The sequence below is a fragment of the Sinohyriopsis cumingii genome, chromosome 8 (assembly GCF_028554795.1).
Source record: "Sinohyriopsis cumingii isolate HCF-2022 chromosome 8, ASM2855479v2, whole genome shotgun sequence".
Lineage (NCBI taxonomy): Eukaryota > Metazoa > Mollusca > Bivalvia > Unionida > Unionidae > Sinohyriopsis > Sinohyriopsis cumingii.
Window position 1 is genome coordinate 70,318,883 of NC_142968.1, and position 445,000 is coordinate 70,763,882.

Consider the following 445,000-nt stretch of genomic DNA (forward strand, 5'->3'; position numbering starts at 1 on the left):
TTATCTTCTCCCATTTCGAGACTTGTTCCCATGATTCCATAGTAAGATATATATGTGTGTGTGTGTGTGTGTGTGTGTGTGTGTGTGTGTGTGTGTGCAATGGTGCATTAAGAATGCAGATGTGGGAACATTGAGAAGCAAACGATTATTATTTTGTATTTGCATATAATATTTTTAATTATGGCTGTTTTCAAAATCTGTTTACAAATTAATATGGAAGCCAAACGAGTAAAAGATCTATTTTTATCATCTTAAACGTTGAAAACTACATTGTTCCTAATTTTAACTCAATACTTTATTTAATTTACCAATTTTAATATTTTAAAGATCAAATTCAGTGTTAACTTATTAGAAGCAAAATGAAATCGCCTGATTTGCGTTTTGTGTCATCAATTAATTATAATAATTAATAATAAATTATAATTAATAATTATAAAGTATACATCAAAATTTAGATAAAACGTTTCTTTTCCTATTGATATTAGCAAACTCTTAAATCTTAATATATAGATACAAATAGTATATATATAAATTGGTTTTCAATATAATGTTGTTGCACGGGAGCAGCCGTACAACACAGTTAGCAGAGCGTGAGAATGGTAATCCAAGGTTCATGAGGTCGATACCCGTCCAAGCTAGCCAAGGTTGGCTGCCCCGGTGTGTCTTTCAGGAGGGCAAACTTACCTCCCATTTTGCTCTGCATAAAATAACCCGAGGTCACGCGAATGACACACATCAGTCCTATACCGGGTCAGCCACCTCAGTGTGTCCTTGGGAACGGCACTTAGCGCCCATTTCTTCGGCATTAAATAGCTTAGAAAAATCACTTAGTGCCCATTTCTTCGGCATGAAAAGGCCTATTATGTATTAAAAGCGCCGTCAAAAAGCAACCAACGCTGCAACAACCTGTCACCTTAGGGCATTCAGCCATCGTTTGACGTTAATCTTCGTACAACGACTACATGGACCTCCATTTAATTTTCTGGGGTGAAGGACGGGTCATATAACTAAAACTATTTTGCTCTAATTAGTAATTTAGAACCAGTTATATCCATCATATTTTGTTGTAAAAGAAGAAAAATAATACCATCCTTCCAACCAATCAAGTGGTTGGTACCTTATTTAAAAAAAAAGAAAACAGCGAATGATATCTTGTGTATCTGCACAGTGTCCGATCCTAGTGTTATATAATGTATATATTTCTAAGTCTGGAATGCGAAATGCATTATATATTATTCCTTCCTGATACCAAAAATAAAAAATGATGTAACGTTGCTTCGTAGTTACCATGAATCAATGACCATTTTATTTTAGTGGGGAGGTGGTGAGGCCATGACCGTTGGAAAACAATTTCTCGCCCTCATATAGCTTTCCCTGGTTTGTTGAGGAAGAATAACACTTTCTCCATCTTACTAGTTTTAAAGAAAATACTCTGAGGGGGAAAAAGGGAGAAAATTATGCTTGGTAAGAATTTCATCTTCCCCGATGATTAAATGGTAGGTTCCTTTTAATATATATCAGATATAAAGACGAAGTATCCTTATGACTTGTGTTCGATATCCACCAAGTCCATCGCGGGTGCAAAATCCAAAGGAAAACACCACACTTCTCAGGAATTTGAGCGTTTTAAGGTTACAAAAACACCAGTGACCTGTGGGATCTATTTTTGTCCCATTCAGCAAACCCAATTCGTCTATTGGTCTTTATGACAGTCTGCCGATATTATTGTCCACGTGAAGGTTTCCAACCGCTTGCTATCACGAAGTGTCAATCGAGCGTGTTAGCAATCAAACATGGAAGGTATTTGCTTTTGTCACTGATTATGACATGTTTATATTACCGCATAAGTGGTGGAGTTACATACTTGTAATGACTACTTTGGAATAAACACTCAAAACACACAGGTGGGAATTCTGGCTATAAGCTTTTCACATTTAGGACGTTGCAAACAGGCCGAACTTGACAAAAAGAACAAGGTAAGTTGGATAAATTATATATGTGCGTTATGAATTATTTGTGGATGAGATTAGAAACTCACATACATACATCCATACATACATACATACATATGCATGCATGCATACATACATACATACATACATACATACATACATACATACATACATACATACATACATACATACATACATACATACACACACACATATACACACACATCCATCCATCCATACAAGCACATGTCTACGAGTTTGCGGAAAGTCATTATCTCGTTTTGTGGGGTTGGGAGGGGTGGGGTGGTGGCCAAGGTCGACATCATTTTGCGGTTAACAGCAGTATAAGTGGGTCAATTCATCTCGTACAGTTGGCAACGGACAATGTTTCCTTACATATGCACAATGTAACATGTTCTGGCACTAGGCTCTAACCACGAATGCCAGGATTTGACACGCGGAAAAAAATATGGACAATATATATGCTTAGCGTACATTTATTAAACCACCACACCCCTCCAAAATTTATGATTCTCGAATGGGCTGAATTAATGCCAACATTTATTTTCATCACTATAAAGATGTAAGATTATTTGTTGTATTTTTTTTTTTTTTTTTTTTTGTACCTTTCCCCTCAACATTTCCGTATGGTTTCCGGTCCAATTCAGTAGCAATGTGACTAAATCAATCACGACAGCCGTAAAAAATCCATTACCCGTTTTCTTTGAGGACTGGAAGAGGGTAATCTAGTCCCTGTCGTTTATGTTCATATTTAAATAAATGCATTTAATAGATGATGTTAACTACTCCTGGCGACAAGGAGTGGGAGAGATGTCTCCGAGACCTTTCTTACATTGGTTAGATTTTGCGTGATTTTCTTTTTCATTCGTTTAAGTAAACTAATTCAGCAGTACATCAGTTGGTAGAGCGCCGGACTCGTAACCTAAAGATAGCAGTTTCGATATCCGCCTATGCAATCTCGGGTGCATCAACTTGGTGTGTTTTTGGGAAAAGCACTTGGCTGTCGTTTCTTCGATATGATAGAACCAAAGTGCTGAAACTGTGATTACAAAGCGAGAAAGAAAGCATCCAACTAAAATGCGGAGTAAACGTTTTATTTCTAGGAAATATTTATAAACATTGCATTATGTAGGCAGGACATAAAAATTCGCCTTGCTCACAACTGTGCGAACATTTCCCTAAATGGACAATATGATGCAATTACAGAGCTGCTAGGCAAGAACACTTGCATTCGCATGCATTTTTTGCCTGATGTGTGCGTAAAGTGTGCATTTATGTTTATGCTTAAGTATCATGTAGCATAAATATAATACAGCATATACAAATACGGTTAAGCTTACCAACATACAATCTACCTCAAACCAATTACAAGTACAGCTGTATTGATATATACGTTAGCTTAATCATGCATATTTTTAGATTATGCATAAATATAAAAACGCTTTTGAATACATAAATAATACCAACGCTTATACCCCCCCCCATATACTAACACGTGCCAAAATATACCATCGCTTATGCAAAATATACCGAAGCTTATAAAAAAAAATACCGACGTGTGTGCATAAATGTACTAAAAGTTATGCAAAATGTACTAACACATATACATAAATATACCAACCCTTGCGCAAAAAATATACCAACGCTTATGCACAAATTCAATTAAGTTTGAGCAAAAATATGTTACCTGACGAAAAGATTAAATTTGGCTGAGCGATAATTCATTTAATTTTGAACATAATGTTCATATTTATACCATATACATTGTATCAAATAATACAGAGAAGGCATATATATGTATAGTTTATGTACTCCAACCAAAACTCTTTTCCTACCATGAGAAAAAAAGATAATAGGTAAAGATATTTTAAAATTGTATTACCCCGTCACAAGACACACAAACTAACGAGAACGATAAAAAGGACAAAGTCATGAGAATACAACGTCAACACGTTTCTGTATAAACCGCTAAACATTTCACCATCACAGGATGCATCCCACAGCAAGAAAGTTTACCTCCATTAGGGGATATCAGGCCTACTGTTCATCTTCGAACCCAAAGCGATTGTACAAACATATTTTTTCTAAAACAGTACATCAAAGAATCTAAATACTTCTTTATCTACAAAAGTGTCATCAAAAGGTTGCAAAGACGTACTTTTCTAAAACAGTGTATTAATGGGGCGTGAAGACATACTTTTCTTAAACAATGTATCAGAATGTTGGAAAGATTATAATATGATAAGATATTATATCAAAATGCGTATCAGTTCATTATTACAGGTCTAACGTTGACCACACGGACGCACTAATAATTCAGATTACATTTAAGAGAGGAAGGAGTAGCATGAACGGCAGACGCGAAAGAAGAGGATGAAATAGAGTGTCTACTGCTCGTCTTATCTACGTATGCATCATGGGCGCCCATACATAGGGACAAGACCCCCCCCCCCCCCCCGATTTCACCTCTAACCTGCTTTGGCCTACATCCGTATAACTTTATAGCTGACACTACATGTTTGCGCACACCACCCACCCCCTGCAAAAATAATTATGCGGAAGCCCCTGATATGTATAGGTAGGTAGGTAGGTATGTAGGTTAGAGCTTAAACGAATACGAAATTTTCCTATTCATACTCATTTAATTGGGTTAGAATTCGAATGTTTGTTAATGTACAAAAGCTTTTTTTATATCTACTTTTGTTTTCTGCTTTGATATTTACAGACACCTCTCCCATTCGTCGCATCAAAAACAATGTGAGCTCGGTTTTCTAACTCCAATTAAACGAAATTCGAGCGGGAAGGGGTGCTTGGATACAGTATGTGTTAATTCAGTGAATGAATGATTCAGTATAATACAAAAGAATAGTCCTGAAGAAGGAACAAAGGTAAAACAGGGCACTGACTTTATATAACTTGATCAGTTAAATGTGAGGACTATCTCTACAAATTTATAACTCAGTCTTATATTCATAAATAAATTCGAACGAATCTAATTCCTGTGTAACTTGACAGGAGGACAAAAACGTGAAAACAGTTTATGAAAACAGTTGATGACTCGATTGGTTTCATGGTCTAGTTTCCAAAATCACGCCTCATTATTTTAATTACATTAATTATGTCCAGAAAATGCCGAATGAAATTTGATTGCTGTAGTTGATGCGTCAATAAATTGTTGGCTTAGATGCTGTTTTATGCCATGTTCTTTATCAAGATGGCTTACTACGCATTATCGTTTCTAGAGAGTTTGAATGACAACGAATATAAATGGCGATGATTTGAGCAATGTGAATATTCAGAATTCTGACATTATGAATACCATGATGCTAGTGGCTGTTTGAATTTTTAAGTAATTTGGTTGTTTTGACCTTGTTTCCTTGTAAACTAATACAAGTTTGCAAATAACGCAGTTTGTCTGGTTTGTCTTTTGTAAATGATGCTGCTAACGAATTTGCCTCCATGTCGCTACTTCTGGGTAAGCAAATAAATATTCTAATATCGATTTTAAATTCGAATGCTTGCGAAAAAGTAGTATGACTCGAAAAATGCTACAGTAATATACGCCATTGTATATGGATTTTTAAGCAAACCTAAGCGACATAATTCTTTTTTTCCTTCCTTTTTTATGATTTGCTTTTGTTTTACGGCACAGCAGCACAAATATTTTTTGGTGCCGAGGCAGTTGGAATAAAGTGACTTGGTACTTTACGAATCGGCTGATCCAGTGAAAGAATGGGAACCACGCCTGCTTCGGTCATGAATCTGGCACCCTAACAACTGATAGAGCGCAGCCACTATCTCCTCTTTTCGCCTCTTACCACATGCGTGAGGACTCATAAGGCATATGCTGTATATCTGAATTCGTAGGGGATTAGGTTAGATGCTCTAAACAGCGAAGCTAAAAATTAATTCGCGTTTGTGAAGCAAATTTTTCATTTGTGAAATTGACCACTTGTCTTAATACTCTAACAATATTTCAATTTATAAAATTTATTTCTTGAACTCTTACTGAACTAGTAACTTTTAATTCATGATTTTAACCCTCGAGCATAATTCGTATTGGTGTTGTATACTCACAAACTTTGAAAATAATACCCTCTCTCCCTCTCTCTCTGAGTTGAACTTTTAACGTAGCTTAAACAACTTTTCAGTCATATCGCTACGATGTCTGCAGTGAGACCGTTTATAGTGATGTCTAGCACGGGTGCATCATGCCACAGATATCTAGCATTATGTCACACCCAGTCACATTATCCTGACACTGGGCCGACAAATCATACCACTAACATCTTATTGCTGAGCGCCATACGAGGCAGCAGCTAGTACCATTGTTATAAATCTTTGGTATGACTTGGCCGGGGTTCGAACCCGAGACCTCCCGCATCCGAGGCTGACGCTCTAACCACTAGTCCATCGAAACTGTCTAATAACCCTTTAGTCGGGCAGTCTAGTATTTGTGTCGATCCCTCGTGCTGTAAAATTACAAAAGACAAGCGTGGTCACATAAAGTGTTTTGACATTTAGTTGTCGTATGCCCATGCACGCTAGGGGCCCCGAGTGACCGAGTGGTCTAAAGCGCTGTCCGTTACGGATCACAGCCATCTCACTTCTGCCTGTGTGGGTTCGAGTCTCGGAATCAATATGGATATGTGAGAAAGCTAGCCAGTAGCTTCTCGTGGGTCGGTGGTTCTGTCCGTGGTTTTCCCGGGTTCTTCCTCCACCATTAGTACTGGCTGCCATGTATAGCCTATCGTGTGCTGAAAAATGGCGTTAAACACTACAACAACAACAACATATCCACGCTAAAGTACGGAAATATGAGTGGTTTGAGTTTAATATCTATACCACATAGTAATACACAAAGACATTGTTTGTGTTTGTAATCTGGATTTTTTAACGTAGTTTTAACAAATGTTCATATCGCTACGATGTCTGCAGTGTGGCAGTTTATAGTGATGTCTAACACTGGGGCATTATGCCGCAGACATGTAGCATGATGTCCCACCCATTCACATTATTCTGACACCAGACCGACCAGTCCTAACACTAACCTCTTAATGCTGAGCGCCAAGCGAGGCAGCTGTTAGTAACATTTTTGTAAGTCTTTGGTATGATTCGGTCGAGAATCGACCCCACGACCTCCCGCAACCGAGGTGGACGCTCTAACCACTAGGCCAACGGAGCGGTCCACAAAGACATGAATCATCTTATGATTTGAACAATTTTGTAAAAAGACTCCTAACTCGCTGTACGAAGAGGTTATAAACAAATCTACGTGTTCTATCGATTTTTAAAACTTGTCATGATGTTCTTATTTCCATTTACGAGATGTTAATACAAATATAAGTGATCTAGTTAATATTTAATTTCGTAAATAATACAAATCCACCCAGCCCATCTGACGGTAGTGGTTTAACAGTTACAGTAACTGCTAAGGTTCATATATACCTGTACGACACGGTGATGCACATAAAAATATCAGTGATTTTAGTTTTGCTTTGTAGTGTTTCCGTATCTCTACACTAAACGGTGATGCAAAAAATATGAATGACCTAACAGTGTTTGAAAATTGTGGAATAATACACTGAAGTTTGACACTGGTCTAATGAATTTTGTAACTTGTATTTGTATTAGTGTTATATTATACGAGTTTGTGATGCACACAAATGTGAGTGGGCCAGAAATGATTATATGTTTACAACTAAAATACTAATATCGTGTTGACGTAGCTTTTGTAACAACATACAGTGTAATAATATACATTAAATACAATATATTCGCATATTAGGACACTTTAACGTTACACCTTTGTTAATTACTTTTCAATGTTGTGAGATCACTATTACTCAAACGACCAAAGATTTAAATGATAAATGGTGTACTTAATACATTTGGAAGTTAGCCCATTTGGAAGTTAGGCCAAACAACACAAACGGAACTACCTTGACTGTTTCTGCGAGACGAAACTAGACCTCTGATGTATGTCTGCGCTGTTAAGTTGCAGACAAACCACTCATTTTATTCGACGAAACTTTCTCCTAAAATAAACAAGAAACCCAGTATGTTCGGATCACCTCGGCGGCTATTTCTTATATTGGACTGACTGTAAAATTGATAGAGAGGCTATGAGTGAATAGAATAGTTTTATCATTTCTAGCTTCTCGGGGAAAATCTTGTTCCCTTAATAGCCCAAGTAGTCCGAAATGGAGGCTATCGACATGCAATCGAGATAACATCCGTATGATTGGCATCGATATTGCGAATAAATATGAACAGTTTAACCTTTTCACGGGGTTTAGAAATTGTTTATGACACGCCTCGTAATGACAAATCTAACAAAACACACAAGTGTATCAAATGCACAGACATATGCCTACGCACATACACAAAATAACGCATAATCATACACGGACCGATCAGTGTAAACTACCTCCATGTTCATGGCTGACCATTTTTGAATCCGGATGGTAATTACAACGCACTGGAAAGATACGATAGGCTTGTTTTCCGTTTCAAAAGAGCCATTCAGTGTAAGACAGGAAGGATATATTGATGGTTAATATGATTTATGAATCAATGGATTATGTCATTAACTTAAGCAAAACCTGATCTAGTGAACCACCTAAAAAAAAAAAAGAAATTAAAATGCCTGCTAATTGCATTTGTTTCTCAGTCTTCACGAGTTTCGACCGCAAAAGGTATACATCAGTTGTTTTCTTCTTTGATAGGGGTGGGGTGTTCTTTTTAAATGTGAGACACAATGCACCCACGTAAATTTAGCAACATATCCTAACCGAAACCCCACATACGTATTGATTACGTGAAGAATTGGTTCATTTTCAAGAGCTAATGGAGCGTTGAAGCAGTTCCTTGTCTATATAGAATTGAAATTACCCTTTGTGTAAGTTGAATGTAATACTCAGGTGTAAACTGTTTTAAAAAATTGCAGGTGGAAAGTAGAAACCATGATTCATCTTTACTTACAATGAAGGATATTAGTTTATTCAAGCTTTAATAATACGTAATATTTATAGCAATGACGTAAACTGCGTTAACATACTATTCGTATATTTTAAATGTATAAATAAGGTATTAAATATCAAAATAGTTACCTAGTACTGAAGGCATGTAGATATTATTCTTTAAATTGAAAAAGTTTTGGCTCAACGATTAATCGTATTTTGTTGACTCGAAACAGAAAACCAAAATCTGTACAGCTAAAAGCGTTACCATAAAGCAGATGAACTTTGCACCATTCTCTCACCTCCACCCTACCCAACCCCGATAATCCTAGATTGATCCTTGCCTCCATCCCTCATTTACCTGTACCTCCGGGGAACAGGTTTGTTACTATGGACGCTGATTTTTCATTGTTTATTCGGTTGGTACACGTACCTCACAAAAATAGCCGCTCTGCCTGGTGACCTTGCGGTCACATTCACATCGACTCACACGTGACGCCAAGAGCTTTACACCGACCGAGAATCAGGTCGATAGATCGGATTGTCGTGGGGTTTTTTTGTCTGCCAGAACAATGCATTTTCTATATCGTAAAGTCCATCAGCAGTATACGTGTATAAGTGATATGTGCAAACATTTATGATGAACTTAACCTGTGGTAATATGTACTAGTGCCAAAAACATGCCTCTTTATGTACTCGTATCACTACCTGACGGTTTGCAAATTTCCTTCGAATGCAGCAGTATGTTACCTGTACGATTCTGATGCGGCCAGTCCAGATTATGAAAAAACAAAAAATGAGTGATGCATTTGTATCATCGAAAGTTGCTTTAAAAAAAAATTATGCTGACAAACCCTCTCATCCAATTCGTTACTTTTCCAGATTTTTGTAAGCAAATTTTAGCGTTACAATAGTTTGTAGAGACTTTTTTGTAGCAAAGGTCTCCATAGCCATACAGTTCGACATGGCATAAAGAGCAATGAAAGAGTAGATAAAGCAGCCAAAATTGCCATAAATTAGCCAGTTTCTAAATGGAAGCTTTCATTTAGTGAGTTCAGAATATTAGATAAATAGTTATGCTCCAAAAGTGCCCTACATTCGCCCGTTCCCACATGGAAGATTTCATGTAGTGACTTCAAATATTACATAAATGGTAATGTTCTATGAACGTGTCAACCTATGTGGGATGAAATCTCCACAAATAAGCCTCGGGACATCAGATTAATCATCGAATAGTGGCATCCATCATGTTGAACAAGTTGCAGAAACGAGGTTTGGTATGGTGTCGCTCGCGTATATGACATATGTGCTTGACCAGTGCATACATCGTGGAGGATTAAACTCAACTTGAATATATACACATACATACCTGACCCGTACATACATCATACAAGCAGTTATGTAGTGCCGGTGTCGGATTAAGGCCTTCCAGGACCCTAGGCACTGAAAATATTATGGTCCCCCACAAGTGAAACTCAATAAAGCAATATTTAAAGCTTAAATGGTGGGAAAATGCCAGTGCCATCATTCCTAATCAAAATACTCGATACACGTACATGCCAATCGAAACGATCATTTATAATACATTTAGTATAATCATCGACAATTAATTTGAGTTTTTTTTCTGGTGCCGCTGTTGGGATAATTCCCTAGGCACGTGCTTAGTGTGCTTATGGGTAATTCGGCAATGTGTAATGCTAAACGAAGAAGTGAGAGAAGAAAAAAAAAAGAAGTGTGGGAGTGAATTTTATTGAGATGCGGGGGGGGGGGGCCAATGGCTAGCGCTAAAAGGTAAGGGAACAGGCAAACAAGTAAGGAAACGCTGTTCCCACAGCCTAGAGGAGAACCTCGACGCGCGCGCATCAAATGACATACTTACCTGACCCTCATGGAGGATGAACCTCTACCTGAGTGGGTACCTTGCCAGTCTTCACAGAAAATTAAAAACATTCTTGTCGAGTGTATCTACTTCCATCCTATTAAAAAAAGGCTTCTGATATGAACTCAGTTAAAAGTCATTTTGATGAAAGACCAACAGAAAATACTGGATGGTGTAATTTATCTTGGTATAATATTTTTGTGGTTGCAAATATTACTATCAAATATTTGGCCTTTTACTTTTAATCGGCACTGTATAGCCATAGTTGCGTCGACGGGGCGCCACATACATACTTACATACTCTTATATTACGTGTTTAGGCTCGAATAAAGAGCAACACAAAAAGAGTGCATCTCTCTCTCTCTTTCTGACGTTCCAGCTTCCTTAACTCCGATTCCATCTTGTATTTTAATTCTAATTTCTTTACTTTTGTGTCAGAGTCTGATACAGACTTACTGATCGAAAACAAAACACTTTTATCCAAAACATTGCCATCTACCAAATATTGAACCAAAATAATACTTATTTCTCATTTTATTAAGGAAGCCGTTACCTCAGAAAGATTTTTTTTCTTACAAGTTGAATCAATTCATCTTTTTTAAAAAGATATAATTGTTTCAGGGTAGATTTGAAAGAAAGATTTCCATTTTTGATAACATTTTAGAAAAAGCTTGTCGATTTCACCAAAGATTTCAAAAACTAGGAGAATTCAAATTTCCAGAAGCAAAAATGTTCTGAAATATTCTAGCCTAAATTCAAAATCCCGGACGAGCCCCCAATTCTTATGTTACGTGATTAGGCTTCAATAAAGAGCAATACAAGAAAGAGGGAAAACAACAAGCTTTGAAAAATATAACAAATAATTTATTTCCCTAAAAACATACTGTAAAAATTAGAAAAAAGGAACATACGGTTTTTAGAATCAAATCCAAAAATAATCCAAGAATAATCCATGAACAAAATTTTAGAAGTCATAATAATAAAACGTTTTAATAAATTCAAGTTCGAGTCCCGACGAAGAATGCAAGATGGAAGGCGATGACATATGTTGTATCCTATTCAATGTTGTTGTCCACAGTTCCTTGTAGAAAGTCAAGAAATACCCAGGTGTTTGAAATCCGAATAAGGTTTTCAAGAAATGTCTTTGTTCAAGAATTTTGTGTGAGCACAACAATGTTGGCAGAGATGCGAATTAATCTTTTAGAGTCCAAATAATCTGAAGAAAAATTAACGTATAACTGGAAAACTGGCTACAAGGGAAGGAAGCTACTTCATATCAAGCGTTTTTCAGCCCAGCCTGAGATTATTTCTCTAAAACAATGGTTATACAGTAATTTTGAGACGCAGAATGCGTACCCGTATGAGGGTCACTCGATCATGTTTACATCAGGTACTCTTGGCATGGCCCTGACAAAAACCAATCATTTTATTCTAAGAATACAATTTTAAAAATTGTTCACGTCACTAAAACTATTTGCAAGCCTAGGTCACGTATTCAATACAGACTCGATCTCACTCTTGTTACACCCACGACAAAAAAATTAAAAAAAGAATTATGACATTTAATGAAATTAAAAAAAAGAAGGCGTTTCAAACTTACAAACGATTAAATCAGATATAAATTAATTCAAATATACATAACAATACATACATACATACATACAATGCAAGTTGGCATCTGCAGCATAAACTACTGTTTATTGTCTTTACGGTGGAGGATGGACGTATACTTAGTAGTACGGATTCTTCTGCAATTCAGAAGTTGAGCCATTTAAAACAACAACAAAAAAAAGGATTTAGTTTGAAAAATGTATATACAAATACTCGGAATTTAGTGAAGACTCGACAATACAAGAATGTTTTTTTTTTTATATAATATCCATTTTCCTTTCCATTATATATTTGTGCTTATATCTAAAATTCAAAGACAACAAAAACAACAGAACTTATAATTTAACCAATCAAATAATACATCCACGGCAAATGCATGAATGTCAGTTGAGTATGGAGTTTAACCGAACATATTCACTAGTCAACTCCTGAATAAGCATGTCACGTGTACTGTGTGTGAGGCTGACTTATTAAATATCCACATGTCATTTCGTGAACATTCATGTCACATGCTATGGATGTGAGGCTGACTGGTGAAATATTCACATGTTAACTTGTGAACAAGCATGTCACATGCCCTTGGTGTGAGGCTGGCTAACAAAAAATATTCACATGTTAGCTCATGAACAAGCATGTCACATGCCCTTGGTGTGATGCTGGCTGATTGGTTGTTGTATGCCATTGCCGTTATCGCCAAATCCATCAGTTCACCAATCTATTCATCATCCATTCATCAGTGAATTACTAGAAGCAGATATAAAGGAAACGACATTTATCCGCATGAGGGATGAAGCTTGAAGTAATTTGAAAAGTGCGTGCCCTTGGCCTGAAAATTACTAAATTAATGTAAAATCTAATCTAAGATAATATATAACCGAAAGTTCATGTTTAGCGAAATGACACTTTGTAATCTGCTCATTGGCCAAACAATATTCTAGGTGTAGCCACATCAGCTTATCAGTGGAGGCTAGTCCGTAGGACGGGGGAGACCAAGATGCAATAGATCTATTTGATTGGTCAGCGTGATCTTTGTAGACGGATTTGTAGATAGGTCAGTTGTAAATAAATTCAATAAAGCATGTCATATTGACATGTAATGCAGCAATATGGTAATTAGATTTAAAGTGCAGTGACTCAGCATCGTTCCTCACTGGATTTAGTAAATTAATCATCACACACACACATCGTTTCCTCAGTTCCAACCTGAAAATCTCCTTTAAAAGTTTACTTGAAACGACCAAAAATGTTTCCCACATATCATTATATTGGTGTTAACTCAATGACACGAACGGTGCGGGAGGAGGCGCGCGGAAGTTTTATGTGTAATGAGAATAGGTCATACGATCCATTAGATTTCATGTCATACCTGCAAAACAAACACACACACACACACACACACACACACACACACACAGCCACGCACACATCAAAGTCATAGATACCGTGATTTGGTTGATATATCTGCCCGTTTAACAAGACCTGGCAGGCAAAAGTGCAGAACATTTTGTCAACGTTATAAACAATCTTGTTTCCGTAAGTTTTGGGATATCGACGGGTTATTAAGTTTAAGGTTCTGTAAGGGTTTATGTTCCGAAAAGATTAAGAAATTTGTTAATTTTGAGATGTTTCGATGCAGTTTTCAAATCAGAGATTGATTGTAATATCTGTGACAATAGAGGTCTCACCTATAACCGAATCAAGAATGATGGCGACTAGTTACCATCTGATTTGCAGACAAGAGAACGCTACAACAGTTTCTCCATATTTCGAACCGTCCGTATGCAAGGACACATTGCCACAACAGAAGGCTATACTTTCACTGAATTTATTCTGAAAAATAAAGGAAGGGACTTGTTGATGACATTTTAAAAGGCATAACACTTATTTTTGTTGGGTTGCGGAGACATTAATCATGGCGGTGATTTGAGTATATATCGGCATTGTCAATATTGATTTTAGATGGATATAAATGAAGGACAAAAATATATGCCAAAAAGATACAATGAAATTTAGTTTCTGAACGCGCAACATCTGGTGTTTTAGTCCACAAATAATATTACATGCGGTATTAGATGGGTTAGAGATTAGTTAGGTAGTATACATGTGGTATCGATTGGGTTAGAGATTAGTTTGGTATTATAACATGTGGTATCGATTGGGTTAGAGATTAGTTAGGTAGTATATATGTGGTATCGATTGGGTTAGAGATTAGTTAGGTAGTATAACATGTGGTATCGACTGGGTTAGAGATTAGTTAGGTAGTATAACATGTGTATCGATTGGGTTTGAGATTAGTTTGGTAGTATAACATGTGGTATCGATTGGGTTAGAGATTAGTTTGGTAGTATAACATGTGGTATCGATTGGGTTAGAGATTAGTTTGGTAGTATAACATGTGGTATCGGATGAGTTAGAGATTAGTTTGCTAGTATAGGGGCGCTTACCAGTTATTGTGTCCTTTTGAGAGTGTGGCGTATGTATGGTGAATTTGTTTGCATTTGAAACACATTGGAGAGAATGTTGGCATACTTCTATGCTACTTTGCTGTAATGTGGCTGACATTTCTTTGGATATTGTACGTATGGAAATTGTACATGATCTATGCACACTTCAAGTTAAAATGATTGCTTCCTTGTGTTGAATAAAATCAGCATGAATTAGTCTAAGGTACACTATCTTTATCAGCTATTAAAATAGGGAAAATGAATTTTGCCCAACTAGGCAATACCAGTGCAATGGATGAATTACCAAATACATAAAACATTACACTTTATTAAAATGTAAACACTTTATTGAAATGTAAAATAAAGTTATCAGCTCTTTTTGTTACAATATACCTGTGAAGTCCAGGAAGTGAAAAATGACCAAGTGAAGCCATCATTTGTATTTTTAAAGATGCACGTCTGGAGTAAGGCCAAGCTGTATACTCTATAACCCATATTACACCCATCACTCTTACACCAAAATAAAGGGAAATATATGTTCTTTGAACCATACCAAAGATATACAAGGCCTTTAGTAAATAGCCAGTGAGGGTACCCGGGAAAATTATTTAGCTTTAAAATTATGTGCAAAATACGAAACTGTAGAGCGCGTCATAACATGCAGTATCGGATGGGTTAGAGATTAGTTTAGTAGTATATAAGCGGTATAGGATGAGTTAGAGATTAGTTTAGTAGTATATAAGCGGTATAGGATGAGTTAGAGATTAGTTTAGTAGTATATAAACGGTATAGGATGAGTTAGAGATTAGTTTAGTAATATATAAGCGGTATAGGATGAGTTAGAGATTAGTTTAGTAGTATATAAACGGTATAGGATGGGTTAGAGATTAGTTTAGTAGTATATAAGCGGTATAGGATGGGTTAGAGATTAGTTTAGTAGTATATAAACGGTATAGGATGGGTTAGAGATTAGTTTAGTAGTATATAAGCGGTATAGGATGAGTTAGAGATTAGTTTAGTAGTATATAAGCGGTATAGGATGGGTTAGAGATTAGTTTAGTAGTATATAAACGGTATAGGATGAGTTAGAGATTAATTTAGTAGTATATAAGCGGTATAGGATGAGTTAGAGATTAATTTAGTAGTATATAAACGGTATAGGATGAGTTAGAGATTAGTTTAGTAGTATATAAACGGTATAGGATGGGTTAGAGATTAGTTTAGTGGTATATAAGCGGTATAGGATGAGTTAGAGATTAATTTAGTGGTATATAAGCGGTATAGGATGAGTTAGAGATTAATTTAGTGGTATATAAGCGGTATAGGATGAGTTAGAGATTAATTTAGTGGTATATAAGCGGTATAGGATGAGTTAGAGATTAATTTAGTGGTATATAAGCGGTATAGGATGAGTTAGAGATTAATTTAGTGGTATATAAGCGGTATAGGATGAGTTAGAGATTAATTTAGTAGTATATAAGCGGTATAGGATGAGTTAGAGATTAATTTAGTGGTATATAAGCGGTATAGGATGAGTTAGAGATTAATTTAGTGGTATATAAGCGGTATAGGATGAGTTAGAGATTAATTTAGTGGTATATAAGCGGTATAGGATGGGTTAGAGATTAGTTTAGTAGTATATAAGCGGTATAGGATGGGTTAGAGATTAGTTTAGTAGTATATAAGCGGTATAGGATGGGTTAGAGATTAGTTTAGTAGTATATAAACGGTATAGGATGGGTTAGAGATTAGGTTAATAGTATATGAGTCGGTTCTGTTTGCCTGAGATAATGCTGGTCTTCATTTGCCTCAACATATAGGCTTTTTAAAAGGAAGGTTCCAAATGCTCAAAGACAAGTCTCAAATGTTCAAAGACAAATCTCAGATGCTCAACGACAAAATCTCAAATGCTCAAAAACAATCCTAAATGCTCAAAGGCAAAGTCTATATTCGTGTGTCGGATCAAGAATATGAAAGCAAGATTTATAAGTTGATCCACTCATAATTGATCCACTCATTTTTGACCCATTCACAATATGTCCATTCACATTTGATTCATAGTCTTACAGTCCTGTTTGACCTTCTGGTCTGCTCCCCAATTGTATTTACCTTCTGGTCTGCTCCCCAATCGTATTTACCTTCTGGACTGCTCAGCAATTTTATATAGTCCGTGGCTTTTTTAGATTTGTCCCTAGCATATCAGATATGTGGAAGGAAAGTTAGTTTACTTTTTATAAAGACATGCTTTTTTGGTCTCCTGGACAATATCGTAAGATTAGCTTTTAAAAACGGTTGTACCTGCCTCGACTAAAAAACATATATCTTTAGAATAAGAAAGAATTGCGCAGTAACCTACACAAAATTTAATAAAAATGTACATTTCTGAGAGCTGTAATATACATAAATTCGTTATTCACGCACTGCTGACATGACTAATCACCTGTTGCAATTTCATTTTTTAGAAAAATGTAAATTTATGGAAACGATGTCTTTTATTATAACCCAACCCACATTCACAAACCTTTTCGTCTTGAGTATGTCTTAGGCTCATAGGTTTGTCGCGCTGTAAGATTATTGAGGGGAAAAAAACCACATAAGTTTTCTTTTCAAGCCCTGAAACAAGTAGTTTGTTTTAAGATATGAAATATTCCAGCAATCATATAGTAGGTTACCAACAGTCGAGGGGCCCCGAGTGGCCGAGTGGTCTAAAGCGCTCTCCGTTACGGATCACTGCCATCTCACCTCTGTCTGCGTGGGTTCGAGTCTCGGATTCGGCTAATGTGGGTATGAAAGAAAGCCTGCCAGTAGCTTCTCGTGGGTCGGTGGTTCTTTCCGGGGTTTTCCCGGGTTCTTCCTCCACCATTAATACTGGCCGCCATGTATAGCCAATCGCGTGCTGAAAAATGGCGTTAAGCCCTACAACAACAACAACAACAACAACCAACAGTCGATATACTGAGCTGAGATTTTACTCAAGATTGGGGACTTTTATGAAAGGATGATGTAACCTCGTTCTGGTCTTTCTTTTGTGTCTGTATTCGGCGTAGCGCGGGGCGACTCTGAAAGTAAATGACGGGGTTTAAGAATAATACACAAAAATAAACTTAAAACCGTCGCGGCGGATGTGATAATATGGAAACGTTGTGAAGTTGTTTCTTCGATAGGTATACGGTGTACATATGGGGCGGGGGAGAGATCTTTATTTCATCTGTATATTACAAAGACTACAGCAAATAGTTCAGAGAATATATAACAAATATAAGTATGGTAATTAAAGGTGAGAGAAAAAAAAACATAATTTATGCAAGATAATAAATAAATAATGCATATTTGGGAATCATTCACCATAAGAACGTTGGAAAATTCAACAGGCATATTTTCGGGTCATAGTTCGTTTTAAACTTGTTTCCCCTACACATTATAACAGTGGGATTACCATTTACGTAAACACAACTGTCACTTTTGCAAAGCAGTTTTAGAGGTAAATAAATCATATTTGTTACAAAATTATTATCAAATTCGGTTATTGCTTCATTCATACAAAAGTATTGTGATGGTTTTCTATTGCGATTATATAAATATTTGTACAGAAGCTGAACCACACATAAAATACTGAGTTAGTAAACTAAATTATAGAGTTACTGTCAAAGATTTAATTATAAATGCATTCATTATCAGTATCGATATAGTGAAACGTCTGTTGTATGTTTTCTCCACAGGAAGACAGCACTTAACGTCCACATGAGATGAAAAGTTTTCAATTACTCATGGCTTACAAGAAAGAACAAATAACGAGTCGTCATTACTGCAAGAATATTTACCAAATATGTATCAGACATTGAATCTAAAGTGCATTTATGCATGTACCCAAATTAATCAATACTATCACACCAAAACCTTTCACGGTATAGAGTAACAAAAAAAATATTTAAAAAGCAACAACAAAAACAACAAAATGGATACAAAATGATCACCTACTGAGGTGCAGTCTTTTTGACAAGGAGTACATGCCAATTCTAAGATGAGAAGAATACAAACTTGTCGCAATGAGCTGACTCGAGAAAACCTGGACTGTTTTCCTGCTTCTCATATTACCAAGGGAATCAAACTGCCATTAAGCAAACAATTCTCGAATCGACTAAGATAAATAGTTTCGTAAAATTCTAGAATTCGTTCAAAGCAATTTTATATAATGAAAAAAGGACTTTGAATTTAACAATAATGTTACATACAGATTTATTAACCGGGAATCGAGCTTGAAGAATGTATGATTATGTAACGTAAATCAGATTAAATTTTTCAAACAGTTTATACCTTTCTGGAATAAAGCCAGATTGTTTGACTTGCAGTTTTGGAATCTGATAGCTAAATAAACGGAGAAAACTAATCGTTTTGCAAAATAAACTGCATGTAGCCTGCAAAGTTGCTCAAATGATTTTTTAACCAATGTCATCTTCAATTGGTAAAATACCTAAAAGGCTTAATGCAACGTCTGTTCTTGTATATCTATATATATATCCTGCATATGCTAAGCAGTAACTCAATGGACTCTCTCTAGTACAAATATAATCTGAGGGCTTGGTTAAGACAGGTTTCACAACCATACAACGCTCGGAGTATTGTAATAGTTTCATACCAAATCTACACATGCTTATGTTACTTAAATACTCTTAACACCTAAAGAACCATTGTCTGTTGTTTCTTTTGAAGTAACTACAGTGGTTGTTTTCTTGGAATTATATTCAAATCCCCACTTAATAAAGGACTCGTTAATTATCAGCTGTAACTGACCCAAGTCTGGCTTCAGAAGACTTAAAAAGATAGTATATCGGGTGTTATATAGGGCACGGGTAAGGATTTTCAAAGAACACAAAACCATGATTATACGTTGAAAATACATCAATAAGCTTTTTTTTGTAAACACAATGTAGAGCCTCGGGGATAATATGCCACCGTGGCGTGTTCCTTTTAAACCGTCACAGTCAGACCGGTGTTTTAGTTGATCAGGAACATCAAAATAGAGCTGAAAAGAATAACCAAGACGGATTTTAGTGTATTTCCTCGTAACTTTTGTCATCTACTCTACCTGCCTTTCTCAATTCATTGTCAGAAAGTACAAACGAAAGCTCATCGTGTGTGTTGTAATCGGACTCAACACTACTGGAAGACTCCTTCCATATTACCTCGATTTCATTAACTTCCTTGTGAAAGTCTTCAACGTCTTACTTCTGTTCAACTTCCGGGCCGGGAAAGGGGATACGAAGTTTAAAAGTATTGAGTGTATAATGCCCACTGATCAACAATATCTGCAGGGGCATGATACAAAAATATCGCGAAATTTGCATTTCTAACGATCTTTGAGATTTCTGTTTTCTTAAATTAAGCGCTCTCCGAAATTGATTTTTGTGTCTACCTCTGCAGGGATCGTTTTCTTGTTCAAAATATACTGACACTTTGATTTCGAAAGATTGTTTTCGCAATTTCGTAACTGACATAAATTATATCTTTTCCATCATAAACTTTTTCCATTAGGAAAACACTTTTGCGTTTTCTTTAACCTGGTTTTCTGGGATCCTTCAAATCAGTATTACAGTAGGGCATTAAGAGGTTTTGAATTTGAAATGTGGTGAGTACTTCTGCTCGTAACAGCTATAATATTGACTATAAATGTATGGTAAGCTAATCTTAATCCGATTATTCTCTAATTAGTATCATTATTTTATTTAACAGTAGTATCATTATTTTATTTCATATGCTACAAGATAATTATACCACATTTTTCAACGGGTTATACGTAGTGACCAAACCGTATCCTGGTTAATAGTGGCAGCAGCCAAACAGTGTCAACACGAGTCGAAGAAACTGAGTTGTTCCTGAAATGTACCCCGTTTATTTAGATTAAACCCCATGTTTATGCTGGAAGGAGACATACAAAAGCGTAAATAAATTGGAAAGTGGCACGAAAGCTTATTCATCGGATTCTTCACGGTAATAATCATCAGTGTTCCATTGTTTATTAGTTAACTAGTTTCTGCAGTAAACCACTTTAGACCAAAATAACGTTTCTATTAAAAAAAATCGGATCGGAAAAGTATTTTATATTTATTCTTGCAGATATGGAGACTGGTCGTTTGCTTTCGTAGTCTTATGTAAGCAGGTTCAAATACATGTTTCGCAAGAAATATGTAACTTGTGTTTGCATCTAATGAGGGATCGGTATTTTGTTTCGAGTTCTTCAAGCCGCCGTTACGTGCAAAAGGTAGTTTTTGCTAACGCAGAGGAATAATACCGAATCTTGAAAGATATTGGTTCTAACACTTGTTGGGTTCCATTAATAGCAGATAATATTGACGTTTCATCGCATTATGTGAGCCATGTAATTTTCCCTATAACTGAGAAGCCGGCCATTTTTCGCATGCGTAGGAATTAGTCCGATGTTGATTGGCGACATCTGTGGATCAATCGATTTTAGTCGAAAGCTGGCACACATGATGCAATGACCTTACCTTTGTAAACATAAGAAGCCAACACCACGCAATGTGGGATTGTCGTCTGCCCAAGTTTACCCTTCGAAGTATTCCATCACCCCAGCTGATCACTAATAATCACCCAAGTCTTATTTTTATCTGATGCAGCTTTTTTCTTGTCAGATCCGCTTAAAAAATTGGAACATGTCTCTCTTCATTTCCTTTTGAATTAATGTGTGTGCCATGTGCAAATATTGTTGTTTTTCGATTAATTATTTTCGGAGCACTCATGAAAAAGAATGGAATTACGAGCAGCTTTGCAGACTAAATTGAGGGGTGGCGCGTCTTAATTCGAAACAGAAGATCTGAATTTCGCTGAAACCTAACATACTGACTATTTCAAAGAACAGTCGGAGCGCTCAGGTGGCATGAATGGTTAGAGCGGCCGCCATGGATCAGGGGATAGCGGGTTCGAACCCCGACCAAGTCATACCAGAGACTTATAAAAATGATACTAACAGTTGCCTCGCTAGGCGACCAGCATTAAGAGATTATTGTTAGGACCGGTCAACCTTGTGACAGTAAAATGTGACTGGGTGGGACATGATGATCCAGTGTTAGACATCACTATAAACTGCTACACCACAGACATCGTAGTGATATGATTAAAATAATTTAAAGCTACTTTAAAATCCAAATCACACACACACACACACACACAAAGAACATGCCATCTCGGAGAGCATTTTTTAACAAATCATTTCCTTCCTTTCCATTTTATTTACACTGTATAATGGTGAAATTTATGATAAACTGGGCGTTTTTGCTTTAAACTTATCTTAATTTTGTCTCTTTGAGGGGTAAACATTCGTGTGAAGCTCGTCTGACGACGGTAAAAAATACTTACCGCATCGCACTCCATGCATCAACACATTCATAGTCATGATATAGACAATCATGTCCAAACGTGCCGTTAAAAACAAACCAACTAGAAACAGAATAATAAACTTGTATTATATGGTTGTCCCATTTCAGGCTGGTGTGATGTTATGCGCGTTTGAAAAGTTAGCTGTATTCAATACCTGAATTTACGCTGTCAAACTTTCTTTGATGGCATTGTGCATATAGTTAAAGAACCTTGTATAAGTACATATAATAATAACTATAATACTCTGATTGCTGTCTGCAGAATGTTTGCCGCTGTACTCAGAGAATCCTTTCTAATCCCTGGGATCAAGGTTGTTTCCTTGGTATTGAACGGAACATCGACCTATTTTTTTAAAATCCAAACAAGGACGGGCACTTAAATGGAAAAAAATATTGAAAGTTCTTCAGTCTCCCCCCCCCCCCCAAAAAAAAAAAATATATGAAAAGAAATATGTGCGGTATGGCCGCTTTGGTGTTATGTGATGTTATGTGATTTTGATTTTTACGTAGCTTTAATAATTTGTCGGTCATATCGCTACGATGTCTGCAAAGTGGCAGTTTATAGTGATGTCTAGCACTGGGGCATTATGCCGCAGACATGTAGCATGATGTCCCAACCAGTCACATTATCCTGACACCAGGCCGACCAGTCCTAACATTGACCTATTAATGCTGAACGCCCACCGAGGCAGCTGTTAGTACCATTTTTGTAAGTCTTTGGTATGACTCGGTCGGGGATCGAACCCCACGACCTCTCGCATCCGAGGCCGACGCTCTAACCACTAGGCCACCGGAGCGGTTCGACGGTTATTCGAAAATTGGTTATGAAACTGTGCGGCCACATGCCAGTTCAACTTGAAGATCTCTTTTCCGATGCCAGCTTCTTTTGGAGAATGAAAATGAATATCCTCGAACTCCTGCCTCAACTCTTGACACGTGAAGTCAGTAAAAAGATTTCAAATCGCCAGATATCTCACAAACGAAATTGACAAATCTGAATACAACCCTTTATAAACCACAAATAAAAGTGATAAAATGAAGAATTAACATTATATGTATATTGTTTGTATTTAATATCTTTGAGTTATTAACCTCCATAAAGGAATGAGTGTACACTCAATTTTGAATACGAATAGTTAGGGACCGACTATTCAATGTTATTAACTTCCATAAAGGAATGAGTGTACACTCAATTTTGAATACGAATAGTCAGGGACCGACTATTTAATGTTATTAACCTCCATAAAGGAACGAGTGTACACTCTGTTTTGAACTAATACGAATAGTTAGGGACCGACTATTTAACGTTATTAATTTCCATAAAGGAACGAGTGTACACTCAATTTTGAATTAATACGAATAGTTAATGTTCAGATAGAGATATTCTTTTCTTCTTTTTCCGCAATTCAGAAAATTTCCAACAAACTTTCACATATTTAAATTGTTTATGACCCCGAGTACATTCTCTCAAGCTATTTGAGGGTCACACCCCCGAACTCCACCCGCTCAAAACCCCATAGAACCGGAAAAGTTAACGGTCGGTCCCATAGATTATTGGTACTTTACTTCGACAACATCTTTCTGATGAAGATGGTTATGATGATGATATTAATGATGTTGATAGCAAAATCAAATTGCAATTATTTTGTCCCGATTATTTTCACAACTCGTCCTTCAATTCTTCGCAACGTTGCGGTCATATTTACTCTCCGCTATACTTATTGTTGACGTGTTCCTATGGGGGATACCCTGATCTAATGCGATGACGTCATGAAGAGAGATGGTTTTCTTCTTTTTACGCAAGACAGAAAATTTCCAACAAACTTTAACGGATTTAAATTGTTTATGATTCAGAGTACATTCTCACAAGCTATTTGAGGGTCTATTCCTCCCCAAACTCCCCCTCCCCCCTCCCCATAGAATCCTCGGAAAAGTTTCTATCTGGATGCGCAATTGACGTAGACCGAAACCTTTGCTTAATTTATCAGCTAAGCAAATTATTAGAGCGTTATGTGAATAATATAAAACAAATACATGTAAACTTTGTTATTTTATGCTTTATTACTATTTAGAACCAAATAGCAGTAACACGAATCTGTTAGAGAAAAATAAAATGTAGAGCTAAATGGACAAACGTCGGCAGTTAGAGATTGGGCAACGGTCGTTTTATTCTGAATTTATTTGTTTGCCTGATAGTGTGTGCTTGCTACTATAGCCTCGCTAAAGAAGAGGTGATGTTATGGTTGATCATATTCTAATTTCGGGCTAGTCTTTAAGTCGTCTGAACAACTTTGAATCTTGCTAGAAGGACTTTTAAACTTATTTGAACGAGGTTATAATTATTTTGTATCAATTTTAAAAGACGTTTTTGAACGGGTTCAGAACTCGTTTTAAAAACTTTAAATATCGCTTGAAGAATGTTACAAATTCGCTTTTGAACCAGTTTAAAATTCCTAAAGATAACTTTTTATCTTGTTTCAATGCGCTTAAAACAAATTTTTCCACAAGGTTTGAAGTCGTTTAAACAAGTGCTAAATTTTAAACGTGACATTTTTGTTATGATCAAAGGAAGAAACATTTCGTTGTCTCGACTTAAGATAAATGTAGCTGTTGATCACATGTTAAGTTTGAGTCCCGTGGGAGAAAAAGCCTGATCCGTTTGCATCACTTGCAGACTCGACAATGTACCGACTTCGTCATGCGATGAACAGTGCAGACAATATGTGTATTGTAGGCCTATTCCTTTCCAGGTAGTAGAATCCACATGATAATTATGTTCTGTTCACACGTGGTTCAGTATTCATCTAAGTTAAGTTTTTACCAGGGAACAGAATCCACTGGGCATTCTTCTAGTTGAGGTTAAATGTCATTTTGACATCCTACCTGCATGGGGAAAATAATGAAAACCCAAATGCTAATATTCGTTGTTATCAACGATGTACATGCAGGTTTCTTTATTCTTTACCGATTGTGCCCGAGGCAAATCATACATGCAGCAAAATTTGCAAGTAAAGTCGCCACAGATCAGGACATAAATAATGTTTATATTAACTTAAGAAGCTATGCTTGAAGTCAAGACACCGTTGCGTATCACATTCTGTGGCCTTTAATGATATACTGAAAGGTAAGTGGACATTTTCTAATGGGCTGTATGTCAGTTCAATACAAATATTTTTTAAGCATCTCTCAAATACGAAACGTGCCCCCACCCCCCAGAAAACAACATCCTTGTTACGATTGTAAATAAGACTTTCAGTATAAAACGGTTGATCATAGCTTTATTTACACCTCTCTGGAAAATTAACACCCTTGAACAGTTATAGTGACTACTATACTTATAATCCCCTTTCAGCTTAAGCAGGTAAGTAGCAGGTACATATTAAATATAACCACTGTGACTAAATGACCAAACACGACTTTATTTCGAACTCGTCGTCACACCGATATTCTTTCAGATCGTAAAGTGTAAATTACGATTGACCCTTGGATGCCCAGAAGAGAGATTGTTTGATGTACCTTGTGACATAAGCTTCTGAATTACTAGCAACGAACACGTATAACCAGTTGTCAGATCTGAGGTAAGTCTAACAATGGATTATTCAGGTTGAACCATCTTGGAAAGCAGTCACACTAACAACATGATTTGTGTTCCAGCAGTAGTGAACAGGATAGACATTCCATAGCAAGGTATGAAGTGTGTGTGTGTGTGTGTGTGTGTGTGTGAGAGAGAGAGAGAGAGAGAGAGAGAGAGAGAGATCCATATAGAGTACAAGCTGAGAGCGTGGTAAAAGTAATACATTGTGTTCATAAATTATGTAACAGTGACTGAATTGCTTGGAAGTATTGTTTGTTTACATGCTGAGATATTTCTGTCTGACTTGACTATGTTTTCGTATATTGCAAACGAAGGGTAATATATTATATTCCCCCCACCCCCACGCAATAGCTGTGTATGTATTACAAGTGGACAATCCACTAAAGATGCTATATGGTCATTGCCTGAATTATTATTATTATTAAAAAGTAATGGAAATATTTAGACATGGGATATGGTGATTGCCTGAATTACATTTACAATGATATTGTGATTGCTTAAATTATTAGTATCAGATAGTATTGAAAATATTTAGACACGATCATTCTCTTTTCTGGCTTAATACCATTACACCTTTCTTCAGATCAACTGACTTTCCTAATGGTTTTAGATAGTCAAACATTCACCGCAGATACATATATTGGTTAGTTTCAATAATCATTTGTCGATCTTCGTAGAGTAAAACATTGATTGTTTGGACACGGATTATGTGGATATTCACTCCTATTGACATCCACATTATCACACAAATCCGTTTCTTATTACAATGTTCAAGTATCCATAAATAAATAAAAATTGCCAGCCTCGATGCCAACAGAGAGCAATATCAGAAATCAGAAACAATTGATTACAATGGTATCATGAATAATTAAATTATCTTCCTAAATTAAAAATGCATTTAATTAGGAGAAATGAAAAAAGAAGAGGGAAATTACAAAGAAAATTGATTGACACCAAACTCGAACTAGAGTAGAGCCAATTGAGCAATATCTAATTCCACGAATTTAAATTTCATGCTGATAAAACAGTCTCATAACAGTTAATTGGCAGGCATTCAGTAGTTTAAGTATACTAATTACCTGTCAACCAGCCATCACGGTTGACCTAAAGAATGAGAAAATTACTCATCTGCTGGCACAGGTGTGAATAGAATCTAGGCATGTGTGAGTGTGTGATTTGGATGTTTAAGTAGCTTTTAAAAAAAATTGGTCATATCGCTACTATGTCTACAGTGGGGCCTTTTATAGTGATGTTTATTTAGCATTTGGGCATCAACCCGCAGGCACGAAGCATCATGTCACACCCAGTCACATTATCCAGACTCCAGGCCGACCAGTCTGAACACTAACTGAGCACCAAGCAAGGAACCTTTTCAGTAATTAGGTCAACTGGTGTTGTATTAGCATAAACGGTACTACTATGAACCGATTTCTCCAGACACTTCATCCACAGTTCTACATTTGTAATCAAATTAAATCATCCATACGATCAGTTATCCAGTTGAAATCAACCGTCTCTAAATGGATTCAGATAATCAAAATTATACTGTAGTTTTTATATTGAGCCATATCAAATATGACATTTCCTTTCTCGCAGGTATTGGTCTTTTGAGACACACTATATAAATATTGTAATAGGTGTCATAAAGCTGTATCAGAATGGCTTTGTCTTTGCTGCTTCATGGAATGGCTTTATGCATAACATTTTTGTCCGAAAATATTTTTAAAAATGTACCTGCAATTAAAACATTTTTATGTATGAACATTGATGATACCGTCCACACACCCCATAATCCAAGGCAGGCAGGGCCGGATTATCCATAGGGCAAAGTGGGCAACGTGCCTAGCCTCCTCCCCCCCCCCCTCCCCTCCGATGTTCAAGTGACCCCGTATATTATCGACTGATTTCACAGGCAGGGCCCCCGAGTTTCAAGGCGCCCCGTATATTATCATCTGATTTCACAGGCGGGTCCCCCGAGGTTCAAGGGGCCCCGTGTATTATCGTCTGATTTCACAGGGAGTGTTGTTAATATTACTGTAACCACATCTATGGCCAAGGCAGGATAGCTATGGGTCCCTACGTTGGCTGTGCCAAGGGCACCCTAAGGCCTTAATCCGGCCCTGAGGGGAAGGACACCAAAATAAAACATGCTTGCAATTGAAACTGGTGAATTTCCACCTGGTAGATTAGGAGGTAGGATTGTGAAGATTTAGATTAAGAGCATGGACGGACAGACAGAGAGAAAGACAGACAAACATACAGTAGATGAGAGAATTTGAGGGTATCACAATATTCCCACATATTTTGTAGTTAACAATTTTTGCCCCCAAATTGTTTGTGCATACACATGTTGGCTTTTGAGGAACCTGTATTTGTCCACAGTATCTTTCAGTCAATAGCTTGACAAGTGTATGTCACATGCCATCTATACTCACTTATTGGTCTGGTCCAACTGCAAACTGCACAGACCCAGATCTGCGGTCAAAAAAGGCGACGGCAAAACTGGCTCTGTGAAGTTTGTCAGGCGTAATTCGTAAAACAAACAAGATAGACCAAGATCTACCAGTGCTTTGTGCAAATACATGCAACTGTCTGTGTTTGCATTTGGATTGACTTGTATGGGGTTATATACAGACATATTCAAGAACATGACATGACAAATCTGTGGTTTTGAATTTTACCCCTTGGCTGTCTTCCCTTGAAATTGACCTCAATTTACCCTCTGCAAAACCTCCCCAGGCAGAGGCTACACTGCAGGTGATACATTTAATGGGGGGGGGGGGGGAGGGAAGTGGACTATCTTCCTGACAGTGAACATATTTGCTGATACTCAAGACGTTCTCTTGTAATAGATACTTCCCGATAAGGTCATTTCGCCCATTTTACCTGGACAATGGGCAAGGTGGCAGTTTCTCCTATATGCGATCACCCATATTTACCATTTTAACAAGGTACACTGAAGCAAAGTCGACTTATAAATCACAAATATAGATGCTAACAGAAAGCTTGATTTGCGTTCTGTTTATGTATGTAATTGTCTTAAAAGTATCTTGAGATTTAATGATTTTTTTTCTTCTCAACTTTCAAACAAAACCATAAACTTTCGACGGTAAATCTGCCCGCTGACCATAAATATAGCGGCTCATGTCATTCGGGAACTATTTATAGACTACGTATTTTGAGAGACCACAGTTTGATCCAGCATTTGATACTTTTCAGATGGTCAAAAGAAAATTGCCTTTAAACGACCATTGTGTTGTTTTCCAGTAGGTGGTCTTCATTTTTGCATCCATACAGTTAAAATGCTGGACATTCTTGTTGCCTATACAGTCGTTGGGATACAGTCCCAACTAAGCAAACACAAGGCTCTGATATGGAGGGTTTGAATGCATCAGTACGAGAAATTTTTGGGAATAAAAATGGCGTATCCCAAAGCATCTCCAAGTTACCTACATTTGGATAGGGGGTCATTATTTGGTACAGTTATTAATGCCATTGCTGGAGTTGCAGTCATGGTTCAGTTTCGTGCCTTGTCGTGATTCTTTTTGTGTTGATGTATAATTTAACACCAGCCAAAAAGTTACCATAACACAACCTAAAAAGTTACCAACCACACATATGGATGAATCAGTCATTTACATTCAGTGTACATTGTGAATTGTAAAGCGATGAAGTTTTTTTCTAAACTTCTATGCTGATTAGCAAGTGCAGGCTGGATTCATCATTTTGTGTACAGTTTTGGTAAATTGAATGCATTTGCAAATAAATTTCGGCACAAGTTTGAAATATTTTTTTGTGGGATGGGAGTTTGATTTGACGCTATATTTCTTCCGCACAGGTGCAAACCTGAACGTAAGATATGAATACTTACCCATAAACCTTTGTTTCGTTTTTATTCTTCAAAAGCATGTTAATACTTTTCATGAAATCGTTTTCTTGTATTCTGTTGATGTTGTTTTGGGATTAAAACCGTTTTGTCAGCACACGAGAGGCTATACACGGCAGCTAGTAAAACTGTGGTGGAGCAAAAGCCCAGAAAACCCTCTGTAAAAAAAAAAAAAACACGGAAAGCTACTGGCAAGCTTTCTCTTGTGTGAAAAGGTATTGTGCCTTCTGTTGCTTATGCGTAATGACACGGAGAAACAAAGGCAAAGATGTCACTTGCATACATTAATTATTGTTAACCTTCATTAGGAAGTCTCTGACATACACGTGTGACAGTCACTGGTTTTGGATTAAGATGAATGATTTATCCACAGCCCATTCTTTGTGATTTAAGTGAAGGAATATGTCCTTTTTTTGCATTTAAAACAAGGACATAAAAATGAAAAAAAGGATAAATATTTGCTTTTGTAAATACTAATTTTAAAATATATCTAATTTACACAATAAGAAGCATGACTGATACTACAGATATCGTTTACAACATGTTGCAAACATGAAACTACAGTGCAGATTGGCTTATAGATCACACAACAAAAGAAAACCATCTGCCTTAAATAGACACTTTATATAAAAGTTTATATACGAATCTTTGCTAAAGCAGACAGCTGATTTAATTGCCCATTTTTGGGCACTTGCCAGATGGAGATTTAAGAGAGGTTTGACTGGATCTATGAAAATGTTCAATTCAGGCCTTGTGTTATTGATCTGTTGAACTAGACAGTATCACAGTCGGTTTGTAAAAGCAATAGGATTCGAGGATGCATCAGTAGGACTGTAACATCATGATTGATGGATGAGCTATCCATTTACCACCTGTATCCTATTACATCAACAACCCATTTCAGGCGTGGCTCCATGAATAGTATGAGGGGTGAGGGTGGATGTAAGTAGTTTGGCAAAGGTTCGGTGGGACGGAGCCCTCCCTAGTAAGAGCCAAGGGGGTAAAAAGCCTCAGAAGCTCTTCCATTTTAACCATTTCCAGGTGATAGATTTAACCATCTTACTGTAACGAAAACTAATTCATGAACTATTCTGTGTTTTTTTTTCCATTCAATTTTAGTAAGCTGGTGTGTGTGCGGGGGGGGGGGGGCTCTGTCCTTACCCCCTCTGGAATATTGCCTCTGTATTTGTATATTCATTAGCCTCATTATATCCTTAAGATATTACTTTTGATTATTTTTCCCCCAAATCATTTACACAACATTGTGACATCGTTTCACCAGTGAATTTCGTTTTTAATTATCATATATATTTGTATGGTTGTTTAATGTCTGATTTGTTTCCAGCCAGGCAACCTTTAATCAGATTAAGATGTTAACTTTCTCAGCTTTCCAAAGCCACTAGGCAAAATGATAAATCACAAACTAATGTATTGTCCACCACACACACACACACACACACACACACGTGTGTGTGTGTGTGTTATTAGTTCAACTGCAAACAAAATTGACCCGTATCTGCCACTACAATATGTGATGCCAGATCAGGGTCTGTGTTGTTGGTTCTACTAATTACTCAAAAGCAAACTGCATAGATCCAGATCATGAAGCAGACTGTGTGACGGCAGATCTGGGTCTTTGCAGTCTGCAATTGGATTAGACCTATAAGTGATGTATATGGTACTTGTATATTGAGTTTTAAAGTTTGGATACAGTCTTTATTGTTGATTGTCGTTATTAATCTTTGTTTTAACTTGCTAAACATGAAACGTTTTGCAATGAAGGTTATTTAAATTCAGTACAGTTTCCTTTTATAGCTCTCACATGCTGAGTGGTGACAAAAATTTCCATTGTAACGTATCATTGTTTGGAAAGTTTTTAAAACTTAGCTGAAATGCATAATACGGTTTTAGATTATTACTGTTGATTAAGTTCTTAAGTTTTAGTTTCCCCTACTTCTTGGATTAAATTACAAGTTTAAAGCGATCTCTCCAGTTGAAAATCATTTATTTAGGTCTTCTTGTATAATGGATGGTAGATGAGCAATTATGTCACAATGAAAAGAAAAAAGTTCCAGTTCATGCTCGCACATACATTATTTTGAAATTACTGGATCCAATTGTATTTAAACAACTATTCCCACTTTGATTTATTCTCACGCAATTTAGGGTTTCTTTTACACTCGACTTAGTAAAATAATGGCTTTGGAGTCCTCTTGTAGATGTCGAGTCATTTCTAACCTAGATGCAGAATCCAGCTGCATGCAACATATTCCTTGATTGGCTTTATAAAGACCAGGTTCAGTGTTTTTTGTTGTATCGATCAATCCTGATAAATTGCATACATCCAGATCTGCCAGCATATCATGTGACTTCAGATCTGGATATATTATGGGTCTCCAGTGGGATCTGACTAATGTATACAATTATATACAGTATATTTGCTGTCCCAATTGCCACACTTAAATGCATCCCACACACAGAGCAGGTAATTTTAAATTTACCTATCTAACGTGACAAAGTTTATCTTTTTGGATTATTCTTCAAAGTGGTCATGTTCTTGTTAAGCACCTGTCGGCATCAAAGGTAAGGCCACATAATCATATATTGGCTATATTGTCTTTAAGGAAAGCATGTGCATTTGATGTGTCTGTCTGTCTGTGTGTGATTCCCTATGGTCAGCTAAACAAGCCAGAATCGTAATTCAATGAATTCTTCTTTTTCTTTGAAATAAACTCTTCAGCATGTAGTTTTGCACATGGTATAGTTCAAATAGATAAAAGTTTAACTTGAATGAGCTTAGTCGTAAATATTAGTTTAGTCCTATAGACAGATGCCATGAAGGTATACTGTGTCATTGTATGAGGCCGAGGACACATAAGGGAACCCCAACGAAACTTGTGATGGTTTGTATGACCTTACAATACCTGTGCACATGCTGGGATTGATGACCAAACGTAGACTGCAACTGTACGAAACAAGAAATAACCCGTACTTCAAGGAAACGAAATGACTTTTGTGTAGATGGATCGATAGTAAATACCATCAAGGCACTGTGTCACGAAGTATAGGTAGATCAGTCATGTGTGTCAGAAATCTATGGTACATACTATATGCTTGTTTATAAGCCGAGTCCCGCTGCAAACTGTACAGACCCAGATCTGCCATCGCATAATGCACTGGCAGATATTGATCTGTGCAGTTTGTTAAGAGTAATCAGTAGAGCAAGCAACATAGACCATAAACGGCAAGCGCATTATGACACGGCAGATCAGGATGTTTTTTTTAATGCAATTTCACCTGACTTATAAACGATGATATATGGTACATGATTGCTTGTCCAACATGCACACAACTCGAAGATTTAGGTTTATGACGGTCTTGGCTCTTAAGTTGAATCTGATTATGTTGGTATCTAGCCATGTATTTAGTTTAAAAAATGATCCTGTCTCTCTTTGATAATGCTGATTTTTTTATCAGTTGATCTTTTGCAACAATTATACTTGAAATTCTTGAATTCACACTTGGATTTTGAAGCCACTTGAGCAGTCTAATTAAAGCAATATCAGTCTGCAAGAAAGAACTTCAGAGGTAAAAGTACGTATATTAACGAACTGAACTCACTATTTTTCATTTTGTACCATTTTGTGGTAGGCTATTTTACAACATATTTATAAGTATTGTTTGTTGTCATAGGCAGCTATTTGAGCATAAATTCTATCCAAAATCATTGCCGTGAATGACACTGCTGTTATAGTTTAGTTATAGAGCTACTGTGGTATGTTCTTGTTGTAATAATGCGGAATGGACATGCAGTCTACCCATTCTAAGACTGTTTGCCCAATATTTCTTCCTTGTTCCATTATTTAATTCTTGATTGTAGATTCGCTCTGTCACTCAAACATGTAGAAGTCCAAGGTTGTGTTTCTTGTTCATTTGTTGATGCATGTTGATTCTTTCCATGATTAGCTTTAAACTTTAGGGAAACCGTTTGGTATCTGCATCATTACCGATTTGTGTCTCATATTATGTACATATATATATATATATATATATATATATATATATATATATATATATATATATATATATATATATATATATATACACTCCAAATTAAAGTACAGTACAATCAGTTTAGCTGTTGGGTAATAATAGAGACTGGCTTTCTTTGTGAACTGAATGTTATAGGTATTAGGTTTAAAGGTCATTCATGGTTTGGATTTTGAGTTATTCAGAATATCAATCCTGGTATACATGTACATGTCCATAGTTGGTGCTTACCTGATGTAAAAGGTGAAAATTGCTTTCCAAATCACATTGAAGGATTGAATGACATTAAAATAAGCTTTAGTAATTTTAATTACGTAGTTGATTCTCGTTTTATGGTTTAGTGTTGCTGGAAATTCAGTTTGGACTGATTTAGTTTTTCGCAGCCCAGCAACACAGGTAGGCTATATTTTTACCAAGGTAATTGGTTGTTGTTGCTGTTGTTATAGGGTTTAACGCCATTTTTCAGCACAGGATAGGCTATACATGGCGACCAGTATTAATGGTGGAGGAAGAACCCGGGAAAACCCCGGAAAGAACCACTAACCCACGAGAAGCTACCGGCAAGTTTTCTCACATATCCACATTGGCCGAGCCCGAGACTCGAACCCACGCAGACAGAGGTGAGATGGCAGTGATCCGTGACGGAGAGCGCTTTAGACCACTCGGCCACTCGGACGAAGATAACTGGAGTAAAGTTAGGATCTGAAGCCTTTTGGGAAATTTAATTAAATGATGACACCTCCTAAGGACTTCATATTATTAAAAATGAGAAATATGGATTTTTGCTATATTTTCATATACCTGATACATTACCTTTCTATATTACCAACTTGAAGTGATACATTAAAGAGAAGATTGGATTAAATGGAATTTATCGAGTAGGTGTTTGTGACATGTTTAGGTTTTTACCACGTTTTTCTTGTAACCACCAAGCGCTTTGACTGACTTGTTCAGCGTTGATGCCCCGTCGGTGACATATTTAAATATTTAGTCCAAGCAAGTGATTCTCATTAATTATACTTTTCAGGTAAATCTAAAATTACCAGAGTAATGTAGCCATTAAATTTGTATGTCTTGTTGATTTATTTACTGAGGCATATACAGTGTTAGAGGGCGGTCTGTGCTGTGAACAGGAAATATATTTAATGCGCAAGTCACGTAGGCAAGTGCTACATGCTGCTTCATCCACTGATAATTTTCTTTTTTTTTTTTTTTTGTTAAAATTTGATAATAAATACTCTTTAAATGATGGTCAAGTTATTTAGCTTTTCGTTGATGAATATTCATTGGAATATCATTATACAAAACACCCTGAGAAATACATATGGCAAAGCACTAAAGTGTGTCGTTATATTTAAATGGAGATCAATTCAAAGGTGTGATTCATTGTAAACTGGAATGCATGTTGCATAATGAAAGCACAGTGTATGGAAAATATTTGACCTACTCTTAACTGGTTATGATCAGACTTAGACTTGCAGTCTGCTTTTCTTGACACAGTTTAGTGCCAGGTTGGCAATGGAAAAAATCCGACGCAATTGCTAATTTTCCTCTGGAGGTTTTGTGATGACAGCTAAGGTGCAGATTAATCAGCAATCAGGAAGTCGATGGAGATTGCTTTAATTAATTTAGTACTTCATAACAGCAATTACTATTTCATTTAAGATCAATAACGTGCCTATGTGACTGTGTAGTTGTACACTTTAGGTCAGTCAGATGTAAGTATATGATCAGTGTTGGCTGTTTTAAATAAGGAAAGGGTAATACAGTTTTTTAATTTAAGTGAAAAAGAAGGAATAGCAGAACCCCGAAGGATATGAAAGGTTGTCTGTATATGGTAAGTGACCACTATAGGAGGTTGCGCTGCATATTTCAATTAAATAACAGTTGTATGCATTTAGTTACTGTACCGTTTATGTTGGAGACCCTTCTAAGACTGTGATGCTTAAATTTCATCATTTTGATATAGTGTTTTAATTTTGTGCTTTTATGTGGTGGAAACTATTCCCAGGGTTTTAAATTCATTTAAGCTGTAGGTGAATTTTCATGTATGTTTTTTCTTTTCTCACAGAAGACTGACAGAGTCCGAATATGTTATGTAACATTAATAAAATATGAAATGATAGCAGAATTATTACTGCATGTGTTAGTGGGGAAATATTGTATTTAAGATCAGTATTGTAAGTACAGATCTATAAACAAAAGACAAGAAGGAAATACAGTAGAACTCGTTTATAAACTCCTAAAAGGGAATATTAAACTGTGGTCATTAAATCTAAATTCTATGTAAAACCCACCCTATGGTGAAATTTCCATGTCTGCCAGAACAGAGTGATTCAATATTCTATTCTGTACTCGGGGTGGGTGGGTGGATCTTCCAAGAAGACTGTGGGATAGTCTCTTTTTGTATTTGTATTTTCATGCACTACAATTTTACGGTGTGAAACCACGTTATGATTAGTTGTCATTTTGAGAAAGCTAAAATTAAGTGAAGTAATTCAAGTAGCGAGAAATATGAATAAAAATTCTTACAGTGGGATCATGTCCACATTTATGAGAGAGACAGTTATACTGGGGGACTTTATATTGAGTGATTACCAGGCAGCTTCAGAAAGAAACTCCTGTGGATGATAACAAATGTGAACAAAGTATGAAAACGCAGTTCTCCATTATACATGTGCATACTGATCAATATTTTCTTTAGTCTTTTATATACTGTATATAACCAGTCTGCAAAGTATAGTATACAACCAGTCTTCTAAGTACAGTATATAACCAGCCTTCATTGTATAGTATATGGACATAGGACACAATTAATTTTACTATATGTTATCTACATTGGTTTCTCAGTACTGACCTTTCCACTGTGTGACAATCAATACAAATCATATGCTAATCTAAACTACCTTCAAAGATGACTTCACGGTGAAGTTCTCGTCAAAGGTTGACCTGCTCTTTTTTTAGATGCTGACAACACATCACCATGTAAACAGGACACAGATTTCACTTCCGGAGCATCACCAAGGCCTTATTACTCACTGTGCACTGTCGCCGAAATACACACATACAACAACACCCTGAGCTCATATTATGAAGAATAAACAGTTACCTTTAAATCCCTACCAAAAATGCATAAATAAAACTCTTCTATCACCACCAAAATGAGAGAGGAAAAAATGTTCTAAAAATAGACTAGAACTACATTCGTGGGTACTGAACTGGAAGTATTAATTGTGAACTGATTCCATATAGCCAGACATTACTATATATAAACTGCCACAGTGCAGACATCGTAGCGATATGGCTGAACAGTTGTTAAAGCTACGTTAAAATCCAAATCACACACACTATAAGTACAGTATATAACCACTCTTCTAAGTACAGTATATAACATTTCTTCTTAGTACAGTATATAACCAGTATTTTAAGTACAGTATGAGTATGCAATATTAATGGTCTTTATTCCTTTAAGCATATATGCAGAATGTAATTTAAGTTACAGTTTGTGCAAATTCTTTCAAGTTCCACTTTTGAAAACCCCAAGGTTTATCAAATAAATGAGTTTGTGGTGCAGATTAAAGTACCATAGGGGCCCCGAGTGGCCGCGTGGTCTAAAGCGCTCTTCGTTACGGATCACTGCCATCTCACCTCTGTCTGCGGCGGTTCGAGTCTAAGATTCAGCCAATGTGGGATTGTGAGAAAGCTTGCCAGTAGCTTCTCGTGGGTCGGTGGTTCTTTCCGGGGTTTTCCGGGTTCTTCCTTCACCATTAATACTGGCCGCCATGTATAGCCTATCGTGCTGAAAAATGGCGTTAAACCCCACAACAACAACAACAACAACAATAAAGTACCATACATACTTGCTTATAAGTCAAATCCAACTGCATAGTACAGATCCACATCTCCCATTACATAATATCCCAACAGATCTGGGTCCACATCTCCCATTACATAATATCCCAACAGATCTGGGTCTATGCAGTTTGTTATGAGTAAAGAGTAAAACAAGAGACCATACACCTTCATCAGATTACAGGATGGTAGACCAGTTTCTATGTTTGTATTTGGATTCGATTTATATGCAGGTATATATTCTATTTTAGTAAAACCAGTATAATTGTCTACATGTTTAAGCAAAGGGATATTGTGATACAGTCTGTTATTCTCTCAGTAACTACATTTCTTAAATAAAAAAGAAAACTTCGTGGAAATTCACACGAAAATTACTTAGGCTGAACATGCGGTGATCATTATTGACAGGGGTCTGTGTTTTAAGCCTCTCCCACAGAGTCCCTTGAAGGACGTCAGAGTTCATATTTACAAAAATTGGAATTACAATGAAAAATTGTTTAATATTTTGTGGCCAGATTTTGGACATGCATTGAAAGGAAGATGCCACAATATAAAAGGGTTTTGGAGCATATTGCACAAGTAGAATACTTCTCAGTTTGTAAGAGATGTGTGCAGTATAAGTAGCATTTCATATGCAGGAGTAATGGTGCAATATGCATGAGTAGAAATAAGTAGAAATGCATATTGTGTGCTTAGTAGTGTGATATGCATGAAATATAAACGATTAGCAATGCAATGTGTATGACTAGTAGAGTCATACACATGAGTAAAAATGAAATGTGTGATTAGCAGTGCATTGTGTATAATTAGTAGCATCATATGCATGAGTAGAAATGGAATATTGTGATTAGTGGTGTCATATGCATAAGTAGAAATTAAATGTGTATGATTAGTAGTGTCATATTCAGGAGTAGAAATGCATTATGTATTATTAGTAGTGCCATATGCATGGGTAGAAATGCAATATGTGTGATTAGTATTAGTATATGCATGAGTAGAAATCCATTATGTGTGATTAGTAGTGTTATATGCATGAGTAGAAATGCAGTATGTATTATTAGTAGTGTTATATGCATGAGTAGAAATGCAGTATGTGTGATTAGTGTCATATGCATATTAGAAATCTATTGTGTGATTAGTAGTGTCATAGGCATAGTAGAAATGCAGTGTGTGATTAGTAGTGTTATATGCATGAGTGGAAATGCAATATGCATGATTAGTAGTGTCATATGCATGAGTATAAATCCATTATGTGTGAGTATGCATGAAATATGTGTGATTATTAGTATCATATGCATGAGTAGAAATGCAGTATGTGTGATTAGTGTGTAATATGCATGAGTAGAAATGTTCTGTATATTATTAATATTCTGTTCTATATGAGTAGAATATAATATGTGTGATTAGTAGCATCATGCATGAGTAGAAATGCAACATACAGGAGTAGCAGTGAAGTATGTATGATTAGTAATGCAGTGTGTATGGGTATGCAATATGTATGAATGTTATGAAGTATGTATGAGTAGTATGCAGTATGTATGAATGTTATGCAGTACGGATGAGTAGTATGCAGTATGTATGAATGTTATGCAGTATGGATGAGTAGTATGAAGTATGTACAAGTAGTATACAGTATGTATGAGTAGTTTACAGTGTGAATGAGTAGAATGCAGAATGTATGAGTCATATACAGTATGTATGAGTATGCAGTATATATGAGTAGTATACAGTATGTACGAATACTATGCAATATGCATGAGTATGCAGTATGTATGAGTAGTTTACATTATGAATGAGTAGAATGCACTATGTATGATTAGTATGCAGTATGTATGAATACTATGCAGTATATATGAGTATGCAGTATATATGAGTAGCATACAGTATGTATGAATGCTATGCAATATGTATGAGTATGCAGTATGTATGAGTAGTATTCAGACTTGTGCACCTCCTTTATATCTTTATATATTTCACACAAGTATATAATAAAAAGTAGTACAGGAGGACACTATATTGGCATTATTATATGACTGTGTTATTTAGTTAATATTCCTACAGCATACTTTCCTGTATATGATGTGTATAATAACACCCAAGTTTATGACATAACAAATGATGTCATAAAAATGTGATGAGTAAAGTCCTAACACTAAGCTAGGCATATTAGTTTATGTCAAAGTCTTTCCACCGTGCTAGTCTTCAAATAAAATCAAACACTTCCATCAAGTAGTAAATGTATTTCCAGCATGTAATAAATATAATCTTACAGTTCCATTATATAATAAATATCACTAGACAGTCACATCATGGAGTCAATATAATTTTACATTTCAATCATGTAATCAATGGAATCATCATTCAGTGAGTAGAAGCTTACATTTCCATCACGTAATAAATATAATCTTACATCACCATCATGTAATATAATTATATATTTCCTTCAAGTAATAAATAGAATCTTAAATTTTCATCATGTAATAGAATATTAAATTTCTATCATGTAATATAATCTTATATTTCCTTCATGTAATAAATAGAATCTTACAGTTCCATCATGTAATAAATATAATCTTATATTTGCTTCATGTACTAAATAGATTCTTATATTTCCTTCATGTAGTAAATGAAATATTATATTTCCTTCATGTAATAAATATAATCTTAAATTTCCATCATGTATTAAATTGAATCTTACATTAGAATCTTATATTTTTGCTTATTGTACTTGAAATTTATGAAAATTATGAAATTATTTCAATCTTTTTCTTATGATGTCTTGAATACTTATTTGATAAATTTTATTTGAAATGAGGTCTAGTGTTAAATTCTCTTTTAATTAATTTAATTCTATTAAGCATTGTAGTTTATAAAACATTTTTAAAAAGTGTCTATCACTGTAATGTATATGGTAGCTATAGAAGTTTAAGTTATTTATTGCCAGTGCGAACTGTATGTATGGGGAAATAAAGTGACACTCCTTTAGCCTTCAGGCTCTATTGTGATTCATTTCTTGTCACAAAATAAATTAGTCATCAAATATTCAAAATGTACACCTTATTTGCATCTAAGACGTCTAAAAATATAAACAGTTTTTGGAAATTTTGATATATAGTTAAAATCATTGTTGTTTTACCATGGTGAACAATTTATGTTCTTGTTTTTCATCTTAAACATGTTTATGCATATACTGGTCATCAGACATGTTAAATTTTACCATCATTTTATGCATCAATATGTACTGACATACAAGTCAAATCCAACTGCCATGGGCACAGACAGCAGATCAGGATCTATGTTGTTGGCAGCTGGACTGGATTTATAAGCGGGTAGATATGGTACCAATAATGCTTTGGACTTGTATTTCAGATTTAGCTGGAGACTGTCTTGATTTTCCAGCATGGAAGTGAGGGATATCTTAAGTGTAGCTGTAACTGTGCTATTTTCTATTGCTCTGAGTAGAGGACAGGATGCTCCCAGAGATGGAGGACCCAATATTTGTCATACCATAGAGACGTAAGCCATGAAAATTTGACATTCTAGTTTAGACCAATTGTTTTAGGTTTTTGCCTTAAGATGTTGACAGGAACTCAAGTCTGCATAATTTATGGAGGGGTGCGACTCAGAAGAGGGACTAGAGATGGATCATTGCATATTAGATTCAAAATTTGTAGTTTGTAGTACATGTAATCATACAATTTATTGACATTTGGTAATCCAAGAAATACAGTAAATGCACTCTAGATTATAACAATAGAAAAATATTGATATATCTTACTTTGTTTCTCTACCTATATTGTATATTTACAGTATTTTTAGGAGCCCAGATGGCAAAGTGGTCTAATTTTGTGTGCCTTTACCAACCACTGCCATCTTACCTCTGTCCATGTGGCTTCGAGTCTTGGGCTCGGCCAAAATGGGTATGTGAGAAAGCTTGCCAGTAGTTTGCTGTGGGTCAGTGATTCATATTGGGGTTTCTACCATCTCTGTCCTACTTGTTACCATGAATAGCCAGTCATGTACTAAAAATTATATTAAATCCAAAACAACAATGACAATTTTCTTAATCTCATTTTCTAAGATATTATAAATACTATCATATACTTTTAAATATATGAAGGGATACTGTGATACAGTCCATTTGTGTCTGCGTAATGTCATTGATCTCCTATGCTTTTAAAAGCTAGTTACATGGAACGAGAAAACAGGGATAGCCTTGCGGGCATAGATTGTGCTGACACTTTTAGAATTTTTATCATACCCCAGATGGTTGGGCTAGCAAGTTAGCAGGTGATTGTACATTAAAATTTGAAATATGAGTTTTATGTATCGCATGTTCATTAGTCAATATGTGTGATCAGCTAACAAATTTGATGTTGGTCGCTTTAACTCTGCAATTTTTAAATACATGAAACTCTCGTTGTTTTTAGTAAATATTATTGTAAAATTTATATCATCTTGAACAATTTTTCATTGCATTTTTCCACCACCATCTCCATTACTCTTTCTGCCTCCATCAACCAATCCCCACCTCGTGACATTGGTTTGGTTTTTTTCTTTGTTTTAACACCATTTTTAAACAAAGCTGGCTGTACATGGCAGCCAGTATGTTTGGTTGAGGAAGAAAACCAGGAAATCCCTGGGAATAATCACCAGCCTGCAGGAAGCTACTGGCAAGCTTTCTTAAATACCCTCATTGGCTGCACTGAGACTTGAGGCCACATATCAGGGGTGAGATGTCAATGACCTGTAAAGCAAGTACCTAAGACAGTGACCCTATGGTCATGATAACAAAACCTGTTGCAGGTTTGATATGTGACTTTCTGCTATGACTGCATACAATACATAAAGTTGGATCAGAAAATATTTAAAAATGTCATTGTAATGGAAGTTTTTCCATACCTGACCATTGATCCTCTCCCAGTAACCCCATGGGTGGGTGACAGGGATGAATCCTTGCAGATCATGTTACTCTAAGGAAAAACAGCTGCAAAGTTTTGGGAATTTCCACTTGTTGGTTTTCAAGAGTTGAAAGAGATGTACATTATCTAACTTTTGTCTTATTAATTTCATTTGTAATGAACACTCATGTTAGACAGACAGACAGACATATAAATGGTGTCACAATATCTGGGGATACTGAGGATTGGTAGCCTCAAGCTCATAATCCGAAAATGAATGCTTTCTTCTTCATTTCAGCGATACAGTATCGGTAACAGTGACCTACAAAGAGCCCTACACTTACAGGACCACTACATGGTGTTTGGCATTTCCACCAAGATGTTCACAATATTTGTGAGTTGGCCACAGCGATTCATATTGATTGCATGATACTCTAAAGAATTTACACAACAGTATACCTAAATAAAATTTTGTATTGCTCTATACCTTGCAAATATATTACTATTTTTAATCCGAGATTGCAAACACTGCCTGCTTTCAACTTGAAATGCTAAATAAACAACCCCATCCCATTCAAGCTACTGATTTGAGATGTGAAGTGTGCTTGTGATATAAAAAGATTACTTCTTAACGTATGTAGGTGCATAGGCAGGATATTAGATATTTTAGCAGTTACCTGGTTATCAGCCTTTGATATTAATTTGCCAATTTTGGTCTGGTACCAGCATTAATAATTCAAACTTTATGAAAACTGACTGGTTTTTATTTCTCTTCACAACTGCCAAAGAGGGAATGCATTCGTGGGTGAGATGGTTTATTGCAGGAAAAGGTCAAGTTTTGCTGTCTGTAGACAAAGCATTGGAATTTATAAAGGGCATGCAACCTGGCAATCACTAAAAGTGGAAGTCATCCATGATGGATGGTTTTTAAGTAAGCCAGAATAGCATAGAAGAAATTGATGCAGGGTTTAGTGCCATCTTTGAGATGGCATAAGGTATAACATTGTATGGAGCAGAATCTGATTAAAGCTGGCTAAATGTAGTAGTCCAAGCTAAAATTAATTACATAGATTCCACACATACAACAAATGTCATATATATATATATATATATATATATATATATATATATATATATATATATATATATATATATATATATATATATACATACATATATGTACACATATATGTACACATATATGTACACACACACACACACACACACATATATATATATATATATATATATATATATATATATATATATATATATATATATATATATATATATATAAATAAAGCCCAGACTCATATAATGTGATTGATTTATATACAAAACTTAAATCCCGTGTTCATGTAATATACAAGAACTAAGGCCCATATTCAAGTAATGTTGATTTTTATACAAAAACTATAGCCCAGGTTAAATTAATATTGTTCATTTATTTATAAATCTTATTCCCATGTTCAAGTAATAGTGTTGGTATACAAAAGCCCAGATTAAAGCAGCATGGTTGAGTTATATTCAGAAACTAATGTACAGGTACATGTAATATTGTTCATTTACATAAATACATTGAAGCCTAGGTTTTATGTAATGTTGATTTATATACAAAAATGTAAGCCCAGATTAAAGTAATAATGTTTATTTATATCTAAAACATGAAATACTGGTTCAAGTAAAATGTTGCTGATTTATATGCACCCCCCCCCCAAAAAAAAAGAACAGGTTGAAATAATATTATTGAGCTTTTACAAAGACTAAAATGTGGACTCGAGTAATGTTGATTTATATACAAAAACTAAAATCTATATTTAAGTAATATATATATATATATATATATATATATATATATATATATATATATATATATATATATATATATATATATATATATATATATATATATATATATATATATATATATATACTTTTCAAGAAAGATAATCTCTTCACTGAATTATTTAAATTTCTCTTAATTCTCGGTAGGACAGTCCACTTTCTTTAATTCATGGCTTTGTTGGCAAACAGATTAACACATCTGAGGGCAAAAAGTATTACCTAAATTTGAGGGCAAAAAGCATTATTTGACTTCATGGGCAAATAGATTGAGATATGAGGGCAAAATGTATTCCTTGCCTTCATGAGCAAATAGATTAACACATTTCAGGGCAAATAAGTGTTACCTGACCTTTTGGGTAAACAGATTAAGAGATTTGAGGGCAAAAAGCATTACTTGACTTCATTGGCAAATAGATTAATATATTTTGGAGCAAAAACTATTACTATTTTTGTGGGTAAGTAGATTAAAATATTTGGGGACAAAAACTATTACTACTGTTGTGGGCAAGTAGATTAAAATGTTTGGGGACAAAAAACTAGATAAATGCATAATGAAAATTTATTTCATTAAATCTGGTCTCTTAATTTAATTTTCTTTCATTTTAGCACCAAATACAGGTTGTCACAGCGGGTTGAACAAAAGACAATCTATAAAGCAATTAACAAATGTTGTGATGGATACAAAACTGTAAATGGAATATGTCTTGGTGAGTATAGAGTGCTGACATATTAAATAGGCATCTAACATAAGATTAGCATGGTCCTGACCACATGTCTCATTTGATGATAAAGTTGTAAATCAAGGTCTATATTACATAGACCAAGGTCTATATTACATAGATCAAGGTCTGTATTACATATATCAAGATCTATATTACATAGACCAAGGTCTGTATTACATAGACCATGGTCAATATTTCATAGATCAAGGTCTATATTACATAGATCAAGATCTATATTACATAGACCAAGGTCTATATTACATAGGTCAAGGTCTGTATTACATAGATCAGGTCTGTATTACATAGACCATGGTCAATATTTCATAGATCAAGGTCTGTATTACATAGATCAAGATCTATATTACATAGACCAAGGTCTATATTACATAGGTCAAGGTCTGTATTACATAGATCAGGTCTGTATTACATAGACCATGGTCAATATTTCATAGATCAAGGTCCGTGTTACATAGATCAAGATCTATATTACATAGACCAAGGTCTATATTACATAGATCAAGATCTATATTACATAGACCAAGGTCTATATTACATAGGTCAAGGTCTGTATTACATAGATCAGGTCTGTATTACATAGACCATGGTCAATATTTCATAGATCAAGGTCTGTATTACATAGATCAAGATCTATATTACATAGACTAAGGTCTATATTACATAGATCAAGGTCTGTATTACATAGATCAGGTCTGTATTACATAGACCAAGGTCAATATTTCATAGATCAAGGCCTATATTACATAGATCAGGTCTGTAATTACATAGACCATGGTCAATATTTCATAGACCAAGGTCTATATTACATAGGCTTAGGGGTGTGTTATGCTAAGCATAATGTGCTATTTGTTATTTTACTGTGTTTCACATATTATTATTGAAATGATAACATTTGTCTGCCTTTTAGGTCATAATGCCATTTACAATAAAAGCACTTAATGTCATAAGAGATACAATAGGTGTTATTTTCATTGATTTACATCTGTCACATGGAAAGGAAAACATGATAATGGTCACTCAATCCATTAAAAAGTTAAACTTTCACTCAGTCCATTACAAAGTTAATATTTACTCAGTCCATTACAAAGTTAATATTTATTCAGTCCATTACAAAGCTGATATTTTGAATCTCATAGGTCATTTTTATCCTTTAACATGCCAAGTTATTTAATATAAGCAATTATGGAATAATCCAAGTATCTTTTGTCTGTGTGATAGACAATTGTATTAGATCTATGTATGTCTATTTTGATTAGTTAAATCTAAATATACTCATAGGGCCCTGAGTGGCTGAGTGGTCTAAAGCACTCAACATTCCGGATCACTGCCATCTCACCTCTGCCTGCATGGGTTCGAGTATCGGGCTCGGCTAACATGGGTATGTGAGAAAGTTTGCCAGTAAGCTTCTCATGGGCTGGTGGTTCTTCCCAGGGTTTTCCAGGGTTCTTCCTCCACCATTTATACTAGCCACCATGTATAGCCTACCTTGTACTGAAAAATGGTGTTAAACCCTACAACAACGACAACTTCCAGGATACCCATTGATCAATATTCCTTGTAATTTATTAACCTAGCTCTCCAGTTTTCTGTATGCATTACTAATCAGTTAAGCTACACATATTTTATATATAAATATCGATCAGTCTATTTAAGTATACACACATACATACATATATACATGCATGCATGCATACATACATACATACATACATATACATACATACATATACATACATACATACAAATGGACAGTCAGACATTTGTATACATGCTGCCTTGGAAGGGGAATTCAGGGGTTCGAACCCGGGTCGAGGTATACCAAAGACTTACAAAAATGGTACTAACAGCTGCCTCGCTAGGCGCTCAGCATTAAGAGGTTAGTGTTAGGACTGGTCAGTCTGGTGTCAGGATAATGTGACTGGGTGAGACATCATGCTACATGTCTGCAGCATAATGCCCCTGTGCTAGACATCACTATAAACTGCCACACTGCAGACATCGTGGCGATATGACTGAAATATTGTTAAAGCTATGTTAAAAATCCTAATCACACACACACATACATACAGATGGGCAGTCAGACATTTATATACATACATACATACATACATACATACATACATACATACATACATACATGCATGCATGCATGCATGCATTATATACATGCATACATACATGCATTCATGCATTCATACATACATACATACATACATACATACATGCATACATCAGGGGCCTCGAGTGGCTGAGTGGTTTAAAGCGCTGTCTGTTATGGATCACTGCCATCTCACCTCTGTCTGCGTGGGTTCAAGTCTCAGATTCAGCCAATGTGGGTATGTGAGAAAGCTTGCCAGTAGCTCCTTGTGGGTCTGTGGTTCTTTCCGGGGTTTTCCCAGGTTCTTCCTCACCATTAATACTGGCCGCCATGTATAGCCTATCGTGTGCTGAAAAATGGCGTTAAACCCTACAACAACAATAACAACATGCATACATACATAGACACATACATACATACATACATACATACATACATACATACATATATACATGCATGCATGCATACATACATACATACATAGATACATACATGCATACATACATACATACATACATATTTACATAGATATATACATGCATGCATGCATACATACATACATACATACATAAACACATACATAGATGCATACATACATACATACATACATACATACATACATACATACATACATACATACAACAGTTATAAAAATCTGATGTTGTTTAAAGTCATTTGCAGTTTATTCAATTGATTTAGAAAGAACAGTTGCTTATTATGATTTTAATTTACTGTTTACTTAATTTTAATTTAATTTGTAACAGGAAAGACTTTCAAAGCAATTCTAAAGAAAATTGCCTGAAATTATTCTGTTACAATAAGACTACTGTACTGAAATGACTAAATTTCCTTTTTCTGGCTTCACTGGTAGAAGGCTTGAAGAGCTAATGCAGTTGTCCTGCATTCATCCTACAGCCATCTAGCGTGTTATTTGGAGAAAAGTCATGGAACCTGATGCAGCCTCAACTTGAGGTTAAGTTGGTCCTAAATTAAAGTGGTGCCTTTCACACACTCAAGAGACTTCTCATGAATTCCTACAACTTCTTTCCCTTCAGTAGAGCATCAGCCCCATCAAGGGACTCTTGTTTCTGTTTTAAGCCCATTATTATAAGGCCTGTATTGCCGGGGGATAGTAGCAAATTTTTTTAATATGTCTAGTCTGTAAATACCTTCATTTCTGTTTTCAGCACAATGTTTCAATGACTGTAATGGTCAGGGAGCCTGTGTTGCTCCTGGAATCTGTAAATGTTCACCTGGGTTCACGGGAAACAACTGCGAGTCAAGTAAGTAGAGTAAATTATACTACCTCTTTGTGCATTCATCTTTGAAACTATTAGGCCCTGATCTGTCATTGCATGGAGAATAATGTGAACAGTATTTGGTTAAGAGATGTAATTGCACAGAGAATCATGTGAACAGTATTAGGCCTAGATCTGTCATTGAACAGCGAATAATGTGAACAGTATTTGGTCCAGAGCTGTAATTGCACAGAGAATCAAATGAACAGTATTATGCCTATATCTGTCATCGTACAGAGAATCATGTGAACAGTATTAGGCCTAGATCTGTCATCGCACAGAGAATCATGTGAACAGTATTAGGCCTAGATCTGTCATTGCACAGAGAATCATGTGAACAGTATTTGGTCCAGATCTGTCATTGCACAGAGAATCAAGTGAACATTATTTTGCCAAGATCTGTCATTGCACAGAGAATCATGTGAACAGTATTTGGCCCAGAGCTGTAATTGCACAGAGAATCAAGTGAACAGTATTAGGCCTAGATCTGTCATTGGACATAGAATCATGTGAACAGTATTATGCCCAGAACTGTCATTGCACAGAAAATCATGTGAACAGTATTAGGCCTAGATCTGTAATTGCACAGTGTGCCAAAGAATCATTGATCTATATTGTTTGCTTGTAATGATATATAAAGACAGCATATATCTTTCATTATATTAAGTCACAGCAGATTGGAGTCCAAACCAGTTCCATTTGGATGCAAATTCATACATGTCTGAATATAATAATCCCTCACTACAGCACTCTTCAAGACAGCCATAAAAGTGTAATATATATACAAGATCACCTTATACTGGAATAAATATATTGTGATCCATCACTATAAAGGTTTAAATATGCTATTCAAGTGTCCCATGTCATGTTAGGTCACCTTGTACTGAGGTATCATTATATTGTTATTCCTCATTATATCCCCATTCAAATGAGCCCCAGAGTATACTGTATATGAGGTAACATTATTATGGTGTACATTACAGTGTGATCCCTCAATATAACACCATTCAGTACAGCCCTAAAAGTATACCATATATATGAGGTCACCTTATAATGAGGGTACATGGCATCATGAACCATCACTATAACACCATCCATAAACATTTATTTTATATAGGATGCCACCTTATACCGAGTTAGATTGAACAGTCATCCTTCACCAGAATGCATTTCATTGGAGCCATAAAAGCATACAGTATAATATGCAAGGTTGTCTTGTCTGGAGGTACATTAAACAGTGATACCTCACTATAATGCAATTCAGGGAAGACATAAATGTGTGCAATATATGTGAGGATACCTTATGCTGGAGTACATTATAGATCAAACTCTCTCTGTTATCCTGTTTAAGGCAGTCATATGAGTGTACCATCTTACATGTTAGGTCATCTTATGCAGTCATATATACTATATATTGCCATTACATAATGTAGTGGAATTAAAAGGGGACCATGTTATATAGCAATTTCTTACTCTGAGGGTCCACTCTACAGTGTGCATTTAAAATCAGGAGGGTAAAGTCAAATCAAAATGGCAGCAGATTACTGTCTAGTGTCAAGCTCAGTATATATCTATCTGGCTGGTATCAAATCAGAATGCCCAGTGTGGATTCGATTGATTACATTGTTGCTTAGCTATTTACTGTAGCCTTGGATCATTTTTTGCAACAAATAGGAAACCAAATAGGAAACCAGTCTTAGTGCATCCAACTGCTGATGCCCTCCACGATTGTATTTCTTGTTATAGAAAGCAGATAATACATTATGCATTATGTCATAGTTTAATTATAATCAGGAATTAATGGAAATATTAGGTTTTCATTGAACTGCTTCTGATCATTGCTCTGGTGGAAGAAGCAGAGGGAGGGCTTAGAGGTCATAATGGTGGGTGCTAGAGGGCATAATGGTGGGTAATATAGGGCAGGATGGAGGGCACTAGAGGACATGATGGTGGGCACCAGAGGACATGATGGTGGGCATTAAAGGGCATAATGGTGGGTGCTAGAGGGAATAATGGTGGGTAATATAGGGTAGGATGGAGGGCACTAGAGGGCAGAATATTAGGTACTAAAGGGTAGGATGGTAGTTAGAGGACAGGTTGGAGGGCAAGTGAGGTCAGGATGGTGGGTACTAGAATGCAGGATAGAGGGCACCATAGGATAGGATGGTGGAGGTGGGCAGGCAAATAAGGGCAGATGGAGTCACTGGAGGCCATGATGGAGGGAGCTAGGGGTAGTTGAAGACATGTAGAAAATAATGAAATACAAGTAAAGAAGCAGATGGGTCAGGCATACAGAGCAGAAAAGGTCACCCTTGTTTTTCTGTCTGTTGGTAGTTGGACTTTTATTACTTGTTTGTAAATTGCAATTATGATATGTATTTATGATGTTATTTATTATTTATGATATGTATTAGAATATTATTTAGGATATTATTTATTATTTATAATATGTATCATGATATTATTTATGATATGTATCATGATATTATTTATTATTTATTATATGTATCATGATATGATAATTGTTATTTATGATATTATCATGATATTATTTATTATTTATGATATGTATCATGTTATTATTTATGATATTTATTATTTATGATATGTATCTTGATATGATTTATTATTTATGATATGTATTATGATAATATTTATGATAAGTATTTATGATATTATTAAATTTGTATGATATATATTATGATGTGTCTTTTAAATGAATTTAGTTTGTGTGGAAGGAACATGGGGACCAAACTGTGACAGGAAGTGTAACTGCAGTGGTCATGGCACATGCAGCACTGTGGATGGAAGATGCATGTGTGCAGCAGGTGAGAGTTAATGCCGATTGATTGTGATATTACAGAGTGTTGTGATATAAATCTGTTTAAAAAAACAAGTTGAGTGATGTTAAATAGTCAATATACAGTTGTAACCATATTGTATCATATTGTATCATATTGCACCATATTGTATCCTACAATATCATCCACTGAGTAAAAGGAAATATCAAGGACAAAGACAAGCTTAAGATTCTGTTTTTCTTAAAACTGCAAAGGCATTTCTCTGACACTGTTGTATTTAGTCATGAATTTTGATCTGCATGTTTATTTTGGAGGATATACAATTCTCACCATGAGTAAATGCTTTTGTATTTGTCTCATTTACTAACTTTTATATGTACAGCCATCAAACATGATATGTAAAACCTGATGCTATACTTCACCATGGGCAAAAATAGATTACCATGACTTACTTTTCTTTCTAGATACTTTGCAATATTTTTGATTACAGGCATAACACTGTAAAACATTTGTTATTCTATGACATTGCTATGTATCATTACTAGCTCTTGTGTTATGATATGTTCTTATATATGTACAGTGTATAACTTATGACATGATATTAAAAAGGTAACAACTGTTGTTGTTTTAAAGATTTTTATTAAACCTTTTGACAATATTTTGTACATCTATGTGATGATGTATCTATAGTAAGCCCACCCACCCCCAAAATGATTTTAAAAATGAAAAGCATCAAGGACTAACACTGTTAAATTGTTGGCGTTTCAATGCAAATAGAAGTTTGGATGCAAACACGCAGTCAGATTGCTTGCAATACATTTTTCATTTGCAGAATAGTTACGTCTGTAAAAACTCATCAGTATCCAGTACTTGCAATGACTAGTTATATCTCTAACACAATTAAACAAAATATAGGGAGAAATCTTGTGTACATGTGTTCATAGAGATATAAACATACATGTGTTTATAGGGAGATAAATGTACATGTTCATAGAGATATAAATGTACATGTGTTCATAGGGAGATAAATGTACATGTGTTCATAGAGATATCAATGTACATGTGTTCATACAGATATACATGTACATGTGTTCATACAGATATAAATGTACATGTATTCATAGAGATATAAATATACACATGTTCATTGAGAGATTGATCCCAAATTTAGGTAGTGAACTTCATCACATCTGTTGCTTGAAAACATAGACTGGCCCAAGCAAATATGGCAACCATGTTGCTAAAGAAATTCCCATTTCATTTTAATCAACAAGTTGACAGTGTTGAAAATCCCTAGTGACAGTCAAGTTAAAAATTATAAATCATGATTGAAATGACTTATGATTTGTGCATTTTTAATTTTCTTTATGCCTTCTGTGTTTAAAATCGGTAGGGATGTACAAACAAATGGGATATGTGAAAATACTATAATTCTTGCAAAACAAATGTTAAGTTTACTGTCCACGTAGAATTTATAGCTTGCCTCCAGTAATTTTTTATGTTTGCTATATGTTTACAATTTTATTTCTTTAAATGTGTTTATTAGAACTTTGATATCTTTTATTTCATATAGTTTTAATATTTACTTAATTGCAATTTTCATATTTGCTTATCTGTGATTGTTTTGAAGGTTATACAGGAGAAAACTGTCAAACTGTATGCCACAATTCATTTGGAGTGAACTGTCAGATTCCATGTGCATGCCAGAATGGAGCAACATGTGATCATGTGACAGGAGCTTGTACCTGTGCCCCAGGATTTTATGGACCTTTGTGAGTACCATTCCTTGAATTCCATTTAAAGAGAGCTGTCTGCATAAAATGCCTGCACATAGATGTATGTGCATTATTTGGTGTTGTCATGCTACTGTTTTCACCAACCAGGCTATTATTATACACAACAACCAGGCTATTATTATTTACATAAACCAGGCTATTATTATTTACATAAACCAGGATATTATTATTTACATAAATCAGGCTATTAAAATACACACCAACCAGGCCATTATTATACACATCAACCAGTCTATTATTATTATTATATACACCAACCAGGCTATTTTTCTTATACACACCAACCAGGCTATTATTATACACACCAACCAGGCTATTATTATGCACACCATCCAAGCTATTATTATTTACACTTACCAGGTTATTTTCACACCAACCAAGTTATTATTCACACCCACCAGCCTGAAATTATTCACTCTGACCAGTCTGTTGTGATTTACACTAACCAGGCAGCTATTGTTCACACCAATCAGGCTATTATTATTTACAATAACCAGACTATTATTATTATACACACCAACCAGGCTATTATTATACACACCAACCAGGCTATTATTGTTCACATCAACCAGGCTATTATTATGCACATCAACCAGGCTATTATTATTATTATACACACCAACCAGGCTATTGTTATTCACATGAACTAGACTATTATTATACAAAACAACCAAACTATTATTATTATACACACCAACCAGGCTATTATTATACACACCATCCAAGCTATTATTATTTACACTAACCAGATTATTTTCACACCAACCAAGTTATTATTCACACCCACCAGCCTGCAATTATTCAATCTGACCAGTCTGTTGTGATTCACACTAACCAGGCAATTATTGTTCACACCAACCAGACTATTATTATTCACACCAACCAGGCAATTATTGTTCACATGAACCAGGTTATTATTATACACACCAACCAGGCTATTATTATACACACCAACCAGGCTATTATTGCACACACCATCCAGGCTATTATTATTCACACTAACCAGACTATTATTATTCATACCAACCATACAATTATTATTCACACCAACCAGGCAATTATTGTTCACACCAACCAGGCTATTTATGTACACACCAACCAGGCTATTATTATTCACACCAACCAGGCAATTATTGTTCACATGAACCAGGCTATAATTATACACACCAACCAGGCTATTATTATTCACACTAACCAGACTATTATTATGCACACTAACCAGACTATTATTATGCACACCAACCAGACTATTATTATTCACACTAACCAGGCTATTGTTATTCAAATTAACCAGACTATTATTATGCAAACCAACCAGGCTATTATTTTACACACAAACCAGGCTATTATTATTCACATTAACCAGGCTATTATTATGTACACCAACCAGACTATTATTATACACACCAACCAGGCTATTATTATACACACCAACCAGGCTATTATTATACACACCAACCAGGCTATTATTATACACACCAACCAGGCTATTATTATACACACCAACCAGGCTATTATTATTCACATTAACCAGGCTATTATTATGTACACCAACCAGACTATTATTATACACACCAACCAGGCTATTATTATTCACACTAACCAGGCTATTATTATTCAAATTAACCAGACTATTATTATGCAAACCAACCAGGCTATTATTATTCACACTAACCAGGCTATTATTATGCACACCAACCAGCATATTATTATACAAACCAACCAGGCTATTATTATTCACACCAACCAGGCTATTATTATTCACATTAACCAGGCTATTATTATTCAAATTAACCAGACTATTATTATGCAAACCAACCAGGCTATTATTATTCACACTAACCAGGCTATTATTATGCAAACCAACCAGGCTATTATTATACACCATCCAGGCTATTATTATTCACACTAACCAGACTATTATTATTCAAACTAACCAGGTTATTTTCACACCAATCAAGCTAATATTCACACCAACCAGGTTTCAATATTCACTCTGACCAGTCTGTTGTGATTCACATTAACCAAGCAATTATTGTTCACACCAACCAGGCAATTATTTTTCACACCAACCAGGCTATTATTGTACACACCAACCAGGCTATTATTATACATACCAACCAGGCAGTTGTTATTCACACCAACCAGGCTATTATTATTCACACGAATCAGGCTATTATTATACACACCAACCAGTCTATTATTATTCACACCAACCCGGCTATTTTTATTCACACCAACCAGGCTATTATTATACATACCAACCAGGCTATTATTATTCACACTAACCAAGCTATTATTATTCACACCAACCAAGCTATTATTGTTCACATCAACCAGGCTATTATTATTCACACCAACCAGGCTGTTGTTATTATTCACGCCAACCAGGCTATTTTTTTACACACCAACCAGGCTATTATTATTCACATCAACCAGGTTATTATTATTCAGACTAACTAGGCTATTATTATTCACACTAACCAGGCTTTTGAAAAAGTATAAATTTATAATACAGCCAGTGCAGTGCTCAAAAGGTCTGATTGCCTCATATCCTGTACTCTAAGTGAAATGCCCTTCGGGCATGTCCAAATTTTTTTATTTGCCTGAGGAAAGTTTGATTGCACTGATGAAATGTGTAAATGTATTTTTAAGATGTTAATATACCTGCCATAACAAGGTGCATTCTAAATCAGATCACTACTGTCATACATTAAATTTAGAAATGATTTTAATTAAGTTGAACCATGGTGTGTCATGCTAGAAATATGGTTTCTTACTCCATAACCCACTGTTATCAATTTTCTATGAGCACTTAAGTTCCTATGTATACATTTTTACTTGTAATCACTCCTAGTCGATATTACAAAAAAAAATTAAACTGCAAACAAATAACATAATTAAAAGTGTCTGCCAGTTTAAGAGAAGCATGTTTTGCTCACTGACTGTCCAAATTTGATACGTGTTGCATATACTGTTACCCAAACTGTTGTTAAACTAATTTTTTATATTTAATTTAGGAATATGTCATTTAGAATTTATAATTGATGATTTTAAGCAGTTGCACACCAACTTAGTTTATTTTATGGCACAGCAAAAAGGTATTTAATGAAATTGTTGTTCATGACTGACAATGTATATGTCATTGCAGCCTCTCTCTCTCTCTCTCTCACACACACACACACACACACACACACACACACACACAGAGGTAATGTGTCATCAATAACAATACACTTTATCAATTTTATGCCTGAGATTGGTGACCATGTAAAGTGGTTAAATCAGTTCTCATGCACTTATAATCATATTCTTGGCCATGAGAATCAGTTTAACAAACATTCTTACTTCCTTTCTTGTTTTTTTAATATAAGAAAATTACATTGCATACACTTGATATTTCCTGACAGTATCTTGATACAGCATACAAATTAGTGTCTACTTTGGCTGCTGAAAAGTAATTTGTACTGTGTCTGAAGCTAATTTGCTTGTCATAAGTTCTCTCTCTACCTCTCTCTCACACACACACTGACATATATTGGATCTTTAACAAAAGCAATAACAATACATATAAAAAGTATCATTTCACTTTTTCATTGTGCATTTGCAATTTATTGTAATTATAAATATTTTACATTTTTCTAACTTTTATGGATCTGAGTAATGATTCTAGATTTCAAGATTTTCATGCATATAAAAAAAATCATAAATGCAAGTGAGCATGATTTATTTATCTAGAAAAGCCGTAGCTATTATTTTACTACACAGTTACAGAAAGGGAAATGACAGCATTAATGTTTTCATTGGAATAACAGGATCTTCATAGCATATAACTGGCATGGAGTTTTTCATCGATTTTCCAAAGCCATTTGGGAAACATATTTGCAGTTCCATTTTGTTCCTTATTCTACATTTTGCAGTTTGCATTTGCACTTTATGTTCATATTAAGCATTTTATTTCTACTGATACTGCATTCACTTGGTGTTCATTTTGCAGTCACCTGGTGTTCATTTTTTTGCATTCACTCGGTGCTCATTTTACATTCACTTGGTGTTTATTTTGCATTCACTCGGTCTTCATATGGCATTCACTCAGTGTTCATTTTGCATTCACTCTGTGCATTCATTGTATATCACTAATTATGATTCATTGTTGGAGTTTGGGTTTACATTTTGTCATGTCAGATGTGTGATGACTCAATCATTACAATTTGCATAATAATAAGATAAAACAGTGCTTCCTGTAGAACCCATGTTTGATAGCTTGGTAATTCTGAATAACCAATTTTGTAAATTTTATGTATATACTGCCTAGTTTTCATTCGTGACAAAATTGAAACGCATTTTTGTTTCTTCTTGCATGCAGGTGTCATCTGGAATGTCCTCCTGGAACCCATGGGAACAGTTGTCAGAACATGTGCCTGTGTCAAAATGGAGGACAATGCCATCATGTGACTGGAACATGTAACTGTACACAGGTCTTTGGATATACTGTAAGTGTATTGCATTGCTGTTTTCATTTTAACTAATTTTAAGTTTTAATATACTGTATAATTCTCACTTGTTTTTTGCATAACACTTTTGCCAGAGAAAATATGCATTAAACCATGAATGCAAAAAGAAAACAAATTAAAAATTAAAAAAAAGACAAAACAAAAACCAAGGGAAATAACTCTTTCCTAGTAAGACAGTTATAGTCATGTGATAATGGATGCATAGTTGAAGTTTGTAACCACAATAAAATTAGGCAATCTGTTGGACCAAAATTAAGTGTGGGATATGGTTGAGTTAGAGACAGACCATTTAATGTTCAGGCAGGGGAATGCTGAGATTTACATTTTAAAAATCTCAAGCTGTCAAATAACTTAAAACATTTTTTCTTTCATTTAAAGCATAACACTCTATTGTATCAAATATATTAGTTGAAAAAATATCTTGAGGTAAAAGTAAATAAAATATCACAATTCTACAGAAAATCACAGCCCACCACCCACTGACAATTAAATGTTCAATCCCTTAAAGCATGTTTTTTACTGTAAGTCAGTGAAATATCATTCTGTTATTTCAAGGTTATCCTCTTCATGTTTGTGTCAGTTATCAGTGTACAATGTGATAAAGTATTACACAAAAAACTGCATACATTTATTACACACTACACATACAAGCAAATAATCTGTATACAGTGTGACTACATAAAACCTATTGAAACAAATAATCTGTGAAGAGTGATTACACACTACACATACAAACAAATAGTATTTTTTGAGTGTGATTACATACTACACATGGAACAATTATCTGTATACAGTATGTTTACATACTACAGAAGAAACAAATAATCTGTGTACAGTGTGGTTACATACTACACATATAAACAAATAATATATGTACAGTGTATTTACATACTACACATAAAACAAATAATCTGTACAGTGTGTTTACATACTACACAAAGAAACATAATATTTGTACAGTGTGTTTACATACTACAAATAGAAGCAAGTGATATGTGTACAGTGTGTTTACATACTACACATAGAAAGAAATAATCTGTCTAGTGTGTTTACATACTACACGTAGAAACAAATGATCTATCTACAGTGTGTTTACATAGTACACATAGAAACAAATTATCTGTGTACAGTGTGTTTACATACTACAGAAAAACAAATTATGTGTGTACAGTGTGTTTACATACTACACAGAAACAAATAATTTGTGTACAGTGTGTTTACATACTACACAGAAACAAATAATCTGTGTACAGTGTGTTTACATACTACTCATACCAACCATCATTACATAATTCCATAATAGATGATTACTGAACAAAAATGATACAGATCAACAATTTCCTGTCATTTTTATAAATGCATATATGTAGAATATGCTAGTAATGTCTGCATATATGTAGAATATGCTAGTAATAATGTCTGCATATATGTAGGATATGCTAGTAATAATGTCTGCATATATGTAGAATATGCTAGTAATAATGTCTGCATATATGTAGGATATGCTAGTAATAATGTCTGCATATATGTAGAATATGCTAGTAATAATGTCTGCATATATGTAGGATATGCTAGTAATGTCTGCATATATGTAGGATATGCTTAGCCTAGTAATGTCCATATAAGGAGTCACATTTGATGACAAATGAGAACAAATTAATTTTTAGCATGGAAATTTATCTAACTCAAAAATATTCAAATAAGTAGTGTTTATTTTAGTGGGATCCATTGTTCTCATATCTGTATGTACATTCACATTGTATGGTTCCAACTTAGTTGGAAATACTTAGCAAAATTTTTGACAAGTTTTGAAGTGTAAGGAATAGTAGTCCATCATTGAACTTTTTTGCTCATTTATAAAACATTATTTTTAATTCAAGTATTGTATTGTTGTTGCTTAAAAATATTTAACAATGTCAAAAAGAGTGCTTTTAGATTTTTCCCACAGCAGTAATGGGTATGATTAATCAATTAGCCAGATTTGTTATAAGTTTTAACAGGAAGTTAAATAATCTTGTATTGTAACACAGTGATCCCATTGAAAAATACAATATTTCTAGTTTTTATTTCTGGCTTCTTTAATGATTTATTTCATATAATATTTGAACAGATAATACAAATTTCAGAACAAAAATTAAATAAAGCAAGGGAAAAAGATGCTATATAAAATGTCATGACTTGAAATATTTGTTGAAAAAAATAATATTCTTTACAGTGCAGAATACAGTCTTTGTACAAATGAAGAACAGGACATCGTGCAATATTGTTGTTCTTCTCACATATGTCTCCACATAGGTTTTGAGGACTGCCAATCAAAACATGCAGTATATTAGAATATGTGTCTAACACTGGGTTTGTTTCACATGGACCTTGTCAACTTCATTTTGTCCTGTAATTTCAGTATTTCTATTGCAATGAACCATGCCCAGATAACACTTAGGTCTTGTCTATTTCATTTTGTCCTGTAATTTTGGAATGTTTATTGCAATTGACATGCCCATATAACAAGTCGGTTTTGTCTATTTCATTTTGTTCTGTAATTTTGGGGTGTTTATTGCAATGGACCATGCACTTATGACAAGTGGGTCATGTTGATTCCATTTTGTCCTGTAATTTCAGGGTGTTTGTGCCAATGGACCATGCCCATATAACAAGTGGGTCTTGTTGATTTCATTTTGTCCTGTACTTTCAGGGTGTTGATTGCAGTTGATCATGCCCATATAACAAGTGGAGCTTGTTGATTTCATTGTGTCCTGTAATTTCATTGTGCCTATTGCAATGAACCATGCCCAGATAACACCTGGCCCTTGTCTATTTAATTTTGTCCTTAATTTCATTGTGCCTGTTGCAATGAACCATGCCCAGATAACACCTGGCCCATGTCTATTTCATTTTGTACTGTAATTTCAGTGTGCCTATTGAAATGAACCATGCCAAGATAAAAAGTGGGGCTTGTTGATTTTACTGTGTCCTGTAATTTCAGTCTGCCTATTGCAATGGACCATACCCATATAATGAGTGGGTCTTGTTGATTTCATTTTGTCCTATAATTTTAAGTTGTCAGTTTCAATGAACTATGCCCAGATAACACCTAGGTCTTGTCTATTTCATTTTGTCCTGTAATTTCAGGGTTCCAGTTGCAATGAACTATGCCCAGATAACACCTAGGTCTTGTCTATTTCATTTTGTCCTGTAATTTCAGGGTGCCTATTGCAATGAACCATGCACAGATAACAAGTGGGGCTTCAACTGTAACAGCACATGTCCTGTTTGTTATAATGGAAAGTGTAAACAGTCGACAGGAAAATGTGAATGTTACTTTGGGTACGGAGGAGACGAGTAAGTAATTTAACAGAAGATTATCATCAAGTGACTTCCATTCTTTCTTTTAAAAACTTTAATTATAGTGCTAGAGAAAATTAGTTGGTGAAGAAAGGAGGGTATTTTATATGCTTGCTTTCTGTTTGTCAGATATGATAATTAAAGGAACATTTAATCCTTTACAAGCACAAATATCTTTTAAAGTTTCTAAACATGAACTGATTCTAATTTTATAGTACAATATTTCTTAAGTTAAATCATCCAATAAAATGACTTGGTGAACACCTCCTTGAGAAAGACCTTTGTTCTTGCATGACATTTAGAGGTCCTTGTCTTTGTTTTCTTTTTACAATTGGAAGATATTAGAAAGGACACATATCCATAAAGGATGATATTTTTCATCTTTTTAATACGCTTTGAACAGAGGTTTTACTGTATTTCTTTTTGTTATAATTCCATTGTGTTTGGCCACATTACTTTTTTTCCTGTGCAGACATTTATCCTAAAATATGCATCAGACAATTCTAAAATTTTGAGTTCTACATTTCAAACACCCTGCAAACTTTGCTAACAAAAATTGCTATTATTAATAGAAATAAAAATCCTGTGAATTTTTGTTACTATATAAGATACATACAAGCTGCACTCTGTACATATAAAAAATAAAGGATGAGAATCCAATATATTAAATTATTATATGCTCATTTTTTTTCCTGCTAAGTTTACACTGTCAGAATCGTTCAATTACCCGATACTAAACTCGCACGACAATACACATATAGCATTCACGTGCATAAAGGAACTACTTTCTATTGTAAACAAACAATGGACGCAGACACCAGCACTTTTGATTTGTACACAAATCATGTACACTCGCGTTAGAGGCTCTTTACATTGTGGTTGTTTAAATTTTTTTCTGAATGAACTAAAACATGTTTCGTGGACTTCAAAAAAACCCAGCTGTTTTGGCACATTCCGCATTGATACAATGTTACGGATTTAGGCTAGCTTCATTATATAACAGATGGTAGATAGGGTCCTTACAAATAACAAGTCATATACTCTCTTCTTTAGCTGGTGATAAGAATGGCAAAATAAAATATACTTACAGTTTTACATCCTGAATTTCCTCAAAATGTATTTTCTTAATTCTGCAAATTCAAATTACATGAGCCATGTCATAGGTTTTGAATCTGGATTCTGGATTACACATTTTGAAATTGTGCTGTAATTTCGATGATAAGTGCAATTGCATCCTCCTTACTGCACTTAAAATGAAATAAGCATTAAATTGCATTGCATCTTTTTGATAATTGCAATTGAAAGACTTCATATTTTTCCCACATTATGATTTCAAACATTCAGCGACAGAAACAGAACGGGCCCCGAGTGGCTGAGTGGTCTAAAGCGCTCTCCGTTACAGATCACTGCCATCTCACCTCTGTCTGCATGGGTTCGAGTCTCGGATTCAGCCAATGTGGGTATGTGAGAAAGCTTGCCAGTAGCTTCTCGAGGGTCGGTGGTTCTTTCCGGGAATTTCTCGGGTTCTTCCTCCACCATTAATACTGGCCACCATGTATGGCCTATCGTGTGCTGAAAAATGGTGCTAAACCCGACAACAATAACAACAACAACAACAGAAACAGAAACACATTTGCAGATGTAAACACGCTTCTCCTGCGCCACTTCAGTCCGATGTATTTCATGTATAATTTGCACAGATGAATCCAGTCCAAAATCACAAACTTTCATTGAATCGAAACAAAATACCAAAACATATTCATTCCAGATCAAATGGAAAAGTTGTTGCAATGCGCATTAATTCATAATATGACTCCAAATTTCAATTTTAACTAGACACGCCATTTTCTTTCAGAAGTTATGTCGAGTGCGCGACTAAGTTCAAATTTATCTGGGCGGAGTTATGTGCACATTAATAATGATGTCATTGTGTAATGAAAAATCTGCGCTTGTGTATTTAGTTTGGAATACGACATTCATTCATTTACATTGTTTCTTGTAGTGCATTTTGTTTATATAATTAAACCTTAGGTAGAATTAAAAAAATGAGCATATAATAAAAAGGTTACTGCATTTGTATGGGAAAATATGAACTCATTTTGTCGGAAGGATATACTGCACTCCCAAGGTCATGCAGTATTCCATCCCAAAACTCGTTCATATTTTCCCAAGCAAATGCAGTAACCTATAATTATTTTTATATTAATTATAAGGGTCCCATTCCATTTTATCCAAGATTATTTAATGATTTATAGGCCATTACTAAAATGAGTCATGCAGGAGGTCATGGGTTCAATCCCCGGCTGAGTCATACCAAAGTCTTACAAAAATGGTACTAACAGCTGCCTCGCTTGGCACTCAGCATTAAGAGGTTAGTGTTAGGACTGGTCAGCCTGGTGTCAGGATAATGTAAATGGGTGGGACATCATGCTACATGTCTGCGGCATGATGAATCCCCAGTGCCAGATATCACTATAAACTGCACACTGCAGACATCATAGTGATATGACTGAAAAATTGTTAAAGCTACATTAAAAATCCAAATCACACACACACACACACACACACACACACACACAGAGTTTATGTTCATACATAATTTTAACATGAATAAAACTGTAATGAAAATTAATCCACCTAATAAACAGAATTTTTCCCTGCTGATGTTTTGCAATTTATAGCATTTAGCAGTCAAAGTCAATAATATACCCCAAAGTCAATAATAATAATAATAATATACCCCAATGTCAATATTAATAATAATATACCCCAAAGTCAATAATAATAATAATAATATACCCCAATGTCAATATTAATAATAATTTACCCCAAAGTCAATATTAATAATAATAATATACCCCAAAGTCAATATTAATAATAATATACCCCAAAGCCAATAATATACAATTCCTTTTGATGATTTAATTTCAGTTCTTCAATCAAAATCAAACTCTGTCCCAAAACAATGTTTGTTGTGAACATTTTGACTCACCTTTGAAGCATAAGCAAGATATAGGTATTACTGTCCTATCAGTGTCACTGAGTCACATTTTTTTAATTTGATTCTGTTTATCTTACACTGTTTCATGCAGTGTCAGTTATGAAATTTGATGAGCGTATTCATCATGGAGCATACAACACACTGCTGGTAAAAGTAGATCACAATGACCATCTTTTTACATTGCAGTGATTAAGTTTTTGCGTTTAGTTTACTTTTTTGATACTGCTGTATGTATAGATATGAACCTGGTTGAATGTAATCAACTTTGTGAGCACAAGTCACCATTGGCCAATGTGGATATGTGATCTGCTTTTCACAATGAAGTGATTAAGTTAAACAAATTTGCAGTAAGTTTAGCTTAATTGACACTTTTATATGTATATAGTCATGAAACTTGATGGCTGCATTTATCTCAGGACTGATACAAACTCACCTTTGACAGGAGTAGGTAACATTGACCTACTTTTTATTCTCCACTGATTATGTGAGGCATTTTTGAGTTGCCTGAACTTAATTAAATAAGTACTGGAGCAAATAAAAACAGCAACAACAATAAATACCTTTGCAAACTACAGAAAAAGAACTTTCCTTTGTTTAAATAGGATCATTTCAGTGGCAAATTCATTTGCAATAATGGCATCAATATATTCATTTCAGCTGTCAAACCCAATGCCAACCGGGTCGCTATGGTGATAGCTGTCAAATTCAATGTCCATGTCAGAATGGAGGCACTTGTTACCAAACCGCTGATGGAGGGGATATTGCCTGCAACTGTTCAGCAGGATACATGGGAAAATACTGTAATCAAACCTGTCCGTGTGACAATGGTGCCAGTTGCTATTTCACTAACACAGGAGCTATTGGCTGTAACTGCCCTACAGGATTTATTGGTGACAAGTGTAATATCAGAGGTTTGTATCAAATTTAGCAAAGGAGAAAAATTTGGTTCTTCCATGTCAGAATTATGAAGTAGGAAAGAAATAAGTACCATATATACTCGCATATAAGGAGAGTCCAGTAGCAAACGATATTGACCCTGCTTGCCATTGCATAATGTGCTGGAAGGTCAGGGTCTGTGTTGTCTGTTATACTGAGTTCTTGTAATAAACTCGTTAGACACAGATCTGCCGATGCATAATGTGAATTCAACTTATAAGCTAGTATGTATGGTATCATATTTCTAGCATTGGGGTCTACGTTTTGTCCAAAGTATTGATAGTCATAATGGTACATACAGCACACCCTCATGATAAGGCAGTTCTTTACAACATGCGTCCTGTTACAAGGCAGTTCTTTATAACACATTTCCTGTTATAAGGTACTCCTTTAAAACATTTTCTGTTAAAATGCACTTCTTTATGACATGTCTCCACTGATAAGGCACTTCTTTATAACACATTTCCTGTTATAAGGCACTTCTTTATAACACATTTCCTATTATAAGGCACTTCTTTATAACACATTTCCTATTATAAGGCACTTCTTTTTAACACATTTCCTATTATAAGGCACTTATTTATAACATGATTCCTGTAAAAAGGTAATTCTTTATAACAGGTTTCCTGTTATAAGGCAGGTACAGTCATGTTTTTCATTTTGTTATGTAATAGCAAAATTATAACTATTATATACTTCATAATAAAGTGGTCTCACTATAAGGCTATATACTCCCCAACTCACATGGACAGGCTGTTATAATAAGGGAGTGCTGTAATTCCTGTATGAAAACTTCTGCCGTGACTTTAACCATATTCCAGGTGGAATTTTAAAGCAGATTTCACCCAAAGCCTAGATTCCACTTATTATTCCAAAATTAAAAATCTTAGGTGGATTCAGGGTGGAATATGGCTTGAAATATGGAAATTACTCTGTCCATTACTAGGAGGAATCTGTTTATTCTGCCTACTAGGCAGAATTTGTTTATTCCATCTACTAGGCGGAATATGCTTATTCTGCTTATTTAGCCTAGATTCCCCTTATTGTCACTTTTAGGTTGATTCAGGGTGGAATATAGTTCGAAATATGCAAATTACTCTGTTACTAGGTGGAATCTTTACTTCTGCTTAATTAGATGGAAATACCTGTAGAAACTCCATCCAATAATGAAAATGTCAAAGTGGATTTCAGATGGGATTTTTGAGTGCTTTCTGTCTAAACCATAAAAAATATACTTCAGATTTCTATTAATCTGCCTAATGATTTTTAGACATTATTGGGAATCAATGATAAATATTCACAATAATTTTTAAAATGGATCCTAACTTTTATTTTGGCAGACATTATCAAATAAGATTTAGGTTTTTCTTGTCCTCATTTTCTTTGTTGCATACAAAACCTAATCCATGATGGCATCTCTTAAGTCTTTTTCATTTCACTTTAAAGTTTGGTGAGATTTCACAAATATTTCAACCAAAACTTTCATTGAAATTCTGGTGAGATCTCACTAAAATTTCACTGAATTGTTTTTGAGGTTTCACAAAAATTTGGACTAAAACTTTAGATGGTACTAAAATTTTGATCATTATATAGTATTTTGCTGAAGTTTCAGTTGTCTTGCAGACATTTTAGAAGGTTTCAAGAAATATTGGATATGAATTAAACAGGACTTTATTAATCAAGGTGATATTAAGTGTGCATGAAAAAAATATACAGATGTTGTAATTATATGACATCCAAGGCAAGAGATATTGGAGTTAATAATAATAATAATAATAAAAATAATAATGACTTTATTTAGAGAAGGTAACTTAATTAATTACAGAACTAATCTATCTTGAGGCCTTCTATCTGTTATGTACAATATATTCAGTATATACAACATGATATGAAGAATCTGGCTTGACACTAAATAATTAAGTGATTTTAAAAATCAAAGTATCAAGCCTGGAACATATACACAGGCATCTGTGAACACATAAACATATATAAAATATAAAATATTAATCTGCATTGAAAAATTCAACTGTGAAAATAATACAAAATTACAGAAAAGCATCCATTTGAGACATTGATTATGAAAAGAAGAAAAGCTAGGAGCCTGCCTTATGTCACTTGTACTGTAGACTGGATTTTTGATTGTACAAACTATGATGCTGTTGTGGTCTCTCGAATTAGTCCTTGTTCCATAAGCAGCCATGACGAATGTTTATCATGATATAATTAATCTTATTTTACACTGAATTCTGACATAAATATTTTGATAATTTACACAATAATGCCTCATGATATTGAAATATGATTCTATATGTCAACCAATTCTGGGGCCCCGAGTGGCCGAGTGGTCTAAAGCGCTCACCATTCCGGATCACTGCCATCTCACCTCTGTCTGCGTGGGTTCGAGTCTTGGGCTCTGCCAATGTGGATATGTGAGAAAGCTTGCCGGTAGCTTCTCGTGGGTCGGTGGTTCTTTCAGGGGTTTTCCCGGGTTCTTCCTCCACCATTAATACTGGCCGCCATGTATAGCCTATCTTGTGCTGAAAAATGGCGTTAAACCCTATAACAACAACAACAAAATCAACCAATTCTTTTTGCAAAGATATGACTATCTTTGATAGACATGGGTATCTGACAACATTTCCACCAGTGATCTATATGTTTTCCCACCTTAAATTCTGAAGTTAATCAGTTTGGAGTTATAAAACTTCAAAATCATCCTGGTTCAATTCCTCATCCTGTTTAGCACGTTAGCCACTACTGTAAAGCTCTTTATGGCACAAAAAGCAAAATGCTTGTCCTGGCGTTTAGTTTTCATACAGATTGACCAATTATGTTCCCATCGACTTTGCGTTCAAGCTATTCTCATTGCCACACATTTTGCAAATGGTTATTCAATCTCGTATCCTGTTCGAAAATTCAAATCGCCATGTTTTGCAAACATGCTCATTCCCATCCGTTTCTGCTACATGATGATTCATTGGGCAAGTACAAAATTTGGACCAATCAGAAAGCTCTTTACAGCGATCATCAGTTAAAAATAAACGGAAAAAATACTTATTAGAAAGCTTGTTGCAGAATTAGACCAGATAGAGCACTATTAAAAAAGGTTTCGGAGACGATATTAGAAAAGGATCCATATCAAGGAAAATCAGATTCAGATCAGTAGAAAAGCAAAATTCTGTTTTAAAATGGAAAACAAGATGAAAACTTGTTTGAGGGCAGTTAAATCCAATTGAAGTTAAACAAAAATACAACAACAACAGCAACAAAAAATTTGAAAAAGAAATATAGCAAGGAAAGATGTGGAAAGATAAGTTATAAATTGTGCCCAAAATAATCAATAAAATTAAGCTATCAGAAACAGGAAATATAAATGCTGCTGAAAATCATTCAAACTGTACAAGAAACAATACATTTTTTTATATTATATTGATGTTTTTATTGAATTTTCAGTGATATTACAATCATAAAATATCACTGTATTTTCAGTCATTTAACTTTACAGACACACAAAAGCCAAGTCCTAATTCTGCCTTATTTAACTGATGTAAATGACTAAGTTCTTCATTCCACCTTGATGTTGGTTAGAAAATAAACTAAGTCCAGATTCCTCCTTTCATATTCATATAATAGATGCCAGTGACTAAGTTCCTAATTCCACCTAGATGATGGCTGGAAAGTCAACCAAGTCCAAAATTATGCCCAAAGATGTATTATATAGCAGGAATTTTGACAGAAGTCCATCTTAGAGTTAGACAGACTCTAGATGAATTCATCTTTGACTTCTCCAATTTTCCATGTCCGCCTTTGTTCTAACCAGTTTTTTAACATTTTAGGCAGATTCTGCCAGGGGTCTGCTTATGTTCCAGGTGGAATCACCTAATTATTTCACACAGGTTACATTGGTATGTTTGTCAAGAGAAGATCTAGTATTCCCTTGAACAATTGACATTAAATTGTTTTATTACTAAGTTGCAACAAGTCTAGCATGATGTAGATATGTACTACGGTGATTCAGAGTGTGTTTTAAAAGAATCGGGGGAGTATTTACATTTGGTATTTACCGTCTGTACTTGCTTACAAGTCAGGCCCTTACTACAAGCACCATAGGCCCTAATCTGATGACACATTATACACCAGCTGATCAATGTTTATTTTGGTTGTTCTACTGATTACTCATCACAAACTATATAGACCCAGATCTGCCAGTGCATTATGTGACAGCAGATCTGGGTCTGTGCACTTTGAGGATCTTATTGACACCAACAAGAGTTTCCAATATATGCAAAATTCCAGAACTAGTTGCCTCAACTTTTTGAACTGTAATATACATAACATTCATTTTTAATGCCTTAATTTTTTACAATTTTGTTTTGTAGCATGTCCACCAAACAAGTATGGAGCCAACTGCGAATATGACTGCCAGTGTATACAAAACGGCACAGAACTGTAAGTAGCACTTACATTCATGAACAACTGTTCTGAAATTGAAATCTGAATTACCATGATTAGATTTTTGCATCCCAAACATTTGATGTTAGTTGCCTGTTTACTGTAATTTACAACTGGCTTTGTCTGCAATGCTATTAAGGAATGTTGCTGGTCAAAGTTTTAACCACTGAAACAGTCAAACATTTAGATGAGGCCACTTTAAATCCTTTAAATCAACCCTTACCTACACTCCTTTAAATTAACCCCTACCTACACTCCTTTAAATCAACCCCTACCTACACTCCTTTAAATCAACACTTACCTACACTCCTTTAAATCAACCCCTACCTACACTCCTTTAAATCAATACTTACCTACACTCCTTTAAATCAACCCCTACCTACACTCCTTTAAATCAACCGCTACCTACACTCCTTAAAATCAATACTTACCTACATTCCTTTAAATCAACCCCTACCTACACTCCTATAAATAACCCCACCCACACTCCTTTAGACTGCTCCAGTAGTCTAGTGGTTAAAGCATCCACATCAGATGCAGGAAGTATCGGGTTTGAACACAGCTGAGTCATACCAAAGACTTGGTACTGACAGCTACCTCACTAGGCACTCATTAAGAGGTTAGTGTTAGGACTGGCTGGCCTGGTGTCAGAATAATGTGACTGGGTGGGACATGTTGTGCTACATGTCTGTGGCATGATGCCCCAGTGCTAGATATCACTGTAAACTGCCACAAAGCAGACATTGTAGTGATGTGACTGAAAAATTGTAAAAAAATCCAAATCACACACATGCACACATACACTCCTTTAAATCAACCCCAACCTGCACTCTGAAGGTCCCTGGCCACCTAGATTGTACAAATGTGTGATAGTATTAAAGTCATAAGCAAAATGCATTTGTTATATATGCACACCACAAAAATGTTTAATTAGACTTAAAGATCCGTTTTTTTAAATGAAACAATTCGGCAATCTCTGTAAACAATCTGTAGTTTCCATGTGCCAGAATCAGATATGACATATATTTATCCCTTCTCAATTCAACCTAGCCATTCAGGTGTTTAATTTCCCCAGATAATTGTCTGTGTGATATATTTTATGATCTTGCTTTTGTACAGCAAATATGGTGCACTGTATTGCATATGGATGTAACCAAAACTTTGATGATGGGAAAAAGGGTTCTTTCTTTTGCGAAAGACCCTGATTACCTGAAAAGAAAGTGGATTAAAGCTGTCTGATCGAATAGGGTGAGGAATGGAAAAGTTGTATCATTTATCATCAAATTATCAATATTGATTAATAAAACGATAATATTTAACAGACAATATTGTACAAAAAACGTATACATTTTTCTAAGGGTAGTGTACATGGGATATTCTAACAAATATATTTAATTTTAGGTTTCAGGTTGTAACACTGCTGTATATTATACACACTCGATTACACATGAAAGGGAGCGAGAGAATAATATTGAGCATTTTGTCAGTGTTTGCTTGCTGCATAATGAAGTTTTTACCAGTTGATTTTATTGCTTTTATTTTTCAAGTTGTCTTAGGGGGTGCATGAGTAAATTGAAAGCTTGCAGTGGCATCTCTAGGGTTGGTGTCACCAAGTGCAGCAACTCATGGTGTCACCCCCATGGACCTCCTTCCTGCACAAAAATTCAAAACTGTTATAGACAGTCATGTGCAGTATCTCACGGGGTGTGCTCTAACTCATGGTGTCATCTCCCTGGACCTCTTTCCTGCCCACAAATTCAAAATTTTTATAGACAGTCATTTTGGAGTTACCCCCTCTGATGGTGTCACCTGGTGTGGTCCACACACACCTAGTGGCGCCACTGAAAGCTTGTCATTACTAGTCAATATCATCAATTATATTTGTTTCATTATTCCATACAAATAAGAATGGAAATAATTTTGTGTTGAATTTGTGCCCCCACCCCTGCACGGTACAAAAAAATTGATAAACATACACTTATTTGAAAATAAAATGAAAGGAACTAACCTTGCATTGTTATAATTTATTCCTTCTTTTTTTAATCATGCAAAATTTATTAAAGAAAAAATATATCCACGAACTCTGTATATGTAGCAGATACTGGCTTGTGTATGCATCCTTACTGTAGTGCGTATCGCTTATGTCAAATAACAAAATCACGAAAGAGACAAAAATATCACCTGATTGCTTGAAGGCACCTGCCATTCATGCATGATGAGTTACAAGGTGCAAACTGACCAAAAAATGTATTGTATCCAAGTTAAATGTATGACGGTATCTTGCAAATAAAAATCACTATTTTATAAAACATTCACTATGAGTGCAAATGATAATCTTTTCGCTAGCATGGGTTACAAAAGTAATATTAAAGCGAGTTATTGTTGTGTATACTATTTGCCCTGCAAACATCAGTTATTATTATGACATATAGCAAACAAATAGAAGCCTTGGTGATGAATAAACGCAACTGGCAGCGAGCAATAAACTCCTTGCTTAAACTTACCGACAGGATATCAAATACAAAGTTTTTTTTATTACCAAGCAAACCCCAGAATCTGACTTAGGCCTCTTATAAGTGTGCAGATTTTTTCTTATGAAGTCGGCCAACATCAGGAAACCAAGCTTGGTTCCTTTGGATTCTTTTAAGTGTGCCGATCTTTTTTAATTTTTATAAAGTTGGCTGACATAGGTAAGAAAGCATTGATCAATTTTACCTGTATTAATGGGAATTTTAAAAATAAATTGAAACAATGGAACAGTTTTTAAAAGCAACAAATCTAATGCATCATGTACACATATCGATATAAAGCTGATCAGTAAATTAGTTTTCAGTAGTTTCATCTAAACGTTCCTTATCCATAGTTTATAGTGTTTTATTTTTTTACGAGAAGAAGCATGTACTTCATCTTGTGGGGATAAATGTATGTCATCTCCTGTTGGCATCCTCCATAGGTAGGAAATAGTAGCTAAGGGGAAGTAACAGCATTGTATACTTCTATTTCGAGTAATTATTATTTCTTCTTTACACTTGACAATTTTTTTGTTCTTTTTCTGCAACAACAACAACATTTAATCATGTAATGCAAATCTGATGTAAAAAGAAATATGTTGGAGTATGGCCAGTAACCTTTAATCAGGCCCCACCTAAACTATTTTAAATCAACACTTGTCTATACTCTTTAAAATAACTTTAAAAAAATATTGACAGAAGAAAGCAGTATTTTATGAAATGATATATGAAATTTAATTTCTATCTTCATTTGCTGTACATGCAGATAGCAGATAAAGGGACATACTTTAAAGTCTCCAGTATTTTTGTTGTTTGTTTCCATGGAAAGGCTCATGTAGTTGTTTCCCACACCCATCCTCTATGTCACATCTGCAACTGAGTTTATTTCAGCTTATACTGTATTTAATTGTCTTAATGGATTGCAACCAAATTTAGCCCTAGGCTTTAAGGAGATCTGGGTCAAGTTTGATCTTCATCATTTTTCGTTGCCAGATGCTTTTGGAGTTATGGCCCTTATTTTGATTACAACCGTACCATCCAATTACATTATATTAGCATTGTGTATGAATACCTTTTTGTTAAAAAAATTATCTTATAAATTTTGTGCTTTACATCACAGCTAAATTGCTTGAAAGTGAGACTAAATGTACCACAGATTTTTTATTAAAAATTTAATGATTACTTTGTGCAGAATTTTCTGGCTCTATCATTCAGCTGTCCTGAAAGATGAAAGCAATGCAGCGAGATAAATGGAACCAGTGGAACTAGTTAGGCATGTTTCAGTGGTGTCATAATCATCAGTGTTACTCAAGATGGAAGGTATGGTGGTCTGGCTATAGTCAGACTTGCCTGCAAAATTCAAATTTACTGGGTCTTATATTGGGAAAACTGATTGCCTATGGCTTGTTCATCAATAAAGGAAAAGAATTATCAGTTTTTGTTTGTTGGAATTTTAAAGTTCAACAGTGTAAAAGAAAATTAATTTACTTCAAAGCTTTATTTTCTTCATAAATATTGAATTTTGCATTTGAATGTCACTTAGTTCTACTTATTGCTGTAATAAAATCTAATTCATTTCCAGCTGCCATCCAAATACTGGACACTGCTTCTGTAAGCCAGGATGGCAGGGTATCTACTGCAATCAACCTTGCTCATTTCCATATTATGGGGAGAACTGTGCTAAAGTTTGTGATTGCTTTAATAATGGGAATTGTGACCACATTACTGGACAGTGTGAATGTCAGCCTGGATTCAAGGGAGTCAGGTAGGAAACAACAAAAATTAAATGTCCTTGTGATGCTAGTGCACGATAGCTTTGATATCAGTATGGTGAAGACACTTTCTTTCATGCATACCAGTAATGTGCTTTCATGCATACCAGTAATGTGCTTCCTGCATACTAGCAGTGTGCTTCCATGCATGCCAGTAATGTGCTTCCATGCATACCAGCAGTGTGCTTCCATGCATACTAGTAATGTGCTTCCATGCATGCCAGTAATGTGCTTCCATGTATACCAGTAGTGTGCTTCCATGCATACCATTTGGTGTGCATGGAAGCACATTACTGCTATGCATGGAAGCACATTACTGGCATGCATGAAAGCACATTACTGGTATGCATGGAAGCACATTACTGGCATGCATGAAAGCACATTATTGGTATGCACAAAATGTTGAAGCAAAAAAAAACACTTTATTGCATAGTAGTAGTTGGTATTTTTTATTGTTTTGTCTTCTTTACAACATAATTTGTAGAAATTCTTTAGCATCTTGTACTGTTACTCACTGTGAATAACTTTTCCAGTATGCTGAATGTTGTTGAAGCAAACTGAGGATGTATATTTCATATTTGGTTTTGTGCCTTAAGATGCATACATGTATATGACAGTTAAGGCTTTGAGTTCAGTTGTTCCAAGTGTGAATACACACAGGATCAGAATACCAAATATGTGGATGTATACAAAGTCAAAGTCTGTATTTGCAGAATAATTTCAGCCCTAAAATATTTGAAGTCCATGTTTGGAAAGTACTTCCATGTGTCTTAAGTTTTGTTGATTTAACTGCAATTGTTTTTCAATTGTCTGTTTGCAAATGCTTAGCAAAAGGAAAATTTGCTATGTATTACATTTGCAATCCCTTTGCTGCCCATAAAAACTGATTTTGACAAATCTATTCTGCAGCATGATTGCAAAGGCAAATAAATATGTGAGGGATGAAAGAAATACTGGAGAGTTAGAGACCATCTAATTTCAATCAATAATATGATCGGCTTCATAGGATATGCTTCATAGGATATGCTAGATAGGATATGCTTCATAGGATATGCTTTATAGGATATGCTTCATAGGATATGCTTCATAGGATATGCTTTATAGGATATGCTTCATAGGATATGCTTCATAGGATATGCTAGATAGGATATGCTTGATTAAAGAAAACAATTTAATGTGCTTAAGTTTGTGATTGCTTTAATAATGGGAATTGTGACCACATTACTGGACAGTGTGAATGTCAGCCTGCATTCAAGGGAGTAAAATCACCAACAAAAAATGTATGATGCCTTCAAAACCATCCAATTATTTTTTGATTAATAGCCAAAACCAAGTCAGCAGGATTTGAGGAATTTCATTTAAGTGTGAATGAATTGATTCACAAGACATGTGCAAAGGTTTTAGCTTTTGTTATTAGGATATAACACGATACATAAGCAAGTTGACAGTAACAGTTATCTTTACTCCCCTTGATATGTTTTTATCAAGAGTTAAAGTAGTTTCAAAATTATCCATCTCTGATTGCAGATGTGAAGGAAGATGTGATGATGGCACTTTTGGTGTCAAATGTCAAGAAAAATGCAACTGTAAAAATGGAGCACTTTGTGATGCCAGCAATGGCCGCTGCATATGTACAGCTGGTAAGACCTGACTTTTTATAACTAAGAGTAATATTATTTTTTTTATGAATTTAAAATTTCCAATCATGTTTACCTGACATTTGTTTCCATGATTTGGAAGAATGTGGAAACATTTCAGTCCTTTGAAGAATTAAGGCTAATGGTAAATTTTCAGATCATATTTTTGTATGCTCCATAGTGACATTGGTGTGGGTCTAGATTGTTAACCTTTTCCTTTGGTTACATCTTGATTACATTTTGCATTTTAGGTCATTTCAGGTATAGCTGTTTGTTGTTTTAAAGTATATAAAAAATACATAGTATTAAGGAATAAAGAGTGACATTTAAGTACACAGCCCAAGTTTGTTATAACATCATAACATGATTTTACATATAAATTCATAGCTGCCACCTGATCAAAATAAAAACAAATATTAGAAAATAATATGCAGTGGCAGACCTGGGTCCCTGCAGTTAACAGTTAGATCGAATTTACCTGCGATTGTATTCAGTAATGCTGTAGAATTTATCTTGGCTGAACTTTAAGTTTACCAGAAACATTAACCTAGATTTGAAAAACGTGCTTTTGTTTGGGGATCTATCTCAAAGATCTTTTTAGGTTTCATTCTGTAATCTCAAGTTGTACTGTTAATTACATTTTGTTCATTTTTTAATCAGTAATCAAACTATGCATAATGGGAACACAATATATGCATCAGCTTTTGCTGAATTGTCCCTTGTAAGTACAAAGATGCATGTTCATATAACGTTTGTATTTTGGTCCCATTTTTCAGGTTGGAATGGAACATTCTGTGAGTCTCCCTGTGTTAGATATTATGGCTTGAACTGTGCCTCTCCATGTGTGTGCTCCTCGGAGACCTCAGTTTGTGACTCAATTGATGGGACCTGTAGATGTAAGCCTGGATACACTGGGAAATATTGCACTGAGCAATGCAGTGTAAGCAAATGTCATTATTGCAGTAGTTATCTCATATTTGTGGAAAGACTAATTTGAAGCAGCTTTCTATACTCTTTAATAGTCGAGTAGATATCATTATGTGCCATACTGTTATCATTACCAACAATAACACATATAAATGACAGAGTTATCTACCTTTTTATCCACTAAACAGTTCTTTAGTTTTATCTAATGTAGCTGTGTTGAATAAAGCACATGCATTGTCTTTGAGACTGAATACCCAACACAGTTAAATGGTGATGTTATGCACAGTGAAAAGTTCCAAGAATATTTTGATGTTTGAGAAGGGTTTTTGTAGCTACTTTCTTACCACATTACATGCTGTGATCAGCATGTTTTCTTAATAATGGATATTTTATGTAAGATTCCTAAGGACTGTGGACTTTTTATACATATTTTGTGTAGGCTTTACTCCATTGTGATAGCTAAGTTGATATCTTGAGACAGAAACGTTTATGTGCATGATAATATTGTCAGAGATTGTTTCCAATGTTTTTCAGGCCTGGAGGTTTGGCAACCAGTGTTCTCAGTTGTGCAGCAGCTACTGTGATCAGAACAATAGTTTGGGTTGTCATCATGTGACAGGGGAATGTATTTGCATGCCAGGGTGGAGTGGTAAGTATCTCAGGATTAATTCATTTAAATTTGAGGTATTTGGTGTAAGTGGTTCAGCCAGTTCCTAAAACAGATTTATTGTACATCTGACAGTTCAGACGTATATTAATGCACCCAGATGTTAACAGCATAAACCCAGATGTACCATCACATTATACATTGACATATCAAAGTCTATTCATTTGTTTCATTATGGTTGTAAGTTGACAAGCCACTTGTAACACTGATCTACATGCACATAATGCACCTGATCTACCAGCATAGTATGCCACTAATCTACCAGCATATTATGCCAGGAATCTACCAGCCTAGTATGCATCTGATCTACCAGCACAGTATGCCCTTGATCTGCCAGCACAGTATGCCCTTGATCTGCCAGCGCATTATGCCCTTGATCTACCAGCATAGTACATCCTTGATCTACCAGTACAGTATGCCTCTGATCTTCCAGTATAGTTTGCTCCTGATCTGCCAGCACAGTTTGTACCTGATCTACAGTCATGTGTTACTAAATCAAGAAGAGGGAGCACATATTAGTCAGATTTGGGGGGAGGGAGGGAGCAATAGTGAGTGAAAAAAAAAGTAATGGAATACTGTTCCCATGCATTCCCACAGCTCTACACCCATGATGATCTACCACCACAGTATGTCCATGGTCTACCAACACCATATGCATCTGATCTACTAGAACATTGTTTTTGATCTACTAGCACAGCATGCCTTTGATCTGTCAGTACATTATGCCTCAGATCTCCCAGCAAATTATCCTTCTTACCTACCATCACAGTATGCATTTGATTTACCAGAGCATTTTGTTCTTGATCTGGTGAAGCCTGCCCTTCATCAACTATCTAATTATGTTCCTGACCCATCAGCACAGTATGCCCTTGATCAATAAGCACAGTATGCACCTAATCTACTAGTACCAACATATTATGCTCATATCAACCAGCAAATTATGTTCTTGATATACCAGCAGTGTAATTTTGATCTCTAGGCACAGCATGTCCCAGCACATTATGCCCCTGATTGAGCATCACAGGACAACATCAGGGGCATAATGTGCTGATAAATCAGGAGCATAATGTGCTTATAGATCATTGGAATAATGTGCTGGTAGATCAGTGAAATATTGCGCTGGTAGATCAGGGGAATAGCATGCTGGTAGATCAGGATCATAATGTGTTGGTAGATTAAGGACATCCTGTGTTATAGATCAAAGGCAGACTGTGCTGGTAAATCAAGACCGTAGTTTGCTGGCAGAATTAGGGCATAATATGTTGGTGTGTGTGTTTGTGCTTTGGATTTTTAATGTAGCTTTAACATTTTTTCAGCCATATCACTATGATGTATACAGTGTCACATTATCCTGACTCCAGGCCAACCAGTCCTAACACTAACTTCTTAATGCTGAGTGCCAAGTGATACTGTATCAGCTGCTAGTATTTTTTCATAAGTCTTTGGTATGACTCAACTGGGTTCGAACCATGACCTCCCGCATCCAAGGCAGATGCTCTAACCATTTAGGCCACCAGAGTAATCTATAATATGTTGGTAGACCAGGGCATGATGTGCTGGTAGATCAGTTACAATGTGCTGGTAGATCAGTCACACTGTGCTGATAGATCAGTCATAATATGCTGGTAGATCACAATTATACTGTGCTGGTAGATCAGTCATACTGTGCTGGTAGAAAAGGGTCATACTGTGCTGGTAGATCAGTCATAATGTGCTGGTAGAAAAGGGTCATACTGTGCTGGTAGATCAGTCATAATGTGCTGGTTGATCAGGTTCATACTGTGCTGGTATATCAGTCATAATGTGCTGGTAGATCAGGTTCATGCTGTGCTGGTATATCAGTCATAATGTGCTAGTAGATCAGTCATAATATGCTGGTAGATCACAATTATACTGTGCTGATAGATCAGTCATACTGTGCTGGTAGAAAAGGGTCATACTGTGCTGGTATATCAGTCATAATATGCTGGTAGATCAGGTTCATGCTGTGCTGGTATATCAGTCATAATGTGTGCTAGTAGATAAGGCATAATATGCTGGTAGATCAGTCATCAGGTCATACTGTGCTGGTAGATCACAGTCATAATGTGCTAGTATATCAGGTTCATACTGTGCTGGTAGATCAGGGTCAAACTGTGCTGGTAGATCAGGGTCATACTGTGCTGGTATATCGATCATAATGTGCTGGTAGATCAGTCATACTTTGCTGGTAGATCAGTCATCAAGGTCATACTGTGCTGGTAGATCACAGTCATAATGTGCTGGTTGATCACAGTGATAATGTGCTGGTAGATCAGGGTCATACTGTGCTGGTATATCAGTCATAATGTGCTGGTAGATCAGTCATAATTTGCTGGTAGATCAGTCATCAGGGTCATACTGTGCTGGTAGATCACAGTGATAATGTGCTGGTAGGTCACAGTCATAATGTGCTGTTAGATCACAGTGATAATATGCTGGTAGGTCACACTCATAATGTGCTGGTAGATCACAGTGATAATGTGCTGGTAGGTCACAGTCATAATGTGCTGGTAGATCACAGTGATAATGTGCTGGTAGGTCACAGTCATAATGTGCTGGTAGGTCACAGTCATAATGTGCTGGTAGATCACAGTGATAATGTGCTGGTAGGTCACAGTCATAATGTGCTGGTAGGTCACAGTGATAATGTGCTGGTAGATCACAGTGATAATGTGCTGGTAGATCACAGTGATAATGTGCTGGTAGATCACAGTGATAATGTGCTGGTAGGTCACAGTCATAATGTGCTGGTAGGTCACAGTCATAATGTGCTGGTAGATCACAGTCATAATGTGCTGGTAGATCACAGTCATAATGTGCTGGTAGGTCACAGTCATAATGTGCTGGTAGATCACAGTGATAATGTGCTGGTAGATCACAGTGATAATGTGCTGGTAGGTCACAGTCATAATGTGCTGGTAGATCACAGTGATAATGTGCTGGTAGGTCACAGTCATAATGTGCTGGTAGGTCACAGTCATAATGTGCTGGTAGATGACAGTCATAATGTGCTGGTAGGTCACAGTCATAATGTGCTGGTAGATCACAGTCATAATGTGCTGGTAGATCACAGTGATAATGTGCTGGTAGGTCACAGTCATAATGTGCTGGTAGATCACAGTCATAATGTGCTGGTAGGTCACAGTCATAATGTGCTGGTAGATCACAGTGATAATGTGCTGGTAGATCACAGTGATAATGTGCTGGTAGATCAGGTTCATACTGTGCTGGTATATCAGTCATAATGTGGTGGTAGAAAAGGATTATACTGTGCTGGTAGTCCAGGGGCATAAAGTGTTGATAAATCAGTAGAATATGTTGGTAATAGTGGAATAGTGTGCTAGTAGAGCTAGTTGAACTGAACAAGTATCTGCAAGTTACTACTTTACATATAGAATGAGTGCCCTACTTTTTCAGTTATCTCCGTTTATTTTTCGATATAAAAATCTAAAAAATTGTGTTCCTTATGAAACAAAAAATTACAGAAAGATTTAAAATGAAGGATATTATTGCTAGACTGTTTCATTTGGAGTTTGATTCTGAAATCAATTGTTGCATTTGGTGAGTTCTAAGACTACACAAACTGCACTCAAATTCAAGACTACAAACCAAATATAATAGCTGCCATGTATAGCTAGCCTATCCTGTGGAGAATAATGATATTAAACCCCATAAACAAACTAAAGTTTGTAAAATATTAACAAATTTCTAAAGCAGCGAAATTATAAACTTAATGTTGTTTTGATTTATCAAAGAAAACATTTTCATATTTTATGTTTAATAAGGCACATATTTGTCAGTTATTGATTCTGTACCATTTTTTATTCTTATAAAAACATTTGTATGATTTCCTGAACCGATTAATCATGAAAGCCTGTCAAAAGTTTATATTTTCATAAACACTACTTCACAGACTCTGGGGATTGACCAGTCTAATGTATTGGTATGTGTTTTTGTTGTAGATGTGTATGAAATTTTAAACAATTGTTCTGTTTCAGGCTTGAACTGCAAGTCTTCCTGTCCTGCCAATAAGTGGGGCCCTAATTGCCTGAACAACTGTAACTGTACGAATGATGGAACATGTGACATCAGCACTGGGTCTTGTATCTGTCCCCCAGGGTACCAGGGCACCTTGTGCGAACAGAGTAAGTTGGAATGTTTATTTGATCACATTTAAAGTTTTAGACATATATTCTAAATAGTGTTGTATTGTGTATATTATATATATATATATATATATATATATATATATATATATATATATATATATATACACCGCTCCCTCGATAACTCGCGCCCTGATAACTCGCGAACCCGCTTATAACGTGGTGTCCAGCGTGGATCCCGTTTTTTTTTTAAAGAAAATATTTTTAAAAAATGAAGAAAATCATGATCAGAACTGGTGAATGAAACCTTGATATATCGCCTGTTTTATCGTTGAAAATGGCGGTTAGTGCCCGAAAAGTTAGAATCAACATCGTGAAATTTTCAGGTTTTAATAAGGAATCACATATCTTGTTAGATTTTATCTGAAAAAATATTTTCTCAGTTCACTGTAAATAATAATACTGTATATGTATATGGCGAAACAGCGATCAATGAATTATAGTAAATGCTAACAGGTGGCAACACTGAATGAAATGAACACTAATTAAATATGTCTTATCAGGGGAAATCAGTGTTTTAATCTTTTCATTGTGTTGCAGTGTAAGCAGTATAATCGTTGCATGTTCTCTTCTATTTAAACATGAACAGAGTCAATTGACCATCACATCGATGCCCGCGAGCACATCTGTGAGAACCTAATTGAGTGCCGGCTGCGTTTTGATCGACGACTTGGGGAAGTGTTTGTTGCATTGTAAAAATCAATTAAAATAGACCTGCTTTGTTTTATCACGTTAAGTTGGTCTTTTGTGTTAAATCAGGTAAAAGACGTACAAAAATACAAAAGTTCAAAGGAATGCAAATCCTACATGCATAAACTCTTGTGGTCAATATCGTATCTCAACATCAGTCAATTTAATTGGACCAATCGAACATGGTTTCAAATAGTATGTACTTATTGTCATTAAAGTATATATTAATCAGTAATTTATCCTAATCATTTGTAAATGTGATCATGGAGAGCAAGGGAATCAAGCGAAAGGCGTACTCGGTGAATGAAAAGCTTACTGTCATAGAGAGGGTTCGTAATGGTGAATCAAGATCAAAAGTTTGTAGTGAACTTAAACTTGCCGAGTTGACACTCAGAGGTTGGCTCAAGGATGAACAGAAATTTCGGGATTATTTGTATGAAGTTGATTCTGAAGATGGATTTAAACGGAAACGGGCATGCACTGCAAACGACACAGAATTAGATGATGCTGTGTACACCTGGTTCACACAGCAATGTGAACAAGGTGTTCCGATTTCGGGAACAATTCTCAAGGCCCAGGCAGAGAAAATGGCCAAAACTATGGATACTGATTCAGATTTCATGGCAAGCCATGGATGGCTTTGGAGATTCCAGCGCCGACATGGAATAAAACAAAATTCGTTGTCGGGAGAGATACGCTCAGCAAATCAGGCGGCCACATCTAGTTATCCCAACCAACTCCGAGAGATACTGACCCGTGATGGATATACAGACGACCAAGTTTATAATTGTGATGAGGCTGGTCTATGCTATCGGATGATGCCAGACAAAACTCTAGCTACCAGAGATGATACACACAAAAAGGAGGGTTTCAAGCTGAACAAAGAGAGATTAACACTTTTGATTTGTGTTAACAAAACTGGCACACATAAAATGAAACCATTATGTGTTGGCAAATACAAGTCTCCCCGTTGTTTTCATGACATGAATATGGACACCCTTCCATTTGTATACAGAAATAGTGGAAATGCATGGATGACTGCAACAATATTTACGGAGTGGTTTTCTAAGATGTTTGTCCCCGCCGTCAGAAACCACCTGCGATCCAGGGGCTTAGAGGAGAAAGCTCTACTGCTATTAGACAATTGCCCAGCAAATGTTGTCGTATTCTCGCGTATTTGTATTTAAATATTATTTTGTTTTTACATGTCTGATGTTTAGACCCATTAAATTCATGGTTGGTAATGGTTTATCTTTGTGAATTTATTTTTTTACATTTTACTCTATCTATCTATCTATCTATCTATCTATCTATCTATCTAGTGATAGCAGATTTGTTTTTTTTAGAGCAACACAAGTTTCGACGTTGTCGTTTATCGATATGAATGTTATCTTTTTTGATAAAAGAAATCTTGATTTATTTTGAACAAACAATAAAACTAGAATGTATCCAAATCAACACACAAAGCAGTGACGTAATACACAATGTGCTTAGCGATACACATGTTAAGAGTACTGATACCTCGTGGAATAATGTTTGTTTTTACGATCTTTTCAAGATACTTTATCCAGAAATTAAAGGTAATTTATAAAGAAAAACGAACAACACCTTTATAAAGAAATATTTATTCACAGTTATTTTCAGCACGATTATAAAACGAGTATTTAACAATGCAACCCCCCCCCCTTCGCCTCTCTCTGTCAATCTCCATCTCTTTATTATTTTTTTTTTATAGGTCCCTCGGTAACTTGCGCCCTTGCTTATAGTGCGGTCAATGTTTTTGGACCCTGTTGTGTGCGAGTTATCAAGGGAGCGGTGTATATATATATATATATATATATATATATATATATATATATACACACATGTATGTTTAGTTTTTTATTTATTAATATGTATTTAAGACTTATCAAAACTGACATACTTTTGCAATGTTGTTTTTTACCTTCAGCAATTATCTATATATTTGTATTGATGTACACATTTGTGCAAAGTATATTGCAATTTTTGTTTTTGTAATTATAATTTGTGGTTTTAAAAGAACTGCAAGTTTGTTGGTATGTATATTCATGACCAGGACAATAGATCCCTTTGTTGTTATAAACAAGTAATATGATAGGATTAGGTCTTTTAATTTATGGTTTGCAGAAACCATAAAATCTGCAAAAATTGGTAATTAATGAAATCATGCTATCTTCTGTATCAATGATTTTGTAAAATTTACATGTGAACCTGTAAGACAGTCAGACACTTTTATACATTGTATAGGTTATCTTTTACTTCAAAGGGATGAACAACATAAACTTTTCTTGATGTATTTCACATACCAATAAAAAAGAAAAGAAACCCATAGGCTCAATTTCAATAATACATATTAATTTTTCAGAATGTAGTGGAAAAACATATGGCAAGGACTGTGCCTTCCAATGTCCAGTATGTGGACAATATGAACAGTGTAACCCAGTCACTGGTGTGTGTGAACTTGCCAGCTGTCCACCTGGTTATACTGGGCCTAACTGTCAACTAAGTAAGTGTTAGCAATGACCACTGTATATGTATACTTAAATACCATACAATTACTTGTAAAAGATAATCACTGTATATGCATACTTAAATACCATACAATTTCTTGTAAAAGATAATCACTGTATATGCATACTTAAATAGCATACAATTAGATGTAAAAGATAACCACTTTATATGTGTACTTAAATACCATACAATTACATGACTAAGATAATCACTGTATATGTATACTTAAATACCATACAATTAGATGTAAAAGATAACCACTTTATATGTATACTTAAATACCATACAATTAGATGGGTAAGATAATCATTGTATATGCATACTTAAATACCATACAATTACATAGGCAAGATAATCACTGTATATGCATACTTAAATACCATACAATTAGATGGGTAAGATAATCATTGTATATGCATACTTAAATACCATGCAATTACATGTAAGATAATCACTGTATATGCATACTTAAATACCATACAATTACATGGGCAAGATAATCACTGTATATGCATACTTAAATACCATACAATTACATGGCAAGGATAATCACTGTATATGTATACTTAAATACCACACAATTACATGCAAAAGATAATCACTGTATATGCATACTTAAATACCATATAATTAATTGTAAAAGATAATCACTGTATATGCATGCTTAAATACCATACAATTACATGGCTAAGATAATCAGCATACATATGCATACTTGGATACCATAAACTTACCGTAGCAGCCTTAGCAAATGTAGGCCCTGATTTGAATCATTTTGGCAGGAGCCCCATATCATAAATTGTTAAAATTTCTTAATGCATGTGGTGAGCATGGCATTTGGAAATAAATTTTTAAGCAAGTTTTATATGCTACTGAACTTAAAATTTTCTTCCATTGTTTTCAAATTACCTTCTCTCTAAAGATATATTTTTTAAAATTACTAATGTGCTGTGTCCATTAAACTTGCATGACTAAGATAATCACCACATATATATATGCATATATACTTTGAGACCATACAATTACATGTAAGATAATCACTGTATATCCATACTTAAATACCATACAATTACATGGGCAAGATAATCACTGTATATGTATACTTATATACCATACAATTACATGCAAAAGATAATCACTGTATATGCATACTTAAATACCATACAATTACATGTAGAAGATTATCACTGTTTATACATACTAAGATAACATACAAAAAAAATCACCATTTATGTATACTTAGATACCATAAGATAATCACCATATATGCATACTTAGATACCATACAATAAGATAATCACCATATATGCATACTTAGATACCATACAATAAGATAATCACTGTATATGCATACTAAGATACCATGCAATAAGATAATTACTGTATATGTATACTTAGATATCATACAATAAGATAATTACTGTATATGCATACTAAGATACCATACAATAAGATAATTACTGTATATACTTCCTAAGATACCATACAATAATATAATTACTGTTTATGATTACTAAGATACCATATAATTACATGGCTAAGATGAAAATTAGCCAAGCTTAAGAAATATTTTTGTTGATTCATATTATTTCCTGATGACAACGTTTTGGCAGTTTCCAAAAATTATTTTAGTTGTATGTCTCTTGAAAAAGTAAATTACCAATGTTTGATGTTCATTTTGGATTTGTCTGTGCATATTTCAGAGGTTTATTTCTTTATTACTTATTCTGAAATATTTTCAGATTGCCCACCAAATACCTATGGTCAAAACTGCTTAGGAATATGTAGTAAGGACTGTGATGTCACAAAGGCATACTGTGATGCTGTCACAGGGAAGTGTATCTGCTATCCAGGATTTTATGGACCCAACTGTCAATACTGTAAGTTTAAAATTCCACTGTCATTACTGTAAGTTTAAAATTCAAGTGTCAATACTGTTGAAGCATAGATCCAAGACTCAGAGGTGAAGGTCGCAAGGTGAATTGTTTCTTTTTTATCTTTTAGAATAAATTGTTCTGAGTATAATAAAACAGCTTTATCTTCTGTTTCCATACATGTATTGTTATTACAATCTCCACATATTAACAGAGAAATGTAGTGGACAAAGAGGTCAAAGTTAAAGGTCATGGAAGTTGTTTAGTAATGTATGACAAGGGTGCAGTAGTTTCATCATCTATTTCCTGCATTTCAGCATGCCCTACCAACAAGTATGGCCAGGATTGTAAATATGACTGTGCCTGTGAGAATGGAATCTGTAGACCTTATGATGGTCACTGTCACTGCTATGCAGGGTATACTGGGGTCATGTGTTCACAGAGTAAGTAACAAATGAATTGCTGATTCTTTTCATAACATTCCATATTAAATTAAAAATAGTCGACTTGTATATTGTTTTGCAAGAAAGGAACAACATTATTTTCCAATGGTTCCACCAATTGTTGTCACACAACAAGCAAAATATGGACGTTTTTCTGATAGGCTTTAATATGGTTGTTGTTCTTACATATGCTTTAACACCATTATTATTCTTACATAGGCATTAACATGGTTCTTATTCGTACATAGACATTAATGTGGTTATTCTTACATAGGCATTAACATGGTTGTTATTCATACATAGACATTAATATGGCTATTCTTACATAGACATTAACATGGTTGTTATTCGTACATAGACATTAATATGGTTATTCTTACATAGGCATTAACATGTTTCTTATTCGTACATAGACATTAATATGGTTATTCTTACATAGGCATTAACATGGTTGTTATTCATACATAGACATTAATGTGGTTATTCTTACATAGGCATTAACATGGTTCTTATTCGTACATAGACATTAATGTGGTTATTCTTACATAGGCATTAACATGGTTGTTATTCATACATAGACATTAATGTGGTTATTCTTACATAGGCATTAACATGGTTGTTATTCATACATAGACATTAATATGGTTATTCTTACATAGACATTAACATGGTTGTTGTACCTACACTGGGTCATGTGCTGACAGACTAAATAAAAATTAAATAGGGCATCTTTTTCATAACAAACATTGTTAGATCAAATATGGTTGACTTGTACATTTTTTGGAAAATGGTTCCAACTGTTGTTGTCACATAACAAGCAAAATAGGTTTTTTTCTGACATATGCTTATAATGGTTGTTTGCATGTGGTTTAATAACACATTTTCATTCTTTCCTAGGTTGCCCTCCAAGCATGTATGGAATTCTATGCAACCAGACCTGTCATTGCCTAGACACGGAGTACTGCAGTTCTGTGTATGGATGCATTTGTAAGTTTCAGTTTTTAAGCCTTGCAAGGTGGTAGTGGGAATCACACATCATTACAAATGCTAGAAATAAAACATGGTGCATAAAAGCTAAGTTCTTTCATCAAATGTCAAATTTTATAAAGTAGAGTGTGCATTTTTGCTTTAAACCAGTTTGAACATACAGTATTTTGTATCAGTTTAATGAACAATCTTAGAGTTCCTCAGTGAAGTTATGGATTAAATAGTCATGACAAAACACTTGAATATTTTCGTAAAGAAATTAGTTTACTGAAATAAAATGAAAACTATGTTCTGAATAGCCGTTTTTTCCTACAAGTCCTGCTCTAAATATAAAATTGTTATGATGGAGTTTTAGCCATTATCTGCATATTTCTAGGAATAAATTTGACTTGGATACAAAGACTTATTTCCAGGAATAAATTTGACTTGGATTCAAAGACTTCTTTCCAGGAATAAATTTGACTCAGATACAAAAACTTATTTCCAGGAATAAATTTGACTCGGACACAAAGACTTATTTCCAGGAATAAATTTGACTCGGATACAAAGACTTATTTCCAGGAATAAATTTGACTTGGATACAAAGACTTATTTCCAGGAATAAATTTGACTTGGACACAAAGACTTATTTCCAGGAATACATTTGACTCGGACACAAAGACTTATTTCCAGGAATAAATTTGACTCGGATACAAAGACTTATTTCCAGGAATAAATTTGACTCGGATACAAAGACTTATTCTAACGTGTCAGTCCGCAGTGGCACACTGATGACAGTGAAGGATGAAAAGTGTGTGTGCTCAGTTTTTGCTGTTGAATTAGTCTGAGTCGGCTAACTCATGGTGTGTCCTAGAGCAAGACACTTTAATCCAGTTGCCATTGTCACTATTCAATAATCTACTGATATTGCTGCACCCTAACACTCCTATCAGCAGATTCTCCTTTATAATTGAAAATGTACCATATTTTATGCACTCAATATGGATTTTGTTGGTAGAGCAAGAATCTTGTATTATTCCATGTCAGTAAATAAATAAATCAGTGAATTAAAAGGAAAATAAATAAATTCAAAGTGTTTGGTATAATGCATGTATTTGTCCAAGCTCAAAACACCTCAAAATTTTAAAACAGGACATTGAAAGATTCATCATTTTGTGTATTGGGCCAAGATAAAAAAACCTATGCAAATAGACTTTATAATATCTAGTACTAAAGCTAATTCTCAGCTTAATTTTTCTTCTTTTTGGTGTTTAAAAGAACTCATCATAACTTCATTAATTGACTAAGCATTCTACAGTAACTATGTAAAACTTCACCTATTTCTTGTTAACTTGTGAGCCCTATAAAGATTGACCACAGCAAATTGGGGGCACACTGCCACAGCATGGTAAACAAATTCTGGTTAACACTAACTGTTGGCAGGGAGGGTGCTGATACATATATTCTTCTTTGCCCTACATAAACATTTGTATGAAGGATTTTAATATTAATGATGTCTGAGCTACAGTCAGTGACTTGATAACTGACTTCTAGAGCAATCAAGTTGATATGTGGTGCTCACAAATCTGTGCATCAATGAAGTTTCATTTGCCTCCATCCCAATATCGGATTATTGTATCCATCATAAGCCAACATATGAATTGTAGCTTATATATCACTGGAGATAAACTCCTCAATATGTTTGGATTAATTCTGCAAGATGTTGATTTTAAATGCCATGATACAAGTCTTCCTTGATAGCAAAAGGCATGAATTGCTATGTACAAAACCAGTCAGCAGATGGCATTAGGCATTGCCATAAAATTTTGCATCCAGATGATAACAAGAAAAGGCGACCAAAAGGACAAAACGTGTATGTTTGATTATGGTTCATTTCACACAGCATGACAAATGGTATCCACATCTGTTTCTTATTGAATTTTCATGTCAGCATCTCAAATTGTACCTAAAATTACCAAATTTGTCCCATGCATGAATGGTAAATGTAATTGATATGGACATGCAGCATAACACCATTCATTCAATAAATGCTGATAAATACTGTTGTTTTTTGTACATGTAATTTGCCATCTTTGTTCTTAGTTCTAAAAGAATCTATTTTTGATACTGTAAAGAAATCAAAGAGAGGCTGAGTTACATTGTTGGAATAGGAAAGCTGATCACTCCTTAATAAACGAATGGACTCTTCCACAGGTTATGTCATGTTGTAAGATTTGACGTAAACAGACCACCATGTTTTTAATAAGACATGTTACACTTTATATTGATTTGAACAGTTTTGAAGTACTTAATGCATGAAAAATATTACTTACTTTTAGCTACATTTATTGATGCTAACATGAAAATTCCCTGAACTATAATAGATATGGATATCATTCACAATGCTATGCGGAAAACCTTTCAAGATAATAATCTATAGTCTTACTGTGATGTAGGTATCTTTAATGTATTGTAATTGGCTGTGGATTGTTTAACTCTGGACAAGCATTTACTTACTAACAGGTTCTCAAAGACGTGCATTTACATATTTGTACCACTCAGGTGGCCTATTTAGGCTGTGACAGTTCAGTTTGGACCCCTGTTTGGCCACGTGATCTAAATCACTCAACTTTACTGATCACTGCCATATCAACTCTGTCAATCTGGATTTGAGTTTCCGGCTCAGTTAGTGTTGATGTGTGAGAAAGTAACTTCCCATGGGAAGGTGAATCTTTTACCATGGTCTTCCTGGCTGAATCTTTTACCATGGTCTTCTTCCAGGGTGAATCTTTTACCATGGTCTTCCTGGGTTCTTCATGTATACCCTATCATGTGCTAAAATGTGGTGGTAAACCCACAACCATTAAATGACAGTTGATAGTCTTTACATATTTGAATAGATAATAATAATAATAATAATAATAATAATAATGTACATCTCTTTGCAATATTAGGTTACACATAAAAACATATACAACAAGATTGCAAAAGCAAACAATGAAATTGCAAAACAAAACCTTGCTGACAATAATTAAGGAAGTAAACTTATTTAGTGTTCATGTCTGCTCCTATAGCCAGAATAGGTGAGATTTAAGAGCACTCTTAAATGCTTATATTTCTAAGTTTGAGAACCCATTCGTAATTAAATGCTTTCTCAGAGATAAACTGCCAGCAGTGAATTACAATACATTCAAGTTGCCGACATCACAGTATTAACTTCTGGGCATTGGTCAGCTTAATTTCTTGAGGGTGATGATCTCACTTAAACTGAATTAAAAGATGCAAGTGAAAAAAAATTGTGCTTGACAAGATTTAATTGTTTTTTATTTCTTATAATGTTGCCATCATCAGTAATTTATCAACATTTCAATATTGTGTGCTATTTATTGTGAAAATGTTTTTATTAAAAGAATCTGGTAAAATAATTGTGCACTGACACAAATTTTTTACAACAAAGTGAGAGAATGATATTAAGTTTTCATTAACCATTATTTCAGTTGTGATTTTGTCTGTTTTAAGCAAATAGGATCATGATTTGTGTATGAGAATAGTTGTATATACACCTGCCTCCATATTTGCAGGGTGTCTTGAGGCAATAAAATGAGGGAATAAAAATTTGTTGTATCCAAAAGGATACAAAACCTTTGTTAAAATGTAGTACTCTTTTCGATTGTCATGCATAAATATTTGTGTCACTAAATATCATGATAATCGGTATGCGAGAAAGCTTGCCAGTAGCTTCTCGTGGATTAGTGGTTCTTTCCAGAGTTTTCGCAGGTTCTTCCTCCACCATTACTACTGGTCGCCATACATAGCCCATCGTGTGCTGAAAAATGGTGTTAAACCCTAGAACAACAACAACAACCATGATAATGTGTCTGCAATTTTAGTTAAATTATGTAGCTTGATATAGAGTTCATATTCAATGTTGTATAATATATTTCACTGGTGGAACTTTAACAACATTGAAACAACCACTAATATTACATTACCCACCTGTGACTTTCTGTGCAAATGAATTGTGGGGCAGGACTCTATAATTTCCTCATTTTGGATGTAGCATGTAAAGGTTAGTATTAAGCACATTATTGACTAGACCCGGCGGCTTAGAGGTTAGAGTGTCTGCCTAGGATGTGGAAGATCACAGGTTCAAACCCGGGCTAAATCGTATCAAAGACTTTAAAAAATGGTGCTAGCATACTAGCAGCTGCCTCGCTTCATGCTCAGCATTAAGAGTTAGTGTTTGGACTGGTTGACCTGGTGTCAGGATAATGTTCTTGGGTGGGACATGATGATTCATGTCTGTAGCATGATGAAGACATTACTATAAACTGTCACACTGCAGACATCATAGCGATATGACTGAAACTGTAAAGCTAGTTAAAATCCAAATCACACACACACACACACACACACACACACACACACACACATTATTGACTCAATAATTTTGCTGCTAGTTTACATGCTTACAGAATGTCTTTCATGATGCAACAGCATGTAAGTACATCATGTCATATAAGATGCATTTATGACCTATGCAATCATAACAGTTTTGATTGAAACAATATTTCTTTCAAGATTTAGTATTCCCATTACTTTTGGGAAAATCTATTTTAATGAAGTGTTAAGAAGTTGGGGATAGCATAGTAGAAAAATCATCATGTATTGTTCAATACTAAGGTCTTTTTTGAAGTATAAATTGTATTTCTTTCTTGACCACAGAATCAAACAGTAGTTATTGTTATTGGTTTAACACCATGATAGGTTATACATGGTGGTCAGTATATATTTCAGAGGAAAACCACAGCAAAACTCCAGAAAGAACCACCGACCCAGTGGAAGCTACTGGAAAGCTTTATCGCATACCCGTGTTGGCTGACCCCATTGACTTGAACATATCCAATGGCACAAATACTATAATCACTCTCCTCAAATTGCCTAAGTCAGGGGTCTCTTCTTTTCAGTGATGCCATCAGCAAACCGGCAAGTTAAAGAAAACGAGGTTTCATCAGCTGGATTATCATTTGTCCCAGTCATTATTGGGGTTGCAGCAGCAGCTGCCATTCTTTTTATCTTGTTGATCATCTTTGTGCTGTACTTCAGGAGACGAGTTAAACGACTAAAACGTCAGAACAATGCCATTATGAGTTTCTCCAAGGGGCGAAATAACATCACCATGGGTAATGTTGCACACGGTATGTATGTACACATTACAAAAATGGATGCCTGACATAAAAAAGAGAACCTTTTTTAAAAATAAAATCTTGATTTCAAAAATAAAATTCAAGTTCCTCTGGAGCTTGAGTAAGTAATATTTGTACAATACTTCAATAAAAATATTTAGGGCCTATTTCAAATGTAGCAGGGGTAATAATTCATCATGTAAGGGTCATATCTCATACCCCTAACTTTAGTCCAGTAAATCAAACCCCTCTGCAATCTGTGTCAATACTGATGGAGAATATATTGATCTTGGATGTCACTTGTTCATTAAAATAAGCAATTTTGCTGCTTGCTAATCCTTCTCAAACCTGCATTTACTTTAGACACTTACCGGTATTTGGTAACAGCCATATCTATCCCGAAATTCAAAATGACCACATGACAGAGGTTTGTGCTATGCCAAATGGATTTACAAGTCATCAAACAGGATTTGCTCCAAAAATATAATGTACATGTCACCAAAAGAATCCCTCATCCAGTGGTTTTTCCACAGCTGTGAGACCTAGCGGTGTGCAGCTAAACGTTTTCTGCAGATATTTGCAGGTTTTAATAAATAGGTGACATCAGCCTCTGAACTGAAAAGCAATATCGTTATGGAGGAGGGGGTCCAAACAACCATCTGTTGATATCCACAGTTAGAGTTTGCAGTTTGGTCACATTCTTGTTTGTTACAAGTTGACTAAATTAAATATAAGTAATTAATGGCATTAATTATCCACAAGAAATATAGAAGCATTTTATTATACATGTGACTTCTCGTGTAGAAAAGCCTGAGCATTGTGTGGAGCTGAGATCACTAAATACGTTTTTACTGATATAGTTATTTATTTAGACATTCATCTATAATTGTTTTTTTTCTTCTATATTGCTTATAAATATTTTTTCCCACATAGATGTGTTTGGTGTAGATAATCCAACATATGATCAGGCAGTAGAGGATAATCAGCAAAACAAACCACAGGTGTCCCTTCAATCGCATGCAGCACAACATACGTCCTGTTGCTCGGATATTGCTGAGCCTGAGGAGGATAGATATACCACGCTGAAATCACTAAATGGAGCTGTTGGTGGATTGAAGGGTGGCACACTGTCATCTAATTGTATGTATAACACAGACTGTATTTTAAGTCACACACCTAAAAACATATATGCATTAAAGACCTTTGTTGAAGTTTTATGAGCCAGTATCGATAGACTGAAAGCAGAGTTGGTCATAATATTATGGGTTCACCTTAAGCAGAGGTCACTATAAACTGCCACATTGCAGACATCGTAGCAATATAACTGAAAAATTGTTAAAGCTACATTAAAAATCAAAAATCACATCACATCACTTAACCTAAAGCAGAGGTCACTAATATGGGTTTACCTAAAGCAGAGGTCACTAATGTGGGTTTACCTAAAGCAGAGGTCACTAATATGGGTTTACCTAAAGCAGAGGTCACTAATATGGGTTTACCTAAAGCAGAGGTCACTAATATGGGTTTACCTAAAGCAGAGGTCACTAATGTGGGTTTACCTAAAGCAGAGGTCACTAATGTGGGTTTACCTAAAGCAGAGGTCACTAATGTGGGTTTACCTAAAGCAGGGGTCACTAATATTATGGGTTTACCTAAAGCAGAGGTCACTAATGTGGGTTTACCTAAAGCAGAGGTCACTAATGTGGGTTTACCTAAAGCAGAGGTCACTAATGTAGGTTTACCTAAAGCAGAGGTCACTAATGTGGGTTTACCTAAAGCAGGGGTCACTAATGTGGGTTTACCTAAAGCAGGGGTCACTAATATTATGGGTTTACCTAAAGCAGGGGTCACTAATATTATGGGTTTACCTAAAGCAGGGGTCACTAATATTATGGGTTTACCTAAAGCAGAGGTCACTAATGTGGGTTTACCTAAAGCAGGGGTCACTAATATTATGGGTTTACCTAAAGCAGAGGTCACTAATGTGGGTTTACCTAAAGCAGGGGTCACTAATATTATGGGTTTACCATAAGCAGAGGTCACTAATATAGGCTTACCTAAAGCAGAGGCCACTAATGTTATGGGTTTACCGAAAGCAAAGGTCACTAATATTATCAGGGTTCTTATGCTTAACTGGGAAATCAGGAAAAAGTTGGGAGAAATGATTTAAAAAAATCCTGACAATGAAAAGTCCTTGAATTTTGCAAATATTGAATATAAGTCGGGTGAGAAAACTGGGAATTTTCCTACACCACTTGATACCAAAACATTTACATAATTGATTTTTAACTAAGCTGGTCATGAGTTAAATTTAACAAGTTCTGCTGACCAGAATATTCTGAGGTTGCATTATGGATCATTTGGGTGCTTGCCATAAACATATTTATTGAGTCCATTGAAATACTCAGTGAATTAGATTTGTCTACTAGGCTTTTTTCTCACAGACAGCTCAATATTCGTATCTTTTCTTACATGGAAGATATGAAAACCAGTCTAGCATCAAAAGAGGCCAACATGGTTGCAGCAAAGCATAGCTGCTTACCAGATGGCCTAGCAAACTTAAGCGTTGTTGAATTGAGTCAAATCTGGATGGAATCAATATGTAAACTATTTATTTTCTAAGAAACTGTGAGTATTAAAATCATTATGTCTTTAATCCACTGAAAGAAATAAAGGTATTTATGAAATTTGACCTGGTACTTGTGATTTTCATACGAGTATACAAATCTCACAACCCTCATGTTCATGGCATCATAGATCCCATAGTCATATGATATCAATAATAACCCATTTCAAATGCTTTAGAAAAAAATGAAATTTCTTTACTGGGTTGTAATAAAAATGCAAAATCAAAAGAACCCAAAATTCTCTATATTTATACTGAGAACAACTACCAGGGTTTTGTTGTATCATGTGACTACCATGTTGACTGGTGCTGTCTGCTTGATGAATCTGATTGGCCAGATTGCTGCAACAACATCAAATTTCTTGTCATTGTTCTTAAAATAAATATGTTGTGAATAATATGTTCTTTCTGGTTTTTACAAATGTATCTGACTTTCATTAAATATAATGTAATTTTTGTACAACAACATTAAAAGGAGTTTGTCGTTGACATCACATGACTATTGCGATTTGTGAAGTCATGTGACTAATAATATAAATGGCAAGTAACGGGTCAGGTTTCATCTATTAGTTTTCTCGAGTCTGTCAGCAGACTAAAGACGTAACATTTATAATCCTTGCCCTTTCTGAGAAAATAAATCATTTTCTTATCGATTTCATGCAGGTATGATTCAATATTAGTGTTTAAACTTGCTAGACCCTAGGCTTGTAAGCGAATACACCATGCCACTACCTCATGGTGGTAGCAAATTCCAAATTTTAAATATCCAATTTCTCTGACCCCACATCCCACCCTAAATGTCCAAATGTGAACAGTGTGGTGAGACTAAGTGGAGGAAACCCCGATTAGACTGGACTGCTATTCATTTTATGCCAAATTTTGTTGTCCAAAATGTTGAGTCTATGAGCTGAACTTTGCTGCAAAACTATTACACAGTGACATGTAGCTTAAAGCATTGGTTTCAGATCTTAAATAGAATGCTGGAGAAATAGGAAATTGTCATCACTTGTATTATATATTAAAAAATTGTATGAACCCAGGTGTCAATACCGATTCGGGGACTGGTTTATCGAATTACAATAAGACAAGTTCATTTTACAGAATATTAAGTCGTGTTTTATACAGTAATTATAATTTTGAAGGTCTTTCGACCAGATTGTCTTAAGGAGTTTAAGTTGTTTGAAAAATCTTGTTTTTGGATTCTATTGGTGCAGATAAATTCAGGGTTAAACTTTTTTGTTACCAGATAAGATTCTAATACTTTGCATTTATTGTTTTTTCATACTGTAATAGGAAATGTTACTTTGTATAACATGCATATACATTTCAATAGAATTCTTTGGAATTAAAGGTTTAAAGGACACAAAAGTAATTTATGTTCATTATGTTGTTTCTACATAGCAACATAATGCAGGCCAGCACAGTAAAGTTAAAATTTATTTTCTGTAAATTTTAATGACCTTACATGCCAATTTCTAGGAATCTATCGGTAGTCATATTTGTTTCTTGTGATACATTCTGTGGTTTTTTACATGATCATCTTTTCTGACTTAGATGTTTTGGAGAGTCTTGAAAGAGAACCGTCTTTAGGTTTAGAAAATGAGTGTTTTATAATCTAAAATGTTCTTTAATTCCATTCAGTAATAGTCATATGTAAACCTTGAAAACTAGTTTCATCCTGGAAAAACCGTGGAGATGACCTGGAACCATGTATTGTAGGTTTTGCTTAAAGCAGAGGTTACAAATGTTATGGGTTTACTGATATTATGATAAGGTCTGGATAGTCATTAAAGTAAAGATCTATAAAAATTTTATTATATGAATAAGAGAACAAAATTGCAATTTATTTTGCCTTAGAATTGTTGAGATGCTTTTTCAGCTGCATGTCTCTGTATAAAGTTAACATTATGATATCAGGTAAATGTTGGTGATATCATGGCCATGCAATATGAAGAAAGACCATGCGATATGAAGAATGACCATGTGATATAGAGAATGACTGTGTATTAAGACACATTATTATTTAAATGATGTGCACATGAATGAGAACCAGTCTAGTGGAAATTTTATATACAAGTACATCTCTTTATATTATTCTTTCTTTCATTTACACCTGGCCTAGTCATACCAAAGACTTATAAAAATGGTATCAGCAGCTGCCTTGCTTGGAACTCAGCATTAAGATGTTAGTGCTAGGACAGGTCATCTTGGTGTCAGGATAATGTGACTGGGTGGGACATGATGCAACATGTTTGCAGCTTGATGCCCCATTGCTAGACATCATTATAAACTGTCACACTGCAGACATCATAGTGATATGACTCAAAAATTGTTAAAGCTATGTTAAAAATGCAAATCACATACAAACACACATTCTTGCACTTACATGTCAATGTTATGGATGCTCTGTGGATAGGTATATCATACTTTCAGTTTAATAATGCTGTTTCCCACATGGGGGTTGCGGGCTTATAATGTAGAGGTGCCATAGAGTATAACACCTTATTTTGAGACCAACTTATAATGAAGTACTTGATACATTTAATTGTAATATCATTTAAGGAAATTGGATCCAAGAACCATAGTCTCCTTATAATATGAGCTGTGTTACAATGAAGGGCAATATAATTAGGTAGAGCTGTAATGTAGATGTTAATCATGGTACTTTGTCCTAGCATTACATTCTACTGCACTTTTCCATGATACCACTACACTGGTTGTTTCCATTATGAACAGGTATATTTCACAATGCAATACTTTCTAAAAAATATGATACTGTTTTTAAAATGTATTTGTCACAAATTGTTATGTTGTTATAAAATTGCTGTATGTATGGTATGTTAGGCAGTATGTACAGCAATATGACGTTATAGGTATGTTAGGCAGTATGTACAGCAATATAATGTTATAGGTATGTTAGGCAGTATGTACAGCAGTATAATGTTATAGGTATGTTAGGCAGTATGTACAGCAATATAACGTTATAGGTATGTTAGGCAGTATGTACAGCAATATAACATTATACTGCAGTACAAAATATGTCAATTATATTCATCTCTACTGTAACACATGATTTTTTCTCTTGCACTCCATGAAAATGGATTTCTCTTTAACGGACTCTGTCTACATAAAAATATAAATTTACCATTTGAATGAAATGAGTACAATGTTTGCCTTTTTCTTTTCTTGCAGATACAAATGATACTTACGACAATAAACTGACAGAAAAGAAAAGGATGTTTTCCAATTCCACAGAAAGCAGTTCAGAAAATGGAGCATGGGGAGGTAGTACATGTACATCCCCATGTGACAGTCTGCCAGCTGGTAAGAGACTGGTTCAGTTTTCTTCTAAAGCTTATTTCTTTTTTATATACTTTTTTGCTTGGTAAAACTTTATAATACTTATAAAAATATACATAATATTTACACAAATAAACATTTTATTAATGCTAATAGGCATACTATTTATGTAAATAAATTTTATATTCATACAAATAGACAATATTTATACCAATAGACTTCATATTTATTTATTGTTAAGCATCAGAAACACTAAATAATAATTTTGTATCTTTAAGCATAGCACGCTTTAAGGTTTTTTGCCTAAAAGACATTTTTGGCATTCATATAATCTCATATCCAATAAAAAGTACAAACATTTCAGCATGCAAACCAGTATTTATTTAGAATTATATTCCTTATCTGTACCCAATGTTTGTGTCATCCAGACATGTTCATAAAGTCCTCCTTTTTCCGTGATTCAAATGAACTGCTTGTGGGTTGGCTTTTTTCATGCCTTTTTTGGAGGGTGAGAAAATTTTAAGACATAATGATTCTGATGTCACTGTCAGTGTGATACTAAAGTTTATATGCAAACCAAAACTCCACCAAATGTAAGACATGGATGGAATCCTTACCTGTCATAATATGTTTTGCATAACAATGAATTCTTTCAGATTATAGTTCAGTCTAAAAAGCAAAACTTTTTTTTTTAAATATACTTAAATAAGTATTTTGTTTCAATAAGTCGTGTAATGTTCTGACAATTAATTATACTCACTGCAGGGGAAACAAGTCATGCTAGTACTGAGCAGACATTTGTAAGTTTTGAAGTTGTCTCCCTTTGACCTACGTGCAGCTGAATGTTGAATTTTTATTTTCCTTATTCATAATGAGCCCAGAGGACTCAGTCATTGAAGTTATTTTATTGGTTAGTGATTAACTTTTCAATTCTTTTTGGAAAATTAATTGCATCAGGCAACTTTATTTTCAGACAAATAATAAAAAACGTTATAATCAAAATGAAGGTGTAAGTAATTGAACACTACATGCAGTTTTTACTTAGTCATACACCTTCCTGCTAGTTCCTTTTGCCCGTATTATATCATAATAATCCAGTACCCCCTACATTTCTATATTAACATGTCTTGTGTTTTACAAATCTACTACAATGATTGTATTATTCACCTATATACCCAGACTCCTGTAAACTTCTATCCTTTAATTCCATTACCTTTTTGGTGCAGTTAACACACATTGAATATTATTTATGAAACTGAATTGAAATTTGTGTCATAAATGTTTTTTAGTGCAGGTGAGTAAAGTTATATAACAATAGTTTATATAACAATAATTTATATAACAATAATTTATAACACCAAATGTATTATGTTTTATCAGTGACAGGACTCTACAATATCATTGTAAACTCGGGTGGCATTTTTGGCACAAACTATTTGCATCCACAACTCCTTTCACTTGATAGATTGTGTTATTTCCCATATAGAGCTTTTATAAATTATTGTTTTTAAAATCACTACCTTTTTATGATATTTGGCAAGGGTTGGGGAGGGCAAGGATTTTTGTTTATGGTGAAAACAACTCAAAATTTTACACTTAGGGAGTTTTCAAATTAACGGTGAATCTGCATATGGAATTCATAAAGAAGGAAATCTATCTTAGGGAATTTCAAATTATAGGAGAATCTACACATGGAATTCAAAAACAAACAATTTGCCAGAAAAAAAATAAGACAGGTTATGAAGGGGGTGGGAAATGGTGAATGGGCATGGTTGCTGGTTGCAAATGAGAGATATATATTTTTATTGTTGTGTACCTGGTTTCACAACATAGCAACAGTCAGATGAAGTTGAGTAGGTTGACCACAAAAGTTCATCTTTAATCAGATGAAAATTAAATTATAATATAAAATCTCATTGTCAGATCTTTCAATTAAGGTCAAGCTCAGCAGACTTATAAGGATTTTTAAATCATATTTTGTAAATAAATCTGAGGAAGATTTAAAAGAAATAATGCCGAAATATGCATAGACTTCATTTAAAACTAAAAGCTTTAAATAGTAATGACTCTCCTGATTCAACTCATAAGTCCAGTCTGACTGAAACTGCACAGATCCAGAGCTGCTATCACATAATGCACTGGCAAATCTGGATCCATGTGATTTCTTAACTGTAATCAGTGAAACAAAAGTAGATCCAGATCTGCCAATGAATTACTCAGAGGCTTATCAAGGTATTTGTTTGCAGTTGGAATCGACTTATAAGTGAGTATTGATGGCATTGGAGACAACATTTATACTGCACATTGGTCTTTGTTGTTTTGGTTATTTTAATCAGATTTGACATTTATAAATCTCAGTAAACTGAGAATATGAACATCTCCATTCCAAAAGCTAAGGACTTTGAAATTGTAAATTGTTAACTTTAATCCAGTATATTATTTATGCAAATTTTTACTAAGATTACCAGAAAGAGATTCAGGATCAGAATATAAGTGACTTTTTCTTGAACAATTCAGCAGATTTTCGGCTAAAAAGATATCTGATTAAATATATGGTTTCTATGGGAGATGGTTCATAATTGGCTGGCAAAGATAAGAAACAGTCGTGGTACCAAACCATAAAAGCCTTCAAGATAAGTCCTAGTAACAGGTAGGTTTTTGAGGGTTCTAACAAAGTTTGTCCCCAAAGCCCCCAGAAGACTGATGAAATATGGCAGCCCAGTGTGCTGTTACAGAAAGTCACTTCTCCAGTATATTGAAACGTTAATATGAGGATATTTATTTATTAATGACGAGCAGAAAAGGGATTTCAGAGTTACATATATATATTAGAGTCTGTTCTGAGTGCTGACTTTAGCATTGGACTACCAGGTCTAGATTTAAGTTGGGGGTTAAACTAATTTTAGAGTGCAGGATTCTGATTGGGTGAAAATTTAAGTCTGACTTAAAATTGACTTACCAGATGTCTTAACTTCTGGCCTCAATTTTACCAAGACATGTCTTAAGTCTTACATTGAGACATCTTATTGGTTAACTTTAAGTTAGATTTTAATTTTTAGCCAATGAAATTGCTGGATTTTAAACTTGAAGTTATGTAGGTTAAATTCAGGCCAGGTTCTTTTTCTGGTGAACCATCAGGTTTTCCATTTGACCTTAAAATTCCTTTGACAGGTAATAAGATTTTTCAAACTTGGACAGCTCTGCAGTGGAAAAATCTGTATTTGATCTTTTCTTGTTTGCTTTAGAATACATGCAATTTTATTTTCAGCTGAATATGTTTATTTAAAGCCATAGTTAGTAAGTAAAAGCTGGCATGTATGCATGAATGGGGGCAAGATGGCTTTTGCTTGTAGGGAGAGCAGACATTGTATGATTTATCAAAGTTTTAATCAATTTTACATTGGAAAATTATAATACATTTTTATTTCACCAAATTTTGTTCAGTACATCAAGCAATAAATGAAGTTAATATCTGGACAGTCATTTTACAAATACTAGATTAAATAAGGAAAATGACAGGTTATAAAAGCACAAAATTAAAAATTGTTAACAATGTATTATGCATATGAAGCTATTCACAAATAATCCATAACATTTTTTGTAGAGTAATGCTACTATTGTCATTATAATTCAGTGAACAAACATCAAACTGTACCAGCAATTTTATTTTACAGGAAAATATTTCAGATATTGTAAAATATTAGTACTTGATTTTACAGGAAAATGTCACACATTTTTGCAAACATATTAGTGCATGATTTTACAGGAAAATATCACACATTTTTTGCACACATGTTGGTGCATAATTTTACAGGCAAATGTCACTCATTTTGCAAAAATATTAGTGCATTATTATTTGACAGGAAAATATTGTAATGTTATTTGAAACATTTGCAATGCTATTCAGTTTATTGCAGCTTCAACATGTATTTGTTATAAATAGTAAGGAGTGTGACAGTACTGGCTCAAAAGCACACAGAATTAACCATCCAGTTGCAATAGCCAATTGCTACAACAGTAGGATAAAATGGACTGTTTTCTCATTAGACTATGATATGACACCCTCACTGTAAGGTACTTCACTGTAAGATGAGAACATTCCTAAATCCCATTTCATAACCACTAGTAGAATTTTTATCTTTTACTTAATCATAAGGCAGTCTCATTATAAGGCATACTCCCATCCCTATAAGGCAGTCACATTATAAGGCATTCTTCATATAAGACATTCTCTCTATAAGGCAGTCTCATTATAAGGCATTCTCTCTATAAGGCGGTCTCATTATAAGGCATTCTCTTTATAAGGCAGTCTCATTATAAAGCATTCTCCCTATTAAGCAGTCTCATTATAAGACATTATCCCTATAAGGCAGTCTCATTATATGGCATTATCCCTATAAGGCAGTCTTATTATAAGGCATTATCCCTATAAGGCAGTCTCATTATAAGGCATTATCCTTATAAGGCAGTCTCATTATAAAGCATTCTCACTATAAAACAGTCTCAGTATAAGGCAATCTCACTGTAAGGCAGTCACACTTTGAATATTTGGCACCTGGGACAAAGCCTTTCTTTAGCACTCCAACAAATAATTTTAAAATGTAAACACACAGAAAAATATATTATGTTTGCAAGTAGATTTTTAAACAGTACAATGATGTCATAAGCAAATTGGAAATAATTTTTACTTTGGTGAATTTTTCATTTGGTTTGAAAATTTGTACTGGTTTTTGAACTGTCCTGATGGCACCCCCTTTTCTGGCTGTCATCCGGGGTTGACCACCCCCCTGGCACACCTGTTAGTACACCACTGACTGTAAGGCAGTCTCAGTATAAGCTGGCCTCACTATAATGTAGATTGATTGTAAGATAGTCTCACTGTTAGGCATTCTTATTATAAGGCTGTCTCATTATAAGGCTGTCTCACTATAAGACAATCTCACTATTAGGCAGTCTCACTCTAAGAAAGTCTACTGTAATCAATGGCTCCATTGGACAGTATTATCATTAATGAGGATGTGCTATATTTAATTTCAAGGATTCACCTTTTTCAAGCAGTTCAAAAACTTATTCCAAAATACCATTTAAATAACATTCAGATAGCATACCAATGCAAATGGCAAACTGATTTTAGATTTGAGTATGAAACTGGCCTAGTAACAGGATAAATATATTGGAGGTTGTTTTATCGCATTCAACTATTTCTTGCACGATTCTCAAAAATTTGGTAAACCTGTTTTATTTATGCATTTTTTATATTGATCCAAAACAAAAACAAAATATATCAAAGGTGTGCATGTAAGTGATCAGAGTTTTAGTTAAGAATGCAGATTAACCTGTCAACCAGTCTGCAATTTTACCAGTGTTTGGTAATCCTTGTTTTGAGCATTACATTTGTTGTATCGACTTTTACCAGGCCTCGTACGACAATGATCTCACAGAGAAACATGGATGAAATGTTTTGAACAAGACTAATCATATTTTTCCATCTATCATTTGTAAATGGTGTATTACATATGGATTCGTTCATTTCTTAGAACCAAGTCACACATACACACACACACACACAATAAACGTAAAATAATGTACATGGGCATTGATCAGCAATAAGCATTACTCCATAGAGGACTGCAGTAAAATGGTATGCTGACCATAGTAATTTAAAAAATGGATCAGACTACTGCCAACTCCTGTTTGACTTAATATCTAGAACACAGTCTAACAGTAAAATGAGGTGATTTGTACTTGGAGACATGTCAGTTACACATTGAAATGAGACAATCTTTCTTGGAGACATGTCAGTCAAACACTGAAATGAGACAATTTGTGTATGGAGACATGTCATTTAAACACCAGAATCAGACAATCTATGCTTGGAGACATGTCATTAAAAACACTGAAATGAAACAATTTGATTAAAATCCAGATTTTGTTAAAATAAGTAGATCTGATCAGTGCTGATATTTGGTCAGTATCTTGATTTTTTGATTCATTCACCAGTAAAATTATATTATTAATTTATCTAAAAGTTACAAACCTCTTGGGGAACATAACTTAACCAATGACTGTTCAGTCTGATTAAAAAACAATATATAATAGGTTGATAACAATAGATGTCCTGGTGATTACACAGGATATCAGAACATAAACTTTTATTATCCCCTGCCAGATCTGCATTATGTCATAGATATCATTTGACTTTCGATCATGTAATAACAAAGGTAGCTGTAGGGCTTTTATATATATTGACCTTGGTATGACATATATATGCATGTGTGCAAGCCATTCTTGGTTGAGGGTTGGATATGCATAGGGAGATATATTCATATACTTTCTCTGTCTTTAACACAGAAGAGTCAATTATGATCCATGTACATTCTGTATCTTTATCCTAGAAGATTACATTATGATCCATGTACTTTTTGTATCTTTATCAGAGAAGAGTCAGCAAAGATCCATGCCATTTCTATATCTTTATCCTAGAAGATTACATTATGATCCATGTACTTTTTGTATCTTTATCATAGAAGAGTCAGCAAAGATCCATGCCATTTCTATATCTTTATCCTAGAAGATTACATTATGATCCATGTACTTTTTGTATCTTTATCACAGAAAAGTCAACAAAGATCCATGCCAGTTCTGTATTTATTCTAGAAGAGTAGATTATGATCAATGTTCTTTCTTTATCACAGAAGAGTAAATTAGGATTCATATACTTTCTGTATCTTTATCATAGAAAAGTAAATTGAGATCCACATCATTTCTGTTCTTTATCACAAAAAGAGTAAATTAAGATCCATCTACTTTCTGTATCATAGAAGAATAAACTTGGATCCATGTCATTTCTGTACCTTTATTATAGATGATCTGTGTAATTTCTGTATGTTTATCATAGATGATCTGTGTAATTTCTGTATGTTTATCATAGATGATTTGTGTAATTTCTGTATATTTATCATAGAAGAGTTTATGATGATTCATTTGTATCTTATGCCAAAAATCAAAGTGTATTTACCAACCAACAAATCAGCTGTGATATGTCTTAATATTAACTTGATCAAAATGTATTTGAAACACAATAATATTATGATACATACTCATTTCCTCTCTAATATTTTATTAACTCTATTTATTCAGACACAATCGGTCTATTATAATAATAATTATGTATTTTCTTATTATCTAAATTTTTGTACTAAGAACATTTTTACTTTGACAATTTTGAAAATGTTTGGTACCAAATAAAGTTGGATTTTTTCTGACAAGTATCTGTACTCCTGTAAAATAAATTAAATAGTGCAACAAAAGAGTGCATACTCACAGTAGAGACTAATTAAAATCAAATAGATTATAAGACACTTTTTCATATTTTGAATATATAGAATGAAAAGTAATAAATTTTTAGATCAGTAAATAATTTTGAATATTTCTGATGTCACATGGACTAGCATTTTAGACAAGGAAGAGACCTATTGACAAAGCCGAACACATCATTTAGTATTGCTAGGCAGCACTGTTTAGTGACAGTAACATTGAAAACCAGTTCTACTGGGTTCTTATAGTACCTGAATATTTGACTGTTGAAAAGAGGTTTTATATCAAAAAGGCACAATAATAATATGTACCCCATAGCAGGCTTATAATGTACCATTTGCAGTAGTTTTTATATATTTTAAGAACAGTTTTTTTTATAGAAACATATCTTGTTTTGAAGCGTTTTAATCATGGTTATGATTTATAAATATAAGACAGATAATTTATGCCATCCTCTAAGTACATTTTGATTTTTCATTGCAGGGAAAACTGACAACCTGACAAATGCACGGCTTAATCAAAAGACTGCACATTTTAGTGTAAATAACATCCCTAAGCTTAGCAATAAAAATACCAGAGACTTTGTCAATCTATCCACTGTTCCCCAGAATCTACAAAATTCTCCCCCCTCATCCACACTGCCCTATTCAAGCTCTCACATGATGTTTACTTCAGATTCGGACAGGATGCCTTTCGTGTCTGCAATGGATACGAATGACACCGTTGATCAAACAACTTTGCATGCAGAGAATATGTCACCATATGCAACAGTGCAGAGACCAACAATGGCAACAGGACAGCAATCACTAATGGCAACAATGCAAGGGTCACAAATGGCAGCAAACCAGACATCTCCCATGGCAACACAGAAAAATGAATTCAAAACATCAGAGTCATCTCTGCCAGAAACTAAGAAAACTGGGATATATGTGAATCTGATTGGGAATGGAAGTTCAAGTCTCTATGATACTCCCAAGAGTGTCTTCAATGAAATGAAAGGTCTGTACAGCACTCCAAGAAGTCCTTGTGTGCCTATAACCTCTGGTGTTTCTTCAGCAAGTTCACAAGAGGTCGTAACCATGGAAGCATCAAACCATGGAGAGGATGATAATATAATTAACACCTCATTGGAGGATGCAGCAGCAGGTCTTGAAAGCAATAAAAATGGTGGCAAAGTGACGAATGCTTATAAGTCTAATTCTGAAGGGCAAAATGAAAGAACTGATTATGATGTATATGAGTCAATTAATGATCTTCACATTGAAATTGATGAACAGCACCATCCAGTCAGAGATTTGATCAAATTGGACGAAGACACAGAAGCTAATGAAAATGGGTTGAGCTCCAATGCTTAATGGTTGCGCAATTCCAAGATCAGCCATATATATTCAATTTTAAGTTTAGTCCAACTGCAAACAATATAGACCCTGATCTGCTGTCAGAATATATGCTGGCAAATCTGGGTGTGTGTTGTTCAACTCTTGTAGTACAAGTCATACTGGTCCTGTTGGCAGTCACTAATGGCTATTTCAGTAATGGATGTAAGTTTTTATAATTTTATTACAGAAGATGTTTAGTGGCAATTATTTTTGGCTCTTCATACATCCATATTCCTTTGGAAGGTCATTATTTACATTCCCTAAGAAATAAATATTGCAAAAATCAATGTTGAAGTACATGGACAATTTTGAATGAGGTCAACCTAAAGGTATGATCTAGTACAAACTGGATAGAATGTTGCATGTTGTGATATCACAGTGAAATCTGAGTGTTGAAAAAACTCTGTACTACCCTGTTATTTGTCATGATAGTCCTGATGTCCTCCTTTCTTGATCCATTGTAATACCTGTATGGTCACAACTGTTAAAAGCCATAGTGATCAGTAAGTTTCATTGAAGTTTTATGGTGATGCCTAAGGTGCAGAGTATTCAATCAGGATTGAATAGACTCTGATTAAATTAAATATGGTGTTGCATCTCAGAACAACAGTTAATAATTAATTTGGACAATGACCACATTGACATACACTTTAACAAACTGCAATGACCCATATTTGCTGATGTATTGAGTGCAGGCAGATCTGGGTTTATGTAGTTTGCAGTGGGATCTGACTTTTATGTGAGTATATATGGTACATTTTATAATTTTTATGTGAGTATATATGATATTTACTCCCTAATACAAGCATATGGTAAAAGCTATTTTAAATACTTTATCTAACCTATGTTAGTAAATAAAGAAGAAAAAACATTCCATTACATGCAAAGTAAGGAAATCCCACCCCATCCATTCAGAGTTTGTAAATAGAAATACAGAAATCCCATGCTATAGAGGCAGAATTTATAGACATGAAAAAGGCTTTGCTGAGCTGCTACAAAAAAATTCAGATCCCAAGGGTAGATTTTTTCTATTCCAAACTAATACATATCGGGGAAAAATGTTCTCATCAGCTAAGCAGCGGAATATTCTATTTAAAAATATGTTTATCATTGAATAGAATATTACTTTTTAGTTTACAATAGAGAATTTATTGTACGTGATGATTTCAGATTATACTATGGGAAAATTTGTTAAGTTTTATAAAAGCCACAACCTTTTAAGATATTCATGACATCATAAGCATAATGACATAATCAATAGTGTCTCTGCATGTACTTATGGGAGATGGGCTGGTCCCTTGTGGAATAAGCCAACCTTGAGTGGAATTTAAATATATCCCACAGAAATTTCTCACGTCGGCAAACTGTTTGATAGACATTTCAATGAGAGCAATGTGAATATTGGTGGCAGAAGAGACCGCCACAGCGATTCCACAATTTTGTACAAAGTTTCTTGTCAAAGTGATTGCAAGTTGCATAGCTTAAATAATTGCCTTGTTTGCAGAGATGACCTTGATTTGTTATCTCTTTGATATTACTGTTTGCCAAAATGACATAGTGGAAGAAATCAGACTGGTTCACAACTGCATACAGTGTGTACTAACAGCATATTCTAAGACAATGTGTGTGTGTGTGTGATTTGGATTTTTAACGGAGCTTTAAAAAAAAATCAGTCATATTGATACAATATCTGCAGTGTGGCAGTTTATAGTGATATCTAGCAATGGGGCATCATGCTGCAGATATGTAGCATGATGTTCCACCCAGTCACATTATGCTGACACCAGGCCGAACAGTCCTAACACTAACCTCTTAATGATGAGCGCCAGGCAAGGGAGCTGTTAGTACCATTGTGGTAAGTCTTTGATATGACTTGGCCATGGATCAAACCCACAACCTCCCACATCAGAAGCAGATGCTCTAACCACTAGGTCACCAGAGCAGTCTAAGACGATGCATCGTTTTCTATATTTTCTATACAGAGTTTCAAATTTCCATTTTTGTTTCAATTTTTGAATTTTTAACTAGGTCTGTCTAGATTGCAAAAATTAGTCATGCAGTAATATTCTTATGTATAGCAATACGTGGATGCATTTGAATGTGGAATGGACAAACTTTTTTTATTTTTCATTATTTTGCAATTTTTAACTAGGTCTGTAAAGATTACAAAAATTAGTCATGCAGTAATATTCTTATGTATAACAATACATATGTAGGTGGAATGGACAAATGTTTTGTTTATTTTTCATGATTTTGCAATTTTTAACTAGGTCTGTAAAGATTGCAAAAATTCAATTATGTAGTAATATTCTCATGGATGTGCTTGAATGTGGAACTGTATGGCATTGAAACATGTAGAAAGTTAATGTCTTTCATGTAAATATAAATGTCCTATGAAAAAGATATTACATCATTTTGTCAATACTGTATTTTCTGTAGCTTGCATTGCATGTACATTTGACATACCGTATATACTCAGTTACAAGTCATATCCAAAAGCAAACTTAATAGACCCAGATCTGCTCTCACATAATGTGCTAGCAGATCTGGTTCTATAAAATATGTTAGGAATAATCAGTAGAACAAACAGTGTAAACCCAGATCTGCCAGCACATTATGTGATGTCAGATTGGAATCTATGTTATTTGGAGTTGGACCTGACTTACAAGCAGGTACATATGGTAGTCTGCATTTTGGTTTTCATAAGAGATATCTTTTCATATGAAATTATCAGAGTTATTGACATGTATGTGTAGATGTGTTAAACCATTGTACATGACCTATTGACATGTATGTGTAGATATGTTAAGCCACTGTACATGACCTATTGACATGTATGTGTAGATATGTTAAGCCACTGTACATGACATATTGACATGTATGTGTAGATATGTTAAGCCACTATACATGACCACTGACATGTATTTGTAGATATGTTAAGCCATTGTACATGACCTATTCACACGTATGTGTAGATGTGTTAAGCCACTATACATGACCACAAGTTGATCACCTGCATTGGTCACACAAGCAGAATTTTACTCTTGTAATGTGTATTGAAAATGCACAGCATACTTTGCTATGAATTCAGTACCATTTACAGGAATATTTTAGAATAATTTTTAATCCCTTGGGGTGGGTGGATATGAAACACCAAATTTTGACTGAAAAGAAATTGTATAAATTAGAATGATAAGAATGCCTGTACTTGCATGTAAATAAAGTCACAAATTAAACAGCATAGACCCTGAACTGCTGTAGCACAGTGCACCAGCAGATCAGTGTTTATTTGTTTATTTTGGTTGTTCTATTGTTTACTTGATACAAACTGAATAAGTCCAGATCTACCAGTGCATTATTCAAATGCAGATATGCGTCTTTGCCATTTGCAGTTGGGCTTGACTTTTAAACGAGTATATTTAACTTAATTATATTGCAGATATTTCCAAAACCTAAGAAATGAAAAGGTAGCATTCACAACATTTCCTATACAGTCTTAATTTTATTAGTCTTAATTTTATTTCACAGTCTTAATTGTATTATATACTAGTCTTAATTTTCACGTGCAGTCTTAACAATTCAAGAACAGTTGTAAATATGTTCTGCAAAATCATATCTTTTCTCATTTGTTTCATTTTTGATTGACCCATATAAGTGTGATGTGTGATGTAGCAGTCTGTATTTTTATCAGTTGGTTTAGGTTGTTGTTACAGTGTTTTAACATTGTTTTGAGGCATGACCCTTTAGATCTGGACTTTCTCATTACGGGGTCTTTAACAATGCAGGATCTAATTCATGATCTTTTGTAAATTATTTGTAAATGTTTGTATATAAACTGTAAGCTGAGTTGACTACATTTTAAATGCATGGTGTAAAAGAAAAAATGCTTCAAAAGCTTTGTGTTTGTAATTGGATTTAGTTTCATTCCTTGTGACTTATTTTTTAAGGTGCAATTACAGGTCAAAACTTGGGCCCTGGGCCAAGTGGTCTAAAGTGCTCATCTTTACAGATCACTGACATCTTGCCACTGTCATTGTGGATTCAAGCCTTAGACTCGGCTAGCATGGGTGTGTGAGAAAGCTTGCCAGTAGCTTCCTGTTGGTAATTGGTTTTTCTCAATTCTTCTTCACCAGATATACTGGCCGCCATGTATAGCCTCTAATGTGCTAAAAACATAGCATAAACCTAAGAGAATAAGAACAGGTCAAAACATGAATCTCCTTTATAATGCTTTCACTATATGATGCTGATCATGTGAGACATATAATATGAGGTCACCATATAATGAGATGTAGTCAAACAAGGCCACAGTATACCATAAATATACATTATAACACACCAGTATGGTATTGAATCATGTTATCACCCATTATAATTGGTTCTGAATGGCTCAGAATTAAAATTAGGTAAATTAAATTAAAGTCACTTAATTCAATCTTGTATGTATCAGTTTTTGTGGGATTTTTGTGGTTTTGTGAAAAATATTTTTGTACTGTACTCGCAACATTTGTCCCTGTGATGAATTTAATAAATATATCAGACATTAAAGGTTGTTAATATTTTCTTTAGTAAATGTTGGCCAGTTTCATACAAATGATGAAGAGTGGGGGGGTTGCTTTATCAATGGATAAATTTAGAACAGTCATGGATTTGTGGTAGCTGTACATGATTCTTTTTATTTATACTGAAGAATAATTGTTCCCATGGGTTTTGAATTTGTGGTTTTGAAGCATCCATGAAAATGGCAAAACTTGTTACCCCTTGAAAAATACTGAATTCACAGCAAGGATACATGAATTTTAAAGGGTAGTAATGTGCTGAGCATTTTTATGAGGGTTCAATGTAATTACTATATATACTCATAAATAAGTTTAGTCCAACTGCAAACTGCACCAACCCATCTGCCATCGCATAATATGCCAGCAGATCTGGGTCTGTGCAGTTTGTTAGGAATAATCAAATGAACAAAGAACAGAGACCCTGATTTGCAGGCAAATCATGGACTCCACTTATAATTTAGTATGTATGGTATACCATTTGATTGAAAGAATGAATGATGTATTTGCAATATTTCTGTTGCGATATTAAAAGATAATTTTTTGTTTTGCTATATGCAACAAGATCAGGTTATATAGCACTACATAAAAAGTTATAAACTGTTGAGCTGGGATCGATACAATTTCAGTTTTCTTAATATGACACATTTTATATCACTTAAAATGTTACTGACTGATGAAATTGCAAATGTCCCTCATCTTGTAAAAATACAAAAAACGTCATATAGACTTTCACATATATTAATTATATAAACAGGAACCCATATAAACAGGAAAACATATGTTTGTATACTTTTTGGTGAAATATTACACATGCTTTTTTCTTCTAACTTTCAGTCCATCATTAGCAGTTTTCAAATTTTGTGAATGTCACATTTTGCTTATACCATTTTCTACAAATGTGTATTTACAACTATTTCATCAGTTTGAGCCTCCATCAAACCCTATTATAAAGAGAATACTAAACGCATGGTGCTTCATAGCAAAGCCATCTTTTTTCCACTGTTGAAATTTACATACCTCCCATTAATTATGCTAAGAGAGGTAACTATACAATACGTAGAGGATATTTGCTTGAAACGAGTGAATAACAGATATATTTCATCGAATGGATGAAAAACTCAGTATTTTCATGAATGGCGAAGCCACGAGTGAAAATGCTAGAGTTTTTCACCCACGAGATGAAATGTATCTGTTATTTACTCGTTTCAAGCAAATATTCTTTTTATTTTATGTTCACATAAGTTGTTGACCTAAAGTTTGTGGCACAGTGAATTAGCAGATTTCATACGGTAATGTCAGCTGTTTACTGTGCATGTTCTGCTGTGCTATGTGTATCTGCACACAAAATTAGTTCCACATCAGATTGATAAAAATTAACTGATATTTCCAGAATAACAAGCTACAAGTTTCAAGGATAACAGACAGGGATTATTAATAATGACAATGATATGTACATAAGGAAAAAGTTAGTTGACTGACAGAAAATCAAAGGGAGGTATGTTCTGACCCAAAAAAGTAGCTCCTGTAGTGAAAAAATAGTTATTTTTTCACTACAGTGAAATATCAATATTTTTTTAATTAGAAAATCAAGTAATTCACTGCTTAGCATAAAATAAATGTGTTTACTAAGCTTTCCCCCCATACAATCATGAAAGGCTCCAATATTTGTTCATTAAAATGTCTTTCAAAATATATGTCATGATATTTCTATATGCAGCATGACATCATATTCCTAATGCTTGGCTGGCTGTTCAGTTTAAATTAACTACAAAATATGTAAAAGTAGATGTTAGGGTTCTGGATATTTGTTCTTATAAAAAAAATTCTGATTAAATTCAGTTACCATGCAATGCTTTAACACTTGATTGCAAATTGTAAATTGTATTGTCATATTACACTTCACATATATATATTTATCTTGTGTGGAAAAGCCATGAGAGACAGTAAGAAATGGTTCCACTTCACCTTAACAAGTGAAAAATAATTCACTACATCTGCAAAGTAAATATGAGATTTTCTTTGCAATGCATATTAAAAGACTGAAAACGGTGAATTTGATGAACGGTTCCAAATCTGTCACAGCCAATGCAGTTAACACAGTAAACTGTATTACAACATCGGTAAAGTTCCAGATTCTCTAATAATTTGAGACAGTAACTTTCTACAATGTTTTCTCTCAGATATAATACTTTAATATGTGTATTTTGTTTAATAATTACTGTATTTAAACAGTATCATGTTTAATAATTACTGTTATTAAACTGTCTTTTCTTTAATAATTACTGTTATTACACTATCTTTTCTTTTATAATTACTGTTGTTAAACATTTTCATATTTAATTATTACTGTTAGTAAACTGTCTTTTCTTTAATAATTACCATTATTAAACACTTTTCTTTAATAATTACTGTTATTAAACTATCTTTTCTTTAATAATTAGTTATTGAACTCGTTTCTTTAATAATTTTCTTTAATAATTTCTGTTGTTAAATTCTCTTCTTTAAAAACTACTTTTATTAATCTGTCTTTTCTTAATAATTACTGTTTTTAAACTCTATTCTTTAATAATTACTGTTTTTTTTAAAACTAATAATTAGTTATTAAACTCTTTTCTTTAATAATTACATGGTGGCTCAGTGGTTAGCTTGGCAAACTTGCAACCAAATGGGTTTGAGTTCAAATATTACCTTGAGACAAGGGTGGATCAGCTAATGTGGTGTGTCCTTGGACAAAGGACTTTGTACCAATTGCCTTGGCACTAAATAGCCTGCTTGTGTTGCTGTGCTTAAAGCACTAAACCAATCAGACCAAACTGTCATTATCTGAAAATAGGAGCAAATTATTGTTATTAACATATTACTTGTGTGGATTGATATTACAACTATTGTTGGGATGGATTTTGCGTCACAGAACGGTCAAATCTGAAATATTCCAGGGCCTGATGTATTTAAAGGCTTTAATGATTTTGAGTTTACTTGTTATGGTTATATTTGTTATTGTTTTATTTCGGCATTCAGACGTGAGCTTTGTGGCCTTGTGTAGCTGGCAGTCTATCTGATAACAGTGGCTCCACCCAAGTTTCAGTAATCACTTTTAGTTTGCAAACCAAGACTAACATATCCCAATTTTTAGAATGTGTATTGGTAGCAGTGTGATGAAAGATTTTGTTATTATATTCATTTGTTAATTTTGCCTTTTATCTTCTGCTGTTAAATTTATGAGGCACAAGCTGTGTGTACTTGTTTATAACTGGAATTCAGTTGCAAACAACAGAGACCCAGATCTGCCAGTGTGTTATGTGATAGCAGATCTGGGCCTGTGCAGTTTGCAGCTGGTCTTGACTTTTAAGCAAGTATATACCGTAAATGATTTATGTGGATAGCTTTTGTAAATATTGGCCTAATTTTTTTGAAATTATATCTTGACATGGAATTCATTTATTATTTGTTATACAGTGCAGAAAGAGGGCTACCGAAGAAGAAAAATTAATTAATATGGAAAAGATATCTTATCAAATAGCAGATATCTTTTTGATATAGAAAAAGAAGATAGTCCCAGGGATTATATAACCACTTGGGGAATGTCTCATTAATCACCACAATATGCCATTATCAGATACTTCATAATATGTATATAGTAATAATAATAAAGCACATTATCATAGGTATAGTTTAATTTTGACTTTTGAGGTCATCTTTGTATATTCTAATGCAGGGGTCAGCATCCTATTTTACATAGCGTGCCACTTTTTTCCATATTAATTACGAAATGAATGAGCGCATGCCACCAGTAAGAGAGTAACACTGTTAAAATTGATATTTGTGGCTGCCCTTTGCGTGCCACATAAAATCTCTTGATGTGCCATCTTGTGACGCTCATGCCGAAGGTTGCCAACCCCTGTTCTAACATTTTTTCCTGTCTCATAAAGGTTACACATTTGCAGTTTTAGTTTTAGAATCTTCATGTCCATGACAGCTGCTGCCAAGATTTAAATTTGTAACAGTCAGTCAAATTTAGTCTGCAGCCATTTGCATTTTCATAATCAAAAATATTACTAATTAATAGCTTAATTAACTAATTACTAGCTTTAGGAAAAATATTTCCGATATATAATACCTTCTGGCAATCTTAAAAATGTATCCATCTGTTGGAATTTAAAATATTTTTTTCAAGGAACTGCAATGTTAGTAATTAGTGTCTATTATAGTAAATTAATTATCTATTATGGTTCTTTTAATGTATATTTTAGTCCATATGTTGACAGGGTGGTATTGTGGTTGACTTTGTGACGTTTAGCTTTGTGATTTTAAAAAATATTCATTTGAATAAAGGTTTCAATTTGAGTATAGTCAATTGTAATTAGAGATGCAGTTTAGGTACAGGTGGTGCAGGCAGCAGTTAAGCAGCAGCAGCAACAATAAAAACAACAACGACAACAACAATAATAATCATAAGTATTTTCTATGCAGGATCACCTGTGATACCTGTTCTCAACTCATAACTGTTTGTGTCATTGTATATTATACACCTGTTCTCAACTCATAATTGTATGTCATTGTGTATTATACACATGAATCTCATACATTTATTCTTAATAAATTTTGGAATGTCGTCTTTGATGTAATCTATTAATGGAGATAATTTAACAATATTTAGGAACAGGTATAAAGTTTCAGAAAACTATTGTTTCTGCTGTATCTCTGCATTCATTTTTTTGGTAATGATTTTGACAATATGCTATCTATACTCGCTTACAAATCGGATCCAGCAGCAAAATTGTGACCTTTATCTGTCACCATATAATTTGCAAATAGATCAGAGTATTTGCAGCTTGCTTGGAGTAATCAGTGCAACACAGAACATAGACCCTAATCTGCTGCTGGCTCATCGCTCAACTACACATCAGTGTTGATGTTGTCTGTAAGTGGAAATTAATTAAAATCAGGTATATACACTTTCCATGTTGTAATAAAGATTAAATATTCCACTTGTTTTATAACAATTTTCATGCAAAATTAACTATACAAATGCCATTATGTATTTGTAAATAAAAATGCTGAAATGTGTTCTGTTTTTCCTTATTTACAATGAATGCTTTTTCAATGGCTATATCCGCAAACAAGCCTGTTAACACAATTCCTTCTACATCGGGGTATTTAAGACTGAGCAATCCTGGGACATGCCTAAACTTGGCTCAGACAAGCTTGTGTTTGCAAGGTACTTGCCCATGAGCAAGTCCAAAAATAGAGAGGTAGTATTCAGTTTGTAATGCTTTATGTTCTGCAAGTTTTATACTCTGCGATGTTACCACAGTTTCTGTATATCGGCATCTTTATTTAGCATTGATATAAAAGTCATTCTTCTAATAAATAACTGACTACAGTTTTTTTCATCAATCATTCCTTTATTTCACACAACTTACTTGGGCTGTATTTTCCTAGAGTCGGTGTCAAGTCCGTCTCAAAATTTCTCATGCAGGTACTATTTCTAGGTAGGTTTTATAAATAGGAAACAAAATGTCTTTATTTTAACATATCAGGTATATCCTGATACTTTTATGCACACGGGCTCGTTACAAAGAAAATTTGGAGTATCCGTCCTTGAATCGAGGGATGGGGGTTCTAACCTGTAACAATAGCGATTCAAGGACGGATAATCCAAATTTTCTTTGTAACGAGCCCCTGTGCTTTTATGCATATAGGATTTTCAGGCATGAGTCCTAACCCAGCCATAGGCGTTCCAATATGCCAAGATCGCTGACTCTCAAATAATTCGGGGGTGGGGGAAGTGGTTAAACGTGCTTACCTTTACAGATCTCATACATCTCATCTCTCCCCCCCCCCCCGCCATTTCACTTCTAAACATGTTTGACCTGCATCTGTAAAACTTAATAGCTGACTACATGTTTGTCCCACCCCACCCCTAACATTTCTGAGGCGCCCTTGAAATGTACACTAATGTGTGCAGACGAGTTTGTCGGCAAATATATGCATATTTTAACGAATATGTTATATCATCCCCTAAACCTTCAGTATCATTACAGGCGTGGAGCTGATTTATCGGCATAAGGACGTGTCTGTCCACATGATTCTAAGATTTATTTATCATCGACGTTGTCAAACAACAATTCAACATAAGCTCTACAGAGATTTTCACCGACATTTCAATAATAAAAAAGGCATTACAACAAGCATGATTAGCTCTACACCCAAACACATCATATCACAAATACAGAACTGGACAGGGGCCCCGAGTGGTCTAAAGCGCTCACCGTTTCGGATCACTGCCAACTCACCTCTGTCTGCGTGGGTTCGAGTCCAAGGCTGGGCTAGCGTGGGTACGTGGGAAAGCTTTCCAGTAGCTTCTCGTGGGTCGGTGGTTCTAGCCTGGGTTTTCCAGGGTTCTTCCTCCACCAGTTATACTGGCCGCCATGTATAGTATATCTTGTGCTGAAAAATGGCCTTAAACCCCAGAACAACAACAACAGAAGAACTGGACAAAAAAGCGCAACGCACTACTTGATACATCAACAAGCAAATATTTTTAAAATTCAGTGAGTACAAGTGAATTTAGTATATAGTATTAATTAAAAACAATTTAGGATTTAAAAATTATTGGTAAGAATGCAAAAATCTTCTAATAGAACCAAAACGTCATGCTAGAAATGCAGCTCACGCATTGAAGAAAGTGAGGGTCCAGTGGCCTTGTGGTTAGAGTGTCCGCCTCAGATGCAGGTTCAAAACTCAGCTGAGTCATACCAAAGACTTCTAAAAATGGTACAAACAGCTAAATTGATTGGTGCTCAGCATTAAGAGGTTAGTGTTAGGAATGGTCGGTCTGGTGTCAGGATAATGTGACTGGGTGGGACATCATGATACGTGTCTGCGGCATGATGCCCCAGTGCTAGACATCACTATAAAGTGCCACACTGGCGATATCGTAGCGATATGGTTGATTTTTTTTTTAAAGCTACGTTAAAAATCCAAATCGCACACACACACACACACTTAAAATGGGCGATCTACATGTATCATAGAGTTCTGGGAAAGTGATGGGTGTAACGTGAAGTTTTCACATTTGCAACATGCACAATGGAGATACTATTGATACCCCTCTGTTACTTTCATGTACTGTAGCTGAAATTTCATTGGATGTTGTACTTCTGGAAATTCTAGATGATCTACCAACTAAAATGAGCGCTGCCTTGTGCTAATAAAATCAGCATGAATTAGTCTAAAGTAAACTATTTATTAAAATAGGGAAAATGAGTTTTGCCAGACTAGACACTAACAGCTTCTGAGAGTGCAATGAATGAATTACCAAATATATAAAATGTAAAAAAAACGTTATCGGACTTTTTTTTATACAATTTACCTCCAAAGTCCAGGAAGTGAAAATGACCAAGAAGAGCTAGCAGGTTTTTTGTTGAGAGATGCACATTTGAAGTAAGGCCCAGCAATATACTCTATAAACAATACTGTACCTATCAATCACACACCAACATAAAGGGAATTAAAGATTCTTTGAATTATACCCAAGATATGCAAGGTCCTTTTTTAATAGCCAGTATCACCAGTGAGGTTACGCGGGGAAATTCATTTTCTTTAAAATTCTAATCCTATGCAACATACAAAACTGGTGAGCGCCACCAAAGGAGCTTATAGTAGGGAACTTGATCATTACATAACACACGCTAGCACAATGGCGGGGGGAGGCATTATTTACAGCTATTGCATTTACAGTTATTACCATTCCAGGACAGAGTTAAAGATCTAAATGAATTAAAGTTCGATTGCTCTCAAAGTGGTTTGGTAGCTAATTACCTAGAGTGATAGATGCATACCTAAAGGAGATGTAAGCAACATTATTGTCAATTAAAATTCTATTTTAACTTCTTGAAAGTTTGACAATGGTCCTGATGTAGTACCTTTTCTTATGTACCTCTGAAAGATGGACAGGTATAAGGCGAAGTTATGAGCAATAATAACGAGCACAATGGAGAGAATGTTTGCATTCCTTTATGCTACTTTCATGTACTGTCAATTAGATTTCTCGATATATGTAATTAGAGGAACAACGTCTCGTCTACAAAATGGCCGCTTCCATGTCAACTCGGGTTAGTACGTGTGAATGCAACCCCAGACTATTTTTGATGAAATGTTTCCTCTCTCATTTTGGTGGTGATATAAGAGTTAGATGTAAGCATTCGTGGTATTGATTTAATGGAAATTACTTATTCTAGAATATGAGAATTATGGTGTGGTTGTCTATGTGTAATTTGGCGAAGTTGTGCAGAAAATTTGCGATAACAACTGTACCTTGAGTTCATAGTTAGAATATTTGGACACTGAAACATTCAGTAGTGGCAAACAAAATATGTAGACACTATAAAGAAAACAAAGTGATTATCTATCTATCTATCTATCTATCTATCTATATATATATATATATATATATATATATATATATATATATATATATATATATATATATATATATATATATATATATATATATATATATATATATATATATATATATATATATATATATATATATATATATTCATCTTCTTGATTTTTTTAAAAATTCACCATTGAAGTCCAGGAAATGAAAATGACTAAGCAGACCTATCCTTCTTTTGAGAGATGCACGTCTGAAGTAAGGCCACGCTGTATACCCGATAGCCAAAATAACACTAATCCATCATACCCCAAACATAAGTGAATTAAGGGTTACTTTTATAAAAATATAAAGAATGTAACCAAGGTAACCAATGAGGAAAAGTGTGAAATTCTTTTTCTTGCAACTTACGTGCAAAATGCAAAACTAGAGAGCGGAATAGTACATGACTAAATAGTTGTGGTACAATATCAATCCCTTATTGAAAGCCCGTAAAGCATATTTTCCTAGCCGCTTCCCGACATTATTTGTCCATTTTAAACGAAGTATATTTGATTGGTTCACGGGAATTTGCACTTAATTAATCGCTATTTTCCAATGTGATATACTTTGAAATCAGCTGGCAAATGAAAGGAGTGGCTGGTTTTGGTGTTTTCATGCACTACAACACAAGTTGGCTGTTTTGTGCCAAGACAGTTGGAGTATAGCACCTTGCGGAAGAACACACCACAGTAGTCGACTTGGGCTGTTCCAATGGTAGGATTCGAACTTTCACCCTTATGGTCGCGAGGTCGTCATGCTAGCCGTAGTGGCATCGCACCTCCAGTCTCCATTATTTGTCACTTGTGACACGTAATAGCATTCCCAATTTCGAGGTCAATGCTATGGATTAGACCACAATTATCCCCCACCCCGACGTAATGCTTTGTTTGTATGGTCTGTTTGACAGTGGCTGATATGGTGCAGTTACTTACTGTAATAATTATGAAAGATTAGGCATTAAACTTAATGCGATTATATAAAAATGATATAAGATTGTTGACTAGTGAAAACAGTAGGATTTAAAATGTCCCTGCCTTCTCGGTCATGAAGACGCTATTTTTTAGTTACTTATTTTACGTAAGTTTATTTACATTATTATTATTCCTGCGTTATCGTTTACATCCATGTGTGCTCTTTTCGCTCTGTAGATATGTAGTTTCTGGGCATTTAACATTTTCTGATCCGGTAATCGCTTTACAAATCCTTGGAGCCAATTATTACTAACGGATTTTGGAAAGCTTTGCCGTGTTTTTGCAGGGACTTAGCAAAATCTGCTGCTCTTAATTAATACTGCGTTCGATAAACAACCAATGTCAACCATACACCTAACACATGAAGCTCGGTAGACGAACATTTCAGATACAGCAGCCTCAAATGCTTTATGGAGATTGGCTGTGACATAAGTAATCAATATGCCAGTTTCAGAATTATTTAATACTTTCGCTTTATCAGTGATATTACGCAAAAATACAGTAATTCAGTTTTGCTAATTTCATACTAAAAATCACAGCAAGAGATGCAAAAAAACAGTTTTTGTGCTTTAAACACGTGTGTTGTTTTCAATGGAATATAGCCCATATTTTCTACTGTACTTTTGTTAGCACAATCAGGTTGTCATGTGATGATACATCAGTGACACTAATTGACAAGCAGACGATCCGGTTCTAATCTAGAATAGTGTCCAATTGTCACATGTCCCAAGGTAATCATTATAATGGTACCGCATCGCTACATGTGCAAAGTAGGGGCCCCGAGTGGCCGAGTGGTCTAAAGCGCTCTCCGTTACGGATCACTGCCATCTCACCTCTGTCTGCGTGAGTTCGAGTCTAGGATTCGGCTAATGTGGGTATGTGAGAAAGCTTGCCAGTAGCTTCTCGTGGGTCGGTGGTTCTTCCCGGGTTTTTCCTGGGTTCTTCCTCCACCATTAATGCTGGCCGCCATGTATAGCCTATCGTGTGCTGAAAAATGGCGTTAAACCCCATAACAACAACAATAACAACAACATGTGCAAAGTAAGCATTCTAATGATTCCGTATCGTTACATGTGACAAGGTAAGCATTCAGATCTACAATGGTGCAATATCGCCACATGTTCCAAGGTAACATTCTAATCTAGAATGGTGCCTTATCGACACGTGTGTCAAGTTAAGCAATCTATCACCACATGTCCCAACGTAAGCCATCTAATCTCGAATGGTGCCCTTTTGCCCCATTTTCCAAGGCTAGCATTCGAATGTAGAAAGGTACCCTATCGCCATAGGTACCAATGTAAGCATTTGAATCTAGAATAGTGCCATATCGCCACATGTCCCAATGTAAGCATTATAATCTAGAATGGTGTACTATCACCACATGTCCCAAGGTAAGCATTCTAATCTAGAAAAATATAGCTAATGATGCCCTATCGCCACATGTCCCAAGGTACGCATTCTAATCTAGAAATATACAGCTTAACGGTGCCCTATCGCCACATGTCCCAAGGTACGCATTCTAATCTAGAAAAATATAGCTAATGATGCCCTATCGCCACATGTCCCAAGGTAAGCATTCTAATCTAGAAATATACAGCTTAACGGTGCCCTATCGCCACATGTCCCAAGATAAGCATTCTAATCTAGAAAAATATAGCTAATGATGCCCTATCGCCACATGTCCCAAGGTAAGCATTCTAATCTAGAAATATACAGCTTAAAGGTGCCCTATCGCCACATGTCCCAAGGTAAGATTCACAGGAAAAGAGTGAACTAAAACAGATATGTGAATATGAGCACTTGTTTCCAGCTGTTCCAATACGAACACAATATGATCTAATGTGACGATGAGATTGTTGGTTCTACACCTGTAAAACAGCGTCCTTGCGGAATAAATCTCTCAAACAAAATGCGTTATTAAAAAAAATCCAATACTTGCTGGGAAAAGCTTATTTTGAAACAAGTAAAAGTAATTGTTGTTCACCATGTTTTCTTGTGCCGAAACCAGACAATGCTTTATGCATGTTTAACGACTATAGAAAAGTAAAGTATCACACAAACGGATTCATTTTAAATAGCAAGAATCGTTGATGGCATTGAAAAAATTAAAAATGCAAACGATGTCATCAAGTCTGACCATTTGAAATGATTATGGCAAGTTCCACTGACGGAAAGAACAAAGACATTTCGGCACTGGCATCTCCACATGGACTTTGTCATTACAAAGTGATGCAGTTTGTTATATATAAAAACAATCGGTTGATATTCACGCATTTAATGAATATGATACCATCTATTGAATGATTTCTCATTTTGGGGAAGCTTATGATTTTTTTTTTTGGGCGGGGGCGGGGGCAGACATGTAGTGGTCAGCCATTTAGTTTTACGGATGTAGGCTGAAACATGTCTAGCGACAAAAGCCGAGGGTGTGGGGAGCAAGTGTCCTTATGTGTGGGCGCCCATGTGGAAGTTTTATTCATTAAAGGTCTTGCACCAATATATCATATAATTTTTAATGCCAATTATTTATTCATCACACCCATGCCCTACATACAAAATTATTACTACTCAATGGACCATGCGATTGATTTTGTAATTGTTTAAAGCACAACGCAAGATAATTTATTGGCAAAGTCAGTCAACTTGTTTCTCTGAAGAAGAACATCACCAAATGTAATTTAGATAAAAGTTAACCGGAAATGCGTCATATTATTTATTAAATGCAAGCCATGCGCATTAAACCCATTATGGTTAATGTAGCTGCCATAATACACAAAGTTAATTCGTATTCTAAATAAATAGTATTAATTTCCGATTCATTGCGGGATATTCGTTTAAAAAGAATTTGTAGCAGAGACCTGAATTGACCAGAAATTATTGTGAGATGATTGTGATCATTATCGAGATATTATGTTATTTTAAGCGCTATCGATTTAGCCTTGGTATAATTGGGCCGGTGATTATATCAATAAATCAGCACTAGTCGTTTGCGGTGAATATTGGAAATAAAGAGGATCGTTTCACCAGATTAACTTGGACGTTAGATTAATCCCGTTGGGATGCGATAATGTGTTCTCAATAATTCCCGTTAGTTTGTTTAACAAACTCTTATTGTTTGCGTTAAATCTGAAAGTCTTATGTGTTTCGTATTGTTATTGATATTCATCTCCGTGAGCATATTTGTCAGTTTGTGTGTTTTTATAACTGGCTTAGAAGAGCAAGTCAGGATTTTGTGTGTGGACACTCATATTTTCCTTGCTGTTGAACTATGCTTGTTTTTGTCACTATAAGATTAAAAAATATATTTCCAAGAACACAAAATGAAATTCTGATTATAAATATCAATATTTCCATTTTAACCTAATGACCTTATTGGAAGTTTCGACATTAATATACTAGTATTGTCGATATTATTTGTATGTAATTAGACCAGAATGAAGTTTATTAATTTTTTTTGTTTTGTTTAATCAACACGATTATAAATATATACTTATTAAATATCTAATCCAATTATGACAAACGTTATTGCGTAACAGGAAAAAAGAAACGCTTTTGTAATTCCTAAAGTTAATAATATCCATTTGGGGCCCCGAGTAGCCGAGTGGTCTAAAGCGCTTTTCGTTACGGATCACTGCCATCTCACCTCTGTCTGCGGCAGTTCGAGTCTAGGATTCAGCCAATGTGGGTATGTGAGAAAGCTTGCCAGTAGCTTCTCGTGGGTCGGTGGTTCTTTCCGGGGTTTTCCCGGGTTCTTCCTCCACCATTAATACTGGCCGCCATGTATAGCCTATCGTGTGCTGAAAAATGGCGTTAAGCCCCAAAACAACAACAACAATAATATCCATTTAAATAGGAATCATAACTGTAAAGAATTTTGAAACCTAGAAGGACTCAGATATCTAGTATGTATTGATGGAAACGTTTTAGAGACGAATAATATGACCGCATTGTGAAGATATTGCAAGTGACATATTATAAAAGTGTGTGTGTGTGTGATATTTGGATTTTTAACGTAGTTTTAACAAATTTTCAGTCATACCGCTACGATGTCTGCAGTGTGACAGTTTATAATCTCTAGTACTGGGGCATCATGCCGCAGATATGTAGCATCATGTCCCATCCAGTCACATTATCCTGACACCAGACAACCTTTCCTAACATTAACCTCTTGATGCTGAGCGCGAAGCGAGGCAGCTGTTAGTACATGTCTTTGATATGACTCGGTCAGGGTTCGAACCCGCGACCTCCCGCATCCGAAGCGGACGCTCTGACCACTTAGGCCACCAAAATGGTTAGACGCACATGTGCTTGATCAGACAACTTATTTCTGAAACACTGATTGCATGCAAAATGAATTCAAAACCATACACTTTAATGGTTTTATGAGTCTTTGTTATTGTTAGCTGCAAGCTAAGTTTCGGTGACATCGGTGTTTCCATGATACTGTAATTAGAACATGGTTTTTCAAAATCTGCTTCGAGTTTTGTATCGTTAATTTTTTTTTAAATCGTATGGAAATGGTGGTAAGGGGTAGGCCTGGTAAAGACGTCGTAAATGGTGAAATCCGTTTAACTGAACGAACGTTACTGTGAAGTACACTTTGTTTTATCCGTGTAGCATTAAATATTGAATAGGTATGGAAATAAACCCAATTTTATAAATTGGTTTATGCAAGAAACGCACAATAAATGTAACCGAATATTTGAACATAGTTCAAAACATTATTTTATGTTTTTCTCACAGATGCCTGCGCAGAATTCTCAACATCTTTTGGCTGTGTCATCTCAAACATAGAAGGTCTGAACCAAACCCATCATCCAAGAAGTCCAGATGAGCAGATATGGGTGGATCTGATACTTGCTTCGAATGCCACCCACATCCTAACAAAGAGTCACCCTCAGATGGACCCCATACGAAAGAGAGGTAGACCTAAAGAGACCTGGAGGATGACAGCTGAGAAGGAAATAAAGGAACAAAAATGGATCCGGGGACACGTGGAAAGAAGTGTATCAGACAGACAACGGTGGTGAGCTCTTGTAACGATCTTATGCTATGCAGTACTCTATGCGAAGAGGATTAAGTATTGTAAGTCCCTTTTGCAGTCAGCTTTCCTATTTGATGCAGTAACAAACGGACCAACCAGCACAGCTGTTATGTATCCATGTAACCGTTACTCTATTTCGATCAATGTAAAATATCATTTTCATTTGTGACCTCCACCTATGCTAGCCAAGGTTCCGATGTGATAACCCTATCTACACCTTGGCGTATTGAGCAGATATTTATGGGCTTTGGGTCAGTGAATTTCATTGGATGTAGCGGCAAGCCACTGCATCCAATCAAAATTAAGGTATTCAAATCTGACCTCTATTCATACATGATCGAGACAAGGGGAGCACACAGTTTGAATGAACTGATAATTAAGCGATTTTCCACTGCCGGTCCGTGTCTGCACAAATACCTTTCACTCAAATAGACCGGTAATGGCTGCCCTGTGGTATATAGTCATACTTGCGATATTAAACCTACAAAGTATCCTTCTTAGGTCAATTGCCTCGACCATTTTCGGCCGGTGTACAATGCACCACGCTATTGGTTAGTTGGCATTATATACTAAGGGAGACAACTCGTGAGATCCACTTATTCGATCCGCCTAGGTGCAGATAGGGTTATCATATCGAAACCTTGGTTAGAGAAGATGTTGTGACCTCATATTGTTGACATAAGTTTTAAATAGACGGAGTATAGCCTTTGAACAGACTACAACAATAACCAACTTTAAATTCAGTATTATAGAAAATAAATTTATCATCTTCAACGTTCAGGTAAACGAGAATAAATTTTTTCACGGTAATAAAAACAAACAGTTCGACTACGGTCAGTTTTGAAATAATAAAGTCCTGACTCGTTCAAAAGAAGTGTAACCAAATGGAGTAAATCTTACTTGGGTTAATTTATAGGAATTCCTTGATAATATAATCCAATACGGTGGAATTGTCTCGTTCATTCTATCATCTAGAGATATGGATAGTGTCTAAATTATATCTAATTAGCTTGTCAGTTTCCATCCTGAATTTATTCCATTTTAATAGCCATTTCCTACAAACAGCCCGTTTCGTTTTCTTTAAGCGTTTTTAGTATTCATCCCCAAGCTCAGTTCATGATAATTTTGGGTTTTGAATGCGCATGAACAAAGGAAAAGCATTGTCGTTTTGAAGCACACGGATTGTAGTGTCTTGACCAAAAACATACCAAATAAAAATGCTGCCGGTCTAACATCCATTTTTTGCGGCGTGACTGATATCTGGACCATCTTGAGATCGCTCCTAGTCCCAAACGGAAAGTGATATTGACATGGGGTTTTCACGTGAAGACTTCTTATGATATTTGGTGCCGATCTGGCGTTCAACATTTCCACTGTGTTAGCCATATTGAAAATCTTGTTATCAAACCTCCAAATGAACGTATTCTTATATTAATACCGCGTTCCGACCCGAAGACTTTTAATGATGTCTAGTTGGTCAGAATACAAAATGTGCTGTTTGGACATTCAAGTGTGGTCGCCTGACTGCCACCTTGAAGATCTTGCTACTGCGACACCACCGAAACATGGAGTTTTCACCAGAAGACGTCTTTCGCTGTCATGTTGCGTCCGAATGAAAATTATGCCGAGCTGACACGCAATATGGCTACTCATGAGTGTCTGGTCATATTCGCATGATTCTTTTACCAAAGTACTTTTAATTATGTCTAGTTGATCCTAAATAAAACGGTATTGAACTTAAATCAAACATGGTTGCCACTAGGGCTAATTGGAGCATCTTGTTATTGCTCCAAAAATAGAAGACGTAGTATGAATAGTCAACGGCTACAAGACAAAATGGTTTTATCTTGAACGCCCGAACACATTTTTGGTCAGGATATATTCAGTCCCTTTGAAAAACTCTTTGCTTGCTATCTTTGACGCACAATGAAAATATGCTATTAAAGCCATCGATTGTCCATCTTTTATACATAAAGCTCGTTTACCATTCCTGAGTAAGCGCTTCATGCGTACATCTCCGCAGGCCATCATGTCCACTTCACGTATTTGATACTCACTCCTAACAAGACATACTAATGCAGGATTTTGTTTGTTCAGTTTCCAAATTTTGTTAGCACATATGGACACGCAGTAGGTTCTTTTGTAATATCAATGCTTTATCCCCATTTCAAATATTTCAAAACTTTTCAACACGTATGTATGTATGTATGTATGTATGTATGTATGTATGTATGTATGTATGTATTCGACGTCGGAGGAGGAGTGTGAGCATGCTGGAAATCTTGGCACGTTCAAACACCTCGTTGTTTTTTACTCGATCGCTCCAGTTGATCTCGAGTATGCGTCGGAGGCATCGCATGTGAAAGGCGCTCAGTTTTGTCTCGTGTGAGGCGTACAGAGTCCAGGTTTCACTGGTGTATAACACACGCTTAGCACGCAGGCACGGTTCACGGAGATCTTAGTGTTCAAGGTCAGCATGCTGTTGCTCCACACTCTCTGCGACAATCTGGAGAGAGTTGTTGATGCTTTCCAATCCGCTTGTTGACCTTAGCATCGAGCGAAAGGTTGTTGGTGATGGTAGAGCCGAGGTACGTGAACTGGGACTACTTCAAGTTCATAGTTGTTGATGATGATGCTTGTGGGGTCCGCGTTCTGAGCCATCACGATTGTTGTGTTTAGGTTGATGGTCAACCCAAACCCATCGCATTCTTTAGCAAAGCGGTCCATCAGGTGCTGAAGTTCAGCTTCTGTGTGAGTGGCTAGATGGTTAATTCACGTACGCAGATTTGAAGGTGTGTCAATTTATCAGTCTCTGATTGGTCAAATTCTAGGGGCAGATTAAAGTTATATTGATCACGTAATCATGTGTGTGTAAACAAACAACGTACGCTCATGTAGCAGGCGTTTAACGTTCTATGTATTACATTTGTATGCGAATAAACTAAACGTGCTGTTTCGTCCATTTGAAAACGACGATGTAGTTAATGATGTGGACGAGTTCATAGCCTAAAGATATTCACTAGTTACTGTGCTCTTTTGATTTTCCGCTTCCGTTTTGTCTTTTATGTCTGTCAGTCTGTTTAATTTCAGTTATTTGTTCCTGGTTATATATTTATAGTGAAGACTCACATGGCAGCTGAATAAGTATCAGTAAGACTCTGTTTTGGCCACACTATTCCAGATAAAATATGATCATACAAGGAAATCTAACAGTGTAAAAGCGAGGACTATACTATCAGACTCTCTCAATTTTAATGTTTGGCGATATTTCCATGTGTTTTCTGATGTACATGCTGGGCTTCGGTTACCTTTTTTATATTTTTAAACGTCTTGAACATAGCTACGGAATCATACAAATTTAGTGCCTGATGATAAAACACGCAGAACAAGATGCATCTCTTTCTCTCTCTCTCAATATATATATATATATATATATATATATATATATATATATATATATATATATATATATATATATATATATATATATATATATATATATTTACGAAAGTTTCCTTCTTGCTCAGTCTGTGACAAATTGTTAACGATGTTGTTGTTATTGTTGATGATGTTATTATCATTATTGTTATTATTATTATTATTATTATTTCTTCCCTTGTTATCAAATATATTTATATCTTTACTCGTCGTATTTGTTACTCGATGGAGTACTTTTAGCGATTTAGTTGTCTCAAAGTGAGATCGTGAAAATATGACTGGATAAACTTACCACCTTCTATGCTATAATATTTCTCGATCCACACTATTTAAACTATAAAGCCTAAATGATGATTGGTTCTTATCCTGAAACAAAATAGCTAAATTTTATGTGAGCAAATAATGCATGCTGTACGGCACACAGGCATACACACACATGAGCGCACACGCGAGGGAATCTGAAATATCAGAAATTATTTTATGCTTACAATGGTTATCGTATCCAAACCAATAATTTCAGATCCGCATCCAATGATAGCCATGACTAAACGTCGTTGTCCTGTGATCGATAATAATGACACGGTTGATGGGACGCGTGTAAGAGAAATTATCTTTGAGACAAGCAAATATATAATTGATTTAAGGACTTAACATGCATTTCCACTTTGCGGAAGAAGATTGGAAGGATTAGGAAACAGGCTTTGATTTCATAAATCAGTCTGGGATATCGAACGAGATGAATGGTTTTCTGGCTTTCTCGACCAATTTTTAAGGTAAATTGTGCATGTAATTTGTCTGTCTGCTTTAATGTCTGTGTCTGTCATTCATTTGATCTGACGGTCGAATGTAAAAGATAAATAAATATAAATAGTTCTTTGTAGAGTAAAAATTAAATCTTATATTGTTTTATATTATATATACCAATAAATATTTATCTCAATACCTTGGATTACACTGGACAACAAATTTTTACAAAAGTCATGTTACTGAAATAAAATTAGTCAATTCTTATAAATTTTTATGTGCTGAACACGAATATGACAGTCAAATTGCCAAATTGGCTCTAGTTTTTTTGTAATCTGCAAGAAATTAATGTTTACATAACGAAATGCATTCCAATAGTAAAAGGTCAACTGTAATAGCCTACCTATAAAAAATCAAGTCATTGACTACATCTTAGATTTCTTCGCCTGTCTCTTGTACAGCTGTTCGGGAGCATCTCTGAGGAGTGTCCAGCAGTAGTCAGCCAGCATTGTAGTGGACCATTTTCCCTGGTATCTTTGTTCCATTGTTGCGATATCTTGATGAAAACGTTTGCCGTGTTCATCACTAACAATACCACAGTTGCTAGGAAAGAAATCCAAATGGGAATGAAGGAAGTGAATCTTTAGAGACATATTGCAGCCAAGTTTCTTATACTTCATCAACATGTCTTCTACTAGTTCCTTATAGTTTTCTGCCCTAACATTTCCGAGGAAGTTTGTAGAAACTAGGCGAAAAGCATTCCATGCTTGTTTCGCGTCACCTTCCAGCAAGTTGTTGAACCGGTCATCTTTGAAAAGCTCTCGAATCTGAGGACCCACAAAAACTCCCTCTTTAATCTTTGCTTCGCTGAGTCGAGGGAATTTTTCATGCAGGTATCGGAATGCTGGCAAAGTCCGGTCAATGGCTTTCACGAAGTTCTTCATCAAACCTAGTTTGATGTGAAGGGGTGGTAGCAAGATTTTCTGAGCCTCAACCAGAGCTGGGTGTTGGATATTCTTCTCTCCAATGGCTACATTCTGCCTGTGAGTCCATTCCTTCCTCATGTAGTGCATTTCCCTTGCTCGGCTATCCCACTCGCATAAGAAACACATGTATTTTGTATATCCTTGCTGCAGTCCCATTAAAAGGGCAACTATCTTCAAATCACCACAGAGGTGCCAGCTGTACTTGTTATACTCAATGGAATTCAGTAGCTGCCTTAAGTTATCATATGTCTCTTTCATGTGGACAGCATACGCTACTGGAATAGATGGAAGAATGTTTCCATTGTGCAAAAGCACAGCCTTGAGACTCAGTTTCGAAGAGTCCACAAATAGTCTCCATTCTTGTGGGTCATGAGTGATTTTTAAAGCATTCATGAGGCCCTCAATATCGGAACAGAATATCAGATTACTTTCCTTTCTGAAGAAAGGCTCCAATTGCTGGTGGCGCTTTCGATATGCAGTAATTGTGACATCTTCTTCTAGAAGATTCCATTGTTGGAGTCTTGATCCTAGCAATTCTGCCTTGTTCTTTGATAAGTCCAAATCACGAATCAGGTCATTTAGTTCTTCCTGTGTTATTCTGTGTGGGGTTGATGATGCACCACAGTGAAAATCTGGATCACTGCATGCTGATGGACCAGGAGAAGAACAGGTCGACTCACCTTTGTCTTCGTCAGATGAATCAAGAGAATATTCTGCTGGAGGTTCTGGAATAGGAAGTCCCTCACCATGTGGAACTGGTCTCAATGCAGACGGAATGTTTGGGTAGACTATTCTCGACTTCTTTCGCTTCGTTATTCCGCCGGAAAGAGGAGGAACCAAGCAGAAGTAACAGTCATTTAGGTGGTTGCTTGGCTCTCTCCACACCATTGGGACTGCAAACGGCATTGATGACCTTTTGCAATTCAACCACTGTGAAAGCTGTGTTGTACATGTAGCACAGCATATATGCGGAGCCCAAGGCTTGTCTTGGTCACCAACCTTGCATCCGAAGTAAAGATGATATGCCTTCTTCACTTGAGAATTGATACTTTTCTTCTGGTTGGCAAATGTCACTTCCCCACAAATATAGCAAAAATTGTCCGCGGTATTAACACACTTTCGAGGCATTACTGTTCTTTATTGTACGTAAATGGATAAAATAATAAGTTTTATGTAACAGTAGCTTGAACTGTCTCGCACAACGTCTAAAATATTTTAAATGCTGAACCTATCTGATTGGGCTTTATATAGTACACTGCTTACGTCAGCTTCAGCAGCCGCCTGGCATTAGTATAATAGGCCTACACATGCATAGTACACTGCTGACGTCACCTTACTTCAGCAGCCGCATGGCATTAGTATTGCATTGCATCAGAAAATGATGCAATCAACTGTGGATGATGTGAGCATGATGGTATTATGCAATGTTACATCATTATTCCAGATGTTGCTGCAGTCCTACTGGAGAAATTTACACAGTGAAACATAGAAAATGAGGTATATGAATATCTTCAAAACGAGAGCCAATACAAATTTTTCACGGTTATATTCGTGTTCGGCACACCAAAATACTACAGATTAGGGCCTTTTCAAGTCAGTAATGATTTCACTGTTGACCAGTGTTATCTATGTAACATGTAAGTTTCTCGTCATAATTATGTGTCACATGTAAATTTCCCTTCAAGATTATCTGTCACATGTAAGTTCTCTTCATAATTATCTGTCGCATGCAAAAGTTTCCCATCATAATTATATGTCATATGTAAGTTTCCCATTATAATTATGTCATATGTAAGTTTCCCATTATAATTATATGTCATATGTAAGTTTTCCTTCATAATTATCTCTTTTACATGTAGATTTCCTTATTAAATTTTGAATCCGTTTTTATTCATTTTACCTTTAATATCTTCGGTTTTATATGCCGTTTTTTTCAAAAACAGAATGATGCGTTGTACCTTTTGACTTTTATTTCCTGAGGCTATCGGAATAGTTTATCTTCTCGTGGTTTTATTTGATAATTCTGACCTTTATGTATTTTATAAATTTGATTCTGGTCGACACAGTATATCCATGCTTGCTTTTTCGCCGCCCTACTCCTACACAAGGTAACATGCATTCACACACACACACCACGTTCATATATACACACGACGTTCATTACAGATAATATGATACACTAAGATGGCTCATTGCAAGTCTATAAGGGCAACCTGGGGGCAGGGCAGTGGATATAAGGTGCTTGCCTTGACATACCGCAGACATCTCACTTGTGTTCGCGATGGTCTGCGTCTCGTTCTTAACCAACATTGGTATGTGAGAAGCCTAACAGTAGCCTCCCTTGGGCCGATGGTTTCTCGGGTTCTTCCTCCACCGTATACTATGGCCGCCTTGTATAGCCTATCATGTTCTAAAAAAATGGCATTGTACCAAAAACAAAAACGTCCATCAATGGTTTACAGTAACTTTTATAATGAGTATGAATTGTCTTCAAAAAAACTACTAGCCAGCACTTATGCATTTCCAGAGATATGCGTGATCCATCAGGGGATATTGTGATGACAGTCTTAATCAAGTCCGTGTCCTATGGACCAAGTTATATCAATGTGTCCTCTAAGTCCTAATCAGGTCCGTGTCCTATGTACTAGTTATATCAACGTGTTTTCTAAGTCTTAATCAAGTCCGTGTCCTATATACTAGTCATATCAATGTGTTCTCTGAGTCTTAATCAAGTCCGTGTCCTATGGACTAGTTATATCAATGTGTTCCCTAAGTCTTAATCAACTCCGTGTCCTATGGACTAGTTATATCAACGTGTTTCCTAAGTCTTAATCAAGTCCGTGTCCTATGAACTAATTATATCAATATGTTCTCTAAGTCTTAATCAAGTCCGTGTCTTATAGACTAGTTATATCAATGTGTTCCCTAAGTCTTAATCAAGTCCGTGTCCTATGTACTAGTTATATCTATGTATTCTCTAAGTCTTAATCAAGTCCGTGTCCTATGTACTAGTTATATCAATGTATTCTCTTAAGTCTTAATCAAGTCCGTGTCCTATATACTAGTTATATCAATGTGTTCTCTAGTCTTAATCAAGTCCGTGTCCTATATACTAGTTATATCAATGTGTTTTCCAAGTCTTAATCAAGTCCGTATCGTATGAACTAGTTATATCAGTGTGTTCTCTAAGTCTTAATTAAGGCTGTTTTCACTTACGTGTCGAAGCCGTCTCTCTCTCTCTCTCTCTCTCTCTCTGTATATATATATATATATATATATATATATATATATATATATATATATATATATATATATATATATATATATATATATATATATATATGGGCTCCGAGTGGCCGAGTGGTCTAAAGCGCTCTTCGTTACGGATCACTGCCATCTCACCTCCGTCTGTGTGGGTTCGAGTCTAGGATAACGTGGGTATGTGAGAAAGCTTGCCAGTAGCTTCTCGTGGGTCGGTGGTTCTTTCTGGGGTTTTCCCTGGTTCTTCCTCCACCATTAATACTGGCATAGCTTATAGTGTGCTGAAATATGGCGTTAAACCCCATAACAACAACAATATATATATATATATATATATATATATATATATATATATATATATATATATATATATATATATATATATATATATATATATTAAGACGTTCGAAGCAACAGATAAATAAGAAAGATAAAATTTGTTTTTACTAGCAAATATAACATTTGTTAAAGCTAAATAGTTATTTTTTTTCAAAACGTGTAAAGCGGTAACAGTTGGTCTAGAGACAAATAATTCACCAAAACATGAACGTTGTTCGCTTGACCATTTTAATTTCCTGGAAGTCAAGATGAATATATAGGGTGCCGATTGTTTTTTAAATTTATATATCTTTCTTGACTCATTCATCGCATATTCAGAAGCTGATATTGCCTGTTATGGCAAAATTTGTTTTTCCTGTTTTAATAACTGCCAAAGATAAATTATTTTGTACTAGGTCATCCTGATTTATCTAGCATATGGAAGAAGCCACTTTTTTCAGCTGTATTCCTGGCTTATGTAAAGTTTCCACATGTACAATATGTAAAGAAATTTCCGCTACAGGATATGAATTGAATAGCGCAGACGTATGTCAACATTCTTTATATTATGCATGTTGCAAATGCAAACAAGTTAACCTTATATCTGCCACAGTTAGTTGTACCTACTATTTGTAGAGCGCCACCTGTATAATTTAGTACAGGTGATTACTTAAGGGAGACATGCTTAAAAAGTTTTGAACTACGTTGAAAATCGTGTTGTTTTTTCCTATATGTATTTAATATTTGATGCAACACGAATTAATAAGTATTCAGCAGAGAATGGTTCTTTAATGAAAACTGATTGCTAAAATTTAGGACGCCTCTCCCTGGCTCCATATTTGCAAAAGAAAAAATGAAATAAACAAAAAATTCTTGCAACAAAACAAAAAGCTGATAACTAGACACCAAATTCGGATGGCAGTACCCAGGACACGCCAATGCCAGTGAAGCTTATATTGGAGCCAAAAAATATTTGTAAAAATTAGCAAATGTTCATTAAAACACCACAGTTATATGGTTTTCAGTTATTTCGTGTGTAATCATTGAGTCAAATATTTCAACTTTAAGCCAGCGGTTGAACTACGGCTTCTGAGAAAGTAAACATTCATCATTTTCGGTGGAAAATTGTTAACAGCTGTCACTTGTAATGTGTTCTTTCTGTGTCCTATCAATTCGATTCCAAACCTTGCCATCAGTACGTTTTTCCACTTAAGAAATACATTAACATTTCAGCTAGATTTGTTCTTTTAAAAAAGTATTTGTATTGTTTTAAAGAGTTACAAACGCTTTATTTCTTCACAAAATACACCAAGGTATGTCACTAGATTTGAGCTGTAATAATATTAATGTCAGAAACTTATTTAACGAAAATTAAAACAATGTATTATTGACTTACTAAGTATAAAAAAATCTTGAAAAATTAATACTGCCTTATCTTCAGATATGGTATTGTAATACATTTGGATTTACGCATTTGAGCACACTTTCTCCGGATTCACAAGGAACAAGCTGATGCTGGGTCGAGAAGTTATTTTCCCCACGGATCTTCTAGTTGGCAAAACACCAGACGATGCCTCAAAGATTCTACCCCGATTTGTGTCGGATTATATAAAAGCACTGTGGGAGGCCAACAAGGAAGCACGAGAAAAATATGCACCACTATTCGTCATCAGAAAGTCGCTTATAATCTCAAAGCTAATGGTCAGTCTTTCAGTGATGGTGATCTGGTGTGGTTGCACCATACTCTAAGAAAGAAAAGGAAATCTCCTAAACTACAGGTCAAATGGACTGGACCATGGCAGATTGGTAAGAAAGTAACTGATGTTACACACCTGATCGCAAGGAGGAACCATAAGGCGATCCAGATTGTTCACTTCAACCGACTAAAAGCATGCTTCGTGCGACCTGAGAGTCAACATAAACATTGATAGCCAGGAAGAAATAGACGATAGTGGTGATGAAAATGAAAAGGAAGAATAAGTATCTGCATATCCAATTACGGATCAAAATGACCAATTTAACTGAACGAAGAAGGGCGCGTGGAAGAAACGCTACTGTGTTGTATTAAGCTACAGACATTATTTGAAACTGAGTTCAGTTATTTCATTTGCTTGTAGCACTGATCGGTAATAAAAAAAAATTGTTATGGGTGGGTACTAATCGTTTCCCCGTGATTATTCATTTTGGCTGGGTATATGACAAAGCGTCAAACTGTTTGAGATACAAAAGCTGCGCAGTTAGAATTATATTGATCTGTATACCAATTATGATTCTAGTGAGTTTATTATGTAATAACAGACATCTATCGTTTTATGTTCTTATGAATAAGTTATTGTTCAGATTAATCGTGTGCAGTGTTAGATCATAACGTTTTTAGATGTTGTTTGCTGCTTGGAACAAGTGTTTGGTAAATTAGATATATGTTTGGTTCGTGTTGTGAGTGAAGGCGAACTAAATTGATATGGGAAGGTGGTGGTTTTATGTATAATTGCTTGGAGGTTAGTGGACTACTTGTATTTTTTCTGTCCCTGTTGAGTAAATATTTGCGGTGAACGGCTGATTGACGGCAGTCTCAGGTCTAGCAGTGGTCTGTGGACGACAACGTGTAGTCACGCCAGTTTGGGCGCTGATGTCATGGCTGACTTGTTGTTGAGGTTCGTAAGAGACGTGTTATTCTTTGAAGGACGCATTCTATTCTAACAGGAATGTTCCTGTGTGACATTGTCATTGACCTTTTAGCGACTAGCCAGTTGGAAATTGCTTCGTACAGTGTATTTAAAATTGTTCGCTACCATCTTGACAATCGTTATGGTTTAATGTGGTTTCCATCATGCATACTTTGAATGGGCTGCTTTGATGGAATTGTGTCCATTTGGGAAGTTCTGAAGGACAATTCATAACACATAATTAATTATCACCGTGAAATAATGATATTGAACACCACATTATAGTTGAATCGATTACGTGATGGTGTTCCAAACGTTTGCTTTTGGGAGTAGGTTCTCTTATGGCTATGTATAGAAGTCTTTGAAAACCTGGGATAAATTTGTAACATCTAGCGGGAATCGCGCCAGGGTTTGACACCACTTGGTCAAGCAAATGCCCCTGGCTTGTAACAGTATATTGCTGTGTGTGTGTGTGTGTGCGTGTGCGTGTGCGTGCGCGCGTGCGTGTGATTTTGATATTGAACGTAGCTATAAAACAATTTCCGTCATATCGCTACGATGTCTGCAGTGTGACAGTTTATAGTGATGTCTAGTACTGGTGCATCATGCTGCAGACATTTATCATGATTTTCCACACAAACATATTATTCTGAAATCAGGCCGACCAGACCTAACCATAACTTCTTAATGCTGTGCGCCAAGCGAGGCAATTGCTAGTAAAAAAAAATTAAAAAAGCTTTTGGTATGACTCGGACGGGATTCAAACCCGCGACTCAGAGCTGTCTCTGTGGATGTTGAAGCTCGAAGTTTATAACCAATACTACCTTTTTGTAGTCTTGGAAATAGTTATTACTTTAAAGCTGCACATATACATTGAACGAAACGACGAATATCCAAACACAAAATCCAGCCTAATTGTTAAAGCACACCAAATTCCGCATTGAGGCGAGGTAACATCAACAATTCGACACACATGAATTTTAAATTTAAAGAGAAAAAGAAAAAATTGTTAAATAATCAAACGGGTATATTTGACTTTACATATTCCTATTCCAACTGGACTACTCTAATTGCCAAGTTATGCTTTCATTAAGTGCATTGTTCAAACAGTTATTGCCTCCCAAAAGTGATGATTTATTTACATAAACACAGACCCATATTTATCAGTACTATCATCGATAGGTTCGAAATAACAAACTCTTTCTATTTCGATTTGGATCGTTTCACGGTGATATTTGTCAATTGTCAATTATAATATCTGCTGAAAGGTCTATTTAAACGCATATCCCGTACAGTGCAGTAGGATATTAAAGCTATTTATTTAAAATGCGAAATAACTTCGTGTATTATGGAAGCTTAATTAAAAGTATACGGTTAAGTGCGCATGGCTTGCATTTGACAATAAATGTAACAAGTTCTTGTTCATTTGGTACGCCTCTATTTGGTTTCATGAGAAAATGGAAATTACAATTGGTGTTGTTCCGATTAAAGGGACTGTTTACGTAGTTTTATTGAATGCTTATGTGGAAAAAATCAATAGAAAATCTTCTATCTCGCAATACACCATAGAACGTTAAGAGAATTGTGTTAATTACACAACGTTAAAGTGGAAACGGGCAACGTTCCCGTGTTAAGAAGAGGCCGCTTGTAAATGGCGCGTGCGTTCCCTCCGCGTGCAACTGAAAAGAGAATAAAAGCAACACGTGTATCCTATAAAATAAACAATATTAGTGTTGCAGATAATAAGATATGTATGAAATGATTGTGTTGCATAAAAGAGACTTCATTTCAATGGATATTAAAACTAAGGTGTGTATAACATAACCTTTGTTCATCTTCACTGTTTGGTATTGTGTAATTATTACACACATCACGTGCACTATAACGATAAATGCTCAACCCACTGCTTCTCAAACTATCGTTTCGGGTAGTTTCTTTTCGAGTTTTCCAGAAGCTAATGCGCATGCATCCACATTTACATACACATTGACATTTTCGTCCAAACGAGTAAATTTTGTTAATAGTCTCAACCTGAATGATGCCGCATTTAATAATTGTGTAATTAACAGCACGTTCATTATTTAACCAGACCTACTTATGGCCCATAGTTATCTAACTTTATGTGTCAAAATGCATTGAAAATACGTACAGATCCCATTTAAAGGCCTGAGTTCAAAACAGGTTATGTCACTAGCAGTGGGTGGCTGGCGTTCGAACATTATAATGTATCCAGTACGAGGAGCGAAAATGTCTAGCCGCTATCGTTTAAGTGCAAAACGGAAACACGTATCGATACATTTCGTGTTGTACTGAATGGTAGATTACCGCATGTTCCCGTTCTACTGTTGTATAATGCGCTAGCAGACCAAGATCCACGTTGTCTATTCTATCGTAACAAACTGCGCAGTGGGTTGAGCATTTACCGGTGTAGTGCACGTGATATATGTAATATCTACACCACCAGAGAGTGAAGATGTACAACAATTGTGAACACACCTTAGATGTAATATCCACTGAAATTAAGTCCTTTTTTGGCGAACAAAATATGTTCATGTATGAATGATTATCAGTAAACGCTAATATCATTTATTGTATAGGGTACACGTGCTGCCTTGCAACTCTTTTCAGTTGCACGCGCAATTTACATGCGGCCTCTTCTTAACACGGGAACTTTGCACGTTTCCATTTAATATTGTGTAATTAATACCAATCTCGTAACGTTCTTTGGTATTCGGCAGGAAAGGAGGTTTCCTATTGATTTTTCTGCATAATCTTTCAATAGAAATACGTAAACAGTCCCTTCAACTGGAACAACACCACCTGTAATTTATATTTTCTTGTGAAACTAATATGGGCCTATTGTAGAGAAAAACTAATCTTAACATTGTTACAATTATTGTCAAATACAAACCATGTACACTAAATCCTATACTATTAACAAAGCTTCCATGATACACGAGCTTATTTCACGTTTTAAATAAGTAGCCCTAATAACCGATTGCACTGTACAGGATATGCGTAAAATAGACCATTCAGCAGTCCTGTATTGACAAATATCTTCGTGAAACAAGAATACACGATTCGGAATCCTCTCCTAGAAAGAAAGAAGAACATTCGTAATGTGCTCTTGGCCTATATTCTGGGAATGAGGTTGTTTTTGATCAAAAGAAGCACAGATCTAGCAGGACACCACTAGCCTCAAATGGCCGATCTCGTAACATTACTAGAGCTTCAGTCGAGAATCGAGCGCCAGACTGCAGCGGTGTAGACCAAGCACACTATTGCTGTATTCATCCAATTCCTTTGGTCTGCGTGGGTTCGAGTCTTGGATTCGGCCATTGTTGGTATGTGAGAAAGCTTGCCAGTAACTTCTCGTGGGTCGGTGGTTCTTTCCGGGGTTTTCCCGGGTTCTTCCTCCACCAATAATACTGGCCGCCATGTATAGCCTATCGTGTGCTGAAACATGGCGTTAAGCCCGACAACAACAACAACCAATTCCTTTGATTTATATAAATGCATTTGAAAAACGTAATCACATCTCGTCGAAAACAGATTTCATTGATCGGAAGTAGCGCAAAATACAACCTTTATTACACTGCGCATCTAACTGGAACGTGCCATAAAGGCGTAAACATCAGTGACCTGCTGAGATGAAACTAATATCGTCCAACTATTGATCCAGAAATAAACTGTTGGACAATCGGTTAAAAAAGGGCCAGTCAACGCTAAAATTCAATAATATTCATTACTTTGGTTTAGCGATTCTTTTCAAAGCCTTAACAAATACATCTTTAGCACTAATTGCAGTATAACGAATATACTCGGAGGTGTTGGAATTAAACGACAAGCATCCTAAATTTAAGATATTAATTAATCCTGCTTTCAAATCAGTGTTTTGTATTGTTATATGTTCATGAATATTTCTGTGTTACTTTCTATTTCAGTATTTCAACCAAACGTTTCGATTTTTAGATCCAGGGTGGCAAAAGTCAACCCATTGTAGTCAAAATAAATGTACGTTGAGTTCGACATCAACATCTAAAGGCCTGTGGTTTTTGTGTTTTTGTTTTATTAAATAAGCCCTTGACCTGTGCGGCGTATTGGAAATACGAAAAACATTATTGATGAAACGCTGTATGATGCAATTAGTTTAATCCCTGTCCACACACACCTTTTTCCTTTTCCTAACTCCACCCCCACACCACTTCAGTAAATGTTTATTTTATCATGAGAACTCATGCTGTAATAATCGTGCTCCAACCAGTTCATACGAACGTGTACACTGACAAATATCAGTAAACGTGGTCTGCAACCATTGTTGCATATAGATTGCTTGCAGTTATGGAATCAAAAGCTGTGTTAATCAATTCACAACACCTTTAATTAACTTCTAGTAGCATCAGGGAAAGAGTAACTTCATCCGGAAATCAATATCGAGACTTTAGTTTCCAAGGTCCTTGACAGGCACTTTTAAACCACTAGGAGCTTAGTCAACATGGCGGATCCAGAACAGGTTGGTACTTAGAATAATTTATATATTTCAGCTGACGAGAACAAATTCTATGTTTTGCTTTGGGTTGTATCGTCTACTCCTTGAGTGGGAATAACAACTATTGGTATAGGACGGAAGAACCATACTGGAATTTGAATATCATATAGGATTTGCGAAGTTTAATGTTTACGAAAGTTAAGAGAATATGCCTGACCCACAAGCAAAGTCTTGACATTCATATGCTCTCCATCGTGTTTTGGTTGGGATTTTAGCACATTTTATAGTCCGGAAATGGCATAGGATTGTTAGTTTTACTTACTAAATCACTTAATTGTTTTCTTGCAAATCTTATGCCTGCATTAGATCTAAAATGTTCCTATCAGTACACAGCGTGTGAAGCTCAAAGACATTAAAACCAGTTTACGGCGAAAAGTCACATACCGCAAGTGAGCCTACATTGATGAATTTGTATTGTTGTTTATCGTATCCCAAGTAATGTAAAACGTTTTTGCCGTCTAAAAGCGTCCAACAAGGCTGTTTTAAATTAGATACATTTGATCCAGGGAAATAGTACCTTTTTATGTTATTATTCTGCGCATCAATTTGCAATTTAATAATGTCGTCAAAGCACCAGCAGTGAAGGCAGAACCATATAGATTTGATGATAACGTGTTAAAAAAACATAGGTGAGCCAACACTATTTATCAGCAGGGAGGGAACTGGGGCTACAAAATAAAATATAAACGCTTCAATAACGAGATATTCCTTCACGAACTATTTAGAAGCTTTATCGATCTAAGCAACGTGTGCACGTGCAACTTGAAACGTTTTCCAGGGTTAGCCTATATGTGTCCAGCTCACACATTTTCCGGGAAAGTAGTAGTTAGTTGAGTGATAGTATTAAAGGTGAGTGATGTATAAAATATAGGCTGCTTTTTCTTCAATCATAAATTTAAAATGCAACGTGAAATTTCCTGAAATTCCATTTTGTTTCTTCACTCCTAACCCTCGGCCTAGCCACTCGAATATTTGCGTATCCTTGACCGTTCATGGTCCATATATATTCTTAATTCACTCGCTTTTATTGACTGTATTATAATATATAGACCGTGTTATAATCTATTGATTGTGCTCTAAGTAGGTTACACGAAGATTAAAACAAACGGCCCAACATAAAATCAATAAATATCCAGGACATTTTGGTAGTGTTCCAGCGTTATGGGAACTCCGGTAGAAAAAATTGTTAGCCCAGTTCATTACTTGCTGATGTATGTTATTACATAGCTATTACGCAACAGGTCTGAATCGAAATGAAGTATAGTCGACTATCGATATAAACATTTATTGATTTAAAAAAATTCAACACTGTCTTTATTTGCTACACTATCACAATCTTCTTACAATCTTCTCACATTATGTTAATATCGTCATTATGACAATGAATACTGATTTAAAAGTTTAATGGTGCTGTAAAACTATCAGGTAAACAGTAATGGAAAGTTTAGTGCAACAAAAAACCAGATATTCTTGAAAACTTTACCGCGGTATAGCCCAGTTCGGTAAGTGCATCTTGAAATTACGTCCCTTGACGTGGTCTCCATTGCCGACGATAAGAAAAGTATAAACCGCCACTTCCTGGGAACAATTTCCAACAATGGCTAGGATACTTATTGAATAGATTGCCATTTCTTTCATGTGCTATATGATAGACGGACACACAGGAACACATGGCATATATCACTTTTTAATTGGGCGGGGAGGAGGGCAATATGTGTTGCATGCTTTCTCAGCCGCAACCATGGGTAATAATTATCAATCTCCTGAGAACAAAACTCCAAATCAGGACTAAAATATTCAGATTATATAAATTTTATATAAATCGATACTTAAATAAAATATATCAATACTGGTATGAAATTTATGTCAAGTTATTGTGGAAATAATCATAAAAAATTTGAAAAATATGCACATAGCTTTGATTTAATTTGTGCGTAAAATGTATTCTTATGAATATCCCTCTTTAAATTTACTAAAATAAGATGCATTGAAGAAGCACTTAGTTCTTAATGGTTTTTTTAATACAATACAAACATAAATTTATTCTAGAAATCACAATTTAAGGGAACATAAATTGAACAACATACAAATCTGAAAATATTATTTCAATTCTTTTCTTTTCTATTAAAAGTATCCAACTAACACAGACATTGATTGTTTTGACAATACTGCATTATGCACCACCTAATGGTTTTAAGTCTTTCCCAGGTTTAATATGTCTAGTAAAAAAAGGTATAAGTAATATATTCAGTTTCATAACTTCTCAAAGTGCAAATATATTAAAAAGTCGTTATCTCATTTGACTGTATCTAATTGACCGTGCGCAATTGCATCTATATATTTGTCGCCGAGATGGCAAAAATCAGTCGACGTTTGGTATTTCCCCAACAGGTTCAATATATATTAGTTTTCTTCGATGTACTTACATAAATTCAGACCCCATATTTCTTCACAAGATTGCTATGTCATTGTTGCTGTTGTTATGGGTAATTTGTATTTTCACGAATTAGTTATCCATTACCAAAAAGGAAGGATAAGTGCTTTGGCAAATTTATAAATGGCATTTGTTTCTCTATTTCTCCTGCATATTTAAAATTTACGGCCCCTCAAGATTATGCAAACGTTCCATTATTTGAAACAAAACTAGGGTAAACATTTATGTAAGCAAACAAACTACACATACAATTCTACTAAAATACATTTTAAATCCAGTTCAAAGATTCGTGAAGTCCGAATTGTTTGAACGTGATCCATTTTGATAGCAATACATTCGTATGTTTCATTGCAAATGACTCACTTATAAATCTTGAGGTAAGAGCATATGAAACATTTGTTTGTTAAAATTCTGCTGAAAGACGATTTCAAAATCATCAGAGGTTTTAAATCAGTCGACGTTTAACGATTGAAGTGAAGAATGTTGTTTTCTTTTTTCCAGGGCGTTTATGTTACGTACTTGTAACGTTTAAATTTGATGGATCGCCTTTTCCTTTGTTAAAATATATTGTTACAATGCTCCCCGGAAGTAACTAATGTACGCTTATTGCAAGAATGAAACGTTGCAGTTTTTCTTTAAGGGAGGTAAATAATGTTATCGCACTTTGCTATACAGTGATATTTCAGAACATACCTCGATACACACAATGTTTTAACGCAATTGTTTTAGGGACCAGCTCTTTTTTGTTCTGGGGCAGTGTCCTGACACATTGCTAACAATATTCCGCCAGTCAATCACAATGAAAAATATCTAGCTGTGATTTTTGGGAAAATAACACCATACTATGTCCATTATATTAATTTGTTTTACATTCTTGAGATAAAATAAACTAGTACGGCCCAGCTCAAAAGGATATCGCAGCCCCCACGTCGAAATTAAATGGACATTACCTTAAAGCAGATGAATTTGTGATGTATGTATGTATTGTTGTTAAAGTTGTAATCTAAAAATTGTAACTAAATTGTGATGATTAAGCTTACACTATTGTTGACACTCACTGAACGACATGATGCATACACTATTGCTGACACTCACTGAACGACATAATGCTTTTACTATTGCTGACACTCACTGAACAACATGATGCTTACACTATTGCTGACACTCACTGAACGACATGATGCTTACACTATTGCTGACACTCACTGAAAGACATTATGCTTACACTATTGATGACACTCACTTAAAGTCATTATGCTTACACTATTGATGACACTCACTGAACGACATTATGCTTACACTATTGCTGACACTCACTGAAATACATTATTCTTACACTATTGATGATACTCACTGAAAGACATTATGCTTACACTATTGACGACACTCACTGAAAGACATTATGCTTACACTATTGAAAACACTCACTTAAAGTCATTGTACTTACGTTGTTGATGACACTCACTGAAAGACATTATGCTGACACTATTGCTGACACTCACTGAACGACATGATGCTTAAACTATTGCTGACACTGACTGAAAGACATTATGCTTACACTATTGATGACACTCACTGAAAGTCATTAAGCTTACACTATTGATGACACTCACTGAAAGACATTATGCTTACACTATTGATGACACTCACTTAAAGTCATTATGCTTACACTATTGATGACACTCACTGAAAGAAATTATACTTACACTATTGATGACAGTAACTGAAAGACATTATGCTTACACTATTGATGACACTCACTGAAAGACATTATGCTTACACTATTGCTGACACTCACTGAAAGACATTATGCTTACACTATTGATGACACTCACTTAAAGTCATTGCACTACTATTGTTGACACTCACTGAAAGATATTATGCTTACACTATTGATGACACTCACTTAAAGTCATTGCACTACTATTGTTGACACTCACTGAAAGATATTATGCTTACACTATTGATGACACTCACTTAAAGTCACTGGACTTACACTATTGCTGACACTCACTGAAATACATTATGCTTATACTATTGATGACACTCATTGAAAGACATTTTGCTTACACTATTGCTGACACTGAAATACATTATGCTTACACTATTGCTGACACTCACTTAAAGTCATTACGCTCACACTATTGTTGACACTCACTGAAAGACATTATACTTACACTAGAGATATTGTTGATAAAAAATAAAGCGTTCATTCTTATACCTACAATCAAATGGCTACACTATAGTTATAATAGGCACGGACACTTTGAGTGGTATGAAGATACTCAGGCAAGATATTCATCATAGAGGGCAAGTAAACATAAAACACTCAACAGAAAGAAAAAAATATTTAGTGGACTTGAGAAATTACGAAAAATTCAAACAGAAAACAACTGCTCTCCTGTGATTCGTAGTCTTGCAAAGGAATCTATGTTCTTAACAAATTGATATACGCTAATATATATTTTAAAAAATTACAAAATATTTCAGAAATGTTTTTAAATGTTGGATTTGGCCTGAATATCATTCACAACTTCCCATTTGGCAACACATTTAGCATACGTGCACATGTTAAACATATGAGCAAAGGATCATAAATAAAATTATATTTGAAATATTCAGAATTAATTTGTGAAAAATACAACTATTTTATTTAAACATAATAATCAACTGGACAATTGTGTCATGCTGCTGATATCATTAAAGTCGTTACAGGAATATTCGGGAATTTACATACATTCCTTACTGACGGAATCTAATGTAGAACCGGTACAGTGAAGAAGTAATGTGGTACGTACCACCAGATAAAATGATGCGTTTAAACGGCGCATAGAGTAAACTACATATGTGTGGAAAGAATGCGTTTGATACAGCGTAGGAATATGTGGAGGCCATCTTGCCATATCAAGTGATTTTTTTTCCTCCTAGGAACAATACACTTATGTGGTTTTCTATTTATTAAATATTTCTCATTTTTAGTCAAGTATTATTTTAATTTTTGTAAAGTATGCTTTAGAAAAATAAATGAGACATTTGGCGTTTTATGAAAGATAGTGTTGAAGTCACCTAAACATCCCCATTTGGCGTAGATAACTGAAACTCGGGTTAACCATATGCTTTGTCATCGGCCTGTCTGCATTGCCTTTACTCTATCTTTGAATTTTTCAAACGTTTTGTACGGGACATATGAGTGGATATTAACTGCAGTCACATGCAAGTGGATTGTTCCTTACTTCACTGATGAACTATAAGTTTTGGATAAGTAAGTGACCTGTTCTCATACGCCCTACTTATTAAATACACACCCTCTACTTCCAAGCTAATATCTGGGCAAGGTTCACATAGTAACAAAAATTGAATAGATTAAATGTTATACAGAAAGCTCATTAATTTAAATTACATTCAAATTCTTTTCATTTATGTTTTCATGACAAGACGTTACCGGTGCATTGAACTTAACGGTATTAGTTTAAGCATTTATTTTTAAGAAAACTAAGATTCGGCCCCTTTCATACATGCAGACTAGATTTGTAATAGTCAGTTCGATATTTGTTAACAAGAAAATTTCAAACACTATTGGTCTGATTTATTCTCCTTATTTTCTATAATCGCGATATTTTAAAATCAAAACAAGCATACAATGCCCTGATTGTTCTCCAGCGACGAATGAGTCTCATCAACATTGTAACAATATGTAGTTCTTATAACTCTGTGTCATAATCAAAAATATGCTTGCTTTCTGTGATGCGTCTCACTTTATTTTGCAAACGTTTGTCAAATTTATTCTCAAATGCACTAAACCAATTTTGATTCCTCAGAAATATTAATAGACAAATTTAAAGTTCCTCCATTCATATTTGCTTTTCAAAACTATTCTAAATAAACATTCTGAAGACCATAGTTTTGAAATTTTGAACCTGGAATGGTTTTTGAGTGATTTTCTATTTTTAGATTTACATTGTGTGTTTTTTTCTTCTTCTGTGTCGCCAAAGCTGCAGCTGGGAACGAGATCAACCGGTAGATTGTTAAAATGGTTTAGTTTTCCGATTTCTTGAATTTTCTGGTTAAGGATGGTTGCGCCCAGAATTCATCACTTTGTGGCAATTAGCAAACTCATTGGAAGTTGAAATGGTTAGCCGTATTTACTGTCAGTTTATTATTTGTCTGTAGCTGTGTTATAAACATTAAGAAGACCTGGCTCATGGTAAATACCATCCGAAAATTCCTATAGCTGTGTTATAAACATTAAGAAGACCTGGCTCATGGTAAATACCATCCGAAAATTCCTGTAGCTGTGTTATAAACATTAAGAATACCTGGCTCATGTAAATACCATCCGAAAATTCCTGTAGCTGTGTTATAAACATTAAGAAGACCTGGCTCATGGTAAATACCATCCGAAAATTCCTTGTGGTGAATAGGAGATTAGGAAATTAGGGAATGGATATCTGACATGTAGCAACTGGAAGAAAGACTCTCGTATTGGACACCTTAATGAGATACCTAACATCATAAGATATCCAAGCCATTTCACGTTCTAGAGGGGAACATTTGTATTACATCCGAATAGAGAACATCCTTTATTTAAAGAACACGCTGCAGAAGTCAAAAGGAGAACACTAAATGTAGCAGAGACTTCAAAGAGACTTCCGATCACAGTGAAATTTACCGATATACATATCACAGGAATACCAGTCGAGATACCACTCGAAGTAATGCTAGAAAGGTTCTAACGGAAGTTTAACGTCAACATTAATAACGCAAAATGTCGACGTCTTTGATATATATATATATATATATATATATATATATATATATATATATATATATATATATATATATATATATATATATATGTATATATATATATATATAGGAGCGAGAATTCTCATGATAGAGAAATATCAAGCCATTTATCTCCAAAATACCACAGAAAATGCATTAAATTTTGAGAGAAAGGGGCACAATGTGTAAAATAAATCTTGCGCCCGGACCAAGTAACATTATTGCGGAATGGCACACCACTATCCCAACCCTCATCCGGAAAGAATAAACACAAAAAGAGGTGAAAACAAAGACTCAAAAAAGAAGATTAGGAATGATGTAGCAACAGCTACAGATAAAACACAAGAAAGTAAAGATTCACATAAGACGAAGATTACTGATACGATTCCAGAGAAAATCAACAAACGAGGAAAATAATGGACTATTACCAACTAGAGTTTAAAAATAAGTAAGAGAAAAACCTTGAAAAACAGTGGCAAAACATCCACCTCGGATATAATTATTGGTATATTGCTATGCACTACCGTGCGCTCAAGTCGATTAATTCGTTCAGGTACGGCAAGGATTAGCTTAGATGGATCTGCGTTGGGATAATATGACAGCAAATATATACCAAAGAAAGTGAGTTGACATTGAAACATTTGGTGCACCATAAATCTCTACCGAGCAGATTAACATACAGTTTAACTGAAGTGATTCATCGACATAGTGGCTAATTTGACATAAGAAAGAGAACATCAATCCCAATTCACCATAATGAAAATACAACGAATCCTATCCTTGGGGATTGTAAGATGCACTCAAACTCGTGATTTGACTGCGCCCATGGATAAAAAGACCTAAGACTGCAAAAGGACAGTTACACATATTTATGGTTTAACACGGACAACTAAAAGATGCAGACTTACTGCAAGTCAGTCTGAAAACAAGAAAACTAAGCAATCGTGGATTTGCAGTGTCAAACTTATCCCACATTGTACGTGGACGAACTCTGATACAAAATTAAAGATACATATAATGACTGAATAAGACGATGTACTATTGATACACATTCATTAAGCATTTATACTGATGCATACTACTTTGTTTTATTGAAAAGAAGATTATAGTCTCATCTAAAGTATGTTTCGTGTGTTCTTTTTACAAGTTGCTTCAATCTCCTCAAACTTGGTTTTCATAGCTTTCTTGACCTTGCAATAGAAGACGACTACACAAACCATCGTATTTTCTCTAGAATCTTTGATGACTGAATTCATATGTTTGCACGATCACCCGTACAGATTTGACAAACTGTCTACCACCTAAAGTTAGTATAGTTAGACAAGTTGCCTTCTGTTTGGTCACATTAGTTACTCCGCAAATGTTCATGTTAGAATGATCTTTCAAATAATGTATTGATGTCTAAACCATAACTGTACTTATCTGATTCTTTTTCGTTACACAGAGACAAACATCAGATACGAAATTAAAATACATTCTGACAGCATCTACTTTTTCTTTTCTGCTGTTACGTAACTTGAGACATGGTTGTAAGTTGGCTACATTACGGTTGTTACAACGCTATTTTGTAGTGTGTACTTTACATGTCAAGCCAGATACTACGATTGCCATTAAACTATATTAACACTTCTATGTTTTTTTTTTGACGTGTGCTTTTAATGTTCATAAAAATAGTGGTTTTGTAAGTTCTTGAAATCCTGGGAATAAGAGACGCTTGGAAGAATTTCTATAGTTGTTCATAATTTTTGTAATGTTCTGTTAGGAACGTTTCTGGGTTGATTTCTCCACTCTTGTTGGCATTATCAAACCACGCTTTCAATTCACCTTAGGAGAAACAAGCGTGAGGTTTTAATTTAAAAAATGTATGTCGTGTCCCCCAATCTCTCCCTAGTGGTGTATTAGTATAAGAAAGGAAGCCAGTTTCTCTTCCTGTAATAAACCTATTGTGTTGTTAAGTCACAGGCATGATTATTGTAAACCAGACAAATAGTATCCCGTTTATATTCTTCATTTTCTCCGTCTATCACTTCATATGCTTTTGCAAGTGTATTGGCTCTATAATTCCAATTATTATTGCAAGGAAATAGTTAATACTCATCTGTTGGTATCTATATGTTTTAGTGGTATTCTAAACTTTTTTTTATGTGCCAAATCAGTATGAGTACCAGCATCTTAATGTCTCAAGGTACGACCCATTATGCATGGATTAGTTCTGTTATGCATGGATTAGTCATGTTTGTACTTACTGAAATAGATAAACATACATAGTTGTGTGCCATGAAGATTTTGTGCTCATTCAACTTGAAAACAAATCACTGAACCCGTATGATATGATGACATGTGTTATATGCAGATTGTTAGCATCTTCTTTCACCGACAAGCGACACGAAGAAAATTACCAGATGAAAGCAGCATATTGATAGTTAGCTTCGTACCGGTGTCTGTAACAGTCTGCGTGTAATGTTTTAAAGACTATACGTGCAACAATAGTGTGTTGAAGATATTTCACTTCTTGCGATATCTTTTGCTTGCTTACGAGACTATCTTACGTTGGTATCTGTTATCTTTATATGCTACGTCAGCTTGTAACTAATATATATACAAAACCCACAATGAGTCCAAAGAATGCAGTTTAGCATTTTACTTTTAGTTCTATCAGTGTCTTCATTCTTTTAACCGCTCCGGTGGCCTAGTGGTTAGAGCGTCCACCTCGGATGCGGCAGGTCGTGGGTTCCATCCCCGGCTGAGTCATACCAAAGACTTACACAAATGGTACTAACAGCTGGTTCGCTTAGCGCTCAGCATTAAGAGGTTAGTGTTAGGATTGGTCGGCCTGGTGTCAGAATAATGTGACTGGGTGGGACATCATGCTACATGTCTGCGGCATGATGCCCCAGTGCAAGACATCACTATAAACTGCCGCATTGCAGACATCGTAGCGATATGACTGAAAAATTGTTAAAGTTACGTTAAAACTCCACATCACATCACACTTCCTCATTATTTTTGTTTCTTGATCATAAAAATAAAATGTATATTATACATTGCACGGGTAAAGTGCTCTCCTCGCTAATATGCAGTTAAAAATCAGATTGGTGTTGCATATGTCAGGTTGTTTGACGTAGAGAGATACTTTTTGTAAATTAAGTATGAACTCAATATCTCTTCCGTTTGTAATTAACTGTATCGTCTAAAGTTCATTGCTTGATCTTGAATTTTATCTCTTTATATTTTGGAAGTTACACCCTAGCACATATGATTTGGTATTTCGAAACTTTGCTCTACAAATTTTTATTTTAGGACTTTTAAACGTATTAGTTGTGTGTATGTTTGTATGTTGTTGAGTTATGAACAACTTTAACAATTTTAGTCATATCACTCCCTTGTCTGCAGTGTGGCAGTTTATAGTGATATATATGCTGTAAATTTGCTTTAGTAAAGAGTCATCAGTCCTTTTCTGACGGCATAATGAGTGAAATGCTTCCACATTGCAGTCTTTAGAGGTCTTTGAAATCTTGCCATTACATGTGCTGATTTGTCTGAGGAAGTTAAAAAGGTGTAGTTTCTTCCTTTATATGAAAACTTTATATTTCCTTTTCAGAAACTCTTTTCACTCATAACAATGTGTGTTTCCATGCTTTCGGTCTTCGAAGATTTTCCCGAAATAGTAATGCGTGTCATCTTCCTTTCTCGATTCTACCTCCTCATCATTTGCGTCTTTTGAGAAGACATCTATCATCGCAAAATGTACTATATCTGTCGTTGCATTTGTCACATCCTCGCATGTGAGCAACATCTGCCTGCCATTGGTCATCCATGCGATTATCATAGAACCTTATAACGGGAAATCTTGTATCCAGTCTCTCGTATAACATGGCGCCTGGTCAATCAGGCAATCATTCTTTTAAGTCTGCATAGTTTTGTCTTATGCCCCGTATATATGTCATATTCCCACAATTGACCGGTATTTATGTAAGCAACTAGACTTTCAAGATGGCAGTAAAAAGTATTAAATACCGTTCGTAGTCAGTCATTTTAAACGGGAAGCTAATAATTTATTCTTGACACACTGTCTTTGGAGGTTATCAAACTAGCAGGACATCTTTCTGCTATTTGCTTATTTTAAATAGCAATTTACAACATTTCTCCAATACTATCATCCATATTAATGATTCGACTTGTATTCCAAATTTGGTTGATTCAATAACAACTTAAATACTTGCCGAGTCCACGTGCGCTATTTCAAATTCGATCAATGTTCGTTGAATATTTGCAGAGTGATTTAGCATAGCTTACGATCTTACAACTGTATTGTAAATCTGCCCGAACACAAAGGTATCTTTTAATATCAACTTCTTGATGTATTCCCTTTTCTTAAAGAACTGTTTAACGGTTTGTTTGTTTTCGGGATTTAAAATACTTATCTCGATTTATATTACTTATTTTGATGGTAACTTCACTGAATGGAATCTGTAAAATCTCAATCTTTTCTGGACCGCTGAGGTAGCCTAATGGTTAGAGCGTCCGCCTCAGATGCGACAGGTGGCGGGATCGAACTCCGGCCTATTCCACAACAGAGCCTTATACAAATGGTACTAGTAGATACCTCACTTTGCGCTCAACATTAAAATGTAATGCTATGACTGGTCGGCCTGACGTCAGGATAATGTGACTGGGTGGGGCATGACCCTACATGTATGCGGCATGATGCCCTAGTGCTAGACAACACAATAAACTGCAGTGCAGACATCGTAGCGATATCACTGAAAAATTGATAAAGCTACGTTAAAATTCCAAATCGCATCTCCACACACTTTTCTGAAAAATTACAGGGCGTCTTTGTTATCCTCGAAATAAACAAATAAAAAATTGTACATGAGTATACTTTGTCTTAGGATAGGGGCTTGAGAATGTGGAAATGTCTATGTCTAGAAATTTGCTTATGCATTTTAAATTAACCCGTGGATAACAGGACCGCGCCTGAATTGGTTCTATTTGTTTATGTTTGATTTTAGTCTAGTACTCACAGCCCCCAAACTACCGCAAATCTATGTTTTGCATGTAGAAATATTTACTTTTGTGCAGCATTCGTATGCATTAAATCTGTGTATTTGAAGAATAAAATGAAGTTCATAAAGAGAAAATATTATTTTAAACAGATCGTACGAATACCGTCATTTCGGAACCAGGTGTGCTTCTTGAGGTGCACGTGCCGTGTAAGACGTTATTGCTATGCACACCATTGTAACATATACTCGTCGTTTTTGTTTTGTACATTACATTATTCGCGTGGACCTATAGATACGTATAGCCAGGAAAACATACTACTCTAGAATGGACCAAGGATCGGGAAACAGTATACGTTAAGTATAAAAACTTACAACTTGTACAATATTTACTGAAATAGAGATTACAGGTACGAGTAATATACATTCTTCATTAGCAGCACGGGACCCACGAGAAAAAATGGCGACCATGAGAGCGAACAAGCCAGTTAGAGAACTTGAAAAATATTTCCAGACAAGACGGGTAGAAATAAATGAAGAATCCTTTCTGAATGTACTAATAGAAACTGCACACAGGAAATAGATATGACCAGAATACCTAGAGAAAGAATACCAGGGACGATGGCAGTAATGGTTTCAATAAAAGTTCAAAAACCCGGAATGTTTGCAACGAATATACTCAGTCAACCGGAAAGGGTACGAATGATATATTGTACGCCCACGAGGAGCCTATATTACCTTTTGGAGAATTCAATATTGCGGGAGAAACAGTTTTTATCAAAGAGCCTACAACTATCTTACGCATAATCAAAAAAAAAAAACAAAAAAAAAACAAAAAAAAATGGAGAACTACACATTTCAGACATACCACTAGAGATACCCATGGAAGTGACAGTTGAGAAGTTCGAGTCAAAACTGAAAATCAAAGTGATATCTTCAAGACTAGCAACCATCCCAATGACGTCAATCTACAATGGAACGAGAATCTTGGAAATAGAAAGGAGTAAACTACCAGAGTGAAACGAGCATTTTTTTCTACATGGCTTCTTGGCCAAAATATGGCATAAGGGGTGTATTTACCATCGAAAATGCAACAAATGTGAACAGACAGGACACACACCTCATAAATGTGCGAATAACCAAAAGAACGACACAGCAAGCAACACAGAAAGCAGAAATAATAGTCAGAGAAGACCGGGAATACCGAGTACAAATCATCATGAACAACAACAACAACAACAGAGGGAGAAAGACCAAGGAGAAATACATACATCAAATAAATCATACCAACAACAACTTGGGAAACAACAACCAGAACATGAACAAGAAATACTATCAACAACGCAGCTGTGGAGAGAACAAACACATAACTCACAACAACAACCGCAATGAAACCAAACGCAACAACAACATGCTGGACTGAAGAACCAACAAAGACAACAGGAAAAACAAGAACAACAGAAACAGCAACAGCAGAAAAATACTATACAAAAGAAACAGATAACTGACCAGAAAGCAGAAGCCCCAATAACAACAATAACAACAACAACAGAGATTGGAGCGACAAATGTAACAACAAGAACAACAACAGCAGGACAAGTGACATAGAGCAAAGACATATTTAATAACCAGAAGCAAATAAGAGTACAAGCAAATCCACAAGATCCGACACAACAACTATCAAAAAGAAGTGAAACATTGGACTCAAAAAGAGAAAGTGACAAAATCAAGAGAAGAGAAAAAAGACAACGGCTTAAAGAAGAAGAAGAAGAATGGAGGATTGGCAGAAGATTATTTTCTTCTTCTAAAAAAAAATGAATGTTTAGATTGAAAAAATAATATTTTTTAATTAAAAAAACAACAATACAAATAAATTTTAATTAACAAAAAGCACATTATACCAAACAACCAAATATACAATAAACAAACATTTACAAGTAGGACAGGAGGGTCCCCCTAACTGGTCTGAGAAGATCAATCAGGTGAGAGCACCCTCCACAACAAAAAATAAAATAAAATATAGATGCTTCCCGATAAGGTCACAACCAGACGATATGCTGCGAATTTTAACTCGAGGATGGGCAACCTGGTAGTTTCTCTTATATGCGGCTATCACAATTGACCATTTTCAACAAGGCACACTGAGGGAAAATCAACTTATAAATTACAAATATATATATATACTAACAGATAGCTTAATTGGCGATATTTTCATGTATGTATGTCTTGTAACAGTATCTTGCGATTCAATTAATTTATTTTTAACTTTTAAACAACATATAAACTCCATGATAATTCTGCCAGCATACCACAAATATGGCTGCTGAAAGTCATTCGGGATATGTCTATAGCTGTGTGGGTCGATAAGGATAATACAGCGTCAATAAACAAGCCCAATGAGTTTATTTTTAAATGTAAACAGGTATATTGTGTGCTTTGGGGTGTGAACAGAAGTCTCTTTGGAATTCTGAATTACATTTAGTCCAGAATCGAGGGTGTTGTTATATAATGTTGACTATTTACGAATCGCTCGTTCACACGTGAATAGCTGGTTCGCTATGGTCATGTACGACTAATGCAGGTGCGGCCCAAGGTAAAGTGTTACACTCAGCTGTCACGTTTCAGATACTAGACCATGTGACTCGTGTTTATGTAACTGCTACCTAGCTACAATTTAGTACACTTGTACACTAAATTGGAGGAACTAGAGACAATGTCTGAGAGAGAAAAGGGATCGGCCTGGGTGGGTGAGGTCAGGGATGGGATTACAAAGTACGCATTCAGTCCTGATGCAGATTGAGATTTCCTTATTTTTTCTTCATAATGTATGCTTATGGACAATGATATATGATTTATGAGTTTGGACATGAAAGGTATTGTTAGCACAAATAGAAAAATACACTAAAAGAGGAACGATTTCCAAATTTACATTCATCTATTAACATTGGAATTAGCAACTGTGTCACTCCCCCACCCACCCCCAACAAAAATAATGAATGAGCGCGAAACAATTGCAGACTTTTGGAGTACGGTATCAGTTAGACGATAACTTTATGCCATGGACGGATTTAAAATGTAGTAACTTCCGGGGTCTTCCTCCCTTATGCCTCCACCAGGAGCTCAATTCCACAGACCCCTTGCCTACTTGTAGAAAAACACCCACCCATACACGCAGCATCATTAGCTAAACAAAATTCTTGGATCCGTCCCTGTTACAGAAGTATTGTAGAAACACAGTGACACTGAAACCAGTGAACAACGTCGCTAAGTTAAGTTCTGTATTTGTTTCATAATGTCAACGAACAAAGTAAATTTTATCTTCATTCGACTTTGTTAAAAGAGGCACACCTTCCTGTGTAAAATTGTGTAGCTATTATTAAACATCGACATAAATTCTTGCGCTGAATTTGTATTAACACGAAATGGTGTATGTAGCGGTGCAGCAACTGCAACAGGTGCCAGTAGCAGTTACGGTCGCGAAAGCACCATGTGCATAGGCGACCTAAATCCATTTTACGTAAGCCAGTAGAAGTTCTTCGTTTCATTTTTAAACAAATTGTTCTATAAACAGCCAATCGACAATCGTCTTACGCTCTCAGAGGCGAACGTGGCAAGATTGTGGAGTAAAATGAAAAATATATATTTTTCTTTACTGGCGATATAGCTGATTCTATTTAAATATTATTTTTCAGGAAAGCGAAGACAACGAAGAAATGCATTCCAGTCATGACCGTCTACAGGGCGGCAAAGAGCGAGTAAGACATGCTGTTAATCAGACTGGCTATAAACACAGCGGAGATACAGTAAGAACAAAACTAAACAAACAAGAAAACAACAACAAAAATATAAATACAAACAGAACATAAACATGTCGTGGATGCTTTCTTTTTTCTGTAATAAACTTCTCTTTTGACTGTTTCTGACAAATTCTGATAACTGGAATTTGATAAAACATTAATAACAAAATAGCTTTTAAAGTGTTGGTATAAAAAAAATGATATACCAATAATATTGGTGCATCAAATTGTGATCCGCCCATGGTGCACTAATATGCATATACACATTCTTGCAACTGTATACAGTTGATGCCTAGAGAATTTCTGAATGAATTTAATATGCTAGACTATTTTATCGCAGTCTTTTTTGCTTTCCGTCCCCCCCCCCCGTTTCATGCATAATGTACAAAATACGCAGAAATCTGGAGAGAGATAGAAAAAGAATTATGCTGGATGAAAACATTGAAACTGAATTAACTAAGTAACCTACAAGAATATGGTTCGTCGTAACGATATGTGTACACTTTCGTTGGGATTTATCTACAGCGTTTATATAACCAACGATACAGAGTTACAATAGCCTGTTGACAATATACGGTACATTTCTTGGCTACAAGGCACACATACTGTAATGTGTTAAATGCGTTGTGGTTGTTGTTTCTTTAACGTATTCTAACCTTTTATAGTGTTCTAAAAATCGATTATTATTATTTATTAATAAAATATGGAAATCTGCAAAGGCCGCCTCTCTCTGTCGCTGTCGCTGTCATTGTGTCGCTCTCTCTCTCTCTCTTTCTCTCTGTTTCTGAGAGAGAGAGAGAGAGAGAGAGAGACAGAGAGAGTTTATCGACTTAGATCAGCTCTACATATAATAAATATTTTAATTACCTCTTGTTGGTTTTCATTTCCCTTTTCTTCTACGCCACACTTATTTTCATGCGCATGTACGTGAATAGCTGAATGTTCAGTGTTGTAGTATTCAACGTTCTCCATTAAAACCATATTTATTGCTTAAATCATAAGTGTGTCTTATAATGATTTAATCAATGTGACAAAAATAGAAACTCAAAAGAAAAGAAGAAAACAATTAACTTATCAATATGCAAATGGAATTGTGAATAGCCACAAAATGTACGGAGCTTCATTTTGTTGCGTACACACTCGGCAGGGATGTGAGGAATTCATTCATTCAATCGGGTAATACACACTTGCACGTAATCAGTCTTAACTCCGTTTAAAGAGCAAATATGCGTATATGTATGTGATAAAAATAAAATATATGTATAGCCTCGTTTTCGTAATGAAAATGTATAAATCTCGTGGTATAACATTGATACAGCGTACATAGGTATATTCTCTCTCTCTCTCTCTCTCTCTCTCTATATATATATATATATATATATATATATATATGTATGACTAGGAGAAAAACATATGACAAAATTTATGTAATCCAGAAAATTAGCAGTGAAAGACACACTTAAATGTTCATTAAGGATATCACTAATCGACTTAGCAGTGAAAGAGACACTTAATTGTTCATTTTTTTTGTTAAGTTTCATACCTTTATAATTTGTTTGTGCGAAGCTGAAAATCACATACAACTTTTTAGGTTCACGGAAAGAAAAAGAAGAGACAAGCACACGCAGACGCATTTGACAAGAGAAAAATCGCAAGTGGCCGAATATTGGGTAAGTTGAAAATTGTGAAGTACTTTTTTCTTCTTTCTTCTTCTTCAAATCATGAGATACTGAGATACGGATTAATAAAAAGTAACAGTATTAAATACTGTCTGTCTACCTCTCAGCACATATATCTCTTTCAAGCTCAACATATCTATGAATTAACTGTGTTGGATAATATGTAGGTCGCCATGAACTGTCAGCATGCACCAATTAGCGAGATGGTTATTATATAGTTTGGCTTAGAGATTTATGGCTTTCTAGGTCTATTAGATAATTTTTCATGTTATCTGTCTATCTATCTTACTATCAATCTGTCTACCCTCTATCCATCTACCGATGTCGGCCTAACGAGAGTTTAGGTAAACTACTTGGTCTTTCAGAACGAATTAGCCCAGATGAAGAAAGAGCCAGTCAGGATGAGAAGCTGAAGACTGACCTGGCTACATGTTTGGGAGAGTACAGCCGCCAGCGCCTGAGGGCCTTCCACATGAGCCTTAGGCAGTGCAGCAACGACGATTCCAGGATTTCGAATAAGGAGCTAAATCAAGCACTTCTGGTACCCGTTACTAAAACATACATTCAATGAGTACCCATCATCATCACACAAATTTGGACGGTACCCATTACTGCAACATATCTTCAGACGGCACCAATTACTAAAACGTACCTTCAGACAGTAACCATTACTTTCACACACATTGAGACGATGCTCATAATTATCACAAATTCAAACGGTACCCATTAACATCACACAAATTCAGTTAGTACCACTTATTCGTAAGACACATTCAGACGGTACCCATTACTAGTACACACATTCAGATCATATCAATAACTATCACACCCATTCAGACAGTACCTATTAAAATCAAACACATTGAGAAGGTATCCCTTTAATATCACAATTTAGACTTCGTCACTACTCTCAAATAAATTCAGACGACACTCATTGCTACAAAACGTTAATTCAGATGGTAACCATTAATAGCACACACATTCAGACATTATCCATTACTGCAACATACATTCAGACGGTGTCTATTACTATAACATACATTCAGACGGTGTCTATTACTATAACATACATTCAGACGGTGTCTATTACTATAACATACATTCAGACGGTACACATAACGATCTCACACATTTAGATGGTACCCAATATGATCATACAGATGTACACGGTACACATTACTATCACACTCATTCAAACACTATCCATTATGATCTCACCATTAAGACAATATCCATTTTTATCGAACACACATTCAGATAATAATAATAATAATAATAATAATAATACTAAGGACTTTGTATAGAGCCTAATCTTTAGAAGCTCTAAGCGTTTTACAACATTAGACAACACCTATAAGATAAAAAACAATATATAAAGATATGATTACAAAAACAAACACCATGAAATTAGAAAAAATAAAAAGCATGCTGAGAATAATTAAGGTAGGAAACATTATTAGGTCTTTAAGTTTGTTCTTGCAGTCGACATAAGTGAGTTTTGAAAGCACTCTTGAATGGGATCACTGTGTCTTTGTGTCTAAGTTCAGTGGGAAATTCATTCCACGTTGCTGGGTGCTGGTTTGCAAAAGAACGCTGTCCATATGACTTTGTTTTCATAGTGGGAATACTAAGCATACGATTGTCAGAAGAGGAGCATAAGTATCTTGCTGGTGTGTACACATCGGTAAGGTTGGATAGATATGTTTGACTAGAGTCCGTCAGTGAAACGTAGCACAGAGAACAAATTTTGTGTTTGATTCTGGATCGAATGGATAGCCAGTTTAGGGTACAGAGCAACGGGGGAAGTGTGCTCTGATCGTAGTAATCTAAGTATGATCCGAGCAGCTGTGTTTTGAACTGTTTGAAGTTTCTGGAGTAGATGTTGAGATGAACCAGACAGAATTGAGTTACAATAGTCCAGTCTTGAAAGTACTAATGAATACACAAGTGTTTTAGTGGCATCAACTAAGAGATATTTGTGAATGGAGCTGATGTGTCTCAGCTCACGCTATGCAGCCCTGCATATGTTCATGACATGTTGGTGCAACGTGAGAGTACTGTCCAGAGTAACACCTAGGTTTCGTACTGATTGTGTGAATTCAATGTTGGTGTTGCTGATATTTATTGTTTGAGGTAATGGATGTGAATGGGAAAGTCTTGGTGTTGTGATCAGAATTGTCTCAGTTTTATCATCATACATCTGCAACTTGTTACATGTCATCCATGATTTAACATCAGAAATGCACCTCTCTACACCTTGGATGGTAGCATCAACTTCAGTTGGGTGGCTAGATTTGTATAGTTGGGTGTCATCAGCGTACACTTGGTGAGACACTGGATAATGATCTATCACATTTGAGAGCGGATGATTGTATAGAATGAAGAGAACAGGTCCAAGAACAGACCCCTGCGGAACAACACAACATAGATCAACTGGGCTGGAGTGTATTCCATTTGCAGACACAGTTTGTGTCTTGTTGACCAAGTAGAACTTGAACCACAGTAAGGCTGTATCATGAATGCCAAATACATGCTGGAGACGGTAAAGTAATATATCATGGTCAATTGTGCCAAATGCTGCAGACAAATCAAGGAGGGTGAGGTCTGTAATCATTCCGCTATCCAACGCAGAGAGAATGTCATTAACTACTGTTAGAAGAGTAGTTTCAGTACTGTGGCAAGGGCGATATGCAGATTATACATTGCTAAAAAGACTGTTTGAATTCAGATGAGATACAAGCTGGGATATGACAATTTTTTCTAAGATTTTTTAATATGAATTGGAGATTAGAAACTGGGCGGTAGTTCGTTAAGTCGTTATGGTCTATTGTTGGTTTCTTCAGCAGATGCTTTACAATGGCAGTTTTCAAACATGATGGGAAATTCCCCTGATGAGAGAGAGGTATTCATAACATCAGTTAGTGAAGGCAATACTGGATCTAAGCACTCAAGCAGCAGTGATGTTGGAATTGGATCAAGTTTACATGATTTTGATGCACTCTTTATCAGGATTGTACATACGAAATCCATAGAGACAGGTTCAAATGCTGCTAATGGTTGATGCCCAAATTCTGTATTCCAACTGTATGGTGACGACGAGTCAATTGAAATTGTGATGTCATGCTTATCTCTAATGGTTTGTACTTTGTCACGGAAGACATTTGCAAACATGTCCAGAAGGTCGACTGGGGAGAAGGTAGTTGGAAGTGGTGTAGATTTGTTCCTCGACATTAGCTTGTTAGTAATCTCGAAGAGCTCTTTGCAGCTGGAACTTTACATGATCTGTAGTGGGCTGATTTATCTGCATGGACTATATGTGTGACATTCTTCTTAGCGGCTTCATATATTTGCTTATGAATAGTGAGTCCGGTGGAAAGCCAAAGCTACTCATGGTACCCATTGCTACTAAATGTATATCCAGATGGTACACATCCATATCACACACATTCAGACGGTATCCCTTGCTACAACATACATTCAGATGGTATCCATTACTATCACACCCGTTCAGACGGCATCCATTGATATCACACCAATTCAAATGGTGTCCATTACTATAACAACCATTCTGACGCTTCTTGAAATGTTTTCTCTGCGCAAAATATATCTAAAAGATTACCGTTTCTTAAAATTTTAATTTGTCGGCTGGTTTTCTTCAAAACTATCATAATTAATTTGTCATAAATACTGATCAATATTCAAATTATAATTTAAACAAAAATCTTTTCTAGATGGGACAAGTTTGTAAGAATTAGTCGTGATGTCTTACTTGTGTATGTTTCTGATTTAAGGAAGTGTCGTGGATTCGGACCGGAACTTGGGTTTGAAAACTTTTAATTCTTCATATACATACATCATACATACACACATATATATATATATATATATATATATATATATATATATATATATATATATATATATATATATATATATATACACTTTATGAAATTCGTATCTTTATATGGAATGCAGAAAAGATTACTCATCATATTGTATGATGCATGTCCCTGCTTCATACAATATCATTGTTACGCATAACGCCACCTAGCATGTGTTTATCTTACATAAACTGGACAATCTTAAGCTGCTAGTTTTGTATCGTCGTTTGCTTTCATGCAAATGCCGACATGAGTACATTATTTTAAAATGCATCCATGAATATATTTTTTCTTCTTCAAAACATGGCATTACATCTGAGTCTTAAAACCTGTTTATTAGGCATGAAGAATCCACCAAGCTGAAGAGTCATTTCTCAGAGTCAAACGACAATGAAATGTCACCTTTCATGCCTTTATTTTATTTGAAACTTTCTTTCCCAAAGTATAGCAGCATAGATTAGTTGATCATTTAACAGATATGGCTCGATTAGGATGTAGATACAGAAATCTAGTCTAATATATGTCCATAAGTATGAAGAGCCATTGGAAAAACAGGTGAAATGAACCGATTAGCTGTGTTGGTTTTATATCATGACAGATGGACAGAGCTCAAGGCAGTCCCCATACATTATCAATAACAAATCATATGACATCATCAATGGCAGAGGGACAGAACTCAAGGCAGTCCCTGTACATTATCAATAACAAAGCATATGACATCATCAACGACTGAGGGATAGAACTCAAGGCAGCTCCCATACGTTATCAATAACAAGCATATGACATCATTAATGACAGAGGGACAGAACTCAAGGCAGTCCCCATACATTATCAATAACAAAGCATATGACATCATCAATGACTGAGAGAAAGAACTCAAGGCAGTCCCCATACATTATCAATAACAAGCATATGACATTATCAATGACATAGGGACAGAACTCAAGGCAGTCCCCATACATTATCAATAACAAAGCATATGACATCATCAATGACATAGGGACAGAACTCAATGCAGTCCCCATACATTATCATTAACAAGCATATGACATTATCAATGACAGAAGGACAAAACTCAAGGCAGTCCCCATGCATTATCAATAACAAAGCATATGACATCATCAATGGCAGAGGGACAGAACTCAAGGCAGTCCCCATACCTTATCAATAACAAGCATATGACATCATCAATGACAGAGGGACAGAACTCAAGGCAGTCCCCATACATTATCAATAACAAGCATATGACATCATCAATGGCAGAGGGACAGAACTCAAGGCAGTCCCCATACCTTATCAATAACAAGCATATGACATCATCAATGACAGAAGGACAAAACTCAAGGCAGTCCCCATACATTATCAATAACAAAGCATATGACATCATCAATGGCAGAGGGACAGAACTCAAGGCAGTCCCCATACCTTATCAATAACAAGCATATGACATCATCAATGACAGAGGGACAGAACTCAAGGCAGCCCCCATAAATTATCAATAGCAAGTATATGACATCATCAGTGACAGAGGGACAGAACTCAAATCAGTCCCCATACATTATCAATAACAAAGCATATGACATCATCAATGGCAGAGGGACAGAACTCAAATCAGTCCCCATACATTATCAATAACAAAGCATATGACATCATCAATGCCTGAGGGATATAACTCATCATCAGTGACAGAGGGACATAGTTCAAATCAGTCCCCATACATTATCAATAACAAAGCATATGACATCATCAATGACTGAGGAATAAAACTCAAGGCAGACCCCATACATTATCATTAACAAGCATATGACATTATCAATGACAGAGGGACAGAACTCAAGGCAGTCCCCATACATTATCAATAACAAAGCATATGACATCATCAATGACATAGGGACAGAACTCAAGGCAGTCCCCATACATTATCAATAATAAAGCATATGGCATCATCAATGACATAGGGACAGAACTCAAGGCAGTCCCCATACCTTATCAATAACAAAGCATATGACATCATCAATGACTGAGGGACAGAACTCAAGGCAGTCCCCATACATTATCAATAACAAAGCATATGACATCATCAATGACAGAGGGACAAAACTCATGGCAGTCCCCATACATTATCAATAACAAAGCATATGACATCATCAATGACATAGGGACAGAACTCGAGGCAGTCCCCATACATTATCAATAACAAAGCATATGACATCATCAATGGCAGAGGGACAGAACTCAATGCAGTCCCCATACCTTATCAATAACAAAGCATATGACATCATCAAGGACTGAGAGAAAGAACTCAAGGCAGCCCCCATAAATTATCAATAGCAAGTATATGACATCATCAGTGACAGAGGGACAGAACTCAAATCAGTCCCCATACATTATCAATAACAAAGCATATGACATCATCAATGCCTGAGGGATATAACTCAAGGCAGCCTCCATATATTATCAATAACAAAGCATATGACATCATCAGTGACAGAGGGACAGAGTTCAAATCAGTCCCCATACATTATCAATAACAAAGCATATGACATCATCAATGACTGAGGGATAGAACTCAAGGCAGTCCCCATACATTATCAGTAACAAGCACATGACATCATCAGTGACAGAGGGACAGAACTCAAGGCAGTCCCCATACATTATCAGTAACAAGCACATGACATCATCAATGACAGACGGACAGAACTCAAGGCAGTCCCCATACATTATCAATAATAAAGCATATGACATCATCAATGACAGAGGGACAGAACTCAAGGCAGTCCCCATACATTATCAATAACAAAGCATATGACATCATCATTGACTGAGGAATAGAACTCAAGGCAGACCCCATACATTATCAATAACAAAGCATATGACATCATCATTGACTGAGGAATAGAACTCAAGGCAGACCCCATACATTATCAATAACAAAGCATATGACATCATCAAGAGAATCTTTGACAAAATATCCCCTAGGGGTGCAAGTTTGAGAGTCAAAAATCACATTGGTGTCGAAACTGGGGGTCAGGGTGACTAAAAACAAACTTTGGTACAAAAAATGTGGGTCAAATTAAGATGTGAGGTTCTCTGAAGCGCAAATGAGGGTAAAGGGAAACACTGAAAATATTACAGAGAGCGTTGGAATATTTTAAGTACTGACATTCTGAAGAAAAATAAATTCAGAGAAATTACAATGCAGATAAGACATGAATCGCCTCGGACACTTACAACACCAAAACAAGTTGTAATAAAGACACTAGACTATTTTACGTTACATCACCACGGTCTTCAACTGTCACAATAGTTGCCTTTAACTGTCACAATAGTTGCCTTTAACTGTCACAATAGTTGCCTTTAACTGTCACAATAGTTGCATTCAACTGTCAAAAGAACTGGCTATCGTTATCTGGAGGGTGATCCCCCTTGGAAGTGTTGTCCGGATCGAGTAAATTTTAAAAGAAAGTGTGAAATTACAGATGGAATAAATAGAGATCTGAGCAGATATATAGAACATAATGATATGAGCCCCCGTACATGGAAAAACAAAAGAATTTAATCAATTACGTAAACAACTGGGATAATACATTACATTAAGAACATACACTTCTTTTTCAAATAAATATTTAACCGAATTTCAAACACAAATATATTTATATAAATAGCCGATCTGTTTTAAATGATATAATTAGTTCATCATATAATCGAGTGGACGATCGAAGTCATTGTCTTGTACAACTTTATAACCTGCTTGTTCCGGTCCACTCCAACTTCACTGTGGTGGTTTTTCAATGTCCTTCCGCTTTTTTCCTTTTCCCCACCTCCCTACTGTCTCGCCTCGTTTTGGCCCTCAAACTTTGTGTGGGTAGGTGGATACGTAAGTACTAGATACTTGGATAAGTAGGTATGTAGATACCTCAGTTGGTACTTCACTGGATACGTCCGTGGATACTTCAGTGGATAGGTCTGTGGATACTTCAGTGGATACGTCCGTGGAGATATTTCCCCTTCCAAAGTAAATAGAGAAGCAACCTAAATATTCTGTCAGTTGTCCTACAGGGAACAGATCATTATTCCTCTCTCGTTATGTCAGATATCGTTCTATCGTAATTCTAACAGATCAAATGCTATCTGGTCAAGCTAAATGCGGCAGGCCATAAACAAACCTAGTTTCATAAGATTAATGTACTTCCTAATGGCTATTTCATCACTGATTCCCATTCCCATTACTCGAGACATAACAGTTTCGTCCTCGTCTCACTTACACAAATGAATAAATGAAATTCAAGATATGACTTAATTACGTTATTTTCAGAGAATACACACATTCAAATCTTTATCATACGTGAAATCATCTAAGATCGGTGAATTCACAAGGACTCTCGTAACTCATATCAACTAAAATATTGCATTGAAATTCTTAGATTCATAAAACGATAAAGATGACAAATTCAAATAATTCGTCAAACTTATATAAAGAAGACCATTGTACGAATTCAGATAGATGAACTCAAACACAGATAAACTCATTTCAAGAGAATTGATCACTGATTTAAACAGATAAATTCATGCAAATATAAACAATTAAATTCAAGCAAATCATTATATTGGTATCAACCAACTACATTAAACTGACACAGATACCTTATGCTTTTAAGCTTTGTTCGCCTCTACCGCCGAATTTGTGTCCGTTGACTTTCCAGACATCCAGTCCCTTTGTCCAATATCTTACGAGAGAATTTCTTCCAAATTTGCTATCGGAGTTCCTTATATTTTCATTCTTGGAGGAAAATTGCAGATTGGCTAGATTTATTTCGATGATGGCAATTGAACTCCTAGATATTTTCGTGTGGGAACCACGTCCCTTTTTTAGCGCAACCAATCAGGATTAATTTTACTTACCGCCTTTTATAACTAGGCGCCTAAATTGTGGTCAGTAAACGAAGGCTTAAGTAAGAATCACTTCCTCTGCCGACACAGACATCATAAATCATTTGAGTATAGCGATTTAACAAACACCTGTCCCCATAAATCTAAGTAATTGTTATCTGGCTCCATGTTAACGCGCTCTTCATAGACTGACATAAATTTGCATCCTTACAAACTGTCACAATAATAGCTTTAACTGTCACAATTATAGCCTTCAGCTGTCACAATAATTGTCTTTATATGTTGCAATTATTGTCTTAAACTGTCACAATTATTGCCATTTGCTGTCACAATTATTGTCATAAACTGTTATAATTATTGCCTGTAAAAGTAGGTACGGGAATAGTGTCCCTTCATATCTTGTGGTTTCTACAAGTAGATGGAATTACGATCTTATGAGCGAGTCAGTGTTAGAGATGCAGGTGAAATCTCAAAAACCAAATGATCCATTTCTCATATATTTCATACTATCTAACAAAGCACGCTAACTATGCCAGCGTTTCTGATTGAAAGACAAAGTCACCTACTAGAATCGTGAATGATTGGCACAAGTCTCAAATTTCGTTTAAATTAGCAGGAGAGAGCTTAACATCCGCATTGAGAAAGACAGTTATACACCCTTCATCAGCAAATTTGTCTTTCTAAATACAGATGTTAAGCTCTCTCCTGTCATGACTTTCTGTAAGGTTTCTCAGTATGTTCATCAGCTTTATGTTTTCTTACAGTGAGACAATGATTATTCTTCGTATTTTTTTGGCATTCTCTGCTGTAGATTAATTTAAATGTCCTGATGTGCATACACGTATAAACGGTGTTTCAAATGACTGGTGTGTGATTGAAGACAAACGATATAGTACAGTTTCATTTCAGTCTTGTCTGCTAAGGTAAACAAAAGAAGAACCTCTGAAAATACTGGAAAGCTTCTCATGCACATTGGCTAAGCCTGCGACTCGAACACACACGAGGAGAGGTGAGATAAAAGTTATCGGTAAAGGAGAGCTCATTGGACCGTTCTATCACACATGACCTTAGCTTGCAGGTGTCCCAGCTCTCTGAACCACGAATTATATTAACTTAAACACTACGCCGTAAATATGTCACTTTCTATTGATTGCTTAATCTAAGTTTTGTTAATATATTTCATCCGCCTGAAGCCGCAATTCATGCACACTCTGAAAAACGTATGTAAACACAACTTTACGAATTTATGACAATGACATATGGGGGGGGGGGAGGGGCTACCGCAATGTAAGAGCAACTCCCCTTGGATAATCTGGAACCTACTTGGTTTCAGTCTGCTGATGGCTTCCCGTAACTAGAAATGATTCTTGAACGTAAATATAATTTATTTATTTTCCAGTCATATTAAATTTAATTGTTTGCTTGTTAGTTTTATTTTCTTCTTCATTTTATTTCATTACATGATATTGTAATGTAACATTATATGCTGGACTTAACCTTGTCCAAATTTGAGTTCATTTCTGCTTGACTTGATAGACGTTTTTGTGTTTTTTTCATTTCATGTTAACAACTAATACATGGCTAAATTAGTCTCTATGTTTATGAGCCTAATATCAGAATTATTATTAATAGAAAAGGAAATATGTTTATTTGGGTAAGGATTTTGTAATTTCCTAAGTGAATTTTACAGGTTATGATTTTGATTTTGTAAACATCAGGATCATTCTAGAAGGTTTTTTTTTTCATTAGGTATTTTTTAAAAAAAAAAGGAATTGATAAATGTGACGTGAGGTCAATTAGAGAACTATATAATCTTGTGATTGTGAGGACTTGGTCATTCGTGCTTTAACATCTAGCACTTTCAAGTTGAATTATGTTGTGATCAGTCGAGCTGAATTGTATTTTCTTCAAATTATTGAATTCAGGTGATTATTTTTTCTGGAAATACAAAAGCACTCTGATAAAATTCTTGGATAAAGACACTCACTGGACTTTATATTGAATTCAAACCTTGAATTATATTACTGTGATTAAAACAAAAGACTGTTGATACATCAACACTCTACTAGCTATAACGGACACGACATCGCCTTCTCATTTGGGATCTCTTCGGGAATTTTACTGAATTGTATTCAGGACTCTAAATTGCTAAGAATTGTGTCGGTAATCCTGTGATTATTGTAGGATTTGCTTCGCAGTAACGGAAGTGTTTTTTTTTTCTTCTCATTATCACTCTGTATTCTAAGGAAATAAATTATTTGTTAAATTTTACAAAGCTTGTTGTCTTTCACTCTTTTCTGTTACTTAATTAAAAAGCATAGACATGTATATATATATATATATATATATATATATATATATATATATATATATATATATATATATATATATATATATATATATCGCGCGATTTTTTGGAGTAAATAATTTTTAATTTAGTGAACTAATTCTGTAATTCCTTTCTCATTTAACCACCCAGGAACATTATATCAAATTGACGGGGAAAATACTCCAAATGCTTAGCAAGCGGTATGCGGATCACAAGGGAATTGACTTTGAACGTCTGTACAAGTTTATGACTGAAGCTCATTCTAAAACAGGTATGTCTTCCAGAATTGTTCCAATTTTCTTCCTTTTCTGAAACTTTGCAGCATACCAGTCTGATTAAAATCGAGTTCTCCGCCACAACGGAGACTTGACGGATAGCGACACGAGTTAAGCTCTCTTGACCTTTAGTTTCACCAATCAAAATAGAGTTAGCACATTTTCATGAACGTTAAAACCTTCATTCGGAAGACATCATTTGTAACAGTAAATGCTGTTCTTCATCTGACATGTTACTAAAATTAGATCAGAAATGACAAAGGTCGGCAGAACATTAACATAAATAGGTGCCTGTCAGATCTTCTCATTATTAGAGCTAAACAGACTGAGCAGAATAATAGCCATCTAAAGTAACATTTCAGTAAATCAAACAACATCGACTTACCAGAGCCTTAAATGATATAGAAGACACCAAGGAAACTAACTCGAATAAAGGGCGTACAATCTATGCATTTGCGCTCAATCGAAGACATGAATATAAATATATCAGTATCAGTTAGGAAATACATGTATCAGTATAAATTGTACACATTTAGGCAAACAATGACTTATATTCGTTTTTCATTAAGTATTTGCATATCTAATAACTATGAAAATTTTTGCCCATCTGTAATTTATACCATCTTTAGGACTTATGTGGCTTACTTACGGCAATATTCAATGGATCAAAAAAGTGTAATATTAAAATATAATAAATTTAGGTCATGTATACAGTTAGCCCTACTTTCATTGCACGAGTCTTTTTGTGCATATTTATATACATGTATGCTTGGACTAGAATTTATCCAAAGTTGTAGTGCCAAGGTGTATTATTATTGAATTGCAAGACAAGCCTCTTTCAAACTAAGCCATCATTTGGAGGGAGACGATGAGGGGGAGTGGGGTGGGGCTGGCGGTATAGTCGCAGGCCATCAGCGACAGTCCACTTACATTCCATTTTCATCCGTGGGTGATATCCTTGTTTTCATGAGTTTTTCATAACCGAAATACGCCATCAACAACATAAAGTAACACTTTCCTGCACATCAGTGGAAGTCACCTTTTGTCAATCGTTAATTTCTTGGAAGAGAAAACTTGTATAATCTCATTTGAACGGCGTGAACAATCATGTTGGCTTGCGTCCGGGGGAGAGAAATGGAGTGGAGGGTAGGGGAGGGGTTAAATTAAAGCAGAATTCTGACTCCGGTGTCTAAATGTTGTTTTTTTATCTTTAGGGATTGTAATTCGCAAGCCTTACCATTTCTCGAGTTGAATATTTTACAAAGAATATAAACCCGGACTAGATACTAAGTGATTTGTCCAAGTAGAACTCATGATGGCCATGATATGCATGTCAAATATGAAACAGTCTCCGATAATACGGAATGTGATTTCACTGGCTGCTTCCTTCTTGTCGCATGTTTACTCATTAGTACATGAATGAAATAGACCAGTTTACAGTTCTGCGTTTTGTATACCAGGGACGATGATCCATTTCATTAGAACACGAGACAGTCTGACACTGCATAAAAAATCAAACCATTAAGTGACTTAACCCGTTGTTTACTCGAAACGTAAGATAGCGTCAGATATATCATTGTGCAAAACAGTAAACCGGCGTTGTCGCCGATAACTCTTGTCTTTTTAAAAGATGGTTTCCAGTGGGATGCTTAAGCTGAATCTTTGTTACATACATCTTTCATGATCTTAACTTCTGAGAGAAAACCATGACGTACACACACACACACACACACACTGCAGGATTAATGTTTGAACAAATTCCATTTTTGTGTGTTATAGGACGTGACAGTGTACTAGCCATGAGACAACGTAACGATATCGTTGCGCGGCGAGAAATGTCTCAAGAAGAAATAGACGAGGACCTTTTATGGCGAATAGAAAGCCTCCTGGTTCAAAGCAAGGCATTCGTTGATATAGCGGATCTTCGAGAGGCCTTCCAGAAGAAGGACGCTAGCAAAACTGGAAAAGTCTCCTCGATGATTGTAGGCATTTGGATGAGTCTGAATATGCAATATTACTATATGTCTTGAGTGCATTTGGATGTGTCTGAATATAAAATAACATCATATGTCTTGTGAGCATTTGGATGAGTTTGAATATGCAATAACACATAACACTATATGACTTGTAAGTATTAGGATGAATCTGAATATGCAATGAAACTATATGTCTTGTGAGCGTTTGAATGACTTGGAATATACAAAAACGCTATAGGACTTATATGCATTTGGGTGAGTTTGAATATGCAATAACACTATATGTCTTGTGCGCATTTGGATGAGTTTGAATATGCAATAACACTATATGAATTGTAAGTATTTGGATGAATCTGAATATGTAATAAACATGTATGTCTTGTGAGCGTTTGGATGACACTGAATATACAAAAACACTATATGACTTGTAAGCATTTGGTTTAGTCTGGATATGCAATAACACTATTTGTCTTCATGAGCATATGGTTGTTTCTGAATAGAAAACTACACTATATATCTTGTGAGCATTTGTTTGAATCTGAATATGCAACAACACTAGATGTCTTGTGAACATATGAATGAATCTGAATATGCAACAGTACTATATTTATTGTGAGCGATGGATGAGTCTGAATATACAACATCACTATGTCTTGTGAACATTTGGATAAGTCCGACCATGCAGTGACACTGTACGTCTTGCAGCTTTACTTTGTTCTTCCGCTGTAAATAACAAAAGACCCTTAGTATTATTTCACAGATACATGTGCCATGGTTTGAATTTTTATGGATGGAAAATTTAGTAATGCATTTTTATCCCACTATAAGCTTTATATATCTTTACAGAATAAAACTGTATCATATGTGGCTTCCATTGATTCAAATAAGCAACGTTTTTGCTCGTTTTAACATATAATCTTTGTTGAAAACTCATCTGAATGACAGATATATGCTGTCAGACTTTGCAGATTTCCTCGGAACAAAATGTACCAATCTTCGGAGCACTTTTGAAGAATCTCGTCAAAAGATGCGACGAACAAAAGAATGACCAAATCAAGTAAGGTTTTGTCCTTCCATGCTGTGTCACTTTAACTCAAGGGGGTGGGTGTATCCATGTTACAGACAGCTTGATAAGTAAAGAAGCACATTAGTCACATTAGTCAGTATCTTGCTATAAAAGATACCTTTGGAATAAACGCAAGCATGATAAGCACACGTACGAAATTGTGAGAACTAGCAATCCGAAATGCATTCAGTGTACTGTATGTTCAAACAAAATTGCCAAGAGCAATGGCTGAACGAACATAATTGTCTTGACTAAAACGTGTTTTCAAAGGATTTAATGACAGTGTTGTATGAATGGAAACATGTGGGATCTACAAATGATATTCAAACACAGACACAGAGATGGGTAGGATGGGTATGGGAGGACAACATGATGAACACGTAATGATTCTCTATAATAAGAGTATATTTAGATTTCATCATCAAAACGCACTTCAAAAACTGGTACCTTCATATGTTGTTGTTGTGTTTTCAACGCCAACAACAAATGTGAGAGACGCAGTAATTGAAAATGCCATTCTAACCATTTAAACAATTATTTAAAATAAATAGTCGTAACCTTTTGCAAACAGAATGGTCAGAATAGCACGTAAGATCTGTTGCCTTCTTTAAACTGTACGAACAATCGGTAAATTCTATATAGACGAAAAATGAACCTATACGAACTGTAAGATACATACTAGATAAGAGCAAGTTAACTAAACAAATATGCAACGAATATACATAAACAATATAAGTCTGAACTAATTGGCGATATTGACCCAGAATCCCAGAGTCAACTTGAACGTGATAATACAAACGGAAGACAATGTATAGATCAATACAGGTTTACATATATGAAACTTCATACCACATATAAAGTTTGAATCTAGCAAGTCATTCAAATTTTGTGTGACGGAGTACCCGCAAGTGAGCTGAAGAAAACGAGCGCAAATGTAAATTATATTGTCCGGTGATCTGTGGAATAAATTCTTGCTTATTTGCAGAGGTGTGTTTGAATATAAATTGGAAACAAAAATGATACAATTTGGGAAATGTTTAATGAAGACAAGAGAATGTAGACTGAATATACACAAATATGAGATACTATGGGGGAAGCCCCATTATTTCAAGTACAGAGAATAAGAAACATGTATCTTATACCAGTGCATTTTAAAAAGATAGGATAAAGTATTAATTTATAAAGAGCAATCAAACCCGCATCATGAAACAAGAATTCAACATAAACAAAGGGTAAGCTTGGCAATTAAGATAACTGAAATTATGTTATTATCAGCATACGGGGTCATTCTTATAAAGCGAAACTGTATAGTTGTTTTGTCCACAAAGCCTCCATCAAAGTGAGTCAGTGGCGTCATTAGGGATAGTGACACCCAGTTCGGTAACTCATGGGGTCACCCAGTTCGGTAACTCATGGTGTCACCCCCATGGACCTCCAACTGTAACAGACCATACATAATACCTAGTAATGTCATTTTGGTGTCACCCCCTCTAATCATGTCACCCGGTGCGGTCCGCACACCCATCCCCCACCCCCACAACACCCTAATAACGCCACTGAAGTGAGTATCAAACTAGAAATCTTCACATTTTCGTTTCTAATGTGTCCCCACCGGTATTCCATAATCTACTTGTACGTCCTAGAACCTTCCAAGAATGTGTTTTCATTGACTTGTTCATTCCACCGATTTCTACTTGGACAGCGCCGGAAATTCTTGACATAACAATTTTCAGTTCCAGTTCGCCTCTTACAAAAACGGGTACTCCGCCTAATTTCTCTGTAAGTACTATTGGGTTCCAGTTTGTCGTGCAAATCAAAGTGTCAGATGTAAGTTTGTCATTTTGGCATACTAGTCCTGTCGTCAGAGCCTAGTGTTAAAGAACGAAACGCTAGTACACAACATTAATTTGTGCTAACTAACAATGAATCAAAGGGAACATAATATTCATTTGACCTGAGTATTAATTTGAGGGAAAGAATAACTGAGGGAACAAAAAATGAATCGGAGGGAACATAATACTCATTTGACATCAGCAATAATGTCGGGTAAGGAATAATGAACCGGCGGGTACATTACGTTAATTTTACCTGAAAATTAATTTGAGGTAAGGAATAATGAATCGGAGGGAACATATTTTAAATTTTATCTGAGCATTAATTTGAGGGAACGGTATGTTAATTCGCTAGAACGAATAAGCTACCTGTTGAACAAAATATTATTTTGAGGAATAGAAATACTATTTTTAACCTCATGTCCTCTTAGGAATCCGTATAGACCACATTGATTCATAAGTAACTATTTCTTACCTTTGCATCTATTTATCAATAAATGAAATGTTTGACACAGCAACGTAATTAAAACAAATCACCGTGTAGTGTCTAATAGGCATGAAAAGTCAGTGAAGGACATTACATGTAGCTTTTGTAACTCGAATTTACCATTGTCTAAAACTAAGAATTATCTACTCTTCAGGTTTGAGACTTCAAAGTTCAAATATAATTTAATTTTATCCGCAGCTGGCCGGAGTTTGTTAGCTTTCTGGAGCGTGCACAGCAGAATGCCTGGATATCCTGTCCCGATTTAAAAGAACTACCGAATAAAGTGAAGAACCAAGTACCAGTTGAACCCTCACCACTCGATGAGCTGTCGAGTAAAACAAGAAACGTTCTCGTCAACAAGTTCAGGAAAAAAGTATGTTCTGATTATATTAAAACACCATTTTTATGACATATAATGTGCTTGTTTCATGGAAAGTAAACATATTTTTTGCAAATTATCTTTTTATGTGCCTGGAACACGAGTGACATAAATAGTCAATACTATCCAAATGGTTAAAGCCTCGAACTTCGAGTAAACTACATAGCTAGTACTAGTAAGTCAAGGAATTCGAGCGAATTGTTTAGCTAGTACTATTCTGATGATTAAAGCTTTGAACTTCGAGTGAACTACATAGGAAGTACCAGTCGGATTGGTAAAGTATTGAACTTCAAGAGAACTACATAGCTAGTACTAATTGGATCGATTGAGCCTTGAACTTAAAATATTATTATTATTATTATTATTATTATTATTATTATTATTATTATTATTATTGCCATGTAATGTACTATGTCTGACTTTCCAGTATTTATTTTTAAACATTGTATAAGTTAAGGGACTGCATACAATTTCTAAGAAAATGTTGTACCCACCGGATATATGTATTATCCTATACGTTTTATGCTTATGTACTCATGTATGAAATAATCTCGCAGCTTTCTCTTGAAAAGTCAGATGAGGAGGACGAGATCGGAATAAACATTAAAAACGAGGAACATGAAACGAACAAAGTTAATGACAACTCTTCTAAACCATGTGTACCTGCTGCGACGCCAATTACAAAACCCAGCGATGCAGTTTCAACAGCTAAAAAGAAACCGCAGTCGAATGCCAATCCTTCCGCCAAACCAAAAGGTAAGGATCATGGGTATACGTAAATGGTCTTCGCTGATATTAAACGATGGTGGTATAGAATACCAAGTTGAAGAGTCTATGTTGGTTGATTGCTGAATCGCTTAATGTTGGACATATGTTTCTTAATGTTGGACATATGTTTCTTAATGTTGGACATATGTTGACATACCGAATGAAACTCAAGCAAACATTACTCCTCCAGATGGTCCTTTGGTTCCCTATTCTTTAAATTCTGCTAAGCGATAAAGGGAACCAGTCAAAACATGCCTACCTCTGGTAAATAATAGCCATTGCCTTATTCTGAAAGCACTGGCTTGAATAAGCGAAAGAAAAATAACTAGTCTAAACTAAACTTGACAAGAGGAACATACATCGGTTAGACATAGTCATGTAAACTTTTCTATTCATTGCTTTCTTTTCGTTTCACACACACACACACACACACACACACACACACACACACACACATATATATATATATATATATATATATATATATATATATATATATATATATATATATATATATATATATATATATATATATATATATATATATATATATATATATATATATATATATATATATATATATATATATATATATATATATATATATATATATATATATATATATATATATATATATATATATATATATATAGACACACACACACACACTGGTTTTCCCAAGAATCTTCGTCATCCGATATACAGCCTGCAAAGTTGTGCATTTTATGTGCCGAAATTTGACGTTAAACCCACAACGACAATAAAACTACAACACAGCAACATAATAAGCTGTCTTTTGAAAAACTTTACCAAATATACTGGCCGCCATGTATAGGATACCATTTGCTGCAAAATTGTGTCACCACCCCCCCACCCCCCAAAAAATCAAAACCCCGAAACCAAATCTTTTTTTCATCATTAAAGGTGGTCATAACTGCTGATCAAATTGTATACAAACTCATCTTCCAATTTAGACTCTTAAGTCTGATCATGAAATGTATAACTTCTCCTTTGTTCTATTGTTTTGTTGGGTTGGAGATAGCGGATTTTATTTTAAAAAAAATTGTTTTATTTTTTAAATTTTCAAATGAGCCCTCCCAAAAATCCCTATCTGCACGCCACCCTATCCCACCAACCCCACTCTAACAACTCTACCTCTTTAGGTAAATATCGGCTATTAATTAATTCTGAAAACAATGGTTAGAGTATAAAGAACTGAATAGTGTCAACTAAAATTGGCATGTTCTTGCCTGTATTTCAGGACCACGTTTTCATCATAGCGAAAACCGCTATGAAGATTCAGTTCATTCCGCAAGTTTCCTCCTAGGCTCATAAATCAGCACTTCACCCGTGATGATATTGATTTTCGGTCACATTGTCCATCATAATCAACACAAATTGGGGGTGGGGGTGATTTATTGGACTAGTTTCTTCCTGCCTCCGCTTGACGAAGAGGTCCTAAATGGGATACAAAACAATTTCTTTAATCCTTCGACTATTCTGTGAACCTTCGTAGCCGATCCTACGTGTGCAGAGATGACAAAACATGTACTCGATAACGATGACGAATACCTTGCACTAATGCACTGTTTTGAACTTCGTGAGCATCCAAGTTTGTAATGTTCATTTTTTCCTCCGCTTCTGTGTTAGAAAAGATACATTACTGTAGAGACCGCAGCAACAGAAGCATTTCACTGTTTCTTTTAAAACATTGGCTACGCATTCGCTGAGACTAGACTAAGAAACTATAGCCCCACCCCAACACCCCAAAATAGAGAGACTGTAAAAATGAAGCAGATGAAAAAGAAAAAGATATAAATTGTTACGTAATGAAAGTCCATATTTTAATGCTTGTTTAGTTCTCAATCGTACATTGATTGACACAATGAAAATTTTGAAGTCATTCAGTTATTCCTGGATTAACTTCACCGTGTCACAAAACGCTGATATTTATTTCTTCTCTACTGTATATCCGCATTTATATACAATACTTCCCTTGCGATACGAAATCAGTCTTCCATTCATGTATAGACTGGTTACAGTTTTGCTCACGGCTATCACGCATAGCTCATATTAACTACATGAATCTGCATAATGCGCCCATTTAATATAACTTTGAGGTAAACAAAGTGAGATTACTTAAACAGGAAAAAGAAAGAAAAACACAGCAAATAAAGGATGGTTACGTAACATTGCGAGTGTTCCGGAATTTACATTTTAAATCGATATTAAAAATAGCACACAGTAATATAATATCAAGAGTTATAACCAAGGATAATAAATTCCGCATACACTTCTTACGCAACATATGTGTCAATAGCCCGGTTAGCTCAGTCGGTAGAGCATGGGACTCTTAATCCCAGGGTCGTGGGTTCGAGCCCCACATCGGGCGCAACTATAACTTTTTAAAAAATGTCTTTCACCCTTTCTCTAATACATAAATAATATACTGTTAGACACTTTTATTCCCTTTTTTTCTTGGAACATTACTTTTGGTAAGTACAAATGTCATATGGATAATGTAAATAACCTTTCATTTGTTTTTACTCTTTGTATTGTTTTTGAATGAAACTGGTATTAAATAGTTACACCAGAGTTTTTAAATCGACGACCAAACAGTTACCAACACTTTCTAGCCTTAACGATTTTCATTATGGTTTTATTAAACTTACAAAGGACACTCAAAGTAAAGGACGCCCAGAGTAATGGACACTTAGAGTATTATAAAATTTGTTTTCTCTATACAAAGGTTCACAGTTATAAAGAAAAGAAGGAAAGGAACTGCAATAGTGTCCTTCATGAACATGTGTCTACTGAAATATCTATGAAGGCACTTTTCACTTTATTTTTTTTGGGATACCTTTACTTGATTTTCTTATAGTTATGCGACAGCAACAATTATTTCGGAGGAAAACCAAAGAATAATTTGGGAGGTGGCGCCCTACTTACAGCCTTCTCTCTTGTCGTCACTCCTACTTTTCTGCAATTCTTCCTAAACTCCTGTAACCTATCAAAAGTAAATCGAAATAGTATATGAAGTTCAGCTGCGGAGTTAGATTTGGTTTTGTTGGGGAGGAGGGCAGTGGTTAGTTAAATCCCCAGAATACTTTTTCAGTTAAGATGCTGGTGTTGTTATTATTGTTGTTGTAGAGCGGAGGTGAACAACTCCCGGCCCGCCAACGTGTTCTGTCCGGCCCTTAGGGAAAATTAAACAACACAGAAATCTGGCCCGTGAACAGTAATTATATTAAAGAAATTAGTGTTTGTGACCCTCGAGTGGTTTTAGAAAATGCAATATGGCCGTTGGCCGATAAAGATTATGCACCCCTGTTATAGGGATTAACGCCATTTTTCAGCACAGGATATATGTATACATGGCGGCCGGTATAGTTGGTGGAGGAAGAACCCTGGAAAATCCCTGGAAGAACCACCGACCCACTACAAGCTACTGGCACGCTTTCTCACATACCCACGTTAGCCGAGCCTGAGACTATAACTCACACAGACAGAGGTGAGATGACAGTGATCCGGAATGGTGAGCGCTTTACACCACTTGGCCACTCACACCCCCCACCCCCCTTTAAGATGCAGCAGTTTTAATAATAAAACGGGGACAATTGGATATTGTAACTTGTGAGGATATTGAAATACTGTTGGAAAAAAATCCTGCATTTGCCCTTCATAATTTATACATGAAGAATATCTTCAGTAAACAACCACAACCACTAACCCACCCACCCCCGAAAAACTCAATGCATAAAAACCCCGCCTACATATAGTCGTATTTCAATACATTTTTTCCTTTCCGATAATGGGCATGAATATATCGATTTTGAAATACGTTGCTTTCAGGCAAAACATGACTTTACCTTTTTTTTTACTCTTTTATTTAATTTATTTATTGAATCTATGAATTATGTTTAATTTATGAGTAAATTGTTCATTAGTGTTCATTCTGTTTCCTTTTCGTCATAGCTACATTTAGCCAATAAAGAAATAACATTATTTGAAAACAAAATCCCTAATATAAGTTATAAAGCATGTATTACAAATTTTAAAAGAAAGAAAAGGAAAAAAAGAAGAAAAAAATATTATTGAAATAGCTTATCATTATCTTCTATCTTCGCGTGTGCTTGTAAAATATCGCGTTTTTTCATGTTTCATTGTGTTAAGATAATAAACACGTTTTAGAATTATAAGTTGAAAGTGAGAAAGATATTGTTCATCTTGAGAAAATTTACAGACTTTCGCGCCATTTTCACATCCTTTACTCTGCAAGATAATACTTTATCTCTGGCCAGGCCTAAATCTAGCGTTGACGGTTGTATTTCTAGGTTTGTTGACGATGTTGAAAAAATCATAACAAAGAGAGTAACAGAGAAAATATATACCGTATTTACTAATTCTCTCATTCCATGAATCATCACCTACTCTAATATTAGCTTTTGGCTAATGTCAAGGACATCTATTCAAGACACAGAGATTGCTGCAAATAGTCGTGTCAGTAGCCCGGTTAGCTCAGTCGGTAGAGCAGGGTCGTGGGTTCGAGCCCCACATCGGGCGCAACCATCTTTTTTTCTCAATATATAAAAAATCATTCTTTTAGCTATCAATTTTCTTTCTTTTCTTCTAATATTGAATTTCCTTTAAACTGTCAGGAATATAGGCTATAAATAGACTGATCAGGACGATGAAAATAATTGTTAACGGTTATACAGAGATTCTATGCATGGGAGATAACCTAATTCTCCAAAGCACAAAGTAATGGGATTTGTCTCCTATTGATTAAATGACAACTTTTCATTTTGCATTTTGCTATAAAAGCTAATTAATTGTTTTATTCTTAGCCACGCGATAAAACATCTTGACGTTGACTTAGCAGAAAAAAATCAGGAACCTTGTTGTGTGTCTCTAATGTGATTGAAACACTTTGTAATGGATAATCTTTTAATGGCATGATTCTATGGTAGTAAAGATGACATCTGTTCTTCCGTATCTTTCTTTATATAAATGGTACGAATCTGAAATGAAGAAAGAGAAAAAACGTAGCCACTATCTGACAGAAACCCATCAATGTGCAAACAGAAAGGCATACAAATAAAAGACAGGCGTTCACTCATACACGCAGACACAGACACGCTAGATATAGAGTCGGAAACTAAATATGTACGAGGATATACAGCAGGATACATACAGGATAGACATACAAGTGCAGCGTGTGTGTGTGTGTGTGTGTGTGTGTGTGTGTGTGTGAGCTTCTTTGTCTAGTTCTAGTTTTGTCTTGATATTTATTATACTTTTATTGCATATTGCAGGTAAAAAGAAAGCGGCTGAGAATGAAAGGCATGGAGTCTCTAAAGAAAACCAAACTCCTCAAAAGGCAATCCCGTTGATGGAGATGAAACCTGAAGTACAGCAACCACCAGATTCGCCGAATAAGGATAAGGTTAAAAACGGGACGAATCTCGAGCAAGGTCAGAAACCAGTTTAAGTCATTGCCCTACTAATGTCCACATAAAAGCTGATAAAATCCTAGATATCACGATCATGTATGCAAACGAAAACTACAGAAGCCTTTCAGTTATAACATTCGTCAGAGTGCGTTTCGACTGCAAGCTTTCTTTTGAAAAAATCGTCCATCTTGTGTGACGACAAGTTCTAAAGTCAATTCTCAAAATTTTAAAATATTTTGTTATATTTTTTCCTTTTTTTCAAATGACAAGGCCGTTATATATTTATGGAAGCATAAGATTGTTGCCCTTGAAATTCAACAAAATAACAAAAAACAACCCATATATGTCGTTGCAAATATTTTCCTGTCCGTAAGATGCTATATTTTCCTTTCCGCCTATTTTCAGTAGTTGGTAGGGCTAGGTTGGAACATCTCCACAGCCTCTGGATGGAAAATAGCTTCTTAAGCATTATTTAAAACTGAGTCAGTGAAGTGGACAGTTTTATTTACAAGTTATATGATATGCAAACTCGTATTTGAGTCAGTACTCACAAATTCGATTGAAAGCGCTTAATTGTTCTTGATAATTGTATCTTTATTGTCATCGTCGACTTTAATTAGTTCTCCTTACAGCCATTTTGTATTGAAATTGTTTTCCGAAATTCAGCTGATAAAGGCGAAGAAAAGGATGAAAGTACAAAAACTTTTGAAACAGACACAAACACAGAAGATCAAGTACTGTCCAATCTTTCAAACGTCTCTGAGGAAAAGGATTCCCATGTCTCCAGCAATGAAAAGAAATCGGAAAGCAACAAATCAAAAGATGACAGACAAGAGAATGGATGTGAACATGGAGAATCGTCAAAACTTCAAGCTGTAGATAGCAACCCATCATTGAAGATTTCAACGGAATCCAGTGGTGGAAAAGAGGAACATATCCTGACAATGAATATTAAAGGCAAGACACTGCAGTTTACTCTACCCGACGATATTATCAAAAAGTCAACCATCGACCCTCCGGATCAAAGACTCAAACTGCACTGGGTGTAGGTTATTTCTTTTTGATACTCCACAATATTCTATGAGAATAGTTATTCAATTTAACCATTTTACACGAACGTTGCAAATTTCGTTTTAACACCCATGGTATTCTCCATGGATTAAAAAAAAAAAAATCGGAATACGACACATAAAACTGCAAACAAATAGAGTGAAATCATAGATTATATTTCTGAACGTTAACAATTTTGAATATTTGTGCAAAATAAAAACGTTTTTCTATTCATCTGTAACTTCATCGAATCAGGAAAGCACAAAAAGATCTAGAATAAAATTGGTTCGCCCTGGCGAATTGTTATATGCTCACGTTACGTTCCAGAAATTTCACAAAATCTCACTTCCTCACAAGTATGTGTTCTTCCGGTAGGCTAAGTCTTTGCTTTGAAGCTGTCCTCTTCTGGGACATTATAATTTCTTATGGTCCAAAATAAAAGTCACTGTCTGTTCAACGTATGGTTTGACCGTACCTAATCAAGGATTAGTCCGTGCCCGTTTAAATCCAGCTTTCCCTTTATTAACAATTCTTCAAATATAGTCAAAATGTATTTATTTATCTTTTTTGCGCTGTGTACCTGTTCTAACAAATTAATTTGCCTACGAACAGACTCAGGTGGAGATTAAAGAACCTGAATATATCTTTCAATAGAAAACCTTGAAGAAAATCGAAATAGATTAACTATTTAAATCTGATCTCCAGCATTTGATACACATTTATTTCGCTTTTCACAACTGGGCATTCAGCCTGAATTCATAGTTTTGCTTTCTAACCTTGTGGTACTCATGCCCAGCTAAAGATCCACATAAGTTGGTACACACTAAATACTTACACAAATGTGACTCTACCAAAGATAATCATTCATGGAATCTCCCTTACGTAACACATGATTCCACATGGCAAAGTAAAGATTAAATAAGAAACTCAATTCTTTGCAAATTTCGAATCCGTGGAGTGGAACGTCAAGGGTGGGACCCTAATATCCCACTTAACTTTTGATGGTTAGGGTTTAATTTCACTTTGTCTTGTTTCTTATTCTTTATGAAACTTAAATACATGAACATTTTATGACAGTTATTATTTTCTGCAAAATATTATATTCACCCAGTCGATTGGGTGATTTGCGGAATGTATTAAGTTGTATACAGAATGTCAACTATAATGACTAAAGTTTTATTATAGTTAGTTAATTGGTTGGATTGGACATGCATTGACACACTTTCAATTAATTATTTCATGTCCACGTAATGAAGCATTCAAATATGTACCACAGTTAATCTGGAAAGGTTATCCCTGACCATTTTCTTCACAATGCTGCAAGTTTTCTATAATTGTTGCCAAAAACTAGTTCTGCCATTGTCTCCGATGATCTTGCCTTTCACCACGTTCAGTTAAGATAGGACAAAAGTGCAAACCTTATCCGAGTCGAAAGTTAGTTTGTTACTTAATGCTTTATTGTGGTGTAATATGTGCCAGATTCTTATCTCAAGCGATCATTATTACAGGCAATCATAGTGGAGCCGGACTGAGGCTCAGGAAGATTGGCACATGGTTTGTATTCAAGCGAATATTTGCAATTTAAAACCATAAACATTAGAAACAAGGTGACATAAAATGGTTATTAGCCAGTGACCTTGTGTCATTAGATCAGACGCAGCTGATTTAAATAAAGTATTCTTCTCACACATATGTCGTGTCTATGGTGACCTTGTCTACGGCGAAAATTTCCAAATGCCGGTAAGTCTTAATCTTGTATGATCCAAAACACAATCTTATCCGTGCAGCTGATGTTTATTTTTGTTTGTTTGTTGTTGTTGTATTTTTAGTCAGATTTATTCCTCTCCTGCTTAAATCAAGCTTGTATAGAAGCAAAAATGCTTACAAATGCCGGAAATGTTGTAACTTTTACTCATTCCTGTTCAGACAAATGAATTACTTACAGACTTAGCCAGCCGATTTTGCCCTTCTTTAGACAAAAAAGAAAAATATTAAATATCGACGGTAAACAATATTAGTTTGAACTGAGTGTATGTATATTTATTTTAACTCGCTTTTATTGGTATTTGTATGTGGTTTATTTTTGAGTCTTGTAAATTGTTTATGTCCCTATTTTCGGAGCCAATTATGCTAGTCAGTCAACCTCGCGTGGCGATATTACAGCTCAGCCTCTCTTCGACCTCGTCTCTACCTTAAAGACTCAATGCCGCCGTTTATCATTTCGCCATTCTTGCAATCTTAACGAACGTCTGCAAGGAGGAAAATTTTTTATTTACAATAATTATCTGATATAAACTGTTCTTTGAAATAATTAGGAAGTAAGCTTTAAACAACGTTCAGATATTCGATTTAGAATTACGAGATGCCGCCACTTAGTTCAGTCAGTGAATTTACTAGATATTTTTCCGGAGTGCACTAAAAGTGGTGATGTGATACATAGAACAAATTCCGTTAGTGTTGGTCTAAAACCAACAACATTCAAACGTGGTGCACAAATTGGTTCGAGATGGAATGACGAGAGGCAGGTCTGCACTGAAGAGCGATCATGGGCTGAAAACACTTCGATACAGAGTGGTGTTATCGTCGAATGTTTACAAAGGTGACGTCATCAATCATGTGTTGCAACCTTCTACTTAAATCGGTTCACACTCGTATGTCGCCGATCAACATCGGATTAATTCGTCCACGTGATAAAAATGGGAGGGTTTCTCAGAAACGTCCATATTATCTGGTTTTAGTGACATCCAACTATGTTTAGGACCAATATCTTTCAAGATTCAGTATTATTTTGACTAACTGATGTTATTAATACCTCTCTCTCATTATGGGAATTCCCATCATTTTTCAAAACTGCCACTGCAAAGCCCCTGCTGAAGAAACCAACAGTAGACCATAACGAATTAAAGAACTTCCGCCCAGTTTCTAATCTCCCATTCATATAAAAAATTCTAGAAAAGGTTGTTCTATCCCAGCTTGTATCTCATCTGAATTCAAACAGTCTTTTTAGCAATGTACAATCAGCATATCGCCCTTGCCAAAGTACTGAAACTTCTTTTCTAAAAGTAGTTAATGACATTCTCTCTGCGTTGGATAGCGGAACGATTACAGACCTCACCCTCCTTGATTTGTCTGCAGCATTTGACACAACTGACCATGATATATTACTTTACCGTCTCCAGCATGTATTTGGCATTCATGATACAGCCTTACTGTGGTTCAAGTCCTACTTGGTCAAGAGGACACAAATTGTATCTGCAAATGGAATACACTCTAGCCCAGTTGATTTATGTTGTGGTGTTCCACAGGGGTCTGTTCTTGGACCTGTTCTCTTCATTCTATACACTCAGTCGTTCTCAAGTGTCATAGATCATCATCCAGTATCTCACCAATTGTTCGCTGATGACACCCAAATATACAAATCTAGCCACCCAAATGAAGTTGATGCTACCATCCAAGGTATAGAGAGGTGCATTTCTGATGTGAAATCATGGATGACATGTAACAAGCTACAGACGAATGATGATAAAACTGAGGCCATTCTGATTACAACACAAAGGTTTTCTCATTCACATCCTTTACCTCAAACAATAAATATCAGCAACACCAACATTAAATTCACACAATCATTACGAAACCTAGGTGTTACTCTGGACATTACTCTCACATTGCACCAACATGTCATGAATATGGTTCTTCCTCCACCATTAATACTGGCTACCGTGCATAGCCTATCGTGTGCTGAAAAATGGCGTTAAACCCCACAACAACAACAACAACCTTTCTGGGATAATCTCACATTATTTGACGCAAATTTTCTTCTGGTTTTGCTAAAATTTACTTTTGTCTATTATTTCGTATTAGTGGATCCGTTCGCCTGAGTGCAGGGTGGGACGAATTTTCGAACATATGAGGATGATGGTTTGGCTGGTACGAATCATCATCACCCCCCTAATGGGAATGATAAACCCATAAAAGACTGGTAAAATATCTTAGAATAACTAAAGATCTGAGTAGTATAGATTTGACGCTACTTAATAATATGAACTATTAATATATCTTTAAATTAAGAAACTCCCACTCATATACCTTCCATGATTTGTAGGTACGGTTACAGAGGCAATGACTGCAGGAACAATATTTACGTGCTGTACAGTGGAGAGATTGTTTATTTTATGTCATATATTGCTGTGATACATCACGTGGAGGAACATCGTCAGAGGCATTACCGAGAACATACTGATGACATAAAATGGTAATACTTATCTCCCTTTTCCTCCGATTACATCCCTTGATTGGTACAATCGCCAATAGGTACTATCATTAACTGTCGCTGTAAACAAACGGTTGCGCGTTTAAGATGGACTTAAATAACTATTTGAAGTCTAATAGTAGAGAAGTCTCTGTCTGTCTGTCTGCCTCTCTCTCTCTCTCAGAAGTTTAGTATTAACCTTGCTTAATGGGTGTATAACTATCGTTACACGCATTATTTTTCATCACGATTTGAAAAAAAGATTTTAGATTATATGGAAATTAGTTGCTAGACGAATTCTTTTATTTTCCTTTTTCAGGAAATAGAGACAGCGATGCATGTCTTTCAATGCAGTGGTTTCTCAGTTATTCGGATATTACGACAATCCATTAAACATTTGTCTTGTATATCGATAGCCGTAGTCTTAATACAGATACAAATATATCGATAAATACCAAAATGTATCGAATCCTTTTTACAGTATCGCTGTTCACTCGAATGGCATATTGATTGCCACGGGCCAGTTTACCGGCAAAAATGATCCCAAGAAACTGGTAAGACAAACCCACCTGTCTTGATTTGTACTTGATAATTGATATTGTTTTACCATTTACGTCATTGATAGAAATAAAAACTTTCAGCAGTGTCATATATATCTAAAAGACACGGATTAATTGGTTGTTTTGACAATAAAGCAGATAAAGTATGTTATTTTCGTCTTCACATCCAATTTAAAAAGAGTTCTTTGAGATCATTACATTTTTGAAACCTTTGTCAGCATACTATAAAATATAAATTCAGTGAGATTTTCTTTTGCACATCTTCCCGTCTTGCTTATTCCTTTATTGCATTTTTATCAAAACTGGGAAAGTTGTGATTTTCGTCTTGCCTTATTTGTGTGCATACTTATGAGATCCGATTAGATTTTTCATGCCGTAATTTGTTGATTTTTCTTCAAAGGTTCTGGTCCGCTGAAGTGGAATGTTTCATGCATGTTTTACAAACACAACTACTACAAGTACTATTGCTGCTGTTACTACTACTACTACTACAATAATAATAATAATAATAATAATAATAATAATAATAATAATACTAAGTAGTAGTAGTAGTAGTAGTTGTAAGAGTAGTAATAACATTATTATTATTATTATTATTATTATTATTATCCAGGCACATATACGGGTTTGGCGCTCTGATACGTTGCAGACAATGCATATACTAGGAATAGGAGAGTTTGAAAAGGCCGTCGCTTGCGTTTCATTTGCACTAGGACAGGTATCTGAAGTCATAGATTATTACCATTGGTTACAATAATTTTGCAGATATACATGGATTGCTGTTAAATAATAAAAGGCAAAATGGACTGAGGGTCCAGTTATCTTGTCACTCCTTGTTATACAAATACAATATAAATTTGACATGTTACACTTAACGTGTAATTTGTTTAAGTTTAATACTGGTGTTGTACGCCTAATTTTATGACACTGATTTCATTACCCAACGTTAATGCACGTACATGTTGCTTTTGTTTAGTTTAAATGTGTCATATGTGTACAGTATATCGCGAAATGATTCAATAAAACGTCATCTTACTGATATATATATATATATATATATATATATATATATATATATATATATATATATATATATATATATATATATATATATATATATATATCCCCGTACATGTCTTCATAATTTTGCATTGTTGTCATATATAATTGTTTACATTTAGTTGATGTAATTTAGTCCAACATTTTCATTACTTACAGGATATATTAGCTGCCGTTGATAACAGCTCTACCAAGAAGTTATCAATCTGGGATACAAACACCGGTGTCAAATGTGGTGAAACTACTGTAAGATGCTTACATTTAATCCATTCCATGAATATATTTCTGAAGAAGAAACGTTAGAAAAAATATATCAGGGCATATTGTAATAGTTAACACGATTGTATGGGTTTTTTGCGAGCTTTCCATAAAAAGTCTCGCTTTGCCAAAATTGCCACTAGTAAGCATATTAAGCTAAAGTAAATACGTGTACATTTCAAGTTATGTTAAGTTTTGTCTTTTCCTACAGAAATCATGCCAGTTTGAATGGTAAACGAGCTCTGATAAGTTCTTATGGGAAATTAACAGCTATAAAATGCACCCAAATGGGGCGGTCGTTTTTGACGTTATTAAAAGGTATATTTGGCATGTTGTTTGTATCCCTGGAGTCCGAATTTGACAATGTAGACGTGACTAATGAGACTGTTGATAAAACAGACATGACAAATGATGTTACTAACAATTTAGAAACGACAAATTATATTCTTGAACACTTAGACCGGACAAATTATGTTATTGATAACTTAGACGCTACTGACACTTCAGACATGACAAATTAAGTTGTCAACGATAACAAGACATTCTATTATTGACAAGTTGAACATGACAAATAACAACTTAAACATGACAAACCTTACGTTTGACAAGAAGTACTTTCTGTACCTAATTGTCGAATTCGAAATTTGGTGGAATATACTGGGTTTCTAAGGCAAAGTTTTGTATAATTATATGATTTGAGTGGAGAAAACGTCTTTTTACAACACAAATAGCTTCCAATCAAGCTAGAAAAGACATTTACTTGTAAATTTATTTGATTTTACCACATGCCATGCACTGAAACGACCTGAGACCACCTCTCGAACCCCCAAGATTGGTGCCCAGGGTGGTAGCCCCTATCGCTCGTCCCGTACGAGTGCATTATATGCACGTGAACGAAGTATGGTTTGTTGTTTAAACGTGTATGGACCACTTTATACGTTATATCAGTACATTCATTCACTTTCATATAATAATGTACAGGTTGTATATGTAATGCATTATATCCATTTCTTTTTCTTTTTTTCTTCTTCTCGTTGTCTTAGGGGTGGTTATTGAAGGGTGTTTAAATTTCGTCACAATGTATTATTGTATGTAAGTGTTATATGTTATGTTGCCGTTAATTAAGTTGTGTACATAAAGTACAGTCTTTTCCCTAGTTAAATACGGAGCTCATCTGTGATATTGGTTTCAACAAAAAGTATCCAGAGGTTCTTGTTACGGTTGGTAAGGAGCACATAGCCTGGTTCAAGATTTATCCCGACAGTAAAACTGTACAGCTGTCAGCACAACCAGATTACGAGGTTAGCAATTTAAGCATGACATCGTACTTACATATCACAATTTTGCTTATACACATTCCAGTGAGTAATGAAGTAGCGTCGTATTTCATAAAATTGTAACATCATGTGCGTCTCATAGCTCTTAAACATTATGTCGTGTGCTATATGACCAGTGAAAGTTGTTATATTTGTTATTGGGATGAAAACAGAGGAGTATAGAAGGTACAACTAAATCGCGATTGCAGTACACAAGTGTGATTTACCATCTATTATTTTTACCATTTATTATTTCTTATTATAGCACACGAATAGACGAACAGTGATGTATTATTTAATTAATTTACTTACTAATTTTTCCCATGGAAGAGTCACGGTTGTGGATGCAATTTTAATCGCAAATAAATGATAAAAGATATATTGTGCAACATACCGCTATGTTTCGATCGATCGATCGCTAGATCGAGGTATTAAAATCCAGTTTTACATATGACCTAAACATTATCACCACTCCATCTTTCACAATTCAAAAGGAGATAGGTGACACACATTTCCCCTCTGCTGTAACTAAGCTATTCACGGAGTTATTCACTGTGATATTCACTAATCTATTCTCTAAGTTATTCATTAAGTAATTCCCTGATCTATTCACTGAGATATTCACTAAGATATTCATTTCAGAATAAATGCAAATCAGATCTCAATAATATGATTAGCATTAATTTTGAGTGTAGACTACGATCGTTATGAGCATGATGAATCAAAAATGCTAAATTAGTTGTATACATGCACTTACATTAAGAAATTCCCTTTTATTATTCTAATAATTGCAAACGTTTCATCAACTTGTAATCATATTATGTGAGGAGAAAGAGTGATGTTTTTGGTCATGATGAAATTTAGAATCATCATTGATGGCTTAGCTTAATTTCTAGTATAGGTGAAGTTTTTGAAACTCGGAATATACTCTGGAAATAACCGAACGGTTTTGGGAATTTCGGTTAAAGGTCCGATATCTGACATGTTCTTCATCATATATAACTGTTTTAGATCAATGAACAAGATTCTATGCATTTTGTGTTTACTGTTAACGTTGATCAAACATGAGACATGAAGAAGGACACGATATATTGCTCACAACCCCAACTGGAGTTCCGAAACCAGAAAAGAAAATTAATCGTACTGGATACGCTGCTTTGGAACATTGAAACCAAGAAGAATAGAACAAGACAGCCATGCACAAATACAATTATCTTTTTGCAGCAGACACGTTTTCTTTTAAATGATTATCTAAATTTGTTTATTAGTCACCCAATAGCGTATAATTACTACCATAACAACGAAATATCCGGGTTGTAATCTGCGCTTACATAAATTGACATAAAATATCAGATGTCGTTGTGGCCCATAGTTTTCTAGGTCAATACAAAATATTTTTCAGCATCCGCAACAATTTGAAATAAACTAGTTGAAGCATAATACATTTAAAAGTTTCATTCTTGCAGAAATATTCATGTAAAGGTTTGCAAACACAATGGTTGTTCTGTTTTATTTCTTTGCCTTGTTTATGGTTTGTATTTGCCTTTGGAAAAGACTCATTAAGAGTCGAAAGCGCTCAAGCTAGTCAGATACTGGTGTTGCACTGTTCGTTGTCAGTTTATTGCATATATATATATATATATATATATATATATATATATATATATATATATATATATATATATATATATATATATATATATATATATATATATATATATATATATTGGATTTCCTTATAGAGTTTTCTAAAGGCTAAATTCGTGATCACCCTAGCCCATAATGATGCAGGGGACCTGATCACAGGAGATTCAAACGGAACCATCTACATATGGGGAGACGGAGGAAATAAAATCACTAATTTCATCAAGCATGGGCATGACGTGAGTGTGTGATGACAAGTACTGTATATTAAATTTCCATTTCATTTTTATTCTAAAGAGACAAAAACCAGAATGATCAAAATCGGATGTAATCGATAAAGGCTTGTGTTCCTATTAAAATCGGATGTAATCGATTATGACAAAAGTTTATATTTCGATTACAATCTGTTCTGATCTCAGGTTTCTGTTCTGATATGAGGTTTCTGTTCTGATTTATTCGGGATTTAACCGATAAAGGTTCATGATATGGTCATCATTGGAATTCCCTATCCACTTATTTTTACGAATTAATTCCCGATCTGCACATTATTGTTATCATTATTAACGTCGTGTTCTGAATGATCTTTGTCATTTTCATAAATACATAAACTGTAATTTGATTAAAAAATCGAAATGTCAATAGAACATGGTCTCCTATCGGTTCCTGTCTGATCTCCCTTGTGTCGGAAGCTCGATGTGATTTTAATCAGATTGAATTGGTAACTATATGCTCATTTCTTTCTTTCTTCCATACGTTAAGATATTACGTTGTGATCGCAAAATGCGCATTTCTGCGTCCAGTATTACAATAATTCATTGCTCATGTCATCTTTCGGCTTGTAAAAATATTTGCATTACTTAGAACACAAGATTGCCAGTTAGAATTAAATAAAATTTGCTGCATTCTCCAAAATATTAAGAGTTCCGAACAAATACTCGCAAGTTAAAGTTCCATGTATTTTGAAAGATTATACAAAAAATATTCTGCATCCAGTAATTGTTTGAGATATATTTCCGATCATATGCAATACTGAATTTACTTAATTGATTTTATAGTTTACATATGTCATTCATATGCTATTTTGTGTGGTTCTAATATTCGTGTTATGTGTCGGTTGCCTTTATTAAATGAGGAAATGATTCGTATTATTCGTAGTTATGTTATTTTCCCTTTGAAAGGACTCGTGTTTACTGTAATTTGTGATACAAACTAATATTTTGTTTTCTTCATTTGAAAGGACCAGCATTTTGCTGTATTATATTGTCAAAACAATGATTATTTATCTTTGCAAGGACGCGCAGTTACTGTACTATATTATACAAACATAAATATTTTTCATTTGTAGGGAGCCGTGTTTGTTTATTGTATTATACATTATTATTTTCCTTTCAAGAGAGTCATGTTTACTACTGTATGATACAAACTAATATTATTTTTAATTTAATGAGACCGAGGTTTGCTTACATTATTATAAAAAAATAATATATTTTTACTTTAAAGGGACCCGTGTTTACTGTACTCTGTTGCACCAACTACCTTCTATCTGGCGGTAGGGATGGTCTCATTCATTGTTGGCAGTGGAATAAAAATATGACTGCAGATGGCACTGTGCAGGTAATGTAATTGCTTAGTTTCTGTATATGCTAACTTACATACCTTCGATTTCATAGCAATGTTATGACACGGACTGAATGATTGATATTTTTGCAAGCTTTTGCAAATTACATCTTATACTGTTTATCGAATTTGATAGATGTCATGCAAAATAAAATTATTTTAATCACACGGTTACAATCTCTAATTTGTCTACTCTAAACATTATAGCATATGACGATAAATTAACATTGAAGTATATATTACGTTTCTGTCTAAGGAAACCCTCTTATCTGGAAGATATGATATTATATTCTAATTAATTATATTTTAATTACCCACCTTTATAGAGATAGTATAAAGTCAAGTTCTAATATATTATGAAACAGTACATACACGGCATCCTTTCATATAAAAAACGTGTTCTTTCGAAATAATTGCTACATGATGTTCGTAATATTCTTTATATGAATTTCATCTGAAGTCGAACAAACAAACAAACAAAAAAAAAAAAAAACCAGAGAAACAACACTTTTGCTGAGAACAATCGCTCCTTATGAAATACTACTTCGTTTTGATCCTACACAATAGTGCGTTCTCATAAAGTGGACAAGCAAACATAAGAACTCTGACTACTTCTCGAAGCTCTATTTGCAGATGACTCTGCACTTATGGCACACACGGAAAACCATATACAGAACATGGTACATAAGTTCTCCGAGGCATCCAGTCTATTTGATCTGACAATAAATCTAGATAAAACATAGGTACTCATACACAAACCCAACATAAACCACCATCCAGATCGAGAGAAAACTGCTGAAGAACGTGGAGAGCGTACATACCTGGGAAGCACTGTGTGTTCAGATGTGTCTCTGGACAATTCAATCACAGCCATGATCCGGAAAGCAAGCCAAGCCATAGGAAGACTTCGCATCAGAATCCTGCAGTAAAAATACATTCGGATCCCCACCAAGATCAAGGTCTACGGCTGTGAAACCTGAATCGTATACCGCGGGCACATGAAACAGCTAGAGCAGTTCCACGTACGCTCACAGCGGTCAATCATGTACTTCCTATGGCCAGATAAGGGGTCCAACTTAGAAGTCTTCAACAGGTCCGGTGTTCCAAGCATTGAAGCTCTGCTGCTGAACTCACAGCTCAGATGGTCTGGCCACGTCATTCAGGTAGAGGAGACCACAATATCGAGACAGCTCTTGAATGGTCAGCTCAAGAAGGGAAAGCGGAAACGAAGGCGCCCCAGGAAAACTTACAAACACAACCTTGAGTGTAACAGTCTTGAGTGTAAGCTGAAATGGTGTGGAATCCAACGCAGTGAGCTCGAAGCTTCGGCAATGGACCGGTCTGAATGGTGCACGCACATTGGAAAAGGCTGTCGAACTAGTTGAGGATGTCTGCCCTTAAGCCCCCACAGCCACGAGAGAAAAACGGCACATCGCACATCCCAAATCATTACGTATACAAACTTCCGTTACCCAATCTGTAACATCCTGTGTACGTCTGGCTTTGGGCTTAGGAGCCACATGCATAGTCCCTGTGGGCGGCGCAAGATGCGTCATCATCGACCACGATTGACAACCGAAGTAATGATATTCAGTAGCAGTCTAATGACATACTATTTGGGTGACTGTTGTTAATACTGTATTATAGATAAAATACGAGGGCTAGCTTAAAGAAGACTGAATGATTGTGTATATTCTTGAATGATAGGTGGTATACAATAGTAAGATTATGGAAGACGATTCGGATTATTGCTTATATTATTGAATTATGATAAACTGTATTCATCATCAAGTCTATTTAAGACTATTTGGGTATTATGTATATTACTGTATTTTAGATGCAAAGGGTAGATTATATATATAATTCTATGCCCCAAAACTTAGGTTCAATCCCATATAGGTGTACTATTTTGGATATTTGGATATCAGTAGGTCGGAATTGTTCTGACCCTTTTGTGACATAATTGTAATTAAGAATTTATTACTCAGCTGTCTTTTTTTCAAAACAAGATCGGTAAGGCCAATGGCGGTGTTCGCATGTTGCTGATGCATGCCAACAAGCTTCTCATAGGCACCACCATGAATGCGCTTTTGACCGCCAACATAACGCAGAACGGATCGCCTATTAAAGATGTTTCAGTGGATGAAATCCCAATAACACAGGTAAATTGTACATCTTATTATATCTAAACACTTAGTGGCATACAAAAGGCTGAACATAATGTTCTTTTGTGACCCGTTGCTGAGTGCGAAGAGGTTTCCTCGTTTTTAATGAATATGCAGAAACGCTGCTTAACCAGTCGTTGCGAGCCTGAGTATTACTTTACCAGAACGTGATCTTTTCGCCCTGTTTGCATATTCAATAAATATTCATTTATCGATTGTTAAAAGGGCACTTTTATTGACGTGGTTCTTGTTTGTTTGGGGTTGTTGTTGTTGTTGTTGTTTGAGTATTTTGGCTTATGCATGTTCATAAGCAAAAGGAAATCCAGTCCCATGTAGCCTCGGGTAGACAATGAAGATGAGCTAATTTTGACCGTGGCTGGAGATGACGATCTAATCAATTCATTATTCAATGCACTGATTAATGCATCTATTGAAAAATGAATGCTGCAAATGTTCTCGTTGGTTCTGTTCTGATGTCCATTCTTCACAATTTTTGCACACTTTTCCCCTCTATATTATACTTTTTGCATAATCGCAAAACCAGGTATTCTATCATTTTTATTTTTATTGTATAGTGTCACTATGATGATGTGCGAGGCCTCACGGTGCTACCACGTTGTTGGACACATGCCGATGTGGTTACAGCGGGCTTGGATGGTCTTATTTGCTTTTATGATTCGGGATCATGCAAATCAATTTTTAAGCAACATTTAAAGGTAATCAAAATACAGGATTTCTGTGTCACTTTATTACTTGAGATGCAGTTTAAAATATATTGTAAATTTACTTTTTTTTAGAAGTTTCAACCATACAGTTTTCATACGTACATATACGTGTATGCCTGTCTGTGTTTATGTAGAATGACATCATGTATAACTTGACAAGTGTTTGTGTTTATCGCTTGACAAACATGTCCCAACAACCAAGTGCAGATTATCAATTCAATATTGTTCTCAGTGGTATACCAGTTTAGGGACCAACATCGCACTGCTAAAAGAGAACACCATACAGCCGAGAGGATTTATCTTTCCACCAGCCTCATTGTTCATAAGAAGATCTATGAAGCTTCTAAAAAAATTTTTACAAACGTAGTTAATGCAGCAAAGTCAAGCCACTACAGTACTAAGATCACTAATGTTCTCGGTGCAAAGAGCTCTACGAGATTACGAATAAGCAAATGTCAAGAAGTATATGTAGACCACTTTCAACGACCTTCTGTCCAGTCGAACTTTCGAACTTGTTCGCAAATTATTTCCGTGGCAAAGTTTGCTCCATTATAGATAAGCTTGACTCCGACATCACTGTTGCGGGGCCCCGAGTGACCGAGTGGTCAAAAGCGATATCCGTTACGGATCACTGCCATCTCACCTCTGTCTGCGTGGGTTCTAGTCTCGGATTCGGCTAATGTGGATATGTGAGAAAGCTTGCCAGTAGCTTCTCGTGGGTCGGTGGTTCTTTCCAGGGTTTTCCCGGGTTCTTCCTCCACCATTAATTCTGGCCGCCATGTATAGCCTATCGTGTGCTGAAAAATGGCGCTAAACCCTACAACAACAACAACAACATCACTGTTCCTTGAGTACTTAGCTTCAATATTGCCTTCACTAACCTATGTTATAAATGCTTCTCTCTCATCCGGAGAATTCCAATCGTACTTCAAAACTGCTATTGTAAAGCCTTTGTTGATGAAATAGACACTTAACCCTTAGGATTTAAAGAACTATCACCATGTTTCTAACCTCTCAAACATTGTCAAAAAAGTTTAGAAGAAGTTGTTCTAAACCAACTTGTAATCTCATCTGAATTCAAATAGTCATTTAAGCAATGTAAAATTTGCATATTGTCCTCGCCATAATATTTAAACTGCCCTTATAAGAGTACTTTACGACCGTCTCTCTGGTTTGGAAAAGGTAAAGAGTACAGACCTCACCGTCCTTGAGTTTTCTGCAGCATTTGGCTCAATAGACCATGATATATTACTTCACCGTCTCCGAGTATGTAATTCACGGTACATTCTTAATATGGTTCAAATCCTACTTAGTTCACAGGACACAAATTGTGGAAAACATTCTAGACAATTTGATATATGTTCTGGTGTTCCACGAGGCTCTGCTCTCGGACCCGTCTTCTTCATTATTTGCACGCAGCCGCTCTCAAGTGCCACAGATTGACATCCGATGCCTCACGCATTAGCTCCGTTCGCTAATTATCTTTCGGTTGATGCCATTAAAACACTTGTGTGTTCCCTTGTACTTTTTAGACTGAACTATTGCAATTCACTTCTACCTGATTCGACGCAGTATCTACTACAAATACATTAAAAAGTTGAAAACACGGCTGCTCAGATCATCGTTAGAGTACGAAGAACCGAACAAACCTCTCCTCTGCTCTATATCCTTCAATGGTTGCTCGTTCGATCCAGGATCAAACACCAAATCTGTTCATTATGTTACAATTCGTTGATGGGGTCCAGTCCAATGTACCTATCTGAACTCACCCGTGTGTACACCCTACCCAGGAGCCTACGCTCCTCTTCCGACACTCGCATTTTCATTGTTCCCACAGTTAACACGAAGTAATACAGAAAACGGTATTTTGCGCACCAGGGCCCATCTACATGGAACGAATTGCCAATAGATCTTAGACGCAAGGAAACTGATCTCATTCAAGAGTGCTCTTAAAATTCATCCATTCGAACAGCAAGAACAGACTTAATAATGTTTACCTCGGTATTTATTATCAGTATGATTTTGTTTCGTAGCTTTATGGTGTTTCATTTTCTAATCTTAACGTTGTATATGTTCGTATGTGTTATCTAATATTATCAAGTGCGTAGAGCTTCAAACGATTAGGCGCTGTATCAAGTCTACAAAATTATTATTATTATTATTATTATTATTGGCAATATTCTGTTCCATCTACTTTGAAATGTATAATCCTAAATGAAATGGTTTAGACAGTCGGCTTCTCTGATCGATAAATAAGCAATATATCTTAGTGTTCAAGCATCCTGACAAAATAATCCCGTAAAAGTCATGTTATCATGTTATGACTACATGTTTCTTGTCATTTTCACAGGGGTTCAAGTTCTTATGTGTAGACATGGACTTCACTGGTCAGCTCTTAGCCCTGGGAAGCAAAGATGGACAGTGAGTCACGTTCCATACTCTCCGTTATTTTCATGGATTGTCAAGACTGAGCAGATTTTTAAATACAGATTATTTGGTTACTTCTTTGCGTGCTTTAGAACTGCTGTATGAGGGGGTAGCATTGTCAAAGAACTATTTTACTGCAGTATTCTTGTTTTATTTCCTGTCTTCATTTTCATTTGAACACGATTATATGTATTCTTGCAAAGATGAAAAGAACCTGTTCGATGATGATTAGAGGAAGCACATACCTGATGACGTTTTTAACTGATAAACATCAATCATTCTATATGCTTCATTTGAGATCTCGTGACTGGCAGTGAAAGCTATCTCCCTCAGTCTGATCACCAGGGGTCGCGCGTGCTGAGTATGATGTCTCTATTGTATATGCTCACATGTTTGAATATATATGAGTTTCCGTCATTTATAATTCTTTTTATCGAAATGTTTGTGAATTTGAGATAAAATGCATTAGATTTTCGATTTTATCAGTTCATTATTTATCAATACCTAAGTGGGCGTTATTAATGTTTTCCGTAGTGTATTTTGTTACGTTTAAGAACGTTTTTTTTTTAAAAGTCTTGCGTGGAAAGAGATGCTTTCTAATTTAAATGCAGTGTCTAACTTTATTAATTTTCACATTCCTTGTTTATTTGGAACGTGAAACTATATGTTAGATTCATGTACAGTTCCAAACAATGTGTACTGTCCTGCATTCTTGTACCTGAGCAAACTAAAATATTTTTTCCAAAATTAAAGTGCAGTTATTAGATAATACCATTATTGCACCAGAAGGCACACACTGTTTATAGTTTTGACTGCATTATTCACGGCACCCAAAATGTACCCATGTGCTCGCTTATAAGTCGAATCAAACAGCAAATGTCCTCATCTGCTGAAACATAATGCGCATGCAGATTAGAGTTTTTATTGTTTTGTTCTATTGATTACTCCTAACAAACTGCACATCATGTAGCGTCAGATCTGGGACTGTTCAGTTTGCAGTTGTACTCGACTTAAAAGCGACTTCATTTTGCAATTGAACCCGACTTAAAAGCGAATATATAATGTAATATGCTTTCAATAAAAGTATGATATCAAAGTGGCGAGTAAAAAAAAAATTTCATTGTCTCTTTAATTTTCAAATTATTTAAAATAAAAGTGATCCGATTTGAACGAAATGTTACGGGGAAATTTAAATTTTAGATCTCGGTTTTCTTTGTTCTTTGTCATGAAAACGTTCCATTTTAGTCGTAACTTCTATGTGTTGCTTAAATTTACCGCATTCTAATTACCACCAGCTTGCATATATTAGAATGGAGAAATGACTTTTGGGACGAAAAGGTGGACCAGAAGCTCAGCAAGGATAGACTAGATGTTGTAAAATTTTCCCCAGGTGAGAGCAACGATTTTCCCACATATATTAATTTAATGTATTGCATATTTACGTTGCAGACTCCATAGAAAAATGTTTCGTCATCATGACATTTGTGTTAAACATTGACACTGTATACTTAGAAACGAGATGGCACTCATAATGAAATCTAGAGACTTTTAAAAGTAGAAATGACAATACAACAGCCGTTTATAAAAGAGATGAAAAGCGGTATTGTTTTTATTATATACCAACTGAATGAATTGTTTATAAACATTGGTAATACATTGCTGTGCAGGTGAACGTGTGTGTGTGTGTGTGTGTGTGTGTGTGTGTGTGTGTGTGTGTTTTGTTTATTATCGCAATCCTAAATCTTTAATTAATTCATTACATTATGGTCTTCCGTTCTAAACGAAAGCTTCAAGCGAACATGTCTTCGAGTCAGTCGCATTATTATTTTTTTTTCCAACGGAAAAATTAAATACGAAGCCAATTTATCTCGAAAATCGTTCCATGAATAATTTGTTATTTCAATCAATTCATCTCTTTCTGTGCTATTTTGGGTAGAAGTGTTGTGTGAAACAATTATGTCATGTATTGAACAAAGCACGTGCGTCTAATATTTCAAGCCGGACGTGGACTTAACGGTGATTTGATCGGATGAACATCATCTGTAATTTTTCTGACGCTAATACAATTTCAAGAGTATTTTCTAACCAAAAATATACGATTAAGGACATTAAATTATTCGAGAAGATAATCTGTATTATGTCAAGGATAGTTTAACGGATCATGTATGGTGTATGTTCTGTAAGGGCTATTATAGCAGATCCTTGTGTTTAACCAGGGCTATTTGAGTGGCAGGGCCGGCCTTTGGCCGATTGGACCCATTTATCCCAATCGGCTCCCGCTCTCACAGCGTCCCCGCACGTTAGTAATTTTACAAAAAATATATCTATAGAAAGAATGCAATTTTAGAGCGATAGAAGAAAATTTTAAGTTCAATATCATATAAAACGTTTTTAAAAGTTTATTTCCAAATTCCGTGCTCACAGAAGGCCCCGCGTGTTAATCCAGGGGGGCCCTGCCAAAATGATTAAAATTGGGCCCCGCGTTTGCTAAGGCCGGTACTGTTTTATGGATCATGTATATTCCGTCAGGGCTATTTTAGAGGATCTTTTATATTATGTTACGTCTGTCTAAAAACATAGCAGTCGGCATTCTCTTGCCACATTTGCTTTACATAAACCCATTTTAACTGCATCTTGTTTCCAATATTGCTTACTTCTCATTATATGCGGACGATAAAACGTTATTTCTGTATGGCACGAGATCACTGATCTCAATTTATTTCGTTGTCTTTAATTGCTCATTTTTATTTACAATTTTGGTTCGAAATTTTTTAATTTTGATCCTCGTGGTACCAGATATTGGTATAAAGACTGCATGACTCGTTTTCAGATTCATTTTAAATTGTATTTTGTCTTTAATGATAAAGATCAATTTATATGGACCACAGGTTTTCACAATTCTCGGGTTCTCATAAAACAATGATTACATAAGAAAGAAGGTAAATAATAAATAAGAAAGTAAATAATAATAATAATAATAATAATAATAATAATAATAATAATAATAAGAATAATGATAATAATAATAGTAATAATAATAATAATAATAATAATAGTAATAATAATAATGATGACGATGATGATGATCATGATACTAATAGGCTAGATCATATCCTTTATTATTCTTAGAAAAAATGAATTATAGCATAATACAAATCATAATTGTTGTTTATATTGTTGTTTTGTACTTTCTGATAGACGGTAATATGATTGCCGTTGGTGGCCACGATGGAGCCGTGTACATCTACACGCTGAGGACAAAAATAGACAAAACTATGGCCTGGGAGCTTCATTCTAAATTGCACGTAAGTCGTCAAGGGCTTTTATTTCCCATACTACCAATACAGCCATGAGAATAATTAATTTTCTGAGCGGTCAATCGAATATGGATGTTCTTGATGCCAGTCGATAATGTATTAATCACTTATTCTGCGCGTCATCTGAACCGGAAAGATGAATGCGTCTGAGACTTTCACCCATTTTAATCTTCAACGATTTCACTTGAGGGCTTTTAGGTTCGACAGTGGTGACGGTACAACACTTCCTCGGTGTTTTATAATTATTTATCCTTCTAATATTGAACGAAATCCTTTATTGTTTTCATGAGTTTCTTTTTTTGTGTCTTTTCCTTTCGTTGGTAGCACAATGTCCCGCCCAGTTACATTATTCTGACACTTGACCGACCAGCACTAACACTAACCTCTTAATGCCGAACGCTTAGCGAGGCAGCTGTTAGTACCATATTTATAAGTTTTTGGTATGACTCGGCAAGAGTTCGAACCCGCGACATCCCGCATCCAAGGCGGACGCTCAAACCACTAGGCCACAGGAGCGGTGTAGCTTTTAAAGCAAGCAGGTCGTTGGTGAAACTGCAATTTAATGACCTTAATATAAATATTGAAGAATTTTCGAGACTTGTACAAACCTATTAACATATATCGGTATCCAAAGAATATATCTTCAGTATCGAGACTTGTACAAACCTATTAACATATATCGGTATCCAAAGTAATGATCTTCAGTATCGAGACTTGTACAGACCTATTAACATATATCGGTATCCAAAGAAAAGATCCTTAGTATCGAGACTTGTACAAACCTATTAACATTTATCGGTTTGCATAGAATAGATCCTCAGTATCGAGACTTGTACAAACCTATTAAAAATATATCGGTATCCAATGAAAAGATCTTCAGTATCGAGACCTGTACAAACCTATTAACATTTATCGGTATCGAAAGAACAGATCATCAGAAAAACAGTTCTTTGTGAGATGATTGCTCTTAATTTAAGTAACTGTTAATCATTTAAATTTAATTTGTTAATATTTGTTATGTAAATGAAGAATGGATAAAGGGGCAGACATGTATAATTAACAAGTTATTATTAATATATATATATGCTTGTGTGTGTGTGTGTATGTATGTATAAAGAATGTTTTGCAAATAGTATACTTGAGTGTACGTCCAAAGCTTTTATCATATATTAATGCAAACGGTCGCGAATCCAAACCAAGATCGAGCCATAATACCATAGACTTATAAAAATGGTACTTGCGCTGCCTCGCTTGGCACTCAGCATTAACAAGTTAGTGTTACGTCTGGTCTGCCTGTTGTCAGGATAATGTGAATGGGTGGGACATGACGTTGTAATAGAAAAGATCGAAAATCAACAGGTTTTGTAAAATTTGAAAATAAATATATTTCCCAAGAATATAAAGTGAAAATATAAAAAGAACCTTCAGTATTGTGAATTAAATCCCTAAGTGTCTTAAAACTCTATTACAAGTCCAAAAGTAGAGCATTCTGAATGAATTCCAGTGGTGTTCCGAATGAATTCCAATCATGAAAGTGATGATGCATCAATAAAGAATAGTGTTGGTGTGCTAACAGTCTTGATGTATCACGATAATATAATCCCATATGTCTCTAACAGAATTCACACTAATCCCAAAATAGTGATTTAGTCCGAAAGTATTACTCAGCACATTTGCAGTTCCAGTGAATATTTTAAATTGAAACTGAAAACAATTAAAAATCTGATTCCACTAATAAGATGTTATGATAGGAATAAATAATGCATGTTTGCTTCTCCCTTGCCAAAAAAACTATGTCGCAATCATACGACGAGGATGAAGGTAAAAATGTCATGTGTACAACATTCTATGTTGTCCACAAACCAGTTCCATTACTAAAACGTTAGGAAAAGAACATTGCGAACAGTAGTTACACCATGTTTTCCAAAGGGAATACAACCGACCTGAACTCAGATCCAAGTAAACATGTTGGAACATTCCGGTGGCCCAGTGGTTTGAGCGTCCGCCTCGAATGCGAGAGATCGCGGGTTCGAGCTTCGGCTTAGTCATACCAAAGACAGCAATAAAAGGTTAGTAATATATCTGGTCGGCCTGGTGTCAGGATAATGTGACTGGGTGAGACATGATGATACATGTCTGCGTGATGATGCCCAGGTGCGACATTACTATAAACTGTCTCGCTGCAGACAATGTAGCAGTATGACTGAAATTTTTTAACGCTACGTTAAAAGTCCAAACCACACATCACACACAAGTAAACATGTTCAGCTTCAAGTAATAATGATCTTAAAAGATAATAAAAAATTCATGGACAAAAGCTTTGTAATGTGTTGTTCACAAAAAAGACATTTGTCGGGTAGGCCCAACTCCTACCCTCATTATGGACAAAGGTAAATTATACAATACGAATTAAATATATAGCACATGATATGATATCGATAATTTAGTACCCCAGTCAGTTTTCTAGATCTATGATGTTTGCAACTGTATCTTTCTTGTACACTATTATATGAATCCTACTTGCACGCGATTACATGGATTCTAACTTGTTCACAATTATCTGGGGTCTAATTTGTACGTGATTATATGGATCCTAATTTATTCGTGAATATATGGATCCTTACTTGTTTGCAGTTATATGGATCCTAACTTGTTCGTGAATATATGGATCCTAACTTGCATGTAATTGTTTTTACCCTTCTCGTACGCGATTGTATGGATACTAACGTGTACATGATTACATGTATCCTAACTTGAACACGATAATATGGAATAAGCTTATACGGGATAATATGGATCCAGCTTGTACACGATTATATGGATCATAACAAACATTCAAATACATGGATCCTGCTTGAACGCGATTTACGTCGATCCTGCTTGTATGCGATTTACATGGATCCGGTTTGTACGCGAATACATGAATCAAGCTTGAACACGATTACATCGATCCTGCTTGTAGGCGAATGCATGGATCCTGCTTGTACACTATTTACAAGGATCCTGCTTGTACACGATTTTATGGGAATATTGCTTGTACACGAATACATGGATCCTAATTGTACACGATTTACGTCGCTCCTGCTTGTGTGCGATTATATGGATCCTGCTCGAAAATGATTTACATGGGTCTAGCTTGTACACGATTATATACGGCATTAGTTAAATAGTTTCATCTTTTACCCAGCAATGTAAATAATTTTTCCGATGCTTTGCCAGAGAGGAAAGTCATATCCTACCAGCTTCCGACCCTGCTGCATATTTGTCTAGATTGTATAAAAATGGAAAATATAGACAAGTGAAGCAATTTTATTTCCAAATACGGATTAAATGAGATTGAGTCGCAAGCTGTCGAAAAATTAATGTCATTCTTTGTTGCAAGAAAAAAGTAAATATTGAAGAGAATCGACTTCATAAAATGTATTTACTGAAACAGGAGGTGCATATTGTTGTCTTACTACTATGTTTAGAAGGATTGCACTTATTTTTGTTACTCAGATTGTAAGCACAAATCACAAATGGTCGTATGCAGTTAACAATTAAGGTTTAATACTTTATCAACAAGATTAACTTAAGCTTTAATCCTCTGCTCCTGATTTAATGAAAAAGTTTAAACATTATTTATAGTAAAACTATTGAATTGTGTGTGGGGTGGGTGTTTTCCTCTATATCACAAAGTGTTTGTTTTCATATTATTGATATAAGTCTGTCTTGAAACGGTTACTAAATAGACTGGTTGCCGGGTACTGAATTATTTCATCAGTCGGGCATCACGTTTCTGTATTAAGTTCAACCCTTCTGAGATTATTTACTATCTTTTTATTTCTAAGGGTCATGGAGGTGCAATCAATGGCCTAGATTGGTCATCGGAGAAGGTTGATGACACGTATCTGCTGCGAAGTACTTCAACTGCGTTGGAGCTACAGTACTGTAAATAGTTTTCTTTTCTTCACAAAACGCAAGGATTTATACAAAACGTCGTACGTTGAGGAATTGTGATTAATTTGTGGGGGTGTTATTTGCCTTTTATATCAATCACCATTTACAATGTTGAAAAGTTAAAAAGATATCCATGTGCTAACTCCCTTTGCTTGGTACATATTTGTGCCTTCTTGCTGAAAGCCGGTATCAGCAATTAAGGCAGTAAGTTAGGTTCAAAATAATATTTTTTAATAAATGTACCAATTAATAAATGTTATATTATCGCAAGACTGTTACTAAGAAGGTTAACGTGCATATATAATATGTAATACGAATTTTAGCACCTAATGACGTAATATAAAAAAATATCATGTAAATAGTGGAAAGATAAGGCGTACTGATAGAATATCCAGTTTCGTTCCAAAAGTATTATACTATTCTGTAATGCTGTTACTTTCAATAAAATTAGTCGTTTCGGCATGTCGTAAACGAATCTTACAGTTTTGCTCAATAGATAAAATTTTACGAAACTCGTCGTGTCACAAAAGGAATCTTACATTTAGACTGATTTCAAATGAAATTTACGAAACTCATGTCATAAAATTAATCTTACAGTTGTGCTCATTCTATACGAAATTTATGAAACTCGTCATGTCATAAAAATAATCTTCCATATGAAAATTACGAAACTCGTCGAATAACTATATTTTGCTCGCCAATGCTCGAACAAAGATAAATCCACTCGTTTCATAAATTTCTTTCGAAATGGCCACTCATATTTAGATCCTGTTTTGCTGTAATTATGGTTAAGATAACTGGGGCAATATATTTATTTTTCCATGAAAATGCTGCAGATATGTCTTTTGTCGATTTGGGATTGAGAGAGATCACTACTTTCATGACTGTTTAAAGAACGAAAACGCGTCTGGGCTCTAAAGAACCAATCGTTTGGTCAATACAAGGCATCTACTAAACAGAGGCGGATATGTTTGATCATAAAACTCATTTTATCTCACGTATCTAATAGATACAGAGCTAAAACAAGAGGCAAATACATCCTTGTGGAAACTGACCGTTTCGTTGGCCTATTGGTTATAGCGTCCGCCCCGGATACGGGATGTCGTGGGTTCGATCTTCGGCCGAGTCATACCAAAGACTTCTAAAAATGGTACTTACAGCTGCATCGTTAGGCCCTCAGCTTTGAGAGGTTAGTGTTAGGTGTGGTCGGCCTGGTGTCAGGATAATGTGACTGGGTGGGACATGATGCTATATATCTGCGACATGATGCCACAGTGCTATACATCACTTTAAACTACCACACTGCAGATATCGTAGCGATATGACTGAACAATTGTTAAAGCTACATTAAAAATCCAAATCACACACACACCGTTGGAATCTGAACACTTGTCTACCAAACCGTTATGTCAGGAGTAAACCTGTAATTGCCTTCGATCAGTATATTAAGTTCTGAAACTTACTGATCACTGACTGGTCCATCATGACCTTGCAATCATCCTTTCTAATTAGTTTGCATATTTCTCCAAGACTTTCTTCACGGACAATGCATTTTTAACATAAAGGATTTAAGACAGGTAAACGAAAAGAACATTTTTGTCGTCTGCCGCTGGTCTTGGAGTTGTCATGAAGGACGGAAGTTTTTTATTAACTAAAAACTGATGCTCTTATATGTGACGTTTCGTTAAAATGTTCGTCTCCAGATATCCATAGTAAAATATATATATAAAACACCAGATTTTAGACCAGTCTTTGATTCTATCAATTTATCCTCGCACCACTGCCTATAGTTCCGATCTACACTGTATGGCGAAAACTGAGCTATGCATTTAAGCCAGTAGAAAAAGTAAGTAATTATTGCTTCGAATATTTTCTTTTGTTTCGTCCCTAACAAGGCCGTTTTTCACATGAATTATATTAATATTGCGCAACAGACGTCACTGACAAACCTACGTGCTCATAAGTGAACGATACAATTTGATAGAAGCATCATGTACATGCTATTTCAAGAATTATGAAGTTGTTGCCGTTGTAGGTTTTAACGTCATCCTTCAGCACAGGATAGGCTATACATGGCGACCAGCATAAATGGTGGAAGAAGAACCCAGGAAATCCCGAGAAAGAACCACCGACCCACGAAAACTTACTGGCAAGCTTTCCCACGTACCCACATTGGTCCAGCCCGAGACTTGAACCCACGCAGTCAGAGGTGAGATGGCAGTGATCCGTATCTGTAAGAGCTATAGACCACTCGGGCACTCGGGGCCCCTAATTATGAAGTTGAACTGTAAATCAATAATTAAGCATAAGGACATCTTGCAATGAGTCTGCAACAGACAGAAATAAATCGAGCAGAAAAATACAGAGTTCGACCAATCAATACAATAAGTTTAATTTGCTGGAAAGTTAAAAAATATAAATCTTTTGTTAATAATAGGGACATCTTCAAATGTGTCTGCAGTGGACGTAAATACATTGAGCGGTAAAATAGAGTGGACAACCAATCGATGCAAAGTAGACGCTTCATTTGCTGGGGCATTATGCGGAAAACAGCTGCATGATGTGGATGTCACTGCCCTTGACCTTCGATTGTCTGATTCCCTTCTTGCTGTAGGAGACAACAAGGGGAACATCAATCTATTCAGATATCCTTGTATCAATCCTGCGGTAAGTTAGGGACCAACAATTTTTTTTAAAAATGGGGTTGGGATGGGCATGAGATTTATTTGCCAAAAACTTTCTTTTCACTAGTGTCTTGAAAAAATATATTTTACGGTGATTTTGACGGACAAATTAGAAGTACTTTGAGGTAAAATAAAATATCCTGGTTCAGAAGAAACGTCAAGCCACTTTCCCTTAATAATCCTACAAACATAATTAAACACTGTGTGAGTACTAAGCTGGGGGCTGATACCTATATTATTCTCCCTTTCAGCTACACTGTGCCAAATCCCCTTGACTGAACATATAAGATGCTAATAGACTATGCTGAGGCGAATATAATCTATGGAAATACATTAGTCATGGTTCCCTGTTAAAAGTTCAAACCATGGTCCTTATGTACCACTGCCCACTGGTCAAATACCTTGTTTAAACGTTTCATGATTAATAAACTTTGGATCCATTGCAAGTGACCCGAATGCCCATGCAACATGTACATTAATTAGATAGCGAATTATGTAACAGCCATATCATGCAAAACAGCCTTTTCCAAACCCGATATGTCCAAACATTTGTTATGCACAGATCTTTACTACAACGTTGTTCTTCTCTTCCATGTAGCATTCGGCGGTAGATAGAAAAAAGGCAACATTTAAATAAATGTGGAGCAAATGTCATTTCGTGCGCATATACATATAGACGACCTGTGTATAAACCGTTAATTAGGACAATAATCTCCTTATTGTGTCCAAAATGCGAGGCAAGTTTATACGAAGAAAATAATTACAAAGAGTCTGCATCAGGGATTTCATCTTACGGTATATGTTTCCTTGTCTGGAAGGACATTTCAGATTTACGATTTTGATGGTAGTTTATATTGTCATTCTTTTGTTGGACTTCCTTAAAATTTCAGCTGCGATGAAACGACTTAATTGGATTTGTCAATGCGGTCATCATTTGCAACAGTGAAACTTCCATGTCATAAGGAAACGTAATTGGTAAACACACGCGAGAAGCCATATTCAGGCGCTAGAAAGAACGGATGGTCGATTGTAATTGACAATTCCATTTTGCAACTATATTGAAATTTCAGCAAACTGCATTCCTACAATTTCAGAATACTTTCTCCGTAAAGAGACTTTTAAAATATATCAATAGTAATTCAAAAATACCTATAAGATACGAAATATTTCAATCGAAAGCTAACTTAATACAGTTTAGCAAGCTGAAGTTGGACAAACCTAAGAGCGACTTGTCATAGAACGATTTTTCCTCACAGCCTATGTTTAAACGAATTCGAAAAGTCGTCCACGGCAAAGCTTTGTAGAATGAGATGATTTACTGAACATAAATAAGAAATGAAGTATTTTGTCGAATATACAACAGCATTGGAGAGATTGTCTTTATTTTGTAATAGGACCAGTATATTTGTGTCGTAGTTATATATATATATATATATATATATATATATATATATATATATATATATATATATATATATATATATATATATATATATATATATATATATATATGCCTTGCCTGTACACACGAACCCATATTCCCTCACGACAAAGCACACATCACCTGGGCTCGTCTGTGCAGGCAAGGAAATAGGTGCCGTTTACCCGCGGACCTGGGTTCGAATCTCCGTAGAGTACAAATTAAAAATTCTCTAACCTGTATGATAGTATTATTTGTATTAAAATGTTAATTCTGCCTACTAGTATCAAACATTCTTCTACAGAATCCAGGGATAGCACTTTCCGTTCTGTCAGGTGTATATTTATAGAATCCAGCAAAAGCACTTTTACGTTCTGTCTGGTGCATATTTATAATTCTCTATAATTAATCATATATGCCTTGATTTCTTTCATAGGATTCCGGAATGACTGTGTATATACATGATAATTAGCTACTGTGTTGTCATGCGAGTGTGTCTGCTACACACGAGTGCATATAACACCGACTGAGTAATTTCTTGGTGATGTGTGCTTATATATATATATATATATATATATATATATATATATATATATATATATATATATATATATATATATATATATAAGTCTTCTGCAGCCGCCAATACACATTTCCTTTCAGGCCTTTAGTCACGGATATAAAAGTCACGACATTGTTCACAACCTTTGCTTCACATTGTGTGGAAGATACCTGCTGAGCGTCGGAGGAAGGGATTCATGCCTCATACAGTGGGAAATTGTATAGTTATAAAACATGTGTAATGAAATTCTTTGATAGAGAAATGCATTCATATTCATCCCACCCTTTAGTGGTGTACATAGTTAGAAAATATGTGGTAACGGATTCAGTTGACTGATGCGGAAAACTCGTATACTAATTCTCTGACCACCGGAAATCGCCAAGTTTTGTCTGTCTTCAGTAGATGGAAGCCATTTCATTTATAATTTCTACAATTTTTATTTGCATATTTTTGTGTTTTTTTAATGTCGGTTCTTTAAGAACCGACTTGTCAACATTGGTAATGGGCCACACGCTGCGAGCCACACCACAGATTTTACGACAGTATACTGATTTTATTTAGCAATATGAGAAAGGATCATGAAACTAGAGCAGATGTTGAATGCTTTGGCAGCTGATTTCATATTGTTATACTAACAAATAAATTTAGGGACTTTTGTTGAGGAAGGTATCTCCATTACCACGGTGGAGCTGAGGTAAAACCGAATAATATGAATAATAATAAAAAAACAATATTATTTAATAATGTGCCGAAAAATTCAATAAAAATTTTATTACGTGAACGAATTCTTACACAGACACTAAAATATCAAAATGTTTTGCAAGATCCTTTGTTCTCTAACATGGTTAGGATCTCACAGACCATGATTAAAGATATCGGTATTTGCAATGGAAAATACAATTTTCTTTGTATTATATATCAGAAACGTGCATCTAAATTGAAGATGCATTGTGATTACTGTCAGGAACCTTCATTTTTAGTACACTCAAAAGCAACCGCCCCCCCCCCCCTTTGGTAAGATTACTGTCATCAACCTTTGCTTTTTAGCACACTCTTCAGCAACCACCATTAAAATAAATGCAATAAACTAACAACGAACAGTGCGAAATTAGCATCTAATTTGCCTGAGCGCTTTCGAGTCTTTAATGAGTCTTTAACAAAGGCAAATACAAAACAAAGACAAAAGAAACAAATAAAAAAATAAAAACGGTTGTGTTTGCAAAACTTGACACGGCTGTTTTAAAACGAAATAAACCTTTAACTATATTATGTGTCGACTAGTTTATTTCAGCTTGTTGCTGATACTGGAACATATTTGTATTGACCTAGAAATCGATGAGCCATAATGACATCTGTTATTTTATGTAAATTTATGTAAGCGCAAGTTATATCCCTTCGATAAAAGTTTTATTTCTGCCTCCGTAAGTTCAATATTTGAGATATTGACCATTGAGTTATTAACAGTTGAATTAGTTTTTACTATTCTTCCTTGTACGGCGATTTTTCCTCTTACGTTTGTTTTTAGAAGAACTTTTGCCAACTTTTATCGAAGGGTTTGAGTTTCTGTCCCAGTCCTAAGACATATGACAGAGGGATGTTGAAAAAGGACACAGAAGAGTTTAGCCGCCGATTAAGACTCAAAGCTCATTTTGCCTTGAAGCCAATACAAAGTCAGAGGAAATTATAAGCTGCGACCAACAAATATTTAGAAAGGAAGGTTATTGGACCCACCAAAAAGTTCAATTCCAAATCTAGAAGCCTTTATGAACTCAGTTGAAAACGACACTTTCAGACACATCAACCATACTAACAGATACTCTAATTTGATAAAAGAAGAAACAAATGCCCTCCATTCTTTCAAAAGTAGACCAGACATCATAATTAAGCCTGACTATAATGATTCCGCTGTGGTCGTTATGAAAAAGGGTCAATGCAACTATTTTACAGTATCATCAACAAGTTGAAACAAACTAGCTGAGACATAAAGAAGTTAAAGGTTTATTTCCTGTAAAAACAGCCATGTAAAGGTTTGCAAACGTAACGGTTTTTCTGTTTTATTTGATTGTCTTGTGTATGATTTGTATTTGCCATTGAAAAAGACTCATTAAAGATTCGAAAGCGCTCAGGCTAGTTAGATACCAGTTTCACACTATTTGTTGTCAGTTTATTGCATATATATATATATATATATATATATATATATATATATATATATATATATATATATATATATATATATATATGGCAACAAATGTCCGTATCAGAAAGGAGTCCGTATCTATGAGGTAATACAGTTTGGATTTGTTGCTTTAACGTACACCATGCTCCGTTATCTCGCTTTAAGTATATATCCTGTTGACAAACAATTAATCATCGCATGACATGATAATGAAATCCTGTTCTGTCCCTTGAGACAATATAAAATATTTTGTACATGTGAAGTTATAGGAATGAAAAATAGAATGAAAATATTATTTGCCAATAATTGTCTATATTTCCCAGTTAAATATATTATTTAAAGTTGTTCATACTACCCGAGTCAGGTAACGTACAAAAGCTCATATTCCGGTCTGCAGTTTTGACTGTTATGATCATCCTATGCATTGCAGTCATAGCTTAAGCCACTTATAACCTTACAAATTCTATTTATTTTTTTTGGCAACAATTTTGTTTAAATTTTTAGATGCATTTCTGCAAACGAATTCACGTGCTAAACTTTTTTTCTTCTAGAAAAACGTTAAATAAGCAGATATAATTATTATATTTTGCCCTCAGATGACACGTGTGTGTGACACATATAATTATTGCAATTTGCCCTCAGATGACAAGATTATGTTATGATACAGATGTAATTACTGTAGTTTTCCCTCAGATGACACGTGTGTGTGATACATATATAATTACTGTAGTTTTCTCTCAGATGACACGCGTGTGTGATACATATATACTTATTGTAGTTTGCCGTCAGAAGATAAGGTTGTGTGTGTGATACAGATATAATTATTGTAGTTTGCCCTCAGATGACAAGGTTGTGTGTGTGATACAGATATAATTATTGTAGTTTGCCCTCAGATGACACGTTTGTGTGATACAGATATAATTATTGTAGTTTGCTCTCATATGACAAGGTTGTGTGTGTGTGTGTGTGTGTGTGATACAGATATAATTACTGTAGTTTTCCCTCAGATGACACGTGTGTGTGATTCATATATAATTATTGTAGTTAACCCTCAGATGACAAGGTTGTGTGTGTGCTACATATATAATTATTATAGTTTGCCCTCAGATGACACGTGTGTGCTGCAGATATAACTATTGTAGTTTGACCTCAGATGACGAGGTTGTGTGTGTGATACATATATAATTATTATAGTTTGCTCTCAGATGACAAGGTTGTGTGATGCAGATATAATTACTGTAGTTTGCACTCAGATGACAAGGTTGTGTGTTTTATACAGATATAATTATTTTGCACTTTGCTCTCAAATGACAAGGTTGTGATTCAGATATAATAATTCTAGTTTGCCCTCAAATGGCGTGCGCGCGCGTGTGTGTGTAAGATAGAGAGATACATGATAAGTTGCCAATTACAGAGGATGTGAAAAAAGAATCTCTACGATGACAAATACATCATATCAGATTTAGGCGGTAAACACTGTTGCCTATTACCAACATCAGTTATACTTACGGCTTGAACGATATAAAATCTCTGACAAGTTATTACTCTTGTAACCAGCCTATGAACATATATTACTAATTATATATTTATTATTAAAGACAGATGTGTTCGGTGTATATCTTGTCACACAACCTTGCTGACTGTATCTTCCTGAAGATATTCACATTTTGTTTAAAAAAGTATGGTTCTTTGACAGAGTCTCGTGGTAATCAGTTAGATTTGTCTGAAAAGCAGGGCCGGCGCTACCAAATAGGCAAACTAGGCAGCCGCCTAGGGCGCTAATTTCAGGGGGCGCATTTCTCCATATCAACAACAGTTTCGAAAAATAAATAAATTTCAGTTTTATTGAGGGTCGTTATTTATCCTGGTTTATTTCATAAAGGGGCAAATAATCGGGTAGATTCAGTCTGACCGAAACACCAGGCTGACCGGAACAAGCAAAATTAGTGAGTGAAAATCGCGCGTATACGAAGCTTTCAGGACGTAATTACGTTCGCGTGTTTTTATAGGCCACGAGTTTTTCTGTGGAACTACGCGTATACGAAACCTTCAGTTTGCCACGGGGGGGGGGGGGGGGGGGGGGGGGGGCGCCAGAATTTAACCTTGCCTAGGGCGCCAGATAGTCTGGCGCCGGCCCTGCTGAAAAGGTTCTATTGATTTCACAAATATATTCAAATACCAATGCTGTGTTCCTTCCTTGACCCAAATTAAATTTTCCTCTTGTTTAGAGTCTGGGTAGGTCATGTATTACATAATCTTACCTAATTATGTAACAATTATTGATTTTCTCACAACTTTCGCTATTTTGTATATTTTAATTGCGTGGGTACAAACATCAAATTGTTTATTTTACTTATGTATTACAATAAAGAAAAACAATGAGCTCTCAATATTGTTTTGTCTTCATATCCAGCCGTTCTTAAGAAACTTCTTCGAATATTAGGTTTTTGAAATATTGGATTAATTGATCATGGTTATAGGCTTATCGCAGTATAAGTTTTTCCTAATCATTCACAAAGTAAATTAAGTCTGATAACTTTGTGAGTGATTAGGTCAAACTTGCACTTTGATAAATAGCCAGCCATGGTCAGTTAATCTTTACAATTCAAATTATTCTCCTTTATGTCGTCCAATGAGCGGACTCCATTAAGAAAAAATCCCACTAGGTATAGGCAACGAATAGGTTTATTTCACGATCGTCTGCACGTGGTGCGATAATACCAACCGTGATCTCCGCTTGCACAGTCAATCTTATAGCGAAGTCTTGATGAGGGAGAGTGATTTTTTTATTGAACAAATATACTTTGGACAACAACAACAGAAAAAAAGAAACGAAAATGTAATATTAGCAAGCACCTGTTGTTCTTATGCCATATGACCTTGACATTGTCTAACAACCGCCGATTGATTCAATGAATTCATATTCAAGCAAGGCGGCAGTAATTTAGGACGACACAGCTGCTTGTTAAGCCTAAAATATTCTTTTGTTTCGCAACAGCGTTGAGTGTTTTAATGTAGAAATGGCCGTACGGTTATAGCGTTTTAACTTGTGACTGGAGATTTTTATCGGAGGTTGCACATTTTGTGTCTCAAATCACAATGTGGGGTGGAGGGAGTGGAGTGGGAGAAGTAAGAATTTGAGTGGTGTTGGTGCAAGGAGTTGATATCGACAAATTTGGACCAAGCGGAGACTGGAGACGGGCTTTGGCACCAAAAATAGTCCCGCGAATTTACCTATGTGTTAAGCATTCCGGACCAGTGTTTCATCACGTAACCGTTTATATTCAGTCGCATGGCAGAAAATGAGGTCCATTGGTATACAAGTATTATCATTAGACAATGTGACATCAAGATGTAGAATAACAAAGAATATATTTGCTGAATACATAAACTTCTGGCGAAGAGATTTGCTAATAATAGAAGTCTTTTCCACTCCAAGCAACCCCGGGATATTCTAGCGCTTTCATATGGAAAGTGAAGAAAGCTGTATTGAAAAAGAAATTGAAGAGTCATATTCAAAGAACGGCTCTACAATCCCGTTTTTTGCTGCATTTTCTGGGCAAGCACTAAATCGAAGACTAATTAGCTGCCAAATCCATCTCTAAATACCATTTAAGCCATATAACTTTAAAAGATGGAAATATGAAATTAACTTGGAAAAGGAAACAGAAAATATTAGCTAGCTTCCAGTAGTTTTTAAACCATTGTCTTTTTTTCATTAAAGTCAAAAATGGAAACAAAATCTCTGAGTTCTAGTAGAATTGTATTGAAGAATTTTAGTTCATAGTTCCGGAAAGACTTCCATTAGTCAAATATCGACAAGCAAGGTAGAGAATGGCGAAGACTTGAGTGGCTCCTAAGTGATTATAACCAAAGAAGACATCCTGAGAAGACTATGAACAGCTTTTCAAACATTTTATTACACCTGATAATGTAATCTCTTGACGAAGATGGCATTTTATCGCTTGCTGAGTGCATTTTAGACGTCGATAACTTGTACAATATGGCATGTAACGTTGTGTTTCTCTTTTGTATTCTACCACTATCACAAAATTTAAGCTAAATACAAAAATACGTCATTTTAATTGACCAGATAACCTAGTAAAATTAAGGAAGTTCAAACTTGCCAACGCTTGATCCACCTCTAAAGTTACGTATAAAATCATCTTCCATACTGTCCTGTCCAGTGTCTATTTTGAATACTATTGTTCAATCCTTCTCTCTGGAATGGTCAGATAGGCTCACGATTGCATTTGCTAGGATAAAGTTTAAATATTATATTATATATTGTAAGGCAATAATACCTTATGTGATATGACTCTTTTTATTTTCCTATTGTCTATAGAAGTAAGGTCTCATTATTTAATCTCCAATATATATATATATATATATATATATATATATATATATATATATATATATATATATATATATATATATATAAGTCATTAGGGAAAATAATTAATTTTGAGACGTATTTTGGTCGGTAGCAATACAGATCTGCAATATATACAAATGAGCATATCAATCAATCGCGGTCTACTCCCGATCATAAATGACAAAGAAAGGCGAAGCAGCTGGTAAACCAATGCAAACGTTGAAATATGTCCTGAAAAAAAGAAAAAAGACCATAAGCTAATTTCCAATTGAAATGGATACAATAAATTGAAAATTATATTAAGTTCCCATCAATATTTAGTCAGTGAGACTCAAAAGCACATACATACATGCAAGCATACATACACATACATACATACATACATATATACATACATACATGGATACATACATACATACATGCAAGCATACATACACATACATACACACATACATAAATACATGCATACATACATACATACATACATACATACATACATACATACATACATACATATATACATACATGGATACATACATACATATATACATACATACATACATATATACATACATGCAAGCATACATACACATACATACATGCATACACACATACATACATACATACACACATACATACATGGATACATACATACATACATGCATACACACATACACACATATACACACACATACATACATACATACATACATACACACGCATGCGTGCATGCATACACACATACATACATACATATATACATACATACTCTCAGTTGCATGTTTAAATTACTAAAAATTACAATTTTGTTGCTGCTTTATGAAAGACGACAGCACATCACTTCTAATGCTTTTAAAGTTGAACCCTTCTTTTACTTTTAAGGAACTGCACTTATGATGTAAGTTTAAGTATAAACCTGTACATAAGAACAAAATGTGAATTACGTAACATAGAAGATATTATTTATTGGAACTGACGTACTTGTGTATGTGTGTGATTTTGATTTTTACCGTAGCTTAAAAAATTAGCAGTCATATCACTACGATGTCTGCAGTGTGGCAGCGATGTCTAGTTCTGGGGCATCATGCCACAGACATGTATCAGCATGTCCCACCCAGTCACATTATCCTGACACCAGGCCGACCAGTCCTAACACAAACCTCCCAATGCAGAGCGCCAAGCGAGACAGCTGCAAGTATCATTTTTGTAAGTCTTCGGTATGACTCGACCGGGATTCGAACCCGCGACTTTCCTCATCCGAGGCGGATGTTTAAACCACTAAACGACCACCAGTTGACATATTTTATAAAAAAAAAACTATGTTCAGCATGATAAAGGTTTTATAAACATAATATATTAATTTCGATATCTGGAACAAAAACAAAAACCATTAACATCACAAACAACCAAATTCTATTCATTATCGAACACAGAGACCACCTTTCCCTAAAATGATATACTATATCAAACAGAGCACGCGCTACTTACATATATAGAACTGTTTGAAGAAATTAACAATGGCGTGTAGCGCCGGCAGCGAACTTGTCGTGCTGGGAAAGCGGCCAGAAGATGAAAGTCAGAGAGTTGTAGAAGTTGCCACTAGAGACCATTCTGACCACCGAGTTTTGGCAGCCCAGTACAACATCAAATGTTTTGTCTGCAAAAGAAACACAATGATAGATTAGCGGCATTGTGTACAGCAAGGATGCTGCAGAATGCTGAGCAACACTTAAAACAATAACAATTTAACAAATAACAATTTTGTCACGATTTCAGAGCTAATAATGTAGTACGAGAAGACTATGGATGGTTGCGTAGTTTGAAACAAAAATGGATAATAAAATATTCGAGTGCATCCAAATTTTACATAGCTGAATATGCCGTTTGAAAGCTAAGATGTGTTCAGCATACACAATTTTAGGCATTTTCACAGTTGTAAATATACCAATACACAATTATGTGTGTGTGTGTGTGTGTAACGCTTGCTAACATTCCCCCCAAACTATAATTATATTGTGTCTTATCCGATGGTTCTTTTATCAACCTGCCTCTCAACACAGAAACTTTAGTTATAGAAACCCCAACAATGAATAGTGGCAGCATGTTTCATTGTGTTTCCTTTTTGATCGTTATGGCTAAGAGGACCTATGTCTATCAATATGCAACTCAGTCTTTATTATTTTTTATTTTATTTTATTTTTATCGAGGATTGGGGTGCGTCAGGCAATACAATAAGCCCCATGAAAGCTGCAATAATAATATTCACTGGCGCAAGGCTTACCTGTGCTTGATTCCTGGCCACAAAACACAGCTTCTGTTTCCATGTAGGCTGGGTCGAGTCCTGATCCATCCAACAGTTGTACGTAATCTCCACCACCGAAATCCGTACACTGCGAATAAAAAGCAAAGATGTTGTTGATTTACACTTAACGTGTGCAATAAGGCTAATATATCTGTAAAAAGTAAATAATTATATAAAGATTATTAACGAGGTTAGAGAAACAACAGACTTTGTACATGCCGCGGCTATATTGTATGAGTGTGCTTTAAGAATATCAATAAGTTTACTGGTTTTTTTCTTCTTTTAAATACACCTAAACAAATATTATGACGCACTGGTGCTTAATTGTGGATACTTGTCTATTTGTAATTGTGGAGGAATCGACTTTAATAAAGTTTTGTATTGTTGTCCCTTTAAAGTTTTTATATATAATCCATGATAATCTGAGTGTATATTCAATAACAGCCGATTCCACTAAAATATAGTGACATAAGTGCATAACATAAACAATTAGTGTAAGTCATCTGTACAGTACATACACTGGTTTCAACTTCAGCATCTGACGCAGGATTTAGTTTGACTTGCGAATCATTATTTATCTCTGCACGAGGACTAATACTGAAGTACATTTTCAGAGAACTTATCTATACAGCCTATACTGGGGAAAGTGTTTGTACATTACCGTATAAATAGTGCGGTTTACCGATTTAAATATTGTGGCGGTATTTGTCTCTAATCAATAGTAACCGCTGTATTGCACAATAGAAAGCAGTTCCTTTATTCACGTGAATGCTATATGTGTATTGTCGCGCGCGTTCAGTATCGGGGAATATTGAACGATTCTGACAATGTAAAGTTAACGGGGGAAAAAATGAGCATATAATAATATCATATATTGTTATAATATTGTCCGCTTTGAATATTCGTGGTCGCATTCAGAACGCAAGAAAAGAACATTAAACTACACAGCATAATACTGACTACACGGTATAGGCACAGTTTTTCATGAAGTTCGAAAGAAGCAAATGAGCATCCATTTTTTTAATTGACGATCTCAGCTGTATACCTATATTGAAAATATCCAAGAGATGCAGATAGATTTTTGGAAAACATGAGCAATTCATGACTGATCCAATGGCGTAACAAAAAATAATTGTCATTACCGGCATTTTGGAACTAATGGAGATATTATTTTAAATTGTCGTTGCTGTATTGCATTCACAAATAAACGATCTCATGTTGGCTTTGTAGTACACCTATCGGAATATTAGAATGTATGTAATTGCCTTTGCTTTCTGTTATGGCCGTCTAACTATGAGATTTTGTTATATCTTCACCATGGACACATTGTTCATTAACGCAGATGCATGTGGCAGTCAGGTAGAATTTGACACTTAATTGCACCTTTAAATAGACGGATACAATCATTAAAATATCATTTTTCTAGGTCTCAGTATAAAATACGTTTTAAACCTGGGAAATTAATCGATTAACACACACACACACACACACACACACACACACACACACACAGAGATATATATATATATATATATATATATATATATATATATATATATATATATATATATATATATATATATATACAATACTATCTTACAGTTGAGAGAATTTTTAATTCCTTATGAATTATAAACTCTCTAACCTCTATGATAGTTATATTTGTATTAAGTAATGATTCTGCTTAGTTTCATCAAGCATTTTCCGGTAGAATCCAGGGAGAGCACTTACCATTTTGTTGTATATTTGTAATTCTCTCCCTGTGTATATATAAAACATCGTACCATATAGTAAGTCGTTTTACCTTGTTAGTAAGACCTGTTTCTCTTTTGATGGATGTCCTTTCCCCAGACACGCTCACATCCACATTTACCATCTTGATTCTCACTGGGTTGATAATGGACACAGTGCAATTCCTTCGGAGACCAAAGTTCTTCATTGTAAAGACGCCTTCCGTAGTCATAGCCATTACGTTACATGCTGAAACGACGAACAAACGGGGATGGTGCAATGATTGTTTGTTTGTAGCTTGTTTTTCTGTCCGTCCATTTTTAGTGTGCCAGCTTTCTTGCCATTCCTACGGTTTCTCGTCCTTACTACAATTGTCTTTCCAAAACAGGTATAGTAGCATGGGCAAAGATATTGATCGATTAATTGACATATCCTCTGAATCAATCACTTGGTCATGTTTAATAAATCGGACAGAAATATAACCAATATCTGAAATCAATGACTTTTGTATAAGAAGATGAATTATATTCATCTATTTTAACCTTTCATGTATATGAAATTTGTAAGTTGATAATGACAATGCCAAAATGTAGAAATAGTTGTATTCATATATTTATACTTACAAGCCTAAACTGCCAATTGCCAGAATTACCACAATAATAATAAAATCTAACAATATATTATAAGGTATACTTATGTCTACATCATATATATCCATACAGCAATCACTAACAGCAACTAAGAACCAATGCGTTTGTCAATTACATCATTTCTTTCCAAGGATTTTTGAAAACGGCATTATCGTAAATCATCCTGTGTGTTTAAAATTAAAACGAATTTGAGTTTTTTTCAGCAGGCTGTGTTTTCTCAAGTTTCAAATGATGATTATGTAATAAAACAGTTTTGTGCTTAAGGTTTCGTCTTGGAGCATTGTAGACTATTTGACACACATAAATGGACAGACACAATGACTGTGTAATATATTTAAAAGGAAATAAAAATCTAATAATCTTTACCAAATTTCTAAATTAAAATATGTACATATTTGCCCATTGGAGTTATTGGGTCTAAACGGTTTGGTGAGATGAACCAACTTTCGCCACAGCATGCCACTCTACACTCTACACCAGGGGTGGGCAAACTACGGCGTGCGTGCCGCATGCGGCCCGCCAAGGCTTTCATGCGGCCCGCCGAGGGTTTTCATGTGGCCTAGGATCAAGTCATCAGTCGCACTGACTCTCTTTATGTTACTCTGTTTATCCAATAAATGTGCTTCTTTTAAAGTTTAAGTTTAAGTTTTCAAATATTAACAACATATTAACAACTGAAAATTAATTAGATGTTATTTAGAAAAATCTTTTGTTTTGCTATTTCAAATATTAATTATTTTACTTAGTGAACAATACGACCCGCGACAAGGTGTAAATTTGTGTATGGGACACTTGCACTGGAAAGTTTGCCCACCTCTGCTCTACACGTTACACAAGATGGATACAAAGTACGTGTGACTAATATAAATACAGAGTTTTTGAACGTGTGCTTTAAGAAACTTAATGTTTGGATTGCTCTGGATTTATTAGCTTATATTTGGATATTATAATTGAGGGAATTTATCAGCCATAAACCTACATCTTTCATGGGTTGAAATGTACAGTCTATCACAGACGTGCAATGAGAAATAATCTAAATAATCCAAGTCTTACGTTGTGGGTTGATTCTGAAGCTGACTTTGACCTTGAAACCCTCGCCCGCTTGGGGTATCTGAAACTGAATAAGTGCCACGTTCTGGGACGAGATGTACAACTTATTCGGAGCTTCAGTCCCGCAGAACGTTCTGTACCTTTCAATCATTGGAAGGTTATGATCTTCCACTCCAGGGTAATATTGATTGTTCAGCTCCCACCCATCGAACACCTGAAGAACACGAAATATGATATTAATCTTTACTGTATGTTTTAGTGAACGCTAAAACACTCTGACAAGATATTAACGTGACTGTTAAAGCGTTCTAACGTGGTATTTCTAAGACAGTTGAAACATCCTGACATAGTATTTATGTGACTTTTAAACACTCTGACATAGTATTGTTGTTACCTTTAAAACACTCGGACAAGGTATTTATGTCACCGTTAAAACACTCTGACATGGTATTGTTGTGACTGTTATAATACTGTGACATGGTATTTATTATGTCACCGTTAAAACAATCTGACAAGGTATTAATGCGACTGCTACAGCACTCTAGCATGGTATTTCTATTAAGGTTGAAACACCATGACACAACATTTATGTTAGCATCAAACATTCTGACATGGTAGTAATGTGACCATTAAAATACTCTGACATGGTATTTATGTGACCATTAAAATACTCTAACATGGTATTTATGTCACGTTAAAACACTACGAAAAGGTATTAGTGCGATCGTTAATACACATTGTCATGGTATTGATGCGTCCGCTAAAAACACTCTGACAGTTGTTATATCAATGTTGAAACACTTTGACAAGATATTAATGCGAACGTTGCAACACTCTGACACGGTATTTCTGTCACTGTCAAAACACTCTGATGCCATATGTATGTGACCGTTCAAGCATTCTGATATGGTATTTCAAATACACATTAGGACATGAATACGGTGCTTTTAAATGTTAACAAAGTACAGCTGTGGCATCAGTACAAGTCCTTTTAAGAAACTTAAGTAATATATATTTCTCTTTAAGTTATATTAAATGTTTATTTTGACGTACATTGGTTAACCTCAACTTTATTTCCAAAAAAGATTATCGTATTAGACAGAAATATCTTCGATAATTAGGATAGTGCTTTGAGTGCAACTATAAAAATTATTACTTCAAGTGTGGCCGATAATTGTTAAAAAACAAAACATGAGGTTTCTTTACAATGTGACATCATCAATATAAAATAATGCAAAAAACTTGTAGATGGAGACATTCAAACCATTTAAGGGCTTTCTGGAAGTATTTCAGTTTATGTTATTTAACAAGAGTGGAATTATTCCTAGCTTGTAGTTGACCCTTGCTCAAATTAATTTTTTGTGGAATAAAGAAATAAACATTGCTTTAGATATTTTAGTGGTGGGAAAAAGGAATGAAATAATATAATTATATATACGCAGTTTATAATTTGGGAAAATCGAAAGACAAAATTTATTTAAAGCCGCAATTTTGAATCTAACGTGTCGTAGTTTAATGGCACAAAAACTGGCTGGAAAGGCCTTTATTTGTTCTTAAAAAAGGCGTTCCCAACAAGGATAATCGCTTAGGATGGGTTGCCTCTACCAACAAGAACGGGCCAAACTATCAAAACGTTCAAAATAGTTATAAGTGCAACATTCTCTTTAGAACTATCTTAATTCCTAATCATCATTATCAGCATACAAATACAAATACTTGCATTTCCAACGCATTTAAGATCTATTACAAACAAATGTGTATCGACAGAATGAATGAACTCTACACGGCCGATTCGAGTGCATCCGCTAGACAATGTAGTTCGTCATTATTTGCAAATAATCGCAGTCTCCTTTGCAGATTGATAAGCTGCTTCTTTTGTGTTTGAACTTCTCTTTTCATTAGCATTTTTGATTAAATAAATAAAATACATACTTATGATTTAGAAAAGAAAGATGGGTTAAATGAAGAAAGTTAAGTGCTACAAAAGCAGCATGGTTAACTTCTTGATCATTGAACATACCAGCCTGCATACTGAAACGAGTTGGAAATATAAACTAATCATAACGTGGAACCGTCAGAGATAATTCAAACATTTAAATGTATCTACAGGTCATCTAAGTAGTTATTATAATGTAATTAACATTGCTACCAACCATACAATTGTTTCTATCTGGGGGGCGGGGAGGAGACAGAGACAGACAGACAGAGGTGGTGGAGATGTGTGTGATCTTCCACTCCTTATATTTTCTGGTTATCGTTATCTAGGAGATGATAGACCACGGTGTTATTGCCCAGGTCGAGTAAACAATACAATAAAATATAAAAGTAAGGGATGGAACAGCAGAAAACTGTGCAGATATACTGAATAGAACAACACGATCCCACGTATGTAAAATGTAACAATTTTATCAATTACGCCAACAACTGAAATTGAATATGACATTTGAATAGTTCATTTTCTTTATAAGATTTCTACGTAATTCAAACAGCCGTTCTAATACAGATAGAACAAATTTCATCATAGAATCTAGTGACTGATGGAACTCCAATATCTCTGCCTATCTGTTTGTTTCTATCTCTGTCTGTCTATCTCCTCCTCCCCCCCCACCCCTCTGTCTCTATCAACCTCTTGGCTGCAGACAATGCTCTTATTCCACTATGTGGACAGGTATGGGGTTGTTTTCTTTATGCTTTATCTGAGACTACCACCTCCATATGGTGTCGAATCTCTTCCCTTTCTTGTCTGTCACTTTTACACACGCGTCCTTGTATAATTTAATAGGAAATCCTTATATTTTCTGAAGGTAAATTCTTGCTCGCCTTGGAAAGCATACTCCCTCGTTTAGCAACGTCAATCAGAATTACTTCTTTAACCGTCAAAAATTGTATCACTTCCATCAAAGTCAGATTAACTCTCTGTAGACCGAGTTTATTAGTATCTACTCTGGAAATATAATTTTATGACACCTGTTTCAAATGGATCACGATTTCCTAAATCTTTCCCTGGTTTGTCATGATTCTTGTCAATTTCCGTTACTGACCTTTCCTGAACATTGCACTCTATCTGTCTCAAACCGTTAACCGAGCGAATATTTTTAAAAATAAAATTCATGCCATAAACAGATCAGATTCCAGTCAATATTTTATTGCTAGTCTAGCCCATACGACAAACGTAATGGTCACGTGTAACGTTGACCCCTAGAGAATGTACTGCGAAATTATTTTCATTTTTTTTGTGTGCAAGATTACAATAACCTCCGTTTCTAACTTTCCCCTTTTCGTTGCTTCGCGTGACTACATTTTGCCTTGATTCATAGGTCAAGAGACATTTTTGCATAACACCACGCTAGTTTTTTAACGGATATTTGCCGGTATGTATCTATGGGGGTCCTGACGAGAGAGAGAGAGAGAGAGCGATGCGGTGGTGGGGTAGGGGGAATTACCATAAAGGCATTTGTTCATTGCACATCCCTATGTTTCTGTTGCCTTTCCAACGGACAAAGTAATACAGAAAGGTTAAGGGAAGGGAGAGCGGCCTTCGGACATTTTAATATTAAATAATACGTTTTAGACCATATTAATAGATTTTATTAAACATTATGAAACAAATAAAAACAAGCATTAAATAGATAACTTGTAAATACATGTACCGTACGAGTCTTGACAAGCTATTGTAACTTTGTATCATTGGTATTGGGAACACTGTATTAAAATCCGATGGAACTTGTACATCTATCTGTTACAAACTCCCAGATTCTTGTAGGTTACCTGGTGCAAGTTCACTTTTCTTTCTTTTTATTTTCTTACTGCACAGAGTTCACTGCATTCATTCCCTTATGCAACGGGGGGGGGGGGGGGAGGAGAAGTGGAGAGGATTTCGTTGAAATTTTGCACCATGTTTAATTCATTCAGAAGATGGGGATGCACTTATTCATGAATATGAATGGTACTGGCCCTTATTCATGATAATGTTTGATACTGGCACGTATTAATGAGTGTGCATGTTAGTGGCACTTATTCATGAGTATGCATGGCAGTGGCACTTATTCATGAGTATGCATGGTAGTGGCACTTATTCATGAGTGTGCATGGTAATGGCACTTATTCATGAGTGTGCATGGTAATGGCACTTATTCATGAGTGTGCATGGTAGTGGCACTTATTCATGAGTGTGCATGGTAGTGGCACTTATTCATGAGTATGCATGGTAATGGCACTTATTCATGAGTGTGCATGGTAGTGGCACTTATTCATGAGTATGCATGGTAGTGGCACTTATTCATGAGTATGCATGGTAATGGCACTTATTCATGAGTATGCATGGTAGTGGCACTTATTCATGAGTATGAATGGTAGTGGCACTTATTCATGAGTATGCATGGTATTGACATTGAGTTTGTATGGAACTGTATCTATCATATTTACCCGATTTTGATTTTAAAAAACCATTTGTGGATGACATGATATATTTCCTTTGAGATTTATGTTAGAGCAACAAAAATAACTCTAGAGGAAAGTAGATTCAAGTGGACACGACGACGAGATCAAGTGTAATGTATTATATTTGTTTTTCATTATTCTGTTTTGGTGGCGATGATTGTCGTGTAGTTATCCCCACCCATCTGAGGCAGAATCACAAACTAACTCCATTTTAAGTTGTTTAAACTGGATGTTGTTTCCTTGGGGGCCTATAAACAAGACAAACTGATGGAAAATTGATGGTTTATTACGTAGTTTGCTTTCTGCCATGGGTTCGCACAAGAGCATAAACTCAACGTTTATAAGATCTTGTTACTAGTAATGACATTGTTGAATGCTAAGATGGCATATGCCTACTTTACATTAATGGTGACAAAGCTCATCTACCGGTTTATTCCCGAGAGAATCTGTTTACCTAAAACTTCATAAATTGATGCTGCAAACTCATATTTGTAATGGTCTGGACAATGTGCCACTTGTTCCCAGAGAGACTGCTGGAAACATTGGAACAAACGACGTCCTCTTAGATCCATATTTTTGTCGATTATTTCTGACATGAAAATAACCACTAGATAATCTAATGATCACTGCATGCCATGATTGCCGATTTGTACATATTTTCGTTCTGTACTGGCTGTATAACGCAAGAGCGTAGCCATTCCATTTTATCACCCGTTTTACAAACGTATTGTCAAGGTATTGAATGAATAAATCTGTTTGAATAAAGCGACCCTGTGCGATTTGATATTTCACTCATGGGACAAAATACGTCGAAAACCTCAAAGCATGTTTTCGTGATCATGAGTGTTCAATAACAATTGTTGCTGGCACAGTTTCAAAAGAGGAAACAATGAGTGAAAGTTTTGTGTATTGAAGTCAATTCGTCTACTGATACCACATATACCGTAACTGCTAACATGGCTTCATCATAAGGGATACAATATATATATATGTGTGTGTGTGTGTGTGTGATTTTTAACGTAGCTTTAACAATTTTCAAGTCATATCGATATGATGTCTGCAGTGTGGCAGTTTATAGTGATGCCTAGCACTGAGGTATCATGCCGCAAGACATGTAGTATCATGTCTCATCCATTCACATTATCCTGAAACCAGGCCGACCAGTCCTGCAGCAGCTGATAGTGCCATTTTTTTTATAAGTCTCTGGTATGACTCGGCCGGGGTTCGAACCTGCGACCTCTAGTATCCGAGGTGGTCGCTCTAACCAGTTAGGCCACCGGAGCGGTGATAATGTAGAATAAGTTACTAGAAATAAAATATCGTGACATGAACATTAAAACTTAACACCTACTGAAACATGAAAATTAAGCTAGAAGACAGCCATAAATTCTCAGAATATCAAGGTGTTCTCTTTAGAAACACGCATATTTTGTGATGAGAATAATTTGGTTACATAAAATCCATTTAACGTTCTTATCTTCCTTTATGGTGGCATGACTGGATAGTGATATATGAAAGCAGGCGTGTTCAGTTACTGTCATGAAAAGGCAAGTAAATCTTTGAACCCATTCTCCTTCACCGTCTTTAACTTTCATCACTGTAGAGAGATCAAGCAATCATTTTTAACTTGATGACATCTCAAGTTAAAACGTTCAAAGGAAATAGTCTGCGACCATTTGCATTATATTGCGGAAGACGTAGAGTTCCATCCGTGATGCAATACTTCAATAATTTGAGCACGAGATGACACTTAACAGACAGTAACCATGTAACTTGGTTTTGTGGTAATATAACCTCGTTCAGTGGTAATGTAACCTCTCCTAGTGATAATATCGCGTCGTTAAAGTAGTAATGTAACGTCGTTCAGTGGTAATGTAACCTCGCTTAGTGGTAATGTAACCTCTCTTAGTGGTAATGTAACCTCGCTCAGTGGTAATGTAAACTCTCTTAGTGGTAATGTAACCTCGTTTAGTGGTAATGTAATCTCTCTTAGTGGTAATGTAACCTCGTTTAGAGGTAATGTAAACTCTCTTAGTGGCAATGTAATCTCCCTTAGTGGTAATGTAACCTCGTTTAGTGGTAATGTAATCTCTCCTAGTGGTAATGTAACCTCATTTCGTGGTAATGTGACCTCGCTTAGTGGTAATGTATTCTCTCTTAGTGGTCATGTAATCTCGCTTAGTGGTAATATAACCTCGCTTAGTGGTCATGTCAACAGCTGCATTTGAATGAAATTACTGGAATGTTTAGTGCAAGTGATCTTTGCTCATCCGGCAAAATCACACATTTGTCATCATTCCCAAGGGCCTAGAGGCTGAACTCAACAAACATGTTTTTTTCTCTTTAGGCTGAACTCAGAAAACATTTTGTTTTCTTCCGAGGATTTGATGTTGCTGTGTTGGTGAATGCAATTAACGTTCTTCACTGGAAGGCAAATCTCCGAAATATTCCAAAGATGCACGTTAATAACGTTGGTAGGGACAGTAAGTAACAAGATAAAATACAGACTATCTGACTCAGTATATTGATTCCATGATCCCATGACAATTGTTGTTCGTGTTCGTTACATTTGCACGTGTTGTACCTGTAGCAACACTGAAGCACAAGTGCAAATCTTGGTTGCATTTGCTCTAGCGTTAATTGCTCCAGAGTGTTTTGCTTCAGAGTACTATTGGTCTCACTAGACAGCGGTCTAACTGGGGTGTCATGTTATACCATAGCAGACAAATTACAAAAAATATGTTTATTTTCTTTAAACACAATGAAGCTTCCCAGACTTAAATGAAGTCGGTCTAATACATTTCTCAGAAAAAGACCAGCTTCATTCAACCTAGGTCTATTTTTCAATATAAAAGGTTTCACACAATGAAAAATCACAATAGTTATCCAAACTTTTCCCTCAGCTTGTTGCTTGCAAAGTTATAAACCCCAAAACTATTTCAACATATAGTACTTCTTATCGTTTATTAATTATTTTTGGAGAAAGTGTATCACTTGCATTCAACTACGGTTAAATATCAGGAGTTTTCATAACAATGAACCCATTTATTGATACAACACTGCATATATATTAACAGCATTAGTTATGCCATACACAATTGAAAAACAAAATGAGTGTTATAAACAAAATGAGTGTTATAAACAAAATGAGTGTTATAAACAAAATGAGTGTTATAAACAAAATTTGAGATTGATTTCCGAGTGGTAGAAGATACTCAAATTGTAGATTAGTTTAACATTAGGAATGTAATGCCCCTATGGCTAATAACTGTATATTATCTGGGCTCTCTGTGTTATTTGGAATGAGCAAATACAACACTTTCCTGTAGAAAATAGCCACTTTATATCTTATCAATTCTCTCTGTTATTTGGAATGAGCAAATACAACTCTTTTCTGTAGGAAATAGCCACTTTATATCTTATCAAGTCTCACTGTTATTTGGAATGAGCAAATACAACTCTTTTCTGTAGGAAATAGCCACTTTTTATCTTATCAAGTCTCTTGACTTGGAATGAGCAAATACAACTCTTTTCTATAAGAAATAGCTACTTTATATCCTATCAGGTCTCTCTGTTACTTGGAATGAGCAAATCCATCCTTCTTTAGGAAATGGCCACTATATATATTGCTTGTCATGTATCTCTATGTTATTTGGAAATCAAACTTTCTGGAGCAAATGAACACTATATGTATTATAAGGTCTCTCCTCTCTTTGTTATTTGCAATGATCAAATGAATCTATTTTCTATAGAAAATGACCTCTGTATATCTTATCAGGTCTCTCTGTGTTATATGGAATGAGCAACTCAAACTGTTTTCTATAGGAAATGGCCACTATATGTCTTATCCGTACTCTCAGTGTTATTTAGAATGAGAAAATAAAACAGTTTTCTATAGAAAATGACCAATATATGTCTTATCAGGTCTTTCTTTGTTATTTCGAACAAGCAAATGAAAGGGTTTTCTATAGATAATGACCGCTATATATCTTATCAGGTCTTTCTGTGTTATTTCGAACGAGAAAATCAAAATCATTTCTATAGATAATGCCCACTATATGTCGTATCAGGTCTTTCTGTGTTATTTCGAACGAGCAAATGAAACGGTTTTCTATAGAAAATGACCAATATATGTCTTATCAAGTCGTTCTGTGTTATTTCGAACAAGCAAATGAAACGGTTTTCTATAGATAATGACCACTATATATCTTATCAGGTCTTTCTGTGTTATTTGTAATGAGCAAAGGAAATAGTTTTCTATAGAAAATGATCAATATCTGTCTTATCAAGTCTTTCTGTGTTATTTCGAACAAGAAAATCAAAATCATTTCTATAGATAATGCCCACTAAATGTCTTATCAGGTCTTTCTGTGTTATTTCGAACGAGCAAATGAAACGGGTTTCTATAAATAATGCCCACTATATGTCTTATCAAGTCTTTCTGTGGTATTTCGAACAAGCAAATGTAACGGTTTTCCACGGATAATGACCACTATATATCTTATCAGGGCTTTCTGTTATTTGTAATGAGCAAAGGAAATAGTTTTCTATAGAAAATGACCAATATATGTCTTATCACGTCTTTCTGTGGTATTTCAAACAAGCAAATGAAACGGTTTTCTATAGATAATGACCACTATATATCTTATCAGGTCTTTCTGTTATTTGTAATGAGCAAAGGAAATAGTTTTCTATAGAAACCAATATATGTCTTATCACGTCTTTCTGTGGTATTTCAAACAAGCAAATGAAACGGTTTTCTATAGATAATGACCACTATATATCTTATCAGGTCTTTCTGTGTTATTTGTAATGAGCAAAGGAAATAGTTTTTTTTATAGAAAATGACCAATATCTGTCTTATCACGTCTTTCTGTGGTATTTCAAACAAGCAATTGAAACGGTTTTCTATAGATAATGACCACTATATATCTTATCAGGTCTTTCTGTGTTATTTGTAATGAGCAAAGGAAATAGTTTTCTATAGAAAATGACCAATATCTGTCTTATCACGTCTTTCTGTGGTATTTCAAACAAGCAATTGAAACGGTTTTCTATAGATAATGACCACTATATATCTTATCAGGTCTTTCTGTGTTATTTGTAATGAGCAAAGGAAATAGTTTTCTATAGAAAATGACCAATATCTGTCTTATCACGTCTTTCTGTGGTATTTCAAACAAGCAATTGAAACGGTTTTCTATAGATAATGACCACTATATATCTTATCAGGTCTTTCTGTTATTTGTAATGAGCAAAGGAAATAGTTTTCTATAGAAAATGACCAATATATGTCTTATCACGTCTTTCTGTGGTATTTCAAACAAGCAAATGAAACGGTTTTCTATAGATAATGACCACTATATATCTTATCAGGTCTTTCTGTTATTTGTAATGAGCAAAGGATATAGTTTTCTATAGAAACCAATATATGTCTTATCACGTCTTTCTGTGGTATTTCAAACAAGCAAATGAAACGGTTTTCTATAGATAATGACCACTATATATCTTATCAGGTCTTTCTGTGTTATTTGTAATGAGCAAAGGAAATAGTTTTCTATAGAAAATGACCAATATCTGTCTTATCACGTCTTTCTGTGGTATTTCAAACAAGCAATTGAAACGGTTTTCTATAGATAATGACCACTATATATCTTATCAGGTCTTTCTGTGTTATTTGTAATGAGCAAAGGAAATAGTTTTCTATAGAAAATGACCAATATCTGTCTTATCAAGTCTTTCTGTGGTATTTCGAACAAGCAAATGAAACGGTTTTCTATAGATAATGACCACTATATATCTTATCAGGTCTTTCTGTTATTTGTAATGAGCAAAGGAAATAGTTTTCTATAGAAAATGACCAATATATGTCTTATCAAGTCTTTCTGTGGTATTTCAAACAAGCAAATGAAACGGTTTTCTATAGATAATGACCACTATATATCTTATCAGGTCTTTCTGTGTTATTTGTAATGAGCAAAGAAAATAGTTTTCTATAGAAAATGACCAATATCTATCTTATCAAGTCTTTCTGTGGCATTTCGAACAAGCAATTGAAACGGTTTTCTATAGATAATTACCACTATATATCTTATCAGGTCTTTCTGTGTTATTTCGAACGAGGAAATCAAACTCATTTCTATAGATAATGCCCACTATATATCTTATCAGGTCTTTCTGTGTTATTTCGAACGAGGAAATCAAACTCATTTCTATAGATAATGTCCACTATATATCTTATCAGGTCTTTCTGTGTTATTTCGAACGAGGAAATCAAACTCATCTCTATAGATAATGCCCACTATATATCTTATCAGGTCTTTCTGTGTTTTTTGGAATGAGCGAATCAAACTCTTTTCTAGGAAATTGCCAATATATTTCCGAGTTCCAGATTATTGTTAAGACAGAAGAAATATTATTCTAGGTATGTTTCCTTGGCCTGAAAATATACCGTCGTCCCATCTAATTGGAAGAATCGACCCAACCGCATGTTGTCTAATTATGTTGTAGCAGCATATTTAACTTTGTATATTTTCATTCAGCTGTTAGAGCTAAGTGTATATGCAGGATATACGTTAAATATATAATTAATCAAGAACGTCAAATATTACTTCAAGAAATGTCAAGGAAATAAATAACAATGAAGCATATAAACTTCTTAGGACCAAATTTCCAAATAACCGTGTTTACATAAAATGTAATTACTTGTACATTGGTGTCAAAAGATAGTGTTACTCACTTTGTGTACAGGCAATATGCGGTTCTAATGGTGCGTTGCTGATTCACTGGTAGCTTCAGCGTAGGTGACCTTTTTGAACTTTGTTTTTAAAACATAAACGTTATTTATTCTGTGTATGCCCTAATGCTGCTTTATGTTTAAAGCAAGAAACATTCTTCATTGGATAGCAACCCTACTGGAAAAACAATCGGAACAATATTAATGATTTTCTTTTATGAAAAATAAAAGGACGCAAAAACACCCCATTGATCCGTTAGTGCTATGATACAGAGTAAAGATGGCAAACTGTACTACAGTTATTACAAGGATATTACATTTATCACGAGGGTTATTACATTTGTCAGTTTCTCTCACAGGACAATGATGTAAATGGAATGGCATGAAATTATAGACAGCAAATGTAAGATCCATACACAAGAATTCACTTGGAATACTGACCAGGTAATAATCATCTCTGATACATGTGCCTTATGTATAATACACTTCTGATACATGCGCCTTATGTATAATACACTTCTGATACATGTGCCATATGTATAATACACTTCTGATACATGTGCCTTATGTATAATACACTTCTGATACATGTGCCTTATGTATAATACACTTCTGATACATGTGCCTTATGTATAATACACGTCTGCACATAACGCAATTCATAACTAAGATACAGTTTTATTCAATATTGGTATATATTCAAAAATTTTAAATGTTGACAACTGACTAATGTAGCAATTCCTGGTTTAAATGTACACTTAGAATGTTCTTTTGGAAGTTAGACACCCCAAAATTGCTTAAACTAGTACTTCTAATCTGTCACAATAAATATTGTTGGAAAAAATTAATCACTTGTGTCTACCTACTGTGAAATACGTTTAGAGTGACAACGGTGTAATCAAGTTACCTTTGCATAGAAAGGAAGTTTCAAATAAATTAAACGCTATGTGACAAATTAATGTGTGCTGCAGGTGTGTTTGCAGGAAAGATATCTTATCTAAATATTACATTTTTAACCTTAAATAGGAAGCAGTTATATCTTCCTGCAGTGCGTTATTTTCAATGGAAAAAAGAATTGATTTATGTACGTACTGCATTTAGGTGCATGCAAATAATTAGTACGAATGCATCTAATATGTTTAATTATTCCAACGACGGGTTTATCATTCCCTTTTTTGCTAGTCAAAGTCTGACGATACAAATTTATTTTCATCGTTTTTCTAAAATGATGATGAAATTCAATCGATTAGTTAGAATTAAGATTCCACCAGGGCTATTTGCATAAGTTAGGCGATAATTTGGACACAAACTATAACACAGCATTGGTTATTTTCTGAAATTATGTATATTTGAATGAATTGTCTTGGATTTGTAGCGCAGCCGTTTGTTTTGCCATCCTAAGCAATGGCCAACAGGCTAACCTCAATAAACATATTATTTTTGTTTGGGCTTTAGTACTGTTTCTGTTGAATATACGTAATGTTCTTTACTAGTTCGCGAATAACCAGGAAAAATCGGAGAACAAATAATAGTGATTTTCGTAAGGGCAACATTAGCATGGAATAATAAATTGTTCATTAGTTCAATTAGTGATAACGTGAAATTGAGAAACATTGCTATGCGTGGGATACTCGTGTAGTGAACAGGTTAAATTGAGAATGTTGCTATGCGTGGGATACTTGTGTTGTGATAACGTGAAATTGAGAAACATAACTATGCGTGGGATATTCGTTTAGTGATAACGTGAAAATGAGAACCATGGTTATCCGTGGGATACTTGTGCAGTGATAACGTAAAATTAGAAACATTGTTATGCGCGAGATATTCGTATGGTGATAACGTAAATTTTAGAAACATGGCTATACGTGGGGATATTTGACGTCGTCAGATTGCCATGTTTAGCAAGTATTTAAATAAGACAAACAATGTACTCTTGCAACCTGTCAATGGGTCTAGTTTTATCAATTTACACGGTACGTATTGCTGTTGCGTGTTGACCGTTCATACAATTATGTTGTCTTTGAAAGTTTAATTAAAAATTATCCATCATTTTCCATTGTTTCATGGCTTACTGTATTTCTTAACTTCTTCAACATTTGAATTTAAAGCAACCTGCAAATGAGATGTAAACATTTATGTGTGCATCACAAAGGGATTCCGAATACTTACCGCTAGAAGACCCCCTGATTCGCAACTTATATCAAATTGTGTGAATTCTATTTCAATTAGTTGATCTGGCTGTCCAATTAGATAGAGGCCACAGACATCGTTTCTTCCTGGCGACTGGTACCAGTATTCCCCCGCAGAACTGACCATATGCACACATGCTGAAATATAGCGAAAGAAAAGAAACTATTAAAGTATGTCCGACATGCTGGACCTGGAAACAATATCTAGAGCAAGGTCATACATCAATTTATTTCTCAAAAGTCGAGTTCCGAATCAGACCAGTAGCTAAAAGAAAGGTACATATTATATATTACACATAAGCTCCTATTGATAAAGCGTACCATTCTTATCTAACAATATCCAACCAGTAGTGACAAACATCACACCTATTTGGCGGTCGTATGGTACATCATGCTGTAGGTAAATAAACTCTCTGCAACAAATTAAACTTGTCTGGTCATCGATATGATCCTAACCTTTCATCTATCGCTACAAAAATCTAAGCATTCAATCAAAGCTCGAATAGGATCAGCTTGCCTCGATTGCAGTTAGGTTTCAAATGATCCAAAATTAAATTTGCCACGATTCGCTCTAAAGTCTGGGTATAACGTTCCAGCTAAAGCCTAAAAGAGGTTCGTTTCGGCAGGTACCCACGATCATAAACTAAACTCGGATGATGGCAACTGTTATAATAAGCTTCGATTTTAACTGAATGTCTGCGGACGATTTTCTGCAATTGAGAAGAAACAAATACTGCTGGGGTTTGTGAAGTTTGTGAATTACAAAACACACACAAACCTACATATCTATGTATATATCTTCTAATATGGTGAATAACTGTCATTTCAGGTGCACAAGCAAGGGAACGAGTGTGTCAGAGATTATCATAACAGTATAAATAAGACACTAGTAAGACAGTAACTACGAACAGTGCTAAAACTAGTTTTTAAACAAGCCTTATCGCTATCATCTCTCGCTATTTCTTTAGTAAAGGCAATTGCAAAACAGAGACGAACAAGAAAAATAAACAACAACAACAACAACAAAAAACAGTTGAATTTATGACACTTTACCTACTTATGGATCTAGATGAATCGTCGTTTTAAAAATGGACGTTTCAATTCACGCACAAAAAGTACGATTCAGAGCGCAATCTGTTTCTTAATATAAATTGATGTCTCTTTACATTATATCCCGGATAATTAGCTTGTCTTTATTAACGACAGTAACAATAATATCAGCAAAGAATACATACATAGGTAAGTGAGTGAATGAATAATAAACTATGCGAATGAATTATCTAATTGGAAAATATGGGCTCTTAACAGATAAAAAATTTTTTATAGTGTATGCATGGTGTGTCAGTTTGGATTCTTCTTGCTTTGATTTGCATGGTTTCAGTGTCCTTGGGCAAGGTATTCAGAAGGATTCCTATTCGCGCCTGGTTTCGGAAATTCAGTTGCTATGGTGGGAAATAGCCTTCAATATAATTTCACTGAAAGTATGGTCAGGAGAAGTAATGCAGGCCCTAAATCTTACGTCTAATGGGATAAATTACATTGTCTGTTTTGCTTGTTTTTTTTTTGACCATGTATGGTCAAATTTTTACTCGTCACTTTGATAGAGAATGAATTTGTCTTTATTATATGCTGACATACTTTGCACCTTTTATCTAGAAAAGATCCAGATGTACCAGCTTGGTCTTTTAAGTGATTATCGTTAACATTGCTCAGACTTGGACTTGGATGTCCCTTGTGTTTCGCAATGTGCGTTAGACTCCGAATGTTTTCTTCGTGAGGATTAACTGTCTTATGTCACACATTTCCATTGTTGTTATTATTATTATTATTATTATTATTATTATTATTATTATTATTAATTATGGCTGGTTATTGTTGATAGAGTTGCACTTAATTATCTGGGATATAATTTACGGTCACATAATGCTATGTTTTAAAATATATGATGCTAATGCAAATCCCACTGTGGGTAAGTATAAACTTGGTTGCCATGTTATCACCGTACCAATTAGGCGCTATATCAACACTTTCTTCTGTTTTTTCTTTTTTTGTCTTGTTTGTCCATGATTTGCATTTGATGCTGACCAAGACTTATATATATATAGCTTATTGAAACTATAGTAATAGAGTAACATTTAAGACAATGTTCACAAAATATTACGGTCCCACTAGTCAATAAGATGAGTATGGGACATATAAACATTCTGAGCAATGATTTTCCGATGTCAAACTGTTTCCATGGTAATGCCCTTTATCACTGTTGTGTTACTGCTTAAACGTGTTTTGAAGCTATTGGTACAGTACACGCGTATTTAAAATTAAACTGACATTTTGCTGATGGCAGTGTGTGGAATTTATTTTGTTACAATTATGCATATGCTGGTCGTTTAATTTACACTCTCAAGCGATCTAATCAACCAAATGTGTTCAGGTATCTTGGGTTTGCAGAGATAAATCACAAAATGTACAACTCAGAGGATGTAATTTCTTAGTATTGTTCTTTGGATTTGTTTCGCACATTTCGTAATCAAAATGTTGCGCAAATAGTATTAGTGTGGGCTTCCTGTGCTCTCCCTCCACCCGCACTCCTTATGTGTTGGTATATTTTGAAGCACCAAACCATTTCAGTTAAAATCCTTTGAAGTAACGTAAAAGTGATATCGCTAAATGCAACAGTTGTCATTCACTGGTAAATTTCCCGTAAAAGCACGCGTTATGGTCATTATGAACCCTCGCCTTGGTAACTGGACAATGATATGAAACCTTATCTTACCAGGTCAAACATGAACACTCCTCTAGGCGTCGTCTGAAAATATCAAAAGAAATATCTTCGCTGTGCAGCTTATAAAAGTTTGAATATATAGTTCCTTTGATAGGATGGCCAGACTGACGTTAAAATCTTAAAACAAGCTGATATACTTAATTATATTGGGTTTGTTTGTAGATGTATATTCTAATGAGCTTAGCAACATGTTTGCAAGTGCAAAGAACCATTTTATAAATGACCACATGGGAACAGAATAATTAAAACGGAGCAGATAGGTTCATGCAATAGCATGCATGAAAGACGGTAAAAAAGGTTAAAGAGAATGATCTGACGTGGACAAGATAATCCTGAAAGATTACCTATTCTGTCATTTATAACATGTTCTACATAAAGCGACATTTATCACTAAAATAATCACCACTGTTCGAAACGAGGAACAGGATAATAAAAATAACCTCTGAAGAAGAGGTTTTGTATTTTGGGTAACGCCATTTTAAATACAGGTTATCTTATATGTGGCGGCCAGGATAAATTGTGGAGGAAGAATTTGGGGAAAACCCTGGTAAGAGCCACCGACCTACGTGAAGCAATTGGAAAGCCATTCTCACATATCCACATATGCCAAATCTGAGCCTCAAACCCAAGCGGACATTGGTGAGATGGCAGTGATTGATAACGAAGAGCACTTTAGACCATTCAGTCACCCAGAGTTTCTATTTGGTGACTTTGGTACGTGCAAATCAATGTTGTCTACTCATTGCTCTGCGTGTCATGGAATATTTTAGCCGTTGTATAGGTGCAGTTCAAGCACACTGATGACAGTGGTTTTATTCATTACAATTATTTAATTATGCTAGAAAAAGGAAGCACTGTTTTATTAGTTTCTTATACACAGATGACGTAAACTGTATTGTGAGTGAGGGTTTATTAAATTTTGGGTCCCTGTGTAAATATATATATATATATATATATATATATATATATATATATATATATATATATATATATATATATATATATATATATATATAAACATACATGGATTTTCCGTAATTGGTGATGGATCAACTAGCAAAGCTTTTTTGTTGCCCAAAGACATTATATTTTTGTAGAATAATAATTTTGATGCCTTGAAATTATGAAACTGAAATGATATATTTATTCGATTACTACTCATTGTTTTGTTGACATACTTACGAATGGAGCCATCTGTACTTCTGGATTTTCTTTTGAGCAATTCTAATTTCTGTTTCTGTAATGAGAAATGAAGACAAATATAACAGTACCCGACTGTTATTTAAGATAGATAACTCGAGGTTTATCAAGTAGATTTGTCGCAAAAAATATTTATGACAAAAATATGCCCTTTGCAATCCAGTAAAGCTCATTTTGAAAGAAACAAGTACACTACACGATATAAAGATCTACAATGTAAAACTGCGTGCAATCAGCGCTAAGGTATTTCAAAATATAGAGTACAGCTCTTTCCTTGATTATATTGTTAAAAATATACTGAAAACAATTCGTTTACAGATATCTTGAGATTCACTGAAAAGTAAAAATTTGTACATTTGATAGCTAGATACTTGACCTTTTCGAAAAATGTTGAATTTTAGAGAGAAAAAAATGTTTTAAAGTTAAGCACTATAAAACGATTTTAAAGCAAGCAAAGAATAATCAATAGTTTTATCCTTACCTAACATTATATGTTCAAATGAGCAATATGTTTTGGTTAAAAAAAAACCAAAAGAAATAAAACAGAATGAAAACACAAAATTCTCAGAGTAATGCACGGAAACTGAAATTAGGATTATTTCTCCTGCTCGTGAATAATTGGCATTTGAGTAGATATTACACATGCCTCGCACTTGTTAAGTGTCCCTTTTATGGTTACATGTACAAAAACACTTTTAAAAATTCAATTGAATGGAGTAACAAGGAAACAGGATATCACTTTAATGTCTTAAAACTGATTAGTCACTAAATAATTTCAGCGAGTTAATTATTTTAACAAGGCATTTTCTAAAATAATAATGTTTTAAGTGCAAATGCTCTTGCACCACACAAGACTGAGAAAAAGCCTCTTCTCAGCAGTTCACGTCAAGACCCTAGCTATATTGCTTTAGCTAGATTCATTAGAGAATGGTATAATGGTCGGACACAAGGAATCAGACAAACATAGAAGTTAGAAGGAACAAAACTGTCAAACATTGTTCATTTGAAAGAAACAGATGACTGCATCGTATCTTGTTTTTCGTGGTGATTAATCTCCTACAGCACCTAATGTATGAGTAATTGCAGATCAGAAGAAGACCCGCGGCATACACAACTTATCTGAAATCCGATAAAGCCGATTGCGTTCTTGGAAAGAAGTGATAAATTAATTGAATAGGCTGCCTAAGACCCTAGTTTTATTTCCTTTTTTATGACTGGCTTTCTTAGTGATCATATCGTAAATGTCTTCATTTCAGATTACAATCCTCTCCTATCTGACTTGTAAAAAATTCTAAAAATAATTCAGGGACACGGTCAAGTGAATATCTATGCTTGTATGTACAGTACTTAACGGCACATCGTCACAGTAATGAATGAAGCATATGCATCTAACGAGGCGTGTAAAATAAATACATAGCCAAAAAGAAGAAGCAATTTTGGTAATAGTGGTATTAGTAGTAGTAGAAGAAGAGGAAAAAGCACACGATTAGGTATTTGAGAAGTAGGAAACGAATTTCAGTACAGGAATGGAGCAGACAGATTAAAATCTTATTTTGGATCTATTTATATGGATAAATCTCCGATGTATTTCTGTAGAATATAGGTTTTCGTTACTATTCCCAAACTATATTTGAACCAAGCAGCGTTATCTTAAAATGATTGGTTGTTGAAACTTAAAAAGGCAACATGAATCACAGTAAAGGTAATCTCGCATATTTTTTGTTCCAAGTACCATTAGACGTGATTCTGTGAGACATTTTAAGTACGTCGTTTGGCCATGATGTCCTCTGTCCTCTTTTAACTCTCATTAGCCACTATCGAATGACATGGTCACGCCCGGTCATTAAATTAGCACTTGGACAAATTTGTGGAGACATTTCCTATGCGGCTCACGACAGATGTGGAGAAAATGACATTTGTGTCGATAATAGCATTTATGGAACAGTCACGTACATATACAATTGCTCTGACAAGGGATATCGTATTTAATTGTTGTTTTGTTCCTGAACAATTGAAAGGGTTCAATCACACACACACACACACACAAATATATATATATATATATATATATATATATATATATATATATATATATATATATATATATATATATATATATATATATAATCTGTGTGTGTGTGTCTGTTAAGCATTTAGGGGCCCCGGGTTCTTCCTTCGCCATTAATACTGGCCGCCATGTATAGCTATCGTGTGCTGCAAAATGGCGTTAACCACCACCACAACAACAACTGTAAAGCATTGCATTTTGACTTGTTTTTTTTTTTAAATCCTGAACAATCGAAAGGGTTGGTTTCAATCGTAGAGCTTGAATTTAAACGAGTTTGAAAAACGGAATATATAAAATCAATATATTTAGGAATATGGGCATGGGAAAGGTTTAAACAACTGTCTAGACACTTCTTCCAAAAATCCAATTTTGAAACACAAAATGGGAATAGACATGTAACCGTATTTTTAGCATCGATAGAACACGCGTAACGTACATTCTTCCTTTGTAACTATGTTCCAGTTGACTCCATGGTTAGTATGTGTCCATTCGTTGTCAAGGACTTTTACTGCAGCAGGGGTCGGCAACCCACGGTACGCGTTCCCACGTCAAGAGGTTTATCGTGGCAAGTGAAGGTCTGCCAGTAATCTCGATTTAAACAGTGTTACTCTCTTACTAGTGACACACGCTGGTTCATTTTGGAATTAATCCGGGGGAAAAAGTGTCACGCTACGTAAAATAGGTTGTCGACCCTTAAACTACGGTATTCTGAAGCCTTGCTTCCATAAACACTGGAATTAATGCCTTTGTAAATGTTAAGTGGACCGTGACTTGTACATGCTTGATAGTGACTTGAAGATAATCATGGTTCAATCAATTTCTTTGACAGAGCAAAATGCTGATTTTTAATTCTAGAGACAATGCATTTTGTTTTTGCTGCAAGCGAGTGTCTTCCGCTGAGTGGTAGGACGTGCTGCCTTTTGTATCGTGTTTTATTTTCGTTTCTTTTTCATTCTCTCTCTCTCTCTCTCTCTCTTCATTTTTATGTGTGATACACAAATCATCAGTCATTAGCGCACAACAGTTAAAATAAGGTGTACGTAAAAACATTTACCCTCAACAAGTTTAAGAATGTTTCATAACTCGTGTTAAATTAGGAGGCTGAAAACAGTATAATAAACTGTACATAGCGTAGAATTTGTGTACCTTCATAAAGCTCAAATACAAACACACAAACACATACGTACACACACACCCATAAAGGACTGTATATACTCAAGACATGGTGATCTAACAGAAGTAGTATCTGACGTTGCCAAGTCAGTCATACACGCAACAAATATTGTTTCTACACTACAGACTCTAAGGGCATGAAGACTCTTTATATTTCATAACTTTTGGCAGCAGTGAGATATTTGTCCCCGTTTCACAGAAAATTTTAAAATGTATTTATCAGGCAGTATGCTTTTGGTATAAGGCACCGATGTAAATTCACGTCGAGGACCGTCGATTACTGTATCTTTGTATTATTGCACTGGTAATTGCATTAATTGTCTGACTATCCAGCTTTAACTTGAAATCTGATTAATGAGTCAATCAATCAGTGGATATGTCTATTAATATGTCAATTAACAAATCAATTAATCATTTTCAGACCTATACCGCACTTTTATATCTGGTATATATATATATATATATATATATATATATATATATATATATATATATATATATATATATGCGTGTGTGTGTGTGTGTATGTATGTATGTATGTATGTATGTATGTATGTATGTACATTTACAGAGAGAGAGAGAGATGTGTGTTTATGACAAAAAGGAAACAAACAAAAAAATCAAAACAATAAAAACAAATATCATCTTCCCGTGTATAGAAAATGAACCCTTAGACTGGTTCAATGCGTTATAGGATGGGCCGCAGTCTTTATTTCAGCAATGAAAGTGATATTCCTACATGATATACGTATCCCTGAATGGTTCAATTATGTTTGTCTGGAAAATGTTACTTTCTTTATACGCAGAGATAGCGTCATACAATATATAACTCACGTTGAAGTTAGTGATTCGCTTAATGAATTGAAGCCCTATATAAGGTTAAAGAAAATTAACATGTTTATTGCTATTTGTCGTCATTATGTTTAGATATTAAAAGGATGAGATTGGAAGAACAAAGAGGCACGGGATCAAACGTGTTATCTGTTATTTAAGTCAGTTGCTTAATTCTGTATTATTTTATTTCACTTGGGGCGCATCCTTTCCTCGTGTGTATGCGTTGTCTACTATAGGCTGCATCTGAAAATAATATTTCGAATGGAATGGTCTCTTAATAATTTTAGGAAATATATTTGTTTAAATATTTAATCATATTATTGGTTTTCCTTAAGATTTTTAACGAAATATATATTATACCGTCAAGAAGGCATGTTACATGTAATTAAGTCGTATTCCCTAATGTCTTGCGTTTTTCACGTCTTCTTAGTCCTTTCAGTTTCTCAGCTTCTGTCCATTTCTATTCACCTAATTTCTGACTTATAAGAAGAACAAATCGGAGAGGTTTAGCCCGTTTGTTCTTCTTTGCAAGCTACGTGTTATCTCTGTTTCCCCAAGTTTCTTGCGTTAAGATCCGATTTTTACAGAATATAAATGCAGAGAGTTTTTCTTATATGCATCAATTACCACGTGTGATTTTTTGCCACGTTTGGAAAATTATTGACATATTAATTAACTAGGGTATATCTAATCTATAATTACATAAGTTTCTAATCCGTTGGATACAACTTTACTTGCTGATCTCGCGCATTAAATTGCAGCATTTTATTATCTGCCATTATTAAAGCAAAAGCTTCATTTGAAGACTGAAGATTGAAAACAATGAGCGATTTTGATCGAATGTCAGATTGTATGTCAGACAAGCGAATGTCATTGTTTCCATGTCACTTGTGATTTAGGTCTAATAGACTTCCGAAAGTATAGCATTCTTTCAAACAGTTTTGATACGGAGAAAATATTTAGGGCAAATTTCGTCAATATTGTATTTCAAAGCTTCTGCGCGTACTTTCAGTCGCTGTCGGGTGTGATGGCAGTTTATAGTGATATGTATGTCTAGGGCATCATGCAGCATCGTGCCCCACCCAGTCACATTATCCTGACACCAGGTCGACCAGTCTCAACACTAACCTCCTAATGCTGGGCGCCCAACGATGTTACTGCTACGACTATTTTTATAAGTATGAGTACATGTATGTATGTATGTATGTATGTATGTATGTATGTATGTATGTATGTATTATGTCTGTCTGTGTGTGCGTGCGTGCGTGTGTGCGTGCATGTGCGCACGCGCACGTGTGTGTGTGCATTGAATAATGAAATTAAAACGGCATAAACGGTAAAAATATTGTACTATTGGAAATTCTTTAAGAATTTAGAAAAAAGAAAACAATATCATTGGTTTTCTTCTTAATAGTTTACTTGGCCTTTTAGTTGGGGAGGATCGGTGGGGGTGATAGTGGGCGATATTTCAAGAAAGAGATTGTATGCATTAAACAGTGTATTGATATGGTACATAAGCATGACTATTGCATACAGGAAGATACGATCAGAAGGAGGTAGAAGAGGTTTAGGATTATTTCAAGTTGTGCATGGGATAAAATACAAAAAGTTGTCATTTTAGATGGATGATGGACAGAAGGAGGTATAATTGGTTTAGGAGTACTTCATGTTGTAATACAACAATATTTGTAGTTAAAGGTAGAATAGGTTCAGGAGGATTATGACAGAAGAAATCAGCAGGAGTGCAATCGGCAGGTAAGTTGTATATACAGTTGAACATTGGTAAGTCAGAAATATCATCAAAACACACATGCACATGTGCAAGCAATCGTGATGATTGTAATGGATTTGTTTCATAGAAAAACAAATAAAAATCAACAAACTCATTTGTTCGTAACTGTAATCGAGATTGTCAAGTTATGTTTAGGTCGAGCAACGTACGACTTGTCAGTCAGAGAAATCACACGAAATGCTCGAAATCCCTGTGTAAAAGTGAAATAAATTAACTTAGCAGCAACTCTTATTAAATCAACGTTACTTGAGACAGATGTTAATTTTGCCTGCAACAATCATCAATGGGTTTTAGACCTGCTTTGCTCTGTAAAATTGGCATTTAGGCTGAAACTGTAAGCCTGCGAGTCTATTAAAAAGAAAAAAATAGATCATATTTAATTTGATTGCAGAATTTCAATTAACATTAAATATATCTTGTACCAAATCAATTAGGGATGTGTCTGGTTGTTTTATGTTCCATCAGAGCAACTGAGAAAAAAAATCTATAAAAAAATTGTAATGGAATTTTGAATAGGTTTAGAAATGTACGGATGCAATATATATTTATTCAAATGTTTTATTTTGAGTTGGAATGACTGCTGTAAATTAATATATGCTACAACAAACCTCAGTGCTTTCTGGATTTACGTTTTCGTAAAAAGATTTGATATTTTAATGATAATTTGTTTGATTATGTGGAATCTGAGCTGGGAAAATAGTTTCAGAAACTGAGCAATTATCTAGTTATTAGTTACTTAACCATATACACGGGACGATTCTGGTAATACAGATTAGTATAGAAATTTCTCCACATAAGAAGCCCTTGAAATATACCTTTCAACGCTTTCTGTCAATGTAATAAGTCTGCGTTCTAGACTCTGATTTTATTTTGTCGTACGTGGCGCTAAATAATGACCTATATCTTAGAAATGAGTTCTGATTAATCATATCAATGTGAAATAATAAACACAATTCGCAGTTGGATTAAAGCTAAACTATTTGTGGTCCTAGGACCAATTTTTTTTATGAAATCCCCTGGAGGTATAGGGTAAACTACAACTTGAAGCCAACCTCAGTTTGTTCGGCATCTCTTTCGCTTTGTCATGATTTGCCGTCTAAACTATTTGTTTTTAGATAGCGATCTTTTATAATTAAATATTTGGCATTCTGGGTAAGAGTTAATATATATGTTGTCCTTTAGTTTGTTTATTTTGAAAGCCTTACCTAAGTACAATAGTGCGTTTCATTGGTTTTATTCCAGAGTTTTCAAACATCTTAAATCTTTTGGGGACCTGAGGGTATTTGATGATCGATTTTGATACCAGAGGACGGCTAAAAGAGATAAGTTTATATTGTGATTACATTTACACGAAGCTGTGGACTATTTTTCGCTGCCATTGAATTGCGTGTATAACCTATTGTTGATGCTGGAATAATTATGGCCTCAAGTAACTGAGAAATCGAACTTGTTTAGATTGTTATGCCGTACTTAAGTTGTATGAGTGATGCATGACCATCAATGTACGTCATCAGCAGATATTCCGCTGTATTGCACTGGGTGTATATACCCTGTCATATGGCGTTCTTGCGGCCTGATTATCCAATAAATATTACTTTGTCGATGAAAACGATTGAAGTTGTACTATTGAAACAAGAATGTCCTCAAAGGAAATCATGGTTTATCCATACACGTACAATGAAACGGGTGATAATTATTTACCATCTTCGCAGAAGTAGTTGAATCGTTTTTCTCCTTCTCTTCACATTCATGCCATGCATTCACATGACAATTTTCTTAAACTTTCATTCCCCTTTCGTATGCACAGAGGACAACACCTCCTATTCATGTTTTGTAAAATTGTGTTCATTGGTTTATAAAACTGCCCCAAACATTGACAATAGTTTTGGACTATTATTTTACGCGCAAAAAATGAAAGGTAAAACGTCTGGATCAGAATGAAGGAAATTATTTCTTCTTCATTTCCAATTCAATTGGAAAAAAATAATATGTGATAAACATAATCACAAATGGGTAGTGATTTAATATTAAAGTAATGAAACTCGTTGGATAATGTACAGCTTTTGATCGCAAAGGCTCGCAATAGCTGGAACTCATTCAACTCTTGTCATACATTCAAATATAATACTTGAGGTAATAGTGACACCCATTTGTATTCACTCAAATACACCTTGAGGACACTCACTTTTAGTGTTTCTGTATCAAATGTTATATCATTTGTAAAGATGTTATGTAAGAAATTTAGATGAAAAGCAAATTTCATTTTTTTACAAATGTTTCAGTAAAGTTTTCTTCCTGTACATTGAAAATTGACTTAGGATTTAAATGTGTTGGGAGGGACCGCAGCTTTACATTTGTCCTTACTAGTCTCTGTGAACAGTGCGATCGATTCTAAGGGAAGAATCGATATTTAATTCCTCATATTAAATAAAATCTGTGTTTGTTTGTAATGTTTCTGTTGCTTTTGTTTTATTTGCTTGTTCAGTATTATAAAGTGAAAAATCCAAATGCACCACAAGATGGTTTAAATATTTTATTTCAGTGTAAGTGATTGTCGGAACGTGTAAATTCGGACAGCTTCTGCCTGCGTCATTACCATCAGAATAACCTCAAAATGGTTAATTGTTCGCAGATATCAATTAAGAAGACCGCTCCGGTGGCGTAGAGGTTAGAGCGTCCGCCTTCAATACGTTAGGTCGCGGGTTCACACTCCAGCCGAGTCATACTAAAAACTTATCAAATGGCACTAACAGATGCTTCGCTTGGCGCTATGCATTAAATGGTTATTGTTAGGACTTGTCAGTCCGGTGTCAGGATAATGCTGTATGTCTGCAGTATGATGCCCCAGTGCTAGACATCACTATAAACTTTCACACTGCAGACATCGTAGCGGTGTGACTGAAAAATTCTTGAAACTACGTTAAAAATATAAATTACACACACTCAATTCAGAAGTTTCCTTTGATAGGAAAGAATCAGCCAGTCAGAGACATGTAGACACAGTTTTAATTCCTTTGTGAAAAGTAGAGGTCGAGATAAATAATTCCATTATAACATTGATTCATGCTGACCGTCCTTGGATCTGTCTTTGTACAAAGTTTGGTATTTACATACCAACGGTTTCACGAAGTCCAGCACAGTTGACATGAAATATAATGAAAATTATTCAATTTCGTCCATTTCACGGACCCGCTTTAGGACTCAGATGGTAGAGATCGGACTTTTAATCACTATGGCCATCTTTTGTATGGTGCATCGGCGTGTGTTTGGCAAAAGCACTAGACACCCATTTTCTCGTCATGATATTTAGTCGATGTCAAGATGTGTGTTAAAAGTGTCATTAAAACAACACACAAAAAGCACCTTCTGATTTTATCAGGACTGTCGAAATGAAATGTTGGAACCTGTTAATTGGAGAATTAAACGTACAGGATTCCCAACAAGACTGAATTTCTTGGAAATATTAACAGTCTCAATGATACTGACGCTATTTAGCTCTTTGTTGTTTGCCCGGCTGGAGTGACCTTATTACAATTTGTAGGTTTTTCTCTTAGATAATTCTTTAAACCTTGTAACTTAAGGCCATGGATTCAATGTAATTCACCGGCAGTTATCACTCCGTTTGAATCAAATATGGTTACAAATTAATTTTCTCCAGGTATCGCGTAATGTCTTATGTCGCGTAAATTCAAAACATCTTGGACCGATCTTTAAAATGCAAAGTTGCCCATTCAAGCTTAACATTGAATTGTCGAAAGAATGAGTTCAGTTACATTTTTTCAGCGTACGCTTTGACTGGCATTTTAGCCAGTATAGTTCTGACGTGCCATAACACACACACACACACACACACACACACACACACACACACAAATATAAAGAGAGAGAGAGAGAGAGAGCGAGAGAGAGAGAGAGAATTTTTAATATACACCAGACAGAACGGAAAGTGCTCTCCCTGGATTCTAGAGGAAAATGTTTGATAATAGTAGGAGCAGTCATATTGAATCCAAATAATATCATGCAGGTTAGATAATTTTAATTAGCACTCTACGGAGATTCAAACCCCGGTCTGCGGGTAAAGGACGCCCATTGCCTTCCCTACACACACCAGCCCATACTCCATCACGACCAGGCACACATCACCAAAAATGATGCCACTTAATCAGTGTTATATGCGAATTAATTACTAGGTCATTATGCTAGTATATATGTTACTCACGAGTGCATATAACACATATAAGTGACAGAGACCATGAGTTCATACGTTATCGACATAATACATATCACTAACATAACACATTGTGACTGGTTCTTGCCGTAACTACTCTAAACATTGCCTTCCATTTCACAATAACGATTTAAAACAACAAACACGGCCTGCCTGTGTAATAAATGTTATGATAATGAATACTGATATAAGAGCTCTAATGATTCAACCAGTGTAATAAATGTTATGATAATGAATACTGATATAAGAGCTCTAATACTTCAACCAGTGTAATAAATGTTATGATAATGAATACTGATATAAGAGCTCTAATGATTCAACCAGTGTAATAAATGTTATGATAATGAATACTGATATAAGAGCTCTAATACTTCAACCAGTGTAATAAATGTTATGATAATGAGTACTGATATAAGAGCTCTAATACTTCAACCAGTGTAATAAATTGTATGCGAATGAGTACTGATGCAAAAGCTCTAATAATTCAACCAGTGTAATAAATTTATGAGAAATAAGTACTGATGTATGACCTCAAATAAGTCAACGAGTTTAATTAGTTTCATTTGAAATGAGTACTGATGTAAGAGCTCAAATAATTCTACCACAAAAATAACTTTAATGAGAAACGATATATTTCATGAGAAATGAGTAATGATGTAAGAGTTCAAATAATTCAATCAGTGTAATAAATTTCACATTAAATGAGTTCTAAAGTAACATCTCTTTCATCAGTTCCCGACAACACTGATGCTATTCAATAAAGCCCTGAGATGTGAAAAATGATGTTATTTATGATTTCTTGCAGTGGTATTTAACGTGCGTAATATGCATTACATTACACAATTCATGGGATTGGTGATGTTGTATTGGCTGATAAAACGACAAATGATATGTATAGTTTTCATTTCGTATGATCCTGATATCACCGACTTTTAAGACACGTCATAACTTTTTTTTAAAGAGTCATGCTGCTGAAATGGCACTTTCTTCTGTGTTTACTGGTTGTTTTAGGTCTACGGGTTCATTAAACTTAATATACACCTCATTGTCTGTCTATATTTATATAATGTGACAGAGGTCGATGAAACGCCACATTAACATAATAACGAACTATAATGCAATTGTAAAGTGACCTTAATAAGACATCACCAAAAAGATTAAAATATCTTGTTGCAAGCAAGGAAACAATAGCAGACGAATATTTGCTGTGATCAAGAAGCATTAATAATTATTATAAAGCAAATAATAATGTGTGAGAACCCAGCACGTTATTTTTGGTCACAAATGTGTTATTTTACCGAATGTCCAATTTCCAGGTCTACATGTGTTTTCCTCCTGAGTCCTGGCCAGGGGGTTTCATCCCACAGACCCAATGGCTATTTGTTTATGCCGTCATCCCCAAACAATATTCTTGCATCCGCCCCTGATTTGCGAGCTTTTTTTCAGGGCTTATATTAAATAATTAGGCTTTCATTCATTCCACTTATTGTACGTCAAATATTATGAGGAAACTTTTCATCATAAAAACATGTTACGATTAATCATACAAAGAGTTTTCTGACTCATCGGGGTTTCTGTGTTTACTATCTTACATTTATCTTATGTTCTGCAGAACGTTTCCTTTCGTGATAATTTGACGGTCCTTAGTCTCCACCGCCATAGCTCTGTTCTGAGAAAGTCTCAGATGATTTTAAATAAACCGTTCCAAGCATATATATTTTACCAGATGTGATTATGTAGGACACGGTAAAACGGTAACGACATATTTAAACACACATAATTGTTAAAAAGACTGACAAAAATAACAAAAGTAACAAAGAAGTGTATAAAATAGAGAAAACCCCGTTGTTTGGCAACCATTGCCATTGGTCTGTAATTTAAAAAAGAAATGAGTATAGGGCTTTGATACTTTTATCATTTTGCAAAGTGTGGCCCAAATTTTTTTTGATTGAAATCCTTTGGTAAATACGAATTTCATTTACACAAGAGTATCTTATTTTGCTTCAGCTTTATATATAGATCGGACAGGTATCAAAGTGAGAAAATATACAATAATATCCAGATAAAGACAAACTTTATTTCCTTTTAAAGTTTCAATTTCGAAAATTCGCCGATACAAATAGCAAATAGTACAGTCACTTGCTATATTTGTCTCAATGCGTCCATTTATTAAAAGAAAATAAGTGTAACGTAATTTGTACTATTATGTTTTTGGACGACTTGAACTTAATAAACACAAAATAAAACAAAGTAAATATATATTTTTGAAATCCCCTGAAATCATTACCGATTTTTCATTTACGAAATTGTCACTCAGTACTTATTTGTCTCCTTTTTGAAAATAATCTTTATAACCATATTACTAACATCACTTGTAAAATTATTATCAAAGAAATGTTGTTCTTTGTCTGATATATTGTACGATTATTGCATTAAAAAAAAACTTTAAAAATCTCACTGAGCGGAACATGGTGCTTGGTATCCGGTCTTTGATTATTGCTGACAAGTAGCAAAATTGTATATTCCATCCGAAATAAAAGGTTAACAACATTCTCGATCTAAACATACATTTTGTTTCTGTTGTCTCTGTTCTCAACATTGAATGTGATATTGACAAAAAGGAAATAAAAATGCGATTTCGTCAGATTTTGTTTAGAATCACGCTTTCTCTGTAAAATAATGTGGCGAAAAAACATTATTCGCATGTATCTAAAAGCAAATGGCTTGATACTGTTTAAATAAAATTACATAGAACTTATCTCATTGTCAACCATTATGACTAATTTGTATTATCTATTCGTATATACTGACAAGGAGATATATTTAGCTGTTTTAACTATTAAATAAGGAAGAGAGAAATAACTTATATCTTACCTTGTAAGGAAGAGCTACGAGAAGACCGATCTCTAGAAGACAGGTGACTGCTACAAGAATCTTCATTGTTTTGTAGGTGTATTTAGTTTTTTCTCTCGAAATTACAGTTACGGCTTCGTTTCCTTTTTCACCTGTCAAAGTTTTTGAGTTAATTTAGAAAGAACGAATGTAAGAGTGTTGTCTTCTCGCCACTATTTTGAACTATGTTAGTTCTTCCTCTAGGCAGTGATCTTGCACTTATATATATTTCTAGCTCACGGAAAAGACTTGTTCTCGATTGGCTGTTGCTACTGACGCTGGATTCAAATTATGCAATGAAAGAGAGGCAGACAGTGATGAGACACCCACTCGATGTTATACGGTGTCTGCGCAGCAACAGAAATATCGATGCTTAGAAGGAGACAGTATTGTTCAGGCAAACGACAGACAGGACGAGGAATGTGCTCCTGTTTTGTACGGAAATCGATGGCAATACATTCAAAAAGAGGAAACGATTTGTTGGGAGTATTTGACGTTAGTTAATTCCATTAAGTCAGCGCATATGGCAATTATCTCCGAAACACCTGCTGTTGTAGGAAGTTAATACAAGACACGCATTTCGATTTAATAATGCTTGTGATCTATCGGAACCTAGATTTCCACTTCGAGTTTTTTTTTTTTTTTAGAGGGACCATATAATGCATTTAAAATGTATTAAGCAATGGGCTTTAAGATTTTTATTTTAGAAACCTCATTGGTCATATTTACAAATAAGGATTCAATACTATTTATTATTTTTGTGCATATTCATCGCCATGGGTAATTGACGGGATGGGAATAGAATGAAATGCATTTCAATTTTTTAGCTTGAACTTATTCTTGCAAAGCAGGTCTCCACTAGTTCAATGAACATTCTGTTGTTTAAATTTCATGTATGAATAAAAAATACGAACCGATATTTTTTTTAAATTTGAAAGAAAAGAAAAAGATAGATTTTGAATCTGCATGGTCATTGAAATTGATTTTATTTATTGTTTTATTGTTCTACATAAAAAGTATTGCTATGTTGATGAAATATATTCACTTTCAGAACCTTATTGTATATATATAGATATATATATATAATGTGTGTGTATCGAGTTATTATTGGACAGAGTTTTCTGCAATCTGTTTGGAGATAAACGATCATCTATAATGTTTATACCTCGATAAAGCCTGCCGACTACTTTTGAATCAACGTTATCATGTCATTTTATGTGAAGATTGATCTATAACAATGCGTTACACCGTAATAATAACAAACTAAGCCAACATCCACCCACTCCTGATATCCAATAAAAATTTGCAACCCAATATTAAAATCGGGCAATAGAAGTTAAAACAATGTAATCGAATAGTTCTTGCACACACACGTTTTACAAAGAACGCATGCGGCAGGTTTTACAAGACAATCTTCAGACATGATTGCATTTTGTATGGACAATATGCTCTAGAAGCTGTCATTAAATGTCATGGTCATACGACGAGCAGGAATGTCACTAAAAATGGACATGATTTGCTTTTGAAACATCGGAATGCCAACAACGAAAGTTTAAACAACATATGTCACAGGCAAGTGTAATGTTGGGAAAAAAAAACGGAATAGCCTGGTTTATTCCTGTACAACCCCATTATTTTTTTTTTTTTTTAGATCTACCAAGTTCTTTACTTCACCGTCATAACCCGCTCTAAAACTTTACGTTATATTACTATGTGAGAGTCGACGACTCCATTGTAGTGTGATATATATCCTGGCGAGGACAATTAAAGAAAACTACGAACTACCTAAAAATGAGCGCTTTCTTGAAGTCTAATTATATGATTTGAGAAACGAGGAAAATTGGAATTATAAGGGTTACATGATCATGGTAGGGTAGTTATCGAAGTTTAAAGTTTTACATAAACACTCACATAGTTAACATAAAGTCCATGGGTTTTTATTTACTTTGTTGGTCATTAGGTAGCATTAACACATCGATACTCAGCCACGATAATTTAAGCATTCACACACACACACACACACACACACACATATATATTTATATGGTCGTAACCATTATCTAGGTCACATTAAGGGGATTTCTATAATATGCTTTATTCATCATCTGCTAGAAACACCAATATAAGATATTGTATTTTCTCAATGGTAGAGGGCGAACTATTTTTATTTTGTGTATTATATATATACTTTTTAAAACTAGCTGATTGCAAAAACTGAGGACCACATGGCAGATGTGTTAGCCATGACCTAATGTTAAAGATAGTTTATTATTATTATTATTATTATTATTATTCGTCTTCTTCTTCTTATTATTATTATTACTATTATTATTATTATTATTATTATTATTATTATTATTATTATTATTATTATTATTTTAGGATGAGAGTCCAATGATCTTTTCCTCGCTTTTGTCAAATATTTTAACGGTAATAATATAAGTGTTCAGAATTTACATTTTGAAAAGAACAAGTACATATCACACCGTATATATATATATATATATATATATATATATATATATATATATATATATATGTAGGCCCACTTTGAATAAATATTCACACTTCACATAAAACAAAAATGTATAAAAGCAAAAATATATGACTCGAAGAAAGCTTACATGAAATCAAATTTGCAAACACGTTCGACGACTCAAAATTATGAGTCATTCGCTATATATATATAGACATAACTAAATTATTAGGATCTATATATAGCAGAGGTCCGATTATATCCGATTTACGAAAAATATGTCCTTTGAGATTAAAATATAAACCCCCCGGCTTGTACATTTACAAAATATGTTTATGTATAAAGGGTTTTTGATCAGATCTAAGCACGGTTCTTTGCCACAGTCACGCCTTATGACTTTCTTATTCTATATTTGTTTATTTAATTTAGTTATGTCTAATTAATTTATTTTGCTGACCCAGGTTTTTATGTCGATATCACTACATCTCTCCTTGAGTTAATTAATGAAAACTAATTTCCCGGCTGCACCTTGATTAGAATAGGCTTTTCTCAAAATTCGTAAGATTAAAGAACGTTTAAAACGTTTTCCTTTCTGTTCCAATGATTTATGGCATTATATCCGTTGAACGCATATTTTAAATAAAGTCTACTATTAGGCATTTTCTGAAATTCCAAACAGCATTAAATCGGTTTAATAATATTCTCTCACTGCAGCCTTTACGTCCCATACACACCTGTAACGAAGCAGCGAAGATTAGATCATGAAGTTTTAGTTTTTACGTAACAACGTTGTTAATACACCTTTTCAATAGGTGGCTCAGTGGTTAGCTTTCCTGACTGACTACCAAAATGATGCGGGTTCGAATCTTACCACTGGACTAGCCTGGGTCAGATAACGTGGTCTGTCATTGGACATGGCACTTTACTCGGAACTAAATCACCTACTTAAGCTGCTGTGCCGTAAAGCACCAACAAACCCAACCCAAGCTTTCGATGTCAGTTTTCAGAATAAACCCCAAACTAAGCTCCAGTTTAAAATAGCCAGTATCCTGGTATCACAGAGGTTTCCAAACCTTAAACAGTTTGATCTTTTCTGAGAATATTTCGTTTGAGGCTTTTTCAAATACTTTTATATCAAACACCACGTGACCTGCAACAAATTAATTGTTTTAAGAAGCACGTATCATTTAGTGATTTCCAAAGAACATTTTTTTCCGACTGCCTTAGATAAATTCTTCTTCGAAAAACTGCAATGTGCCCTTTATTCAGATTACCTTCAAAACTGCATTCATGATAAAATATTTTAGGTTTCTTCAACAAATGCTGTCAAACAGGATTTCAAAATGAAATAAAAGAAAACAAATAATAATACTAACATTCAGTAAGCAATGGGGTAAAACCTTTGCATATGTTATCATAAATTTCAGACTTGTGTACAGCGGACACCCTTGGGATTGCCCAGAGTAGGCCTTTATATGCATAGCCTTTATACGTAGCTCGCCCACCATGGCGCCAAGAGAAACGAATAGTTATGCAAAGAAAGTTGATTGTGAAGTTGTATTAGAACTATGAATGGATATAAAATTGAACTTTTTTAAGTTAGTGTTTTGTGTGCAAAATGTTCTTGATCAAAGGAAATATATTTTTTAAACGGATCAACCCAACGTCATACATATTCGTCCGACTATAACTGAAAGCATCTCAGTTTAACACGGGATGTCATCTTTAAGTTGTTGGTTTTTCAAGAATCATCTGGCAATAATGTCACAAATTATTTTGACATATAAAATTGCCGTTTCACGCAGGGTAAACTGTGTAAATCTTTGTCTAAGGCATTAGGAACGAATTCAGCTTCAAGATTGGTCAATATTGTGTCGTTAAAGCTTCATAGATTAATGCAGCCCATCTATGTTTTGACAGTCACTGTGTGCATCTCATTCATTGATTTAGTTTGTACGGATGCAAAAAAATGCTGCTTTTTGTGTTTTCAGGAAGCATTTTATGAACCTTGTCGGAGGCATATGGTTAATGACATGGTCTCTTCTCCAGATGAATACATTCGTTTCTATTTTACTTATTTTCTTCATACCATGCGTGTATGATAGGATGGGCATTTACATTTTGCCTGCTGATTCGTGATTGTCTCTGAGATTCGTCTTTTAAGTAAAAATTAATATTGTCTCACGCTGTTTGTTTTATTAGCGCTTTCTGTTAGTGCGATAATGTTATTCATTAATTGTCACGCTAATATAATAATAATAATAATAATAATAATAATAATAATAATAATAATAATAATGATGATGATGATGATGATGATGATGATGATGATAATAATAATAATAATGAGGACTTTGTATAGCGCCTAACCTTTAGAAGCTCTAAGCGCTTTACAACATTAGACAACACCTATAACATAAAAAACATATAATGATATGATTACAAAAACAAACATCATGAAATTAGAAAACATTAAAAAACATGCTGAGAATATTTAAGGTAGGAAACATTATTAGGTCTTTAAGTTTGTTCTTGCAGTCGAAATAAGTGAGGTTTGAGAGCCCGCTTGAATGTGATCACTGTGTCTTTCTAAGTTCAGTGGGCAATTCATTCCACGTTGCTGGGCCCTGGTATGCAAAAGAACGCTGTCCATATGACTTTGTTTTCATAGTGGGAATAATGAGTATAGGATTGTCACATTTTACCATATTCTAAATTATAATAATTGTTTCACTTTCCTCTAACTCTATATATTTGTTAAGACACTATGATCTTTAACCATGTAACAGAAAAGAGAAAATGGTGAAACTAACAATTTAAGTAATATTCAATATATAATTTATTTGCCTATAATACAAAGTGAAAACTTCAATGACGCTTACAGACTTGTGAGTTAAATAGCAAATAATTCTAAATGTCATGTCACATGTCCCAAAGTATAGAATGTTCCGAATGAATTCCAACAGTATATATCTGTCTGTAATGTCTGTCTGTCTGTCTGTCTGTCTGTCTGTCTCTCTCTCTCTCTCTCTCTCTCTCTCTCTCTCTCTCTCTCTCTATATATATATATATATATATATATATATATATATATATATATATATATATATATATATATATATATATATATACGCGTGTGTGTGCGTGTGATAAACAGGGGCATTGTCTACAACTTAAATTTTAATGATGACGTTTTCTGCAATATATCATTTGAATAGGATATTTTATACAAGCATTTATTTGCAAAGCAAACTTCTTACCATGGGAATCCGCAGGGGTTGAGGAGTCCCCCGCCCTCCGCCCCCTTTAGCCCAGTTTAAATAAATTCTTTGCGTGGTATAAAAATTTCTACCTATGTTTTTTCCATTTTTTATCCTCCCTCCCAAATTAAAACATCACGTTTCCTACAACGTATTATTTGAGTAGGACAATTTCCGTAGCTTATTATTCGATTTTAAAATTTTGGACACGAATATTGACGAAAAGAGATAATTTGGAGTTTAGAACGAATGCGAAGATAAATAGCGACGCAGTAAGGAGTAACTTGTATAATGGGAATACAAATTGGGTCATTTTAAGTAAAATGTATTAGATGATCTATGATTTACTAATCAACTGAGACTTATAATTCCTCATAGAGAAATAAGAGATTGAGTGTTAGATTAGTATAAAGAATATCGGATATCCCCTGTGACGTAATCAATTAAGCTAGAGTAGTATTCCTTGTAACAAGGACTATTTAGCATTGGAAGAGTAATTGGACGTGATACATGTAGTGCCTCCTAAATTTGGACTAAGTTGAGTTAGGTCAGTTGTGCACTGAAAAGCATGACTGCGGCTTTTAGATCTACAAATGAGCACTAAAAGCAATCCATAAAGTGTCCTTGATATGTTTATAATTATAATGGCCATATTAGGCTCCGTATTATACTGATTAGACATACATATGGTCTGTTTAAAGGCATGTAATTTAATCCATGGCACCCAGCACGGTCTTCATGACTTACGTAGGGGGAGGGCCGTGGCACGTGTAACCCTCTACCGCATCCCCCTCTTAATTCGTATATGCCGTAATACATAACTTTAATATATAAATTGGTTATTATGGTCCTCAATGAACCAGGTGAAAATAAGAGTTGTCGAGAAAGGATATACATTTTGCTTGTACGTTAATAAGCTTTGCTTGTTTGTTAATGTTATAAGAAAATTGAGAAGAAAATATTTCCTACGATATTATTGTTTATTGCCGAATAACGAACAATTTCAAACCATTAGGTCTACAAATTCCAGAAGAATCCTAAATGCGTTGTCTACATTTCTGTACTTTGAGCACATACACACACATGCGTATCAATCTTTCCTTTCTGCGTGGTGGCGTCTCTTTGAAGAGCAATGTCTTTCCTACTCCTTTATGCAGCATTTACGTAACCTTACAGACGTGTAGGTCAGAAACATATAATAGACTGCAACGAATTGATTCATACGTCTCCTTTCAAAGTGTACTTTTGGTGACAAACAAGTCATTAGAAATGCTTTTAAAACATATCAGGAAATAACTGAGATGTGTCAAGTAATTTTGTGCCGCTGCACAATTTCAGTTTATCTAAATTCAATTAATTTTGTGCAATTTAGTAGGAGTGTCCATCCCATGAAGTGTCTTGATAAAAAGCTGACAACCTCGTTGAGAGCGCTTTGATTGTCATACAAACACATGCTGGTTTCTATTTGCAACACATCCTATCGAAAGACTTCCCGAACGAGTATTTGAGAGGCCGTATAGCCATCTGCGAACTTCGGACTGAACGACAATTTAGTTCTTAACAAGAATTTGAGGATTCTTGAAGAATTTGTTGATCTCACCACATATAGTTAAAGCTTTTCGTCGTAATACCCGTAAAGACTGTTGTTCTAATGTTACTTTTATTGAACGCAAAGATTCAAAAGTGTTTCCGATTCTTGCAGTAAGGAAAGAAATGCTTCTCGCAAGTGACATCATTAAAACCAGTGTTTAGTTACACCACCTGGCAAGCCTATTTCAACAAATGTTATATTAGAATGTGCTCAAAAATATACCAAACCTCAACAGGTTTCAAAATATGCACACTTTTAGTGCCATTGAATTCTGTGACAAATATCGATAAGACACTGTTAAATTAGTGCGAGAGAATAGACTAATTTTACAATCAGAATTTGTTTCTATTTCAAATTCTTGATACATATACTCATTAATTTATCCATTTACGTACCTATTTTGCACTGACTTTTGGCATCTACGCATGTCAAAATGCGTTAAGAGTAATCTAAATAAAGTAAATGAACGGCACTGACCGTTAACAAAAAAAAAGATGGTGTAATAGCACACTATACATCCGGGCAGTGCTCAGTTTAAAAATAAATGGTGACCCGTATGGGAAAAAATAAAGTCAACCATCTACCGCTAATTTGTAAAAAGGTGGTGAGGCAAATGATTCCAGTTAACAAATAGTGACTGAAATAAAAAGCATTCATTTTCAACATTTCTACAATAATGCAAATAATACAAACAAACAAACAAACAGACAAACAAGCAAACAAATAAACATACAATCAATCAAGCAAGCAAGTAACAAACACAGAAACAATAAAACCAGGATCTGTTTACCTCTTTAATTGTTTATCCTACATATACTCACTTACCACCATCAACGCCTGATTGATATTTCGTACCTTTGGGCTATGCCTGTATGTGAAACGCAACGTCATTTCCATATTTTCAGATAAAGGCCATTGGAACGGAACATGGGTAACAAAGTGGTTTGTAGTTGCGGGATGGGCAGATATGACTTGCCAGTGCAAATACGTCGATACAAAGGCAAACACATTGTTAAGTCTATTAGAAATTGGAGACGTTCTGTAAAAGATTATTTGTTGCAATTTGTCGAAGCAATTAGCAAGGCGGTAATTCCAATAATTCCCTTGAACTTAACTAGTCATGAATCCACTTTGTGGACTATTAGGCACAAATATTCCACCCACATATAGGCAGGAGAATTTGCATCGAAATTTTTATACGTCATCAGCAATGAATGGTCGATGATCTGGGAGTTCATTAGGGTGAGTGTCTCACAACATTTAACCAGGACAATGTCAGTGTCATTTTCTTATAGCACATATCGTCCTTTATATCAGTAACACCCGAATCGCCTCCAAAAAAGAAAAACAAGAATCACCTGATAAGAAATGTGGTAGGTAAAATCAACATCAAAGAAGTGTGTCAATAAGAATAGGGATAACAACTTATGTTAGTTATCATTAAATCCGTTTTGTTCTTTTTTTGTTACGTTTCTAGTTTTTTGGATGCGTGAACGTTTTTCATGCTTGCATTCAACGTGTTCATAGGACGTATACTCTAGTCAAATTTCTCAAATGTGCAGTAAATGGTATATTGGTACACCACTAATAAAAATGTTTTTTAATTTAATTTTTATTATAAAAGAATGTAAAATTGTATGCTTCCTGAACATTCCTAAAATAAGGTTTTACTTTTATCACCTACAACACTTTTGTGTTTTTTAATTGAAGCATTTTTAAATAAGGGGTGTTTTAGGAAGAACAGTTTTAAGGAAAATCTTGCGTCGCTTGATCTCCATTGGTGCTAAAACGATTTTATAGAATAGCCTGCTTGTTTTGATGTTTTCTTAATTCATTGTTGAAGAGGAGCTATTTGTTTAAAGACTTATTTTCACAAATTTTTGTTAGAATATTTTCTCATAACTTGTTTGATAAATTGTCTTGAGACATTGTGGGTTAAATAACTCATTCATGTACATGTGCAACAAAGTTTGACCTTTCAATGTAACTAACGTTTAGTTAAATTTGTTAGAAACTGCACAAAGTATTATGAGAAGTCATTTGATTGTCATCACTTCTTTCCTAAATACAGGGAAAGGCTGCAATGCATTTTAACTAATCTAGGCATCTGGTGAGTTGAGCTGTACAATGCAATATTGCGTTTTCCTGTGACCTTTTGTATGGGAAATGTTTGACCAAATGTATAAAAGTGCCTTGTTTAGAATTCAGCTCTACGTGGCTTGTACTTTGGATTAAATTCGCGTGCACCATTTTGTATGTACGACTGGTAAATTTGTACACGCTTGTGTACTATTTGATTTTTGCGATTCACCGCTATTATTACCATGCCTGCCAAGCAAGCAACCGGAAGCAGAGGAGCCCCAAAGGCCACGCTAAGGACACCGTCACAGCGACCTCCTCCATCGTTGTTTCCCGAAGGTGGACTGCATCCCCGTCCTCTCCCATTCCAGGCTGTCACCATGTACACTAGTAGCAGTGGTTTTAAAATTCGTGTTTCAAATGAATGCCCAGTTTGCTATTTGTATTGGACTGTTCCTATATTATTTTGCCAAACATGTAATTGTCACATTCGATTCAGATATTTCTGAGTTGTGAATTTTCCTATCTTACGTTAGTTCTTTTAATTTCGCGTAGTGTGCGTACATGAAGTTTTCGAAATGTTGGTCACATCGTGTAGGCTTAAGTAGCCCTTTTTTTTTCTTCTGAGATCTCAATCTGGGTAGATATTTCTCAAGTGGGAATTGAGACCATTTTCAGGGCCAGCAGGTTTTTGGTCTAAAGAGGGCTTTCGTGGGTCGGAGTGAAAGCCATGTGTGGTAAACTTGTGTGTGTGCTATCTGTTTTTTTCAAGGGGGGGGGGGGAGGGAGTGAATGGGTAGGTGTGTGTGCTATATTTGTGTGGAAGCTGTATATATATATATATATATATATATATATATATATATATATATATATATATATATATATATATATATATATATTCGTGTTTCTGTTAGTTTTTACATATATTCCGACAACACACATTCACGCACACTTTCTCGCATAGATGTGTGGGTTGGGTTGAGGGAGGATTGTTGGTATTAACCTTGTTTTTGTTTCGGGATGGCAATTCTTTTCAGACATGGGGTGGGGTGGGTTTTTAAAAAAAATATTTGTGGCAAGAAACCGTTTCGATTATTTTCTTTTCCCCAAGTCTTCAGGAGGTTTCTGTCAGGTGGTCTGTTCTTTCTTCTCTTCATTTAGGCCTCCTTTACTTCTTGCTGTATATTTTCCTGCTCTTCTTTATTTCAGTTCTTTTCTTCTTTTCCCGTGCCCGTTGATGTGTTTGGTCGTCTTCTTGTCTCCTGATGTTCTTTAATATTGCCACGCTTTCTATGAGATGTCTGCTTCTAGAACGGGGTTGTTTGTTTTCTCCCGTTATCATTTGGCTAGTTAACTGTTCATTTGTTTAATTTAGCTTTCATTGTTTTTTGTTTGCTATTTTATTTACAGGCTAAGACCAATTTGTTAAGACAAATATCTTTGCCGATTGCTCGGGCCGCTAAGACGAGTCAAAGACATCTGATCTTATTTATATCCTAATTTGTGAATATAGTTACGTTTGTGATGTTATTTTCAGGCTAAATCTATTTTGATAAGACATATATCTTTGCTGAACACGCGAGTCGCTATGACCTGTCAACGAATCTGATGTTATTGTTGCTTGCATTTAGTTTGTTAGCCTGTCTCCTAGGTGTAAATGATTGTACGGTATTTATTTAGTGGGTCAGATTCATGTATGAAGTTAATTATATTTTTTTTTAATTCAGTTTTTAGATGTACTTGTTTACAAGACACATCTTTATTTCTAACACTACATTAAGCTATATTTGTCCCCTTTTGCCTATTTTGTTAATGAATGCCAGAATGTTGTTATAGGTCTTTCCTATGTTATTGCTTTTTGCCACTAGTAACTCCGGGTACGTGGACCGTTCTCCTATTAGTTCCTGTTGGATGTTTAGTTCGGCTCTTTCCTGGTTCTAGTTGGGGCATATATTTAGCACATGCTATATTGTTTCTGGAGTTGGGCAGTAAGGGCAGTTTGTAGGTGATCTACAATTTATGTGTTTCCCTGGGCATCCTGCCAATAGGGTTTTACCTGCTCTTATTCGATTTATTATTGTTATGTCGTATGGGCTTTTGAATGTCAGATATTTGACTTTTCTACTTACTTTATTCTCTGTATGTGTGTATTTCGCTATTAGCGTCTGATTTGTCCCATTGTTCTTGCCACATGGCATTGTTCTTTTTTAGGATAATACTATTGATTTCAGTGAAGCTGTAGGCTATGTTTTTGGCCGTGGGTTCATTTGTGGAGTTTTTTGCTTCTGCGTCTGCTTTGTCGTTGCCCGGATTTGGATGTGTGAGGGCATCCATACGAATTTGCGTAGAGATCTTGCATGGTTAACCATATTAGGTCTTCTCTTGGATTGGTCCGTTGCCAAAGATTACAGTACACTGTACGAGTCGCTTAGAATGACCGTGCTAGTTGTTGGATATGTTTTTACGTAGGTTAATGCCATTAGTATTGCCATGAATTCTATAGTGTAAATTGCACACTGGTCGGGTAGTCTTTTTCCAAAGGTGATATCTAAGTTTGGGATCACTATCCCTGCTGCCGTTTTAATTGTTCTTTTTTTTTTGTTTTTGATCCGTCTGTGAAATTTTGCGTGTATGTCTCGTAAGTGTTGTCTGTGTACGTTAGCATTTATGCCCTTAGTCCTATCGGATCGTTTTGTTTGTTTCCTAATTTACGTTGGCTAAGGTCGATTTGTGGTGTGGGGAAGGTCCAAAGGGGATCTGGGTAGTACAGTGTTTTTCCTGGTTGATATTCGAGATTTGAAGTTTTCTTTTTAGATCTGTAATCATTTTCCCACTAGGTATTTTTTAAATTTTTCACTTTTGTGACTAATGGTTTGTCGCATGCTGCGAGGGCTTGTACCGTAAAATGGTTGGATTGGTGTATTGATATTCGGGTCGCTTATCATCGCAGCATCAATTCCTTCCGCATAAGTTCTAGCGGGGGTTCTCCTGTTATTATAAATATATCTTGTGCGTGGGTAATATTTAGGACTCCCCCTTAGAGCTTTTGATTGGACTGTGTCCAGTTTCCTGGGTAATGTCGTGCTCGCCGATCCGTAGACCTGGCAGCCGTAATCCAATTTAGCCCTGATACGCGTTCTGTAAAGAGTAACGAGTGCTTTCTTGGTCAGCCAGCCAGTTTACACCTCTAAGGTTTCGGAGGAGGTTGATGTCACGGTTGCACTTTGTTACGAGTTCTTGAAAGTGGGCTGCACATGTGAGTTCGTGGTTGAATACCATGCCTAGGAAAGTTGCTTGTTTTTCGAATTGTATGGGTGTCCCATCTAGGGTTAATTTAGGAGGTGGTGGGAGGTGGCCACCTCCCGGATCGAAGATTATGCCTACTGTTTTTAGAGGTGACAACTTAAATCCCCATTTAACAGCCCAATTTCCTATATCGTTTACCCCTTTTTGCAGTTGTATATTCGTTTCTCTGCTTGTTGGGTTGCCAGTTTTCCATATGGCGCTATCATTAACGAATTGCGATAGGTCGGGTTGGTTGCGGTAGACAGATTTTTCCAGATCGTTTATAATTATACTAAATAATGTTGGACTGATTACGCTTCACTGTCTTTAATTGTACTCCTACACCACTTGAGAATTTTAATGAAACTGCGTAGGCCAGACATGTGACCGATATAGATGCGCAATATGGGTTTGCTTGTTTCCCTCTGCCCATTTGTGTGTGTGTGTGTGTGTACTGTTTGAAACATTTTCAGAATAAAAGTGTTTGATAAAGTTTATCACATATATTGTTATTTATGCATATCTGTGCAGTATTGGACTTACATAGAAGTGGATGAAACCGTTTGAGCTTGAATATCTGGAATGTTTATGTAGAAGGTATGCAAGTTGTAAAACGTGTTCGGATGAACATGTCTGAAGTGGCTAGTTATGCATGCTGGTGACTGCATATGTGTCTATTTTTAGATTACAAACCATGTAAATATTGTTCCTTGAAAACGAGGGCAAGCCAAACAAAACCGCGAGGGCTAAAAAGACAAAACCTCTAGGGCTACCAAGAAAACCCCTCATAGTTCCAATACTATATAATGTCTTTGGCTTCAAAGTGGATGGCAGCATACCATCGAGGCAATTGCATATCTTACAAGCAATTAGAGCCCAATTTATCAGATATTATCGCTTCGGGATTTAGCCACATTGGGACGTTAAGTGGCATAGATGGAATCAATTTGTGACCCTTTAATGCATAGTCGCTGTAGGCTATCGTTAAACAGGCGCAAGATGGAAGTTCCCACATTCGACAGATGTAGTGCGGCCCCAAAATTGCACCAGTAACTAATGCATAACAGTTCTGGAATCACGTAGGCAACATTGTATAAAGATATTGTTTTGGACTAACCTTAATCAAATTAAAGATTAAAGCAAAACAATTCAAACATTATGTACAAAAATAAGATTGACTTGATTCTTGTTATTGTTCGGATTACTTCTGTCTGCAATATTATCGCGATACTTTCAAATACTATTCACTCAAGACAATTTTGAAAATGTCTACATTTATATCGAGCTATTTAATTCCATAATTGATGGGGAAAATAGTAATGTGTTTGGATTTCACTCACGTCTTTGTTAAACCATAGTATAGTTGCAGACGTCTCATAGTCAGTCAGTTCAATTAAGTGCAATGGATTTACGTTTATCCCTTAAATTTACTTTGTTTAGAATCATACAGGCTGCTTCCATTTTAATCAAAGAATTTCATATCCAAAACAATGCAGCAATTTATAGCAACTAGCAGCTTTGCCTTAAAAAGTCATTTTAAACCTATGAACTTGTTCATTCTGCCTGACATAATACTATGAAATACAGGCGCGCCCGTAAAATTTTTTTCGCGGTTGGATGGGGACAAATGTATAGTTGTCAGCTATTCAAATTTACAGATATATGCCAAAACATGTTAGGAGGTGAAATGGGGGTGGGGGAGGCAATTGTTCTTATGTGCGGTCGCCCTTTGTAAAGTACCTACAATGGCAGGCAACACCGTGTCGGAAACAAGGGTTTCTTATGAAATGCACAAATGGGTGAGTACGATATAAAGTCGTTGATCATAACTCATTGGCAGGAACAATACATGTTCGCATCAACACATCAGCGGAAGGCCTAATTAACTATCTCTAATCCGTAATTGTCGAAACGTTTTGAGTACGTAACCAAAGATCAAGGGCCAAATTTTTCAATAATCTGTTTTACAACGAGCTTTTCTTTAATCAAAAACTTGGTGAATTTTATGAGTGAATATTGCGGAAGCTACTATTTTCAACAGAGCTCGTTGCTACTTCTTTAGGATCGAACATTCTCCTTTTATAATTAAGGTTCATTTGATACTTGACAGATTCGTGACAAGGAGTGGTCATTTCTAATTTGCCATGAAGTAGTGTTTTTCATATTGAATTTTTTTTCTAGTTTTGATTTACAGGCAAAGCAATACCTTGAATGTTATATTGTACCGATGCAAGGAAAATGTCTTGCCAAAGACCTTGACATATTATGCTGGAGACAAAAAAGGTAATAAATTAAAACTATGCTTACCTTTGAGTCACATGTTCACATAATGTATTTAACGAATCAGCATAGAACTTAAAACTAGTGATATAATTTCAAAGATAAAATGCTTCTTTCTGTTCTGATTCCCTGCATAATCATATTTGAAAAGAGGTATTCAGAGTAAAACCGTGTCATCATTGATCTATATTATCTACTAAAAACGGACCGCGGATGCGGGAGGTCGTGGGTTCGAATCCTGGCCGAGTCATAACAAACACTTGTAAAAATAGCACAAACAGCTGTCTCGCAAGGCGCAGAGCATTAAAATGTTAGTGTTAGGACTGGTCGGTCTGGTGTCAGGATAATATGACTGGGTGGGACATGATGTTACATGTCTGCGAAAAGATTTCCCACTGCGAGGCATCACTATAAACTGCCACACTGATGACATGTAACTTACATTAAAAATCCAAATAACACACACACTCACTCACTCACACACACACACACACACATATTAAAAACGCGAATTAGTTTCCAATCAGTGAATCCAATAACGTTCTTGTGGTCTGGTAGTGAATTGAAAAATATCGTTTGTTGAGCGAAACTCAGTCTCGTATTGCTCGCGTCCTGATATCGGATGGAAGAACAATCAGAATGTCGGTGTCGGTGAAATTGGATATATGGCACATGCAACATAAAAAGAGATACAAGTGAATAGTGTTTCGGAATCTCTCTAGTACACTACCGTACGTATCTCCTTCTGACGTTCTTTGGACAGATATTTATGTTGGAGTGAAACCCATCTGTATCTGTCTCAAGTCCGATGCTCCAGATCTGTAATAGATCTCTGCTCCAGTGGCATTCGTGGCATTTGTGGCCTCACCTCGCCGCTTGGTGACCGACTAGGTCATTCTCTTTATCTCTGTATGTGTCGCTCTTGCGATGCATTCGGTAAGTAGCTGCACGGAGATCTCTTAGGCAGTCCCGAGACAAGGAAAACAGTATTGCTAACATGTTTATATAGAATACAACACATCACATTAATTTCCCACACGCCGTGTGTACTTACCAAGAACCAGACAGCTACTATCCGTAGCCCACATTATACCATTATACTATCATTACATTGTGTGCCGTTACCAAAACCCTGTCATCTACAAACCATCACACAACATACAATATCTATCCTTGCGGGTTAAAGGTTGTACGCTATTCTGCATGCATACTTGCTGTATGTATGTCGATAGAAGCAATAGAGTAATGGCAGTGTGTTAGTATTGGTTTGCGACCAGTATTGAACCTGGAGATCATCATGGTAGTCTAGTAAAAGTGAGACCTCTTAGTAACTCCACGATTCAACACACTACTTTGGCTTATATTTCTTAATAGGCGTGTGGTCCTGATGGGCCCGGTTGCAGCAAATCAGCTGGACACGCCAGGATCTTGGAAGTCATCCTAATTTGCATTTCTAGCTTTCTCATTATTTGTTCATTGTATGTCTCTTGATATCACCGTTACCCCTTAAGTGTCCTCATTGTTGTGCCATTTGCCCTTTTATCTTATTCCCTTCTCAGAAGATGTCATAGAAGGAGGTGGCTTAACGGGTCGACAGGGAGGAATCGTTACTTGCCGAGTATCCCCTGTGAATCCCTGGCGCTTGAGACTCCATAGTTGGTGGGTGAGCACGGGTGAATATACAATAAAAACCAATGGAAAAGCAGAAAAGAAATAAGCTGGAAAGAAAAACCTTGAACTGATTTACACGATGAATCGTGTGGCGTGGATTCATGCACACGAATCGTGGTCATCTACTTAAAAGATGTAGCAGGACCGCTTGCCGCATTCGATTTGTAGCAGAAAATGCTCTATTTGGGCTAGTCGGCACACCTGAATGCGTGAAATATTTAAATTGTGAAGACTGCTTATCTAGTGCGAGAAGAGGACAGACTGAAAATATGCAAACATTCACTTTCCATGATATACGAGTAACCCCTATTGCTCATATGTCACTGAAACAACACCCTTTAGCATGAAGCACTTACTGAAAAATTGTTTCGGTCTCGCCTTTCTTGGTGATCGTTACTACAGTGTTCAGCACACAAGGGTGCTTTCCGAAACAGTAATATATCTTGTATTTTAAATTTCTAAACCGATGCTAACATACACGCTAATATATAGCTTGCGTGGGACCTTTTTCCTTCGAGCATTTTGAACCAACATTTGTACTGTCAATCTACATATATTTTATTATCTAGCTAATCTTTGCCATTTAATTACCACTTGCAATACCCATGATCACCCCTCACCCACCCCCACCCCTAAAATTCAAAGACACCCGATGGCAGCATAAAGCATAGCTACATTAAAAATCCAAGATTGAACTTTAAGGAAACGAAAATTACGGTCGATGTGTTTTCTTCTTATTGTAGGTATCAGATGTTGTGGTGAACAAGAAAGAAACGAAAATGAAAGAATGGCAATAAAGAAAGAACGAAAAATCATAATGGAAAGGAGGAGAAGATATCAAGAGAACAAAACAAAAACGAAAGAAGAAAAAAATGAAAAGGATGGAACAAGGGAGAAATGAATAGTGAGAACGAGAGCCCGTGACACTGTGAAATGAAAATAAATAGGGCAGAAGGCTGACTTTAGCAAATTGTATACGTAATGACTTATTGTAAACGAAATTTCCTCTGTAAAGTGAAGGGAAAATGATTTTGATTTAATATAATAAAATTGTCGAACAAAAAGCATAACTGCTTTCTGCATTTATTCATTGCCAGAACCAAGCTAGATTATCACATGTATAATACTCACGATAAAGAACTACATGCAGGTTAGACATTCTGCAAAAAGAATATGTTCAACCTGAGTGATATTGACGATGTTATTCTCAAATAATACATAATTCTAAATCCATAGACCGAACATGAATTGCTAAATTAATTTTGTTAAAGATAAATTTTTCTCTTCTGTAAGATCAGTGATATTTTGACATTAGTTCCATTGTCAAGAAATGCAACATAACTCTTAATTAAAGTTTTAACTTACCATACATAATATGAAGTAATCGTTATAAGTATATCTTCCTAATTCAATTCACATCCTCTTGTAAGGACAAAATCGATACTATGATGACTAAAATTCGTTCATAATTATGATTTGGTGCGTATTGTGTACATTGATTTTTGATTGTACTTTCATTTCATGTCCATTATTAAATCGTGTTATGATAGATTAGAGCAGATAAGTCTCAAGGGCATTTCGTCAGACTAGTTTATATAATGCAATATTCCTCGCAGACACTAATTAATACTAATGACTACGCCTAAAGAGACGATTATAAACCAAAATAAGTATTTATCTCGAAGTCCATCTTTTATTAGTGAAACGAAAAGGACTATAAACTTGTATCTCATGACGGTGAACGATACTACTTAAACGAATTAAGCTAAACGTGAGTCTGTCCTGAAAATGTATGCATAATCATTAATGTTTGCAGTTTCTGGCATATTTTATCTTGCTACTTATAAGAATAAGTATATATGCATGTATTGTACTTTCAAAACTCTTCAAAACGTTTGATCGGGCGTAGTGTTTAACAAATGTCTTTTTCTGCTCTCGAATCTGTTTTTGTTATATAGCGTTTGACAACCTATTGAACAGATAATATTGTAAAATTTATAACTTCTGTCTAACCCTTTAATTTTCTTTCTACTTGGGAGGTAAATAATATTTCCACTGTTGATGGAAGTTCTCCACTTTAATTTTCTATGACGGTGCAAGCCATTGATTATCTAATCTTTTCTTACTCGTTGATTGTGTTTAATTATTGTTGTTGTTGATTGTGTTTAATTATTGTTGGTGTTGATTGTGTTTAATTATTGTTGGTGTTGCTTTTCATCAGATACGTCTACGGATTGTGTTTGTAAAACAGTGGTTTCAATCAAACACTTTGCTTGCCGTTGAAGATGAAATGTGTATATGTCGCCTTGTTTTAATCAACGTAATGTCTTTAAAAAAACAATTTCCTGTCTGCGCTGAAGTAGTCATAGACGTTATGATCATTTTGAAGTTATGCTCGTTTCAAATTAGAACCATTTAGGTACTGCGATCATAATTACTTTGTAAACAGATAAAGTGTTTCGCTTTTTATTTCATGTTAATTTAATCAACATGTACGGTGCTTTGTTAAAACGAGATCCTAGATAAATATTCTTTAAACTCACCAATAAATTTTAATTGAATATTTTCGATCTAACATCTTGACCTGGTTTGCTTGTATTGAAACGTGAGTAAAGTGGGTCACTTTAGTCTCACGTAGACTTCTGTGTTAAGAAAACGTCCCGTCACTATAGCCACAAGATTTATAGCCTCATGTAGACTTGTATGTTAAAAAGGGTCCCGGCACCATAGCCTCAAGATTTATAGCGTCACGTAGACTTCTGTGTTAAAAAGGGTCCCGGCATTATAGCCTCAAACTGGAATTGAACATGGGCCTGTTTAGACTCAATAGGAATTGACGTTATGGTAATGGGCACTGGCAAAAATCTTGTAATCGGCTGACCTCAAATGGGCGGAACTCTGGCAACAATTTTGCAAGTGGCTGACCTCAATTGGGCGGAACACTGGCAACAATGATGCAAGTGGCTGACCTGAAAACATGCTACCCGAGGGAGAGACAAATACAGGAGAGGAATAGACATACAAATATATAACACTTACAACACATATACATATATTGATACAATAGGGCAAATGAGAACATATAAGGAAAATCGCCCTGGAACATGGGGAAATTTAACAAGGGCAGGACTATAGCGGGACAAGAGAAAGCTTAACATAGGTTGGGACTGTATAGGGACAAGGGAAATTTAACATGGGGAATTTTGACATGGATAGGACTATGGCGGAACAAGGTAATGATTAACATATGTTGGGACTGTATAGGGACAACGGGGAAATTGTATAGGGCCTGTTTAGGGACAAGGGTGTTAGAGGGCCAAACACAACAGAGACAGAGACGAAAATATACTAGTACAGCCCGATATTTATATATAAAGCATTACCTAAACCTGAAATTATGTTGGCGGTGTTCATAAATTTGCATAATTGAAATGATGCTATAAATATCTGTAATGAAGGAAAAGACCATCACCAAAACGGATTCGACTAAAAGTAACGCTAAAATGACAAAATTGTCCCAACATTTAAAGGAGGCTATTCCCGAACATTAGATTACATTGGTTTGGAATAAAATGTTAAAACATAGTAACTATTTATAGGCTCAAATAAATACTATTATGGATAAAAAAAACATGTATATATTTATAGCTATAACCTGTTGAAATTCCTGTGAAACCCACTATATATTTTATACCTACAACAGATCTGAAATTTCTTTGGAAAACCCCACTATATATTTATAGCTTCACCTTCTGTGACGTTCCTGTTTATAACAATCTAGTATCTTTTTATAGCTACAACCTGTGGGAAAAACCAAGTCTATATTTATAGTCACAAAATTTCCAGCTTGAGTGATGTATCTGTACTAGACACTAGGGGAATCATGGCAACAGTGTTGCAAGTGGCTGACCTGAATACGCGCTACTGTAGGTAGGTAGGTAGGTGAAATGTATTTGATAGGGATAAAGGGAGTTTTATAAAGACAAACAAAGACAAATACATACAACCAAACAAACGTATACAAACACACAAATAAACACACACACACACACACACACAAATACACACAACACACAGGGAAGAAGAGAAAACAAACCCAAAATATACCATCCACATAGAAGGGAAGGGTAAAAAAAAACATTATCCACTATCAAAAATACCCCAATATTTACTATAAAAAACACCAATATCTACTATCTACACAAAGGTACGCGTACGCATACAAACACACATTTTCTACCATCCACACAGAAGGGAAGGGATAAAAACACTACTATCTACACAAACATACGCTAACACATACAGACACAGAAATACACACACAAATGCAAACACATCACAGATGGAAGAAAAAAACAAACAAATCCAAAATATAATATATACACAGAAGGAGTGAAAACAACCCCAAACTATACTACCCACACTGAAGGGAGGGAAAACAAACAACCCCAAATATACTATGAACACACGGGAAGAAGAAAATAACAAACCCATATAAACTATCCCCACAGATGTACGCAAACGCATACAAACCTTAAATATAATCTACAAACAAACGTACGCGAACGTTAACTAACATCAAAGTCTACTATCTTCACAAATGTACGCGAACGAATACAAACACACAATTAACACACAGAAACACACACACATATATCAGGAAAGAAGTGCGTGTGTATAGTCACACTACTTCACACTCATTCCAACTGGCAATTTGAAGTCTCTTTTCTAGAGATCTGGGTAGCTGAAAAGGGCTGTTGTTTTGTGGACGGAGATTATGGCAATCTTTTATCGTCTAAAATTGCGTGCCCGTCTGGTGGCAGGCTTTCCCAAAGGATAGGGTCTGCTTCTTCGGAAAGAGAAAGAGAACACTTTCTTGTCATCATGGCAGTCGATAATATCTCTGGTTCCTATTTTTGTTGCTGCTGCTTTCTCTGCTTCTCAAGTCTATACTTCTCCGTCCATTCTTCTTTCACCTTCTTGATTTCCTTTCTGGAGGTCCATTCTAAAAGGTGTTCAGCTACTTGCAGCATCCTGACAGTCTTCAGGTTTGGGTATAAGGCTTTGCCTGACACGATGCAAATGCAGGTAGGCTTCGTTTAGGTGAGCTAAATGAGAAGGCATGTTCATTGGTGAACGAGTCAACAATGGATGGTCAGACTGGATGGTCAGACTGGAGACTTTTTCAAAACACAGCATTTTGTTTTATTTAAACAACAAGCAAACAACAGTTAACCATAAAACATTTTTTTCTTCAAACAAACAAACAATGTTTCAAATAAATAAAATATTTTTGACATGGTTGACAACTGATGAAAATCATTGAGCCATTGATGTACACACTACGTTTCCTAGTTAAAGACAAAAGATAACCATAATGGTCACAAAACCAGCAATCTACTTTGTCATCGTTTCTGGAAGAGTGACGATCAAAGTACGTCAGTAAATGTTCTAAAGAATATCCAAAACTGCGTTGATGAAGAAAATACACACAATATTGTCCACACACAAAGGGATTTGTGACTTGTAATTCCACATTATTGAAGCGTGTCGTCTGGTCTATTCTTATCATAAAGTCGACAATGTCGTTTTCCAAAATGTGGCAATCCCTACGAATCAAATTACTCCACAAAACTCTCTTTAAGAAAGTAGACGGCTACCCAGTGGGTTCCTGGTAGATGACTGTTGGCCGTGTTGATGACATAAGCTTTAATGGTCTTGATGTTTGCGATGAGGCCGTTCATCTTGAGCACACATCACTGGATTCCAATAAGCAGTATACGAACTGTTATTCAATAGGTAATAAAGTTCCCAGGTATCCGTTATCTGTGGGTTTATTTCTTCGTTGTTTTCTTCACAGGCAATGATACATCATCAATTCAGTCCTGACATTTAGTTTGAAAACTCCACCAAAAGATACCATTTCTTCGCTTCGTCTCCGAACTGTGGGCCAAGAGAACTTCAATGTGATGGATCTCTAGAGCCAACAATGGAGGAGAGGAATGATCATTCAAGTCTTTATAACATTGATGCAACACGCCTTCTTCCGAGATAAGACTCCAAGCTTCGTCCAGACACTCGTCAACTTTTTCTTCTTGACTCATCATAATACATCATAATACATTTATCTTGTTTAATTTGACTGGGATGATCGTTTTGACATCAATAGCAATCTTTTTTGATCGATTCCGTAATTTTATCCGCCTGGTGTTTGGCAAAACAGGAGAATAAACGTTGTTCTTGTTCTGGCCATCGTGACTTCATCACTACGTCCTTTTTGTCTTTGCCTTAGGGGTCTTCTGCCATGCTATTTTCCCATCCCATTTACATAGATTATCCACCATTCAAAGAGGAATCAGAGTGTTCCATAGTTTATATGAATCTAGAATGACTTATCTCAAACTGTTGATAAATATTTTATTGTCGAATTCAGCATAGAATATGACGTTCACTGTGTTGTCTACGGGCAATGGCTTTGCAAACTGAAGTTCCACACGAATTTGACCAGAATTGATAGGGTTGAAATGTCCCTCGTCGCTGCCTTGTTCTTGAGTGAAATCAAAGGCCTACAAAGTGTAGCAGTCTGTATAATGCTTGTACATAATGCCCTGACTGGTGTTGCTTCCTAACCGTCCCGTAGCTTCGTACAGGGACAAGTACGATCTCAAGTAATTCTTCTTCTCTTCACTAAAGTCAGGATTGAAAAGCCTGGAAAACAAGATTTTGCCATCTCGACTGACTTCGATCTTGGTCGTGTTGTAGCGCTGAAACTCAAAAGGAATTTCCTCGAAGGCTCCATTGAAGGATGTATTTTTGACGATACCAATGATCGAATGTTTGGACAACTGTCCTTGAAACAGATGATCTTCGATCATCGATTGATGTACAGCGGAAATAGTAAAAGTTTTCACTTCCAAGCGTCGTATCGGATACTTGGTACTCGTTCTGCTCAAATTGTGACTCATGGCGTTTCTACTTTAGGGAACATTTCCACACGTCGTACGGAGTCTGGCTTCTTTAAATACTGTTTCGCAATCGGCAGACTCAGCTATCAAATGGAACGCGGCAGATTCAGGGGGACATCCACTCCGTTCACCAAATACATCTCTTGCAACCACATGTCTAAACGCAAACGATCCATCAGTTCTAAATTTGTTCTGGGTCCTTTGATTTCGTTTCGTCGACTGTTGAAGCCCACATTGTTGTCTGGTTCTTTATCTGTAAATCGGTATTGTTGTATTAGCCTGCATGTCAGGTACCCATATTACATAACCATCCAGATGAGCGTTCTTGGCTTCTTTTCCGTACGCCAAGAGATTTTCCAGATACGCTCCGTAAGGGTACGTATCCATGCTGCTACTGACCAGTTTATTATTCAAGTATAAATCCACTCCACTGAACAAGAAATACACGAAATTGTTGACGGGGGCTACAATATCATTGTCCTTTGTATCGGGACCGTTCGTCGATGTGTCGATCTGTTTTCACTATCAAGTACAAATAACTGCTATTCAGATCGATGTAATCTTCGGACTGTCCTTTGATTTCAAACTTGATGGGAGCTAATCATGAGTTCTTGACAGAGGAGACGGGATGAAATTCGACCCATTGGGATTCTCCCATTGTCATTGTGGGTGGCACGGCAAACAGAGACAGTCTGACTTGGAGCAGGCGCAAGATTCTAGGTGCCTACTTTTCATTCTTTCTTTTTCTCTCCGTTTTTTAATAATCAAAAACGTCTAAGTCTCGGACGCTTCTTCTTTTCTTGGTCTTTCTAGCTCTAGGGGTTTACTGTCCTCTGGAAGTGTGTCTTCCTCGTCTCACGGAGGTGAGTGCCACTACATTGTACTCCACAACATCGGAATACACAAAAATCAAATTTAGTCCTTCGATCAGGTCTACCGGAGATCCAAAAGCAATGTAAAATCCAAATTAAAATTGCTCTTCGGGATCAGATTCTGTGCTTCCATATGTGTATGTTCACCCAAAATTTCACACATACTACCATTATACCTGATAGACAACGTTTCGGTATCCTGAAATGTCATCAGATGACTACGAGACACTTTGTGGTACTCAATCTTAACACTGTTTTGTGTTTCTTTATGGTTTTGCTAAACGCTGTATCGAACATGTTAGCAATTGTGTCCACCAACTGTTCAACTCTAAAATAATAGCCTGATAACTTTTCAACGTGTTGACGCTAAATTATTGATTGCTTGCTAACTTTGTGTCAGCTGAAAATCCGATTTTATTTGTTTATTTTTGCAATTGGGCGTTCAGGATCTCGACCTGGAAAGTGTTTTGAGTTTCGATGATGTTTTTAATTTGGTTAGGGTAAATCATTTCCACCAAAGCCACTTCTCAATGGTCTTCGTGATCTAATTGGATGGACTGAGGCAATTTATTCGTGTAAGAAAACAAGGTATTTTTGAGAAACATCTCCATGTAACTGTCACTGGGTAACGTTAAGTAAAATTGGTTGTTGTTGTTCATAATTCCAGAATTCTGCTGCTGTATGACGGGTCACTCGAAGTCAGAGGTGTGTCTAAAAGAAGATTGATGTTGTGGTTATTGTTGGAGTTGTGACTGACGTTGGACACAAGACTCCCGTTGTTCCAGTAAGAGGTGTATTTCAGTGAAGGTTTGTGGAGAATGTAACTAATGCAACTGCTCAGTAAAATGGTCCACAGTTGTTTGTCTCCTTGTTACTAACTCAAGTTGGCAATGACCGCACCGATGACACAAAAATCAAATTTAGTCCTTCGATCAGGTCTACCGGAGATCCAAAAGCAATGTAAAATCCAAATTAAAATTGCTCTTCGGGATCAGATTCTGTGCTTCCATATGTGTATGTTCACCCAAAATTTCACACATACTACCATTATACCTGATAGACAACGTTTCGGTATCCTGAAATGTCATCAGATGACTACGAGACACTTTGTGGTACTCAATCTTAACACTGTTTTGTGTTTCTTTATGGTTTTGCTAAACGCTGTATCGAACATGTTAGCAATTGTGTCCACCAACTGTTCAACTCTAAAATAATAGCCTGATAACTTTTCAACGTGTTGACGCTAAATTATTGATTGCTTGCTAACTTTGTGTCAGCTGAAAATCCGATTTTATTTGTTTATTTTTGCAATTGGGCGTTCAGGATCTCGACCTGGAAAGTGTTTTGAGTTTCGATGATGTTTTTAATTTGGTTAGGGTAAATCATTTCCACCAAAGCCACTTCTCAATGGTCTTCGTGATCTAATTGGATGGACTGAGGCAATTTATTCGTGTAAGAAAACAAGGTATTTTTGAAAAACATCTCCATGTAACTGTCACTGGGTAACGTTAAGTAAAATTGGTTGTTGTTGTTCATAATTCCAGAATTCTGCTGCTGTATGACGGGTCACTCGAAGTCAGAGGTGTGTCTAAAAGAAGATTGATGTTGTGGTTATTGTTGGAGTTGTGACTGACGTTGGACACAAGACTCCCGTTGTTCCAGTAAGAGGTGTATTTCAGTGAAGGTTTGTGGAGAATGTAACTAATGCAACTGCTCAGTAAAATGGTCCACAGTTGTTTGTCTCCTTGTTACTAACTCAAGTTGGCAATGACCGCACCGATGACACAATACACTACAAAGATTTGGCAGAAAAAGACGATTTGCCTTTTAGGCACACGTTCTCCACACCACACCCACAAGGATTGCTTTTGTAGATTTTGCAGAGAAGAAATCTGTGAAGGTGAGGTCACTATGGTGTTAGCGGTTGAGACTGTGTTGGTGGACATGACGGTCACTTCTTTGTATAGTTAATGACTTGCGAAGCGTCGATCCAAGAATCAAAACTGGGAGGATATCCTTTCCAATGCACTTTGACTTCTTTGACACGGCGTTTTCCCAATTTGCGGGTCTTCATTCAAGAATGCTCTGAATGCTTTGTCCTTTTCTGGTCACGTGTTGTAACTCGGGCAAGTAGAAGGTTCGTCTTAACACTACCCCGTTCATGACGTCCAATTTATAGACGGCAGGATGATGGTCACGCATTAGTCCAGTGACACGAAAGTATTCGGTGGTCCAGTTGGGTAAGTAACCTTTTTCTAAAGTGCTTTCGGTTTTGCTTATGCGCACCAAATTTCCTGCTGCCCACACGCCACCTGTCATGGGGACAGCCACCGCCTGGAAGTACAAAACAGGCTCTCATAAACATTCACTTCGCTGTCGGGAGTCATTTCGTGGGGGAAGGGAGCACATCTGATACTCTGATGTTAAGATTGGTTGTATGCTTGGACCAAGTGCGGTAAGACGGTCGATTAACTTGAGAGTGTGTAAATGCGTATAATTTACTTCAGCTATGTAGATTAAGCTTAGTTATATCTCATGCTCAAATAGCGACGATTTATCATTAATACATGGACATAAGTCCACGGCAAAGCTCTGCTTACGGCAAACGTTCAAAGCCGACATCTCCAAAGGTCACGTGGACAAAGAATTGAAATTACTGAATGATGCACCGAAGGTTCTCTCCAACTAGGCTGATGAAAAGATAAAGTGTACAGAAAATTCATAGTGCAGATATTGAAAGTAGCTCTTGAAAGTGAAATAGACGAACAGATAACCAGTACAATTGTAACAAAATATATTTGTAAAATGGCTGTAAAGCAGATATAGAAGTCCTGAAACAGTTGCAATGCTTGAATTTCCACCTCAGTTTTATCTTGCGATTTATACTGTATCATCATCTGATCAGCACATTTCCTCTGTATGATAATTGAGACTGTTTGCAAAATGAAGTGAAATATGACTTAAGTGAAATTAGATACTTCATTGGATTTTTAAAAGCTTTCTGTCTGCACTTGAGTATCAGTTTAATTACTTTCGAACATATTATTTCCAAACAAGGAAACGAAAGGGACGTGCCAAATGCAACGTCCACTTGAGTATCAGCCCTTGCAAAGCCTAAAACAGAATATAGTGCAAATAGAAAATTTCGAAAAAATACTTGATAAATAAAAATGTACTGGTCTCTTTGTTGTTGATGCATTTGTACCTCTTACACTCAGTGTTGTGGCAAATCTAGTGTTTTGAGTATTTTAGTGTTAGTCAATAAAGTCGATAATTATAAAGAGAATAGACATTACAGATAAAAGAGATGACAAATGTTATTCAGTAAGTCGTCAGTGATGAAGTTTTTCATTCAGGCTTATTTGATTCAGCTGTTTACTAGTGTTCTTTCATATCTTTCTTTGAATGTATTTTAAATTGAAAAAGAAACAAGATGTTATCACTTGCTATGACTTATTTTGTGTCCGTCTGTAGTGCTAAAAACCAGGCAAATCAAATGACAAACATAAATTGTTACGTTGAGGATACAGCCACCTTCATTAAATCCTTAAGGTTTATTGCATTTGAGCCATCTTCGAACATAAAATAAAGAAAAACTCGAAGTTAACAATATATGATAACCTTATATACTACTACTACTACTACTACTACTACTACTACTACTACTAATAATAATAATAATAATATTACTACTACTACTACTACTATTACTACTAATGATAATAATAATAATAATAATAATAATAATAATAATAATAATAATAATAATAATAATAATAACACCGCCTCGGTGCCATAAGTGGTTACAGCGACCGCCTCGGTAGATAGAGGACGTGTTCGAACCCGGGCCGAATCATACCAACGACTTACAAAACTTATGCCAACAGCTTCCTCGCTTGACGCTCACCATTAAGATGCTAGTATTAGCACTGGTCAGGATAATGTGTGTCGGTAGTACACGATGCAACATATCTGCGGCATGATGCCCCAGCGCTATACATCACTATAAATTGACACACTGCAAACATCGGAACAATATGACTGAAAAATTGGCGAAACAACCGATACAGATGTTACAAAACCGTTGAATTTCCAATAAACGCTGGCGGCTCGTTTCCGTAAGCTGTATAGTCTTTGCGTGCAAGAAAAACTACGTGGTTCACTGCAGTAGATGGTTTACGGATCAAATGATCCAAAATAAAATCATCAAACTCATTTTAGAATTCCTATTCTCTTTGAAACGTTTATAAAAAAAATGTTTCAACGTGGCTTTAATAGGATAAAGTATTATCAAGAATTCCTGCATTGTTAGCACATTTAACAGTTTGACTTTTGCATCCTTTATTGTTATGTGCCATTCTTTATATTTTTCTGCTCTTTGAGCTGAAGAGATTGGCTTTAACTGGGTTTTCTGTTAATGTAAGCTACGTTTATTGTCAAACATCCACGTTATAGCACACTGTCACAATCTTCATTTAGTTTGTTCTAAGGTCTAGGATTGATTCATGTCATACATCTATAAAAATCTCCTTAATTGCAGAGACAGTATCTCTACAACCCACAGCTTAGGATCTACTGTTGAGAGGGGATAAAAACCATCGCAATGAAGATTTTGCAATACGATTTATGTATTCAAAATTTATTTCTGGCGGTATCAACAATCTTCACGTATGTCTATGAATAAAACTTCTGTAAATTTCAAGTCATCAGTGTTCTTTATTTAGTGATAAATGAAACCAGCAGGTGATGTCTTGCAGGAATGATTGAAATGGGGTAATTACATTACTTTTTGAAAAAAGTCTGACGATGAATTGAAAGCATGTCATTTTATTATTTTGGTAAGAATAGATAGAACAGATACAGGTCTGTAATTATTAGCGTTAGATTCGTCTCCTGACTTAAAAGATAGTTAAATCTAGCCCTTTTCCAGTCTTATGAAGAAAGACAAAACTATGTGCGCCTGCAGAAAAATATGTAAGTATGTGGTTCAACAATGTGAATCGTGTATGTTAACTTAGTTCGTAATTTAGTCTTGTCTTGGAGTGCATGTAAGAGTTTTATTTTTCCGGGTCTAAAGTACTGATCTTCATATTTCTGTGATATAGAACTATAGGTTGTGGTGCCATCTGTTTTCAGCCTGTATCTATCGTATGGTTAAATTGCCATTTGCTTATAATCTTTATCTTGTCGAATTACATTGCGTCATACCATCTCTTGTAGAATTACTTTGCGTCATACCATCTCTTTTAGAATTACTTTGCGCCATGCCTTCTCTATGACAAATTGTAATTAGCAGCTTGTTCTGTAAGATTCGTTTTAATTTAATTGTAACTCCCGCGCATAGGAATTATCTAGAAGTTATCAAACTTTATTCCCAAATAGAATGCCAAATTATGATTTGCTGATGAAAGAAACGTTGAAACATTGTACAGTAGCCATATATTACCCTGTCGTGATGACAGCGCTGTAACCCTTCTCATCCTCTTAAGTCACGTTTAGATAGCTTTCCAGGTGCTAGTTCGTCAATTGGAAGATGAACAAAAGTAAAATTAATAATGTAAACAAGGACAATAGATAATCGGAATATACATCTTCAGAAAATGCACACCGTCTAGCTATAGCTGCATACGAGAGACAACTTGGATAAAGTCCTCAATAATCGAACAAGAACACAACCTGAGAGATTAAAGAAAGAACATGGTGCATCAAACAACTGCATTTAGTGGAAGATACATGTTTTCGACGTTGGACGTTTTAAAGTTCACAATATTAAAGCAAAGAAAATAATATTATTTTTATAGCTGTTTTTAGTTATTGTATTAATTGTGTCAAAAATCAAAGTAGTTTATATTGTTAAATCTGTTGAAATAGCGAAACCTGTACAAAACATAATGCTAGAAACCCCGAAAAAGCAACAGCACAAAAAAAGAACGGCACAACATGTATGAAGTACAGCATATCAGAACATTGTCTACATACAGACCATTCGGTTTGGTGTTATATTCTTCCGTGTAAGAAATATACATTTTTGCCTATAGGGAAATGTCGAGGAAGCAAAAATATTATTATTAATATTTACAATACAGCATTTTAAATTGATTTCACAATTGCCATCAGAAGAAGTTGTTTTAGATCTAGATCCCAACAGGTCCACTATCAAAAATGGAGACTGAAGGATGAAAAATAAATATTCAGTTGATTGTCGTCGGTTCACAGATCACTACATAATAGTATATGGGACTTTTACCAGATACAATTGTTGATATTGTAATAGCAGATGTAAAAGCAAACTTCTTTATTTTTTTATTGACTAATGAATATCGCAGCTATTACGTACAGACAAATGTTGACTGGGCCAAAATAGCATTCTGGAAATAATTCACCAAGCAACATATAACTCTACTATAAGAACAGCAGTCTATCAGTTACATTTAAAAAGAGGTATATAGTGGTTCATCGTAAAAGAAGGACATGAAAAACGTGCATCAGTGAGCATGGCAAACATAATCATATGGAAGAGGGCTGGGATCATCCAATAGCATCGCTTGACTCCATTGGACTCTACAGCACGAGCTAGCATGCCATGATGTCATTGAATTGCTAAACCATTGCAATGAACGTATAAAGGAAGCTCAATTTTGAAATGACCTTCCAGACGTCCTCACAACTGACGGTGTCAAAGGCTTTTGTGATGTCAGTGAATGTCGTGAACGTCGTGATCAAGATGGAGTTACCTTTTTTCTGGAGTTGACAAGCTGAAAACACAGTGTATATGGTCCCTCATCCTTTGTTGAAACTACACTGGTTCTCAGGCAGGGGACCTTACTTAATTTCATACCGAGTTCTGGCCAAGCATTTTCCGGCGGCTATTGGCAGCAAGGAGATGCCTGTATGGAATCCTTTGGATTGTGTGTTGCTTTTCCACTTGTGCAAGTGGGCAATGAATGCATCCATTTACTCGTGGGGTATAGTTACTTGAGTCCATATTGACTGGAAGAGTTCAAACAGTTCCTATGTCATGTGCAAACCTCTGGTGTTGTAGACTTCTGCTGGTATAGCATCTGTTCCATGTGATTTGCCATTTGTCTGCAGATCAAATGCTTGCCCTGTTTTAGTCAGAGTTTGAAGAAAAGCAAGGATGTTTTCTTTCGATTTGAGGCAATCGATTCTCACTGATAGGTGATTATTGATTTAGGATGTTGCTTAAGTATTCTGCCCAACTTTTGTCGTATATATTCTTTGTAAATTGGCAGTGTGGTACCGTCAGCACTCGGTATTGGAGAATCTGGATGTTGACATATGGCAGAAAGAAATAGAAACGTGCTAGACTAACCCGATATCGTGTACTCAGACCTGGAGCGAATCCTTATTGATTGAATAAAACAGTATAACACAAGATTTTGCAAATTACAAACCGCACTTTTACTAAACAATGGGTCAGGAATATGTTAATTAGTAGTTTTAGCTTTTAATATGCAACTACAATTTAACTACACAATGCCAAACAATTTCACTCACAAAGGTCAAAATCAACATTTGTTTCCAATATTTGCTGTATCGTTTAAAAGCAAATCTGAATACTTGTGCACAATTAGCGGCAGTAAATATTGATAAACATTATTGTATTATCGCTTTTAAATAACAATATTACGAGAGCTATGCAAAGGAATTCAATTCGAAATCGATGCTCAGTCATTTCTCCCAAAGACTGGTTCAAAATTTTCCACTTAGACAATTCATGGCTTGTAATTAGTGTTTACATAATGGCTTTACCCTGGATTCAGAAATTGTATAATGTCCAATTCTAGGAACATTCGACACGACTTTAAAATCTCTAAATGCGCAAATAGTTAATTAAATTCTCAAATAATTGAATTAAATCAGATATGTTCTCCTCCCTCTGCATCTCTGATCTGAAGTGTATTATTAATCTTCACTCCCACATATTCTATTAATTTAGGTTAGTGTATAATCAGAGTCTGTGTGTAATAAAAAGACACGATAAGCGTGAACAAAATAAAACTACATAAAAGAAAACAGAAAGAATGAAAATAAACGAATAGCCAAGAATAATGTCTGACGCAAAAAAAAAAAAAATTAAATAAAAATGCAGCGGAATAATAATAATAATAATAACAAGGTAGTAGTACTGGTAGTAGTAGAGCAGTAGTATTTAATGTATCCTATTCGTTGTTCCATATCTTACCCCTGCGATTGGGAAAGTTCTGTACCTTTATTTGATAGCACAGATTTTATATTTTAATGCAATGCAAACTGGCAGCTAATAAAATAACTCAAAAAATAAACTGACCCACAGACTGATGTTAAAAGGATTCTCAAAAATTGTAATATTCACCTACAACAATCAACATATTTTGCCAAAACACGATTTTAATGCTATGAACCTTTATTCTTTTTTCCCAATTATATATGCCACGTTTTATAATACTAGCATTTTTTCTTCTTCTATATAAAATGACGATAGTGAGTTCGCAAGAAACACTTAGACAGTTGTTTCAAAAGAACGTGCATGATTCTATTACGTACGTTTAATTTTTTAATTTGTATTGTTTGTTAGCTTTCTTATCATTATGTGTCATTCATTATTGTGTGTAATTTGTAATTGACGTTTTGAAACATCAAGGGTCATTCATCCTGTAAAGAAGATAAGAAATAGCTTGTATTTCTCTGTGCTTGTAGTTTACACGTTAGGGATCGTTATCTTAAACTGAGTCAAGGACACTGGTATTCCCGCATGAATGAAGATTCAACATCCGATAGACATTTAATAAATTGGTAACCACCAATCATGGCGGAATGTCACAAACTGTGCGGAGTAAATTGGTAATTACGCGGCACTTCATAACTAGGCACCAATGAGCAGTAACAGGCGATACCTGGATTTTCTTAAAGGTCACTGGCCATACTCTAACATTTTCATTTTGACATCATCATATTTGCATGGCATGATTAAAAGTAGTTATACTCGCACAAAAATATTTTTTTTAAAATCAAGAGTTAAAGAATAATAATTTAATTACTAGAAATAGAAATATACAACGCTGTTACTTCCCCTTAGCTACGATTTCCCACCTATAGAGGACGCCAACGTGCTTCATGTTTTTGAAAAATAAAACAATATAAACTATGAATAGGGAACATTTAAATTAAACTATTGAAAACTAATTTACTGTTCAACCTTATATTGATATGCGTGCACGACGCACTAAATTCTGTCGATTTCAAAACTGTTCCATTGTTTCAATTTATTTTCGAAATTCCCGTTAATACAGGTAAAAAGGAAGCCGACTTCGTAAGAAAAAAAGAAATCTGCACAATTAAAAAATCCAGAGGAACCAAAGTTGTATTCCTTATGTCGGCCGACTTCATAAAAAGTCGGCACACTTAAAAGAAATAAAAGTCTTGCTTCGGTTTGCAATAAAATAATCATTGTATCTGATATCCTGTCGGTAAATTTAATCAATATATATATATATATATATATATATATATATATATATATATATATATATATATATATATATATATATATATATATATATATATATATATATATATATATACATATATACATATATATATATATATACATATATATATATATATATATATATATATATATATATATATATATATATATATATATATATATATATATATATATATATATATATATATAGATATTTATATATATATATATAGATATATATATATATATACATATAGATATATATATATATATATATATATATATAGATATATATATATACATATAGATATATATATATATATATATATATATATATATATATATATATATATATATATATATATATATATATATATAAATGAAGAAATTGATCAAAGTCTACACTACGCACGTTCCAAAAATATTAAGATTAATTTAAATATTATTATTTTACGTCTGCAGTAGCATTACTGTACTGTAATCCTTTATTGGATATATTTTACTTACGCCCTTTCTATCCCTCTTCTCATAGAGCTTTCGATCCAATCAACTTTTGTGGTAAACAGGGTCTTTTGGAAGAAAAAGAACCATCTCGTCCCATCATCACTCTTTTGGTTACATCCTTATGCAACACTGCATCATATTTGCTGTACAAAAGCACGATGGTAAGATATATCACATATACATTAACGCGGGGAAATTAAACACTTGAATGGCTAGGCTGAATAAAAGGGATAAATGTACGTCATATCCGCGGAAATTATGGATTGTTTCCTAAGATTGCCGAATAATTTTTTCATTTAAAAAAAAGCGGATTTGCAAGTCTAAATTAAAAAAATGTGTGCATACATAATAAATGCGTTTTTTTAATGCCTATAATAATATTAAACGTTTGCACAGCATAGGTGGCCAGTGACTTTTAACAGGTTAGTGATAAGATGCAATGCAGAGACCATTTTTCACTCGATGATATGTCTGGTTCTACTGAAAACAATATAGAACCTAAAAAAAAATGCCTAATGTCTCGATATGTCAGGTTTATGTTCTTCTCTTCTGATTACCCCTAACAGACTGCTTAATAGGCTGATAGATCTGGGGCTGTGCAGTACGCACTTTGACTTGTTATAAGTGAGCATATACACCTTGCAAAAGTACAGAACTTAGGATAGGTAATACAGACTCAATATTTATGCCAAATCTTGTCTTGTTTGTTGCCAACAACACAACATACCAATTTATAATCTTTGGATTACAGCAAAATACGTGCATTGACAAACATGCTTTTACTATATGTGACATACATATCAGGTCAACATACATAACATTTGTAAAGAGCAATAGATAATGACAAGTTTACGTGAACGTCCCACTGTATACCGGTGCACATGAGAGACACAGAACAAACATGTTTTTGTGTGTTTGGTAAGCCCACTGTAAATTATTTTGCCTAGAGGTGCCAATTGCTTCTCAGATTCCATTTGTATCATCAGACTTTTAAATAGACAAACAGAGACTCATCATAACCAAGCCAATAAGCACAACATCGATTACTGGATACCACTTACAGCCCCAAATCCTCAGCTAACATAACACACAATATCGCCGCCGAAGAGGTATATTTAAACCCAGTTTCATTTGTCTTTCTCTTGTCTTGCATAACGGATCTGCGGAAGCACTATTGCACTTTTATAGGTTTTGCGATGTCGTACGTGCATTTTACAGTTCATTTGTTCTTTCGTTCATGAGTGGGTGGGTGGAATTGAATTTAAACTGGTCACGAAGGATAATTACTCATTTCAGAACTATACGAGTGTTTTGACCAGTTTCTTTCTTTCTTTTTTCTTTCTTTCTTTCTTACTTTCTTTCTTTCTTTCTTTCCTTTTTTCTTTCCTTCTTTCTTTCTTCATTTATATCTATCTATCTATCTATCTATCTATCTATCTATCTATATATATATATATATATATATATATATATATATATATATATATATATATATATATATATATATATGTGTGTGTGTGTGTGTGTGTGTGTGTTTCTGCGTCTGAGTGTGTGTCTGTGTTTCACTGGTTAGACACGTATCAAAGTATATATACGCACTTACATAGTTGGCTTAAGAAAGTACTGTATGGAGACTAAAACAAAAACAGCAGGGCAATCGCAATGGTGATACGTTTCCCGATGTCGTTCGCATATAAGGCATCTTTTATAAGAATCTGAAATTTCAGGAGGTAACGGAATCTTTGTCAGGTCCCTTGAAAGTACAGAAAAATATATATGCGAACCCCAAAAGTATTTTAGAGAACATCCCATAATAGGAAATGTTTACGAAAGGGGAAAACTGCAAAAAGGGTCTGTGGTACTCGCACCTAACAGCATTGAGCAGTATCGATAAATAGAAGGAAATCTTTCAAGATTTTCAACTATTTCAGAATTATAATCGTCCACCAATGTGATTATAAATATGCAAAATATGAATATTGATTTTATTGTTTGAAAGGGATTTTTCATCGTTATGGAAGTGTACATACATTAGCAGTAAAATACGGTGATGCTTCCTTATTTTTAGCTTTAGAAAGTTGCAATGTTGAGTGACAGATACCTTGAATATTTCCACAAAATGCACTTCTTTACAAATTGGCAAACTCTAGTATCATGTTCAGTCTTCTAATAACAAATGTATTGGAATTAGTATTAAGATTAAATTCACAGGTGTATGTATGTATGTATGTATGTATGTATGTGTGTGTCACGATCACCTTATTGATGCAAAAGTCTAATTCTACTTGCCGGGGTAAAACCAGAGTCACTTTGCACCACTTTTGTCACTAATGCAACCTACAATTGACAAGCCAGATCTCTCAAAGAAACGATGAATTGGGCAAGACTGCGTACTCAATCCCACATCTGTTTGTGTATGTATGTATGTATGTATGTATGTATGTATGTATGTATGTATGTATGTATGTATGTGTGTGTGTATGTATGTATGAATGCATTTTTGCAATTACAATGTTCTCTCAAACGACTATTTAATTTCATTCGCCTTTGATAAATGAACAACGAAATTCGTCGATAATTGGTGCACATAATGTTACGTGACTGGGAACAAACCTTCGTGTCTCCTGCACGCGATAATTTCTCCCTCACGCTATCGTTTTCCCTGTCTTGTACGCTTTTGTATACTAAATAGCTTATTACATTTATTTGGAGGTGATATTAGGATTTGTTCACTCACTTCAAATCACGTTCCACAAGAGCGAGTGGACCACGATATTCCTTGAGTGAACAAACACTTCATTGCTCTCTCTTACTAGGCAATAAATATATAATATATAAATATATAATTTAGAACGACTATGTGGTTAAAGTGAGAAGTAATAATTCAGATTATACATACCTAAGATAGAAAAAAATTGGTTTACTCAGTGTTCTTTTCATATCGGATAAGAAAGTTAGAACTCTGAAAACTAGTCTATCCAACAATCCACAGAGAGACATCTCATAAAGATAAATAGAGCAGGATTTTAGTAATGATCATATTTTGTTTACCTTATATTATCAATTTGACACCAGTTGCATAGGAGAAATAGAAAATAATTCTCACCGAAAAGGCGGAGCTTCACTCTGTGTAACCCGTGCATTGAGTAAATGAAACCTGCAGTCAGTTGTATGGCAGGCAGACAAAATCCAAAGCATTACATTTCTAGTCAGACAGACTCTAAATGTGAAATCTATGGACCAGTTTTTAGGTATTACATCCTGTTTTTATACATTTCAATATGGCGGCCATATACTACGCTCTTATTGACGCCAAAGTGCCATTGCACTGTTAAATTTCAGTAACGTACTATAATCTTTTTAACCTTGTTTAATATAGCATACTCTAACTTGATGCTAAAGTGATATACTACATTACTGCTCTGGTTTATCAACAAACCTTTCAGTTTTAGCCATTTTCGCATGTTTCCATTTCAGCATTGGAACGTTACCATTAACATTGGTCCCTATACATACTGTTGAGTTTTGTAATCATAATTATTTTATTCCATAAAACACTTTTGTCCCTATATATGTTTTTGTTCCATAAATAATTTGGCCATTCCAAACGTTTTTGTCTCGATCAATACTTCTTCCCCATAAATACTTTAGTCCCCATACATATTTTTTTTGTCCCTATACAGGCTTTTGTTCTCATAGATACTTTTCTCACAATAAACACTTTTGTCTAAATGATTCTGCTTTAATTTAAGGACCATGGTCCCGGTTTGAATGTACTGAATCGGAACGAAATTTGTGCATTAAGCTTCCAATATGCGATGCATTCGTGTATTCGTTTTGATGTCTACTATTCTTTTGCTTGGAGCTAAGTCAGTAGCAATAGCCGAGTCAAACACTATTGCTTTAATTGCATATGCAAACTAACTGGTTTATGGTTGGGATATTTACTATAGGCGTATTGGATCATTCGCAATTTTTCACATGCCCATGAATTAATCCAATGTAGAATAGCGACATACGTAGGTCAACCAGACAAAGAACACAATTAATTTTACTATATGTTCTCTGTATTTGTTTCTCAGTACTGACCTTTCCACAATGTGACAATCAATGCCAATCATATGTTAATCTAAAATACCTTCAAAGATGACTTCACGGTGAAGTTCTTGTCAAAGGTTGACCTGCTCTTTTTTTGAGATGCTGGACTGTCAACATAGCAGCATGTAAGCAGAACACAGATTTCACTTCCGGATCATCACTAAGGCCTTATTACTCACTGTGCACTGTCGCCAAAATACAGACAGAGAACAACACCCTGAGCTCATATTATCAAGAATAAACAGTTACTTTTAAATCCCTACCAAAAAATGAATAAATAAAACTCTTCTATCACTACCAAAATGAGAGAAAAAAAATGTTCTAAAAATAGACTAGAACTACATTCGTGGGTACTGAACTGGAAGTATTAATTGTGACGTAATTCCATCCGATTTCTGTCGAAAGCTGGAACACAATAGTTGATGACGTCACAATTGTAAACCAAAGTAGACAACACCACGCTATGTCGGCTACGGTAGATGAACTTTATATATATATATATATATATATATATATATATATATATATATATATATATATATATATATATATATATATATAATTATTCGGTATGTAAGATTATTTGGAGATTAATTAGCACTACTTTCGTTTAGAGAATCATTTATAGAGAATGCCTCAAAGTTTACTCAGCAAACTGTCCTAATATAATATGCTTCCACAGTCGTCCGTTTATTCGACTGAAAATGGCGTTTAATCAGTATCATTGTTTACCTTATACAGTTGGTACAGAAAAATTTGTCCACTTTGTTTGAGTGAAGGTTACATAAACCTAACACTTGAAGTTAACATTTAAATGGTTACATGGGGCAAGTCTTTGTGAAATGAAAAAGATGTAAACCAACTGAAAATCTTAAATTTGTCACAGGCAAAATCGTACTGTGTTTATGCAACGATGTTTCAATACTAACACTGGTCTTCAGAAACTGATGCATGAGAAATTCGCAAATTTATTGCAAAACACAACTAGAGTTCTGTAAAGCTAAGAAGTTGATGTCATTTGAAAACTTACTGTATGTAACATACATACCACTCATGATAACGTACAACGTAATATTTATTCAGTTAGAGAACGGACAGACTTCAGCCTATTACAGTACTAACCAGAAAAATTAAATATGTAAAATATATGAGCCAATTGTTAGACATTGCAATTTAATCCTATACAATCCAACATGTCTGCCTAATGTTAAGCTCATATTGTAGCCAAACTTACATTGCACTGTCAAATTTCCGTTAAACACTATCACCTTTATGCCCTATTCAACACAGAATACCGCCACGACGCTAAAGTGCCATCCAATACTACTGTCGTGGTTGATCGACACACCTTTCAGTTTTAGGCGTTTCCACAAAGGAATTTCTTGATTGTGTTGATATGAAATGCATCTAATGATCGACACACCTTTCAGTTTTAGGCGTTTCCACAAAGGAATTTCTTGATTGTGTTGATATGAAATGCATCTAATACGTATTTGCGAAGAAACGAAGCAACTGAAGATCATATGGTACTTCTAATTTTGTTCTAAGGAAAATGCACTTTTCTTTAGATCAAAAGAAAATTAAGGCCGCTCCGGTGGCCTAGTAGTCAGAGCGTCAGCCTCGGATGCGGGAGATCGTGCTTTCGAGTCATACCAAAGACTTATAAAAAACGCTACTAACAACTGCCTCGCTTGGCGTTCAGCATTAAGAGGTTAGTGTTAGGACTGGTTGGCCTGGTGTAAGGATAATGTGACTGGGTGGGACATCATCTTACATGTTGCAGCATGATGCCCCAGTGTTAGACTTTACAATAAACTGTCACACTGCAGACGTCATAGCGGTTTGACTGAAAACAAATTCAAGCTACGTTAGTAATCCAAATCACACACACACACACACACACACACACACACACACACACACACACACAGAAATTTAGAACTATACATGAATTTAGAAATTAATAAAAAACATAATGAAAACATTTTATCAAACCGGCTATAAATATGCATGCTTGTGAGTTGTTTATTTGTGTGGAAAAATAAATTGCAAAGTTAATTATCCATCTATGTCAAAGTTTAACAAATACTATTTCTTTTGGTATACATTTAGTAAATACTGATAAACTGAATGTAAACTCTAACGTCTTCGAATGGCAAAATAATGAAGTATCAGTTAGTAAGCCAAAGCCAAATTATAGTGGTCTTTGAAAACACTTGTCTAGATTCAGTTAGTATACCAAATTCAAATTCGTAGTGGTCTTTCTTAAACGTTTCTAGCATCAGTTAGCAAGCCATATTCAAATTAAAGTGGTCTTTTGAAAAACGTGTCTAGTGTCAGTTAGCCAAATTCAGATTTAGAGTTGTCTCTTAACAGTCTGTCTAGCATCAGTTACTAAGCCAAATTGAAATTAGAGTGGTCTTAGCAAAGCGTGTCTAGTTTCAGTTAGTAATCCAAATTCAAATTAGAATGGTCTTTTAAAAAGCTGTCTAGTCTCAGTTAATAAACCGAGTTCAAATTAGCGTTAACTTTGGAAAGCGGGTCGAGTATCAGTTAGTAAGTCAAATTCAAATTTATACTGGTCTTTGAAAAGCATGTCTAGTATCAATTAGTAAGACAAATTCGAATTAGAGTGGTCTTTGAAAACGTATCTAGTATAAGTTAGTAAGACAAATTCGAATTTTCAGTAGTCTTTGAAAAGCTCGTCTTGGGGCAAGGGAAAGAGCAAGCAAACAGGGAATTGAAGAAACGATTATTTCGTCTTATCTGGTTTCTTAATTCATCAATCGATAATTTGAAAGCTACAATTCAACTTTCTAAGCATCACTTTGTGTAAGATCTATGTATTGTTGTTCTGGTGGGAGCCTTATCTGTCTCTAGATATTTACAACGGATCAGTTGCTTTAGTAATATCCACTAGGCGAATGATTCAGTAACCAAATAGTAAACATTCCAACCATAAACTATTCAGTTTTGCATATCAAGTAAAAACAATAGGTTTTGCGTCAGCTGGAGAGATGATAGCAACTAGCTTAAATCCAAGAGAAAGAATATTAGACACCCGGATGAATAAAGAAAATGCATCGAATATTGAATACTTGATGCAAACTTTATTTTCCGATTCATTACATTCAAAACTGGGATTGTGTTCTTTAAGTATGAACAGAAACATCTAAATGTCTGGTCTCCTTTCCAACCATTTGAATTTAATATTTAACCTGATTAAATCTGGGCGCACAAGATTTTGGAAAACAAGGGATACATCATTAGGAAAGAGGCTGACATGCTAGCGACACTTTGCGGTCAAGGGGAAATCATATGTTAAATTGGTTCATTAGATAACATGCGGAGGTACACTTGGAGAACAAGAGGAAAGCCTATAGTAAATGGGTCCATAGGTTTAACACGAGAATGACATTATGGGGACGAAGGTGTTTATAAGGACAAAAGTTCTCATGGGATATACGGAAATATTGTTAGATGTGTCTGACCTAAGTTGGAGTTACATAGTAACATTGTTCGAGTTTGCCTCAATATGTGCCATTATAAGTATATACAGAAATTCCTGTTAATTCTTCAATTGGTTTAATATGGAATGGTATTATAGGGACACGAATATTTAAAAAGACAAAGCTGTTTATGGGGACGAAAGTGTTTATAATGCCATGAATATTTATGGGGTCAAACTTGTTATAAGGACAAACATGAATGGTAATATTAAAATGGTGACGAGAAAATGGTTCGACAGTTTATAGGAACAATGGAAAATGTAATGTTGACTTTGGGATTGTTACATGCCGTTTCGATGTTAAAAACAATAACAGGACCCTTAGGAAATTTAATATTATCATTTTTTGATACTATGCAACATATACATTTTAGTACTATCCGAACACACCATATACACAAACCAAAACCAGCTTTTGATTACTATCCAATACGTAATGCTGTATAGGGAAATTTAGCATCGAAACATAATAGTTGAATGTGTATATCTTCAAAGGGAGAAACGATTTTGGACGTCTGCGTGAAGTGACGATGCGAAAACTTATCTATTGTCCGATACTTAGCTATCTACTGTCCAATTACTTTGTTATATACTATCCAAACCCACCTACACACTATCAAAAACGACTTATGTAGTGTCTTTATACCTACACATACTATACGACGAAAGTGTCATGATTTAAGAAAAAGGATGCAATCATACAAACACACGAACCAGCACAACATATTTACCCAATAAGTATATAATGTATAAAACCCCAACACTTATTGACAGATTCTAAACATACTGGGCTTGAATATCATTATCAAGATACGGCAAATGATTCTACACCGTGCTGGTCGTATTTTCATTAGCCATTATGAAATTAAGATCATTCATTCTTCAACGTGCTGTCTCAGCGTTTTGACTCTGTGGTCAAGGGCATATGTTTTACAGCAATAAACTATCCAAATGTATGCAAATGTTTCATCATCTCAGATTCAGCAACATTTATCAACTAATATAGTATCTTGCTGAGTTAAGAACAAACTGCGTAGTCATTTAAGTACACGACTATATAATGTCCTCTAAGTTATTGCAGTTTGTGATTGACAGCATGGGATTACCACATTGTCATTAGTCTTTTATCTTACATATCTTACAGACGGAACTCAAACATTACCGGGTTTATATTGAAATATGATTCGCTATGAATATTGGACTCAATTAAAACGAAGCGTATAACTTAATGTTAATGTAGGCATTATGAGATTGTATCAATCAGAAAAGATATTTTAATCGTTTTTGGTCCCGAAGGATTAACTTTTTTTCAGTAATGAGAAGTTTTACAATTACTCAGAAATGGTCGGGTTGTTTGTTCTTGGCACGTGCAGCACCATATATGGTTCTATTATGACTAACAAAATGCGGGCTAATGGCTTTCCCAACGGACATGCTGTGATGATCTACGTAGACGGGTATGGAACTGCGAACCTTGAATTATGAAGTCCACGCTCTACCAGCTGAACTATCACGGCTACCAAAAAATTAAAATCTCTGTAATATTATTATTTTATTGAAAATCTTGCCAAACATGGGATAAAATAAAAAAGTTTTCTTTTTGAGATGACATAATCGCTTTTGAGAGCACGAAAACACAGTTTCCTTGAAATATGGAGTGGAGAATATTTTTAAATTCGGTTGTAGTCAGCCCTGATCATTGTTTAAATCTTTCCATGTCGTACTTGCGTGGAGAGAACTATTGCCATGCCATTAAATAAAAGATGAAACCGAAAACATAAAGAACGAAAGTTGTATTGTACTAACTAAATGGTAAATTGTGCCCTGAAAAAAAAATCAAAGTTTTGTATCCGTAGCGAGAACTAACTCTTGGTTTGGATATTTTCATTTCTCTCTCTCTCTCTCTCTCTCTCTCTCTCTCTCTCTCTTATTTCTCTCTCGGGGCCCCGAGTGGCCGAGCGGTCTAAAGCGCTCTCCGTTACGGTTCACTGCCGTCTCACCTCTGTCTGCGTGGGTTCGAGTCTCGGATTCGGCTAATGTGGGTATGTGAGAAAGCTTGCCAGTAGCTTCTCGCGGGTTCTTTCATGGGTTTTCCCGGATTCTTCCTCCACATTAACACTGGACGCCATGTATAGCCTATTGTGTACTGAAAAATGGCGTAAAACTCTACAACAACAACAACAACTCTCTCTCTCTCTCTCTCTCCCCATTCAGGACAAAATGATTTCATATTGTATTGTCTTCATAGACTTTTTCATTATAAAAACTATGCTTAGTCCTTAAATGTACAAGAATAACTTAATTAATATTTGCATTATAAAACTGCTGTCCTACACTGATCATTATTGTGCTAGACTACAAAATGCGCAAATAGATGCGACGCAGTATCACGAATGTGAGCAACATTGCTGGTTAAAGAAAAACAAACAATAAATCGATCGATCGATCGATCGAGAGAATCAGTCGTCAGTAAAAAAGTAAAGAGTGATTTTCTGATTATTTGATATAAAAAACTTACAGTAAAATAGAATCAAGTGAAGGAATACATAGCGTTACAAATTTGACGAGAATAACTTTATCGCATTCGCGTTAACATTGCTTTATATGTTTCATTAGCTTTACATTTTCTTTTTAAATTTAATTTAAAATAATTCAGACCACTATAACACAAGTTTACAAAACTTAGCGAGATTTCGTTTCCATTGTGAAAACAGAAACTGGCCTTTACTGTAATGTAAATGCATTAGTTTGCTGCTGGAATTCATTTTCCTTTGTAATTATTCTTCTTTATTCCGTGGTTTTTTAATTCAAACATTTGAACTCGTTTTAATGATTATGATTTTAATATCTTTTGTCCTTATCAAATTTTAACAGCTTTATTTACTAGTATATTCATATTTGCTGCTTTCGATTGTGCAAGTTTCCATGTAAATGTTGCAAGAACTTGAAGCCCAAACCCAATAGCTTATAAAGTCATTCCTTAGCAATCCTCATAAATATACAAGTAAGACTTTCTAACATAGGAAAGTATAGCACTCATGTACACATGTACCAAATTATCACAAAAGAAGTAAGTGAAGGAATCGTATAGCTCCTATAATTTGATCGATAGTTAAATATGGTAACTGATTTAGATGACGTAATATTTGTTAACGCTTGGAATGATTATGATCCAGTAAAAATATTTATTAAACTGATATTCTAGTGGTTATATAAATAATTATAACGCATGGTCAAAACCTCATAATCACCTATTTGCCAGTTATTTTACAAATGTTAAAGTTCCAACCATCTCTTCCAAGATCATTCTTCCTCGCACTTAGCGACCTTCTGAGCACCAAAAACAAATCAGACCATTTCGTCATCAATGGCGTTTATTTTAAACGCCATTGACGACCAATCGGTCTGAATTCCTTTTATCAATTCATAGTTCAAAAACTCGCTTAAGGAATCGAACAAACGATAAAGTCAATATTATTAAATCAAATGACTGTCCATCAGGTTTATGTTTAATGCAGTGTTTTCAATACTTCCGTACAAGCCCATATTGACCCGGTTGCCGTATCTTACTTAAACAATCTATTGTAACAACAAAGCAATGTTTCATCTGCGAATAAGGCTAATGGAACTTTCAATTGATAGATAACCAGAAATCAATTAATGGCAATTGTACAAACTCACAATGATAGTTCTTTGGTCTTAGATTAAGAGTCGGCTTATTTTTCCCTGGCATCTGTAATATGATGGAAACTTATGACTCTTCTGACTGTCAAATTTCACTCAATGAGTTTATTAATTACATATTAGTTTAAAATGTGCGCGGAATGTTATCATCATTTTGAACTCCATAAACCCTGAGCTGGAGGCGACGGACGAGTGGGATTCATGACCTTGTGCCATGGTAAACTAATTTTATAATGCATCCATGACCTCATGAACCATTTTAGGCACTGTGCGTTCTCTCTTGAACATAATTACATCGTTAGTTTGCGTTGCGAATCTCTAAGGTGCCATTGTTAGCAAAGCAAATGATTGTATATTGGCACGCTAGTTGCAGCGTTATGACATTCTCGCACGGAATTATTTCTCAAAAAGTAATGAGTCAACATATGTTTTGTTCAAATCTAGCCTTCTTTTTGTTTTTAGTTTGGACTCCGGGGCGGGTGATGGGGTGCTAAAAATGAATTTGTGTCGATACATGCACATACTAATGTCATTCTGTCTATAATAAATGATTTGATTCATAAATTTAATACCTGCACTTTAACATTTGAATAAAATTACAGTTAGCCACTCATATCCTCCTTCTTGGGAAAAATAGCAATGTCCAAATTCAATGGACATGTTGTTTCTTTTCAGTAATTTTTACTCTTTGACATTTTATTTGGGTTATCGTTTGCTTCATTATTTCTTTTTTATCGTTGCAACTTAGTGTGCGCATCCACTCTTATTTTGAATCCAAATTAAATCGGAAGCTAAATTAATTGGTCTGACTTGCAATCGCTGATTCCTCAAAGGAACGCCTTTTTCCAACACAATCATTATGTTATTTTCTTTAACTTTAATTTAGAAGAAACAAAACAGCCCAATCCTACCCAACGAATAAAATAAATAAGGTAAGAAGATTTAAGTTCTGTTGTCTGGAAACAGTTTGAACTGGAAACTTAAGAAAAAGCTTATAGTCCCAAATAGCACTCCTCGTCGAGCCCAAAATGGCACATGAGGCATTCTTCAGTCTGCTCCAACCCTTCTGTTGCATATATCAGGTTGATCTGTCTGAGTTCCCTTCTCATGGAGCGTCTGCATGTCTCTTTCAGGCGTATTCTTTCTCGCTTACCCTGTGGTGTCCATTTCAGTGCCATCTTGGGCAAGCTATCTGGATTCATCGTTAACACGTGTCCAGTTTAGATCCATCTGCGCTTTCTAAGCTCTTCTGATAGAGGCAATGCATTGCACGTTGTTATCAATTCGCCATTTTGTATAATGTTAGGCCGAAAAATATTCTTATTTGTCTAAGGCTGTTGGTGTGGAACGAGTAATTTCTTCTTGATGGCTTGGTTGGTATACCAGCATTCCGATCAGTTAAGCAGAATATCAGATATGTTACCTGAACGCATATGTTTCATGAAATTTACCATTTGAGAAGCTGAACCAAAGTTGTAAAAACATTTATTGTCTAATGTGGAGTTTCCCCATGAATTTATTGCTCGAAATAGGATTGTATCACTTCACAACACATTACTTTTTATTTACTTGAAACAGAAACTAAAATTATTGTTTTGTTATTTAAACAGCAACGATTGCGTCACGTTATGATTTTCTATCGTGCAAATTATTTTGCCTTTTTCAAAATTGATTGATTCGCTTTGTGTAACTTGGGTTATATATTTTCATTTGCCCTTATGACGCATTTATATACTTATGCTATCGTAAAGAACACATGAGAGTTATTAAAAAGAAATATACAATTAAGAGTTATGTTCAAAAACGAATAAATTATTCTTCCCGCTATGTTAGATCTTATCCTTTATTATCCACCAATTTATAATTCTATCGCATAGCGTAGCACAAAATTTTTAAGACTTTTTACACATTCTCGAATTTTCTTCAATAGTAAAATTATATTTTTTTATTTTAAATAACTGGGAAACTGTTGCGTGATGTTTTTTTAAAATCTGCACGCAAGGTGTAAAAGCACTTACTTTTTATTTTCAACATCATTTTGTAGAAAAAGGCAAAATTTGAATCGACTATCACACGACTCGCCTTAAGTGTTATTGGTACCATATTGTTTTGCTTTCCACTGAGAACATACATGAATAATTATAAAACGGCGGACGTTGGACCTTGTTTTCTCATCCATCAGGCTACCACTTTAAGCACAAAGCATTCTCAAGCGATAAAAATCAAGAGGTTCCAAATACACAGAGAGTACGTTAATTTCCACGGACTAAATTTATAAAACACATTGATTAATATTTCCGTACCATCCCATATTGACCTGGAGACATGCCATGACGTAAGGATTCTATTGTAGATTTGATTCAGCGATTTAGTCACAAATAAAGATGTATTGACATATTGTTTAACTAATAATAAATATCCCATTAACGTTAATTGCACTAAGGTATTATTTAAGTGTCTTCATCTAATCAACACAATCGATTTAATTGCCCCTGAACATTAGTTATGACGATAAACATCGAAACATAAGCCGCCTTTGACGAGAAACACTAATTTAAACTGCCTTTTGTCTCTATTTAGTCAACATCTTTCTGTTCGACACTTTCTCATGTACTAATTTCTTGGGTAGGAATTAATATTGTAGTACTTACTTTTTGACTGTGCTTTGTAGATTTTCCATGGATAAAAACCCACAACACATACATTGCCATTGTGCATCGATTTTCTGTCCCTCTGGCATCATCTGTAATTTTCGATCTAACTCTCAGTTATCATTTGTATTTATTTAATTTTGTAAGTGAAATATATGTTATTTCCGTGTCCATGGAAATTGTCATAGAAGCAGAAGTCTTAATTGTGGGGGAAACAGTTAAATAAAAACCCAGAGGTATCGTAATCAATTGTTTTTTGTTCTGAACAGGCCTTATCGTGATGTACCTATAACAATGCGCACTTCTCCACACAAAAGGTTTTCTTGTGGAATTACTGTATTGAGATCGTTTAGATTAACTATATTACCTGGGAAATGTATAAAAGAATGCAAGCAGTGTCGGCCCATAAGATGCATATAGGTTAAAGGATAAATTTGATGCGATATGTTACAATAACGTGTAGCCCTCAATAATAGATTTTGAAAACTATAATAAAATATATTCGTACAAAATATCACTCAGCATAACAGTGCCTGACATATACGTAATCATAAAACATACACACATGCATGCACGCATGAACACACACGCACACGCAATGCATACATACATACATACATACATACATACATACATACATGCATACATACATACACAAACACACATACATACACACACATACATACATACATACATACATACACACACACACACATACATACATACATACATACATACATACATACATACATACATACATACATACATACATACATACATACATACATACATACATACATACATGCATATGCATATATGCACTTACACAGACACACATATGTAGAGAGAGATATACGACATTTATATCTTGTGTTGCGAATCCAATTACGATTTAGATTGAACTTAATGCTGCAGATATCTTGCTTCTTTAAATAATAGACGCCCGTTTCATAGGAATGTAATTCTAACTCGAACTGACACCTATAGATGGTTTCGTCTTTTTTCAGTACATATCAAGAGCTACCGCGCCACTCCTTGCTAATGAAAACTTGTTAACTACGAAGTAACGACGTGAAGATCTGGTCTGAAGCCTAGCGTTGTTATTTAATTTTTTAAGACTGTGTTTGGCAATTTGTATGAAGGAATCATTAGATTACCTTATCACGGATGGGTCAAATAGGGATCGTTTTCTTAAAACGTCATTGTTCTGGACAAAACAAGACCTTCCCCTGCATCATTAATCACAAACTAGATTTACCGACGAACTGGTCATTTACCTTCAGATACAATGTAAAGAAATTTAAATTGTTGACCCAGCATACTTATTGATGATGGGATGGACCTTGTCACGTTACTAGTTCATTTCTGCGTGTAAGCAGTGGCGTCACAGCCCTATGGGAGCGGGAGATTCAACTGGTTTTTAAGATAAAATCAAACAACTATGGCTATTTTGTAATCCTTAACAAGGGAAAAAAGGCACTTAATAATACAAACAAGCCAGTAGAATTGTTTGATGTTCATTGTTTTGTTGTTTTTATTCCCATTATATCCTAACGTGCCCAGTTCATGATACAGTTGCGTTTGGTGTACTTGGATTAGAAACTACACAAAGTTAGAAGCGTCTTAAGGACGCTGGTATGAAGCTTATGCTTGATCTAAATCAAGACGCAGGAATCCTCAGTGAAAGTACGACAGCGGGAAAACTGTAATAGCACGGGAAATGGTTCAACATAGGGAATTACACAGTTGTTGTTGTTATTGTTGTTGTTATAGGGTTTAACGCCGTTTTTCAGCACAAGATAGGCTATACATGGCGGCCAGTATTAATGGTGGAGGAAGAACCCGGCAAAACCCGGAAATAACCACCGACCCACGAGAAGCTACCGGCAAGCTTTCTCACATATCCACATTTGCCGAGAACGCGACTCGAAAACACGCAGAGGTGAGATGGCAGTGATCTGTGACGGAGAGCACTTTAGACCACTTGGCCACTCGGGGCCCGGGAATGACATAGTAATAACTGTACTAAATTGATGGAATACTGGGACAAGTATATAATTTTTACTAGTATAAGAGATAATAATAATGAATGGTAATGGCAGCAATAAAGATGATGATGAACTAGGATAATAAGATGTGACATTTTCAGATAACGTCGCTGTTTTCGTTGTTATTGCTGCTACTGATGATGATGGTGTTCATGATGTTTGAATTAATCATGGTACGATTATAATGGTGTTTTTGAAGGATTATCAGATGACTGTGTCACTTATCTGACGTGTGAGCAAACTAGCACTTGCGTAACGAGAAGTTGCATGCTTACATAAATCGTCCTTGAGCCAGATCCTTTTGCGGTTACTGAAGTAATATATTCTGTAATGTAAACACATGAAAACCCGCGTTTTTCCACGGACATTGTAATAATTCAATCTTTAGCAGAAAATTACTCGGTTCGACCAAGCTACTACAGTCTGATCTCACTTAATTCTCCACATGACACTCTCGTGTGGTGTGTCAGATGGTTTTAAAGACAATACGCGTGACATTAATCTATAATATACAATGTGTTTTTATACATTGTTTGCAATTTACTACTTTCTAACAAACAGAGAAGATATGTTTCACCGAAAACGACAACCATGCGATATTTTTGCCAAAACAACAAATAATAAACAATTGTATATTATAGATTAATGTCTTCATATGATTATGAAGACAATAACACAATAACTGTGTCTGAGCCAGTCAAATATCAATACGTCTGCTTTTGTAATTGAATGAATTTTTACCTGATATGGTAATGCGAAACTCTTAAAAATGTTCATGCACACGCAGCACGCAAATATCCGTGCCATCCTAAAGCATATATATTTATTTTTGTACATATGTATTGTGTTGTTAGGTGTGGAGACACTATTTACATTTCACCCAATCATCGATGACGAAATGTATTATAATGACATAAAAGATTTTTTTGGTTATTTGCTGTTGTTGTTGTAGGGTTTAACGCCATTTTTTCAGCACACGCTAGGCTATACATGGCGGCCAGTATTAATGGTGGAGGAAGAACCCGATTAATCTCTGTTTGTTTCTGTCTCTCTCTCTGTTGTGTCTCTGTGTCTGTCTCTCTGTTTGTGTGTCTGTCTGCTGTCTCTGTATCTCTCTCTTTATACACACACACAGATATATATATATATATATATATATATATATATATATATATATATAGAGAGAGAGAGAGAGAGAGAGAGAGAGAGAGAGAGAGAGCCAGAGACAGACAGATAGATAGACATACAGACTTATGACAGACATACAGACTTACGAATACCACATAAGTGCTTTTCCTGGATTATAGAAGGGAATGCTTGATTATATATACAAGCTAGCGATATACAGGAATAACCTAACTATTTATATGTTTCTGAATTAAAGGGAAATTCGTTACAAAGACTTACAAATTAAAAAGAACTATCGGATAAAAACATACTTAGAATGCGTAAACTTCGTTTGATTATAGCTAGCTTGTTTTATATGTCTCTCTACTTACCTTACCTGGGTAACTACTTACATATTTTTCTGTAGATTCACTTTTGAACATGTTTGCATGCAAGATTTCCTGTCGGATGTCAACTTGTATTTATGGATTAAAGAGGTCATGGTGGATGGAATGGAATAAACGCACTGCCCCAATACTTGTACAGCAAGATATATGAGATCCACTCATTAGATGTTATACAAGATTTATTAGTTATTATTCCTTGAAAAGACATCATTTACACAGCGTTAGATCAAAAATGATCTTTTTTTTTACATGGCATACATGTTGGTTCCTCTTTCTACTTAACATACAAAATGATTAAAATACGAAATAAAATCTTACATAAGCATTCAGTCGAACTTTGAGTACTCTATATGGTGAAACCATTCGGATGAGATTCGAATGGTCTTATACGGTGAAACCATTAATTCGAGCTTCGAGTGTTTTTATGGTAGAACTGTTCGGTCAAGGTTCTAGTGGTTTGTATTGTTTTGTCAGGCCAGTGAAGTCGCATGGAAATCTAATGAAAAACATTCATTGATTATTGTTTCCAAAGTTGATCAAAAATAACATTCTCCAATTTCTTTATGGTGAATATACCTGGAGGGTTAATTATCTCGATAAGATCTGTTGAGACCACGTAAATATTTCTAAACTCTGTATTTATGTTGAACTTCAGTGACTCATATAATATTTCTCACATTAGTATTATAACATTTGTTATTTATGTAGTACAAATCGACATAGATTATAACGTTACGATCGTTTGTCATGGTTCTTCGAGTCATAACACATTCTGTTTACCTGGTAATGGCTGGAGGTGAATAGAGTGCAGAAATATGCAAGGTATCTTAATGCTGATATTTATGTACATAGTAAGGTCAACAAAGAAGATATAAAGGAAACGTATACATTTTACCTTTTAGCATGTTTTCTCGTCTTTATCTCTCAATTTCATATTCATAGTTTCATTTACATCCAAAAATATTTACTCGAGTTCATGACACGAGTGACAACTTCACAAATGAACACTGTCCCAGTAAACCGCAATTTATTGTAGATTACAAATAAGAGATTACCTTGCAACAACTATTATGATGGAATGTTAATATGTTAAAATATTATACAAAATTCTATTTTTCTAAACTAAATTATGTAATAGAGTCCTAAATAATGTATTATCGGAGAACAATCAACTTAATTATGTTTACTTAGGTGGAGACTCATATTGTCTACTTATGAGGACACGTAATATTTACTTATGAGGACACGTAATATTTACTTATGGGGACAGTGATACTATATGCTTAGGTGGAAACATACTACTTATATATGTGGATGCTCATACTGTTTAATTATGTGGAGACTCATACTGTCTACTTATGTGGAGACTCATACTGTCTACTTATGTGGAGACAGTCTGTCTATTTATGAGGATACATCATATTTACTTAGGTGGAGATATACTGCTTACTTGTAGAGATTTATACTATTTACTTATGTGGAGACTAATAGCAGTGACTAGGGTTGAAACTCATAGTTTTTACTTATGTGGAGTGTAATAGCATTGAAAGATGAAGCCTTCTATTATTTACTTATGTGGAAACTCTTACAATTTTCATACAGATAATGTTTACTTAGTTGAAGACTCTTACTATTTTCATACTCATACTGTTTACTTATGTGGAGACTCTTACTATTTTCATACTCATATTGTTTACTTATGTGGAGACTTACTATTTTCATACTCATACTGTTTACTTATGTGGAGACTTACTATTTTCATACTCATATGTGGAGACTTACTATTTTCATACTCACACTGTTTACTTATGTGGAGACTCTTACTATTTTCATACTCATTGTTTACTTATGTGGAGATTCTTACTATTTTCATACACTTTCTGTTTACTTATGTGGTGACTTACTATTTTCATACACATAATGTTTACTTAGGTGGAGACTTCCTATTTTCATAATCACACCGTTTACTTATGTGGGGATTCTTACTGTTCTTATACATAATGTTTACTTCGGTGGGGATTCGCACTATTTTCATACTCATACGGTTAACTTATTGGGAGACTGTTAATATATATATATATATATATATATATATATATATATATATATATATATATATATATATATATATATATATATATATATATATATATATATATATATATAATACAGGTTAGAGAATTTTCATTTCGTACTCCACGGAGATTCGAACCCAAGTCCGGGTGTAAGCGGTACCCATTGCCTTGCCTGCACACACCAGTCCATATTCCATCACGACTAAGCACACATCATCAAAACATGGTGTTACTGAGTCGGTGTTATATGGACTCGTATGCAGAAGAAATACTTGCATGGCGACCAAGTAATTAATTCTCATATATTTACACAGTCATTCCGGATTCCTATGAGAGAAATCAAGGTATGTATGATTAATTATAGAGAATTATAAATATACACCAGACAGAACGTGAAGTGTTATTTCTGGATTGTATAGGAGAATGCTTGATAATAGTATGCATAATTAATATTTAATACAAATACTAATATCATACAGGTTAGAGAACTTTTAATTCGTACTCCACGGACGCATTTTGTTTCCGTTAACACAATTGCAGAATTTATACCGTTAAAAATTGTTGGAGTCGTAATACATCGAACCGCAGTCGAATTCGTTATCCTGTGCACTTTTCCTACAGTTATCGTGTACGTCTGAGATAAGCACAGCTCATAAGATGTCAGATCTCATTTGCTCGAGAAACAAAATGAATCTGCACTGGCCAAAGAACACTAACTTTGGCATTTATTAAAATAACGATAATAAATATTGACAAAGAAGACAATACCAGCTTTTGAAAGTGCAATGACTGAATTATATATATATATATATATATATATATATATATATATATATATATATATATATATATATATATATATATATATATATATATATATATATATATATATATATATATATATATATAGATATTGTTTTTCTGCAATTTAGCTGTGAAGTCCAGTAAGTGAAAATAAAGCTTCTAAAGGCCAAACTGTATACTCTGTAAATCAAACATTACACCAATCATACACCAAAATAACAATGCTTAAGATACACATAATCGGTTTTAAATAGCCAGGACAGCCGGTGAGGATAACCTGGATAGTTCTTCTACTTAAAAAGTTCAAAACGTAAGACCGGAATCTAATGATTATAAGTTTTCATTGTTGGAGTTTACATATTTAATAACGTGTGTATGACCTCAGACACTGATTCTCAGGCTTCACAGCTTGTCCGTGTACTTTATTCAAAGTCTCTTCACCAAAATTTCGAGAGTTACCAAATTTAAATTTGCACTTTATTTTGATACTTGTTATGAATACAGGTAACACCGCTTGTGAAGGGGCACATTTCTGGCGATCTAAGAAGAATACATTAATTGAGATCAGATAACCATTAATTAGATTTATGGAGACAGGCGCGTATCATATCACCATACTACCGTGTCCGGTAATGTCCTTTAGATGGAGAATTTTATTCTTAATTAAACATTTGTTTATACAGCAGCCAGACGGACTATTAGGGACTCGGTACATTTTATTTTCATGGTGAAGTTGTCACAATTGAAAGATTGCAGAAGCTCTGTAACTATCAAACTACCAAGTCAAGCTGACCCCGACTTTGGCGCCTCTGGAAAAGGCGGCAGATATATTTGATTCTGATTGGTTACGTTAAATAAGGGGGTGTTTCCCACACAAAATTTCCTAGGTTTTAATATCGCCACATCGAAAATTCTAATCAGTCTAAGGTTTTCCTGCAAGAGGAAACCCAAGAGTAAGACTCCCGGGATTTGCAAGAAACTTCCTCGTAAAAGAACTGTTGTCCAAAGGGGACTGTTGTAGAAAGAAACCAACTAACTAATTTGGCGAATAGAGGGAGGAACGTTGAAAGCAAAGGTAGAGTGACAATTCCATGTAGTTTGTTGATGCCATATATAATGCTCTGCTGAAATCATTTATTTGTATTTGCATGAATATTTTTTCTACTTTTGTATATAATTTGCTTTATGAAGTATAACTCTATTGAGTTTATCCATAGGAAGTCGTACATTAATCTTCTTTAGATAAGTTTGACGAATTGTTTGAATTTGTCGTCTTGTTTGCATAAGAATTAGATTCTAAGAATTTAATGCATTACATTAGTTAATATGATTACGAAAATCTGTGTGAATTCACCGAATTTAGAAGATTTCACGTATGATTAAGAGTAAGTGTGCATTGACTAAAATGATGTAGTAATTGATGTAATGTATCCCATTTATTCGCTGTGTAAATTGAGGCTGGCTCAGAACCCCGGGCCTTGTGTGGTGTGTTAATGTGTGATGTCAATGCGTAACGAATTAGCCATTTGACTAACTAGGGTATTTTAGGACATGTGGAGTCGATTGATAGCCTTAGCATCTGTCTACCACTGATAGTAAAATCTGATAACGAGGGAGAATACTGCAAACTCCCCTGTATCATATATAACAGGAAATTTAGGTTGTCTCTATTTATATTTATTTAAAAGGGAGAAGATAGCTCATGAGACGTATAATCCTGTGACGCAATCCTGCCACGTATCAATCCTGAGACGTATACTGTGACGTTATCCTGAAACGTATACTGAGAAGTATAGAGAGAAGTGCAGTGGGACGTACGATCCTGTGACGTAATCCTGCGACGTATTAATTTCTGAAACGTATTCTGAGAGTATCCTGGGACGGATGGTGGAAAGTATCATCCTGAGATCCAAGGGTCTGAACAGCTACAGTGGAAGCAGAACAAACTGGGGACGAGCAGGTTATGCAATCGTACAAGACGTTCACTTCGACTGTTCACTCGATTCTATGATGAACTAAATCTATCAGCAAACAGATTGGCTATTTTATTTAAATCTATTGTGTTTCTTTGTAATTCGTTGAAAGTTTTATTTCTAAAAGCAGAGTATATTCCTGATGCAATGAATTTTCACAGTGGTTTTATGTAATTGATTAAATTGTTTGTTTACATGTACGGGGGCTCGTGTTGGTTTTTTCTGTATATCTGATGAGATCTCTATCTATTTCACCTCTAAGTTTCACCACTTATATTCATATTTACTCGAACCAGGCAATAACATCGAGGGCGGTCAACCCCTAGATAACGAAAACCAAACTGAGCGGACACCCACCAGAAAACAAAACCCCTTACACCGCTGTGAGTGAGACGAGACTTAAAAAATGCTACAACCAAATTCTATCATCACACTGAATCGAGTCTGCTTGCCGTCAAAATGTTTGATGGGAATTTAATAATCTATAAATGTTCAGTTGGTGACATTGAATCATAATAGAGATAAGTCACGATCATCTCATTAATGCAAAAGTCTAATTATACTTGCCGGGGTAAAACCAGAATCACTTTGCAACACTTTTGTCACTAATGCAACCTACAATTGACAAGCCAGATCTCTCAAAGAAACGATGAATTGGTCAAGACTGCGCACTCAATCCCACATCTGTCTGTGTATGTATGTACGTACGTACGTACGTCGTGGTGGTGGTGGTGTGGGGTTTAACGCCATTTTTCAGCACACGATAGGCTATGCATGGCGGCCAGTATTAATGGTGGAGGAAGAGCCTGGGAAAACCCCGGGAAGAACCACCGACCCACGAGAAGCTAATGGCAAGCTTTCTCACATACCCACATTGGCCGAATCCTAGACTCGAACCCACGCAGACAGAGGTGAGATGGCAGTGATCCGTAACGGAGAGCGTTTTAGACCACTCAGCCACTCGGGGCCCCCGTACGTACGTAGGTACGTAAGTATGTATGTATGTACGTAAGTATGTATGTATGTATGTATGTATGTATGTATGTATGTATGTATGTATGTATGTGTGTATGTATGTATGCATGTATGTATGTGCAACATGTACGTTACCATTACGAATAAGTCAAAACAAAATTACATTAACGCATTTAAATGACTTTTCCGGTTCTTTTGTATAATCAGCTGCTGATTGGAATTAGTTGCGCCCCGAAACGAATTCGTCATTTTTCAATAAACTTGATAGCTCATATATACAGTTGTGGGTTTGTTTACATCACAGATTTGAAGATGCATGCGTCGGTTTATGTCCTCTTTCCTTCCAAAATGAGACTTACGTTGTCACTCATATTCTTACATCCTTATGAAAATACTCAGAAAGCAACAAACAAACAAAACACCAAAAAACAATCTTCATGAAGAAGGTGATAATCAGCAGAGTCGATTGTATTATCTCTTATGTATATATAGACATATCCGGTTGAAAATATAGGTAATCATAGAAGTTATCCGTATATGTGGAACCAAAGTATTGCTGGGCAAAGACCTTAGAAGTAAATTAATTGTTAGCCCTCATTGTGATGTTTGCAGTTTCATATGATTGTCTTTCTCGCTCCTCACAGCCCATAATCTTTCGGGATAAATTGTTACCATAAGGTTATTTTTTTTTACCGTTGAGTCATAGAAAACTTAGTCGATCATCTCCGCGCAAAAGTAGATCCTACACACCTTCTCTAATCATAGATCTAAATTCAATCAAAATCGAGGGATTATGAACCAGTCTACGCAAGCCAGCTCGGATGCCAGCTTCATTATGACGTTATCGTTATACTGTGCTACATTTTAACGTCTTAACCCTGTGAACAATTCTGCTAATAAAGAATTTCTTGCTTTTTTTCCAACTTATATGGCAACATTCTTCACATTCTACAATAAAGTCATTCTAGAGAAAACAAATACAAAACATTGTAGTTAAAATTTGGTTATAAAAGCCCACGGTTTTCTTCGAGTGGCATTTTACCAACAAATTTATTAGTGTCGCTAAGTTTTCTGTTAAACGTCTTGTAACGAGCTAGATGTCTGAGCAATTTTGTTTTCTCTGTCTGAAATTAAAATCCTGCAAGTGAGCATGTGCTTGAATATAATAGTTTATCATTGATAAATCTTCTCAACTGGTTAACCAACTTATCAATAGGTATCGTCATACCAAGTTAGTCTTAAGGTAGCGGTTCCCAAACGCAGGCTCTTTACGTGAATTAGGCTTCCAGGTTATCTTCAGCAGGGTCGCAAAGGGTCATCAGAAAAAATTATTTTACAAGATTTCGTTTCACAGCAAAAGAACAAAATAGGTTGGAAACCACTTTCATGAGGGATCTGGTATGCGTATAGAAAGGACACATAATTACAGAGAGATAATTCTGGAAAAAAAGTCATGTTCGCTTAAAGACGTTTTTAGCGACTTGTGTGGTGACAAATAAGACAATTTCAAAATACATAGTACATACACTGGGCCATTTCGCTGTAAGTAAATTCTCACAAGGCTAGTCGGCTTGAGATAGTGTAACGAATTTCGACAGTTTTGAATAAAGTATCGTACATTGGTCTTCAAGCCCTAAAGTGCCAAACAGTTGCGTGATGCTATGAAATGGTCGGACGTAACCATCGGGGCTATTAATATTGAGTAGTTACATATCATGACTTCAGCTTCTAGATCGAAGACTCGTGTGTAATTAGATGCGATAGATAAGAACTCCTCTCAGCAAAACTAAGCTAGAGGCCATTCAAAAATAGACATTTAATTGAATCAGAAAAAATGCTGCCGTTTTCTTTTCTGGTTCGAAATGGACCTTTAAGAAATTTGAAATTTTCCAGTACTTTGCGGTAGCGTTATCTGGAGAGAATAAAATCATCCGTATGCAATTAGAGGAGCATATTGTCGTGATATATAATCGCCATCGTAGATTTACGAAACTATCTCTGGCTGTCCGTGGATAGAGAACAGTCTGTCTGCAGCACTCTTTCAAGACTAGTCCGGCTTCTGTAGACAGTAACGTGTAATTAGGTTGAAAAAATACAGCTTGTGAAAAGCCAAAATAGCAAGAATCAGACCGTTAGTTAAGCTATTCAGCTGCAGCCTACGATTGGTTCTTTACGTATCAAGATCTTACCTCCAGATAGGACATTAGTGTATGATTCGACGTGAGTAGTAAGGTGGGATACATTAGCGACAATGGGAATTAGCATTACAGAGACCCCTGGGTCAGATTAGCGACAATGGAAATTTAACATGGCGAAAAATCGTGGGTCAGATTAGCGACAAGGGAAATTAACATGGGGAATAAATCGTGGGTCACTCTAGCGACAAGGGGAATTTAACATGGAACTATAGTGTGGGTCTGTCTAGCGACAAGGGGAAATTAACATGGGGAATAGAGTTTGGGCTTTGGGATTTTTTTTTTTTTTTTTTTTTTAAAATTTTTTTTTAAAAAAGGGGTAGGCAATTGAAAGGCTATCTCTTTTCGAGAAATATGGCTGGCCCTGAAAAGGGCCTTTGGGTTTATGTTAATATTAATATTAACATAGATGGCATCTGTCACATCTTCTTCTTCTTCTTCTTAAACTCCTTCTAACTGCCGGTCCATACACAAGTACCCTCTTGAGACATCCTTGTCTTTCTATGTAAACTCTCCTCATCCATTGACTAGTATCTGTCCTATCAACAACAGTCCACTTGGACCTGACATACATGAGCATGTCCGTCCTAAACATCATGGAAGACACAAGGGTGGATGACTCAACTGTGGTCCACATCTTGAAGCGACGAGAATAGGTGAATCAATGCAGTGAACTGCGCTTATTTATAGGTACAGGAAGGATTGAAACGGATTGAATTCATTCACCAATCCGAACACGCGTTACAAAATTCAGTCAGCTCGCATCCAATCCGAAGAGAGCAGTCTGTGACGTCACGTGGTCTATATAGATTCGTTAGCGCTTGTGTGCAGTCAATCTATGCGACAGTGATTCAACATGACGGAAACTCAGAAAACGATCCATTGGGGTGCACCAGCAGGGGAGACTGCCCAAGGGAACCCGGACTTACTTTCAGAAGAGGTACATTGGGATTTTGTGGATTTTCTTACCTCGCAAGAATTTGTTCCGGAACCTTCGTTACCTTCTTCATTACCGCAAGTGGAGAATTTTAGACAGAGACAGAAAGAAGAATTGGAGAAATTTATGCAACGACAAAAGGAAGCGGAACAAGCTTTTCTCCTACAGCAACAGCAACAGCAACAAGAAGAGGTAAGAAAAAAACAACAACAATAAGAAGTAGCAGCAAAGAAACAAGAGGGTGAAAATCAAACGGCTACGGTACTGTTGGACATTTTAGCGGAGTTAAGAAGTCTGAAACAAATGTATCAGACTTCTTTATCACGACCGAAGAGAATACGACCTTCCCGAGCTAAACACGCCAACCCTGTGACTAAGCCTATCGTACCACCCTTAGTGATTTCAACCCAATCATCAGAAGTAGGCCTTGGCCGTGGCAAAGGCTTAAGGCAGTTAAAGTTGATTGGTTAAACTCACCCCTACACCAAAATAAAAAGGCCCTTTTCAGGGCCACCCACATTTCTCGAAAAGAAATACAATTTCAATTGCCAATAACTCAAAAAAACAAACAAATAAACAACCCATTTTACCCTTATAGTACGTGTCTGTGTATGAGTGCGTGAGTGTAGCTTCTTATTTTAAAATCAAAACTCAAAGACACTTACCTTATATCATTCATGTATTCTTTTATCCATTTTTTACAATCCAATTCACAATTCACCACAGAACACTTTAATTAAAAGTTCATTGACTTCTTCTTTCTCCTTGTTTAGTCTCTCTGTTTTTGAATTTCTTCACCGTTTTTTCCTCATTTTCTTCCCTTCTTCTTTTCTTCTCCTGTTTCTTTGCTTCTTTTAAATAGAATTGTCTTCTTTCTTCCTCTTCTTCCTCTGAAGAATCCCTCTCTTTTTTCGAAGAATCCCTCTCTTCTTCCGAAGAATCCCTCTCTTCTTCTGAAGAATCCTTCTTTTCTTCTGACTCCTCTTGTTTCTTTTTTGGGCAATCTGGAGACCAATGTCCTTTTTCTTTACAATAATAACAGGTATCTTGACTTTTGTCTTTTTTAGCCCCTGTTTTTTTTTTCTTTTTTGACGGTCTGGACACTCTGAAGACCAATGCCCTTTCTTCTGACAGATATAGCAAGTATCTTGACTTTTATCTCGAAAGGAAGGAGAGTAGTCCGTCGGCTGGTCTGAAGAGAATTTTCTAATGACCCCTCGCAAAGCTCTGATGAAACGTTTCATCTGGGTAGTCTCTTCCATCGTTGTGCTCGGCTTGAGAGTGAAATGAATAGTGAAAGGACAAGACACACACCCTTTTTATATACGCTGGTTTGCCATGACTATAAATTAGCCTATGGTGTTTGAACTTGAGTCATTTGACGTTTTTCACTCAAGATGAAACGATCCTATTCATTTGAGAAGAAAGAAGAAGAAGAAGAAAGTAAGAGGCAGAAACGTGATCTATCGCCTCGTACCAGGGCTGAAATCTTGGCACAAATTCATGCCAGTGATTTTGAAGAGGACATGAGTGAACCAGAATTTGAAACCTCTAAACCAAGTTCACCACCCTTAGTCAATCCTGAAAAATACTATTCCATTCGAGAGACGGAAAAGCGCTCCTCTAGAAAATTTAGAACCACGGCTTACACCTACACGGTGAAGTTTAAAGATTTCAAGTCCGACGTACCCTTGGAGAAAGCAGAAGGGTTTATCACCGAGATGTGGGATTCTTTGCTCACCGCACTCAAGCGACAATGTCAAGCCAAAGAAGACGATCGCTTGACACTATCCATAGATCACGACGGTTTGAAATCCCCTGTTTGGATCGAGTTTAGCAGACCCGCAGAACTAACCCCTTCCAAAGTCATGGACAAGATTCAACACGTACAACAATCTAATGACCAGTTTGACATCACCGATGGTAAAGCCACACTGAAAATGGCCCACGTCTCTCCTCCTCAAGGAACTGGATGCAAAAAGATGTTATTGGTGGACGACCTTCGCAACACCAAAAAGAGTCTCGTCCGAATTAACAACCCTCAAGACCAGATGTGTTTAGCCCGTGCCATCGTGGTGGGACGAACCTATGCCAACAAGAACGACACGGTAGAATGGAAAAGAACCTGGAAAACTATTCAACGATGCGATCGAGCCAAACAACGAAACGAAGCAGAACTCCTGTTACAACAAGCCGGACTGTCCAAAGACACACCCTGTGGCATTCCTGAGATGCAAAAATTGCAAGATGCCCTAGCTCCACGCTACACCTTGAAAGTGCACCCTCAAGAAATGCGTGGAACTCTGTTGTTTCGAGGCCAAGATTTTAAGGACGGAAAATACATTCACCTTTATCATCACGATGAACATTTCGATACCATTACCAGTATCACTGGATTCCTGGGATACGGTTCTTATTGTGAGAAATGTGACTATGGTTATAACAATCGAGAGCAACACAAGCATTGTGGAATGAAATGCCCAGGATGTTTGGCCTCTCCACCCTGTCTGAGCGAAGGACCAGTGAATTGTTCAACTTGTTTGCGCACGTTTGTCAGTCCTACCTGTTACCAACAACATTTGAAAACACAAGGTTCACAGAAGAAATGTGCTTGTCAACTCCTGAGATTGTGCCCTACGTGTGGACAAGGCATAATTACCAATAATGCCAAGGCACACGTATGTCGAGGAAAGAAAAAATGTCACATTTGTTACCACATCGTGGACTTGGAACACCAATGCTACGTGCAAAAATACCAACCCCCACCAGAGAAAGAGGACGGTCACAAGAAGAAAGGCAATTTCATCTTTTTCGATTTCGAATGCATGCAAGAGTCCGGCATTCACATTCCTAATTTTTGCGTGGCTCATCGAGCGTGCGAGAAGTGCATTCAAGAACCTATCTTCAGTCATTGCCCTCACTGCAGCAAGATTCCTGGAGGGCGTGAAAAAATCTTTCGGGGACCGAACACGTTAGCCGATTTTGCCCAATGGGTCTTAGACCCCATCGACAAGACGTGGAGCCAAGAGGACATCGAACGTTACGGGGATTGTCATCGTCATGCCACGGTGATGGCTCACAATTTCTCCGGATACGATGGACAGTTTCTTTTGAGATACTATACGGAACAAGGCACCGAACGTCCTAAAGTCACTTTGAACGGAGCCAAAATCATTTTCATGCAAGTGGGACAAGTGCAGTTTAAAGATTCGATGAGTTACTTGGCCATGCCTTTGAGCCGAATGCCTAAAACGTTTGGAATGACAGAAATGGCTAAAGGGTACTTTCCACACTTTTTCAATACGGAAGCCAATCAACAAGCCGTTCTACCCCATTTGCCTGAGGCTCACTATTACGACCCCGACAACATGCGTACCGAACAACGAGAAGCTTTCTACGCTTGGTACCAGGCTCACGCCTCTGACCCTTTCGACTTTCAGGAAGAAATGCTAAAGTATTGTCGTTCCGACGTGGACATTTTACGACGTTGCTGTGGAAAATTTCGAGAACTGTTCATGGAACACGGAGGGGTCGATCCTTTGAAAGAAGCTTGCACCATTGCCAAAGCGTGTTCCTTAGTGTACCGCCAACGATTCGTGCCTGAAAACACCGTGGCTGTCATCAGTCCTCAAACGACCCACTTTGTCAAACGTCAATACTCGGTCAAAGCCCTACGCTGGTTACATTACTTGTGCGACAAGGAAGACAAATGGATTCAGCATGCCCCCAACGGAGGAGGCGAAAAGACCATCGGAACGTATTCGGTGGATGGCTGGGACTTAGAAAACCCCAAGATCGTGTACGAGTTTAACGGTTGCTTATTTCATGGATGTCCCGTCTGTTACCCTGACCGTGACACTAAAAATCAGTTTTTGCAACGAACCATAGAAGACTTGTACCAGGACACTTGTCAGCGACGCCTAAAGTTAGAACAGCAAAGATACCAAGTGGTGGAAATGTGGGAACACGAGTACGATCACCGTTTGAAAACCGATCCCGAGTTTAAACGCCTCGTGGAAAGATACCAGTTCATGGACCCGTTGAACCCGAGGGATAGTTTGTACGGAGGAAGGACCAATGCCACCTGTTTGCTGTACCAAGCCGACGAAGAGAAAGGAGAAGAAATCAAATACTTGGACGTGTGTTCGCTGTATCCCTACGTATGCAAATATTGTCGCTTTCCCGTAGGGCACCCGCAATTGCTGACGGAACACATCGACCTGAAAAACATTCGACAATACGAAGGCTTGATCAAGTGCAAAGTTTTGCCTCCCACGAACCTATACCATCCCGTCTTACCTCACCATTGTCAAGGCAAACTGATGTTTCCCTTGTGCCGTACTTGTGCCGAAACGTGCAACCAGGACCAACCTTGCCATCACAGCCAGGAAGAACGTGCCTTGACGGGAACCTGGGTCAGCGTGGAATTGTTCAAAGCTCTGGACATGGGATACCAACTGTTAGAAGTGTACGAAATTTGCCACTTTCCCAAGACACAACAGTACCACAAGGGTGACCCTACTCAGAAAGGCATTTTCGCCGACTACGTGGATGCCTTTTTGAAACTGAAACAAGAAGCCAGCGGCTATCATTCCTGGTGTCACACTCCCCAAGACCAAATACAATTCAAATAGAAATACTACGAACAAGAAGGCATCTCTTTAGACCACATCGAAAAAAACGAAGGCAGGCGATCGTTTGCCAAAGTGATGTTAAATTGCTTGTGGGGTAAAATGGCACAACGACCGTGTTTACCCAAGACGGAATATTTGACAGAACCTTCCCGCTACTTCCAGATGATTCACGACAAAACCAAATACATGAAACACGTGGACGTCGTTCGAGAGGATTTGATCTTGGTCAATTACGAAGAAGATCTGGACTTTGTACAAGACGACCCTTTTGGAAATGTCATCATTGCGGCTTACGTGACAGCTCATGCTCGCTTAAAATTGTACGAAGCTTTAGAACTGTTAGAAGAACGCGTCCTGTACTTTGACACGGACAGTTGCATTTACATCCATCACCCGAGTCAACATCACCCTGACATCGAAGGAGACCGTTTAGGAGCCTGGACAGACGAGCATCCCGACGACAAGATTCTAAGTTTCGTCAGTGGCGGCCCCAAAAATTACGGCTACGAATACCGGGACAAACAAGGAGAAGTGCACACGACGTGCAAAGTGAAAGGACTGACTCTGAATCATCGTACCAGTCGAGTGGTCAACTTTGGGGTATTGAAAGAAGCCTTGCAATCGGGAGAGGATGGAAACTTTAAAGTGACCACCTATCAACCGAACAAGATTGTACGTTTACCCACTCACCACATCGTCAGTCGACCCTTGGAAAAGGTCTATCAAATTGTATACCAGAAGCGAGTGCGACTTCCCAATCACTTTACGTTGCCGTACGGTCACGTCGGTATTGGTCTGTATATAAAAAGGAACCCTAGGCAAGATCGATAGTTCATTGTTCATTGAAGTAACTTACCATGTCGTTGACGAAGAAGAAACCAGATTGGTTTGGCTTGGACCCAAGAGGTGGCCCAGTATGCACGAGAGTTATTCAAGGAAAAAAGTTACTTTTCAACCCGTGTTAGTGACGGTGCCAGAAGAACCCGTCACCCAGGACGGGACTGTCGTGGACAGGCCTGAAAGACCCTTTCGGGAGGACACTTGTGTGACCTTAGCCCCTACTATAGAACTGGTTAGAACTTTACCCAAAACATGTGGTTGTTGTACAGACACTTGTTTTTATTCCACGTTCATGGTTATCATGTGCCTTTTATTCTTGTACTTAAGCCTTTGGCTTTTATGTATTTTTGTCTTTCGTATTCATGTTTGAAAAAAACATTCAATAAACGTGCTCTGAAAAAGTATATAAACTCTTGTCTTGTTTGTTTTTCGTGTCACAAGTGACATTTCTCACACAATGGCTACCTCTGCTGTCTCTGCTCCCTCTTCCTCTACTGTCAAAGTCATCGACGAACACTTAGATCGTGCCAGTTGGGAGGCTTTGTATCTTCGCCATCCCTTTAACATGCTCATTGCTGGACCTAGCGGTTCAGGCAAAACCGATTTCGTCAAACGTTTGATCGAACATAAACATCATTTGATCGATCGGCCACCTCAACGGATCGTGTGGTGTTACAAAGAGTGGCAATCGGCGTACAACCTCTTGCGAGAAAGTCAAGGCGATTCAATCGTGTTTGTGGAAGGCATTCCTAAAGAAGACGACGGCATCGTCTCTGACTCCCGTCAAACCCATTTGGTCATTTTTGCGACATGTTAGGAGAAGACGAAGAAGAAATTAAACTGTGGTTCACGCGCAAAGGGCATCACCGTAATGCCAGTGTCGTTTACATCACCCAAAATTTGTTTCAACAAAGTAAAGCCCATCGCACCATCAGTCTCAATGCGCATTACGTGGTCTTGTTTAAAAGCCCTCGAGATAAATCGCAAGTGCAAGTCTTAGCCAAACAGTTAGGAACGCCTTGGCTGACTCAGGCGTACGACGATGCCACTCAAACGCCACACGCCTATTTACTCGTCGATTTGAAACCTACGACTCCCGAGGATTTGCGATTTCGTACCCACTTGTTTCACCACTGGTGCCAAGACGGAGGGCCTGTCCTGTACACGTCTCCGTCCTCGACTTCATTTCACTCCCCATAAAAAATCTATAAAAACCTCAGACCCTTTTTCGTCTGTCTCACACAGTACGAACATGACGTCCCTTCAGTCGCATCTTCCCGTCAAATTGATTCGTGCCTTGTATGGCATCAGTCGAGAAAAAAATCCACAAACACGAGCTCGTGTCTTAGAAGCTAGTCTCAAAGAAGTCTTACGATGGTTCACGGTGACGGCACGTCAATTACTCCAAGGAATCATTCAGATTCCTCATCAAACCAAACGCTTTTTCGATCGAAGCAAAGTCGCTTTGGTCCAACTGGCCGATCCCCGCATCGACACTCAAACCAAAAAACAAATCATTTTGAAACCTGGAAGGAGCGCTACTCTAGGAGGGGTCATCATTCGCTCTCTCTTAAGATGGGATCCTAATGCCCCCAAAGTTATCCCCAAGACAAAAGTCCAACGAAGCCCCAAGAAGAAAAAGACCAGGTCCCCAAGGAGAACTTCTCCAGTGGCAGGACCCTCCTCTGACCAGACACCACCACCCCGGAAAAAGAAAAGAAGCCCCCAGAAAAAGGAACAGAGAAAAAGTCCCCAGAAAAAGAAAAGTCCACAGAAGAAAACTAGTCGCAAGAGAGGCACTTCGGCCAGGACGCAACCTTACACTCGCAAACCACGATCTGCCACGGCAGTGACTGCGTCTCCGGCATCCTCACGTTTGTCCACTTCTCCGTTGATGACACCAGGAACTGAAGAGTACTTGGAGACGTTGATCCCACCAAGAACTTCTCCGTTGATGACCCCCAAAAGAACTTCCCCAGTGGCAGGACCCTCCAATTTAGTGGCAGTGGCTGCTGCTCACAAAGTACCTTCTCCCAAAATCAAAGTCCATGAAAGATCGGGCATGTTACAAAGTTTACTGGATTTGTCCAAGCAAGAACTGGCTCGATTTAGTCCGTTGCGTACCCCTGCACGACGTGTCATGCCTGTCCTCAAACTGATACGACGTAAAGACAATCAGTGGCGACGCGTTCCAGTATAAAAAAGGCCTGTGACCGAGTAGGGTATCAGTGTTTTTTTGGTGCTCCTGAAGACTCAAAGATGTCACCCTCCAGAAAACCCCAAGGAAAGAAAAGGAAAGGACTGCCACCACGTTTAGCCAAACATGGGGACATGTTATCTGTCCTGTCCAAAGCTTCTCCACCCCTACGAAAAAAACTCATTCAAACAGCCTCCAAAGAGGTCATCGATACCGTGTGCGAATGTTGTTTGAATGTTTTGAAAGGCACGATCCCTTTGTCCAAACACCAGAAACAATGCTTTGGCAAACATCGTCACGTTCTTCGCCAAATGGTTCAAAAGAAAATTCCCATTCGTCAAAAAAAGAAGATGTTGGTCCAACGTGGAGGCATTTTGCCTCTCTTGTTAGGCCCTATACTGAAAGGAGTCTTGGGAACCATGTTGGGAGGACTGGTGGGAGCAAGATAAAAAGGCCCTTGGAAGTCCCAAGATCTCAGAATCGACCCCTGACAACCCCATGGAAGGACGAAAACTAGCTTTAGTGCCTTACAAACGATGGATGGAATACCATCGATGGCAAGAACAACGCACCCCGCATTTACCTCCCAATCCCCATTTGAGCGAGATGTCCCAGTTACAACACGAATTGCAGTCCTTGATGGATCGCCAAGATTTGTCCGAAACAGAAAAATCGCAAAAGTACGGTCAACTCTTGCAACGACTGCAACTCTTTCACCAGAAAGCTTTAGACGAAACAGCTCTACCCACTCTGAAAGATTTTAAGACCTTGATGAAAAGTCCAGCACCATCACCAGTACCAGTACCAGTACCAGTGACCAAGACAGAAAAAGGAAAAGAAGAAGAAGAAGAAGGGTTTGAAACTCCACCAGAAAAAGTACGCAAGTTAACAACACCACCTACCTCCAGAATTGGATGGATTAAAAAGATGATGGCCACCCCTTCTTCATCACAAGAGAAAAAGAAAGTGAAGACAGAAGTGAAGACAGAAGTGAAACAAGAACCGATATCCCCCGCTCAGACATCCTCCTCCTCTTCAACACCTATTGCCGGTCGCACACGCAAAGCATTGCAATCCAAGAAAATACCCCAAGAGAAAAAGAGTAGCATCCTCCAAGAGTGGGTGCCTTATTAACACACCAACCAACACAAAAAAATGGAAAAAGTCTTAGCCAGCATTTACTACGATCCCTCCCATCCTGCAGGTTACGCAGAAGTTCAAAAATTGTATCGTGCTGCCAAAACGCGACTGAAAAGTCTCCGTTTACCTCAAGTGCAACGATGGTTACAAGAATAAGCTACCTACACTTTACACAAACCCATTCGACGCAAGTTTGCCAGAAGTCGCACCCGAGTGGAAGGCATCGATCATCAATGGCAAGCCGATTTAGCCGATGTCTCTCATTTGGCCAGCTACAATCGTGGCTACAAATATTTGTTTTGTGTCATCGACGTCTTTTCCAAATTTGCTTGGGTCGTACCCTTGACTTCCAAATCGAGCAGCGAGTTAGTGCGAGCCCTGCAACGGGTGTTGAAACAAAGCGGTCGTCACCCTCTTCGATGGCAAACGGACAAAGGTACCGAATTTCTGAACCAAGCTTTCCAAAAAGAATTAAAGAAACGTGACATTCATTTTTTTACCACCGAGAATCCCGAAACCAAAGCCAGCATCGTGGAACGTTTACAACGCACTTTGAAAGAACGCATGTGGAAATATTTTACGCATCACCACACTATGAAGTACATCGACATCTTACCGCACCTGGTGCAAGCGTACAACCAATCTTACCATCGAAGCATCGGACGTGCCCCGCAAGACGTGACTCCCGCCAACAAAGTGTTGGTGTTTGAGCGCCTGTTTGGTACGTCCCCGACGAGGGCTGTCCCCAAGAAAAGTGGAATGCTGGCCGTAGGAGATTGGGTGCGCATTGGCAAAACCAAACGCACTTTCGACAAAGGTTACTTACCTAACTGGACGACCGAATTGTTTCGCGTCACTGGACGAGTGCATGGCCGTCATCCTGCCGTCTATAAATTGGAAGACATGAACGGAGAAGTGCTCAAAGGAACGTTTTATTTGCCCGAGTTACAACGTGTCACCAAAAAAGAAGACGACGTGTACGACATCGAAAGCATTCTCGAACGCAGAACCCGTAAAGTGGGCAAACGACGTGTCAAAGAAGTCAAAGTACGTTGGAAAAGATATCCACCCAGTTTTGATTCTTGGATCGACGCTTCGCAAGTCATCGACTATAAAAAGAAGTGACCATCATGCCTTTTCACACAGACGCAGCTACGTCGACCACTCCTCCTTCACCTAGTTCTTCTGTGCAAGATTTACAAAAACAACCCTTGTGGGTGTGGTGTGGAGAACGTGTGCCTAAAACGCAAATCGTCTTTTTCTGCCAAATCTTCGTGGTGTATTGTGTCATCGGGGCAGCCATCGCCAATTTGAGTTTGCAACAAGGAGACAAACAATTGTGGACCATTTTATTGAGCAGTTGCATCGGTTACCTGCTTCCTAATCCCTCCCTGAAATTCACCTCGAACGGGAACCCCGGGAACCTTGTGTCCAGTGCCAGTGCCAGTCACCACTTCAACCACAACCAGAACCCCATTTTAGACGGAGACACGCCTCTGACGTCCACTAACCAATCGGACAGCCACAGAACTCTGGAATTATGAGTCACCAAAGCCAATTTTACTTAACTTTACCCAGTGACAGTTCCATGGAGGTGTTTCCCAAGAACACGTTGTGCTGTTACACGGGCAAATTACCTCAGGCCATCCAGTTAGATCACGAAGCCCATTGGGAAGTGGCTTTAGTAGAAATCATTCACCCGACCCAAGTCCTCAATGTCCTTCCCAATCAAAATTTTTTTGATGTGGAAGTTCATGACGAGCAAATGCAACAGTGGATGGATAGCAATGTCAAATATGACAAGAAAACCCGTACACAAAAGTACACCACCTATCACTTGTTCATTCCCCCAGGCTATTATTTTAGTGGTCAACATTTGGTCAGCACCATAGCCTCCAGGTTTAATGTCGTGTTTCTGAAAGCTTTGGAGCATGTCAACAAAAGTGTCACCATGGAGTACCACAAAGCAGCTCGTCGCTTCTTGATGAAATTTGAACGAAGTAAAATCATGTCCATTTTATTTTGTCCTGAATTGTTTGACATGTTGGGTGGAGACATGGACATGAGAAAGGCCATGCTCAAGAAAAACGAATTACCCATCGTTTACGACAACGAGTCTTTTAGCAAGTTATTTCGTGCCCCGGTAGAACTGGACCAAGGACTGAATTTGATGTTCGTGTATTCCGATGTGGTGGAGTACAACGTGGTGGGACACACCTCCGTACCGTTACTGCGTGTCATTCCTTTCAAAGTGGATTCTGCCACGAACACTGACGAGGAAGGTGGAAACACTTACCACGTCCACCGCGAATTTGTCCATCCTCACTATTTGCCTGTCAGTAAGTCGTATTTGGACACGGTCAACATTGCTATAAAAGGAGATCTGGGACAAAATATTCCATTCACCAAAGGAAAAGTCACGGTGAAACTCCATTTTCGAAAACGGTTCTCTCACGACTCGTAAGTAAGTCATGTATCCAGTGTACCGAGGGGTTGCTCGACAGCGAGGACACGGCTTAGGAGACATGTTAAAATCGGCCTTTCGTTCGGTGGCCCCTGTGTTGAAACCGATGGTGACACGCGGATTGCACGCCTTGAAAGATGCGGCACTGACGCAAGGCAAAGAATTTCTCCAAATGTCATCATCGACAAACAAAACCCTAAAGAAGCCTTCATGAGGGCAGGCAAAAATGTCTTGCTGCAAACGGGCAAAGACATTTTAGGCCAACGAGAGACACCTATAAATGCCCTGCACGCTACCGAGTCAGGCATTCAGCAAGGACAAGGCAGAAAGAGACGACGAAGAAAACACCCTTTCACCAGACTTCAAGCGAGAAAGTCCAAGAAAAGAAGAACCGTTCGAGACTTAGACGTTTTCGATTATTGAGAAAAGAGACAAAAAAAAAAAAAAAAAAAAAATGATGCACCGAGAATCTTGCGCTTGTTCCAAGAGGGAACTGGACCTGTTTGCCATGCCCCCCACGATGATGACGATGCAAGAATCCCAGTGGGTGGAATTTCACCCCGTCTCCTCACTGACCGATTCCGCTCCCATCGAGTTTGAAATCAAAGGACAGCCCGAAGATTACATCGATCTGAATAGCAGTTACTTGTACCTGAAAGTCAAAATTCTAGATAAGACTGGAGGTGCTATAGACGATGAAGCAGTAGCTCCCGTCAACAATTTCATGCATTCCTTGTTCAGTGGAGTGGACTTGTACTTGAATAACAAACTGGTCAGTAGCAGCATAGATACTTACCCTTATCGTGCCTACCTGGAAAATCTCTTGACGTACGGAATAGATGCCAAGAACACTCATCTCAATGCCTGTGTGGTATGGGAAGCTGACGAACCTACCAAGTTTGAAATATTGGAAACTGATGAAAAGAAAGACAACAATGATGGATTTGTAGAACGAAGAAAGAGAATCACGGGAGCCGACACAAGTTTAGAACTGATGGATCGTTTGCATTTGGACATGTGGTTGCAAGAAAAGTATTTGCTGAACGGGGTGGATGTCCGCCTGAGACTGAATCGTAGCAGTACCGTTTTCCATTTATTGGCTGATAGTGACGGTTACAAAACCAAAATCCAAGAAGCCAGACTCTACGTACGCCGTGTGGAAGTGTTACCTAAAGTGGGAAACGACATCAGTCAGACGTTGAGCAGAACGACCGCCAAGTATCCCATACGACGCGTGGAAGTGAAAACCTTCACCATTCCCAAGGGACAGCGATCCATGATCGAAGATCATCTATTCCAAGGACAGTTACCCAAACGTTTGATCGTTGGTATCGTCGAGAATACAGCCTTCAACGGAGCTGCCGAAAAAAATCCTTTCTACTTTCAACACTTTGGCGTGTCCAAAATCGAAGTCAGTCGCGATGGCAAGACCTCGTGTACCCGACCTTTCGAACCTGACTTTACCAAGAAGAATTACTTGAGATCGTACTTGTCCCTGTACGAAGCCACCGGACAGTTAGGAACCAATACCAGTCACGGTATTACGTACGAGGATTATGCAGGAGGCTACGCTTTGTGGGCTTTCTATTTCACTCCAGACCAAGGCAGCGACGAGTGACATTTCCACCCTATAAAATCCGGCCAGATTCGTGTGGAAATTCAGTTTAAAGACCGAGACCCTGATGAAACGGTGAACGTCATCCTGTATGCAGAATTCGATAATACCATAGAAATCAACAGTTTGAGAGAAGTCATCCTAGATTACTAGAAACCATGGAAGACTGTTATCCCTCTTTACCTAGTGGAGAAACTTTTAGTGTTGGATTATTGTTAAAAAATGTTAGAGTTGTTGTTGTTTAGTGTTAAGTGATTTTTGAATAAAAAATGTTGTGTTTTGAAAAAATTGTTTGATGTTATATTGTTGGATTATTGTTAAAAATGTTAGAGTTGTTGTTTAGTGTTAAGTGATTTTTGAATAAAAAATGTTGTGTTTTGAAAAAAATGCCTTTGTCTTTTGTTTAGCTATAAGAATGTTGGATTGATGCTCTTTCATTTCTTACTATCCCTCTCATGACACTCACTAAACGTTGCGACTCAAAAACCGTGTGGGGGATGTTTTCCTTCACGTCCGCGCTTTGACTTTAAGAACCGGGGTTGTTTCCAGTCTAACCATCCATTGTCGACTCATCCTCCTACGAAGATGTGCTCCAAACTAGCTAAGCTCAACGAAGCCTACGTGAATTTGCATAGGGTCAGACACAGTCTGATACCGAAGCCAGAAGAAATAGAGAATGTGAGAATGTTAAAAATCACTGGAGACCTGATAGAAGAGCTCTTCAGAGAAGAAATGAACAGGGAAAAAGAAGAATGGACAGAGAAGTACAGACTTCAGAGACAGCAGCAACAGCAGCAACAACAACAACAGCAGCAGCAACCTGAAGCTGACAGAGGCTTTGTCGATTGTCGTATCGACACCAAAGAGTTCTTCTTCTCTTTTCGAAGAAGCAGACCTATCGCCAGAAAGTCTATCCTCAGAGGACATCGCATTCTTAGAAACTAAAAAAGAATGCCATAGCAAACAAAAAAACCAGCCCTTTTCAGGGCTACCCCAATACTGTAGAAAAGAAATAACGATCGATTTGCCAATGTGTGTAGGTAGAGTAGTGTGAAAATAAACACTAACTCTTTTTTTAAAAATGTGAGGGTATGTGTTTGTGTGTTTGTGTTTGTAAGTGCTTAAGTAAGTTGGTATGGATAGTAGATTAAAATGATGTCTTTTTTTGGTGTTTGAGGTGTATATTTGGAGTTAGATTGGATTGCTTTGCGTATGTGGATAGTCTATTGAAGTGATTTATAAAAAATTTTAAAATAGTGATGGGTAGCATAAAAAAGTGAGTGAGTGTTTCTTTTAGGTCCGCACGTTGTTTCTTTTGGTCATGATCTAGGTAAGATCAATTTTATGTTTTTTAGGGGGATGTTTTCCTTCACGTCCGCGCTTTCACTATAAATTGAAACTCGCTGGGCAGTCTAGCTACCCTTGTTGATTGATCAACACCAAAAATGAACACGAGACTGTCTAAACTGTTGGAACTTCATGTGCATCTGGAATATGCCAGGCGCCTGTTGAATGAACTGGCCGCGGAAGCCATTGTGGAAGACGGAAGGATGAGAGAGGAGGAGGAAAGAAGAAATAAAGAAGTGGAGGAGAGAAGATATAAAGAGGAAGAGGAAAGAAGATACAAAGAGGAGGAGAGAAGATACAAAGAAGAGGAGGAGGAAAAGGAGAGAAGAAGAAAAAATTTCAGAATCCCAGAAACCGAAAATTGGGATTCTGAAGCCACATATCCTGCCTCTGCTCTCTCCCCCAAAAAGGTAAAAAGTAACTGGGGGACAAGATGTGTATGTGGCGCCAGGCCTGGAAGGTGTCACCATTAACCAGGTGTCCATGAAGTTCCAAGAGAAACAGCCCTTTTCAGGGCTACCCAATACTCTAGAAAAGAAATAACGATCGATTTGCCAATGTGTGTAGGTAGAGTAGTGTGAATATAAACACTAACTCTTTTTGAAAAAAATGTGAGGGTATGTGTTTGTGTGATGGTGTTTGTAAGAGCTAAGGTATGGTTGTGTGAATAGTAGATTATGGGTTTCTTTATTGTTTATTTTGTGTGTTTGTGTTTGTGTTTGTAACTGCTCACGTAAGTTTGTGTAAATAGTAGATTATGGGTTTGTTTATTGTTTCTTAGCGTATGTGGAGAGTATAGTTTTGGTTTTATTATATGAAATGAGAAAGTAGGGGGATGTTTTCCTTCACGTCCGCGCGTTGTTTGGTCATGATCTAGGTAAGATCAATTTTATGTTTTTTAGGGTATGTTTTCCATCACGTCCGCGCTTTCACTATAAGAACCCACAAAGTTTGATGTTGGAACCATTCTAAGGAATAACTGAAACAAAAATGACTCAAGTATCAGTTCTATTTAATTTATTGAGAGACATCTATTTCTGGATAATGGATGTAGAATATGTTTTAGGAAGAACAGAAGAGGAATGGAGGCATGGAGATATGAAAGACTTTGTAACGAGTCAAGTTCAAGGCCCAAAGACAGCAAGAGATATCATAGCAGGGATGATTGAAGAAGAAGTCAGTAAGTCACGAGGCTTCATTAACCCACCTTACTTCAGAGTGGGAAGTTTGAAGGAAGCACTGGATCATGTCATCCAAGTCCGGTGCTTCCTAGAAAAAATATTGTACTGGACAGAGTGGAGAAATGTAAAATGGGGATTGGAAAAGGTGAAGAAAGGGGAAGATCTGATGAGAAAAGTAATGGAGGAAGAAGTAGAGAAGATTAAAGTGAAATGGAGGGAAGAAAGAAAAGATGTGGAAAGCAAAAAGAAACAGACAGAGTTTGAGAGGATGAATGAGAATTGGATCAAAGTCCAGGAAAAGTTTAGAGCCTTGGGCCATCCAGACTGGATGCCAGAGGAGAAAAAGAAGAAGAAAGGAATAATGGAAAAAGTGAGGACTTGGTGGAAGAAGTTAAGGAGTTAGAAGAAGAAGAAGAAGAAGAAGAAGAAACCCAAAGGCCCTTTTCAGGGCCAGCCATATTTCTCGAAAAGAGATAGCCTTTCAATTGCCTACCCCTTTTTTAAAAAAAATTTAAAAAAAAAAAAAAAAAAAAATCCCAAAAGCCCAAACTCTATTCCCCATGTTAATTTCCCCTTGTCGCTAGACAGACCCACACTATAGTTCCATATTAAATTCCCCTTGTCGCTAGAGTGACCCACGATTTATTCCCCATGTTAATTTCCCTTGTCGCTAATCTGACCCACGATTTTTCGCCATGTTAAATTTCCATTGTCGCTAATCTGACCCAGGGGTCTCTGTAATGCTAATTCCCATTGTCGCTAATGTATCCCACCTTACTACTGACGTGTCTAGCATGAAGACTGTAGGATATACCTGAGAGTTAAAGCATTGGTTGTAAAACCACCAAAACGCCTTGTAGATAATCTAATAAAGAACATCCAAAAAAGACGATACGTTGGTTAGACAACAATTGCTATTATTTTGTTTCTGGTAATAGTGACTGCTATTTGAGGACGCTATGTAAGTGAAACAGCAATCTGAGTTACGATTTACACCACTTCTTCACCCGGATGTGGTGTAAATTAGGGGTCGACTGTCCTTGATACAGGTTGACATGCTATTTGAGTTTATTTGAACACATAATGAATCATATTTTAAGTAAATTTTACGAAACCTTTATATATTGTCGCGGTTTTCTGACAGCAATATGATGCCTCGCTAACGGCTTGCGTAGGAGAAACTAAAATCTCAATGGATGTTTCTCTAGTTTCCTAATTATCTTCAAACACAATAGAGATGATGCGACGCAGTTTTATTTCGCTACTCAGTTGTTGGCGAAATTCCTTAAGGACACTATTTGATTTATTCCTAATAAGGACGGTAATGTTCTCCCCGTTGTTGATCACGTATTGAAATTTATTGGGATCTAAAATGGGACACATGTGCTAAAAGGTTTCCTAAAACAAAAATATCTTTGCACAAATAGATTAAAAACCGCATTTGCTGCATAGTCCACATATGTGGGATGCACGAAAAACATTTAGTTGTATTAAATTGCACTTTGGGAATTGAAGCCTCAATCTTGATATAAAAAAATCCAAATCGAACGTAATGTTTTATATCATTTACGTTCTATATTCAACATTGTAATGTGCAGTAAATTTTCCCTTCTAGAGTTTATCGTGTTTCTGAAAATCATTAAATGCTATAAAAAGAAGAATTTCTTCGGAATGCAAACGTAGACCAGCGGATGACACCATTAAAACTGTACACACGTAAAGAAACGCTGTTACGACTCTATGGTGTTAAACTAAGTAAGAGAAAAGAGCGAAAACCAACAAGTTTTGTATAGTCAATATATTTCCCTAGAATACAAAGTAAAAATTTAAAAAGAACTTAGTGGATTGTGAAATAAATCCCAGATAGTCCGAAACTTTATATCACCAGTCTTAAAGGACAAAGTTCTAATTAAATTCCAGTGGTGTGCCATAAAGCCATTCAACTCTGCCTTGATATTTCTGTATCGTCCTGTGACGTGGAGATGTAACACCAGTCTTTTGATGAATCACAATAGTGTAATTATAATAAAGAATGTGGTAAACAGATCAGGTTATTCTGTGGGTGAATTCCAATATCCTAGACTCATCTTTAATCCACAATCATAGGAAAAATATTAGATACGCATTCTGTTGTCCAGAAAACAAATGTTACTGGTCACGTACATCATGAACTTGATTTTGGAAAAGGTCAAGTCCAAAATACAATTTACAAAAAAATATAATCATGGAGAAACCAACAAACAGTACAAATTATATATTCATAACAACTGTATCTTCAAAGTGTAAGACAATATATTTTTCTCCAAATTTCATTTTTTCTTTTGCAAATTCGCTTGGGTTATTGTAATAAGCATCGTCTGTCTGTCCTTCTTCTCAGTTCCATATCGTCTAAACCGACGGGTGTAAATTCATAAAACTTTGTAGTCATGTTGCCATCTTGTAACTATCGTCGAGAAGAATAACATTCTTGCTTCCATCAGTGTGTGTTATTGGAAGGGCATAGAGTTCAAATCAACAGCGATTTCTGTTACAACAAGTACAACGCCAGTTTAATATGTTGGCTGGCTTAACATCGTCTTAAACTGGAAGATACCTTTGTCAAATTTCTCACTATGACTCCTGGGTCACTGTCTTGGGTGTGGCATAAGAATGAGTTGCGTGAGTATCAGGTTTGGAATATACAGTGATTGCGAAAAGAGGTTGATTATGGGGATAGTGGTATATTCGGAGTTAATGCTCGGATCTTGAGAAGACCAATAATTGAATATGCCTTAGTTTAACACCAAATTATGTAATCCTGTACTTCCGAAAATGAGATCAAATCCAATATTGAACTTTAACTTGGATTAAATTAAAAACTGATGTGGCTTTATTGCTAATAAAATATGTTTGCAATATATGTCAATGTAGAACTGTCATGTTTTTAACAGTTTTGGGGTGGTCCCGAGTGGCCGAGTAGTCTAAAGCGCTCACCGTTCTGGATCACTGCCATCTCACCCCTGCGGGAGTTCGAATCTCGGGCTAAGCCAACGTGGGTACGTGAGAACGCCTGCCAGTAGCTTCTCGTGGGTCGGTGGTTCTTCCTGGTGTTTTCCATGGTTCTTCCTTCACCAGTTATACTGGCCGCCATGTATAGCCTACCTCGTGCTGGAAATGACGTTAAAACCTTCAATAACAAGAACAACAGTTTCAAGGCTTTGTCTGATTATAAAACTAGATTAAAACCACTGTAACGTGATATGAACGTTGATTAAGAAGACTCTAGGGTGTTATGAAACTAATATTCGTGTTAGATATATTAATGGATACTAAGGTCCATTAATTCAAACAAACAGGGAAGGCAATAACTTTTCATTAAATTCATACTGGTTACTTTTAAACAAAACCTTGAGAAACACTCACTGGCTGTAACAATAATAACTAACATCAAATGTATAAAGCTTTGATAAACATTTAACAGCTTTACAATATAGCAAATGACCATTGGAAAGAGCATTCAGAAACACTCATTTGCGCTATATTCAAACATCCACTTTTTATCATAGTATTATTATTATTATTATTACATTTTCTATTTATATTGAATTGTTTGAACAAGGTTTGCAAGAAACACATGACTTGACCTAAAAAAATCATGAAAATACTGTCTGAATAATTTTTTAACTGACAAGCAGATATTTAAACTGAATTTGCTGATTTAAAAACGTAACAATGAATGGATAAATATCCATAAATGTTTTAGTACACAGATGTAGATTTCACAACTTAGTTTTAGAGCTATACAAAAATTTACTATAAAAGAAACATTTTACTTGCATTTCACTTATGAAGATATTGTGAAATAACTATGAATTCTGATTCGCAAAAAATAGTAAACAAAAGAGCTACCTTTTCTTTGCATACTTCCTTATAGGGTATTCGTAGTAAATGATATTCACACGCTCAGTTTAAACGTAAGGAGCTCTGAATGTGACCTGTGTGTAAACCCGAACAGGTCATAGTAGAGACGCCGACAAGCTCTGATACCTCGCTCGGAATTCTGCAGTATTCTGCGCTTCGCAGTGAAAATTCTGCCGTTCGCTGGGTAGCAACGGCAGGAACAAATTCTGCACTTGCTTGCTTGCAGGGGCGACCGTACTTTTCTACCGATAGCAACAAAACTACAACTTAATTAAAAATAGTAATTAAAATCCTATATAACCCAGAGTGATAGCTAAGTGTGCATACAAGGAATTTATTTCTCAGTGGTCAGAATTTACAACATGAATACATGTTTTAGCTCTAAAATGAGTGATGTCGTAAGCAACCCTTAAATATTTTTCGAGATAACGACGGCAGCATCCCAAATGTGCCGAAATTGGAAACGAGGCTGATACCTAGGGTGGCGCTCACCAGATAATATGTACTTTTGAGAGGGTGACGTATGTAAGGTGAAGTAGTTCGCATTTAAAACATGCACAGTGGAGAGATTGTTTGCATACCTCTATGCTGCATTAATGTAATGTGGATGATATTTCTTTTGGATATTGTACTTTTGGAAATTTTACATGATTTAAGCACACTGCTAACTAAAATGACTGCTCCCTTGTGTTAAAAAATCAGTCTGAATTAGTCTAAAGTACACTATACATAGCAGCTATTAAAATAGGGAAAATGAATTTTGCCAGACTAGACAATACCAGCTTCTGAAATTGCAATGAATGAATTACCAAATATGTAAAATGTAAAAAAAAGTTATCGGCTCTTTTTTATACAATTTAACTCTGAAGTTCAGGAAGTGAAAATGACCAAGTAGAGCTAGCACTTTTTTGAAAGGTACACATTTGAAGTAAGGCCAAGCTGTACACTCTATAACCCATAGTACACCCATCAATCATACACCAAAATAAAGGGAATTAAAGGTTCTTTGCATTAGACCTAAGATATACAAGGTCTTTTTTAAATAGCCAGTATAACCAGTGAGGAAAGCCGGGGACATTCTTTTTCTTTAAAATCCTAACCTATGCAAAATGCGAAACTGTATAGCGCCACCTAGGTAAGTTATTCATGCATTCCCGGCATAAAAACATCGTGAAAATAAATGGATGATTTATGATCAGTTTATATGGGAATATAAAATATACCCGGTAATGGTACCAATCATCATTTTGTATTGAATAACAGTAGGTATTAATGAATAAATTAATATTGTCAGTCTAGAATGTAATCCTAAAATTGTATGTGTTATATGATAGTGCACTTAGGATTGGTGTTCTTATCAAAAGTATTTCTTATGTCGTCATTCAAAGATCTAGTGGAGTTGGGCAAACAATTTGGGTATGACGGCAAGGCCCTTAGATTATTCGTTCATGAGGAGCAGTCGATGCTGTCTGTCTTTGTGTCTGAACTTTACTGTATGTGATGTGATATGATTGAGCTGATGAGAAAGCCATTGAATGTCCGTGTTTGTTGGGCCACTGTAGAGCTGATGCTGTTTGTGTTGTCAGCTGTGAAACTTTGTTAGAGGGAAGGTTTTAGCCATGGTGCTGGTTTGGGTGTTGAGTGGTGTTTCCTTTTGACCTGATATGTAGCTCGTGTGCTGCTGTCGATGGTGACGTTAGGTTCATAGAGAGATTGTGGTTATCTCGGGTTGAGGAACCAGGGCTCCGGAACCAACGGGCTTGCAGGGTCCAAGGGATCCATGGGTAGGCTGGAAGGGACGGGCCATGCATCGTGGCTCCTTTACCATTCGACAATGGTGGGACAGAAGACACCCTGTGAATGTCATTTTGGACACCGGGTTATCTCCCACCGTTTGGGTTACATATCATGATCACTACTCGAGCACAATAAACCCCACCATCATTGCTATAAAACCAGAAATACTATAGTCATAGCTATCTGAGTTAACGTCATTATCACTATTTGAGCGAATGTTTTTTTTTTCTTTGTTATTGTTAACGTCATTGTCGATGTCTGAGCGAAAGCCTGTTACCTGTGTACGAAAATTGTTGAAAGGCATGAATAACGTGGATAGTTTCGTTGACGATATTCTTATATATACGCATACCTGGGAAGAGCATGTTAGTTTATTTGTCGATCTGTTAGACAGACTCCGCAAGGCAAATCTCATAGCGAGACCCTCCAAGTGTAGTATAGCATATTCTAACTTGGAATGCTTGGGCCATGTAGTAAGTGGGTCAGGGGAAGTAAACCCACGCCCTGGAAAAATTGAAGCGATCAACGACGCTCCTAGGCCAGAAACCAGGAAACATATACGATCGTTTCTTGGGTTGATAAGATTTTATAGGACGTTCGTTCCAAATTTCGCCGTTATAGCTAGTCCATTGACGGATTTAACTAGGAAGGGGCAGCCCAATAACGTTTCTTGGGGTTGATGTCAGGAAAGAGCGTTTTACGCTCTTAAGGTAAGATTGATCAGTGCACCGATCCTAAAGTTGCCATAATTGAATAAATTGTTCATATTGAGAACTGATGCTTCCGATACGGGATTAGGAGCAATTTTGCTACAAGAGCAAGAGGGGATAACATTACCCATAGCTTCTGCTAGTAGGAAATTGCTGCCTAGGGAGCAAAATTACTTCGTGATCGAAAAGGAGTGTTTGGCACTGGTGTGGGGTATAGGAAAATTCCACCCGTACCTTTTCGGAAGGGTATTTTTCCTTGAAACGGGCCATCAGCCTCTCATATATTTGAAAAAGGCAAAAGTTGCCAACGCAAGATTGATGCGTTGGGCATTGACTCTGCAGCCATATCGTTTCCGGATCGAAGCAATCATAGGGTCGAAAACGTAGAGGCCGATTACTTAAGCAGAGGCTGATTTGCAGTTGTTTTTTTAATGTAAGTAACGTTTCATTTTTTTTGTTGTTGACACAATTCAGTGTTTTTCTAAACGTGTTTTCACTTTTTTTAAGGGGGAGGTATTGTCACGTAATTGTGTACGAGTTATATCAATATTTATATGTTGTCAAAAATGTACTCGGGGTTTCGTTGCCGCGTACAGCGTCACCCGAGTGTGGTATATTTTTTCGGCTCTAGTTATTTCGAAATACTGAGCGAAACTCAGACCATGCTGCACGTGAAATTGCCTGCAGCGGGAAACCTAAGTACTTAGCTGCGCATATCTGTCACAGCTAGTGTACATATAGAGCAAATTCTCTATAACCAAATTACATTACCGCGTGTCTTGTCAGAAAGCTTACCTCTTTACGATAGCAAATCTCCAGCTGTAGAGCTGCCTTATACATACTGCCATGCCTTTATACATGGTTTGATGTGGAGTCACAGAACTCTGTGTGGTTTCGTGTGACGGATACGCTGTGTCTGGTGACGTTGGTTCGGAAGGTTGTACTGGTTTTCTCGATGCGAGGGACCAGGGCTTCGCGACCATCGGGTCTGTGATTGATGTGAGGGCTCTCGAGGGATCCTTCAACAGACTGAGAGGGGCGGACCATGCGTGGGCGATTCTCTGGCCATTGACTAGAGCGAGTGGAACGGGAGTTACATCTTTCACGTCAAATGCGCTCCACGATAGTTATATATATTGTGTTCCATGTTGTTATTTTAGCTATTGGTATCTGAGCAAATTTTCATTCATTCCTATTGCAATATCGTTATAGGAACGATGGATAGGTTTATATTTTCCTTCATTCCTATTGCAATATCGTTATATGAATGATCGATAGGTTCATAATTTCATTCATTCCTATTTCAATATCGTTTCATTCATCATTACACGCATTTCAATATCGTTGTATGAATGATACTTTCAAATTTACATGCTTTCCAATATCGGTTTATGATCGATACATTCAAATTTACATGCATCTCAATGTCGTTATATGAACGATACATTCAAATTTACATGCTTTTCAATATCATCTTATGAATGATACATTCAAATCTACATGCTTTTCAATATCGTTATATCAAGGATGCTTTTAAATTTACCTGCATTTCAATATCGTTATATGAACGATACATTCACATTGTTATGCAATTCAATGCCGTTATATGAACGATACATTCAAATTTACATGCATTCAATGTCGTTATATGAACGATACATTCAAATTTACATGCTTTTCAATATCATCTTATGAATGATACATTCAAATCTACATGCTTTTAAATATCGTTATATCAAGGATGCTTTTAAATTTACCTGCATTTCAATATCTTATATGAACGATACATTCACATTGTTATGCAATTCAATGCCGTTATATGAACGATACATTCAAATTTACATGCATTTCAATATCGTTATATGAACGATACATTCACATTGTTATGCAATTCAATGCCGTTATATGAACGATACATTCAAATTTACATGCATTTCAATATCGTTATATGAACGATACATTCACATTGTTATGCAATTCAATGTCGTTATATGAACGATACATTCAAATTTACATGCATTTCAATATCGTTATATGAACGATACATTCACATTGTTATGCAATTCAATGTCGTTATATGAACGATACATTCAAATTTACATGCATTTCAATATCGTTGTATGAACGATACATTCAATACTTTGTTTATATTGGGGTGTAGGTCATATGCTTTTATTTTCTTGATCGGTGATGGGACTTAATGCGCGTTTGTTTGAAATTCCATTTGTTAAATTCATGTTTGAGTTTTTTCTCGTTGAGTTAATTGTTGTTGATAGTTCCATGTTATGAACTTTATAATTCTCCATATCTTTTTTGTTTATAATGGTGTTAGATTTGTTAATATTTAAATTGCGTTTACAAATAAACATCTTGTAAACGCAGTTACTTTTGGTTCTTCCCTAATCCAGTCCCAACCCGGCTTCATCCCTGTGACAAATGGTGTCAGAAGTGGGATTATTGGATTAGGAGGAGCATTATTGGATTAGGCGGAGCAGGGACGTTAGTTTGCATAAGTCTTGACTCCAGCAAGATTTTTCAGTTATCTGTTTCAGATTGTGACCTTTCTGACAAGAGATAATTCAGGCGGGTGAGTGATTACCTCACTCGTATTCCATTTTATTTGCCATTTGTTTATTATACATACATATATACATATTGCATATATTTGAAGAAGGAATATACGGTTGGTTCATGTAATCCTAAAATTGTATGTGTTATATGATAGTGCACTTAGGAGATCTAGTGGAGTTGGGCAAACAGTTTGGGTATAAGGGCAAGGCCCTTAGATTATTCATTCATGAGGAGCAGCCGATGCTGTCTGTCTTTGTGTCTGAACTTTACTGTCTGTGATGTGATATGATTGAGCTGATGAGAAAGCCATTGAATGTCCGTGTTTGTTGGGCCACTGTAGAGCTGATGGTGACGTTAGGTTCATATGGAGATTGTGGTTATCTCGGGTTGAGGAACCAGGGCTCCGGAACTAACGGGCTTGCAGGGTCCAAGGGATCCATGGGTAGGCTGGGAGGGGCGGGCCATGCATCGTGGCTCCTTTACCATTCGACAGTGGTGGGACAGAAGATACCGTGTGAGTGTCATTTTGGACACCGGGTTATCTCCCACCGTTTGGGTTTCATATCATGATCACTACTCGAGCACAAAAAACCCCACCATCATTGCTATAAAACCAGAAATACTATATTTATAGCTGTCTGAGTTAACGTCATTATCACTATTTGAGCGAATGTTTTTTTTTCTTTGTTATTGTTAACGTCATTATCGATGTCTGAGCGAAAGTCCGTTATCTGTGTACGAAAATTGTTGAAAGGAATGAATAACGTGGATAATTTCGTCGACGATATTCTTACATATACGCATACCTGGGAAGAGCATGTTAGTTTATTAGTCGATCTGTTCAATAGACTCCGCAAGGCAAATCTCATAGCGAGACCCTCCAAGTGTAGTATAGCATATTCTAACTTGGAATGCTTGGGCCATGTAGTAAGTGGGTCAGGGCAAGTAAAACCACACCCTGGCAAAATTGAAGCGATCAAAGACGCTCCTATGGAGGATACATTCATAATTACACGCATTTCAATATCGTTATATGAACGATACATTCAACTTTACCTGCTTTTCAAAATCGTTATATGAACGGTATATTCAAACTTAAATGCTTTTCAATATCGGTTTATGATCGATACATTCAAATTTACATGCAATTCATTGTCGCTATGTGAACGATACATTCAAATTTACATGCTTTTCAATATTGTTTTATGAACGATACATTCAAATTTATATGCATTTCAATATTGTTATATGAACGATACATTCAAATTTACCTGCATTTCAATATCGTTGTATGAACGATGCATTCAACTTTGTTTATATTGGGGTGTAGATCATATACATTTATTTTGTTGATCGGTGATAGGAATTAATTCACGTTTGGTTGAAATTCCATTTGTTAAATTCATGTTTGAATTTTTTATCGTTGAGTTAATTGTTGTTGATAGGTCCATGTTAGGAACTTTATACTTCTCCATATCTTTTTTGTTTATAACGGTGTCAGATTTGTTAATATTTAAATTGCGTTTATAAATAAACATCTTGTAAACGCAGTTGCTTTTGGTGTCTTTCCTAATCTAGTCCCAACCCTGCTTCATCTTGTGATATTCATTATTTGCATTACTAAGCAATACTTGGATGTTGACGAGATACTGTAAGTGTTGAATTTGGAAACGTCAAGCGGGCACTCGGAACGAAAGCCACTCACTCCACGGTTCCCGCATACAACGTATGCTGTGTCTGTTCAACACTAGCACAGGTGCGTTGCAGCCTGTCTGATTTGGTGACTTCTGGCTCCGCTATGTAATACATTCACCTGACTATTTTACAATTACAGGCCTTATCACAATATTCAATGAAGAGGTAGCAAAGACCTATGCCATATACGAGGGTAAATTGCAGGTTATGATGTATGCGAAGGCTGGGCTCGTCTACGCTTGGATTGTAGACATCAAATGGAAGCTACTTTCTAAATATAAATAACTACGAACGCTTAGAGAGTGACTTGGGGGGGGGGGGGATAAATCAGATTATCCACATCTCTTTCTCGAACTTCAGTAACCACCGTTACCATAGGTATGGAGTCGTAATAGAATCGACCTTAGATGGCTTGAATGATACAGACATACTGATTTGGAGAATAAACAATAATAAAAAATAAGAAGAAATTACAAGCACAACCGATGATGGATACATATTCACTTGCACAATGGAAATCGATGGATATGACAACGCAAAGGAATGCACAGTCAATTGTTAGTGTAATACATGTTACCAAGGTTAAACGTCCAAGCAGCATTAGATGGTAATAGATTTGAATAAATGATGAAACAACGCCGGGCTGGGGAAAAAAGCAGAGATGGCCAAAAGTACACAGCTTGTACTACACATGTGAGGCAGCAGCAGGCTATGACAAATTATATTATCTAGGGAAGCCTATTTTTGTAGCTGGACTTACACCTTATCCCTCACACCAACATCACAAGTAGTCAGAACGACAGCGCAAGAGGAGTCTATGAAAGCAACGTCTGGCGACAATCCTACCCCGTACACATATGCCAGATCATTTTTAATTGAATAATTGTGTGTGGAACTAAATAAATAGCAAAAAATTGATAAAAACTGTGCAAGACGTCTACGTCAAGGACCCCAGACAACTCGTTTACCATAGAGTTGTACTTTTTAGAGCCTCACGATGGGGTTTGTAATGGTTACTATAAATGTTGTAAAGATGAAACCAGCCGACATTGGCGATTCGATATCGAAGATATTGCGACGGTCATGCAATTACAATTTAGATGTGGTCTTTCTGGCGGAGGGACTGGTGTATCCAAAAGAAACCCGTGTCACTGGATAGGCGATCACGTTTTCTTGAACGTATGTGTACGTGTGTTTACATGGGGTGGGTTGGGATGTAGACGGTTGAACTGTTGCAAGGATCGCAGAAATGCTCCTTATTGCTCTGCTGTTTACAGTTTAGCAACAACATAGTGGCGGCATACATGGCGTCAAGAGTGCATTTGCTAAGCTGATTAAATTTACTACGCTTACAATGAATGAAGTTTAAATAACGTATAAGATTTAGAAATATAAACAGCATCTTTTGCGTGAAAAATTACAATTTACAATTCTAATTAATGCCAATAAATATAAACATATTGGCATTGGAGTGTTTGGAATGCTTTTTTAAACATAAGGCAGCTAATGCATTATATCCACTTCAAATCAATGACCATTCTTCATTAGAAATGATTAAAATTGTCTTCCAGTTTTAATTAAAATTTCACACTGAAACCATTCCCCAAATGAAATATTTTCATTTAATTCACAAACATATCAAAATCAACTTTACCTTTGTATAGACAGAAGCTAAAATATTGTCTTTAATCTTGACAAATGTAATATAAATTGCAAACGAAATTGTCATTCCCGACTGCCAACATAATAAGACTAGCCCCCGTCTACACTATACTGCTTGAGGATTGTGACAAACGCTTCCTAAATATTTCCTCTTCAATTGATGAATGTCGCCTTTAGATAGATTTAAAATAGACGCATTTGACATGTAATGGGGTATCAGATATGATACTGGGACAATTTTAAATTAATAAAGACCAAAGTATCAAAATTATATGTGCCCTTCTTGAAGACGTATTTCCATAAATGTTTATAGAATCCCATGTTGAATGAAGTAAACCTCACCTTTCACAAATAGTATACAGGTTTCCAGACAGTGAAAGACATCTGGAAATCTTGATGACCTAATTGTATGCAAGATTCAAGTACAGAATTAATCTTGTCGTTAAATATTTCGTGCCTTGTCCTAAATGTGAACAGTAACTGACAACTGAATATTGGCAACATGAAAACAGAATCCTAAGTCAAGGGAAATAATGTATCATTGGTTCTCTCTTTGCAAACAGGAAGATTTACCTTCCCAGAATTACGCTTAAATATTTATACTCTTTGCAAACAGGAAGATTTACTTTCCCAGAATAACGCCTAAATGTTTATCACAAAATTATGTACATTCAGTTATGACTGTTTTCCTTTTGTCGGGGTTTAATGCCATTTTTCAACACAATATAGACTATATATGGCGACCAGTACATTTGGTGGAGGAATAACCCAGGAAGATCCTAACAAGAACCACCGACCCACGGGAAACTACTGGCAAACTTTCTCACATGCCCTAGAACAACAACGACCAACGTTGTTGGGCCGTATTCCATACTGAAGTTTTACGCTGTGTTAACTTCCTCATCAGTTCCGACTTAACGGACGCTCGCTAGCAATTAATAAATTTATTTCGACTGACCTTGGTATTCGGATGGAAATTAAAATCCATCTTCTTTTGACCTATGGCATTAAATCCTTCAGAAAAGTCACATTTTAGTAAAAATCCACGTCAGAACAGAACACTTATGTGGAAAGCAGCATCACCCAAAGGCAAGAATAACCGCTGGAAACTTTCTAGGAGTATATCACACGGAAATGACTAATGCTTGGGAAGGAACTGAGGTTAGGTCTAGCCGTCACGACAGAATTTTGAGAGACAAAGGCAGATGTGTAGGAAATTCGAGATTGAGAGAACGATAAGTACACTTCTTTAAAAATCAAAACTGTAATGAGCTGTAAGGATATGCTAAATTTTAATAATAATAATAAAAAAATAATAATAATAATACATGCATGCACACATACATACATACATACATACATACATACATACATACATACATACATACATATACATACATGCATACATACATACATACATACATACATACATACATACATACATACATACTATTTGTTATTATTATTGTTATTAATATCATTAAAAAAATTATTTAAAAATAAATATTTATAGTTCTCTGACACGTCTATCTCTGTCTGTCTGTCTGTCTGTCTCTCTCTCTCTCTCTCTAAAAATTATGGAATACGGCCCGACAACGTTGGTCTCCGCTGTCAGAGGAAAAAAAAGAAGAAGAAAAAGAGCGATGACTTACTTGTGTTGCCCGTGTTAGTGGAGCCGAGACTTAAGCTCAAGATGAGTGTGATGTGACAGGTTGTTATGTCGCAACTGTGCTAGGTGTGTTATGGTAAAGTGGGGTACTCCCAGTATTCTATTTAAATTATTACAGAAGTCCCACACAGGCTCGATGTTGGTTGGAAGTATAATTAGTAAAAGATCGATGTAAAGCTTCGAGCCCACAGTCAGCAATCCCGACGGTTATTTGACTGAATATACAAAAGTATGAAATTCAACGAATAACAATTTAATAATAATTCAATAGTCAAGTGATTCAAGTTTCCCAAGCACTGTTCTTCCGCTCGACCCTGTAATAGCCTATTGCATCATTGGATTAGTAGTGTGAAGTAGCTTTCCACCTGTCATTGTATTCGACTCAACCGTTTATTCTTCTCTCCTATTTTTCAAGTTCCTTCTCTTCCTCAACTTGTCTATACTCCTCCTACTTCTCCACTTTCTCCCCCTCGAGTCATTTCCTCCTCCTCCTCCTCCTCCTCGACTCTTTCCACCGACTAGGCTAGTCGACTCCGATTGCTCTGCTAGTCTCAGTTCCGTCTCCCTCTTAGAGACTCTGGAGTTTACTAAACAGGAAGTTCTGGCCCCCAAAAAGCTTCCTACAGCTTTGTCGTTCCTTAGAATCTTCTCCAAGTTTTACCGCTAAATTACGAAAGTCTTCCTCGTAGTAACCCTATATTGCTCAGCAACCTTCCTAGGCGAGACTAAGTTTTCGCTTGCTAGTTAGAAGTTATAATTCGGATTAAAATTGTAATCACACCCTCTATCTTAATTCCGACTGGGTGTTGCTTTGACCCGATCCAATCAATCTTAGCGGGCAATGTACTTCTCGCAGCCTGTCCACGTGAGGACAGATTTAGAAAACTCCCCGGTCCCTCGCGGGCTCCATTGATCTCAGGACTAAGCTGTAACACATAATTGGGAAATAGCGCGATCTAACGCCTGTGTCGATTCAAGATGCCGGGTCTTCTCTTTGGGCACGGTAACCTTGCGTAAGGGATTAACTCTAGCCTGCGGCAATGTTTAGACCTCAAACCATGGCTTGTAATAATACCTTAGTTTATACACGACTTACGAAGTGAGTCTGAGCAAACGTGACAAAGACAAAGGTGAAATGTTTGAGTGATCTGTAAAGGCGACCGGTCACTCGGTCATTCGGTCACTCGTCCACCTGGCGCACAAAATTCAGTTATGACAACTGGATGATCATGTACCATATACCTAAATAAAAATTTAAAACTGCATGGCGGTAAACATTTTGTATTTTTTGCACTGCATCAGCTTTCGGTATTTGTGTAATGAGATAGCATTATTACGAGAACCTAAGCACTGCTTGAAGGTAAAAATCGCAATGCTTCCCGTATGAAGCTACAAGCTTATATCGGTCCATTAAAGATATGATCGTCGAATTAAACCAAATATATATGTATACATTTTTCATTATAAGGAAACTAGGCTCGCAGAGTTTCCTTTTAATGAAAAATTATACAACGAGTGATATATCATTGACACAGCATACATGCTATACATGCATTTTATTTATACCAAATTAAAGGTTTTGTTTTATATGGGAGATAAAACTGATGGCAAAAAACAGTGCACTTTAGGGGAGTGAACTCTTCACAACGCTTCGTATGTATGTACGCTCAAACAAAAAGTTCTGTTGTGATTCATAATTTCCTGTACACTTCATTCATATTAATTGTCGCATGTTTCCTTTAGCAATATTTAATGAAATGAAAACACAAGACTGATAGTTAGCATTCAGAACTTTTTTAATAATGTCCATGCAAACATTGAATTTGCAGTGTTCGTTTCCATGAACAGTAACAGGGTGGACATTTGCATCTATAACAATACAACGATTCGACCCAGAAACATCAACATAATGAAGGAAAAAGAGGTAATTAAACAATTTAACCCTGACTACATTTCCTTCATATTGTTTCTGTCCATATTTCGCTATTCCTACTGACTGTCAGTGTCACTTTCAATAATTTTCCTGTCTGAGTATTCGTCTGTTGAAAAAAGTTGTTCCAGTTAGAATCTCGTTCACGTTTTGCGGGAGGTTCGTAACAAAAATATTTGTACGGTGATTTTTGATCCGTAGAATTGGTTGCTGATAACTTGATTCTGTTGAATATTACACGATTGGAAACTTGATATAATATGGTCTGTTGCTGTGCAGTTTGAAATTTCTTTGTTGTGGGGGTGGGGTTGACATCATCACTACTTCCGTGGCAGGTGATGCTCAGGTAATTGGAGTACGTCTGTTGTTGTTTGTCCCTAATGTTTGAGTAGCTATTTATAGACTGTACTTTTTGTTGCCTGATATTTGCACGATATCAGTTGGGGAAATGTTTTTGCCTCATAACTTCTGAATTAGGTACTTTCGGCTACTAGTGTTTGGTAATTTCTTTCTGTCTCTAATATTTGCCTCTTCTTTCATTTTTTTTTTCTTCTTCATGATGCATCAGAGTTTGTTAATTCCAAAGACTTGTTTCTTAAACCATTTTCGGTTTGTCGCTGAGATTGGCATAGCGTTGGGCGCATTATAGAAAGGATCTTCACGTTGACAAAAGTCTGCTGGTCTTTGCTCATCATACCGTTTGTAGATAGCAAGTGGATCTCTCTTTGTGTTCTTTTTGTTTTCATACATCTTAGGATTAATATCCCTGATGTCCTTGATATTGTCTCCTGTTCTTAATTTTTTTTCTCTGCCTTTTATTGAGGTCAAGATACTCCAGGCCACTCACATCTTTCTTTAATGCAACCCCCCCTTCCCCATTTCAGATTGTAATATTCAGTCGCTCCCCTCAGGCCAAAATGACCAGAGTTTCTAAACCACAATGTGTTAATAATGGCTTCAGATGTTTCCATCCCCATTAGTTTTTTTTTTGCTATACAAGGCATTTATTTCTTCGTTTGTGATTGGTTGACTCCAACTGGGTTTATTTTCCTTTTCCTTTAGATTTTAAATCTCTTTGCTTAACCGGAAGAGCTTCTTTTGGTAATGCAAAAATTGTTTATGTTCCTGTCATGATTGTGCTTGCATATTTCTTGATTTTTAGGTGCGATCAACGGAACTGATGATGCTTCTTAAGCTATTCAAACTCAGATCCATTTTTTCTCCTTACACTGAGTATAAAACCAGCCTGGTGCAGATCCAATTCAGATGGGTGTATCTTGTGTAAATTTCTGAATTCATTTATTGACTGCAATAATTCTGTCACTAGCCTTATATCAAAAAGTGTATTATTTTTATAGTTTTGCATTCTGCTTGCTTTCTATAAATTTCACTACTATATCACCAGGATCATGGTGTACAAATCTGTCTTTCCTAACACAATGATCGTTTTCATTTACAAATATCTCAGCCATATCTCTCGATCAAACTCTCCAATTAAATCACTGTTTAGTAGACTAAATGTTGCTTTCCAGTCTTGCTCCTTATCTGATGTCATTGTTTTCTTTCTCCAGGGTTATAATGTATGAATTTTACCACAGTGAGAGACTGGAAACAGCAGTGTTGACAGAGATGACAGCAGACGACACAGGGTGGAGCTCAAAAATATGTATTTCCTGGACTGAGTATTGTTGTTTGTTTTTAATGTTAGTTTCTATAAAAAAAAATATTTTACATGAAAATCATATTCTTGTTATTTTTCCTCTTTAACTCTAATATTCCAAGAAATTCATATCCACGTTTAGAGAGTATTACAGATTTAGAAACATCATCATGCGTATTCATACGCCATGACCAAATCACAATTTGAAAAAGTTCTAATGGCGACGAATTCTGTGACATCTTGTAATTGCTCAGATATGAAATTTAAGAAAGCCCCCTGGTTAAGAATAATTGAGACAGTCCCAAATATCAAAAACAACATGATCAGTCCTAGATTTTGATTTCATGTAGTCTTTTCCAAGTTTAGATCTAATTGTTTGCAATATATTCTCAACAATATTAAGGTAAAGTGTCTGTAATATCCAGGGTAAGGATTCATTGTTTCATCACGTTCTACTAGTCTGTCCTTCTAAAAATTTGAATCAGACAATTGTCTTCCTGATGGATCCATTCCACGTTTGAACTCTGTTGTAATGTCTGTCTTAGATTGGTCATTGAAGATACTAGTGTACCTTTCCTAGTAAGGTTTTCTACCACTGGGGTCTAATTTGCAACACCAATGCAGCTGCAGCACCCTTAAACCATTGCCGAAATGCTATTGAAAGGCAAGTGTTTGCTGCACAGACCTATACAATTTGGATGCCTTTTTTCATCGAGTTTTCTTCAAACGTAAACGTTCGATCTTTGTCCGTATAAAATTAGTTTCATTTCTAAATATTGATCTTTATTACAAGTATTCAACATGAATAGTTGGGTCTCTCCTTCAGCCGTAAAATTGCACGATGCACGATTCCGCTGAAAAGTCATAATTCGCATTATTATGAAATTTCTGACACTCACACTCGTGACTCTATTGACAATTCTTTCAGTTCCAGTTATATAACCACTGACAAACTCTTTTGAAAGTTATGGTGAGGTCCAATAAAGATTATCTACGATTGCCCAAAAGTGCGATGAACAATACGAAAAAGTACATGACCACCCATTTTGGTGATGATGTATGGCCTCCCGCTTATTTATCACTTTCTTACTTCATCCTCTGCGGCTGAACGGCCGTTAATTTCTGACCGTGATGTGACGTTTATTTACACCACGAAGGTCTAAAAAAAAAGCACTCGCTAAAACTTTATACTTGAACAACAGTCAATATGTCCATTAATGCACACTTAGATAATCAAACTTGCAAAGTAATTCTTATTCTTGCAGCGACCATTTAAATTATATTTGCATAAATGAGGTCGACATAGTATCTTACTCAGCTGGTTACTAGCATTTGACCTGGCATTGTTGGTCCGTTACGACGTGGTGCCCTATTGTTTATTGCTCCAGATTCCTATTCAGAATTCAAACCAATCAAGGGGTTGTTTGTTTTAATCTTGTTCAAACCAGCTTGCATCAGTTGGCTTAGTTTGTATGTAGCAATGCATTTTTGTATCTTTGTCAGTTTACTAAATATTCTTCATTTGCCGATGTGCCATTATTCAAGCAAGAACTAGCATTGCCATAATGCTATGTTTGAGCTAGTGATCGCAAGCTAGTGATCGCTAAAATCACCAACGGCAATTACAATTATCATAGGGCACTTTATATCATTAAAAGCAGTGCATTTGTCAATTGAAACACAAGGGTTTGTGAAGAATTTTCTCGCTGTCGTACAATAATGTAACGTATTTTTTGAGGTTGCATAGCTCACAAAGTTACACGACGAAATCAAAAACTCATCATTAAATCGAATTGATATTAGGCTGAAAAAAATATTAAAAGAAGGAGGGAATGATGAAAATAAAATGCAAATGCCTAATACTAAGAAGGAGCCAGATCCGAACCGGAAAATTTCCTCGTACATTTCTTTTATTGTGCTATGATATATGATCGTACATGTTAGTATCTTTCACTGTAAACTTTGGCAATTATTAAAATTGCCTTGATTCAACACAGATTTCCTTATCTTATGTGCACGATACATTCCTAATCAACTAGGAAAGGCCGCCTTCGTAAACTTATACGGGTTAGAGAATTTTAAAATTTGTACTCTGCGGAGATTAGAAGCAGGTAAACGGCACCCATCACCTTGCCTACACACACGAGCCTACACATACGAGCCCTTATCCCCTCACGACTAATCACACATCACCGAAAGCTGATATAACTCAATCGGTGTTATATGAACTTGTGTGTAGCAGACACACTCGCATAATGACATAGTAATTAATTCTCATGTATCTACATATTCATTCCGGATTCCTATGAAAGAAATCAAGGTATATAATTATGAATACACACCAGACAGAACGGAAAATTCTATCCCTGGATTCCTATGGAAGAATGCTTGATAATATTAGGCAGAATTAATGTTTTAATACAAATAATACTATCATACAGGTTAGCGAATCTCTACGCAGATTCGAACCCAGGTCCGCAGGTAAACGGCAACCATCGCCTTGCCTACACACACCAGTCCATATTCCCTCACGACTAAGCACACATCCCATATATACCTTGAACTCCAATTATAATCAGTAAGTAAAATTGTAATACAACTCATGCTTTGTTTCATTTTGAAATCATTGTTTTATATAATATTCATTTTCGCATGTTAACATGTAAAAGTCTGGATTATGTCATTTCCTATTAACTTCGTCTCAATTGAGGAACACCCGTTTATATAACCTTCAAATTAGGCTAAAATACGAATTTACGAGTAATTTGTACATGCGAATCCATTGACAAGTTTTTGAAAACAGCATACTGGCGATAAGTTATATCCATACAGTATGCAATCAGAAATAACGACAGGCGCGACAAATTTAACGATCCTGAACTGAATTCCAAATCGTAAAGATTTTCCGTTCGTACTGTAGAACATGGTTCGCGAACAAGGCTGAAATTAGCAGTCCAAATTAGCTTAATCTTTGGCGCCAGTCCTCAATCACGCAGATTTATTCTAAGATTTGAGAGGCTTTGTGGCAGATCTAGTAATGTGCCAGTCACTGAATATTAAGTTCTGCTGAAATTGGTTTTTCTGAGAGATCCCTTATTCAAGTGACTGTAACGTTTATCTCAAGCGTGCAGGCTTTGTCCATGCCTGGTGATATGAAGATGACTCTTTTACTTTCATTTCGCAAAGTATCCAATTTATTTAAGGAGCTTCATGTTGCAATGATAATATTTGAAATGATTAATCCGATACCATGCTCCACTATTCTATAACAAAAATGGGTCAAAGACTGTAATGGACCAAACCTCGGTTTATACAGCAAACCTAACATGAATTTCCGTTACGTTTCCATGGCCATACAAAACATTAGAGAATTTAACACTTCAAGGTTTTAATCAAAACCACAGGAAAATGAGTCAAGGAAAATACATATTGCCAAATGCAGAAGTTTGATTGCAAAGGTTAATGACTCATTGTTGATTATTTAGATTATGTTCGATACGAATAGTTTAGATCGCTCCAGTGGTCATACCAAAGACATATAAAATAGAACAAACATCTGCCTCGTTAGGCGCTCAGCATTAAGATGTTAGTGTTAGGACTGGTCGGCCTGGTGTCAGGATAACACTGGACAACAAATTTTTACAAAAGTCATGTTACTGAAATAAAATTAGTCAATTCTTATCAATTTTTATGTGCTGAACACGAATATGACAGTCAAATTGCAAAATTGGCTCTAGTTTTTTTGTAATCTGCAAGAAATTAATGTTTACATAACGAAATGCATTCCAATAGTAAAAGGTCAACTGTAATAGCCTACCTATAAAAAATCAAGTCATTGACTACATCTTAGATTTCTTCGCCTGTCTCTTGTACAGCTGTTCGGGAGCATCTCTGAGGAGTGTCCAGCAGTAGTCAGCCAGCATTGTAGTGGACCATTTTCCCTGGTATCTTTGTTCCATTGTTGCGATATCTTGATGAAAACGTTCGCCGTGTTCATCACTAACAATACCACAGTTGCTAGGAAAGAAATCCAAATGGGAATGAAGGAAGTGAATCTTTAGAGACATATTGCAGCCAAGTTTCTTATACTTCATCAACATGTCTTCTACTAGTTCCTTATAGTTTTCTGCCCTAACATTTCCGAGGAAGTTTGTAGAAACTAGGCGAAAAGCATTCCATGCTTGTTTCGCGTCACCTTCCAGCAAGTTGTTGAACCGGTCATCTTTGAAAAGCTCTCGAATCTGAGGACCCACAAAAACTCCCTCTTTAATCTTTGCTTCGCTGAGTCGAGGGAATTTTTCATGCAGGTATCGGAATGCTGGCAAAGTCCGGTCAATGGCTTTCACGAAGTTCTTCATCAAACCTAGTTTGATGTGAAGGGGTGGTAGCAAGATTTTCTGAGCCTCAACCAGACATGGGTGTTGGATATTCTTCTCTCCAATGGCTACATTCTGCCTGTGAGTCCATTCCTTCCTCATGTAGTGCATTTCCCTTGCTCGGCTATCCCACTCGCATAAGAAACACATGTATTTTGTATATCCTTGCTGCAGTCCCATTAAAAGGGCAACTACCTTCAAATCACCACAGAGGTGCCAGCTGTACTTGTTATACTCAATGGAATTCAGTAGCTGCCTTAAGTTATCGTATGTCTCTTTCATGTGGACAGCATACGCTACTGGAATAGATGGAAGAATGTTTCCATTGTGCAAAAGCACAGCCTTGAGACTCAGTTTCGAAGAGTCCACAAATAGTCTCCATTCTTGTGGGTCATGAGTGATTTTTAAAGCATTCATGAGGCCCTCAATATCGGAACAGAATATCAGATTACTTTCCTTTCTGAAGAAAGGCTCCAATTGCTGGTGGCGCTTTCGATATGCAGTAATTGTGACATCTTCTTCTAGAAGATTCCATTGTTGGAGTCTTGATCCTAGCAATTCTGCCTTGTTCTTTGATAAGTCCAAATCACGAATCAGGTCATTTAGTTCTTCCTGTGTTATTCTGTGTGGGGTTGATGATGCACCACAGTGAAAATCTGGATCACTGCATGCTGATGGACCAGGAGAAGAACAGGTCGACTCACCTTTGTCTTCGTCAGATGAATCAAGAGAATATTCTGCTGGAGGTTCTGGAATAGGAAGTCACTCACCATGTGGAACTGGTCTCAATGCAGACGGAATGTTTGGGTAGACTATTCTCGACTTCTTTCGCTTCGTTATTCCGCCGGAAAGAGCAGGAACCAAGCAGAAGTAACAGTCATTTAGGTGGTTGCTTGGCTCTCTCCACACCATTGGGACTGCAAACGGCATTGATGACCTTTTGCAATTCAACCACTGTGAAAGCTGTGTTGTACATGTAGCACAGCATATATGCGGAGCCCAAGGCTTGTCTTGGTCACCAACCTTGCATCCGAAGTAAAGATGATATGCCTTCTTCACTTGAGAATTGATACTTTTCTTCTGGTTGGCAAATGTCACTTCCCCACAAATATAGCAAAAATTGTCCGCGGTATTAACACACTTTCGAGGCATTACTGTTCTTTATTGTACGTAAATGGATAAAATAATAAGTTTTATGTAACAGTAGCTTGAACTGTCTCGCACAACGTCTAAAATATTTTAAATGCTGAACCTATCTGATTGGGCTTTATATAGTACACTGCTTACGTCAGCTTCAGCAGCCGCCTGGCATTAGTATAATAGGCCTACACATGTATAGTACACTGCTGACGTCAACTTACTTCAGCAGCCGCATGGCATTAGTATTGCATTGCATCAGAAAATGATGCAATCAACTGTGGATGATGTGAGCATGATGGTATTATGCAATGTTACATCATTATTCCGGATGTTGCTGCAGTCCTACTGGAGAAATTTACACAGTGAAACATAGAAAATGAGGTATATGAATATCTTCAAAACGAGAGCCAATACAAATTTTTCACGGTTATATTCGTGTTCGGCACACCAAAATACTACAGATTAGGGCCTTTTCAAGTCAGTAATGATTTCACTGTTGACCAGTGTAATGTGACTGAGTGGGACATCATGCTACATGTCTGCGGCATGATGCCCCGGTGCTAGACATCACTATAAATTGCCTTACTGCAGATATCGTAGCGATATGACTGAATTTTTTTTAAACTTACGTTAAAAATCCTAATGACACACACACACATGAATATTTTAATTTGTAATCATTTTAAGAGTCCAGATGAGTGATTTTATCATAAAGATTTGTATTTTGGATAAAACCCGTGTTACCTTTTATGATATAAGCAACTACGTTTGTATTTTGGCTACAACCTGTGTCACACTGCGTGATATTTTCATGTAGAACTTATTTCATCACTCTGCTTGCAGTGAAACTAATCGCTGATAGAATTTCAAAGGCCTGTGATTTAATTGTACATTTTCCCTTACGTTTACACACATTAGTATGTATCATCAACAGTTTCATTAATTCGTATCCAGTCACGCACGATCTGTCTCTCTCTCTCTCTCTCTCTCTCTCGTAATTTCATTCAACATGTCCTCCCATCATTTTCATTGTGCTGTTGCTATTTCCTCTCTATCATGGTCGTTTTCATTCTGCTGTTTCTATTTATTTTTTCAACGAGATAATAAAGTTCACTTTTCTGTAATTACTACTCTTACATCAATTCATAATATCTGTTTTAAATGCGCTGCATGGAGATACGCCGAGTCGACCTTCCGGACATGTTTGCAAATTTCTTCCGTGGCAAAGTACAAACCATTAGAGATAAGCTTGATACCACAATTTCAACTGACTCGTCGTTACGAAACATTTGGGATACAGAATTTGAGCGGCAACCATTAACAGCATTTGAACCTGTCTCTATCGATTTCGTACGTACAATCCTGATGAAGAGTGCACCAAAGTCATGTGAACTTGATCCAATTCCAACATCACTGCTGCTTGAGTGATTAGATCCAGTATTGCCTTCACTAACTGATGTTATTAATACCTCTCTCTCATCCGGGGAATTCCCATCATTTTTCAAAACTGCCATTGTAAAGCCTCTGCTGAAGAAACCAACACTAGACCATAACGATTTAAAGAACTACCGTCCAGATTTTAATCTCCCATTCATATAAAAAAAATCTTAGAAAAGGTTGTTCTATCCCAGCTTGTATCTCATCTAAATTCAAACAGTCCTTTTAGCAATGTACAATCTGCATATCGTCCATGCCACAGTATTGAAACTACTCTTCTAAAAGTAGTTAATGATATTCTCTCTGCATGGATAGCGGAAAGATTGCAGTCCTCACCCTCCTTGATTTGTCTGCAACATTTGACACAATAGACCATGATCGATTACTTCACCGTCTCCAGAATGTACTTGGCATTCATGATACAGCCTTACTGTGTTTCAAGTTCTACTTGGTCAACAGGACACAAATTGTATCTGCAAATGGAATACACTCCAGCTCAATTGATCTATGTTGTGGTGTTCCACAGGGGTTTGTTCCTGGACCTGTTCTCTTCATTCTGTACACTAAGTCGCATTTCTTATGTAAAATCATGGATGACATGTAACAAGCTGCAGATGAATGATGATAATCCTGAGGCCATTCTGATCACAACACAAAGACTTTCTCATTCACATCCTTTACCTCAAACAATACATATCAGCAACGCCAACATTAAATTCACACAATCAGTATGAAACCTAGGTGTCACTCTGGACAGTACACTCACATTGCACCAACATGTCATGAACATATGCAAGGCTGCATATCTTGAGCTGGGATGCATCAGCTCAATTCGCAAATATCGTTCAGCCGATGCCACTAAAACACGTGTATTTTCATTAGTACTTTCAAGACTGGACTATTGTAACTCAGTTATATCTGGTTCATCTCAATATCTACTCCAGAAACTTCAAAAAGTTGAAAACACAGCTGCTCGGGTCATACTGAGAGTACCACGATCAGAGCACACGTCCCCGCTGCTCTGTACCCTACACTGGCTATCCATTCGATCCAGAATCAAACATAAAATTTGTTCTGTGCTATGTTTCACTGTCGGACTCTAGTCCAACATACCTATCCAACCTCACCCATGTGTACACACCAGCAAGATACTTACGCTCCTCTTCTGACAATCGTATGCTCATTATTCCCACTATGAAAACAAAGTCATATGGACAGCGTTCTTTTGCATACCAGGGCCCAGCAACGTGGAATGAATTGCCCACTGAACTTAGACACAAAGACGCAGTGATCACATTCAAGAGGGCTCTCAAAACTCACTTATTTCGACTGCAAGAACAAACTTAAAGACCTAATAATGTTTCCTATCTTAAATATTCTCAGCATGTTTTTTATTTTTTAATGTTGTTCTAATTTCAGGGTGTCAGTTTTTGTAATAATATTGTTATATGTCTTTTTATCTTATAGGTGTTGTCTAATGTTGTAAAGCGCTTAGAGCTTCTAAAGATTAGGCGCTATACAAAGTCCTCATTATTATTATTATTATTAGAAATGGTCTATGAGATGGACCCAAAACAATTTGTATAACATATGATTAGAAATGTCATCCAGAACAATATTCCACTTATATTTAGTTGACGTTATTGGACTAAATCCCACAAATTCATTTTCTCGTATGCGTATCTTAAAATGAATATGGAAATCAATTGTTTGTTTTAATTAGCAATGGTTGTGATGTCGATATAATTAAATCGTCGGATCCATACCTCTGTATGAAGCAAAATGCATACAGATAAAAGCAAGCATTTGCTTCTGCACAACAGGTACATTTATGAAAATGCTTCAGATTGAAACCTTGCGACAAGTCATCAACAGATCAAAACGTAAGTACGTTGACTTGTAAATAGTAGTGTATTCATGAGTGTATATGCAATGTACCTTAGTCATTGAGTTGCAGAAAAAGAGACAATACATGCAGTCTTCAAGGAGGTTACAGGAGTAAATCTTGGAACCAATTTTATAACATACCAATTTAATATTTCAGGCTGTTGAGTCGAGCTGTTCATTCCATATTTCCGTATCACACACTTGTATTGGTACAACTTATATATCTTCTTAGATATTGTCGCGTCGACATTCTGAGACGCCATAAATTGAACTTTTATGATTCACAATTTTTCGAAAGCGTAAAAGAACAGCTTTATATTATGATTAAAACATCATTCGTATTTTCTTCTGAGTAGGAGGAAAGAACTCGTTTAAATAGGTCTTGCCTTGATGGCCTCTATATATTCTTCCGCCACATCAATTCGTTGTGTTTTTGCCGACTCAAACGAAGGCAAAACGCGCATAGTTGTGTATATGTAACATCCAAATCACTGATTAAAATGGTAATAACATTTAATGCTTTTAGAAATATAATAGTTGACTTTTCTGGGTAAAACGCGAATAAATTTGTTTTTAAAACAACTAACAAAAACTTTCCAGTGGTTGGAAAAAGAGTTCGCTTGATAATATGCAACGTTGGACAAAATAAAATGAAACCGGAACGATACAACGAATAACGAAATTGCAGAATATGTTGAGAGCAAGCTATTCGATTGCTTGAATGTTCTAGCCCTAAATTTATATACTTTTTCATCTTGAGAGTGTTTTAAGTGGGTGCATTTTTGCACTTCTGTTCGAATAGCTTAACTGATGTTAAATATGAAGATTGCAATGATAAAATATCCATTAGTTATTGGGTCAAACAAGTAATAAGTAATGCGGATTTTAGTCGATGAATTCGTTGAATTGCACGTATCGTGTCAGAGGAAGCACATATAGTTGTCAAAATTTTTTATGTTTTGGATCGATCTAGATACCAGTCCGTTTCGAACTGTCATTGTAAGTTGTTAGCTGTGTCTACTGCATACTTATGTTAATTTATTTAGCCATGCCATGCACGTAGGATGCATGTATTACCATGCCGGTCTATGTATTTAATTTTCACTTGTACAACGCTGTCTATTCTTCGCCATGTTAATTTTATTCTACTGTTTAGTCATCTGAAATTACTTCCACGTCATGTTCTTATTTCGGAAATGAATATCACGTGTACGGTGCACTGTGTATGTGGTTCATAAATGAATGCCTTTAGTTAGACTGATACTTAATTTTTCTTGTTACCACTCTTGTAAGAAATGTCAATTGTATAGAAGGCTTCTGACCAAGGCCGAAGTGAGGAGAGCATTCAAAAAATGTAAGGAAGCAAACAATACGATAATTTACTCGCTTGTTCATAAATACCACCACTGTCATGACATGCTTAGAACATTAACCTGTAATGCCATGTACATCTTAAATTCCATTTAAACCTTTAGATTTGTACAGCTTAATCTACTTGCATATTATATGCCGTTTGGAAGACTATAGGAGTTGAAGCTGACATTATTATTATTATTATTATTATTATTATTATTAATGTTGTTTTGTTTTTGTTGTTGTATTGTCCTAATTATGGGACTTCGTTTGCACATGCTAACTTTCACTAACATGTTAAGCTTCAAAGAAAGGGATTTTCTGGATCATCACCATTGCGACTACAAATATACACTTGCAAATTGTTTTCAATTTCATCAAAATAGTCTTTCGAAAGCAATTGTATATAATTCTGTTTTTGACATAGGTTTTAAAATTGTTCCAATTCATTCATTGTCTGTCATAAAAGTAACCAAAGCCGACCAATGGACTATCGTGACCTTATTTTAAAGATAGTTAATTGCTTTATTCTTCTTTTTGAAACAAATAGTAATTGCAAGCCAACTCAAAGAGAATTTGTTTAATCTTTTTTCTAATTCTATGACTAAATGTTACAGACCTTTAAATAACTTTGGCTGAGTACAACAATATCGTTCATTTCCAGTTTTGAATATATACGTGAAAGTTGATATTTTAGGGTTATGTCAGGCAAAATGATAACCCTCTTTCACTGCAGAGATAATATCGAGAATCATTAATCCGTTTTCTGTGCAGATGAAATATCAAGCATCATTAATTGTTTTAGAGATACAAGCATATCTATAAAGTATTTGGGGCGTAAAGTGTTCATAAAATCAAGAAGCAAAGCTTTATTTCAAGAGGGCGGGGTTTTTTTTAGCCTTGTCCATAGGAGTCTCAGCATAATTTGATAAAAAGAAACACAAAATATTAAAGTACAGCAGATTGATGGCAAGATTCGGTTGAACAAATGAAATATGTACATGCTTGAAACATTTCATTCATCTTTGTACACGCCCATAAAACAGTTTCATGCATATAATGCACAGTGCATATGTCTGCTGTTTATGTTGAATGCATATGGAACGATTTATTTTCCTGTGTATTGCACCGCACCCTGGGCGACATAAGTATTTTGATGCGAACTCAGCATACACTTTATGATGATGTACAACCTAATAAAGTCTTGACTTTATTAAAGATTGCGGTTTTACATCAACACTTTTAACCCGTTTGTATGGAATACTATACAATATTTTACCCATACATTGTTTTATATAACTTTAGCAGACTTATGGATATTTTTACCCTTACCTTTTGTTTTATATAAATTTAGCAGACTTATGGATATTTTTACCCTTACCTTTTGTTTTATATAACTTTAGCAGACTTGAGGATATTTATATTGAATATTGTACATTGTAGTACTTCATGTTTACATTTATTTGGAATGGTTTATGTTCCTAATGTTCTTTATATTTCTCTTTACATCCCGTTATTATACATTTTTATTATTGTAGTTTTAATTCAGATCATATCGTTATAGGTGGTTTGACCCTCCGCTCATCTCAAATATATATTACACTTGCGACCGGGTATTTGGCATCAAAATATCACGCATATCAAGCAATCTTGACAATCCGTCGTCATCAAGCGATTTATGATCTCTGCACGTGTTCTACGATCCAAACTTTTTTTTAATCCTCTAGAGTCTGGTTTAGAAAAGCAAATCCGTGTTTCATCATTTGGAATAATGTAATTCTAACATCATTAGTGACCTTTTTTATATTTTGCCAGTGTCTGTCTGGCGATTTCAACCCGAGTTTTTGATCGGCAGTCAACAAATGCAGGACCAATCGTACATAAAACTTTCTGAGCTTCAAATGATCTACAGAACGTTAACATTCACGGTGGCCTAATGGTTAGAGCGTCCGCCTCGGATGAGGGAGGTCGTGGGTTCGATCCCCGGTCGAGTCAAAATAGTACTAACAGCTGCCTCTCTTGGCGCTCAGCATTAAGAGGTTAGGGTTAGGACTGGTCGGCCTGGTGTCATAATAATGTGACTGGGTTGGACATCATGCTATATGTCTAAGGCGTTATGCCCCAGTGCTAGACGTGACTATAAACTGTCACTTAGCGATATGACTTAATTTTTGTTGTTGTTGTTGGGTTTAACGCCATTTTTCAGCACACGATAGGCTATGTATGGCGGCCAGTATTAATGGTGGAGGAAGAACCCGGGAAAACCCCGGGAAGAACCACCGACCCACGAGAAGCTACTGGCAAGCTTTCTCACATACCCACATTGGCCGAATCCTGGACTCGAACCCACGCAGACAGAGGTGAGATGGCAGTGATCCGTAACGGAGAGCGCTTTAGACCACTCGGCCACTCGGGGCCCCCTTAATTTTTGTTAAATCCACGTTAATAAACCAAAATCACACACGTAGAACAGTTCACTAATGATGCAAATGGTATTAGAAATACATTCCACTGGGTATCCAGCATTTTTATCAATTGATCCAGTAGCCTAGCAAAAATATTAAATCTAGTCCTATAGATGCTTGTTTTTAATTGACTTCTATTCGTCTTATTTAGATAATAAAGCTGCAGTAAAACTCATGAATAAAATATTTTATTCCATCTGATATGCACAGTGCTGATTAAAAGCCCTTCGCGCGGTGGAGAGATGGGATTTACATGCGGTAAAAAAAAGAGTTATCGAAGAATGGATGGATAATAGAGAGACTAATTCCCTCTTTAAGATGCAAGAAGACACGAGACGCGAATTCGGCTCGAAAAGCTGTATGCGATGCCGAAATGAACATGTCGTCAATTCAGGAAAAATTGTCTACATCTAACCACGCTGTTGGTAGATCTCAATTCTAAAGAACAATTATTCACACGCCAGTGCGTGCAAATCCGTAAACTAGTACCGGTCGTTTGATTTCTGATAAATTTTTGAAATGTTTCGAAAGGATGATTTAAAATTGTATTCAATTAGAATAAATGCCAAAATGTTTGGAATATTTCAAGTCTGTTTTCATTGTCTAAAACGTACCTAACATTCAAATACACATAGTTTGACTTGTGGCTTAAAAAACTCGAAATATTCCATTACTTGTTTGTAAAAGCCTCGGGATGATTGATAAATGACAGACTCTCAATGGCGGCACGAGGGTTGGAAGGGGCCTGGGAATAGTTCATTTTAATGGTGTCCTTACTGACCGGCATCCAGAGACAATTGCCCCTTTGCCAACCTTTCCCCCGTGACGACGTTGCAGACTATTCTGACATTTTTATCCAACATTTTGGTTTAAGACTTTTAATTTTGATTCAGATGCCCAAGAAGTAAAAGAAAAAATCATTTAGTTCGACTTGAAGATTTATCAGATGAAAATAACACACAGAGGCAATATTTTTTAAACGGAGAAAGCTTGACGTCACATAGAAGTGACTGGGTTATTCAATCGATTTTTCATCTAACATACCGCCGGTCTAATGTCTTTATGTTCATTACTTTTAAATTATATTCGTTTCCAACTGAAAATATGTACAACTTTTTCTGACAGCAAAGCTTGGTGAATCTGTGTATGCCTGGACAGTATGTTATCAGACATCCTTTTCAACACCGAAATCCAAGGGTTGTGTGTATGATGCCCGATAAGACCAGCCCAGGTCGGCAGCCTCATTGTGTCACTGGGAAAGATACTTAACTCTCATTTCTACAGCATGTCATTGACAGTAATTTGTCAAACGCGCCGTTAAAATCAGCAAAGAGAAAGAAACAACTCTGATAACTTTAGATTCCTTTGGGACAAATGTAATTAAAACTTACAGTTTAATGAATTGTGTAAACACATATTAAAGTGCCGACTGAAAGGTCTTCTTTTTGTTTTAGATAAATTTAATCACTCCTTAACTTGACTATGGCTTGATTATGTACAGATAAGCTCACACATGTTATCTTTAAATCGGCACTATATACCCATGCGCAAACAACTAACTTTTCATTAACCGCAATGTTAACGTTCAACGAAATTATGTTATTTTCATGGTAAAATCAGCAAAACACGTTTACATTCTATCAATGAATATCAGAAAGAGGAATGTTTTATAACGATTAAACTTTCTTTTATGATCGGCTTATTTCTGAAACCAATTCATGTGTAAGTAGAACTATGAAACCCCAGTCCAGTTAAATGTCCGCTTTTAGATCCAGTAGTGTCAGTGCGGCAATTGTTTAGGCTCTGGCTATTGCATAACATTTACCAATTCCTCAGTTTATTCCGAAAAAAAGACGTAATATTTATCTGGTAATTATAGTTATCCAATCAGGTACCTTCATTCTGTGAAAAGGGGTAGTTAGTACACATATATCCTGGTTCCATACCTCATTTATTGAGAATCACAAATTCGTCAACAGTTAATATGACCCACTCACATACATGCATTGACACATGCAAACCAAACGGCACGCAAGTCTACAATGCAAACTTTTAAATAGAAAGAGGATAAGATAATGATAGATAAAAAGGAAACCTTTCGAAGGAAATTTAAATTCTAGAGGAAAAACACTTGATAGCGAAATAATATCTATATAAGCAACGATTAATTTTATAAACATTACACAGTTAAGTATCTCGTAAAAAAGGGGCCCCGAGTGGCCGAGTGGTCTAAAGCGCTCTCCGTTACGGATCACTGCCATCTCACCTCTGTCTGCGTGGGTTCGAGTCCAGGATTCGGCCAATGTGGGTATGTGAGAAAGCTTGCCAGTAGCTTCTCGTGGGTCGGTGGTTCTTCTCGGGGTTTTCCCGGGTTCTTCCTCCACCATTAATACTGGCCGCCATACATAGCCTATCGTGTGCTGAAAAATGGCGTTAAATCCCACAACAACAACATCTCGTAAAAAAAAATCATAGAATGATTTAACTATTCACAACACGCATGCGCTATAACATCATTTCCTAACATCAACTAACAGGGACAGATAAATATTCTTGTATCCCACCTCAGTGCTAGAGCACAGAGCTTCGACCTCGCCGCATTGGCTCAAAAGAGGAAACCCTGCGTTAGTGCTATTCTTATAGCGCTTATGGAAAGAGGGGTCGATGTGAATGGCATCAGAGCTATAAATAATAATGGAGGAAGAATCTATAGTATTTACCCCAAAAGAAAAATACCACTTTAAAAAAAAAGCCCAATATCTGTCGGCTGTGAAGTACCACAAGTAATGAATCATATTGGAGATATCTCCCTACCGTATACATGCAGAGGTTTCAAGAGATGGCAGCCTACGAAGACCTTCAGTATAATGGTCATATATAGAGACTTTCCGCATTATGACAGTAGAGACCTTCCTCATAATGACATTATATAGAGAATTTCCGTATAATGACAATAGATAGAAACCTTCTTCATAATGGCAGTATATGAGACCTTCCTCATAATGGCAGAATATGGAGACCTTCCTCATCTTGGCATTATATGAGACCTTCCTCATCATGGCAGTATATGAGACCTTCCTCATCATTGCAATATATAGAGACCTTCCTCATCATGGCAGTATATGAGGCCTTCCTAATCATGGCAGTATATGGAGACCTTCCTCATCATGGCAGTATATGGAGACCATTTGCATAATGGCAGTAATTGAGACCTTCCTCATCATGGCAGTATATGGAGACCTTCTGCATACTGACAGTTTATAAAGACTTTCCACATAATGACAACATATAGAGACGTTCCTCAAAATGGCAGTATACGGAGATAATAATAATAATAATGAGGACTTTGTACAGCGCCTAATTTTTAGAAGCTCTAAGCGCTTTACAACATTAGACAACACCTATAAGATAAAAAAACAACAAATAATGATATGATTACAAAAAACAAACACCATGAAATTAGAAACATTAAAAAACATACTGAGAATATTTAAGGCAGGAAACATAATTAAGTCTTTAAGTTTGTTCTTGCAGTCGAAATAAGTGAGATTTGAGAGCCCTCTTGAATGTGATCACTGCGTCTTTGTGTCAGTGGGCAATTCATTCCACGTGGCTGGGCCCTGGTATACAAAAGAACGCTGTCCCTATGACTTTGTTTTCATACTTGGAATAATGAGTATACGATTGTCAGAAGAGGAGCGTAAGTATATTGCTGGTGTGTACACATCGGTGAGGTCGGATAGGTATGTTAGACTAGAGTCCGACAGTGAAACGTAGGACAGAGAACAAATTTTGTGTTTGATTCTGGATCGAATGGATAGCCAGTGTAGAGTACAGAGCAGCGGGGACGTGTGCTCTGATCGTGGTACTCTCAGTATGATCCGAGCAGCTGAGTTTTGAACTTTTTGAAGTTTCTGAAGCAGATATTGAGATGAACCAGACAGAATTGAGTTACAATAGTCCAGTCTTGAAAGTACTATTGAACACACAAGTGTGTTAGTGGCATCAACTGAAAGATATTTGCGAATTGAGCTGATGCGTCTCAGCTTAAATATGCAGTCTTGCATATGTTCATGATATGTTGGTGCAATGTGAGAGTATTATCCAGAGTAACAACTAGGTTTCGTACTGATTGTGTGAATTTAATTTTGGTGTTGCTGATATTTATTGTTTGAGGTATAGGATGTGAATGAGAAAGTCTTTGTGTTGTGATCAGAATGGCCTCAGTTTTATCATCATTCATCTGCAGCTTGTTACATGTTATCCATGATTTTACATCAGAAATGCACCTTTCTACACCTTGGATGGTAGCATTAACTTCAGTTGGGTGGCTAGATTTGTACATTTAGGTGTCATCAGCGTACAATTGGTGAGACACTGGATGATGATCTATGACATTTGAGAGCGACTGAGTATACAGAATGAAGAGAATATGTCCAAGAACAGACCCCTGTGGAACACCACAACATAGATCAACTGGCCGGGAGTGTATTCCATTTGCAGATACAATTTGTGTCCTGTTGACCAAGTAGGAACCACAGTAAGGCTGTATCATGAATGCCAAATACATGTTGGAGACAGTGAAGTAATATATCATGGTATACTGTGTCAAATGTTGCAGACAAATCAAGGATGGTAAGAACTGTAATCTTTCCGCTATCCAACGCAAAGAGAATCTCATTAACTACGTTTAGAAGAGTAGTTTCAGTACTGTGGCAAGGGCGATATGCAGATTGTTCATTGCTAATAAGACTGTTTGAATTTAGATGAGATACAAGCTGGGATAGAACAACCTATTCCAAGATTTTTTTATATGAATGGGAGATTAGAAACTGGGCGGTAGTTCTTTAAATCGTTATGGTCTAGTGTTGGTTTTTTCAGCAGAGGCTTTACAATGGCAGTTTTGAAAAATGATTTGAATTCCTTGGATAAGAGAGAGGTATTAATAACATCAGTTAGTGAAGGCAATACTGGATCTAAGCACTCAAGCTACCGTGATGTTGGAATTGGATCCAGTTCACATGACATTGGTGCACTCTTCATCAGGATTGTACGTACAAAATCCATAGAGGCAGGTTCAAATGCTGCTAATGGTTGCCGCTCAAATTCTGTATCCCAACTGTATGGTGACGACGAGTCAATTGAAATTGTGGTGTCAAGCTTATCTCTAATGGTTTGTACTTTGTCAGGGAAGAAATTTGCAAACATGTCCGGAAGGTCGACTGGAGAGAAGGTAGTTGGAAGTAGTGTAGATTTGTTCCTTGACATTAGCTTGTTAGTAATCTCGAAGAGCTCTTTGCAGCTGGAACTTTCCATGATCTTAGTAGCATAGTGGGCTGATTTCGCTGCATGGACTATATTTGTGACATTCTTCTTAGCAACTTCATAGATTTGCTTATGAATAGTGAGTTTGGTGGAAAGCCAGATCCTCTCAGCTTTACGGCGGTCTCTTTTAGCAGCGCGAAGCTGGTCCCTAACACTACTATACCATGTAGAACACTTTTGAATTGATACTCTGCACTAGGTAGCTGGGGCATGTTTGTAAAGCAATGAACGCAGGCAGTTGTCGAGGTAAGCAAGTTGTTAGGTTAGCTTGGATGTCGTGCATTAGTTTGGTTCTATTTATCATCCGGAGATTTCTCTTGGTATCAGATAAATGGGGAGGGTTAGGGATTGATACATCAAGATGGCATATGATGCAGAGGTCATCTGATGCAAGGTCATGGGATACCAGGGAGGACTGTAGAATGTTGTCGTCAGGTCTATGAAGAATCCAGTCTAAAATGTGACCATGTTTATGAGTGAGTTGGTTAACTGACTGTTTGAGGTTGAAAACATTAATGGAATCTAGGAGTTTTGGTGTATTTTGGTTTCCGGGACAGTCAAAGTGAAAGTTGAAATCTCCAAGAATAATCAGGTTGCCACCTATCGAATTTCCATAGTCCAGGAGATTCGGAAACTGCTCCAAAACGAGAGTCAGCCTGCTTGTGTTTTCTGCTAGGAGGAGGGCGGTATAGACAGAAAAAATGGACTGATCTTTGCTCCAGTGTGATTGTGGTTTGGACTAGTTCAAACGATGTGCGGTCGAAATTGAATTTTGTGGTGTGGTTAAGACGTTTTATCATGAGTTCTTTGTGATGACAGCAATTCCACCTCCGCGAGAATTACAGGGGAACGACTTGATGGAGTAACCAGTGGATGTTAGATCCACACACTTGGGCTCATCGCCTGATGTTTTTAGCCATGTTTCTGTCAGGAAAAAGATGTAAATATTCTGGTCGTTGATAAAATAACTATTTCTGTGCGCTTTTCCGGTGGTCCTACTGACTGGGCATTGAATAATGCAATAAACAGAGTATCTCTTGGACAGTTGACACAAAGGTTGACGTATTAATTGGGATTTGAATTATGTTATCTAAATTAACGGTCGAACTTTTTTTTTAAATTGTTGAGCCGAAATAAAGGAGATAACTGGAATTCTTCTTCCTGTTCTACGCCGGCCAGCTTTGAAACAACGTTTCTTTTTCCGCTTCTGTTTGCATTTAGGTAATTATGAATGTAATCCTAGTTCGTTTAGTCTAGAGCACAATGTAGTGTGGAGAGCCAAGGAGTGATCATTTAAAGAAATTAATGAGGGTCCATCGTAGCATAAACGGTTTGACTGGCGAGTATCACGTGATGGCCGTTTGTTCAAAAACAGTGGAGCAAGACAGCTGAGAAAAAGTCTAATTGTTCTCATTTCCAAAACAAGGAGATGAAGAAACACATACAAATTTAACAGCCAATACATCATGGACACAATAACGAAGATGAAAACAGGCAACAAGCACAATTATTGTGAAAACGGCACTAAAAAACGGAACAGCAGCTTCAAGCCGGTTAAGCTATAGCGGCCTTCTTGTTTCTCCAATGGCTGTATATGGGGACCTTTCGTATAATGATAGCATATAGAGACTTTCCGCATATCCAAACAGGGGCACAACCTTTGCATAAAGAGAAAACAAATGTGAAAAACCATCAATTTTCTTCTGCATGAATGGTTTAGAATCATAGCATGGTATACGGGATGTGTTTTCGATTTTCAACGCTATATATGAGCCAAGGCACTTTGCACTAAAGCAAGGGGAGAAAGCGCAACAAATGAGGCAGAAAAGATCAAGAGACAAGGCAAACATTGTCAGAGAACGAATTGGAGAAATAAATGATAGAAGATACACATTCCCTACGTTTGGCCCACCGAAAGGAATGTTGTTATTGTTGTTGTTGTTGTTGTAGGGTTCAACGCCATTTTTCAGCACACATGGCGGCCAGTATTAATGGTGGAGGAAGAACCCTGGAAAACCCCGGAAAGAACCACCGACCCTGAGAAGCTACTGGCAAGCTCTCTCACATACCCACATTAGCTGAATCCGAGACTCGAACCCACGCAAATAGAGGTGAGATTGCAGTGATCCGTAACGGAGAGCGCTTTAGACCACTCGGCCACTCAGGGCCCCTCCGAAAGGAATGCACATGGAGGAAAAAATGAAGGCTAGAAGAAGAAAGAAAAGCATTAGAAATAGAGTAAAATATCTACAAGACAAGGGAAGAGTTAAGAAGAGCGTTGAAGAAATAAGAGAAAACCGAAAAGCAGGAAAACGCTATAAGAAAAGGGAGCGGAAAAGCAAATAGAAGCAGAAAATGAGAGTAACCCAGAAAAGCATAAAATTAAACAATACAATAAAAAAGCAGACATAAAGCAGAACAAAAATGGAAGTAAAACAGAAGAAAAAAGAAAATACAGAACAATAGAAAGTAAAGCAGGGAAGAAATCAGAAGAACTCAGCCACCATCACCACAATTTACAAACAAGAAAATAACGTATACTGATGAAACACCGTGTGAGGGAGAAGAAAAGACCATACTATATAGACAAACATATTCGGCCTCAGGCATGTAGAGAGACCATAGCTGAGACCATAGCTCAGAAATGTTAGACAGGTTTGGAGAGATGATGAGAGCAGTTTGAAACCAAACAAAACCAAAATAAACAACTGAGACTATTAAACTCCTAATATTAAGTAATTTATACCACAATAAAATCCACACAAAGCTTTTAAAAGGAAGCATGCATCCGGTAATTACAACTTAAATCTAAATTTACATATCAAACAATGTTGGTCCTAACATGCTACAATATAATCAGGGGGGTATTATTCCAAAAATCCTAGAAGGTTCCTAAACGTGACTTAGATTTTGCGTCATAGACCCTATCTTTGAGAAAGCAACTATCTTGAAGTAAGTGGACCATCACGTGATCTGAAAGAAGGAAAACATGGTCTTCCGTAGACAATCAAATTATCTTCTAATCCAGCTAACCTCGTAAATGATTTCGCACTTAGGTGTCAGTACCACCTTCCACGCCTGGAATTCAAATTAAATTCCAACTTTTTGGAAATGAATTAGTCGTCATTTAAAAGCAACAAAAGTAAATATTGTCAATTATATGGTGTTCTTTGTCATTATAAACGTATTTAACAGATCAGAATACCCTATCTTAGCCAAATGTTCTCTACGCAGCACGCTACGGCACCATCTCGTGCTGGTTACTAAATAAAATCGCCATTTTTACTGCAAAAATTACATCCATTCACAGATCTCTCACGTACACAGACACCTTTTTCAACCGTTTTCATCATCGGTTTGGATGTCATATTTAAATTAAATGCCTTGCAAATCTCTTAATTGGTAACCCTTTGATTTTCCAAAGCTTCTGTAACACGTATTGTTTACTGTTGGCTGCCTATTCGTACTGGAATTAAGTGTAATAAATGTAGATTCAAAGTAGCCAAAGCTACCTTACAATGACGTGTGTGCCTATATAGTGTCTTCTAAGATGATACAGAGCGTTATATTCAATCGTCTTGGCAACATATATGGGATTGAAACCCGACAAACGGGCATCAGTACATGAAACCCATCATAATTGAGTGGCATCGCTCATTAAGACAGGGAGTAAGCGGTCATGCGCGACATAGGACATACAAGGCAATCATTGAGAGTTCTTACAAGGCAATCATTGATAGTTCTAACTCTAGGCAATGATGATTTCTTTGTCAATAAATCAGGCATTGTTTGATTGATTCCAAACGACCTCTAGAGGAACTGTGTAAATTTTGAAGAATTTGATTTCATTATTTGGTAAATACATTGTAGCTTCTTTTATCTTCCTGGACATGGTGTGGGATAATATAACATCTTTGTCGTTAATTCAGTTCATAAGTTGAGTAGGTACTCTATTGTCACCACAGTAGGTTTCTTAAATCCGTGTTTATATTAAAGATTGCAAAATATCTTTTTGTCCTCTACCTAATTGAGAAAACTGAAGAATCAGGAGAGGGTGAATTAAATTGTTTGAAACATTGTAAACATTGAGACAAGGGAGAAATAAACATTTGAAGTCTCTATTTGATGCCAACTTATACATTAGGGTGAAGTCGATATAAACACAAATACTTGCGTATGTATATATATATATTATAAAGAATAATAATCACCTACGTAGATAACGCATTGTATGTATGCTGACATCGCCATATCTTCTTAGCGAAAATGAACCCATCTTGCTCGTGGCCTCTGGTGGTGAAGAGGTCTAAAGCGCTCGGCTTTACAGATAACTTGAACATACCACTTTCTCATGGGTCGGTAGTTCTTCCCGGAGTTTTCTCCACCAAGCATACAGGTCGCCGTGTAGAAAGTACGATGTGCTGAAAAATGAGGTAAACTCCGACAAAACCAACCAACCAACCAATCCTGTTAGAGTTAGACTCATGACCGACTGATACATTCGCAGAATGCTCATAAATGTAAGTTGTTAATATTTCGACAGGAAATAAGTGGAAATGATCTAATGCTTAAAACACCTAGGACTATTTGTTTTTATAAACTACAGCTTCCTAAACGTATGACATAGTAGTAATCTGTGAACACAGCTTATTACGCACTGTTGACTTAAACGAAAGTCACTATAATATAGCGCGTATAATGCTCTGCATTACTTTGTGTTAAATATTATTGAATGTCATTATCTTGTGTCCTTGCTCACTGATAAATATTTGTATTTTTTTGAGTTTCTAAGAATAGCACGTACTTGCTTATAAGTCGGATCCAACTGAAAACAACATAGACCCTGCGCTGCCGATGCATATCAGCTGAAGCGGAATTTCAGCTGATATTATTATGATGTTTACTCATAAATAGAGCCCTTATTTGGATGACTCCTGACAAGAAGATACATATATGTTCGGTTAAGACAAAAAACGCCTGAGTTGATTCCCTTTCAGAACTATGCAATATTTATATGCGCACGGTCATAATTGATTGGTTATTAAACATATTCTTTGAGCTCTGAGATCGGTCTTTTTCGATTGTCCAGTGTTTAACACATTTGGTATTCAAATTACAGTTCTATATACAATGCAACGGTTACAAAACAAGAATTATTTTCAAATTTAATACTTGACTGATAGATAAATATCCTCCATGCAAGACCATGATTTAGCATTTCTCAATTCACTATATAGCATCTTTCCCGGTCCTTTTTTGTTTTGTTTGAGAAACTCCACCAACCGATTACCTTCCTTTGAGAATTGTGCTACGTCATAAATACATGCGATGTATTTTTTAATATTTTTTCGAGAAGTATAGCAATTACATTCAGTAGATTATTATCTGCTTACATGTGTTTGCAATCCTGCCATGCAATCTAAATTTTGCTGGCCAAGGAAGGCTGACAATAAGAGTCAAACCAGTAAAGTATATTACGATGCTATCTTTTGTTTGTGAGACAATATTGAGTATTATGTCATTCTCTAGCGGTTGATTAAAAACTCTTGCAGCATATTTGTCTCAGATTTAAATTTGCTATTTAAATAGGAGAGGGTAATGTGGAAATCATTCGTCTTATGACAAAATTAAATTACCTCCAAAAGAAGGGATCTATTATCAAACATTGCTAATTGCCCAGGATGTTAGGATCATATATTGTCTCAGTTCTCCGAAAGGATCTTTAAATAAAGTATAATTTGCATCCCATCTATCGCAGATGAAGAGGTAGGTTTGTATTATAGGGACCAAACATCAGGTGTAGCTCCTAGTTTATAAGTTTGCTTTTTTTGGTGCAAAGGGTACCAATCTGTATGATATGTGATTACCTGGCCGAGGTTTAACTCAATAATGGAAAGTGGAAATGGAGAAGAATCGGGTCAATATTCAGACCATTCCGTAGTTTAAAAAAATATATTCAACATTTCTAGCAGCAAATGCTGCACTAAATATTGTAATTTTTCTGGAATTTGTCAAATGCAAGGTCTTGATTGGCAGAATTTTGTTCCAGTAAATTGTGACGTTTTGATAGAACAGCTGGGCGCACATATATTTCTTATAGAAGTGTCTAAAATAACACTTCTACTTGGTTTGTCTTAAATATTCAATCGATTCTAAAGCGATTGATCTGCGAAAGACGAAATTCAATTATTTCATGCTCAATAACCCGCAGCTGCAAAAGCAGACTGTGACATTTCTCATTAAGGATATAATCGCGTACAATTTTCTTTTTTAGTCGATAAGTCCATACGGATGTGATCTTTCACGGAGCTGACAAAAGCAATAATATGTTGCAACTGTCAATCAGCGCGTTAGTGATACATGTCAATGTATTCGTGTTTCTATGGCCTTAATGGGTGATATATATGTATATGGCACAACCAAGTTGATTCGTATGTGAACGTTACATTTGGGATTTGACACATAGTTTTGTACTCCAAAAATTACAAATTACATATTATTATTATTATTATTATTATTATCAAATTGAAAGATATGCATTCTTTCAATGTCAAAGTTATTCTTTTAATAATTTGTTAAATATTCACTTTATTAAAATATTTTGAATTTGGAAATTGTTCTTTTTTCTTTTTTTCAATTTACTGTAGAAAATAACTTTTGATTTTGAAACTTTAAGACGTCATAAATTACACACAAGGTAATGTGCCTTTACGTGAAAACAAGAATACATGTAAACATTCGAGACACATTAAAAAAGAATAACACGAGCTACGTACCTTCAAATTCATACTCATATCAACAATCTCCCCAAGTTTAATGGTAACGAATTTATACTTGACAACAGTACTTATTGTTATTTATTCATGCAATCACACACACACACACACACACACACACACACACACACACACACACACACAAACACATGTATATGTACAAACAGAACACGAAATGACGTTTGGCTCTATTCCCATTCCATTTATGGACTTAGAGTAATGTATCAACTTTAATTCAGGCTTGCTTGGTAGGTGCTAAATTAGCAAATTGGACAGCTAAATTAGCAAAATGATTAACCGGGCTGGTAGCTGCATTAAACAGAAATATACTTACAAAGACTAATAGGAACAAAGCACTATATGGATTTGTTACTAATAATTATGAATTATCAACATCGTATTATAAATAATATAATTTCTGTTTATGTATTCTGCTTTTTCTTTAATTACTAAATAATATTTAAGCACCAGCTTTAATTGCACCGTTCTCCGTCGACCTTAACAATGCCAAAAGACTTGACGTTTATAATTCGTCTCCAAGCTCGTTTGGTGAAAGGTAGAAAACATACAGATACATTTATAATCATTACCTAGTTAACACAATTAGATATTCGCTATTGGTAGCAATTTTAAAATATTGAAGCAATGGTGAATCCAAGCCACCAAACTTTCAAGACATTATCATGAAACGGATTCGATTTATATTGCGTGAACATGCATCTCGAATTCGTGATGGTCCGAGAAGATGCATCAGAAGCATTCCAACTAAAAACCAAATGTTGATTTAGTTCACAATTAGAAGAGAAACAAACAAACAAGGAAACAAGCAACTAATGGGTCTATTGAAAGTACAGATACCTTTTCATATCCGAGTGTGAGTTTATGTCCCTCCATGTACAATATGATACTTGTTCTAACCTACGGAAATTTTATTATTAACCGCTGGGTAAAAGCCAGAGAAAAATACTATCTAGTTGAAACAGATCATATAGAAACATGGATATATTTTGTTGAGAGAGAGAGAGAGAGAGAGAGAGAGAGTTGGGAAAATAAGACTAAACTAACTGTAATTTAAATCTAGATATATAAATGAATACTGTCATAGTTCTAGCCTTGATTTATATAAATGTCTTTTATTTTATCAGTTGTGCTAATTTAAACATAGATGAATGGTGCGTAATTGACATTCATTAACCGTGATGATTCATAAAGGGGAAGAGGGATGGGGATTCATGTCGCAGTTTAGTGTAAATATACTGGAAATAATTATACTGAATTATTCCTTTCCGTCCAAGTTTCATCCAAACTTGAAAGAACCAATCGAGAAAGCCAATTATAGAGTGATATCAAATGCAAGAGAGAAAGAAAACCAATATAATCAAACGACTTATTTAATTTGCCAGCACAAGCTGTCTTGAATCTTTTGGTGGCAGGCATAAATTTTATTTCAGACCTTTGATTCCTATTTCTATCATATTAACGTTTCCTTTCTATATTGACTGAACTGAAAAAAGAAAATTGAAATGAATTTATTTGACACATAGACATTGTACATTTCTAAATTACACAGTTAAACTTCAACATCGACAACACCAACTGTTCGAATATACCGATTAACTCGCTTCATTCCTGTTTACTAAATTTTGTTGTCAGCGATATCCAAAAGGTCGAAGCAACAATGATCTGTGAGTGTTTCGAATTTTCAAAGTTACGGCCATGCTTATTGTTCATGAACCAAAACTATTATCGAAAACGTTGCAACCCTTTATTTCACTTACAGAGCTTATACTAGATCTTGAACACTTTTTTTTCTCTCAAATTTACTTTTTTTTTGATTCCCATATGGTACTTTCACCAACAACGGGTACTACGAGACATGAATATTACAAACCACGTAGATATGGCAAAACCTTGATAAATTATACATTAGTTAACCGAACATGTCACTTATCCGCGCCAGTGAAGATATTCCTTGGATTTTGTTATCGATACACTGATATCTGAATAAGTATCAATAACATTTGTGTTTATCTTTTGTAGAGTTTCGAGGAGAATGCTTTAAAACACCAACATAAACAAATACTCATTTCTATCCTTAGCTCTGAAATTGCTGTATGCATTTTTACATGAATTTCGATCGAGACATGTCGCAAGAAGTCATAGGTCACCTGTCTTCGTAACATTGCGCAGGATATTCCAATGATTACCTGCTTATTCTCTCTCATGTGTCTGCATCAGACGGCACAGTGCTTATTTTCTGTGGTGGTGTTTCCATTCGGCACGGTACAATCCTACAGCTTTTCTGACAGCTGTCCGGATTTGCATAGTGTCTGACTATGCTCTTGCATGAGGGGCGCTAAGCTACTAGAAAACGAAAGCCATGGATCTCAAAGCTATCTAGATATAGGTGTGTTTAATATTTTCATTGAAAAGTCTCCACAAGGAACGGTATATATCATTATATGTGAATGCAGTTTCTAAAGTCTCAGTTTTATTTGGAAATGTCAGTCAGGATTAATTACGCACACTTAATAATTTTCCTCTCTCTCTGTCTTTCTGTCTCTCTCTCTCTCTCTCTCTCTCTCTCTCTCTCTCTCTCTCTCTCAGCCTTCTGGATAAAAAGATATAGTTATGAACTATCCTTATTTATGGTTATTTAGGATTAACAAACATAAAATTTGCTACGTAAAAATAAAGTGTACAATGTCAATATTGGGAGCGATGCAGTGCAGGGAAACATGTAGTCCTAATTTGGTTGAAAATTAAGAGGTTATCCATTTTAGTTTCCTTGCTAATCGCAAAGTAACGATTCTTCGAAAACGCCGTATGCTATGTACATTAATGTTTCCTATAAAGTAATAGGCATTTCCATGATTTAACCAATTACAGACTTCGGCGCTTGATTTTGCAAAGAATAAATGTTTAGGAAACACGCTGTGTATGTGTGTTTGTGTATGTGTTTGTGTGAGATGTCTATAGCCCACACCTGTAAACTCCGATTTTCAGTCTTGTTAGTCAAGTATTGTGCAATCCAGCATATTATTGCATACAATAAAACAATATTTTTTTCATCAAGGTATGAGAAAACTAATGTTTCTATAAAATTATATCCATTCCTGATTTAGGAGCAAAAATATGTCCAGCCTTACTTAGTATCAGTAACGTAGACAATATCGAAATATGAACAGGCTTTTTAATCTAAACCTATACTCGCAAATAAATATATTGTCTTGTTTTTGTTTTATAAAGTTGTGGCATTTGATTTCCAGTCGTTTATCACAAGACTGAATAATATTGTTAAAGGTGCTGGGAAGTTTTACTTTCAGAAAATTAATTCAGAATTGTGTTCAATAGTCGAAATTTATGCTTTATGATTTCCTACTAGACTCTGGGCAGTGGCAGATGCTTTATCTGTTCGGGAAATAGACGCACCCGCCCATCCACGAGTCTCCTGCTGCCTTGCAGGTCGGCTTTGGGTAGCCAAAGGCTAAGGGAGTAAACCCTAAAAGAAAATCCGGAGTGGAGACCCTAAGGCAGCTGGATGATGTACTACATCCCGTTCTGGCAACTCCTTGGTCTGGAGAGGGATGGGCTCCGCCAGACGACTTTTGCCCAAGACACACTGATAATGCTGGACAAATCTGAGCTTACAATACCGGATCGGTCGTCGCCCGGGTCAACAAGGACCGCGCCTGCCGTTGTCCACCAGGACGGAGGTGACAAGTGTGCTACTGGTACTATGCATACAGTCAGAGCGAGAGACAACATTGCCATCGCCACCTGGAACATTAGAACTCTGGCGCAAATTGGAAGACTAAAGGAGTTGACACATGAGCTGGAACACTACACATGTCACATTCTGGGACTCTGTGAAGTTAGATGGAAATCCCTAGGAGAACACCAAACTGAAGATGGGCATATATTATACTATAGTGGAGAGTATGACGAGTCCATAAATCGAGTAGGCTTCCTTATAAACAAAGCTATCAAGGGATCTGTGCTTGAATGCTGCCCCATATCTAGCAGAATCATTTCCATTCGTCTGAAAGCATCTCCCTTTAACATCACAATTATCCAAGTCTATGCTCCAACTACTGATCATGATGATGAAGAAATAGAGGAGTTTTACAACAAACTACAGGATATTCTAAACATGGTCAGTAAGAAAGATATCCTCATTGTCCAAGGAGACTGGAATGCCAAAGTTGGCAAAGATGCTCTAAAAGACTGGGAAGTATATTGTGGACCTTCTTGCAGTGAGCTTACCAACGAAAGAGGGAGATGGCTGCTCGAGTTCGCAAGCTACAACAACTTGGTACTAGCCAACACCCTGGGACAACATAAAGCTTCACGATGCTCGACATGACACTCACCAAATGGAACCCATCACAACCAGATCGACTACATACTGGTTCAAAACCGTTACCGATCTGGCATCAATAGAGCAAAAACAAGGACATTCCCAGGTGCTGATGTTGGGAGTGATCACGACCTCGTGATTATGAACTTCCGAGTGAGGCTGAAGAAAATTAACAAGCCAAAGAACATCAGGCTCAAATTCAACCTTGAACAACTGAAGGACCCTAACATCTGCAAGTTATTCCAAGCCACAATTGGAGGAAAATTTGCTCCACTCCTTGTGATGGATGGTGATGTCAATGAGATGACAGACACCTTCAACACAGTCATGACAGCAGCTGCTAAGGACATCATTGGCCTCCATCGCCAAAGAAAAAACCCTGGGTTACAGAAGAGATTCTGAAGTTGTGTGATGCCCGAAGAGAACTAAAAAACACCAGACACACAACAGGGGCATTGAAGTACCGAGAAATAAACAAGAATATCAGAAACAACTTGAGCAAAGCAAAAGAAAATTGGATTGGACAAAAGTGCACAGAAATGGAGAACAGTCTGATAAAGAATAACAGCAAAAAGGCATTCCAAATTGTGAAAGACCTCACCAGACAGAAACAACCAAGAGTCAGTACCATTCAAGACAAAAATGGAAAATGCCTCACAGAAGCGAGTGACATTGCAGAAAGATGGACTGAGTATTGCAAAGAACTCTACAACCATCAGTCCACAGGAGACCCAGAGGTGCTTGAAGTTCCAAACTCCTCAAATGATGATGAATTCCCCATTCTCAAAGAAGAGGTGGAGTCAGCAATAAGAGCACTGAAGAATGGAAAGGCAGCTGAAGTAGACAACATCCCAGCTTAACTTATCAAGAATGGGGGAGAATCAGTGAAAGAGTACTAACAAAAATCTGCAACAATACCTGGTAGACAGGTGAATGACCAACACAATGGACCCAGTCACTAATTATAACACTTCCCAAAAAAGGCAATCTCCAGCTGTGCCAAAATTACAGAACTATCAGTTTGATCAGCCATGCTAGTAAGGTAATGCTGAAGATCATCTTGAACAGACTGAAACCACAAGCAGAAGAAATAATCGCTGAAGAACAAGCCGGGTTCCGGAGTGGAAGAAGCACAACAGAACAAATATTCAATCTCAGGGTTCTGTGCGAAAAGTACTCGCAACACCAACAAGACATCTATCATGTGTTCATAGATTTCAAAAAGGCCTTTCACAGAGTGTGGCATGAGGCGTTGTGGGCCACAATGAAGAAGTATAACATGGGTCAAAAGTTAACCAATACCATCAAGCAGCTGTACGCAAGGCTACCAATGCAGTAATTGCCCAAGGTGCTGTGGGAGACTGGTTCCAGACAACAGTGGGAGTGCGTCAAGGCTGTCTCCTGTCACCCACGCTTTTCAACATCTACTTAGAGCGCATCATGAGCGAAGCCCTGGAAAACCACTGTGGGACAGTCAGCATTGGAGGGCGTAACATCACCAACCTCCGCTTTGCAGACGACATTGATGGGCTGGCAGGTAGTGAAGACGAGCTAGCCACCTTAGTGAAGAACCTGGATGAAACATCTTCCAGATTTGACATGGAGATAAGTGCTGAGAAGACAAAACTGATGACAAATAGTGGCAAACAAATCTCAGCCAAGATTAAAGTCAGAGGACATGAACTGGAAACAGTGAGCCAGTTCAAATATCTTGGTTCCATAATCACTGAAGAGGGATCAAGAGCAGAAATTTTGTCAAGAGCAGCACAAACAATGGCAGCTATGTCAAAGCTAAGACCCATAAGGAGAGACAAGAATATCTGTCTGAAAACTAAAATCAGACTATTGCGAGCTCTAGCCGTCTCAGTCCTTTTGTACTCATGTGAGGCATGGACCCTGACAGCAGAATTACAACGAAGAATCCAGTCACTTGAAATGAGATGCTACAGAACCATCCTTGGCATCTCTTACATGGACCACATCACAAATGAAGAAGTGCGTAACACCATCAGGCGCGAAGTAGGCCAATATGAGGACCTCCTCACCACCGTCAAAAAGAGAAAGCTGAAATGGTATGGCCATGTCACTAGAGCCAACAGTCTATCCACAACAGTTCTGCAGGGCAGCGTCCAGGGTGGCAGAAGGAGAGGTAGACAGAGAAAAAAGTGGACTGACAACATCACAGAATGGACCAGGAAAAGTTTTGCGGAGACACAGGCATTGGCACATGATCGAGACAAGTGGAGGGAACTGGTCAGATGCTCAGCAGCACAGTACGTCAACGACCACACTAGGTCATGAGACTGATGATGATGATCATGACTAGACTCGGGTATCGTAAAATGTATTCCCATAATTACCTATTGCAAAGAAGAAAGCAGCGCCTCTAAATTCAGAAATGACCGAATTGTCACACTGCTTTTAATTTGAATGAAACATTAAAAACTCATGTATATTTGTTAGCCTCGTTTACAAATACAATTTGAATGATACATTAAACACATAAATTTTCATTAACCGCGTATACCATTACACTTTGGATGAAAGATGAAACACTCCTGAATTTTCATTAGCCTCGTATACCTTTACACGTTGGATGAAACAATAAACAATCGTGCATTTTCATTACACTCATTGACCTATACACTTTGGATAAAACATTAAACAATTGTGCATTTTCATTAGCCTCGTATACCGTTACACTTTGGATGAAACATTAAACACTCATGAATTTTCATTAGCCTCGTATACCTTTACACGTTGGATGAAAAGAACACTCGTGCATTTTCATTAGCCTCGAATACCATTACATTTTTGATGAAACATTAAACACTCATGAATTTTCATTAGCCTCGTATACCTTTACACTTTGGATGAAACATTAAACACTCATGAATTTTCATTAGCCTCGTTGCCCTACACACATTTAGAGGATCTCAAATGTGTATTGATTTAATATTGAATTTATGAAACAGTTTGAATAATGTCCTGCTTTTGCGAGCCTTGGCGAGAAAACGCTGAGCATTATTCAACGAGTTTCATAAATTTAATATTAAATCATTACTGATAGGAGATTCTTTTTATCACATAGTTTTTATTTTCAGTGGAAATTGTTTAGACAGAAAGAAGAACAAATAAGTACGTTCATTCCCACAGACGCTGCCCCTTTCTTTTGTTGTGCGTAAAAAATAGTCCCAAACAAAGTTGAACTTGTATTAACCTTTAAAAGTAGATTATACTTTTCTTTTAATCTGCAAGTCAAAGAACACGCGTCCTTCCGAATAAACACAACATTTTACACAGACAAAATCCATTTTCAAAAAAGAATGCCCAACGCTCGTGATGTCAGATTGTTTGATGCAGCATCGGTTAGAATAACGCAGACGTTCCATGTTTGCGTAACCTAAACACTCACTTTCAGAACTAAACATTACATTGTTGCAATATTCCTTTTGAAAGAAGGTTTCCTGAACACAGAAATTCCCATGTTTACTGTAATGTATTTTTAGCCGAATATTTGCAGTATTTGACAGGGAACAGCAGACTACAAAATATGTCACAAATTTCACTTCGAATCGGAATTGCATCACATATTTACATATTTACCGCGTAAATTTGCAGTAATTGGATACATTTCTGTCAGTTTGGAGACTGGTTTATGTGCACGTTCTTCTGTAAAAAGAGATGATTTTATTTAGCATTTAAACCACGTTTGTATATAGGGTGAATTCCATGCTTCAGGTTTACTGCCCCCATCCCCCTTCCTAACCCAAATGTACACGTTTGCTATGAACTGCGCAATACCAGTAGTTTTACTTGTTGATGTTGTTCCATTCGGGTTTTAGCCATTTTTCATGTTATGATATATATTATTCATTACGAAAAAGCCCCTGCGGTGACAAACTGGCCATATTCAGGCAGGCGAGACCATTTGTTCACCAAATCTTTTCGTGAATCTAATCAACAAATGGTGGCCAAAATGTTCATTGGCAACAAAACATTCCAGTAAAGAGAATACTGCACAATAGTTTCATGGGCTTATTTGGACCAAACAAAATCACATAAAGTGATATCGTTACGGGGTACAAAAATTGCAAATAATAACATCCAACATAAAGTATATTCCCAGCCAATTTTTAATGTTCACCCTAGCTAGGGCTCAAGACGACTGCACTTTACAGAGAACAATTTGGTAGTTTTACACCAGGGCAATAGTTTATCAAATCAACAGTCATGACAAAAGCAGACTCCAACTCCAATTGGTCAGAATCTTTATCAGTATCGGATGTGAACTAGATAGTATTTGTTTCTAACATTACCATATCTGACTGCTTAAAATCCTTTAAACTAAAACTACCATATACACCCATGTCTCTTGTCTTAATGAGAATCAATATTTTTACAATAAATTGGAGGGGAATGTTAAGAATTAATATGACGGCAACAGATATGTTCACATGATATAATATCTAAATTATGAAACTGCACGCACTATAGGCAAAGTGGACCGACTATGTGATAAGAAATATTAACAATCGTTCATTTTCATTAGCCTAGTTGTCCTTCACACTTTGTATGAAACATCAAACACTCATTCATTTTCATTACACTCGTAGACCTTTACACTTTGAATGAAACATTAACATACGTTTATTTTCATTAGCCTCGTTTACATTCGCAATCTTAACCTAAAATAATATAGTTACTTCTCAACGGTGAATTTGTCGGATCAAGAAAGGTCATATTGAAAACCCATCCAAATGTTTCTAATGCGATTGTACAGCAAGAACATATATGACATAGTATTTATATTTATAGTATGTACGCTGTATCTACGATATACCACAAGATGTGTAAATTTTTCATTAAAAGTAAATGAGGCTTGCTAAATTTCCTTTTAATGAAACATTTATACTATGAATTGTATATCATTGATACAGCGTACGTATTATTCATATATTTTATTTTTATCACATACAAACACACAGATTAGCCGTATGAACGGAGTTAATATATGCTCTGGGAAAATGTGTATTGATCGAGGGAATGAACTCCTCACATCCATGTGAGTATGTCCACTACAAAATGTAGTTCTGTGCCTTTTCTTGTTGTTCACAATCACATTTGCAAATTGATAGGTTGATTGTTTTCTTTTTAAGTTTCTTTTTGTATCCATATTGAATAAAGCAATGTAAGACACGCCTATTATTTAAACAGGAAAGCTTGTTTTTATGAAGAAAGTAGAGCACTACAAACACATTAGCTTCTTTTTACACACTGAACTATTTGCATTCACTTACTAGTGTTTAGAAATTAACGTGGAATAGAAACTAAGGAAAATGACAAACCCACAAGAGGTAATTAAAATATTTTATTATTTTTACAGCTGATCTAAGTCATTATTCTGCTTTCATTAACATTACTACTGACCATAAATACTCTCTCTCGTATGTTGCCCCTTGAGCATGAAAGGGTAGAAGGGAACGGAAAAAAGAAAGGATTGCGATGAAATTGTGTACCATGTTAAATTCATTTAGAAAACGGGGCTATTAATACTTTGTATCATTATTTTCGTGCGTCATTAATGATTAACGAGTGAAAATTCGTCATTGATGTATATGCCTGAAGTTGAAAGAATGTTTATATATTCATATTATATATATATATATATATATATATATATATATATATATATATATATATATATATATATATATATATATATATATATGCAGAAGAGAGTGAAGACAGCAAGCTTTGTAATATTTAGCAAATAATTTATTTCCCTTGGATACAAATCGAAAAATTATAAAAATGAACTTAAGGCTTTACGAATTAAATCCAACAATAAATCAAGAATTATAAAAATCACAAGTCCTATCAATGAAAATTTCGGTGTGAATCTCAGTTCAAGTCCCGATGAAATTCAAGATGGAAGGCGATGACGTCTGTTATAGCCAGCTTTGTACTGATGTGTCAACAATCTCATCTTGAAACACAGAAAATATTCTTCCAGTTTTGAATTATGATTTTGAAACAAGGTCAGAAACTAGATACGACGTTTCTATTATTAGTTGTTTACCTCTAAAATAACAAAATTTAAAAACAATTTTACAAATAAATTCTGGACCATGTCAAATCCAGTAAACAATGATACATTACAATAGCATGGAATATAATTTTTAAAAAATGGTAAACTAACAGACAAATAACATTCCTATGTTTCTTTACTGGTCAGTTACTTTGCTGCCTTTTAAACATCCACATTGATAGAGATAGGTTATTGGATGGGAGAGCGGCCTTCGGACATTTTAACATTAAATAGTACCTTTTTAGACCCGTATTAACAAGTCTTTTCAAATATGAAGAAACAAATTAAAACAGACAAAACATTAAATGATTACTTGTAAATACATATATGTACCTTACGAGTATTGACACTCTATTGCATCTTTGTATCATTGGTAATGGGAACACTGTATTAAAATCCAATGGAACTTGTACATCTAACTGTTACGAAGTCCCAGATTCTTGTAGGTTACTTGGTGCAAGTTCACTTTTCTTTCTTTTTATTTTCTTACTGCACAGAGTTCACTTCATTCATTCCCTTATGCATCAGAGAAGGGGGGGGGGGAGAGAAGTGGAGAGGATTTCGTTTAAATTTTGCACCATGTTTAATTCATTCAGAAGATGGGGATTACTTATAGTTTTAAGGTTATTTTATTACATCTCCAATGATCAATCAGTGGAAATTCATCACAGATTTGGAGAATATAGAAGCGATAGTCAAGTGTTGAAATATAATCTAAAGTTGAAAAATAGTTATGTATCCGCATTAATGCATTAATGTGCCATGGGCGAATATATATATATATATAATATATATATATATATATATATAGTTGTAGTTTTAGACTTTAAATCTATTCCATACTCTGATATTTTCTCGTATTCCTCTTGATTCATAACACAGACTGTACCATTTCGCAAAGGCATATAGACCGCATGTAAATCAACCACCTGAATAAGTTGTTTTCCAAAGATACATTTCTTCCTTGATAATAAAGGCAAACACAATATATGTAATTGTTCATTCAGCAACTTTAGCGTATATTTATTCAGAAATTAAGAAGATATCTGACTGTCCGTCCTCAAAATAGCAGAGTGTGCAATGACCTAGAAAATCATGAAATTTTTAAATGATGCAAATGATCGAAGAGTAAAATGCTAGATGTCTTTCCTTTTCAAAGTGAAAACAATTCTTTATAAAGTCTTGGCAAAAGCTTTAAATTACTCTTTTGATCCAACCAGCAAATTTATAGAATGCATCTTCACTCGATCATTTAAAAAGAAAGAGAAAGAAGAAAGAAGTTGCGTTTCAGCTTTCGATCCGTAAATCATATGACAATAGTTTCAGGTACTGCTTTTCGAAACTAGCTTTCGTAGATTGCTTGATATATTTGTTAACACGAGAGAGAGAGAGAGAGAGAGAGAGAGAGAGAGAGAGAGATTTTTTTGAGGAGAATGTTCTCTCTTTAACTCCCTAATTTGCAATACCATGGGGACTGATCGATCCATTTCACTGTCATTAGGTGTTGAAAGTTAGTTGTGTACGTGGATGAAAAACTTTCAAACTTTCGCTTGATCCAAGTATAAAACGGATAATGTATCGGAAAATTATCAATTATATGTTTTCATTTAACTGAAACGATCAGATATCGGTAAATGTCTAGTACTTCACTTTTATTGGAATTTTAAATATGTTCATGATGATAGATTTTGCTACTGACCTTTTGCTTTCGTTATATCTATATATTACAATGAAAGACCTAGTCGTGTAGATCTTGTTCTCACTGGCGGATTTCGCTTTAGTGCTTGAGTCTTTCAGAATGTCCGATCTCGTGTCATTTAGATATATTTGATGATTTTTCATGCAGTAAAAGAATTCATATTTCTCTCGTCAACTTTATACATTTATGCTATTACCTATATCACTTCACCTGTGGAATTAAAAGTGTATCACGGAAGAACTAAAAGAAATAAAAGAGTTGAAAGTGTATTGTGTTCTAATTAAAGATGTGGATTGAAGCTTCAACAATTCGTTCACGTCAACAAGGGTGAACGATCAATGTTCTCTCTCACCGCTTTATTCCTTCACAATTCACAGTTGGCAATTCCAACTTAGGTGAACGTTTAGAAATTATTCTCATGACGTATTCCAGCAAGGCAATTGTACGCTCAATAGTATTTACCAGTCTTGAAAGGCAGGGCAAACACCGAGGAATAGTAAATCAAGAATATCTTTTCTGACGGATGGCTAAAATGGAAGATACCGCTTTCTTGTATTCAGTGCTCCCAATGAATCTTTTCAATGCTACAGACGTGTAATTAGGAAATGTATTGGTATAACTTCATACTAGCCAACTGACTTATGACTCCGATTCCGATTGACTAAAAAGTCACCTTTATATATGTCTGAGATGTACAGATTTCGTTGTTGGTTCTAGTATTTGGAAGGTTCAGTATTAGCAGATAAACACCTGATTGCAAGAAGATTCCGGAAATAACGTTTCTACTTATGTTAAAGAAATGAATACGTTTATCATTGCTAATTGTGTTAAGTAGTGAAAAATATTGAGGAGTTTGTGATTTACTGTCAAATGAAAACAAATGTGTGGATTCATTTACCTCGTGCTATGTGTTCATGTTTTTACGTCGGACGCAGTTTTATCAGGTATGTTCTCCTGTTGGCTAAATGGTTGATTTTACTTTATTTATTTTTAAACACACGATTCTAAATATGTACTTCATGCTTTCAATCTTTTAGGACAACAAATCATGTAAATTTTGCATAGTATTTGTTAGCAATTCAATATATTCATCCTTTTAAATAGTTAAATGTGTTATTGTCGTCACCTCCATATAGAAGCCACCTGAATATAAAAGTCACGATCAATAAGTCTCACAAGAGCATGATGACACACTTATTGTTTATTAAGGTTACCTGCTCATAAAAAACAGCTCTGGTGGCCTCAAAAGATCTGTTTGATATTAATATAAAATATATCGTAATTCTATGTTTTCGAAACATTATTTGTTCTTCCAAATTCATTCTCCTAGTCTTTTGTTCCCGTTTGACATTGTATTTTTTAATGAATCAAAGCATGTGATATCTGTCTCTCTCTTATATATATATATATATATATATATATATATATATATATATATATATATATATATATATATATATATATATATATATATATATATATAATTTTATATCTCTAGGGAATTCTAGAAAACAATAACCCAGATATGTCCCAAAACTCAAATACATAATCATGAAGGTTAAATAAGTCAAAGAAATTATGTTCCAAAAGACTTTCAATTCATAAATATTATTAATATTTTTAATCATCTGTTAATTATGTCTATTAATTAGGTTGAAAAGCACTGTCATCTATTTATCTCAGTGAAAAAGTAAACAAACTAGATAGCTACGATTAAGCGCTGGTTACAAAGGGATACTGGAAGAAGAGACGGCTGAAACTAGGATACCCTTCGGATAATAATTTTATATAAATAATATATTGAGAAGAAAATAAACAAAGTGATAAGTTCGTATTTTCATTGAAACCATGTAAAGCATAGACAGTATAGTCGTAAACCATAATCAACAGTGTTATTTAAAAATGTAACAGTCAGTTTCTTGATTATAATACCACTGAAAACAGTATCCAATGATTAAATAGTAACTATTTAACTTACTGTTGTATTGTTTCTAGAACTTTTTTCCCCAAAATTCTTTACAAATCCTATTTGAAAGATGAATGGTCTTAAAATTAGTTATGCATCACATATCCTGCAGTATTGTATGTAAGCGAAAAATAAATACGATGTTTATATATATATATATATATATATATATATATATATATATATATATATATATATATATATATATATACACGCCTTGATTACTTCACATTTATTTCAGGCACATCTTTATCTAAAAAGCTTTTATTCCGCGGATTTTAACGAACATACGTAGAATCCAAAGTTAGCAGACTGGATTGATTACCAGGGAACGACTTTACTCTTTGAAATCTGATAATCTCTTGAACCTTGATAAATCAATCAGATAACTCACTGTAGTAGCTTAGATCGAAGCCCTCGGGTCCAACTGTTAATGATTGCTGATAATCACGTATCTTTCACTTCGATTGCATATCTGAGATAATATTTAACCTTCAAATCGTGAATATTGCAATCTGCAGTGCTACAGACATAAAGATCGAAATTACTGGATAGCGTGACAACCATATCAAATTGGGTTTATAAGGAACGAATATAACAGCCAATAATATTTTTCAATCGGTTTCGAAGATAGTCGGAATTGTTTTGCCGGTAGCATTTATGCAGTTAGAGTAGAATGAGGATGAACCAGTAGTTTTTAAGATTGATATGATTTGGGACCAGCAATTATGTGTATGATACCTAATAAAACAGTTTAGTGGGGAACAAATTAAATATAAACACTGCAGACACACTGATCAGTTCAGGGTTGCTAAAGTTGTCCAATTGTATGGACCATAAAGGAATTTTGTCGGCAGTAAATTTATTTAAACAATTAAAACACTGATACTTTTTCAGCATATGCACGTTTGATGTTCAAATCACTCATATTTTCATGGTTCAATAATACTTTATTTCTGAAGAAATAAATAATATTCGCAATGTAAACAATATTTACTATGTGGAAATGCCGTTTGAACTTTAGTATCATTTTCTTTATAACTTTTTGAGGCCCCAGTCCTGCACGTTAGAGAAAATGCTATATTTAGCTTACCTGAAACATGGATGCCCCAATTACAAACCCCATGTAATGTGACCTAAATGCAGAGCTCACTTCTGTGGTGGGGCATAAAACTGGAGTACAACGTGTCGTTTCTGTATGTAGTTTTCCGTCAGAAACATTTATTACAATGCCCTTTACATTGCAGTTATTAATAAATTCCCCACCATCAAACTGTATACTGCTGTACTTATTACCATTCCGTTCTGAAGCGTTTTTCATGAAGTTACTTTCCAAATCGTGTATGACACAATCAAGTCCTGCAGACAGTTCTCGTGCTAGTGATTTAGATCTCCCATTTTTAGATGCACCAAATACAACATGCATATTGTATTGTGAGTTCAAGTTGCTGTAACATTTTCTACTAAAATTCGGATGAAATAAAACAAAGAGCAAAAACTTTAAGCATTCCAAATGAACGTTTAAAAGACACTTAAAAAACAATACAACTAGAAAACATATATCTAGAGTTGCAACAGAATCTGGAGGAAACATTGTCAATAAAAATTGACAGTATCTATACTTGATTTTGTCTCGCCCACGAAGCACATGCAAAACATTGATATCACTTTTCCAAAGGCATTGTTCTTGTCATTGTAAGAGTAGACATCAACGTTAGATTTTTGAATAGAGCTACTTTTTCTGAGCTGTAGGATATACGGTCGTGTAAGCGTATTTATTCATCCTACGTCAAAATGAAACGGCATTGTCTTATTATTCATGTTCCATAAAGAATAATATGGTTTTTTTATTATTTTCGCTCAGAGTTTCTAACCCTGTTGCACGTAACGTAGTTATGAAACTTGAGGGACCCAGTAATCGTGAAGGGCACTTCACAACGCAGGTAAACGTAGATTACAGTATCCTAATTTTCTTGCCCATTTGAATTTGTAAGGTTTGCGGTTTATGCCACGGCAGAGCAGGCTCCATACTGCATTCTACGGAACTCTTGTTATGCACTTTGTTAGCAGTAGGCAAGTAAACTTCAACACTTACACATCTTAATTTAATTTTTTATATTTATAACCAATGATAGTCTTTGCTTCGTTGAAAAATGCGAACTCCTCCCATTGTGACAGTGTAAGTAATTAGTTTTCACGTGTCTTGTGCGCTCATATAAATGTTATGTGTATTTGATTTAATTTATATCTGATTTAATTATTTGTAAGTTTTAAAATCTGTCTATTTTTTCATTTCATGATATGTTACGTAGTTCTGTTTATTAGGAACTCATACCTTTTCCAGAAAATAGTTTGACCTTTACTATTCATTTTTGTAAACATAAGGCTGACCTGGTTCCAGTCCTTAATTCAAAATTAGTAACAGCCACGTAAACAAGTTATTTTATATTTATTTTTATTGTGGGCAAAATAAGGTTGAGATCGAGGCTGTGTTGGAAAAGTGACGCTCGACTTGTAAATAGGTTTTAGTGAAGTAAACAACTTTTATTCTTGGAGTAAACTGATTGGTGTTTATCAAGGACATACAGGGGTTACATGATTTTTTTAATACGTAAACATGATCACGTGACCTTTATCCGCGTATCTGTTTGCGTAAAATTCAAGTTTTATTTCAACCATCGTTTTAGAGAAATAATCTCAGTTGGGGTTCTAAACACTGATGGGTAAAGGTGTTTCTTTTGGTGTGTCATTTTATGAATTACATATTAATGTTTATTCAAATTATTTGGATTCAAAAGGATTAATTTGTTTCTCTGGAAATATGTTGAGTGCTCATACAGAATTCTTGAACAAAGACATTTCATAAATATTATTTACCTCTGAAGTCCAGGAAGTGAAAATGACCAACCTGAGCTAGCAGTTTTTGAAAGCAGCGTATCTGGTGTAAAGCCAATATATATACTATATGACCAATATTACACTTCATCAATCATACAACAAAATAAATTGATTTATAATTTTGTTATTTTTTGTATCTACAAGGAACTGTAGACTTCAACACAGTACAGGATACAGCGTACGTCATGGCCTTCCATCTTGGATTATTCGTCGGGACTAGAACTTGAATTCATTAGAACATTTCAATATTAGGACTTCTAAAATTGTATTCGTGTATTATTCTTGGATTATTTTTTGGATTTGATTTGATTCTTAAAACCGTAAGTTCTTCTATTTTTTTATCTTCATTTTTACAGTATTTTCCCAAAGAAATAAATAATTTGTTAAATTTTTCGAAGCTTGTTGTTTTCACTAATTCTTGTGTTGCTGTTTATTCGAGCCTAAACACGTAAGACATATAAACATTCCTATGAATTTGTAGGTCCAAATACGAAATTATCCGGTGATATCTCACATTGAAAAACCTCATGCGAGATGGCAAGGTAGGGCACTGCAGCAAAGATTCTGTGCCTGAAGGAGGTCTCTGTTTATCCGAGATATGAGAATGCACTATAGTTAGAAAGAGAATTTGGTCCCTGTAGGCACGATCAGCAACAGGACAGATGAACATCTTTAGATTATACTGGGAGTGAAACGTGACATCTGTCTAAACTATAATGATTAAGTCAGCTTAGTTATCTTTATTCAGCCCCACGAGCGCAATTTGCCTCGTACCTTTCTCCTGTATGAACCGTCCTACTATCAGACCGATTCATATTAAAGCCAGACTCGTCAGTAAAATTAACACTAAAATGCAACATTGCTTGGGTCCATCTTGCACTGGTTCTGAACCACTGTAGGCACTGTTCATGATCATGAAGTATAAATGTTGGACCAAAGGACCAAATATCATGTAGATCTGACATACATATAGACACTTTCGTTCGTCTTTTATGTCTTACAAATTCTTCCTCGTCTTAAACAAGAAAATATCAATTTGAAACACACTGTAAAAGTATATGGTGCCAACTTACCGCTTTGGTTATCCACGGGGATAAAACAAACAAAAACATCCTCGCCAATTCAAAATGTCGTCAGATGTCCTCAATCAATCCTCACCTTGTAGTAGTAAATTCTAAAAGAACAGAGACTCCTACCGTGGACCAATGTCACCGAATACATACTGTTCAAAAATGGAGAATACTGCAGCTGCCTTTGCAACATCTCTAGAGCTGATCACCTGACAAAGTCACCATTTTGTACCACCGAAATCACAGACATACCAAATATTCGAACTACAAAGACGTCTTTGAACTGCACCAAGACTTTTCAACTACACAGACACCATTGAAGTATACGGAAAACTCTCTGAAAGAAAATGTAAATATCTTTTCGAATTCCCTTTCACTCCAATACCTTGAAAAACCTAAAATATGACAACTTGCTCATACCCTACCTCTTACAGAAACATGAGATACTCATAAAATCTAGAAAGATAAATTGTAGCTTACTGTTAGCAGCATAGTCGCTTTAGTATTAATGGTAGTAAAAGATAAAGAAACAACAAAGATTATATATAGCGATTTCAAATACGATATAATTCGGCACTTTCTATGTATTTGGCAATAAATGTGGAATGAAAACTTCACAAAAACAACCGGTAGCATCGAGCCCATCATTGTTGTATGGTGGCCCGTATGCATAAGAAGAAATGATGTGGTACGTTGACATTCTTGTGTAAGACAAACATACCTTAAATCATGCACACTTCCTGGAGTGTGAACCCTGATCACGAGCACATATCATGATAGTGTGTAGTGTGTCCTTGTTGAGAGTATCGATCTCGACCCTTTGATGTTGTTGTTGTTGGGTTTAACGCCATGTTTCAGCACACGATAGGCTATGCATGGCGGCCAGTATTAATGGTGGAGGAAGAACCCGTAAAAACCGCGGGAAGAACCAACCACCAACGAGAAGCTACTGGCATCGACCCTTTGAAAATGCTTTTTATTTTTCGAGACCTCAGTTAAGAGGCTTGTGTGGATTATCACCTGAGGAAATTTCAGATTTTATGAGTGAATGCGGTCCATCCATAAAATTTTGACTTTCTGTTTTAAGTAAGAATTTTTAGGGGATTGTTTTGTAATCTTTCTAAGATTTTAAATATCCTAATATTTTATATTTTAGCTTGTGTGACTGTAAACTTTACTTAAAAGATATTAGCGTCCTAATGTGTATTTGTACAATTATTACCTTTACACTTTAGAACGTTACTTTAATTTGCTTTATTTAGCGTGTAATATGCCAACTTGCAGCTAGACGCTTCACACACACAGAGAGAGAGAGAGAGAGAGAGAGAGAGACAGAGAGAGATTTGTCAGGATGTTAGGTGGGGATGCATTATGACATATGTCATGTGAGGATGTATTGCACCACATTTCACGTGGTGTTGACTGCGGTTACGATTCGTCCAGATGTATATTAAAAGATTAGTGAATAGCTATTCGGTTCCTAGTTTTATTATTTTTCTTATGTTCAGCCTGCAGAAATATTTAATGTTGTGTTTACATTTAATTTGATAGGACCCATTTATTAAAATTCTTTATTGTAATTACATAGTGCTAATGTGACTGCTGGTGTAAGTACCATACTGTAAATTCATTCAAAGGAATTCTGGACTGTCCCGGAAACACAAATACATCAAAACACATAAATTCCATTAAAGTTTTCAACCTCAAACAGTCAGTTAACCAACCCAACCATAAACATGGTCACATATTAGACTGCATTCTTCATAGACCTGATGATAACATTCTACGGTCCTCCCTGGTATCCCATGACCTTGCATCAGTCCCTAACCCTCCACCTTTATCTGCTACTAAGAGAAACCTCCGTATGATAAATAGAACCAAACTAATGCACGACATCCAAGCTAACCTAACAACTTGCTTACCTCCTACCGCAGAACAAATCGATAACTGCCTGCGTTCATTGCTTTACAAACATGCCCCAGCTACCAAGTGTAGGGTATCAATTCAAAAGTGTTCTCCATGGTATAGCATTGTTAGGGACCAGCTTCGCACTGCTAAAAGAGACCGCCGTAAAGCTGAGAGGCTCTGCCTTTCCACCAGACTCACTATTCATAAGCAAATCTATGAAGTTGCTAAGAAGAATGTCACAAATATAGTACATGCAGCGAAATGACCCCACTACACTGCTAAGATCATGGAAAGTTCCAGCTGCAAAGAGCTCTTCGAGATTATTAAAAAGCTAATGTCAAGGAACAAATCTACACTACTTCCAACTACCTTCTCTCCAGTCGACCTTCCGGACATGTTTGCGAATTTCTTCCGTGAGAAAGTACAAACCATTAGAGATAAGCTTGACACCACAATTTCAATTGACTCGTCGTCACCATACAGTTGGGATACAGAATTTGAGCGGCAACCATTAGCAGCATTTGAACCTGTCTCTATGAATTTCGTACGTTCAATCTTGATGAAGAGTGCACCAAAGTCATGTGAACTGGATCCAATTCCAACATCACTACTGCTTGAGTGCTTAGATCCAGTATTGCCTTCACTAACTGATGTTATTAATACCTCTCTCTCATCCGGGGAATTCCCATCATTTTTCAAAATTGCCATTGTAAAGCCTCTGCTGAAGAAACCAGCACTAGACCATAACGATTTAAAGACCTACCGCCCAATTTCTAATCTCCCAGTCATACACTCAGTCGCTCTCAAGTGTCATAGATCATCATCCAGTGTCTCACCAATTGTACGCTGATGACACCCAAATGTACAAATCTAGCCACCCAACTGAAGTTGATGCTACCATCCAAGGTGTAGAGAGGTGCATTTCCGATGTGAAATCATGGATGACATGTAACAAGCTGCAGATGAATGATGATAAACCTGAGGCCATTCTGATCGCAACACAAAGACTTTCTCATTCACATCTTTTACCTCAAACAATAAATATCAGCAACACCAACATTAAATTCACACAATCAGTACGAAACCTAGGTGTTACTCTGGACAGTACTCTCACATTGCACCAACATGCCATGAACATATGCAAGGCTGTATATCTTGAGCTGAGACGCATCAGCTCAATTCGCAAATCTTTCAGTTGATGCCACTAAAACACTTGTGTGTTCATTAGTACTTTGAAGACTAGACTATTGTAACTCAATTTTGTCTGGTTCATCTCAATATCTGCTCCAGAAACTTCAACAAGTTCAAAACACAGCTGCTCGGATCATATTTAGAGTACCACGATCAGAACACACCTCCACGCTGCTCTGTACCCTACACTGGCTATCCATTCGATCCAGAATCAAACACAAAACTTGTTCTCTGTGCTACTTTTCACTGTCGGACTCTAGTCCAACATACCTATCCGACCTCACCCATGTGTACACATTAGCAAGATACTTGCGCTCCTCTCCTGATAATCGTATACTCATTATTCCCACTATGAAAACAAAGTCATATGAACAGCGTTCTTTTGCATACCAGGGCCCAGCAACGTTGAATGAATTGCCCACTGAACTTAGACACAAAGACACAGTGATCACATTCAAGAGGGCTCTCAAAACTCACTTATTTTGACTGCAAGAACAAACTTAAAGACCTAATAATGTTTCCTACCTGAAACATTCTCAGCGTGTTCTTTTATGTTTTCTAATTTCATGGTGTTTGTTTTTGTAATCGTATCATTATATGCTTTTTTTGTCTTATAGGGGTTGTCTAATGTTGTAAAGCGCTTAGAGCTACTAAAGATTAGGCGTTATACAAAGTCCTCATTATTATTATTATCATTATTACATCAAAACTATTGACACTACTGTTCATTCAAGAACTGGAATTCATTCGAAACACTATTCTTTTGGACTCGCAAAACCATACATATTGCAGACATAATTTTACACTTATCCTGCGGGGCTCTGGGGTACCTTGCACTATCCCTGCTTGCTGCAAACTCGACTGGACCCTCCAGTGTGTGAATTTAATATACACATACTTCTCTCTACTGCATCCTCAGACGGGTGAATTGGTGTTAATGTATGATACATGACACGTGGTTTGGTGTTAATGTATGATACATGTTACGTAGTTTGGTGATACTGTATGATACATGATACGTGGTTTGGTGATAATTTAAGATACATGCGTTAGTTCCTTACATTTCAGCTTGTAGTGGTGCATTTGGGATGGTTACATCCTTCTTTGCAGTTGCATCATGATCGAGAGTTAACACGGTATTTTGCTTTAACATGCACTTCTTTGAGGAAATGATTATAAAAACCGCGATAATAACATAACACAATTCTGTATCTCGTTTTGTTACAAATAATAAAGACATACATACATACATACATACATACATGCATGCATGCATGCATGCATGCATGCATACATACATACATACATGCATGCATACATACATACATACGTGACCCAGGACTTGTGTCGTGTACCAGTGCGCGTGGTTGTTATATGTGAGCGAGCGAGTGAGTGATCGATCGCGGTGCATGATTCCCGTGCGTCAGGAGTACTAAGATCACTTCCCCGACAAACTAACAAAAACAGCTTTAGGATTCCTACTCTAGGCTGGAGACGGACAACACATCGAGCAGTGCAAGTTGTGAAGAGCACCGGTCTTTCATGCAAGTGAAATACAAGGGACTTATATAATTTGGGAAATTATATACCCTTCGATTCTGGTTTACCTCGTACCCAATCGACGAGCTAGTCTTATTATTTCTACCTGAAACGAATAAGAAAGATAGCTCACACATACATGCATGCATACATGCATACATGCATACATACATACATACATCAAAACGAAATGTACCTAAAACTTTTTGAGTGATCATGTCTATCTAATTTATATACAAACTGTCACCTGCTATATGATGCAAATAACTACACATGGGTCCCCTTGATGTGAATCATTTCTAATGGAAAATGTCATCATATTTTCAACAACTTAGTTTCCAGAACAGGCTAAGCTCGTAAGATTGGTTAGACCATGAACTCAGACTTGAGTAAATATCTTTTTATAAAAAGCATGACATAAATCATGAAGACGCAACCTCAATATGACAAGCGTCAAGTACAAAATATCAAGTAAATATTTATAACACCTTCCCACGTAACGAAAATGAACTATTTATATAATAAACCCTTCTTTTCCATACTAGTCAAATATAAATATGATAAAACAATATATCAAATTTCATAGGAGGATGCCCTATGAATGGCATAAAGCAATATAGTACTTCTATACATGTGAGAGTGTATCTGCAATCAGGTTAACTTTTTCCATTGGTGTGCTTAACATCGCTGTTGTATTTCTGAAACATTAAATTCCACCATACCAAATGGCATCACTTTGTACTGTTAACATCCGTCAAGAGCTGCAAATGCCGAAATTTCTTTGCTCTTTCTGTGAGTCGAATTTTCCAGATTCCTTTTAAAAAGCCACACTTGGTGACATAGATGGATTTCCAACTTTGTCGACGCTGTCATCAATTCTTGGTAACGGAGACGAATCGGTTTTCTTGACAATTGTAACTTTTCTATAATCTGTAAACATAGGAAATGTGTTATCTGATTTAGGCACAAGAATAATAGTTACTTTTACTTGGTTACCTGGTTCGATAAACTCATTCTCCAGGTAAAACTGAATAGCGCTTTTTTCTTCAAAACGTCCTGCTTGTTGTGATTCATCTTGTATTGATTCTATTTTACAGGTATAGAATCTAATATCTTAACATCATGAACGATTTAATTTGTTCGTGTCGGAACATAAGAAAACAAGTATTCATATTTACGTAATAGCTGTTTTAGTTCTCTTTTTTAACATAATCATATCACAACATTGTTTTTGTTTCCTCATCCCAGGAGTTTTAATGTTAATGCAATAATGTGTCATCTACTTTCGTTTCAATTGTATAATGACCATTGGTTATAGCCTGAAGTGGATTATGGGCAAGAGAGCTAGAACAACACATGAACCAGTATCAAAACTTATGTTCCTGTGTATTCCACTCATACCTTAATTTCGTTCTTGACTGAGCAGAGTGAAGATTAATTCTTACTGCTTCACCAACCGTTGACAACTTATATTTGAAATCAAAGACATTGCCAATTTGACTAATTTCTGAAGCACCTGCTGAAAGACATTTATTTTTTATGTCTTCAATTATCCTCGGACAGCATATCAAAAACATAGTTTAAGATGGCTAGGACCTAATGTGTCTAAGCTGAGTCTATAGCAGCAAACAACAGCAAATGAACACCCGCTTTCCAATCCTTTCATGTATCAAAGCAATATGACACCGTCATATTCTTCAAAGTTTGATAAAATCTTTCCAGAGTCCCTTGACATTCAGGGTGATCAGCAGAGGACTTAAACTGTTGGATGCATAACTTGTTACAAAGTTTCAATCATAAATGTTTAATTTTGATCAGATTGGATAGGTTTGGGAAGGCCATCAAGTGCCAAAACTTTATCAAAGCTTTTATTATGGTTTTAGTTTTAATAAAAGGAATTGCCTCTGTATATCTTGTGGACGTACGCATTATGGTCAACAAGTACTTGCTACCTGACTTGGTCCAAGGTAAGGGACCAATACAGCCCATCATTATTCTGATAAATGGTTCGTCAGATGCAAGAATGGTTTGCAGATGGGTCTAAGTAGGTTATCATATGATTGTGTTTTCCAACGATTTGACAAGTTCGACAAGGTCTGCTGTATTTAAAAGTATAACTTTTAATTTTCGGTAAACAAAAAATGTTCCAAGATTTTGTGATAAGTGATTGACTCCTAAATGACCAGGTACTCGAGTTCACCAAGAATTTCCTCTCATTATGGCGTCTGAACGACAACGTTATGGCCCAATTAAGCAGTAAAACAACGAAACGCAAAAAGGAAAAATAAAATTATGCTCGTACTTGTTATATCAGTGGAAAATGTTGTTTGTAATATTTACCCATAGACGGAGAAACAAAAAGGCAGTATAAGCTTAATCCCTAATTCATTCTTGATCGTACCGTCTGACCCCCGACTTAGAGAACAGAAGAAGCACCTTTCCATGTCATAATCGCTGCCAGATGCATACGTACATGTTCTTACAGAATTCAGTATCACATCTGTAGTCCTAATACAACTCATCAGGCATTGATAATGAGTTATTTCTGAACGAGAAACATGAGCACACCAGTCAGATGACTGCGATCGTGTACTTCGGTATACTGAACACCGACTAATACGTCGGTTTCACCGAATGTAATTCTGTCATTACCACCATCCTATCCACGAGTTGTTGACGTGAAGGTTTTGAAATCCTTTTCCTGAAAATAATGATAAATATAATACAAATGTTAGGATAGTCTTGGGCGACAAGCAGATATTAAACAAATACATTATTATCACCACCCTCAAGAATGGCAGAAAATACATTTGTCTTGGAAAATTCACGAAACAGAATCCTATGTATCTAAGATTCCTATGCAATCAAACTGGTAAAAGTAAAAAAAAATATACAATTCTAGTCCATAAGAGACTTACGCTCATCTTTACAATAATATATATAATAACAAAGTATGTTCTAGTTCCACAAGGCACACTTTTTCTGACACCATTATTCCTAATCGTGTACCTGGAGTGGCCGCAACTGACTTTTTTACTACTTAGACCTGCGAAAAGGGACGAAAGAAAACAAGACGATCAGACTGGCAGCTTGTATTGCCATTATAGTACTAATTCAATATTCAGATCCTGACTGCCTTTACAGGACACCGCCAAGCAATTTGCTCCCAATATTGTCCAATTTAGGACAGTTGCACTATGTTATGAATTTTACGTATGAATAAATATCGGTGACATCAGTTTATTCCTGATTCTAGCAATACGGTTTCTTTAGCAAACCGAGAAATTGTTTTGTCAGAAATAAATTTAGACTTTTACCCCAAAAAGGGATTCTTATTTTTTTGCTTCTTATAGATCCACGTGAACTGTTATATATTTTTTATTTCCGTTTATATACATATGCTATTACAGTTCATATGATAACAAAGATAATATCCTATGTATGCTGTAGCAAGGAAGTACATGTCTGTTAAATAATTTTGTAAAATTATTTCAAAACCATGTTAATTCTATATATTTAGTACCATTTTTGTAAGTCTTTGGTATGACTCGGCCATGGTTGTAACCCACGACCTCCTGCTTCCGAGGCGGACTCTGTGACCACTAGGCCACCGGAGCGGTAGTGTATGTATGTATGTATGTCGAAATTCAACCACTTACATGATTCATCAATTATTTCATGAATAAATATTATGTCAATTACGCATAAATTGCGATTATCATATATTTGCAGGAACTATTCCTATGATAAAATCACCGGTGGATACTGCAAAAGAGAACACTTCAGTTTTCGAGATGAACGTCAATGTGTCCAGCGAACACCTACTCATGACAGCACTTATGAGGAAATATGATAGCTCTATCAGACCTGTGTACAACTCGTCCAAAACTGTACAAGTATTACTTGGCCTTACCCTTACCCAGATTCTTGATTTGGTGAGTTCCTTATCAGAAGAAAGTATTTAATGTGAGACCTATGATTTTAAATTAAATTAAACAAGAAATCGTGAGTTTGGTTTTAAAATGTTTTGCAAAATTAAGGGAAGACTGTGGTTAATGTTGTGTAAAATTAGAGAAAGCCTGTATTTGACGGTTGTTTTTAAATTAGTGGAAGCCTGTGATTAATGTTTCTAAAATTAGGAGAAGTCTGTAATTAATGTCATCTAAAATTAGGGGAAGCCGGTGATTAATGCTTTCTAAAAATTATGGGAAGCCTGTGATTAATGTTTTTCTCAAATCAGGGAAGCCTGTGATAAAATTGACATGCCTGTGATTAATGTTTTCTAAAATTAGGGCAAGCCTGTGGTTAACTTTTTTCTAAAATTAGGGAATCATGTGATTAATGTTTTTCTAAAATAAGGGAAGCTCTTAATAAAATTGACATGCCTATGATTAATATTTTCTAAAATTAGGAAAAGCCTGTGATTAATGTTTTTTCTAAAATTGGGGACGCCTGTGATAAAACTGACATGCCTGTAATTAATGTTTTCTAAAATTAGAGGATGCTTCTGATTAATTTTTTTTTCTAAAATTAGGGAAGCCTGTGATTAATTTTTTTTCTAAAATTAGGGAAGCCTGTGATTAATTTTTTTTCTAAAATTAGGGAAGCCTGTGATTAATTTTTTTTCTAAAATTAGGGAAGCCTGTGATAAAACTGACATGCCTGTGATCAGTAGATGCATAAGATGTGAAGTTATTGACAATGGAAACAATATAGATGAAAGAAAATCCAGAAATATATGCATACAATTTCTGCAGTATTCACCTAAGTGTAAATATCAAAGATCTACTATACAAAATAGTGCGGGATTTAATGTTCTCTGTGGGACGAATGTTCAATCTGTGTCCGCTAATACTTATGCTTCTGACCTAGCCTATAATTCTTCTCAACCCATAAAATCAATAATAACAGAGTTATGTGCGAACTTTTGTCATATTTGTAAGTGCACCAAGTAATGAATAAAGCCACTTGACATAAAATTATTCCTTTCATATAAATTATGGGAACTAAACTTGCCAGGGATAATTGATTTACAACTACTTTAGATTGTATGACGCATTTATTCCTGACATTTATGAAGACAATGATTGTCACTAATGCAATTATGACCAATAGTTTATTTGAATGTATCCGGAAATATTGAATTCTGGTGTATTCCATATGCGAGGTTGCTGTAGGCCAGCTATGAGCTTGGACTCTCTTTTTTATATTCACATTAGTGCTTGTTATTTTATTAGTCTTTTCTATGACAGCCTGTTTAGTATATTTATTACATACCCATTTAATATTGCATGCGTTATCGGGCTTTCTATACAGCTGTTCAATCCATATATCCACAATACACACCCTGATTGGTAACTATTTAGCTGTCTTTATCAACATCCACTCGTCAAAGTTGTAGACGTCGTAAATCGAACTTTCTAAATCCCCATTGATTTTTATTTTAATTCATACTGTAAAGAGAAATTTGTCAAAAACGTGAAAGTAGTTTTAATAAATACAAAACCGCATTCGTGTTCTGTTCCGAGTCGAGGGAAAGAACTCATTTGTTATGACTTATGAATACGTTTCGGTCTGTCGGCCTCGACTCATCTCTCTGACCATATCACACTAGTTGTTTCCAGCAACTCACAACAACGCTAATATAAGGTTCTGCATATTGTTATGGCCGATATTTCAATATTATCATTGGGAATTTAATGAGCCTTTTTGTACCAATGTTTATGTATATTTATTTTGTTTTAAACAGAATTTATCAAATGTTTATTATATAATAAAGTCTATCTGTGAAGTAAAGAAAACTGGGGAATTCAGTGGAAGCCACCTCTCTTGCATGGACAAATGATTATTCTTGTACGTGTTGAAACCTGCGATTGAATGCAGGGATTAAAGCGCTAAACTTTGTTGTCTATTTTGTTATATGAGTATTTATTAGAACGCGATATTATATTGGTATCTTTACCTATGCTCGGAGTAACTGTTATATTCTTTTCAATCGTTACAGGACGAGAAGAACCAAGTTCTCACGACGAATGTATGGCTTGAAATGGTAAACAAAACGTTCTTCATTGTGCATGCTGCGAAGCAAAATATGTAGAATTATTCAAATTTTGTTTCCGCTCCATAGTATGCTGTTGTTACAGGTATTACCGAATCCATAGACTGGTGACACATTTGTTTGTCTCGCATTCTGCTGATCAGTTAAAGAACTAATGTCGATTACAAATGTATGGTGATTATTTAACTAACCGGTGTTGTCCCTAGGGAGGGACAACACATATTATATCTTACTGGTAAGCAGATGATGCGCTTTTGGTCTGGTTTTCCTCCTTATTATGTATAAATATTATACATTGTATTCCAGCTTAGGACGTTTTCAGAAGATAGCGCGTGAAAAATATCTGATAATATTTAATGTTGTAGCCAGTGGTTAAGTTCCCCTGTTGCTCCAAAATTTAGATAAACGTTGGTTATCTCATGGGGTTGTTTATTGAAAGACGTTGGTTATCTCATGGGTTTGTTTATTGAAAGACTTTGGTTATCTCATGGGTTTGTTTATTGAAAGACGTTGGTTATCTCATGGGTTTGTTTATTGAAAGACTTTGGTTATCTCATGGGTTTGTTTATTGAAAGACGTTGGTTATCTCATGGGTTTGTTTATTGAAAGAGAGGCTTAGAGAGCATCCCAGAAAGAAGGGCGAACTTTAAAAGCGAAACAGATTATTTTGATCTGTCTTATGACATAAAGTGCTTTAAATTAAAAGAAAATGTTTAAAGGAAATAATGACCAATATCATTTTCGAAGTGTCAATTGACGAATATGTTCTGTTATCTAGCAATAGAGGTGCCAGTATTGGATTCGTGTTTAGCGAACACAACCCCCGCCCTTTCTCGCATAAGAGTGTAAATGTTTAATCGGATAAAGTTTGCTATTTTAATCAAAATGTACACTCATCTCAAACTCAAAACCTCGTAGAAAAAAAAATCATGATTCCACCAAAACTACACAAGAGTTTTATTCCGAGTGGACGGAAAAACATGTTTGATACGGTGTAAAAAAATATCGTGTACGTCAGGCCGAGACACACGTTCCTATGCTGTATCAAACGCGTTAGAGGCAGGGGATCGAGGGCCTGACGGAGCAGAATATTATTATAAAGAAATATAAAAAGAATAGAAGTTGCTTCTGCGATCGGTCGTCAATAGAAACAAAGAAAGAAAAAAGAAACATTTTAAATTTTAAGACCTAGCTTTAAAATCTCAGAATTACCAAGAAACTAATCAATGTTTGTGATGTAATTATCTATTAATGATTGCCTCTTAGAGTTGATGATGCTTTATTATTTGAGAATAAATCATAACTTATTAACAACTGCAATTTGTTTGTTTTATATATAACTACTACTAATTTCTGATGTGGCATTTGGACGTCTCCTTTTAGGATTGGAGTCAAGATATTTATTTAATATATCTATCGTCATGATATCTTCTATCTAAAAAGAATATAAAAAATGGTGCTTACTTGACGCTTGAAAGCAACAAAACGTCCGAAAAAACAAATTGAATTTACCTGAACATGAAATATCTTCTCCCTTCTCCTTATAACTGTCCCTTACTTCGATTTTCCAACTTTAATGTGTTCACTCTGTCTCATTTGATCTTATCCAGCATGGCCTATTCATCGTTTTCTACGTATAAACTATTTACAGAAAGTCAGGGCTTTTGGCATTTGCAATCGTTTTCCAAATGTAAAATTCAAAAGCAGATATTTTCATTTCCATTCACGATCACACACACACACGCACACGCACACACACACACACACACACACACACACACACACACACACACACACACAACTGATATTAGGTGTCTGCATATTTTCATCAACTTTTTAATCATTAATTTACTACAACGATTCCCGTATATAGGTATCGAGCAAGAAAATATGTAACTAAATTTAGTATTAAAAAATACTTAAGTCAAGATTGAAATGTACTGACTTTCAATAAACCTAATTTTTATCAATATTTTTTTATAAATTAGTAGTTTAATAATATTTTGTATTTTATAACATTTTACTAAGGCATTAGTAACACAAAATCTCTTAACTTTTCAAAGCATTTACGTCAAACAACGTAACGCACATTTCCACACGTAAACAGTCACTGAGTAGGTAAAAAAAAAAACATTGGATCGAATCAAAAAGAAAATGTTACAAGGGTTAGACTTTTAATACAAATTTCGCCACTGGATTCCGTTGTACAAGTAACAGACATCTGGAGTCAAATTTCAATATTTGAAATCCATATTCAAGTTTCCAAATTTTCATAAAATAAACAGGAAGCTAGATGGTGAATGTATGTGAAAAATACTCATGCACGTGTCGGTGTGCATTTTTATTTATACAGTCCACATTTTTACAACGGCGGTAAGTAAATAGATTTTTCTTTCGTCCTGGATGTAAAAATGAGTATTTTAATTACAATATCACTGTAGCAATTATTATCACTATTATTATTATTAAATATAGATAATAATACTACTACTAATAATAATAATAGTAATAATAATAATAGTAATCAGCTAGCTATTGCTAAATCTATCAAGGGTTTATTTCTTAATCTTACTGTAAAATAAACACGACGAGGCTAATGACAACGTTATGTGTATAATTTATTCATGGATTACTAATTCAGTAATTAAACCCTTGCAAGTAAAGATGTGTGGGTTTGCAAACAACATATTCATGAAACTACAGTGTTACTCTTTCCTCCTTATTTCAATCAAATGTTTTCTAATTGCAGGAATGGTATGACGAGAAACTCACCTGGAATACTTCCCAATATGGCGGTTTGGCGGGAATTCGAGTGCCTTGCCGGAAGGTGTGGTTACCGGATATAGTTCTGTACAACAGGTAATCATTTGTGACAAAAAAAAGGTTTTTAGTTCAAGTATGCCCATTTTTTGTTTTCCAGTAAAGACAAAAGCAACATCATAACAAAATATCCCTTTGACACATTTTTAGATATAGTTCATTGTCAAGATGCGCATAGACATAGTTATATAATAAACGTTTCAAGATCTATTTAAACTTTCAATTCGAGGCGTAAGTTGGTGTATATTAGGGTAAAATGTAGATGACATTGGTACATACATATAGGCTCAATTAATGTTTGATAAAATTTTAATTATATCGAAGTCATTTGTACACTTTTCTCCCGTCATTTGTATTTTGCCATTTTACACGCTTCCTATTTAAAACCAAAAGGATTGCCCAAATGTGCCTTGGTCTGGAAACGTTTTTATATTTAAATTTTGAGTATTTTTCTTTCAGCGTAGATGATTACACATCCGGTTATATGCCGAGCCTTGCTATGGTATATGACGACGGCAACGTGTTTTGGGGCCCAGTGGTTCGCTTTCGAAGCTCCTGTAAGATAGATATTACATTCTTTCCATTTGATGACCAAGTAAGTAAATGCACAGACAGCGTAGGTGACAAATGAAACATGTACATATAAAGATATAACAAAGTGTAGGCATTTAATATATTACATTGTTTAATATATAATCAACCAGACAAAATAGACTGTAGTCCTTGGCTTATGCATTAACACCAAGCCATGAAGAGGGAATTGATGGAAAATTATGAAATATGCATACAGTAACAGAGGACTCTTTTCATGATTTTGTAAGATAAAAGGTCCCGGAAAGAATAATCTATGCCGAAATATTCAGAGAAGCAAATACTTTTTAAAACTATTGTATCTAAATAAATAAAATTATTTTACCTTAAGAACCGTTGCAGATGCAAATGTAACCAATTTTGCATGAAGAAAAAGTAATGAAAACTATACGAATCACGTACACGTAATCAGCAAATGCAAAAAGTGATCAAGGTTGGTAGGAAACAATTACCAGCTTAATTTCTTTTAGGACTGCAAGTTGAAACTTGGTTCTTGGGCTTATCATGTTCACGAAGTTGACGTACACAACAGATCCAACACCATAGATCTCTCGAACTTCGTAGACAATGGAGAGTGGGAACTAATTGGAGTTAAGGTTGAACGAAATATGATCAGATACAACTGCTGCAAGGAGCCATTTCCGGATGTGACGTTTTACGTCCGGTTACGCAGGCGTGTGAAATATTACTTTATGAACATTATCATACCGTGTATTATTTTGTCCTTCCTATGCCTGGCTGGTTTCCTGTTACCTCCGGAGAGTGGGGAGAAGATCACCCTTGGGCTTTCAGTGCTTCTCACAATAACGGTATTCATGCTAATGGTTGCCGACAAAATGCCTCAGACATCGGAGTCAATCCCATTGATAAGTGAGTATATTTTATGCACCAGTCTACCCAATTCGGAGTCAAACCCATTGATTAGTGAGTATAATTCATGCACCAGTCTACTCAAATCGGAATTAATCACATTGGTAAGTGAGTCAATTTTTTGCACCAGTCTATTCAAATCGGAGTCAATCCCATTGATAAATGAGTCTATGTTATACACCAGTCTACTCAAATCAAAGTCAATCCCATTGATAAGTGAGTATATGTTAGGCACAGTTTACTCAAATCGGAGTCAATCCCATTGCTAAGTGAGTATATTTTCTGCAGTCTACTCAAATCGGAGTCATTCCTATTTATAAGTGAGCCTTATTTCTGCACGAATCTACTCAGTTTATGAGGTCATCAGAGTCAACTATTTCATCTTTAATTTTCTTTACTATTAAGCAGTATCTTAACACGTGTCGAAGAAAATAAGGATATAAATAAAAGAGTACTCATCTGATGTTTATTGGAAAGAAAGGCAAAGTAATTCAATGCAGCGTGTCATGAAATTAAATTGACAACAAAGTTTTACCAAAAAGTTTTAAGCCAAGCCTTATCTTACAGTTTCGTTGCACCATCGACTTAAACCATGTGTTTCAGATATACTTTGGTGCAAGCATTACGTAACACATTTCTTGCTTAAAATTAGCAAAACTTTTCTGAATGTTAAAAGCTGAGTGCTTCAAAGCATTTTAGCGAGATAAATATCCCTAAAAGCGAAGCACCGGTTAAAAGAAAAACCAACAGCAAAGAAATCAAAGCAAAACAAAACAAACAGAAAGACGAAGAAACACAAATACTTGAACTGAGAGTCTTACATTGGTTAAGTACAGGCTGCGTAGACAAAGTAGGAATCCCGTGAGTGCATGGGCCTAATCTGTGCACAAACTTAATCACCGATTAAATTCTAAGAAAAACCAAAACAAACATTCGATGCTAATATTACGACTAACTGTGCTAGCTCAAAGCATTAGGTGTGGTATCCAATGTTTCTCACTAGTACCCAGGCCCGGTCCGAGGGCAAGGTGAACGAGGCAACCGCCTTGGGCCCCGCGCTTTCTCGCAATGCAAATTGTTTCCTTTGGGGCTCCGTTCATCGTTTTTTGCTGCCTTGGGCCCCGCACATCCTAGAGCCGGGCCTGTTAGTACCATGCCAAATTCACAATAATCGTCGGACCCCCTCCACTCTCCCACCCTCTCGTCCCTTCTCCCAAAAGCTTAGAATAAAGAAATGCACAATTTTAACTGCATTGGATGGCGTCCCTTTGAAGGTTTTCTTGCTCATCGGACACAGTACCCATTCAAGGATGACCCACGATGCATTCGAGCATGATTGACCAAGTACATAGAGAACGTGTAGCTTTCTAAAGTGAAAATTCAATGTTACCAAGTTGTTTTTGTGATGTTCTTGATTTTATAATTCAGGCCAAAAGGCAAATTTGAATGGAGGAATTCAAACACCTTTATGTAACGTCTAGTCGAATATGCTTAGAAATACAAGTAAATGTACTAAAATGAATAGATTGTACAATGTGATTTTCAGATACCCAAAGAAAGGCACGTTATGTCAAATTGTATATACATGTCTTGCTCCTTTTGACTTTCTGTTCACGCCGCGATCATATTTGAGAGATCTATATAATTTTTCTTTCCACGTACAGATATATCATACATTTGAACGTTACATTTCTAGGATTCCGAACGAAATTAAATATATACTGGAGTTTTACATTTCGATATATGGTGTATTGTTTTGCATTTTATTTACTTGAAAGTTTGTACGAATCATGTTCTCTCGTTAGCGACCTAGGATACGGGTAACGTTGACATTCCCTGTGTACGACGCATATGAAATAAAACACGTAGCTGAATTCTAAGCAGTTAGTCCGTCTTAAATTTCCGTTTCAGTCTCATGCGTAGGAAAGACAGGCCCTTGCTTGTGCGATCAATAACCGTTTTTAATCACAGAGAAATGGACCGGCATATTGCATAAATCTGCGACGGAGAAACCGGTCACGTCATTGCAGTGCAAACTTGATTTGGTCGCCCCAAATTCGATACGCATTTTAATTATTATTACACTTGATTAAAGGCTGCGCTTGTTGAATTACAAACATAAGCAAATGTCGCGTGTTGGTCTTCTGTGTATAGTGCCGTAGTCTGAGATTACTTTTGTTGTATTTATAATACTTGCAGAAAATGTACATTGTCGGGTAAAGCAAATGGAGACACTTTACTTAGACTGGGCGATCTGGTTATGTTGATATCTCATAAATCAATCAATAACAGCGATAACCACTGATCTCGACTATTCATTATAGGACCTTCAGTATCTTAATCAGGTGTTTTAAAACTCGTATACCTTGTGATTTTCGTCATGCATAGCAGTTGGTCTCTGAAATCATAAATTCGTTGTTGTTATTATTATTATTATTATCATTATTATTATTATTATTATTATTATCATTATTATTATTATTATTATTATTATTATTATTATTATTATTTCATTAATTAATACATTATTTTCAGTCATTCTGTTCAGATTAATGGTTACGGTTATGAAAAATGTGTCAATCGTTTGACAAGAAGCTTCGATAAAGTATTTTACGTTTCCACTATTCGATAGAGGGCTGAAACTGTCTTGAGAACGCATGAACACTTGAATATTTCCAACAACAGTGGTCTCCCATATATTTAGAACCTTTCTATGTTTGACAGTAATTTACATTTACATTCGTGTGTACAAATTGTAATATTATAGTAAAATAGATTGAATTTGAATACTTTTCAGACATTTATTTTAACCTAAATTATCAAATGCTAGGTGTATAGTTTCGCTTCGTGTGGAAAAGTTCATGTTATTGTAAACATGTCATATAAACAGGTTGATAAACACGTATAGAGGGCATAGTGTCGTATTAGATGTTATCAACATAACCTTGCTTTATATCTTTCAGCCTGTACAGTGCAAGCGTATTACTTAAACTCCTTTGATGACATTAAAACGCTAATTGGTTTTACTACTTGACATATAATTTTTTTTTGAAGCCATATTTTAAAGAAAATTAAATTCAAGACGGTGACGACTGTTTCTTTAGTTATTTAGACTTAGGGACAATATATATATATATATATATATATATATATATATATATATATATATATATATATATATATATATATATATATATATATATATATATGTATCATCATCATCATCATACATGAAGTAATATGTTATGGACTTCCAATCTCAACGATTGACAACCAGTCCAGCCGGTCAACAAAGTCAACCGTCTCAGGCTCAGGGATTATTTTACTACCCTTCTAGAAATGCCACTTTGCTTCATTTGGTCCGTCAGCCTTTAATAAAGTTTGTTTGTTATACACTACACTCAGAGTTACTTGCGAAAAATTTACTCTATCTAATTTGTGGGAACTACAGTATGATGCGATGTCCCTGATTGGTTCAGTTTGTGTAGCGACACAGAGAATAATCACCTTTAGTAAATCATTGGTTTCTAGTTCAAAGTCATATATATGAGCCAGACTTCATTTGATTTTGCGCGTAAGCTTTTAAGATGCGGCGTACGTATGATAAACGCAAAATAATATTTCCAGTTTAAAGCATAGTTTTATGTTCACGTCGTATCTCTGCCTCTCTGGAGGGCGAATAGAGTATTATCGACGTTCTTCCCTGTAAATTTGATAAGAATTAAAAGAGTTTTTTTTTCCAGTCATTTGAATAGAAACGAATTTCCTATAATAGGTTCATGGTTTTACTAAATGAGATATTTCCATATTTTATTCCTGTAACATTTTCATATAAACGGATTGATGGCACGTAGATGCCATACTCTTGGATTAAAAGTTCTTGTGAACAAAATTTAGGTTTTTATTTTTATTTGTTTGTTCCAAGCTTATATATTGCATCACATTTATTCTGATAACACTTTGGTAATATTCACCATTTAGTCTAATTATATGTACTTTTTTCGGTCATAATTCTTGAAGATTTTTTAAAATACAAAAATAGTATTCTTCAGCTATTTATATCCGACTTATGTCTGAGAAAAATGACACCTTGAAGACTTAGAAGTTTGGCAATTGTGCGCATTTTATTTTTTCTTAGCCTTCATTTTTGCACCTTTATTCTAACAGCTAAAAATAATTTAATCATCTCGAGATTTGTGCGTTTTGCTAAATTTATGATTGGTGAACTCATTTAGCATCTAATTTTTTTGAATTCATTTCCAGCATTCTTTAAGGAAGAAAATACCATCGTTTACGCTGCCATTTTTCTTTATCGATGGCTTAAACTTGCAGAATGCAAAGTCACACGATGTGTCAATGATACCTGCATAAGTTTTAGAGAAACAGCTACGTTGCCTTGTAATTAAGATAAGCTATTTGCAATCATATGAAGCTTACGAATTAGACTGGGAACTATATTTCACTATTTTTTAAAATATTTTCAGGTATTTATCTAATGATTGTCTTATCCATCAGCTGCCTATCTATTTTGTCCTCCGTATGGATATTGAGTATTCACCACCAAAGAGGCAAACCAACAAGAGTTCCGACGTGGATCAAGATACTGGTGTTCAAGATTGTGGCACCAATTCTCTGTCTGACACCAAAGACAACAGGTAATGTTAATATAAAACATTCTAGTGTAAGCGGAAAGTACGTCCGTCAAAAGAAAACGTTCCAGGATACGCCGGAAATTATACGCCTTGTTGGCAGAAGAGAAACCGTTAACTCTGCCGAAGAATCGGAGGCATTTTTGCTGGATCATCATCTTCATGGGAGGTATGATCACGAAGGCAAAGATAGAGAGGACGCTGTGAACGAACTGATTGCTTGGCTTCAAAAGAAATATAGTGAAGAGTCGTGCATAGACGGAAGCTACCAGGAATGGCGGGATGTGGCATTAGTGTTGGACCGTCTTTTGTTCGTTGCGTTTCTCATAATAACTATTGTGTCAACAGCTATTACTCTAGGGATGCGCCCAGCTGACACCAGCTTGTGAAATTATAACCACTCTTTCTGCTGTGTGTGTTGCCTAATATAAAAAAACAACATTTGGTTTTAAACATCTGTTGAATTTTGTCATTTGTCTTTCATTTTCTGTTCTTAATGTTTGAAGGCTGGCTTTAATGGCTAGTGTTTTCTTTTCATTTTACTCTTAATTTTCTGGATTCTTTCTTAGTAGAAGCAAAATCTCGAAACGTGGACAAGTCTGTATCCAAATACGGCAGGTTAATTTACTAGGCGAATCGAAATTGTTTGACTGATACATATAATATTCAATACAATCTTTGTTATTTGAAACTATTTAACACTTAATCCTTGGTTTTATCTGTGAAACGGATCAATAATAATGTTCCGCTTTTAAGTCACTTGTTTTTATCATTCTCAATTTCTGTTCAACAGTTTTGATAGTACGCTGGAAAAGGAGATGAGCAATTTTTGTTTATCCGTGGCTTACTGAGCATCTCACTGCTTAATTGTATCCAAGAATCGGATACTGTATGGAAATGTTGGATACTCAGTGGAAGTGTCGGATTTTGTGTGGAAATATCGAAAGCGTGTGTAAATTCGGATAATTTGTATAAATGTATGTTATGGTGCCCATATTTTGTGTGGAAATATCGGAAATTGTGTATAAATGTCGGATAATGTGTATAAATGTCTGTTATGGTGCCCATATTTTGTGTGGAAATATCGGAAATTGTGTGTAAATGTCGGATAATGTGTATAAATGTCTGTTATAGTGCCCACATTTTGTGTGGAAATATCGGAAATTGTGTGTAAATGTCGGATAATGTACATAAATGTCTGTTATGGTGCACACATTTTGTGTGGAAATATCGGAAATTGTGTGTAAATGTCGGATAATGTGTATAAATGTCTGTTATGGTGCCCATATTTAGTGTAAAAATAGCGAAAATTGTGTATAAATGTCTGATATTGTGTGGAAATGTCTGTTAGCATGTGGAAAGTTTCGGATATTGTGAGATAAAACTTCAAAACAAGCTTTCTAAGAACATACTACTTTTTGGAAAACCGAAATTTGGAAAACCGAAATTTGGAAACCTATCATTTTAGTGTTTGAAAGTTTGAAACAAAAATATAGGTGGACAATGAATGAGCGTCTTTCAGAAAAAGTGTGCATTTCTTTTTTAAATTTGCAATCCATAATAAAACGGTTTAAAGTTAATGTAATATGTTTTCTTGTTTAGTGGAAAATACTGAGAACACTGCTTGTCGTGTTCAAAAAGGGAATTCAAATATACTTCTTCTAAATGATATAAATTGATTCAAAAATAATTCGCAACTTTACGCATCCTATGCATCGATTATAGATTGATTTCTTTAATTATTTAACGTGGTGTTCCTCAATAAGAAGCGTTAACTGTTATCAGCTACTGATGCCACAATCTTGAGTTGAGCCAAGATATAATGCACAAGGGTACACGAAATAGTTCATAAGCACTGTGGATTGAACACGATAACCATCTCATTTCATTTAATAATGTACCTAAATTATCATCGTGTTTGATTATGTACCTATACCTCATAGTCTATGATGATGTACCTAAACATCATCGCATATGATGATGTACCAGAATCTCATTGCGTATGTTTATGAACCAAAAATCGTCGCGTACGATTATGTACCTAAATATCATCGGGTATGTTCATGTATCTTAATCTCATCGCGCATGATTATGTACCTAAATATCATTGCGTATAACGATGTATCTAAATATCATTGCGTATGATGATGTACCTAAATTCCCTCGCGTATGTTTATATACCTAAAAGCAAGGCGTATGATGATGTACCTAAATCTCATCGCGTGTGATAATGTACCTAAATTTCATCGCATATGATGACTTACCTAATATCTTAGCTTATGATGATGTAACTAGTATCATTGACTATGATGATGTACATAAATCTCATCGCGTATGATTATGTACCTAAATCTCATCGCGTATGATGACTTACCTAAATCTCATCCCGTAAGATGATGTATCTAGTATCATCGCGTATGATGATGTAGCTAAATATCGTCCCGTATAATGATGTACCTAAAAGTACTACAACAATATATTCACCTAATCAGAATATTGATTACCAATTAGTAGTTAATGCGGACAATAAAGGGATAAAATGACGGCATAAGGACAATCAATTTTAGTCTCCCCATGTTATAAACGGAAAAGGCATAAAAAGAAAGCAAAGAGGATATAACGAAAATGGGAGGTAATCCTAACAACAATATGATGATAAAGCGAAGCTATCTATTATTAAAATAATTAAAAAATATTGATAACTCTGATCAAAGCTATACAGGCGGATATCTTACTATGAAACTAATAACGATTAACGTCTTAGCTCGTACTGAGAGATCACTCTTACCGGAAAATAAAATGAAATAACATTTACCAATAACCTTTTTCAAAAAATAAACAATATAAGTTAGGATAACTCTTTCTAAAATAAATGTACATAGCTTAGAACCAGAAAACTTTATAAACAAATCAAAGGAAAGAACTTGTTTAAAACAGCTGCAAATATGAAAGGGACTCAATTCTTGCCTTAATATAAAAAAGAGATAATTCACTAACAAGTATGAAAAACAAAAAGGACGTAACACTTCAACAAACTTTCTAAAAATAAAGGCCAGAAAATAGCTCATTAGAATGATGGACATAACATTTAGGTGGCGCTCTACAGTTTCGTATTTTGCATTGATTAAATTGTTAAAGAAAGAAAGAATTCCCAAAGTATTATTAAAATAACTTTTAATTCTCTTTATTTTTGTGTATGATTAGTTGGTGTAATTTGGGTTATGGACTATACAACTTGGCCTTACTTCAGATGTGTACGTACGAAAAAAAAATTTTGTTTGCTTTTTTGCTTCTGTCATTTTTGTTGTTGTTGATTAGTTGGGGGTTTCTTTATTATTGTTATTATTACTATTATTATTATTCATTCATTCATTCATTCATTCATTCATTCATTCATTCATTCATTCAATGAACTTTCAGAAACTGTTATGGTCTAGTCTCGCAAAATATGTTTTCCCTAATTTAACAGTTGCTAAATATAGTATACTTTGGACTAATGTTGTCTGTTGCTTTTTTCAAGAATATAGAAGCAGCCATTTTGGTTAGTTGTGCGCTAAGATCAAGTACAATTTCCTTAAATATAATAGTTAACACTCCGGTGGCCTAGTGGTTAGAACGTCAGCCTAGGATGCCTCCCTCCGGTTCGAACCCGGGCCGAGTCATACCAAAGATTGATCAAAATGGTACTAGCAACTGCCTTGCTTTGCGCTCGGGATTAGAAGGTGTTACGTTTAAGCTCTTATAAAAGAGTGAAGACAACAAGCTTTGTAAAATTTAACAAATAATTTATTTACCTACAAAAACAAGATAAAATTGAGAAAAAGAACTTACGGTTCTACGAATCAAATCCAAACACAATCCAAGAATAATCCAATAATTATAATGTATAAGTCTTAGTAATGAAATTTTCCTAATAAAACTGAGTTTGAATCCCGATGAAATCCAGAATGGAAGGTGATTACATATGCTGTGAAAATAATATTCCAATTCGAATTCTGTATACATATTTATAACTGTATTTATTCACGAATTAATTTAGAGCACAAATATTTCCAGAGGAAAAAAATCTCTCGTAATCCAAATAATTTGAACAAAAATTAAAAAATCAACTCAAACTGATCAAAATAAAATACCTTTAAGTGCCAATTCTTTAAAGCCTGACTCACTAAATTCTCTATTGAAAAGAGTTATAACTAATTTACGACACAAAACAGATTCCGGTATGAGGGTCACATAATCATGTTTCTAGAATAACATAGAAGCTTTGCTCTTGCGTGTTTTGTTAGAGTTATTGCCCTTTACTTACTGCAGCTCCATGGAGTGCAAGACAGAATCTTGTGTAGACTTGTCTTGCAGTTTGTTTGCTTTTTAAGGGTAACCATGAAACTTGGTACAGGTTATGGTCATAATCTGTTGTTGTTGTTCTTGTGGGGTTCAACGTCATTTCTCAGCACACGTTAGGCTATGCATGGCGGCCAGTATTATTGGTGGAGGAAGAACCCGGGAAAACCCCGGTAAGAACCACCGACCCACTAGAAGCTACTGGCAAGCTTTCTCACATACCCACATTGGGGTCATAATCTCATGATATACATATTGACAAATCTGTATAATTAGGCATGTTGCGTTATAATCACACGTTTTAAAGAAATTAGCGAAACTTTATACCTGCAGTTACAGAAGATACTGAGTATAATGATATAAAACAAAGCCCAAAACAGACAGCAAAACAAAGTGCAAAAAACAACAGCACTCACCAAAATGAATCCACATAAGAAAAAACACAATAGTGTTTAACCATACAGATAAACAGTACAAATACAAATTATTTAAACTAAAAAGATGTAAACTCAAAAAAAATAAAAATTAAATGGATAAACAGGAAAAAATTAAAAATCATGTAAATGGTCTTGATTTTGAAAAATCAAAATATTTAATTCAAAAATTAAATCTTATGATATCATTTGTATACAGGAAATAAATAACATAAAACAAAAACTAATACAACACAGAGAAGAACAACTCAATGCAGTATTTATTATAGACAAAGGTCCAAATAACCCATTTTCAGGAGTTGGAATAATTATTAATAACAAAACACTACCAACAAATGGAAGTTCATGCAAGTACCAATTGAATGCAAATGTAGAGTCAAACATATCTACACAAAGAAAACAAATATTATTAATGTTTAAGTCTCCCCCCCCCCATACAAAAAGGAGCATTTCTTTAGAGATTGTCTAATAATATACATGCATTCAATCTAGATAACTTAATAATAATTGGAGACTTTAACACAATAACCAGTGACCTTGATAGAAGACAAGGTATCACCAGATGGGAAAAAGAATTTACAATTACTAATGAAAGGTATTGTAGAAAATCACAATTTAATATACACTTACATGTTTTTGCGCCCAACTAAAGTAGAATACACACATATAACAGAATTTACAGCTTCAAGAATAGACCACTCATGTAACATAACGCTTGAAATTAACATAATATTCTCAACCAAATGGGTAAAAGAATCAATGGAAATTAAACAAACTAATACTAAGTTTACCAGCATATCAAAAAAAAATCAATAACTTTTTCTAACGATTTAAAAGGATATAATATTTATGAACTGTGGGAACAGATCAAGCAAGAATATAAAATAATTAGTCAAAAATACTCAAGAATGCAAGCAGAAAATTATAAAATTATTGAGACAGAGTTTATCATAATAATAAATTATAACATAACAGAACAGGGAAAAAAAGACAAAGCAGAAGAAGAATAAAAGACTTGAAGAAATAAATGAAAAAGAACTAAAGGAGAAAAAATAGGAGCAGATCTCTTTCAAGATATATATATATATATATATATATATATATATATATATATATATATATATATATATATATATATATATATATATATATATATATATATATAATCTAGGAAAATGTATCTAAAAGAATAGAAATTAGGAGAGGACTGCAAAGAAACATAACTAAGTGAAAAGATAAGGATCAGGAAATAGAAGCAAAAGAAACACTTTTAGATTATATAAGACACTTTTATGCTACATTTTATACGTCACAAAATATTCCTGAACAAACGCAAACAAATTACACAAAAAATTTACTATTCCCAAAATAAGGTGAAATTAATAACAATGAATGTGATGACATAATCTCTGAGAATGAAATAAAAAACCAAGGAAACGAATATTTAATAACAAATGATTGCTGGTGACTTGAAAATCAGGTATTGAAAGATCAACTAAATTGCATATTGTTCCATTACTTTTTTTTCAAAATGTCAAGAGAGTAAGATATACGAAAAATAACTCCTTGGCCAGATGATGTAGAAACTGAGAGCAAGAAGATTTGTCCACCACCTTCTCCTAAGCATGTTGAAAAGCAAGAAGAGGACAAACTAAAAGCATAAAGTTCTAATTTGAAAAAGATGGGTGGTGGATAAGCACACGGTTACAGAAAGGACAAAAATACTTTGATTCTGGTGACTACAGCATGGGTAAAGCCAAATTAAACAAACCCAAAAGGCCTATTGCACCATGGGAACAAATGCTGTTAAAAGAGTCCATTGGAGATGCCATTCCTACGCTAAATGTATTACCACTACGGAAAACACGAGTCACTACGAGAAATTTGGCAACGGAATCAACTGGCATGCATCACAACTGAACTGGGTCAAATCTGCAGTTCCAGCACTCAAATATCTTGAATCAGGACTCCAAATTAAATTGATATCAATTCAAACGATAATGTGTAGTTATGCATTGTTGTTATTGTACAAAAGTGAGACAACCTGACAACACAAAAATTGGTTTCTTCACTACAAAATGCAATTGCGTAATTTAAGGCAAACTGTAAAGCTCTATTAACTAGAAAGGCCTTTAGACCTGTGCATGTAACAAGATTCAGAAAGAAGTACAATTTCTTATACAATAACTTGTGATTTCAAGCAGGCACTGTTTTGTAAATCAGACTTGTATTAATTTATTCGTCACTTTACCACAATAGTATTTCTGTTATTGATTTATCAAAAGTCGGTTGAAATGTCAACTGTGAATCCAGAAGAAGAAAGAAAAGAATTGTTTAGAAAAGTTGAAACAGACACACGTGTATATAAACTAACGCAAACAGGTAGTTGACACTTAGTATTTCGATTTCTAGAAACCTTGGTAGCCGTGGAAAAAAGGAACGTTAGGATGGCCCTGAGAAAGGTTAAATTATCACAAAGAACATCAACTACTACTATTACTACTAATACTTTTTGTGTAAACATTGATGTAATATTGCAAAAAATAAATCAAAAAAATCAGAAATAAAGATAACTAATCAAATTTAACTAAATTCAAACAAAGGTAAAGACAAATATTTAAATAAAAACAATTTTGAAAAGACTAAACTTTAACGCAAACTTTAAACGGTAAAAGGAAGAAAACGTCTAACTCATGCAAATACATCTTTTAATTTAAACAGACTGAGAACAAAAAATAGAAAACCGGATCCATAAAATTGCTTAAAATATATGTTGTACAATTTTAAACAAAAATTTTCAATGTTTCAATAAACACACAAGAAATCGTTATATTTTCAAACTTTCAAGATTCTGTCCAACGAAATTAGTGTTTGAAACCGTTTGAAAACGTATCAAATTGGTTTGAACTGCGGTGATAAAATTGATTGTACATTAATTGTTTGTCTTCTTTCTTAAATGTACAGAGACAATCTCAGATATTGGTTCGGTTCTAACAAGTTTTTGAGATGAAGGAAAACAGCATTCGGTTTTGCTGCCACTAAAATGGTTTGCCCAGAAACACTTTTTTAAAAGTTCTGAGAGCTTTGGAATTTACAGTAAAACGTTCATTAGTATAACAAATATATGGCGTGTGCCAACTCTAACGTATCCTACAGTTTTTGACAAATAGAAAAGCAAGAGGGCTGGTTATGAAAAATCTTAGCTAACACTCAAATTTACAGAAATATCATATGCCACCAATTATTTACCCTCACGTTTCCAGAAACCCCATGGCCATAAAGACTGCCATTAGTAGTGAATGGGGGCACCCTACGTACAATGGGAATTAGCATTAAAGACCCCCCCCCCGGGCAAATCTACGTACAATGGAAATTTAACATGGCGAAAAATCGTGGGCAAATCTACGTACAAGGGGAATTAACATGGGAATAAATCGTGGGCCACTTTACGTACAATGGGAATTTAACATGAGGAATAGATCGTGGGACTGTCTAGGGACAATGGGAAATTTAACATGGGGAATAGATCGTGGGACTGTCTAGGGACAATGGGAAATTTAACATTACGGAAACCCCTGGAGGATATAGCCTCAAGGGAATTTAACATATGGAAATTGAACATGGTGGATCTGTATAGCGTCAAGGGGAATTGAACATGGTGGGACTGTCTAGGGACAATGATGGTAGAGGGTCAAACACAACAGAGACAGAAACATACATACACTAGTACAAGCGTGGAATTTATATATAAAGCATTACCAAGACCTGAAATCTTGCTGGGGTGTTCAAAAATTTGCATAATTGTAATGATGCTATAAATAGCTATAATCAAGGAAATGCTCAACGACAAAATGGATGTGACTAAAAGTAACGTTAAAATGACGAAATTGTCCCAGAATTTAAAGGAAAATAAACATATCCAAGAAAATTAAGTTACAATGGTTTAGACTAAAATGGATAAAATTAGTAACTACTTACAATATCAACTTCTGTGACGATCGTGGATAAATACCTATGTATCTATAATCAGCTGAAATTCCTATGAAATCCCACTATCTATTTATAGCTCCAACTTGTGGGTTTTTCCTTTGGAAAATCCCATTATCTTTTTATAGCCTCAGCTTGAGTGACGTTCCTGTTTATGAATTCTAGTATATATGTATAGCTACAAAATGTGGAAATCCCCAAGTCGATATTTATAGTCTCAAAATTTCCAGCGTCAGTGACGTCACTGTACTGAACACTAGGGGATAAATGGCAACAGTGTTGCAAGTGGCTGACCTGAATACGCGCTAATGTGGGTAGGTAGGTAGAGTGTATCTGATAGGGATAAAGTGAGTTTTATAGGGACAAACAGAGACCAATACACACACACACACACACACAACATACGCGCGCAGACACACTCACACACACACACACAGAGGGAAGAGGAAAAAACAAACCCCAAATATACTATCCACACTCGGGAGGAAGAAAATAAAACAACCAAATATACGATCTACACAACGTACGCGAACACACATACACACACACACACACACACACAGAGGGAAGAGGGAAAAACAAACCCCAAATATACTATCAACACAGAGGGGAGATAATACAAACCCCAAATAAACTATCCACACAAACGTACGCGAACGCATGCAAACCCCAAATATACTATCCACACAAGGTCGCTAACGCATACAAACCCCAAATATACTATCCACACTCGGGAGGAAGAAAAAAAAAACAACCAAATATGCGATCTACACAACTTACGCTAACACACACACACACACACACACACACACACACACACCACACACACACACACACCCACACACACACGCGCGCGCGCGCGCGCACACCACAGAGGGAAGAAGAATAAAATCATTATACACTATCCACACGGAGTGAAGAAATAACCCTTTATATATACTATCAACAGAGAGTGAAGAAAATAACCCATTATATTCCATCAACACAGAGTGAAGAAGAAAAAGTTTTTTGAAAGCACCTAAGCCCTCACCTGCAATGACCAACTCTGCCAAACACCTACACCCCACCCCACCCCCACTCCCAACACTACAAAACCCATTTAACCCGTTATTTTATGGCATCAGTGTGTGCTTTAGGAAACATCGAGACACAAAAATGATGGATGAATAGACTGACTATTGTTTACGGACTTGCATGCCTAAAGAGCGTGCGTGAAGGAAAACATCCTTCCATTTCAATTCTAACTAAAACATGATCCAGAGGGATAGAGAGAGGTGAAAGAGCACAATTTCATAAAGTGTGAGTAAAAACAAAACACGCCATCCTTATTATACAATGTCAAGACCAAGAGACACTTACGTTTTCTTTCTGGTCTATTCTCTTTTAGAAGGTAGTATGAAATTTCACATCAGGGCCAACGCATCGGCTCACATTGTCAATTTTTCCATTTCCATGTCTTTACTGGCACAAGTTCTTCATCATCTTCAATTTCTTCTTCTTCTTCTTCTGAATCCCTCTTCTCTGTTTCGTCTTGTTTTTTGTTTCTTCTCTTTTCTCGTAGGGCACTCTGAATTCCAGTGTCCTTTCCCCTGACAACGATATTAGGTATCTTGACTTTTGTCTCTCTTTCTTAGACGAAGCAGGTATTTTGGAGACAAATACCCATTTACCTTTGCAGATATAGCAAACTTCATTAGCACACACTTTCGTATGACTCTCATCAAATCAACGACCAAAAGAGTAAGTTTTGTTGCCACTTTCGCCTGTGAATTATGCTTTCGTATGACTTTTAGCAAATATTTGACCAGCAGGTCGATCTATGCTGACTCTTCCATCTTCGTGATCGTTTGAGAGCGGAATGAATACTCTGACGCTAAGACACTCTCCTTATATACAGGGACCTGCTGCGTATGAAACCTAGTCAAATGTAATTTTGCAATAAGATGAAACGATTTCATCGAGGAAGTAAAAGGCAATGATGTACCGTATCGCCTTACACAAAACCTGAAGTGTTAGCTCAGATCCGTGTCAGCAATTTCGAAGACGACATAACTGAGCTTGCATCAATGCTCTCCAATTATGCAACAAAACCACGAGTCCTGATTCACGCCAAAAGAAATTGCGTTCGGTCCATAAAAAATAGTATCACATCTGAGAAACGCAAAAACGAACTTCCAGAAAACTGAGAAAGACGGCTTACACCTACAACGTAAATGTATGAGTTCAAGTAGTGCGTAAAACTTAGTCAAATTAAATTTTTATAGTCAAGACGAAACGATCTCTTTTCGAACAAGAAAGCAGACACCAAGCGACAATGGCAATCCGTGTCACACAACACTTTTCAAAATGTATATTATCAGAGGTTTGTTCTAGCGATCTGCACGGTTAAATTAAATGTTGATGTATTTTGCAATAAGACGGACACAATTTCCATGGGATCGCCCATGGTACGATTGTTCGTGCATTAGTTTAATTTTTAAAAATATTTTTTATATAATCGCCTATAGGATAGACCCAGTAAAGCATGGCCATTCTCGTCACTGTCTGAATAGCTACTCAAGTCAATTCGAAGTGAACGCGGTAAGAAAATAAGTATAGCCAACGAAATGGCTTACAACGGGTGATGCATTGTTTTGTTCTAGGACTGTGTGGCATAATAATCCCTATGTTCTTGCGTTGTTACCATTACAGTGCAGACAGACTGAAATGTGATCTTACAAGCCCTCTTTGTCTGTGTTGTACCATTTCTTCTTACCACATCAAAATACTGAGCGTCACAGTATTGGTTCGCGTTTTCAAGCTGACCATGTTTTTTATATCTCACTTAAACATTTTAACATAAACACTCACACTCACATTGGTAGAGTCAGAACAGATGTGTTACAGTATTGAGGGGCATGTTATCTTTTTTTTTCAAACTAATAAATTTGGGGTTTTTATGAAGTAAAGAAGCAAAAGTACAGTGAAACTCAAGGATGATGACCCAATTTGTCTGTCTATTGATGCGTGTATTTACTTAAGAAGAAATATGACCTCTAAAACACAAAGAGATACGGCAAGCATGATTAGAAAGAACATAACGATGTTTTCCTTCACGCCCGTGTAATTTAGAGCTTCAATCCTCTTTGAAGACAAACTTGGTCTCCTTTTGTAGGGCTTGAAATAATAAAAAACCTGACAAAATCTTAAGCACTTTGCTATAGATAATTTCATCAACAGACTAAACAACATAAATACCGTTACAACACTAGAAAGCCTTAAATCTTCTATCAAAAAGAAATGCATCAAAAAATTAAAGATTAACGATAACTAACCAATGAAACCGAATTTAACAAAGGCAGTGACATGTGAAGAAATGGCTCTCACTTTGGAAAGGTAGGCGAATGTACTCTGTCATGCACCATCAACTTGAAAAAAAATTATAAACAGAGAGAAACCTGAATTCAAAATTCAGTTGTTTTTTCTTCAAAATTGTTTCGTTTCTTTTTTCTTTTTTGGAACAAATCTAAGCACTAATATAGAGTGGAAAAGGGAAAATGCACATACAAGCTTTGATATTTCTGAAAAAATGAGGGGATATTCCTAACGTTCATAACCACCTATATATGCTTGGACTTGTCTGTGACTTATCCACAAAACAAGATGTACATATTTCTGGTCAAGCTGCAAGTGTGTGCGTGTTTTTGAAAATGGTAAAAATTGGATATACAATTTTCTCGTGACACTTATAAAGTGAAGAGTCTGTGCAAGTGTCAAAAGCCAAAGTCATATAAGTTTTGTATTTTGTACGGCTTGTAAAGATTTCCACTTTAGAAAATGTGAAGTATCACAAGTTATTATCACAAACAGAAGTGGAACATAGGGGCTTGCAAGAAAGAAAATAACCCAGACAGTTGGTGTCATCAAGAGTGCTAGAGACGGTACCCGAACTTGCTTGCTTGCTTACTTGAATTAAAGTGATTTTCGCTCTAATGGAGCATATATCACTGGTTTAATAACGCACCGCGTGATTTTTAATTACTCCTGGGGAAGGAAAGAGAGCCTCATCCCCCAGGCTTTTATGTACTCACAGACTACTTTTAAATTTAGCCACTCAGGTGTAGGACTAACTAGTCCTTAACAACCTGACTGAAAGGCTTTAAACATGAGTGGGAATAGTCTCACCACACACTCATTTTTCTGTCCGAGCGTGGTAAAGGAGGGAAAAGGTGCTCAGCAAGACAGCCATGGGTGTTAAGTACTCAACAAAACGCTAGCCCGTACTTATTTCAAATCAAGTCGTGTCACCAAAAAAGACGACGTGTACGACATCAAAGGCATTGTCAAACGCAGAAACCGTAAAGTGGGCAAACGACGTGTCAAAGAAGTCAAAGTACGTTGGAAAGGATATCCACCCAGTTTTGATTCTTGCATCGACGCTTCGCACTATAAAAAGAAGTGACCATCATGCCCTTTCTCACAGATTCAGCTACTGCGATCACTCCTTCACCCAATTCTTCTCTGCAAGATTTACAAACACAACCCTTGTGGGTGTGGTATGGAAAACGTGTGCCTAAAACGCAAATCGTCTTTTTCTGCCAAACCTTCGTGGTGTATTGTGTCATCGGTGCAATTTGAGTTTGCAACAAGGAGACAAACACTTGTGGACCATTGTATTGAGCAGTTACATCGGTTACCTGCTTCCTAATCCCTCCCTGAAATTCTCCTCGAACGGGAACCACGGAACCTAGTGTCCAGTGCCAGTGCCAGTCACCAGTCGAACAACAACAACCACAACAACAACAACAACCCCATTTTGGGCGGAGACACTCCTCTAACTTCCAGTATCGCCTCAGAGAGCCACAAAACTCTGGAATTATGAGCAATAACAACCAATTTTACTTAACCTTACCCAGTGATAGTTCCATGGAGGTGTTTGCCAAGAACACGTTGTGCTGTTACACGGTCAAATTGCCTCAGACCATCCAGTTAGATCACGAAGCCCATTGGGAAGTGGCTTTAGTGGAAATCATTCACCCAACACAAATCAAAAACATCACCGAAAAGCAAAACACTTTCGAGGTGGAAATCCTGAATGCCCAATTGGAGGAAGAAATCAACAAAATCGGGTTTTTAGGGGACACAAGACCAGTCAGCAATCCAACCTTCATTATCTACACCTTGAAAATTCCTTCAGGTTTTTATTTTAGTGGTGAACATTTGGTGGACACTATTGCGGACAGGTTCAACTTAGCCTTTGGCAAAGCACTGAACAGAGCCAAAAAAAGTGTGAAGATTGAGTACCATCAAGTGGCTCATCGTCTCGTGATCAAATTTCAAGATACGGACACATTGTCCCTCAGGTTCAAAGGTAGTTTGTTTGAAATTTTGGGTGGACATGCAGAAATGGTCGCAAACAATATGAGCCCCAAGATCAAAAGTAATACGGATTTTTACAGAGCTTTTGGAAACCCGGTAGAACTGAACCAAGGACTTAATTTGATCTTTGTGTATTCCGATGTGGTGGGACACCTCTATTCCGTTACTGTGTGTCATTCCTTTCAAAGTGGATAGTACCACAAACAATGACCAGGAAGGTGCAAACACCTATCACGTACACCGTGAATTTGTACATCCTCACTATTTGCCCGTCAGTAAGTCGTATTTAGACACTGTCAACATTGCTATAAAAGGAGATCTGGGACAAAATATTCCATTCTCCAAAGGGAAAGTTACAGTGAAACTCCATTTTCGAAAACGGTTCTCTAACGAATTGTAAGTCAAGACAGCGAAGAGGGACATTTTCACCCTATAAAATCCGGCCAGATGCGTGTGGAATTTCAGTTTGCAGAAAATCTACGCGCAGATAATACGGTGAACGTCATCCTGTATGCCGAATTGGACAATACGATATAAACCAACAGTTTGAGAGAAGTCATTCCAGACTATTAGAAGTCATGGAAGACTTTTATCAATGTTTGTAATGTAGGGATTCTTTGGACATGGAATGTGAAGATCCTGAGGAAGGAGAACCCCAAGACAAAGACGAAGAAGTCATCATGATGAAATCTAGATGGCCAGAACAAGAATCACATTTAGTTTCCTGTTATGCTATAGTCTTGACAGAAAAAAAATTAAGGAATTGATCAAGAAAGATTGCTATGGATGTCATAACGATCATCCCAGTGAAATTCAACAGATAAACGCCTGATGCTGAGTCAAGAAGAAAAATTGGACGAATATCTGGACGAAGCTTGGAGTCGCATCTCGGAAGAAGACGTGTTACAACAGTGGTATAAAGGCTTGCGTGAACATTATTGTCCTCCATTAACAACTCAAGAGATCCATCGCATCGAAGCTCTGTTGGATTAGAGTGAGGAGACAATGTGAAGAAACGGTTACTTGTTAGACATTTTCAAGCAAAAAGTCAGGATCGAATTGATGACTTGTCATTACCTGTGAAGAAGAAAGAAAACAAAAAATGGATACCTGAGAACTTTATTACCTTTTGAACCACAGTTTGTACACTGCTTCTTGGAATCCTGTTGTCTGTGCTAAAGATGAACTCCCTCATTGCACACCTCAAAACCATCAAGCTTATGTGATCAACACGGACGACAGTCATCTCCCAGGAACCCACTGGGTAGCCGTCTACTTTCCTCAAGAAGGATGTGTGGAATATTTTGATTCCTATGGACTGCCCCCTTTGGAAGACGATATCATTGACTTTATGAGAAGAAATGCTCAGACCACACGATTCAATAATGTGAAATAAAAAGCACATATTCCTTGGTGTGTGGACAGTACTGTGTGTATTTTCTGCATCATTGCAGCCTGGGCTATTCTTTAGAACATTTAGCGACTCATTTTGATCCTCGTCATTCTTCTAGAAACGATGTGAAAGTAGATCGATGGTTTTGTGACCAGTATGCTTATCTTTTGTCTCTAACTAGGAAACGTAGTGTCCATCAATGGCCTAATGACTTCCAACAGTGGAAATCACAATTTCATTCACAACGTTGTCAGCCCTGTTTAAAGTAGAGTGTGAATTGAAAAAAAAATGTTTGGTATTTGAAAAAAAATGTTTGATGTTATAGTGTTGGATTATTGTTAAAAAAATGTTAGAGTTGTTTGTTAGTATGAATAAAAAAAATGTTGTGTTTTGAAGAAAAAAATGCCTTTGTGGTTTGTTTGGCTATAGGAATGTTGATTCATGCTCTTTGACTTCTCTCTATCCCTCCCATAACACTATTTGAACGTTCCGGCTAGAAAACCGTGTAGTAATGTTTTCCTTCACGTCCGCGCTTTGACTTTAAGAACCGGGGAAGTTTCCAGTCTGCCCATCCATTGTTAACTCATCCTCCTACGAAGATGTGCTCCAAACTAGCTAAGCTAAACGAAGCCTACGTGAATTTGCATAGGGTCAGACACAGTCTGATACCGAAGCCAGAAGAGATAGAAAATGTGAGAATGCTAAAAGTCACTGAAGACCTGAAAGAAGAGCTCTTCAAGGAGGAATTCAAGAAGGAGAAAGAAGAATGGATGGAGAAGTACAGACTTCATAAACAGCAGAGAGAGCAGCAACAGCAGCAGCATGAGCCTGACAGAGGCTTTGTCAACAGTTGTATCGACACCAAAGTGTTCTTCTTTTCTTTTCCGAAGAAGCAGACCTTATCCTGTGAGAAAGCCTGTCGTCAGAGGAGGTCGCCATCTTATAACCTAAGCGACCGCCATAGCTTCAAGTTCCAAAAAAAATATTCAGGGCTACCCCATACTCTCGAAAAGAAATAACATTCCATTGCCTATGATATGTTAGTCAGTTAGAAGAAAAAATACAGAAGTGAGTCTATCAGCACATGATTTCTTTATCTTGGTTAGAAAGTGCGGCTCTAAGTCCTTCGTATCCGTCGCTTATCAAAATTTTAAAAATAGTAATGTTCTGTAAAAAAGTGAGTGAGTGTTTCTTTTAGGTTTGTGCGTATTTTTTGTTGGTGATAATATGGATAATGTAAGTTCGGGTACAACGAAATTAAAAGAATTAGGCCCAGAACTCGGTGTGGAGGGAAGAAATATACGCAACAGTAGCGGGAGCAAGAATTGCAGACCTAGCCAGTTAGCACTCCACCCACCTCGAGAACACAAATAACATCTAGTCAACATCCGACTATACCTAACAAACAACCTGCCCCGGAAAGAGTGGTGGCAAAACAAAGGGCCAATTATGTTAGACAAACGGTATGGCAAACTCAAATGTAATTATCGGAAGCACTACGTTCTTTTCTGGGGCCCCGAGTGTCCGAGTGGTCTAAAGCGCTTTCCGTTACGGATCACTGTCATCTCACCTTTGTCTGCGTGGGTTCGAGTCTCGGATTCGGCTAATGTGGGTATGTGAGAATGCTTGCCAGTAGCTTCTCGTGGGTCGGTGGTTCTTTCCGGGTTTTTCCCGGGTTCTTCCTCCACCATTAATACTGGCCGCCATGTATAGCCTATCGCGTGCTGAAAAATGGCGTTAAACCCTACAACAACAACAACGTTCTTTTCTCACTCCGATACTACAGGCAATCTCAGCTGAAAGAACAACCACAGCAACAATAACAGCGACAGACACCATAACAGCGGATTTGAAACTATCTACCTCAACTAAAGAATTAGTATCAGAACTAGAAGAGGAAATTGAGGCGATTGAGGAGGAGGAGGAGGGGGACGCTGACACTCGTTGAGAAGTACACCGAAATGGGACTAGATCAAGCATTGTATGACGTCAACAAAGCAGGGTAGTTTATTAGAGCCATACAATACGTTGCCTACAAATCTCTAGACACCTTTAAACCAAGACCTTCTCAATGGGGATTAGGGTCAGAGTTCTTCCCCAATTCTACAGACAAACCTACACTGGATACCCCCCTCAGTCAACTGGTAGAAGCCGCTGCTTACATTGCCGCCCATCATGGCTACGCATTTCCTGATATCAAGAATCATGAGACTAGGAGTGCGGGAAAGAACGTGAAAGCAAAAGAGAGACGTGTTACCTTCTAACAGAAAAAAACAGCCTTTTTTAGGGCTCCAAAAGATTGCTTTTTATTAACTAGGGAACCATATTTGGCTTGGTATCCCTCCTTGACTAAACTATTCTCGAAACAAACTTGACCCATTGGAACACCGCAACAAATTTAACTTTTTAAACCTAACAGTGACCAAACTGGTATATGTCGCTTAGACATAATAATTTAAATAAGATCAGTATGGCTATTTTTATGTACACTAAGTACTAATATTAGATAGATATGTTAGGAAGTAGGAAATTTAACAGAATCGTTAGATTTGAACTAATTGCACAAGTGGTTAACACATTATTGGTACTTTTTACTGTCCATTAGCAAAAACGGGACTTGATTTGAAATAAGTACGGGCTAGCGTTTTGTTGAGTACTTAACACCCATGGCTGTCTTGCTGAGCACCTTTTCCCTCCTTTACCACGCTCGGACAGAAAAATGAGTGTGTGGTGAGACTATTCCCACTCATGTTTAAAGCCTTTCAGTCAGGTTGTTAAGGACTAGTTAGTCCTACACCTGAGTGGCTAAATTTAAAAGTAGTCTGTGAGTACATAAAAGCCTGGGGGATGAGGCTCTCTTTCCTTCCCCAGGAGTAATTAAAAATCACGCGGTGCGTTATTAAACCAGTGATATATGCTCCATTAGAGCGAAAATCACTTTAATTCAAGTAAGCAAGCAAGCAAGTTCGGGTACCGTCTCTAGCACTCTTGATGACACCAACTGTCTGGGTTATTTTCTTTCTTGCAAGCCCCTATGTTCCACTTCTGTTTGTGATAATAACTTGTGATACTTCACATTTTCTAAAGTGGAAATCTTTACAAGCCGTACAAAATACAAAACTTATATGACTTTGGCTTTTGACACTTGCACAGACTCTTCACTTTATAAGTGTCACGAGAAAATTGTATATCCAATTTTTACCATTTTCAAAAACACGCACACACTTGCAGCTTGACCAGAAATATGTACATCTTGTTTTGTGGATAAGTCACAGACAAGTCCAAGCATATATAGGTGGTTATGAACGTTAGGAATATCCCCTCATTTTTTCAGAAATATCAAAGCTTGTATGTGCATTTTCCCTTTTCCACTCTATATTAGTGCTTAGATTTGTTCCAAAAAAGAAAAAAGAAACGAAACAATTTTGAAGAAAAAACAACTGAATTTTGAATTCAGGTTTCTCTCTGTTTATAATTTTTTTTTCAAGTTGATGGTGCATGACAGAGTACATTCGCCTACCTTTCCAAAGTGAGAGCCATTTCTTCACATGTCACTGCCTTTGTTAAATTCGGTTTCATTGGTTAGTTATCGTTAATCTTTAATTTTTTGATGCATTTCTTTTTGATAGAAGATTTAAGGCTTTCTAGTGTTGTAACGGTATTTATGTTGTTTAGTCTGTTGATGAAATTATCTATAGCAAAGTGCTTAAGATTTTGTCAGGTTTTTATTATTTCAAGCCCTACAAAAGGAGACCAAGTTTGTCTTCAAAGAGGATTGAAGCTCTAAATTACACGGGCGTGAAGGAAAACATCGTTATGTTCTTTCTAATCATGCTTGCCGTATCTCTTTGTGTTTTAGAGGTCATATTTCTTCTTAAGTAAATACACGCATCAATAGACAGACAAATTGGGTCATCATCCTTGAGTTTCACTGTACTTTTGCTTCTTTACTTCATAAAACCCCCAAATTTATTAGTTTGAAAAAAAAAGATAACATGCCCCTCAATACTGTAACACATCTGTTCTGACTCTACCGATGTGAGTGTGAGTGTTTATGTTAAAATGTTTAAGTGAGATATAAAAAACATGGTCAGCTTGAAAACGCGAACCAATACTGTGACGCTCAGTATTTTGATGTGGTAAGAAGAAATGGTACAACACAGACAAAGAGGGCTTGTAAGATCACATTTCAGTCTGTCTGCACTGTAATGGTAACAACGCAAGAACATAGGGATTATTATGCCACACAGTCCTAGAACAAAACAATGCATCACCCGTTGTAAGCCATTTCGTTGGCTATACTTATTTTCTTACCGCGTTCACTTCGAATTGACTTGAGTAGCTATTCAGACAGTGACGAGAATGGCCATGCTTTACTGGGTCTATCCTATAGGCGATTATATAAAAAAATATTTTTAAAAATTAAACTAATGCACGAACAATCGTACCATGGGCGATCCCATGGAAATTGTGTCCGTCTTATTGCAAAATACATCAACATTTAATTTAACCGTGCAGATCGCTAGAACAAACCTCTGATAATATACATTTTGAAAAGTGTTGTGTGACACGGATTGCCATTGTCGCTTGGTGTCTGCTTTCTTGTTCGAAAAGAGATCGTTTCGTCTTGACTATAAAAATTTAATTTGACTAAGTTTTACGCACTACTTGAACTCATACATTTACGTTGTAGGTGTAAGCCGTCTTTCTCAGTTTTCTGGAAGTTCGTTTTTGCGTTTCTCAGATGTGGTACTATTTTTTATGGACCGAACGCAATTTCTTTTGGCGTGAATCAGGACTCGTGGTTTTGTTGCATAATTGGAGAGCATTGATGCAAGCTCAGTTATGTCGTCTTCGAAATTGCTGACACGGATCTGAGCTAACACTTCAGGTTTTGTGTAAGGCGATACGGTACATCATTGCCTTTTACTTCCTCGATGAAATCGTTTCATCTTATTGCAAAATTACATTTGACTAGGTTTCATACGCAGCAGGTCCCTGTATATAAGGAGAGTGTCTTAGCGTCAGAGTATTCATTCCGCTCTCAAACGATCACGAAGATGGAAGAGTCAGCACAGATCGACCTGCTGGTCAAATATTTGCTAAAGGTCATACGAAAGCATAATTCACAGGCGAAAGTGGCAACAAAACTTACTCTTTTGGTCGTTGATTTGATGAGAGTCATACGAAAGTGTGTGCTAATGAAGTTTGCTATATCTGCAAAGGTAAATGGGTATTTGTCTCCAAAATACCTGCTTCGTCTAAGAAAGAGAGACAAAAGTCAAGATACCTAATATCGTTGTCAGGGGAAAGGACACTGGAATTCAGAGTGCCCTACGAGAAAAGAGAAGAAACAAAAAACAAGACGAAACAGAGAAGAGGGATTCAGAAGAAGAAGAAGAAGGAATTGAAGATGATGAAGAACTTGTGCCAGTAAAGACATGGAAATGGAAAAATTGACAATGTGAGCCGATGCGTTGGCCCTGATGTGAAATTTCATACTACCTTCTAAAAGAGAATAGACCAGAAAGAAAACGTAAGTGTCTCTTGGTCTTGACATTGTATAATAAGGATGGCGTGTTTTGTTTTTACTCACACTTTATGAAATTGTGCTCTTTCACCTCTCTCTATCCCTCTGGATCATGTTTTAGTTAGAATTGAAATGGAAGGATGTTTTCCTTCACGCACGCTCTTTAGGCATGCAAGTCCGTAAACAATAGTCAGTCTATTCATCCATCATTTTTGTGTCTCGATGTTTCCTAAAGCACACACTGATGCCATAAAATAACGGGTTAAATGGGTTTTGTAGTGTTGGGAGTGGGGGTGGAGTGGGGTGTAGGTGTTTGGCAGAGTTGGTCATTGCAGGTGAGGGCTTAAGTGCTTTCAAAAAACTTTTTCTTCTTCACTCTGTGTTGATGGAATATAATGGGTTATTTTCTTCACTCTCTGTTGATAGTATATATAAAGGGTTATTTCTTCACTCCGTGTGGATAGTGTATAATGGTTTTATTCTTCTTCCCTCTGTGGTGTGCGCGCGCGCGCGCGTGTGTGTGTGTGTGTGTGTGTGTGGTGTGTGTGTGTGTGTGTGTGTGTTAGCGTACGTTGTGTAGATCGCATATTTGGTTGTTTTTTTTTTTTTCCTCCCGAGTGTGGATAGTATATTTGGGGTTTGTATGCGTTAGCGACCTTGTGTGGATAGTATATTTGGGGTTTGCATGCGTTCGCGTACGTTTGTGTGGATAGTTTATTTGGGGTTTGTATTATCTCCCCTCTGTGTTGATAGTATATTTGGGGTTTGTTTTTCCCTCTTCCCTCTGTGTGTGTGTATGTGTGTGTGTGTGTGTGTGTGTGTGTTCGCGTACGTTGTGTAGATCGTATATTTGGTTGTTTTTTTCTTCCTCCCGAGTGTGGATAGTATATTTGGGGTTTGTTTTTTCCTCTTCCCTCTGTGTGTGTGTGTGTGTGAGTGTGTCTGCGCGCGTATGTTGTGTGTGTGTGTGTGTGTGTGTGTGTGTGTATTGGTCTCTGTTTGTCCCTATAAAACTCACTTTATCCCTATCAGATACGCTCTACCTACCTACCTACAGTAGCGCGTATTCAGGTCAGCCACTTGCAACACTGTTGCCATTTATCCCCTAGTGTTCAGTACAGTGGCGTCACTGACGCTGGAAATTTTGAGACTATAAATATCGACTTGGGGATTTCCACATTTTGTAGCTATACATATATACTAGAATTCATAAACAGGAACGTCACTCAAGCTGAGGCTATAAAAAGATAATGGGATTTTCCAAAGGAAAAACCCACAAGTTGGAGCTATAAGTAGATAGTGGGATTTCATAGGAATTTCAGCTGATTATAGATACATAAGTATTTATCCACGATCGTCACAGAAGTTGATATTGTAAGTAGTTACTAATTTTATCCATTTTAGTCTAAACCATTGTAACTTAATTTTCTTGGATATGTTTATTTTCCTTTAAATTCTGGGACAATTTCGTCATTTTAACGTTACTTTTAGTCACATCCATTTTGTCGTTGAGCATTTCCTTGATTATAGCTATTTATAGCATCATTACAATTATGCAAATTTTTGAACACCCCAGCAAGATTTCAGGTCTTGGTAATGCTTTATATATAAATCCCACGCTTGTACTAGTGTATGTATGTTTCTGTCTCTGTTGTGTTTGACCCTCTACCATCATTGTCCCTAGACAGTCCCACCATGTTCAATTCCCCTTGACGCTATACAGATCCACCATGTTCAATTTCCATATGTTAAATTCCCTTGAGGCTATATCCCCCAGGGGTTTCCGTAATGTTAAATTTCCCATTGTCCCTAGACAGTCCCACGATCTATTCCCCATGTTAAATTTCCCATTGTCCCTAGACAGTCCCACGATCTATTCCCCATGTTAAATTTCCCATTGTCCCTAGACAGTCCCACGATCTATTCCCGATGTTAAATTCCCATTGTACGTAAAGTGGCCCACGATTTATTCCCATGTTAATTCCCCTTGTACGTAGATTTGCCCACGATTTTTCGCCATGTTAAATTTCCATTGTACGTAGATTTGCCCAGGGGGGTCTGTAATGCTAATTCCCATTGTACGTAGGGTGCCCCCATTCACTACTGCCATTTGTTTGGGGTGTGGGGTGTGGAGGAAACTTTCAAAGTTTCCCATAACATTATAAGCTACTAATCCTCCATTCATTTAAAACAAAAACCTAGACGTCCAGAACTCCTCAATTTCTATACTTCAACCCAGCGTTATGCACCAGTTGATAAGGCAATATCAAAAGAATTTAGAACGATAAAGATATACTGCTTTGAAAAACAAAATTGTTCATAAAAAATTGAAATTTGTGATGTTTACACTTTCATATTTGATAATGATAATTCATTGATCAGATATCGATCACAACATGATATGAACTTTTGGCAAAATCAATTAAATTGGGTAGCATTAAATGGTAAAAACGGGATGTTGAACATGTAAATTGCATCTGCTAGCAAAATAAACAGGCAAGTTTCACAACTAGTTTGGAATACCATTACATGATTGTTAATATTTTAATCCAGTGAGAAATAATGTAAGTTTAATACAGCTTATTATATTGTGCAATAACTTCAATATTCCGCCACATAAAATTTCTATATATTTCATAGTGAAGGATTCAACGTGTATTAGTGGTCAAATGACCTAATGTAAAATAAAAAGGGAAAGGTCTTATATCGAAACATGCGGACATGAAAAAGATGACAATGAAAATGTTGAAATAGGGGTGGGGTGGATACGACACTGCTCTGAGTATTACAAATTTCAAACAAGATCAGAAAAACAAAAAAGGCTGGACTTCTTAAGACTTAACAACGGAATAAGAGAAGAACGAACATCTAGAATAAAGCAAAGTATACGGTTTTTGTTTTATTTGTATGTTGGGTAGTCATGTACTAAACAGAACAAATAGTTCGCATTCTGTATCCACGTCACATGGTCAAATCTGTACTAAAGTAATTATATTATGTCCTAGTCAAGTACAACACAGTGTATATAGTTCACTTTCTTGTATCCATCATTCACTGTGATATCTGTACCAAAGCAAATTATAGAGCGTCATAGGTTGTTTGTATGTAGGGTAGTCAAGTATAAAATAGAATATATTTGGCATTCTGTATCCACCGTAAACCATACTATTAAGGAAAGTTAGTTTCTATTTTTTAAGCCAGCAAAGGATATAACTTTGATCAAAATGTTATATTAAGGTTTCCAAAAAATATATTTCAGAGTCAAACATTAGAGCAATATATGCAGTTTATTGTGATGGACTATTTTTATACAGGCGATATGGTTTACAAAATTGGATATATAGTGGGTTGTACAAATAATAATTTACAAAATTCATAAGATACATTTTTGACTTGTCTGTAAATGCAAAAAAAAGGATAGATAATAAAGAGGGTACAAATATAGCTCTCACGTCATTAGTTCTAAGTTCCAAGTTTCGAGCACTGGAACCACAGAGTAGAGCGTACACGTTGTTCAGCATGAGACACGAACAGAAGGAGAGATATAATATAACTGAGGAAAGGGAGAAATTGGGCAATGTCTTGAGAACTACAGATTTTCGGGCAACGGCTGGTCAAGCACCATTTTTAATCCGGACAAAATTACGAGAGGGCACTTGATATTCCCGACACCGCCAAATTAGTTTACTGTGCGCGCACTCACTTGGATTGTTTACACTACAGTTGTTGGTGGTGATACTTGTATTTTGTGTGATTATTGTGTGATTATTAGCTTTTTTTCTTACATTTAACCCTAGCTGTAGATTCTAAAATGGATGCAATTATCACTGGTGGTGTCAAACGTAAACACTAGTTAACATCGATATAAGATAAAGTAGAACTGTTGTAAAAAACTGGACCGTGGTGTTTCCGTGCGAAACCTGTGTGACACATGGTTTTGATTCATCAACTGTTCACGATAAAAATAAGCAACGGTGACAAAATACTGAAATTATATTTAGACCGTGATTCCAAAAAGCGAATGAACATTAGAAAAACTAAGAAAGATGGTAAGAGTACTGAGCATGACCGAGTGATGATGGAATGGAATCGACAACGTCTTAGTGACGGAATGAACTTGTTGGGCAGGATGGTAATGGACCAGGCTCACTTGTTTCATAAACAAACAGAAAGTAGAACATGAGTGTGACTATTGTGAAAGATGGCTTCAAAGGTTCAAGAAGCGTTATAGAATTTCCATGCATAAAGTGTGTGGAGAAAAACTGTCTGCGTCTGTAGACCACGAAAATGCTGCCGAGTACGTGGACAAATTTCAGAAGCTTGTAATTGATAAGCTCCTCAGTCCTGAGCAGGTAATATGATGCAGATTATTACCTGCATTATAGTGGCGATATGTAACCACGGCTGGTCCGGCAAAATGGTTGATCTGGCAAGGCTTTGGAACCAAGGATGCTGGAAAATGTGTGGTTTACCGGTACTAAGAGTTCAGGAATATTTACAAAAAATATTGAAAGTGACACAAATAATCAAGTTCCTATAATCTTGAGCATGAACATAGTCTTTTATAATTTACATTTTAATATAAAATACTGGAGCCATCCTTTTAAGCTCTGCTTCTTTATAATCACTGCTCCTATCTCACTCTATTTTGATCTTGTTTATATAGATTCGACCAGGAAACGTCAACCTACGGCACGAGTGCGACAAGGTTTCACGTCAAGAGGTTTTGTGTGGCAGGCGAATGGCAGCCAAACATCTCGATTTTAACAGTGTTTCTCTCTTACTGGTAGCACGCGGACGTTCATTTTCTAATTAATCCGAAACAAAGTTGCACGCTATGTAAAATAGGTTGCCGACCCCTGCATTTGACAATGATTAAACACAAAAAGTACTTCAGCAGCAATAAATGTGTCCAGTTGTTGTAAAGAAACCAGTTTACTATGCTGACAATTACACCTGGCATTACCACTGCGGCATGTTTCTAACTCAGACAACCAGTTTACAGCGGGGTGTTGTGGGGGGGAGTTAAATCCTAAAGTTCATTTATCGAGGAAGTATTGGTTTGGTGCTCTACGGCATAGCAACACAAGTAGGTTATTTCGCGCTAAGGAAATAAAATAAAAGTGCCTTGCCCACGAGTGCTGACGCAGGTTGGACTGATGGTAGGCTTCGAACCCAGACCTTTTCGATCAAAAGTCTGGCGAGCTGATCACTGAGACATGCGGCTTCTATTCAAGGAATTTATCTACAGTTCCTCGTTTTCCAGGACTTCTACGCCAACGTTAGGTGGCTTCACTACTATTAATCTTGTTAAATGAGCTATAGATAAGACCAAAGATTTTACATTCATAAATATAGCTGCACAATTTGCAGCAATTGTTAAAACCTGTTTCGTTAAACAGATCTTTATATTATATTATATATATATATATATTTATATAAAGAGAGAGAGAGAGATTGGTGTGTGCGTGTGTGCAGATTAAGAATTTCAGTCACAATTTTATTTGATGCTGATCCTACACATTTGTTTGGAAGAAATTTAACTTGATACTGTGTACACACGAAGATGCTGCCTAGAATATTAATTTTATATTGTGCATATGGACATTTGCCTGGTAGAATTTTTATTTGATACTGTGTATACACACATTTGTATGGTAGAATTTTAATTTAATACTGTGTATACACACATTTGTATGGTAGAATTTTAATTTGATACTGTGTATACACACATTTGTATGGTAGAATTTTAATTTGGTACTGTTTATATAGACATTTGCCTGGTAGAACTTTGATTTGATAAAGTGTGGAGAGACATTTGCCTGATAGAAATTTAATTTGTTACTGTGTATATAGACCTTTTCCAGGCAAACTTTTATTTTTATACTGTGTATATAGGCATTGTTCTGGTAGAATTTTAATTTGATACAGTGTATTCGCACCTTTGCCTGGTAGAATTTTAATTTAATACAGTGTATGCACACCTTTGCCTGGTAGAATAAAATTTGATACTGTGCACAGTCGTTTGCCGGGGGGAATTTTAATTTGATGCTGTATTTACAAATATTTGTATGGTAGACTTTTAATTTGATACTGTATATATAGACAGTTGTCTGATAAAATTTTAAGTTCATTCTCTGTATATAACCTTTGCCTGGTAGAACTTTAATTTGATATTGTGTATACAATCATTTGCCTGGTAGAATTTTTGTTTGATACTGTGTACACTGACATTTACTTGAGAAGATTATGCAATATAATTAGCAGTATTTATATTCTGAAATAAATACGGTTATTTCCGCTGCTAGCAGTTGCTGCAGAGCCCCTCAACGTAGTGAAATGATATTTATTTATTATATTTGTGCGTAGGAATGTGTGTTTAGAAATTAATCCAAGGCCTCTCGCCACCTTATTCATATAGCTTCTATATATTCCTACTACTAATATCAATACCACCACAACTATAACTAATCCTACTATTACTAGTCCTCCACTATTACTATAACTACTACTGCTACTACTACTACTACTGCTACTACTATTGAAGTTTATAATATTACTGTTAATATTAGTACTAATAATACTCATACTACTGCTACAACTGTCACTACTACGACTACAACTACTACTTAAACTACTACTAGTACTGCTGCTACTACTACTACTACTACTACTACTACTAGTATTTCTAACACTACTAATAGTGTCATTGCGTTTGCTGCTACTAAGTCCCCTATCCTCTGATCCTGTCCCCGACTAAGGCCTTCCAGGGACCTAGGAACTAAAAAATATTAAGGTGCACCCGCCTAAAAAGTAAATATATATATATATATATTGCCATCATTCCAGATCAAAATATTCATACATGCAGATCGAAATGGTCATATGTAATTCATTCTATTTTATCATGAAGAAATAATTTGAATATTTTTTTTTCTGATGCCCCTGTTAGGCTGGTGCCCTAAGCATGTGCCTAATGGGTAATCCGGCACTGCTCTGACCCCATATCAGTGGTACTTACTGCCTCTGCTATGACGTATACTGCTACTGCAACGACGACCACCATTATTACCATCACTAAAACTGCTAACACTACTGTCACCCCCATCCCAACACCACTACTACTCCTACTAACCACCGCTACCTTAACAATAATACTATTACTAATTGTACCAATCATAAAGAAATACCAAATATTCATATTTTATCGTAGGTGAGGCGTTACGTATTTATTTTAACTGTTTTTGACAACCAATGGTAAATCCCGATTTGGAAAAGCCCAGTCATGCAAGAATAATAGTTTATGCCATCCCTGTACACAAGGCAATAAATCCGTTCTACGTCATTATTCCACGAGAATAGTAAGGATAAAAGCTAGCGGTATAATAATAATAATAATAATAATATCATCATCATCATCATCATTACTACTACTACTACTACTACTACTACTACTAATAATAATAATAATAATAATATATTACAAGTATATAATGCACAGTAATCAAACAAACGCATTTAAGGGTAACCCTAAAACTTGTGTGGAGCAAGATTTGTGATATTGATCTAAAATCTTATGTAGCAGGAGTCATTGATAAAACGGTTTCTCTAAATCGTTAAAGCTTTTATGGTAAACATTGCTAAATTTGGTCATCATAATTTTACTAGCATCATTGTGTAAAAAGGACCTACATTTTTCTAAAGTTGGATTTATATATACAAAGGTGGGTAAGTATTTTCTTCGTATTTCTCCATATAACGGACTGGCAGTAATAAGATGGAATTATTTTTCGATTATAACGTTACAAATTTGACACAATCTTTCTTCATAGCAGATACCGTCATATCTTCCCGTATTACCTCTGATTGTCAAGTTCCCCACTCTAATCATGGTGATTATATAACAAAGATCGTTATCTCCTAACAATTCTAGATATTTTTGACAAGTAAATTCTACTCCCAATGACCTATAGAAACGCAGTCTTTCCATCGACTTAATCTCATCCTTCAGCTTTTGCCTAAAAATATCTTCACATATATGGCTGAACGATCTAAGAAATATTTTCATCATTTACTCCCTGAGTACACCAAACATTGCCAAATCCAAATGTAAATAGAAGTTTTTTAAGATAGCTCAGCGATCATAATTTTCCCACATCTTAACTGTAAATCGTAGCATTGTTTAGGATATCTGTCTTCCGGCAATTTTAGAATTCTCAGCCAATATTTCAATATACGTTTATATCTTATACACTGCATACTAATTTTTCCTAATTTGTTATATTCAAATGCATTTGGAGTAGACTTAGATCTACCAAGGTTGTATTTACAAAATGACAAATTAACATCAGAAAAAAACACCAAACTTCAGATCCATAAATATGGGAGCTATCTTCGCGTCAAAGAGAGGAAGCAATCCAGTTACGGGTAATCAGCCCAGTTTGTTTCAATATTAGCACAGCCTTCAGCGCCTGCAAGGATATAGTTTTCTAGCACATATACCAAGAGTTTTTTTTTGTTGAAGAAAATATGCATCCTAAATACTAATAATATGATTCAATATTTACCTCTGTATGGCCATAGTACCACTTTTCATAACTTCTGAGATAGCCACCTCTGCGAAATACAACCATTCTTGTTTCTTTCACTTTAGGCAATATGTATGCAACCTATTGAGCATACTTTGCAACTGGTGAGCAGTGTCAGCAAAGACAATAAAATCGTCTGCATACAACAGTGAAAATAGTTTTAAGGTTTCTACAGACACACCCCTATTTCCTTCAGCTAAAAAGGGTTTAAAATCGTTCAAAAATAAAGAAAAGAGTAAAGGCGATAAAACCTTGGCGCACACCCAAAGGGCAATTAAACACATCAGTAATAAGACTTTGGACTTAGCACATGCTTTTACATTAATACAAATTGCCTTAATAATTCTTAGCATTTTTCCACTAATATTTTCAGTAACTAACTTTTGGTACAGTACACGTTTCTCTATCATATCAAAGGCTTTATCATCGTCAATAAATCGTGCATAGAATCTACCCCTACGTTTTCTTAAATATTAACAAATAAACATAGTATCTGCTGTGGAATACCCCTCAAACTAAAACTCCTGCTTGCTCTTTGCCCAGTAACTCGTTTTCGTACACCCATTAATTTATTATGTTATTTAAAATCGATGTAAACACTTTACTTAATGCAATTAGTAGACTAATGCCTCCGTAATTGGAGGGTTCATTTGCATCCCCTTTCTTGAAAATCGGTACGATGATAGCCGTTGGCCAATATTCTGGATAATATCCAACATCGAATAGTTTATTAAATAATAGTGTTAATATTTGTGCAATTATGTTGCTCGTACATATAAAGAAGTCTCTGGATAAAGCATCTATTCCCCAAGCTTTGTTTTGTTTCAGTTTACTCTATGCAATGCGTGCCTCTTCTTAAGTGATTGTTCTATCTAAAGTGTCGTGAATTACTGGAATGTTTTCAGTTTCCTGTATCTAGTCAGCAGAACTAAAAAAATTAAATAATTCTGAAAAATATTCATACCAAGTTGCAGACGTGATACTGTTTTGCATACTTTATAATAATAATAATAATAATAATAATAACAACAATAACAATAATAATAACGATGCTGCTGCTGATGGTGATGCTGATGATGATAATAATAAGAAGAAGAAAGAAGAAAAAGAAGAGAAAAATAATAATAAACACCAGCAACGATAAATGCAAATAAATGTGTTGATGACGAACACCTGAAGGGCTGTCTATAGTGAAGAAAAAAAAAATTCTTCTTGACCCAAATGCACTCTCACTTTGCTAAAATGTACATGTTCTTTTAAGCTTTATCTTTTTATAGATATATACAATTCATACACTTTCATAGGTAAGCGGAGTGATAATAAGTTTGATAAATGTCTACCTATGCACGTCATAGTTTGCGAAAATATATTAACTTTTTATCTAACAAAGCAAATGATGAGTCACGAAATCTGTCAACTTATTTCCTTCTTTCAGTCAAAAATACATTTTAAACATCATGTTGCTTCATATATCAATGTAAATTTTTCAATATATCTGTGACAGTTGATGTGTTCCATGCTCGTTAAGTACATTAGTTTTCGGCAAAGATATGTACAAAATACATATTTCATACTATACATTCGTGCAGAGGTATATAATTAAATGATTGTGTGCGTGCGTGCGTGTGTGTGTACTATTATTCTTGCTTTCACAGGTCATGTACGAACTGTATACCATACAACCAGGCCAAAAGATACAGACGCATTATATATATATATATATATATATATATATATATATATATATATATATATATATATATATATATATATATATATATATATATATAATGAGTTTGTATCTTTTGACCTGGTTATATGGTTGAACAATGCCAGTAATCTTACTCAACATGTCAGGTTTTATACACAGCAAAAGATACGATAAGGTAAAATATAATTCCTTTCATACTGCAATATAATCCTTCATTCCCAAATATAGGGATTTTAATTAATACATATTGGAGTCTCCTCAATTTATCAGATAAACACATCGTGAAAACGCTTTACAGAAGCAAACCAATTCTTGCTTATAAAAGACCAAAGAATTTGAGAGATTTTTTTTATTTCAATAAAACTGACAAAAATATAAAAATAAGTTTTTTGTCATCTAAATGTACATACGTCCGTGCTCCCAATGTACAAATATCAGAGAAGGCACATATTACAGTAGCTCTAATAGAAGTGTTTTATCCGCTGACTACATATTAACTGATATGATATTTTTGATAACATGTAAAACATGTAGCATGCAATATCTTGGACAAACACTTCAATAAGTTTCTACGAGAATGAATAATCATCACCTTCATGTAAATAAAGTATACGGATACTCATTTCTTCTCCAGTGTTTCAATACATTTTGATACAAATCATCACTCTTTATTATTCTTTCATGCCATTCGATATTGTGGATGGATATATGAATAGACTGATTAAAGAAGGTTACTGGGTTCAAAGGTTAGATACTGTGTATCCCAATGTCCTCCATACAAAGGTATTTTATAAAATTTAAATAAAAGAATTGAAATATTGTATATCCTTTATAAATATATAATTGTGTGTGTGTGTGTGTGTGTGTGTGTGTGTGTGCGTGCGTATATATATATATATATATATATATATATATATATATATATATATATATATATATATACCGAAAGAGATATTCCTTTTCTCATATTTTCTATAAAATTAATAATAATAATAATAATAATAATAATAATAATAATGATAATAAACCTCCGAAACACACACTACCATTATTCGTCTCTTCAGTTTCTTCATGTTGCGATCTTCTATCACCGCTCCAGTACAGAAAATACATGAAAAATTATTAACAAATTGTAATAATGGGTTCAAAGTGTATCTACATCTGAATCGTATATACTCAAAGTTGAGATGTTTCATGAAATCCAGAACCTTGTGTCCTAAAGTATGAACTGAAGGTTGTCAAAGCTGATATATTTCACGAACCCTAGACTTTGTGAAATTTAATTCGGAGCCATTTAGAGCAAGCCGAGTAAGTTGTTGAAAAATTACTTGATTATGACTCCAAATTGTTGTTTAATTTCGTTTACTAATTCTAAAAGGAATACCATTCTCATTTTATGTTTGATATTATATTTATCCTTTCATCTAACTGTTTGATTTGTATCACAAAAACTCCAGTAGATAATAATAATAATAATAATAATAAGAAGAAGAAGAAGAAGAAGAAGAAGTAATAGTAGTGGTAGTATTAATAATAGTAGTAGTAGTAATAGTAGTAGTAGTAGTAGTAGTAGTAGTAGTATTGCTGCTATTGAAGCTTTATATGATTATGACGGTAATATACTAAAAGGTAATCATATAATTAAAATATCGTACGCTTTGAAAGGAAAGCCAAAACAAAAAAGATGAAGAGTGATGGAGAAAGAAGAGAAACTGGATAATACATCTTGTTGTATATAGGTATAAAGTCTTGGAACATAATAACGTTGTATCAAAGGTATAATCTGGCACAGTAGCAAACGTTAAAGATATATTGCTTTTTATATATCAAAGGTATAATTTACCACACTAACTAATGCAACAGATATATGGAATCCATATATCAAAGTTTTCTTTAGTACAGCAGCTAATGCAAACGATATATGGCTTTCCATTTATCCAAGTTATAATTTAGGACACCAACAAATGAAAATGATGCAAGGCGTTCGAAACATTTAGCACAAAATCGGAACGTTGACGAAGATGCTTCTGCCGTATCTACGTCTCACAGTTGGGTTAGTAAACAACAATAACACTAAAAACAACAACAATAATAATAATAATAATAATAATAATAATAATAATAATAATAATAAGAAGAAGAAGAAGAAGAAGAAATTATAATAATCACAATAATAATAATAATAATATCAATAATAATAATAATAATAATAAGAAGAAGA

General features: G+C 35.8%; 4 protein-coding genes and 1 non-coding gene across 10 annotated transcripts; 4 read left to right on the plus strand and 1 right to left on the minus strand.

The window, feature by feature from the left end:
- The first annotated feature begins 1,604 nt into the window (after positions 1–1,604).
- LOC149793779 (uncharacterized) lies at positions 1,605–117,009 on the plus strand. Of its 6 annotated transcripts, none has more exons than XM_089967775.1 (26): positions 25,187–25,387; positions 25,719–25,841; positions 41,016–41,162; positions 42,846–42,941; positions 44,999–45,099; positions 48,418–48,513; positions 51,255–51,356; positions 52,960–53,101; positions 57,492–57,618; positions 60,842–60,978; positions 64,640–64,893; positions 69,298–69,367; positions 73,463–73,645; positions 75,180–75,292; positions 76,066–76,229; positions 76,751–76,865; positions 80,903–81,049; positions 84,147–84,287; positions 86,035–86,172; positions 86,484–86,609; positions 87,507–87,596; positions 92,543–92,773; positions 93,695–93,901; positions 98,580–98,711; positions 101,956–101,980; positions 106,488–106,588. In XM_089967775.1, coding segments are annotated over exons 3-26 (3,054 nt in total). In that variant the 5' UTR covers positions 25,187–25,387; positions 25,719–25,841; positions 41,016–41,046; the 3' UTR covers positions 106,489–106,588. The 6 variants fall into 6 exon arrangements, with proteins under 6 accessions (XP_089823896.1, XP_089823899.1, XP_089823901.1 ...); XM_089967774.1 differs by having other exon boundaries at positions 25,188–25,387; positions 101,956–101,984; XM_089967770.1 differs by lacking the exons at positions 25,187–25,387; positions 101,956–101,980 and adding an exon at positions 1,605–1,976 and having other exon boundaries at positions 106,488–117,009.
- Positions 117,010–142,311: 25,302 nt separating this feature from the next.
- On the plus strand, positions 142,312–213,498 carry LOC149793780 (echinoderm microtubule-associated protein-like 2). The gene is made up of 26 exons (XM_089969049.1): positions 142,312–142,329; positions 158,283–158,393; positions 159,979–160,057; positions 160,432–160,607; positions 171,317–171,437; positions 173,221–173,423; positions 174,377–174,474; positions 177,001–177,175; positions 177,739–177,937; positions 183,265–183,423; positions 184,069–184,447; positions 188,555–188,704; positions 189,183–189,255; positions 189,875–189,979; positions 190,480–190,566; positions 191,736–191,879; positions 193,637–193,777; positions 195,039–195,152; positions 197,165–197,317; positions 197,896–198,036; positions 200,396–200,466; positions 201,768–201,862; positions 203,671–203,777; positions 207,620–207,719; positions 210,166–210,395; positions 212,496–213,498. The coding sequence occupies exons 1-26, from the start codon at positions 142,312–142,314 to the stop codon at positions 212,616–212,618; spliced, it is 3,552 nt and encodes a 1,183-aa protein (XP_089825175.1). The 3' UTR covers positions 212,619–213,498.
- Positions 180,269–180,341, plus strand: Trnak-cuu (transfer RNA lysine (anticodon CUU)). Its single transcript has one exon. It is a non-coding gene; the product is annotated as a tRNA-Lys (tRNA).
- Positions 213,499–218,471: 4,973 nt separating the features above from the next.
- On the minus strand, positions 218,472–255,235 carry LOC149793782 (corticotropin-releasing hormone-binding protein-like). Its single transcript, XM_089966459.1, has 8 exons — positions 255,001–255,235; positions 242,014–242,068; positions 238,030–238,187; positions 224,688–224,898; positions 223,058–223,233; positions 221,233–221,341; positions 220,440–220,608; positions 218,472–219,182 (listed from the first exon to the last, which is right to left on the minus strand). Exons 1-7 carry the CDS (start codon positions 255,064–255,066, stop codon positions 220,463–220,465), a joined length of 921 nt encoding a protein of 306 aa, XP_089822585.1. The 5' UTR covers positions 255,067–255,235; the 3' UTR covers positions 218,472–219,182; positions 220,440–220,462.
- A 9,434-nt stretch (positions 255,236–264,669) lies between these two features.
- Positions 264,670–411,826, plus strand: LOC149793783 (neuronal acetylcholine receptor subunit alpha-10-like). Its single transcript, XM_089969050.1, has 9 exons — positions 264,670–264,806; positions 269,907–269,995; positions 271,552–271,647; positions 400,182–400,384; positions 402,454–402,498; positions 405,257–405,366; positions 405,787–405,922; positions 406,389–406,788; positions 411,273–411,826. The coding sequence occupies exons 1-9, from the start codon at positions 264,670–264,672 to the stop codon at positions 411,824–411,826; spliced, it is 1,770 nt and encodes a 589-aa protein (XP_089825176.1).
- Positions 411,827–445,000: the final 33,174 nt, after the last annotated feature.

What these genes read in the sequence shown, in the direction of transcription:
- LOC149793780 (XM_089969049.1), top strand. An exon ending in CGCAAGTGGCCGAATATTGG is followed by an intron (nt 160,058 to 160,431) that starts GTAAGTTGAAAA and finishes TTGGTCTTTCAG; the next exon opens with AACGAATTAGCCCAGATGAA. An exon ending in TTTCATTTGCACTAGGACAG is followed by an intron (nt 189,980 to 190,479) that starts GTATCTGAAGTC and finishes CATTACTTACAG; the next exon opens with GATATATTAGCTGCCGTTGA.
- LOC149793783 (XM_089969050.1), top strand. Translation starts at nt 264,670, where the DNA reads ATGCCTGCCAAGCAAGCAACCGGAAGCAGAGGAGCCCCAAAGGCCACG. An exon ending in GATATAGTTCTGTACAACAG is followed by an intron (nt 405,367 to 405,786) that starts GTAATCATTTGT and finishes TTTTTCTTTCAG; the next exon opens with CGTAGATGATTACACATCCG. An exon ending in GGAGTCAATCCCATTGATAA is followed by an intron (nt 406,789 to 411,272) that starts GTGAGTATATTT and finishes AAATATTTTCAG; the next exon opens with GTATTTATCTAATGATTGTC.
- LOC149793782 (XM_089966459.1), bottom strand. Translation starts at nt 255,066, where the DNA reads ATGAAGATTCTTGTAGCAGTCACCTGTCTTCTAGAGATCGGTCTTCTC. An exon ending in CTTCAGAATCAACCCACAAC is followed by an intron (nt 223,234 to 224,687) that starts GTAAGACTTGGA and finishes TCGTCGTTTCAG; the next exon opens with CATGTAACGTAATGGCTATG. An exon ending in TGGCCAGGAATCAAGCACAG is followed by an intron (nt 220,609 to 221,232) that starts GTAAGCCTTGCG and finishes TTTCTTTTGCAG; the next exon opens with ACAAAACATTTGATGTTGTA.
- LOC149793779 (XM_089967770.1), top strand. Translation starts at nt 41,047, where the DNA reads ATGGAAGTGAGGGATATCTTAAGTGTAGCTGTAACTGTGCTATTTTCT. An exon ending in TTGCATGCCAGGGTGGAGTG is followed by an intron (nt 76,866 to 80,902) that starts GTAAGTATCTCA and finishes GTTCTGTTTCAG; the next exon opens with GCTTGAACTGCAAGTCTTCC. An exon ending in TGGCACACTGTCATCTAATT is followed by an intron (nt 93,902 to 98,579) that starts GTATGTATAACA and finishes CTTTTCTTGCAG; the next exon opens with ATACAAATGATACTTACGAC.